The 576,716-nt window shown below is 36.7% G+C and overlaps 1 long non-coding RNA gene and 2 pseudogenes across 2 annotated transcripts; all 3 read left to right on the forward strand.

Annotated features, from left to right (window-relative positions):
* Positions 1-9,186: 9,186 nt before the first annotated feature.
* On the forward strand, positions 9,187-481,271 carry LOC129532984 (uncharacterized). 2 transcript variants are annotated; one of them, XR_010133199.1, is made up of 5 exons: positions 9,187-9,382; positions 86,665-86,735; positions 388,102-388,180; positions 401,794-401,909; positions 481,149-481,271. It is a non-coding gene; the product is annotated as an uncharacterized lncRNA (long non-coding RNA). The 2 variants fall into 2 exon arrangements; XR_010133200.1 differs by lacking the exon at positions 481,149-481,271 and adding an exon at positions 479,419-479,483.
* On the forward strand, positions 358,887-359,411 carry LOC101127705 (large ribosomal subunit protein eL21-like; annotated as a pseudogene).
* Positions 430,319-435,337, forward strand: LOC129532865 (transcription factor NF-E4-like; annotated as a pseudogene).
* Positions 481,272-576,716: the final 95,445 nt, after the last annotated feature.

The following is a 576,716-nucleotide window of genomic DNA, read 5'->3' on the forward strand; positions in this document are numbered from 1 at the left end:
ACTAATGCTGATACTCTTCAAACTATTCCAAAACACAGAAGAGGAGAGAATACTCCCAAACTCATATTATGAGGCAATAATTACTACAAGACTATATTAAATTAAAAAGTTTCTTCGTAGAGATGGAAACAACAGATTGAACAGACAATCTGATGAATGAGAGACAATATTTGCAAACAATTCATTAAGCAGGGGACTAATATCTGGAATATACAAGGAACTCAACTTAACAGGAAAAAATCAAATAGTCTCATCAAAAAGGGGACACAGGGCATGAATAAACATTTCTCCAAAGGAGACATACAAATGGTCAACAGGTATATGAGAAAAATGCTCGACATCACTAAGGATCAGTGAAATGCAAATAAAAATCACAATGAGACATCATCTTATCCCAGTTAGAATAATTATTATTAAGAAGACAAAAAACAACAGATGTTGGTGAGGATGTAGAGAAAAAGGAACTATTATACATTTTTGGAGGGAATGTAAATTAGTATAGCACCATGGAAAACATAATGGTGATTTCTCAGAAAATCATAGATAGAACTACCATACTATCCAGCAATCCCACTACTGGGTATGTACCCAAAGGCAGAGAAATTAATGTGTCAAAGGGATACTTGCACTGCCATATTTATTGTAACATTATTCACAGTAGCAAAGGCATGGAATCAATCTGAGTGCCCATCAACAGATGAGTGAATAAAGAAAACTTGGCATATATATGCAATAGAATACTATTCAGCCATTAAAAAGGAATGACATCATGTCTTTTGGGCAGCATGGACGGAACTGGAAATCATTATGTTAAGCAAACTAAACCAGGCACAGAAAGACAAATATTATGTTTTCTCACTTATATGTGGGAGCTAAAAAAGTTGAATTGATGAAGTAGGGAGTACAGTGATAGATATCAAATGGCCTGTGAGGTGAAGGAGTATAAAGAGAGTTTGGCTATGTGGGAATTCAAGATGAGATTTGGGTGGGGACATAGCCAAACCATATCACAAAGATAGAAGGAATAAGTTCTAATGTTTGATAACAGAGTAGGCTGACTATATTTAACAACAATATATTGTTTATTTCAATATAGTTGGAAGAAAGACTTAAAATGTTTCTAACACATAGAAATGTTAAATACTCCAGGTTATGGAAACCCCAAATATCCTGACTTGATCATTACACATACTATGTATGTAACAAAATATTACATGTGCTCCATAAATATTTATGAACACTGTGTATCAATAATAAATAAATGAATGCATAAATTTGAGAGTTTGCTTTTTCAGTGCAAAAAAGAAATAGTTTACCATGTATGGTTTGTATGACAAGGTGCAAATGACTTAATTTCTTTCTTTATGTAAGTAGAAACAATAATTATACAATAATTATCACATAATGACTTGCTAATTTAAATAACATGGCAACATACAGACAGCAGTTTATCAGGGTCTAGCACAATGTCTTTGGCTCATAAATATCTGTTGAATGATTGTGTAAATGAAGAAATAAAGAATTAATGTTCTTGGAGTTAAAACATGTCAAATATATTATGGCATATACCAGTGCCCAGTGCACAGTCATTGCTGAAAATATATTTCTTCTTTTTCCTCTATAATTTCACAATGACTAGGAAATCTCAAGTTAACAATAGGATTTCATGGGCATGACAGTTAGTAAACTCGAGAGTAATTAATAACACTGGGTAAAAAAGGTATTTTTCTGAATGTCTCTTAGAGCTTGCTTTACTCTTGTGTGCAGTATTCTCACATTATACATTTATTTGTAAAGAAACAGTGATTTATCAAGTTATTTCTCTATAAAGAACTTTGCTTTGAGTGCCATGAAAGCTTACAGTAAAGGGAAAGCCAAGTTCCTCTCAAAAAGAATACTATTTTACTAGAGACAAAAGAAGCTTAGTCCTTGAAAATACTATCAAAGGAAAAATATAAACCAATATGACTTTTTAGTGTCAAAATCCATGCCACAAGAAAGGACATGTCTGGAGCCAGGTGGACTTAGTTGGGAGGAGATTACTGGAGATGGAATTGCTTTTCATCCATTAAATGTGATATTTATTTGTTTAGCAACTGGCACACTACAAGGTGTTCTACATATGATATTTTACATATGATACATCATAATATACATGATATATTTTAGGTGATACATCGTAATCATCCAAAGTCTATCATTTAAGTTAGCATTAACTCTTGAGTGTTGAACATTCTATGGATTTGTACAAATGTATAATGACATTTATTCACTATTATAGTTTCTTTCAGAGTATTTTCACTGACCTAAAAATCCCCTTTTCTCCCACTATTCATCCTTACCTCCCACTTCCAACTTGTATTTCACTGTTGTTTCAATTTGCATTTTCCTTATCAAATATGATGTGGAGCATGTATTCATGTGGTTCTTTGCCATTTGTTTACCTTATTTGGTGAGATGTTTGTTAAGGTCTTTGGCCTATTTTTTTTTTTATTTTTTTTGAAACGGAGTCTTGCTGTGTCACCAGGCTGGAGTGCAGTGGCACAATCTCCGCTCACTGAAACCTCCGTCTCCCGGGTTCAAGCAATTCTCCTGCCTCAGCTTTCTGAGTAGCTGGGACTACAGGCGCGTGCCAACACGCCCAAATAATTTTTGTACTTTTAGTAGAGACGGGGTTTCACCGTGTTAGCCAGGATGCTCTCGATCTCCTGACCTCGTGATCCGCCCGCCTTGGCCTCCCAAAGTGCTGGGATTACAGGCGTAAGCCACCATGCCTGGCCTTTGGCCTATTTTTTAATCAAGTTGCCTGTTTTCTTATTGTTGAGTTTTAAGAGATCCTTAGAGTTTGGATAACACTCCTTTATCAGATGTATCTTTTGCACATCTTTTCTCCAAGTTTGTGGTTTGTCTCTTTATTCTCTTGACAGTGATTTTTATGGAGCAGAACCTTTAAATTGTAATGAAGTCCAACTTACCGATAATTTGCTTCATAAATTGTGTTTTTGGTGTCGTATCTAAAAAGTCATTGCTACACTCAATGTTACTTAGATTTCTCCACTAGTTATCTTCCAAGAGTTTTACAGTTTTGCATTTTACATTTTGGTCTATGATTCTCTTTTTTTTTTTTTTTTTTTTTTGAGACGGAGTCTCACATTGTCGCCCAGGCTGGAGTGCAGTGGCGCGATCTCGGCTCACTGCAAGCTCCGCCTCCCGGGTTCACGCCATTCTCCTGCCTCAGCCTCCGGAGTAGCTGGGACTACAGACGCCTGCTACCACACCCGGCTAATTTTTTGTATTTTTGGTAGAGACAGGGTTTCATCGTGTTAGCCAGGATGGTCTCGATCTCCTGGCCTCGTGATCCACCCGCCCCAGCCTCCCAAAGTTCTGGGATTACACTATGATTCATTTTAAGATACTTTTTGTGAAATATGTAAGTTCTCTGCTTGGATCCTTTTTCTTTCCCCTGTGGATGTCCAGTGGTGCTAGCACCACTTCTTGGAAAGACAGTCTTGGCTTCATTGTATTTCCTTTGATACTTTGTAAAAGACAAATTGACTATACAATTGATCCTTGAAGAACACAGAGGTTAGGGTCACTGTATTAGTCCATTCTCACACTGCTCTAAGAACATATCCAAGACCGTGTAATAAAGGAAAGAGGTTTAATTGGCTCACAATTCCATATGGCTGGGGAGGTCTCAGGAAACTTATAATAGGGATGAAAGGGGAAGAAAACACATACTTCTTTACAGGGCAGCAGGAGAGAGAAGTGCTGAGAAAAGGGGGAAAAGACCATTATAAAACCATTAGATCTCATGAGAACACACCATCACGAGAACACATGAAGGTAATTGCCTCCATGATTCAATTCCTTCCACTGGATCCCTCCCATGACATATGGGCATTATAGGAACTAAATTCAAGATAAGATTTGGGTGGGGACATGGCCAAACCATATCATTCCATCCCTGGTCCCACCTAAATCTCATGTCCTCCCATTTCAAACACAATCATGGCCTTTCAACAGTCTCCCAAAGTCTTAACTCATTCCAGCATCAACACAAAATTCCATGTCCAAAGTTGCAACTGAGACAAGCAAGTCGCTTCTGCCTATGAGCATGTAAAATCAAAAGCAAGTTAGCAAATACGTAGATACAGTGGGGTTACAGGCATTGGGTAAATACACCTGATCCAAAAGGGAGAAATTAGCCAAAACAAACGGCCTGCAGGTGCCATGCAAGTCTGAAATCCAAGAAGGCAGTCATTAAGCCTTAACATGCCAAAATGATTTCCTTTGACTCCATGTCTCACATCCAGGGCACATTGATGCAAGAGGTGGGCTCCCATGGCCTCGGGCATCTCTGCCCTTGTGGCTTTGCAGGGTACAGCCCCCCTCCTGCCTGCTTTCTTGAGCTGATGTTGAGTGTCTGTGGCTTTTCCAGGTGCATAGTGCAAACTGTCGGTGGATCTACTACCATTGTGGGGTCTGGAAGACAGTGGCCCTCTTCTCACTGCTCCACAAGGCTGTGCCCTATTAGGGACTCTGTGTGGTGGCTCCAACGCCACATTTCCCTTCCACTCTGCCCTAGCAGAGGTTTTTCATGAGGGCCCTGCTGCTGCAGCAAACTTCTGCCTAGTCATTCAGGCATTTTCATACACCCTCTGAAATCCCAAACCTCAATTATTGACTTCCGTGTACCTGCAGGCCCAACACCATGTGCACACTGCCCATGCTTGGGGATTGCACCCTTTGAAGTAATGGCCTAAGCTGTGAATTGGTCCCTTTTAGCCACCATTGGAGCTGAAGCACCTGGGATTTAGGGCACCATGTCACATGGCTGCACAGACCAGGGGGACCCTGGGCTTGGCCCATGAAATAATTTTTCCCTCCTAGGCCCCTGGGCCTGTGATGGAAGGGGCTGCTACAAAAGTCTCTGACATGCCCTAGAGACATTTTCCCCACTGTCTTGGTGATTAACATTCAGCTCCTCATTACTTATGCAAATTTGTGAAGCCAGCTTCAATTTCTCTCCGAAATGGGGTTTTCTTTTCCAACACATCATTAGGTTGCAAAGTTTCCAGACTTTTATGGTCTACTTTCTCTAAGGCTTTCCCTGTAGACATTTCTTCTGCCAGATACCTTAAATCATCTCTCCCAAGTTCAAAGTTCCACAGATCTCTAGGGTAGTGGCAAAATGCCACCAGTCTCTTTGCATAGCAAGAGTGACCTTTACTCCAGTTCCCAACAAGTTCCTTATCTCCATCTGAGACCCCTTAGCCTGGACCTCAGTGTCCATATTACTCTGATCATTTCGGTCAAAGCTACTCAAGAAGACTCTAGGAAGTTCCAAAGTTTCCCACATCTTCCTGTCTTCTGAGCCCTCCAAGTCTCTAGAAAGTTCCAAATTTTCTCACATTTTCTTATCTTCTTCTGAGCCTTCCAAAATGTTCCAACCTCTACCTGTTACCCAGTTCCAAAGTCACATGCACATTTTCGGGTATCTTTATAGCAGCACCCCATTCCTGGTATGAATTTACTGCATCAGTTTATTCTCATGTTGCTATAAGGCAAACCCAAGACTGAGTAATTTATAAAGAAAAGATGTTGGCCTGGCACAGTGGCTCATGCCTCTAATCTGAGCACTTTGGGAGGCTGAGGCGGGCGGATCACGAGGTCAGGAGATTGAGAGCATCCTGGCTAACATGGTGAAACCCCGTCTCTACTAAAAATACAAAAACAAAATTATCCAGCCTTGGTGGCGGGTATCTGTAGTCCCTGCTACTCAGGAGACTGAGATGGGAAAATGGTGTAAACCCAGTAGGTGGAGCTTGCAGTGAGCCAAGATGGTGCCACTGCACTGCATCCTGGGTGACAGAGCAAGACTCTGTCTCAAAAAAAAAAACAAAAAAAAAAACAGAAAAGAAAGATGTTTAATTGACTCACAGTTCTGCATAGCTGGGGAGGTCTACAGAAACTTACAATCATGGTGGAAGGGGAAGTAAACATGTTCTTCTTCACAGGGTGGCAGGAAAGAGAAGTGTCAGGCAAAGAAGAAAAAATCCCTTATAAAACCATCAGATCTCGAAAGAACTCATTATCATGAGAATAACATGAGGGTAACTGCCCTTATGTTTCAATTACCTCTCACTGGGTCCCTCTCATGACAGTTGCTAACCTCCATGGAATGAAAAGTCCACTTGTAACTTTTGACTCCTCAAAACTTAACTACTAATGGCTTACTGTTGAACAGAAGCCTGACAACATAAACAGTTGATTAACACATATTTTGTATGTTATATGCATTATATGCATATTACAATATTACAATAAAGTAAGCTAGAGAAAAGTAAATTATAAGAAAATCATAAGAAAAAGAAAATATATTTATTTTTCATTAAGTTAAAGTGGATCATCATAAAGGTTTTCATTCTCATCATCTTCACATTGAGATGGCTGAGATGGAGGAGGAAGAGGAGGGTTTGGTTTTGCTCTCTCAGGGGTAGCAGAGGCAGAAAAAGTTCATATATAAGCAGATCCACACAATTCAAACCCATGGTGTTCAGTGGTCAACAGTATGTATGTGGGCATATTTCTTGGCTCTGTATTGTTCCATTGATCTATTAATCTTTTCTTTTATCAATACCAGACTGTCTTGATTACTGTTTTTATTTTTATCTTTGTGTTTGTAAGATGGTTAACAGCATCAACTGAGAGTAAGTGTTCTCAGTAGAGAAAAAGAGAGAGGAGAGAGAGAGAGAGAGATTGTTTCCAAAACCATCCAATAAAAGTTTTCAGTCTTCCACTGTTGACTCACTTCTGAATAAATTTTTATGGCAAAGCACATAAAGGAGGATGATAGTTCAAGATATCAGGACTAATCACTGGAAAAGTGGATGAGGAAGACTTTTAATTTTAACTGACACATCAGGAAGCTAAAGAAATCTAGATCTATATTAACAGTTGTAGAAATGATACATTTAATCATATGCTTTGGAAAGGAAATGAAATGAAGGAAATGATAGATGTACTAAGCTAATTAAAAACAGAATACCGTTGAATTTTCTAAGACTGAAATTTTGAAAAACAACAATGGAAAAGTAGAGGTACTAAACACATTATTTAATTCACTCCCTTCTGAGACAATAATATGTCCTCTGGGTTACATATGTGTCTCAATAAGGTGTTTGACATAATTTGCTTCTGTGTTCCCACTCAAATCTCATCTCGAATTGTAATCCCCATGTGTCAAAGGAGGCAGTTGGCGGGAGGTGATTGCATCAAGGGGGCAGATTTCCCCCATGATGTTCTCATGATAGTGAGTTTTCATGAGATCTGGTTGTTTGATAAATATCTGGTGCTTCCCCCTTCTCACTCTCTCTCTCCTGCCACCATGTAAAATGTGCCTTGCTTCCCCTTCACTTTCTACCATAAGTGAAAGTTTCCTGAGGCCTCCCCAGTCATGGGGAACTGTGAATCAATTAAACCTTTTTCCTTTATAAATTACCCAGTCTCAGATAGTATCTTTACAGCAGTGTGAGAACAGAGTGATAGTGTCTCAGTTCGAGTACAGATGAGCTGGATGTCATAATAATATAAATTCTGACATACTGTCTGTGCTTGAGTTCTGACAATGCCAATTCCTAGTTGCATTATTTTGGACAGAAAATGATTTATGTGCCACTCTGTTTCCTCATCTGTAAAATGCTAATAACAATGGTAACTGCTTTGCACTGTTTCTGTAAACATGATCAAATAATGTATACAATGTATATAATGCTCAGTAAAATGCCTGACATTTGTAAACTCAATTTATGCTAGCTAATAATTTGGTTGAGATCAATCAAGCATTAGACTTATGAAGATTTATACATTTGCTCTGCAAAGCCATCTATCTGCTTGTTATTTCTATCTAATATTCTGCGTAAATTACTTCCAGTCAATGTCATTGTTTCTATCTGTGAAGAATTAAAAGAAGAGTGATAGGAACAAGGATAAACAACAAGTTGTTTTGGCATTCTTACAAACGGGCTTTCATCTTTGATTTGCTTTCCTGTTCCAGGAATTTGTTTATTTGCAAAAGACAAAAATAAAAGCCACTAAGGGCTTCATGCCATGCAATCAGAGGAAAACTTGGCATGGCTTTGAAACTTTGTGATCAAAGCACTTGGGAAAACATGTTAGGGGTACCCAAGAATATTTGGTTTTGTGATGGGTTACATGTGATGTTAAAGAGCTTTAATTTAAAGGCACAAATTGGCATAGACTAGAGAAAAATATAACATATTCAAAGGTACCTGATTGCTCTTAGTTGTCATTACATGAGGTTATTACCACCACTGACCTTCAATCATAATCAGCTTCACATATATAGTAAAGAGTTGGACAATTAAGAATCCTCATGGCAAGAGAGAACTTTTGGAATCACAAACCCTTGAGTCTTCTCCGTTTCTGCCACCTGCTTGGTGGCCACCATCTTGGACAAGCTGGTTAACATCTATAAGAATTGATTTCCTCATCTGATATATTTGTATAACAACATTGATCTCAGGGCTTTTGAAAGCATTAAATATATATAAAGCCCAGCATGGTGGCTCTCACCTACAGTCCTACCTACTGGGAGTATGTGATTATGGAGTATCCATTGTGTGACGTAAAAGTATGTGTGTCTTATAGTAAAGTGCTCCATAATCACATACTTTATTTTTCATGTGTTTATATGTTCATATACATCACTTGTTATAAAACACACTTTAAGTCCATTATGAAGCTTATATCTACCTTAAACAATGCATGCTTGTATATAATAATTTTTAAAAAGAAAAAATATAAATAATAGAAAGGCTGGAACAACAAATGAATACAGGAATGATGCTAATATAAAAATACAAACCCTAAATTTTCTTTATATATTTTGAGGGTAAGCTAGTTTCAGATTTTTCTCTAACGTTTTGTAGGAAGAGAAAAATTGGTCACACTAACGCCATTTTAAAATATGCCCCCATCTGTAAGAGGCAGAGCCACCTGAGGTGAAAAGGTAAACGGCTTGTGTAAGATTTGGCTGAAAGTCCAGAAATTAACTCGTCCTGGAACATGTCCTGGGACACTCTCCCGGAACGATTGTTCAAGTCCTGGAGCACGTTTCGGAACGCTGCTCCCGGAACACCGCTCCCGGAGCCATTGTTTCAATGTTGCTTGCTCGGAAGGGCCCTCCTGAGCAAACAACAGACGGTGCTCAAAGTAACAACTGGACTTAATAAAAGGAGCTTACACGAAGGAGGAGCTGAAGGCTGCTGTGGTCGTGTGCTGGGGGCTGCCCCAGTTCCAGCTGCAGGACCCCGGCCGTCCGCCTTCCGACTCTGGTGATGATTCTTCCTGCGGTCTGGTGAGCTTTGGTTACATGTTGTCTTCTATTGTTAGTTCTTTTATACCTACTTAAGACTGCTTTTGCTGTGATATTTGCTCACTTTTTTTTTCTTTTTTTTTTCGAGATGGAGTCTCACTCTGTCACCCAGGCTGGAGGGCAGTGGTGCAATCTCGGCTCACTGCAGTCTCCGCCTCCGGGTTCCAGCAATTCTCCTGTCTCAGCTTCCCAAGTAGCTGGGATTACAGGCATGCGCCACCACACCCGGCTAATTTTTGTATTTTTAGTAGAGTGAACTATGTTGACCAGTCTGGTCTCGAACTCCCGACCCTAAGGTGATCCGCCCCCCGGGGCCTCCCAAAGTGCTGAGATTATAGGCGTGAGCCACCGCGCCTGGCCTTGCTTACAACTTGGACTGCAGGCTCCCGGGCATCTCCCTTCAGACTCCCGTGATAGGGCTTCCTGTGGTATTATGAGCTTCCGGTTACATTTTACCGAGCTTTGGTTACATTTTGTTTTCTCTTGTTATAAGGCTAATTTTCTATTGCTATTTGCTTAAAGTAATAAAGTTTTAGTTTACCCCTCCCTCCCACTTGAGTGTTCGGCTGTCCTTCTGACACCATCTTGAAACAGGTTTATTCAAAGATAAAAAAGGCAGTACGAACTCTGCAATAATTCACAGAGCCCATTACATAACGTAAAACAACCAGTCAGTGAAAGCAAAACTCTTCATTCGTTACTGAGACTCCTACTTGTGAAGCTGCTGGGGAGGTGACGGGAGGACAACTGGCTGCACCCCTCAAACACTGCTCTGGCAGCCCAGTCCCCACAGCTCCGTTTCTGAGCCCTGGCGTCCACTACTGTCTGGCCTATGGGCAGTACGCTCCTCAGTTTGGTTTCCCTCTCCTCTGCCCACACCTTGGTAATTAGACCTGCATTAATTAGCTTCCACTGGGTTATGCCGAGATAAAAACTACCCCCACATTTTAGTGTCTTTTAACAATAGTTTTTCACTTACATTGTGTGGAAATCACCGGAGGTTGGTGGCAGCTCTGCTCCACCCATCTCATCTTGAAGAGGATGAGTCCAGACTGAAGATGCAGCCCGTATGTGGAATATGCCACTTCTGAGGCAGACAGGAAGAACCTGAGAGCTGCCAGAAACAAGCAGCCCTCTTAAAGCTTTCATTCGCACTTTGGGAGGCCGAGGCGGGCGGGTCACGAGGTCAGGACATCAAGACCATCCTGGCTAACGTGGTGAAACCCCGTCTCTACTAAAAATACAAAAAAAAAAAAAAAAAAAAAAAAAAAAAATTTAGCCGGGCATGATGGCAGGCGCCTGTGGTCCCGCGTACTCGGGAGGCTGAGGCAGGGGAATGGCGTGAACCCGGGAGGCGGAGCTTGCAGTGAGCCGAGATCGCGCCACTGCACTCCAGCCTGGGACACAGAGCGAGACTCCGTCTGGGGAAAAAAAAAAAAAAGCTTTCATTCAGCTCTGACATCTCCTGTCCCATGTCATGAGTGTGTCAGGGTGTAGTGCAAGCTGCCAAACGTGCTTCTCCCAAAAGAAGGCCTCTTGAGGGACAGAACTCTGGGTTGTGGTCGGAGGGTGTGTATAGGTGAGAGGATGGTGGATGTGTATTCCCTTACAGGAAAGGGGACTGCTGCTCACCGGGAATGGTAATATAATCTGCAGCCTTTTAAAACTTTGCTCAACTTTCTTAATCAGAATCACTTGTCTCCTAGCATTCTGACCTTTACATTGTTTAGGGGAGAAAGAAAACAGATACTCCAGTTGAGGAGGGATGATATTCAGTGACAAAACCTTGGCAATAAAAATATTGACAAAATGAACATTCATACAATTTTTAAAATGTAAACAAAATGTTTCAAAAATATGTATTATTGTTTGCTATATTCCCTCTTTAAACTATCATGACTTCTTAAATTATCTTACCAGTACCTACCTATTTACTGCACACTTTACAGAAGAGGAGTCTTTCTAAGGCTGTGTGTACATTTGCCACAGAACCAAATGGGTTTGTTTACTATTAGTTTTATATATTCCTCTAGGTCATTAATTTTATACAAGATTCAAGAGTATTTATTTGTGTTGGTAAACCGTAATCCATAATTCTCATTTATTTATTTATTGTAGAGACAGAATCTCATTACGTTGCCCAGGCTGGTCTCAGACACCTGGGCTCAGGCAGTCCTCCTGCCTAGGCTTCCCAAAGTGCTGGATTAGACATGAGCCACTGCACCTGGCCCATAATCCATCAATCATTGCACCAATCTACTATACCAGCCCTTTTGGTTATTTCTATTTTTTTTTACTATTGTAATTTCACTATGCATTTGTCAAATTATTTTCCTTTTTTTTAAAGTCACATCAAGATTTCAAATCTTATCTCTTTTAAATCTCTTGCTAGTTAGCATTAACGGCCATCCAGAAAAAATACCAATTTTTATTTTCTTTAGGGGTCTCTTTCCTTTACATCTTTCATTATATTCCTTTAAAATTATTAATTTTTTAAAAACTTAAAAAAATTTGTGAGTACATAGTAGGTGTATATATTTATGGGTTACCTGAGATATTTTGATACAGGCATGCAATGTGAAATTTGATCTTTGCTAATCTTAAGGTGAATGATCATACTTCTGGCAACTGGTGAATTGAGTGGTGTATAGATATGCTTGATACATGTTTTTATATATAAATACATATATACATGCATATATATAACATGTATATGTACATGTATTATACATATATACATGTATATATATGCAAGTATTTTTTATATATCCACATGTTTTAGTTTCAAATAAATATGCTTGCTTTATAATTTTTCTAATATTAATGTATTTTATACAGAATTTAAAAACAAAGTTATTTGATATGATTCTAAAGATCAAAGTTGTATAAATAATCTTTCATAGTTTTGGTACATTATTAAATTTCAAAAAATAAAAATATAATGAATCCACAATTGATTTTTAAATATGGTATGATTTAGGCACCTAATATTTTTTAAATAAACAGTCACATTTCCATATATCATTTATAAAATAACATTTTTAACTTTTATTAATTTGACTACCACCTTTATTATGTAATTCAGTTTTTACACATTAGTGTTTTCTTATATACCCCATTAAGTGCCTATTTCTCTGCTACTACAACATAATTTAAATTTTTGTCACTTTATACCCTGTTTCTGTAACAGGCCGATCTCTCCTTTTTCTCTCTTTTTAAGTTAAAAAAATTTTTTCCATATACGTAAGTCCATATGAACTTAATTTAAAAACAATGTAAAACAAAATGTTTTTAAATTTTGTTAAATATATACATTATTTTGAAAAAATGCCACTTTTAGTATATTGTCTTCCTGTGCAAGAACATTATCTCTCCATTTACTTTTCTAATATTTATATTGATTAAAGTGTTGTATTTCTCATATTTCTCAAAATTAAAAACATTTCTTGGTTTTTAATTTTTGCCCATTTTCATTATATATCAGATATTTTCAACATAATGTTCGAAAATTATCAATTTAAAACAATAAAATATATTATTGAAAATTTTCTGAATTCTGCCATTGTTTTACAGATATTACTCTTAGTCAAAAATTTTATCCACTGCAGAAAATTATGATTTGAACTCCTCCATTCTGATCAATGATGCTATTGTTGCCTTTGCAATAACAATGCCAACTGACTTCAGTTACAGTGGTGATTGTAGTATTCTTTCTATTCTTTTATTGTATTTAATTAATATCCTAGTGATTTACCATTAAGTATCATTCTGATCCTTAATTTAAGATTTTTTTTCTTTAATAATATGAAGGAACTATATGTCTTTATTGGACCATAAGTTTATTTTATTAAAAAGTAATTTTATTAAAGCATTTGAATTTATCAAAACTATTACATATTCATTTTATTTTCCTTCTACATAGAACATGATTCACGCTTTTGAATATTAATTTGCAAGTTCAATTCAAAATAGCGTTCTTCCATTGTATCATTTATTATCATTTCCTTTCCACTTGTTTTTTCTCTTTCTTTGAACTGGCATTTCTCTTTATCTGAGAATAAAGATCTCTTTTCCTACACTGGACAAGTCTGGAAACCAAGATAAACTAGACACATTTGAATGCAAAGATCCCATTGCTAGCAAGTAGCATTCCCATTTGACATTTGGCTTGAAGTATGGTAAAGAGGACGGGTAGGATAAATATGTAGTGAGAAAAAAATAATCATATTTTTACCCCTACATCATTACTTGTGCCCATATTGCAGATATTATATAGAGAACAAATGTTTGTTCTTCCATAGCATGTTAATTCCTAAGAGAGTTGGAAACCAAATGAATAATACACTCACTATTTATTTATTTATTTATTTCTGAGATGAGATCTGGCTCTGTTGCCTAGGCTCGGGTACAGTGGTGCAATCACAGTTCACTGCAGTTGAGCCTCAAACTCTCAGACTCAAAGGATCTTCCTGCCTCCACCTCCCACGTAGCTGGGACTAGCGCATTTCTCTAGCACATTAAAGGTGGTTCCTTGTAGAGATAATGTACAATCATATTTTTTTTTACTATTTATCTACCTCATTATGTAATCTACAAATAGAAACCATGAAAACCTGTGTATATATACTATATGTCCTTAAATGTACATATGTATGCACCACCATGCCTGGCTTATGTTTTAAAATTTTTTGTAGAGATGAGGTCTCACTGTGTTGCCCAGGTTGATTTTGAACTCCTGGGCTCAAGCAATCCTCCCACTTTGGACCCTCAAAATGCTAGGATTACAGGCATAAGCCACTCATGTTTGTAATAACAGAGTTCAATTGCCTCATCAGGAGATATTTCTGAATTTTCTTCATTCATTAGAACTAGAAGATCTGAATTCTCATGTGGTCATTTTTGTGTCATGTGCTTTCAAAACAAATGGAAGGTATTTCTACTCATTTGGAATGTGTCAATCTGGGAACAATGGTCAATATATATGTAATAGAACTACTTTATTGAGAATGAAAGGAGTGCAATCGAGCATGTGGATTGTAATTTTACCTTCAGCCTCTCTCTCACAATATCACTGGAACACCCAACCCTCTTTATTGCCTTTTCCTACATCTTATTCTCTTCACTTGAAACTCTATTTTTTCCAAGAGTAAAGCCATGTTATCATCAGATTAAACAAGGCTCTGGCAGCTACTCTTCACTGTTACTCTTCACCTAGACTGTCTAGCGATTTTCTCTTTTGCTGTTGAATAGCTTCAGAATGTGGCTCTTGCTCCCTACTCTATTCACAGTTGCCACTGGTCCTCTGACTCTTCCTACCATAATTCATGGCCTGGAATGGAGGTTTCTCTTCCATCAGTGACTGTTGATAGAGAAAGAGAAGAGAAGAGAAATGAGCTTCTTGCTCATTCCCCAAAGGACATGCTGAAACTTCTTGTGCTTTATGGGCTTTACTTTCATGAATGTTAAGATGTTTTCTTTTTGGGCATTGTCAGAGAACAATGAAAGGATAGCTTACAATCAAAAGTCTTTTTTTAATAATAGCAAATAGGTTTTCCAGGAACATCTTAGTCATAGTGTCAGTATCTGCCATATGGAAATATTTTTATGAGTATCTGCCATACTCATCTGCTGTCTCTGAATATCTGCTATAAGTACTCCTGCCTTTCCTTTGTTTCAGAATCTTAATTTTTATATATTAGTCCCAGTTTTCTTCCAGTATTTTTTTTTATAGTAGGCCTAGCTTTTCATGCAGTAGAAGACACATTGGTCTACCAGGATATTCTACTATTCCCAAAGTAGACTTACTAATTAAGTTCCATGGTCTTAAAAGATATTTTACTTTGTGGTTATCTGCCTTTTCTGTTTAAGGGAACATATCTGATGTTGAAGTCATTTTTTGCCTTAGTTTAGCCTATCCTAAAGGTTACATATACATCCACTGATAAATTAGCGAGACCAACAAATATTAATGTAGGATGTAGCTCCCAGAGCCTTGTTTAATCTGGTGATAACATGGCTTTACTCTTGGAAAACATAGAGTTTAAATAACACTTTTATAGAAATGATCTCATTTTATCTTTACAAGAGGACAACAAATTGTACTTCATTTTATGGGGGAAAATCTTAGTAAGGCTGAGAGAAACTAAACCACTTGCCCATAGTTAGCCTGCCAAGAGAGTGAAACAACTAGGGTTTCCCCTCAGGATTTTTGTCTCTCATTACTAAATAATTAAATTTCCAAACTGGACTTTTGGACACAAGACATTGTCTTGAAGGGCTCATCTATTTCTTATTTGAAACTAGATATAGTTTTGAAATCAACTCATCCTTCCCCTCTCAAACTAGTTTCTTCTCTTACATTATCAATATTCTCCTAGAAATCTGGGGGCCTTTTGTCAGCCATTAACCCTTCCCCTCATGTACACATATACATACGTGTCAAGTCCTAGTGACTTTCCTCCTAAATGTTTTTTGAACTTTTCTCCTTACACAATGCCCCTACTTCCATTTCCTTAGTTCTGAATCTTGAAACTCTTCACAGGAATCACTACACTGTCTTTTCAACTGGTCCTCTTCTCTCCAAAGATTTATTGCCACCAACAGAGCATGATGAAATAGATATGACTCATTGTGTTAAAATAGATATAAGATTCACTATAAACAGACCTTTTTCTACCTCAGCAATGCATCATTTGACACTCCCTGCCTCGTAGTCTATGCTTTAGAAATCCTGATTTACCAATTACCTACATTTTTTGTGGTTCATCTTTCTCTTGTCTCTATCTTTTCTGTATACTTCTCTTTCTGTTGGAGATTTCTTTATCTTCTCCATATGCCTCATTCCTTTTTGTTCATGCAATTGCCTTCATCATGCAACTTTCACTAACATCTTCAATTATTGTGCAAAGGATCCCTTCCTGGTGTTGCTATAACACCATAATACAATGTTAATACATTTATTGCTGTACTTTATTAGTTGTTAAGATTTATATTATTTCCAGTGTGTTGGTATAATGTATTTATCTCTTTATTTGATAATTAAATATTTATGTCAGATATCTTGTCTGTTTATATGCTCTCTCTCCTGATTAAACTGTAATCTTCTTAAGGGAATTATTTTCACTGACTCCTTACTTTGTCTAGCATAGTAAAGGTAGTACCTTGTAAAGATAATGTACAATCACATATTTATTTACTATTTATCTCATTATGTAGTCTACAAATAGAAACCATGAACATCTGTGTATATACACGTATATCCTTAAATGTACATATAAATGGACATACATGTGCACACATACATACATGGGATATATACACAAATATCCATGTGTGTATACAACATATATGTATGTGTTCTTTTTTTCTCTCCCTCTCCAACTGAAAGGATACATGTTCTTTGAATTTAAAGTTTGGAATATAAAGACTTGAAGAAATATTTTACACAAAATTAAACATCTGATTCTAAAATCCAAACCCTACTCTAAGGAGTATGCTTGTGTGGGCCAGTAAAACTGAATGAGTTGGGCATGAGTTGGATGGGAGGATATAGATGGTTTTGCACTAGTTTCTCAGCTATTCCCTGATTAGAATAATGTCTTGGGTTGTGTATTGAGGTCAAGTTGTTGACAAAGGTGACACTATCATCTTCCCTACAGTGTTATATAAAATATAAAACGGTTAGTGTAAGTGAATCCAAGAATGTAGAAAGGTCAAATCCTTAGAAAAACTCCTGTAATTCACAAAGTCTGTGCATTCTGAGAAGTGAATACAAAAAAAATTGCAATTTGTTTTATATATTGTATGTAATCATTACACACTATGCAAACACATTCATTAAAGGGATTTTAAAGTATAGATTAAATAAGTAATGATGATTCAAACATATAATATTAAGCAGAAATATTTTGTGGATTGCTAAATAAGGCGGTAAAGTATTTAATATCCTGGATAAATTTTTGGGCTTTTAGATGGGTTGAAAACACGTTTTTCACCATTTAAAATAAGGCATACAGGCTTCCACTATCAGAAATATTGCTAACACCTTGTGGGGAAATAATTTGATTGAGAAAAGCAGGAGAATACACACCCAAACATAATAATAAATATATATATATCACATATAAATACATATATATGTATATATACATTTATATGTACATGTATATGTATATATACATTTATATGTACATGTATATGTGTGTGTGTTTACATATCAATCATATGTAAAGCACATGAGACAAAGCCATATCACAGTCCTACTGCTTTACTACTATTTTCCTGGTTATGAGATATGACTGATTTCAGCAAAAGTCTCAATACTTATTAACTGGACCTACATTAGAATATTTTTTCTATTCTAATGCTATATTATTAGAACATTTTAATATATTTTAGTCTTATATTTTGATATGTATGTTTCAATTTAAAAATTTTTTTTCTGTCTCTTGTACTAACAGCTTCCATTTTCTGATTAAATCACCTCTAATTTTATGTAAAGCATCTAATACACTGTCTTTGTGAAACTGAAGTCTGTGACATGGGGAAGTGGGGTTCTATGATTAAGAATGAAAGACTTGATGCTCTCTTATTGTGTTGTTTTCCTTTTTTTTTTTTTTTTTTTTTTTTTTTTTTAATGAGTGGTTGGGACCTGCAAGGTTTCTCTGTTTCTGCAAGGCCAGGATTCTGTATCAAATGTCACTTCCCCCAAATTAAGATTCTAACTCAATCTAAATACCAAACACCTCATCTACTAATTAATGGCATCTGTAGATTCCAAGCCTAGAATTTCCTTTGATTTATTTCATGTTCAAACTTAAACTGTTCTTTAGGGATATAAGTATCCTTATTTCATCAGTCCTAATAAAGCTCAATTTATTCAAATCCCTTGCAAGAACTTGAGCATCTCACATTTAAAACATAGTGATTATTTCTAATCCTTGTGAAGCAAATCACTGTAACCATCATACCGTTGACATCTAGAGGAGCATATTCAGGGTTAGGGAATTCTTTTTCCCTAGCTGGAAAGTTTCACAGTGTAATGAACCTAGCTCTAGATCAGCAGTTCTCATACTCGTCATATAAGTGTAAGCAGCACAATCACCTGGAAGGCTTATTTAGACACAGATTGCTGAACCCCACCCCCAGAGTATTAGATTCAATAGGCCTCAGGTAGAGCCCAAAATTTGCATTTCTAACAACTTCCCAAGTTACCTCATGCTGCTGGAGCCAAAACTGCACTTTGAGAACTATTGCTCTAGATCAAAACCCAACACTCTTCCTTCTTACACTTAACTCTTTATTAAACATGTAACTTTAAGTTTGTGCCTTGTTCTCCCTGAGCTTCAAGTTCCTCATTAGCTCTGTAACATAGTTCAGTGCTCATAAGGGCCACACACATGCTAAGCAGCTGAGCTATGAGAGAACATACCCATGAACAATGGTCAGACCATATATAACAGTAGAACCTCTGTCCCAAAATCTCTGCAGCAACCAGCCCAGAAACCGCAACCTCTAAAGCAATTGGCCCAGAATGTCAGGACTTGGACAACAACTTACAGCTTTTCCATTATGCCTGTTTCCACCTCAGCACCAGCTAGAGAAAACTGACTATGCTCCCCAAACCAACCACAATTCTAGATAACACAAATACAGTTTTCCCATGTCAAAACATCCAATTAGGGCACACCTGAAGCCTTCCCTTTGTTTTCACTATAACATTTTCCCATTTCCGTGCTTGCCTTTGAATCTCTGCCAAACACAAGTGATTGCGGCTTACTCCTTTGCTATAGAAAGCTCTGAATATTTATGAATATTATGGAAAGCTATTTAGCCTCTGTTTTTACACATTTGGGTGGTCTTAATTTGTTTTCACAGCTAGTACTGAACCAAAACTTCTAAGTTCAGTGGTATTTCTACTTCATCGTAGCTACCACCAGTAAAAATAATAATGTCACAGTTGCATTTTTTCCTGGTATGTTTCTCAGTTTTATAGGGGAGCCACCTTATATGTGAAACATTGTTTATTTCCTGGGGAAAATGTAGATAAGTTGTTGTAAGGAGATCACGTTTTAGGGTAAAAAAAAAAATCTGCTTTACAACAATAGAGGTAAATGCAGAGTATCACAATTGTGCGCACAAAGAGCATATAACCCAAACATGGAGGAAGGAGGGAATCATTCAAAGCGGATTCAGTATAAAATAATCATTTATAGGATACATTTCTACAGGTGCAGGATTCTTAGGAGAGTGACGATAAACTACCCCACAAAGAAAACTCCAGGCTCAAATTGCTTCACCAGTATTTTCTGCCAAACCTTTAAAGAAGAGATTGTACTAATTGTATAAAATTCTTCTAAAAAATTGAAGAGGTGGCAATATTTTTCAACTCATTCTATGATGCCAGCATTTCTTTGATACCAAAACCAGACAAAAGTGTTAAAAAGAAAGAACGCTGTAGACGTAAAAGAAAACATCTCTTACGAACATACATGGAAAAGTTCTTAATACAATCTCAGAAAATTGAATCTAACAATACATAAAATAACATGAAGGACAAATGGAGTTTATATCAGGAATACAAGGTTAATTTAGCATTCACAATTCAATCAATGTAATTCCTGCTATGAACATACTTGTATTAGCCTGTTTTTGTTTTGCTACAAAGAAATACCTGAGACTGGATAATTTATGAAGAAAAGAGGTTGAACTGGCTCATGGTTCCACAGGCTGTACAGGAAGCATGATGGCTTCTGGTGAAGGGGAAGTGGGCACATCTTATATGGCCAGAGCAGGAAGAAGAGAGAGAGGGGGAGGTACCACACGTTTAAACAACCAGATCTTGTGAGCATTCACTCACTATCACAAGGGCAGCATTGAGGGGAAAAATCTGCCCCCATAATCTAATTGCCTGCCACCAGGCCCTACCTCCACCATTGGGCATTACAATTCGACATGAGATTTGGGTGGGATATGATTGAATAATGGGGGCAGATCCAAACCATATAAATACTAAGAAAGTAAGAAAACATAGAATCATCTCCATAGACTCCATAGGCATTTTACAAATCTAACACCCGTTCCTAATAAAACTTTGTAGCAAACTAGGAACAGAATGGGCTTATTTCAGCTTGAAAAAGACCCTATACAAAAATTCTACTTCCTTGTTAATTTACTAATTAAGTAGTTAATTAGTAATCATAACTCACTAGGATTCTTACATCCTAGTAAATAGTAAAATATTTAGTGCTTCCCACTTATATAAAGAATAAGGAAAAGAAGACCATTCTAGAACTTGCATTCATCATTGCTACATCCATGGAAAGGTATACTACTCAGTAATAAAAAGGAACAACCCACTAAAAGACACCACATACATAAAATAATTATACTAAATGAAAGAAGTCAGAGGAGAAAAAAGGTACATGATATGGACAAAATATTCTATTTATATAAAATTTGAGAAAATGCAAAGTAATCTGTAGTTAAAAAAAGCATATCAGTTGTTGTCTGGAGATGGGCTAGTTTGGAGGCAGGGAGTGAGGGAGGGAGGAGTTACACAGGGGCCTGAGAAAACCTAATGGATAATTTATTTTTTCATTTCTTGATCATAGTAAAGTTTTTAACTTGTACAGATATATGTCCAAACATCAAATTGTACATTTCAAATATGTGCAGGTTATTTTATATATATTATACCTCAATAGAGCTACTAAAAATCAATAAAAAAATGTGAAACGGAGCTAAGAGAATCCTTTAAATTTATTTTTTAAATCTTATTTTAGAACACTAGAGCATAATTCTCCCAAATCTATGAACATTTCTCACTACACTTGTGTAATTTTGTTCCACAGAATCATTTTTATAGCAATATTATCTGTGCTGTGGTGGAGGTATTTACAGAGAACTTTCTATAGTTACTCTGTACCTCGTACCCCTCTGACCACAAAGAGAGAATAAGAGAATGAGAGGGCAAAAACATTAAATTAAACATTTCAAATTTACAGAGTACACACACACATAAATTATGTATTCACATACCCCATGCATCACAAATATTTGTGTGTGTGTGTATATATATGTATATATTTAATATGCATATATAGTTGTATGTGTATTTATATTACACACAAAAATATATTTTGGGAGTGTGGAGAACCAATAATTGGACAAAATGAGCTTATTGTTTTGTAAACTCATTATGAAGAAATGTATACTGAATATACAGGTATTACTTAGTGACTCGTGGTCTTTAATAGGTTGAAAAATGATTATTCTACTTTATTACAGAGTACATCAATGTCTATTATAAAACTCCGTACAACGTTTTCCTCCTAAAACACTATCTGTCATTAAAATACACATAGTGCTGTGTAAATTCCATTAAGTAGCATGTTTTTCAACACAGAAGCCAATGAATATGATTGCATTCAAGTTTTCTTAAAGTTGTTAATAAAAGTTATATCATGCAGCTTAGGCAATATAAAGACAGCAGATAAAGAAATGCGCTTCATTCCTCCCTTCTCATCATGATTCTAATAGGGCAATGAAAAGTTGTTTTAATTAAACTTCAGATTGTGCAGATAGTAGAATGTCTCATTTCCTTTTATTTCTGTGCTCCTGCAGAAACGTGCTTGTCTCGGAAAGTGTCAGATGTTCCACATTTTCCTTTTTTTTTTTTTTTAATATGACAAAGGATGGAAGTTGAAATCTGATGATTTTTCATGGAAAGAGAAGACACAAAAAGACTTGTGTAGGAAGAAGGGTTAGGGGAAGCAAAGAGAAAATGTCACATCTCTAAAAGGATGCTTTCTAAGTCAATGCCTGTTTCTGACAGATGTGGAAATAGATATCCAAGACAGGAAGTGAGTATCAAGATTGCAAAGTAAGTTAGAGGAGACTCAGGAGTAAAATCTGTTGCCTCTTGAAAGGCACCTAACTCAGGTAGGCTAGTGGAGGTTTTCTCACAACAGGACCTCCAATGTTCTATATCCACATTAATTAAATGGGGGGAAAAGCCTAGGAATCAGATTTTAACCAAAACATGTACTTGGCTGTGTAATACACTTTGCCTTTTTTAAGTGAATAACCTATGACGGACTCAGCAAATTTGTTCCAGTTAGATAAAGTACTTTCAACTCCTCTCAACAACTGGCAATGCTTAAGTGCCAATAGGCAGGAGTTACATCAAGGCTTCTAACCTCAGCACTACTGACAGTTAGGGCTGGATACTTTATTGTTGGGGGCTGTTCTGTGCATTGTAAGGTGTTTAACAGCATCCTTGGTCTCTTCCCGCTAGATGCCAGTAGGCCCCATTCCTTTTGTAACAACCAAAATGTCTCCAACCATTGCCAAATAGTCCCTTAGGAGGCAAAATGTCACCAGGTAAAAATCGTGAGGTAAACCATCTCTAGATGGTTTATTTCTGATATTGCCTATTAAGTTTAACCTGAAGAATACTTGTATTCATTCTGATATAGTTTATTTCTCATCAATTTTTTTTTGTATTTTCCTTTTTTTTTTTTTTTTTTTTTTAATTTCTTGAGACAAGTCTCACTCTGTCGCCCATGCAGTGGCACTATCTCGGCTCACTGTAACCTCCGCCTCCCAGGTTCAAGTGGTTCTCCTGCTTCAGCCTCCCAAGTAGCTGGGATTACAGGTGTGTACTACTACACCTGGCAAATTTTTTGTATTTTCAGTAGAGACGGGGTTTCACCATGTTGGTCAGGCTGGTCTGAAACTCCTGACCTCAAATGATCCGCCCACCTCGGCCTCTCAAGGTTTGAGGATTACAGGCGTGAGCCACTGAGTCAGACCCATATTTTCCTATTTTAGATTCACAGGGTACAAGCCTGGGTATGTTACATGGATATGTTGCGTAATGCTAGGGTTTAAGCTTCTGTTTAACCCATCAATCAAACAGTGAATGTATTCCCCAATAGATAGTTTTCAGTCTCCAAACTACTTTCCGTAGTGGGAGAACCCATTCATTGTGGAGGCAAACGTAACTCCATCTAATCTGCCATGTTGGCTTCTGATTAATGCCTAATCCAGGAAGGCCTCTAAGATTTCAGCTTATCTTTTGTTCCTTGTGTTAGAGCAGGTACTAACTGTAAGCCCCTAGGTAAAATGACCTTGACATTATTGCACTTCAATTGTCTTACATATCTCTTCTGAACTACTCCTTCCGTATGGTATAAGAGCACTGGGTCTGGGAGATAATGGCCTGGGGATCCACCATCTTGTCTCCCTGTGACACAACACACAAACATGGCTTCTGTTCACAAGTCCCTATTTAATGTTTCTTTTGGTGAAACTGGATTTATCAGCCTCTTTTTTTGGCCTCTCCTCAGATTTTGGGGTAGGTGGGCATAGACCCGCCCACTGTGGAACATGTACGTTCCCACCAGCAGTTTAAAAGCACTCTCTTTTCACTGTAGGCTCACTAGCATATTTTTTTTAATGTTTTAATAATAGCCATTCTAGCTTTTGTGAGATGGTATCTCGTTGTGGTTTTAATTTGCATTTCTGTCATAGTGAGGTTGAGCATTTTTTCATGTTAGTTGACCACTTGTATATCTTCTTTTAAGAAGTGTCAGCCGGGCATGGTGGCTCAGGCCTGTAACCTCAGCACCTTGGGAGGCCAAGGTGGGTGGATCATCTGAGGTCAGGAGTTCAAGACCAGCCTGGTCAACATGGTTAAAACCGTGTCTCTACTAAAAATACAAAAATTATCCAGGAATGGTGGTGTGTGCCTATAGTCCCAGCTACTCGAGAGGCTGAGGCACGAGAATCCCTTGAACCCAGGAAGCCGAGGTTGCAGTGAGCCAAGATCACACCATTGAACTCTAGCCTGGGCAACAAGAGTGAAACTCCATCTCAAAAAAAAAAAAAAGTGTCTATTCATAACTTTTGCCCACTTTTTAATGGGATTATTCATATTTTCTTGCTGATTTGTTTAGCTTCCTTATAGATTCCGGATATTAGTCCTTTGTCAGATGCATAATGTGCAAATATTTTCTCCCATTCTGTAGGTTGCCTGTTTACACTGTTGATAGTTTCTTTTGCTGTGCAGAAGTCTTCAGTTTAAGTACCATTCATCAATTTTTATTTTTGTTACATTTGCCTTTGGGGCTTTAGTCATAAATTCTTTGCCTAGGCCAATGTCCAGAAGAGTATTTCCTAGATTTTCTTCTAGGGTGTTTATAGTTTGGGGTCTTACAGGTAAGTCTTAATCCATATTGAGTTAATTTTTGTATATGGTGAGAGATAGGGGTCCAGTTTCATTCTTCTGCATATGGATAGCCAGTTTTCCTGGCCTTATTTATTAAATAGGGTGTCCTTTCATCATTGTTTATTTTTATCAGTTTTGTGAAAGATCATTTTGTTGTAGAAGTGTGGCTTTGTTTCTGGGCTCTCTATTCTGTTACATTGTTTTGTACCTATACCATGCTGTTTTAGTTACTATAACCTTTTAGTATAGTTTGAAATTAGGTAATGTGATGGCTCCAGCTTTGTTCTTTTTGCTTAGGATTGCTTTAGCTATTTTGGCTCTTTTTTGGCTCCATATGAATTTTAGAATTGTTTTTCCTGATTCTGTGAAAAATTACATTAGTAATTTGATAAGGATTTTATTGCATCTCTGATTGCTTTGGGCATTATAGACATTTTAATAATACTGATTCTTCCACTCTGTGAGCATGGGGTGTTTTTTTCATTTGTTTGTGTCTTCTATGATTTCTCTCAACCGTGTTTTATAATTCTCCTTGTAGAGATCTTTGACCTCCCTAGTTAGATGTATTCCTCGATATTTTATATATTTTGGCTATTCTAAGTGAGATTGTTTTCTTGATTTAAGTATCAGCTTGAATTTTACTGGTGTATAGACATGCTACAGATTTTTGCATGCTGACTTTGTATCCTAATATTTTACTCAAGTTGCTTATCAGGTCTAAGAGTCTTTTCACAGAATCTTTATGATTGTCTAGGTATAGAGTCATATTGTTTGTAATCAGAGATCAGATCACTGGACAGCCTCTTTTCCTATTTTAGTGCCTTTTACTTCATTCTTTTGCCTGATTTCTCTGATTAGGATGCTCAGTACTATGAATATAGGAAAACTCAACAACTAAGTTGCTCGTGAATGAGTTTTGGCTAAGCAAAAAGAAATTAAGGGAGACATCAAAATAATATTTGAAACAAAAGAAAATAGAGACATGACATACCAGATCTTCTGGGATGCAGCAAAAGCTGTTAGGAGGAAAGTTTAAAGCACTATATTCCTACATCATGAAGATAGAAAGCTATCAAATTAACAGCTTAACATCACACACAACTATAAAAACAAGAACAGACCAAATCCAGAGCTAGCAGAAGAAAGAAATAACTAAGTTCAGAGTAGAACTAAATGAAATTGGTATCAAAAATAAATACAAAGGATCAAAAAAATGAAAATTGGTTTTTTGAAAGGATGAACAGGATTGATAGACAGCTAGCTTGATTGAGAAAGGAAAAATAGAGTATCCAAACAAGCACAATGAGAAATGAAAAAGGTGACATTACAAATGTACCACAGATATATACAAAAGACCCTTAGAGACCACTGCTAGCATCTCTACATGCACAAACTAGAAAACCTAGAGGAAGTGGATAAATTCCTGGAAACAGCCTGCCAAAACTGAATCAGGAAGAAACTGAAATCCTGAATGAGTTACAAATTTGAGTCAGTAATAAAAAACCTACCAATGAAAAAGCCCTAGATCAAATGGATCCACAGCCCAATTCTACCAGACATACAAAGAAGAACTGGTATGGATCTTTCTGAAACTATTCCAAGAAAGTAACTCATTCTACAAACCAGTATCATCCTGATACCAAAGTCTGGCAAGGATACAGCAACAGCAAAAAGAAAACTACAGGCAATATCCGTGATGAACACAGATACGAAAATCCTCAACAAAATACTAGCAAACTGAATCCAGCAGCACATCAAAAAGATAATTCATCATAACCAAGTGGACTTCATTCCAGGGGTATAAAGATGTTTCAACATATGCAGATCAATAAATGTGATTCATCACATAAACAGTATTTAAAAAGTATGATAATCTTAATAGATGCAGTAAAAGTGTTTGAAAAAAATCCAACATCCTTTCATTGTAAAAATCCTCAACAAACTTGGCATCGAGGACCATATCTTAAAATAACATCATACTGAATGCCTAAAAGTTGCAAAAGAATTCTCCCTAAGTATTGGAATAAGACAAGAATGTCTACACTTAACCACTCCCATTCAACACAGTATTGTAAGTCTCATCAAAGTTCAAGTGACTTGACTTTTTTTGTGGTTTGTTTTACTTTGGTTTAATCTACATATAATTGGCTTATTGAAGAATCTCAGTTTTGGCTACAAACAAAATGTTTATTTTGTCTAATTATTGTGATGTTATGTTGATCACTCCTTTCCTGCAGAAGAATAAACCATTTAATGGAAGTTTAAGCATATTCCATGGGCTTTTGTTCAACTTTCATTTTAATGGTGGTTAATATTCATCTAGTTTTGTCCTCATATCAGATCCTAAGCTCATCTCCAGTATTCCCAATTCAGATCATCTATGGTTCTAGTTGCATGGAGGTGCAAGGTTTGGAAGCTTCATCTTGTCTCAGACACATGCTCCAGAGAGAGGAAAACACAGTTCCTTATTTGGCTGACAAAAGAGATATTCACTCCTCCTTGATTGCCATCATGTGTTTTAAAGATAATTTAACGCCTTGTGAGTGTTTTAATTTCAATGCGTGGTCGCCTCTAATTCGCCTAGTTTTTGTAGGTTCCTTGAATCCTTTGGATGATTAAGCCTCATTTGTTTCTGAGCTCCAGCTCACAGTCTTGATCAACAGTGCTCTCGTTTGTGTATTCTTAATCTATGGTGCCTTCTAGCAAGTCCATGGTTCACATTTTCCTCCGTGGTCTTCAATTTCAGGGCTTGAGGACATATTATTGATTCCTTGTCTCAGAACCCAGAAATTAGAAAAATGGCCCTACCCTCTGTTAGCCTGTCTCACATCTTACCAGGGACCTTTCTGTTGCTTATTTCTCCAATCCTCAGAAGCAGTAGGCAATCTTCCAGGACAATGACTTGGCAAATTTTAGATAGGAGATAATTACAGTCTTAACATTTGGCAACAAAGAGACACTTTGTGTACCCCTAACATAAAAAGTGAGTCTCTCCCCATTTTCTCTCTCCTCATTGTTTTGGTAGGGAATTTGGATGCCTTGCATTAGAATTCTGTTTTAAAGATCTTTAAAAGTTATGAAATTCCTGCCATTATCACTATGATTGCCATACCTCAAATGGTATTACGACTGATTATTTTTCTAATCTGTCATTCTCAGTATTTTGTAAATTTCATTGCAGTAATTGAACCTTCAGCACCAAACACAATTTCTGGAACATAGTATGTCAACAATTATTGAACAAGTGAATACCTAAATAATGTATTCTGTGTGTGTGTGTGTGTGTGTGTGTGCGTGTGTGTGTGATTGTATGTTTCTTATGTATATCTTGGGTTTTATTTATATTTCCAATTCTCGTATCAGTATCGCTGTGATTTTATTAATTTAGTTTTATAATAATTTAAATGGCTTATTCCTTTTTGAGAGTCTTTATTTTAATAACAATGGCATCTTAATTTTTCTTGCTGTTTAAGTTTCCAAGAGATACATAGATTTCTTTTTATCAAGTTACAAAAATAAACAAAAATAACAAAAAGCAGATGAGATTTTGAAAACTGAGTGCCTACTTTGGCCCACATATTGTGCTAAACACTGTGCATTCATTACCTTATTTAATTTTCACATGAATTTGGGGTAAATGCTATTATATTCCCATTCTACTCATGCCCACAGCTACAAAACTCATACATCACAGAGACAGAATTTGAGCCCATGCTCTTAAATAGTAAAATGTATAGTTTTAACCACTATACTGTGAATGTATTATTTATAAAATAGTCTAAGAATAAATGACCTGTTTGTAAAGTAAGTCCTTTCATCAGGTGCATTGGATTAATCTGTATTTCTTCAATTTTCATTTTTATGTTTTTATAGAATGCTATTCCTTCATATAAATGCTAGTCAATGTTAAATTTACTTCCTTTTGTTTTTGATTGCCATTGTGTATGGGATCTGTTTACTGCTATGTTTTTTATTTTGTAATTTAGTGCTATATAGAAAAGATATTTATTTTGACATTTACATTTTGCATCATACTGTCTTAATAAACAGCACCAATTTAAAAAATACTCAAGCTGAATAGGTATTCAAGCATACCTTCTGAAAATAATAGTAATGTTAACCAATCAGTATTATTTATCCATAATAATTTTACAGTATCAAATATATTTTTATTCTCAAACTTCTATAAAGCATAAAACAAGGAATGGGTTTTACATTTTGTCAAAATTTTTTGTATCTTTCTTTACCTAGAATTCATGGAAGGCATTGTTTAGATATTTTTGTATAATTGCCAAGCTTAAAATTAAACTAATATTTTTAAAGCTATTAGTCTCATATTTTCATTTTATTAAATGTTGAAAATGAATAAAAATATATATGATATAAACAAAATGAATGAACTACAATAAATACTAATGAGTCCCAACCCTTATGCAATCACGGTTAATATTTCTGTGCATTTCCTATCCTTTAGGCACATTACTCTCCTTTTAATTATTATTTCGTATACTTATCATTGTCCTATGTAAAATGTGGCCTATAGTATTAATAACCATACATTTCTAATTTTACTTAACTATTTCTCTTATGGGGATATATTCTTGGTGGTGGGGAACAAAGAGAGCATTCAGAGATTAAATAAGGAATAAATATAATAATAATTAAATTGTATAGTATGTTAAAATGGGATAAATTTTATTTAATTTTAATTTTTCCCACCCCTTCAGGAGTTGATAAATTTTACAGAACAAAACTAAAGCAGGAAGAAGGGGCTAAGTAGTGCTGAAACTAATATTGCAATTTTTAATAGGTGGCTATATTTAATAGGTGCAATTTTTAATAGGTATTGTAATTTTTAATTTGAGCACTGACTTGGAGAAAAGAAGTAAGCCCCACCCACAGGCAGAGAACTCTGAAAGCAGAGGACTCTCCTGGGAAAATATCCTATGGGAATGTACCTGGTGTGTTTGAAAAACAGCAAGGAGGACGGTGTGATTGAAACTGAGAGGGTGAGAAGAATATGCAAGGTCAGAAAGCAACGGGTCACCCAAATTACATGTGCCTTCTTGGCTATTGCAAGGCCTCTGAGGACAATCTTTTATTCATAGAGAAATGGAGATAAACTGGAGAATTTTCAGTAAAGGTGGCAGAGAAACTCTCCTATACAAATCTTTGGCCACATATTTAATGATTTTTTTTTTTTTTTTTTTTTTTTTTTAGACAGAGTCTCACTCTGTTGCAGTTGGAGTGCAGTGGTGTGATCTTGGCTCGCTACAGCCTCTGCCTCCCAGGTTCAAGCGATTCTCCTGCCTCAGCCTCCCGAGTAGCTGGGACTACAGGTGCGTGCCACCATGCCCAGCTAATTTTTGTATTTTTACTAGAGACACAGTTTCACCATGTTGGTCAGGCGGGTCTCAAACTCCTGACTTCGTGATCTGCCCGCCTGGGCCTCCCACAGTGCTGGGATTACAGGCATGGGCCACCACGCCTGGCCATGAATTTTTATGGAAAGGGGCTCTTGCATAATTTTAAACTAATTTTTCAGATAGATTATATAATAATGAATACCCCCAAAACAGGACAAGAAAATGCTGCATTTTACCACACCCTCATCATTATAGTGCAGTATTTTTCAGGCTCCTGTGTCTCCTGTCTACTGAAGAAATAAACTGTACATCATAATCTAGTGCATAAATACATATGCGGATGCTCTATAGTAGGGATCTCCAAGCCCCAGATCACTTATCGCTACCTGTCTGTGCCCTGTTAGGAAACTGGCTGCACAGGAGATGAGCAGTTAGCATTACCACCTGTACCACCTGACCTCTGCCTCCTGTCAGATTAGCAGTGGCATTAGATTCTCATACGCATGTGAACCCTGTTGTGAACTGTGCATGTGAGTGATCTAGGTTGTGGGCTGCTGATGAGAATCTAGCAACTGATGATCTGTCACTGTCTCCCATCACCCCCAGACGGAACTGTCTAGTCACAGGAAAATAAATTCAGGGCTCCCACTGATCCTACCTACAGTGAGTTGTATAATTATTTTATCATATATGACAATATAATAATAGAAATAAAGTGCACAATAAATATAATGCACTTAAATCATCCAGAAACCATCCCCACTTACCCCCCAGTCCATGGAAAAATTGTCTTCCATGAAACTGGTACCTGGTGCCAAAAAAGGTTGAGGACCACTGCTCTATAGGTAACACAGATAGAGACATAGATGTAGATGTCATGAATAAGTTCTAGTTATTCTTTATGAGGAAGATGCTCTCTTATGTTTGCTATCCCATTGTTTTCTTTATCTGAAACAATCCTGTTCTTAAGCTATTGAATTAATTTCACAACACACTTTTCAGGTCACATTTGCTAGCCAATTATTTTGGATATTAGAGATTATCTTAATCCTTTGCGTAAATTCTTCGTGTATTCATGACATTAACTTTATAATATTTGCCTGTTAATGTAGTTGATATTGACTTAGAACAGTCAGATATTTTATTTGCATGAAATAAAAATTACCATTTTTTTCTGCAATAGTGTTAATTATTAAAATTTTAGGGATTTAGAAGTCAGAAAAATATTCAACTTTTAAAATATCTTATGGAAGGACTATTTTATATTTAATAATTTAATCCATAGGATTACGCTTTGCCACATACTTTGAGGTGAGGCTTTAACTTGAATTTTACTCTAAAACAAAAGGCTTATATGTGATGTCTCTTATTTTAGATCTATTTCAAAAGTCTTTGCAATTCATTTTTTTTTTCCATGGCTGATCATCTATAACTGTCAAATTAGTTCAAGTATAATAACCTTATAGAATTGTCTAATACTAATATTAATAAGCAGCTTTCTAGTGCTTCTTAATACAGTTATTTTAGAGTTTAATACATTTAAAAGTTATTAACATGGTGAATGGGTATTTAATCACAATTTAAAAAATGGAAAAAAATAGACTTTGGAGTCAAGACAAAACTGAATTTGAATCCTGGCTATTGCAATTTCTAGCTGTGGAACCCCAGGAAGGTTACTTAATGTCTGTGAGCTTTTCTTCCTTAGTCTAAAAACGAGAATGACAATTAAATTACATAATATATTCAAGATACTTAAGACAATGCGTGATATAAAGGGAATGCTCAGTCAATTGCAATCATCAATTTACAATTTCGTTAAAGTTATTCTTAGATTATGTTTGCATAATACATTTTTCTTACGTGAAATAATTTTGCTAAGTAATCTTTTAATATTATCTACATATAAGCATGTTTACCAGCAAATGTTAAAAATGATTATTCCTTATCTCATATCTATTTACTACCTTCTTGCATTTATAAAACATTCCCCCTAAAATGAAAATTTATAATTTTGTTTCTAATTTTAATTAAGGCATCTGTTTTGTTTAACCAGCAATTAAAATTTTCACATTTGCTTTTTCATGTTAAAAAGATGGCTGTGTTTTGGTCAGTTTTTTAGGAGTTATCACTGAGGCAGGGCCTTACTTCTGTGGAATTTCCATTGTGCTCTTTCTCATTAATCCTGTTGAAATCAACTTGATAATAGTTCATTTTTTAAAATTTATATCCATAAATGATATCATTTTATATTTTTCCTTTGATAGTTTCTTTGTCAGATGTAAATGAGCTTCATAAAATAAATTATGCAATATTCCATAATTCTGGAAAATAGTTTATGGAGCATCTCAATTAAACTTTTTAAACAAAAATTTAAAGTAACAGGCTGGGCGAGGTAGCTCACGCCTGTAATCCCAGCACTTTGGGAGGCTGAGGCAGGCGGATCACGAGGTCAGGAGATCGAAACCATCCTGGCTAACATGGTGAAACCCCGTCTCTACTAAAAATACAAAAAATTAGCCAGGCGTGGTGGCACTCACCTGTAGTCCCAGCTACTTGGGAAACTGAGGCAGGAGAATCGCTTGAACCAGGGAGGTGGAGGTTGCAGTGAGCTGAGATCACAACTCTGCACTCCAGCCTAGGCGACAGAGCAAGACTCCGTCTCAAAAATAAATAAATAAATGAATTGAAAATAACACACAAAAATTTCCTAAGTCTACAGTATTTTGGTGATTCTTTCTTGGTAAGTTTTGCACGTTTACTCTATGGTCATTGACTCACTTAGGAATTTGAATCATTTTTTTGACTCAGTTTTAGTAAGTTATGTTTTATTCTGCATGAAAGGTATTCATTCTATAAACATTTTCTAAAAGCCTATAGTTGTACATAGTATTATCCCATACAAACTTAGTCCTTAGTATCCTATTCTATATTTGTATCTCCATAGTTATAGATTTCAGTATTATTCCTTGATAATTCCCTGCCTTTTCCATTTTATACAATTATTTACTTTCAAAGAACTAGGTATTTATTATTTTCTATTTCTACACCATTTAAAAATTCTTACATTTTGCTTTTATATCATAACTATATTTATATGTGCATTCCTGTGGTTCTGCTTATCACTTTTGTAAATCTATGAACTGAAATTATTTCACTTTACTTTCTGTTTAAATACTACAAATAAAATAGCCATAAATTCTGCTTAGACAATGACCAAAGCATTATTTTCTCAAGAGTGTCTGACTAAAATTCTTACTCCCCTTTTGGTTTGTGTTTTGGTAAAGAGGGTGTTGGGGTTGAATCTCCTAATGGTTAATTCTTCATACATTTCTTTTTCTTTCACTGAAAACACAAATATCTTTATAGTCTATCTTGTCATGAACAGGTAGAAGACACTTCAAGTAGAGCCTGATCTATAGACTTTCGCATAATACTATTTCAGGAATACGAAATGGCTAAATACTTATGAAATTATCATTAAAATATATTAACATTACAGAAAAACAAGAGTTTGGATTAAAAATAAAGATATGATAAATACCTGTTTTAATATTAAATAGATATGTGTTTATACATGTAAATACAAATACGAATATATACATACAAGTAATGATCTTTCAACTGAGATAATATTTCACCACAAATTTGTTGATGTATGGTCTCTATAATGAAATCAATTGAGGGTTGAATTTGTATGCCTTGGCAGTAGTGGGTCCTTGAAAAAATTATTTAATTGATGTGAGTCACAGTTTGCTGATTTTCCTTCATCAAATGGTAAAAAAAAAAAAAAAAAAAGCCTCACATGATTAGACGAGGGAACACTTCCAAGGCCCACCACAGTGCTGGTTTCACAGTTTTTGCTTAATAAATATTGTTAAAAAGTGTCCAACACAGCATCCATTTCCATTGGACCCCACCTTTATCCTCCACCAACATGCTGCCCACTACCCAAGCTTAGTGTTCTTCTATACCTGCAATCGTTCCTGAGTGAAATATGAGATAGCTGCATGCTAAATATTTTATACTCCAACTACCCAGTGGCCTCCCTCCTTCTGCCTATTAACACCTTCCATCACAAGATTATATCCCAGGGCAGGTCTTGTATCAGATGAATCACTGCCTTCTGTAAAACAAACCTGTTACCTTCCCTGATTGTCCAAATGGCCAAATGCTTTATGGAGGAAAAAAGCTAGAAAGTTGGAAACTAATATATTGTTATTTATTTATTTAGAGACAGAGTCTTGCTTTGTCACCCAGGCTGGAGTGCAATGGCTTGATCTTGGCTCACTGCAACCTCTGCCTCCTGGGTTCAAGCAATTCTCCTGCCTCAGCCTCCCAAATAGCTGGGATTACAGGTGTGCACCACCACACCTGGCTAATTTTTTGTATTTTTAGTAGAGATGGGGTTTCACTGTATTAGCCAGAATGGTCTCGATCTCCTGACCTTGTGATCTGCCTACCTCAGCCTCCCAAAGTGCTGGGATTACAGGCGTGAGCCACCGCACCCTTCCTAGACTGGAATTTTAATGTCAGCTTTGGCTTTGTGAACCTGGTCAATTTATTTAATCTAATGTAAACTGTGTATCCCTATTTTCGAAAGAAAGTAATCACAATCAATACCCACTGGTGTTGTGTAAATTGGATGAGATAAAACAGGAAGAAGTTCCAGGTACAGGTCATACCTTTGAAACACTGCCTTACCCACCTTTCCTCCCTTCCTCCCTCCCTCCCTTCCTCCCTCCTCCCTCTCTCCCTCTGTCCCTACCTTTCCTTCCTTCCTTCCTTCCTTCCTTCCTACCTTCCTTCCTTCCTTCTCTTTCCCTTTCTCCCTTTCTTCTTTCCTTTATGCCTGTCATATCCACTTTAATGTACAAAATCAGCTTTGGAAATCTTTTTTTTTCTTTTTTTTAAATTATACTTTAAATTCTGCGATACATATGCAGAACATGCAGGTTTGTTGCATAGGTATACACGTGTCATGGTAGTTTGCCATACCCATTAACCCTTCATCTACATTAGGTGTTTCTCCTAATGCTATACCTCCCCTAGGCCCCCACCTCCCAACAGGCCCTGGTGTGTGATGTTCCCCTCTGTGTCCATGTGTTCTCATTGTTCAACTCCCACTTATGAGTAAGAACATGTGGTGTTTGGTTTTCTGTTCTTGTGTTAGTTTGCTGAAATCTTTAATATAAAAAAAGAGTAACTCTTCTGCAGACAAATGTCAAACATGGAGTTCAAATTCACAAAAATAGGAGGATGCGATTTCTTGAGTAGTTCTGTATTCCTTAGATTTTAATCTTAGAATATCACAAAACAATTATCTATTACTTTTAACTGCTAATTACTACAGTGAATACAATTATGTTTCCAAGAAGTTGTGTATTTTTTATTTAGTGTTAACCCAGTGCTTAATTATCATATAATGATGTAATATACAAATTGCTTAATTTTAATTGTTGAAATAAGGTTTGGCAAATGAGAAAATATTTTTAAATTGTTACTGTTGAGATAATTTCTATATAAATGATTTAAACTAGAAATGAGATTTGGGTTTTTTCAACTTATTTCTTAAAGAAAATAAAACTTAAATTTCCACTTTTTGTATGGTGAACATTTCCATTTTTGAATATTTGAATAATTTTAATTAGCCTAGGCAACACAGAACTTTTAAAACATGTATTCTGTTATTGCTAGGTATGTTTTTCAAAAACAAATATGTCTAGTCAATTTCTATCACTTACCTCTATGCAAATAGGAGATAGTTAGAAACAGAGATAGAGAGATACATAGTCAGAGACAGAATGCCAGAGCCAGAGAAATGAATGAGATGAGGGATACTAAGAGAGCTGAAAGACACACAAGACAGAGAACGAACAGTTTACACTGTAAGGAGAGTTTGCCCACATAAAGAGTGAAACTTGGGAGTGACCATGACATGCAATGTGGGATTTGCCATTCTTTCATTCGTTCTCAGGTCCATTGTGCTTCTGATTTTATCATCATCTGAGCATATTGAATTTGTTTTTTATGGAACCATGCTGCATATACACATTTCTGGAACCAGAAATGTTTAAAAAGAAAAGTGAGGTACTCTAGGCAATGCTTAGAAACGTATAAAGCTGCATTGTGGAGCATCCAAGGTATTCAAATGAGTATTGTATAACATAAATAAACTATCTCTACTCAGGATAACCTAGACTATCCCAGTCAACCCAGGGAGCTGTCAGAATTATTACTGCATTTATTTTAAACACTGACTCTGTTCCTCAATATCTTGCATATCTTACATCACACTGTCTATAGTTGGTGATTTCTTATGTACAGTCTTTTTTTTTTCTTTCTTCAAAGTTTTCTGCTAGTATTAATCACCACAAAGCTTCAATTTGGTTTCATAAACTATTTTATCTCTCATCTGCATTTCTATTCCCTTTCTTTCCAGGATACCACTGAAATCTTATGATATTTCAGCCATTTTGCACTTCCTGAAACATTTAAACTCTATTTACTATTGATACTATTTTAATATATATAAAATAGATATTAAAGTGAGTATCTGCTCAAAAGATTTTACAATACTTTGATAAAGAAAGTACATAAACATTTAGGAACACATGCAGCTCCTATAAACACTTTATGCCTGGTATTAAGTTTAAAATTGCTGACACATTTAATGTCACATTTGAAAAAATTCAAAGTGTCTTGTAGAAAATATTAAGCAAATAAATGTCAGAAACACACTTTTTTTTTTGATGGAGCACTACCTGTCACCTGATAGTAACAGCATTTATAAATTATTGGATATAGTTTGCATAGTACATAATTATCCATCGATTGACCATTATTTGGAAAATGTTGATAATATTCCTCACTAACTCATCATAAAAAATTAGCAAACTGGAAATAAAAAGAAATGTCTTTACCTGAGCCTTCAAAAATAGCATGCTGAAGTATATTTTAAAAAGAGTGGGCCGGGTGCGGTGGCTCACGCCTGTAATCCCAGCACTTTGGGAGGCCGAGGCAGGCGGATCACGAGGTCAAGAGATGGAGACCATCCTGGCCAACATGGTGAAACCCCGTCTCTACTAAAAATACAAAAATTAGCCAGGTGTGGTGGTGTGTGCCTATAATCCCACCTACTCGGGAGGCTGAGGCAGGAGAATCGCTTGAACCAGGGAGGCGGAGGTTGCAGTGAGCAGAGATCTCGCCACCGCACTCCAGCCTGGCAGTAGAGGGAGACTCTGTCTAAAAAAAAAATAAAAAGAGTCCCATTAGAATTAAGCAGAAAGCAAGTGTGTGCACCAGCCTACTTACTACTATATTAACCAGGACCCCCTAAACAATAAAACATTTTGTGTGACAATTGAAAAAGAAGGGATAAAAATAATCGATTATTTTCAGGAAATAGGTTTCAATTTATATAAAATGTATATAAAAGCCAAGAATGTGCATAAATTATTAAAAGTAATAAGACGATTTAATAAGAATGCTGGTGCAGGCCAGGCGTGGTGCCTCATGCCTGTAATCCCAGCACTTTGGGAGGCCGAGGCGGGAGGATCACAAGGTCAGGAGATGGAGACCATCCTGGCTAACATGGTGAAACCCCATCTCTACTAAAAATACAAAAAATTAGCCGGGCGTGGTGGTGGGCCCCTGTAGTCACAGCTACTCGGGAGGCTGAGGCCGGAGAATTGCGTGAACCTGGGAGGCAGAGCTTGCTGTGAGCCGAAATTGCGCCACTGCACTCCAGCCTGGGCAACAGATTGAGACTCCGTCTCAAAAAAAAAAAAAAAAGAAAAAAAAAGAATGCTGGTGCAAAACAGTGTTCAAATTAAGGTATTCTCAGACACCATTAATCGCCAATGAATATAGGAATAAATTATAACACACAATAGAAGAACAATCTGATGGTATGTAATAAATTTTGTTTTTTAAATAAAGTACTGGAATTTTACATGTAGATTTAAAATCTTTCTTCACCCAAATTAAGACTAAAGACAAAGAAGGCCCGGTGTGGTGTCTCACCTCTGTAATATCAGCACTTTGGGAGGCCGAGGCGGGTGTTATCACGAGGTCAGGAGTTTGGGACAAGCCTGGCCAACATGGTGAAATGCCGTCTCTACTAAAAATACAAAAAATTAGCCAGGCGTGGTGGCACGTGCCTGTGATCCCAACTACTCGGGAGGCTGAGGCGGGAGAATCACTTGAACCTGCGAGGCAGGTGTTGCAGTGAGCCGAGATCATGCCAGTGCACTCCAGCCTGGGCAACAGAGCGAGACTCTGTCTAAAAAAAAAAAAAAAAAGACAAAGATAAGGTAGCCAATGTCCTGAATAACAAGACTCACTAACATAAAAATGTCAGATAACACCAGATAACACTACAAGTAAATTGTGAAGACAATGTAATTTAAATTTAAATTCCTCTAGGGTTTGTTGTGGATCTTGGCAAGTTGATCCTAAAATTCCTATTGAAGGGTAAAGGGCTAAGAATAAGAAGAACGAAGTTGGGCAACTGATCATCTCATATATCAAAAGTCTTTTAAAAGTATATTAATTAAGACCACATGATATAGGGAGAGTATTAGACAAATGGGTCATTGGAATAGGAAAGAAAACCCAGAAATAGAGCCTTAAAATATTATTTATAGGTAAGAGGTCATGTTACAATCAAATGTGGAGAAAATACATTGCTCACTAAATGATGAAAGAAACATTGAATTTTTTTATGAGAACATAGTTCTCTACATTATATTATGGACCAAAGTAAATTTCACATATATTAAAAGTATAAATATTAAAATCAAATTATCAGACTTTCAGAATAACATGTAGGATGATAGATTTTTGTTAGTAGCAGAATGAATTATTTCACAGAAACTGAGAACAAGTCATAAAAATTAGACTCTGGTAAATAAAATAAATAACTCCTACCAAAATGAATATACAAATTTAAAATATGAATCATAGGCTCAGAGAAGATATTTGCAATGTATATTAGACAAAGATTTAGTGTCCACAAAACATTACACCATTCTGCATGTTGTTTTTGAAAACAAACGTCCCTTCTCTCACACACAAACACAAAATGGTTAAAGCATTTATTAGATACTTCACATAATAATAGAATTAAGTGAATAAAAATTATGAAAAAGTATACAAATTTACTAATAATCATGGAAAGGTGAATACAGACAATAAAATACTTATATCTACAAAATTTAAACAATGATGATAACAAAGGCTATTGTGTGGAGAAAGTCTTATAAGTTAATAATTTGTGGAGGCACATGCCCTATAAGCCAGCTGTTCCACTTTTTGATTTAATTACTAAGAGAATGTACCACGTATCTACATGTATTAACTTCTGAAGGTTGCCGTAATAAATTAAAACAAACTGGGTGGATTAAAGCAGTAGAAATGTATTCTTTCAAAATTCTGAAGGCCAAAAATCTGAAATTAAGGATAGTTGTTTGTGGAACTCTGAGGGAAAGTCTGTTTCATGACTCCCTTCTACCTCTGGTGGGTGTGAACAATTGGTGGCGTTCCTTGATTTGCAGACACATCACTCCAGTCTGGCTTTGTCTTCACGTGGTGTCCTCCTCTGTGTGTGCTCTTTGTCTAATTTCCCTCTCTTCTTACAAGGACACAGTTATTAGATTAGGGTCCACCCTAATCCATTAGGCCCTTGTCTTAACTTGGTACATCTGCAGCACCCTTATTTCCAAACAAAGTCATGTCCTAACGTTCTGTGTGAAAATGAATTTGGGGGGATACTATTCAATCCAGTACACCACACCGAGAAAAATGTATAATAAAGTTTATCACAGCCCTCTTTGTCAAGGAGAACAATTTAAAACAACAGAATGTCCACTTATACACTAATGGATAAAAAATAAGGGCAAAAGACATATAATGGTTATACAGGTGTTAAAACCAGTGACTCAGACATATGAATATCAAAGTTGATAAATATTAAAAACATATTGAGTGAAAGAAAGAAATTGTAGGATATTCGACAGTTTTCTATCTGATATGTAAGAATAATGAATACACAACAAAACATAGTGTTTAATACATATGAAATAAAATATACAAATATGCAGTGTTACCTGCACATCAGTTTTAGGTTAGAGGTTATCTCTAAAGTGGGAAAGGGAAGAATGAGATCAGGAGTAAAGAAATCCTTTGAATATATTTATAATATTTTTCTTATTTAAAGGAGTGGAGATTTGGAGCAAATGTGTTGAAATGTTAACATCTGATACAGTTGAATGGTGAGTATAGAGCAGAGTTTCTCAACACCTGCACTACTGGTATTTGGCACAGGATTCTTTGCTGTGTGGAGCTGTCCCAGGCATTGCAGATCATTTTGATGTTTATCAGTTTGCCTGGCCTGTGTCCACTAGATGCCAGTAGCAAACCTTCCCCTCACCCCCAGTTATGACAATCAAAAATGTTGCCAAACGTTTTGTTCTGTGGATAAAAATCAACTCTGGTTTAGAACTACTGGTGTAGAGTATTCATTATATGTTTCTGTTTGTCTTTGCACATATTTAAAATATATTATTGTATATTGTGATAAAATAAAATAAAAATGTATTTCTTGCATACTAAGTTTTAATAAAAAAATAAAGGTAATTATCAACATATAAACATATATAATATAAAGTATGCCATGTCATAAATTCAAGATATAAAAAATACTTACATAATAAAGAAAATTTGCAACTAACTTTGAGCTGTTTAAGATAGGCTACACTAAATAGAAAAAATGTCTTGGTTTCACCTTTAAAGATGTGTAGTATTTTGTAAGTTTGAGAAGTGTGGAATACCGTTATAAGCAGGAACGGCAAGGGAGCAGAAGCTACATAATTATTTTACAGAATAATGAATTCTTCTGTGAAACTGAAACATAGAGTCTCAAATTTTCATGCCTTCAATGGCAATAGCATATGTGTGTAGAGCAAATGGTTGTAAGAAATTTTACAACAGTGCGGCCTACAACAGATTGGAGAGGGCACCTAGCAGACCATGCAAAACAAGTTTCAGGGCAGATTCAGTCCATATTTTTAATTGCCCTTGTCTTAAAATGTATGGAGGGAACTACTAGAAATATGCTGGCAAGAAATAATTGATACCATTAAGAAACAGTCATTTAAATTAATATTCTTGTAGAATGTTGACATGTTAAAATTGCTTGAGTAATATACAACTTCATGGATTGGACATTTTAATATGATTAATATATCAATACTCCACAAATTAACTTGCTGATTAAATGCATTGACAAATATAATTCTGGCAGGATTTTTGAAAAATTGGCATGATGACTTTGAAAATCCATATGAAAATGCAAAGTATCAAGAACAAATTTGGAGATCTCATACTGCATGTCTTTGAGAGGTATTGTGAAGCTATCTGATCATGAAGTGTGATAGTGATGTAAGAATCATCAAATAGATCAGTGGAACAAAATGAACAGACCAGCAACAGAGCCACACTTATTCAGTCCTTTAATTTTCTACAAAGCTTTCAATATTATTCAATTTGTATCAGTATTTGCCTTTTCGACAAGCAGTGGGATAAATAGATACTACAACTTGACGATCTTTACATTATAATATATACAAAACATAATTCAAGACACACCATAGACCTTAACATAAAAGCTAAAACCATAAGGTTTTTAGAGGAGAACATCAGAATTTCTTTGTGATTTGGAAATATGCGAAAGTATCCCAGACTAGAAACAAAAAACAATAATAACAAAAAAACTGACAAATTAGACTTGATCAAAAATTTAAAATAAATCTTAAAATATTTTCTAAGAAAATGATTCCATTAAGCAAAATAACAGGAATGTTACAGATCTAGAGAAAATACTTGCAATACATATATGTCTTACTGAGAACTGGTATCGAGGATTTTACGTAACTTCTACAAATCAATGATAATAAGATTCAAAATGAGCAAAGAATCCAGAAACTCCACAACAAAATCTACAGAAATAGTCAATAGGCACTAGAAAATATGTCTATCACAGTAATCTGGGAAATGACAATTAAAGGCATAACTGGAGACTCATCAGCAATAACAATAACATATTTTGAGAGTAAGTGGATCAATTGATATTCTCACACATTTCTGGGAGAAATTCAAAATGTTAAACTATTTTAGAAACAGGTTTGGACATTTTTATTTATTTATTTTTGTCAAGGACTGTGTTCTCTATTAGAGAAAGATCAGAAAAGGGTCTCTTTGTTTCTGCAACGCTATGAATATTTTATGTATACCATTCAATAACTTTCCAGCAGCAGTTGCTTTTAACATGTTAATTTAATGCTGAAGGCCATGCCCATTATAAAATCATGCACTAATCTCTGGTGTGTATTTGAGTTTTTATATATTCTGAAGCGTGTCCCAAGAAATGCACAATTAGAACTACAATTAAAAATTATCTGGGTAAATAATCATATGTCATATCTGTGTTATTATTTTTTATCTATATACTATGAAGAATTTTTGTTGGATAAAACATGCATGCTCTTTATTATATTTATATAGATAAGGCATGTTAACTATTTACTTAAAAGTGTTTGCCTTTTCATAGACTCAAATACCAGGAGGGCAAAAATTGTGTCTTGGTCACATTTGTTTCCCAGTGCTTAGAAGAATATCTGGCATATAATAAAAACCCAATGAATATTTGCCAAATGAAGGAATATGACAACCAGAATCGAACAGTTGCAAGACTATAAATGTTTATGAGTTATCTGTGTCTTCATTAAAAATGACATTTTAGGAGGCCATGTGGCTTGCTGAATATCTGCAGTTAATATATACTATTTTGTAAGAAATTATAAAATATTTTTTACCTTTGTAGATTTTTTAAAGTTTAAATTTTTCTTCAAATATTCTATAGAGCAGAAATTTGTATTTGCATCTTTTAATAATGCATGCTAATTACAATTTAGGGACATGAAGGCTTATATAAATGCTGAGTAAATTTTATATGTACACATTTCCCATTCAAATGATTTTCATAGCTCATGGGGCATTCGGTTAAATGCAATCACTCTTTATGTTTCATGGAAATGGAATGGGATCTGAGAGAGATGCATTTTTGTCCTCATCAATTCATTTCTCATTATAGTTCAGCGCTATATTTCTTTAATACAATAAGAATTGCATTTTGTTGTTGCTGATTTTTCTTTATACCTGTTATTTTCTACAGTATTATTGGGAATCAAAATCTTCTATTTTTATATTAGGTTTTTTTAAATTTAGTTTTTTCTTGGACAATTTAGGTCATTTTTTATATATTAGGTTTTTCTTTGGCAATTTCTACTCATGCAGGTGAACAAGATGTGATGATTGTAGGATTGCCAAAATTAGATCTCTACATAACAAGAAGTAAGTCATTTGTTTCCATTATCACTTTTTAACAATTATGCATGCATAGGGATTGAATCTCACTTTTAAAAAGTCAATTTTTGATCTTGCAAATGTGTTTTACTCTCCCATTGCCTCATCAGTGGAGGTTTTCAGTAGAAAGCCAAAAGAGGAAATGACTGCTTTCATGTTTTCTAATTAAAACACACACACACACACACACACACACACACACACACACACACACACAGACACCACACAAACACATACATCTGATTTAAGAGGTGGCCAGCAAAGAATTGCAAATAGCTCCTATAGTTAGAAGAAAAAAATAAATAATTACAGTCTTTTTCATAATTTCATTTCAAAAAATGAAGATTAAAAAATATTGTGTTTCTGGAAACTTAAGTAATCATGCTTATTATGAAAAATATAGGAGGAAATAAAATGGCATAAAAAAGGAGATGAGGTGATCCAGTGTATAAACTATTAACAATTTAGTATACGTCACTCCAGTTATCTACCAATTTATAAAACAGATTATTAGTATATTGTATTTACTGTGTTGTAATCTGAATGTATCATTTTTCCCTTAGCAATAATCTTGAATGATTAAATATTAATCTGCAATATGATTCTTAATGACTTTTTAGTATTCCACTAGTTGGCTGGAGAATGTTTTACCAGATCAACCACTTATTATTGAACATTTCTTCTGTTTCCGATTGCAATGATTACCCCTGTCTTTACTTTCATATCTGATAGCCTTCTTATAGGGTGTTTCAGAGTAAAACTGATACTTTCCATTAGCTTAAACTATTAACAAGAAAAGAATGTGATTATTTTGACTTAATGGAATAAGCTGTGGTGTGACTCTGGTTCTCATCCAAATTAATTATATGACCTTGAGGTATTTCAGTTCTTTGAGCTTCAGTTTCTTCTTCTGTAAAGTAGGTATTGGATGAATAATTACTGATTATCCTTCAAGTCCTAACATTCTCTAACAGCTGTGGGTGTTCCCTACAGATTTAATGGTATACAGTTCCTGAGTACAAAGCAGGAAGTAGTTTTATCCATGGTTTTCAAGTTATCTGTCCAATTTTAAGCTACAGTAGGTGTCCAAGGGGGAGAATACAGTCATGAATTCCTAGCTTCTGTTTCTGGTTGGGCGAGTAAGGCCCCTTCCTAGTCCCTTTTTTCTGCTTATCACTAGAGACAGAAAATAAAAACCATAGCTTCAGGCTGCTAAAAGCCTAAAACAAAAGAAAACAGGACAACAACAAAATAAGGTGGGTTGGACAAGCCAGAACATTTATCCTCTGCTTACAGAGTTTGAAGATTCTTCCATGTCTGGCTTTTAATCTCAAGTGCCTGAATGAAAGTGAACAATAATGACACGAGTGTGTATCACATGGTCCTCATCCATATTGAGTGGCTAACTGCGAGGATTCCAACTCTGCGAAAAGGGATCTCCCCACAAAGAAAGCTAGACCAAACTCTAGTACTGTTCTATCTTTCTTTAATTTTCTTCTCTTGATACATATTTTATAGTTTTAGTTTCATCAATATCTGCTTTGCTTTTGAACATTCATTTGTTTGGATTTATTTTTCTCACTTTTGCTTTCTACTTAATCTAAGCTGTAATTTAAAATGACCAGCAAATGACACAGCACTGGAAATAGTAAAGTTAGTCATACTCAGTAGAACCAGGATGCATTTCATCCACAGGGTGCCCCAAAGAGATCATTAAGTATATCACACTGTAACAACAGATCTCTCATGTATTTGTAAATACTGTCTTCAGATGGCTTGAACTTAACTCCCCCTATCATTCTCTTTGGATTGCAGTCTTGATTTAGTTAAATGTGATCATTCTAAACCTCATATATCATCTAGCCTTTACTGGAGGCTTGTAGCTAATGTATTTTATGACTACACATTTTTACATATTTTATTGGAATGAAACTATTTATCTTCAAGACTGATTGTGCCAATAGCAAATAAGGATGGTCCCACATCTCTGTGTTCCTACTGGGAAGTTCCACTAAATTACCAGGAATTAGATTGTGTCACATAGATCTATCCAGAAATAAGAGGCATATGAGAATGAGGCTCATATTACCTCTAAGACGTGAGCCTAGGTGACTTCTAAAAAATGTTTATGACAAAAATGAACAGCTGAGATGGAGTCTTTTAATATTTGTCTTCTCAAGGAATGTTGATTATCCTTTGCATGAATTTTCTGAAAATGGCATTTAACCTAGTAATATTCTGAATATTTACTGAATTATTAGAGTACTCTCACATTTATTTCCAAAGATGGATGTCTATTAGAACCCACTCTAGTACAGGTAACCTGGGGGATAAATTTGTAGGCATACCTATTTCAGAGAAACAGTTAGATGTATTGTATCTGGACCTACAGGAGCCAGATAATCAGATCTAGGTTAAGTCATTCTGAAGAAAACAGAGGCTTAAGTAGACATTTTGAAAGTCCAAAGATTGTTCATTACATTTTCTTCTTTTTATAAACACTCAGAGCTGTTATAGCATAACTGTTATAGCATAACTATTATAGCACAGCTATTATAGCATAACTATCTTGTTTTTATTCTGCTTGGTAAAACAATCACCTTGGTTAATTCTATCACCTACTTTGTGTCCTAACCCATCAGCCCAACAAGGTTGAAGAAACCCAAGAAAATAAAGCTAGTCTCATTTTATATTTATGACCGCTGATCTTGGTACTTATTGCTGTGAAGCAATAATATTCCATTTCCAAATTCTATTCTCTGTTCAAGTCTTTTAGACATATCTTTTACCTTTTACTTCTCCTTAAATATATAATACCTCTTCTCCCATTCTCACACATAGGTGATGAACTTGTTTTATGTCACTAACAAAATTACAAAAATCAGAAGAGAACACTTACAGGCTTCCACCATCATATTTATCCCATAACTTTCGTCTGTACCCAGGCACTCTCCTTCATAGTATATGACTATAGATTATTAATTCTACTGATTCTCACAGAAGACTACCCTATCTAACAAACACAAATATATAATTCCAGTAATTCACCTTTTTCTCCTGTATTATGAATTATCCCCCTGCTAGGCTGTTAATATTCAAACATACTGTCTTTTCTCCCATCTTAAGAAATACATTTTTTTAGTACCTACTCACCAGTCCAGCTATTGCCTCATTTCTCTTCCTTTTGCGGGAAAACTTCTCATAAATGTTAATCATACTGATGTTTCAAATTTACATCTTCCCATATCCTTTGAAATAGCTCTAAATAGGCCTTTACTCTTACCATTCTTCTAAAACTGTTATATTTAAGGTCACCTATAATGCTGTTGATCAGTTTTTAGTAGTCATGTTATTTGTTCCATCAGAAGTATTTGACACAGCAGAATTATGTTTCTTCGTTGGCTGTCCAGGACCTCACATTCTTACTTTTACTTGTAAATTGCTGGCCATTAGTTACTCAGGGATTGATGCTTCAATATGTCTTTCCTGAATTCTAATACTTGCAATGGTAATGACATCCAGTTTCATGGCTTTGATATCATCTGTCAGTCAATCTCTGTCTCTATGTATCTCTATCTATCTATCTATCTATCTATCTATCTATCTATCTATCTATCTACCTCCTACCTACCTATAATTGGTCTATCCCAGAACCCTTGCCTGGGTTCCAAGTTCATCCTTCCAACTGCTTACTACATTTTTTCCATGTGAATATCTAATAGACACTTAGATCCTAACATGGACAATTGACTTTCTAACCTTTTCTTCATGCACTGGTTTTGGTCCAGTTCTTCCAATCTCAGTTAATGATTAAACTCTAGGCCAAAATTTGGTTTATACTTGACTCTCGTCTTTCAAATCGTACATTTAATCCATCTATAAATCTTGTGGCTCTTCATTTGAACTGTATCTCAACACTTCTGCTGCTACCACCCTTCCATAAATGATAAGCTTCTCTCTCCTGGATTATAGCAACCACTTATTTCCTTGCTGGTCTCTCTTTTCTGAACAATCTCTTCCAGAAATCATGTAACTCATTTAGTCATCTCTTTGCCTTCTCACTGAGATCTTTCCCAACCAACATATGTGAAGTTTCTAGTAACCCCTATCTCATTGCTGGCCCTATTTCTCCCTAGCAAAAATCATATTCTACCATGTTCTATATTTTAACATTTTATACTGTTATTTATCTGTCCACACAAGTATGTAAACTCTTTGACAATCGAAATAAAGATTTCTGCTTTATTTATTACTAGGAACAAAGTAGCAGTTAAATAAATATGAGCACTTTTCTAATCCAGAATACTTTTTTTGTTTGCTGATAATATTCTTCATTTAGATTCTAGAATATGAGCCAGTTGAGAATTAATATTAGGCTTTATATAAGTTTTTAAATGCTGTATACTTATGAGAAGACTCAAAAATACTCATATTCCCACATTTAAGGGTTTTGACCTCTCAGGAGAAAAATAGAGTGATTAAGGGTGTTTTGGTCACCATTCTCATATTCGTTATTTTCAGGAGAATATGTCTTAAGCCTCCTAGCTCCCTTAACTAAAATTATTATCTTCCTTCCAGTCCTGAGTCAATTTTCTGACAAATTGGACGTGATTTGTCTTAACACTTACAATTCCCTGTCAAGGCAAACGCAGTCTGCTCACACATATGGTCTCTTTTGGACAATATTTTAACTTTAATTTATTCTGCACACCTCTAAGACTTGGCAATCTCTGGGGACCTTGCCTGGATTGGAGGCAGATCAGATGAAGGTCTTCTTGGACTCAATGGCTAGTGAGTGAATTTCTTCCTATTCTTTCACATACAGCATCATTAATCTAAACTGAAAATGTATCACCATCATTTATGGTTCTGAATGGCACCATATGGTGTTAATTAATCTGGAGGAATTTTGCTTTTACTATTACTTTTTTGGCCATTGACCTAGATGTTACTAAAATGAGGGTACCTCATGTTTGACTACTGATCTTTTGATGGCTCTTCTGTATGAGAACACAAAGGCAGAGTTTCTTCTTGGTTTTAATTCTGGGCTTAGCAAGTCTAGAACATTTCAACTGCAATTTTCCCTAAGACAGAAAGAAAGATAAAAGGTCTAAGATACACACAAGGACTTTCAAACTCTATTAGTGACTCATAGTTGTATTTTCTCCCCATAATGGCTGCGTTCTCTAATATAAACAGGTAGAATAAAGGTGTGTAACAAATTGATCTGTTGAAATTATTTATTATTTTTAATATTAAATTAATTATTTTAATTATTTGGGAGTATGCCATTCTATAGTCTATGGACACATTTCAATACTGGAAATAACTGAAGATATTCTGAATTGTGTTTGGTGAATCAGTGAGTGATCAGTCTAGGTGACAAATACAAACTAATAGTCATATTTACAAAAAAAGTCTGAAGATAATTCTCTAAAATTTGTTAAGCTATAACTTAACCTTCAGAATAATGAACCTACTTTGAAGCAATGCATTCATGAAGATTGCACATTCTGGCATATTTAGTAATTTCACAGTAATAATGAGTCATTCCTGAATGCTTTCAAAAATAATATTTGAAGATGTATTCTTAGGATCACTATGTATATTCTAGTAATAAGAGCTAATATTTGTTAGCACTTTTCATGTACCAGACAATATGCTAACATTTTTATAACATCTTTCAGTTTTTGTTTCAGTAAATATATATTGAATGTTTGCTCAGTGTCAAGTACTGTGCTAAGAACTTGAGGTACATAATAAACAAATAAAAAGACAAAGGCCCCTGCTACCATAGAGCATTATGGTGGAAGACAATTGGCAAAAAATGGCAGACATAGACTGTAACAGACTAATTACAATATCGCTATGGGTTGAATTGTATACCCCTAAAATTCTTGTTAAAATCTTAAGCTTCATTGCCTCAGAAAGTGACCTCATTTGGAAATAGCGTCTTTATAGAGATAATTCAGTTTAAAAAAGGTTATTCCAATAAGCCCCAATCCAATATGTCTGGTGCATTTTTAAAAGGTATAACTTTGAAGACAGACCCACATGCAGAAAGAATGCCAGGTGAAGATGAAGGCAGAATCAGAGGATGCTTTCACAAGCCAAGGAACATCAAAGACTTCCAGAAACTCCCCAGTAGCTAGGCAAGAAGCAAGGGTAGGTTTTCTCTCACAACCCCAAGAAGAAACCAGTCCTACTAACAACTTGATCTTAGACTGAGTCTTCAGAACTGAATAATAAATTTATGTTTATAAGCCACCCATTTGTGGTACTTTAAGGTAGCCCAGTAGTGTATGTAGCCCAAGTATGTAAGATGGTATGGAAGAATGCCTTTAAATATGGCTACGAAAAATGTGTTTTCCCCATAGATGCATTTCAATCTTCCCATCATAAAATGGAGTGTATTTACTTTTGTATCCAAACTACTCATGCGCTTTACTTTTAACAGCAGCATGAGGCTGTGCCAGTGCCAGGAAGAGCTTAAAAAGACCTGACAGTTTCACCTTGGTTTTCTGGGAGTCCAGCTTCCATGCTTTAAACTAGAACCAAGTCTAGACTTCTGGAGGAAAAATAGCCACATGCAGCATAATCAACATATCTCAGATCCAACCAGTACCAACTCACAAATAGATCAGTGAGGTGGTGGTATACATTCCAATCCCCAACTGAACCCCCATCTTAATGAAGCTGCATAAGTGACCTGAACTAACATTGCACAGAGCCAAACTGCACAACTGAATCTTAGCTAGATTCATAGTCATGAGAAATGATACACCATTGTTGAGTTAAACATTTATGTTTTCAGGTGATTTGTTACACATCAATAAATCATTAAAACATAGACCAACAAGTTCCAGGAAAATAACAAAGGTAGAATGGAAATTGAATAAGAGTGTTTCTATGTGCCACAGTAGTGGTGGGGGAGAGTAGGAGGCTGCAATCCTCACAGCAGTTTATGAGGTTGATATAATATCCCATTTTACAGACAAACAACTGAAATTACAGAGGTTAAGCGGGGTGGCAATTGCTACCTAGTGAAGGCTAGATTCAAATTCAGAGTATCTGTCCAAACCACACTATCAAATAAATTACTGGAGATGAGAGTAGAGTAGGTCATTAATGACGACAAAGTGTCAACAGAGTGAATTTTTCTCTCCAAGATAACAGTCTAGAAAAATACTCTTAAAATAAATATTTTAAGGAAGATGTCATGTTTATTCTGTGTGTTGACTTAGCCCTGCTGATATGGTTTGGCTTTATGTCATCACCCAAATCTTATTTCAAATTGTAGTCCCCACATGTTGAGGGAGTGACCTGGTGATTGGATCATGGGGTTTATTTCCCTCATGCTGTTCTTGTGATAACCAGTGATGCTCATGAGATCTTGTTGTTTAAGTGTCTGTCACTCCCCCCTTCTTGCTCTCTCTCTCCTGTCGCCATGTAAAATGTGCCTTGCTTCTCCTTTGCCTTCTACCATGATTGTAAGTCTCCTGAGGTCTCCCCAGCCACGTGGAGCTATGAGTCAATTAAACATATTTTCTTTATAAATTACCCAGTCTCAGGCAGTATCTTTTTGTTGTTGTTGTTGTTGAGACAGAGTCTCGCTTTGTTGCCTAGCTTGAAGTGCAGTGGCGTGATCTCAGCTCACTGCAACCTCCATCTCCTGGGTTCAAGCAATTCTCCTGTCTCATCCTTCTCAGTAGCTGGGACTACAATCGCATGCCACCATGCTCGGCTAATTTTTATATTTTTAGTAGAGATGGGGTTTCACCATAATGGTCAGGCTGGTCTAGAACTCCTGATATCAGGTGATCCACCCACCTTTGCCTCCTAAAGTGCTGGGATTACAGGTGTGAGCCCCATGCCTGGACTCAGGCAGTATCTTTATAGCAGTGTGATAATGGACTATAACACATTCAGTGCCCAGACATTCAGTAAAACATTATTCTGGGTGTGTCTGTGATAGTGTTTCAGGAGACTGAGTAAAGGGGTTTGACTTCCCACATATGAGTAGACCTCATCCAACTATTTGATCTATTTGATGGCCTGAATAGGAAAAAAAGAAAAAAAAGACTGACTATCCTCAGGTAAGCAGGAATTCCTCCTGCCTGGCTACCTTTGAGCTAGAACATTAACTTTTTCCTGCCCTTGGATTTATACTCAAATATTAGCTCCTGCTAGGTCTCAAGCCTATCAGCCTTCAGTCTGGAATGACATCATCAGCTCTGCAGGTTCTCAGGCCTTCAGACTCAGACTGGAACCACATCATCATCTCTGCTGTGCCTCCAGTTTGAGGACTACAGACCTTGAGACCTGTCAGCTTCTACAATCATTTGAGACAATCCTCACAATAAATCTTTCTACACATTTATGGATCCTATTTGTTTTTTGTTTGTTTGCTGTGGAAAACCTTGATTAATATAGAAGTTATGTCTCCACCCTGTGTGTGTGCATGTGTGTGTGTGTGTGTTTGTGTGTGTGTGTGTGTATGATAGGTGAATATGGCATCTGGGATTTAGAGAGAAATTTTGGAAACCCAGTCTAAACCTCCTTTTCTTAAAGTTATTAAAAAGCCAAGAAGAATAACACTTATAGAAGGGGCTGACTAGTAGAAATATTGTGTAACACATTAAAAGCCTGCATGAGATTCATAAAATCAAAATTGAGTTTTCCATCTATATTTCTGGGTTTTTTTGAGACACAGATTCACTCTTGCCAAGGCTGGAGTGCAATGGCACGATCTCGGCTGACTGCATGACTGCAACATCTGCCTCCCCGGTTAAAGGGATTCTCCTGACTCAGCCTCCCAAGTAGCTGGGATTATAGGCATGTGCCACCACACTTGGCTAATTTTGCTACTTTTAGTAGAGACGGGATTTCACTATGTTGGTTGAACTCCTGACCTCAGGTGATCCACCCACCTCAGCCCATCTAGATTTCTTTATATTTTATATTTTAAAGGATTTTAAAGTAACATATTAATGGAAAATTGAAAAAGCAGCATCAAGAGAAATGAATCATATATAAGCCTGCAAATTAAGCAACTTGTATTTTTAAGTGAAGTTTTTCATAACATGATCACTGCATTTGTAGGCAAACTTGCATGTGAAAAATACATTCTGTGGGAGAATAAATGGATATTGCTTAGGGAGTTTCAGATTCTAAATAACAAAGACATCCATCATATCTTTAACTGTATTTGGTATGGTATGCAAAAATAATAATTTGATTAAGCAAAATTTATCCAATAAATAAATAAAGTTCTTTCCTTTGTCCTTCAGTCTTCCAGATGATCATAGTCTCTTTCATCCTCTTTTACCTGACCTTGTAGTTTTGATTGTTGCATTGTGCACAGTCACCAAAAGTGAAACAAAAATGACACTACATTCAAGTTATAAAGAAGAAAAAGAGAAAAAGAAAATGGAATACTAACATGCTAACATAACAATAACATCAAAAATACCTGTGTGTTCCCGTTTTCCTCATATAAAAACTAAATTATTACTTCCATCTTTCATGGATTCAGATCTTGATTGTACTGGAACTAGTAATAGTCTGTGTAATGCAAATAATGTTTTCTTATTAATCAAATTCCAATTATCCTATTTGCTTTATGAAATCTCACACTATAGGAGAACTGCCTCTGCTTATATTTTGCAGCATTTCCTTTGAAAGGGAAGTAATTTTTCTTCATACATTTTTAAATAGAATCAGAAAATATATGGTTTGTGGTTTTCAGCTAGCACAGTTTTCATAAATTGTATCTTCTTGGGGGGTGGGGGTGGGAAACCCAGATACTTTCTAACTGTATTTTCTTCAGGATGAAAAATTTTGTTCGTTTTGTGATAAGAGAAAGGCATGTGGAGATGAAGTAGAATGACTCATTCCAGCTTCATTATTAATTTTCTATGTGACTGTAGTCATATTACACCAACTTTCTGAAGCTACATTTTTCTCTCTCAATAATGATAATAATAATAATAACAAAAAATGATGATAACAATTCTTAATTAGAAGGGTTTTGAAATGATTAAAGGTAGTATATGAGATATAACTTAGTCCATCTTGAGTTTTCTGATAACGTTAGTTGTCCATAATATTGCTGCTCTTTTTTGATTACTACCATTATTTTGTTTTCTTTCTTTTTTTTTTTTTTTTGTTTGAGATGGAGCCTCGCTCTGTCACCAGGCTGGAGTGCAGTGGCGGCATCTTGGCTCACTGCAACCTCTGCCTCCTGGGTTCAAGCGATTCTCTTGCCTCACCCTCCTGAGTAGCTGGGACTATAGCCACGGGCCACCACACCCAGATAATTTTTGTATTTTTAGTGGAGACGGGGTTTCACCATGTTTGCCAGGATTGTCTCGATCTTTTGACCTCCTGATCCACCCGCCTTGGCCTCCCAAAGTGCTGGGATTATAGGCGTGAGCCACCGCGCCCGGCCAATTAATACTATTATTACTGCTTTTTAGAAACATGTCATCTATTTTAATTGTCTGAATAGGGAAGAAAAAGGAGCCATACTCCTTCCTAAATGATTTGGTAATGACATAAGTGCCACACATAGATACAGATCCATGAAAGAAGCACTGGTGGGCTGGATTTCTAAAACCTACACCTTCATGATTATAAAGATTGTCTCTCTCCTATGAACAAATGTGGATATAACATCGGAAGTTCCATTTTGGTTTTTCCATGTAGTCTATAAGCTATTGGGCCGTAAATTCTACTTTCATGAACTTGTCCTAGTGATCCTGGGAAGCCACTTTTCCTTTCCTAATGTCAGTTTTTCATTTGAAAATGGTCAATAATGTGTTAATTATATTAATCTTGATATTATGAGACTGCTATAAGCAAATGAGATTATATATGTATGCACATACACATATACATGAATATATATATATGTATGTATGTATTTCTTTATATCAGTGTGTTTCTTTATATCAGTGTGAGAATGGACTAATACACACCTATTATAATTATTTTACTTATGATTCCTATTTTTTTCTGTGTCTTTCCCACATCCTTTATCCTTTAACAGTAAGATGATCCAATAGTGTTTATCAAAAAATAAGTGTTTTTGTAAATCAGAGAATTTATTTGTGTTTTCTTTTTTTAGATGCATATATGTATATATATGCATATATATGTAATTTATAAATTGCAAAAATATTTACACAAATACCGCTAATGAAGTGTTACAGCAATTAAACACAATATAAGTATTTATTCATAGTATGTAGTATTGAAAACAGAAATGCCAACTAAGTTCAATACTATAAACTGAGTTCAATTAGTTTTAACATTATGATTCTTATGAGATATAAATATGTAGGATTTTTTTCATAATATTACCTTTCCATAGCATTGTTTTCAGGCAGTACTCTGATTTTCACGTTAAGACTGCAGATACTTATATTTTGGTCTATTATAAAATTACATTTCAATCCACATTTTTTGTGACAGTTGTTTATTTACTTATATACTCAGCCATGTATATAGAGACTGTGACTTTTTTTCCAGCAAGACAATTTTTGCATTCATGAACAGTGATAGCTCTTAAAAACGACACTGTTGTGGCATTGTTTCTGGACAGATACTAATTCTTACCACATGGAAAGTTTCAACCTGATCAAAGATTTTATCACTAGTTACTGTCTTACTGGGGTAAGCCATATTTGAAAAAGTATATAAAAATTGTGACACCTCTAAATAAATTATATATATATATATATATATATATGAGCAAATGTGGAAGCTATTTACTCTAGTATAGAAATCATGATAACTACATCCAGATAGAATTTGAAAACTCTAACCAAAAATCTGCCATACATTACCTGATTTTCTTTCTTTCTTTTTTAAGGGATTCTTAGCAAAAATTGTTTCTGTATTTGCACATAACTAATTAGTGTAGGTGAATCCGTATTACAGGAAGCCTCCTTTGGATGAAGCTCTCTTAGTAATTTAGTTTCCCCTGAGTGATCATGAGAGTTGTAAGGATTAAAATAGTAAGCTTATAAAACACTTGGACCAGTCCCTGGCAAATAATAAGAACTCAATAATTTATAATTTTTTTTACTAATAAAGAAAACTATACTGCAAAGGCTAGAGAGACAAATTTCCTCACTACCGGGTCCTGTTGTTTTGAAACACCACAAACTGAAGCTCAGTTTCCTCTTCTGCAAGTTGAAACTGTTTCCTTCTTGATATTTTCTTGGTGCCTTCTCCATGCATCAGTTATAGCGTTTTCCACCTTGATATGGTTTGGCTGTGTCCCCACCAAAATCTCATCTTGAACTGTAGTTCCCATAATCTCCATGCATTGTGGGAGGGAGCCAGTGGGAGGTAATTGAATCATGGGGCGGTTACCCTCATGCTATTCTTGTGGTAGTGAGTGAGTTCTCACAAGATCTGCTTGTTTTATAAGGGGCTTTTCTCCTTAGCTAGGCACTTCTCTCTCCTGCTGCTATATGAAAAGGATTTGTTTGCTAGTCCCTTTCTGCCATGCTTGTAAGTTTCCTGAGGCCTCCCCAGCAATGTGGAACTGTGAGTCAATTAAACCTCTTTTCCTTTATAAATTACCCAGTCTCGGGTATTTCTTTATATCAGTGTGAGAATGGACTAATTAATACACACCTATTATAATTCTTTTACTTATGATTCCTGTTTTTTTCTGTGTCTTTCCCACATCCTTTGTCCTTTAACAGTAAGATGATCCAATAGTGTTTATCAAAAAATAAGTGTTCTTGTAAATCAGTCAGAGAATTGATTTGTGTTTTCTTTTTTTTGAATTTATTTTATTTATTTATTATTTTTAGACAGAGTCTCGCTCTGTCGCCAGGCTGGAGTGCAGTGGCGCGATCTCAGATCACTGCAACCTCCACCTCCCGGGTTCAAATGATTCTCCTGCCTCAGTCTCCCGAGTAGCTGGGACTACAGGCATGCGCCACCATGCCGGGATAATTTTTGTATTTTTAGTAGAAACGGGGTTTCCCTATGTTTGCCAGGCTGGTCTTGAACTCTCGACCTCGTGATCCACCGCCTTGGCCTTCCAAAGTGTTGGGATTACAGGCGTGAGCCACCACGCCTAGCCTGATTTGTGTTTTCTATTTAGGTAACTTGTGATTTTCATTTTGCCCTAGTTTGGATTGAAATGAGGCTAACTCAAGTACTGTTTTCAATGTTTAATTTTATATTTTATCTTATATGGCTCATGATATCCTGATGAAAGAGGTGTGGTGTCATTTCCTAGATGACAAACTGAGGCTCAGCCAGCATGTTAAATATTCACAACAAAGCTGCGGGGTCAGAGCCAGGGTTTAGACCAGGTCTTTTAGTCAGTAGTCTTTGTATACTATCTTATGCTGATTCTGTTGATATTTACACTGACAAAAAAAGAAAAGAAAAGAAATATTGAACGATCTTAAAAGATATCAGTTAAATAACTAACATCTGAATGTAGGGCCACATCTATCTTACATGGATAGTGAGGCATGTAAGAGACCTGAATGATGTTGCCAGCCTTCTGGGAGATTAATTACAACATTTCCCAAACAAACACACACACAAGCACAGTTACCACTTAGTGGTTCTTTAACAAGTTCAAAGTGTTACTCAATCCTGGGTGCATCACAGCTACAGTTGTGTGTTTGAAGATAAGGTGTAGGAAACAGCTGTTGTCAGTGTTTTATGATCTCCTTCCTAACAGGTTCACCACTGTGTCTTCTTTACCTAGGAAATGGACAGAGCGTATAACAAAGGCTCAATAAATATGTGTTGAATAAATTTGTTGAGTGAATTTTGTTTAATATAAAAATTTGTTTTAAAAAGTCCTGTTTATGATATTCCAGGTCTGTGCCATAAAATTGATATACATTTATTCATTCATTTGATTCAACAATTATTGATAACTTCATGTTTTAGATTCTATATGTCCATGGAACTCATTTTCTGTTTCTCCTTTATTCTGTTAGAATTGCCTAGTTTGTTGTTACCTAGAATTCTGTATCACATTCATTATTTTTACCATACTATAGTATTTTTAAAATAAATTTTCTTTTTTCTTTTTAAATTCAATAGTATTAGTCTCATGCTAAAAGATAATATCCATGAAGTCACCTATTCGATGTGATTGTTATATTTTTCTAATACATAAAATTAAATAAATATATTATTGATATAGACATATGTATTTATCATTTAAAACTATCATACAAAAAGTTTTTGGGTTTAAGGAACAGTTTGGAAAATACTGATCTGAATTGACCCTGTTAATTTGCAGTTAACACATTGAAGATGATGGTGGTTAACTGGTATAATCAAGGTCAAATAAATGGTTCATGGCAGCACACACCAAAACACAGGTTTTCTTTTATGAATAAGATAGTGATGCCTCATATACTTCACTTTAAATTAGAAGCATTATCAGTACGTACTACAATATTCATTGATTTCATAGTGTAACATATTATTTTTTGCTTCTTACAGTATTGTAAAAAAATATTTGTGGGGACATGGGCCCAGTCATGTTTACCGATTGAGGGCTCTAGGTTCAGGTTGTAGTCAAATCCCAGCTCTAATAACACTTACCAGATTTTTAATATTAGGAAAGTTATTTCACTTCCTTGGGCTGCGATGTCCTTATCTATATAAATATTCATAATAAATATTATTTTTAAAGATAGGATAATAATACCTATGTAGAGACACAGTTTTGTCATTAAATAAAATTATCTATGCTGGCATTTCAACAATACCTGGCACATATTAATTAGCTATGTTAACTCTTAAAATTGCTATGACTATTGGAGAATTTGATTAATGCTATTGATCTTATTTATTGAAAACTATATAGTTGCACATAAAATCAAAATTTTGAACACAAAGATCAGAGTTTTCTCAGACTTCTTAAAGCTTGAAACTTCTAGCTTAAGAGATCTATTGAAATTCTTAAAGATTCAAGTAATAGGTAAAAAGAATTGCCCTATTTCTAATAGTTTTTCTTGAAAACAAATTGGTTATCAACTTCCTAAGTCAACTCAGCAAATACAACAACTTTTTAAAATAAATTATAATATAGTGAGCTGAGGAAATGTTATTGTAGTAATCTTAATTATATAAGATCATATGAACCCACTTTTTAAATATAGAGGGCAAGAATATTGCTCATATAAAGCAATCTGTTTAAATTATTGATAACAGAGTTATGGAACATGTTAGAAGTAAAAATTTTTAATAAAAAGGCATGTAGCATTTCTGCACACATAGGGATATGTTAGATAGATAAGGATAGATAATAATTCTAGTTATCTGAAGCTCCACTCTTTTCCTTGCTTGTCTACAGTGCTGTTCCTTGAGAAGTTTCAGAAGAAAAATAGGTGGATTGGATGCGAGTGACTGAGTTATGAAGCCATTAGGTATCTAAGAACCGACATTCTTAGATATAGCCCTACACTTCTCACAAACATGAGAGAGAAATCATAGAGGAGGCCTATAGCAGAGTGACAGAGTTAAAAAGAAATTCAAGAATAGTGAAAGAAGGCACATAGAGAAAAGAAGAGAGAGAGGCCTTGTCTAGACTAATAACATTCTGAGGACAGAGGAATGCAGATAGAAATAGGAGAAGGTTTTGGAAAAAATATTTCATAGGGCAAGAATAGACCAAGAATAAAAAAGAATCTTGAAAATTATCAGTATACTTCAACCAAACCACAAGAAATTTATAGTTAAAAAAAGAATAGACTTTCAATGGAAGCAAAAGAAGTCGACATGGTCATCATCATCCTCTGTCTTTTGTTAGAGTATAAACACAGGCACAAGGGCTTTAGCCAGACCACTGGATGCATAGAACCGAACTGAGAATGGTGGTACCAGTGGATAGATGGGCCAAATGAGAAAGCAAAACATTAAGGACAAACCTAAATTGAGACATAAGAGCATGCCTGAATCCATGAATTTATTTAAATATTTTAAAAAGAAAGTATAAAATTACTAATGAATTTTAAAATTCATCTCAGAAAACAGCAGACCATGAAGATTATTTCTAATATATTCAGTGCTTAAAAGAAAATTGATAGGATGGGCTAAATCATAGAATACAGAATTACCTCTTTCTTGTCCAATATTGCAGGCATGTGTGTTCTTCCTACCTCCCACTAAAATACATTATTAATAATACAGTAATACCTTCTCAACTGCAAATTTTGCTTCATATGGATAAAACATATAATTTTGGATTTTTTTGTAAATGTGAGGATTTTGTTTCCCTTATACCTACGATGTGGACTTTTCCCCATGAGAATAATTAAGAAACCTGGAAAATGGTCATGGCAACTAGGAGATGGAGCCAAACAGCACCCAAGTGTGAATGAGGCTCTTGCTATCACTAATGGAGGAATAAAAGAAGTAGGAGAAAGTAAAGTCAGATTTGAACTACATGGTCTTATGTGCTAGGATATATGGGGCAGGTATGAACAAGAGGGACTGAATAGATAATGCTTTTGTCCTTCTATGAGACCATAATAGTTCCGAAAGGTGGTAGATCAGTATTCTTAAGTACAACATCAGAGAGCTTTAGACTTTCGAATGGACAACAAAGTGTAGAAAAATCATGCCTGTTAATTAAATAATATCATCAACAAAGCTCAATTGTTTACAAGCAACTTATTGTAACTGTAGAATAAGGAAAGCCTGTAATTATTATTAAGGGAAGAATAAATAGAAATTAAATGAACAGTATATAAATTATTGATTAAAATATATAAAATATAATTGATTATTTACTTATTGTTTTATTTAATATATTGAGTACCAAATAGGTCAAGGACTTGGCTAGGCAATTTTAAAAATGTTATTTTATTTTTATATTTTAACAGCTTTTTAAAAGAGGAATTTTAGGTTCACACCAAAATTGAGAGGAAGGTAAGACATCCCATATACTCCCTCTCCCTATATGTTCATGACCTCCCTCATTAACAACATCCCCCAACAGAGTGGTGCATTTGTAATAAATGATGAATCTATGTTAATACAACATTATCACTTAATGACCATAGTTTACATTAGGATTCATTCTTCTACATAGATTTGAGACCAGGTAATTTTAATACATTATCTCTTAATTTTGAAACAGCCACAGTGTAACTTAAGCTTTGCTAAAATAAATGATATATTTAAATCATAAAACTGACAAGTGATAAACTCACAAGTGACAATAACCATTATCTTTCATTGAGGTCATAGTGCAAGGTTGGTACAAAGATAAATCGGCTATTTATATTACCTTATTTAATCCTCATATTAACCTTATAAGAGAGGTGTTATTGTTTCCATTTTAAAGATTAGGAAACTGTGGTTTATAAATGCTAAGAAACATGCAAGGATCACCCAACCAGTAAATGATAAAGCTTGTATTTAAACCCATGCCAACAAAAGATGTAAATCTTACCTTTAAAATGTGAGTTATTACAGCAATCATATCTATCAGAAAAGCAGAATTTCTGTGACTAACAAAGTATAAGGGTTTATTTTTAGGAATTAGACCTTACACAATTATGGGGACTGGTTAAGAAGTCTGTGTGGCCAGGCGTGGTGGCTCATGCCTGTAATCCCAGCACTTTAGGAGGCCAAGGCGAGTGGGTCACTTGAGACCGGGAGTTTGAGAACAGCCTGGTCAACATAGTGAAACTCCATCTCTACTAAATACAAAAATTAGCCGGGCGTGGTGGCACATGCTTGTAATCTCAGCTACTTGGGAGGCTGAGGGAGGAGGATCGCTTGAACCGGGAGGCAGAGGCTGCAGTGAGCCGAGATTGAGCCATTGCACTCCAGTCTGGGCAACAAGAGCAAACTCTGTCTCAAAAAAAAAAAAGAAGTCTATGCAACAGCAATGTCTTTGCATTTGGTGTTGAGTGGGCCTGAATGATCCATAAGTTAGCTGGGGCATCTGATGGGTAGGGTAACTCAAGTGTAGGAGAGCAAAGACCATCAGAAACTTATGAAGACATACATCTTCACAGATACCCACATCCGTATCTCATGATTGCCAACTCTGATGGTGCAGGTGACCTGCAAGAGAATTTGGCACTTTTTGCCATGGAATTAATTACACATCTGGCCCAGGATTTGCAGAATTTGAAGGGAGAAGCCTGGTGAGATTGGGGGTAGCTGTGGGCCAGGCAGCTTTCCCTCACTCAGCTAAGTGTTTCAGTACATTAATGAAGACACGTGCAAGATGTCATGGTGCCTATCACACTATGTCTGTCTTCTGAGTGTCAAACTGGTTCTTTCTTCATCTCTTTCCAAAAATCTTGCAAATCTCTCTGTATCCATCTCTCACTTGGAACCACATAGAGAAGAGAATTCTACAAAAAGTATCAGTTGAGCTAAGTTTTATCACCTCAGGGACCTAGTGAGAATATATCATGAAAATACACATATGTAGGTGCATGTGCATGTGTCTGTGTGTTCACTTTTGACATTAGTTTTATTGATTTTTTTCCCCATTAGTTGTGAGTTTCTTCAACTCTTACTTTCCTCAACTTCATCAGCTCTCGTAATCATAGTGGTTTTCAGCAACTCCATGATTAGAGTGGGACTACTGAATGCAGTATTTTCTTTGAAGAGCAGAATAGCCACAATAATAGAATTTAAAATAACATAATAATTATTATTCAATTGTCCAGCCCAAATAACAATAATAAATAACCCAAATAACAATAAATCTCTAACCCAAATAACAATAAATAAAATTGTTGCATAGTTTTACTTAACAGTTCCTGGAAGTAAAAATGCATCGTATTTTGCATTGACACGTCCAATCAATCTGAAAGTGCTGCCTCAAGACAGCCTCTGAAGAACATATGAGGTCAATGGGCTTGAGGGTGATTAATTACCAATGTGTTTCAAAGATTCTAATCAAAGAGTGCGTCACATATGCTGCACAATAGATATTGCATTCACACTTTAAAAAACAATCATTATACATAGATAGCTACCATCACCCATCTCATGCCCTGGTTATTAGTAATACAGAAGTCCTTCCTGTGACCTGAATACTTTGCTTCTACTAATGCAGCCTAAATTTGCCTTTTTTTTTTTCAGCCACAAATTACATTAAATCCCCAAGATTGTAACTGCGTGTTCTGGTTGCAAACAAGGACTTTGTCATCCTATACTTAGTTGAATTTCTGAAGCAAAGCAAAGGACTCTTTATATTGATTTTGTAAGGGAGATACTATTGTTCCCATTTTATGGATAAGGAAATTGAGGCACCTAAATGCTAAGTAACTTGCAAGCATCACTTAACCAGTAGATGGCAAAGTTTACATTTAAACAAACCCATGACAACAAAAGGTTGGCATTTTATATATTTCTATGTGTCTGTTTTGACCCATTGTTTCAGACTGTTGACAAACATTTTGAATATCATAGTGATCAACTGGATATTTTTTAGATGACCTATCTGTTTGAGCCTGCTAGAATGAGCTTTTGCTTTCCAAGTAAAAGTGTTTTAAGCAGGTCTCCATAGCTATAAGAACACCATTCTGTCGTTTGGTTCTCCCACTTCTTGGTTGACCTCATATGTTTCCTTTTTTTTTTTTTTTTTGTGAGACAGGGTCTCACTCTGTCACCCAGGCTGGAGTGCAGTGGTGCAATCTCAGCTCACTGCAAACTTCGCCTCCCAGATTCAAGCTATTTTCCTGCCTCAGCCTCCGGAGTAGCTGGGATTACAGGTGCCTGCCACCACGCCCAGCTAATTTTTGTAGTTTTAGTAGAGACAGGGTTTCCCCATCTTAGCTAAGCTGGTCTTGAACTCCTGACCTTGTGATCCACCTGCCTCGGTCTCTCAAAGTCCTGGGATTACAGGCATAAGCCAGCATGCCTGGCCTATTTCCTTTTTAAAAATATTTAAGAAATTTAAGTAATTTTTAAATTAATATCCACTTCCTTGAGGTTCAAAATCAACATTATACTCTGACATCTCGCTTTATGTATGAATTTTTGAAGGGTAAGGCCTTCTTTTGTTTTCTTTCTTGAAATGCATATCCTTCCTTCTTAAGTTGTTTTTGCACTTTCTCTTTTACATTAGCAAACCTTCAGTGATTAACACTGAACACTATGTAATCATCCCCTGATCCATATAATTGGGGCATTCATTATATTCACCACATAGGGTTGTTGAGATGATAAAAGCACAAAATAATTCATGTAACATGCTGAATAGAATGCTGAAAATGCTCACTTTGAGTTAACTCTCGATTACTAGTCATGTGGCTTAATCTGTTCTTCAGATATCTCTTTTGATTTTTGTCCAGGTCCCTGAAATCATCTCTTAGATAATTATCTTTTGCTTCTGGCCCTATTACTTTCTTCTTTCCTCACTGTGTTGGACACAAAGTATATCAGAGTGAGCATAATACCAGAAAGGAGGAAATGTGTAGGGTGATCAATAGGCTTGAAGGGATAAAAGGCTTACTGCACCTATTAATTTTAAAAGGGGAAGATACCAGCTCCCTGCTACACCTAAAGACATGAGTGAGAGACTTCTGGCCATCACAAGGTCTGGAGTTGCTATCTATGCTCAGAAGCCGGAAGTGTTAAATGCTTTTCACTGAATGGGATGTTTGGCCTTAAATGCCATAATAGTCAGTTGAAATCAATGCAATGAGCAACACAGCAGAAGAATCATGAGGGTTACTTGGTGGGGATATGGAGAAACAGGAATAGTGGGGCTCATAAGCTATATTCATATGCAGTCTGGAAGCATTTTATATGGATTTAAAATACAATATCATAATGTAATATAAAGCTATAATCGTATGTGCCCAATTTGAAAGTATGTGATATCTCCCAGATCTTCAGAATTTATCAAGGAATACAAAATTTCCAAGATTACAATTTAGATAACTTATATACTGTACTTTAATATTATTAAAAGGAAGTGCCATTTACATGGCAAATAGAAATACTAACAATCCTTGTTGGTATTACTTGAATCTCACAGTTATTTCCCTGTGTTGAAACTTCTGCAGATGCTTTGGTGATGCAAGCTCTGTGCTTACACTATTATTGTAATTTAAAATCTTCTTAAATGTTCTACAACACTGCTGTGTAAAAGCTAGAGATAATGCAGTAAAATGCACTAAGAGATCAATAACCTGGAAAGGAAGTTAAATAACATAAAAATGCCACAAAGAAGACCAAATGACCTCCATAATATGCCATACATTTAATTTAAGAGTGAGTAACCTGAGAAATATTAGTGATAATTCTGAGGAAACCACAAAGCATTATTAAAGAAACTATAGCTTTAATTTTACAAAAATAATCATATAACTGGTCAAGGATAATGAGAAGATGCTGACTGCAAGATCAATGCTACTGACATGTGCTTCTAACCCAAGTTACCATCTGTACTAAGGCATAAAGTATTCTTGATTTTAGAGGAGATAATATATTTAAATATACATATTTTTGCAAGAATTTAATTGTGCTTAGAAAGTATATACATATGCAAATATGTATTACAATGTTTGTAGATGCATGTGCTCTGAAAAACAACCTCCCTTTTTTATTTTAGTCTGTGGGAAATGTACCCTTAAATGCTTTCATTCTGCTATTGTGTTATGAATTTAGAAGTCAGACTGGTTTCTCTATTCTACCACTGTAAAACTCTGAGCTACAAATCTCAGATCTGTTTTCTCAAACACACAACTTCCCAGATTTGATTGAAGAGTAAACGAAATGATGTGTGTTAAGTTCTTAATAGAGAGCAAGCTCTTAACCTTTGGCACATACCATCAAAATAGTAATAGCTAATGCTACTGTAGCCCTTATGACAGGTCAGTCTTCATTCTAAATGTCTCACACGTATCATCTCCTTTAGTCCTCAAAATACTTCTCTGATGTAAATACTATACTATCACTCCCATTTTTCAGATGAGGACATTGAACAACAAGAAAGCTAAGCAGCTTTTATAAATTCCCATGTCAGAAAGTAGCTAATTTGAACCTCAGCAATCCAGCTTTAAAAACCTGTGTACAGCTTAATGCTTGCCATTGACAAACGTTAGCTCTCAACTTAATCCTGGGTCACTTATAAGCAGACTGCTACTTCAACCTAGATCTCCACTCATTATGTATAAGTTGTTCATCCAGCATTCAAAATAAGACCAAATTAGATATTTGGTGATGATGCTGATGAGTGATTGTCAGCAAATCGGTCACTGGTTGGAGTTTGGGACTGTTTTCTATATAGACGCATACGCCAAAGTTAACTATTGCTTTGAAAAGTCTTCATTAATGAAGAATAGAAAGAACCAGAAACATAAGATGAAGGACTAGGCTCTAACTAGAGATCTTGAAAAGAAGCATAATATTCCAATAGTGGTAGTGTGGAGTGGGGAAGGTTGCATTGCACAGGGGCCAAAAATATCATGATCCTGAGAAAATTTTAAGATAGCCATGGAAAACTAAAGGCATAAGCAATATTATGCTTGAAAACTGCCTAGCATTTTAATGGAGAGCTCTTTTCTCTTGTTAGAGAATGTTAAAGCATGTAACAGCTGGCCAAGGGCCAAATGCACTTGAACACCCCATGTTCTCAAAAATGGTAGGGTTGTTGTTTCTACCTGGGTTAGAGCTGACCAGAAAAATGAAATCCTTTAACTACTTTGCTTTTTAAATGGCGTTTGGGGGTTTATACTCAGAGTGAACTCACTAAACCACCTGTGTTTTTATTTTACTTAAACAAAAATGCTCTTTCCAAACTCTAATTAAAGTTTGCTGTTTAAGCTAGCCTTTTATGTGGTGACTGCAGCCATGGAGTGTGAGATCCTTTAATGTCTTATTGAGCCACTACTGTTGTTCATGGATGGGGAATAATGGAAAGCCAAAATGTACATTTATTTCTGCCCAGTGGTAAATATTTGAAATTATAGTGCTTACATTTCAGAAAGCCATTAAACATAGAATAAATTGATATGAGTTTGACCCAGTTCAGATTTGGAATTGTTGCAGGCATCATGCATTGTGATGCTATAGAAGGAAAGCTTTCTAAAACCTGCTGGTATCACCCTGGCACGATGCTATAAAAATTCTTGAAATCTTTTATTTCTGTATTAGACTTATGACCACACAAGGTGGAAGTAAGGACAACATTGCTGAAAATGACCTAGGCATTAATGAGATGGACTGCTGTGCAGGGAATATAGAGTTCCTGATATCGGAAGAGTGAAAATCTTTTTCTTAATTCCTGACCTCCTCAGGCACCACATTTAGAAGGTTAATAGTGTGATGAATGAGAGGCACCTGAGTTGAAACCTTGATGTGGCTTCATCTCTTGCTCATTTGAAGACCTTCAGGAAAAAAAAATTTTTCTTTAACTTCTCTGTTGTTACGAAACTACACAGAAGTATTGGAGGATAGAATGATATAAAATGTATAAAGCTCATAGTGATAAATTTATATACATTTTTTATGGCTCAGCTCAAATCTGCCTCCTATAAACTGATGCCTATGGCCATTCCTTCCTCTGCTTCTGTCACATGAATCTTTGTGCTGCATAATTAACAAGAGAGGAAACACTACCTATGCCCTAAGAGTGTCTGCTAAGAAGGGGAGCAGCATTACATGCTTATTTACCTTTGGAAGTAAAAAAGAAAATATGCTCCCCACCCCAATAAAAAGTTATTATGCTAACAATTTAGACCAGGGGTCAGCCAACTAGGGCTCTGAGGCCAATTCCAGCCAGCTGCTTAGGTCAATAAAGTTTTATTGGAAAACAGCTATGCCCGTTTATTTCCATATGTCTATGGCAACTCTAGTGCCACAACAGCAAAAGTCAAGTATTTGCAGCAAAGACCATATAACCTACTAGACCTAAAGTAGTTACCATCAAGCCTTTTACAGAAAAAGTTTGTAGACTCCACTCTATGAATGTATGCCCCTAATAAATTATATGAATCTATCGTTCTCTCAGTTGGCTTCTGTTTTATTCTGTGGTTTGAAGGTGGTTCCCAATGTTTAAAGGTCAAGAAAGCAAGGGTTTTTTCCTATTGTCTATTATATGCAATGTATGCAACTCCTTCATATGGTACAGCTAAGGAAACAGTAACCTGTTCATACATAAGAAGAAAACTGACTATTGAAAGAATTCATAGGCTGGGCGCGGTGGCTCAGGCCTGTAATCCCAGCATTTTGAGAGGCCGAGTGGGCGGATCACTTGAGGCCAGGAGTTCAAGACCAGCCTGGCCAACATGGTGAAACCCAATCTCTACTAAAAATACAAAAAAAATAGGTGGGCGTGGTGGTGTGCACCTGTAATCTTAGCTACTCAGGAGGCTGAGGCAGGAGAATCACTTGAACCCGGGAGGCAGAGGTTTCAGTGAGCTGAGATCGTGCCATTGCACTCTGCCCTTGGAAATAGAGTGCAATTCTGTTTAAAAAAAAAAAAAAGAAAGTATTCATAGATGGTTTGTAGATTCTTCAGTGTGCCATTACTCAGAGGAAAGACAATTATAATTTCCACACTAAAGCAATACTCTCACTTTAGGCACTAATGTTTAAGCTTCAGTCATGCTCCCTAATACCAATTTAAGTTGTGATTCGACTATACAATACAGCACAGTGAAAAATACCTTCAGCTGTTTCTTCAGATGTTTTGCAGCATTTTTAATGTTCTGCTTTATCATCCAGTCATAATCCTACATGCTTTTAGTCAAGGTACTCAATTAAGTTCTCTTTGAGCATGCTGACTCACATATGTATCTCTAGGCCTCTGACTTCCTTGTTCCTTCTACTTGGTGTAGCAGATACCACCAGGTGTCTTTCAATATCTACCTTTCCCTTTTTCTTGGAAATAGCATTTTTTTTTCTTTACCAGAACATATGCCTGCATAGCCTCCCTTTTGGCTTGGAGTGGTCATGTGATTAGGTTATGCCTAATGGAAAATATAACGGGAAGTGGTATGTGCAACTTCTGGGTCATGACCATATAAGGAGAGATTGTCCTTCTTGCCCTGGCTAATCTTCCACTATTCTGCAGCCTAGATTGTTAATGTAATAATGAGATACTCTGGACAACACAGAAATATTCTAAGAATAGTGGAGAAACATGATAGGTTCCAGGTTTCTGATATTGGGGAGCTGCCAGAAAAGGCATAACAGTTGTAAGCAAGAGAAACATGCCTCTGACTTCTTGAAGCTACTTTATTTGGAGTCTCTTTTTTATGAAGCAATATCTACTTTCTTTTTGTTTTTGCTGTTTTCCTGAGACAGGGTCTTGCTCTGTCACCCAGGCTGGAGTTCAGTGCAGTTTCAAACTTCTGGGCTCAAGAAATCCTCTTGCCTCAGCTTCCCAAGTAGCTGGGTCTACAGGTGCATGCCACCATGCCTAGCTAATATGTTTATTTATTTATTTATTTATTTTGTCGAGACAGAGTCGTGCTATGTTGCCCAGGTTGGTCTCAAACTCCTGGGTTCAAGTGATTCTCCTGCCTCAGCCTCCAAAAATATTGGGATTACAGGCATGAGCCTCAATGCCCTGACCAATACCTGTTTTCTGATGGAAACCCAGTCACTAGCCTCAAAGTGTGTATAGTCAAGTAATTAAGGTAACTGTTTATCAACTCGTTATATCAATAAGTATGTAATTTAAGTTTAAATATATGCAGGAATCTGTATCTTATAGAGGCTTTTAAAATTTTTATTTTTATTTTTTTACAAAAGGATCTAATCAATGTGCTGTGAGAGGAAAATAAAATTCTCTTCTGAAGTAAAGACATCGAAAGTTCTAGAATTTATTATTTATTTCTGATACTTTGCACTTTGCTCTTTTCTGCCTGGTAAGCTCTTTCTTCCATGTGTATAGCATATACAGCTTTAGCATAGGAGTTTCTCCCTCACTTTCTTTAGGCCTCTGCACAAATATCACATGAATGGAAAAGATTTCCTGATGTTATGTAAAAGCATCCCTAATAGCATTGTTAACCACCTGACATACTCTATAGTCATGTATTTACTAAATGCCTGACCGTCCACACTCATACACTAAAAAATATGTTCTAGGCAATTCCAAACTGCATCTGTTTTACTTTATTAACTATTCTTTGGAATGAAGAAAAATGCCTGACAAGAACTAGATCCTTTGATATGGCTTGGCTGTGTCCCCACCCAAATTTAATCTCGTAGCTCTCCAAATTCCCATGTGTCATGGGAGGGACCTGGTGGGAGATAATTGAATCATGGGGATGGGTTTTTCTCATGCTGTTCTCATGAAAGTGAATAAATCTCACCAGATCTGATGGTTTTAAAAACCACAACTTCCCTGTACAAGCTCTCTTCTTTTGTCTGCTGCCATGTGAGATGTGCCTTTCACCGTCTGCCATGATCGTGAGGCCTCCCCAGCCACATGGAACTGTAAGTCCAATAAACCTCTTTCTTTTGTAAATTGGCCAGTCTTGAGTATATCTTTATCAGCAGCATGAAAACAAAATAATACAGTAAATAGGTAACAGTACAGTGGAGCACTGATAAAAAGATACGCTAAAATGTGAAAGCAACTTTGGAACTGGGTAACAGGCGGAGGCTGGAATGGTTTGGAGGGCTCAGAAGATGACAGAAAAGTGTGGGAAAGTTTGGGACTTCTTAGAGCATTGTTGAATGGCTTTGACCAAAATGCTGATAGTGATATGAACCATAAGGTCCGGGCTGAGGAGGTCTCAGATGGAGATGAGGAAATTGTTGGGAACTGGAACAAAGGTGACTCTTGTTATGTTTTAGCCAAGAGACTGGCAGTATTTGCCCCCGCCCTAGAGATTTGTAGAACTTGCAACTTGAGAGAGATGATTTAGGGTATCTGATAAAATAATTTCTAAGCAGCAAAGCATTCAAGAAGTGACTTGGGTGCTGTTAAAGGCATTCAGCTTTATAAGGGAAGCAGAGCATAAAAGTTCAGAAAATTTGCAGACTGACAATGTGATAGAAAAGAAAATCCCATTTTCTGAGGAGAAATTCAATCTGGCTGCAGAAATTTGCATAAATAACAAGGAGCTGAATGTTATTCCCCAAGACAATGGGGAAAATATCTCCAGGGCATGCCAGAGGTCTTCACAGCAGCCACTCCCATCACAGGCCCAGAGGCCTAGGAGGAAGAAGTGGTTTTCTGGACTGGGCCCAGGGTCCCTGTGCTGTGTGCAGCCTAGGAACTTGGTGCCCTTCATCCCAGCCGCTCCAACTGCGGCTGAAAGGGGCCAATGTAGAGTTTGGGCAGTGGTTTCAGAGGGTGCAAGCCCCATGCCTTGACAGCTTCCACATGGTGTTGAGCCTGCATGCAGGTGCACAGAAATCAAGAATTGAGGCTTGGGAACCTTGGCCTAGATTTCAGAGGATATATGGAAATGCCCAGATGTCTAGGCAGAAGTTTGCTACAAGAATGGTGCTCTCATGGAGAACCTCTGCTAGAGCAGTGCAGAAGGGAAATGTGGGGTTGGAGCCCCCACACAGAATCCCTACTGGGGCACCACCTGGTGGAGCTGTGAAAAGAGGGCCATTGTCCTCCAGACCCCAGAATGGTAGGTCCACTGACAGCTTGCACTGTGTGCCTGGAAAAGCCGCAGACACTCAACACCAGCTCATGAAGGCAGCCAGGAGGGAGGCTATACCCTGCAAAGCCACAGGGGCAGAGCTGAACAAGAACATGAGAATCCACCTGTTGCATCAGTATGAGCTGGATGTGAGACATGGATTCAAAGGAGATCATTTTGGAGCTTTAAGATTTGACTGCCCTGCTGGATTTCAAATGTGCGTGGGGCCTGTAGCCCTTTTGTTTTGGCCAATTTGGAACAGCTGTCTTTACCTGATGCCTATACCCCCATTGTATCTAGGAAGCAACTAACTTCCTTTTGATTTTACGGGCTCATAGGAGGAAAGGACTTGCCTTGCCTCAGATGAGACTTTGGACTGTGGACTTTTGTGTTAATGCTGAAATGAGTTAAGGCTTTGGGAAACTGTTGGGAAGGCATGATTGGTTTTGAAATGTGAAGACATGAGATTTAGGAGGGGTCGGGGTGAAATGATATGGTATGGCTCTGTGTCCCCACCCAAATCTCACCTTGTAGCTCCCATAATTCCCACATGTTGTGGGAAGAACCTGGAGGGAATTAATTGAATCATGGGGGTGGGTCTTTGCCATACTGTCCTTGTGATAGTGAATAAGTCTCACAAGATTTAATGGTTTAAAAAAAGGGGGGGGGGTCCCTACACGAGCTCTATTCTCTTGTCTGCCACCATGTGAGATGTGCTTTTCACCTTTGCCCATCATTGTGAGGCCTCCCTAGACATGTGGAACTGTTTTATTTGAGTCCAATAAGCCTCTTTCTTTTGTAAATTGCCTAGTCTTGGGTATGCCTTTATCAGCAGTGCCAAAAAAGATTAATACACCCCTAATGAAGTTTTGCTGAGTGATTGAATGAATCAATGACCACTTATCAAGAAGACCAGAACCACCATCATATAGACAGTAAAGGAGTAGTGACTGAGATGGTCCTCAGAGCTAGGCCGAACCAGCTCCTGAAGGTGCATGTCAGTCACATGAAGAGTTTTGTCTTTCTCCCAAGAGCAGTAGAAGATATTGAAAGGTTTTAAAGGGACCAGAGTGCCTGTGATCAGATTAGGGAATGTGAAGAGATCATTCTCTCTCCAGTGTGGAAAAGGGAGGGAAGTCAGAGTTGTAGTTGGGGAGCTGTGGCAGACCATTGTAGTCATTTAGGGAAGAGATTGTGGTCATGTGGATTTGGGTGGAACAGCAAGGCTATGCTTTGGAAAGAGTGCTGGTCGTTTTTCAAGTTTCTCTCATTTCATCTGCTCTCTCTAGGCTCTGTGTCCCAGGGCCTTAGTCAGCCCAGGCAGCTATAACAAATTACTATAGGCTGGGAGGCTTATATGCAACAGAAATTTATTTCTCACTGGGAGGCTGGAAATCTGAGATCAGGGTGCCAGCATGGCCAGGTTTTGCTGAGGGATCTCTTCAGAATTTCAGACTGCTGATTTTTTTTTTTTTTTTTTTTTGAGACGGAGTTTCACTCTTGTTGCCCAGGCTGGAGTGCAGTGGCACGATCGCAGCTCACTGCAACCTCCACCCCACGGTTCAAGCGATTCTCCTGCCTCAGCCTCCTGAGTAGCTGGGATTACAGGCACATACCACCACGCCTGGCTTATTTTCGTATTTTTTTAGTAGAGACGGGGTTTCACCATGTTGGTCAGGCTAGTCTGGAACCCCTGACCTCAGATGATCCAACCACCTCGGCCTCCCAAAGTGCTGGGGTTACAGGCATGAGCCACCATGCCACGTCCAGACTGCTGACTTCTAACTTTATCCTTTCATGGCAAAAAGGGGAAGGACCCCTTCTAAGGTCTCTTGTATAAGGGCACTAAATCCATGCATATGAGTGGGCCCCAACTCCTGAAGGCCTCCACATATCATCATAGTGAGGATGGATTAGATTTTAACATATTTATTTTGGGGAAACATAAACATTCAATCTTTAGCACCTAGATACCTTGCCTACTGGCTTCTGGCTGGATTTGCCAATAGGAAGCACCTGCAGGAGACTTGTGGGTGTAGGAAAGGGAAAATCAAAGTATTAATCCCACTTCTGCCTGAAAACAGTTTTCAGCGCAGTTACTGTGTGTCCTTTATGGTTCCAGCTCTCACCTCCCTCAGCCCCTATTTCTGTGGTCTCAGCTGCCACGGGGCAGTCAACCTCCTTGGATCCAGCTCCTACATGGTGTCCCCAGCTTTGAGTGGTACCATGCTTTCTGCTCTCTCCCATTGTGAGACTGATAGATGTCTCCTGTAGTTGGTCATCTCTGGCTGGCCTTTTAATCCCCTGTTTGGTTTCCCAATAATTCATTATCTGACTAACCAATTTCTTCTATTATATTATGTATTTCTGTAAAACTCAAAGCATTTTTGTTTTATGGACAGGACACTGGCAGATACAGTTCTATAGTCTGCCACATTGATACCTTTGTTTAAAAAACTTTATTATAGAAATGAGTATTATACATATATACGTATATACATACATATATACATACATGTATACGTACATATATATATTCATGTAGTACAATTTATTCTAGGAAGAAATTGCTACTTTAAATATGATGAATAGCATTGCAAGCTTCTTGGAAACAATGTTTACATCCCTTTATCTTCTTACTTTCCAGGTACTAGCTCCAAGTTTGCCTTGTTTAAATCAGAGAGAAAATGTTAGCAACACTGTGGCCTTAGGCATATGGATATTTGGAAGTAAAGATTCTAATCATTGACTCTCTTTTGCTGTCATCTCTCTAAATAAAATGGACAACATAGGCTTTTTATGTTTTGCTATTTTTCCATTAAAAATGATAGATCTTATTACACCATATTTCTGCTGCAAATTAGCTTAATAGCAGTTAGCACAGTATATCATCGGTGTGGCCCAGCTGCTATTGTTTTTATTGCACTATTCCACTGCCTCGGGGTAATTACCTTTGAGACCTCAAATGCATTTTCATATGTAAAACTCATTCTTTCGTGTTTAGTATTTTGAAGTATACAACCTCAGCATTTGTTTTATTTTCTCATATTTATGCATTCACAATGACCATTTCATAATTAGCTTTAGATGTTCTCATAGAAGTCTCAAGGAGCACATCCAAGGGCACGCAAATGCACTCCATGTTTTTCAGAACCCAAGAGGTATTTAACACTTTGGCAGGAGTTTGGGGCTGTGTAGAAGCCGTGAGTGATGATTCTAGTTCCTGCCTTTGCATGCATTAACTGCTGGTCGCCTCTGAATAATTGGCTAAAAATATTGGTTAACACATCAAGTGAAAATGTATGTGGCAGTGCCTGTCTCCATCGTCCCAGGAGAACATCTGTCCACTTCCCAAATCCACTAAACAATTTGGCTCTGTCTGTGTGACTGGCAGCCGTTCCCAGTGAGGCCCTTTGCCACAAAGCAGGGACGGAGGAAGTTTGGGCTTGAGTTGTGTTGGCAGGTTTTGTTGAAACACTTGGAGAGTAATTTTACAAAATTTGCCCGCTGGTGATATTAGCCCTTTATTTTTGTGAAAGTCAAGAGGAAAAAAGAAATCACAACTCTTTCTGTGCATATAAATTGCTTTGGGAAATAACTCATTGGGTATATTCAGGTTATTCTGTAAAAATGTGTTGAGCTTCTCCAAGCTGAAGGCTTGACCCCTACTCTCAAAATATTCAGTTTTTCACAGGGCCAGAAACATTAAAAAAATACAATTTCTTATAGTAAAGCATACAGACTATTCTGAGGGACAAAGTTATTGCATCTGCATGGAAAAAAGAAAACTCAGAAAAAAAATCAAACAAATTCAAAATGTCATAGTACAATTTAATTAAAAAGAAATTGAATCAAGGACAAATTGTTCAACTAGATTCAAGATTGCAAATCAATGCTAAAGCTTAGAATTTGCCATCTGAAGAGCCATTTTCTATTGTTTGTTTTATGTATCCAAGCTATAAGTGGACATGCTGTCATAAAGATCATGAGGGTGTTGGCCCCCTTTTAAGATATACGTACTATCAAGAATTGCCTGAATTGCTGGAATTAGCATAGGAATTTCAAAACATTCATCTCTAAAATCATCCACCTGCATTTTCTGCTAATACCAAAAGCTTCTATATTACATATTTTCCTGCATCATTAATAGTTTATTTTGAACTTTGAAGTCACTGCATATTTAGGCTCTCTGAAGGAAGCAAGGAATGTGCAGATTACCAAAGAGGCTTTCCATCATCCCTGGCTGAAATATATAGTCTATATAGTCATCAGCCCAAATCTCCATGGTTTTCTAGACCTAACTCTGTTAAAATCAGAAATTTCAAAAGATGATTTGATCTGTTTAACATAGATCTGGAGTTTCTGTTGGTGACATGGATTATCTGCTGGAGCTTCCAACTTCATTAAGGGTTGATCATTTCTCTTGATGGAAATCAATTTCTGGTATTTATGTAGATAAGTAGTGGTTCAAAGCATCTCCAAATTAACAGGCTAGGAAGTCAGATAAAATTTAGAAGACTGCTATTCCTGTTATTTTAAAAACCTTAATGACTTTACAAGGGAAATGTTTGCACACAATTCTCCCATTTAGGGTAAGATTTTGACAAGGATCCTGGATGAACTTAAAGTCACATAAACTTGAATCTGGATATATTTTTTAAAAATGGAATATGCAGGCCGGTCACGGTGGCTCACACCTGTAATCCCAGCACTTTGGGAGGCTGAGGTGGGTGGATCACGAGGTCAGGAGATCGAGACCATGCTGGCTAACCTGGTGAAACCCCATCTCTACTAAAAATACAAAAAATTAGCCGGTGTGGTGGCACGCACCTGTAGTCCCAGCTACTCAGGAGGCTGAGGTAGGAGAATCACTTGAATCCGGGAGGCAAAGGTTGCAGTGAGCCGAGATCACGCCACTGCACTCCAGCCTGGGTGACAGAGAGGCTCTGTCTCAGAAAAGCAAACAAACAAAAAGCCCCAAAACAAAATGATATATGCATCTAAGAGTGGTTTATGCATGTATTAATATATAAATATATAATATGTTATATACATAAAAATAAATATCAGTCTCCTAATTTTCATATCTGCATCTGTTTTATTGCTGTTTTCATGCAACTGCACTTACTATAGTAATTTAGCACAAAGGAATGACATTAATCCCCTCACCACCTCACCAAGATCCTGTTCCACATATGCATCTTAAATTATGAAACCCTTTGGAAATGCATGTTTTCTCACTCTCTCTGCATTCCTATACAGTCACTCATGGGCCCCTTGTAATATATGTTCTACCCCTGCCACTTTTCTAGAACTGCTGCTTTGTAATGATAAAATATAGTTACAGTCTTAGACATCTCATCATTTGACCTCACTCCGATATTCCTCGTTGGAACCATTTCTTTCCTTCGTAAACTCACTTCTCTTTGAATCCTCATTGTTGATACCTCACTGTAAGTTTCCCCTTCGGTTCTATTTGAACTCGCTTTCCTTATCTTCTCTAAATTCTCTCCCTCTGAGATTGCATTCCAGTGTGTTATTTGACACCTTCCATATCGTCAGATCCCCATCGGCTTCTCTGCCAAGCAGACATCCTCTATTTCTAATGGATACTGATCATCCCCTCCTAAATGTCCCGAGGGCATCCTTAAGCAACATATCCCCAAATCAAGTTCATCCTTTTTTTTTTTTTACACCCAGAATAGCTACTCTGACTAATCTCTATTTCCATGAATGTCATAAAAGATCTGTTATAAAAGATTGAACCCTGGGAGTTATCAATAGCTCCTCCTGTTCTCTTAGTCTACCCGGGTGACAGAGAGACAAGCTCTGGAAATGCTGCCATATCTCTGGAATATGTGCCACCCCTTTATCCCTTCTGCCTCAATCCAGTTCAGACAATTATTACCTCTTCTATGGATTATTCCAGCAACTTTATAATAGATCCTTTTCTATAGGCTATCCATTCTCCCAACTGTCCTAATTAACACTAATACTTTAACTCAGGGCAGCACAAATAATTAGAATCACTTCCACCAATCTCTAAACTATCTTCTAATCTCTGGACGTAAGCATTTTCTAGTACTATCTTAAAATTTTCTCACACCCATGCTCTACATTGATGCTAAATTGAACTATTCATTGAACCTCAAAAATACGATCTGCTCTGTGTCTACTTTACTCATGCTGTTTGCTCCACTACATAAGTCATACGCCTTATCCTGCCCATCAAATATTACTCATCTTTCAAGGGTTAACTTACTTGCCACCTCTATTATAAAGCCTTTTAAATGTTCACAGTCTAATAGTGTGTAGTCATTTTTTGAAGTGCCTTGAGATTTAATATACTTGTGTTACAATCCTACCACATATTGGAGCTCAGTATATAAGTAAAGTTCATTATTTATTCAACTGCATTTGTATTCCTCAGATTTGAAACTTACATTATTCCATTTTGTATGGTTAGAAGTGCCTGGAACAAATGCCATTTGTTAAGTCATTATTAAGTGAAAGAGAAAAATGTCTGACACAAATAACTCAGTGACTACAATTTTGATAGTTATTTTCAGTTTTTAGTTATATACTAATAATTCTAGAATTTTAAAATTTATGATTAACTTTTGAACTTAAAAAACCAAGTGTACTAATGTCATGATAAATGGAACAATTGGCTTAGATATGAGCCATTTCATTTAGACATTTAATTATGTCCTATTTCTCTGGCTAAATACATTGAAAGTTATAAGCTGTTCATGTAGAAGGCATGTAATAAATGTATAGGATAACAATATGGGCAATAGTCACCCTCCAGACTCTTAAAAATTCCCACCTGGCTGGGCGCCGTGGCTCACACCTGTAATCCCAGTACTTTGGGACGCCAAGGCGGGCGGATCATGAGGTCAGGAGATCGAGACCATCCTGGTTAACACGGTGAAACCCTGTCTCTACTAAAAATACAAAAAAAATAGCCTGTAATCCCAGCTACTCAGGAGGCTGAGGCAGCAGAATCGCTTGAACCTGGGAGGTGGAGGTTGCAGTGAGCCAAGATCGCCACTGCACTCCAACCTGAGTAACAGAGCAAACCTCAAAAAAAAAAAAAAAAAAAAAAAAAAAGCACCACCAACTCTTGGCCCAGATGGCTACACTTGTCCTTTCCGGAGACAAGATGGAATATTGGCTTGAATGGATCTTTAGGTTTTTTCTAAGCTCTAGAGTTCCATAGAAAAGTATTAATTGGGACAGACATGGTGGCTCACACCTGTAATCCCAGCAGTTTGGGAGGCTGAAGTGGGCAGATCAGCTGAGGTCAGGATTTCAAGACCAGCCTGGCTAACGTGGTGAAACCCCGTTTCTACTAAAAAATACAAAAAAAATTAGCCAGGCGCAGTGGCATGCACCTGTAATCCCAGGTACTCGGGAGGTTGAGGCAGGAGAATCGCTTGAACCTGGGAGGCGGAGGTTGCAGTGAGCCGGGATAGCGCCATTGCACTCCAGCTTGGGCAACAGGAACGAAACTCCGTCTCTATTAAAAAAAGAAGAAAAAAAAAAAAGGGCCAGGCGCGGTGGCTCACGCCTGTAATCTGAGCACTTTGGGAGGCCAAGGCAGGCGGATCACCTGAAGTCAGGAAATGGAGACCATCCTCGGCAAGATGGCGAAACCTCGTCTCTACTAAATATACAAAAATCAGCTGGGTGTGGTGGTGCACACCTATAGTCCCAGCTACTCTGGAGGCTGAGGCAGGAGAATCGCTTGAACCTGAGAGGCCAAGGTTGCAGTGAGCTGAGATCGTGACATTGCACTTTAGCCTCCTGGAGACAGAGCGAGACTCCCTCCCTCACCACAAAAAAAAAAAAAAAAAAAAAAAAAAAAAAAAAAAAAAAAAGTATTAATTGGTGAAAACACATCACATTCCCTTTAAATTAAGTAAATTACTCATAATGAGAATGGAAATTGTTATTTAAACATTAAAATTTTATTCATTGTTGCACATGTGAAAAAAACAGTAGCTAAACAATATACTTGCATGTCTAACATGTGGCCCACAGCATGCTAAAAATGTCTGGCCATTTTTTTACAAGTAAATTAAAAAATACTTGACAATATACTTTGATAAAAAATAAGACTCGATAACTATATTATTTCTCAAGAATGCAGTATACAATACTATACTGCATTCTTGAGAAGTGCCAAGATAGTATATATTGAGTGCTCTTTCCACAAAAATAATATGTGGGATGATGCATTTGTTAGCTAGCTAGATTTCATCATTCATTTATACATATGCATCAGAAATTATGTTGTACATGACAAATACATATATCAATTTAAAACATAAATTTGAAAAAAGTAGTTGGGGACACGACAAAAAGTAAACGTATGATTGAATTAGTGTTTCACTTTCAATTTATTTCTTTGATGTTATGAAGATACAGTCAAAAGCTGAGATATATTACCTACATTATATTGTGAATATGTTATATATTGCTGGAGACTGTCAAATAGTACCAGAGCCAGATGCTAGTTAAAGGCAGTAAATAAAATAATATTTGTTCTGTGGCTGTTAGATGAAATGCTCTACCTTTGTCTCTTAGGTCCATTTGGTTTAAAGTAGGGTTCAAGTCCATTGTTTCCTTATTGATTTTCTGTTTGGATGATCTATCTATTGTTGAAAGTAAGGTATTAAAGGCCACTACTATAACTGTATTCCTGTCTATCCTTTCAGATCTTTTAACATTTGCTTTATATATTGAGGTGCTCCAATGTTGGGTGCATATATACTTACAATTGTTACATATCCCTGATGAATTGACCCCTTTATCATTATATAATGAGTTTGTCTCTTTCTATAGTTTTAGACTTCAAGTATATTTTGTCTGATATAAGTGTAGTTACCCTAGCTTTCTTTTAGTTTCCATTTGCATGATTTTTTTTTAATCCCTTCACTTTCAGTCTATGTTTGTTCTTCAAGCTGAGGTGGGTCTCTTGAAGCAGCATATAATTGAGTTTTGTTTTATCCATTCAGCCACTTTATGTCTTTTGATTGAAAGATTTAATCCACTTACATTTATCTTGATTGTAATAATATTTCACAATTATATGTATATCAGAACATTTTATTTTATACCTTGAATATGTACAATTTTATTTGTCAATTATACCTCAATAAAGCTGAAAAATACAATAAGTAAATAAATAAAGCAGTAAAGATATATTTTATTTAGTAACTCTTGTAATCAGAGAAAAGAGACATCAGTATAGAAGGAAGTTCAATTCTGAATACAACAGGAACAAGTAGGAATTTATAGCCAAGGAGCAGGGACTAGAGGGTGGTAGTCGTAAATGAAAAATTAGCGAGAGACTTCAAGGGTAGGATAATCTAACACAATCACATGGAATTTATTCCAGAAATGCAAGGATGTTTTAACATAAATAAATCAATCACATCAATAGAATAAAAAACAAATACCATATAATCATCTCAATAGACACAGAAAAAGCATATGAAAAAAGTCAGTATCATTTCATGATAAAAGTGCTCAAGAATTAGACATAGAAAAAACACTCCTCAACATAATAAATGCCATATATAACAAACCCACAGCTAACATCACACAGAATGGGGAAAATCCAAAAGCCTTTCCTCTAAGAACTGGAAAAAGACAAGGATGCCCACTTTGAGCACTTGCATTCAGCATACACTGGAAGTTCTAGCCAGAGCAATTAAGCAAGAGAAAAAAAAAGTCATCCACATTGGAAAAGAAAAAGTCAAATTGTCCTTCTTTGTAAATAATATGAGCTTACAGATAGAAAAACCTAAAGTTTGCACTACAGAACTCTTAGAATTTATATACTACTGTATGTTGCAACAGTAAAATTGTGGGATAAAAAATCAACTTAAAAAATTAGTAGTGTTTCTATTCACCAAAAATGGACTAACTGAACAAGGAATAAAGAAAATAATCCCATTTACAATAGCTACAAAAAATGTCTAAAATAGGTAAAAATAAATTTGATCAAAGATACAAAATAACACTATAACATAAACTACAAAACACTGATGAAAGAAATTGAAAAGAACACAAAGAAATGGAAAGACACACCAAATTCAGTGGAATAATTAATATTGTTAAAATGACCGTACTACCCAAAGCAATCTAAAATTCAATGCAATTCCTATCAAACTACCAACTACATTTTTCATGGAAATAGAAAAATAAATAGTTCTAAAATTTATATGGAACTACAAAAAACTTGAATAGCTAAAGCAATACTGATCAAAAAGAACAAAACCAGAGGCATCCCACTACCTGCCTTCAAAATATATTAAAAAGCCATAGTCACCAAAAGAGCATGGTATTCCTATAAAAACAGACAATAGAGAATGAAACACAATAGAGAATCTAGAAAAAAACCACACATTTAGAGCCAGCTGATTTTTGAAAAGGTGCCAAGAGCATACATTAAATGGAGCTGGGGAAACTGAATATCCACATGCACAAGAATGAGACTGGACTCTCTTGTCTTTCACTATATAAAAAAATTAACCCAAAATGGATTAAAGACATGAATGTAAGCCCCCAAATTATGAAGCTACTAGAAGAAAACTGGGAAAGCATTTTAGAATATTAGCCTAGGCAAAGACTTTATAGTGAAGACATCAAAGCCATGGGCAAAAAGAAAAAGAGAGACAGAGAGAGAGAAATGGAACTATATTGTACTGAAAACCTTCTCTACAGCAAAGGAAACAATTAACAGAATGAAGAAACAACCTATTGAATGAGAGAAAATATTTGAAAATTATTCATCCAACCAGGGACCACTATCCAGAATATACAATAAACTCAAACAACTCAACAGCAAAAAAAATGACAACAGGCAATTCCATTAAAAAATAATTCTCAAAAGAGGACATACAAATGACCAACATACATGAAAAAATACTCAACAACACTAATAATCAGATGAATGCAAATCAAAACCATAATGAGATATCATCTTATCACAGTTAGAATGGCTATTATCAAAAAGACAAAGAAAATGTTGGCTAAGATGCAGAAAAAGAAAACTCAATACACTGTGAGAATATAAATTATTGCAGCCATTATGAAAAACAGTATGGAGGCCTCTCAAAAAACTAAAAATAGAACAACCATGCATTCCAGCAATCCTACAGTGGGTATTTATCCAGAGGAAAGGAAATCAGTATTTTAAGGGAATACCAGCCAGATGCAGTGGCTCATGCCTGTAATCCCAGCACTTTGGGAGGCCGAAGCAGGTGGATCACCTGAGGTCAGGAGTTTGGGACCAACCTGACCAATATGGTGAAACCCTGTCTGTACTAAAATACAAAAATTAGCTGGGCGAGGTGGTGTGTGCCTATAGTCCCAGCTACTCAGGAGGCTAAGACAGGAGAATTGCTTGAAACTGGGAGGCGGAGGTTGCAGTGAGTGAGTGAGATTGTGCCACTTGCACTCCAGGCAGAGCAACAGAGCGAGACTCCATCTCAAAAAAAAAAAAAAAAAAAACAATAATACATAAAGAAATAAAAGGAATATCTATAGGTCCATGTTTATTGCAGCACTATTCACAATAGCTAAGATATGTCCATCCACAGATGAATGGATAAAGAAAATGTGGTGTAGATGCATAGTGGAATACTACTCTGCCATAAAAAATAATAAAATCCTGTTATTTGAGCAACATGGATAAGCCTAGAGGACAATATGTTAAGTGAAATAAGTCACGTACAGAAAGAAAAATACCTTATGTTCTCACTCATGTGGGAGCCAAAATGGTTTTTTTAAGCTCATGGAAATAGAAAGTAGAATTCTAGTTATTAGAGGCTGGTAAGTGTAGGAGAGAAAGGAAGACAGAGAGAAGTTGATTAAGGGATACAAAATTATAGCTAGATAGAGAGAATGAGTTTTTGTGTTTTGCAGCACTGTAGCATGAATATGGTTAGCTATAATTTATTGTATACTTTCAAAAAGCTGGAGGAGGATTTCGAATGTTCACAACAACAAAGAAATGAAGGTTTGAGGCGAAACATATGCTAGTTACTGTGATTTGATTATTATATATTGTATGCACCGATCAAAACATCACTCTGTCTCCCATAAATATGTAGAATTATTACTTGTCAACTAAAAAGAAAAAGAAAAGCCAGAGGACAGTGCTACAGGACTCCTTTAGATGGTTGTTCCCTCTGAAGATAATCAGAGATGAGCATCATGCCTCCAAATTTTAAATGCCAGATCATGATATTTTATGAAGAAAAACAAAAGAAGCAATATATTTAGATAACATTTCACCTTTATTAGTTTTGTATTGTTGCTGGAGCAAATTACCACAAATTTAGCAGCATAAAACAACACAAATTTCTCATCCCAAGTTTTGTGTGTCAGAAGTCTGACCCAGGACTCACTAGGATCACATCAAGGTGTCATGAGGGCTACATTCTTTTCTGGGCATTCTAGGGGAGAATCTATTTATTTGTGTTTTCTAACTTTTTAGAGGCAGGCTTGGCTCATAGTCTACCTTCCTCCATCTTGAAAGCCAGAATTAATAATTGGAGTCTCACGTTACCTTAGTCTAATTTACTTTGACCATCACATCTTTTTCTCTGATTCTTCTCCTTGCCTCTCTTTAACACTTTTGAGAACCTGGTAATTATACTGAGGACACTTAGATAATCCAGCTGATGAGCTGCTTTAATTATCTTTTGCCTTGTAATATAACATATTCTCAGATTGTTAGCATTAGGATTTGTATATCTTTTCAGGCCATTATTCTGCCTACCACCCAACAATTGGCACAGAATCTAAATGTATATAAACATACACAAAATGCAATATGTAAAATTTAGAAATTATTTTTATAAGGAAAATGAACAAGACTTACATGTTTTCCCACAAAGAACTGTGTATCTCATTTACTGTATTTCCTTATACACAGAAAAATAACTAAAAGTAACTAAAAGATAAGCCATCTCTCAGATCTGACAATCTCATGACAAAAAGCAATTCAGGAGAAAATGATATCTACTTCAAAAATGCAAAATACATTGCCGGGCACGGTGGCTCATGCCTGTAATCCCAGTACTTTTGGACACCGAGGCAGGCGGATCACTTGAAGTCAGGAGTTCGAGACCAGCCTGGCCAACATGGCGAAACCCCGTCTCTATTAAAAGTACAAAAATTAACTGGGCATGGTGCCACACACCTGTAATCCCAGCTACTTGGGAGGTTGAGGCAGGAGAATTGCTTGAACCCGGGAGGCAGAGGTTGCAGTGAGCCTGAGCTGAGATAGTGCCACTGCACTCCAGCCTGGGCAACAGAGACTCTGTCTCAACATATTCTGTACCTTGTATTGAAATGATTTGATATAATTGTAACATTTAATTACTACAATCTTTTTTGTTTTCTGCTTCAACCCTAAATCCAGTTTAAGAAATCCACTAACTGATAGTTCTCATCTTTGAGGAAAGTTATTCTTGGCAATTTTTTTGCACTTTTCACATATGTAGGACCCACCACCCTCAGGTTAATCTCACATCAACTTGTCCATAAACTCTTGGGCCCATACCTTGTATTACAGGTAGCAATGTTCTGTGACTTGGTTTGAGCCTTCCACTAGGAAACTCTCTGCTTTGCTTCTTTAGTGGAGATCCCTAACACTTCATAGCAAGCACTGCTTTGTCTTTGACTGAGGATGACAATGTCTACCTCAATTAACTGAAGTAATTCACTAAAAATGCTGAGGACAGAACATGTTATACAGAAAACATGTGATATGCGATGCTTATATTTAATATTCTTTTCTTCTTATTCCTCTTTGAACTCAGGGTGCACTTGTTATGTCTGGCATTTGACGCTCAACTTCGTCTGATCAACTTTATCTTGGACTGGCTCCTACCTTTTGCAGTTCTGAACTGCCTTGGTTGTTAGGGCCCTTGGGAACCCCAACTTTGGCATTCTTTTCTTGCCTCTTATCCCAGCTGGTTTATATTCCGCACCCTTTCTTCATGGGGCATGGGAGGATTCAGAACTATTTGGAGTTCAGCTGCTTCATAAATTACATAGCATTTCAATTTATTCAATTTTTTATGAATAATTTGTGGAGACAAAGGAAAGAAGGGCATTTGTATTACTTAGGGGGCTTAGGAGTGTCTGTGTTGCTGGCGGTTACATTGCATTCAGGGAGAGTCAGCTCTGCTCTGGTATGTCTGCCAGATCTGGACAAAAGATGCCTGTCATTCCCATCCAGACGAAAGAACATCAATATCAACAATACGTGCAGATTTGGAGTTATCTGAAGCCAGGGCATTCTGTCTTTTCAGCCAAGTTTGAGGCAAACAGAGGGTGTCTACTATGCCAAACATGTGGGACACACAAGCATTCTTTACAAGTCCCGTCTCCAACCTGCTGCAATCTGCCCTCAGTCTGAACTTTAGACCAGAGCTATGCAGAAGAGTTCCTGTGCAAGCTCCTGTTACACTTCTTGGCATCACCATCCAAACACTGAGCATAGAGCAGTGGGCAATGTTCAGAGGCTTTTTCTGGGTTCCAAAGGGAAAGGTTTATGGTTAGGAGCACTTGATTCTCTCAAATCCTGATCCTGCCAATTAAAAAGAGGAGTGACCTCTGGAAAACTCCATGCCCCAGTTTCCTCCTCTGAAAAACAGAATATTTTGGGTTGCTCTTTTTAGGGTTGTTGTGAGGAATAAGTTACATAAGTCACACAAAATGCCTAGGACAGTTCCCAGCACATAGCGGGAGCCTCCTATATGGCAGCTGCCACTCCTTATTCAGTGAAAACCTTTGTGATCCTACTCGAAAGAATCCAGAGTTCCTTTGTCCAGACGAAATGGGTGGGAGTAAAGGGAGCTGCACAGTGTTTCTGGAGACCTCATTCTCTCTATGCTAGTTTCTTTCTTCAAATTACTACTTAGGCCTCAGTAGTCTTTCTTCACATGACCCCAAGAAATTATCTGAAATTCATTTGCACTATCATGAAACGATTACTAGAAACTTTAATCAGACCTCTACAAACTTTAAAGGGAAAAAATATTCTAATGGGAAATTCATGCATTCATTCATTTATCCATTTATCAAACCTGTCTTAACACCAACCCATAACCAGGCACCCTGCTAGGTACTCCCTGATACAGGAAAGATTAAGGTAAGTTCTTTTTAAGGTTCATGGGGATCTCATACCTATAACCAGAAATCTGTTTTAAGATGACTGCTACAATGACTTATTCATAAAAAAGCTTTAATTGTGTAGAGACAGGAGGGCCTTCTTTTACTTCTAGGGAAAGAAAAAAAATTGATTTGAAGGGGAAAATTTATATATTCGAAGGAATATGAAATCAGATCATGTGGGTGGCCACTTACTTGCCTATGTGTTGTGCTTACGACTTCTGTTTATGTTAAGATTGACTTTGGGTCTCTTGTAGCTGGCAGGAGCACCAATACACATTATCCTCCAAATAGGTACAATCAATTGCAATGCTTTCTCAAGAATCGGGATATGTTTGAGATATAAAATGTGTTTTAAATTTGTAATTTAATAAATATTCCATAAGTGATGTCCTTGCATCTTTTGAATATAATTGTGATATTGGTATTATCATTTCCATTTTACAGATCAAGATTCTACACAGTTAACTTTGTATCCAAGGATCTATAGCCGAGAAATTTGGAGCTCAGTTTCAAACGTAAGTATTCTGGGTCCAAATTTTCTGCCCTTTCCCTTAAAACAACTGAATTTTATTTTATTGGGAAACAGAAATACAGAATTCAAGAGTTATTAGATATTATAAAATCTAACACTCTAAGTTAACATACAAGGAGACATAGCGTTTCAATGACAAATGTCATACATAAAACTGCTTCGTATCAGAGGCAGAAAGAGAGCTTGCTTTTCCTATAGTTTCTGTAACACAGAGCTGTCCAGCTCATTCTATGTATGAAATTGATATATAATCAAGACAGATTTCCCATCCCATAAATTTTATGCCACTTGATTGTATCTTTGTTATTTGTTAGCAGCAGTTTATGTAAGAGAATATTTTGGAGCCAATTCAAATCTGCCATTAATTATTTCACTGAATATTAAGAAAATTGAGATTATAGTATTTAGCTAGGAGATATGAACATGTTTTTTTTCTTGTTGTCTAAATCATAAATACCCTCATTTAATCATCTGCATTTAAAAGGGGAATTTGGACTAGAAACTATAATTGGAAGCCTGTGGCCCAGGAGAGCTTAGCCTATTTATTAAAAGTATCACTGCGTATTCAGAGTTATAAAACTGAGTTCTAAGGAGGCCTAATATTCTGCAGCTGGGAGTGGAAGGGCAAAAGGTGAATTGTATTTTTTAAGCCTGTCACTTTGAAAACTCCCTGCTTCAAAACTCAATGCATTTCCAGGATTGTCGACTTCACAGCAGCAGTGAAGCGGGAGATGCAAAGGCATCTTTGGAAGCAGCTACATGCAGAAGTGCTTAATATCTCCCCAGGCTTGTGAGAACTTGTTTATCTGGCAGGTATTTCCAAGCACTCTCTGTTCTTTGGACAATGGAGTTGGCAATCTGGAGACTGTAACTTCATAACAGAGAGGCTTTAGGGAGAGAAGCTTCCATTTAAATTCATTTAAATGGATAAGTATTAGATAACTTCCCTGAAAAAATGTTAACATAGTTATTACATATATTCAGGTTCCATTCTGATCTCATTCTCTGAACAATTGAACCCCTTTTCACTGGGCATTATGCTGCAATTTTACGGTAGGTTAAATGATACCAAGTGCATTGAAGTTATTCTTAAAATGCCTCTCAGTATTTCTTATATAGTACTGAATAGTTCATCGATGAATAAAATCTCATTTTCCAGCCATTTTTGAAACAGCACATGGCACATAACTGAAAAAGCCCACGTGGCTAACCTATATTCTGGGTACCATTACATCACAATTGAATTCTGTTGTGATTTTAGTCAAAGCCCTTAACTTCATAAATATATCACAAAAAGCCTGTATCAAGGCCATTGGTCATTGCTGCTTGCAAGAAATAGAAACACGTGTGAAGTAGGAAAAAAAGGCTTGTTTAGTGACAATAGAGAAGACAATCACAATACAAAATTATTTTAGATTTAGCTGGGCTTCATGGAGATTGATTCAATTGAGGATTTAAAGGTCTGAAAATGAAATCATTTATGAATTAAGATGCTTATAACCACACAGAAATTATATGCCCAAGTACTACGGCTAGAATAAATAAGGATATTTTTTATCTAACATACCAAAAAATTTAATGATACTTCAGTTGTATATATGTTAATTCAAAACTTAACACAATCACCAGAGACCAAGTCTTTTTTCCTGTTTCAGTCTACTATCTTCATTGTGCTGTCTGTGGTCCTTTGGTTTATCACCTCCTGGTTACAAGATGGCTGCTGTAGCGCCATAACACTATGTCTTTACTTAGCACCATCCAAGGGTAAAAAGTGCATTTTTTTTCTTGTCTCTCTTTTTAACCAGAAGGGAACCATTCCCAGAAGTCCTCCGTAGGTCATAAACCCACTCTTTAGCTATAAGGGAAGCTGAAGAAATATGTATCTGGCATCATTAGCCTATATAATAAGAAATTCCTCTGCCAGACTGGGGAAATATTTGGGAGATATATACTTGGAAAATCACGAGCAAAGTCAGCCATTGCTTTTCCCTTTCTCAGAGCCCAAATGATATTATCTGCTGTTCTTTCTGTTTCCACTAACTTTTGATCAGTTTGTTGTGCTTACTGAGCCTGTGGCTGTAAAATGTGTATCTGCCGTAGATCCTTCATGAACTACCCAGACTTAACATTTGTCTCATTAAAATTGGTTGAGGAGGGAGTAAAGGCTGGTGTCACATAGTCCACTTTGAATTCAGCAGGAGTTGTGGATGCTAAACATGTCTAGAATTCTATGAATGTATTTTCCCAAGACACACACAGATGCACTTTCTCTTCTAGTTTGCTGGTGTTTTTATAGTATATGATTCTGGTTCTCAACCACTTCATTTGCTTATTTATTTAATTCAGCCTCAGTCAGTCAAAATAACCCTTATCCTACTAACCAAATATCCTTTTTTTTCTAGATATAAATACCTTTAAATTTATAACTAAATAATGAATATGAGTGTACTTTAAAGTTAAAAAAAGCTACAATTGTGAATTATTTTAATTGCAAAATTAAAATACCTAATTCAATCATCCTAAAAATGTTCTACAATAAAATACAAACTCAAATATATATTTTTATAATATATGGTATGGTAACACAAAATATAGAAGATATGCTGCTTCTGCATTGTTTAAAATATAGAGGTTAGTTATTACTGAGCAAGCACCAATGTCTATTATATTTATTGGTCATTGTCTAATAATTCAGCCTGATCTGCATTGGTAATGTATGAAAAAAGTAACCACAGTAATGGACTTTTTATATTGCATACTTAGAGCTGTATTTCAAGACACTAGGGAGAAATATATTAATTTATTCCTGTTTGAAGTCTCTGAATACCTGTGTGATTCATTGTTAAATTTAAATAGCTTCACTCCAATATGGTTGTCATCAGCTACACCTCACTTTTGTAGAACCCATGACCCCTCTAATAAGAATTCTTAGAGAATATAATCATGGAAATGTGAAATTAAAATTCTGAAATCTATTAAAATCTGTTCTTAGATGAAGTCAGTAAACACCTCAATATCTAGAACTGTGTCCTAACTATTTGTACCTCCAGAACCTAGCACATTACATTCAATTTTTATTGTTGAAATGAACCAAAACAGTCTATGATTTCTACATTAAATCTGCAACTAAGGACCTCTGGCATGATCCAGTGCTAGTCTGTGTTTCGGGTACAAATAGTAAAATAATGTTTCTGCTCTCAGTGATCTTTCAACTTGGGTGAAATGATGCATTATAGAAGAATAAAAATATGGCAAACATATTAAGGCTGTCTGTGAGAAGAACCACATTTGTGACACATAAACACTAAGAATTGAAGATAAATTATTTCTTGTTTTCTGAAGGACCTGGACAGATATAAGAATTCAGTTTGTCTCTTTTCTAGGCCAAAGGAAATTGTAGTGGGAAATTCCAAGGGTAGCAGAGTTATGCAAAGTCACAGAAAAAAGAAATAATAGCAGAAGTAGGTATTATAATTTTGAACTTCCCTTTTATTCCTATATCTATCTTCTATCTATCCATCCATTTATTCTTAGTTATCATCCTTTATATCTAACTATGATCTGTGTATCTGCCAACTTTATCTGCTATCTATCAGTTTATTTATCTTCCTATTCTTTAATTATTTATTATTGACTATTTGGTGATTTAATGACTATAATAAGCCTTGACACCAGAAAAATACACATATTTGCTCATACAAAACTTGCTTTGCTACAGAGTCAAAAACAACTCATTTCTGCTTGTGAACGTACATTAGGTTATTCCCCCAAGTAGAGTAACTTGGGTAGAATCACATTTTCATTGGAGCTATTGGTTCTAATAGCTCTTCATATGTAACTTAAAAGCAGAAGATAATAAATGAAGAGGAGATAATAGACTCTAATAAAAATTAACCCACTCAAAGCCTGAGATATCTTTAATTTCTGTGGTTTAAAGAAATCCAAATTGTATTATATGTATATCACATATATCTATTTACTGCAACATAAAATCACACTGTGAATTATTTTCCATCTAAAACTCATATTTATCTTACAGTTTTACATGTCATCTTCATAATAATGGATACCCCCTGCCTGCTAATCCTCTGGGTGTGAGATTATATTGAGAACTACTGAATAAGAGACCAGTTCAAATAATGTTAAAATTATCCTCCTTAGCCTGAATGATGGAATCCTGCATGATCTGACCCTTCTATAGTTGTATCTCTTACTCATCCCTTCCTAGCATTAAAATACCTAGTCCAGTCTCAAACTCCCTCCAGAACTCTGTCTGTTCTCTTCTCCATGTGTTTGTACACATGATAGTCCACTGCCCACATGTACTCACTCCTTTCACTGCACCATCTCTTATTCATCCTTTCAGACTATGTCAATGAGTCTTCTGGAAGCCTTTTCTCAACCTCTGGGTCTATCACTGACATTATATTTATTTATTACACATTAGTAATCTCTTTATGAATCTGTGTCTTCTTCTAGCTCCATAATCCATCTTCATTGTCTCTCATGTGTCCCAGGAGAAGGCCTGGAATATAATAGATGCTCAGTTAATACTGGTTGAAGTAAACTTATTTGAGCACAGTAGAATTAACTTGACAATCACTGATGACAGCACTGATAAAAGTAACTTTTTTGATGTATTCTGGCATTGAGGAGAGGAGTACATACATGTGGGTAGAGGTCAGGCACACCAACTAGGAAGCTACCGCTTATGGTTCAGGAATGGGTTAATATCAGCCAGCACTAACGTGGGAATAGGTAGAGTGAAACAGAAGAAGCAAATTTAAGAGGCAAGCCTTGGAAAATGAGAGAGAGGCAAAACAAGGAGCCAAAGTTATCCCTGAAGTTTCCAGGCTGAATGATGGTATGAAACTGGACCAGTCTTTAGTTGTGTTAAAAGGACCTCCTAGATTTGTCTCCCTGAAGGGAGAGGGTACATGTATAGGCTGCTGCAGGGGCAGTGGTAGTGGACAGAAGTCATTTCGAAAGGGGAAGATGGAAGCAAAGCTTAGAAACCAGCTACAAAGAAACCAGAGAGCTTTAATATTAGTGGACAAAATGAAGGCCGCTTGCTGAAACCAAGAGCCTTCTACATCAGAGAGAGTCAGGTTGAAGATGAACCTTATAGTGGCAGCAGGAGGGAAAGGAAGCTTGTCATCCTCCTGGGGGATGCTCCATCAGGCATCCCAAGACAGCCATTAACAACCAGTGAAGTTGAGTCTAAGCCAGCCCAGGGTGGAACCCACAATGGTCTCTCATCACACCCACACTCCCAAGGCACAGCTTCACAAGCAGCATTATTTCCAAGTTCAAAAGTCCTATTATTGCCACTTTAAAAACTGCTCTAACATCTATAAAATTCCAATATTAATTTCTCTTTGTTTCAATGCCAATTTTGTTTAAGACCAATTTAGTTGTATACTCATTATTATCGCCTGTGTTCTGTTTCCATGCCGTGATCTCAGTCCACTCCAGTTGACAAGGAAATCACACAACTAGCCTTACTATTTGAATTGAGCCAGTTTAACCTCCAAAATAATTTCCTGTATGGACAGAAATTTTCTTAACTGGAAACTAAATTGAATGAGGCAAGAACCTGCTATCTCCCGTGGGCTTCTTCCAAATGGCAACTTTTGCCTATTATACCATAGGACGTCAACCTCTGCTAACAATCTCCTGTGGGCCCCTCTCTTACCTGTGTCCTGATTGTGTCTTCTTCCCTCATGGACTTATTTAAATGAGTACTCTCAGCTGGGGTTTTTCCTCAGGAAGCCTGTGCCAGAGCTGGCCTAGAGGTGAGGTTGGGCAGTCCCTAAATATGTGGAGTGATAGAAACACAGCCATAAGTACTTCCTGAAAAACACATTTATTCATTTATTCCTTTGTTCATTTTCTTATTCATTCATACATGTATTCATTCTCTAATTATGCATTCCTCCTTTATAGTTAATATTTCTTGGGTATTATTTAAGTCCCATCCATTGTATTCACAATGTTTGGTAGATCTGAAGGATAGTCAGGAGTGGAATAAGAGAAAAATATAAGGAATATGGGAATAAAGGAAACAGACAAAGTGGTACTCAAGCTGTGGTCTATCAAAGACAACATGCATTTTAAAATTTCACATTCCTGGGTTCACTTTGCATCAACTGATTCAGAATACTAAGATGAAGACCCAGAAATATTTATTTTACATCCACGGCCAAATTTTCTTACACATGTTAACACGTGTGAACCCCTGCAGTATAGAAAGAAAGAGGATAAGGACAAATTTGGAAATCAAAGATGAGCTTAGAAATAATTTGTTAAATAATGCTGAATCTTTAAAAATATATATTTGTTTAAGTGCTTAAGGCTGAGAACAAACATGAAGATATTACACTTTTGTAAAAATACAGACCAAGATTGGATCCTCTTATTTTATATATGACGTGAGGTGACTTGTTTAATGCCATAGAACTTTGACTTCTCATAATTTTGTTTCCAAACAAGAGTAAGATAATTTTAGGGAATTTATTTTACATCTTATATAGAGAAAAACTACCAAATACAAAAGAGTATATTTAATTATGGGGGGGAACATCTGCCCATAAATAATATAAATGTATACATTAACATCTTTTTTGGAATTTTTGCCTGAATTTCCAGGAATCTAGATTTTCTCTTTTTATTAAATTTAAATTAAATTTAATTTAATTTAATTTAATTTTTATTTAAATATGGGTTTTATTTTTATTCTTTTTATAGTCACACAAGTGGATATACCTCTGAAATTACTTTTTTAAAATTTATTTTATTTTAAGTTCAGCGGTACATGTGTTGAAGTGAACTTAGTTTAAGCTTGTTGATTTATTTAGAAACAAAACAAAACAAAAACACTGATTGAGCACTACTGTAGGTCCCGAAGATACAGTGGTGGGTGAATCATGGTCTCTGCATTTGAAAAGCTGAAAAATGAATAGGCAAATAAAACATAACTGGTAAATAATGTGATGGGATAACATGGGGCCTCATGAGGAGACGGAGTTAGCCAAGGGAGACTTCTTGGAGAAGATGATAGCTAAGCCAGGGTTTGAGAAACTAGTCGATATAAACCAGGAACATTGAGTAAATGTGTGTCCAATGTGAAGGAAAGTCAATGAGAGTGTGAAGTAGAATATCTCCACAATATTCCATCTTTGTTGTTCACTTCTGTCTATGCAGCTCACCTGCTTTCTTCCCCCACTTGGTAGACTGATCCAAAATCAAAATAAAAACAAAAGCAATGACTAAACAATCACAAAATGAGTTTGCTTAGCCCCCAAACACCCTTATTTTGAAAGCTGCCGTGATTTTAAAGCCTCTGTCCTCAGTTCTATCTAATTCTCTGAGCCTTGCCTAGACTCTTAGTATCTGTGTGGGCCACCTGGGTGATTGCTATTTCTGGGTCCTCTCTGACACCTTGTCTGTCTCTGTTTTCTGTTTTATTCTTGGGTCCTGCCTGCAGTCATGCTTCGGTTTTACCTTCTGAATTCTGCTTTACCATAGTGGTTTACATGTGACATTATTCAAAATCTGGCTCTTTCTGGGTTAGCAATGAACTGTATATATATATATATATTTTTTTCCTGAGGCACGTTGTTGGATGACTTCACTCGTATTTGTTCTACTTCAAGCCAGTCTGTACCAGGCTTCATCTGATTACTTTATTCTACAACTGAGCCAAATACATAATTAAGTGGGTGTAACCAATGAGTTGCTAAGACTCCAGGAATTGACATTTCTTTGTTTGGGGAAATGAGAAAAAAAAAATGCACTATTAAAACATAATGCATGGGATTAACAACACATAAAATCGTCCTTTAAATCTGCTTTCTCATCTCAGAAATAAAATCAAACACGTAAAAATGGCTGCCTCAGCTTCTTGAATGATGTTAGATGTTAAGAAAGAAAAAAAGTAAGGATATGTTCATTTCTAATTGTAAGTGTCAATTTCAATCAATTGAACTATTTATAAGGGACAATGTTCCGTCCTGGTCCTTTGCCTTTAACTCAAGCACCCCACTGCTGCCTCAAAGTAAAAATCCTATTCTGCCAAAGTGAATATTTGTTTTGGAAGTTGAGGGCCAATATCCTCATTCTTCTTCTGGTAAGCGCTTTTCTCGATTCCCACTTTCTGACTCTGGGGCATGGATGAGCTTACCTTATTTTCATTTTTAGTGGCTGGCTCATGAATGAATGTATGATCCAATTTTGGGTAATGAGTGTCAGACCTAGGACTTGTATTTGAATTTTTAAGAACAAACCCCTTCTTTGTTACAAACTTGGAGTTGGGGTCAAGCATGTTGTTGGCATTCATTTTACCTGAGAATAAACAGGGCCAACTAAGTGAAAAACAGGTGAGAGTTGAGAGATACGGTGTCCTGAAAATTTCCTTGGGCCTGTGAATCTAGCCATTCTTTGAAGGCAAAGCTTCCCTAGTTTTTAAGAGTGTAAAACGCTGATTCTGGTTCATGTTTCTGTTGTGGTTTTTGAGGCTGTTTGATTTAGATCATTTAGATCTTTGGAAAATGAAACTAAAAGAGTTTTGCTTAATGTACTTGAGAAAATTTACTAAATCCTATTTTCTCCCAATGCTTTCCCAAATCTTTTACATTGATCTTAATCCGCAGTCCCATTTCCTTGTGTTGAAAAATGTGGATTCTCTGTCAGAGCACCCTATGTAGTTTATTTTACAGGATAGCTACTTTTGCGTAAGTGTGTCTTCCCCAGTACATTCTTACAACTTGGAGGATAAGGACTACACACATTCATCTACCCATACACACAGTGAAACACATGTGTAGCTTAAATAAAACAGACATTCTCCAAGGATTTCTCCAATTATAATAATTGATTGGGCTTCAGAAACTCAAGGTTGAATTTCAGCTTCTAACTTGATGAGAATGGCTGTCTTAATTCTGTCATTTTTTGTTAATTTTACTTCCAGGAAGTCAGGGCTGTGATTTGAGGCTTTTTTCTCTAAGCTTCTGTGATGAAGATGAATTTATTAAAGTGGGGCCATAATGTCATTTTGAGCAACACTAAAACTGAGTCATCAGAATTAGGAAGTATCAGAAGTCAAGATCAATTTTCAAGAACAGGAGCATAAAATTCGAACTCAATCTGTGTTAACATTAAGAGATTTAGAAGCTCATTCAGACTGATAACTAACGAATAATATAGCTTTCATTTGTTGGAGACTTTATGTGAGCCAGCCAGTTATACATGTTATTTTTAATCCCCACAGTAACACTGCAAGGTAGTTATCAACTCTATTTTGCAGTTGAGGAAATTGAGGCTAAGAAATATGCCATTTAACTTTTGCTGCATAACAAACTACCCCAAAAGTTAGTGGTTTAAAACAATATACATCTTTTGTGTCTCAGCATTTTGAGGTCCCAGTGAGTAGCTCTTCTGGTCTGGATTAGTTCAGCTATCTGCAGTCTGCTAACATATCTGGTGCTAGATGATCTACAATGACTTTACCCACTTACTAAATCTAGTTGATGGTAGGTTTTGTTCAGGTACCCTCAACTCTCCTCCATGAGACTGGTGTGAAAAGCTGCCTTGAGCTCAATCATGTCATGGACTCAAGTTTTCAAGCACAGCAAGAGAGGAAAAGCCCCAGTAATTGAGCATTTTTTCAAATATATGCTTTTGTTAAATTTTCTAATTTAAAAATTTTCCATTTTAAAATTTCTAACTTCTAGTTGACCAAACAATTCAGATGACCATTCCCAGATTTGAGAAGTAGAGAAATAGAGCCATGTCAAGAGAGGAGGAATGGCTCAGTTGCATTTCAAAGGGGTGTGCATATGATGACCAGAAGAATTACTGTGATTAATTAAAAAAAAAATTAAGTCTACCAAAAAAAAGTAACTCAACTAATGATACAGAGCTCATACTAAAGCACAAAAGAGCTTGACTTAAAAACATGATAGTTAGTATTCTATATTTTATGAGACTGACTCACACACACCAGAAAAAAAAAACACAAACAAACAAAAAGAAACCAAAAAAGCACCTAGCTAAGGGCACAGTTGTAATTCATCCTACAGAGTGCATTTTTTAAATATTTTCTGTTCCCAGCAGGGCTTCTTCTTTCACCACACCAGTGTTTGTGTCTCCCTGGATCAAATGAGAATGTCTATGTCTAGATCACTTGTTGGAGAAATCATCTTTAATGAATATCTCATCTGTAGTGGTATTCAGTAGCAAAAGTCACATGTAAGAATGGCCCAAACTCAAGTTTAAGACAATAGGGAGATAAAGCATCTGTGGCAATATGAAGCATCTGCCCCATCTAAAAGTATCCAAATTAGGGAAAAAAAGCACAACACTCTATTGCCCAAAGTAAATCTGTCTCAGAGCCAGAAATGGCCGACAACTACCTGTTTGTGGTCTCTGCCATATAAACACCTACCTACTCATACCTGGAATTAGCAACATTCCAACAAAAACTGTCCCCCCAGAGTCCTGTCCTTCTACAACTGAGACATGGAGAAGTGGGAATCTTTTCAAAAGAAACCCCAATGGGCTTTTTGGTAATGGTGAGATAACCAGCATATCTGCATCTTCACAGGGTCCTGTCATTTGATGCATCCAGCAGAGGGATTGTCTGCTCAGGAAGTCGCATAGACACTGAGGCTGAGTGAGACATCATTCTCCACCTGCAGATGTGGGTTCATGTGTCATGAAAACTGCCAGGTAGAGGAAATATACCCCTAGATTCACACCCACAAAAGGCCTGGAGGTTCAGTTTGTCAGCCGTCAAAGGGCAATGGAAAGCTGTGTGCTTTTTCTCTAAAACTGTGAGAAAACCAAGAATTTAATACCTCCGTTCCAACTTCAAACCAATCAAACATTGGCAGTTTGGGATTGTTTTATTTTGAGGCTTTAGCTTATCTCCGTGGGATAAAAGCCTTTCCAAACTGGCTTTAACTAAAAATGTCATCAATCCCAGCTGCTCACTGGTTAGCAAAAAGAGTGGTAACAGAAGGTCCCTTTTGATAGTCCCCTTCCATAATATCATTATCCAAATTTGCATGGCAAAGATGTGGGAGCTATTTATATGTTGATTATTACAGTGCTGCAGTTTATATTTTTCCCAGCACAGTTGAAAATTATATTTAGAAAGGCTGACTTCATCTTTAAATATATATTATAGCTCTCATTTGATGGAGATGAGATGTTGAAATACATGCCACCTACTCAACGTCTCAGAAAAATGGCATAGATATTTCACACATGGTTATATATAAACGTGTACACTGGCATGGAACTCAACTGGCAGCTATAAGACTTTGAAGGAGTTTTGTGGGCTCTGGTTTTTGCCTTCTCAGTTTGCTCTTTATTTAAAAAGGAGGGTGGGCACTGTGATTTGGTTGTAAGAACAGGGCTTCATAGCCAGAAAGTAGGGGTTCTGAATTCTAGCTCTGCTAGAATAGTAGAATAGTAGCTCTGTGATTCTGAAAAAGATACTTATCCACTGTAAACATCTATATTTCTCAAGTATAAGATGTCACTGAGTGCTCACTTGAGAGATATTAGAAGTAAATTGTGCAGCACAGTTAACAGTTAATGAAAAAGAATGATTAGCATTATGAAACATTTTCCCAACAATGGAATGCATGCTTTTACATAAATTGTGATGGTTAATTTTGTGTGTCAACTTGATTGGACCATGGGGTGCAAAGATATTTGATCAAACAGTATTCTTGGGTGGCTTTGGATGAGATTAATATCAAAATCAGTAGAATGAGGAAAGAAGATTGCCCTCCCTAATGTAGGTAGGCCTCACCCAATCAGTTGAAGGTCTAAATTGAACAAAGTAGTTGACCCTCTCCTGAGTAAGATAATTTTTCCTTCTTGGCTGCCTTTGAAATAGAAACATCTGCATTTTTTTCTTGTCTTTGGACTGAACGTTTGCTCTTCTTGGGTTTTATCAGCTTTTGGATAGGAATCATATCATCAGTTCTTCTAGTTCTCAGGGCTTCAGGCTACACCTGGGACTAAATCATGTGCTCTTCCAGAACTCCACTTGCAGACTCACCCTGCAGATCTTGAGACTTGCCAGTCTTCATAATCATGTGAGCCAATTCTTTATAATAAATCTTTCTCTCTCTCTCTCCCCATACATATAGATAGATAGATATAAAGATATAGATAGATAGATTAGATAGATAGATATGTGTCTGTGTGTATATATATGTATATGTAGGTATAAATGTACAGTATATATATCATATGTTTCTTATTCTGTTTCTTTGCAGAACTCTGAAAAATATACAGATTATTTGCTTAAGTATTTTGTTTCCTAGGATAATTTATTAAGATAGAAGGTATTGCTCTAAGTTTCCCTATCCTTATCCTGTTTAAGAGATGATGAAATTGAGGCCTCCAGAAGCAAAATAATGTGTTCTAAGGACATAGAGGCATGACCTGTTAGAGGCAGAATTTGAAACTTGGAAACCCGATGTTATATTTTACCCATTTAACTACTTCCTTAACTTGTCTAGAGGTTAGACAAAGTTAGCTGCTGTCCCAACCCTGAGAAGATTCTGAAAGCCTGAACTCACAGTGAATCACAACCAAGGGCACTGTAAGATAACAGCCCACCTCAGGACAATGTGTAAGGAGCATCTGACTGTAGTGTGGTGGGGTGCAGAGCAAGCGATAAAACCTGCAGGCATAACTCCGTGGAGTGTAGTTGGAACTGGGTAATATTTTGATTTCTCTGGCCCATCAATCTCCACCCATCTATCTTGAACCTGGAATCTGACGGCTGACTCAGGTTAGATTTGTGTTTGCAATTCTGTGGCACATCTGAGAGACTATGGCCCAGGAGGGATATTCATATCTCAAATTTAATCAAATTTGTTTTAATTCTATAAGAAAGCAAATTTAAAATAGCATTTTCTTTCTTAGCTTTTAAGTGTCAGAGTCCACAATTTCACCAACAGGGCTTCATAGTTTAGAGTGATTAAAAATTAAATTTTTTATATATATGCCAGCTTTCATTATTCAACGAGAAGAGCTAGATATTAAAGATAAATGTACCTCTTGAAGGATTATAGTACCATCATATTTAATAATGTGAGGCCCCTAAATGACACTTAGGTGTTGTATTTTGCCAAACTTGACTATTATAAAAAATTCTTTGAAAATCATTTACCCCACAAATGGAAATAAAAATACAGCTGCAAGTGCTAAGAGTAGTGAGATGACATTTTATTTTTTATAAACTAGTTGGCAAAAAATCAAGTTTCATAAGCACATATGCCTGTCCTGAGCTTTCAAGGAGTCAGTTTTATGTTTCATGCCATTCTCTCTTCTTGCCTAGTTAGCAATTTTCAGTTTGAGCCAAGATCAGTTTTTACATGAAGCTCAGAGGTAAAACATTTTATATAACATTTGCACAGACATAATTGTTTCCACACGTTTCTTCCCCACTACCCCCCATGGACTGCATATCATTGTCAAAGTGATTGGTTTGAAACCTCACTCTCAATGTGTCATGCCCTGGTTCAAGAAAAAGGCTCTATTTCATTAAAACAAAATGTTTCATGCTGGCATCCATGGTCCTATATAATCTGACCCCACTTTCTTTTGTAGTTATAATGAGAATAATTTCCTTTTTTTATAAAAGAGGTTTTTTAAATCTTTTTTTTCCCCTCTTTCTTTTTGACTTCTATGAAACCTCAAGGAGAGGTTTGAAGCAGACCATAAATAATAATTGCCTTGGCCTCTGTAGTTCAGAAACAATTGAGAATTAAGATATGAGAGCCATGAAGATTCAAAGACTCAACCTCATTAATATTAAGGTCAATATGAGAACAACATGGCTTGCAATGTCCGTCATGTAGGCCCTTCAAAGATCCTCTCTCCTTTACTCTAATTTGTCCCCACAAACGGTGGAGAATCCCTTGTAGGGACAGTTCTTATTCCTGGTTAGCTTACCACACCAGCAAGAACAGACAAGAATTTGCCCTCTCAGCAAGAAGCTCACTTGAAAAACTGGGAGAATAGGCTGATTCAATATGTCCTTCCTTCTCTCACTCTCCAGTGCAAGAAATCCAGATCAAGCAGGCATAAGTAGAAAGAAGATGGGTATATTTCTCATTAGAGCTCTGTATTAATTTTCCATTGCTGCATTACAAATTGCCACAAACTTAGGAATATTAAAACCCCTATGAGCTGGCACTTCTATAAGTCAGAAGATTAGAAACAGCATAGCAAAGTTTGCTACTCAGAGTAACAGGCTAGAGTCAAGACTTGGTGCTCATCTGGCACCTTTGCCCCCTTGTGCACTTTATTTTTTTTCTTTTTTTTGATACAGAGTTTCACTCTTGTTGCCCAGGCGTGCAGTGGCATGATCTCGGCTCACTGCAACCTCCACCTCCCAGGTTCAAGCAATTATTCTGCCTCAGCCTCCTGAGTAGATGGAATTACAGGCACCTGCCAACATGCCCAGCTAATTTTTTTGTATTTTAGCAGAGACGGGGGTTTCACCATGTTGGCCAGGCTGGTCTCAAACTCCTGACCTCAGGTGATCCACCCACCTCGGCCTCCCAAAGTGCTGGGATTACAGGCGTGAGCCACCAGGCCCTGTCCCCTTGTTCACTTGCAAGCTCATTGTTGGTGTTGGAAGAATTTAGTTGCTGTAATTGTAGGACTGAGATCACTGATTTCTTGTTGGCTGCTACACAGGGGCTACTCTCAGTTACAGGAGGCCACACTCACTCCTTGTCCCATGACCCCCCTTACTTTCAAGTTAGCAATAATACATCAAATGTGTCTTGTGCTTCAAATCTCTAATTTCTGTCTCTGACCTCTACACCCAGATTTTTTTTTAATTGGCTTTTTACATAAGAACTGTTTTAAATTTATAGTGTCATTGTGAATACAGAATAACCTGGTTCCCAATTATTGATATCTTTCATTAGTGTGGGATGTTTGTCACAAATGAAGAACCAATGCTGACATATTATTAACTAAACTCCCTATTTAACCAGAACTCTCGTTTTTGTTTTTTCTAAGGTATTTTTTTCTGTTACAGAGTTCATCCATTATGCCACACTGTATTTAGTAAGCATGGATTTTAGTCCTCTTGGTCATAACAATTTCTTAGATTTGCCTACTTTTGATGACCTTGACAGTTTTGAGAACTACTAATTGGGTATTTTGTAGAATGTCCCACAATTGAGGCTTGTCTAATGTTTTTATCATGATGAGACTGGTGCAACGTGTTTATAGATGGAAGACCACAGGTAAGAAGCAATCCTTAACACATTTTATCAAGTATACTTACTATCAACGTGACTTATTACCACTGATGTTAAACTTGGCCATTTGGCTTGAGGTAGTGTTCATTTGTATTTACTTTTTCATTCTCCCATTTCACTACTATATTATTGAAAAGTAAGTTAGAAAATATGGTCCACATGTAGAGATGGAAAGTTAGACTTTACCTCTTTCGTGGTAGAGTATGTACATAAACTATTGAAATTCTTATGCATGGAATATTTGTCTCTTCTCTCTCATTTATTTACTCAGTCATTCATTTATATTTTAGGGACTCATGGATATTTAGTTAACACTTTGGGTTATGGTCCAATATTTATTTATCTATTTCATATATCAAATTGTTTCAGCTTTAGCCACTGGGAGCTCCTTCAGTTGGTCCCTGTGTGTGTATATATATGTATATGTAGGTATAAATGTACAGTATATATATCATATGTTTCTTATTTGTTCTGTTTCTTTGGAGAACCCCAGTCATCCCATCATCATGATTTTTTTAGCACTTCCTTACTTTCTGACACTACAAGTTGCTCCAGGCTCACTGTTTATTTCCTACCCATGTTAGCACTAGCTAGGACTTCCAGTATATTGTTGAATAGGGGTGGTAAAAAAAGGACATCCTTGCCTGGTTCCTGATATTAAGGGGAAAACATTTAGTTTATCATCATTAAGTATGATGTTACTTGTAGATTTTCATAGATATTCTTTATCAAGTAGAGGATGTTCATCTCTGTTATGAGCTAAACTTTGTCCCTGCTAAGCAAATGTACACATTGAAGCCCTGACCTTCAGTACCTCAGAATGTGACTATATTTGGAAGTTGAGCCTTTATAGAGGTAATTACGTTAAAATGAGTTCATTCAAATGATTTCTAATCCTATCTCACTAGTATGCTTATAAACATAAAATTTGGTAACACAAGAGACACCAAAGGTGCACATGCACAGAGAAAAGACCATATGAAGATACAGTGAAAAAGTGACCATTTGCAAACTAAGGAGAGAGGCTTTAGAAGAACCAATTCTGGCCGGGTGCGGTGGCTCACGCCTGTAATCCCAGCACTTTGGGAGACCGAGGCAGGTGGATCACGAGGTCAGGAGATCAAGACCATCCTAGCTAACACAGTGAAACCCCGTCTCTACTGAAAATACAAAAAAGTAGCCAGGCATTGTGGTGGGCACCTGTAGTCCCAGCTACTTGGGAGGCTGAGGCAGGAGAATGGCATGAACCCGGGAGGCAGAGCTTGCAGTGAGAGGAGATCAGGCCACTGCACTCCAGCCTGGGCGACAGAACGAGACTCTGTCTCAAAAAACAAAAACAACAACAAAAGAAACCAATTCTGCTGACACCTTGATTTTGGATTTCCAACCTCAAACAGAAATGAAGAACATATTATTAAACACTGTAGAAAAGGTGATATTTATTATAAAGTAGCAGATAACTGGGGTGAATTGTGTTCTAGTATTTTTTCAGAGGATAGAACTTGCGAGTGATGACCCTGGATATTTAACTGAACCTGTTTCTAAGCAAAGTGTTGAAAATGCAGCCTGGCATCTCCTTGCCTCTTCTCATTAAGTGCAAAAGGGTAGACAGAAATGGATGAAGTCATTGTTTAGCAAAAAAGGAACTAGAACTTGAAGATCTGGAAATTTTTCAGCCTATCCATATTTCAAAAGATGAGAAAGTATTTTCTGGAGAGCACATGAGGAGTGTATCTAGAAAATCATGTGATAATATATCAAGGTGTGATTTATGTATCTAATCAGCCATCTCAACAGAAGCCAAGAATAGTGATTTAAGTGGTACCATCAGAAACACTTTCAGCTTAGACTAACAGGATCAGGAATGGACAAAAGTGAAGAATGGTTTTCAGACTCTGTGATTTTACATTATAGAAAAATAGAGTTAATTGGTTTTGAATATGTGTTATCTTTCAAGAAAGTGGAAGAATGGCCATGAATATAATTCTCACATTGGCAAGGCTGATACTCTTACCACAGGTCTGATGGATGAGGCTGTCTCCTCCTCAGTTTCAGACAGTGGTACTACCTTTTGGATGTTCTTAGAAAAGTGGGCCAGGCTGCTGCTACAACAGGGTCCCAGTAGTAGGGTAGCCACCCAGGACCTTAAGGATTAGGCTTCTGCCTTGGGCCTCAAGGGCAGCACTGCTGCCTCAGTGTACCTGGAAGGAGAGATTTTAGGCCTCCAGAAATAATACTCTGGCTCAGTGTTTGTGCCCTGCATCCAGTGGAGTATTGTTCCTGGAGGTGTAAAACCTGAAAATCTGAAATTTGCTCTTCTAGGTTTTGGGATTGCTTGTGACCCATTACTGCCTTCTTCTTTTCGGTTTCTCCCTTGCATTAGTTTGTTTTCATGCTGCTGATAAAGACATGCCCAAGACTGGGTAGTTTATAAAGTGAAAGAGGTTTAATGGACTCACAGTTTCACGTGGTTGGAGAGGTCTCACAATCATGGTGGAAGGTGAAAGGTACATCTTACATGGTGGCAGACAAAAGCAAATGAGAGCCAAGGAAAAGAGGAAACCCCTTATAAAACCATCAGCTCTTGTGAGACTCATTCACTACCATGAGAACAGTATGGGGAAACCACCACCATGATTCAATTATCTCCCACAGGGTCCCTCCCACAGCACATAGGAATTATGAGCTTTACAATTCAAGATGAGATTTTGGTGGGATCACAGCCACACCATATTATCCTTTTTGGGAAGGGGCATGTTTATCCTATACCTGTCTCACCATTGTATTTTGGGAGAACATAACTTGTCTTGTTTCACAGCTAGAGAGGAATTTTGTCTCATAAGTTTTACCTCAAATCTCACCCACACTTGAGTTAGATGATATTTAGATAAAATTTTGAATTTAGAGTTGTTGCTGAAATTTATTAATACTTTTAGGCTGTCAGGATATATTGAATGTATTTTTTTTTACATCAGAAGGACATGAATTTGGAGGGTACAGAATGTTATAAACTAAACCATGCTCCCTAAAATTGTTATGTTGAAGTCCCAACCCCCAGTACTCACAATGTAATCATATTTGGAGACAAATCATTTAAACAGGTGATTAAGTTAAAGGTCTGTTAGTGTAGGCCCCTAGTCCAATATAACTGGTGTCATTTTAAAAAGAGAAAGAGCCACCATAGATGCACATGCATGAAGAAAAGGTCTTGTGAAAACACAGCACAAGAAAGTTGCCATCTGCAAGCCAAGCAGACAGGCCTTGAAAGAAGCAAATCTGCTGACATCTTGATCTTAGACTTCTAACCTCCAGAACTCTGAGAAAATAGATTTCTGTTGTTTAAGTCATTCAGTCTGTGATAATTTGTTATGATAGCTCTTTCAAACTAATATATCAATTTTGCAGGCTGGGCCACCTTCTCATCTTCAGCAGACCCATTTGCTACCCAGGGTCTCAGGGGTGAGGTTGCCACTTAGGGCCTCAGAGTATATTGGCTTAATTCTTTTTTATCTTTCTTAAAGGCATTAGAGAACTAACCAATGAACCTATATGAGCCTAATACTTTCTGTTTTGCAAAACTATGAATTATTAATTCAGTGTATTAAATGTAGGTAATAGGCCAATATAGATTATCTATTTCTCTTTGTGTGAGTTTTGGTTCATTGTGTTTTTTTAAAGAATTTATCCATTTTACTGAGGTTATCAAATTCATAGGTATATATGTGTTTTATTAAATTTTATTTATTTATTTATTTTTAGACAGATGATCTTACTCTGTCCTCCCAGGCTGGAATACAGTAGTGTGATCATAGCTTATTATAACCTTGACCTCCTGGTCTCAAGTGATACTCCTGTCTCAGCCCTCTCAGTAGCTATAACTACAGGTGTGCACCATCATGCCTGGCTAATTTTTGAATTTTCTGTAGAGATGGGGCCTCAGTATGTTGCCCCAGCTGGTCTTGAATTTCCAGCCTCAAGCTATCCCCTCTCCTTGGCCTCCCAACTTGCTGGGATTACAAATGTAAAATACCTTGCCAGGCCTACAATAATTCTTTATTATTCTTTTAATATCCTTGGAATTAGGAAAGATGACCTCTCTTTAATTTCTGATGTTAATAATTTTTGGCTTCTGTCTTTTTATTGTTGTTTGTATTTTCATTAACCCGGCTTTCGGTTTGTTTGTTTTTTTTTTTTTTCATTTTTCTCTATTATTTTCCTGTTTTTAATTTCATTGATTTCTGCTCTAATTTTTATTATTTTTAATTATATGTTTTTTTAAATTGTTTTTCCTTTTTGTAGTTTCCTATGATGTAAACTTAGATTAGTTATGTTAGATCTTTATTCGTTTCTAATATATGCAGATAATTCTACAGATTTCCTTCAAACCACTGTTTTCAATGGTTGCTACAAATTTTGATAAATCGTTTTTAAATTTCCATTTAGTTAAAAATATGTTTTTATTTCACTTGAGACTTCTTTGATTCCTGCTATTAGGAGTAACTTTTACAATTTGCAGATGTTTAAGTATGTTTTAGTTATCTTTTTGTTACTATTTTTCTTTACAATTACTTGAGGTCTGAGAACATACTCATTTTTTATATGTTTTTGAATACATTTTGATTTTTTTTAGCTAGAGTGTAGTTTAACTTGGTAAATATTTCCTGTGAGCTTGAGAAGAATGTGTCTTCTTCTATTGCTGATAGAGTATTATATAAATGTCAACTAAATCAAGTAGGTGGAGAGTATTATTGATGTTCAACAATATTCATAGTGAATTTTTGCCTCTTTGCTCTAAAAATTATTGATAGGAAGGTGTTGAAGTCTGCAACTATACCAGCAGATTTGCCTGTATTTTCTTTCAGTTGTATTCAATTTTGCTTGACATATTTTGATGTTTGATTTTTAATTTGATTGTTAGTTTTGTTATGTATTTTTGGAGAATTTACCTATTTATCATATAGTGCCTATTTTGTTCCTGAAAGTACTCTTGATCTACTTTGTCTGAAATTGGCATATTTACTGCAACTTTCTTTATTGTTAATATGCTATATTTTTATATATTTTTCTTCTCTTTACTTTTGAACTTACAATTTTTTTAATAGACAATATATAGTTAATTGTTTGGTTTTATTTGCTCTGACAAAATCTGTCTTTTAATTAATGTATTCAGATCAATCATATTTAAAGTGATTATTGATATATTAGGATTAATATCAACCATGTTTGTAAATGTTTTATATTCATTGCTAATGACTTCTCTTTTTGCCTCTTCAGTTTTTAGTTCAGCATTTTATATGATTTCACACTTTTGGCATATAATTTATACTTCTTTAAAAATAGTTTTTGGTTGCTGCCCTAGAGTTTACTAAATATATATCTATATATATATATAGATATATATATAGATATATATACATATATATACATATATATATACATATATATGTATATATATATATTTTTTTTTTCTCTGTTGTCCAGGCTGGAGTGCAGTGACACGATCTCAGCTCAGTGCAACCTCTGCCTCCCAGGTTTAAGAGATTCTCCTGCCTCAGCCTACTGAATAGTTGGGATTACAGACACTAGCCACCATTACTGGCTAATTTTTGTATTTTTAGTAGAGACGGGGTTTCACCATGTTGGCTGGGCTGGTCTCGAATTCCTGGCCTCAGGTGATCACCTACCTCGGCCTCCCAAAGTGCTGGGATTACAGGCATGAGCCACTGCATCCCGCAATAAACATTTTTTTAATAATGCAAGTCTAAATTCAAACAACACTTGCTGCCCTAGAGTTTACAATAAATATTTTTTAATTATATAATTTTTAATAATAATATTTTTAATAATTAAAATATTTTAATAATGTAAGTCTAAATTCAAACAACACTATTCCTCCTCACATGTAGTGCAAGTACCGCATAACAAAGTATTCCCAGTTACTACTCATTTCCATGGTATTGTGCCATTAATTTCATTTTTTTATATGTCATGATCTGCTAATACATTGATTGTATCATTACCTTACATAAGTTGCTTTAGATTAATTTAATTTAATTTTTTTTTTTTGATATGGAGTTTTGCTCTTGTTGCCCGGGCTGGAGTGCAGTGGCGTGATCTCAGCTCACTGCAACCTCCCAGTCCCAGGTTCAAGTGATTCTCCTGCCTCAGCCTCCCAAGTAGCTGGGATTACAGGTGCCCGCCACCACAACCAGCTAATTTTTTTTTCTTATTTTTAGTAGAGACAGGGTTTCATCATGTTGCCCAGGCTGGTCTTGAACTCGTGACCTCAGGTGATCTGCCTGCCTTGGCCTCCCAAAGTGCTAGGATTACAAGCATGAGCCACTGAGCCCAGCCACTTTACATTAATTTTAAAAATAAAAATAAAACATTTTCTTTTACCATCAGTTATTCCTTTTTCAGTGATCTCCTTTTCTTTATGCAGATTCATAACATTTCACTCCATTCTTTTTTTGCTTGCATGGTTTCTGATGAGAAATTTACTGTACTTCCTTTTCTTTTCTTTTCTTTTCTTTTCTGAGATGGAGTCTTGCTCTGTCACCCAGGCTGGAGTGCAAAGGCGTGATCTCGGCTCACTGCAAGCTCCACCTCCCGGGTTCAAGTGATTCTCCTGCCTTAGCTTCCTGAGTGGCTAGGACTACAGACATGCACCACCATGTCTGGCTAATTTTTTTATATTTTTAATAGAGACGGTGTTTCACCATGTTGGCCAAGCTGGTCTCGAACTCCTGACCTCAAGCAATCCTCCCGCCTCATCCTTCCAAACTTCTAGGTTTTCAGGTGTGAGCCACCACGCCCGGCCATTTATTGTACTTCTTATCCCTGTTTATCTATAGGTAAGATTCACTTCCTCCCTCTGGCATCTTTCAATATTTTCTGTTTGTCTTTCTGCTGTTTGAATATGATATACCTAAATGTAGTTGTTGTTTCTGTTAATTCTGCTTAATGTTCTCTGAGGTTCCTGGATTTGTGGTTTGGTGTCTGTTATTAATTTGAAAATGTCAGGGCTTTAATATTTTAAATATTTATTCTGTTCCATTCTTTCCATTTTCTCCTTCTGATATCCCAATTACACATGCACTGTGTATTTTGAGACCATAATTCTCATTCTTGGCTCTTCTGTTTTTGCTTATGTGGGACAGAGTTTCTAGGGTGCCAGATGAGTTGGTCTCCTGTGTGTGAGGCACCCAAGGGGAGCCATGGGCGGCCTCTAAGGAGAAAAGTCTCCTTATTGCCTTCATGTCTTTATACCCCTAGAGCATAAACGCTCTGCGGCATTCCGCAGGTTGCTCCGGGAGATAACACTCCCTGAAGCGGTGGAGTATAATCAAACATCTTGACTCCTCCTGAAACCCACTCCCATCCATTTCAGTCCCCATAAGTTAAAGATCTTGAGTAGTTTAGACACACGCCTTTACTCAAGGAAATTCACAGAAACCTCCACTACTATACATATTATTGAATGACTCACGAGTTCTCCTTCACTGATTAATCCTTTTCCTCATCCCTTCCTACCCCTCCCATCTGCCCTAAGAACAAAGAGCTTGTAAATCAATAAATTAGGCGGAGCCAAAGAGCTCTGGGCCGTGAGCAAGCCTCCAACGCTCCGGTCCCCTGGACCCGCCTTTTCAACTCTTATTCTGTCTCTTTCTAACTCCTTTGTCTCCGCTGGACTCGGGGTACCCGCTGGGTGGTGTGGGGCTGGCTTCCCCAACAGCTTATTTGTATTGTTTCTTCTATTTGCATTTTGAGAAGTTTCTATTGGCCTGTATTCAAGATTACTAATTCTTCCCTTGGTCTTACTGAGTCTACTATTGAACCCATCAATGATATTTTTCATTTCTTTATACTAATTTTGATTACTAACATTTCCTTTTGAATTTTCTCTTAGAATTTTGATCTCTTTGCTTACATTGCCCGTTTGCTCTTAATGTTGCCTACTTTTTCAATGGAAGCCTTGATGTCATAGTTATTGTAAATTTCCTTGTAATTAATCTGCATCATGTCTGAGTATAACTCTGATGCGTGGTTTGTTTCTTATGACTCTTTTACTATTTGACATGCTTTGTGAGTTTTTTGTTGTTGAAAGCTGGGCATATTGTATTAAGTACTAGCAACTGAGAAAAATAGGCCTCTAGTATAAGAATTTGTTAATCTGGCTAAGAGTTTGTATTTGTTTAATGTTTGTTGCATAATAGGGTAACAGAAGCTCAAATCTTTCTGGTATCTGTATTTTTATCTTTCAACTTGACTTTGATCTTTACTAAGTACTCCTCTTCAGAGAAAGTGTATTTTCTCCAACTCTTTAAGCCATAATCACTTTCGTTTTGTGTCTGTGAAAGACTGGTAGTTCACAGATGGGAATGGTCCGTGGCTCACACTGTGAATAGCATTGATATAGTAATCTGATCCCAGGCCATCTCCTCCCCTCCTGCTCATCTCATTGCAACCTCCTTTTGTTTTTTGTTGTTTTTTTTTTTTTTTAAATTGCACGTGCTTGGTCTTCTTGTATCACACATTTTTATTTATTGCTATGTAACAAACTACCATTAATTTAGCAGCACAAAATTACACACATTTATTATTTTACGATTTCTGTGAGGAATCCGGGCATGCCTTATTTTGGGTCTCCCAAAGTGTCATCAAAGTTTTTATCTGAGTTTGAGGTCTTCTTCCAAACTCATTGTGGTTGTTGGCAGAATCTGGCTCTGTGAAGTTGTAGCACTGAGACCCTCATTTCCTAGATAACACCTACAGTGCTCTGCTATGTGGCCCTCTCCACTGGCAGTGACAACGTAGAAAATTATTCCCCAAAGCCAGCAAGAAGGAGTCTTTTCCTGCAGTCTGCTAAGGTGGAGTCTTATATAACATAACATACACACAGGAGTCACATTCCATCATCTTTGTCATGTAATGTAACCTAAAAAATGGCACTCTATTATATTTGCCATATTCATTAGTTAGAAATAAGTTGTAGGTTCCACCTACACTCAACAGGAGGAGATAATACAAAATTGTAAATACACAGAGATGGGAAATCATTACTGGTGACCTTAGGATCTAAGTGGGCTCACCTCAGAGTCTTCGCATTTGCTTTTCCCCTCCTTTCTTTCAGGTCTCTGTTCAAATGTCACAGCCTCATAGACTCCTAAATGCACCCTGTTTCCTAATATAGCCATGTCCATCACAGTCATTGCTAGTCTGTTACTCTATTTTATTTTTCTTCAGAGCACTGATCATCCTCTGACATGATAGGTTTACTTGTTCAAAATCTGTTTCCTCTTTTAGATGTAAGCTGATTTCAATATGTAAGAAATTAATCTGCCATACAGCACATGTTAAAAAATGTTTGTGGACTGATTCAGTAAAAAAAAAAAAAAATAGTTTGCAGGAATTATCACCAAAGCCTGTCTAATTTGACCCATTCATTTTATCACTAGATTATAACAATGCAAGTTGATGTTAATGTTTAATCTTGTCTCGTTTGTGAAGCAGCAAGCAGAGACAGATGGTATAGCAGAAATAGTAGCAGGCTTTAGGACAGGATAGACTGAAATCAAACTCAGGCTGTTACTACCTTTGTGGCCTAAGAGGTTAATTTCTCTGAATTCCAATTAAAAGATCAAAGAAAACAGTGCATTCTTTCTGTCAGGTAGATTTGGGTTTTAATCATAGATCCACTACATACTACTGTAACTTTAGAACAGTTTCTCGGGTTTTTAGAGGCATAATGGCTTCATCTGTAAGATGGGTCATAGTAATAATTTCTCCCATGCAGGATGACTGTGAGGTTAAATGGATACCTACATAAGAATCACCTACCCTGGTGATGGAAACATTATTTGTAGTCAGTATAAGTTAGCTTTTATTAATATGAATACTTTTATACATATTGATATAATATACATGATTATATTGTCAACATCAATATAATTTCAATGGCATAAAGTGTGTTAAATAGTATCCATTATCTTCTTACATCTTTCATTTGGAAACAGCATAGAGATAGATGTAAGAATAACAGGCCTGATGCAGTGTCTCTTGCCTATAATCCCAGCAATCTGGGGGGCTGAGACAGAAGGATTCCTTTAGGCCAAGAGTTTGAGACCAGCCTGGGCAACATAGCAAGACTTAATCTCTACAAAAAAATTAAAACATAAGCCAGGTGTGGTGATGGGCATCTGTAGTCCCAGCTACTTGGGAGGCTGAGGCAGGAGAATCACTTGAGTCCAGAAGTTCGAGGTTACAATGAGTTATGATGACACCACTGCACTCCAGACTGGGTGACAGAGCGAGACCCTGTCCCTAAAATAAAAAATTAAAATAATAATAATAGTAAAAACTACCATTTATAGAAGAATTTATTATAAGCCTAAGCAACTAGATGATTAACGGGTGATAAACAGGTGTTGACATTCTACATTTAGCTAACTCTTCTGTGGAACTTTGAGAAAAACACATAAATTACTATCTATTAGTTTTAAACTATGGGATGTTGCTGTTCAATGAGTATACAGTTTCAGTTGTGCTTATAGTTTACAGTACAGGATAGTATATTAAAAATTGAGAGGGTAGATCTCATGTTACTTTTTTTTACTGCAATAAAAATGCATATATATATATATATATATAATTTTTTTTGAGACAGGGTCTCGCTGTGTTGCCCATCCTGGAATGCAGTGGCACAATCTTGGCCCACTGCAGCCTCTGCCTCCCAGGTTCAAGCAATTCTCCCACCTCAGCCTCCTGAGTAGCTGGGATTACAGTGGCATACCACCACGCCTGGCTAATTTTTGTATTTTTAGTAGAGAAGGGGTTTCACCATGTTGGCTAGGCTGCTCTTGAACTCCTGACCTTAGGTGATCCACCTGCCTTGGCCTCCCAAAGTGCTGGGATTATAGGCATGAGCCACCATGCCCACCTGTAAATATTTTTATTATTTTCTAAAAATCTGCTCATAGTATCTCACAAATTATCTGTTCCTATGTAAGGGCAGATCAAACAAAAACTTAAAAGAGTCATTTTTTTTTTACTCCTAAGCCATATAAAATACTCATAAAATTATGATTATAGAGTACTATTTTATTTTACCTTGATTTATTATTACATAGAGTCTGTGAAATTCTTCATTACTTTTGAAATACTATTTAATTAAACTTTAGTGTTCTGACAAAGAAAGAATGAGGGGGAGTTCTTTTCTGCAAAAACCAAAAGCCAAACCAAAACAAAAACCCAGTTAATATGTGGAGGAAGCTAGGTAGATTTCAAAAATAGTCATTCAGCCCCCTTAAATAAAGTAATTAGTTTAGGCAGTTGTAATCAATGGATAAAACTCTTAGATGGAAATTGATGATGAACTGTATGATGGAATTATCAGACAGTCTCAACCTGGACCTGTTAATAATCTTAGCCCCACTAAAAGTGGGATAAACAGACATGTGTGAGTTGATGTACCTTACCACTTATGAACTACTGTTTTAAAAAATATCAAGTTAATCAAGCTTCTAGAAGAAATTTTTGTTCCAAGGGACAACTCACATGGTGTCTGCAATAAGTCAAATACATGAAAAAAAAAAAAAGTCATGAGGAATGGACCCAACCAAGCTTAACAGTAGTCTCTGTTCAGATCCTGATACGAACAAACCAACTGTGAAAGCACATTTTGATATACTTTAGAAAATATGAAAATGGGCTGAATGTTAAAGGAATATTGAGAATATTGCTAATTATTCTTATTTACAATAGTGTGATTTGAGAGAAAGAAAATGCTTATTTTGAAAATATTATTTGTGAAGCGCATAGAGTTGAAATGATAAAACATCTGAAATTAGCTTTAAAATATTTCATTGCAGAGGATAAAAGTCAAAAGGGAAAACGAAACAAGTACGACCAAATCTTGATAAATGTCGAGTTCAGTGACATATGGAAATACTTTATATTGGTTTACTGTCACACATGTCCATATATTTTAATTAAAATAAAAAAGAAAACAAAGTAAAACCCACTCTATCTCTAGAATATGGACTTTCCACTATGGTTAAGGTTTCCATATGGTTAAGGTCTCTGTTCTTAGAGACCTTTTACCTGACTGGAGTGTCCATTCACATGCTATCCTCAGTCTGAGTGTGGGATAAGTGTATCATCCTCTTCACAAACTCCTTCTTCCCTTTTTCTTTAGTCTTATAAATCATACAGTGAGCATCACAGTCTCCCCATCTTGCATTAGCGTAATCTCAATTTCTGACTATTCTGAGCTGTCATGAGAGCATCGCAATGCATGAACTGAAGTCCTAAGCCCTGGTCCTTGCACACATTCCTGTGCTAAAACATGGATTGTGATAATCATGAAATAATTTGTTGAAAATCAAGAAAGGAATAACAGTTTTTGTTTTTAAAGAATAAGGCTTTGTCATTACAGGTCAAGGAATTAATTAGGGGAAAAATAGCCCAAAGGCCTTTGTGAGCCCAATAAACTTTAGATTGCTAAGGATAATCAAGAGACTAGCTTGCTTATTAATTATAGCAATGAAATTAATAACCAGTTTCTTTTCATTCAGTTTATACTAGGCACTGGGCTGAGGAACTTAGAATCATCATATCATTTATTTCCTGCAATAATCCCTCAATATGGTCTATAGGAATGTTCATATTTCACAATGCTTAATTAACTCATACAAATAGAACAACTACAAAGAGAAGGAGCCAGGATTTTGCCCCAGATCTGATTCCATAGCTCCCATTCTGCTTAAAACAAATAGAGAAAATAAATTTGCACCCAAAATGTGAGAATCTCCATTAAGTCCAGAAACATTTTTTAAAAAAGGACACTTTTTAAATTTTATTTAATCACTATTCACTCATTGTCTGTTATGTGTCAGGTCTTGTGCCAATATTAGAAGCATAGTGATATATATGACCTGGTTCCAGCTTTGGGGAGCTCAAAATTTAGTTGATGAGACACACAATTTCATCATCAGAATGCAATATTATAGGTGTTAAAATCAAGGTGGATAAAGTGGTTGTTTTTCTGTCTTTCAGTTTGCCTGGGAGTCATACTTCAGAATAAGGGCTAAAATTGGGGTCTAAGAAAGGTGTGAATAAGGAAAACATTAAATACGTTTACCTAAAAGAGAGTTGGGAGAGACAGTTTAGGGGACAAGTTACTGAATAAGAAAAATTAGTAAGACGTCAGCAGGGCATAGAGTGGCAGAGGTAAGCAAGAGAATGGAAGGCTCACGGAGGTCACATCCCACAGGACCGAGAAGAGCTAAGGTGTGGATCTGAAGATGGCTGGAGGCCTAATAGGGGTGGCTTTTCCCAGGATACCTTGATATAGGCAGACATAGAAAAAGGTGGTCAGTATGCAAAAAAAAAAAAAAAAATTACCGAATCTTTTTGACCAGTGCCCAATTTTGAGTATGAATTGTGTGATAAACTATTAAAGACAACCTTTCCTTGAAACAATTCTATTTTTTTTCTTTTTCAGTAGGGAACCAAATATCTACATACTTGGACTGTATTTTGATCTTACCATGTTAAGGGAAGTAAAACCCACTACACTGTTTTATAAATGAGTCGTCCCTTCAGAATGCCACCTGAGCCCATTGGCAAGCACAAAGTCTGCTTGTGATGCCAGCCCTGGCCATGGCAGATAGCGGGGATAATAGTAATTGCTGTTTCCAACCCTTTTGGAAGTTTCCAAGCTGTCTTTGGCATCTGCTCCATTCATGCTCCACTGGCAGCAAGGGAGTAAGGGATTTTGAAGATACTATTAACATTTTTTGCCAATTAGGAAATGTGTGATCAAATAATTGCCCTAAACTATTCAAGATGGCCCACCTCAGAGAGCTGGATTGAAGCAATGGAAAGCTGCCTGTACTTCACCTTAGAAGTGGAGTTTAATGCATGATACAGTGTTACATGAAAAATGTAACTTATGAAAGATTCTTCGGTGTTTGTTGCTCGACGTGATTTGGAAAAAAATCAGCTTATTTGATCATTCTTTATTCAACTCAGTATCCTGGCGAAATAAACTATTCCATTTTCTCCATATATTAATATAACCTGGCATGCCCTACTTCAGTGCCCATAATGATTCTCTTTCCTCCATAAGGGAGATGTGTTCCTTTCATCTTAACCTTTTTAAATGTTGTTTGTTCCATCCACACCTGAATTAATTCCCGATTTTAACATTTAACAGTTGAGTGACCTTGGACAAGCCTATTAACTTTGTTTACACCCCAGTTCCCTCTTCTGTAAAATGGAGATGACTATACTTAACACTTAGAATCCTTGTAAGAATTAAAGAAGATAATGTGCATGAAGCCCTTCGCACATGTAAGTGTTTAGTAATTGTCACCTATCATTCTAATATAAATTATAAACTGTTAATAGCCTGCTCTACTGCCATCATCCTGGTGCAGTCATTCTGATTCTCTGTTCGGAAGTTATCTTCTGCTTACCTTGCGTTCCCATTGCAATGTATCCGCAGCCTTCTCATGGAGTGCATCACTTCTTACCTTAGGTTTCAGATCATTACACAAGTTCTGTCTGCCCTGAAACTTTTAGAGGTCAGTGTCCACATTTGATTTACCTATATATCCTCATTTTCTAGACTGGTGATACACGTAGGGAACTACTTAACAAATTTGTCCCATGAAAATCTGATCCCCTTCATATTTTGAAAGTGATCATCAGATAACTTTTCCATGTAAGTTAGAACATCTCAATGGAGCCACCAGGTGCTCTTCCTCAGATGGTCCTCAGGGTCTCCTGACTGTCCTTCTTGTCTCCAGCCCTGGTGCCTCCACCCACGACATCTACTCAGAGTGATTTTCCTAAGGCACAGAGCTGATGAGGTTACTCCCTTGCTTTGCAATCTAAAATGGCGTTCTATGGTTACTCTAATGCTTAGCATTGCCATAGAAAAAAACTTCATGATTGTCTGGTGTTTATTCTCTCTTCTCTAGACTTATCCCCCGCCCTTCTGTTTCCTTATGCAATGTGTAGTACCCATACCGGACTGCTTAAAATATTAAAATGTCCTAACTCATTTTTACCCCTCTTATGTGTACTCTTTCTCTTTGTCTGGAATAAATTCCTTACCACTTTCCACTATCACCTAGTTTACTGAGTCTCACGTGTTAGGATTGGGTTTAAATGTAACCTGTGTCGCCTCACCCAGAAAGCCTTTCCAGTCTACCCCTGCTTTGATTATTTCCCTATCCTCTATGCTGCCTTGGTTCCCTGTGTGTCTCTCCACAACAGCAATTAGAGCACATATGATTTATTATCTCACATATTGGTCTCAACTTTCAGTCTATGAAGTCTCTGCGCACAGAAGCTCATGAGCGTTTTCTTCCTTTCTGTGGATTACCTTTGCAAAGGCCCGAGACCACCAGAGAACCTGCCTTCCTACCTCTCTTCCTCATCTCCACCCATTCCCTGCCTCACATTCAGTTAACACCAAACTGCATGACGTTTTCTTCAGGTGCTACTTGATTGATGCTTTCATGCATCTCTGTACGCTGCTCAACCTTCCTTTGTGACTCTTTTCCACTTTACTTTCCTGATCAATACTTCACTTATTACACAATCTTACATATTAGAGATTTATCTCTGGAGTTATTTTTTCTAGGAAAATTTTATGAACACTAAATTTGGGTTAGATACCCTTCCCTGTTCTCTGACACATATAACACTTATGACTTCTGTTGCTTTATGAATAGGTTTTTTTTTCCAACACAAATAAGGTGCTATTGAGATCTTAGACCAGATAATTCTTGTTGTAGGGACCGTACTGTGTGTTATAGCATGTTTAGTAATATTCCTGACCCCTATGCACTAGATGCCAGCAGTGTAAACCCTTGCCCTTGCTGAAAGAAAGAAAAAGAAAGAAAGAAAGAAAGAAAGAAAGAAAGAAAGAAAGAAAGAAAGAAAGAAAGAAAGAACAAACCTCTGGATGTTGCCAAATATCACCATATCACCTATGGGGAAAAAATCTCTTGAAACGTGGTCTCACTCTGTCACACAGAGTGGAATGAAGTGGCATGATCTCAGCTCACTGCAACCTCTGCCTCCCTGGCTCAAGCAATCCTCTCATCTCAGCCTCTTGAGTAGCTGGGACTACAGGCACATGCCACCACACCTGGCTAATTTTTGTGTATTTTGTAGAGACAGTTTTGCTACGTTGCTCAGGCTGGTCTGGAACTCCTGGACTCAAGCAATTTACCTGCCTCAGTCTCCCACAAGTGCTGAGCCACTGTGCCTGGCCAAAAAAACTTTCTCAGTTGAGGAATATTGCCCTAGACAATAAGACTAGATCTTAGAATTCATCTTTCTGCTTATAGTGATGGATGGTTATTTGACCTTGTTCAACAAAGACTACTTAGTTTGGTAGCATTATTACTAGTAAAAGGTACATGATTAGAACATAGGAAGTGAATTATATTTGTCATTCATGTCTGACTCTTTTATTTATAAGAAGTTTATCTGTTTATAAACAAAACAAACAAGAAGTTTTTCTATTTGTAACAAATACACAAGGTAATAACCAAACATATTATAACATTACCACTGCAAGTAATAGAGAGTAAAAACTAAGTAAATTAGTAGCCTAAGATCAAACCAAAAATGTTGCCAAAGAGTTGTAGATGTGAACAAGTTATTGTTCATTTAACGTTCTTCAGTATTTCATTTTCAGTAACATTAATTGCGTCAACATTCACTACTTTTCAAAAACATTCTAAATTACTCTATGAATTACATGTATTTCCTTTATGGCCTGCTGATAGGGCTCATTCCTTTTCAATTTAACTCAAAACAAGTGAGGTTTATACAATTAAACATACTTTATAAACCTTGTCTGTTTGCCTAACTTTTGCATAAAGGTGTAGGACATTGCCCCTATATTCAGTTGTGTCTGATTTCCAAAGAAAGACTACAATTAGGTGAAAAAAATCTTGTTGGTTGTAGAGGGTTTTCAGTAGATGGAATGGGTTTGAAGAATGAGTAGGAATCTGCAGGTAGAAAAGTAATGGAAATCAGGATACCATTTCCCCAAATGTGGCATCTCAGTATTTGAGGACACAGCAGAAATAGGAAAGTTACTCTCACCTTCCCCTCAATTTTCTCCCCTAAAGCAGGCCATAAAATAATTCTCTAAATTTCCTCTACAGCAGGTCATAAAACCCTCATTCCAGAGGGGTCCTGCTATACCCAGAGTAAAGGAATGTCACACAGGGATGCCAGTAAGAATCTGGCAACAACCAGGCCTTGCTAAATTGCCTCAGGTTATTAACATTAAGTCACACTTTATTGTCCTCTAGTAATACTTCTGCACCATTGTCCATAAAAGTTCACACATTTCTCCGTTTCTTTGAATCTGCAATTTTGAAAGTTCCTATGTCACATAAAACCTATGTGATATGGTTTGGCCTTGTGTCCCCTCCCAAATCTCATCTTGAATTTTGTAATCCTATATGTCAAGAGAGGAACCCTATAAAAGGTTATTGGATCATGGGGGCAGCTTCCCCCATGCTGTTCTCATCATACTGAGTGAGTTCTCATGAGATCTGATGGTTTTATAAGTGTCTCGCCTTTCCCCCCACTCCTCTCTCCTGCCACCCTGTGAAGAAGGTCCTTGTTTCCCTTTCACCTTCTGCCATGATTGTAAGTTTCCTGAGGCCTCCCCAGGCATGTGGAACTGTAAGTCAATGAAACCTCTTTCCTTAATGAGTTACCCAGTCTTTGGTATTTATGGTAGTATGAGGACAGACTAATACACTATGTTAAATACATTTGTATTTTTTCTCTTGTTAATCTCTCTTTCATTATAGGATTCTCAGCCATGAACCAAGAAATGGATGAGAAAAAGTATCATTTCTTCTTTTCAAAACAAGGCAGTAGGAAGGTACCACAGGTTGACACCAGAAAGCAAATCAATTTTTGCTACCAGAAACTCAACAGTACAAACTTTAAATTCTGGCTTAAGGTTCTTGTTGCTTTGAGACTGGTAAATTACCTTTTTTGTTGACTAGAAGAGGTTCACTATCTATGCTTTAAGTAACTTTTTTGTAGGCACAAAGAGCAGTATTTATGGACCTGAGTCACAATATCATCGTAGTAAACTTATTCTATCAGAATTTCTGCTGATTTAACTATAGCATAACATTGAATATGATGAAGGTAAAAATTAAATTAAGAAAAAAAGCCCTTTCCTCTCTACAGTGAAACAGGTCTAAGTCATGCTATTTTCTTATAACTCAATATTTGGATGAGACATATTTGAAAACTATCCAAACTATCTACTCCTAACATTTTTGAAAAGCTAAAACTATTCTATAATAAAATGCTTATTTTCTTAAAGATTTCACAAGCAGAAAAAAATAGCCTGAACAAAAGAAGGTCAGCAGGGGAGGATTGTTAGGCAAAGCCAGGCAGTGAACCATTGGAAAAGGATTGAGTTTCCTATATTTTTGCAATTGCAGATCTCTAACCTTAGCCCCTCCGTGATCCTTTTCTTACTATTTGCACCCTTGCTCCCACTTCCTACTATTACTAATTAGCCTGTTTTATGTGAATTTCAGCATGCAATATTTCATATTTAATAACCCTGCATAAGAAGAAATGGGAAGTCAAAGAAGCTGGAATTTATTGCCAGGTGTTCTGGAAAGCACCAGGGGGCATTTATAGGGAACCCACAAAATTCCTCAATACCCTGAGGAGTCCACAACCCACACTTTCAGGAATCCAATAAGTTTCAGCTGAGAATACTATAAATACCACAGAATAAGAGCCATACCCTGATCAAGCTCATTCACTGGTTAGTCAGGAGACAGGAAGTTGAAGTTCAGGGGTAGCCATAATTGGCCTTTGCATTTAGCACCTTGTTAACATAAATGGAGTAAGTTCACACCTCTAATCTTTCATTACTAATGTCACCTACTAGAATCTGAACTCAATAAGATGAGGTTGGCTTGCTGGCAACGCCGCTTAGTTTTCTGAACAGGAGGAAAGGGATTTAAATGTTTCAACTGAGAGACATGGAATCTGACATAGGAGGTATCTTGTCTTTGAGGCAGCTTCCAAAGCTAGAGGTTAAAGTCTTAAGGTCACTAAGGTTGTCACTCAGAGTACCCATGATTTCAGTCTCATCTTGTTTTATATATAGCTTTTCTTATTTTCTCTTTTCTTATGTCAGATCCTAGAGCCAAATTTATTACTGTGATTCATCCAGATAGATTACCCTCCTCTCTCCTTTACTCACAATGTACCTATCCTCTCAATACCATTTCCTCCTGTTATCAGAAGTCTACTTCCCATTATCCCTTTAAACTCCTGTTCAAATTCATCCTCTTTCAAAAAGTCTAAAGAATTTAAATTTTAATTTATTCTTAAAGTCTTCTTTACTTCTTCAAATGCCACTGTTTATTCCTGTCTATGATTGCTATCTTTATTATCACAAAATTTGACAACTTGTTATATGTGACCTTGTGTCTTAACATTTGTCATGTATTCTTCCTTAGCAAAATATCAAGCTTTTTGCAGACAACTATCTCAAACTTCTCTGTTCTAACAGTGCCTAAGACAGTGCCAGTGTTAGTTATGGCACTGTCAAAAAGAAAGTCACCTTTTGTAAAGCTCGCTGTTGGGAGATTGCTTACTTCGGCTGATAGACATTAGGATAGTGATTATAAGTTAAGATTGTTTAAGCCAGACAAAGAGAGATAAGCCTCTCTTTAAAAATGCCAGAGTTGGGGACATTAAAAAGGCAGTGGAAGGGTTATCTGAAAAGAGATGAGCAAGAACTTCAGGACTGAGAGAGCAGAATAAGGCTGATTAAACAGAATTTCATTTCCTCAGCTCAGAACCCAATAAATATATATTTATTTAATTATACATATTAAATAATATATATATTATATAAAATGATATATATAATATATAATATATAAATAATAAATTATATGTATTATATATATAAAATAAATGTAGAAAATTTATTTCTACAGCAACAAAACAGAGGAAATAGAATCACCTAGTTTCTAATGATTCAGAAGTTGGAGGTCACGTAATGAATTATTTAGGTAGTAGCTTAAAATGTCTATACACCTTGACGTTGCTTTCACCTTAGAAGCCTTACTAACAAGCTTACAAATCTGGAGATTTTTTTTTTACCATCTCCCTAACATTTTGAAAGAAACAAACTAAGTGGATATTCTTAAATTCCATTATCACTGGTAAGTAGTAGACAGAGTTGCTAAAATACCTACTAAAAGAAGGAAACCCAGGGCTCCAGAGGCACCCTGAAATTGGATAGTCGTAAGTATGCCGTGAGAATGGATTATATTTCACAACTAGGAGAAATGAAACTTGATAAAGAACCCTTAATCAAACATCAAAAGTTAAAAATAAAAGAGATGAGGTAATGTAAAAACTTTGCACACTCACTATCCTAGAGTTCTTTATGCCACCATGCTATAGAGGAGTGGACAGAACAGCAAATATCTAACACTCAAACCACCCTTTGATAAGGAAAACAAAATAGTCATGGATAAATAAGGAAGAGATTCTGTTTCAAAAAGTCACCCTGGAAATAGCAGAGACAATTGAAAATCTAGACAGAACTGCCCAGAAGTGAGGAAAATTTCAAAATCAAATGGCAGAATAACTATACAGACTTAGCTAAGGAAAAGGAGTGAGGAGTAACAAAAACATAGCATTTCAAATACAAATCAAATCTAAAAGGAAAAGTAAACAAAAGGGCAGAAGAAAATTCATTGTAAGTGGTGTCTTCTATAACAAATATAATTACTATATGAATTCAATAAACCAAAGTCTCAAAATTATGAAGATAAACTAACCACCAAAATCATGAACATAAAGCAACAAAAGTTGAAAGGATATATTGAAAACCTAACGAAGAAAACAACATTATTACCAAATTAATAAATAAGTTGGAATCAGCAAGGGACCAAACACAGCCAGCTGAAAAATCAAATTACAACAGAAAAAAAAAGGCTTGAGACAAGCAACAATAATGCAGGCAAGAAAAGCAAATTATATTAAACCGATCAGACAGGTGATAGGAAAAATTGATATACTTGAAACAGAGAAAAAAATAAAAAGCAACCAAAGAACATTTTCTTAAAATGAACATAAAACTAAGTTGGCAGATATAAAGAATAGACAATATTTGAGTAAAATGTGATATAGAACAATCATCACCAATTATTATGTTTAAGTTATTGAATTTTAAGTGCAAAGAACATTTTATTTAAGCATTCAGGCAGCAAAAACAAGTTAGTCATATAACGCATAGATAGAGATAAGTAGTTATAACCCATAGGAAGATATAAGCAGACTGGCTTCAGACCACTGTTCATAGAAACCTTCAATGCTGAAAGACAATGGGTCTTTGCTTATAAATATCTGAGGAGAATAAATGTGTGTAATAATGTATGTTTCAAAACATCATGTTGTATACCACAAGTATACACAATTTTTGTCAACTATAAATGACTAAATAAAAGTTGGACAGAAGTAATTTTATTCATATATTAAATCAGTGGTTATGCATGCCTTTTTCATTTATGTTATTAGCAACTGTAAGATATAAAAGTTGAGTGATTATTGTAAGTGGCGTAACACTTTATATACACAAATATTTATAGACATTTTGACATAAACTGTGAGGTGTAAGTTTTAACTATTAGGTAACTTTTAATTATTTAAGGGAGATAAGTATTGGCATATTTGGGTGGTCTGACAGTTTTTATAGTGGTGGCTGTTGAATGCAATGAAGGATGAGTGGAACATGGAAATGTGATGGAGAGGAGACAGTTCAAGCAGCAGGAATAGGATAAGCAAAGGCATGAAAATGGAAGTTGTCTGGTCCATTCTGGGTAGTGAAACTCAGGTCATGGTGGCATGGTTGGCAGACATGGGTGAAGGTAACAATAGAATAGTGGGTTGACACGCATTTATGAAACGCCTTGTACACCTCTTATATCTTATGCATGAACTAGCATGAAACCACAGAAGCTTTTAGAAATAGAAGTGCCTTTTAGGGTATCTAGTTTCTAACCCACCACCTAGAAAGATTAATATAGGAACAGCTTCTGTGTTATCTTACATACTTTAATTCAGATGCATTCATTATCTTTTATTCTTTTAAGAGAAAAGAAATGCATGACTTTCAAAGGATATCCTGACATAATTTTTTGAACAGCTACACATGTATTAAATATGTGGCACGTATAAGACCCTGTTCTTGGAACAGGATCATTTCTGAATTTATAGTACTATATTATAATCATTAATGTTTAGCTGGATAACATGAAGTTTTGTCAGTAAAAATACTATCAGGATTAGTAACATAAGGGAATCAATTCATTGATCTAAACAGGTTCTTAAAATGGTTAGAAAATATAAGGCTTTGTCTTAGAAATCAAGAAAATTCAATTTTGCCAAACATTATGTTCCCTAAGTATTCTGCTCTTCTGAATTCTACTCTAGTGAGTAAAGCACTGTGAAAGACTGGCTCTTTTTTTATCCCCATGGCTGAGAATATCAGCTGTGTTAATCATTTTCAAATTCTTACCCCCTGTAGAAATGGACAATTTCTTTTTTCCTCAATGACCTGATAGCTAGTTTCTTGTGTAGAAAAGAACATTGATTATACCTCAGGACGTAATTATTAGCTGTATAATCTTGGCTATGAGAGTCAGCCTCTGGGACTGTAAGTTTCCTTACCTGTAAACAGGAAGAATACTAAGTAGTGGCCACGGTTATGGTAAACATTAAGTGAGTTAATATATAGAAAGGATCTACAAAGGCATACTGTATGTGCACAATAAATATTAATCAGCTACATTTCTCCTTCTTTTGTCAATGGTGTGGAATCAAGAAACCAGATATTTTTATGATTTAAATTCATAGTATTAGCTTGTACAGACACTTAAGCAATTAAAGCCCTTGACTATAATACATCTCTTATGTTTCTTCCAGGACTGAAACCTGTGAGATAAATATTGTGTAAAGTTGTTTTCAAGAGAAGTTATAGGGTGCAGGGGAGTGAAAGCATTTAGCATTGCTACCCAAATGGTTATAAAATCTGGTCTGTACAATGCCTGAGAAGTAACTCATTGCTTCACAAAGAGTCAGGGAAGCGCAGACACTAAGAAGATCATGACTATTGTACACAGACAACTTTTACTCTTATTTTTGCCTATTTTACTCTGAAGGATATTGTTCACAGACGGCAAATTCACACACCCGAATGAAACTCCTATGTGACCCACATGCACGGATTTATTCAGGTCAGTCTGATCACTGGCTGAAACTTGTGCATCCCAAATGCTATAATTTAGGTTTTTTGGGAGAGAATTATTTTGGAAAAGTTCTCATCCAGAAGCTGATTATGAAATGGCTGGCCAGGTGCAGTGGCTCATGCCTGTAATCCCAGCACTTTGGGAGGCCGAGCCAGGCGGATTACCTGAGATCAGGAGTTCGAGACCAGTCTGGCCAACATGGTGAAACCCCATCTCTACTAAAAATACAAAAAAATTATCCAGGTGTGGTGGTGTGCACCTGTAATCGCAGCTACTCGGTAGGCTGAGGCACGAGAGTCGCTTGAACCTAGGAGGCCAGAGGTTGCAGTGAGCCGAGCTCATGCCTCTGTACTCTAGCCTGGGCAACAGAGCAAGACTCAGTCTCAAAAAAATTAAAAAAAAGAAATGGCAGTACTTTGATTTTCCATTTACAGTTCTTCCTTTCTGTGAAGAGCCTGGAAAGTGACAGGCCAGAAGTGAAATGGCAGGCAGTAAGAAATGAGTTTCATTGTCATTCTGAATTTTCTCAAACCTCTTCATCATTTAGGATAACTGGTAACATTTTACGATTTTGGAGAATAAGTTAAATAGTATTTCTCTTTGATGAATTATTACTGATTTAACCAATGGAAAACTTGAAAGAACTTCAGCACGCATAGGTTAAACAAATTACGAACTGTGGCCCACATATGTGAATACTGACTTTAAATTTCAGCTGGGCTACATTTTACAGGCGTTAATAAACAATCATACTAGAAGAATAACAAATAGTGTAGAAGACTGCATAAATTGTATGCTTTTTATTTAGTTAGGTTTTCTGGCATTCCTGCAGAATATGGTTCTTATGAAAGATCATTTATTTCTTCATTAGGTGGTATTGGAATCCATTTAAGCAGAGGTGATATGGATCTAGACTCCACTGAATGGCCACACTGATTTAAGTGTCTTGGTCTTAAGTGGAGGCTACTCAAAATAAAGACCAAGTATGAAAATATTCCAGATGGAAATACTACTATGTTAGAGGTATTATGACTTTTCTTGTTAAATCTTCTCTAAAATTAACCCTTGGCTCAAACACTGCGGGTAAACAAGCATCACTTCAAGATATTTAGATCTATGGGTTCAATAGGGCAATATAGCAACTTATTTCAAAAGTAAAAATATCATGTGCAAAGATCAACTCTATTCCCTTGCCAAACAAAATTCCATTAACTAACTTAAATTGGACTTAATAACAATCACATAAACTAATTAGTTTCCATTTATAACTCCATTAGGAGTATTATTCATCACAGCATTGCCCGATAGAGCTGTGCTTCTTCAGACTTTCAACAGATTAAATAAATATAACCTGGGGTGCTAATTATACAATGATGATGCAGAAACTCCAAGATTTCTCCCTTAATATAGATAGAATTTTTGTGAAATGGATTTTTTTTTCAGAAAATGTCCTTGGTCTAAACTCTTGATTTTCTTATTTTATATTTTAAATGAGTGTGCATCCCTAACATATGATTGGAGCTATCATATCCTGTGGGCATTGGTGATAACTTTGCTTTTGCAAATCCAGATAACCTTTATTTTTGCATTATTCACAAGGTACATCACTTTCCAAGTGCTCTGTCTTATGTAGTTTTAGAATTCTTTGTGGTTCATAGATGGAAATTAGATGACCCATAGCTCATGCGCTACTCCTGGAACTCTACCAGTATTGTGTCTCAGGGCTTGCTCCTGAAACTTTAAAAAAATTTAAAGCATTTTCCTCCATAATCTCATGCTCGTAGTACTATGTGCTTATACCTCCCAAATCCATAACCACAACTAGAATCTCTTGGGTATCTCCACTTGATTTGATTACAATGAAACTTTCATTTCTGCTCATCTAGGGCACAGACAATGGAGCCAAATGACCTGAGTTGGTAGCCCGAATTGGAAAACCATGTAGCACCAAATAAACTCTCAATACATACTAATCATCTGTTATTGTTACTGAAGAGCTGTGAAGCCTAATGCAAACTTCCAGGTTTGCTTCATTAAGAACCTGGTGAAAAACTACAGACAGATATAACTAAGAATAGCTCCCTAATGATACCTAAATATCTCTTTTTTATTGTGTAGCCATTCCTCAGGTTCTTTTCAAGTTATCCTGTTTTTGCTTTCAGAATCATTTAGTTTGAATGCCACTTCCTTGTTTAAGACCTTATTACTATTCTCAGAATTCTTACTGTCTGCAGTTAAAATCCAGAGCCAAAACTGAATACCAGAATATTCCCAAGGACTAAATATTTATCCCTCAGAAGGAGTGCTCTCACTAATATACTCTAGAACTTGGGTGGGTGGGAGTAGGGGGAATTCCATCAGTGGATTATTTTATAAATAAAGTTTATTGATACAGTCACATCCATTATTCATTTGTGTTGTATCTGTGGCTATTTTCACACCACAATGGCAGCATTAAGTAGCTGCAAAACAGAATATATGGCCAATGAAACCTAAGATGTTTGTTATTTGGCCTTCTACAAAACAATTTTGCCAGCTCCTGCTTTAGAAATTTCTGTCCTCACTAAAACCTGTATCATAGCAGTTGACATCATATTCCCATTTAAGAATTTTCAATTTCAATGAAACATGTTATATACTTAATTGTATACTCAAATTTGTATTAGTTTCATAATTTGATAGTTAAAGTATTTTGGCTTTATGTTTGCATAAGAACTATAAACATAAGGAGTTTATGTGTTTTTGTTTGAAATTAAAGTATTATAAGTAATTTAAGTATGTATTAAAGGTCTAGGAGCATTTGATTTTCTTTAACAAAGTCCTTTCCTCTTAAGTTTGAAAAATCTTTCACTAGATAATTAATTAAAAATTCTGACCTACATGGCTGTAAGCTGGCACTGGGCTTCATGAGCCTTCTCTGGGCTTCATCTGTACTCTGGATCTATAGCAGCTACTCAAACTCGTTGACATTAAGAACTATTTTTTTCACTCCATATATCTAATTAATACTCTTTTAAAAATCAATAAAATAATTATTGAAATATGATCATGAACTTGGATGTGCAATTATGTCAAATAGCTACAAAATTTACTGAATGTACATTCTCAATTTCTGTACTCATCTCATGGAATATCAGAAACAACAAGAAGTGGATGAACACCAGCTAATGGACCATGGTAGCACTGGACTGCAGTATGCATATGGGATATGGAAGCCATTGAAAAGGGAAAAAGGGAAGGGATTGTCTCTAAATTTAAGGATCATCTGGATTTCTAAAGTAAGCTTAGAAATGAGTAAATTTCTCCCCATTCTTTGTAGAAAATCTTTAGGACCCTTAAATCTACTTTGCATAATGTCTACATTTGGACACTGAGGACCATGACTTTTTGGAAACACATTTGAAAGTATATCCACTGTCCACTATGTTCATTTATTAATCATAAATGTAGCAAATATTGAACAGATAAGATGTTCCAAAAACTTCTAGTTACTGAAGATAGAGCCTTGAGCAAGACAAAAATCCCTGCTCTCATATGGTATATATCATAGTAAGGGAAATTGGAAAATGAACAAACAAATACATCAGCAAGAAAAAACTGAGAATAACAATTGGTGTTATGCAGGGAATTAAAACAATGTGATTTGATACATCTTGACAGGGTGTCTGCTTTCGTCTGGGTAGCTAGCCAAGCCCTCACTAAAAAGCTGCCCTTTAGGCTGAAATGTGAATAATAAGAAGGAAGTGGCCATGATTAGGGAAAAATAATTCACAAAGAAAAAAAAACAGGAAATGAAAAGTTCTCAATGAGATCATGACTTTGGTGAATCAGAGTGAAGAAACAAGGCTTTGTGGCTGAATTGTCATAGGTGACAAGGAACACGATAAAAGGTAAAATCATAGAGGTCGCCGGGCGCAGTGGCTCACACCTGTAATCCCTTTGTAAGCCCTTTGGGAGGCTGAGGCAGGGGGATCACCTGAGGTCAGGAGTTTGAGACCAGCCTGGCCAACATGGTGAAACCCTGTCTCTACTAAAAGTACAAAAATTAGCTTGGTGTGGTGGCATGCCGCCTGTAGTCCCAGCAACTCTGGAGGTTGACGCAGGAAAATCGCTTGAACCAGGGAGGTGGAGGCAGAGGTTGCAGTGGGCCGAGATAGTGCCACTGCACTCCAGCCTGGGCAACAGAGTGAGATGCTGTCTCAAAAAAAAAAAAAAAATCATAGAGATAATCTGGGGACAGGTAATATAGATTAAAGTCCAAAACCAGGCCAGAGTAGGAATGCTGTTACTGAAATGCCCTGCCAAAAAGCAAATTAAATATGCCTATCTTTTAGCAACACTAGAGTGTAGAGCAAAAACCATGCTCTGTTGTAAACAATCACATGTATTTGGGATATCTGCATCTTCATGTACTAGCTATCAGATTTAAGTTGCTTAATTTCTCTGAATCCTAATGTCCTTAACATATAACGGGAAAGGAAGGTGTAATTTTTAGATTGTAGTGAGAATTAGAGAAAATAAAGCTAAAATATTTTATGATTTAGTTTTGTATATAGTTAATTGTCTTATTTTGGGGTTGTCTTCAAGTGATGACTTATATTCAGGTAGAGCTGATAGGATGATCTCAGCATGGGATCTCATTGACAGTGATGTTGACTTGGGAGAATCATCTTTCCCATCACTACACTCTCCTCCTTAGAAAAAGATCTTTATTCTTTATTCCACCAACCAAGGAACAGCCCAAACAGACAGACTATGCATATGCATTCCAGATCAGTAATGTGAAGCATAAGAGGGAGGAACTCTAAATTTAAAAGTGGAATAACACTCTTATTCCCTCCAATTGCTAAAATCGCAGAGAGGAACAATATTTTCATCCAAATTGTCTGGCTTTCATTGTACATATTAGAGCCAGACATGTAGTAAACCAGATGTAATTTGAGACTTGTGGAATTTATTTCTCAGCCAAGCAAGAAGCTGAATTAATAGATTTTTACTTTTACTTTTGTTGAAATGAGAAAGCTAAAGAGTTTCCAGCATATTCCTACCAGATGGCCTGCTTCATTGCGTGCAATTTTGCTCCCTGCAACTTGGTCTCCTCAAAGGTGAAGAGGAAAAATATGTATCTGCCTATTTGTATGGTAATCAAAGTAGAAGAGATAGGAAAGATCAATCTGCCCACCTCCAGCTGCGGTTCACCTTAACCTAACTGTGCATTTATTTAGGACTCTGGTGAGATAAGACATGTCTTCCTAAAAGCAGGGAGTATTATTCAATTTTGGTATGACAAATAAAGTGAATTCATGTTTGATGGTTAATAACCTAAATATGCGAGAATGTCCTGATATTTATGAGATCTCTAGGTGATGATAGAAAAGAAGGGCTGACTTTATTGATCAAAACCAACTGAGCACGTCTACCACTTGAAAGTCATTGTTTAAACCATAAGCATCAATTTGTTACTTATATTTTCATATGAGATTGCTAAAATTCTTTGGTGGGTCACAGAAAGTGTTATAAATAACAGTAGAATCTGAAAAGAGTTTTACTGATAATTATATTTGGGTCACTTTAGATTAAAATCTTACATTTTACAGTTAAGTGATCCAGAGAAGTGAGAAATGTAACAGCAACTAAGAATAAATGAATGTTTATACAGTGATTTGAAGCTGAATTCTAAGCTCTCCCTAATAACTGATCATTACAAGTAGCATATTTCTGATAATCTTTACAAAACCTACCTGTAAATATGATAAGGGATAGTTTAAAAAATACCTAGTAATCTTTCAGGATGGCACTACTCTGTTAATCCCATAATTGGCCCAATTTTATATTGGTTTGTTGGGAAAGCAAGTGACCATGCACCAGTGTAGAAACTAACATCAGTGAAGTAGAGCCAGTACTTTTGCAAGTTTCTACCTGTTCTCACATTGCTGATTAAAATGACTAGAGACCATCCTTAATTTATTTTACTTTGCCCTCAAGTGGGCACAGATGTCAGCTTCAAGGAGGAAGTGCTGATTGCATAAATTTTTAAACATAATATTTGGCCCAGCACTTTATAAATCATATCCACATACATCATCTCTTTTAAGCTCCATAATATCTCTTCCCATTTCAGGTCACTATGTTAAAAACTATGGAAAATATTTATTGTTGCTCCTTGGGTTGTCTGATTGACTCTGGCTGTGATAGGGCAGAAAATATGTATTTTGAATCCTTTACAGCCAGGGTGGAGGATGTCCACCTAGAATGATCTTCCCCCACTAATACATAAAATAGGAGGCAATCATGCCACAAAAAAATACATAGACTTAAGTCAGAATAACAGGGTGGATTCTAGCAAGTAAAAAAATAAAATAAAATAAAATCACATTTCTCCTCTGCAAGGCAAAAATGAGATTCAAACCTTTGACTCCTTAACATTGTGCCTTGACTATTTTTATCCCTCCATACTTCCCACCTTTCCCTAACATGAAATATTTTCCTCCGAGTTAGATCCTCTGGACTTGGCATCTTCATATGAATGTTTCCATATATTTCTTCTATTTTATGTAACTTTAGAAACTTATTGCAGGCCCTCATTTGCTATACTGAAAATGCCGCATTTATCAAGTGAGTCAGTTGTGTGTTCTCTTATTGTTATATAATATTAACCCTGAATATAATTTTAATAAGTTCTCCAGTCTTTCCAGAATGCCTTATCATATCTGCCAGTTATCCAGGGAATTCATTCCGGAGCAGTGTTATATTAGCAATACTAAAACTGGGCTGCAGCATAGACGGGAATGGTAATGAGTACAAATTAGTGAGAAAGAATGGATAAGACCTACTATTTCATAGCAAAATAAGTTGACTATAGTCAATAATAACTTAATTTTACATTTTAAAATAATTTATAGTGTAATTGGATTGTTTGTAACTCAAAGTATAAATGCTTGAGAGGATGAATATCTCATTATCGATGTGCTTATTTCATATTGCATGCTTGTATCAAAACATCTTATGCATCCCCATATAGATACACCTACTGTATACACATGAAAATTTGAAAAATAAAATTAAATTGTATGTTTTTTGTTTTTTGGGTGGAAAGTGATTCAAGGATTACTTAAAAAAATTACAGTTGAGATTCACTTGTTCCAATAATTTCTTAATACTCAAGACATTAAATTAAAGATCATTTCTATTTATTTTGTGCTATGGGAGCAACTGTAATTTGTGGCAATGAGGATTTTTAGTTTATAGCACATGAGGGGGGAAAAAGTGTTAGCTGTTCAACTGCCTAGGAAAAGGAAATGTAGTGATTTATAGCTTGAGGGGAATTTACTGGTGTCATCGAATACAACTCCTTCTGTTATAAATTAAAAAATAAAGTCATGTCCTGCACTAGCCCTGTGTTTATTTTACCTTGTGGTCTATAAATAAACTCTATAAAGGCAAAGTGATAAAACTTTTAAAGTGCTCTTTTCTTTTTGACATAGATCTTGATTTCCTCTTACTGGCCAACTGAAGGCAGAAAATACTGAACTACATGTTTATCCAATTGCACTCTTTAATCAAGAACTCCAACCACTCGTTTCCCCACAATTCCTCCCGGCCCTCGTACTGCCCACTCAGTGCACTCTGCATCCAGGTCAAGGCTCCTCACCTGAACTTTGACTGTTTACTTCTCTGGCCCATGGCAAGAGTAACAAGTATTCTCACTTGAACAAAACTACAATAAAATAAAATGTTATAAAATAGAAAAAATATATTAGTTTTTCAGTAGATAAGAAAGCACCAAATCTGTTGTATATCAAATACGATGGAAGACACCCTATGAAATATTTTGAATAATCCACCCTGTTCTAGAATTGTGCAATAGCATTTCCTTCTTTTGGCTTTCTCAATTAACAGACGGAAAATCTCTTACTCTCCCACATGCTTGGCTATTAAACTTTCAATACACTGCCAAAAAATTCTTGTCAAACAAATAACCAGACATACCGCAGAAAGCAAGTTCTAGAATAATGAAGTGAAATCTAATCATGCTAACAGGTATAATGTTAGAATTATAACATTGAAAGTTTTTTTGTGTGAAATATTCCATGCTTAGCAACCCTTAAGTAGTTTAAGAGTTATTTAAATATTTTTCCTGAATCTGAATCACATCTTATAAAATTCCAGGGACTTTCATTCACTTCCTCGAATATACACCCTCATGAACAAATGACATAACTTGATTTGATTGGAATTCCTTTAAACTCTTGTGGAAAAGGAGAGGACTTCTTTTTCTTCTTCTTGCTTTTGACTTTTCTTTCTTCGTTTTTTTAAGAATAGAAAGACAAAGGTCAAGAACATACAAATAAACAAGGAAGAAAAGGAGGAGGAAGAAGAGGAAGTGGAGGAGGAAGGAAAAGAAAAAGGGAAAAAATCACTACAGACATAAAAATGGCTTTATGTTCTATTAATCAGAGAAATTTGCATCCATCAACGTGAAAATCAAAATACCATTTATAATATACAATTTATAAAGTTTCCCACTTTTTGAAATACAAGACATAATCTGGGAAGAGTCATGACTCCTTCTTAATTGACATTAGATAAGTTACAAAGTCTTTTATTGAAGCCAGAGACTTATTTTTAACTCCGAAATTCCACTATACTATTAGGTCAAATGGATTACTTTTTTATGTAACTTAAAAATTTGAGAGAGTTATATACAAAAGGATGTCTAAATCACATGCAAGTACACACACATGCATGAGCACACACACACATACAAAGTTTAATGAGTAGGTAGGCTAAAGCGAGCATGTGAATAATACTACTGAGATTTTAAGGAATAAAAATAGAATTTTGCCCATTCCTTGGAAAGCACAGGGCCCCACCCCAGTTATTCCCCGCTTCCTGTCTCCCACACAAGGCTATTAATATGATATTTGTGTTAAAATCTGGATTTATTGCTTTTCTTAGTAATTTTCTAATTTATGTACCTATCCTAAAAAAGATACAGTTTAGTTTTACTGTAATTGGGATCTATATAAATAGACTCATGCTGTATGAGTATGTATTCATTGGTGACATGTTCCTTTCACCCCATGTGTTGAGGTCCATCCATGTTCATGTGTGGATTTGTAGTTCCGTCATTTTCATTGTTATATAGTAATCCATTGACTATTCAATTGTTTAGCAGAACTTTTTACTTTTGGTAATCATTTGAGATGTTTCAAGTTGGAAAGTGTCATTAACAATGATATTACGATCAGTTTTATACATGTACCTTGATATAAATATGCATACTTTTTTTCTGAGACAGGAATCTTGGAGAAAGCCAAAATATTTCCAAAATATTTAAATATATGCTTCTATGATGAGGGTATTAGGATTCTTGTTGCACTCATTTGCTGGAGATTTTCACGTTTTTATTCTTTGCTAGTAGGGTCACGTGGTTTTAATTGCACACCCTTATTGCTAATAGATTTGCACATTTGTTTTTCTGCAATACTATCACTACCCTGTGTCGAGTGTCAACATATATTCATTGGCTATACGAATTTTCACTTCTGTGAAATTATTATTTGGGCTTTCTGTTCATGTCCTGTAGTTTTAAAAATTGATATATGACTTTTTTTAATACCAAGAATGTTAATTCCACAATATAAACTGCTGTTGCTAAAAATATAACTTACTATATTAACATATTTGCCTCAGAACTTTATAACAAATTACTCAGATTTCTGTACAAGCTCATCACCTTGACTGAAGGTCCTCTTCAGTACAGTAACAATCCATTTTTCCATACTGGAATAATTTTCTATGATGTTCCTGTAAAAATACTCTTTTTTTCAAAATGAATTCTCTTTTACCTTTTCTAGAGAGCATTTTGCTCAGTCTTCATTTGCTCAGTCCAATCCATCAAGACATATCTTGACTATCACATCCTCCACAATTTTACCCTTGATTCTCATCTAGAGATGAGTCCTTCCTCATTTTCCCATTTTTTTCCCATTTTTGCAAATTTGTTTTGCTTCTGGAAAGTAAAGGAACTCTAACTTTTTGTGTCTATTTGCTAAAATGTCAGACCAGATTTTATTTATGTATTTATTTTATTTTATTTTATTTATTTATTTAAATCTTCATCAAATAATGTGGCAAAAAGTATTAAACACATTTTGTAGATTAAAAAAAAAAGCTGAAATTTGGGTCAAGGAGGGGGAAAACCAACGGGTGATGGTAAAGCCAAAGTTCAAACTCCTTTCTGCCTGATACCAATGATTGCGCCTTCTCTACTATTCAGTTCTACCAAGAGATATGTTACTATGCCATTCAATATATTTACTTAATATACGGAGTTACAGCAATGGCATTGCAGCCAGAAAGCTTGGCGTAGCAGGTTGATGGTGTTTCCTAAAAAAGTATGTTCACATCCTAACCCCATAAACTATGAATGTGATTATATTCAAAAATAAAAAAGAGTTTAGCAGATGTAATCACATGAAGGATTTTAATATAAAATCATCCTGGATTATCTGGTTGGACCCTATCCAATGGCATGTGTCCTTATAAAAGGAGACAGAAGAAAAGAAGATAAAGAGAGTCAAGGAGAAGGTCATATGAAGACAAGACAAGGAAGGATTGTAGTGATGCAGCTACAGGGAATATTGACGATAACCAGAAGCTAGAAGAAGCAAGGAAGGATTCTCCCTAAAGCATCAAGGGCGCCTCTGTTAACACCTTCATTTCAGACTTCTTGTTTCCGGAGCTGTGAGAGAATAAGTTTCTGTTATTTTAAAGCACTGAATAATAGCAATTTATTATGGTAACCCTAGGCAACTAATATACCTGGATTGGCAACATAGTTGACAAAATTTTTTTTGCCATGTAACCTAGAGCAAAATGTTAAAGCTCTCTGGGACTCAGTGCCTTCATTTATAAAATGGGAATAAAAAGAGCAATCTGGTTGTTTTAACAATTAAATGATTCAGTAAATGTCATGTATTCCTCAAAAGAATCTTAACTATTTTTATTATTATCTTGCCAGCTAAACTTTAAAGTTTTTGAGAGTAAGATCTAAAATATGCTTATCCTTATATTCTTACAGAAGAGCCTAGAGTGATTCGCATTTAAATAGTTACCAAACTGAAATAGGGAACAGCTAGGGCTAACCGACAAATTAATCTTCTCCATCCCAGTTCTAGGAATATAAGGTATTAAGCAAATAAGTATTATTTTCAACCACACTTTAGTCATAGCTTAAACTTTTAAGAAAACAGCTCCCTGGCACTTCAATAATGTTTGCATTTTAGAAAATATAGGAGGTTAAATGTTAAGGAGACTATAATATCAAATATAGAATTTATTTTTGAATATTTTGGAAAACAACTGAAAATTAAATATGGTTCCCTACCTCTAATTGCTTTAACTGTCTCAAGATTATCAGTCTTTGACAAACCAAATTCAACATTTTTTATTAACATTACTTCTCGGGCACTCACAAAATGTGTTGAGTGTGGCCACAGTTCTCTCTGAGTGAACTTGAGCACAAGAACTTTTTTTTCACAAGCCAGTCAGAAGCAACCCTGGCTTGGAGGGCTGTGGTAATAATGTCGATTACATAATCTGTTCATTTTGGCTCATCCTCATAATGTCTAGGTGTTTCTGCAGTGTCTCTTTGGCTGGAGTTTCTCATTTCACCTATTAAGATACCTTCTTACCAGTGAGTCTGCCACTGCCCTTCTGGGCTCCACCCAAGGAGCTTGTATCCAAACCCTTCTTGGCTGGTAAACAGGAACCAGGCGTAATAATTGTATCTGGCAGGACTCTACCAGCCTGAACAAGGGGGAGCTGCCTAACTGGATTAACAATCTCTGCTTCTGGTGAATTTTTCAACGAAACTCAATTGTATAAATAATTATTACAAAAGTCCATCAGTTTCTCTATTTTACATTTCTATCATTATAAATGCACTTCTTTCTTTTTTCTTTTTTTTTTCTTTGAGACGGAGTCTTGCTCTGTCACCCAGGATGGAATGCAATGGCGCAATCTTGGCTCACTGCAACCTCCAACTCCTGGGCTCAAGCGATTCTACTGCCTCAGCCTCCTGAGTAGCTGGGATTACAGGCACGCACCACCGCACCTAGAAAATTTTTGTATTTTTAATAGATACAGGGTTTCACCATGTTGCCCAGGCTGGTCTCGAACTCCTAACCTCAGGCGATCCACATGCTTTGGCCTCCGAAAGTGCTGGGATTACAGGCATGAGCCACCATGCCTGGACACAAATGCACTTCTATCAAAGTACATATCAAGCAAGTACCAAGACATTTAGCATAGTATCAGGTTATATGAGCATGTCTGGACACAAAATCTGAGTTCAAATTTTAGCAAAGCCAAATGATATAAATAATTGTGTCAAAAATACATCAATGTCTGTATTTTACATATCTATCATTACAAATAGAAAGTACATATCAAGAAAGTACCAATACATTCAGCTTGTATCAGTTATGTGAGCATGTCTGGACACAAAATCTGAGTTCAAATTTCAGCATCATCATGGGGAGTAAGAATGTGGGCAAGTTGCTTGACCCCTCTGTTATACTTTTACTTTGTAAAATGGGTTAATAAAAGGACCCAAAACAGTGGGTTGTCATAAGGATTCAGTGAGTTGATGCATTTCTGCTATATAAATAAGCAATCAATAAATATTAGCTATTATTTCAATAAATATTTATTTTGAAGGAAAGTTTAGAAAATGTGAGAGTTTATGTTTATTGGTTGAAGAAAATACAAAGTTAGCCTTTTCGCAATGACTTGGTCTACTTTTTCAAAATGGTTCACTTTAAAATGCGTCCAGCCAGAGCTTATAGATGGGGTGTTATAGGCAGAATTGTGTCCTTCAACCGAATCACAGATTTATATGTTGAAGCTGTAATCCCCAATGTGATTGTCTTTGCAGACAGGGACTTTAAACAAGTAATTAAGCTTAAATGAGGTCCATGGTGAGTCCTCATCTAATATGACAGGTGTCCTTATAAGAAGAGGAAGAGATATCAGGGATGCCTGTGCATAGATCAAGGGACATGGGAAGGCACAGCAAGAAGTCAGCCATCTCCAAGGCAAGTAGAGAAGGCTTAGAAGAAACTAAACCTGCCAGTACCTGCATCTTGTACTTCCAGCATCCAGAACTGTGAGAAAATGAATTTCTGTTTGGCTTAAACACCATCCAGCCTGTGGTATTTTGTTATGGCAGCCCTAGCAGACTAATACATGGGGTCCATTAAAAGGCAAATAAATAAAATAAATAGCACCCCTTTTTCTAACCAAAGTTTGGAACCAATTTTGATGTAATGTAAAGGAGTTGGCTTTCTTATAAACGCAAGTGTGGTGCATTCTAAGCTCACTATCCTTTAAGTGTCATCTTGGAATGACAGTCCCAATAAAAGATTGAGTCTGCAGAATAGACAAAAATGCCAGGTTGATATCTCCTGCTAGTCTCAAGGCATCAGGAAAAAGCAAGGGAACAAAGCCACTACCCATGCCCACTCTACACTCAGAGTCTTCAATAGATTATTCACCACAAATGAGAAACATGAACAAATGGCTGACACCAACCAGGTCACTCTCAGCACCTCTGCAAAGGCCTCCATCTTCAGAAAAACTGCATGAATGAGTGAGGAGCACTGGAGAAGAGCTTCCTGAAACACACTGGAGTGGTCACACGGGGTCATCCCATGTAACTTCCCAGTATTTTATTTTGGAGACAGGATCTTGTTCTGCTGCCCAGGCTGGAGTACAGTGGTGTGATCATAGCTCACTGCAGCCTTGAACTAGGCTCAAGTGATCCTCCTGCCTCAGCCTCCCCAGGAGTAGCTGGGATTACAGGCATGAGCCATCATGCCTGGCCCAATGTGACTTTCTAATGGTATTTCCACAAGACCTCTTCTCTCTTGGCTAGGGAGAATGCAGTATAAAAAATGATTAAAACAAGTGTTTTATCTAACAAATGGGCTAAGACACATTTGAAATACAGTAGTAGATCATGAGCATCTAGATGTAAGCCTTTGCCACTAATGGAAACAAAGAATTCTGCAGTTAGACATCTTGGGTTTGAATTCTGGCTTTGCCCATTATTAGTCATGTGACCAGTAAGTTATTTAACTTCTTTGAATCTCAGTTTTCTCAAACATAAAATAGTGAAAATTGCGCCTACCTTAAGGGATGATTAAGGTTTAAGTGAATAAATAAATACATTACTTAGAAGAGTGCCCAGTACACAATAAGCACTTAATATTTATTAATAACATTGTTCTTAAAATTGCTCTTTTTCCTTTGTCGTCTCCAAAGTGACTAGCACATAGCAGATGTTTATGAACTATTTGATGGATATATGACAAAAATTCTTTATCAATTACTTCAATATGATGTTTCAAGGGCTCTAGAAGTATAATGAGATGAATCTACAACAGGACAAACTTTCATAAATGTAGGCAACTGGTAACTCAAATTTCATTTAGACAGAAAGGAAATTACCAAACAAAAACTAAAATTAAATCCAGCAATGAGCCATTTAGCATTGATTTATCAAAAACATATCGAAAAACACTTATTGAAGCTTAAAGTCAGTGTACATAAGTGGTTGTAGTGATCATAGTCAACCCAGTTTTAAAAAGAGCCATCCCTTTAAGGATGCATAAACTTTATTTGGAGAAATAATGCCAATGATATCACAATTTTTAAGCTGTGCAAAAGATTTTAAAATGTAAAATGGGATGAAGAAATTAACATGGACTACGTGCCAACCTAGTGCTGGGAACTGCATTAAGCACATCAGATATTCAATCTTATTTAATCCTTACCCCCACCCTGTGAGGCAAGTATAATTATCCTTTTCCTTTTCTTTTTGTTTAAGAGATGAGGACATAGACACTCAAATGATTATGTGAATTTTCAAGACCAGACAACTAGTAAGGGAAGGAGCTGGAATTGACAGTTGGCACTTACCTTTATTTAACTACAAATATCTTGCTGTTAGCAATATTAGAAGATAATGGAGACAGATAGGAAGGGAAGAATTTTATGAAACTTAAAATTAATTTCCTGCTTTAGTAAAACTGTACTGAAACATGTAATGATACTTTACTAAACATGGAAATATAGGAGAATAAAAAATCATAAATGAGAATTCATGTGGATCTGCATATGTTATTTTATGATTTTTAAATGTTACTCCATGAGAAATTGTATCAGCTGTAATTTAAAATATGAAGGTAGTTGAGAAGTCACATAGAGATTCAGACATAATAATCTGACTTCCTTTCAATGATATATATTCCCTTGAACCTATCCTGCTATAATTTAAGATGAATTTGGCTACCTGGCAAGCTACAGTGCTGACGTACCTTGGACCATGAAAGGCAGGTAGATCAAGTTGCCAAAAATGCTTTTAAAAGAAAGGGTAAAAATAAAATGTGGTCAAATAGATTACGTTCAATATATAATTTCTAGATGCAGTTATGCAAGTGGTATAAATATTTTAATAGTGTGTCCACGCACTGTAAAAGATACGGAGAGAGTAGCCAGTTTCTGTAGAGCAAACTTAACCTGAAAAACCACCCCCACCTTCTTCTTAAACTAGCCATACATTAAATTGGCAGATTTTAAAACTTCTTACTCACATTTTTTTAAATGGCCCTTTCTGATAAACACTCTGTTGCAATTAAACAAGTTTCCTTTTAGAAAATTTGCTAGAAAAAGATGTATGATGATAAAACTCTGAGGTGGTCATAACCCTGCACACATAATTCCCTTCCCTTGACTGTATGTCTGACCTGTGATTTGCTTCTAACCAACAGAATACAGAAAGGGAGAGGAGATGTGTGTATGTGCATATGATCACAACACGTGAGTTATGACACCCATCTTCCTAAGGCTCCCTGATTTGCTTGAGAAAGCAAGGGGCTATTTTGAGAAGGCACACATGGCAAGAAATTGATATAAGCCTCTGGCTGAAAGACAGCAAGATACTGAGGTCCTTAGTCCTCCAACATGATAGGAAGTGGAAGTTGCCAACAGTCACATGAGCTTGGAGAGGTAGATCACCCCCCACCGCCAGTCAAGCTCAGATGAGACTGCAGCCCTCACTGCCACTGAGTGCAGCTTTGTGAGAACGTGAAGTAGAGAGCCCTGCTAGGGAAACCCAGAGTTTTTTACCCACAAAAAGCGCGAAATAATAAATACTTGTTGTTTTAAGTCACAAAGGTTGTGATAACACTGCAATGCAGCAATAGATAACTAACACAAATCACATAGTATCCTCCTGATTTCAGATTTTTCATCAACAGTTATTTACTGAGCACCTACCATCTGCCAAGATTCATCCTAGGGTAAACATATGCTTACTGGCCTCAAGGATGTTTATTCTTTTGGAAAAGACCAGGTGTGTATAACACAAAGAGCAAAGTATGGTAACTATCTCACAATATTATTATAATGAAAAAATGAGATAATGGATACAAAAACATTAAGCAGTATGCCTGATGCATGGTAGTTATTAATGTAATTAAAGAAAATAATTTTGTTTAAAATTAAAAGCTATGCTACCTGTTGCTTAGGCAAAGAGTTAAGAGAGGTGAGATTTCTATCAGCTGTGGAAATATAAATGTTCTTATAGAAGGAGAGTGGAGCTGTGGAAATATAAATGTTCTCATAGAAGGCCTGAGTGGACTTTTCCTGGGGGAAACGAATGGTATTGTCTTAGTAGGTATATTTGTAAATAGTAGAGTCATAGATGGCTTGTATTTGAGTACTAGGAAGGGGAGGAGTATGAGTAACAATAGTAGTAAATATAATAGTTTTTATACATTGCAAAAGAAAGGACAGGTAATTGCTTTTTAATTAGCTAAAGAACTAGATCCTAAGCCAGAAATTATCCTACTAATTAAAAAAAAAAGGAAAACTACTTCTTGAGAAGAATTTTAATGTTTCAAAAGAAATAATAAATGTTTGAGGTGATGAATATCCTAATTACCCTGATTTGATCATCACACATTGTATACATGTATCAAAATATCACATGTTCTTCCAAAATATGGGTATCTATGATATATCAATAAACAACCTACTTCTCAAATCATTGCAATGTGAAAAGAATTGATTATCTTTTGAAGTTTTCCAAAAAGCATTCAAACAAATTAGAAAATATTCGATTGAGAATTATGTTCTGACCTAAATCACTGTGCTTATCAGTGGTGTTTGTAATTTCAGCTGCAGCAGTCAACTGTAGCTGCTACCAGACGAATTTATGCTTAGTAACTCTATTGCCAATTCATTGGTTTTTATGATTGATGTTTGAAATTTCAACAGTGGCATTAGCCATAGCTTCTAGCTGATACAATTATGCTTGGGAAATCTGTTGCCAAGTAAATCTGAGTGTACTGCTCAGTGGTATATGTTAATGAATTTCACTTTGCTTCTTAATCAGAATAGTTACGTTAGCCTATTAACAAATGCTTAAATAAAAATAGCAGAATGCTTCATAAAATAGGGCCAGATTATCTCAAGACATCTGTTATTTAAAATAGTCATTCCAATTATTAAAGACCCACAGGCTTCAATGAAATTAAAGCTATCCAAGAAAAATCAGGAAGGATTCAAATATAGCATAATTCAAACATAAAGCAAAACAAAAATCTTATTACTAGAGTATTTATGTACTGTAATTTGTCATCTAAACTGGAACACTTGTGAGTTCCATGTTGTCTCATGATGCAACATCCAGGTGAAATCTATGGCTATCACAAGCACAGTGTGATGTATGGTCACCTTTTACTGTTAGGTATTAATGATTATCGTTCTTAGTCAAATTGTGGGCCCTCAGTGATTTATTTGTTTTTGAAATTAAATAGCCTCATAAACATAGTGGTAATTCTGAAGTGGAGTAATAAAAATGCGATGGTTGGAGATGTTCTACTGTAGCAGTCCTATATGTCTGTTTAGTTTTTTATAGTTGTATTACTCTGTTCTCACACTGCTATAAAGAACTACCTGAGACTGGGTAATTTATAAAGAAAAGAGGTTTAATTGAATCACAATTCTGCAGGTTTAATAGGAATAATGATTGGGAGGCCTTAGGAAACTTACAATCATGGGGAAATTGAAGGGGAAGCAAGCACGTCTTATCATGGTGGAGCAAGAAAGAGACAGCGAGAAGGGGGAGGTGCCACACACCTTTAAGCCATTAGATCTCATGAGAACCCACTCACTGTCAAGAGAACAGCAAGGTGAAAATCTGCCCCCCTGATACAATTACCTCATACCAGGTCCCTCTCTTGACACATGGGGATTACAATTCGTCATGAGATTTGGGTGGGGACACAGGGCAAAACCATATCAATAGGTAATAGTTTCAAAGAAACATTACATGAACTGACTACATAGGACAATAGTTTATTATCTAAGTATATATCCATTCAATAAATACTGAGTACTTTCTATGTGCCAGGCACTGCTGTAGCTCTTGGGTATACATTGGACACAAGATAGACAAGTTTCCTGCTCTATGAAATTTATGTTCCAATGAAAATATAGAAAATGAAGGTTGTGGAGAAAAAGGAACACTTATACACAGTTGATGGGAATGCAAATTAGTTCAGCCATTGTGGAAGACAGTGTGGCAATTCCTCAAAGACCTAAAAACAGAAATATCATTTGACTTAGCAATCGCATTACTGAATATATACCCAAAGGAATGTAAATTATTCTATATAGATACATGCACACATATGTTCATTGCAGCACTATTCACAATAACAAAGACATGGAATCAACCTAAATTCCCATCAATGATAGACTGGATAAGGAAAATGTGGTACATATACACCATGGAATACTACATAGCCATAAAAAAGAATAAGATCATGTCCTTTGCAGGGACATGGATGATGCTGGAAGTCATTATCCTTAGCAAACTGACACTGGAATAGAAAACTAAATACTGCGTGTTCTCACTTTTAAGTGGGAGTTAATTAATGAGAGCACATGGACACTTAGTGGGGAACAACAAACACTGGGGCTTTTCAGAAAGCAGAGGGTGGGATGAGGGAGACAATCAGGAAAAATAACAAATGGGTACTAAGCTTAATACCTGGGTGATGCAATAATCTGTACAACAAATCCCCATGACACAAATTTACCTATGTAACAAACCTGCACTTGTACTCCTGAACTTAAAATGAAAGTTAAAAAAAAGATTAAAAAATACTAAATCATTTCATCAGAACAAAGTTAGCTAATTAACACCAATCTAGAAACATTCATCCAACACTTTTTAATGTCCTATGACTGAGCTAAACAACTGGTCGCTTTTGGAGTTATTAATGTCATTTAAGAAATTAAGAAATTGGCCAGGCACAGTGGTTCATGCCTGTAATCCCAGCACTTTGGGAGGCCAAGACGGGCAGAGCATGAGGTCTGCCCAAAATGAACATTATAATTTAAAGATGTTTTACATATCAGAGAAGAGATCAAGACCATCCTGGCTAACATGGGGAAACTCCATCTCTAACAACAACAACAAAAAAATTAGCTGAGTGTGGTGGCATTCACCTGTAATCTCAGCTACTTGGGAGGATGAGGCAGGAGAATTGCTTGAACATGGGAGGCAGAGGTTGCAGTGAGCAGAGATTGTGCCACTGCACTCCAGCCTGCTGACAGAGCAAGACTAGAAAGAGAGAGAGAGAGAGAGACACATTGAGAGAGAGAGAGAGAGAGGGAGGAAGGAAGGAAGGAAGGAAGGAAGGAAGGAAGGAAGGAAGGAAGGAAGGAAGGAAGGAAGGAAGGAGGGAGGGAGGGAGGGAGGGAGGGAGGGAGGGAAGGGAGGGAGGGAGGGAGGGAGGGAGGAAGGAAGGAAGTCTCAAACTGACCAAGCAGAGCTTTAACTTAAATCTGTAACGTCATAAGTAAAGGAACCTATCACAAATAAAAGCCAAGATGAACATTATAATTTAAAGATGTTTTACATGTCAGAGAAGAGACTGTCACCAACATCCATATTTTTGTTTTCTTCCTAATAACACACAGAAACTATGAGTTTAGTGTCCCTGTCAGTTAGATTAGGCCACGTGAATGAAATCTAGATAATAGAAAGTTAAAAGCGATGCCTGCCATTTTCAGACCTGGCTCCTATAAACCTCCCATATGGTAACACTCAACATATCTTCATCATTCCAGCTAGAATTGAAATAGTATCCACCAGGTGAGTCATTGAATGACTGCACAGGAAGGGCTGTCCCACAATCCTGTTCAATTGTGCCATATTCTCTTGAGACCTAGAAACAAACATCAGTTGTATGTTAACCAATGCACATTTCAGTCTATTGTATACAGCAGTTCACCTATCTTAAGTAAAACAGAAACCTGCAAATGTCCTGCAATTGTACAGCCACTCCTCTCTATTGTGACTTCCTATTGATTTTTTTTTTCTGAGTCAACATAGAGCTCAAAATTTTTCAAGATCCAGTGCTGCACAGAGCCAATGTCAGTTGAATAGAAACATGATACAAAATGAAACCTGGTGGTCACTTTATTAACCCTCTTTAATTTACAGATGATAGAATGAAGCCTTAGAGAGGTTATAACATTTAACCTAAATCATCTGGGGCATTAAGTTAGCCATAGATATCAGGGCTGTCCCTCTATCCCAGCATGCTGGAGAATATCATACCAAGGGGTAAATGAAATTTGTTGTCTTAAATTTTGAATAAGCTTTTTGGTTAAAATACATTGGAATATTATCTAATCTGCATTGTGGACTCTTACTAAAGACAACTATTTTTATTTTTATTTTCATTTTGTTTTTTTCAAGGATGTGACATCATATTTTAATAAAACTCAAGTCACAATTAACAGAACTAAATGAATCAAATATAACTTGAAATAATGGAGTAGTGGTAAGAACTACATTAAATTTTGCTATATGGAATTTCTTTAAAATTATTTGCAGTGATAGCATTGACTCTTGTTACTGAAACATATATAATAAATACATGTTTAGCATGAAGTTGGCACATGATAATTATTCCATATATAATTATGGAATAATATTATATATGGAATATTATTATTCCATATATAATAACTTATATATGTGTGATTATGATTGTGCTATGTTTTTAAGGAAATATGGAGGAGTGGTTAAGAGAATGGGCTGTGCTGTTGTACTATCTGAGTTGAAATCTTTACTCCACCACTACCTATTCAATATTGACCAAGCCATAAGCTCTTTCTGGTTTAGTTTCCCCCTGAAACATCAGAAAATTGAAAAAAAAATAACATGAAGGTGTTAAGAAAATTGAATAGTAACTGCATAGGAATTACCTCTAACAAAACAACAGGTGCTGGAGAGGATGTGGAGAAATAGGAACACTTTTACACTGTTGGTGGGACTGTAAACTGGTTCAGTCATTGTGGAAATCAGTGTGGCGATTCCTCAGGGATCTAGAACTAGACATACTGTTTGACCCAGCCATCCCATTACTAGGTATATACCCAAAGGACTATAAATCATGCTGCTATAAAGACACATGCACACGTATGTTTATTGCGGCACTATTCACAATAGCAAAGACTTGGAACCAACCCAAATGTCCAACAATGATAGACTGGATTAAGAAAATGTGGCACATATACACCATGGAATGCTATGCAGCCATAAAAAAAGGATGAGTTCATGTCTTTGTAGGGACATGGATGAAATTGGAAATCATCATTCTCAGTAAACTATCGCAAGGACAAAAAACCAAATACCGCATGTTCTCACTCATAGGTGGGAATTGAACAATGAGAACACATGGACACAGGAAGGGGAACATCACACACTGGGGACGGTTGTGGGGTGGGGGGAAGGGGGAGGGACAGCATTAGGAGATATACCTAATGCTAAATGACGAGTTACTGGGTTCAGCACACCAGCATGGCACATGTATAAATATGTAACTAACCTACACATTGTGCACATGTACCCTACAACTTAAAGTATAATAATAATAAAAGAAAAAAAAGAGAAAATGTCACTGGAAAAAAAAAAAGAAACAATTCAATTAATGTTAGCTTTTGTTAACACAAGGGACATGAAAAGGATTTCTTTTTTGAATGCAGCTGCCTCTGGAACTGAATGAATAGTTTTGGCATTTTTCTCCCCATTTCTAAAGAGATTAGAATAAAGTTTTTAAAAATGGTGCAGATCTCTAAGCCCCTTCTCTAATAATTAAAAGCAATGATTAAAAATAATGCTGTCGACTGGGCACAGTGGCTCACATCTGTAATCCCAGCAATTTGGGAGGCCAAAGTGAGTGGATCATTTGAGGTCAGGAGTTCGAGACCAGCTAGGCCAACATGGTGAAACCCTGCCTTTACTAAAAATACAAAGATTAGCTGGGTGTGGTGGCAGGTGCCTGTAGTCCCAGCTACTAGGGAGGCTGAAGCAGGAGAATTGCTCAAACCCGGGGAAGCAGAGGTTGCAGTGAGCCAAAATCTCACCACTGCACTCCAGCCTGGACAACAGAGCGAAACTCACTCTCAAAAAAAAAAAAAAAAAAAAAAAAAAAAGTTGTCTATTAGAAAGTAATATCTAAAAGGGTATTTAAAATACCGTATAATAAACACATATCAAAACATTACATTGTATCCCATAAATATATACAATGATTGTCAATTAAAATATATATATATATTAAAAGTACTCACTAATGAGTCAGCATGAAAATTCTGCCCTCCTACAATTGACTTTGAGCTAATATTTTCAACTGGGCTATTTTAGGATGGTTGCAATATTATGATTTTTATGACAAAATGGTTAACTCCAGATAACATATCACTGAGTTCAGTTCAAAGGCTGTGATTAAACCTTTGAAAGGAGAACTTAAAATTCAAATGTATCTTACTTTTTCTTGTCATTTTATTAGCTGACTGCATGCAAGTAGAAAAGAAGGTATTAATCAAAAAATAATTATCTGGTCAGAAAAAAACTTTCTTCTAATTTTTCAAAGAGGATAAAAGAAGAAAAGAAAAGAAAAGTAAAATGTTGGCAGCCCAGCCGTTTAGAAACTTTGCTAAGACTTTGAAATTTGAATGTGAACTGCAAGAGAACATTCAGGAAAAGATTGAAATTAGTAGGTTTCATTGTATTTAGTTTGGCCTCTTAAATGTAACACGATGGAACTTGTAACCTAGAAATATTTTCTTAGGTATATTCACTGGGGAAGGCGAGCATAATTACATCTGTTCAGACTTCATGCAAACCAAATTGGCGTTGTGGACAATTAATCTTCTGAAATGTTAAGATAGCTCTGTAATTTCTCACTTTTGTAAAAAGTAAGAAGAAGGCAACATAAATCAAAATTTAGTCAGTAGGCCAGAAGTTTACTTAATTGACAGTGTAAGACAAAGCCTCACTAAATTTTTATTACATTAGAGCAACCATAATTCACAACAGTCTATATGCTACTGAGCATGCATAATTACTAATACATCCTAATTAGGAATTACCTAGGAGGGTACCAGATAGGCTTTTTTCCTACTGTAGTTTTGGGTTTAAGTTTGATTGAGATAACTTATCAACAGGTTGGGATTTCTTAGAATAAAATAATATTATGACATGTTATTCACTCATACATGCTAAGTGCCTTATGCTGCTTGTAACCTTGACAACGAAAAACACATTTCACACACATACATACACACACACACACACACAAACACACACCATGATTCAAGTGGATTTGATTAACTGGAAACCAGATTAGCTACTATGGACTTGGAAAAATCAATAAACATTGTAAAAAAAAGTCTCTTACCACTGAAGAAAATCACTAAATTTAGTTTTGCAATGGTGACCGGTTATATTTAGGATAGATATGGAAAGTGTTGGGCTCAATGTGTATCTGGGATAAAGAAATTGTCCAAGTTAAATTAGAGTGGGAAAAGGATCGCTGCTGTTTATGACACATTTATTGAAAGTCAGTGCTGGCTTTAAGCTGAGTTTCTTATAAATTCAGAAATATATAGATTGCTATATGCAACTCTTCAGTTATGTGCCTGCATGTAACAGAGAGAAGCCAATTACCTTTACCATATGCTTCCCTCCTTTTCCACTGGGAGTCTCTCATGTTTTGCCTCTGCCTCTTCTTGTGTACTGTATTGCATTTTATTTTAATTGCCACCTTACAATCAAATGAAAGGGAAATACTGCTGTAGGGAAAGGTGGAAATTATAGGATTTTCAACATTCCCCAGATGGGCTGGCTGCCTGACTTAGGGACCACGTTTTCCAGAATGTTAAGTTTGAAGGTCATGGCCCATTTTCTAAGATCTATGGAAAACAACACAGCTTGTGGCTGGGAAAAGAAGATTTTGAGCACAAGCTGTGGAGTAGAAGGAGCTCAGGCTGTCCAGTTCTGGACTGTGTGGCCATGTCATGTAATCTCTCTCAGCCTCAACTCTAAAATTAATTCTGTGGACTCGTTAACCTCTAATACCTCTTTTAGTTATAACATATTTTTCCTCTGAAATTGAGATGAGATTCTGTCTCCTCTGTAGGACTTTTCTTCTCCCCGTCACTCCCAAGACTGAGTTAGGTGCATTCCTGTATCGAGATACTTTACTGTAATTTCTGTTTTCCTGTAGATATTTCCATAGGTCATAGACCTGTTTCCTGTAGACAGAAATTCTGCCTTACTCGTGATTCGAGCTTCAGCTCTTTGCATAGCATCTAGCCCACGGCAGACACTCAGTAATCACTGACTGAGTTAAAAAAGAAGGAAAGAATGAAATGAATGACTTAATGGTATTAATCATACAAACAACAGCTTTAAACGACCAGTGAACCTCTTGAACATCCAATTTTTTTTTTTTTTTAATTCTTGAGTGCAATATTGACACTAGAGAAGCCTAAAAGGTAAGAGAATATAACCCTCTTATTTCACACAGGATGGTATGAACAATAATAGCTAAAATGATTGGGTGCTTAGTGCAGACACCATGAATGAAGACATCTTATTTAATATGCACAAAATCCTTGATACAAGTGTAATTAATATCATCATTTTATGGACAAAAACCCTGAGTTTTAGAGTTTTCTAACCTGTTCAACATTTCACAGCTAGTGAGCAATGAAGTTTGGTTTGTGGCCAATCTGACACCCAAACCACTACGTAATTGTCTCCAAGCCCCAACCTCTACAGCCAACTCAGGGTCTGAACTACGACTCCAGTTCTAAACCTTGTCCCATATCTCTAGCACATTCTGTCAATCTTCATGAAAGCAAAGTCAGTCATAACTAACTATAATTGGAATTATCTGCCCACAAGTTTTTGAAAGTGGACTGATGTTAATTCACTAGGAGTTGCCCTTGTTGCTTGTGAGTTAATGAAGTAGGGGGATGCACCAAATCTATAAATTTCCTTAGTCAGTTTCAGTCACAAATAAAAACAGAGCACCACTAACTACAAAAGAATATGCAAAAACAACGTGGATGATATAGTTGTAGCATTTCCATATTACCAAAAAAGAAAATACAATGAGGAAATGAAATTTGGTAAGATGTTTTCAGATTATAAAGCAAGGTACTTGGATGATATAATGGCTAAAACACATCTTAAAAGCAGGAATGGAGTGTTCATTGAGAGAAATAAAGAACATATATATTTCTGTGTTTGTGGACACATTGTATAGTATGAAAACTGACAAAGTACATATATATATATATTTTTAAATGAATGTATTCCATATATATGTAGGTATATCTTAAGATTTTCTGAAGTGAGGTAATTGTTTATTCTTTCTGTTTATATGAAATCACCAAAAATATCTGTTTCACACCTTGCAACCTAAATGCCTCTGATAATGTCATGACATGACTTTTGCCTGCCTTTTTTATCTTTCATTTTTTTACCTGGTTATATAGCTCCCTTTTCCACATCAATAGACACTTTTTTGTTTTGCTTCTTCATTCTTCATGAAGATGGTGCCAACAGCTGAAGGCAGGTATATGCGTTTTTTTAATTTTTATTTATTTATTTTTTTAATTTATGGTAGCCGTAACTCCTTAGCAATAGTTTACAATGAATTTAGAAACAAGGGCCTTTAAACCCTGCTGTGAATCTAAAACTTTTCAGCTGTATAATGCCTACGGTGTTGGAAATGATAACAATTCAGCTATAATGTTTTTATTAAGTGTTTTTTGTTCAACCACGGATAGCAAAATAGTGCAAGAAAAAAAGAAAAAACGTATCTTCTTTCCATTTAGACTTATTAAATATTCAAGTGATTCCTCAAATATACTCAGCCTTGCTGTGGCTTCATTAAAGTGCAGCTCCATTGCATTTTACGATGGAACACTGATACAATATGCTTCCTGCAGTGGCTACCCACAAGCAAACAGATTGCTGCATTCCTCACCAGCCGAAGCTCAAAAGTAGCCCAAAGTCAAGAGTATTATAGTAATCAAGGCCGCAGGTTAGAGGCATGGATAATGATGGCAAAATCCACATCAGTGAAAAAAGAGGCCACAACTTCCTCATCAAGTGCAGATGGAAATAACAAACAGCTATTCCTAGTCAAGGCTTAGTGCCCCTTATTTAAGAAGTCACTTCTGAAGATCTGCCTCAGAAAGCTTACATCTCCATCCGGAGGTCAATTCACTAGAGACAGTATTTGAAGTGATTAAAAATGAATATTTGACTATGTTAAAAAATAAACTAAATGCCTACTGTGAAAAAATAGATGAAATCAAATCACAACATGAAGGAATCAAGCATATTTGTGAATTTTGATTGCAATTGCTAAAAGTATATGGCCATAGGGACTGAGATTAGAAAAATACACAGCAAACCTTAAAACCTATAATGATAAGTTCCATTGTTTGAGCAACTATTTCAAGCATTTCTTGAGGCTTTTTATTTATATTATTGTATATAATTCTTTAAACAATCCAGATATGTAGATATAGGCACACATTTATAAATAGGAAAACAAAGCCACTGCTACAAAATGGGATGTGCCCAATGATCTATAGCTAGATAAGCATATAAAACTGTGTTCTGTGGGACTCTAAATAATTTCCACTGTGCTATATTACTTTCTCAGGATAAACATTATTTGGTCAGATGACAGAATTATACGTAAAATATATCTTTTATTTTTCTAATTGTATTAAACTCATTTTAAATTAACATTTTTAAATCTGCTTTGGAATACACACAAATATCATGTTTGTGTCTAGCTGTAATAGTTCAGATGCACCTTCCAGAGGTTTTTCTTACTTAAGTGCAGATTCTGAGTCATGCTGGAGCTGCTTTTTGTTAGCTTTAGCTCAGATTGTCACTCTAGTCTTTTTAGAAGAAATCTGAACACAAGCTCATAGGGAACAGTCAGCCTAGAAGGTTCAGTTTTGAAGTGAACTGTGCATTATACCATTTGAGGTGGAATTTTGAATCTACTTTGGAACATGTGATAGTCTCTTCCAAAGTCTTCTGCAAAACCTAATGATATATTGGTGTCATTACTTCTGAAGTTCTCAGAAGTCACCATAGTTATGCTAGGATGATCTATCTGTACAGATAATCCAATGGAAGTCTTTGGACATAAAATAATGAAATATATTATAAGTAAAATATCTTTAACACCTGCATCCTCCATCTCCATCCCCTCCAACTTCTCCAGAAGAAACTTCCTTTAATTGTAGGTTGTAGTCAGATTTTCATTCATTCATATATGATAGAAATATTTGTGTGTGTTTTTATTGCTGGGTACTCTTACAGCCCTGGGGAAGGGAAGGCACAGTAATTATCAATAGGCCGATAGAATCTCAGAGAAGAAAGTCAAGTAAAAAGGCAATTACAGTAGGATTACAAGCACATGACTCTTCAAGATTAATCTTTTGGCGGGTGTGAATAATAATGGCTCTTAAATAAGATAAACTTACAAACCTTCCATACCACTGCCTAACAGAACTGGAATAATTAGAAAGGTTTTTATCTCTCTTCATAATCAATTGGTCATTTTGCAGGCTGCCTATGAAAATTCAGTAAATCAATTTTAGTGCAGTCCATAAAGAAAAGTCAATATATTCAGCCTGAATGCCCTCAACATATTTATTATTTTTTTGCAAAACGTCAATACTTATCTTTGGAATATGTTAATTCATCTCCCTAGCTCATTTATGTAGGATATTTCTCAACATATCAGTGACCAGCTAGAGTCAACTACTGGCAAATACAAGAGACCTAAAATGTTTAAGAATTTAAAAAGCTAAAATTTAGAAGGAATGCAAGCTTATTTTATAACCCGTTTCTTCATTTGTTTCAATATTCATTCTCTTAAGGCAAGGAGAGAAAGCTATGTGTGTTGTGGGGATAGGGGTAGATGTGTAGGTGTGCGTGTACACTGCTAGGCATTCTGTGAGTTCAGGATCTGGGGAAGAAGATGAGGTATTATGCTCCTAAGTAGCTTATGGCTTCCATCTCCAAGGATCTTACAGTCGAGTGGGTACATATGAAATGAATACTTATCTCATCAAAAAGGGTAAAATAATAAGCATAAAAGATTGTTTGATAGAAGCTTAAAAGAAGAGAGAGAATGTCAATCTTAGGTCAAAGTTTTATAAGTGGCATTAAATAAAAAACTAAATTCAGAAGATCTTAAGCTCCAAAGGCTATAGTTTTTCAGGGAAGAGCCAAAGAAGAAGTCTTCTTTCTAGCTTTAAATTCAGTGATTTGACCCTATTCTGTGTGCTCCAGGTAAAGTAATGATGAAAATTATTTCTTCCTCATATGATACCCTAGAATTAAGGATTTTTTTTATTGGGAAATAACTTCTCTTAAAGATGGATATCAAGTTAAAAATTAGACTTAATATATCATAGATAAAATTAGTGTGTTTATTATTTTATTTGTCCTTATAAATGACATTTTTATTATTTTGTTTTATTTTTATTGGTATAAATTTATTGAGGACAAGTGAAGTTTTGTTACATAGATGCATTATATAGTGGTGAAGTCTGGGCTTTCAGTATACTCACCACTCAGTGGATACACTAAATTACTTACTGCACCCATTAAGTTTTTTCTCATCTCCCCTCCCCTTTCACCCTCCCTTCCTTCTGGCTCTCTAAGGACTGTATTAGTCCATTCTCACACTTCTATAAATAACTACCTGAGAGTGGGTAATTTATGAAGAAAAGAGCTTTAATTGATTCACAGTTCCATGGGTTTAACAGGGAGCGTGACTGGGAGGCCTCAGGAAACTTACAAACAGGGACGAAGGTGAAGAAGGAAGCAAGCACTTTCTTCACAAGGTGGTAGGAGAGAAAGCAAGAAAAGGGGTAAGAGCCACACACTTTTAAACCATCAGATTTTATGAAAACTCACTTACTATCATGAGAACAGCAAGGGGAAAATCAGCCCTCATGATTCAGTCATCTCCCGCCAGGCCCCTCCTCCAATTTGACATGAGTTTTGGGAGGGGACACAAATTCAAACGAAAACACTATTATTCCACATTCTATGTCCATATCTATACTTTATGTAGCTCCCACTTATAAATGAGAACATGCAGTGATTGACTTGTATTAACAAATAAAAAAGTTGGTTCAAAGATTCTTGTCTTCCCAGTAATGTTTTCTTGTAAGTTACCCTAAATTGCTCATCCTGTCTTCCCCATATCCCGTCAGAGACAACAATCAAATTTAGTGCATACACTCAGTTAAGTGAAGCTAGTAAGGGCCTACCATGTGCCACAGTCTTTAATTAAATCACTTAATGAATTCTCAATACAGCTTCATAGAGGTGATATATTCTTCCTCTTTGATAAAGAGGGATCTGTTCTTGTGATAGTTTACTGAGAATGATGATTTTCAATTTCATCCATGTCCCTACAAAGGACATGAACTCATCATTTTTTATGGCTGCATAGTATTCTATGGTGTATATGTGCCACATTTTCTTAATCCAGTCTATCATTGTTGGACATTTGGGTTGGTTCCAAGTCTTTGCTATTGTGAATAATGCCGCAATAAACATACGTGTGCATGTGTCTTTATAGCAACATGATTTATAGTCCTTTGAGTATATACCCAGTAATGGGATGGCTGGGTCAAATGGTATTTCTAGTTGTAGATCCCTGAGGAATCGCCACACTGACTTCCACAATGGTTGGGAATTGAACAATGAGAACACACATGGACACAGGAAGGGGAACATCACACTCTGGGGCCTGTTGTGGGGTGGGGGGAAGGGGGAGGGATAGCATTGGGAGATATACCTAATGCTGGATGACGAGTTAGTGGGTGCAGCACACCAGCATGGCACATGTATACATATGTAACTAACCTGCACATTGTGCACACGTACCCTAAAACTTAAAGTATAATAATAATAATAATAAAAAGGATCTGATGTTAAATAAGCTATTTAGTAATATTTAAAGCCAAGCATAATGTGTGTTAGTCTGTTTTGGCTTCTATCACAAAATGCGGTCAATTGGGTAGCTTATAAACAACATACATTTATTTATCACACAGTTCTAGAGTCTAAGTCCAAGATCAGGGTGCTAGCAGGTTCCGTGTCTGAGGCAACCCATTTCCTGGTTTATGGATCATGTCTTCTGGCTGCATTCTTCCATGGTGTAAAGGGTCAGTTAGCTCTGTGTGGTCTCTTTTTTAAGGGTGTTAATCTCATGAATGAGAGAGGATCCTTTAATGCCTAATTGCCTCCAAACGGGTCTGTCCCCCTAATATCATCACTATCATTTTTTATTGATAAATATACAGGCAAATTGATGCCATGTTATTTGTTATTTCATAGCATTATGCACAGACCAGTGAACACATAAATGTTTTGAATAATGTAAATTTCATGGGCTTTAGGGGATTTTGTTTGCTTGTTTAATGTCATTTGGTAAAAATATTTTTCTTCTAAATTTTAATAGCATTTAAAAGTTTTCATTTACTCTTAGACTAAGATGTAGAACAAGCATAAACAATAATTGAAAATTCTAGGTAATACAGATAGATGATATAAGTATAAGGTGTAGGTTTAAGGGCAGCTGTAAGTAATAGAAATAGATATCAATATAGATGTAGACATATACAGATAGAGATAAAGATAGAGAGAGATATATAGAGAGATCACACTAACATTTAAATTCTGCTTACTAAGCACAGGGCATTATTCTGAGTACATTATATAGATTGACTCCTTAATTCGCCTAAAACCTCTATGAAGCAAGTACTATTTTCACCCTCGCTTTACAGCTGGAGAAATTAAAGTAAAACTAGGTGTTACTCATTTCCTTTGGCATCTGCAGCAAATAATCACAAAGTGAGTGATTTAGAACAAGAGAAATGTATTCTCACAGTCTGGAAACCTGAAGTCCAAAATCATTATCATTGGGACAAATCAAGATGTCATCAGAGTTGCACCATCTCGGGGCTCTAGGGGCACATTGTTTCTTGCCTTTTCCAGCTTCTGGCTGCTCTCCTGGCATTCCTTCTTTGGGGCTGCATCACCCCTCTCTGCCTTCATCTTCACACTGCTCTCACCTTTGTGTGTGTGCCCTTTGTCTTCTGTCTGTGTCAATATTCCTCTGCCTTTCTGTTATAGGACACTTGCTATTACAGTCATTGCCCAGCTGAAAATCCAGGACAAAATTATCATCCCAAGATTGTTAATTCAACCACATCTGCAAATATCATTTTTCCTTATTAGGTAACATTTACAGGTTCCAGAAATTAGGAATTGATATCATTGGGTGACTTTTATTCAACCTTCTCCACAGCTAGGTAACTTATGAAAAGATCACACAGCTTGAAATTTGGGGAGCCTGTCAAATACACAGTGCATATATATACTGTATATCAACAATTCTTATCACTGACCACTGCCTATTACTTCTTTCTAGAATATTGCTGAGGATAAAGTGATTCCAAGAGAATGAAATGTTTTCATTTTATAATAAATTAGTCTTAAATTATATCCACTTCATTCATAGTGACTGTGAACAACAGGTACCAATGACTGTCCACAGGAGGCCAGACCTAATCTGTGATAGTTGGGGCCAAACTATGTCATGTGAATCCATTGCTCAAAAATTGATATTTGAGTCCTTCTATGATGCCACAACAGAGTAATAAAAAGTAATCAGAATTTATTTCAATCTTTTAAAGTTTATCTCAAAGGCATGTTTTGATTCTAACAGAAAGCCCTTTCTTGCTTGCTTTATAAGTAATTATTTCATGTGGTTTAAACATTTTCCTAAATTTTATCTCATGGCAATATGAGGAAAATTTACAAAATAATCAGTTTTCTCAAAATAATCCAATTAATTAGACCCCAAATCATTAATGCCACATTTAAAATAGTGTGTTTATACTTTAATTTGTCGTTACAAATGATGTTTTTATTATATTGTCTTACTTTTATTGGTATAAATTTAGAGGGGACAAGTGCAGTTTTGTCACATGGATGCATTATATAGTGGTGAAGTCTGGCATTATCCTATCATTGAGGATATTTTAATATTGATTTTCCCCAAGACCAGTGAAACCACCTCAAACACTGGATGCTTCCATCAACACTTTGCAATATAGCAGGATTACAAAGAACCTTCTGTTGAAGTTATTTAAATTACTTAGTGACAGTGCTGCAAAGAAAATTACTCGAGTACAAACTTAGTTAATTTTATTCTGTGTAGGCAGTCTGATATTAATTATAAGGTATGGTATAACTACCACTTTCTGGATGAGTTGCATAATCAACTGAATAATAATGTGTTTATACTTAAGAATACAGTTGTTTGATAGATTTTCAAAGTGTTAAGGTTTGTGAATATTATGACATATTATGAAGGTAAGAATATAATATAAAATAATATATATGTATTTTGTTATATGTAATATCATATACTCTTGTACCCTCTTATGAAACGTCAGTGAAGATTTGAATACAGCTTAGAGAAAACTTGTCATTAGCACAGTATGAGCTGAGTGACACCACAGAACCATGGATATAGGATGGACTAGAGTTCTAAATATAAGGTTGATTTCCTGGCTTTCTATTAATTACTGGGTATAGAGTCTTGGACACTTTTGCTGATCTCTCTTAGGCTCAGTTTCCCCGTGCCACCTATCTTATAAGATGGTTGCATTGGTTGGAATTGAATAGGGTGTGTTTTGCAGACTGCACGTCACCTTCAAGTGTTTTCTGTCTACACTGTTAATGCATCCTGACATTTGAGGAGGGGAATCCTTTACATACGTGAAAGTCCCAAGGCTAAACCAGATGAAACTGTTGCTGTAGCAGGATGCCTAAGACCCATCCTCTATCCTCACTTATTACTGCTCACCTAACCCCTACATCTGGCACCTGCATAATGGAAACCCAGGGATTGGGGGAGTAAACCTATAAACACACACTGCATTATCTGCCCTTAAAGATAAATGTTTTAATTCCTCTCTCTCTCCCTCCCCTACCTCTCTATTGAACATATATTTGACTAAGTGTCTCCTCCCATTCCAGGGGCAAGGGGCAAAGTACAAATGGATGCCCACATTATCATATGTCTAAATAATTACAACATAAGCTAATATTTATTCTGCTAAATAAAAAATATCTTCCCTCCTGTATTGAGACACTTGCTTCTAAATGACCTAGAAAGCCAGGTTCAAACTGAAAATTTTCAGATTTCTTGGAGTTCTGACCTCTGGTCCCTGACCCCCAGCATGTTCTCCCTCTTTTCCCATCTCCAAGTTCATCCATACCATGACAGGTGTTGTACACACACAAGTGGACATTCCAACCAATATGTCAAAACTTTATCCATCCCAAACAGCAAAAAAGCTCATTCTATTCTTGACCACCACTGTGGCCTAGGGGTGCTTATATTGGCAGAATGATCATTCCTTAGGACTGATCTGGGAAATAGGCTCTGACAGACCATGAGAGAGGGTACAAAGCCTTTGGAGCTTGGACTCCCAGGGCTGCAGGACCTTGACGCATATGGTAGAAGGAGAGTTTTGCCTATTAAATGAACATGTGTTCTTAGTCCCTGTGACTCCTTCTCCTATGGGAAAGGTAATTAATAAAGAAAGGATTTTTTTTCCTCTTTACAAATCTAAAGGGAGAAGAAGGTTCCCAATTTTGACATAATTTTTCAGTTGTAATATTGTTACAGTTGAGAGTTATTGTGTTGATCCAGGCATCTTTCCCTATTCAGTTGCTCCTGGTAACTGAAATCATTTACTTGACCAGCATTTCATAAGGAAACAAAATTCTGAAGGCAAATTAGAGACAATTCTTGTTTTCAGCTTTGATAGTAGGTGATGAATTTGGGTGGGTGTATTAGTCTGCTAGGACTGCCATAACACAATATCACAGACTGAGTGGGTGGCTTAAATAACACAAATTAATTTTTCACAGTACTGAAGCCTGGGAGCCCAAGATGAAGGTGCTAGCAGGGTTGTTTTTTTCTGTGATCTTCTTTCCTGGATTGCAATCTTCTTCTTATGTCCTCACATGTCCTTTTCTCTATGCATGTGCACTCATGATGTCTCTGTCTCTTCTTATAAGGCCATCATTCCTGTTGTATTATGTCCCCATTCTTATAATATAATTTAAACTTAGTTGCCCTATCTCCAAATACAGTCACATTGGGGGTTAGGGCTTCAATACAGGATTTTAGGGAAGGGAGGTAAAATTCAGTCCATAATGGTGGGTCATATAGATTCCAATCAACAGGTTTAAATATCAGATACAAAGAACGTGCTAGGTACTCTGGAGAATAAAAAGACTAAATGGCTTAACTTCACCCTCTTACTTCCCTGCACACTTACTCCCAAAACTTTGCAAGTTGGACAATCATAAAATTTGTGTTAACTAAAAAAGTTGGTCCAAAGTTTCTTGCCTTTCCAGTATTGTTTTCTTGTAAAGTTAATGTAAAGTGTTCATCCTGTCTGCCTTATAACCTATGAAAGAGAAAAATCAAATTTATTACATGTTCTCAATTAAGAGAAGCTAGTAAGGGCCCACCATGTGCCAGGGTCTTTAATTCCATCATTTAATGAATTATCAGTACTACTCAATACAATATAAAAGTGATATATATCCTCCCTATAAAGGAGGAATCTGAAGTTCCTCCTTTAAATTGTTTAAATATTACTAAATAAGTTGTTTAGTAATCTTTGAAGCCAAAAACAATGTATCTTCATGTGTTTGAGATTCTATAACAAATACCATAGACTGGGTAGCTTATAAACAATAGAAACTTATTTCTCACAGTTCTGGAGGCTGGGAAGTCCAAGATGAAGGTGCTAGCAGATTATCTGTCTGATAAGGGCCCATTTTCTGATTTATAGATACTGTCTTCTAGCTGCATCCTTACTTGGTGGAAATGACTAGTTAGTTCTGTGAGGTCTCCTTTCTACAGGTGCCATTCATAAGAGAGGATCCCTTACAACCTAATAATCTCCAAAAGGGCCTGCCCCTGTTAATGCCATCACTTTTGGGGTTAGAATTGTATATTAATCATGAGAGGGCAGAAATAGTCAGGCCATAGCACTGTGTGATATCACCACTTTGTCCTGTCGCAGTAGCTCTGCTGCAGGTAGACTGGGATCTTCCTTCCTACCCAGCTCATAGTTTCCTGAGGCAAAGCAGAAAAATAATATGCTGCACTACACAATTTAGATCACCACTAATTCTTTAAATCAATGGTAGTAGAGGCATAGCTCCAAGACCTGGATATCTCTATATTCTTGAATTGACAATAGCAATAACTTTGTATTAAAAATTTGATATAAATTGAAGATAATTTTTAAGCCATATGATTCCATAAAGTAAAATTTATCACAAAGTAATTGATCCTATTGTCTTTGGTTTATTTTTTTTCTTTATCAATTCCTGCTAAAACATTATCCTTGATGAGAATGTGAAGGCTTCCTTGAAGGCAGTAAGAGAAATTTAACTCACAATAATGGTAATCACAATAATGAACAAAGGAGGAACCCTAAAAATAAATCGAATTGAGAATATTACTTTGTTATTTTCTGGCAGTATTTTGATCACAATATCCCATCATTGCTGATTTGTAAGAAAAAGGGAGGAACTTAAGGCTTTTCTTTTAAATTCTTCTCTTCTTTGGAAGATAGTGACAGAGCAAAGCATTGGCTGCAGGAGACATTACTTGCTATAGCATTTGTCTCTCCTCATGGCTCCAGATGTGGTTTTACTGACTATATTGGAATTGCCTCTGGTCCTGGGTTTTTGGAAGAGGCTGTTCTGATTTAACTAGAAAACCTTTCTTCCTAGAAGCTGTTCTCCTTTGAATAACCTTCAATTTTAATTCGTAAACTAGGAAAAATATAAGTGAAAATTTGGGGGGTCTATTTTCCTATAATACAAATATAAAGCAAGTCAAATATGCAAAAAGTATAATTTTCATTTGACTCACTCTAGTTAAAATTGTGCAATTATAAGTAATAATATATAGATTATTGTTTCAGCAAATTTGGAATAATTCACTAAATACAATGGCTTCTTTTTTATTTTTATTTATTTGTATTTAATTTTTTATTTTATTTTATTTTTTGAGACGGATTCTTGCTCTGTCACCCAGGCTGGAGTGCAATAGCACGATCTTGGCTCACTGCAACCTCTGCCTACAGGGTTCAAGCCATTCTCAATGCCTCAGCCTCCTGAGTAGCTGGGACTACAGGCATGTGCCACCATGCCCGGCTAATTTTTGTATTTTTTTAGTAGAGACGGGGTTTCACTATGTGGGCCAGGCCAGTCTTGAACTCCTGACCTCAAGTGATCCACCCACCTCAGCCTCCCAAAGTGTTGGAATTACAGGCATCAACCACAGCCCCTGTCCCAATTGCTTCTTTAAAGATAGATTTAATAATAGGAAAATATATGTTTTGCAGTTATTAATTTTATGATCATTATTATTATTAACCTACTTATAATGTTATGACATCAGAAACCTTTTTACTATTCTGTTATATAACAAGTTTTGCTTTTTATTTTTTCTATTTTTAAAATACCTATCAGGATAATTTTCACAGAAAAGAGTAAGAAATGCAAGCATTCTCCAGATAACAGGAATGATAGGAAGTTGAATGAGGATAATAATGGGAATTAGATTGATCCAATATGGCCATGTTTCATAGATCTTTAAACTATATTAAATTATCATAATAAATAAACTATTTAAATTTTATTAAATTGTCCATTTAAAATGTTTATTTATGGGACAATGATGTGAGTTGAATGTGCAGAGCGTGGAACATAAAATGTAAATAGTTTGGTACATAGTATGGAAACAATAGTGCCACAGAACTAGTCTTTAAGCCTACCTAGATGGCATAAATAATAGAATCTTCTGGTTATTTTCCTAAAGACAATTTTCATGCCTAAGAAAGAAATAATATTCAAATGAGTTTGAGCTACCAAGTCATAAAAAGACCTGAAGAACTTTAAAAGCATATTGCTAAGTGAAAGAAGCCAATCTAAAATGGCTACATCTATATTATTCTAACTACATGACATTTTAGAAAAGGCAAGACTATTAAGAGAGTAAAAAGATCATTGATTGGCTGGGGCATTGGGGGAGGGTGGATGTATAGGTGAAGTCTAGGAGAGTGTATGAGCCGTGAAACTACTTTGTATGATAATATAATGCTAAATATATGTCATTAAACATTTGTCAAAATCCAGAGACTGTACAATATGAAGAGTGAATTCTAATGTAAATTATGAGCTCTAGTCACAAAGTGTCAATATTGGCTGATCAATTAAAACAAATATACCACACTAATGCAAAACGTTAATAATGGGGGAAATGGAGAGGGGGGATTTGTGAGGTGCTATATGAAAACTTTACTGTGAGCTCAATTTTGCTGAAAACTTACAACTGTTCTAACAGCAAAGTCTCAGGATACAAAATCAATGTACAAAAATCACAGGCATTCTTATACACCAATAACAGACAAACAGAGAGCCAAATCATGAGTGAACTCCCATTCACAACTGCTTCAAAGAGAATAAAATACCTAGGAATCCAACTTACAAGGGACTTGAAGGACCTCTTCAAGGAGAACTACAAACCATTGCTCAATGAAATAAAAGAGGATACAAACAAATGGAAGAACATTCCATGCTCATGGGTAGGAAGAATCAATATCGTGAAAATGGCCATATTGCCCAAGGTAATTTATAGATTCAATGCCATCCCCATCAAGCTACCAATGACTTTCTTCACAGAATTGGAAAAAACTACTTTAAAGTTCATATGGAACCAAAAAAGAGCCTGCATTGCCAAGTCAATCCTAAGCCAAAAGAACAAAGCTTGAGGCATCACGCTACCTGACTTCAAACTGTACTACAAGGCTACAGTAACCAAAACAGCACGGTACTGGTACCAAAACAGAGATATAGATCAATGGAACAGAACAGAGCCCTCAGGAATAACGTCGCATATCTACAACTATCTGATCTTTGACAAACCTGAGAAAAACAAGCAATGGGGAAAGGATTCCCTATTTAATAAATGGTGCTGGGAAAACTGGCTAGCCATATGTAGAAAACTGAAACTGGATCCCTTCCTTACACCTTATACAAAACTTAATTCAAGATGGATTAAAGACTTAAATGTTAGACCTAAAACCATAAAAATCCTAGGCAATACCATTCAGGACATAGGCATGGGCAAGGACTTCATGTCGGAAACACCAAAAGCAATGGCAACAAAAGACAAAATTGACAAATGGGATCTAATTAAACTAAAGAGCTTCTGCACAGCAAAAGAAACTACCATCAGCGTGAACAGGCAACCTACACAATGGGAGAAAATTTTTGCAATCTACTCATCTGACAAAGGGCTAATATCCAGAATCTACAATGAACTCAAACAAATTTACAAGAAAAAAACAAACAACCCCATCGAAAAGTGGGCAAAGGATATGAACAGACACTTCTCAAAAGAAGACATTTATGCAGCCAAAAGACACATGAAAAAATGCTCATCATCACTGGCCATCAGGGAAATGCAAATCAAAACCACAATGAGATACCATCTCACACCAGTTAGAATGGCAATCATTAAAAAGTCAGGAAACAGCAGGTGCTGGAGAGGATGTGGAGAAATAGGAACACTTTTACACTGTTGGTGGGACTGTAAACTAGTTCAACCATTGTGGAAGTCAGTGTGGCAATTCCTCAGGGATCTAGAACTAGAAATACCATTTGACCCAGTCATCCCATTACTGGGTATATACCCAAAGGATTATGAATCATGCTGCTATAAAGACACATGCACACGTACGTTTATTGCGGCACTATTCACAATAGCAAAGACTTGGAACCAACCCAAATGTCCAACAATGATAGACTGGATTAAGAAAATGTGGCACATATACACCATGGAATACTATGCAGCCATAAAAAATGATGAGTTCATGTCCTTTGTAGGGACATGGATGAAGCTGGAAACCATCATTCTCAGCAAACTATCGCAAGGACAAAAAACCAAACACCGCATGTTCTCACTCATAGGTGGGAATTGAACAATGAGAACACATGGACACAGGAAGGGGAACATCACACACTGGGACCTGTTGTGGGGTGGGAGGAGGGGGTAGGGATAACATTTGGAGATATACCTAATGTTAAATGATGAGTTACTGGGTTCAGCACACCAACATGGCGCATGTATACATATGTAACTAACCTACACGTTGTGCACATGTACCCTAAAATTTAAAGTATAGTAATAAAAAGATCTATATATATATATAAAGTCTGTTAATTCAAAAAATGATAATCAGCTCCTCTCTAATAAGAGCAGTGATGGAGTATGCTGTTGGCATTCATATGTCCCTTCATACCACAGGAACATAAAGATGAGCATAAAGATGAGAGCTTTGACAGATGTCAAAAGACAGCTGTAAGGGACAGGGAAATTGACAGGTAACATTCCACTACTGAATTCCAGTTGTTACTGAAGTCTAAATTTATTTCTGATTTTCCTATATTTTTATTGCTCAACTGTTCTTACCTGTGTTCTGGGATCAGCATACTATTCTCCCTTCTCAATTTTCTCACTAAAATCATTAAAATTAAGTTGTTTGTTTGTTTGTTTGTTTGTTTGTTATGTATAGCTAAGAGTGCTAGTACTGCCAGAGACATAAAGAGTGAATTGTACCTAATCAGCAAGCTTATCTATCATTGCATTTCAAGATTCAAATAGGCAATTGTGTACCATTGTGCCAGCTTTTACCCTTATGTTGATAATGTAAGTTAATTTTTAATCTTACCATAGCCACAGATAGAGAAATTGAAGACAGTGCATCTTTAACAATTGAGTGTTCGCAAAATCACAGGAAACAAAAGAAAAGTGTTTGCTTCCCAGTCATCTGCATATATTTCCTTCCTAAATATGATCAACAATTTAGGAAGATGAAATTGTAGTAAAAATTTAAAAAACAGCTGTCTGTACCTAACATGTGAAATATGGGGTTGGGAAATAGAGCTATTGTGAAGATTTAGAAATCACTCTAATTATACATGAGCACCCCCAGGATTATTATTATTATTTTAACATACAGTAGGACAAAGTCATTCACTTTTCTATTTTCTAGACCTAAGAAAGTTTGGTGCATGGTCCCAGTGTCTCCATCATAGTCCTTCAAAATTTAGGCCTTGGGGGTCAGGCGTGGTGGTGCACACCTGTAATTCCAGCACTTTGGGAGTCTGAGTTGGGTGGATCACCTGAAGTCTGGAGTTCGAAACCAGCCTGACCAACACGGTAAAACCCCATCTCTGTTAAATACAAAAAAATTAGCTAGGTGTGGTGGTGCATGCCTGTAATCCTAGCTACTTGGGAGGCTGAGGTAGGAGAATCACTTGAACCCAGGAGGCAGAGGCAGAGTTTGTAGTGAGCCGAGATGGTGCCATTGCACTCCAGCCTGGCCAACAAGAGTGAAACTCCATCTAAAAAAAAAAAAAAAGAAAAAGAAATTTAGGCCTTGGATAATTGTTCTAATTTTGTGTTCCCCAGGGTTGTCAATCTTTGATGTCATTGGTTTCAATGTTAGAAAAATGCTAGATTTCTGCAGAAGATCATTCGTAAATACTGAAAGATATTGCCTACTGGTTTCAAAGGTTTAAAGTCTGGGATATATTGATAGGGTTCATGGACTCTATTCTACATATAGATAGAAAAATGCACGCAACATACTATCCTCTTCAGGTATTAAATCAGCTGACCAAAGAGTATCTGTGTTTCTTCCTTTATCTTATATTTTTAAATGATATCTCTACATTACTGTGTTTTCAGACCTAATAATGAAGAGATAAGTTGTACAGATTTGAAAGCATTTTGTACTACTTATGCAGTTGCAATAAATTATCTTTTTAAATTATTTATCTTCTCATATATATTTCAAACTGTATTATTATGTAGATTTTTCACAGCATTTCAGATAATTAGTGTAACCTCGACCCTGATGTTCAGAAAAATTTGCAACCAAAAAATAATATTTTGATTTCTTTTGATTTCTTAAGAATACTTCGATGTACTTGGTTGTATAAATGAATAGAACCAGAATTCATTATTTTTACAAGGAAGTAATTATAAAATGTACTTAAAAATAATATGTAAGTGATATCACACCACAATACATGTGCATTTAAAAAATGCTGAAAAAACTGTTTTCAAATGAATAATGGTTAAAAGTTGACTATAACATGTTAGTACCTTTATAGAGTTTCAGATTGTCATTATATAATTTCACTTATTTGTTCATCACAATAGGACATTTCTCCCCTTCCCTTTTATACATAAAAGAACAATGAACCTCAGGAATTTAAGTGACTAAAGTGCCCAGAAATCAGGCAGACAAGCTGGGTCATGTTTCTGCTTGGACTTGAACCACAATATTCTACCCTTATATTCATTGCATAATCTGCTGGCCCACAAGAACATTGACCCATTCTTTCGCTAAGTATTTTTAAAGTACGCTATATAAGCCACATTCTGAGGATTTCTTTGTAATGTGCAAAAGTTATACTTTTCTCCATGGTTGTTTCAATCTAATGAGTAAAACAGTGATCCAAGTAACAATTGAAAATGTAATCAAGAGGATCTTCAAGAGAGCTGACTTGAAGCATCTGCTACTCACCCCCTCCACAAGAACTAAAATAGAGAGTAGATAATCACACTAGAATAGATCATCTAAGAAAGAACATTGGAATTCAACAGAGAAGTGAGAGGAAATACCTAAAGCTAGAAAGGAGAGGGAAATGAGCCAGCCTACTTGGCCATGATCAGCTCAGAGCCTTGAGAGTCTTCCAAATGCAGGGAAAGCATAAGCAAATGACCCCCAGCAGTCCACATTGGCACTGCAGACTTCTGGAAGTCTGCAGCCATGAGAAAGCCCTTAGACTCATGTGGACCCTAAGACTGACTTAGGGAGCTGCCTGGAGATTGTGGGAAGACATTGCTCCAGAGAGGAAGATAATCCTGGGTCCCACACACCCCCCAACCCATGCTCTAAGCAGCTACAGCAAGATGCCATTTGGAGAGCCCAGCCGCCACCAACCCCCATCCTACCTGGAAGCCAATAGCTTCTGTATCTCCACATCTCTGGAGCCACATTGACGTTTCCTGCCCACAGCTCCTGTTGTCAGGGTTGAAGCATAAGCCATTGCCAAAGACCTTCCTATATCCAGCAGTGACACCTCAGCACATATTTACACACTTGTAGGGCAAGCTCCCTTGACCACAGCAACTGCTGCTGTGGGCTGCCATTGCCAGGGAGGAAATGCAAGAGAAGTGTGTGCTTCCCAGTCATTTGCATACAGCTGTTGCCACTGAAAGCAACCCCTCTCACTTGGAGCAGGGCTGCAGTGCAGCCACTGCCACCATGACCTGAGCATTACAGCATAGGTCTAGTATCACCTCCCACCCACACCTACTGCAAGAAGCACCCACACACATCACCAGAGGTCCTGAGAACAGGTCTTACTGGTCTGGCTCCAACCCCCAAGTGCCCAAGCACACCTTCTGGGGGCCAGAGGATTGCATAGCCCAGTCCACGACAGTTGACACCTGAGAATTCCTCCCAGGTGACGGAGTTTGGGCACACCAAACCTGCTGCTATCAGCTACCTGTTGACCTGGTACTGGCCTGCCAAGCCAATCACTGTCGCTGTCAATAACAGGATGGACAACTCGGAAGCCAGAGGTTTGTCCTGCCACGGCTACCGATATTGCCCATAGCATACTTCATGCCCAGGAGCCCAAAAACCTGCCCACCCAACTGGCCTACTGCTGTCACTACCAGTAACCAAGCAAGCCACCTGGAGGTTCAAGAATCAGCTATCTGGACTAGCTAACACTAATGCCATTATACACTGCCCTAGGTCCCAAGGAAAGGAATATTTGGCCTACCACTGCCATTACTAGAACCTGAAGACACGCCTACCTGGCATCCAAGTCACCAGCAAAACTTCACCGTAGCCTGTACTAACAACTGAACCTTAAGCCACTGAGGAAATCACAGACACTGCTGACACTTATAACAGCTGAAGAAATAATATATAGATTACACTAATGCAAACACCCTGAATTGAAACCAAAATGTCCTGCCCAAGCAACATCATAGATAATATGTTTAGGAAAAAGTTCTTCCCTACAATAGCAAAATCAAAAATTTGAAAAAGTGACTGTCACAGCCGATGAAGAGATAGCAATATAACAACATAAGAATCATAAAAAACAAGAAAATATAATACCTCCAAAAGAAAACTATAATTCTTCAGTAAAATATTCGAATGAAAAACTATAAAAATCACAGAAAAAGAATTTATATTAATAATATTAAATAAGCCAAATGACATACAAAGAATGCAGAAAAACAATACAAAGAAATCAGAAAAACAACTCAGGATACTAATGACAAACTTACTGAAGAGAAGTATCACAAAAAATCAAACAGAAATTCTGGAACTGAGGAATTTATTAAATGGAATACAAAATATATTCAAAAGTTTCAACAATAGAATAGATGAAGCAGAAGAAAGAATTTTAGACAAAGATTTTTCACAGGAATTTGTTTAAAAAGCTAATTTGACATATGGGACATCATAAAGCAAATAAATGTTTGAATTTTCTGGATCCCACAAGGTTAAAAAAAGGGATAGAAATGCTATTTAACAAAATAATAGCTGAAAACTTCTTAAGTCTAGCAAGAGATTTAGAAATCCAGTTACAGGAAGTTCAGAGATACCCAAACAGGCACAATTCCAAAAAGTATTCTCCATAAGACATTATAGTTAAATTCTAAAAAGTCAAATACAGAGAGAATTCTAAAAGCAGCAAGAAAAAATGTCTAGTCACCTATAATGGAACCCCCATTCGACTAACAGAGGGTTTCTCACCAGTAACCTTAAAAGCCTAGAGAACATGGGATGATATATTCAAAGCACTGAAAGAAAAATATTGCCAGCCAGGGATACTATACCCAGAAAACTTATCATTCATACACAAAGACTGGTCCTACAAGAAATGGGAGTCCTGCACCTGGAAGTAAAAGGACAATATGTACCATTATGAAAGTACATGAAAGTCTGAAGCCTGCTAGTAAAGTAAACACACAAATAAAGAAGAGAAAGAACTCAAATGTTACCAATACAGAAAAACCACCAAATGACAATAATAAAAAATAAAAGAGAAGGAAAGGAATAAAGAATAACAAAAGATAGGAAACAACCAGAAATCATTTAATCTAATGACAGAAATAAGCTCTTGCATGTCAATATAAGCTCTCACATTGAATGTAAATGGTTAAAATTCCATTTACATGGAATTTTATAAAAGATATGTTTTATAAAATATATAAATTTTATAAAAGATATAAAGTAACTGGCTCTATGCAAATAAATGAGTAAACAAAAAAGACCCTGCTATATGTTGCCTACAAGAAAACTCATCTCACCAATAAAGACACATGTACAGTGAAAATAAAGGAATAGAAAATATATTCTATGCAAATGGAAACCAAAACAATTCTAAGTAGCTATATTTATATCAGGTAAAACAGACTTTAAGTCAAAAATATTAAAAAGAGACAAAGAAGGTTGCTATGTAATAATAATAAAGTATCAAATAAAATAATTTAGAACAATCCTAAACATATGCACAGCCAACACTGCAGTAACCAAAAGTATAAAGCAAATCTTATGCCAATACAATAGTAGTTGGGACAGCAAAACCACACTGTCAGCATTAGACAGATCATCCAGACAAAAACTTTAGAAGGAAATATTGGAGTTAAACTGCAATTTAGAACAAATGGAAACAGCAGACATATGCAGAATATTTCATCCAATAGCTACAGAATACACATTATCCTCATTAGCATATGAAATACTCTTTAGGAAAGGCCATATATCAGGCCACAAAACAAGTGTCAACAATTTTTTTAAAATCAGGTTATATCAAGTATCTGTTTGGACCATAATAAAATAAAAATAGAAATAAATAATTTTTAAAAAACTTTGTAAATTGTACAAATCCATGGAAATTAAACAGCATGCTCCTGAATTGCCAATGGGTCAAGGAAAAAATTAAGAAAAAAACCAAAATATTTCTTGAAATAAATTAAAATTTTAAAAAATCTTAACAAAACCTGTGAAATATGGCAAAAGCAGTACTAATAAGAAACTGTATAGCAATAAATGCCTATCTCAGAAAAGTATAAGTATTTTAAATAAAGAATAAAATAATGCACCTCAAAAAAAATGGAAAAGCAAGAAGAAACCAGGCACAAAATTAGTAGAAAGAAAGAAAGGATAAAGATCACAGCAGAATGAAAGTACTGGAGATTAGGATAAAAAACAAGCTTTGTATTTCATTATATATAGATATAGTATATATATTCATAATGTATGTATATACATATAAAATACAAAGAACAAATGAAATGAAAAATTTGTTTTCTGAAAAGACAGACAAAATCAACAAATTGTTAACTGGACTAAGCAAATCAAAAAGAGGAAGACAGCCTAAATACACAAAATCGGAAATGAAAAAGGAGACGTTACAACTGATACTACTGAAAAACAAAAGATTATTAGAGACTACTATGAACACCTATATGCTAACAAACTGGAGAACCTAGAGGAAATGGATAAATTTCTCAATCCATACAACCTACCATGTTAGAATTAAGAAGAGAAAATCTGAATAGATCAATAATAAACAATGAGATGTTGTCAGTAATAAAAGGTTTCCCAACAAAAAAAGTCAAGGACAAAATGGCTTCACTGTCAAATTCTACCAAACTGCTAAAGAAACACTAACACTAATTGTTATCAAACTTTACCAAAATATTGAAAAGATGGAAATTATATTTCTATGAGGCCAGTATTACCCTAATACCAAAACCAGATGAGGACACAACAACAAAAGAAAACTATAGGCCAATAACCCTGATGAACACACATAGAAGCAAATATCCTCCACAAAATACTAGCAAACTGAATCTAACAGCACATCAAAAAGATAACGCAGGGCAGGCATGGTGGCTCACTCCTCTAATCCCAGCACTTAGGGAGGCCAAGACAAGTGGATCACTTGAGTTCGGGAATTCGAGATCAGCCTGGCCAACATGGTGAAACCCTGTCTCTACTAGAAATACAAAAATTAGCTGGGCATGGTGGCAGGCACTTGTGATCCCAGCTACTCAGGTGGCTGAGGCAGGAGAATGGCTTGAACCTGGGAGGTGGAGGTTGCAGTGGGCCGAGATTGCACCACTGCACTCCAGCCTGGGCGACAGAGGGAGACTCTGTCCAAAAAAAAAAAAAAAGGTAATGCATCACAATCAAGTGGGTTTTTCACCCCACCCCCCCAGGGATTCAAGTATGGCTCAACATATTCAAATCAATAAATTCAATTCACCACATAAGCAGAATTAAAAACAAAAAACATGTAATTATCTCAATAGATGCAGAGAAAGCATTTGATAAAATCCCTCAACAATTTAGGCATTGAAAACACATACCTTGCAATTATAAAAGCCACATATGACACACCCACGGCCAACATCATACTTAATTGGCAAAAGTTGGGATCATTTATTCTAAGAACTAGAACAAGACAAGGATGCCTATTTTCACCATAGTACTGGAAGTCGTATTTAACCTATCACTGGAAGTCCTAGCCAGAGCATTTAGACGAAAGAAATAAAAGTCATTCAAACTGGAAAAGAGAAAGTCAAATTTCATCTGTTCAATGATGACGTGATCTTATATACAGAAAATCCTAAACACTTCTCCAAGATACTGTAATTGATAAATCACTTCAGTAAAGTTTCAGGATACAAAATCAACCTTAAAAAATTAGTAACATTTCTATACACCAATAACATTCAAGCTAAAAACCAAATCAAGAACTCAATCCCTTTTACAATAGCCACACACAAACACAGATATGTAGGGATACATTTAACTAAAGAGACTGGCGAAAGAAATCTCTACGCAAATACTACAAAACATCAATTAAAGAAAATACAGGCAACACAAACAGATAAATGTCTCATGCTCGTGGATTGGAATAATCAATAGCATTAGAATGTTAATACTGCTCAAAGCAATCTATAGATTCAATACAATTCCTATCAAAATATCAACATAATTTTTCACAGAATTAGAAAAAAAAATTTTAAATTTACACGAAACCAAAAGTGCCTGAATAGCCAAATCAATCCTAAGCAAAAATAACAAAGCTGTATGCATCACATTTTCCAACTTCAAATTATAATCCAGGGATATATTAACCAAAACAGTATAATACTAGCATAAAAATCAACACATAGATGAATGAAATAGAATAGAAAACCCAGAAATAAGTTATTTACCTACAAGCAACTGATCTTCAACAAAGTTGACAAAATATACAATAGGGAAAAGACATCCTCCTATTCAATTAATGATGCTGGGAAAATTTGCTAGCCATATTCAAAATAATGAAGCTAAACACTTAGCTGTCACCAGTTACAAAAAAGTGATTCATCATGGAGTAAAGACTTAAATGTAAGACCTGGCACTGCAAAAATTATAGAAGATAACCTAGAAAAAAATCTTCAGGATAGTGTCTTAGGCAAAGAATTTATTACTAAGATCTCAAAAGTAAATGTAATGTACACCAAAATAGACACAGAAATTCTATCAAACTGAAAAACTTCACAGCAATAGTAATAATAATCAACAGAGTAAACAGCCTGCAGAATGGGAAAAATATTTGCAAACTATGCATCCAACAGAGGGCTAATATCTAGAACCTAGAAGGAACTCAAACAACCCAAAAATATAACAAATAACCTCATTACAAAATGGGCAAATGACATGAACAGACATTTCTCAAGAAATGGACATATCAACAGCCAACAAACATATTAAACAATGTCCAACATCAGAGGAATGATAATTAAAACCACCCTAAGTTAGCATCTCACCCAGTCAGAATGGGTGTTACAAAAATGAAAAAATAATGTGGGCAAGGATGAAGAAAAAAAAGGGAACACTTACATTCTGATGGTGGGAATGTAAACTAGCACAAACTCTATGGAGAACAGTATGAAGATATTTCAATCAACTGAAAAGAGAAATACCATTTTATGCACCAACCCCACTACAGGATATATATAGAAAGGAAAATAAATTATTACCTCAAAAATACACCTGCACTTGTATGTTTATTGCAGCACTATTTACAATAGCAAAATCATAGACTCAACCAAATTGTCCATCAATGGATGACTGAAACTGGATAAAGAAAATGTGGTACATATACAGAATACCATGCAATCATTATGAAGAATAAAATCATGTCTTTTGCAGCAACATGGAACTGGAGGCCCTTATCCTAAGTGAGATAATTCAGAAGCAAAAAGTCAAAAACCACATGTTCTCACTTATAAGAGGAAGCTCAAAAATGGGTGCACCTATGGACATACAGAGGGGCATATTAGACCCTGGGGACTACAAAACTGAAGAGTGGGAGGGGGGTGAGAATTGAAAAATTAGCTATTGGGTATAATGTTCACTATTGATTTAATGGGAACACTAGATGCCCAAGCCCCACTACTACACAGTCTGTCCATGTAACAAACCTGTACATGTACTCCTTGAATCCATAAAAATTAAAAACAAACAAATACATAAATAATTAAATATAACTCATACAAATGGCCAACAGATATAAGAAAAAATGTTCAACATCACTAATCATCAGATAAATGCAAATCAAAACCACAAAGATATTATCTTACCCAGTTATAATGGCTATTATTAAAAAGACAAAAATACTAAGAAGGATGTGCAAAAAAAAGGAATTATAGGTGGTGGGAATGTAAATTAGGTCAGCCACTATGGAAAACAGTATAAAGATTTCTGTAAAAAGCCAAAACAGAGCTTCCATGTGATCCAGCAATCCACTACTGGGTTGATACGATTTGCCTCTGCCCCACCCAAATCTCATCTTGTAGCTTCCATAATTCCCACAGGTTGTGGGAGGGACCCAATGGGAGATCATTGAATTATAGGGGAGGGTCTTTCCCATGCTGTTCTCATGATAGTGAATAAGTCTTACAAAATTTGATGGTTTTAAAAATGGTAGTTCCCCTGCATAAGCTCTCTTTGCCTGCTGCCATCCATGTAAGATGTGACTTGCTGCTCCCTGCCTTCCAGCATGATTGTGAGGCCTCCCCAGCTATGTGTAACTATAAGTCCATTAAACATCTTTTTCTTTCCAGTTTTGGGTGTGTCTTGATCAGCAGAATAAAAACAGACTAATACATGTGTATTTATCCAAAGGAAAATAAATAGTATATCAAAGGCATACCTTTATTTATTATTTATTTATTACAGCATTATTCACAATTACAAAGATATGGAAGCAATGTAATGTTCATTAACAGGTGAATGGATAAATAAAACGTTAAATATATATGCCCAGTGAAATACTATTTGGCCTTAGTGAATAATGAAATCTTGTTATTTGCAGCAAAATTAATGGGACTGCTGGTCATTGTGTTAAGTGAAGTAAGCCAGGCACAGAAGGGCAAATATTGCCTGCTGTCACTCATATGTGGGAGCTAAGAGGTTGAACTCATGGAGGTAGAGAGTAGAGTGACAGATACCAGACACTGGGAAGGATGTGTGGTTGGGGGTAGATAAAGAGATATTGGTTAATGGTTAAAAAAAAAACCATACAGTTAAACAGAAGGAATAAATTATAATGTTTCATAGTAGATAGAAGGAATAAATTATAATTTCTGATAGCAGACAGAAGGAATAAAATGTTTGTTAGTAGAGTAGGGTCACCATACCTTACAACAGTGTATTGTATATTGCAAAATAGCTAGGTCAGAGGACTAGAAATGATTCCAACACATAGAAGTGATAAATACTCAAGGACACACTCAAGGATAAATACTCAAGGGCACCTGACTTCATCATTGCACAAGCTATGCATATAATAAAATGTCACTTGTACACCATAAACGTGTACACATATGTGTATGTATTATGTATATTTACACATAATAATATTTTCTCAAAAACTTAAACATGAAACTGTCATGCAATCCATCATTTCTCCTTTAGGGTATAAACACAAAGGCGTTCAAGCAGGGACTCAAATATTTGTACACTGAGGTTCATAGGATCATTTTTCATAATAGCCAAATGAGAGAAAAAATCCAAGTGCCCATTGATTGGTGAATGGATAAGCATAACATAATATATATGTACAATGAAATATTCACGCTCATAAAGGAAGGGAATACTGACGGATGCCACAAAATAGATGTGCCTTAAGATGTTATGCTAAGTGAAACAAGTCACTCACAAAAGACAAATATTTATGTGGTTCCATTTTATATGAATAAGAACATAAACTTGTGAGAATCTAAAAGACATTTTTTACAAATTTCAGATAAGCACAGAAACTTTTACAAGACCGTCATTTAAAAATTTGCATATCAAGCATTATCTATATCCCAAATACTCCCAAGTGAAAAATAATTTGCTTATTTCATTTAGAGAAAGATAGATGTTAAAGTTTAGGTTTCAAGAATTATTCAGAAATGTCCATTTAGTATGAATACTTTGTATTTTTAGTAGACCACATGTAAAGAATGTGTCTTTTTTTTTTTATGAAATACATTTTGGATTGCAAATTTCTTTTGTTTAACAATAGTCTGTGTCCCACCAGTAGCAGGAAAGAATCATGGAGGCATTTAAATATATTTATGATAAATCCAGGTTTGTTTGTTTTTTTCATTCTAGCTGACAGTTCAGGAGGAAAGTTTCTTGGCTCTGACAGATAGCCCACTCCTCTACCTCCACAAAATACTGAGATACACACAGGGGAACAATGCATATTTTCATTTTTTTTTGGAATTTGGAATTTTAGTTGCGTCATGAGTCTGATACCAAAAAGCAACCTTAGAGGAAAATACCTTTTATTGACTGCAATAGTATTGTGAAAAGTTTCAATCATGTGGATGCGTATAGACCTTGTGTTTGAAGATAAACATTCAATTGCAGTAATCTTATTTTGGTTTTGGGTGTCTTATTAGGAAATGGCATAACTCACTGCTCAGTGATTCATGTAAGTGGGTCAAAAGAGGTGAATGCAAGTTTATAGTTTGGGACCAACCAATTTGATAGTGATTATTTTGATATTTCTTGAAATCAAGTTGACCATTTATGGTCAAAATAATAATAGAAAAACACAATATGTCCATTGTACCTTGGCTTAAAAAATACATGAACATCATTTTCTAAATAGCATTTTGTATTATCTACCTGGCTTGTAAAGTATGTAGAGCAAATCTGGAAACAAAGACACAAGAACGTGTCTGAGAACCTAAAATTAAAAGTATAAATATACGGCATTGGATTTGCCTTTGTTTTGGTTTTATTTTTAAATTATATTTAAAAATTGATAGATAAAATTTTATGTATTTACCATGTATAACATAGTGTTTTCAAGCATATGTCTATTGTGAAATGACAAAATCTAACCATTCAAAATCTACGTTACCTCACATTGTCATCATTTTTGTGTTGGAAACATTTTGCATAGGAGCATCAGATTTGAAATTTAAAACAAGTCTTCCATTGATCATTTCAAATCATTACACATATTTTGAATGTATACATCTACTTGTCTTCACAAAACTTTTCTCTTTTATTCTAAAGTTTCCTTTTGGCTTATGAGTATGCTCCATAACAACTACTTCAGTGCTAAATTTATTAATTTTTTTATTTATTTTTTAAACTTTAAGTTCAGAGTACATGTGCAGACTTGTTATATAGGTAAACTAGTGGCATGGGGGTTTGTTGTACAGGTTATTTCATTACCCAGGTATTAAGCCTAGTACACATTAGTTATTTTTCCTGATCCTCTCCCACCTTCTCCTGCCCTTCACCTTCCAGTAGGCTCCAGTGTCTGTGTGTGTCCCCTCTGTATGTCCATGTGTTCTCCTCCTTTAGCTCCCACTTATAAGAGAGATGGTGAGATTTGGTTTCTGTTCCTTCGTTAGTTTGCTGAGGATAATGGCCTCTAGCTTCAGCCATGTTCCTGAAAAGGACATGATCTTGTTCTTTTTTATGGCTACATAGTATTCCATGGCATATATGTGCCACATGTTCTTTATTTAGGAAACCATTGGTGAGCATTTAAGTTGATACCATATCTTTGCTATTGTGAATAGTGCTGCAGTGAACATACATGTGCATGTATCTTTATGACAGATTGATTTATATTCCTTTGGGTATACCCAGTGATATGGTTTGGCTCTGTGTCCCCACCCAAGTCTCATCTCAAATTGTAATCCCTATGCATCAAGGGAGTGACTTGGTAGGAGGTGATTGGCTCATGGGGGTGGTTTCCCCCACGCTGTGAGAATGAGGGAGTTCTCATGAAATCTAATGGTTTTAAACTTCCTTGCTCTGTCTTGCTCTTGTCTGCCACATGTAAGATGTGCTTCGCTTCCCCTTTACCTTCCGTCATGATTGTAAGTTTCCTGAGGCTTCTCCAGCCATGCAGAGCTGTGAGTCAGTTAAACCTCTTTTGTTTACAAATTACCCAGTCTCAGGTAGTGTCTTTATAGCAGTATGAAAATGGACTAACATACCCAGTAATAGGATTGGATTGCTGAGTTGAATGGTAGTTCTGTTTTTAGCTCATATAGGAACAACCCACACTGCTTTCCACAATGACTGAACTAAGTTACACTCCCACAGTGTATAAGCATTCCTTTTTCTCTGCAACCTCACCAGCATCTATTATTTTTTTCACTTTTTAATAGTAGCCCTTCTGACTGGTGTTAGATGGCATCTCATTGTGGTTTTGATTTTCATTTATCTAATGATCAGTGATGGTGAGCTTTTTTTTATGTGCTTGTTGGCCACATGTATGTCTTCTTTTGAAAAATGTCTGTTCATGTCCTCTGCCCACTTTTTTGTGGGGTAGTTTGTTTTCTTGTAAATTCATTTAACTTCCTTATAGATACTGTATATTAGACCTTTGTCAGGTGCATAGTTTGCAAAATTTTCTCTCACTGTAGATTTTCTGTTTATGCTGCTTATAGTTTCTTTTGCTGTGCAGAAGCTCTTTAGTTTAATTAGCTAACATTTCTCAATATTTGCTTTTTTTGCACTTGCTTTTGGCATCTTCTTCATGACATCTTCACCCTTGCCTATGTCCAGAATGGTATTTCCTATGTTGTCTTCCAGGGCTTTTGCAGTTTTGCGTTTTACATTTAAATCTTTAACCCATCTCGATTTGACTTTTTTATATGGTGTAAGGAAAAGGTCCAGTTTGAATCTTCTGCATATACCATATCCCAGCACCATTTATTTACAATGGAGTCCTTTTCCTATTGCTTATTTTTGTCAGCTTTTTCAAATATCAGTTGGTTTTAGGTGTGTGGCCCTATTTCTTGGCCTCTATTCTGTTCCACTGGGCTATGTGTCTGTTTTTGTACCAGTACCATGATGTTTTGGTTATTGTAGCCGTGTATCATAGTTTGAAGTTGAGTAATGCGATGCCTCCACCTTTGTTCTTTTTGCTTAAAATCGCCTTGGTTATTCGGACTCTTTTGTGGTTCCATATGAATTTTAAAATAGTTTTTTTTTTTCTAGTTCTGTGAAGAATATCATTGGTAATTGGGTAGGAATAGCATTAAATCTATAAATTGCTTTGGAGAGGATGACAGCCCTAAATTTAAATGAGCTTTTCTTAATAGACATTTATTTCATGTTAACCTATTCTATGGTTTCTCAACCATGGCACTATACACATTTTGGCTCATATAATTCATTGTTCTGGAGGTTGTCCACTGCATTGTAGGATGTTTAGCAGCATCCCTGGCCCCTCTACCCACCAGATGCCAGAATTATCCTTGCTTTCCCAGTTGTGACAACTGAAGATGTCTTCAAACATTGCAAAATGTCATCTGGGGTTTTAAATAACATCCAACTGAGAACAACCAATTTATGCAAAATATTTATATAACTTCATTTACTATTTGGATATGTTTGGGTACTGATAAGCCTAAAGATTCTTCCTTTAGTTCAGTTGCTTGCTCCTCGCTTAAGTCTTTGGGCTGGTTCACAGGGAATTAAGTAAAAGCCATTGTCCCACAACAGGTCTTATGGTAGGTATATTTCTCCTTTTAGGAAGACTTACAGGCTGGTTGACATAAGTACCAACAACTCTAGCACTGGCTGAATGTGTTTTGCCAACTGAGTAATCTAGGTTGATAAGCTAAACACAGTTGGCAGGAGGATATCTTTCTCACCAGAAGCCTTGGCATTGAAGTGATTCTAGTTGTGGGTACATGATTTTATCTTTGTAAACTTCTTGTTATGGATTATAATATTGGTAATTATCATCAACTAATAATTAACAAGAAGAAGGGTATTTAATGTAGACCCAAGGCAGAAGTTGATTTTCCCCCCTTTTTTAGTAAAGGAAATAACAATTCCAGGTTTTAATGATCCTGGTGGTACTGAGTCCCTGACCAGTTTTTTAGGAATTATCAAAGATAAATCTGGATTCCATTTTAACAATAGGAAATCCAGCTTAATACTCTTAAATTCAAACCAGTATGCTAAGTGTATCCATTTTCCCAAACTTTAATTACTCAAGCAACAGAATATGGCATACTAGAAATCTATAGAAGGCAGGTAGCATTTTTTGGCTCCTTCTAATTCCATATACTCAGTAAGAACTTGAACTTATCATGTTATTTTAATAGTTACAGTGTTTATTGCCTAATCTTACCATCACACCCTCAAAGAGGTTAAGTAACTTACGCAATGTCTAACAGCTAGGAACAAGTAGCGCCATGGTTCAAATTCAAGTATTTCTGTTTTCAGAGCCCACTCTTTCTAAACTACTCTGCCTTTAGTGACAGTGAATCATTTTTCCTGAAGAAAGAGATGATGTTTCACACTGCATTTGAGCGTAGTACAGCACACCTGATGTAGAGAAAGTAATTGTTTCTTTCTCTTTGTTTATCTTTAGAGATGCATACTTTATATACTTCTGCTGAAAGGAACAGGACATAAAGATTCCTACCACTAATAAACTGCTACTGGTTTGATTACTGAGCCTTAATAAGTCCATTCAAGAGCGTTATTTGTAAGGCATGGAATAATATAATTCTGATATAGTGCATAAAGTGTGCAAGGAAACTCATAAGCTCATAAAAAGTGAGAATTTATACTTTTGATTCCGAAGTATTATCATCTATTTTATGCCTGTCTTCCACATGCCGACTTTATGCTAGGTATTTGGGGTAAAACGTTATATAAGCATAGTCTCTTTCCTTAGTTCCTAGGGCTGCTATAACAAATCGCCACAAATGTGGTGGCTTAATATGACATACATTTTATTCTGTCACAGTTCTTTAGGACAGAAAGAGAAATCAAGGTATCAGTAGTACCATGGCCACTCTGAAGGTTATGGGGGAAAGATTCCTCCTTGCCTCTTTGAGCTTCTGAATGTGGCTCCCAGAATTCCTTGGCCTTTGGCTGTATGACACTAATCTCTGCCTCTGTCTTCACATGCTCTTATCCTCTGTCTGTGCTTTTCTCGTTTGTCTGTTATAAGGACATGTATCATTGGATTTAGGACCCTTGCAATCCCTGCCCTTACAACTTAGATCTGGGAGGGTTTATTCTTAAGCAGAAGATTTCTAATATAGAAAGTGTGATCTATTTTAGTCTTCACTACGATGTCGTATTAAACTTGAAACTTGTGTTTAGGAAGAAACTGGACATGTTGACCAGGGGCCAGGACATTTTCTGGGCACTGGCTATTTCTGTTCCTTCAAAGGCCTGGCCTGCTAATCAAAAAGAACTCATCTGATATCCACATCACTCTATATGTGGCCCCAAATCCCATAATATTCTTACACAGCATGATAACTACTGGCAACACCAAATCATACATTGCTGTAGGTCAGACAATATTTGGGCTCTTTGCATGGCTGTAGATTTGGAGACCTTTGGACTTGCTTGTTTTCAGATGACAAATGTCCACCTAAATCTGATAATTGGCTTATTATGTAATTTATTGGTTTTATTATAGTAGAGATTGGTAACCTACAGTAAGATTTTCAGATAACCTGGTAATCAGATAACTCAGATAATCCAGGATGATGTTATTTTGATATCCCTAACTTAATTACATCTGCAAAGACCCCTTTTCCAAAGAGAGTCACATTCAAAAGACCTGGGGTGTAGGGCATGGCATACTTTTGGGGGCCACCGGTCAACCCACCGCAATTTCTTCTCTGGAGGAATTCAAAATTTAACATTGGAAATTGACAGGCAAACAAATACATGCTAGAATTTTACAGATCCTGTGACAGAAGTCTGTACATGGCATAGTAGAGGACACAAAGGAGTAAAACACATACCATCTGGAGGGAATTCAAGAAAGCCTGCATTTAAAAAAAGATACTTCTTCAACTTGTTCTTGAAACCAAAGAATGAAAATATAGGAGGAAGAAATTGTTTGGGCTTCCTAAGCAGAAGTAATACACTGTATTTCATTGCCTGCAGATGTGTTTTGTTTGGCCCATACCATATTTGCCTACACAATGTTTAAAAATTAACTGAATTAGTTGTCAACGTTTAAATACTGAAACATTTTGCACAATAATCTGGATTTCCTGCTTCTTTTTAAAAAGTGGACGATCTAGCATTATTAGTCCTATATTAATGTTTGACAAAAATCAGCTGGAGCTGAGTGGAAATACTACCTTTGGATGAACCTGCACTTTCCAGTTCTAAAATATCCGTAGAACTCCCTCTCATTTATGACATAATTAGGCCAAGTGTCAAGTGGCATTTGTTGTTGTTGCTGCTATCATACTTGTGCTCTTTTCTGCATGATAGAGTTAGGAATAAAGACAAACATTAACTGTGTCTCTATGAAAAAAAGCTAAGTAAATGATAGAGAGGACTTTGTTATTTAAAACAATGTGAGAGTGCATACTGGTATATAGAAGGAAATAACTTTTTTGTCTTTAACATGCAAAGTGTGTCTGGGCTGAAAATAGAAAATGTTCTTATCCTTGCTCACTTAATTCACTTGATTTATTGATGTTCCCTGTGCATTTTGCTTCTGTGGGCATTGGAATTACAACCCCCGCACTTACAACTTAGATCTGGGAGGGTTTATTCTTAAGCAGAAGATTTCTAATATAGAAAGTGTGATCTATTTTTGTCCTCACTATGATGTCATATTAAGCTTGAAACTTATGTTTAGGAAGAAACTGGACATGTCGACTAGGGGCCAGGACATTTTCTGGGCACTGGCTATTTCTGTTCCTTCAAAGGCCTGGCCTGCTAATCAAAAAGAACTCATCTGATATCCACATCACTCTATATGTGGCTCCAAATCCCATAATATTCTTGCACAGCACGATAACTAATGGCAACACCAAATCATACATTGCTGTAGTCCAAAGAATATTTGGGCTCTTCCCATGGCTGTAGATTTGGAGACGTTTGGACTTGCATGTTTTCAGATGACAAATGTCCACCTAAATCTGATAATTGGCTTATTATGTAATTTATTGGTGTTATTATAGTACAGATTGGTAATCTACAGTAAGATTTTCAGTTAGGATTTGAGATTATGATAATAACTAATAGAATATTTCTAAATTGGAATTAGAAGATTGTTGTATGACAGAGAGTCAGGACTTGCCATTTGGCAAACATCAAAGTCATTGTTTGGTGTGTAATAGTACAAAATCATCTTGCTTAACAGAGAAAGGATATTTGTTGCTCCCGAATGAAACAATTTTTCTGAAATAGAGGGCCCAGAATTGGTCTCTGACAATTAATAAAGACATCAAAATAGCAAAATAATTTTTATATCTTAGGGCCAATACTACCAATTTAATAATTAAAACAAGTTCTGGTGAGCTCTGAACTTGGCAGAATTGGTGGCAACATAGACTTTGGATTTTCCAAATTCCTCACATAAAACAAAAGGGATCAACTAGATAGAAAAACCAGAAACCTTTGGAAATATCTGTTAAAAAAAGAAAAAAAAAACTTGCAGTAAGCAAGTGCAAAAACGTAAACAAAACAAACAACAACAACAAAAACACCAACAGTCACAAAACTCTTATATCATCACTGGAAATCACGGAGGGGTACTTGACAACAGCTGAATCTGAGGAGGTCTTTGTTCACTCAAAAAATTAGTTAATACAAGGGGTTGTTGTCAGAGATTTTAGGGGCTAAAACTCTCTATTCCCTGTGAATTCTAGAAATGGACTATCTGGGGAGCTGTATTAAAACAGAACCGAACACTGGAAACAGTGCTGTAAATGGAAGAAGAATTGAGAAGGATAAAATAAAAATAGATGAATAATAGATATGATTAAAATACAAGTGGAAGGGGAAAACAAAGCCAGGGAATCTCAGGAAATCAAGACATTATATTTTAGTTTACACCACAAAAACAACAGAAAAGGAAAAAATTAGAAATACATAACTTTAGAAAAATATAATTTCTTCTAAAAGTTAAAAAGCTAAATTTATATAAAAATAAGTGACAGAAATTTATAAAGCCAAAATCCGATGCAATGTTACTATAAAACGTAAAAAGAATAAAGAGCAAAATAACATCCCTGGAAATCATGAAAGCACACTGCATAGACATGCTCACAAAATCAATGCTGTAATATACAGTATCAAAGCAAGCTAGAAGACATTAGAAGATGATACCAGAGTGAAACAATATAAACCATAATTTAAGAAAACTAATAAAATACTTGAAAATAGTCAACAAAGAATTAAAAATAAAACCTTTTTCAGAATTAAACACAAAATATGAATAAAATTAAGAACTAACAAACACAGCAAATAATGATTCAAAAGAAATAAATACTGAAAAGCATAAAACTTTATAACAAAAAAAGAGCTAAAAGGATTCAAGAGAGAGAGAATATTTAAAATAGGTAAAGAAGATACAACTTATAAACAATAGAAGTCCCTGAATAATAAAAACAAAACAAGAGAATAGAAGAAATACTAAATGCTACAATAAAGAAATCTTTCTTAAAATTAAGGAAAGAGAGAGAGAGACAGAGAGAGAGAGAGAGAGAACTACATATCAGAAACATACATTATATGTCAAATCAGGAAAATCAACACTAAAACATATTCTAGTAAAGTTATGTGAAAGAAAAACAAATCATTTAAACAATGGACCAAAAATAGCACACAATATATAATTAGACTTTTATCTGACTTCTTGACAGCAACACTTTATCCCAGAAGATAATGAAGTAAATTTTTTAGGAAAAGGAAAAGAATGTGAACCAAAGAGTTTATATTTAGCAAAGCTGAATGAAGAGCATAAATAAAATGTGGTCAGCATGCAATAATTCAACAAAAGCCTAAGTTATTCTTAAATCTGCTAATGAATGATGTCAGACAACCAAAATGACTAGAGAGACATGTATATTATGACTAGTAAAGATAATTAAATATATAAGTTTGTATAGAATTGCTATTGAGGATTAAAGGAAGATACTAACCTGTGTAATAGCTATGTGATCTGACAATATGGACATAGACAAGCTCTAAAAAGGGACACTGGAGATAGCATGCATGAAAATATTTAGTTGTTTTTAGTAATCACAAATGAGTACTTTTTTTTAAATTCTTTATACCCTTGAGGACCTGGATTCTCAGTTTGGAATCAAGGAGATAAGAATGTAATAGAGAAGAAATTACAATATGGTAAAAACACCATATTTCTGAATTTAAATTGGAAATTGTGGATGAACTCAGTGTGCATCATCTATCTATAAACAATAAATAACTCAATGTCAGTGAGTATCTCTAGCACGCAGATTTTGGTCCTAAAATACTATCTATTATTAAAAATGTTGAGACTTTTGCAGAAAAGATGGCTGATTTCAAGTCTGAAGAAAAAATGCACACTAAAACTGGAGCATCTTTATACTCACAAATGAGACTACTAGTGCCATATTAATAGACTCAGAGGCAAACATGAAGAGCTCACCACTGACTTCAAATAGGAAATTTTGAGCTCCAGTAAGGATAACAATGTTAGTGGATTGAAACTCATCAAATATATTTAAACTCATGAGTTTATAATAACATTAAAAAACAGCTAATTGGTAATTTTGAAAGATGATGAGGAACCAACTTATTATCTTGAAAACTGAATATGTAATGGAAGAAGTCAAGCATTTATCTTTCTTTTCTATATGAACTGCACAACTGAGTAACCAAATAGTGTGTAAATAAAATCACTACCTTATAAAGTTATCACTGTTAAAATAAAAGCCAAATTACAAAATTTAAATCTAGACATTCAATGTCAATGGCTGCTAACAACACAGAAGAGAAAGCAGGTACTATGATAAAAGAACAAATCTATCCAAAAGTTTATCATAGGGATAGAACTCAAGTCTGATCAAGACTCCACCAGTCCATTTACACTAAATACAGAGTTCAGAAGAACATGTTGGAACACACCACAATATACAATCAACAAAATCCAGATTGTAGGGAATTCTGTGGGTCAAATGTTCTGGGTCTTTGAGAGATAAATTATTAAGGAAAAAAAATAAAGAGAGAAAGACATGGAGTGGAAACTATAGCTTTAAATAAAAGACATTGTCAAGTTGAAAGAAAATGTGCTGGCCATGTTCTGCCTAAGTTTGAAAAAAATGGTCTGGAATTTCTACCTTTAAGTCACGTGACATCTAGACTGTTACTAATCTCAGTTTGACATTCTTCTAAGCAGTTCAATAAACATGGAACTTTCTGGAATTAGAAAGTAATTTTCCAACTGGAATAGTTGTTTACAAAACATATTAAGAATTTTTAGGATAAAAAGGAAGAATATATGTTTATTTTAACTCAATTTTGTCCTCTTTCCCTACTCAGTGCTTTCAAATATGCCATTTTCTGTGTCTGAAATTGGATCTGATAGCTCATCATCCTTCATTTCTGTGTCTAACATGTCAAATTTTGAGACAAGCTCCTCTGTGATCACTCTTTAAACCAACTTCTGTTCCTTATGAAAACAAATTCTTGTTTTATTGACTCTGCCCATGCTGTGTAGAGTTGCCCATGTGAGAAGTGTTGCCTGTATCTGAATCAGTAGCAATTTTGGGGATCTCATTAGAAACCTGTTGGGGAACAGGACCCCAAATCTGGCCATAAACTGGCCCCAAATCTGGCCATAAACAAAATCTCTGCAGCACTGTGACACATTTGTGATGGCCATGACGCCCACGCTGAAGGTTGTGGGTTTACCGGAATGAGGGCAAGAAACACCTGGCCTACTCAGGGTGGAAAAACCGCTTAAAGGCATTCCTAAGCCACAAACAATAGCATGAGCAATCGGTGCCTTAAGGACATGTTCCTGCTGCAGATAACTAGCCAGAGCCCATCGCTTTGTTTCTGCCCATCCCTTTGTTTCCCATAAGGAATATTTTTAGTAAATCTATAATCTACAGAAACAATGCTTATCACTGGTTTGCTATCAATAAATATGTGGGGAAATCTCTGTTCGAGGCTCTCAGCTTTGAAGGCTGTGAGACCCCTGATTTCCCACTCCACACACTATATTTCTGTGTGTGTGTGTCTTTAATTCCTCTAGTGCCAATGGGTTAGGGTCTCCACAACCGAGCTGGTCTTGGCAGAAACCACCCCTTGTTTTCTCTATCCATTGCAACCGAGTATCTGTTAAATGTCTCTCACAGGCCTCTCATTACACTTTATATTTTGCAACTCTGGAAAATGTTTCTCTTTAATATTTCCCAAAACATACACAGAATCTCAAGAAGCAAATTTATTATAGGCTGTGTAGCTTATAATCATACCTTTTAATATATATCCTTGAATTTCGTGATCATTTTTAGTCATCTTTTTAAAAAATGTGGCAACATACATGCAAAAAATTTTGCATATATATGTATACATTGTATTCTTTATATATTTATTGCCCAGTGTCACTACACACTAGAAATGATGGTTCATGAAAGCATTAAATGTGTATCTATATATTTTTTCATCACAATTCCCAGTTCCTAGCATTATACATGAAAGAGAAGCCTGTTGATATCTATTAAGTAAATGCCTAAGTGTCTAAACAAATTTAATTTGTTAGTATCTTTCTTTATGTGCATTACCCAGTATAAATACATGATTCCAAATGTGATCTATTGCATAGTGCAGTGATTCCACATGTTCCCTTAATCTGAATGTCCTCCAACCAACTTTTATTATTGACATTTTTAATACAGTGAAATTTGATTGTCATTTATCTTTGTTAAATTTTCTTTTACATTTTCTAATCTAGGAGTCCAACTTACTGAGATCATTTTGGATATTCCAAAATATGAGCTGTCTTTCCCAGATTTATAGAAGCAACAAATTTGCCTTCATACAAGGCATTGATAAAAATATTGCACAATGAAGCCCATTATAGAATATTGAGGGCCTAAATGGCCTTTTCTTTTATAGGCGAGGGTCTCAAAATCAACTACATTTATAATATTCTTCCTCAGAATTGTAATCCAACTCTACTTTATTCTTTCTGTTTCCAAAGGTTGCTTGAGGAAATTTCTCAAATGATGGGATGAAAACAAAGTGAGACTGAAACTTAAAGAGAGAAACAGAGGAAATGGGAAAGAGAGAACTATTGATTAAATAATCTGTTAATGTGATCAAGATGAAAATGAGGATCATTTGGCATAGTTTATTTTTAAAAAAAGTATTTTTGAATTCCTGTGATACTGTCTTTATTTCTGAGTCCTAAAATATTATTCAGTTAGCATTGCTTTCTCAGAAAGTTGTGGAATTCATTCATTGTTTCCCTGGTTTAGTTTTTAAAATATATACCTTCTTTCCCTTGGAAATTTGAGAAAATATTTGCATAAACACCAGCCTTTAGCAACCTTAAACATTTTGTATAATTATGCTTGATGGATTTCAAGAGGCTTTATAGTAAAATATACATATTAATTTTATAATAAATATTTATCAGATATTAATTTTGTCAGAGTGTTGGGAATCTGGCCATACTCTAATAGATATTACAGATAGGTGCATTTATTTGTTGAAAAATATTTGGAATATTTTTCAGCAGCATCTGATAAAGACTAAGATTTAATTGTTACATATAATTTATTTTACATCTAATTTATTTATAAACTTTTTTCATCAATTCTGATGGCTCAGACTTTGACTTCACTTCTAACCATTGCTACTGCCACTTAACTAGACAGGTAAACTTTTCCCCATTTCTTAAACTTGCCAGCCTTTCTCCTGTTTGTGTTACGAGATAATAGTCCTTTACATAATACAGTTTTGAAAAATGAAAGTAAAGTGGTAGATTTAAGGCAATTTTCATAGTACTTAACACCTAAAAATATCTCAATAAATGTTTATTTTCATAATAACTTCCATAATGAATAAGACTGCAACTGCTCATTAATGTGCATTTGTGCAATTCATCTATTAATACATTATAAATGAGCTAGAATAGAACCTAAAACCATAAAGTGTATTTTTCTGTATGCATATGTTTATATTCTCCTTATTTTGGATCACCCAGCCTAATGCAATCCAGATTTGACAGAGGACAGGGAAAAATTAGGTTGGGTGGAGCCTTATAAACTTCATAACATAACAGTAGGGGGCTGTTTTTGGAGTAAGATTGTTTTATAGCCAAACAACAACAACAACAACAATTCTGAAGAAACAATGGTATATATTCTGAGACTTGGCCTGAAAGACACCAAGCAATTCAGTTCCCTGACCAAAAATAGTTTCTGTTATTTCTTTACCACGAAAATCAGAACAGTCTGTAACATGCTTTTGGGAAATGAAAAGATACCAAAGTTCAAATTAGGAAAATATATGGAAATATGAGAAATGAAAGACTTGAACCAATTTGGCTTTATCTACGTTTTATAATAAAGAGGTTTAAATCACTGGGATTTTTCTGACTATCAGGCTTAGAAACATTGTCATTAAAAATAAAACATGTGGTAGCCATATTAAAAATGAGAACAACTAGTTTCTTCATTCTTAAGAAAATGCATCATCAGGCTTGATTTTGCCTCTGAACTCTGAAATATGGAATGAAAAAGAAAACCCATGAAAGAACTAAACTTGGGCTTATTTTGTTTTGAAATTATTATTCTCTTTGGGAAAAAAGAACAAAAAAAATCATGTTCCTCCTTATTACTAAATTAGAAGACCCTTAAGAATTTTCTGAGAAACTTCTGTAAGTCTGCCCAATAATACTCTGAAGAATGTTTGCAAACTATTCTCACTTAAGATTACAGGTTATCCTGCAAAATATAATTTTTCTTGGTCACAATAAGTAGGTTTGATTCTCAGCTACCTCACCTCTTATGTCATTGGGGAGAAATTACTTAATCTCTCTAAGGCTCAGTGTCATCATCTGTAGTAAGGTGACAACAGTTTTAAAGATTAAACATGATAAAGAGTATAAAGTACTTAGCACAATACTAGGTACATGTAGGGTCAATAATAAAAATAATAATATAAAATGTATATTAATAATATATAAATATATATTATTATGTTTACAAATGTTATTAATTATATTCAACTAGTAATTATAAATGTACAATATATTTATAATATAGTATAACTTTATAATAAATATAATATAATAATATTAGTAGTATCATTGTTTTTGTTGTTTGAAGTCAAACTGTTCAGTTGTAAATCATCCCAACTCTGCACTTTATTAGTTATGGCATCTAGAACAAGTGAGAATCATTTTGTGACTTAGATGTTCATCTGTAAAATGGGAATAACAGTAGCACTTACCTCTTAAAATTGCTTTTAAAGATTTATTGAGTTAGGGTATGAAAAATATTCCCATATAAAGAACTTGCACACAGACACAGCCAGCTACCTAAGAGCCAGTGTTATTATTTTTTCCTTCCTTCCTCCTTCCCTTCCCTCGCCTCCCCTCCCCTCCCCTCCTCTCCCCTCCTCTCTCCTTTCCATTCCTTTCCTATTTTTTTCTCTTTTTTCAAGACAGGGTCTCACTCTGCTGTCGTCCAGGCTGGAGTGCAGTGGTGCCATCATAGCTCACTATATCCTCAACCTCCCAGGCTCAAGTGATTCTCCTGCCTCAGCCTCCTGAGTAGCTGGGACTACAGGCACATGTGACCATGTTTGGCTAATTTTCTTTTTAACTATTATACTTTAAGTTTTAGGGTACATGTGCACAATGTGCAGGTTAGTTACATATGTATACATGTGCCATCCTGGTGCACTGCACCCACTAACTCGTCATCTACCATTAGATATATCTCCCATTGCTATCCCTCCCCCCTTCCCCCACCCCACAACAGGCCCCAGAGTGTGATGTTCCCCTTCCTGTGTCCATGTGTTGTCATTGTTCAGTTCCCACCTATGAGTGAGAACATGCAGTGTTTGGTTTTTTGTTCTTGCGATAGTTTACTGAGAATGATGATTTTCAATTTCATCCATGTCCCTACAAAGGACATGAACTCATCATTTTTTATGGCTGCATAGTATTCCATGGTGTATATGTGCCACATTTTCTTAATCCAGTCTATCATTGTTGGACATTTGGGTTGGTTCCAAGTCTTTGCTATTGTGAATAATGCCGCAATAAACATACGTGTGCATGTGTCTTTATAGCAGCATGATTTATAATCCTTTGGGTATATACCCAGTAATGGGATGACTGGGTCAAATGGTATTTCTAGTTCTAGATCCCTGAGGAATCGCCACACTGACTTCCACAATGGTTGAACTAGTTTACAGTCCCACCAACAGTGTAAAACTGTTCCTATTTCTCCACATCCTCTCCAGCACCTGTTGTTTTCTGACTTTTTAATGATTGCCATTCTAACTGGTGTGAGATGATATCTCATTGTGGTTTTGATTTGCATTTCTCTGATGGCCACTGATGGTGAGCATTTTTTCATGTGTTTTTTGGCTGCATAAATGTCTTCTTTTGAGAAGTGTCTGTTCATGTCCTTCGCCCGCTTTTTGATGGGGTTGTTTGTTTTTTTCTTGTAAATTTGTTTGAGTTCATTGTAGATTCTGTATATTAGCCCTTTGTCAGATGATTAGGTTGTGAAAATTTTCTCCCATTTTGTAGACTGCCTGTTCACTCTGATGGTAGTTTCTTTTGCTGTGCAGAAGCTCTTTAGTTTAATTAGATCCCATTTGTCAATTTTGGCGTTTGTTGCCATTGCTTTTGGTGTTTTAGACATGAAGTCCTTGTCCATGCCTATGTCCTGAATGGTAAAGCCTAGGTTTTCTTCTAGGGTTTTTATGGTTTTAGGTCTAACATTTAAGTCTTTAATCCATCTTGAATTGATTTTTGTATAAGGTGTAAGGAAGGGATCCAGTTTCAGTTTTCTACATATGGCTAGCCAGTTTTCCCAGCACCATTTATTAAATAGGGAATCCTTTCCCCATTGCTTGTTTTTCTCAGGTTTGTCAAAGATCAGATAGTTGTAGATATGCGACATTATTCCTGAGGGCTCGTTCTGTTCCATTGATCTATATCTCTGTTTTGGTACCAGTACCATGCTGTTTTGGTTACTGTAGCCTTGTAGTATAGTTTGAAGTCAGGTAGTGTGATGCCTCCAGCTTTGTTCTTTTGACTTAGGATTGACTTGGCGATGCGGGCTCTTTTTTGGTTCCATATGAACTTTAAAGTAGTTTTTTCCAATTCTGTGAAGAAAGTCATTGGTAGCTTGATGGGGATGGCATTGAATCTATAAATTACCTTGGGCAGTATGGCCATTTTCACGATATTGATTCTTCCTACCCATGAGCATGGAATGTTCTTCCATTTGTTTGTATCCTCTTTTATTTCCTTGAGCAGTGGTTTGTAGTTCTCCTTGAAGAGGTCCTTCACATCCCTTGTAAGTTGGATTCCTAGGTATTTTATTCTCTTTGAAGCAATTGTGAATGGGAGTTCACTCATGATTTGGCTCTCTGTTTGTCTGTTGTTGGTGTATAAGAATGCTTGTGATTTTTGTACATTGATTTTGTATCCTGAGACTTTGCTGAAGTTGCTTATCAGCTTAAGGAGATTTTGGGCTGAGACAATGGGGTTTTCTAGATATACAATCATGTCGTCTGCAAACAGGGACAATTTGACTTCCTCTTTTCCTAATTGAATACCCTTTATTTCCTTCTCCTGCCTAATTACCCTGGCCAGAACTTCCAACACTATGTTGAATAGGAGTGGTGAGAGAGGGCATCCCTGTCTTGTGCCAGTTTTCAAAGGGAATGCTTCCAGTTTTTGCCCATTCAGTATGATATTGGCTGTGGGTTTGTCATAGATAGCTCTTATTATTTTGAGGTACACCCCATCAATACCTAATTTATTGAGAGTTTTTAGCATGAAGCGTCATTGAATTTTGTCAAAGGCCTTTTCTGCATCTATTGAGATAGTCATGTGGTTTTTGTCTTTGGTTCTGTTTATATGCTGGATTACATTTATTGATTTGCGTATATTGAACCAGCCTTGCATCCCAGGGATGAAGCCCACTTGATCATGATGGATAAGCTTTTTGATGTGCTGCTGGATTAGGTTTGCCAGTATTTTATTGAGAATTTTTGCATCAATGTTCATCAAGGGTATTGGTCTAAAATTCTCTTTTTTGGTTGTGTCTCTGCCCAGCTTTGGTATCAGGATGATGCTAATTTTTTGTATTTTTTGTAGAGGTGGGGTTGGTATCCCTATGTTGCCTGTGCTGGTCTCGAACTCCTGGGCTCAAGTGATCCAATTGCCTTGGCCTCCCAAATTGCTGGGATTACAGGTGTGAGCCACCATGCCTGGCCTATCTTCTGTTCACTACAGATAATTGCTTTTTGTGTTTTTCATCTTTCCCTACCAATTTGGAATCTGTGGCAGTGCCAAAGAAAGCATTAGTGGATGAAAAAATTGAACATATTAAACATATTATCTTCTACCTACATATAAGTGAATATTTTTGTTTTTTCTCTTAAAGAGAAAGCTATTTTCTGCACCCAGGGCTTTGCCATGATTTCCTGTTTGTCCAGTGGCTATATTTTACTCCTCTCTTGGTTCTTTGTAGTCATCCTTCAGGTCTCCATGTAGACAACTACACTAGAAAGCCTTCCCTGAACCTCCTCTAAGAGTGGACTCTCATGTACTCCAGTGATGTACTGTATTTTATTCCCCATATCACACCACCACATTGACTTACAATTGCCTGTGCAATCACTACCTTTTCTTGCAAAACAATAACCTCCTTGATGGTAGGGCCCATATTTATTTTTTCGTCATTATATCCTCAGCAATATAATCAGTTGCCTGGTATGGCATAATATATTGTCTTCGTATTTATTAGTTTAATTAACAAGCAGATGAATCTGCACAGACCAGCATGTAACATTTGCATGGCTTGGGGCAAAAGTGTAAATTGAAGCCCAAATTAACAGATGTCCAAATATTTAAAAGTTATATGCCACTTTAACGAGTATTTTTTTGTATAAATTTAAGGGGTACAACTGCAATTTAGTTACATCGATAAAGTGCATAGTGGCGAAGTCTGCGCTTTCAGTGTATCCATCACCCAAAAAATGTACGTTGTACCTGTTAAGTAATTTCTTATCATCCAACCCCCTGATCCCAATGTTCTTTTGAGCCTTCATTGTCTATCATTATACACCCTATGTCCATGTATACATATTTTACTCCCATTGTACCTGAAAACATGCAGTATTTTTGTTTCTGTTTCTCAGTTGTTTCACTTAATAAAATGTCCTCCAATTCCATCCATGTTTCTACAAAATACATGATTGTATTCATTTTATGGATGATTTGTATTCCATCGTGTATATATACCAAATTTTCTTTATTCAATCATCTGTTGATGGACAGTTAGGTTGCTTCCAAATCTTTGCTATTGTGAATAGTGCTACAATAAACATACAAATGCAGGTATCTTTTGGATAATGATGATTTTTTTTTCCTTTGCGTAGATTCTCAGTAGTGGAATTGTTGGATTGATTGGTAGGTAGTACCATAGTGTTTTCCATAAAGATTATACTAATTTACAACCCCACAAACAGTAGGAAATGTAAATCTCCATACTGTTTTCCATAAAGATTATACTAATTTACATTCCCACAAACAGTGTATAAGTGTTCCCTTTTCCCTCCATCCTTACCAACAACATCTGTTATTTTTTGTCTTTTTGATAATAGCCATTCTGACTGGTATGATAGCTCATTGTGGTTTTAATTTGCATTTCTCTGATGATTAGTGATGCTGAACATTTTTACCATGGGTTTATTGGCCAATTTTATTTCTTCTTTTGAAAAATGTTTATTCATGTCATTTGCCCACTTTTTAAGGGGTTATTTCTTGTTGTTGTTGTTGTTGTTGTTGAGTTGTTTTACTTCCTTGTTTATTTCAGATCTTGGTACCCTGTCAGATGCACAGTTTGCAAATATTTCTCCCATTTTGCAAGTTGTCTGTTCACTTTGTTGATTATTTGTTTTGCTGTACAGTAGCTTTTTAGTTTAACTGAGTCCAGCTTGTCTATTTTTGGTTTTGTGACGTGTGCTTTTGATGTCTTAGTCATAAATTATTTACCCAGACCAATGTCCAGAAGTTTTTCTAGGTTTTCTCTTAGGATTGTATAGTGTCAGGTCTATCATCTAAGTATTTAATTCACCTTAAGTTGATTTTTTTTTACATGGTGAGAGATAGGGGATCCACTTGCGTTCTTCTGCAGATGACAATCTTATTTTCCCAGCAACATTTATTTAAAAGGCTGCACTTTCCTTAATGTATGTTTTTGTAGACTTTGTCCAAGATCTTTTTGCTAAAGATATGTGGCTTTATTTGTGGGTTCCTTGTTCTGTCCTATTAATCTATATGTCTGTTTTTATTGTGTTACCATATTGTGTTGGTTACTATAGGCTTGTAGTATAATTTGATGTCAAGTAGTGTGATGCCCCCAGCTTTCTTATTGGTGCTTAGGATTGCTTTGGCTATTCAACTTCCTTTTTTGATTCCATATGAATTTTAGGGATTTTTTTCCCTAATTCTGTGAAAAATGATATGGTATTTTGATAGGGTTTGCATTGTATCTGTAGATTGCTTTGGACAGTATGGTCATTTAAACAATATTAATTATTCTTATCCATGGCCCTGAGATGTTTTTCAGTTTGTTTGTTTCATCTACAATTTATTTCATCAGTGTTTTGTAGTTTTTCATGTAGAGATCTTTCACCTTTTTTGTTTACATATATTCCTGGGTATTTTAATTTTTTACAGCGTTTGCAAATGGAATTGAAATTTTTATTTTTTTATTCTTCATTTGATTCTCCGATAGATCATTATTGGTGTATAGAAATGCAACTGATTCTTGTATATTGATTTTGTATTCCAAAACTATACTGAATTTATTTATCAAATCTGAATTTTTTTCATATAATTGTTAGGGTTTTCTAAATATAAGATTATGTCATCATAGGGAGAGATAATTTGTCTTCCTCTCTTCCAATTTGAGTGCCTTTTTTTTTTCCTCTTTCCTGATTGCTCTGGCTATCATTTCATGCACTATGTTGAAATGTGAAAGTGGGCATCCTTTCCTTGTTCCAGTTCTTACAGGGAATATTTTTAACTTTTTCCCATTCAGTATAATGTTGGCTGTAGGTTTGTTGTATATGGCCTTTATCAGGTTGAGATATTTTCCTTCCATGCCTAGTTTGTTGAGGATTTTTATCATGAAAGAATGCTAAATTTTATCAAATGCTTTTTCTGCATTTATTAAGATGATCATATGATTTTTGTACTTAATTGTGTTTTTGTGATGAATCAAATATACTGAATTGTATATATGAACCATTCTTGCACCCCTGGTATAAAATTCACTTGATCATGTTGTATTATTGATGTGCTGTTGGATTTTATTTGCTAGTATTTTCTTGAAGATTTTTGCATGTACCTTTATCAGGGATATTGGTGTGTACTTTTACATTTTGTTGAGTTTTGTCTGGTTTTGGTATCAGGGTGATACTGGCTTTGTAGAATAAGTTAAGGAGAATTATCTTCGCTTATTTTGGGGAGAACAGTTTTGGGAGGATTTGTATCAGTTCATCATTGTGTGTTTAGTAGAATTTGGCTGTGAATTCATCTGGTTCTATGTGTTTTCCATTGAGAGATACTTTTTTTTTTTATTACTGCTTCAGTCACACCACTCACTACTGGTAGTATCTATTCTCTTATTTTGATATGCTTAAGGTTATGATTTTTATATAACTAAAATTTAGTAAAAATGTTAAAAAATGAATTAGATAAAGTATTGCAAGTGTCTGGGAGTTCTACTGATGGTCTGGAGATATTTGGAAGAGTAATTTTTAAAGGAGTGGAAATATATGATATGGTTTTGCTGTGTCCCCATCCAAATCTCATCTTGAATTCCCACATGGTATGAGAGGGAACTGCTGGGAGGTAATTGAATTATGGGGGCAGGTCTTTCCCATGCTGTTCTCATGGTAGTGAATAAGTATCATGAGATCTGATCAAGCTCTCTTTGCCTGCTGCCATCCATGTAAGGTGTGACTAGCTCCTCCTTGACTTCCACCATGATTGTGAGGCCTCCTCAGCCACTTGGAATTGTACATCCATTAAACCTCTTTCTTTTGTAAGTTACCCAGTCTCAGGTATGTATTTATCAGCAGTGTGAAAATGAACTAAATAAATATATATGTATATAATGTCTCATAATTTTGTTCTTGAAAAATTGTTATGTAGTAAAATTAAGATATTCATATGTTTATTCAAATAATGATAATCAAATGAATTAAAGTAAAATGTAATTGCATTAAAACTATTCACAATCTGAATATACATTCACAGAATAAAGAGCAGCTTAAAATAAAACATGATTTCACGTTTTTCAAAACATAGTTTTCTTCTCAAATATTAAATAACTTTAAAATTACAAACTAAGTAAAAAGAATAATAAATTAATAGTAATTTTTAAATTGAATAAAACAAGGTTGAAGCTTCATTTAATTTTTAATTCGAAATAATTTGCAATATAGTATTTTATATTATATTGCACCTAATATAGATGTAATATGGTGATGTTAACATTATATTATGTACTATATATGTATATATTTTAATGCATGAACCACACATTGGAACCCTAGAACTATATAAGAAATTGGACATATTTTGATATGTAAGAATATATTGTTTCCATGCTGTCTCAGATAAGGAAACTGACAGTTTGGCCAAGTTGTCTTTGCTTTTATTTATGCACTGCACTGTCAAATTCTTTCTCAACTCCAAAGTAGCCTTCTTCTCCAACATCAGAAGCAGAGCAACCACAAACATTTACAGAACTCAGATGCACTTGCCTTTTGTTTCAAGGACATAGGCACAGAGAAGTAGAGAAATATTTATCTGAGGCCTGAACAGTATCAGTCATGAGATCACATATTTAAGGTTACTGGTTTATGCTGCAATATGAATGAACACTGTACCTCAAGTCACAGAGGCATCCATGAATTCTTTAATACATTTATTCACTTTTTCCCTGTGAAGTCCTCTAAAGCAAGGGACTGTGGGAAAAGACCCTTCTTACCTTCATGATACAAATCTGCATCACTGTGCATATTGTAAGTCTTTATGAATTGCCTGAATGCTTAATTCCAAACAAAAGTCAGCCCATTGAAGGCAGAGACTGAAATTTTTCATTTTTATTAAGTAACAAATGCAGTGCCAGCTACAAGAACTCACTTAACGCAAACGCTTTAAAAAATGAATGAATAATTGAATGAATAGGTTAATATTATTGTGGTAAGTACCATCTAACTTCCATAGAGGCTTAGAAAGCTTTCTTCTAGGACTTTAAATCATCTAACTTCCATAGAGCCTTAGAAAGCTTTCTTCTAGGACTTTAAATCGCTAAAGCATCATATTTTTCCTATTTAGTTCCCAGTGGTTATAGTTTACATCATTGACATTCAAAAGTAAAAATGTGATTTTTTTATACATCTTCACTCAGTAATGACAAGAAAAAAATATTTTCTTGGTTTGGGCTAGCACATCATTTACATTCTATTTCCATCCATAAATATTAAGACATTCACCTTGATCTACATATATATAATTTTATTGCTTAAAATCTGTTTAGTATTTTATTTAAAAATATTGTTTTTGATTTTTTTATGTTTACAGCTCAAACATATACTGCAAGACTACTAGAGGGCTTGAGATTTTAATTTAAGATGGACGTGGGAACTACTGCAATATCTATCTCAACGACTTTTTGAAATTTTTTGAAAAAGATCAGTGGTTTTCTATGCAAATGTATATGAAGCACACAAATACACAAGTCCCTATGATGAAGAAATACTAGGAATATTCATAATGGAAAGCCTTTTTGTGTATGTCTGTGAATGTCCTGTATTATCAATAGGGCTTTTCAAGATAATTAAATGATACCAGGCAAATTTTGTCTGCACTTAGAAAAGTTTTCTTCTTAGATATTCAAAGAAAGCAGTTGTCAAATGTCCTCTTGCAAGTTCACCTAATGTATTGTTTCCACATGTGATAAACTTACAGCTCACTGCTAACTTGGAGACGAGGGTATCTGGTTGTCAAAGCTTTCAATAATAGGCTGTTTAATTCATTTTACTATGGTGATGTTTGGGAAACATTTTCATTCAACAAATTATAAAAGGTCACTTTATGCAAACTTGTAGTTTAACATTAGAGAATCTTTCCACTAAATAAAATCTAGATGTTTCATGTCTGCGCTTGAGATGAAATTTTAGAGCACATTCTTTATCTTCATTTCTCAGTAAAATTTACAGACTTGTACATCTTTCAGTCTGGTCACAGACAAAAATCTAGATGAATACACACAGCATAAAATCCAGTACATGTTTATGTGTTGCCTACTCAGTGAAAAGATTTTACTGTTTAGTTCATCACCTGTATTAGTCGGGGTTCTCTAGAGGGACAGATCTAATAGGATACACGTATATATAAAGGGGAGTTTATCAGGATAATTGACTCGCACGATCACAAGGTGAAGTCCCCACGATAGGCCGTCTGCAAGTTGAGAATCCAGGAAGCCAGTATGAGTCCCCAAATCTCAAAAGTAGGGAAGCCAATAGGGCAGTCTTTAGTCTGTGTCCAAAGGCCCAAAAGCCCCTGGCAAATTACTAGTGCAAGTCCAGGAATCCAAAAGCTGAAGAACTTGGATTCCATTGTTCAAGGACAGGAAGCATCCAGCACAGGAGAAAGATGGAGGCCAGAAGGCTTAGCCAATCTAGTCTTTCCATGTTCTTCTGCCTGCTTTTATTCTGGCTGTACTAGCAGCTGGTTATATTGTGCCTACCCAGATTGAGGGTGAGTCTGCATTTCCCAGTCCACTGACTCAAGTGTTAATCTCCTTTGGCAACATCCCCACAGACACACCCAGGAATAATACTTTGCATCCTTCAATTCAATCAAGTTGACAACATTGACCATCACAAGTCTACCCTGTGTCAACTTGAACCCATAAATATCTTCTCAAAAAATTGGTTTTTCTTTTGTAACGTATTGTCAGGCTGCAAATTTTCTGAACTTTTATGCTCTGCTTCCCTTTTAAACATAAGGTCCAATTCCCAACCACATTGTTGTGAAAACACAAAATGTAATGCTTTTAACAGCACCCAAGGCATCTCTTGAATGTTTTGCTGCTTAAAAATTCCTTCCACCAGATACTCTAAATCATCTCTCTCAAGTTCAAAGTTCCACAGATCACTAGGGCAGGGGCAAAATGCTGCCAGTCTTCTTGCTAAAGCATGATAAGAGCCACCTTTGCTCCGGTTCCCAACAAGTTCCTCATCTCCATCTGAGACCACCTCAACCTGGACTTCATTGTCCATGTCACAATCAGCAGCATTTTGGTAAAAGCCAGTCAACAAGTCTCTAGGAAGTTTCCCACATTTTCCTGTTTTCTGAGCCCTCCAAACTCTCCCAACCTCTACCTGTTACCCAGTTCCAAAGTCACTTCCACATTTTCAGGTATCTTTACAGCAGCACCAAATCCTGGTTCCAATTTACTGTATTAGTCTGTTCTCACACTGCTAATAAAGACATACTTGAGACTGGGGAATTTACAATGGAGACAGTGTTTAATGGACTCACAGTTCCACATGGGTGGGGAGGTCTCACAATCATGGTGGAAGGCAAAGGAAGAGCAAGGCATGTCTTCCACGGTGGCAGGCAAGAGAGCATGTGCAGGGGAACTCCCCTTTATAATATCTTCAGGTCTCATGAGACTCATTCACTGTCACGAGAACAGCATGGGAAAAACTCGCCCCTGATTCAAGTACATCCCACTGGGTGCCTCCCACAACACATGGGGATTATTACAATTCAAGTTGAGATTTGGTCTTGGACATAGAGTCACCCTTGATACTTTGTATCTGATGATACAAAAAGTTTACATATTTTAAACCAAAAAATGGTCCGCGTATATACGCACTTGTCATTGTGGTACCTGCTTGTCATTAAAAAAAAAAAAAAATGGTCTGTAGTTATAGCCAAAAGATGTCTTATGCATTCTCATGTTTCTCTTCCTCTCTCTCTCTCTCTCTTTCTTTCTCTCTCTCTCTTTCTCCTTTAACTTGACAAATTTTTCAATGTTAAGTATGTGCTAGGTGCTATTGTAGACTTCAAATGGTGGGGTTTGAATAAGAAACAAGGCAGAGATCCTTATATAATGGATCTTATATTTGAAAGGCCAACAAGCTGTGCTATTAAGTAAGAAAATTTGTAGGAAAAATAAAGAAAGAGAATGATAGGTGTTAGGAAAATGACTCCAGAGAGTAGAGAATGGAAAGTTTCTTCAGAGATGTGATGATGTCAGGTGGGTAAACAGGAGGGGATTCTCTCTGAAGTGACAGAAGGGATGGGCAGCTTCCTGTCTAAAACCGACCCTTCTAACAGTTCTCCAAATCTCATCCAGTTTTCTTGTAAATCTTCTTCTATTAATTTATTATTTCTCTAACTGGTATCTTCAACTCCTCCTCTATACTGAACACCAGTGTATTTTTGCTTTTAAGCCCCCTTTTTCCCTTTTACTGGAAACATCAACCATTCTAAAGAGAACAATTCCTCCACCATCTCTAATTGTTTCAACGGCATTCTAAGTCATAGTTTTCCACCCCCTCTGGATTGTAGTAGGATGGTGCCTACTACGATCCTGGCCAATTATATTTTATAGTCCTCTACTCATAGCTAATGTCTCAGAGATGGACAGATGAACCTAATCTGATCAAAGTTCTCTAAGATTATATGTGTGCTGATGCTGTGAGAGCGATATTTTCTTATTTCTATGGAATGTGAAACAACATCATTTGGAGCCCTGGATTCTCAGTCAGTCCCATTCCTGAATATCGCTGATTTCTGATTCAGTACCTATTCTTTAATTTTCTTTAATTATTTGATATAAGTCTCTGCAACCAGAAGAGTCCTGAATACGTGTCCACTGCTTTGGTTCTTCTTTCCATTATGTAGATATGCTCAATCCTTTCCTGTTAAAAGCAAAATAAATTGCCTATTCTCATATGATGTTCTTATCTAGATACTGTTTCTCTTATTCTCTCTCTCTCCCTCTTTCTCTTCTTTTACACTAAGTACTTAATAAAGTTGTACGCCTTAATGTATCTATTCCCTTACGTCACCATTTTATTCCTTATTTTTTTAACTAGTCATTTTTCAGTTTGATTTCTGTTCCCACCACAGAACTCTGAAATTATTTGTAACAAAATTATTACTAATGACCTTGTTGAAAAATTGAATGAACATTGCTCAGATCTTGCTCCACTTGATGTGAAATACAGAAATATTTTGTGCTATTGCTGGTGAAGGCATCAGTCCTGACTTGGTTTTCCACTTACCTCTCTACTGACTCTCTCTCCTGATTATTGTTCACATTTATGTCTCTTACATATTTGGTGTTTCCTGTGGTGCTCTCTTTGTATCTCTTCTCTTGTGGTTCCTTCTCTATAGACTGTCTCAAGCTTTCTTAGAGTTCCAATTGCCACATATTCTTCATGAATACAAAATCAACATTTCCTGCCACTAACCTGAATTCAAAGATCCAGACACACATAGATATTAAGGCTTTAAATATTTTCTATACTTCAACAGGACCTTAAATGCAATAGGTGCAAAACTGAGCTCATCATATTATTTCTGTATCTCCATCCTGAGTTCCCCATCTCATTAAAGAGCACTACAGACCACCTGTTTTTCAAGCCAGACACTGGCATCTAAAAGGCAATTTAACTTAAGGGCTATTCTGAGACCTAAATAACATGGAAATTACCTAACGGTTATCCTAGCCTAACATGCTCAATTAAGAGCATGAATGCAAAAAACATGCTCTAAAATAATAAAGAGAATATTACACATTTTAATAAATAAGGCTTCTTACTGTCACTCTCAGTATAAACATCCATTTTAAGAACAGACCTATTTTAAGAAATTGTGACATGCGTAATATTCACCTTTCACACAGATAAATAGGATCAAGGTCATTCCATCTCATTTATGTAGTGTTTCATTAAAAGAAAATCTCCACTTCCTCAGCACAAAGCCCTTTCTACTTCCTAACACAGGCTGTAGCTGTGTTTGAAAAATCCCTGCTCATTCTTAAGATTGCATGCCAACCATTGCTTTCTCAGAGAAGCCTCTGAACATTGATTCCTTCCCACTGAGGGCTCCCCCAGCTTCTGGTGCATTCCCCTGTAAGAACATTTATCATGTTCTACAGCCATTGTTTGTTTATGAGTAAGTCCCCTGCTGTATGCTTGGAACTTCTTGAACATGAGGGCTTTGTCTTCACCACCACTACATCTCTAAATTTAAATTGATGAGAACTTTCTGTGAAACATGCACATTTTACATGGACTATAAAATCCTCCCTTTCCTAATTACAAACTTGTGAGTTGTGAGACATTCCCAGAAAAGCAGAGTGACTGACTACAGCAGTCAAAGAGATGCTTCCCTTATATTTCACAGTTGTATAGTAAATCAACATTTTTTCCTGTGTACCTCCGGCCATATAAGACATATATGTAAAATGGCATTTATCAATTGGGTCTTCATTTTGAATACTCACAAAGCTGTACATGGGATTGTCCTGACCATCGTCTTAGATTTAGAAAGTTTGTTGTGAAGAACATTTGCTTATCTCAGCTGTCTTTGATTTACTCTGTAGCTTGACTTTCAAATGGAATCTTCTGATTTGAGTTTATTTCATGACTAATGCTGTAAAATGCTGATTGCTTGAATTAAATCCTCTTTGCTCCTACAGCCGCTTAAACACGCAATCAGTAACAAAAAGAACAAAACAATGTGAGCTTTCCAAGATTCAAAAGCACTCTGTGCAGTGTTTCCAGGTAGGCTAAATAAGAAATGACGGAAAGTGGTGGTAGAAAGGTGCTTAATCTCAGCATGCATCCATGAAGGGTGATTTCTAGGTCTTGGTTCATATTTTTGAACGTCTTTTATAAAATTATCAAAAATGTGTGATTCAAGAAATCCAGTCTACCCTTACAGCTCAATGACCTTCAATACATTAATAAAAATATCTGTATGTTTCCTATAGATAGCATAAAAATTACTATAAATTTATTATCTTAACAACACAAATGTTTTGCATCATAGTTCTGGAGGTCAGAAGTCCAACAATGGTCTCCCTAAGCTTAAATCAAGATGTCAGAAGTGATGGATTCCTTACTACAGGTTCGAGGGGAGAATTCATTTTCTGGCCTCTTCCAGCTTCTAGAGGCCAGTCACTTCCTTGGCTCACAGCACCCTCCTCCATCTTCAAAGCCCGCAATGTTGGGCTGAGTGCTTCTTACACCGCCATCTCTCTAGTTCCCTCTTCTGCCTCCATCTCTCACTTAAAAATCTCTGGTGATCACACTGGGCCCACCTAGATTATCCGGGGTAATCTTCCCATGTCAGCATCAGTGCAGTAGCAAACTTGATTTAATCTTCAACATTATTTTCCTTTGCCATGTAACCTAGGTTCTGAAGGTTTAGACATCAATATCTTTCAGGGCTATTATTCTGCCTACCATAACATATGAGAAACATCTTGGTTGAAAGCTACCAGACACAGGATACTCAAAGAAATTTGATTTTCTGATAAATAGTATTTTTAGTGTAATTATGTCCAATGTAGTATTAGTAGATCTTAGATATATGTGAATATGAAAAAATTATTTGTCATTTATCTAAAATTCAAATTTAACTGGGTGTTTTGTATTTTTACTAATTTTAGCAATTGTACCAGGAATAAGTGAAGTAATCTTGGACTATATTCCAGACACAAAAGGACCTAAAATAGTTTCTTGACTGCTTTTGATACTTACTACACTGTTATATTTAAATGTAAAATTTATAAATCCAACCCTGTGGGGATTGTTAATAAAATGTAAGATATCTTTTTCATGAAATAATATGTGCCCAAAATGTTATTTTATTAATTCTGTTAGTTTACAGAAAAAATTAATTTCACTTAAGGTTATGAGAAAGCAGGATACACAATTACACGCAAAGTATAATTTTTTTTTTTTTTTTTTTTTTTTTGAGACAGAGTCTCACTCTGTCACCAGGCTGGGGTGCAGCGGCGCGATCTTAGCTCCCTGCAACCTCCGCCTCCTGGGCTTCAAGCAATTCTGCCTCAGCCTCCCGAGAAGCTGGGACTACAGGCGCCCACCACTGTGCCCGGCTAATGTTTGTATTTTTAGTAGAGACGAGGTTTCACCATATTGGCCAGGCTGGTCTCAAACTCCTGACCTTGTGATCTGCCCGCCTCAGCCTCCAAAAGTGCTTGGATTACAGGCATGAGCCATCCCTCCCAGCATAGTATAATTATAGCAACATAAACAAAAGAGGTTAGGCCCATAAAGATAATAGAAGCAAATAGGCGAGGTGTGGTGGCTCATGCCTGTAATCACAGCACTTTGGAGGCCGAGTTGGGTGGATCATCTAAGGTTAGGAGTTCAAGAGCAGCCTGAGCAACATGGAGAAACCCTGTCTCTACTAAAAACACAAAATTATCCGGGCGTGGTGGCACATGCCTGTAATCCCAGCTACTCAGTAGGCTGAGGCAGGAGAATCACTTGAACTCAGGAGGTTGAGGTTGCTGTGAACTGAGATCGTGCATTGCAATCTAGCCTGGGCAACAAGAGCGAAACTCCATCTCCGAAAAAATAAAAAATAAAAAATAATAATTATAATAGAAGCAAATACTTCAAAATGTTGAGAGGTTGGTCTTTCTTGATGGGAATGGGGCGATTATTTTAAAATTTCTTTTTTTAATGTTACATAATAATTGCACATATTTATGGGAACATGGAAAATACTGAGAAAAACATACAATGTGTAATGATCAAATCAAGGTAATTGGGATATCAATTCCCTTTTTTGTATTTTTCCCTTAATTTCTTTAATGTATAGCATTCATTGTCTAAAAATATAATAAGATAGCCTATCAGTAGATAATGGTAGCGTTTATCCTGCTTCTCAGAGTAATATTATTTTTATGGCAGAGCTAGTTAGCCTACATTGGATTAATAAAAGAAAAATTAGCATATGCTCCATTTATTCACCATTTGTGAAAGGAAAATATTATGTATTATACATTGCCGTCATTTCACAAATATTTTACACTCGATTCTGTCCTAAAGTAAAGAGTAAAAATGTAGATTTTGTTTCCTTTAAAGTAAATGTATTGAAATTTGAAATGCCTATTGGTTTAATAATGCTTGAGAAAACACGTCACATTGTGGGTATTTAAAGTTGTGATACAATCATGCAGATAACAGTGGCAGGAATCAGTGTCATACAACTTCAATGCCTTTGCTAATTAGCAACGTTTGTGAGAACCTGGTCATTTCCAGAAACTTGCTCTTTTGATTAATGCCTTGAAACTAAAGCCAGCTGTTAATTATGTTAACAACCAATTCCTTGGGAATCATCATAATCCATTTTAATGGACTGACAATTATTATTAATAAAATCCAGAGACCTGAAGTGTCACAAACTTGAAAATTCAGCTTTGTTGTGCATTGGGGTATATAAGATGTGTGTGAATGCAAAGAATAACAAAATTGTCCTTATTTATTTTTTTAACGAAGAAAGTAAGTTTTTTCCTAAATCTGTGAGTAGTTCTTACATTGTACTGTTTAATTAAGCTTCCTTACATGATGCATAACAGCCAGCTACAGAGTGGAAAAAGTAATTCAAAATTAGTTGCTTGGCATATTTCAGAAAAGAAAAGGGATGTTAGACTTCAGTGAGAAACATAAAACAAACAAAATCTGACATTGTGAGCATAAATTCGAGAGAAAGTTCATTGAAAGAGGAAAGAAACTAGAAGAGTCTTAGAAGAGGGTGTAGGAGAACTTGGTGTTTCTCTTTCTTCCCTCGCCTTTCCACACCTTCTATCATTTGCCACTTCTAGTTATTTGTTTTTTGTAAATGTATCAAGGGCCCAATGACATGCAAACCACCAATATCATGGACAATGTCACATGCATTAGTTCCTTTTCGCTGAAATTACTGGTTTTAATTATAATTATTTTCATACATTTTGAAAAAGATTGAAGTAAAATAATTTATCCCATTTTGCATTTCTAGTTAACAGATCTGTATCAATGGCATTAAATCATCCATTTATTCATTCGTTCATGTATTTTTTAAATTTTAGACTGTGTCTCATTCTGTGGCCCAGGCTGGAATGCAGTGGGGCAATCTCAGCTCACTGCAATCTCCACTTCCTGGGTTCAAGTGATTCTTCTGTCTCAGCCTTCCAACTAACTGGGATTACAGGCGTGCGCCACCAGGCCCCAGCTAATTTTTGTAGTTTTAGTAGAGATGGGGTTTCCTCATGTTAGTCAGGCTGGTCTTGAACTCCTGACCTCAGATAATCCACCCACCTTGGCCTCCCAAAGTGCTGGGATTACAGGCGTGAGCCACTGCCCCTGGCCTCGTTCATGTATTTATTAACTCCTTTGTTTATCTGACATTAATTATTGAACTCCTACAAAGGCGCTGTTGTAAGTGCTACAGATACAGAGATGTCAAGAATGTCAAGAAAGATACAGCCTTGGCTTTAGGGAGCTTATGGCGTGCTGAGTGGAGGATAGCAGACATGAAAGTAAGTGAATACACACATAATTCAGGTAATGCTAATTTGGTAGTAAGAATTGCAAAGGGGAAAAAGGACAATGTGATAGAGAATCAAGAGAGGATGGGAAAGGAATGATAATTTAGATGGGATAAATAGTGGAAGATTCTCTGAGGATGTCACATTTGTACAGAAACCTGAATAACTAGAAGGAATCAGCCAGGCAAAATCCTGGCAGAACAACATTCTGGGCAGAGGGTGCTAGCACACCGCCTCTAGTGTGGAAAGGCATTTAAGTTGTTAGAGGGATGAAAAGAGACCTCTGGGCTCAGCTTATAGTGAGCAACAAAGTGGAGAATGACAAAATTGGAGCTGTAGATCAAAGACCAGATGTCAAGGGGCCTCATAGGCCATAGGAAGGGTTTGTTGAGATTGCAGTGGAAAGTGATTGACCTGTTAAGCAGGTCAATGGCATCTGAAATTAACACATTCCTAAGAGCAAAGATTTTTCAAATGGATAATGGCAGAAATAATTGATGGAATATACACAGGAGTAGGTTTTGAAAGCAAATCAAATGTTTTCCTCATCTTTGTTTTTCAACAAATCACCTCTAACATCCAACAAAAAAGGATTTTGATATTGCATTGATATGCATATAATTTGTCTAATACTCTTTTTTTGTGAAGCTCATTGATTATTCAAAAATGTCTCTTCAATTACAGACACTCAGTCATATACTGTATTAATCATCTATCCTAACCAGTCTGTCTCTGATAAAAAAGGGAAGTTTCCCAGTATGGATCTTCAAGGCTGTCAGTACAAATGGGGTGTTAGAATATGGCAAAGATCAGGGGTTTTCAGATATTAGGCAAAAACTGTGCCTGAAGTCTCACTATAGATTTATTTTCTATTTATACTGCGTCCTTGATGAGTTTGGCCTCCAACCTTACTTGCTGTCTTTGCATCACTTTTTTAACATTCGAAGGCTTTTGATAAGCATCCAGCTATTAGAAAGAGCCCCGGCCAGGCGTGGTGGCTCACGCCTGTAATCCCAGCACTTTGGGAGGCCTAGGCGGGTGGATCACAAGGTCAGGAGATCAAGACCATCCTGGCTAACACGGTGAAACCCCGTCTCTACTAAAAATCCAAAAAAAATTAGCCGGGCGTGGTGGCGGGCACCTGTAGTCCCAGCTACTCGGGAGGCTGAGACAGGAGAATGGCGTGAACCCGGGAGGCGGAGCTTGCAGTGAGCCAAGATCGCACCACTGCACTCCAGCCTGTGCGACAGAGCCAGACTTCGTCTCGAAAAAAAAAAAAAAAGAAGAAAGAAAGAAAAAGCCCCGTGGGAGTTTTGGGTATATTATTAGGAGTTAAAAAATAACTTCCCATGAAATCCTTTATTGAACACATAAAACAGGAACATAACTAGAACCCAAGTTCTCTATTTCTTATAGCACGTACTTTCCATTACACCAAGAGGTCTATTTTGCTTTATATTTATGGAAACCCAGGCACATCCACTTGTCAGAGCTTGGCACAGACAAGTGGCACATTGCCTTTTCTTATTAATGTGAAGAATGAGCCAAATGGCTTCCTTAGCCTATGTATCCTTAGCTATGTATAGCCTATCTATCGAGATCTAAAACAGGCATAAAATACTAAAACTTTTGTAGCTCTAAAGAGCTTAGGAAAACATTTTGTGTAGTACACACACAGGCACACACACATACATATATTCAATGCTATATATGAATTAGAGTTTTGAAATATTTCAATGAATTTGTCATAGATCATTGTTTCATAGAAAAATAAATAAAAAGGATAAGAATCTCAGATAAATTCTGGAAAAATTGTTGAGCCCAATTAATAAATGATATGCTGTTATATTTGATATATGGCTATTCTTTTGCCATGGTTAGAACAAAAGTAGACTTCAATTCGATATTTGAATAATATGTAAGTATTGGGGCAAGATTTTCTTCAATGCTATTTGTGATAAGTGTGGTGTAGGTGGGAGTAAGACCAATGTCTTGCTTTTGCAGGAAAAAAGAAAAACACACTGACTGGGATATAGCAGTCCTGAATGCCAATTTGAGACAAATTCCAGCAAGCAATGTGATCTAGGTGAAAATATTGGATACCTGTAAGTCCTCAGTTATCCTTCTGTATAATGAGGCAGTAATAGGAAAGTCTTTCTAAAATCCCTTTCTTTCTATAATTCCATGATGTTTCAGAAGTAGGAAGAGCCACAGATTGTCAAGCTGGCCCTAATTGTGCCAACAACTAATTGTGTGACTTTATTCCCTAACTCCTCCCTTTCTGAGCTCAAGTCATTTTCTCTATACACATGAAGGACTATGACTTGCAATTTCCCTTGCAGATTAAAATTCCATTTAATGACCAGAAAAAGGATAAGGCTTTCTGCATTATATTGTTTGTATACTGGCAAGATTACTTTGTGCTGCCTGTTTTCTCAGACCTCTTGCCCATCAAATGTGTGGGTTTATAGCTTGAGCATCTGGCATTTGCCTCGTGCATGATTACGTAAGAAAAGATATCATACTCAGGAAAGTGTATAGACAATATGAAGGGGATGGATGTATATTGTTTCAGTTTGAGAAAATTTCCTGAAAAGATTTAAATCATGCAATGATACCAATGCATTTCAAATTGTATAGCATTGTCTAAGTACAAAAGGTTTATAAGTGTTCTCTACTCACAAAAATAATAAATTATTTTTTTACAGATTTTTGAAACTACAAAAACCACAAGTATAACTCACTTCTAATTCTATGATCTGTGACAATCTGTATTATATTGGTACACTTCTGTTCCGTATTTTTGTATTTGCATATACTTTGGATTACAATATAAATGTTTAGTATCAAATTCAGCTAAAATATTTTAAATATTTTTGGCACATGAATGCTCTTTTAAATATATTTTTAAATATCTTTGTCAGCAGTAAAGAAACTTACGCTTACATCATTGTTTTTTCCTAATTTGTTTTCTATGATTCTAAATTATCACCTTATTATTTCTAAATTCCTTTTCATTATATTCTATTTTAGCATTGCCATATTATATTATACGCAATTTATTTCTGCATCAGACATTTACTAGGCACTTTCTAGCTTTCAGTGATCCTGATAGTGTTAGGTTCTGGGATGCCCAATGATGAGTATATAGTAGCTGTGTTTGAAGAATTTACACCTTAGCTAGAGGAAAAACATGCAAAGAATATAACAGATATAATTGTAAAAATAATAAAAATAGAGGCCTAGGAGAACAGAAAATAGAGAGAACTTATATCTATCCAGTAATGTTTGAGGAAGCAAGAAAAGAAAGTTAGAACTCCATCTGAAATAAAAAGTGGGAGTTGGTCAGACCAAATTTGTGGAAAACGCATATATGCAAATACATAAGGGAAAGCCCATTATGACCAGGGAAATGTCTAGAGTTACCCAGACCAGCTCAACCAAAGGCTTAGGAGGAGATAACTAGTAATGAGCTAATAAAATCAACTAGAACCAACCAGAGGCCACAGGTATCATGGGAATGATTTTGAAAAAAAAATCTAATCATAAAGTTAATGACTAAGATAACATTTACAGCATGTTTCCTTTGGGCCAAATACTGTGCTTACCACTTAATCTTCTGAGGTCACCACTATTACTATACTCCTCTTAAACATGAAGAAACGGAGTCATAGAATGATTAACTCAGCAGCACACAGGTAACAATGAAGCTGGAGCTTAACCTCAGTGCCACCTGACACCATCGCGGCGTTCTTAGCAATCCACTTAGCTACAGCTCCTTGACGCCTCTCCATAGGTCACAGCACAGTATCAAAGAAGTATAAAAGTAGAAGTGCAAACCCATGATTTACAGAGATTTCTTTATTAGGAGGAAAATGCTTGTTTCTTCATCTGGCAATCTCCCGTGCCTCCAATACTGTAGCATCTTTGAATTACAATAAAGATAACTATTTTGATTTATATTTAGCTGAATTTACTTCCCAGAACACGACTGAAGAAAGTTTCCTACAATTGTTTAAAGCTTTAGTTTTTGACCACAGGCCAAGGAAAGTGCTTTCTTATCAACTTCTCTCATCATTTTTTAACTGGATCATCAAACAGATACCCTCATTTTTCCTGTGATATTCATTTATTTATACTAACACTACTGTTCAGTGGCTTCATCTACAGATATCACGGAATATTTAAATGATATTGAGCAGAGTTTGAATGCCTTAATTTCAGGGCCAAGCCTATTTTTACTTGAGGACCTTGACTAGTTACAGGAGCCACTGGGAAATTCATTAGCACTCAGTGACATGGCTTCCATGGTAGGCAGGCAGGAAATGAGCTCTGGGTGAGTTTCTTGGAATCTTTAGCTAATCATCTATTTATCAGAGACCAGGATATGTGGGTAAAGCTTTGTAAATCTTCTTAAACTTAACCTCAACTTTAAGTCTTCTTACTCTTCGTCTGTTTTAACCTACTGGATTATTTCAAAAGCACTTGGGGGATTTGTTACACTTGGTGGACCCTGTAGCTTATTGTAGATATAGACATCTGAATAACCTGGAAAATGCCCAAGAGAAGGCAATGGAATTGATTAAAGAGTTGGGAAGTAGATCATAAACGAAAACTAGAGAAGCCAAGGAGAAATGAAGAGGAAAGGGTGCTTAACATATCTTGATGTTCTGGAGGGATGTTTTACAGATGGAGGCAATGAATTTGTTTCCTTCCTTCTCATTTAGACCAAGGGAAAATGAGCCATGCTGATGTAGAAGTATAAGGCATTAAGATGTGAGTTTACAGATATGTACATAAAGCAAATATTATAATCAAAGCACAAAGAAAACATGTTCTAGTATCTTTCCCTGAAGTTTGTTTTTTCTTAACATGGTAATTTATTAGGTTTAATTAATACAGCATCAAATATATGCCTCAAGAACTCAAGTACCATGAAGATAGAGATAAATAAGCCATTCAGTAGTTTGTAGAAAATAGTAGAGGGAAATATGTATAGGAATAGTAGAGGAAAATATGTGTAGGAATGTGTATAGGAATAGTAGAGGAAAATATGCTTTGGATAGTGCTAAAATAGAGATAACTAGAAGACAAGATGGCAGCACCAATATATCCAGTACACAGTTAGAAACTGAAGGTTAGAATCGTCATCTAAAAATAAATATGTGTCAATCATCAGATTAGAGGTGATATTTTGAGGAAATCGCCAAAGAAATTCAATAAGCACCAAATCTAGTTTTAGTGATGTTAGTCATATGATCAGACACTAATTTGTGATTATAAAAATATTTTTCCCAGCAAATCCATATATGTAAATATTGTAGATATGTATTTTATTTTTAATGTATGTTGTCTCAGTTTTTTGTGCATTAATAGGTATTGAAAAGGAAAAAAACAGTGTTGGTAATTCCAAGTAGGAGCAGCCAGGCAGTGCATGTTGAGATCCTTTTAAAGTTGAGCCCATATAACAGGTGAAACCATAATGAAGAGTGTAAGGTGAAATTCTTTCACTTCCAGGAGCTGATAATCCACCTGGGAGAGAACACAAACATTTATAAAGTTCAAAGTGATAAAAGACAGCTTATTTTAACACATGGCACCAGAATTCATAAGGTGGAAGGGACATATTATTTACATGGTTTTGAAAAAATGAAACATCTCTCCTTCAAATGTTGAGGAAGATGTTGCTACAGTAGAGTATTTGAGATCTGCAAGAAGAGAACTTTGCTTTTTTCTTTGAGGGAAAAATGTAGCGTGGGAGGATGTTGAGAATAGAGTTTCAAAAAAGGGATAGAAATTGTAGATAATCTATCTTAATAAAAAGAAAAGCTAAGTAATATGATGGTTATTGTTAATAATGAGATGCTTAGTCAACTCAAAATTATCTGTTTATAATTCCCACATCTTTCTTCCAACTAGAAAAAAATAAGTATTCTCAATGTAATTTTCAAGCATTGTCAGTGACAAAATAGGAAATTCAGATTAAACCTCTTGTTGAGAATTTTTGTAGACAGGCAAATGAGTGTTTTTTCTGCTCAAAGACATCCAGAAGCTAAAAAGGCAGTAAGGATAACAGGGCCAGGATTCAGGAAAAGGTGGTTCTGTGCTTGTCCTAGTGGTACTTGCCAATTGCAGAAGAAAATACTGAGAGCCTAACAGAGATCTTGATAGTCTTATGAGCTGAGAGATCTAAAATGTGGGGTCCAAGGCCAACCATAGGTAGGTGCATGATAAAACCCACACACGTTAGGTTGGGGCCTTGAAAGACTATACTTTTAAAGAAGGGGCCGGGCGCGGTGGCTCACACCTGTAATCCCAGCACTTTGGGAGGCTGAGACGGTCAGATCACGAGGTCAGGGGATCGAGACCATCATGGCTAACACGGTGAAACCCTGTCTCTACTAAAAATACAAAAAATTAGCCAGGTGTGGTGGCGGGCACCTGTAGTCCCAGCTACTCGGGAGGCTGAAGCAGAAGAATGGCATGAACCCGGGAGGCGGAGCTTGCAGTGAGCCGAGATCGGGCCACTGCACTCCAGTCTGCGTGACAGAGCGAGACTCCGTCTCAAAAAAACTAACTAAATAAAATAAAATAAAAATAAAATAAGGAAGGGATGAACCGCAAGTAGAAAAATTCTAGCATGGATGAAACCAGCTTTAACTCTTACCAATCCCTAAAATAGGACTTAGGTCATATGGCATCACCAGTACCCCAGCCTCCTTGCAGAAGACAGGGGAAATGCATCTATTCTGAAGAAATATAACATCATCTTAAGTTTCAAATTATTTGTACAATCTGTTCACATACAATGCACAGCAGTCAATGAAAAAATCACCAGACACATATAAACCCCAGAAAAATACAGGGACAGACAGGGATTCCAGGTAATGGAATTATTTGGCATAGAGGTTAAAGTAACTGCTCAGTACATTAAGTAATAAAAGATAGGATGGATTATTTTGACATAGAACTGAAATTGTTTAAGGAATAAAAGAACCAAATAGCAATCCTGGAGCTGAAATATATAATATCAAAAATTAATAATTCAATGGACTGACTTAACGGAGTACTTGGCACTGAAGAAGTTACAATACATTAGGTAATAGGTCAGAAGAAAAATTCAGAAATGATGGAGAAATGCAAAAGAGAGACTAAAAGACATAGTGAATAAAGTAGAAAAAAAAATCACATGTTTAATTGGAGTCCTAGAAGGAGAGGAGAGAAAAAAATATGACAAAGAATATATTAAGAAATTATAACAGAAAAATTTACAAGCTTTCAAAGACCTCAAATCATAGGATGAAAAGACTGCTATAAAACTTCCTTCCAGCTTTGACATAATAAGCACATTCCAACATCATCATTTCACAAACAACAATAAAAACCATAGGCAATTTACTAAAACAACTCACCAAATGCTATAATAGCTGGAGCAAAGGAAGTCTACCTAGGACTCGCAGGACTTGAGGAACAACACGATGGAATTTCTGTTCTGCAGCTACAGATGCTATAGGCAATACCCAGTCTTTATTGACAATTCTGCAGTAACAAGGAAATGCACCCCCTCATAACAATAGAGTTGGGGGATGAATTCAGAGAGGATGAAGTTGCAGGAAAGGATTGTCAAACTCTGTATGAGCCTGAATTCCCCAGCAGACCTCTGAGTGACCCGAGCATAAAAATGACAAGAAACAGCAAAGCAAAAGAGTGGAGAACTGAGCCCTCGTCTGGAACATCACCCAGGATTCAGGTAAGCCTCTGGCAAACACAAATGAGGCAGTCCGAATTAGCACTGCACAGGCTTTGAAAACCAAACTGACATTTGGACCACAACCCACAAAAGTAGACAAGTGTATGTATTTTGGAGCTAAATAGGCTTACTGCCTGCTAAATAGAAGATGCAAATCAGAGCCACAGTCTTGTAATATAATTATTATAATGTATAGTATAATTCAAAATTATTCATTTTAGCAAGAGCCAATATAATATTGATATCAACTTAAAAGACAATTAGTAGATACTAAAACTGAGATGACACAAATGTTAAAATTATTTGACAATGATATTAAAGCAATGTTGTGGACTTCATGATTGTGACACACAAATTTGTTGGTTTAAGCCCTAACTAACCCCTAATGTGATGGTATTTGGAGATGGGGCCTTTGGGAGGTAATTAGCAACAGAATATATCATGAGAATGAGGTATTGGTATGACAGAATTAGTATCTTTATAAAAAGAGACACCAGAGAGCTTCTCTCTTTCTCTCTGCCCTGTGAGGATATAGCCAGAAGGCGGACACCTACAAGGGAGTAAGAAAGCCCTCATTAGAACCCAACCAGGCTGGGACCCTGATCTCAAACTCCCAGCATCCACAACCGTGAAAAACACATTTCCATTGTTGAAGCCTTTCAGTCCATGGTGTTTTCTTATGGTAGCCCACCGTGACTAAGATAAGCAACTAGCTTAAAAATGTTCCAGAAAACAATTACAAACCCTCTTGCCACAAGCTTTTTAAAATAGGTAATCTTGGTTAAAAAAAAATAGAAGGTATAAGGTAGAACTAAATGAGAATTTTAAACTAAAAATACATTAAAAAACCACAAAAAAACTAACCTCACAATTGTGTTCAATAAAAGAATGGAGATGAGAGGAGAAAATGTAATAAATTGGAAAATCTATCAAAATAAATTGTCCAATCTGAAAAATAGAAGGTAGATGGAAACAAAAATTTACAAAACATTGCAGATAAGAGAGAGCTCAGGAACAATAACAAAGGAGCTGACATTAATGTAATCAAAGTCCCAGAAAGAAAAGAAAAAGTGTAGGATTAAAAAACTATCTGTGCGATATTGGCATAAGGAGAGATGTACAGAATAATAAAACAGAATAGATTCTACACATAGAGCACACATATAAAGTCAATTCATTTTTGTCAAAAGTACCAAAGTATTTTAATGAAGAAATAAAATTATTTTCAATAAATGGTACTGGAACTAGATAACCATATTTTTAAAAATTAGTAACCTTAATCTTTACCACTTACCAAATGAAAAAATTAATGTGAAATGAAACATAGAAACAAAAGCAAACATCAAAGGAAATCTTTATAATCATGTGGTGAGCAAAGTTTGTGTTTTTCTTTAAGACAGAGATTCTAAACCCATAACTGTAAAGAAAAAAATAGTAAATTGTATTTTATCAAAATTTTAAAAAATTCTGCTTTTAAAGAAACACTATGAATAAAATGAAAAGACAAGCTTATAAGACACACACACTGGGTGAAAATATTTGTAAAACATTTTTCTAAGAATATACTTTATCCAGATTACATAAACAATTTATAATAAAAAGAGAAGAAAACACAGTTTTTAAAATGGGCAAAAATGTGAACACTAGCAAAAAAGAAACACAAATGGCTAATCAGCACATGAAAAAGTACTCAACATTAGTTATCAAAGAAATGAAAATTAAAACCACAGGATGCGTCAATATTCACTAAAAGAGCTAAAATTTAAAAAAGACTGACACTAGCAAATTTTTCCAGAGATATAAAGACATGTAAATTATTATGTATTGCAAGGGAAGAATAAAATGTGAAAAAGACATTGGAGAACCTAAGAACTACTTTGGTTTTTTTTATAAATTTAAACATACAACTTCAGAATGACAGAAATTTCCCTCCTGGATACCTATTAATAGAAATGCAAACATATATGGACACAAATATCTATACAACAATGGTTGTAGCAGCCTTTTTCATAATAGTTCCAGGTTGGAAACAACTCAATTGTCCATCAATAGGTGAATAGATAAACAAACTTGAATTTGTTCAATCAAATTACTAATGACCAAAAAAGAAACAGCACATATGGATCTCAAAGGCTTTATGATGAGTGAATGCAGAAAGATACAAAAGGGGCCTGCTGTATTTTCCTATATAGAGAAATATTAGAACAGGTTAAACTAATTGCTAGTGGTAAAAAGCAGATATGTGTTTGCTTCATCTGTAATGAGATTATGGAGACTGATATAAAAGAGGACAAGAAACTCAATGGGATGATGAAATGTTGGTTCTCTTGATAATGGTGGTAGATACATTTTTCAAAATTCATCAACTTGTGTGCTTAAATGGATACATTTTATCGAATATAAATTATATCTCAACCAAGTTATATATGCATATTTATGTATATATATGTTTAAATATATATAATGCATATGACTTGATGTGTGTGTATGTGTGTGTATGTGTATAGTTTTCCAGAAAGAAAGAAATGAAAACTTTGTCAGTGTGCCCTGAAGAAAGATTTTTTTAGGAACAAATTATTCTAGAATGTCCAGTACTACAATTCACCACCCAAAATAAGAAAACTAAAAAATGCCCATAGAATTGAATACAATTAAAATCACAAAAATAATTATTGCATTACATTATTCTCATTTATGCATTCTTTGGCCTCCATAACTTTTTGTCTTAAAACAAAATTATTAAATGCAGTCAGGAATACACTATTTAGGGGACTTTACAGTAGCAGTTGATGAAGTGGTGTTTTATTTTCTAAGGCAACCAATTTTCTCCTGATGTGACAATTTTGTAAAGCTGAATTGTTATTTTAAGGTGTTCTTAAAATTTAAATATATTTGTACGTGTCATAGACTCGTATGGAAATAATATATTTTATTTTCTTCTGCAGCCAGAAAGATGGTTATCAATGCTAATATCCTTTTGCTGAAAAAATAAATCAGAACAAGCTTCTAGATTTCATAAAGTTGTTGCTTCACTATTAACCGGCCTGTAATATTATTTAACAGGCACATTTTTACATCTTAATTGGCTATTAAATATTTGGGGAGAAATGAACTGCAAATTTGATGTAAATGATATTTGAGAAATGTGTCCTTTAGTGGCAATTAATTATTTCAGTCCTTGGTAATTTTCATAAGTCTCTAGAGAGAAGTGGGGAAAAGTCTATTTCCTTTTCTTCTTCTTTTTTTTTTCTTTTAAACATCTGTGTTTGGGGTAATGTTCCCTTCTAAGTGAAATTGTGTTGCTGATTTCACAATCCCCGAAGTTTTGATTTTTTTTTTTTTTAAAGACGTGAATTTCAAAGATAATTTGAGATTTCCAGGTCATTACATTTCTGCCTTGTTTCCTTTGGTATAAATGGAGTAAATACCCTGAGAATATTAAATAACAAACACAAAATATGTACACAAAATTAAGCCGCATTTTTCGTTTGTAGCTAGCAATGGCATATACTCCATAACTCACATTTTTACTTCAAACAGATTTATTAACAAAATTTGAAGGGCTTAATAATTTTCAAAGAAAAATATTGCCTCTGGGAGTCAAGGGCCTTTTGTGTTGTGAGCCAAACCTGTCTTCTGTGTTCCAGATACCTCTCAACTTTCTGGTGGGAGTTTTGCAACATGCCGTTTTTATTAAGGATAAGAATTATTGGATCAAATGTGGACGTAAACCCAAATAAAAAAAATAATTAACAATATGAACTTGAAAAACATTTATTTTATTTCTCAAGTACCATTTGTTCTTTATTTGAACAGTTTTAAATTTCCTGCAGTTGTGCAGAGAGCAAATTCTATGCTGGTCACATAGACCAGCATAGAATCATGGTAGCATACCCATTGAGTTTAGCCAGTTGTACTGTGTTTGACACATACAAATCAGAATTCTTTGTTTTTCTTTTCCCCCAGTAACTCAGGAAAAAATCGTAACAAAAGGTAAAAAAATGAATAAATTTATTCTTCCCCAACCCACATTCTTTCCTCACCTAAGGCAGCCCCATCACAAATGTCACAAATCTTAGCATATGTTGAATATCTTGGCCTTTTTCTAATTAAAGGCGGCTGCTCAATTCCCAAGGCAGTGCAAAAACCCTTCAGGTCCTAAAAAGAAATGACTTCCAAATCGAAAAGCTAGTAAATAAGTCAGTTTGGGACCCAAAGCAATTATCATTACAAGGAAGTATCGTGTTAAAAGTCTATCTTGAGTTAGCTAGTTTTGGTCTTCTAGTAATTTGGAGGCAGACAGGCAGCAATTTCAATCCCAAACATATACAAATGCAATTTCTCCATATTGTGATGATGTTTAGTTGAAAGTACTTGTGCTAGAAAGGCCTAAACAGCAGCTTGTATTCTTTACCTGCAAAAAATCTGAGGATAATGAAACAAATTTGTTCTAAACAGCATATAAGTAATTCTAATTATACTTGCATTGCCAGCCATTTTAACTGGTTATATAATACTATACAATTGATGATCTGAGTGTTTATTAGATGCAAAGTACTGTGTTAAACTTCAGCAGGGAAAGTATTATCAAGGTGGTTAAAGTACACAGAACTTGAAATTTGCAAAAGAAGGAGACAAAATTCCAGAGCATAAGGCCTAAGAGAAATTCTCAGGCCTTATGCTCTGTGTGAAAGGCACAGGGCCTTGGGGATATTAGAAGGAGAAACAAGAGCATATGGAACCGGGGAAAGGGAGAGGTGATGAGGAAAGATTTCATGGAGAACATGATGTTCCAGAAGGTCTTTGTGAGCCAACATTATTTCCATAAGCAAAGTTGAGAAAACAGGGCTTTCTAGGAAGTAGAAGAGCATGGTTAAAAGCCTGGAGATGGAAGAGTTTGGGGGTATGTTGTGAAAGTATAAACCATACGGTTTCAAAGGAGGAGAGAAAATGAATAAGGTAAAAATAGACAATGTTTCTCCACTCAAACTGTGACGAATATGTGAAATTTCCTATTTTCAAGACCTGGGCAGCCAATAAAGTATTTTTAGCAGAGAATAATAGGAATATGTCTCCATGCAGAATAGTAGATTGAAGGTGGTAGGGGCAGAGGTGGGAGGAGTTGTGAATCACTAGTGGTGACTGAAGCAAGAGAATTAGATAAAATGAATGACCGATTAACTCTTAAGCCCTTGGAATAGCAGAAGAGGAGTATTGCGAATTATTAAAATTCATATTTGAATTACATAAAAGGCATAATATGAAAAACTCACTAAATGCTTAAGATGGTAAAAGAGAGAGAAGAAGGAAATTCTTATAACTTAAAGTTTAAAAATTTGGCAAGATGTGACCTGAAGCAGGTTGGGATGTCGCCTCACCTGGGAAGTGCAAGTGGTTGGGGGAATTCCCTTTCCTAGCCAAGAGAAACCAAGAGAAACTGTACCAGGAGGAACGGTGCATTCCAGCCCAGATACTGTGCTTTTCACAGGGTCTTCACCACCAGCAAACCAGGAGGTTCTCTCTGGTGCCTGACTCGGCTGGCTTAGCAGGTCCCACCCCTACGGAGCCCAGCAAGCTAAGATCCACTGGCTTGAAATTCTCCCTGCTAGTACAGCAGTCTGAGGTAGACCTGGGAAGGTGTCAGGGGAGGGACATCCGCCATTGCTAAGGCTTGAATAGGTGGTTTTACCTTCATAGGGTAAACAAAGACGCCAGGAAGTTGGAACTGGATGGAGTCCATAGCAGCTCCCTGGGACAGAGCACCTGTGGGAAGGGGCAGCTGATTTCAGCAGACTTAAATGTCCTTGCCTGACAGCTCTGAAGAGAGCAGTGGCTCTCCCAGCACAGTGTACAAGCTCTGATAAAGGCAGACTGCCTGCTTCCTCAAGTGGGTCCCTGACCACCTTGTATCCTGACTGGGAGACACCTCCTGGCAGGGGTCAACAGACACCTCATACAGGAGAAGTCTGGCTGGCATCTGGCAGGTGCCCTTCTGGGACAAAGCTTCCAGAGGTAGGAACAGGCAGCAATCTTTGTTGTTCTGCAGCCTCTGCTGGTGATACCCAGGCAAACAGGGTCTGGAGTGGACCTCCAGCAAACTCCAGCAGACCTGCATGACAGAGGCCTGACTGTTAGAAGGAAAACTAACAAACAGAAAGGAGTAGTATCAACATTACCAACATCAAAGACCAAAGGTAGATAAATCCATGAAGATGGGGAGAAACCAGCACAAAAAGGCTGAAAATTCCAAAAATCAGAGTGCCTCTTCTCCTCCAAAGAATCACAACTCCTCGCTAGCAAGGGAACAAAACTGGATGGAGAATGAGTTTGATGAATTGACAGAAGTAGCCTTCAGAAGGTGGATAACCATAAACTCCTCTGAGCTGCAGAAGGATGTTCTAACCCAATGAAAGGAAGTAAAAACCTGGAAAAAAGGTTTGACAAATTGCAGACTAGAATAACCAGCTTAGAGAAGAACATAAATGACCTGATGGAGCTGAAAAACACAGCACAAGAACTTCGCGATGCATACACAAGTATCAATAGCCAAATCGATCAAGTGGAAGAAAGGATACCAGAGATTGAAGATAAACTCAATGAAATAAAGCAAGAAGACAAGATTAGAGAAAAAAGGGTGAAAAGAACAAAGCCTCCAAGAAGTATGGGACTATGTGAAAAGACCAGATCTACATTTGATTGGTGTACCTGAAAGTGACTGGGAGAATGGAATCAAGTTGGAAAACGCTCTTCAGGATATTATCCCAGAGAACTTCCCCAACCTAGCAAGGCAGGCCAACATTCAAATTCAGGAAATACAGAGAACACCACAAAGATATTCCTCGAGAAGAGCAACCCAAGACACATGATCGTCAGATACACCAAGGTTGAAATGAAGGAAAAATGTTAAGGGCAGCCAGAGAGAAAAGTCAGGTTACCCACAAAGCGAAGCCCATCAGACTAACAGCAGATCTCTAGGCAGAAACCCTACAAGCCAGAAGAGAGTGTGGGCCAATATTCAACATTCTTCAAGAAAAGAATTTTCATTATTTTCATATCTAGCCAAACTAAGCTTCATAAGCGAAGCTTAGTTTGGAATTTCATATCCAACCAAACTAAGCTTCATAAGCGAAGGAGAAATAAAACCCTTTACAGGCAAGCAAATGTGGAGAGATTTTGGCACCAGGAGGCCCACCTCACAAAAGCTCTTGAAGGAAGCATTGAACATGGAAAGGAACAACCGGTACTAGCCACTGCAAAAACATACCAAATTGTAAAGACCATTGAGGCTATGAAGAAACTGCATCAATTAACAGGCAAAATAACCAGCTAGCATCATAATGACAGGATCAAATTCACACATAACAATACGAAACTTAAATGTAAATGGGTTAAATGCCCCAAATTAAAAGACACAGATTTGCAAATTGGATAAAGAGTCAAGACCTCATCAGTGTGCTGTATTCAGGATACCCATCTCATGTGCAAAGACACACATAGGCTCAACATAAAAGGATTGAGGAAGATTTACCAAGCAAATGTAAAGCAAAAAAATAAAAATAAAAATAAGCAGGGGTTGCAATCCTAGTCTCTGATAAAACAGACTTTAAACCAACAAGGATCAAGAGACAAAGAAGGGCATTACATAATGGTAAAAGGATCAATGCAACAAAAAGAGCTAACTATCCTAAATATATATGCACCCAATACAGGTGGACCCAGATACATAAAGCAAGCTCTTAAAGACCTACAAAGAGACATAGACTCCCACACAATAATAGTGGGAGACTTTAACACCACATTGTCAATATTAGACAGCTAATTCCTGTATACCAATAATAGACAAACAGGGAGCCAAATCATGAGTGAACTCCCATTCACAATTGCTACAAAGAGAATACATTACCTATGAATACAACTTACAAGGGATGTGAAAGAATTCTTCAAGGAGAACTACAAACCACTGCTCAAGGAAGTAAAGAGAGGACACAAACAAATGGAAAAACATTCCATGCTCATGGATAGGAAGAATCAATATCGTGAAAATGGCTATACTGCCCAAAGTAATTTATAGATTCAATGCCTTCCCCATCAAACTACCATTGACTTTCTTCACAGAAGTAGAAAAAACCTACTTTAAATTTCACATTGAACCAAAAAAGAGCCTGCATAGCCAAGATAATCCTAAACAAAAAGAGAAAAGCTGGAGGCATCATGTTACCTGACTTCAAACCATACTACAAGTCTACAGTAAACAAAACAGCATGGTACTGGTATCAAAACAGAGATATAGACCAATGGAACAGAACAGAGGCCTCAGAAAAAACACCACACATGTACAACCATCTGATCTTTGACAAACCTGACAAAAATAAGCAATGGGGAAAGGATTCCCTATTTAATAAACGGTGTTGGGAAAACTGGCCAGCCATATGCAGAAAGCTGAAACTGGATCCCTTCCTTATACCTTATACAAAAATTAAATCAAGATGGATTAAAGACTTAAACGTAAGACCTAAAACCATAAAAACCCTAGAAGAAAACCTAGACAATACCATTCAGGACATAGGCATGGGCAAAGACTTCATGAGTAAACCTCCAAAGCAATGGCAACAAAAGCCAAAATAGATAAGTGGAACCTAATTAAACTAAAGAGCAGATGCACAGCAAAAGAAACTATCAGAGTGAAGAGGCAACCTACAGAATGGGAGGAATTTTTTTCAATCTATCCATCTGACAAAGGGCTATTATCCAACATCTACAAGGAACTTAAACAAACGTACTAGAAAAAAACAAACAACCCCACCAAAAAGTGGGCAAAGGATATGAACAGACACTTCTCAAAACAAGACATTTATGCAGCCAACAAACATATGAAATAATGCTCGTCATTGGTCATTAGAGAAATGCAAATCAAAACCACAATTAGATACCATCTCACGCCAGTTAGAATGGCGATCATTAAAAAGTCAGGAAACAATAGATGCTGGAGAGGATGTGGAGAATTAGCAATGATTTTACACTGTTGGTGGGAGTGTAAATGAGTTCAACCATTGTGGAAGACAGTGTGGTGATTCCTCAAGGATCTAGAACTAGAAATACTATTTGACCCAGCAATCCCATTACTGTGTATATACCCAAAGGATTATAAATCATTCTACTATAAAGACACATTCACATGTATGTTTATTGCAGCACTGTTCACAATAGCAAACATGTGGAACCAACGCAAATGCCCATCAATGATAGACTGGATAAAGAAAATGTGGCACACATACACAGTGGAAATACTATGCAGCCATAAAAAAGGATGAGTTCACATCCTTTGCAAGAACATGGATGAAGCTGGAAACCATCATTCTCAGCAAACTAACACGAGAACAGAAAACCAAACACCACATGTTCTCACTCATAAATGGGAACTGAACAATGAGAACACATGGACACAGGGATGGGAATATCACACATTAGGGCCTGTCAAGGGTTGGGGGAAGGGGGAAGGGGGAAGGATAGCATTAGGAGAAATACCTAACGTAGATGACAGGTTGATGGGTGCAACAAACCACTATGGCACATGTATACCTATGTAACAAACCTGCAAATTCTGCACATGTATCCCAGAACTTAAAATATAATAAAAAATAAATATATAAATATAAAAAAGTATTTACAATAAAAAATAGTTACAATTTCAAAAAAAGTTAGCAAGATGATTTGGATAAAAAACAAGTGTAGCTAATTCATTTGGGGTTATATTTTAAATGGAGAGCAAATAGGGAGAAATGAGTAAGAATTTCTCTCATTCTTTCACAGTCAGCCATCACTGCTGTGAGGACAAAAATAACATGAATACATTTGTTCATTCAAAAAATATTTATTCTAAAACAGAGAGTGTTTTGAAAGTTTTGAATTGACTGTTATATGTACTTAAAACATTATAAATAATAGCTAATATATACTTAAGACCTATGCAGGAATCATTCTCAATGATATAATCATTTAATCCTCACAATTATATTATCTTCCTTTGATAGTTAGAAGATCGAGGTATAGAGAGAGGGGTTGGAAAAATTACCCAAGAACACAAAGCTAATATATATAACAAGCTTGACTAAAATCAAGGTTTACTTGTTTCCAAAACACATTCTTTATTCTACATTATGCTATGTAAATTGCCGTTGAAGCCCAAGGGATAACTGTTGGTAAAATGACAGCAAGAAGCTTCCTTAGAAGATATTGACCATGTAGCTGAGTCTTGAAGAAGAAAATGGAGGTGGCTAAATTTAGGATAGAGTGGGAGAGAATGCCAGGGGAGAAGTGGTTTTCCAGGCAGTGGAAGCTGCCTATGAAAAGCCTGGAGGTGAGAAGCAAGGCACATTTGGGGAATAGCAATTCATCATGAACCTGATTATACTGTCATAAGCAGTGCCTCTGGGGAAGTGGGCACTGTTATGTCACACTGTCATTACTCTTTGAAAATATCAGAAAGTTATTAAATTAGATCTCAATTAAGCAGAGACTTCAATTAGTCAGATTGTGTCTCCCAAAATATTATTTTTAATAAGAAAAGAAAAATGACAAGCATTCAACTCTCAGTCAGTCTCTTGGGCTGAGGCAGAACAGAGCCTGAATCTCTCTTGTGTTAAGTGAGGTTTGATGAGAACATCTCTGAGGTCCATCAACAAAGAAGAAAAAAATGAATGGTATTTTCTAGGTTATCATGCAGAGTTTTTATAGTTTTAGGTTTTTCATTTAAGTCTTTCATTCATCCTGAATTGATTTTTGTATCACTCTAAGGAAAAGGTCCAGTTTCAATCTTCTGCATATGGCTAGCCAGTTATTCCAGCATCATTTGTTGAATAAGGAGTCCTTTCCCAATTGCTTGTTTTTGTCAGCCTCCTCGGAGATCAAATTGTCATAGGGAACATTTATACGCTACTGGTGAAAATGTGAATTAGGTCAGCCATTGTGAAAAGCAGTTCGGTTATTTTATTTTATTTTATTTTATTTTGAGATGGAGTCTCACTCTGTCATCAGGCTGGAGTGCAGTGGCGTGATCTTGACTCACTGCACCCTTTGCCTCCCAGGTTCAAGCGATTCTCCTGCCTCAGCCTCCGGAGTTGCCAGGATTACCAGCGCGTGCCACCACACCCAGCTAATTTTTGTATTTTTAGTGGAGATGGGGTTTCAACATGTTGGCCAGGATGGTCTCTATTTCCTGACCTCATGATCTGCCCACCTCAGCCTCCCAAAGTGCCGGCTGCATTACAGGCTTGAGCCACCACGCCCAGCTGCAATTTGGTCATTTTTCAAAGAAATTAAGACAGATTTACTATTTGACCCAGCAACCCTATTACTGGGTATATACCCAAAGGAATATAAAATCACGCTACCATAAAGACACATACACACATATGTTCATTGCAGCACTATTCACAATAGCAAAGACATGAAATCAACCTGAATGCCCATCAATACTAGACTAGATAAAGAAAATGTGGTACATATATACTATGGGATACTATATAACCATAAGAAAGAATGAGATCATGTTGTTTTGCAGCAACTTGGATAAAGCTGGAGGCCATCATCCTAAGTGAACTGACATAGGAACAGAAGACAAAACACCATATGTTCTCACCTGTAAGTAGTAGCTAAACATTGAGAATACATGGACACAGGAAAGGGAAAAAACAGACACTGGAACCTACTTGAAGGTCGATGGAGGGAGGAGAGAGAGGATCAAAAAACTACCTATTGGGGGCCGGGCGTGGTGGCTCAAGCCTGTAATCCCAGCACTTTTGGAGGCCGAAGACAAGAAATGCCATTTCTTTTATTTATTTATTTTATTCCTAAAGATCCATAAAACCTAGTTGTGGAACTATGAAGGTCATGGCTTCCTGTGATATCAGGGTTACTTTGGGATGGGGATACTAATGGTAGGTTTGTGGTCTGTGACACTGTGTCATCAAGAGAGACAACAGGAGGTACTGGGCAAAATCATTGACTTTGCAGAACACTGCTTGGGCTTGGGCTTGGGTCCTGGTTCATGTGTAACCTTTGGCAAATGCATTTGTTATCTATTGCTATGTAACAAATTATCCTGAAGTTGGCAGCTTAAAACAACAAACATTTATCACACACCACATCTGAAAGTGAGGAATCTAGGAGAGGCTTAGCTAGCTGGTTTTGGCTCAGGATCAGGCCTGAGAATCCAAGCTAACTGCTGTGGCTGTTGGCAGGAGGTTTCAGTTCCTCACTGCGTAGTTGTTTTTGTAGAGCTGCTTACAGACACAGTAGCTGGCTTTTTCTGCTGCAAGGGACCTGAGAAAGAGAGAGAAAGGCAGAGAGAAATGGAGAGGGTGCTCAAGATAAAAGCCATTATGTTTTTACAACTTAGTCTTAAGAAGTATGACTATCGCCTCTGCCCTATATCATTCATTAGAATTTAATTATTATGTCCAGCCCAAAATCAAGGAGAGGAATTAAGCTTGACCTCTTCAGAAGAATATCAAAGAATCTTTGAACATACATTTAAACCACCAAAGAAAAATTATTTAACTTCTTAGTGTGTGTTTCTCTATCTTTAAAATGAAGATATCAATAGTAACTACAACATAGGGTTAGTATTAGAGTTCTCCAGAGAAACAGAACCAACAGAATGTGTTGTGTGTGTTTGTGTATATGTATATGCACAAGATTTATTATAAGGAATTGCCTTACATTATTAGAATTGCCTGAGATCGGCAATCACCAAGCTAAAAACCCAGGAGATCCAATGTGTAGTACCAGCTTGAGTTTGAAGGCCTGAGAACCAGGAAAGACAATGGTGTAAGTTCCAGTCCAAAAGTCAGCAGGCTTGAAAGTCAAGAAGAGTGGATGTTTCAATCCTAGTCAGAAGGCTGAAAAATACAAATGTCCCAGCTCAAGGCAGTTAAGCAGAAAAAAATTCCACCTCATTCAGCCTTTAGTATCCAGGTCTTGAAGTCCTGGATTAGGTCCACTCTCATGAAGGACTGCAATCTGCTTTATTCAGTCTACTGATTCAAATGTTAATCTCATCCAGAAACACCCTCACAGACACACCCAGAATAATGTTTGGTCAAATGTCTGGCCACGCTGTGGCTCAGTCAAGTTGACACATTAATTGTTATAGGGTTGTAACATAAACTTAATTACTTCATAATTGATAAATGCTTAGAACAGTGCATAATAAGGATTTGTTAAAGTTAATATTATTTTCAGATGAAATTGATATCTAGAGAAATAAAATGATTTTTTGTTTAGTAATAACATATGAACTATCAGATCTGTATTTTTCTTTATATTGTCATTCTCTTTAATGTGACTTTGGGGACAGCCAGAAAACTACCATCCCCTCACTCTAAAATCAAAATACCTCCTGCATCCATCAATGGTGATATCACATGTTGACTATTTTTATGCTTTTCTGTGTTAAATATTATATTCCCTAGGTAATTTCCTTATAAAATGAAAATTTCCCTATTAAAATTTTTTCTTATGAAACTCATTACATTAATTTAATAAATAACCACAATGTTAAAGTATTTCAATAAATGAGGCTGGCAGCCTGGGAGGGAAACATAGTAGATGACATTCACCATAGACTGTATCAACTTCATTGGGTTATTTTTTTTTTCTTAAAAGCACTGAGATTTTCAGAGAGAGGAAGCAGACATAATATAGGGATACAGAGAAAGAAGATGCTGCACAAAAGTTCTTCAATTTATTTCCCCCAAATCAACTGTCTATCAGAGAATATGGAGAAACGACTGTGATATAAACTAAAGAAACACTTGCAGCTCAGCTCAGATGTTCTAACCACTGCTCTGAAGTCTTCCTCTCAGAAAAATTTGTGTCGGACCAATTAAAGAAACATGAAGGATCTACTCTAATAGCTTCCTATTGCACAGCTGTTTCTAAAGGCCTTGGTTCTGGTCTCTGAAGAAGATATAATCAAGGGAATGTTCCTCCAAATACATAAAATTTCCCCAAATCCCAAAGTGCAGGTCCTTCTTGCTTTTGGCAAGCAGTAAGATGTTTCAGCTTTCAAGCTAGAATTGCCTCTTCAAGGTTGCCAGGTTATTGTGAGATTGCAGTTAAACAAAGACATGCTTTTCATGGAGAGTTTTCAATAAGACCTTCTTATTCACAAGGAAAATGAATCAACATATTAGCCTCCATTGTCTTCTCTGGCTCTTTATTGAAGGAAAAAGACAATGAAATAAAATAAGGGAGAGGAAAAAGAAAATAGATCTTTGAAAACAAAGTTATCTTCTAGGTCTGAAGAGCAACATCAGAATATTCCTTTTTAAAATATTTTTAAAATGTGTCATGTCATTTGTAAAGAGCAGAACCACATAATAAATAGAGAGCTAAGAAAAAAATTAAGTATAATGTTTGGTACATAATATGTGTTCAGAAAATGTCTGGTGAATGAAATTGTTAACCAATGAAAGACGAAGCCATGTTACAGTTACCATTTGCATAAATCAGACATTCCTTAAATCTTATCATCTCAGACCCAAACTCTGCACCTGAAGTTACCTTTGAAAAACTGCTGGCCTAAATTATACTAACCTCAGAAAGGCATGATGGTGTGGCTGGCTACAATACTAGTCCTCTGTGACTTGCATATAACCAGGAGCAGGACTTCTTAAAACACAGATTGCTCGGTCACATCCTCAGAGTTCTTGTTTCGTTAGGTCTGGGTGGGGCCAGATAATTCACATTTCTGATAATTTGCATTTCTAATAAGTTCTCAAGAGATACCAGTTCTGCTGGTCCAGGGAACACACTTGAAGAATCACTGTTGTAAGGGGCAAAACAATGATCTGAAAGTTCTGAGAGGTGTTTTGTTGTTATTTCTTTTACATAGAAGTTCTACTTTGGATACCTCACCCTTTGAAAATTACTTGAAAGTAATAATCTATATAAATCTACCAGATATAATTGTACAATCTTTTGCAATTAATATTTTCCATATGTCTTAACAGATTGGATTCTTATGATAACTCAATAAGTTAGAAAGAACAGTGATTATTATAATGATATTTTAATAGGTAATAAATTAAACTTAGATGGTATAAAAATAAATATCTTGAAGACAGTGATCATGTCTCACTTCTATTAGTATCCTTGAAACTTAACAATGTAAACAAAATGTACACAGCGTTTAGGAAATATTTAATTAGTTAATTTTGCACAAGGACATTACTTGTAAGTGGTTGAACCAGGGATCAAATAGTCATATGACTCCAAATTCAGTGCTCTGTCCAATTCTCCATAATACTCTCATAACAGAGTACTCTGGTCCCTAATTTTCCTTCCATATATATGGAAAGGGGTAAATTGAGAGCAACATAGAATTAGCATAAAACAATAAGCTACTTAGATAAAGATAAACCGGCATCCCCATTTCTGGTTGCATAGGATGATGCCTGACACATAGGAGACACATCACCCGTATTTGTGGGATTGACTTGCGTGTTTATCTTCATCCCCACCTACGTAACCGTGACTGTATGTATATGTCATCCCAGAATTGTTAGCAGGCCTCAGGCTTGGAGAATAAAGTTCAGGGAAACCACAAGCCACAGATGAGAGCCACCTGGCGTTTGGGCTATATGGTTCTCACTTCTTCCTCATGAGAGGGAAGCAGCCTCCTTAGACCAAAAAGCTTAGGATGGGTGACTGCCAATTCTGTTAACTGGCAGCTCCAGACTCTAACCCTTGAGCTTGCTCTGCTCTGCTTCCAAATCCTCAAATGTGTTCCAATCAAGGGAATGCTGCTGAATTGAAATGGATTTACCTATCGCTGCAAGGAAACACGGCAAGCCTTAACTTAGACTTCTAAGCAGAGTCCCAGAGGGAGGATGACTAATTAGGCCAAGGACCAAACTCCTTCATGCCCTGCCAGAGAGGCCCACTGAGTTTCTGTGGAATGATGGCCACAGAATCTGTTTTCTGCTCATAGTGGCCTGGCTTCCCACAGTTGGGGGGGTGGAAATCTTTTTTTTTTTTTTTTTTTTTTTGAGATGGAGTCTCGCTCTGTCTCCCAGGCTAGAGTGCAGTGGCGTGATCTTGGCTCACTGCAACGTCTGCCTCCCAGGTTCAAGCGATTCTCCTGCCTCAGCCTCCCTAGTAACTGGGACTACAGGCGCCTGCCACCAAGCCTGGCTAATTTTTTGTATTTTTAGTAGAGACAGGTTTCATCGTGTTAGCCAGGATGGTCTCGATATCCTGGCTTCGTGATCTACCTGCCTCAGCCTCCCAAAGTGCTGGGATTACAGGCATGAGCCACTGAGCCCGGCCTTGTGGGCGGGGGGAATATCTTAATGCATATTGTATTATCCAAAGAATTTATAATGTTAGAAGATGTTTGCTAAAGCATTAATGAACTAAACTTTGTATTTCTGGCAATTTCACAAAAAGAAACAGCTCTCGTAAATCGCCCCATTAATTACATCTATGCACTTCATTTTGTTGTTATTGTTATTTATTTATTTATTATACTTTAAGTTCTGGGATACATGTGCAGAACATGCAGGTTTGTTATATAGGCATACATGTGCCATGGTGGTTGGCCGCACCCATCAACTGGTCATCTACATTAGATATTTCTCCTAATGCTATCCCTCCCCCTTCTCCCAACCCCCAACAAGCCCCAGTGTGTGATGTTCCTCTCCCTGTGTCCATGTGTTCTCATTGTTCAACTCCCACTTATGAGTGAGAACATGTGGTGTTTGGTTTTCTGCTCTTGTGTTAATTTTCTTATCCAGTCTATCATTGATGGGCATTTGGGTTGGTTCCAAGGCTTTGCTATTGTGAGCAGTGCTGCAAAAAACATATGTGTGCAGGTGTCTTTATAGTAGAATGATTTATAATCCTTTGGGTATGTACCCAGTAATGGGATTGCTAGGTCAAATGGTATTTGTGGTTCTAGATCCTTGAGGAATCGTCACACTGTTTTCCACAATGGTTGAACTCATTTACACTCCCACTGACAGTGTAAAAGTGTTCCTATTTCTCCACAGCCTCGCCAACATCTGTTGCTTCCTGAGTTCATTTCATTATTTGAATAATTACATGAGAAATAAAAATTAGACTTTCTTTACAAAATTATGAGCAACTTTAAAACCACTTTCATAAAATATACATCATTTTTCTTTGTTTTCAAAATTAACTTTAAAATTAATATGAGCCACAATTACTACAATAACTGAGTTTACCGAAAACATTTAAAAACCAAGAATCAGATTGTGCTTCCTTAAAGAACTCATTTTAAGTGGACGTATTATTTGTTGTTAAATAGGTGACATAACTGCACAAATATTTTCTTGCTGGTGCTCTTAGTAACTAAACAGTGTTTTTAAAAATCAAAAGATCACACTTGAGTGTTCTGTATTTTTATTATTAAACCCCACACAATAGTGCCAGGAGGTTCATCTTTATATCCTATCAAACTTATAAGATACCAGTTGACAAGAGAAGGGACGGTGATCCTGGGGAAGCCCGCTAGGGCCAGGTGCATTGAGCCATCAGTAGAATAAGCAAGAGAGAATACTAGAAGTGAAGGTTAGAGGTGATTTATAAAGGCTAGCTATAGCTGATACAACAGCAAACTATGAGAAACTAGAAAAAATAATTTACCAGGGGAACAGGAAGAGACAGAAGCCAGATGAGAGAAAGGCAGCAGGTTGGGACAAGGGATAAGACTAGCGTCAGGGTGCTCAAGTGCTGTCTGACAGAGTGACAGATTTTAACTGCTACATCTTCTTTTTTTGTGGTCTCATCTCCACTGATATGAAGAGACAGTAACCATAGGCTATTTCCTGACATCTACATAGTTTCTAAAAATCTGTCTTATAAGAGAAGTCTAATTTATGCAATGAAAATTTATTAAGCATTAATATATACCAGATGACATACTACATGCTATGTATACATTGTGTTTGCACTCTTGAAACTCACAACTCAGTGGGAGAGGCAAACATTTCATATTATTTGAATTCAAGTAAATGTTTTCTGAATTATTGATAAAATGTGTGTGTGCATGCACACATGTAGATGCAACAATTAAAGAAACCTATAATTGGAATAATTTTAAAGAAACATCCTGCAATAACTAATACCAGATTAAATATTTAGCAAAATAGGTCAACCACCAAAATACCTCTAACTTGCCTAAGAAGCAAACCAGGCAGTATCAGATTAGTGTCTAAGAGTGACTAAGACTTTGAGGTAATGGAGTTTATGGCTATCTTGTTGGTATTACTTACTAGTAGAATCACCTATGGAAAATTTCTGTTCTACTTGAAATCTCAGTTTTGTCTCACATCACTGAATTGTAGAAATTAAACAGAAATGTGTTGCACGTAGAAAATACTTGTCAAACGCTCACTATTTCTATAAGAAGGAGATGCCAATACCATTGTATGAGATGACCAACTGCCTTGCCCATTTTCAATGATGAGAGTGAAAGGATTTTCTCCTATGTTATCATCTAGGAGTTTTATAGTTTCGTATTTTAAGTTCAGGTCTATGATTCACTTGAGATAATTTTGTGAAAGGTGTAAAGTCTGCCTAGACTCATTTGTTTGCGTGTGGATGTCCAATTGTGCCAGCACCTTTTATTGAAGAGACTATCCTTTCTCCATTGGATTGCCTTTGCTCCTGTGTCAAAGACCAGTTTACTATGTTCCCGTGAGTCTATATCTGGGCTGTCCATTTTGTTCCATTGATTTTTGCATTTATTTTCACAAACACCATACTTTTTTGATAATTGTAGCCTCATAGGAAGTCTCGAAGTCGAGTAGAATCAGCCTTCCGATTTTCTTCTTCTCTTTAACATTGTGGTTGGCTGTTCTGGGTCTTTTACCTTTCCACACAAACTTCAAACTTGGTTTGTCAATATCTGCAAAATAACTTGCTGGGATTTTGATCATGATTGCGTTGAATCTATAGGTAAAGTTAATCTTTTCATTGCCTGGACCTAGCACAGTAAATAGCAAATTTTAGGAGCCTCTTTAATTTTTAATGAAGCAGATATTCATTGAGACCAATTAAAGGTGGGGAATTTTCTATTATTCCAAAACCTTAGTAGGTTTGAATTAGCAGTGCATATTAACTCCCTCCTTCCTTTATCATAAGAATTTGGGAGGAGGAAGAGGGGACAACGAGGATGGATCACAGAATGTGCTTCATTAAGACAAGAAACTTTTTCCTCTGCTTTGCTGATGATTGTACCCCAAACACCTGGAGCACTTCCTGCCATATCAAACAAATTTTTTGTTTCTTTGAGAAGGTCTTTCACTCTGTCACCCAGGCTGGAGGGCAGTGCTATCTCGGCTCACTACAGCCTCTTCCTCCCGGGTTCAAGCAATTCTTATGACTCAGCCTCCCCAGTAGCTGGGATTATAGGCACGCTCCACTACGCCTGGCTAATTTTTGTATTTTTAGTAGAGATGTGGCTTCGCCATGTTGGCCAGGCTGATCTTGAACTCCTGGCCTCAAGTGATCCACCTGCCTCGGCCTCCCAAAGTGCTGGGATTACAGGAGTGAGCCACTGCACCTGGCCTCCCCAAAATTTTGTAATGTAAATTATTAATATTATTATTATTATTATTGGCTGGAGACCAATATGCTGAAGGAACTTCACTTGCAAATACACAGTGATGTCTTTGCACCTAGGTCCTTGCCTGCCTTCCCTGAACTATTTGCCTCTGCCTGCAACTCTCTTCTTACTTCTACACTTTCAACTTAACTAACTACTATTGCAGGTACCTCAGATACCTGTTTACACATTGCTACTTCTTTGTGTCTCCATGTGCTTTGTTTCCTATTCCATTTCCAAGAACCAGAACACTTTGGCATGCATGAGGTGCTCAATACATAATTGCTGTTTAAAATAACATATTTCACCCTGTTCATGGACCCACTCAAGACTGTAAAAACACACACTTGTGAATAATTCCTGAGTGAATTATTCATACACAGAGGCCAAAATCTACACTCTAGATTAAGGTCTACAGTATATCTTTGGATGTAGTATTGAACTTGTAAAACTATTTGGCATTTTCCTCTCCTGCCTTGTGGTGTAAACAGAATGGTCACTCTGGATTCAAGTTCTCTCTCTCATTAGAAAAATTGCCTCCAATATAGGAAGCCATCTTGCATCTCATCACCTTCAAGACAGCTGTTATCCATTTCCTGAGTGTTCCAGTCGCAGCTTCTGGTCTTCTGCTGAAAGATTTCATTCCATTATTTATGATTCAACTTATTAAATGTTGATGGGAAGATTCCCTGGAAAGGTGTGTTACTGTGGTTACCAGAAGCTTCTCTCATCCCAAGAAGAATCTGCTTTCTGGGCTGTAGAACGGGCTTTAAAATCAGCAGGAACCAGACATGTTGAAGCAGAGACGAGTGAGGGGCAAAAAGAACCTATGATTATTTTCAAAGCATCCTGGGAAATTCCAGGAAAGATTCTGGAGTTTTCTTTCAAAATGATAACTTACGGACAGTTTGAGGAAAAGCTATGGAAATTAAATGATTTGATTTTCCTGCCATAGATAGAACAGTGACTTTTTATTCTACAGCTATCCTCCCCCACCTCAAAAAATGCATTTTTTATGAGAAAGTCAAACTGGCCTTGTCTCACAGGCAAACACTCCTCACAGAACAGATGAGCCTTTTTTGTTAAATTACAGAAACAGTGAAAGATTTATGATTCTGCTAGACAAAATCCTTTTGTTTTAAATAGTTGCCACTTTTCCATGAAGAAATCAGACACCTTGTTGGTGTTTTCTTATAGTAAACATAAGGTCACTGAAAGGAAACAGGCTAGATGAAAGATCACCATGGTATTAAATTACTTCCATCTGCAAACACTGTAAATCCCGTCGACATAAAAAGAGAAGTTATGGTTATAGCTCTGAAGTGTCATGTTTTTGGACTTGAAAAAAGTCCTTCTGCTGAGGACTTTATTCTATTGCCAAGAGTAAGAAACATGAAGTCGTGACGCAGTAACTGGACCATGTCAAAAGCATTCTACAGTAGACATCGCGTTTACTCTCTCTTTTTCTCAGCCCCTTTTCGGTCGGTTCACTTCTAACATTATCTAACATTCAAGTTTATATTGGGAGAAATTTCTATGAATTAGAGTCAAAGTCCCATAGTATTAGTTTTCAATAGATTGTCAAGAATTCATTCAAATCATTCAATTATTCTCTACAGTTTTTATTAATTAATTAATTTATTTATTTATTTTAATGATTATGAATTGTTCATGCTGAGGGTAGAATTCAAAATGGTATCTCTTAGAAGCAAAGTCATTTACATTTGTAGTCAATTAATGGTGTCCGCAGTTGCAATTTTCCTAAATTGCATGGTAGGCTTTAAGTAGAACTTATATTTTTTCATTCAAGGTTATTGGTAGTTACTGTAAGAGAGAGTAGTGACTATTTTGCGAGGGGCTGCTAAGCATTTGAACTCAATTCCTAGTTTTGAGAAATTTATTACTGTGTGAGTCTTACCATCAAAGGCCAGAGACTGGCTTTCTAACTTCCTCAAAGATAGGACATGGACATGAGACATGGTAGGACCCTATAGATACAGCCAGGACGTGAATCTGGAACGAGTGATACAAAATAATGAGCTAGTTTATAAGCATTTTTCTGACAGTGTGCAGCACTCAATGTCCAGTGCCGGCAATAGCAATCGTGGGAGAAACACTATATGGTGGCTAGTGGAGGCAGCAGCAACTCCCTAAGAAGAATGTTCCTGTGGTATGACCTTGAATGCTGTTCCATTTCCACCATTTAGTATTTTAATATATCTTTGTATAAAAGCTTCAATGACTTTTCCTCAGTTTCTTTATGTGTAAAGTAGGGATAATTATAGGCATTATCTCATAATGCTTGTTTAAGGATAGATGAGTTCATGTGCATAAAACATTGTCTGACAAAGGGAGGGAGGTCTTCATTGGCATTACCTTGGATGAGCCACTATTACCTTCACATGTATGTGCACATAGATAGACCCAACCACATTCCTCAGCATTTTTGTTGATGAATTTTTACAATATTTTCTTCTTAAGTTTACCAGTTAAGAAAAAAGTTTTGTTTCTAAATAATAACGAGAATAATTTTCTGCTGAATACAACCAAGAGTCCTTGCTGAAGTCTACCTCATTTTCCACAATAAAACACTCACACTAGAGACACATTTTAAGTTCAGAAGTAGAATGTTTGTGAGAAAATCATTTTTTCTAGATAGTGCTCTATTTGTATTATGTGATCATATAACATAATGCATATTATAAATGTATCATATAGCATAAATTCTGTGTTAAACTTTGACAACAACCATCCTGGCAACATTGGTGTATTATCTGTTCTCACGCTGCTAATAAAGACATACCCAAGACTGGGTAATTTATAAAAGAAAGATATTTAATGGACTCACAGTTCCACATGGCTGGGGAGGCCTCACAATCATGGTAGAAGGCAAAGGAGAAGCAAAGGCACATCTTGCTTGGCAGCAGGCAAGAAAGCATGTGCAGGGGAACTGCCCTTTATAAAACCATTAGCTCACCTGAGACTTATTCACTACCAGGAGAACAGTATGGGGGAACCGCCCCCATGATTCAATTATCTCCACCTGGCCCTGACCTTGACACATGAGAATTATTACAATGCAAGGTGAGATTTCAATGGGGACAGAGCCAGATCATATCATTTGGCATATTTATATGTTGTCATGGGATATAATTGAAGGGTGATCCACAGTCTGCTACTAGAACTTCTGAAGTTCTGTTAGAGTAGAATCAGTGTTAGAGTTCAGCTGAAAGTAGGGAAGGAGAGGTAGTTTGTGTATTTGTTTTAACCTGTATGTCCTCATATTTGCCTGAGAGGAAGAAGAGCAAATAATACTTATAAATTCACAAGGACGACTGGATCTTCAACTCCTGAAAACACAGGGCAAAGGTGGAAGCTCTGTCTGGCTGCCGTGCACATAGCCTGACGATATTATGGAGAGGCTGTCAGGTGGAAAACACCAGCGCAAACCACATCGTGACTGTCAAGAATCTGGCTCCATGTTTCAGAAATCCAGAAAGTTCCCTGGGAAATAGTAATACCAGAAGCTTCCTTGGATTATTTATTTGATAAGATCTCTTCTCAGTGCTTCTGAAGAGAAAGAGAGAGACAAAAGATGGTATTGACAAAAAGTTCTAGCTGTTTCAAAGGAAATCCATGTGGTTTGCATGCCTTATATAGCTCTTCCTAAAAAAGGAAGACAGCTGTTTGCTGAAGGAAGGCCCAGACTACTGTGGCCAGGAGCTTCAGGCCACTAATTACAGTTTCAGAGGCATCAGAGAAGCCAAATTCTTTAAAATTTGTCTCACATCCTTCAAAATCTCTAATTTCTTCTAAGTGTGGACTGCTTCTCATGACCTCAGATAGACCTAGAAGGATCCAATATGTCACTACCTTTCCATGGAGTCATTATTATCCTTTTTACTAATGGGAAGTCAAATGCAGTGCTCTTGATGAGTGCTTGGTGAGTTTTTAACCCCAAATAGAGCTCCAAGCAAATGTTACACACATTTTGGTAGTCAGTTAACTGGAAGAACCTTTCTCCATTAGCAATGACATATTGGCACTGGAGAGTGTGGTTAAGCTGGAAAGCACAAGAATAGGACTCGGAACACTTCAGCTCTTCTTCTCACTCAAGTATTAATTGCCTGTGTGATCTTGAAAGGGGTCCCGCACCTATATCATCATTAGGCTTTTTTTTTTCTACATAAGACAGAATTGACTGAGATCACTTCCAAGGCAACTGCCAAGTATAAATTACATAATTTTTAATTTTAGAGATAACTTTTTTGCAGCGAAAAACACCAATAGCAATAATTCATAACATTCAAGTAGGCCACATATGCCAGAATGAAATACCCATGGTCATGGTTATAATTCTTTACTGTATAATATGAATACATATATGTTGACCTATGTTTTGGTAAATATTTTACATATAAAATGATAGCAAATGGTTTATGAATAACATTTAGTTGTTAAATATTGAACCATTTCTAAATATCCCATAATACAATTATAACAATAATGATGATGATAGGTAGTATTTATTGAGCACTTCTTATATGCCACCACTGGCAAAATGCTTGAGATACAGTCACTCATGTATTCCTCAAACCGTCCTCGATGTTAGAAAAAATTATAACTCTCATTTTACAAATTAGAAAATTGAGTCAAGACTATACAGCTAAAATGTGGCAGAGTTAGAATTTAAGCCAAGGCAATCTGGCTCCATATTCAGTGCTCTTAAACACTCTACATTTTAACACTGAAGTTATACTTGGAGAGCAAGATAGCCCAACAATTTATTTTATAACATTATAATGAAAAAAATACCAAGTAAAATTAGCTCAAATTCTAATTGTGTCATTTATTACTTCTTTAATCTTGGAAAATGTTTAATCCTCTTAATATTCAGTTTTTTCACCTGAAAAATGGGGATAATATTCAGAATCATCAAATGGGTTTGATGAAATAAAAATTTATGTTTTAGCAAATATATACTGGTAAGAGGTATCCATTAGTAAACAGAACAAAGTTTATGCCATCATGGAGCTGGAAAAATTGTAGGGAGATAGACTTTTTTAAAAACATACAAGTAACAGGATAATTACAAAGAATGATCAGTGAGTGAATGCTTTCCTTATCTGTTGCTGTGTAACAATACAACAATAAATAAAGAGATTCTGAAAAGGCACAGTGAAGATGGTTCTTTGCTCAATGGAATGATTCGAGTACCTGAAGGGTAGAACAACTGGGGCTGGAGAATGGGTTTCCAAGAGAGCTTCATTGCCTACATATAGAGTACCAGGACTGGGATGGCTCAAACTCACCCCGGCTCAGTGAGAATGTGAACATGTGGCATCTCCAACATGTCAAGATATCTGTAGAATTAAAATAGGAGATGTGAAGATACGGAGTGACTAGCAGATTAATGTGGAGAGTGTTCAAGGAAGCGTCTCTGAAGAATTAATGAAGAGCTGAAGAGGGAAAAGGATCCAGTCAAATAAAGATGATGAAGGATAATTCCAGGCAGAGCTAGTGCAAATGTTCTGTGGAGAAAATACGAAGCCTGGTAGGATGGGGAATGAGATAAAGCCAATGATTTGTACAGAGGCCAGATTAAGTGGCGTTATGCCAGGTTAGAGTTAGGAGCTTATTATAGTTCCGATGGGAAGCCATTCGAAGGTTTTGAGTAGGAGAATGACAGAATCTTAAACTAAAAGAAATAAATGAAAACAAGGAACACAAGAAAACAAACAACAAGAAAATGGAATCCATCCTCAATTTCTTCTGACTACATCTGCTATAATCCAACTTCAGTATCTTCACAGCAGATGCTACTTACCAATTATATTCATCTTCTATGCTGATAATTTATGAAGTAAAATATTTGCCTTTCTTTAATCTCCAATAATATGTGTACACCATGTTTACAAGATTAGTATACATCTAAAATGGGAATGAAATATTTGGGAGTTGCTGAATCTCATAAACTAATACTGATTTAACTCCAAAAATAGACAAAAGCATTTCATTCATGTGTCATTCATTCAAGCATCCATTCACTCAGCGATTTTTCCACTGATCTCCAGATATCAATAAACCAGTATCATAAAAATGAGTGTGACAGTTTCTGCTTGCATGGCATTCCTATGACACACAGTAATTTCCCTTTCTTTCTTTCCTTCTTTCTTTCTTTCCTTCCTTCCTTCTTTCTTTCTTTCTTTCTCTTTCTCTCTGTTTCTTTCTCTTTCTCTCTTTCCCTCCCTTCCTCCCTTCCTTTCCTCCTCCCTTCCTCCCTTCCTTCCCTCCCTTCCTTCCTTCCTTGCTTCATTCCTTCCTTCCTTCCTTTCTTCCTTTCCATCTGATATTCCAAAGCAGAAAACACGAAGATTTTTTGGCAAACTATGTGTCCTGTAAAAAATACACTTAAACTAATTAAAATGAAATTGGTTTCAAGTCTTTGTATTTTGACCCAAAAAGGTTTTGCCATAGTCATAGAAAAAGATCTGCATTTGGTGCTTCTTACAAGTGTGATTTCAGCAAACTGAAAATGGAAGTATTCCTTATGGTCTTTCTATGCAGAGTATTTGTCCATTGTCAACAGTCCTCAGGAAGTGGATTCCTTCCACGTGAAAGAAATTCCAAAATGCAGTACATTCCTTAGCTTCCAAAGCAGAACCAAAAGTCTAGACAATCGTTCTCGATGAATGACACATACACACACAATTTGCAGAGAGGACTGGTGACAAATGTCTTAGCAATTTTTTTTCCAGTTTGTTGTTATCTCTCATTCTGTACCTCATTGGAAAATAACTACAGACTTTTCAAGGCAAATATATTTGTCCAGATTTAAAAGCTAATCATTTAAAGTCTAATATTGGCCAAAGTGAATAATTGATTCTTTGTAATCTATGGATGGCTTTTCAAATGAAACTGATCCTTTCATTATCATATCAACCATAAAGTTATTTGTGATGTCAGAGTCTCAAAACCAATATTATTGGAAGTCAATTTTTTATTTTTGTTTTTTTCTGAACCATACATTTAAATATTTGAAGCTAAGTTTTTTTCTATGCTATCTTGACTAAAATCATGAATGCAGAATTTATATCAGTGACCATTCCCCCCACAACTTTCCTCCCAAAATTCATGCAAGCACCCAGACTCACATTAAACCTTCCATGCACAGCCATAATAACCATGTTATTCTACTTCCTGTCTGTATTGCTATATTAACTAGTGGTTTAGGATATGATGTCTAGAGTAAAATAGCTGGGGCCCATTTCTGTCCGCACCTCTTATCTTCTGTGTGACCTTAACAGTTACTTAACTTCTGTGTCTCAGTATTCTCATGGAGACATGATGCCAACATTATGTTATTATGATAATTAATTTAGTTAGTATATGTAAAGTACTTAGAAGTGCCTGGAACACCATTAATATTTAACCAATGCAATATTCCTAGGAATTCAGTTAGATTTTTTTTTTCTGTTGTTTTGTTTTGTTTTCTGGGTTCTCATTTTCCTTCTTAGTGTCCCTGTCTGCTTTCTTGTTTCCAAAACTAGGATTACAACCTCTCATTCTTAATAACATACATAATATGATGTATTATTATTATGTATGTTCTCTTATTTTGCTCCTTTGTTAAAGGCCACTGATAGCTTCACACCGAAGTTCAAGTATTTCCTGCATATGAGGGAGACTGAGGAGCAAAGAGAGTGTTGGAATCACCAGCATTAGAGGTGCAGGGGGCTTTCCAGAGGACAAAGAACTCTGGGATGTAATCCATGTATTATTGTCATAGAGGTATCTGACTAGGTATCAAAAAGACTTTCAAACAGTCTGTTTGTAGATCCATCAATTCAACATAAGGGTCAGAGCAATGTGAGATATCAAAACATAAAATATAATTCTCTTGACTCTAACAAGCTTTTAGATGACTGTGTATATATGAGGGGGAGAGTAGAGAATGATAAATCAACTATCTAAAAATTACATTGTGTTATTAGTTTTACGTCCTTCAAGAAATACTGAAAGAAAGAGAGAGGCAGGAACAAATTTTTTTCACCTAAAATAGGTGAAAGTAGGAGCAAGGAAAGGACATTGAAAATATCTGAAGATTAAAGAAATTTTATGGACCCATATGGGTATAGAGGAATAGCAGAAAATATATTAGATGAAGAGATATTGTAGTTTGGGATGGGAATGAATGAGGTCTCAAAAGTGCAATTGGTGTCCACATTAGGAAGGTCAACAGATTAGAAGGCCAGGTCTTTCTTAGCTATATGCCCAAATATATTTGATAAATACAGTAGACAAAGACCAGGCTCTCTTAGCTATGCCATTATGGTGAGGATTGTTTTTGAGAACACAAAGCCAGAACCTGTCATTCTAGTGACAGCTACTCTCACCTTACTCAAGAGTGCAGAAAAGTCTAGCCACTCCATTTCAAATCAGTTTTAACCCTTACACTTCGGCAGCCAAAGCAGTATGGCATGGCAAAATACAGTATTTTCCGCAGTGATGCTGACCAGGATAAAAATCAATTTGGCTGGAAAGAATACACATTTTTCTAGTTCTCATAACATAATTAGAAATTGATCACAGAATAATACATGTAGCACAAATTTTGAGCACAAATTCCCTCAAAGCTTGTGCTCATCAATGAAGATGCAAGGATTAAGTTTGCAGTCACACATTTGGGTGGCCTGAAGTCAGATAATCTCTCTCATCACAATTTTCCTGCCTATAGTATTGAAACTGATCAACAGTGCATCAACAAAACATCCTACTTCTGTTTCTGTGTCCTCTAGACAGAGTCTTCTATTGTAACTACAGATTGGACCAAGAGGTGGGATGCTAGATCATGTATGTACTTGATTTATCTTTGCACCTCCAATACTCAACATGATAAAAGCAGAGATAAGATATTCAATGAAGTTTTGTTGAATTAGTGACTGAGTTAATAAATTAATGTATAAATTGATTGTTGAAAAGATAGAAAAATGAATGATTAAATGAATAAGTGAAAAACAAATCGTAGGTTCTTCTAAGATTTTTAATGAGATAATGAATAAATGAGTTAATGAATCAAGCATTATTTCCCCTAATTACTCTTCCTAGTAGATACTGTGACATGGAGAAAAAAAATCTATGTTTTTTACAGTTAAGTCAGGTGCAGTGAGCTGGCTACTTTTGTTAAGTATGCTTGGGGTTCTGCATATTTTTCTGCCTCATTGAAGACAGTTTTGTTGTAAATGTTACCTTTATACTGATCCTTGAAGAAGGCCATCCAAAAATAGCCCAGCATGATAAGTTCATCATGCTGTTTCCTTCACTTCCCTAGGCTACTCCGCTATGAAAAATATTTTGATTTAGTTGGTTCATTTCACATGATGGCAGAATGAATTGTCATTTTATAGTGGACATCAGCAAAAGGATAAGAATTTACCATTAAAACAGAGTGAAACTGAAACTATTTTCACCTCCCTCTGCTATCCTTGAAGATAAACGATTATGATGTCCGTGCAATTTGAAAGAATATTAAATCAGAAGCTGAAAACACCTAGCAGTTCCAACTCCCTCGTATCACAAGGCTTGTATTTTCACAAACTTGAAAAACTAAGATGATTCTTTCATTCTCATTATCATTCTCAAAAAAAACAAATAGCTTGTTTGCAGCTAGTTACTTGACACATTGAGTGGAAAAAATTCCTCTTCGTTCATCATGGTCTTACACTTACAATTGGCTACATAATTTGATTTTCTTCCAGATGCTTTTCAAACATAATTGAGATAAATAAAACACCAGGCCTTAAACACTCACCAAAGAAGGAGACAAATCCATACCATAAGTATAATATTTCTGCTTTCTTATAGCTTTTAAGACTTGTTCATGTTAATCTTAATACCTTCACCATTTATTTTTTTTACCTCTGAGAAGAGTGATCAGATGATGATATATTGAGCAAAAGAGCAAATGAGTCCATGTTACTCTAATCCTGATAGGAGAAGAGTAAAGAAGAGCTGAAATTTGTTTCATGCCTTTTTATACTAAAACCTGCAATATATGCATAATGAACCCCTCAAAGATGTCCACATCCTAATCCCTGGAAACTGTAAATGCATTACCTTTCATGGAAAGTATATTACCTTATATGGCATCCTAATTCCTACAAATTGTGAATATGTTACCTTATATGATAAATGAGCATATGTGGTATATGTGATTAAATTAATGATGTTGAATTGGGTGGGTTATCACGATAGACCCTATATAATTACAAGGGTTCTTATAAGAGGGAGGTAGGATAATAGAGAGGAAAGAAGGCAATGTGATGACAGAAGCACAGATTGGAATGATGTGTCCACAAGCTTTGGAGAGTTGCTTCTTTGTCCGCCACAAGGAATGATGAACAACAGCCCTTCAAAGCTGGGAGAGGCAAAGAATCAACTCTCTCTTGGAATGTCTAGAAGGAAAAATCTCTGCTGACCCCTTAATTATAGCCCTGTAAGACTCATCACAGGAATTCTGACTGCCAGATTTGTAAGAAATTAAATTTGTGTTTGTGATAATTTGTTACAGCAGCAATAAGAAAATAAGGAAGCATCTTTGTCTTACCTCATGAAGGATTCATAACAGTATGAAGGAGAAGTAATGTCTCCATTTTACAGTGGCACCCAATGCTTGATGAGGCCCACCCGAGTGCACATTGTCAAGTAATAGTGGAAGTAGGCCTTAAATAAAGATTTGTCAGACAACAAAACCAGGAATTTTTTCACAGGGCTATGCAACCAATAATATCATCTAAATTTCTCCGTTACCATTGATGTCAAACTGATAGCTTGCTCATGCTTCTGTGTTATCTAGGAGTCCATTCTGCTCCATAGACCATTGTTTTCATACATAGATTGTGTGGATTACCCAGAATACTTTAATTTACAAATTTTCCTTCACTCAACTACAAATTTGGAAGTTATCTGCTTTGCAAGAGAAGGCAGGGACATAGAGCAGAAAGGGGAAGAAAGTAAGAAAGTGAAAGCCAAGACAGGCCTCCTTTATGAATCGTGTCCAGGAGTCTTTTGTCCAGCAGTGTTAGAGTCTTGTGGAATGAGTGCAGGGCTTTTATTTCTCCTTTATAACTTCAACAGGAAGTTACTACAACACATGACACTTTCTGCCAAAACAGCTGACTTTGGGGATGTTCATGAAAACGATTGAAATGGATGCCTTCTCCCTGAGCTACCAGGGAGCTGTACCTAATATCTTTAAGGGCAGCTTGGCCTTCTTCCAGCAGAGATCCTATCTGATTTACTGCAGTGCCTACTGTGATGCCTGCACAGCCCAACTTCCCACCTGACCAGTGGGAAACAGCTGCAGGAACATACCCTCCCCCTCCCCTTCGACTCACTCCAGCGGGAAGGAGGAGGCCAGCTCAACATCTGTCTTTCTTATCCGTTTCTGATGTGCACAAAATTTCACATTTTCGGGTTGTCGTTTGTCAAAGAAGCTTTCAGGCATGTAAGTCGTCCCTCCTCTACTTCTTGTTTAGATGTTTCTGCAACTCATTTGGGATCCTCAAAAAATAAAAATAATCCCTCCTTCACAGAGCTCAACTAGGGGATGTTAATGCAGAGACGTATTTTATGTATCAGTTTCTCTTAATAGATTTCCACTGTTTTCATTATAAAAATAAAGTCCTAAGGAATAGGAAAGATGAAACATGTGACTATGCTGCATTTTAGTCACCATCAAATTGGTAATGACACTTACCAGTCCTGGCAAATGTGAACCCAAGGTGCTAAGAACTACAACAGTAATTTGTGTTTCCTTTAGATTTTTCTCCATTAGTTTTTCTAGTCCCCTCTCCCCTCATCAAAAGCTTTCATTCTGAGAGTGAATAAAGCATTCTTCAGCAACTTTTGTAGCTTACTCCTAGACAGTTTGATTAGTTCTAAACTTGGCGCGCTTCGTGCTATCCTGTTGTTCTGATCTGTGCATGTGAAAGAGGAAGCATGGACTAGTGTGGAACTGGAAAAGCTGACAAACAATACAGAGTGCCTCATGCATTTCTATAAAACCCATTATTTACAGTTAGGGTTTTTGGAAAGGAAAAAAAGCAAAGCAAAACTCTAGAATAACTATTTTAGCCTAATGCTATTTGGTCATTTGTGATGTTTGAGTTAGCCAACAAATGGGGAGGGCAGCAAAAAGGAGAAACTGTAACGTGTGTGTTTTTTTTAATTTAGAGAAATATTTTAAATATATACCGGGAAGTTGGGGAGGAAATGCTGGTGGGAAACATACAGATAGCAGAACATCTGATAGAGAACATCAGATAAACATATAGATAATGGATAGTATGATTTTAAAGTACCAGTAATTATTTTGATTCCTAATTTTTAACATGTGTGGGGGGAAAATTTTAGAAGTTAGGTTGATGAAAATAGATATGCTTATATGCATTCTAACACAAATGTTTCTTGTCTGAAAAGATGTGCAAATTGGAAATTGTTGCTGATTTCCAGAGCAGAGGAATCCAGTGAGGTGTTTATCAGAAAATGATTCTGAAACATTGTTTGAAATAAAACTACGCCTTTTTTTTTTTTTCCTTTGTTGCCCAGGCTGGAGTGCAGTGGTGCGATCTCAGCTCACCACAACCTCCACCTCCTGGGTTCAAGCGATTCTCCTGCCTCAGCTCGATACTCCTGCCCGAGTAGGTGGGATTACAGGCATGCGCCACCAGGCCTGGCTAATTTTGTACTTTTAGTAGAGACAGGGTTTCTCCATGTTGGTCAGGTTGGTCTCGAAGGCCCAACTGCAGGTGATCCACCCGCCTCGGCCTCCCAAAGTGCTGGGATTACAGGCGTGAGCCACCACACCCAGCCACTTATTTTTTAATCATCATTGAAGAAGATGATAATATATAACTTTGAGTGAGACTTGGAGAACATGCCATAGATCAGCTTATACTTTGAAGCTTAATCGTTTTCACCCTTTCATTGATTTCTTAATAAACCAGAAAAAGTTTTATCTGCCTTAACATCACACTGATTCCTCGATTTCAGTCCTACGTGGCTACTCTTAGGTGCCCAAGTAGACCCCACAGTTTCACCTGCACTCCCTGTTGCATTCTTATCTGATGAATCTTGATCCACTTTTTCAGCCCCCACTCTCCTTCTTCCATATAGACAGCTCTCCTTCCTTAAAAACTCAATACAAACTACAACAATGAATTTCAAGGATGGCACTTAAAAAAATTAACACAAATCATATTTATCTACACACACATATATATATATACTTTCTATTGGTTTTCAAACTCCTCAAAAAGATGGATTGTGTCATTTTTATCTTGTATTATCTCAAGTAAATCCTACAGTGCCTAGAGCACAAATGACAAAAAATAAATATTTATTGAAAACTAGTAAGTTTGTAGGTTTTGGTTTTGATTTTCCTTGATGCAATTACATATTCATTTATAATCATAAAATACCTGATAGAAAAAGAGAAACTATTGGTAACCATCACTTTTTATTGAATCCACTATCTTCAAGGCTCAATGGCAATCTCTCTATTCATATTACCTCATCTAATTCTTACAACAATTTTTCATGCTTTGAAGAAAAGTTTGAATATTTACTATATGCAAATCTAAGTACACATTTATGTTTATTTTGCTTATGAGGAAAATGATGCTTAGAAAATTAAAGGTCACAGAGCTAATAAATAGAAGAACCAGTATTCAAATTTAGTTATATTTTGATGCCAACATCCCAACTTTTTAATTAAAGGGCATAATTTGAAACAAACTATTAAAAACTGACACTCTCCTTTCTATTTTCTCCATCTAATAGTCCACAGTGACTATTGTTCCCATGTTTATATCCATGTGTGCTTAATGTTTAGCTCCCACTTATAAATGAGAAAACGTGGTATTAGATTTCCCATTCCTGTGTTAATTTGCTTAGAATAATGGCCTCCAGCTTCATCAATTTTGCTGCAAAGAACAAGATTGCTTTCTTTTTAATGAATGCATTGTATTCCATAGTGTATATGTACCACATTCTCTTTATCCAATCCACCATTAATGGGTACCTCAGTTGATTCCATGCCTTTGCTATTGCAAATAGCATGGCAACAAACATACAAGTACGTATGTTTTTTTGGTATAATATCTACTTTTCTTTCAGTATATATCCAGTAATGGGATTGCTGGATTGAATGGTAGCTATTTTAAGTTCTTTGAGAAATCTTCAAAGTGCTTTCATAATGGCTGAAATAATTTACATTCCGACCAACAGTGTATAAGAGTTCCCTTTTCTCCATAGCCTTGCCAGCATCTGTTGTTCTTTGACTTTTTAAAATAAAAGCCATTCTGACTGGTGTGAAATGGTATCACATTTTGTTATTGATTTGCACTTCTCTGATGATTATTTATAATGAGAATTTTCTCATATGTTTGTTGGCCACTTACATGTCTTCTTTTCAGAAGTGCCTGTTCATGTTCTTTGTCCATTTTTTAAATGGTATTATTTGCTCTTTGCCTGTTGATTTAAGTTCCTTGTAGATACTGGATATTAGACCTTTGTTGGAGGCATAGATTGCAAATATTTTTCTCTCATTTTGTAGGTTGTCTTTTTACTCTTTTGATAGTTTCTTTCACTGTGCAGAAACTCATTAATTTAGTAAGGTCCCATATGTCAAATTTTGTTCTTCTTGCAATTGTTTTTGGGGACATAGCCAAAAATTCTTTGTGAAAATGGATGTCAAGAAGAACATCTCGTAGGTTTTCTTCTAGGATTTTCATAGTTTGAGGTCTTATATTTAAATCTTTAATACATCTTGAGTTAATTTTTGTATATGGTGAAAGGTAAGGATCCAGTTTCATTCTTCTGCACATGTCTAGTCAGTTATCCCAGCACTATTTATTGAAATCCTTTCCCAATTGCTTGCTTTTGCTCAGCCTTGCCAAAGATCAGGTGACTGTAGGTGTGCAGCTTTATCTTTGAGTTTTCTGTTCTACTCCATTGGCCCATGTTTTTCTTACTCTACCACTGGTGCCATGCTGTTTTGATTATTGTAGCCTTATATTATAGTTTGGAGTTGAGTAATGTGATGCCTCCAAGAAGATCCAAGAAAATACAATCAGAAATGACAAAGATGATATTACAACTGACCTCACAGAAATACAAAAGATCCACAGAGAATACTATGAACCATTCTATGCACACAAATTAGAAAAAATGAGTTAGAAGAAATGAATAAATTCCTGGAAACAGACAATCTTCCAAGATTGAATAAGGAAGATATTGAAACCCTGAGTAGACCAATGTTGAGCTCTGAAATCAAATCAGCAGTAGAAAACCTAACAACCAGAAAAATCCCTGGGCCAGACGGATTCACAGCCAAACTCTATCAGGTATATAAAGAAAAACTTGTACCAGTCTTATTGAAATTATTCCAAAAAAACTGGGGAGGAGTGACTCCTCCCTTTTATTCTGTGAAGCCAGCATACCCTAATACCAAAATCTGGCAGACACAATGAAAAAAAAAACCTCACGCCAGTATCTCTGATGAACATAGATGCAAAAATCTTTAACAGAATACTAGCAAACCAAATATAGGAGCACACTGAGAAGTTAATTCACCACAATCAAGCAGGCTTTATCCCTAGGATGCAAGGTTAGTTTAATATGTACAAATCAATAATTGTGATTCACCGCGTAAACAGAATTAAAAGCAAAAACCATATGATCATCTCAACAGATGTAGAAGAAGCTTTTGATAAAATCCAACATCCTGTCATGATAAAAACCTTCAATACACTAGGCATTGAAGAAACATACCTCAAAATAATAAGAGCCATCTCTGATAAACCCATAGCCAACATTATACTGAATGAGCAAAAAGCCCTTGAGAACTGAAACAAGAAAAGAATGCTTGCTGTCACCATTCCTGTTAAACATAGTACCAGAAGTCCTAGCCAGAGCAATCAGGCAAGATAAAGAAATAAAAGGCATCCAAGTAGAAAGAGAAGAAGTCATACTATCTCTGTTCACTGATGACATGATTCTATACCTAGAAATTCCTAAAGACTCCACAAAAATGCTTCTGGGACTGAAAAATGACTTAAGTAAAGTTGCAAGATACAAAATCAGTGTGCACAAATCAGTAGCATTTCTATAAACCAACAATGTCTAGGCTGACAGTCAAATCAAGAACACAATTCCATTTACAGCAGCCACAAAGAAAATGAAATACCTAGAAATACAGCTAACCAAAGAGGTGAAAGATCTCTACCAGAAGAATTACAAAACACTGCTGAAAGAAATCAGAGATGACACAAATAAATGGAAAAATATTCCATGCTCATGGATTGGAAGAATCAATATTGTTAAAATGGTTATACTGCCCAAAGCAATTTACAGATTCAATGCTATTCCTATCAAGCTACCAATGTCATTCTTCACAGAATTAGAAAAAATCTATTGTAAAATTCATATAAAACCAAAAGGGAGCCCAAGTAGCCAAAGCAATCCTTAGCAAAAAGAAATGAACTGTTCTTGACTATAACAAAGCAATGAGAAGATATCTTCTAAATGTATTCTTAGTTCATCACAAGCAGATTGATTTGTATTTATTTTCCAAGGCATTAAGGAAAAACTCTTCTAAAATATCATTCAAAAATGTTTCTAATTTTGTTCAGTTGCTGAATTTTGCCTTGCATACAATGACTTCTAAATTTTTAGTAAGCTATTATTCAATCTCTTCTTGCAACTAAGAAAGATTTGCTCACTATTCTCCCTGTGGTCAATGTTGTTCAACATTCATCTTTTGTTTCAGTTCTCTTTTATTTACAAATAACAGAAAATCACCTCTAACTGTCTAAGTAAAATAATAAAATAATAAAATAATAAAGAAAAAAGGTGCTTTATTGGCTTATGCAACTAAAAACAAATCTGAGATAAATTGGTTTCAGGCACTGCTAAAACAAGGAGTTCAAATGTACCAAGTCTTAGTCCTCTTGTTTCTTAATCATATTTTCTTCCTCCCTCTGTGTCTTCCTCTGTTCATTTCTATCTTTCTATTTATATCTTAACTTCGCTTTCCTCTATGTTCGTTGCATTTTCAAACAGGCTTTCTCTGAATTTAGCAAGATGGCTACTCACAACTCTAGAGTTAAATCTAATACAATCAGCAACACATTTGAGAGAAAAAGACCTCTATCCAGTTAGCTCAAACAAAGTCCGTGGAAGTACAGTCAGTTCTCTTTATTCATGTTAGTTATATTCTAGAAAGTTGCCATAAATGCTTAGTTAGAAAATACTGAACCATTGCCCCAAGGTAAAATACAAGAATATGGAGCTAGGTCGCTGTGAATCTGGGCCTAATCAAACTATTCTCATCAATCATTACATAATTTTGTTTTATGTGGGCTTTCATTTAAAAACCATTTATGGAAAAACACATAAAACAAGATTATGTATTTTATATATATATATATATATATATACACTATATATATAGTTAATATATAAAACTATGTATATGACACTATATATATGTAGTTTATATATACACATATATATGCACACACACATAAAGTTATATAGTTGATTTATTTACATTAAACTCATGACCAACAGCACTATAGCTCATGCTTGAACAAAGCTTATATAACATGCATATTTTATCCAAAATGTACATCAAAGCCTCCTTGCTCTTTGGAACAGTAGACAGCACTTTTTAGCACTATTCTTGCAGTCATTTAAACAGTAAAATCACACACACACACACAAAAAAAAAACCCTACAAAAATGTGAAAAACATGGCCTGGAATAGACTTCAAAAAGAACATGTTTACTGTATGAGAGCTGAAACAAAAAGTCAGACCTTCACCTTGTTCAGCCTCGGCTGGGAACATACACATGGGGTGACCCAAATTTTTTCTGCTCTGTTTGTGTCTTTGAATAATCAGGATTTGGGGATTACAAATACATTTTAGAAGAATTTATATCAGTGCCCATTCACAAATATAAAAGCCATGAATAATGAAGATGTACTGAAAGTCTTTTGGCTGTGATTTACCAAGTTCTGAGTCACCTACTCACTCTTCGACACAAAGGGACTGATGTCAGTTCCCTGTGAGCAACATGGACGATTCAGTCAATTCAGGATGGCTCCCTAAGGGAAATAGATGCAATTATTAGTAGCAGGGGAAGGAGAGATTGGAAGTGGTCAGGAAAAGAAAATTACTAAGTATTATTGACATCTTGTTTCAGCCTACTCCTTCCTGGGTAAAAGACATTTATTTCTTAAGACTTTTACTTTTTAAAATTCTCTCCCATTAGCATCTAGCTTTCCTGCTATTTATACAAAGACTCATGCAGAAAATGTATACTCTATATAGTAATTATTAATTAGTGTAAAACCATCAAACTATCCTGAATAATCTTACCTATTATATACAAGTTTATCTAGTATTTTCTTTAAATTAAATTTAGTTTGTGATAATTCTGTTCTCATTTTCTTTTGTGAGGCTGATCACTAGTGAAATAACAAGAGTAAAGTTTTCTTATTAACTGGGAAAAAGTGATCGTACTATACTTATGCCAAGCCCAGTTTGTTTTTATTTCTTAAAAGACAGGGAAATACTGCTTATTTCGCTTTCCTGTGGATAGGCTTCTTGCCTTTACAGATGGTGTCTTTTATCATCAAAAATGTTTCTTCTGAGAAAACCTAATGGAGGCACAGTTTGGTTACATAATTTCACCCATTGATGTACAAATTCAGTTAGCACTTATTATTTTCTCCGTGCTTGGCATTGCAGACTCAATGCTCTGAAAGACAGGTAAACAGAGGGTTACTTAGTACATTCATTCAAGAAATAAATAATTCTTAAAGATGTCTTCATGCCAAAATTGGATTGGTTTGGGGAGATGGGGAGAGGGGTAGGCCCTGTCTTTACAGAGTGTGCAGTCAAGTGAGACACTTAACTCAGTACAAGAGGACCCATTAGAGGTGAGCATGGTTTACCTGGATACCACACATGTGGAAGCAGAGATGAGGATAAGTGACATTTTAATGACACCTTAAAGGATGAGTTAGTGTATCTGAGCTGATTGAGAGATTTGGAAGTCTCTAGGGAAGTTTACTAATATTTGGTTGACTGTAGTCCTTTGGGAACTCATAGGACTGTGTTTCCCACTGGTGAGCTCCAGTCTTGTGAAACATGAGAAGTGACACATGGAAATAAAATCTTTAGGACCCAGCATTCTGGGGGAACATCCAGTGTTGCCATTCACCGAGATTAGGAATTCACATAGTAATACAGGGGTTCCCAACTACTGTTCATTGGAATAATAGTTACCTGTGATATTAAGTAGTATTTTGGGCAAAAGAATTCTTAGACCAAATAAATGCCCAAATTACTGTGTCAAAGAGGTCGAATGCGTACCTCTACTAAACTATTTCCTAGTACTCTTAGAATTTTTTTTTTTTTTTGATGGATTCTCACACTGTTGCCCAGGCTGGAGTACAGTGTCACAATCTCGGCTCACTGCAAGCTCCGCCTCCTAGGTTCAACTCCTGCCTCAGCCTCTCAAGTAGCTGAGACTACAGGCACCTGCCACCATGTCCAGATATATATATATATTTTTTCTTGTATTTTTAGTAGAGATGGGGTTTCACCATGTTAGCCAGGATGATCTCAACCTCCTGACCTTGTGATCCACCCATCTCGGCCTCCCAAAATGCTGGGATTACAGGCGTGAGCCACCATGCCCGGCCTAGTACTCTTAGAATTCTAATAAAACTTGTGAAGTTACAGAAGGAGGATATGTATATAGCATTCCTGATAATTGTTTTACCCACAGGTCACTAAATCCAACATATGTTTTTCAGTCCTTGTATTGTTTGACTGCTTTGGGTTATTTGACACTGTTGACCTCCTTTCCTAAGGCATCTTATTTCATCCCTTCACCTGAGTATGTGTTAATTGTTCCAGTTACTATTTATGAATCACATCACATGTGTTAGGCCTGTGTAGTCACTTAGGAAATAAAACAGTGAGCACAAACAGCCACGATTCACCATTTCACAGAGCCTAAGTGGGCTGAATGAGCTTGACTTTAGCTCAGCAAAAGGATGCTTCAGTTCGAGATAAGTAAAAACCTTATAACCAAGGAGGCTGGTCTATCCAGTGGAAGAGGGAAAACTAGGTGCTTGTGTCAATCCTGACAGATGAGGAGGAGTTACCAAAGCTAAGGAGGCAGGGACCACAGGGCAAAGGAACAAGCATTTCAAATGATTTGCCATGTGTAGGCAAACAGCAATACAAGACCAAAGAAATGTTAGTAAGTCTAGTGCGGCTCAAGAACAGAAAAAATAATTAATGGCGATAACTACCCAGTCATGAAGACCTGATGCTGGTGTGTTAGGCTTCAGTACTTTCTTTATCCTAAGCAATTTGACAATTCATTGAAGGAATTCAAGCTAGAAAGAAGCACGCCGGAGAAGGGAGTGCCCCTTTTTTTTTGGCACCTTTCATGGTTGATCATCATACATGTTTACATATGATTATTTGATTTACGTAGTATTTATGACTCAGAAGAATAGAGACTACCTGTAATCGTTCACCATGGTGTTCCTGGAGTCCAGCAGAATGACCAGTCCATAGCATTCCATAAGTTTTTATTAAATGATTGAAAGAATTCATTATATGATATTTTTCATCTATCATCTGTCATCTCTCCCATAGATTTTCCACAATTTGAAAAGCAACACTCTAATTCAGTAATTTTCAAACTTTAATGTGAATATTAATCACCTGAGAATCTTTTTTAAACTGCAGCAGTCTAAGATGGAGTTTAAAATCCTTCAACTCTAATAACTCCAAATGAGGATGATACTGGTGGCCCATGGAATACGCTTACAGTAGCATTGAGTCCTAAGCCCTGAATCCAAACCTAGATGCAAAGAACAGAGTGAATTCAGCATATTCCCTCCTGTACCAGTGAGTCTCATACTCTCATAATTGGATGCCCATAGAAATAATCTGGAAAGTTGTCTCTCTCTCTCTCTCTCTCAATATATTTAGATATATATCTTTTTTACACTCTCTGGGCCCCATCACTAGAGATTTTGAATCAGCTGATCTGGAGTAGAGTTGCAAGCATTGGAAGTCTGAAATCACTATCCTTGATAGCCTAATGAACACCCATGGCTGAGATTCAGCATTTTATATAAAGGCCCACCTCTGGGTTGCTTGGAGTTAAATCCAACTCTTTTGCCTTCTCTCCTCATTCCTCCAGTCCCTGGCCTGCCCCTACTCACTTCGCTCATTAGTCTAGCTCCTGCACAGATGGTGTTTGTGGGCATGCTGATGACTTCCATCACCATCAGGGTGCTCAATGCCAGAGGGTGCAGCAAATAAATTGACTGTGTAGGTGTAATGGGGAAAGGAGGATTGATGCTCAGAGGAATGTCTTCTTTTGTGATACATTCTATCAAAATCAAAATCCCCCTGGCTGACTTGCCAGGAAGTATACTTCGTCATGTTAATATGAAAAAGAGCTAATGACACTACATATATTTACTTTTCTTTCTTCTTCTTCTTTTTAAACCATCCAGATGTTCAGAAGCTAGGCATTTAATATCCCGTGTTTGACCTTATAGCCCTCTGCCATCTGCTACACAGGATGTTTCAGCAAGCTAATGTGAAAAGGCATTTGATAACAAATTAACTAGATTGTAACGCATTTTGATGATCCCAATTCAAGGTAAAAATTTCCATGCTAATAATTAATTAGATGAGGACTCTCATGGATCTTCCTCAAATTTTCTGATGCCTTAAGTTTCCTGCAACTGTGTGAAGATAGGACTACATCCCAGCATAGCCTGTTGTCTTCCTTAAACTACAGTTTTATCTCTTTTCCCTGATAACTGGGATAATCTCCTCTAATTTGGAAACATAACTTTATTTGGCCTTTAAAAAGTTAACAAATTCCCAGAAAATACTATATCAGTGAGAGTAATAACAAAATACTAATTATATCCATGTATATATTAGTTACTTAGTCAATCCATAAAGGTACGATGTGAACAACTTCATATTTTAGGTGAAAAAAACACCCCAAGAACAAGAAGAGTATTGGGTCTGCCTGTGAGAATTGTACTTGAGCCCATTTATCCATAGCACCTATATAGAACAAACAATCTCAATGATAATTCATTGTTAGCATTCTCATATTGATATAATGCTTTTTTTCCTTTATCTTTTGGTCAAAATATCCTTCTTTTATCTTTTTAAAGAGTAATTTTAGATTCACAGTAAAATTGAGCAGAAAGTACAGAGTTCACACACACTCCACCGACTCAACACACAGCCTCCCCCACCAACATTCCACATTTCTGTGATATATTTGCTACAGTTGGTGTACCAGCATTCACGTATAATTATCAACTGAAGTCCAAGTTTACATAAGGTTTCATTCTTTGTGTCGTACATTCTCTGGATTTTGACAAATGTATGACAGGGATCTAACACTGCAATACCATATAGAATAGCCACATGCTGTGAAAATCTCCCCTGCTCCATTTATCCTGTTCATCCTTCTCATCCTCACTCCCCATAATGCCTGGTGACAACTGATCTTTTTCTGTCTCTTTAGTTTTGCCTTTTCCAGAAGGTCAAATAGTTGGAATTGAATGGTATATGCCCTTCTTCAGACTGACTTCTTTCATTTAGTAATATGCATATACATTTTCTCTGTGCCTTTTCATGGCTTAATAGCTCTTTTTTTTGATGCTGAATAAAATACTATTGTCTGTATATGCCATAGTTTGTTTGTCCACTCACCTGTTGAAGAACATTTTGCTTGCTTCCAAGTTAAATACAATTATGGGTAAAGAGACTATAAACCTTTGTGTATGGATTTTCCTATGGACATAAGTTTTCAACTCCTTTAGGCAAATACCAAGAGTGCAATTGCTGGGTTGTATGGTAAGAATATATTTAGTTTTGTAAGAAGCCACCAAAATGACTTCAAAAGTGGCTTTACTATTTTGCATTCTCACCAGGAGCAAATGACAGTGCCTGTTTTCCACATCCTCACCAGCATCTGGTGTTGTTAGTGTTCTGAATTTTTGCCATTCTAACAGATATATAGTTATATCATTATTGTTTCAGTTTTCATATCCTGATGACATATGACAGAGGGCATTTTTCATATGCTTATTTGTTACCTGTATATCCTCTTTGGTGTGGTTTCTGATAAGGTATTTGGTCCATTTTTTAATCCGGTTGTTTGTTTTCTCATCAGTGAGTTTTAAGTGGTTTTGTACAGATGCTCTTCAACTTAAGATGTGATTACATCTTGTAAAACCCATTGTAAGTTGATAATATCATAAGTCAAAAATGCGTTTAAAACACCTAACCTATAGAACACCATGGCTTAGCCTAACCTACCTTTCCTGTACTTAGAACACTTACCTTCACCTACAGTTTGGGAAGTGATGTATTGAATACAGTACATGGTAGAGTACTGTATCAGTTATTTACCTTCATGAACATGTGGCTGACTAGGAACTGTGGCTTATTGCCACTGTCCAGCATCACAAGAGAATATCCTATCTCATATGGCTAGTCCTGGAAAAGATTCCAATTTTGGACTGAAAATATGGTTTTTACAGAATGTGTCTAGCTTTTGCACCAGGGTAAAGTAAAAAGAAAAATAAATAAGTCAAGCCATCATTATGTTGGGGACCCATCTGCATGTTTTGGATGGAAGTCTTTTACCAGATAGATATCTCTTTTGCAAATATTTTCTCCAGTCTGCAGCTTTTCTTTTTATTCTCTTGACAGTGTTTTTTTCACAGAGCAGAAATTATTAATTTTAATTAAGTCCTGCTTATCAATTCTTTCTTCTTTGAATTTTGCCTTTGCTGTTGTATCTAAAAAGTCATTGACAGACCCAAGGTTATATAGATTTTCTCCTGTGTTATCTTCCATAGGTTTTATAGTTTTGTGTTTTAAATTTAGGTCTGTGAATCATTGTGGGCTACTTTTTGTGAAGGGTGTAAGGTCTGTGTCTAGATTTTTTTTCCCCTGAGGATGTCCTGTTGTTCTAAGAGGTTTTCAATTCTCTATTTATTCTTCACTCCCCCTAATTCTTCATTCTGAGCAAACTCAGAATAAGAGAATAAGAGAAATCTCACGAGGATTATTGTTTTCTATTCACCAATATATAGATCACCTTCATTTTTACTTGGATGCTAATATAATTCTTTCCCCCATATTTGGATTGAGGACAGTTGCAATTCCAATACATGTTTTTCTGGATACAAAAGGAGTTTAACCGGTGCAAAGGTGGTGTGTGTGGGGTGTGTACAATTGAATATCCAGCCCATTCGATGTTAGGAGCACAGTTTATGAGAGTGGATCTTTAAGGACCTTCTATAGCTTTTGCGCAGCAAGACAAACAATCATAAAATGAGAAGATAAGAAAGAGATTGGGAGAAAATATTTGCAAACTATAAATCTGATGTATTTTATTATCCAAAATACATAAGAAACTTCCGCAACTCAATAGGAAAAACAAAACAAAACAAAAAGAAATAATCCAATTTAAAAATGGGCAAAGGACCTGAGTAGGGATTTTCTCAAAGAGACATATAAACGGCCAACAGGTATATGAATAGGTTTTCAGTATGACTACTAATCAAGAAAATGCCAATCAAAATCACAACAAAACTTCACACCTGTTAGACGGCTACTATCAAAAAGACAAGAGATAACAAGTGTTGGTGAGGGTGTGAAGAAAAGGGATCCCTTATATACTGTTGGTGGGGATGTTACTTGGTATAGCCATTATGAAAAACAGCATGGAAGTTTCTAAAAAAATTAAAAATAGAACTACTATATGTCCCAGCAATGCCTCTGCTGGTTATATATCCAAAGGAAATGAAATCATCACCTCCTAGAGATATCTGCACTCTTAAGCATCACTCACAATGGCCAAGATATGAAAACAACCTCACTGTTCCTTTATGGATAAGTAAAGACATGGTGATATAGTGATATCATTCAGCCTTGAAAAAAAAACCCAGAAATTCTGTCATTTGTGACAACAAGGTTGAAGCTGGAGAATATTACGCTAAGTGAAATAAGGCAGACATGAAAAGACAAATACTACATAAACTCACTTGTGCATGAAATCTAAACAAAGAGCAGAATACACAGAAACAGAATAGAATGGTGATCACTATGGGCAAGAAGGAGGGGGAAATAGGTCAAAGTGTGCAAACTTGCAGTTGTGTAGAATGAATAATTCTAGAGATCTAATGTTCGGCATGAGGACAATAGTTAATAATATTGTATACTGAAATTTTACAAAGAGAACACATTTTAGGGGCTCTTACCCCAAAATGTATGGAAGATAGTGAATAGCTTAATCTGCTCGACTATAGTAGTAATTTCATTATGTGTATGTATACGAAAACATCAGGTTCTACATCTTAAATATGTCCAAAATACTTTTAAATAAAGGTATTTTGTAGTGCAGTTGGATGGAGGTGGTAATAAAATAATTTTCAAGTTGGCTCAGGAATAGGATCTTTCAGTTCAGGGTGTGCCAATGAGATGGGTAGATGCCTTTTCTTCTCCTCTCAGTTTTATTCTATTAGAGAATTTAAACCTGAGATGAAGACTGATAGTTACTGAGTGATGCTGGATGAATTCCTCATGAAATCTTCAGGTAGGAAGATGTATTCTATAATATGTGTAGAAAAATAGTACATAATATTATTAACTAAATGCTTAAACTACTTTTCTCAAAAGTGAAATAACAAGACAGATATAAATAGATTGATATATGCATACATACATGCATAAGTAGAAAAAAAAATGTGTGCATGCTTGTCTCTGCATGCCCAAATTATATTTATTTTTCTTGTTCCACAGTTCAGGATCTGCCAACTTTTCCTCAGTTGGCTAAATTACTTTCATAACCAGTAAACATATGTTATTTAAGACAGAAAAAAAGCTATTTGATAGATTTACTCATTGTATTTTAAAAATGTATTTTAATTTTATAGCACCTCTATAAGAATCAGTACACCTCCACCTGGAAGCTAGGACAAGTATCTCAAGTATCAGGGCTCTGGGTGGAAACCCCACCAAACACCCAAAGTAGCGGGCCTCTTCTACACACACCCTTTCTTCTCCTAAATAGGTAAGAACCGTCTAGCCTGATGAAAATTACCTTATTCCCTTCAGAGGGTTTCAAATTCACCAGCTATTATTAATCTTTATTTACCCTCTGTAAGTGTTCTAAATCATATCGATAACTCACATTCTTTTAGGACATACCATCCTGGACATTCATAATTCCAATTTTTTTGTTTTGTTTTGTTTTATGGAATCGCACTCTGTCACCCAGGCCAGAGTACAGTGGCACAATCTCTGCCCACTTCAACCTCCACCTCCCAGGTTCAAGTGATTCTCTTGTCTCAGCCTTCTGAGTAGCTGGGACTACAGGCGGATGCCACCACACCGGCTAATGGTATTTTTAGTAGAGACGGAGTTTCACCATATTGGCCAGCCTTGTCTCTTGAACTCCTGATCTCATGATCCACCCACCTTGGCCTCCCAAAGTGCTCGGATTACAGGCCAAAATTTGTCGATCCAGGTTTTCCACAAATCAAAAAGTCTAAGCCTCCTTTGCTGTTCTAAATACTTTCTGGGCATCCCATGCGTTTAGTTCTATGCTCTGAGAGTGCTTGCAATTCCTAAGCCTATTTGCTCCATTCTTTCTCGATTATTCCAACTCCTGTCTTTGAGAGAGGAACATGTCATGGATAACAAAAGAGAATACGACTAAGGCACCACTGCCCTATCAAAGTTGCCAAAGCTGGTGGTGCCTTGCATCCCCAAGGTATCTCCAAGATTGCAGAGGCAAGATTCTTTTATTAGAAATCACTGTAAACAAGTTGGCTCAGGGGCTCATTTAAATGCTGGTCAATTTGCAGTTCTCAGAACCCCTGTCTAAATCTGACCCACAAGTTTTAGAACTTTTTTATACTTCTTGATTTTCTTTTTTTAAAGAACAGCTGATTCCTTGGGAGCTTCTTAACACCTCTTCTACACAGTTTTCTCACTGCCACCTTCCCCATCACCAATCCTGCCCAGCTAGCATACTAGACATTTCTGATTACTAGTGAGCCTCTAGCATATATCCCTTATAGATGTTCCTAAAATTAAGCCATGGTTGCATAAATTAGAAGTAATCAAATGTCCAGCTATCAGTAAAATCTTGAACTGCATCAATGTAATTTGAGTGCTAAAATGCACAGATATGAGTGATATAGTGTAGCTATTTATTAATTCTGGTGCAGATTCCAGAAAGAATGTTGAACTGAAAATCAAGAGATGGATTAGGCCCTTCCTGTTTATTTCAGAATTAGCTTTATAAGCTTCCAAAATTCTCATAATTCCTAGCTTATTTAAAACTTAGAGGGTTGAACTCAGTCTCTAAATTTTCTTCCAAGGTGCTATGGATTAAATGTTTTTGACCCCCCAAATCCATATGTTGAAACCTAATCCATGTGATGGTATTTGGAAGTGGGACCTCTGAGATGTAATTAGGTCATGATAGTGGAGCCCTCATGAATAGGATTAGTGCCTTTATAAAAGAGGCTCCAGAGAGCGCTCTCATCCCATCCGCCATGTGAGGACATAGTGAGAAGACAGATACCTAAACACTAGAAAGCGTGTCCTCATCAGGTACTGAATCTTCCAGAGCCTTGATTTTGAGTTTCCTGGCATCCAGAACTGTGAGACATACATATCTGTTGTTTATAAGCTACCCACTTTTTTATTGCAGCTTCAACAGACTAAAACACAAGGTTCCTTTCAGTTCTAAATGAAAACATTTTAAGGGGACCCTGTTTTGGGGGAACAACAGTGAGAAGGAGCCTCTCAACAGAATGTAGGTTCTGTAGTTTAACACTGACGCATCCATTTGCATGATCTGTGTGAGAATAGTGAAAAAGAGGAACCTTGTCAGCCCGACCTCAGACAATACACTTTAAATTTTTTTATTTCAAGGCTTGTAGGTAGAAAAAAGATTTATCATTGCTTTCAAGTTATATTTCTATCTACACAAGAGAAAATAGGTCTTTGAAATAATACCAAAGTCTGGGAACTGTCACAGTGCAATTTAGGAAGGATTGTAAGTAAAACTATTTAAGGATACAATATAATGCAAAGAGTCAAATTCAAAGAAGAGAAAGACATTTATAAGTTTAGTAAGAACCCTCAGCCACTCTTTTTTCAATGAATATAAATCTTTTGGAAAAAAATTCCTACTGAGATTCAAATTACATAAACAGAGAAGAAGAGAGAATATATGAGTTATTTATGGCAGTGTCACTAAGGTAAATGCAAATGCCACTGCAAAATGGCTGTGCTCGTACTGGTAAAATGTAGGTTATATACATATTTTCCCTAGCATCTTACTAGTGGATTTGAAAGTAAAACTACAATTGCAATTCAACTTGAAGAATGAGAAATGTTCCTACCTGGGAAGAAGATTAATCTCTCTTTAATTGACTCTTTGATCAGAATAAAGATTTATAAGATGAAAATGCAATATGCCTCTGATAAGGAATTAGGGATGATGAATGGAGAAGCCATTAGCATTATGGGGATTCTAGGAAGGCATGTGTTTCAAGACAAAGTAACCTTTATTGAAGCAAGGTAATTTAAGAAGTGAACTTTTTGGTTAGATTCAAATTTATCTGCAAAGTACTTTCTAAACTTTCTAGTGACAAAATCCCAATTCTTGCATTGTTACAATGGCAGTTTAGAACAAGTTCTTCCTGCCTTTATTAGGTACTTGACAAAAACACAGACTAGCCTATAAAGTGCCATAAAAGCAAGGAGAATGTTGTTTATATTTTCCATAAAGGTCTCAGCTCACTATGAATGCTAAGTGGATGCTAAATGTGAGTCATGAAAATGCCTCTCTAATGAGTAGTAAAGAATTCCCGGAATAAGATCATGTCTTTGTAACCAGTGTCAAAAATCAACCTTCCTCTCTTTGTATCAAAATGGTTCCCAGAAGCTCTGCCCATAATCCTTTATCATCCACAAACCAGGTACTCAGGCAATGTCGATTAAATTAATTTGAGAGTTTTGTTGAAATAAAATGCCTCAGTAAAAAGGTTTAGTACAATCAATATTTCCAGCTCTATTACCATATTGGAAAAGGTGTTTTTGCTTGTTTGTTTGTTTGTTTTGTTTCAATGCTATAACACTATCACTATACTAGTAAAATTCCAGATTCAGTTTCGGGGACACTCATGAAAACCGTTCTCCTGCCTACGGTCTCAATTTTTTTCTCTTTTCTTTCTTCATCCCACTCACTTTTCAATGCCAGCCCTGGTTAAATTCTACTTTGCATCTATACCCACACAGCTAAAAATGGTTGGAGACCAAAGCTATGCCAGCTGGTCTCATTTTGAATTCAAGATCACCCAATCACAAGTAGGCCCTGAATGCTCTCCAGCCACCAGAACTTATTCTCCTATTCTAATTAGTTTCTCTGGCTCCTAGACAACAACTACACCATCTTTCTTTTCTCTCTTCAAGCATCTAGCCTCTCTACTTCCATTCTCTATTTCTGCTGATGACCTTGTTTCCTATTTCACTTAAAAAATAGAAATCATTTCACTATCTCACATCTCCTCACATAATGGTATCAGTTAAACACGTTCTATCTTCTCTCCTAATGCCTTTGATGAATTTCCCTGCAAAAACATTGACCCAGCAATTTTCTCTCCACTGAATCACTCCCAGCAGCACACAGACATGCTGTTACTTTTCCCAACCGAATAAACAAAATTGACAAACAAAAGGAAAACAAAAATTTCTCTACATCTCTTAACCTATTCCTTCAACTGCAGCCCCTCTTTGTCTTATAATAGCAAAATTCTTAACAAATGTTGCCTACATTTGCAACTCTGTTTATCTTCTCCATTTGCTTTTGAACCTAGTTCAAGTAAGGTTTTGCTCCCCACCCCTCCACCGAGGTTACTGGGTCAAGGTCACCATGAGTTTCATATTGTTTAGTCTGCAGATCAATTCTGTCCTCATCTAACTGTACCTGTCTGCATCATTTGAGAGTCAATTCCTCTTTCCTCTTTTGTTCACCTTGTTTTTCTGACTTTACTTTCTTTGTATCACTTCTTTTGGCTTTTCTGATTTAATCTCCTTTTCTGGTTTGTTCTTTTCTCTCCAATCACTTCAATTTTAGGTAGGAGTATACCAGAGATATATTCCCTGGCTTCTTCTCTTACTTATCTATGACTTTCTCTTGGTGATCTCATCTGGTCACTGATGACTACAGAATGCCCATCTTTGGCATCATGTTCTCTCCTAATTCCAGACCACATTATATAATACCTGCCCATTTAATATTTCTATGTAGATATGTAATCAACATATCAAAATTAGTACCCCCAAACAACCATCTAAAAATATACCATTCCTTCCAGGTGCCAAACTTGCTTTTTCAGTTTCTTGGACAAAAATTCTGGGACCATCCTTGAATTTTCTATTTCCCAGATACACTGCAATTAATTCACTAACAAATTGTGTTATCTGTGCCTTAAAAATATGCCCAGGGCCGGGCGTGGTGGCTCACGCCTGTAATCCTAGCACTTTGGGAGGCGGAGGCGGGTGGATCACAAGGTCAGGAGTTCAAGACCAGCCTGGCTTACACGGTGAAACCCCATCTCTATTAAAAATACAAAAATTAGCTGGGCATGGTGGTGGTCACCTGTAATCCCCGCTACTCGGGAGGCTGAGGCAGAGAATTGCTTGTACCTAGGAGGCGGAGGTTGCAGTGAGCTGAGATTGTGCGACTGCACTCCAGCCTGGGCGACAGAGTGAGACTCCATCTCAACAACAACAACAACAACAACAAAAATTCCCACAATCTGACTCCTTGATACTAATACTTTCACATTCACCCCACTGGTCCAAGCTGCTTTACTGTCCCACCAGCATTATTATAGTAGCCTCCTAACTAGTCTCTCCTCTTCTACTCTTATCAAACACAATCTATTCTTAATAAAGCAAGAACATAAATCCTCTTAAAACTTAAATCATTATTCCAATCAGAAACCTGCAATAAATACTGTTATGGCTATCTATTGCTGCATAAAAAATCATGCTAAAACATAATAGTTTTAAACAAGTTATTATATCTCTCTGTGTTGACTTGGTGTTAGCTGAGTGGCTCTAGCTTGAGGCCTCTCAAGTGGATTTTGGATGCTAACAGATAGTGACTGGGACTGGAGTCATCTGAAGGGTTGACTAGAAGGATGTCCTAGATAACTCATCCTCATGGCTGGCAGTAGGTGCTGACATTTGCCTGGAAGCTCAGCTAGCTGTCAGATTGTCTGTGCTTCTCTCCATGTGAGTTGGGTTTCTAAGAGCGTGATAACTGAGTTTCAAGAATAAGTCTTTCACATAACAGGAAGTAGAAGATGACATTCTACAAACTGGGACTCAGAAACTGGCACAGTGCTGCTTCTTTTGCATTCTGTTGGTCAAAGCAGGCACAAAATCTACTAAAGTTCAAGGAAAGGAGACATACCCTGCCTCTCAATGGAAGAAATGTCAAACCTTTTGAGACCTTGCTTAATCTGCCATAGTTTCCATATTATTCATAGTAGAAGGCAACATTCTTGCAGTGATCTTCAAAGCCCATTATATAATAACAACTCAAGATACCTCTCTGATCACATCTTCTACTAACTTCCCCTTTCTTACTTCATTCTAGCTACTCCTCAAAGCTGCAAAGCCTTAAAGTTGGTTATTTTCTCTTTCTAGAATCCCTTTCCTTTGGTATTTATATATCCATATGGCTTGATCCTTCTTTTAATGTCTGTTTAAATGTAACCTTCTCAGGGAAGCATTCTCTGACAACCCAATATATATATTTGTTGTCTGACTCTTATCAATAAAAAGAAAGATGCAAAGTGCAGGGAATTCTCACACTTTTATTTACTGCTGCATTTCTGGTGTCTAGAATAGTTCTTGGAACATTAAAGAAGCTCAATAAATACACTTTTTGAACGAAGAAACATAGTGTGTTTCTTTAATTCCTAGCAATAGATTTATTCCATTTAACTGCAACAATTAAGGATTTTTCCCACTTGAATCACTTTGAGTTCACAAAAAAAAAAAGAAAAAACTCTATTTGTGGAAGAGATGCTTATTGCCCAAATACTTGATCACACTCAGAGAACAACTCCAGATACATCCAGCATTAGAAGAGTGATCTTCTAAATCTTAAGACAGACAACTGAACTATTAACCCTGGCAAAGATGGTATCTCATTAGGGAGGAAATGTGGCAGTAGAAGGTCAATTAACTCTTTGACACCACCTTGGAATTTGGAGAATCCAAATAACTAAAGTAACTACTTTATAATATGCTAAGGTTTTGAGGTTTACAAACATATTTCCTAAGCTATTTATGTACATAGATGTAAATCATGCTAAACTCAATGAATATTATAAGCTTAGAAGCCATCCACTGAATCCTTTTTGTTTCTCTTGACCTTTAGTTCAGTTCTCTATCCATCCAACCATTTTGCTCCCAGGAAACACACAGAGCATTTACAGGTAAGCATTCACTCTAGTCCTTCATGTATGAAGCCCTCCTAAGATTTCTCACCAGAAGCTCAGTTTCATTTAAAACTACAAGATATAAGGAAATTCTTGAACTTTCAAAGGTACTGTTTTTATCATGAGTATGAGTCATTATTAAACATTATGAAGTTCACAATTAATTAATTCACATTTTATTGTGGTTGTTGCTGATTATTTTTCAGGACTATGCTCTCCACACACCATAGTTTGAAACATTAGGAAAAATACTGTTGGTATAGCCTGTGTATGAAACACAATGAAGTTTTCCAAAGGCACTTTCGCCTGAACAAAATTTGACCCCTGTCAGTGAGGTGTCAGCACTATATGTCAAATGAACTAGAGGGGAAGCTTCTAATATAAATATGTTATTGAAGACAAAGTCACTGGGCTCTTTGCAGCAGGGTCAGCTGAACCCAGGAAATATGTCCCACATTTTATCTGAAGATCAGCATAGAACGGCAGCCCCTGCTCCATCTGTGAAAGGTTAAAGTGATGTTCTTGCAGATGCAAAGAGGCAGAGTGCACGTTTGGCAGGAAGAAGGGTGACACTGCAAAAAATGTCATTTAAAATGAGGTTGAAGGATGTCCAGTAACTTCTAGACAGTTGCTTCTCCTGATATTAGGAGATGATTATTCACTTTGCAGCAGATTCCAACTGTTTCATATTCAGTAGGTCAGCATGCTTCAGAATCCTGCATTGATTACAATAATTCCAATTCTGTTAGCTTTTTTCGAGGGCTTTCTCTGTGCTATAACAATCAGCTGAATGAAGCATTATGTCACTAATCCTAAAACAGCACCAAGAGGCCCTTTATTTTTTTTTTCTAATGCATATTAATCTACCCACGTTAGTCCATCTCTGCTAAAAACACCAGCCAGCATTGTCTCTCACTTAAAGTATTTCAGTAACATCAAGGTAGCTTTCCTTGTTTCCATTCTTATACCTTAATCATTTCTCTATACAGCAAAGAGATGGATATTTTTATGGTCATGATATATCCTTGTGTGATCTGTGCCCTGCCTACTCTATCAGCTAAATTTCATATCACTCTCCCCTCAATTTCTGTGTTCTAGTTGTATTAGTCTTTTTCTTTTTGTAGTTTCTTGACTATTTCTTGTGTCTTCATCACTTACACATATTTTCCTACAGAAGAAAGATTTCTATACCTATTTCTTCTCCCTGCCCCTGGAAAACTCTATCTTCTTTGTCCCAAATCTCATTAGCCACTTTTTTAAACCATATGTTCCTTCTTACTTGCATTTAGAATAACTGCATTTCAACAGTCCTTGGACAATTAATTTGTTTTCATCTCTGATGCACAAGAATGCAAGCTTTGAAAGGGCAGAGAACACATCTTTTTGTTAATTTCTTACTTCCTTAGCAAGCCATTGTATCACCTACACATAATTAGCACTAAATATAAGTCTTCAAATAAATGAAAGGCCCTTTATGCTTATAATATTAGGAAAAATTGAGGTTTTGAATGAGAAGGATCACTTTTACAGAGAAGATAACACATAAAAACAGGTAAAAGATAGTCTTTGGAGGAACATCATCATAATTTTTGGGCCAATACTAGGTAATAATAATGACTCCCAGATAGGGTGAGCATGGAAAGTAGCAGGAACTTACAAGCAGAACTGAGAGTCATTCCATATATATATATACACATATATATGTATATGTATATATGTATATGTATATGTATATATACACACACATATATATGTATATATATATTCAGGTGCAGCATCAGTTCACTTTTAAAAGAAGAAATGTTTTTCTCTGCTCCAAAAAACATTGACAGAAGCGATGAAGATTAATGATTGTCCATGCTGACTTGACGTTTCTGAGGCGCTTGGTTCAGGAGCCTGCTCACTTTCCCATAATGTGTTTTCCTTCCTTAGCTGAATGTGCTACTCTCTTCTCTTGCTCTTGGACTTGTTTCCCTGATATTTCCTTCTCTGTCCCTTCTTTAATGCTCTGGGTTTTTCCAGTGTTCTGTCGTAAACCTTCTCTCTTTTCATATTTTCTACTTACCTTATCTGATCTTCTCCATTGACTGGGCTTTAATCACTAAAATTTAAAACAAACAAAAATCATAGTTTCTTCTTTATTTCATGTTGGCTTCTCAGATACATCACTTCCTACTCAAAGTATCTGTTGAATGTTTATTATGAGCTAATGCGTTATCCATTGAGTTGGCAATCTGGAACAAAATGGGGAAGATCTGTGCCCTCACTGAATTTATGAATGCAGAAGAGACTATAAGCCAATACATATAAATAAATTAATAAAAATCAGATAGGTTATGATTCTGAAGAAAAATCTAGACTATGTTATATAAGAGAAAAGCACAGGAGACATAAATTTGACGGGATCTAGAATGAGCTTTCTGATATAGAGGACTTCCAGCTGATTTCTGAGGGCTGAAATATTTTAGAGAGGCCAATTATATGAAGAAGAGAAATCCGGCCCAAAGACAAGAACGAAGCTATGTGTTTAAGGTGGGACAGCAGTTGTGTTTAAGGTGGGACAGCAGTTGTGTTAAAAAGACAATCTGTAACCCACCTCTGGTTCACAAAATATCCAATCATCAGAAAATTAAATCGGTGTATCTGAGCTGGTAATTGAAGAAACCATGTTGCTTTATGATTAGAGAAGGGAATGACCCTCCAAGACTTGTTTGGATCTTCAGGATACAAAAGAACATGGGGGTTTCTGGATATGCAAAAACCCAATACCTTGGAGGTGGCAGGAACTTCACTGGGTGCCTGTGTGGACCAGGTACTAACTGTTACAACGCTGGAAGATTTGATGATGCTTCCTGTAGTCCAGCTCAACATTGAGTTAAGGCTATTGAAAGGACTTCCCAGATGATTTCCAGAAAGGGACTCACTAGAGCAATGGTCAGCAAACTCTGGTCCATGAACTGAATGCTGATCTTTACGTATAGTTTTTGCAAACACAGCTACATTCATTTGTATTACCTGCCACTGCCTTCATATGACAACGGAAGATGTGAATAGTTACCCACAAAGCCTAAAATATTTTCTGTCTGTATTTTTTTTTTTCAGAAAAAGTTTCCTAATCACTACTGTGACCCTTACTTTGTTTCTTCCATCTAGGTTGTCCTTAATGTCATCTTTTGACTGACAGAACCCCTAACTAATCAAGTCCCAGCCTATGTCACTGGGCTCGGAAGACTTTAAAGAGTCCCTTTCTACCATCACCCCACAGAGCTGATCACTCCTATCCTATCCTGCACTGCACTTATCATAGTATCTCAATTGCAACATTTCTTCTTCTTCTAATAGACTCTGGGTATTTTGAGGCCAAGCCCTGTGTCTCACTCACTTCTGTATATCTCACATACTTTGCAGTGTATCTTGCATATAGCAGGGCAAATTAAGATTCAACTGGGCAAGGAAAGGCATCAATGTGAAATAGATTGGAGATTCCTCACTTGAAATCTGCATTTCTCCTCTTTGGATATGTAAGAATTTTATTGTAAGTTAACATTATTCTGCAATCACAGGTCTCATCAAGAATGTCAAGATTGTTTTATACTGGTTTACTAGCTTCAGAGACCATAACAGTCAACTGACTCTATTAACACAAATGACCAGGGTGATTTTCAAATGAAAGATTTGTTTTTGCCAGTTCTGTGAATTAAATCATTTGGATATTTTGCATTTCCATAAAATGCTAATAGATTCACTAATGTAATCCAGCAGTCCTCCTCTAGATATACAATTAAAGTCCACTCCCATCTCAGCCACCATTTATCAGAAACTTGCTGGCCCTGAAGGTCATCAGAATTTAGCACCAACCGAATACAGAGAGAGCAGATGTCCTTTTGTAGAGAATTACCCAAATAAATTTTTTCTGAACAAAGAATTAATACAAAGCATTATAATAACTCACAAATATTTCTCAGGTGGAAGGTGGTTTTCAGGATAACTATTAAGAAAAAAAACAATTTCAATCATAAATGTTCACAAAATTTTATATTGATTTTAAATAGCAAATGAGTTGGAACTGCTATTCCCTGATCAATTTGTGCCAAAATCATCAGGAAATAGTTACTGCAATTTCATATTTGGCAGAATTTTATTTTGATTTCTTAGCAAATGCTTTGTCTCATTAGACATTGAGATATTTCTCATAATAATTGTAGAAAAGTGGTAAAAGAGACAGTACCTATAGATTTCCTCCCAAAAAGGCTAAGCCTCTCTAGATAACAATAAAGAGTCTGTAACAATGACCTTAATTTAAGATTTAGTGGTCAAGGCCCAATAAAATGATCAGAATTCTTTTGTAGGAGTACATTCCAAATGATAAATTCTGTTATCTGTTTTCCTTAAAATGTTTCTATGCTATAAGTACTTGTGAAATAAACAAGCAAAAATATAGAACAAAAGAGAAAAGACTCAAAATGCCCTGGAGGTAAATTTTTTATAAAAGTTCATGTAGCCATACTTAAACAATAATTCATACACAGCTTTAATCACTTGAAGTCTTACATAGCCATTTTCCTTCACTCCAGAAGCTGGCTGGAAGGAAAGTCTTGGTCTCAATGCTCATTCTCCTCCTTGTCTCTCTTCTTGTCTTCAGTTCACTGGAATTCCCTTAGCTAGGGGGACTTTCAGACTCAGTCTTTGCCCAAAGACAGATCAGAGTAAAGGCCTTGTTATCCAGACCACAATCTTCCCTCTCCCACTGTGGCTGCTGCTCCTCTGTTTATTTGCTCTCTGTGAAGTGCGCAACAGCATGGCACCACTTTAAACCAAACTTCCTCACTGTGCGGTCCTCTATAACTTCTGTCAGGATAGCATTTCTCCTTTGATCCTCAACCTCAACAAGAAGTTTGAGACTTTCTAATCTGGTAAAGAATCTCACTCTTGGTGAGATATTTTCATTTATCTCATTGATCGCATATTTCTGTAGTATTGCTGATTACACTGACTACCTTGTGTGCAACACTCAACTCTAACATCTTCCTGTGGTCTGTCTTTCCATCCACTATTATACCTATTATTCTCTATTTTTAATACATACTCTGGTGGTATCATGATACTACAAGATGGAGATTATTAGTTTCACATCCTCAGTGCAGAATCTTAGGCTGAGAGAGTTTAAGTTGAATGTCCAAAGTCACCAGTTAGCTGCCAAAGTCAGTATCTGAACTCAGATATAATTTTAAAATATGAATGAGCTACAATATTAAAAATCAACAGTCTCTGTATGAAAATCTGGAGCTTTTGTTGAATTATCAGATGTTCACAGTATCTCATGAACTTGCAACAGCCAATCAACCAGTATAAAGTACCGTGGCATAAATCCACAGTGGCCAGGTCTGTGCCAGCTACTTTGAGGTTATAGAGAATTTTCATAACATATAGAAGCTGACCTTGGGAAGCTAAGAATCTTATTGAAGAGAATGAACAATGATACAAGAAACATTTTCAGAATTGTAGATCATAATCTGGTGCTAAAATAATTGGAAGGAAAAATGCATTAGTGACTCTCAACAACACAATTGGAGGAAGAAATAAATACGGGCCAGAATATCAATGAAAGTCACATGAATGAGGTGACTCAGAGGAGGTACGTTAGTCTGGGGATAGTAAGTCTGGGTTAATCTATTATTAAATTATTAGCCTGGGTCTCCTTGGAAGCAGACAGTGAGACAAGGACTTGACCTCAAGTGGATTATTTGAGATATAATCCCAGAATATAATGATTAAAAAGTACAAAAAGGAGACAGGGAAGGAAGAGAACCAGGAAAAGAAAAAAAAAAGTGGCAAGCCATTTAATATGTGGAAAACTAAGCATGTTACTACTGTAGACAATTGGAGTTTAATACCACTGGGAATTCTGGCAGACCATATACAATATACATCAGAGTTGCCCCAGCTAAGGGATGAGAAAGATGAATCTGCCACTGACTAAGGGCTGCTCAAAGTGGTATTAACTCTTCATTGCTGCTGGTCACCTATACACAGATGGAATTTGCTCTGCTAGACAGAGAAGATTTTAACGTGGCTGTGTTTTTCATTCAGAGATGCAGAGATGAGTGCTATGAGGATGTGAGTGGGTCACTGATAGTCAGCAATAGGTGGGACCAAAAAAACAGAGAGAGAGAGAGAGAAAGAGAGAGAGATTTTGGAAAAAGAAGAGGAAAAGAGAGTTATTTTTGTATGATAGAAATTTAAGTATGCACATGAAGGTGAAGTGAGTCCAAATAATCACACCTAATTTATATCATTTTATAATGTATAAATTGCTTTCACATATGAAATATTAAATCGAGTACTTTATATGCTATTGTGAGAGGACTAATAGAGGAAACCAAATCTCAGAGAGCTTATTGAAGAGTGATGAAAACTAAAATTGAGTAAGTCTGTGTTCTAGATACCCCACAAAGTAGATAAAAAGATTAGTCCTTCTCATGGCACAGAAAAGAAGGAGCATCGGTGGATTTGAATAGGGAAGGGCTATGATAAATGCAGCATTTCAGAAGGATTTTTGACAACTATGTAGCCATTCATTCATTTGTTGCAGAAATATTTGTTAGTTACCCTCTATGTGCCAGATGCTGAGAAAGAATAAAACTGTGAATAAGAGGCAAGAGATGCCCATGCAGACAAATAATAGCAAGACTAAGGTTCGTGAAAAAGAAGGAAAACTGTGACACAAATAGGGACATTCATTGCTGGCAGGAGAAACTGGAATTCAGAGAGTAGACAGAGAGTATTTTTTGTAGTAAATCCATTGGCGGTTCTGTGACTTCCTAAAACAGGAAAAGTATCAGGGCAATTGTAGAGAAAATGACGGAGAACGTAGGAGGCATTGTTAGTTGCCTAAACCAGTAGGCTTGCTAACAAAATTCCAGTTTATTTGGGATTGCAATGGGGCCAGCCCCAGAGATGAAAATATGATACACGTGACACAATCAATCAAGACAATCATTTTCTTTGCCTGATACATCCAGCCTCTCTTGAAGCTAGAAGAAACTGTGTGGAGCTACATATGGCCAAAGATATTTTCAGAAATACGATGGGGATGGAGATGTGAGTGTAGTTCTCTCTGATAAAAATAAATATCATTTGCTCCTACCTTGTATATTGAAGCATAACCCAAGAACATGATTCTTAGACCTATACTTGTGGCTGGGTGTAGTGACTTGAATAAAGAAAAAGAGGCAGTATGATCACAATAGCTGAGCAAAACAATGGGGAAACACTGGAACTTTATTGCCTAACTAAGCTCCTGAACAAGCCCTGTAATTACAGGCCACTGTTTTGTTTTGTTTTGTTTTTCTTTTACTTTAAGTTCTGGGGTACATGTGCAGAACACGCAGGTTTGTTACATAGGTATACATGTGCCACAGTGGTTTGCCATACCTATCAATCCGTCATCTAGGTTTTAAGATCTGCATGCATTAGGTATTTGTCCTAATGCTCTCCCTCCCCAGCCCCCCACTCCCCCGACAGGCCACAGTGTGCGATATTCCCTTCCCTGTGTCCATGTGTTCTCATTGTTCAGCTCTCACTCATGAGTGAGAACATGCAATGTTTGGTTTTCTGTTCCTGTATTAGTTTGCTGAGGATGATGGTTTCCAGCTTCATCCATGTCCCTGCAAAGGACTTGAACTCATATTTTTATGGCTGCATAGTATTCCATGGTGTATATGTGCCACATTTTCTTTATCCGGTCTATCATTGATGAGCATTTGGGTTGGTTCCAAGTCTTTGCTATTGTAAATAGTGCTGCAATAAACATACATGTTCATGTGTCTTTATAGTAAAATGATTTATAATCCTTTGGGTATATACCCAGTAATAGGATTCTGGGTCAAATGGTATTTATGTTTCTAGATTGTTAAGGAATCGCCACACTGTCTTCCACAATGGTTGAAGTAATTTACACTCCCACTGCACTGTTTTGTTTTAAGTTTATGATTATTTGGATTTTTCTAGGCACTCTTATTCAATATTCTACTACATGTAGCTACAATCTTTCCTGTCACAATAAGTGTAACACTGTATAAAAGCACTGTCCTAAAAGAAACAGAAATGACAAGTGGCAATGGGTTTAGCTGGTGACATATTAAAATTAAAGGAGTAGTTCTCAAAGTGAATATGATATAAATGGTTCGAAAATACCACATGGAAGAGTCATTCTAAGTTGGCCGATAAGGTTTGAGTAATGTCTCATGTACAACAGGAAAGGAGGTTCTGAGAGAATGCCTAAGATAATTTGCTGTTGACCTTGTTTTTGTCAACATTTCCTTCTAAGTTTTTGGCTAAAGACAAAGAAAACATACATACTATATTGCAAGTGAATCACATATTAGATAGTTGATACCTTGCTTCAAATAATTGAGACTCTAAAAATATTTCGGCTAGAAAAATAACCTAAAATATAGCAGATGAAATAAAATATTGGAAAAAAATATAAGCTTTTAGAATTAGGTCCATTAAACAAGCACTTAAACAATGCAGCTAAATGTTACAGTTCAATAGCAGTTGATGTGAAAATGACATATGTTATTTGGCTACTTTAAAACTCAATGTAAGTCAAATGTATATTCATTCATTCATTCATTCATTTATCCGAGCCTCATGTTAGATAATGGACATAGGCACACTCAAAAAACAAGACATCCAAAGAGCTTAAAATGTGTTGAAAGGATTAATAAGTAAACTACTGATCATAATACGGTTGATAAATGTTTTAGTGATACTATACTTTAAAGGTATATATGTAGAACCTTTCCTTTCGTAGGTAAAATACACCCTAGCAAACATACTAGCTATTAATAACATCATGAAAATTCCTAAATATCAAACCTTTATTCATGTATTCCCCAAATAATTATTAAACACCAACTATGTGTAAGGCTCTGTCTTCCTTGGGGCATTTTAATATTTAGGTGAAGAATAATAGAAGGAGTAGCCAGTAAGTTAGGAGTAACATTCTTTCAGCAAAGAGGGATGTTTCAGAAGTCAATGAAGGAGTAACTCAAGATGAGAAGCTTTATCAACTAGGATTTACATTCATGTGAGAGATGGATAAAGAAAAGGAATAAGAATTGACCATTGGATCTGGGGGGATGGCAGTAGTTGGGAACTTTGTGGATTCAGTAGATGAATGTGGATTAAATAATAACTGAAGATAACTGGGGGTAAGCAATTGAAGGAAGCAAGCACAGAAAAATAATGTTAAAAGTTTGTATATACAGTCCAATGATAAAAGAAGTTGTAGCTGGAGAGGCAACTTGTCTGAGGAGGATTTTAAAAATAGACAATATCGTAGCTCAATGTGTAATGCAAAATCCCATGGAGAAGGTGAATTTGATGATAAAAGAGGAAGAAGGGATTAGTGTAAAGAATCAAGATATGGAATAAGGCAGAGAACATGAAATTATAGTTCTTCTTTACACATGTAATGATAGCTCTCCCATTTTAATATAAAATAATACAGAACATATGAGTATTTTTGAAGGTGGGTTTGTGGAATTAGTGATCTTCTAAGTGCTACTATTTTCTCAATGAAATAAGAAGCAGGCCATCTTTTGAGGCTAGGAAGTGGAAAATTTGATAAGAAAGAAGAGATTTAATACAATATTTTGTTAATCAGGATACACCATATGATGCTAAAGTAACAAACAAGTTTCAGTGGCTTAATACATAATGTATTTCTCAGTCATGTTAAATGTCCAGCATATGTTAGCAAGGAGATCCTTCTTACTGTAGTCATTCAAAGACCAAGGTCTACAGAGAATCCATCTTAACACATTACTGCAAACACACTGACACAGTGAGAAGAATGTGTTCACTGTGCACTGACTTTTAAATCTTCTGCCTGTGCTAATTGTTATGTGGGTTACAAAATAAGTAGAGTTATGTAATATATTATGCATATCTAACACACAAATTAAGCCATATGTTCTTCGTTGGAAGTCATTTAAGAATAGGAATTACATTATATAGCAATCATACAATAGATACATTCAACGCATTTTAGCAAACCTGTGACAAGTCATTTTAAGACCTTTTCCTGATTCTTAATAATGTTTGTGAGTTATAGATAATGTATGTCACTTTCAATGGAAATTTTGGATTAAGTTGTCTCTCTAAACATTCATTTTAGAATCTATTTCTGATGTAAGATGCAAGTGAAAACTAAGACTTTCCGGCTGGGCATGGTGGCTCAGCAGTTTTGGAGGCAGAGGCAGGTGGATCACCTGAGGTCAGGAGTTCAAGAATAGCCTGGCCAACATGGTGAAACCCCATCTCTACTAAAAATACAAAAAAATTAGCCACATGTGGTGGCGTGCACTTGTAGTCGTAGCTACTTGGGAGACTGAGGCAAGAGAATCACTTGAACCCGAGTGGCAGAGGTTGGCAGTGAGCCAAGATGGCACCACTGCACTCCAGCCTGGGAGACAGAGTGAGACTGTGTCAAAAAACAAACAAACAAACAAACAAACAAACAAAACTAAGACTTTCCACCTCAAGGCACCTATAATTTAAATCACAATCTTATTTGATAAGAAATATTTAGCTTAGCAAATCTTCGAAAGAACCTTAGTGAGAAGTGGTTAATTTGAAAGATAGAATTCATCCTCACTAATAGTCCATTTGTTCATTTCTACATCCAAATTCTTACCACTGGGCAAGCTGCTCATTGGGCTCCTTATAGATTTTAAATTTCATTAGAGTAGCAAAAATTAAGTTGTATTTCTAGTAAAGAGTACATAACTCCACAGCATATGGTCACTTACTACAGCAATTCAAGTCAGACTTAAAAGCCTATTGTAAGAAATGGATATTTCTACTAAAGTAAGTTTGGAGAACCGTGTTATTAAGTCAGAAAGAAGCCAAACAATAACAACTGAAATATCTTCAGGAATTGACTTCTAAATAGAGAAAGAGCTAGGTATACATAGCTTGTAAGCCAATGAGGAAGGAGAATAAGAAAACCACCTAACATCATCTGAAGTGTATGATATGTAAATATCACAGGAGAGAAGTTAAAAGGTATTATTCATGAATACTGAACACACATATATTATGAAAACATTTCTTGCAAAAAAAGAATCACTGAGCACAGAGATTAATCTCTTCTGGAAAACATTGGAAACCCAGTTGCCTGAACCAATTAAAATTGAATTGACCACAGTAACATTTTACATCAGCTAACAAACGGGGCTCAGGTAGGAAGAAGTATCCAATGGATTATTTCCCTACTCAAATATCAATGTTTTTGTGAAATGAATCTGCAGAGAATAAAACATTAGAGTCTCAAATATAATCTACTCATTTATTTTAAGTAAAAGATTGTTTCCTTCACCCTCTCCATATGGGAAAATATCATATGAACATAAACAGAGAAGGGTAGTAATTACAGAAAGAAGTGTTTGTAACAAAACAGAGCAGGAGAAAATTCAGTGTCTGAATAGACTTTCAAGTAATGGGTAGAAGGAGAACATAGTTGGGTTAGATGACTGGTGAAAAATGAAATTTAGAAGCTAAATAGATGTCCCTGAATTCACTCCATTCATCCAGGAAATCTCATATTATAAAGTCAAGATCAAAAACAAATTAAAGAAATAAACATCTCCCATTTAATGTTATCAATACAAGCATCAAATCTGGCAATAGTTATTGGGAAACTAGGAACACTCGATTAGAATATCTGCACTGATCATTATAATCAATGATGGCTTCACTACCCAGCCCTATTTTACTAAAGGTAGAAAAATGCCAAAGGAAAATCTCAGAGTTCTTTAAACAGCAAGAGTCAGAAGTATTTATGGTATCATTCTTCTTGCTTAATATATATGGTGAGCTACCCAGAAGTCGGAGTGAAAAATATTTCAGGAAATTTGATTCCCTAAGTACTCTGACCAGTCTCACAGCTCACATCTATCTATGTTTGTTTAAAGCCAGCCCTGATCTTCACTTTGCTAAAAATCAGTTGAATGTTAATCTACTGAAGAAAGAAATCATGAGAGAACTTGAGCAGAAAGTTCTAAATTCCATAAACGTGATGGCTAATACCTTCAGATTCTACTTTTGAAGAAACTTCTGTAAATGTTTGGGCTCCACCTTTTTCTCTGTTGCCACCATAATACAGGTTAAATAAAAAGCAAGTAAAAGCAAAAGGGTAAATGAATTTAAATAATAAAAATACAAGTATAGGCTGGGCATGGTGGCTCACACCTGTAATCCCAGCACTTTGGGAGGCCGAGGCGGGCAGATCACGAGGTCAAGAGATGGAGACCATCCTGGCCAACATGGTGAAAACCTGTCTCTACTAAAATTACAAAGATTAGGTGGGCATGGTGGTACCAGCTGTAGTCCCAGCTACTTGGGAGGCTGAGGCAGGAGAATGGCTTGGACCCATGGGGCAGAGGTTGCAGTGAGCCGAGATTGTGCCACTGCACCCTAGCCTGGTGACAGACTGAGACTCCGTCTCAAAAAAATGAAATAAAATAAAAATAAAAATAAAATAGGATAAAAATTATAGTAGGTTGCCGCTTCATGCAACCTAAAATTACAAGTGGAATGGCATCACCTTTACTACTTTGGATATATGTTATTTTTCTACATTTTGAAGGCAATCATGCATTGCAACGCACTATTCTGAGAAAAAGTATATTGATAATCTGTTGGTTTCAGGCATAGTGTTTCAATGCAAAGTATAAATAGTGCATAAAGCAGATCTAGGATGAAAGAGGAGATAAGTGGATGTAGTCTGTAGTCTATGGTGTTAGATAAGGATAAAAAGTGCTTATCCTAGTTCCTGTGAGAGAAAAGCAACGGGAAAAAAGGGCTGTCATTAGTCATCAACTGAAACTCAATCTTAAAAGTTTGGCCTTTCCAAAAATCTGATTTGCTATTTCCCAAAGTGATATGAGGTTTGAAAATGAGATGATTGTGCCTGGAGAGGAAGTGGGTGTGGGTTTTGTGGCTTCCAGACAGCGGAAGCAAAAATCATTGTGTCTCAAGCCAGGGTCATGTTTTCCCAGGCTTGGGGATGTTGATGGGACTTAGGCAAAGGCAAGAAGACAACCTGGTCGTTGGCCTTTTATTTTTCCTCCCTCATGTCAGCCACAAGCAATTTGGTATGGAGAAAGGCAGAAAGAAAAGTAAAGGAGACCCATCTTTTAACCTCTCAAAGCCTGGTTCAAGGTGTCATAAATGCAGCTGCCAGAAATAAAGAGAAAGGAAGTGTATCAGAGTCTAAGAAAAGCAGAAGAGGAAGAGAGGCTTTGAAAAGCCACCATGGTAATCAGTAATCTGTTTGACATCTGGCAAAGAGATACATCTGCAGGGGGCAACTGGGATGAGTAATTGAACTTTGATTTTTACATTTTCACTGAATGTCTATGTTTAGCACCTAAATTTTAAACACAGAACGATTTTTGGAAATACACTCTTCTCTGAGAGGTTGTTTCATGGGATACAGGAAACATCTGGAGTTAGATCAAGTAAGTTTCATGGCTGCCCAGACAACTGGTGTGTTTGTACTGTTTTGTTATGGTCCTATAATGGGTAGTTAAAATTCATTTGAGGGTCCTCCTAAATGTATATGGCTATGCCAGCATTTCTCAGAATCCAGCCAGAAACAAGACAAAAGCTACCTCAAAACACATGTCAGACAAGGGAATAGAACCTAAATTGAGCACCTGTAATAGAGGACTAAATTATTTAAAGTTAAAGGACACCTTCCATGTATTAGAATTACTAAAGAACAAGAAACAATTTGTTTCAATATATCTTGTGATACTATGAGTAATACGTCTGTAGATTGAACTTAGTCTATTTTCTTATTCCCTAGCTTCAGATAACCTACAACAAATTGAATCAGAAGTCAAGATAATTTGCCTAAATTGCCTTAAAATGATCCTTTTAAGGTCCATATTTTAATCCTGTATGAGGCAAATTTGCTGGTTTGTAATTAGGTCCCCCAATTTTGCTTGACAATAAACCCAGAAGTGTATGCAAGGGTAGAAATGAGGTAACAATGGAAATAACAAATATTTATTAAGTACATATTTTAATAATGGTTACATTGGCATAATAGATTAGGAGCCTTAAAATAACACATATCCATTTGCTTAGTTGGTCCAAAATGAATTATACACAAAGTTATTTGTCACAACATTACTAATAACAAAGAAAAACTATAGTCATCTTAAATATCCCAATAGAAATTGTTCAAATTATTTTTAGGATTGATGTGATGAAATGTTATATAGCTAATATAAATTATATCTTCAGAAACTAGGTAAAATAAACAGAATACTTATAATGTTAACAATAATTTCCCTTCAGGGGGATATAAAACTGTGTATAAAATAATTTCGATATTGTATGTGTGAATACATATGTGGAGGGGAGCTACGTTTACAAAAGCAGGAAGATTCTTCTCATAGAATGTTAACCAGTATAGGGTCTTTTTAATATAGCCTGGTGGATGTAATGAGTAATGAGAGGGGCTATGGCAAAGACAGGAGACATTTATGGATGGACAAAGAAAAAGGAAAAGAATCTTTTCAGGAGAATATAACTCAGGAATAAATAGACAGATTAGTTTACGCAGCATAAAATTTGCAAAAACCTACAGATAAAAAAATGTTGTGTGTTTAAGTGCAACAAATTCCAACCAGACATTCAGATTCATACTAGTTAGCTAGGGTATTTGAATAAGAAGAGATTCATTAAGAGAACTCAAAATTTGGATTAATTAGGAAGCATTTTTTATTATTTGGTTTATTGTAAATAACAATATAGAAATAACAGGAGCAAAATTGATAATAGCTAAACTTCCAACAGGTGAGGCCAAGTCTCAGTGTAAGTGCTTTGAATGAATTAACTTATTTAAACCTTAAAGCAACCATATGATTGTACAGAAAAGTAAGTGGATAACTCTCAGTTAAAAATGCATTGATCCAGCACCATGCTGTTTTGGTTACTGTAGCCTTGTAGTATAGTTTGAAGTCAGGTAGCATGATACCTCCAGCTTTGTTCTTTTGGCTTAGGATTGACTTGGCATTGTGGGCTCTCTTTTGGTTCCATATGAACTTTAAAGTAGTTTTTTCCAATTCTGTGAAGAAAGTCATTGGTAGCTTGATGGGGATGGCATTGAATCTATAAATTACCTTAGGCAGTATGACCATTTTCACGATATTGATTCTTCCTACCCATGAGCATGGAATGTTCTTCCATTTGTTTGTATCCTCTTTTATTTCATTGAGCAGTGGTTTGTAGTTCTCCTTGAAGAGGTCCTTCACGTCCCTTGTAAGTTGGATTCCTAGGTATTTTATTCTCTTTGAAGCAATTGTGAATGGGAGTTCAGTCATGATTTGGCTCTCTGTTTGTCTGTTATTGGTGTATAAGAATGCTTGTGATTTTTGTACATTGATTTTGTATCCTGAGACTTTGCTGAAATTGCCTATCAGCTTAAGGAGATTTTGGGCTGAGGCGATGGGGTTTCTTAGATATACAATCATGTCATCTGCAAACAGGGACAATTTGACTTCCTCTTTTCCTAATTGAATACCCTTTATTTCCTTCTCCTGCCTGATTGCCCTGGCCAGAACTTCCAACACTGTGTTGAATAGGAGTGGTGAGAGAGGGCATCCCTGTCTTGTGCCAGTTTTCAAAGGGAATGCTTCCAGTTTTTGCCCATTCAGTATGATATTGGCTGTGGGTTTGTCATAGATAGCTCTTATTATTTAACAGAGATATAGACCAATGGAACAGAACACAGCCGTCAGAAATAATACCACACATCTACAACCATCTGATCTTTGACAAACCTGACAAAAACAAGAAATGGGGAAACAATTCCCTATTTAATAGATGGTGCTGGGAAAACTGGCTAGTCATATGTAGAAAGCTGAAACTGGATCCCTTCCTTACACCTTATACAAAAATTAATTCAAGATGGATTAAAGACTTAAATGTTAGACCTAAAACCATAAAAACCCTAGAAGAAAACCTAGGCAATACCATTCAGGACATAGGCATGGGCAAGGACTTCATGTCTAAAACAACAAAAGCAATGGCAACAAAAGCCAAAATTGACAAATGGGATCTAATTAAACTAAAGAGCTTCTGCACAGCAAAAGAAACTACCATCAGCGTGAACAGGCAACCTACAGAATGGGAGAAGATTTTTGCAATCTACTCATCTGACAAACAGCTAATATCCAGAAAATGATCTCCAACAAATTTAGAAGAAAAAAACAAACAACCCCATCAAAAAGTGGGGAAAGGATATGAACAGACACTTCTCAAAAGAGACGTTTATGCAGCCAAAAGACACATGAAAAAATGTTCATCATCACTGGCCATCAGAGAAATGCAAATCAAAACCACAATGAGATACCATCTCACACCAGTTAGAATGGCGATCATTAAAAAGTCAGGAAACAACAGGTGCTGGAGAGGATGTGGAGAAATAGGAACACTTCTACACTGTTGGTGGGACTGTAAACTAGTTCAACCATTGTGGAAGTTAGTGTGGCGATTCCTCAGGGATCTAGAACTAGAAATACCATTTGACCCAGCCATCCCATTACTGGGTATATACCCAAAGGATTATAAATCATGCTGCTATAAAGACACATGCACACATATGTTTATTGCGGCACTATTCACGATAGCAAAGACTTGGAACCAACCCAAATGTCCAACAGTGATAGACTGGATTAAGAAAATGTGGCACATATACACCATGGAATACTATGCAGCCATAAAAAAGATGAGTTCCTGACCTTTGTAGGGACATGGATGAAGCTGGAAACCATGATTCTCAGCAAACTATCACAAGGACAAAAACCAAACACTGCATATTCTCACTCATAGGTGGGAATTGAACAATGAGAACACATGGACACAGGAAGGGGAACATCACACACCGGGGCTTGTTGTGGGGTGGGGGAAAGGGGGAGGGATAGCATTTGGAGATATACCTAATGTTAAATGAGAAGTTACTGGGTTCAGCACACCAACATGGCACATGTATACATATGTAACTCACCTGCACATTGTGCACATGTACCCTAAAACTTAAAGTATAATTAAAAAAAGGAAAAAAATGTATTGATCCATAGATAGATAGATAGATGCATGTGTGCATGCATATGCATGTGGTAGCATTCAGCTAGTAGGAAAGAGAGTTGAGATCTAGTCAATCTGACTTCACTTGCCTACTCGTTATCATTGACAGTTATACTATATGTATTAGTCTGTTCTCATGCTGCTAATGAAGACATCCCCATGATGGGGTGATTTATAAAGGAAGGAGGTTTAATTGACTCACAGTTCAGCATGGCTGGGAAGGCCCCAGAAATTTACAGTCATGGTGGAAGGTAAAGGGGAAGCAAGGCACCTTCTTCACAAGGTGACAGGAAGGAGAAGAGCAAGCAGGAGAAATGCCAGACGCTTATGAAACCATCCGATCTCTTGACACTCACTTATTATCACCAGAAGAGCATGGGGGAAACCAATCCCATGATTCAAATACTTCCACCTGGTCCCGCCCTTGACAAGTAGGGTGTATAGGGATTACAATTCAAGGTGAGATTTGGGTGGGGACACAGAGCCAGACCATATCACTACACTAACCCTTCTTAGTTAGAAGTATTTTTTTCTAATTAAAGATATAAATAGCATTTTTAAATCTGAATGACTAATATAAAATATGCCCATACTTGCTAAATGAAGGGGGTTTTCTTATTGATTGAAATATCAAAATAAGATTTTACAAATAAAATGAAATACAAAAGGGAGAATATAAGAGACTCACCATTGACTTTGAGTCTCTTCCTTCATGTAACTCACAGGCTCCCAAAGCTCTTATCCAAGATAGGGATGAGTTACCCATCGGGACTGGAGAGGAAAAGGAGAAAGTGAAAGGAGATATATAATAAGGTAGAAGGGGATTCAGGAACTTTGCATAATATTTTAGATAACTAACTATATGTTTTTGCATGCTGTAAATATCAGTGACCTGGGGCAAACTCATGTTCACTTTAGCTTTGTTGTTAAATTGGTTTGTGACATTTTGATAGCTGCCTGGCTTATTAGTGCTTCTGTTATTCTTGTTATCCAGTCACACAGAGTCTGATGCAATTGACCCTGTTGTAATTCTCAGACTTAAACCAGAGTACACAGTTTTGTTTCACTCTTATTCTTATTAGAGAGAAAAATAAGTCAAGAAAAATAAAGAACTGACATGGTATAAATAAAAGACACTATTCTTTATTTCATAAATTGTTAATGATTAAAAAGTAACAAATAGAGAAGTGTCAAGTGTCATTACATCACCATAGGATTTCAATAAATTCAAGATTTTATCCTCCTCTCTGATCTTTATTAGATCCACTTCAAAATTTATTCAATTATTTTCCTCCATTCTACCTATCAAGTACCTAATCTGATAAAATAATTCAAAGAGCTTGAGGTGTGGCATGCTCATTAATTCATTAAGTATTTACAGAGAATCTGCTATGTGCCAGACACTAGAAAAATCCTAGGGCATACAGTTGTGAAACAAACAAATGTGTTTTTATTTTCATTGGATGATAACCTACGTTTTTGGATGTGAGAAGGAAGCAGAAACATTGAGTGTTTAAGAACTCAAGCTCTGAAATCAGCCTGCCTTGTTCAAATCCAATCTCCAACTTTTACCAACAGTATACTTTAGGTAACCTACTTAGCCTCTCTATAAATATTCTATGTATTCATTAAGTAGGAATAATATTAGCTACCTCACTGGGTTGTCTAAGAATACAATTTGAGGCCAGGCACAGTGGCTCATGCCTGTAGTCCCAGCACTTTGGGAGGCCGAGGCAGGAGGATCACTTGAGGCTAGAAGTTTGAGACCAGCCTGGCCAACATGGTGAAACTCCAAGAACCTGTCTACTAAAAGTACAAAAATTAGCCAGGTGTGGTGATGCATGCCTGTAATCTCAGCTACTTGGGACGCTGAGGCATGAGAATCACTTGAACCTGAGAGGCAGAGGTTGCAGTGAGCCAAGTTTGCACCACTGCACTCCAGCCTAGGTGACACAGCACAGTGAGACTGTCTCCAAAAAATTAAAAAAACAAAAAGAAAAAAACAGGCCTGGAATGGTGGCTCACGCCTGTAATTCTAGCACTTTGGGAGGCTGAGGTGAGCAGACCCCTTGAGCCCAACAGTTCTAGATTAGTCTGGGCAACATGATGAAAACCTGTGATATGATTTGGCTGTGTCCCTACCCAAATCTTGAATTGTAGCTCCCATAATTCCTACATGTTCTGGGAAGGACCCGGTGGGAGGTAATTGATTCATGGGGGCAGATCTTTCCTGTGCTGTCCTAGTGATAATGAATACGTCTCACGAGATCTGATGGTTTTATAAAGGGCAGCTCCCCTACACAAGCTCTCTCACCTGCTGCCATGTAAGACGTGACTTGGCCCCTCAGTTTGCCTTCAGCCATGATTGTGAGGCCCCCTGAGCCATGTAGAACTGTGAGTAAATTAAACTTCTTTTCTTTATAAATTACCAAGTCTCAGGTAGGTCTTTATTAGAAGTGTAAGAACAAACTAATACACCCTGTCTCTACTAAAAAATAAAAGATTTAGCTAGGTGTGGTGGTGCATGTCTGTAGTCCTAGCTACTCAGGAGGCTAAGGAGGGAGGATCACTTAAGCCTGGGAGGCAGAGGCTAGAGTGAGCCTTGATGGCACCACTGCACTCCAGCCTGGGTGACAGAATGAGACCTTATCTCAAAAAAAAAAAAAGTTAGATTAAGTTTGCACATGTAAAATACTTAGAATCATGCTTTAGTATTGTGCAAATAGAAAATGATCCATAAATTTTAGTTTTATAACTTATTACAGTGAACATTTTTACCAGGGCCTCCAACTTAGTCATTAGAGGAGATAATTTGGAGTAAAGACCCTTTGCTAGTCCTCTGCAAAACTGTCTTTATAAAAAACAAAACAAAACAAAAAAACCCTGGATCCTGTGATTGGAGGCAAGAAGTCCTGTTGATGTGTGGATCTGAATGGAGATTTTCAGAAAAAGATTGTTATCTTGTGATGCCTGCTAGTAATACTCATCTGGACATTGCAGAATTGTGGAGAGAAATACAAATTATGGATGACAGACAGAGATTTTAGCCAAGGCTCTGAAGAACAGCTTACCATTATCAACTGCTTAGTTTGAAATAGTTACTCTTAAAAGCACTTTATGGCAATTAAATTGTTTCATACTCATAATATGGCCCTGGTAGTTTTAGTATTTTAAACATTTTGTGGAAGTTGTCAGAGTCAAAATAAATTCACTTGTGTTAACAGCAATACAAAACAAAAACCCGAAAAACAGAGCCAGAGAAGGCCATGAAGGATTATCACGCATGAAATGCCTAGTAACAAAAACAATCACAAAAGACTACAAAAACCACAACCTTCCACAAAGGCCATCACTACCTTACACCAAAAAACTGCTCAGCAACTGCTAGTCCAACCTTGGACTGATGCCACCTTTTTTTTTGTTCCTTGCCACCAAGGATAATTATCTCAAAACAATTAGGTAATACTCTATTTTTCCTGAAAAACCTTTGTTTTCCTTTACCTCCGTGAATACACACATAGTTTACTATGACACCAGTGTTCCCATTGTAACACCTATTCCCAAATAAACAACATTTTCTTGGAGAAATTCTCGCTCTTCATTATTTAGATCAATGATTTCATAAATTAGAGAATGCAGGCATAAAGAAGTAAAAGGAATTACTTAAGTTCTCACAGATGGAGGCAGAACCAGGCTTCTAACTTAGAGAGATGGAACCAGGCTTTAACACCTACACTCTGCTGCTTCTCTTTGCTTGCCAATCCAATTAAAATCAATAAAAATCCAGAAAAATGGATGTACCATCATGCTCTCGTAGAGATGTTAGATGCTGAAAAATATGAATCACTTTCCTTATGTAGAAAACATAAAACTGCTATTCTGAAAAGAAAGCTAAGACATTATAATACATTTATGCAATATCCAGAAGAAAAATCTGAGAACAAGAGAAAGACATTTCACATTCTGAAGAGATAAATTCCAAATTGTTAACAGATAATAGGTAATCACGAATGAAAAGGTATGAGAATAAGTGCTCACTAAATGAGATACTGATATTGCGTTGCTACAGTGTGGATCACTTTGGTTGTTTCATTGATAGAAAACTGGATTTTAGAACTCTCTTGGATTTTTAGGCTAATCATTTATCTAAAGTACAGACATAGTCTGGATTGATAATTAAAAAACGGAGACATTGGAACTTTAATATAAGCAAGAACTATATAATGACCATATTTATCCAAATCCTGGTTAGTGTCTGGGAGTTAATGAGCCAAAGTTTCTAAGAGTATGCAAACTAGGCTAGATGTCCCTTTGATAAGAGTATTACAGACCTAGAGCTGGATAGACTGTTTAGCCAACTAACCTGTAGATTGCCTTATAAACCAGAAAGTCAGGGAAATAATTAATTTCCTCATTCATCAAACCTCTATTGAGTATCTATGTATTCAGTTCTATATTTTCCTTAGTAGAAAAATAAGACGTGGCCCTTTTTAGAAGATCATGCCATCATTATAAATACAATATCTAGTGACACTAAAATTTTTCTCCCTGATTTGTGCATACCCTTAAACATCTAACAAAAACAAATAAATTCTTGTGTTAACTTTTGTTTTTAGCAGAGTTCGGTGGGAGGAGATAAGTTTCACAGAAATTAAATGAGTCTAGTTCAAAATGGAAAAAAAAAACTATGAATCCTTAAAGATATGAACTCAATGCCAGCGGAAAAAGAGAAGAAAATATATTAAGAATGTGACATCCACAATTCTGCTGCCAAACACGTGTGTGCATGAAGGAGGGCACAGAGACACTCTCACCTGGGCCTGAGGACTGAGGCTGCTATCTAAAACAGGGATCCATCTGCCTGTGAACAATGAGGTCATCCCACTGTGTTTCTCTGACACTTCATTGACTGTGTAATGGCATTTGATATCGCTAAAACCTGGTTGTTGTGGAAGCACTGGTGCATTACAGCAGAGAGATGCATTGTGTATGATGAGTCATGCCCCACAAATTTGTGCTCAGTCTCTGTACGGTAAGAAAAAAAATAGCAAGATCAAGTAACAGAGAACTGGGGAGGGAGAAAGTTCTCATTGCAGGCACAAGTACACCTCCACTTTGTGCAAGGTAAAGAGGGCTTACACACACTCAGTTTTCCACAGAGTTCTAGTAACTTTCAATAGTACAAATCCTGGATCCGATGTTAGTCGAATAATAATTCCAATGGAGGAAAAAATACTTTTCATCTGTGAGTCGCTTTTCAGAAGGGATAATGTCTAAACCTTGTTAGCCTCTTCCTGGTTACCCTGAGGTTTGGATGTTTGCCAGGAAGGAAGTAGAAGAATAAACATGACCAAGGCAAAGAGTTCGATGAGAAACCCTCAGAATTTTTGGAGAGAGAAGAGGAAAAACAATCTGAAACATGAGTATATCCAGAAAATCAGTTCATTTATGTAACCCAAGATGATTGGCAGATATTTTCTGGCTTTCATGAGTCAATCCTCAAACAAGAAAATGGACACACCTCAAGGGAAAAAAAAATCCTTGAAAGAAAATGTATATGTGACCTTCTTTACCATCCCATTATTTTTAAAGGGAAAAACCATTACCTGAGACCACAGTCATGGTTTGACAAAGCAAATCTGCTTAACACTCTTCAAATTCTGTTTTCTATAGAGTGAGGTACCAGCATCTTTCCAGGACATCTGTGAATCCTCTAAGATCTGGCCCCAGCCTCTTTTCCGTACTTCTTTCCTTCCAAAATTTCCTTCCATCTCCCCTACACTTCAGCCATAACCCTCTATGCAGGGTGCTCAAAGGAGCCTTTTCACATTTTCTCCTTTGGCACATGCTCACCTCTGAGTGGCATGCCTTCCACACCTCACCCACTTGGCAAAATCTTCTCTTCTTTCAAAGCACAACTCGAATGGTCCCTCTTTATGGAAAGACATCCATGGGCAGCACCTACTCCATTTCACTTTATCGCGCACTCCACTTTTTTCACCATTTAATAAAAGCAAAGCTTTTTTTGCATTTACTTTGGACCAGTCAAAATTACAAGACTCTTTTAATATATTAACTCACTTAATCCTAGCAACAACCCTATGGAGGAGGTACTAACACTATCTCCATTTTACAGGTAAGGAGACTGAGGCACAGAGAGTATAAATAATTTTCCAAAAATTGCATCACATGTACAAAATAGAGCTGGAATTTGAACTCAGTATATGCTGACTAACTAGTTCTTTGGTTTATATCCCAGTCATATATTCCATCATACTTGATTTCAAATATTTGTTGACTATTGTCTGTAGTTAAGTGTGAGTGTCTTGAGGGCAGGTTCTGAGCTATATTATCTGTATGTTGGACATCTTTTGCAGAGACTGCAGATAGCAGGTACTGGATAATAAACAATCAGTAAACCAGCAAAGCAAGCAAGAGTAGAAGGAGTATTATATAGGTTTTGAAGTAAAGAATTAAAGATGACAAATCACCCTAGAAATAACATTTTCTGATTTGAAAACTGTTCCAATTTTGGGTTTGTGCATGCATTTTTCCCCAAGTAAGGCAGAGGGCATGGTAAATGACATAACAGAATTAAGGAGGGAGCAAAGAGAAATGGAAAATAGTGATGATCTAAGAAGAGTAAGGAGAGACTCCCAGATTCAGAGAAAGACTGAATTCAGAGCACACTGCTAGCCTGGAGAAGACAGAGAGTATCCCAGCACTGGCTACAAGCTCATCTCTGTCTGATGTTAGGCTCTGATAACCACAGGTTTCAGGCAAAGGGAAGTACTGGGAGGGTTTTGTTTGAATGAGCTGATTTGCAGGGTAGTCCATAGTCGTTTGGATTGGAGGAGAAGACCAATGATTCTCTCCCTTGGGGGAGGCAAGGAAACCTTGATGACTGCATCAGGCCTCTGCCTGGCCATGAGGACTAGATCCAAGCCATAAGGAGAGGAGGCTCCAACAGTCCTTTTACAGAGGACACTTTGAGATACTTAATACAAATATATGCTGCTTCAGGGCAGGGGTGATAAAGAACCATTCAAATGGACAGAAGACTATTCTCCCCATTTAGTTGAAAATTAGAGTTTTACATCTGCCATTTAAGACCTGCAGGACATTGGCAATGTGTGCATTGGAGGCACTGGCAATGTCCTCATGTTTCCCTGAAGAAGAACCTTTCAGCAGCAATTGTACCCTCTGTAGGAAGGGATATTTCAAGAGTGTCTCTGTTTCTTCATCACCCCCTTTCTTGCAAGTCTTCCTTATTAAAAGGCTGTTATCTGCTGGATAGGAATGGTGAGAGCCTGGCATCACTTGGTTTGTGTTTACCACTATGTACAATTTCTATACCACAAACGAAACGCAATGGGCCACACCTTCCTGTGTATTCTTTGTTTTTCCGTGTGTGTGTGTGTGTGTGTCTTGAACTGCACATTCTTAGTGAAAAATGTGGTCATTTTGAAGTCATTTTCCATGTGTTAATCAGACTGACCATGGCTTCCTGCTGGTCTGCTCTCTCTGTTCAAACTTCTCCACTTAAAGTTCAATGCATAATAACATCAGTCTTTCATTGGGGGATCCAGTATTTTAAATAACAGAATGATGGATGGGACCACCACTTCAGCCTTGCGTGAAAACTGCATGTTTCAATCAAAGTATTAACAAGTTCATGATGTGTTTCCTGTTTGGCCCCTCATGGGTATTCTCCCTGTAGAATAGAACCTGGAAGGAGGGAGGGTGGTTCCGTGGCATATGGGAAGAAGCCACAAGGAACATCAGCCGAGAGCACGTCTGTAACAGTGTGCTGGGCCTTCACGTCCACACTGCAGTGAGTGTTCACAAGGGAGCTGCAGCAAGGAAGGGAACTAAGTACAGAAACTCTGGGAGGTGAGCCTGATGACAGACACATTCACAAGCTCATGAACTGGTCTCTCAAACACAAGTGAGAAGACTTTGCTGGGAACTATGTGAGCAAGCAAGGGCCAAAGTCAGCAATAATGGGTTGAGTACTGAAATTAATATCTCATAAATAGCCAAAGACTGGTCAGGCCTGGAGAAATGCAGAGTATGTGAAAGTCAGAAGCGAGCTGAGAACAGAGTTCATGGCTAGTACTCTAAGCTGTTCTATTCCTTCAGTGTGATTAACTTGTTATGCGAAAAGGGGGCCCTGTGTAAAGTGACCTTGAGGTCTCTTGGAAAGAGCGTGGATTTTGGAGACAGAGCTCTGACTTTAAATAGCATGTCTCCTATTAAAAGTGATGTGATCAGATGTAAATCCCTTAAATTCTCTGAGCCTCTCTTTCCTAGAGAGTATTTGAGCTGCGTCATCACTCTCTGCCTTCAATGACCATGCTAGTAAACATGATAAAGGTAAACACTTTTTGATAAGAAATTATAATAAATAGAAAATCTACTAAACTTGAATCTTTATTTTGATTCTCTTAGAAATCATTTCAATATCACATAATACTACTAGCTCAGATCATAGACTTCAGGGAAAACATTAACAAAAAATCCTGAATGAAGGAAAAATGATTTGGGGAGAATTACCGCTGGGCTACTTTTAAGTTATGAAACCGGGGTGAAGTTAGACAAACTCTCTGAAAATCAGTTCTCTCATCTGTAACATCAGACAAATAATGCATATATTAAAATCTTGAATTTCATGACCTAGCCTCATCTCAGCAAAAAATTAGCAATAACTTTATGTAGCTCAAGCCTTAATTTCTGCTTCTGAATGAAGGGGATAGAAATATCCAAAGGCAACATCTAGTTATAGCATTTGATAGGATCAAGAATAAAGATTTTTCTTTTCTGCAAGTGATTTAATCTGGTTTACCCAGTGGGAAAGCTCTAAAGGCTATCATTTTGTTTTCCTTAGTTGAAGCTATTAACTGTAATTGCTTTTGTTAATAATACTTTACTTATTATAATCAAAGTTCAATTTTTGCACTTATACCCTGGGGCCAGTTTGCAGAGGCACAATTTATAAATGGATGAAAAACAATTAATAACAACTAGAAAAACCATTAATGATCCTATCAACAAAGTGCTATGTAATCTCCAATTGCAAAATCTTGCACAACATATAAAATAGAACACACAACCTCAGCTAGTGCTGTGGGCTTTCCCAGTAATGACCAGAGTATTTCAATAGCAGAAAAATAATGCCTCTGAGGGCACGCTCCTCCTGGGCTTAACAGGGGATGTTTCTATTAATCTACTGAAGGTCAGATGCAGCCTATTATAGTTCCTGTGGGGTGTGAGCCTTCAAAGAGCTACACTACAATAATTTAAAAAGAAAAATATTCCATCATCTCTCCTCCAAAGCAATCCCCTGCTATAACCACCAAGACATTATATGATCAGGCTACTACCTCCCTCTCACACCAGCCCAGCCCCTTGCCCCTTAAATGCCCCCTTAACTCTAAACTCCAGCTTTATTCCTGAAAAAAGCTGAATGTTTTTTGCCTAGAGCATTTTGTTGACTTTCCCCTTTGCTGGGAATAACTTCCATGGATGCCTTCTTCTTGTATTTAAATCTCAGCCCTAAGATAGGTCTCAGGTCTTCCACTAACCCCACTTTGAACGTTGCTGTCAAAAGCCCCAGTCTTTTTGTTGTTGTTGTTGTTGTTTGTTGTTGTTGTTTGTTTGAGTTTTAATTATACTTTAAGGTTTAGGGTTTGTTTATCATATCACTATTTGAAATTAATGGATTCAGTGTCTTGTTTGTCTTGCTCACTACTGTATTCCCAATACCTTGAACAGGGTCAGAATCATAGTAAATTCTCAATAAATATGTGTTGAATGAGTGGTCTAGTTGATGAATTAATGAATTCCCACTGGCTGCTGGACAAAGCAAATAATTAGTTACTCATGCCATTTTTCTCTCGTGAACAGCAGTTACCAATGACTCCTTCCTCTCTCCTCCTCTCATTCCTTCCACCCCTTCTTCCCGCCTCCCCATAATTTAATTGCTAAAAGCACAGGCTCAAGTGTCCAGCAGCCTGTGTTTGAATTTAGACTTCATTTACATGTAGGTCCATGAAGGCAATCATCATCATTTTTTGTTCACAATATATTCCTGGGACTAGCAGAGACTAGCATCTGGTCAATAATTCTTCATTAGCAAATGAGAAAAAAAAATTGCATGAATGAATAAGTGCTTTCTACTTTTCTTCTTTCTAGCTGAGTGATGTCAGATAAGTTACTTAACCTCTTTAACTACATTTTTCATCAGGAGCAATTAAAAAATACTATTTGCCACATGGTTTTATTGCAAGGATCAAATGAGGCCAGATAGGCCCGGGGAGAGTAAGCTTTCAATAAATAGCTAAGGATTTATTATCAAAATGTTCTCCATTCATACTTATAAGTACAAGCTTTGGTCCAATCATTCTGCTTGGATGTTTTTTAACCCTGTGGTAAACTATGGCCTTGCTTCCAAGGCATCATGCTTTACTGCCACAAAACTGAAGCTAGAACTCTATGCAACCTCAGCCCATGAAAACAAGGCTTGGAATGTCACTCTCCCTGGGCTCTCCAATTCACTTCCCAAGATCCTAGGCATCCCCCACTCAACACGGCCACCTTTTTGATAATGGAGATTCTTGCTTTGAATTTCTGAATTGGCATTCTTACCACATAAGATTTCTTCTTTGATGCTATGTCAGTTGGAACAAGTTTTATTGAATATCTGACTGGAAAGAAGTCATTAATTTATCTACTTGCTTTTCTCATAAACCCAGATGAGGAACAAGTATCCAAAAATAAGACCAAGTATGGCTTCATGTTACAATATCAACATGGGTCACTGGTGCTGAGCTGTTTGTGAGTGTACACCCCATCCCATCATAGACCTGCTTACTTATACTTCAAGCCTTAGCTTAGGCCTTAATCCTTTTGTGAAATTTTTAAGGTCTCACATATTATAAGCCAAGTAGAACCCTATTCTACATATCCAGAACTTCTTATACATTATTTCATTCAACAAACTTTTTTTTTCAGAACCTACATGTACTGGGGTGCTCTGGTGTTTGTTTGTTTGTTTGTTTTGAGACAGAGTCTTACTCTGTCACCAGGATGGAATGCAGTGGTGCATTCTCGGCTTACTGCAATCTCCACCTCCTGGGTTCAAGTAATTGCCTGCCACAGCCTCCTGAGTAGCTGGGATTACGGGTGCACACCACCACATCCAGCTAATTTTTTTGTATTTTAGTAGAGATGGGGTTTCACCATGTTGGCCAGGATGGTCTTGATCTTCTGACCTTGTGATCTGCCTGCCTTGGCCTCCCAAAGTGCTGGGATTACAGGCATAAGCCACTGTGCCTGGCCTCTGGGGTGGTCTTTTAGACATCAGTTACATGGTAATGAAGCACAACAACAGGGATGACAAAACAGGCAAAAATTTTTATCTTCAGAAATCTACATTATGATAGGAGAAAAAGACAATAAAGTAGAAAGATAAATAAGATAAAAAATGTTTTGCATAGTTTCTGAGCAGAAAGGTAAAACAAGGTACAGAGATAGATGTCCCAGGGAGATATAATTTTATTTAGAGTGTCCTGGAAGGTCTCTGTGATTAAGGTGGCATTACAGTAAAGACCAGAAGGCAGTGAAGGGTGGGCGCTGCCTATCCCTGTCTTATCACCAACTACATCACAGTAATGTCACAAAAGGAATAATGCCTAAGCTAAGGCTTGAAGTGTAAGTAAGGGGGTCTATGATGGGATGGCGTGTACAGTCACAAACAGCCCAACACCAGTGACCCATGGTGATATTGTAACATGAAGCCATACTTGGACCTATTTTTGGATACTTGTTCCACATCTGGGTTTATGACAAAAGCAAGTAGATAAATTAATGACTTCTTTCCAGTCAGATACTCAATAAAATATTGAAAGAAGAAGAAGAAGAAAGGCCTTCCTGGTTCTTTTTCCACAATCATTTAAGTTCAACTTAAGTTCTCCAAAGGAGAGGGTCATATCTACTCATAATGTTATCCCTGGAGCTTAGCTTAGGGTAGAGAATGTGCTATGTGTTCAACACATATTTGCGAACTCCTCTGCTGTTCTGCTGGTCACAGCCATGTTACCCTTCAGGGGCCAGGCCCTGTCTCATATTTGTGTACTGTGGAAGTTGCATACACCAGAGTAAAGTCACATTTTTTCAGACCCAGCCAAAATAGGGCAAGGAAAGCTGGAAGGAGAGGAGGTCCTTATTTACATGTAGGAGACATGAACTGTTTCCAAGGACTTTCTAAAAACCCTTCATGCATCTCCTGCTTTGATAAATTTTATCATTAGACATTCTTAGGACAGCACTGATTCAGATCAGAAGTTTTCAGAACACTTGCCCAGTAAGGGTGTCTCCACCAATAAACAGGTCACAACTCTGGCTTTGAACCTCTGATGAACTCTGTTTCTAAGCCACTTATGTAAATTGCTATTTTAAAATTAAACTCCCCTTTACCCTTTTCTCGCTGAATACACTAGTGGTTTGCAATCCCATGCATTCCAGATTATAATCCTTATTTCTTTTCCAGAATAAACCCAACATATTTAGAGATAATTTTCTCTAGTGTCTTTTTTTCAAGGCTGACAGTAATTTCCAGCTATGCCCACTGCCAGCGTTTCTCATCTCTTGCCGAACACATCTGGATTCCTCATCACTGAGTTCCACTCACTTTCTTGAGAGAACTATCCAGAAGAGCATTAAGGAATTGAATAGCCAGGTTGCCAATCTATAATGGGGTACAAAAAATGTCTGAAAATGTAACTTGATAGAGAAAATCTCCAATTCATTTTCATTTGTATGGTGAGGCAGATGAATTTTATAAGCTGTAAAGAGGTGAGGGTTATATCCTCAACGGTCATACTTCCTAATGCTTGATCATCATCATACTACATATTAGTCCATTTGGGCTTTTATAACAAAAGATCATAAACTGGGTGGCTTAAGCAATAGGCTTTTATTTCTCACAGTCTGGAAGGTGGGAAGTCCAAGATCATGGCTCTGGCAGGTCTCTGTATCTGGTGAAGGCTTTCTTTCTCTCTTGGAGACTACTAGCTTCTCACTGTGTCCTGAAATGGCTGAAGGGAGAGAGAGAGAGACTCTATTTTCTCTTCTTCTTTTTATAAGAACACTAATCTCATTATGAGAGCCCAACTTTCATGACTTTATTTAAACATAATTATCTTCCAAAGGCCCTATCTCCAAATACCATTACCTTGGGGGCTAGGGCTTGAACATATAGATTCTGAGCAAGTGCAAACATTCAATTCCTAATAAACTTCCTTGTGCACAGAACTGTAAATGAGAATAATTATAAGATGAATCACTTCTAAACTTTCCTGAATGTAAAATGAGCAAAAATTAAATAAGTGAAACTCTTAGCATGGCTCAACTAGGCAATATTTATTACCCAATTCTGAGGCTTTGAACTCAAGGCTTTATTATTATTTACTTTAGACAGTAAAAGAAGTCTCACATAGGTGGACTCACACAGAAAATAATGTTCATCAGTCATTATTGTCATAATAATGCTGCTTTACCAACTACTATCAAATATTAAAGGCATTCACAATAAGCAGTGATTTCTCATTCACACATCAGTGGTCAGTTGGAGTTCAGTTAATCTAAACTGGTCTTCACTGCACTTGACTCTGACTGTGGGTCATAATAGTGGTTATCCTAGGTATGTTCACAGGAAAAAGCAGGAGCACATGAGGGCAAGGGCATTTCAAGTTCTGCCAACACGTCTGCCGTTATCCAATCCTTTGTGAAATTGTGAATTGTCCAAATCAGTTGATTCCAAAGAAAGGGGCAGGGAGGTAAACTCTACTCATTGAAAAACCATTGCAAGGGTATGCATATGTAATAATACTCCAGGAAAATGAAGAATTGGGATTTATAATCCAACCTAGCACACATTCCATTGCATTTGAAAGCGTTATTCGAAGAGCTGCAATGCTTATGTTCAATAGTTAAGGACTATTAAAAACTAAATATAAGTCATAACAGTGAATTTTGTAAATCCTAGGTGCTTGTAATTTGCTTGTAAGAAACAAAGGTATAGCCTTATTTTTATTTTTTTTAGCATGGCTTAATATATTTGAACCTTTGTTTTTGAACTTTTATCTTTATTATGGAAGCAATATGTTTCTGTGGGAAGAATGTTAGTGGGATTTCAAATGCCCATTTTCTAGTCCTAGATTTACCACTAATTAACTCTGAGACAATCAGCCAATTATCTCAACTTATCTTGGCCATGTTCTCCTCTTCCGGAAGGGTTTGGGCTGGTTAGTTGCATTTCCTTCCATCACTACAACTCCATGAGCTTGTGTTTACTGACATGGAAGTGGGCCAGTAGGCCTTGCTTCATCTCCTTCTTTTTATTCCAAAAAGAAAATTATTGTTGCATCATATTAAGAGTTCCCAGTACCAAAAGTACATGTGTGAACAAAAGCCAGAATCTTATCTAAAGTCATGGACAGCATTTAAATGTTTTTCGGATGAACCAGAGTTAAGTGGGCCCTCCATTTCCTGGCCACACATTGTCAATGTGGAAGATCTCTGGCCATGAGTTAAAGGTCACCCACGATACCAAATTGCAAATTGTGTTGAGAATGGAGAGCATTTGCAAAGCTGGAATGAATACACAAAACATGTTTATTTACATCACTTAGGTTTGTATGGAAACCCAAAGTACAGTTTGCAAATATGATGGTATTCATCTTCCTGAAATTGGCACAAATTACAAATGTTTGTTTGAGAAGTTAATAATTTCACATATGCTTTTGACAGTGACATATCAGCAAACAATTTTTATAGAGCATTGCACATACTTCTAACACACCACAGCTGAGGTCTGATTCAAGCTAAAACCCCAAGTGACTATAAACCAAACAATTATTTTTTTTAGCCCTAATGTGTTTGCTTCCTAATGACCCACAGCCTTAAACTCACACTGAGCGGGACAGCATAAACTTTCTTTTTTTATGCTCCAGGCCCCAACAGGGCAAGGCACATTCTGGAAGACTAGTTGTGGGTGACCAAAGTGCAATTTAAAACATCAGCAGCCTTTGATCAGGGCAGCTTGCTTACTTTTAATTGTTTCCAGAGTGCTTGTTTGGAAATTTGTTAGATTACACATCACATGCAATGGGAATTGATGGCTGAATTCCCTGCCTTAATCCTTGGCTCAGAAAGGAGTTATGCTTACTTCAGTTACACTTAGGAGACTGAGCTTTTGGCCCAGCAACATAAAGGTGATTTCAGTTGCTGTCTCTTTTCACCCATACCCAAAATAACAAGAAATGAACTGAGAGATCCTTTAGGAAAGTGTGAGGTAATTGGTTGCTGGCTATTTTTTTTTTCTGGCTGCACTAACTTTAATCAAAGATTCTTTTTTTTTTACTTCTTCATGGGTATTAGTGGATACGAGATTTTATAAGGTTTTTTCCTTAAAAAAATAGCAGATAGAGCACAATTAGTATCAAAGAAAACTTCCTTAAAACCAGATATGTCAAATTATTTTAATGCTTAGAGGTGCAAATCAATATCACTGGACACTAAGTTAATGAGTGAGAGAATCCTTTCCTTAGCAACCCCAAGCTCAGCACTTTTCCTATCTAACCCTCATAACCTCCTTGGTTGATCTGACAGAAGTCAACAATGACTTTTGTGCAGATAACGTTTAAAGTTGCATCCACACTTCTGACTACCAACTGGATATAAATCATTGACTAGATGGTGGTGACACATGCATCCCAATTCTCATGTGGCCAATAATAAGTTGATTGTCCTGACTCACTCCCATCCCATACCCAATCCCATTTCTTTCTCATTTTTAATTTTGTAAATGGTCCCACCATTCTACTATTCATTCTACCATTCATAAGCTGATAACTTATGAATTCTTTCAACTGCTTCTTGTCTCCTGTATCCTACATTCAGATACCAGGTTCTTTTTATTCTGTACCCCCACCCCTATGGTTTTCCCAAATTCACCCTACCTTTCTCCTCACAATATACCAAACACAGATTCCTAATAGCTCACAATGCACCAAAAACAGATTCCAAACATGACCCTGAGTCTTCTAAATTGCCTATTACTAATCCATCCTATATTTTAATATCAGGATTATTTTCCTTAAACCCATCTGATTATGTCAGTTTCAAATTAAAGTTAATTAATATTGTCTATACCACAAATGTTAAATTCCTAAACTCCTAAGACTGTCATTCTCCAGTTTTACACTGTATCCTCAACTGTGCTCTCTGCCAGTGTGGTTAATCCTGGGTTCCAGTGATAAATTATTTGCACAGCATATGACATGCTCCTCAATTCTTGATGCTTAGCACCTGCTCCTTACTTTGCCTCCTTCAAATCCATCTTCCAAGACTCAATTGAGACGTGGCATCTTTTCTGAATCCTTAAACCCAGACTAAAAGTATGCTCCTCTTCTATGCTTTTGAGGAATCTAGTAAAAGCATGTATTATTAAGGTAACCAACCATCCTTGTTTGCAGGATTCTTTCTCTGTTTTATGATCCTAAGTCCTGTAACCAGGAAATCATGTAGGCCGAAGCAAACCAGGAAGGTCAGCAGTCACCCTTGACACAATATATGGTTACTGCATGTCTGTTTCATCCACCAGACTGTGAGATGCTTAAAGTCTCTTAGAAGTTTAATTTATCTTTGTAGCCCTAAAATTTAATTCAATGTTTGCAAAATAGTGAACTAGTCAATTTAATATTGTATAACGTTTTGCTCTTTTCTGTTGAATCCTCAAAATCTTTGGAGGGTGTCAACATTAACTCGAATATTTTTTATCCATGAAGAGAATACATCCAAGAGAAACTTAGTAATCCGCCTAAAGTTAAACAACCAGACTACACACAGATGTTTTTCTGATTACTAAACTATGCTTATTTCATCATGAAAACTGAGTAAATCATTGGCTGGAATATTCTGTGATGTGTTAGATTGAGTATTTTTCTACACACAAATTGATTTAGGGAGGAAAATGATTAAAATCAGATAAGCAGTTAATTACCAGCCCTTCCACTCAATTAAATTTTGGAATAGCTATTTGTTTGAATTAGACATCTTCAAACAAGATTGACTGCCTAGATATAACTAGTACAACCAAAACAACAGAAAATTAAAATAAATGTTATTTTCTCAGGAACTAAATGAGATAATTTAGAAAATGAGACTATTGAGATTTTCTAGTTAACATATTTATAAATCACAACCACACACCTATTGTTTAATCCAGTGGTTCCCAATGGGGATAATTTTGCAATAGGAGTCAGTTGACAATGTCTGGAGACAGTTTTAGCTGTCACAAGTGGAGGGGTAGAGATCAGGGATGCTGCTGAATATCCTACAATGCACAGAACAGCACATTCACCATAAAAAGTCATCCAGCCCAAGTTGTCAGTAGTATGAAGGTTAAGAAACTCTAATTTAAACTGACAAGTAGGTAAAGGAAATGTTATCACATACATATTTTAATTAACTCTATTCCAAGAAGATAAATGTTAACAGAAAATTCCACAAATGCATTTTTAAAATATATGTAGATTTTATGCACATAAATGTATGTATGTCCATATATTATACATATGGATAAACCAAAGCATATAGTATGTGGGGGTTTTTTTGTTTGTTTGTTTGTTTTTTCTGAGACGGAGTCTTGCTCTGTAGCCCAGGCTGAAGTGCTCTGGTGCAATCTCGGCTCATTGCAACTTCTGCCTCCTGGATTTAAGTGATTCTCCTACCTCAGCCTCTCAAGTAGCTTGAATTACAGGCGCCCGCCACCACGCCCAGCTAATTTTTGTATTTTTGGTAGAGACAGGGTCTCCCCATGTTGGCCAGGCTGGCCTTGAACTCCTGACCTCAAGTAATCTGCCGGCCTCGGCCTTCCAAAGTGTTGGGATTACAGGCATGAGCCACCGTGCCCAGGCAGTATGTATTTTTTAATGGTGTAAGTAAAGGTGATATTTATACAGTTCTGCTGTATCAGCAGACAAAACTTTTTATTTCTTTAAAAAAATGTCTTTTTTCTTGTTCTTATAATGAAAAAAACAGGCTTACTACAGACATCATTACTCAAAAAGAAAACACTTTTTAAATTCTATAATCCAACCATTGAAAAAGAATGAAAGCATTTTAGCTTATTTGCTTTACTCTGTAATTTGCAGAATTAAAAAAATTATACTTACAAAAACAGTTTTGAATCATGCTTTCTTTACTTAACATTATATCATGAAATAGCCTTCTAAAAATGTCATTTTACTATTGAACAAATTCCATCACATGAATACACCATAATTTATTTAATAAATCTTCTAAAGTTGAATATTTGAAATTTTTTCTCTATGTTTTGCTATAATAAATAACACCATGATGAACATTCCTGTACATAAATCTTTAGTCCCTTCTCTGATTATTTACTTGGGATAGATTCCATGAACTAAAATGTTGGGGTCAAAATGAAGCCATTTAAGGTTTAGGATTTCAGTGATATAATCCATAAAACAGAAATAATAAACTATGGCCTCTCCCTAGTCCACAGTATAAAAGGGTCACGGAACAGTGATTTATTAACATAAACCACAGACTAGGCATCCAACTGTGAAATTATCTCTACATGTGCAAATATAGGTGGGGGGCAGAGAATACACAAAGGCCCTGTTACAGAAATAGACCTGTTCATGTTTATTTTTTATTTGGTTCACAATCTATCAGTCAGAAAACCCTCTTTTCAGGTAGAATGTGACAGAATGTGCCAAAGAGAGCTATGTGAGTGATTCCCACTTCCCACAAAGGTATAGCAAAAGAAAAATTCAATTTCAGCTTATATTTACTGCAACATACATATATACCATTCAGTATTCATTTAGTGAAAATTTACTGTATCCTCCTCGACACTGTGCTATCTTTGCCTCTTTGTCATACCTTTTGTTTCTAGCCCTTACAACAGTTCTAAAGTATTATCTCCATTGCATAGATAAGGATGCTGAGCATCTGAGAGTATTAGGTAAATTGACTATGTAAACAGATTACTAAGTAAAGAATCTTATTTAAACACTCATTTGTATGATCCCTAACCAATTGTTCCTAAACTCAACACTGCCCTTCATGTTTATAATATTTCTAATCCCACATATAAGAGCCTACTGAATGGAATTATATAGATAAAAGAATTAATACCTTCTTTCACTCTAATATGCTTCCAAGTGTGACTACTAATTCATCATCGTAGTCCATCAAGCTACATTAGATCTCCTTTATAGGCCTGGCAATGCAGATATCACCCAATCTCATTTATAGTGACTCAGAGACCTAAGTAAATGCACGTGAATTCTCACTTTGAAAACTTCACGCTGGAGAGGGATTTGAAGTATGGCATTCATTTTAGGCTACAGCCTTGGAGACGTGGAGCTGTCTTTCATCTTCCTCATGTGTAAGGAAACCATTCTCAATAACACGGGATTAGTTGTCCCGAGAATAAGAAACCACCACCATTCTGCGAGAGCATTGTTAGGTACAGATTTTGTACAAGCTGCCAAATGCAGAGAAACTATGTGGGTCTGAGCTCTGTTTTCTTTTTTTTGTTGTTGTTGTTGTTGTTTTTTTAATTGGTTGAACTTCAGAATTTTCTTTCTTCTGAATTTGTCTTTCAGATTCTTTCTCTTGGCCAAATACATAAGAAGTGGGTTTTTTCTTCTTGTTCCTTCACTGTTTCTCTTCTCCATCATGATAGAGCTGTATTTCCCAGCTCCCTCTCTCCCACCTACCCACCTATTTATCACCTGGGGTTGAGGGGTGGGTTGCCTTTCTGTTTTTGACTGAGTTATTCAGGCACACCCCGTGAATGACACTCACATACAATTTGTGAATACAGTTTTTATATGCATCTCGTGTCTTAATATGCACCTTCTGTCCTTTAGTAACCAATTTTCACAATCTCCTTTATGCCTAGGTTTCAGTTCATATCTTTAGATTCTTTCCTAAGTCATTCCCTTCCATCTTCCTCCTTCCCATGGATATCTGTGTTTCCAAATTATTTACTGAATATCATAATTTGGTGTATTATAGATGAAATATGAATGCTTTATAAGTGCTATATTTCAGTCATTGAATAGATCCAATATCCATTAGCATGCAGTAAGTGAATATAAATGTATCTGTGTAAGCATTCACCTACACCCTTATAATAGATATTCACATTGTAAATGTTAAATTCAATTGTATATTTTGTTAATGCTTACCATATGTGAGGAAATGTGCTCGGCATTGACCATGCAAACATCCACAAATGAAGAATGACATTCAGTGAGATGAAGTGATGTGCCCACAGTCATGACAGTGAGGGCTTTGTAGATGTGGTCTCACATCTCATTCAGGCTTTCAGAAACATCCACTGCAATCACTTTCATACCTGTAGTACATTCGTTATCTCTGTGTCTCTGCCACTTAATCTTCACAGTGAAATCCTTGAAAGTGCAACTCAAACATCACCTCTCTTTGAAGCTTTCTTTTACCATTATCCCTGCACATCGAGAAGAAGTAGCCACATCTTTCTCTCTTTAACATAGTATGTCATGCTAGCAGAGTAGTCACTGCATTACATTCGGCAGCGTTTGGTCTCTGTCATTCTTTTTGATCAGTCTTTACCTTGCTCATCTTGTACCCAACTTCTCTGGCAGAGTGATGCCCAACAGATATTTGCCTGGATGAATTACCAGTTAAACAGTCCTCTGAATTTGAAACCTACCAAAGAAAGACATTACAGTTAGAGTCTCTGCCTTTGGGATTTAGCATAAGACCTGTGTGACCAAAAAAACGTCATGCTCCAGGTACTGAGTTCACTCTTTGAGTTATATACCATACTTCTCTATTCAGTCAAAACAGTTAAATTGACTATTCTCATTGGTGTTTCTTTCTGATGGCTTATAAACGCTGTTTGAAAACCCATTTCTTTTACTTTCTAGTAAAAGTAAAAAGTAAAAAAAAATTTTTTTAAAAGTAAAAGGAAGCTGATGAGTTTCATAAATAAGGCCATGAAGTCAAACATTCTAGGGTAGAAGCTGATGGCACGATCCCAGACAAAATAAATGGCCTGCTTCAGTTTCTTCACCTATGAAACAGGGTTAATATTGCCCACATGCAAAGTTTTTGAATGTCTCACATATGAGAATAAGTTTTAAAACAAGCAACACCCCCATTGTGTAGAGCAGAATAATGGCCCCTCCAAGATGTCTACATGCCAATCTCTAGAACCTGTGAATTTGTTGCCTCCACAAAAGGGACTTTACTGATATGAGTATGGTTAAGAACCTTCCAATAGGATGAAGATCCTCGATTATCTGGGTGGCTCTGATCTAATTACAGAAGTTCTTAAAAGAGGACATCCTTTTTGGCTATGGTAAAAAAAAAGATGTAGTAACAGCAGAATGGCCAGAGAAACGTCACATTGCAGGCTTTAATGATGGAGGAAATGTGACCTCTAGAAGCTGGAAAAGGCAAAGATGCTGATTCTCCCCTAGATCCTCCAGAAAAAAAGTACAGTCCTGCTGATGTCTTGATTTCAGCCTGGTGAGATGCCTATTGGATTCTGACTGTAAGATAAAGTATTTGTGTTGTTTTAAGCTACTGATTTGTGGTTAATAAATGTTTATTCTGGTCTTTTGTAAATGCTGCTTAATCATATGGACAAAACAATGAGGTCACGCACTTAAAGCTCACAAAAGGTTCATTAACTATATTTTTATATAGTTTGACTCTTCAAATGAACAATTGCTTGAGTTCTTGGAAGGAAGACTTGCTCACTAACCATTTCAAGTTCTTTCTCTTATGGTGTGCATTAGCGATCGATTGCAAAATTAGTAAATTCTAAAGAACTGTGTTATGCAATAGCTTACATAATGTGTATTAAACTATAATTATTTGCATTATTCATTCCCTTACCATTCCACAAATATTGGTTGGGAATTTCCCAAAGAAAGAAAATATTCAAAATGGAAAAATGTACTTAATAAACTCCTTCTGCCCAGATGAGACACTCAAGCCAGCAAAAGAAAATAACCAAAATATAACACCCAAGAGCCTTAAGTTCTGAACTCTACCTTAACTGACTATAGCAACTCCAGGTCTCAGCACAGTCCCTGGCATACAGTACGTCCACACAAAGAAACTGGGAACTTTGTTGAATCGACTGCTGTATTTGTAATAATTTAATAACTTACAGAAGGGATGATCAGCAAAAGCTTCATAGAAGAGATACCATTTAAAATTATTGTCAAAGACCAAGAAAGAGTATGCTTAAAAACTGTTTATAATTGAATTTGAAAAACAGTATTGTGTACGAAAACTGCAGTAATAAAATATAAGGCCAAAGAGTGGGTTGCAGAGAAATAATAAGAATTCTGATTTCTAAAACTGGGTTTCAGCGCTAGAAATCTCAATGAAATTTGTAAGTAGCAACAATAAATCATTCTTTATTCACATAAATTTGAATGGATTAAACAAAGTTAAGCAGGTCTTTTCAGTGTAGGATTTTTTAGGCTTCACTAGGCTAATGAGCCTTAAGCTTTTTAAGTAAAGGATAACATGTCTATCTCAGTTACCTATTGCTCAATAACTACCTATTTCAAAACAATGGCTTTAAATAACACTCTACTACTTCTCATAACTCTGTGTGCTGGCTGCTGTTCTGGGCTTAACTCACGCACCTGCTTTTGGCTGGTGGATGGGCTGGAGGCTGAGCTCACCTAGATGCCTGGGTTTCTTTCCGCAAGTAGGGTTTTTTGTTTGTTTTTGTTTTCTTTTCCACATGTAGGGTTTCTTTGTTTGTTTTTGTTTTCTTTTTGTTGTTGTTGTTCTTGTGTTTTCCTTTTGTTTGTTTGATTTCTCAGATATCTTCACATGATGGCAGAAGTATTCCAAAACAAGTGAGAGTAGAAGGCCCATGGTTTCTTGAGATCCAGGCCCTGATGTCACATGGCGTCACTTCTGCCACATTGTATTGGTCAAAATAAGTCACAAGGTCAGCCCCAATTGGAGTGGCAACTTTAATTGTAGACAAGCAAGTATACAAGGATGAGAGGAACTTGCAGCCACATTTTGTAATCTGTTAATTTAGTTAGATTAGTTAGTTCCAAAATTAATGTAATCATTAAACTTTTCTCTTTTATATATACCACCTTGTAATGTGCAATTTATTAATGCTGATGTAAGGCTTTGAATTATACATTAAGTAGTTTTATAACTAGGGACTACTGAAGTCTTTAATTAAGCATTCGACTTTAAAAGGGACACATTTTATAACATATAGCTTTCTATTTTGCAAAAGGCACATATGAGAGTATTTACGTGAAGAATAGAGCAAAGTAATTTAATAACAGATTATCGGTGTAGCTCAGATGAGTGGAAAAGAGATCTTTATTCAGGTTAAGTGATAATGAGATGAGAAAGGAGAAAGTAAAGGTATATTATATTCCACAGATAGAATCTGTATAATTTGATCGGCCACTTATGCTACAGTTGGGCACAGAGCAGGGCAGGGCTTAGTGAAAAGACAAAAAAATCAAGGTCCTCCCCACAGATTTGAACTTTTGGTAATTAGCCCAACAGTGAAATCATAAAGAAAAATAAAGGACTTAAGAAAAGAAATATCAGATAAGCAATAGTAAATTTATTATGTGTATTTTAGGTTTGGAATGTTAGTTAAGCTACCATGCAGACATATTTAGTAGGGTTTTTTAGTTGCAGGACTGAGATTCTGGAAATGTATCAGTTTTGAGGAATTATATATAACAAATTGATTTATTATTGATTCAACAAATATCTCTACATTTATTCCCTACGTGATACAATGTAAAATGTAACAAATATAGATCTTGCCATCTCAGAGCTTATAAATAACTACCTAAGCAATTAAAATGCCTGTCATAAATATTAAGACTTGGCTGAGCGTGGTGACTCATGCCTGTAGTCCCAGCACTTTGAGAGGCCGAGGCAGGTGGATCACCTGAGGTCAGGAGTTCGAGGACAGTCTGACCAACATGGAGAAACCCTGTCTCTACTAAAAAGCAGACGCACAAAAATTAACCAAGCATGGTGGCACATGCCCGTAATCCCAGCTATTCGGGAGGCTGAGGCTGGAGAATCGCTTGAACCCGTGAGGCGGAGCTTGCAGTGAGCCAAGATCACACCACTGCACTCCAGCCTGGGCAACAAGACCAAACTCTGTCTCAAAAAAAAAAAAGAACTTAATATACAAAATGCTATTGGTAGACGCCCCCTTCAAACTATGCATTTGAGTGTGTTGGTGGGGGGAGGGAGGCATGAGATATATAACACAGAAAGTGTTCTTTGTGGGAACTAACCTGTAAAAGCAAATGTATGGAAAAATTAGGCACCTCTTTTTGCCTGCCCTTTCTCAATAGACTTACTATTTCTAAAAGTAAGGAAAATTTCACTCTTTGAATCACAATCCTGCAACGAATGGTTCCTTATTTTGCCTAAAACAACATCTTCATGTGTCCTAAAAGATTATACATGATTTTTTCCCCATGGTACTCTGACCTCATCTCTTACCACTTTCCCTTTGTTTTCTGTCCCTTCCAGCCACAGTGGCCTTTTTGCTGTTCCTCAGACTCTCCAGGCACACTAGCCTTAGATTATCCATAGCAACCCTCCCCACTGCCTGGAATATCCTTCTTCACCTGTCTGTTTGGTTACCTCTCTCACTTTCATTCGGTTTTTGCTCAAATATTACATTTTTAAGGCAGTTCATGCAACCATTCTATTAAACTTTGCGACTGGAACCCCCACTGGCTCTCCCTATCCTGCCCAGCGTGCTCTATTTTTTCCCTATGGCACTTGTCCTTTCTAAAATATATTTTTCTTTGTTGTGCATGCACATTGTTCTTTAACTTTTTTTCTCTTTTCGCTAGAATATAAGATCCATGAGGACAGATATTTTTGGGGTTTGCATATTGATGCATCCTAAGCAACAAGAATATGCCTGGCTCATAAAGAATATTCAATTTTCAATTAATATGTGTTGACCAAATACATTTTATAGCACTTTTTGACATGGGAAAAAGCCACATTGCATCCGGACATCAGAATCCTCAGTGAAGCACTGTACTTACAGAATTCAAGACCAGTTCTTCAATTTGACATTTAAGATTCTAATGCCAGGCACAGTGGCTCATGCTTGTAATCCCAACACTTAGGTGGGAGGATCACTTGAGTCTAAGAGTTTGAGACCAGCCTGGGCAACATAGTGAGACCTCATCTCTACAAAAAGAATCAAAAAACTTATCCAGGTGTGGTGATTCATGCCTGTGATCCTAGCTACTCAGAAGGCTGAGGTGGGAGGATTATTTGCAGGAGATTGAGTATGCAGTGAGCCATGATCATGCCACTGCACTCCAGCCTAGATGAAAAAGCAAGACCCTGTAGAAAAAAAAAAAAAAGACCTTCTACCACTTGGCACGATTTGGAGAAATTTCTGTATCTATACCTTGGTTTCCTCATCTAGACCAAGTAGCTACTTACTGGCCTGCAAGTGTTATGGGTCGTGTTCAGTAATAAAATATAAAGCACTAAAAACCATGGAACCAACCCAAATGCCCATCAATGATAGAGTGGATAAAGAAAATGTGGTGTATATACACCGTGGAATACTATGTAGCCATAAAAAGGAATTAGATCATGTCATTTGCAGGGACATGGATGAAGCTGGAAACCATCATTCTCAACAGACTAACACAGGAACAGAAAACCAAACACCACATGTTCTCACGCATAAGTGGGAGTTAAACAATGAGAACACATGGACACAGGGAGGGGAACAACATACACCAGAGCCTGTTGGGGGTTGGGGGTGAGGGGAGGGAACTTAGAAAAATAAATAAATAAATAAAAAGTTGGTTTAAGACTTTTACACTGCCAGTATTCCAGATTTGGTGAAATTAATACTTTTTTAAAGGGTCCACATAAAATAATTTTCTAATGTATAAATACATAATATATATGTATATATATATATCATATATACGATATATATATATAATATATATGGCACGAATCAAAAGGCCTTGAACACAGTGAGTGCTTAAGACATGATCGGTTTTATTATTTCCATTGAATTTATTACCATTCATTATTATTATTGTTGTTAGTGTAGTGGGAGTAGTACTATTACTTAGATTTCACTGTGTCTCCTCACATAGCTGATCTAACTCCCTGATAAACCGGAGTAACTGCTTCTTTCTCAAAGCAGTCTATTTTCTGACCTCTAAGCTTCATTCATCCTGTTCTTACAATAGTCAATAGAGAGTCTCAAACTCTCTCCTTTTATCATCTACTTAGGTACAAAATTTCTCCATAATTAAATTTTCCTGACATGCCTCATGATATTCCTGCTGAATACCCACTCACCCCCTAAATCTAGAAGTGACTTCTCCTTCTCCTGTGTTCCCATGCATGTTGTCTATGTCTAACTTGCTGGGGTACATGCCTTTTCTCCCCTAGAAGACTTTAAACCTCTTGAAGGTAGATTCGAGTCACTTAAACTCTGCATCCAGTGGATGCTTGGTGAATACACACCTTTACCCACCCAATTATAACAATCACTGACTCTACTAGTCAAAGGCATAGTTAATATGAAGACCATGTCCTCTAAATCTACTCAAATCAAAATCTGATAGGAAAAATAACTTCAGAAGGTATATAAAATAATGCATTATTAGTTCAGTGGAATTAAGAATAGAATAAAGAGAGTTAGGGTTAAACGCACAAAGCCTTGGTGTTATGAGTAAAGAGTGCATTATTATTAAATAATTCACATTTAGATAATTTAATGGGAAACCAAAAAGATTTGCATATGGTTAGCTTAAACACCACTTACATGCTGTAACAAAAAGAGAATTAACTGTTTTTATCAAAACACCTCACTTCACAGGCAATTTACTCAATGCAATTTGCATAATTTCTAGAAATATGCAAAATGAATTTAATATGCATTATTCATCATGATCTCAAAAAGAGTTTTTGGCAATTTGCTACACTGATATTCTTTCTCATTTGTAATCCTCATCTGCAAAAACATTAATATTCAGCAGCCATAAGATTCTAAGATTTGGTGATAGCAAATTTTCAAGGAATATGGATTTTAGAGTTATCAAATATTTTCCTAAAGGAGATGCACATAATGCACCTCATCCTTTAAATCCATCAGGTTAATTAAAATAAAATCATTGAGGTGACTTTGATAGAAATAAAACAGGCTCAGGAGAGGAAAAAGATAAATAAAGATATCAAGAACTCAAGCAGCATGAGATATGGAAAGTGAAGACTGGAAGCCAGAGGCTTGGGTGCCCCTTCTGTCTCTATTGATAACCTTCAGCTTAGCAAACAAAAGATGTTGAGACAGTTTTATTCATAAAAATGTTATGTTCAGTTCAATGATACTTAATTCAGTAAAAATATGGAACCACTTATATGAAATGAATTAGATACCTTTTTAAATATATCTACTTAACAGAAGACCTTTCAAAGATGTTTTAGTTGGATTATTTTTTTCTTTTACCACCTCACCCCTTAATTGGATTATTTTTTGCTTTTGAGTTCTGTGAATTCCTCGTATATTCTGGATTCTAAGCCATTGTCACATAAATCATTTGCAAATTTTTTTGCATTCTGTAGGTTGTCTCTTCACTCTATTGAATTTTTGCTTTGCTGTGCAGAAGCTTTTAGTTTGCTTTAATCCAATGTGTCTATTTTTGCTTTTGTTGCTTGTGCTTTTGACATCTTATCCATAAAACCTTTCCCAAACCAATGTCCTGAAACATTTCTCCAGTGTGTTCTCCAATGTTTCTCCTGAAACATTTCTCCAACGTGTCTCACATTAGGTATTTAATCCATTTTGACTTGACTGTTTTATATGGTGAGAGATACATGTCTAGTTTCCTTCCTCTGTTTATGTATATACAGTTTTTCCCAGCATCATTAATTAAAAAGTCTGTTCTTTCCCCAATGTATGTTTTTGGTACCTCTGTCAAAAATTAGTTGCCTGTAAATATTTGGATATATTTCTGTGTTCTCTATTCTATTCCACTAGTTTATGTGACTGTTTTTATGCCAACACTATGCTGTTTTGGTTACTATAGCTTTCTAGTATATTTGATGCCAGGTAGTGTGATGACTCCAGGTTTTCTCCTTTTGCTCATCACTGCTTTGGCTATTCTGGGGTCTTTTGTGGTTCCATACAAATTTTAAGATTTTTTTTCTATTTCTGAAAAGCATGTCTTTGGTATTTTGATAGGGGATACATTGAATCTACAGATTGCTTTGAGTACTATGGTCATTTTAACAATATTAGTTCTTGAAATAAATGAACATAATGTGTCTTTCATTTTTTGTGTACTCTAATGTTTTTCATCAGATTTTTTTTTTTTTGAGACAGAGTTTCACTGTTTTTACTCGGGCTGGAGTGCATTGGCACGATCTCGGCTCACTGCAACCTCCGACTCCCGGGTTCAAGAGATTCTCCTGTCTCAGCCTCTGGAGTAGCTGGGATTAATTATAGGCACACACCATGCCCAAGTAATTTTGTATTTTAAGTAGAGATGGGGTTTCAGCATGTTGGACAGGCTGGTCTCAAACACCTGACCTCAGGTCATCTGCTTGCCTCAGCCTCACAAAATGTTGGGATTACAGGGGTGAGCCGCCAACGCCCGGCTGTGATCAGATTTTTATAATTTTCATTTAGAGATATTTTACCTTATTAGTTAAATTTATTCCCAGGTATTTTGTATTTTTGTGGCTATTGTAAATGAGATTACTTTCTTGATTTCTTTTCCAACAAGTTCATCAGTGGTGTATAGAAATGCTAGAGATTTTCATATGTTTATTTCTATCTTGTTACTTCACTGCTTTCATTTATCAGTTCTAAATATTTTTAGTGGAGTCTTTCGATTTGACTACATATAAAATTATGTCATCTGCAAGCAGGGGCAATTTGACTTTCTCTTTTCCAATATGATTGCCTTAAATTTCTTTCTCTTGTCTAATTGCTCTGGCTAGCACGTCCAGTAATAAGTTGAATGAGTGTGGAAAAGTGATCATCTTTTTCTTGTTCCATTTCTTAGACAAAAAAATATTTCTGCCTTTTCCTGCTCAGTATGATGTTAGTTATGGGTTTGCCTTTATTGTGTTTAGGCACATTTCCTTCTATACCTATTTTGTTGTGAGTTTTTATCATTAAAACATGTTGAATTTTATCAAATGAGTTTTTTTTTCCATCTATACAAATGAATACATGTTTTTTTTTTCCTTCGTTCTGTCGATGTGATTTATCACTTTCATTGATTTAGGTATGTTGAACCATCCTTATATCTATGGAATGAATCTCACTTGATAATGAAGTATAGTCTTTTTGATGTGCTATGGGATCAGGTTTGCTAGCATTTTGCTGAGGATTTTTGCATCTATATTCAGCAAGGATATTGTCCTAAAGTTTTCTTTTTTCATTGTGTTCTTGTCTGTTTTTAGCATCAGTGTAACGCTAGTTTAGTAGAATGAGTGTGGAAGAATTCACTCCTATTTAATTTTTTTGAATAGTTTGAGAAGAATTGGTGTTAGTTATTCTTAAAATGCTTGGTAGAATTCAGCAGTGAAGCTATTCAGTCCTGGGCTTTTCTTGGCTGGGCCACATTTTATTATTGTTTCAATCTCATTACTCATCACCGGTCTGTTCAGGTTTTCTATTGATTCCAGGTTTAATCTTGGAAGCTTGTGTGTGTCCAGGAATTTATCCATTTCCTCTAGGTTCTCTCCGTTTTCCATTTTGTTAATGTATATCTGTTGTTCACAATAGTCTCTAATTATCCTTTGTATTTTTGTGGTGGTATCAGTTGTAATGTGTCTTTTTTTGTTTTTTTATTTTATTTATTTTGGGCTTCTTCCTACTTTTTTGAGTTAGTATAGCTAGTGATTTCTCAGTTTTGTTTATCTTTTCACAAAGCAACTTTTATTTTTCTTAATCTTTTATATTTTTTAGTTTATTTTAAAACTTTGTTTTCATCTTGATTAATTTTTTCCTTCTACTAATTGTGTTTGGTTTGTTCTTCTTTTTCTAGTTCTGTGAGGTACACTGATTACTTGTTTATTTGAAAACTTTCTCCTTTTTTGATGTGGGCATGTGTTTACATAAAGTCCCCTCTTCGTATTATTTTTCCTGTGGCCCATAAGTTTTGATATGTTGTGTCTCTATTTTTATTTAAAAAATGTTTTAAGTTTTCTTCTTAATTTCCTCATTCCAATTCCGGATTTCTATGTGTTTGCACAGTTCCAATATGTTTGTACAGTTAATTTCCATGTGTTTGTACAGTTCCAGTGTTCCTCTTGTTATTGAATTCTAGGTTTATTCCATTGTAGTTAGAAAAGATACTTTATATTTTGATTTTTAAAAATTTGTTGAGACTTGTTTTGTGGCATAACATGTGGTCTATCTTGGAGAATGTTTCATGTACTAATGAGAAGAATGTGTATTCTAAAGCTGTTGGATGAGATGTTCTATAAATGTCTGTTAGGTCCATTTAGTCTACAGTGCAGTTTCTTTGTTGATCTTCTGTCCAGATAATCTGTCCAATGTTGAGAGTGGGCTGCTAAAGTCTTCAACTATTATTGTATTGGAATCTGTCTCCTACTTTGGATGTAATATTTCCTTTATATATTGGGTTGCTCCAGTGTTAAGTGCATATATCTTAGCTATTCTATCTTTTTGCTGTATTGATCCGTTTATAGTTACGTAATTATATTCTTTGTGTATTTTTATAGTTTTTTACTTAAAGTCTATTTCATTTTGTATAAATATAAATATAGCTACTCCTGGCTGTATTTGGTTTCCATTTGCATAGAATATCTTTTTTCCTTCTTTCACTTTCAGTCTATGTGTGACTTTACAGGTGAAGTGAGTTTTTTAAAGGCAGTATATAGTTAGGCCTTTGGTTTTTGTTTGTTTTAATCCATGTATCCAGCCTATAGCTTTTATTTAAGTAAATTATTTTCTTTACATTCAAGGTTATTAATAGGTGAGGATTTACTTATGTCATTTTGTTATTGTTTTCTGTTTGTTTTGCAAATCCTTTTTTTCCTTTCTTTTTTATTGTTTATCTTTTGTGGTTTAGTGGTTTTCTGAAGCAATAAGTCTTGATCCCTTTCTCATTTTATTTCTGTATGTTTCCTACCAGTGAGTATTATGCTTTCATGTGTTTTCATGAGGGCAGTTATTGTCTTTTCACTTCCAGATGTGGCAATTTCTTAAGCACTTCTTGTAAGGTTAGTCTACTGCTGATGAATTTTCTATTTTTGCTTGTCTGGAAAATACTTTTTCTTCCTTCAGTAATGAAGGATAGCTTTGCTGGGTATAGTAATCTTGATTAGCAGGTGTTTTTATTTCAGCACTTTAAATTTATCATCCATTTCTCTCCTGGCTGGTAAGGTCTCTGCTGAGAAAGCTGCTATTAGTGTAATGGGGATTCCATTATTTGTAACTTGCCTCTTTTTTCATGTTGTTTTTAGGATTCTCTTTGTCTTCAAATTTTGACAGTTTCACTTTAATGTTCTTTAAAGAGGATCATTTTAGGTGAATCTATCTGAAAACTTTTTTTTAATTTTTTTTTTTTTTTTTTGAGACAGAGTCTCGCTGTGTCACCCAGGCTGGAGGGCAGTGGTGCCATCTTGGCTCATTGCAAGCTCCGCCTCCCGAGTTCATGTCATTCTCCTGCCTCATCCTCCTGAGTAGCTGGGACTAAAGGCGCCTGCCACTATGCCCAGCTAATTTTTTGTGTTTTTAGTGGAGATGGGGTTTTACCATGTTAGCCAGCCAGGATGGTCTCAATCTCCTGACCTCATGATCCACCTGCCTCAGCCTCCCAAAGTGCTGTGATTACAGGTGTGAGCCACCAAGCTAGGCCTAGTTGGAAACTTTTGAGCTTCCTGCATATGTATGTTCATATGTTTCCTAAGAAATAGGGAGTTTTCAGCTATCATTTTATTAAATATATTTTATGTGATTTTTTCCTGTCTCTTCTCTGGAATTTTCATAATGTGAATTTTTATTTACTTAATAGTCTTCCATAATTCCTGTAGGTTTTCTTCATTCGTTTGCTTTTTCTTTTATTTTTTGGTCTGATTGAGTTATTATTTAAAAATTTGCCTTTACATTCAGAAATCCTATCTTCTGCTTGATATAGTCTGTTGTTATATATTATGTTTTATTTAATTCATTCAATTTTTCAGCTCCAAGATTTCTGGGATTTGTTTTGCTTTTGTTTTTGTTTTTGTTTGTTGAGACAGAGTCTCACTCTGTTGCCCAGGCTGGAGTGCAGTGGCACCATCTCAACTCACTGCAGCCTCAACCTCCTGGGCTCAGTTGATCCTCCCACCTCAGCCTCCCAAGTAGCTGGGATTATAGGCACACTCCACTAAGAGCAGCTAACTTTTTGTAGAGACAGGATTACACCATGTTGCCCAGACTGGTCTTGAACTCCTGGGCTCAACTGAGCCTCCTGCATCAGCCTGCCAAAGTGCTAGGATTACAGTGATGCATTTCCTTGTTGTTTCATGTGGCTTATGTTCCTACATTAATATCTGCACATTTGATGAAACAATCATCTCTTGTTATTTTATAGAGTAGCTTTCACATGGAAAGATTTTTTTTGCAGAAGTGTTCTATGGTGTCCATTGAGTAGGGTGCTTTGGCTTAGGTTCTGAGTAGGCATAATAGCGTAGTCTGGGCCGGGCGTGGTGGCTCATGCCTATAATCCCAGCACTATGGGAGGCCGAGTCGGGTGGATTGCAAGGTCAGGAGATCGAGACCATCCTGGCTAACATGGTGAAACTCTGTCTCTACTAAAAAATACAAAAAACTAGCCGGGCGTGGTGGCAGGCGCCTGTAGTCCCAGCTACTTGGGAGGCTGAGGCAGGACAATGCTGTGAATCCGGGAGGCAGAGCTTGCAGTGAGCCGAGATTGCACCACTGCACTCCAGCCTGGGTGACAGAGCGAGACTCTGTCTCAAAAAAAAAAAAAAAATGTGTATATATATATATATATAGTGTAATCTGTATGTAATTACCATCAGCACTGTCTGTGAGTCCCTCAGTGGCCTACACTGTAGGTGTTTGTGGAAGTAGTGGCATACCTTTCTGATGGGTAGATGCTACCGGGGGCGGGGGGGTCAGTTTTTAGTCCCTGAAGGGCTTCACCTAGCACAGTGGCTCTGCCAGTAGTGAGGATAGTGCTTTAGGTTACAGCAGGCTGGTCTTAAGTATTCACTGGGCAAAGGGAGTGTACACGACAAATGGCACCTTTGCAACTAAAGAGGACAAAGTCGCCAAAGGAGGCAGGTGCAGGCAGGTGGCTCTTGGTCCAGGAGGGTACATGTGATGCACATCAGCTCTACTGCTGGAGGAGGTGGGATAACCAGTGTCACTGGGTGCTAGGCAGCCATTTCTAGGACCCTAGAGTATACATGTTGCTCCCTACATTCCTGAAAGCAGCTTTCCCACTGCACGGGACCACCTGTTTAGGGGTACTATGTGGGCTCAAGTGCTGATGTGGACTTGAATGCTGGTGTCACAGCTGTACCACTGGTCTGTCTGAAATCACAGTAGGGTCACAGGGATGTGGAAATGCAGGGGCTATTTTACTCCAGGGCAGGATGTACTCTAGCAGTGGCTCTGTTCCCAAAATCGGTCCATGTAGTAGAAGTTTGGGTCTGGAGAATTTAGGGGGACTCAGTTTTTGTTTCCTCTCTGGAGCAATGCAGTGGCATGAACACCAGGTAGTTCACTGTTCTTGCTCAGGGCCTGTGAGAGCTGTGGGGCTCTCCTGTAGCCAAGATTGCAGGCATCCTTCATAGTAATGAGAGCTGTTGGGATCTTCCCTTACATTTTCCCTTCAATTGTGAGTCCCTCTTGTCTCTGAGCTGATACTGGCTGGGTGTTTTGCTCCTCTCTATGCTACCATGCTTTAAGTCATTTTCTTGCTACATTCCAATTTTCTTCCTTGGTCATACTGTACTTGAAGTGCGGTTATTTATTTGCTGTTTTAGTCCTTCTTGGTGGAAGAGACAAGTGTTGGGGACCTCCAGTTGGCTATATTTATGATGTCACCTCCAACAAAAATTGTAATAATTGTTCTATTTGAGTAGTGGAAACATTGTAGTGGTCCCTTATGTATAGGAGATACATTCCAAGACCACCATGGATGCTGAAACCACAGGCAGTACCAAACCCAGTTTCCGTCAACTGGAACACATTTCTGTTCATATCTTCCACACACAAATTTAAGGCATTTTCCATCTTAACTAAGCACTTATTACAAACTGCAGCCATAATTTTTAAAGATTGATGTTTGGCAACAAAATTAACAAAAATTTCTCTTTTCAAATTCACAATTTCATGGATAGAAGATTGGTTCTTACCAGAGATCTCAGCAACCTCAGTATACAGTGATTTTTTATTACTAAGTCAAGAACTTTCACCTTTTTATTTGAAGTAAGCACTTTATGGCTTCTCTTTCTCACATTCAAATTTTTAATATCACCTTTGTGGCCATATTAAGTGAAATAAAAGTTGCTTAAACACAAGCACTGTGATCCCATGACAGCTACCAAATGCCTGATGGATGGGTGATATATAGAGGCATGGGTATGCTGGGAAAAAAGTTAAGTCATGTTGCTGGTGAACAGAGCTGGATACTGCAAGATTTCTTCATATTATTCAGAATGGCACACAATTTAAAACTTATGAATTGCTTATTTCTGGAATTTTCCATTTAATATTTTTACACTGTTGTTGACCACAGGTAACTAAAACCACAGAAAATGAAACCATGAATAAGGGAACACTACTGTACTAGTATTTTCTCCTTTTATTTTTCTGTGTTTTATATTTTTCTCCTAAATAAGGGTGTGTTACTTTCTCAGCAGAAATTTTATACAATGAAATTTTTACATGAAGACTGATAAACAATTATTAAATATAAGCTTGGTTTATTATTAGAAGTATCTTGAAATTCTCAAGAGAAAACTTACATTTTAATTTAATATATTAGTTATTTTACTCTACTTAATTTTTTTAAATTTTAGGTTGAGGTGTTATTTGACTATTGAACCAAATAAATTGTGATGATGTATTAGAATTTCTAGAAGGCCAAGGCAACACAGAAAATGTATTTGAAAAATGAGCAGCAAAACAAGGGGCTCCTTAGGTGCCGAATGTTTTCACTTGACCTCCTTCCCCTTAGTAATTTCTGGAGGTCTCGTCTAGCTGCATCACTTTTAACTTCATCAGATCTTGTGATTAAATATTTCTCAGTTGTTGCTTGGAAAAATACAAAAGGACAGCTATAATACCAATAGGACAGTTTTATTCATAACAAATATTTTTTATGTGGAAAACATTACTTCAGTGTTCAACTTTTTAAAAAAACCAATTTGAAACTTTCCTATGTAAAAGTTAGTTAAATCTAACCAAAGTGTCCTGTTTTCAGTACTACTTGAGTTGTTTTCTGACTTAGTGACTCAAGGTGAGTCACTCAACCTCTTCTAAATTTCATTTTCACATCTCTTTAAGGAGCTAGAAAGATGTATTATAAAGGACCATGATATGACATAAATGAAATAAAGTAATGTGTCTGAGACAATAATAATAATAGCTTACTTTTTATTAGATTGTATAAGATAATTATGAACTAATCACAATATTTTTGCTATATTTACTTAAAAATTTTTTTTTGTTTCCTAAGTGGAGCTGCTGAGATTATGTGGAGCTCCCCTTTTAGGACTTCTTTCCTTCCTATCCCTTTGTGTGACTGTCTCTTCCTTTTTTTCTCCCCTTTATTTGTTACTCTTTATCTTTTTCCATCCTCTACTTTGATCTCTTTATAAAAACACACACAAACACACAAACACAAACACTCATCAGTATTGTCTACTCTCTCTGACTCAAATATGCTCTATCTTCCCATATTCTATGTCCCCCTGTTGCCCCACCCCACAGACACACATATTCACACAGTTGAATAGAGAGACAAGGGTAAAAATGATAGCTGCAGCTTAGTCTTGGTCTGTCCCTCAGCTGGAAGAAATAATGTTTTGATTCCAAGCTCATAACAATGTGTATAAACAAACCTATATGAGTTTCAAGTGAGGAAGGAAATTTAGACCCTCTGCCTTCTAACATTCAACAGTTAAGATGGTCTATTTATTATGAATCAGGAGCATTTGCATCATGTGTACATTTTTTGAGAATACAAATTCTCAAACTCCACCCCGGACCTACTGAGAGGTGAAGCCAGCTGGGCTTCAGGTTTGGGTGGGGACTTGAAGAACTTTTCTGTCTAGCTAGAGGATTGTAAACACACCAATCAGCACTCTGTATCTAGCTAAAGGACTGTAAATGCACCAATCAGCATTCTGTAAAAACGCACCAATCAGCACTCTGTGTCTAGCTAAAAGATTGTAAATGCACCAATCAGCACTCTGTAAAAATGCACCAATCAGTGCTCTGTGTCTAGCTAAAGGACTGTAAACACACCAATCAGCACTCTGTAAAAATGCACCAATCTGTGCCCTGTGTCTAGCTAAAGGATTGTAAGTAGACCAGTCAGCATTCTGTAAAATGAACCTATCAGCACTCTGTAAAATGGACCAATCAGCGGGATGTGGGCGGGGCCAAATAAGGGAATAAAAGCTGGCCACCCCAGCCAGTAGAGGCAACCTGCTTGGGTTCCCTTCCACGCTGTGGAAGCTTTATTCTTTCGCTCTTCACAATAAATCTTGCTGCTGCTCACTCTTTGGGTCTGCACTAACTTTATGAGATGTAACAGTCACTGCGAGGGTATACAGCTTCATTCCTGAAGTCAGCAAGACCATGAACCCACGGGGATGAACAAATAACTTTGGATACACCACCTTTAAGAGCTGTAATGCTCACTGCAAAGGTCTGCAGCTTCACTCCTGAAGTCAGCCAGACCATGATCCCACGGAACGGAAGAAACTCTGGACACATCTGAACATCTGAAGGAACAAACTCCGGACACACCATCTTTAAGAGCTGTAACACCCACTGCGAGGGTCCAAGGCTTCATTCTTGAAGTCAGCGAGACCAAGAACCCACAAGAAGGAATAAATTCTGGACACACTGCTAAATCAGAAACTGCAGGTTGGCTGCAACAATCTGTACTTCAGTCCTCCATGTGAATGTGAACATGCTAATCTGGAGAAGTTCTGGGCTTGAGAAATCACCATTTTCTCCATGCCCTTTCCTTAAGGTTGCCAAGGCAAATCATTTCTTAATGGCTTATCTTGTCTTGTTGAAAAATAGATTGCCAAAATGGTGACCATAATCTGTGATTTATTAATTATGGAATGCAGCCCTTCTTAGTTGCAACTTTCTGTGGAAAATTGATGAAGAGTATACTATGTTTGTTTCACCAAAATATGTAGGATATTTAGGAGAAATTCAAGTAGAGGTCTGTACTTACCCAGACTTCGGGGAAGGAAAAATAACATAAAACAAGCAAATAGTGTATAAGTCTTTAAGTGAATCACTTGATTATTTATTTTGGCATTGTAAACCAGGAAAACAATCAAAATAGCAAAAAACTCTTAATCCTCATTTACGTATTAAGTGGATTCCAACCTGTGCAATCATCTTTAAAATCTCCAGTAATGCCTGGGTGCAGTGGCTCACGCCTGTAATCCCAGCACTTTGGGAGGCTGAGGCGGGTGGATCACTTGAGGTCAGGAGTTAAGACCAGCCTGGCTAACATGGTGAACCCCATCTCTACTAAAAATACAAAAATTAGCCAGGTGTGGTGGGGTATGCCTGTAGTCCCAGCTACTCGGGAGGCTGAGGCAGGAAAATTGCTTGAACCTGGGAGGCAAAGGCTGCAGTGAGCCAAGATTGTGCCACTGTACCCCAGCCTGGGCGACAGAGTGAGATTAGTCTCAAAAAAAAAAAAAAAAAAAAAAAAGAAAGAAAAGAAAAAGAAAACTTCAGTGATATAATGAGATTTATTTTGTAAAAGAGTCTGTTTCTTTTTAGTTGAGCTATAGTTAGTAATACTCTTCCCAGTAAGAATAGATGGTTCGAATTTTTCATATCTGCTTGATTCATCAAAGAAATGTAGAAAGTAAGTCCCAAGAAAGCAAAGAAAAAATTTTTTCTTGTCCACTAATGTATCCTAAGCACCTGAAACTATGTTTGGCATATTTTAGGTGTTTAATAACTATTAATTAAATGAACAGTTGAGTAAAAACAATATTTATAGAAACCGTTCTTATCTCTTGTTTCTTTACTATACAGAGAGCTGGTTTCATGGGTATTTCATCAGTACAGTTGCACAAGGCCTGATGCTTAGAACGGCTCCCTTTTTGGTTTAATGCTGTAATATTACTATCTTAATGTTCTTAATAATTTTATCTTTGAAAGTATGTTTGTAAATGAAGTACTATGGGACAATAGAGAGTGTGCATGAGCAGAGGATATACATGAATATGACTGTCCACCACTACTTGCCAGTTCACTTGAACATAGTGCTTGCCATGCACCCTCACAACCATGAGCACAGAATTCCCATGGACCCTTGATGTCGGGGCACTCAAATCTCAAAGCAAATATGAGGTAAGAGTGTTACTTTTATACTGAGTAAATGGGGCACTGACAGCCCAAAGAGGCCATGTTGTCTCTTCAAACCAGAACTCTCTTCTAGCAGAAAGAAAGCAATGGCATTCCAAGAAACACAAAGTACCAAGAAATTATCATATTCTTTCTTATGCCATTCCTTCCTCACACTAGCCAACCACTTATGATGAAAATTATGACATAAAGAGAAACGAAAACACAGGGCACCCATAGTTCCTTTTTTTGAAAGTCTTTCTTATCAGTGTGCTGAAGGTAGAGAGTGTTGGTAGAATGTGTATTTGTCAAAAAGTAAAATAAAAACAGTTGTGTTAGTTTCGTGTAGCATTTCTACTGTTCTGATAAAAATGACATATATATGCATGTATGACCTACAAAATATATATTATGCAATATCAGTGATTCCACATGTGAAGTAAATGTTATTATATTTCAGTTAACAGTGGCACTATATACTATAATTGACAAAAAATCTATGCTAATATTTTAAAATGTATTTTTTCTTTATTTAGAATGACAATAAGTCACAAATAAAATACTATACATGTTGAGAGGGATATTGTGGAAAAAAGAAAAACGTTCTATATTCTAATACTTTTAGTTAAACTTTTTCTGCTATTTAAACAAAGGATGTTGTGTTATTACTTACCCAATTATATAACTGACCCTAACTAGCCATAAGTACTACCGAAAGACTCATATAATCAATACAACCCTCCAGATATGCTGGTCCTCTCTCTAGTGCTTTATCTTTGCATCTGTCATTCCTGCTGTCTCAAGGCCAACACTCAATTTTGAAATCAGACTAACTTGATTTATATGCTGACTTCTATTTTTAAGTGTGTGACTTAGCCTCTACATTTTCTTAGTATTTACCTCCACATTTGTGAATGGGGCTTGCTAATACCTACTTTTTAGAGTACTGATGAGAATACAATATTTTCTAGGAAGTTAAAATAATATAATATGTGTAAAACTCCTGCCATAAATGGCTTCAGGGCCAGGCAGGTAGTGGAATGGTTTGGCACTTTAGCATCAGCCAGTAGGTAATGTTGAGAATAAATAGAAAAGAAAAATGAAAGAAAGAACTAAAGAAAGAGTGAACGGACAAATGAACAAAAGAAAAAGGAAGGAGTAAAGGAAGGAAGGAAAAAAGGAAGCAAGGAAGGAAACAGGGAAAAAATACTATAGTGGTAAGCCATGAGCAATGGAATACAAGCTTAAAAAAATACTTAAAGCATAGTGTTTGACCAAATATTTCTATCACAATGGCTACAATGTAAAAGACTGACAAGACCACAAGACCAAGGGTGGGCAACAGTGTGGACTGAAGAGAACTCTCATACACCACTGTTGAAAATTGTATAACTACACTGCAAAACAGTTTCTGGAAAAAAAATTAAGAAATATGTTCATACAAAAGAAATGACAACATATGTCCCACACAAGACTTCTGCACAATATTCATGTTAGCTTTATTATAGTAGACAATACCTACAGGCAACTCAAATGTGGTAGTGGAAAAATTTCCTCCATGAAAATGGGAATTAACTGCTGATATAGGCACAACCTGAATAAATCTTAAAAAACATTATACTGACTGATTAAAACTAGACATAAATTATGGCATGCTACATGATTCCATTTACGTAAAATTATAGAACTATCACTATAGAACTACATATGAAATACTTCATCTAGAAGTATATAGAATCATACAAAGCAGGGACAAAAAGGAATTTCAGTGGTTTCCAGGGGCCAGGGGTGGAGGGCAGGAGTAACCCCCTGGAGAATATGGGAATGTGCTGTCTCTTAGTCAGTCTGTCAATTCTAAACAAATTTTAACTTTCAATTGCTGAAGTTTATTTTATGCACATTATATCTTAAGTTGATTCTAAAGTAAATAATTGGGTGAGAAAATAAAGGCCAGAGAGAGAACTCATGGACTTAGCCACACAGCAGACCAGCAGAGGGGCTGGAACAAATTCCCAACCGTCCTGCATCCTCAGAATAAACAACAAAAACATTTTGTGGTGTTGTTGGTGGTCAAACAAACTATATTTTCAGAGGGTTCATCTCACAGGCTGGCAGTTTGCAGTCTATGGTGTAGACAGTAAATGAATGCTTGGATCCCTTTTCCTACTCATCACAATTCCACTTCTACTACAACATCCTTATGTGAAAAATGGTTTATTTACAAGCCCCAGTAGAACATTCACATCTTTGGTCAAAACTTCTTCGCCTTTTCCAGGTGGTTGGCCTACTTCTCTGGGATCCTGAAGCACTGGCCTCATGCTGTTATTTGAGCTTTTATCACTGATACTGGAATTAGAAATGTAGAGTCTCAAGTTTGGCTGTACTACTTATTATTGTGTGACCTTGAATGAGTCATTGACTCTTTCGATTTCATTTTTTTCTCTATCAAATGAAGAAAATAGGCTGGGCACGGTGGCTCATGTCTGTAATTCCAGTACTTTGGGAGGCCGAGGCAGGCAGATCATGAGGCCAGGAGATCAAGACCATCCTGGCTAACATGGTGAAACCCTGTATCTACTAAAAATACAAAAAATTAGCTGGGCATGGTGGCACACTCCTGTAGTCCCAGCTACCCAGGAGGTGGAGGCAGGAGAATCACTTGAACCCGGGAGGCAGAGGTTGCAGTGAGATGAGATCATGCCACTGCACTCCAGCCTGGGCGACAGAGTGAGATTCCGTCTCAAAAAAAAAGAAAAAAGAAAAAAGAAAAGAAAATAATAACAATAATAATGATGCCACATTAGTTCTTGAGAGGTGACATTAGATACGAAAAGTGCTAGGAACAGTTCCCGGCACTTGGTAAACAGAAATCAGTACGTGTTACTTTTTTTCATTTTCATCATAAGCATTGTTATTTTGGGCTGCATCTCCTTATGCCTATCTTTCCCATTATTCTAAAAGTCGCTCCTGGGACGTGAGGATGCCTTGCTCTTTCCATCCCCAGCACCTGAGCTGAAGTGGTCTGTAAGTGCATAATGAATAAGCGGGTGGGTGAGTCAGAAGCTGAGCATCTATTCACAGTTCCTTGTTACTTGATAGTGACTAATGTGAACCTAGTCACGCTGACCTTCACAAGTACTGAGGAAATATCTTTCTTCTTTTCTTTGGAAGCAGTGAAGCTTAACCTTCATTTGTTAGGCTTTCCGCCAAGAAGAAGGCACGAAAGAGTACTTTATCCAATTTATGAAGGCATAGTAAAAATAAAGGCTCCACAGAGATCCTGAGGGCACGAGGCTTCTGCCGCTGAGGCGGTGGATAACCAACCTGGTAGATGCTCCACGACTCTACTCAATGCGTCACACCAAAGCACAGCATCAATGCAGAGAGAAACAGAGTGTGTGGATTCTGCATTCACCCTTTTCAGAGAACAGAATGAATCAGGAAAAAGCTATAGTTCATGCAGTGCCATTTTCAAAACATAGCAAATCCAGGTTAGGTTAGGAGAATAATGGATCCTAAGGGAAGTAGCAGTAAGTGATGTGTACCTGGAGGGGGAATAGTCTCAAGGAAGGTTGCTGCATTTCTCATGGTACATCCAAAGGATGTTCAAGATTTCAGTATTGCTTTGCTTGGAGGTTTATGCCTTTTCATTAATTTGTTCAATGACTTTATATTTTTTAAATATTAAAAAAACTATACCTATTGTAAAATGTGGAAAATATGTTATCAGAAATATAGATTACCCCAATTCAAAAATAAACACTTTAAATTTTGCTTTATATTCCTAAAGTTTCTGGTAAATTGATACTTATGTGGCAAGAAAAACATTAATCAAGGAATTCTCAGACTTCACATTTTCCTTTCCTGTTAAAAAGAATTCTGTCTGGGAGCACACATTTCTCTTCCATTTCTTGTGTTCAGCCTTCCAGAGAAAGTCCTTCTATCTCTAGATGAGCCCATTGGGCCTTAGGTTTTACTAATTAGGAAAAGTGGTAGGGCTAACAGAGGAAGCTTTGGTTTGGAGAAGGATAGATGTTGAAGAGAATATTCTGGAAGATGGATGTGAGAGAAAGCTGAGGAATGTGCAGAAAGAAAATGAAAGTGAAAGGGAGCTTTCAAAAAAGCATTGTTAGGTGGAATGACATAGCTGTATGGTATTTGAGAAAAATATGGAAAGTATTTGAGTCATTGTAAATTATTTTTTGGTTGCCAGATTATGTTTTATTGACAAATAGTTTGGATTCATAACCCTTGCTGCGACAGAACTAGATCTCAGAGGTAACAACTTTTTAATGATATAAAAGAAGATATCAATGTGTATATAGAAAAAACAGCATAAGTAAAGGCACTGGTATAAATATAGATGGTATTGAGCTAGATATATATTCACTTAAGTATCAACATCAATACAAGGAGATCTTGGATAGAATTAGAGGAGGAAATAAAAAGACAGAAAAGGAAACTTGACACCACATCATATTATTTTAAAAGACCTTTTCTCAGAGAATATAAAATAAACATGATTTTATATTAATAAACCTTTCAGCTATGATATTTTTTCATAAAATGATCAGACAGCCACACAAACCAGTTCAATTGAACAGAACTTCATTGTATTAACACACATAAGAAAATAAAAGAGGAGGCTGGGAGCGGTGGCTCACGCCTGTAATCCCAGCACTTTGGGAGTCTGAAGCAGGCAGATCAAGATGTCTAGAGATCCAGACCATCCTGGCCAACATGGTGAAACCCCATCTCTACTAAAAATACAAAAATAAGCTGGTGTGGTGGTGCACACCTGTAGTCCCAGCTATTCAGGAGGCTGAGACAGGAGAATTGCTTGAACCTGGGAGGCGGAGGTTGCAGTGAGCCGAGATCACGCCACTGAACTCCAGCCTGGCAACAGAGCAAGACTCCGAAAAAAAAAAACAAAGAAAAAAGAAAAGAAAAGAGCAAAAACTCAACAATATATTTTTGAAGGAAGTCCAGTCCTCATTCATGGAGATTGAAAGTGGAGAGTCGTTGAGATTCTCAGCAGCTCTGGAATGTTAGCACATAGGCTCTGTGATATGGCACAAAAATACCCAGATATGAGCTAATTATAAACCCACTGTCTTTTTTCTTTTCTTTCTTCCAATCAGCTGTGAAATCCTTCCATGTTTCTAGCTTGCATTTCTAAGAGAGGAAGAAACTGAATAATCTATAGATCTCATTGTTTTAGATATTAACTATTACTTCAATTTGAGAACAGAGTTTGTCACACAAATTCATGACATGCATAGCTGGCTAGCATGAGGATAAGTCATTGCTCTGGGCTGAGAGAACAAGGTTACAAGATAGTTGTATTATTTACATATCGTACCTTTATTGCAACTGAAATTAGGCAAAAGAAAGAGAAAGTTTTATTGGCTCATATAACTTGAGAGTTCATGGATAGTCAAGGTGCAGGTATGGCTAAATATATGTGGTCAAATTATATTATTAGGAATATGTTTATCTTCATTTCCCAGTTCTGACTTTATTTGCTTTGCCATTATTCCCAATTAGGTTTTTCCCATGTAATAACAAAAATATCCATCATTTCTAAGAGTTTTTTGTTGGAGTCTTTAGGTTTTTCTATACATAACATTATGCCTGCAACAGAGATAATTTGACTTCCTTTTTTCCAATGCATATGCCCTTTATTTTCTTCTCTTGTCTAATTGTTCTAAAACTTCCAATTCTATGTTGAATAAGAGTGTTGAAAGCAAGCTTCCTTGCATTATTCCAGGTCTTAGAGGAAAAACATTCAACTTTTCTCCTTTCAGTATGATGTTAGCAGTGGGTTTGTCATATATGCCCTGTATCGTGTTGAGGCACATGCATTCTATACAGTAAGTGCTTAACATCATTGAAAGGTTCTTGAAACTGCAACTTCAAGTGAAATGACATACAGCAGGTCCTCAAATTATGTAACTTTATTCAACATTGTTGTAACATTCCTAAGAAAACTATTGGTTTCCCTATATGTCATTTCACCTAAAGTCACAGTTTCTAAGAACCAGTAAATGATGTTAAGTGAGAACTTGCTATATCTAATGTGATAGTTTTTATCAAGAAGTGATGTTAAATTTTATCAAATGCTTTTTCTGCATCTATTGAGACAATCATATGTTTTTTGTCCTTCATTATGTCGTTGTGAGGTATAATGTTTATTGATTTGCATATGTTGAACCATCCTTTCATCCCTGAAATTAATTACACTTGATTATGTTGTATAATCTAGTAAATGTATTATTGGATTCCATTTACTAGTTAAAGATTTTTGCATCTGTGTTCATCAGAGACATTCGCCTGTAGTTTTGTTGTTGTTGTGTCCTTGTCTTGTTTTGGTATCAGGGTGATGCTGGCCTCATACTGTGAATTTGGAAGAATTCTCTCCTATTCAGTTTTTTGCAATAGTTCGAGAAGAATTTGTATTAGTTTTTCTTTAAAAGTTTGGTAGAATTCAGAAATGAAGCCATTTGGTCCTAGGTTTTTCTTGGTTGGGAGATTTGTTCTTACTGACTCAAACTCGTGGCTCATTTGTCTCTTCTGGTGTTCTAACTATTCTTGGTTCAATCTTGGAAGGATATATGTATCCACGAATTTATCTATTTCTTCTAGATTTTCCATTTTGTTGATATATACTTGTTGATAATAGTCTTTAATAATGTTTTATATTTCTATAGTATTAGTTGTAATGTGTTCTCTTTCATTTCTGATTTCACTTATTTGGGTCTTCTTTCTTTTTTTATTATAATTTAAGTTCTGGGGTACATGTGCAGAAAGTGCAGGTTTGTTACATAGTTATACACTTGTCATGGTGGTTTGCTGTACGCATCAACCCATCATTTACATTAGGTATTTCTCCTAATGCTATCCCTCTCCTGGCCCCTGAACCCCCGACAGGCCCTGGTGTGTGATATTCTCCTCCCTGTGCGAGAACACTTGGCTTCAGCCCCATTTCCAGGGGAGTGAATGGTTCTGTCTCAGTGGTGTTCCAGGTGCCACTGGGGTATGAAAAATAAACTCCTGCAGCTAGCTTGGTGTCTGCCCAAACATCCACCCAGTTTTGTGCTGCAAACCCAGGGCCCTGGTGGTGTAGGCACCAGAGGGAATCTCCTGGTCTGTGGGTTGCAAAGACCGTGGGAAAAGCACAGTATCTGGGCCAGAGTGCACGGTACCGTCCCTAATGACTGCCTTTGAGTAGGAGAGGGAGTTCCCCGACCCCTTGTGCTTCCTGAGTGAGGCGATGCCGCACTCTGCTTCAGCTCGCCCCCCTTGGGCTGCACCCACTTTCCAACCAGTCCCAGTGAGATGAACTGGGTACCTCAGTTGGAAATGCAGAAATCACTTGCCGTCTGTGTTGATCTCCCTGGGAGCTGCAGACCAGAGCTGTTCCTATTCGGCCATCTTGCCTCTTCACTGGGTCGTCTTTCTTTTATTGTGCTCAGAGAAGTAGAGAGTAGAGTACTTGTCACCAGAGGATGGGAAACGGATGGAGCAGGGGGAATAGGGAAAGAACGACTCATGGATACAAAATTATACCTAGATAGGAGGAATAAATTTTCGTTTTCTATAGTATTATAGAGTGACTACAGTTAACAATAATTTAGTATATATTTTCAAACAGTTAGAAGAGATTATTTTGCAACTTCCCAACACAAAGAAATAATAAATGTCTGAGGCGATGGATATGTTAATTTCTCTGAATTGATATTTACATATTGAATACCTATATCACTCTCTACTTCATAAATATATACAAGCGTTATAAGTCAGTTAAAAAATTAAAAAGCCAAAAAAAAGGGCCACCGTGTTAGGCAATCCATGTACCAGGAGAAAGATCAACCTCCATGGAAAGAGATTGTGTCTTTTCCTTTAATTACAACAGAATTCCTGTGCTTGCTTCTGACTCACCCAGCTTGATAAGTTATAGGCCTACTTCTGAGTCTGTCAATGTAGTTTGGAGGAAAAAGTAATCGTACTGGCCAAACTGGGGATCTAGGAATGTGTCAGCCTCACCTAAGCCATATGGGGTCAAAGTCAGAGAAGTAAAGTTAATGAATATTGGACAGGGATAATCAATAGAAAGGAAACAGAGATATATACCAGTTGAGTCAGTGAAATTTGATCAATGACTATTGGGAAAGCTGTGGTCAGTAATTAGGAAGAATTATAAAGAATGGTGCCATGTTTCAGAGATTTTCTCAGAGGTACATTACCACTTTTAGGCCCACAGAGGCCAAAAATGAAGGCCACAGAGGCCTGAATTCTGGAATCCAGGGAGAGATCTATATAGAAAGGGATGCTTGAGAAGAGGAGACAGTCAACCAATTTTAATAGAGGGGCACAGTCAACCAATGATGACATGACAGGGCAGTAAATGTTGAAATAAATTCTCTGAACTCACTCTTCCTATTTCCTTTGAGTGCCTCCCATCCCAACTGCAAGCCACAGAGCAAGAAAGCTGATTGTTGATTACTTTTACTTATTTTGTATATAAAATAAGACAAGATCATCTCTGTAGATAAACACTTTTAAGAATTTCATGTGCAAACCTTCAAATTCCTCTGTTTCTACAAAGCACAGAACCATAAGCACATATACGTATATATTCACATATTTATGTGTTTTATTAAAAAATATACATATATACAGAATCACATACATGAATACATAATTATTTGTATGTGTATGTCTCACAAAACAGTCAACTCTGTAAGTTGCTATTAATATAATAAATTGTAGATATCTTTCCAAGTTAATGTATTTATATTTCTAATTATTTTATTGGATACCCAAAATTCTTTATAAGTTTTTATAATTTTTAAGCCATTATCCTCTTGAGAGAATTTTTGGTTGTTTCTCAGTTTGGCTATTACATACATAGCTATTATATATTCCCATTTATATATCATTATGAATGTTGGGGTACCTGAGTCATGCTTATACAGATTTTTATGGTACTATCCTTCGTAATTATTCTCCAATATTAAATTTTGTACATTTAAACATGAAATATAGTATTCTTTCAACTTTGCAAAATCTGCATCTTTCCCATCTGTGTTAGTTTCTTGTGCTGCCCTAACAAATTACAGCAAACTTGTTTCCTTAAACAAAAGAAATGCATGCCCTCACTATTCTGGAGGCCACAAGTCTGCAATCAAAATGTCAATGGGACAGGTACTTTCTAGAAGTTCTGAGAGAGAAGGTGTTTCATGCCTCCCTTCTAGCTTCTGGTGGCTGTGGGCAATCCTGGGCATATCTTGAATTATAGCTTCATCATTCCAACCTCTGCCTCTGCCTTCACATGAATTTCTTCCTTTGTGTCTATGTGTTTTCCTTTTCTGTCTTTTATTAGGATATCTGCCATGTCATTAGGCTTAGTGTAGGCCCTAAATCCAGGATGATCTCATCTCAAGATCCTTAAATTAATTATATCTGCAGAAATTCTAGTTCTAAATAAGGTCACATTCACAGTACTAGGGGTTAAAATTTGAACATATCTTTTTGGGAACAGTTCAATCCCCTCCAAAAGCTAATATTTTATTTCACCAGTATATGACAATCCTCTTTTTATTATTTCTTTATTTTGTCTTTCTTTCATAGTTATGGAGTGTTAGTGCATTAGCCTATTCTCATACTACTATAAGAACTGCCCAAGACTGGGTAATTTATAAAGAAAAGGAGTTTAATTAACTCATAGTTCTGCATGGCTTGGGAGGCCTCAGGAAACTTACAATCATGGAAGAAGGTGAAGCAAAGACATCCTTCACAAGGCAGTCAGAGTGAGAAGTGCACAGTGATGGAGGAAGAGCCCCTTGGAAAACCATCAGACCTCATGAGAACTCACTATCATGAGAACAGCTTTGGGGAACCACATCCATGATCCAGTCACCTCCCAGGAAGTCCCTTCCTGCAAACCTGGGGATTACAATTTGAATAACTCAAGATGAGATTTGGGTGGGGACACAGGACTAGACCATATCATTACACCCCGGCCCCTCCCAAATCTCATGTCTTTTCACATTTCAAAACCAATCATGCTTTCCCAAGAGTCTCCCAATGCCTTAACTCATTTCAGCATCAACTAAAAAGTCCACAGTCAAAATCTCATCTTAGACAAGGCAAGTACCTTCCACCTTTGAGCCTGTAAAATCAAATGCAAGTTAGTTACTTCTTAGATCTAATAAGGATACAGTCACTGGGTAAATGCTCCCATTCAAATTGGGAGAAATTGGCCAAAACAATGGAGCTACAGAACCCATGGAAGTCCAAAATCCAATAGGGCAGTCATTAAACATTAAAGTTCCAAAATGATCTGCTTTGAGTCCGTGTCTCACATCCAGGTTATGCTGATGCAAGAGGTGGGCTCCCATGGTCTTGGGCAGATTTATCCCTGTGACTTTGCAGAGTGCAGTCCCCCTCCTGACTGCTTTCACAGGCTGGCATGGAGTGTCTGTAGCTTTTCCAGGTGCAGAGTGCAAGCTGTCAGTGGATCTACCATTCTGGGGCCTAGCGGATGATGGGACTCTTCTCACAGCTCCACTAGGCAGTGCCCCAGGGAAGACTCTGTGTGGGGGCTCCAACCCCATATTTCCGTTCTGCACTGCCCGAGCAGAGGTTCTCCATGAGGGCTTTGCCCCTGCAGCAAACTTCTGCCTGGACATCCAGGCATTCTTATACATCCTCTGAAATCTAGACCAAGATTCTCAAAACTCAATTCTTGATTTCTGTGCACCTGCACTCCCAACACCATGTATAAGCTGCCAAAGCTTGGGGCTCACACCCTCTGAAGCAATGGCCTGAACTATATGTGGTCCCCTTTTAGCCATGGCTGAGACAGACAGCCCCAAGTCCCAAGACTGCACGAAGCCTCAAGGCCCTGGGCCTGGCCCATGAAACCATTTTTTCCTCCTAGGCCTCTAGGCCTGTGATGAGAGGGGCTGCCATGAGGCCCTCTGACATGTCCTAGAGACATTTTCCCCATTGTCTTGGTGATTAACATTTGACTCCTCGTTACTTATGCAAACTTTTGCAGCTGGCTTGAATTTCTCCCCAGAAAATGGTTTTCTCATTTCTACCACGTAGTCAGGGTACAAATTTCCAAGTTTTTATGCTCTGTTTCTCTTTTAAACATAGGTTCCAATTCCAAAACATCTCTTTGTGAATGCATAAAAGTGAATGCTTTTGAGAGCACCCAAGTCACATCTTGAATGCTTTGCTGCTTAGAAATTTCTTCATCCAGACACCCCAAATTATCTCTCTCAAGTTCAAAGTTCCACAGATCTCAGGGCAGGGGTGAAATGCTACCAGTCTCTTTGCTAAAGCATAGCAAGAATCACCTTTATTCAAATTCCCAAAAAGTTACTCATCTCCATCTGAGACCACCTCTGCCTGGGCTTTATTGTCCATATCATTTTCTGTATTTTGGTCAAAGCCATTCAACAATTCTCTAGGGAGTTCCAAACTTTCCCACATCTTCCTGTCTTATTATGAGCCCTCCAAACTGTTCCAACCTCTGCCTGTTACCCAGTTCCAAAGTTGCTTTCACATTTTCTGTTATCTTTATATCAGTGCCTCACTACCTCGGTACCAATTTACTATATCAGCCCATTATCACACTGCTGTAAAGAACTGCCTGAGCCTAGGCAGTTTAAAGAAAAGTGGTTTAATTGACTCACAGTTCCGCCTGGCTGAGGAGGCTTCAGAAAACCTACAATTATGGCAGAAGGGGAAGCAAACAGGCAGCAGGAGAGAGAAGTACCAAGCAAGGGAGAAAAAAATGCCTTATAAAACCATCAGTTTTTGTGAGAACTCACTCACTATCATGAGAATAGCATGGGGGAATCATGCCCATGATCCAATCACCTCCCACGAGTTTCCTCCCCCAACATATAGGGATTAAAAGTTGGATTACAATTGAAGATGAGATTTTGGTGGGGACACAGAGCCAGACCATATCAGTTAGTTTCTTTTCATGTTTGTTAGGTTATTCTTGTGCTAATTGTCTGGGTTTTTTCATTTGTATTTCTTTATTAGTTGCAGATTTAAAATATATTATCAATAATAGATCTATGTTGTGTGATACATTGGAAGTATATTTTATCATTTAAATTTTTTTGGGGGGGTATAAACTTATATTAAACTTATATTATTTCCTGCCATGCAAAATACCTACTTTTTGCTTTGTCAAAACAGTTAATCAGTTTTTTTTTTTTTTTTGAGATGGAGTCTCACACTGTTGCCCAGGCTGCAATGCAGTAGCATGATCTCTGCTCACTGCAACGTCCACTTCCTGGATTCAAGCAATTTTCCTGCCTTAGCCTCCCGAGTAGCTGGGATTACAGGCACCCACCACCATGCCTGGCTGATTTTTTGTATTTTTAGTAGAGACAGGGTTTCACTATGTTGGCCAGGCTGGTCTTGAACTCCTAAATTCATGATCCACCCACCTCGGCCTCCCAAAGTGCTGAGATTACAGGCGTGAGCCACTGTTCCTGGCCAACTATTAATCATTTTTGTGAAAAATTTTGGAATCTACCTCATGCTTAAAAAAGATAAAACTTATAAAAATACTTTCCTATAGCTCATGCTAAATTTTTACCCTTTTGAGTAAACTTTGAGAGCCTTAATTTAGTTAAAATTAATTTTTTGTACATGCTGTGTGGAAGACGGCTGTCATTTTCCTCAATAGGTATAGCAGTTTCTCCCAGAATAACTTATTAAATATCCTATTATTTATCCACTTTAATAAAATGTTTTTATCTTTCAAAATATTCATATACTTTGCTATGTTTTTGGATTATTAAATTTACTTTCTAAAATTTATTTTTCTAAACTTTCTGTACTTATCTATTACTGTTTTCTTGATAATGTTTTATAAATTATGGTTATTGTTATTGTATAAGTTTGGCTTCATTTGTCATAATTTTACATATTTATGTGAGCACTCTCTTACATTTATTCTTCCAGCTGAAATGTGAAATTTCTTGCAAAATTATCAAAAAATAGAGTTACAATTTAAAATGAATTGTAATTTATTTATTATTTAAGATGGAGAGACATCATCCCATCTAGATAATTGTGCAGTTATTAAAAACTTATCTAAAATACTTTATTAACATTTTATAGATTTTTCAATATTTTTCAATATTGTCTTATATAGGTGTACATTAAATATGTATCTTCATATTTTATAATTTTATCTTTGATTTTTACTTTGTTTTGTATTTTTTAGATTTGATTTGTTTTTCCTACATATATTCTAATTAGCCATTGCCAACATAAATGAAACAACATGAATTCATGTATTTATTTTTTCTAACATGTCATCTGATTGACTATCATTAATTTTTGGTTGAAATTAAAAAATAAAATGATAGCTATGATGGAGATGATAATGGCTAATATGGCTAATAGTCATTATCAATTAAAATTTTTCAAGTGTCTGATACTTTGCTAATCACCTTACTGGTGTTATTAGATTACATCATCATAACATTCATGAGAGAGTAGTCAATATCTTTCTCCACAGATGAGGAAATGGAAGCTTAGAAGAGTTAAATAATTGCCCACAGTCTTTCAGGTAACAAATGTCTATTCCAAAATAAAGTCTGTTACTGACTTCTGAGATCTATCATCAACCATAAGGATATGTAATATTTCCTCTTTTTTAGCTAGACACTCTAGAGTAATGCTAAATAGTAGTGATATAGTGATGAGACCCAGCATTTCTTTTTGATTTTGAGTTTACTAGACTGTCTCAATACATTTACTATGGTATTTGTTGATGTCTAAAACCCTTTCTAAATTTTTTAGACAAATTTTATTTTACTTATATTTATTTAAACTTTTATAATTAGTAACAAATGTTGAATATTATTAACGTTTTTCTATTTATATCATAATATGCTAAATCACTAGAGTCTATTACATGGTTTCCTAAAGTTACTACCATGCACTTTGAGATAAGCTCTACTTCTCTGTTATATTTATAGTTCCCTAATTGCTATTTTCTTATTTCATAGTTTTAAATTTATATAAGTATTATTTCTTCAAAGTTTAACTTTTTAGTGGCATCTTTATCATATTTTGGAATGAAGCTATGTAACCTTAGGAAGATATCTATCTTTGTCTATGCTATGAAATAATTTTATAACATATATATTGTCTATTACCAAAAGATCTGATAACATTTACCTGCAAATTCATATGAGATAATAAATTTTTAGGTTTAGGCCTTGAAACCATTTATATATCTTCTATGACAATCTATGCTCTATAATATCTTTGAATTTATTTTGAAAGTTTATATTATCCTAAAATATTGCTCCCCTTATTAAATTATTTCTATTTACTTTTATAAATGTTTACATAAAATTGTTTATAATATCTTAGTGGGATTTCATGTCTCTTTATTTTTACTGTTGCAAATATTTCTCTTTTTGCAAAATTATAATTATCTACTTGATTTGACCAGCTTTTAATTTTATTAACGTTTCTTTCATAATAATTTTTGCTGTTATTTACAGAAATACTAAGATATCACTATTATTTTTTCCTTTCTTACATTTAAATTATTTTTAGTTCAATGTCAACTTATTATCTATTAGTCTTTCTTATTTATTAATAAAATAATTCAAAGCTTTCATTTCTTTTCTGACTATGGTTTTAGATGCATGTCATATGCTTATTTTATGATGTGAAATAATTTTTCCTAAACTTTAAGCAATTTGGAGCAATTTGGAATTACAATTTTATTTTATACTTATTTTATTCATTTAAATTAATTTTTATTGTAGACCATTTACATGTGGTTTATTATTTTACAGGACTCTGCTTTTTGAATTGTAGCAAAGAAAAAAGTGACTTCTAAATTTTCAACACTTGGGAATTTATTGAAATGGTTATTTTATAGCCAGTTACATGTTGTTATTTATTTACTTATTTTGGGGTACCTGATTGTTTCTGGGTCACTGAGAAAATATGCATTTTTATAGGGTACAAATTCCCATGAATAGAAATTAAGCCACCCTTGTCAATTTTGTAATGTAACCTTGTATATCTTTATGGTTTTACAATCTATCTGATCTGCCAAATTCTAATTTTTATTGCTTGTATTATTCATGGATTATCCTCTTTTCTTTATATTTTTCCAATGAAAAATATGCTTCTCTATTTTGACCAAAGTCTTCAATTTTGTGTTATTTAATATTACCATTGCTTCTTATATTTTATTTCTGTGATTTCATCTTGCTAATATATCATCCTGTAGATTTTTTTTACTTGCAAGATTTATGTGACAATTCATTTCAGATGGGTCTGTTGTAAACAGTGCATAGGTAGATTTTTTAACCTAATTTAAGTATATTCACCAATTTATCGATATAAAATCCTCAATTCTTTAACTTTTACCTCATAATTTAAGCCTAAGCAAGTCATGAAGCATAAGGAGTCTTTGCAGATAATATTAAAACAGTTCTTATAACTCTCAATCTTTTCTTTATTGTTTTTATATTTTAATTATCTTTGGCAAGCTTGCATCAAATAAATAAAGACCCATGAAGTAATAAAAGGTAGTATATATAGATACCTACAATCTTTTGCTTGTGTCTTTACAATCTGTGTCCACAGAACTATTTATTTTCTAATAGAAAAAAACAGTAAAATATTTATATTATCCTTAATGAACCACTTAAATATATAGCCAGCTTCAAAAATGAACTAGAGTTATAAATGTTAAAAAAGAAATGCCTCCCGATTTTCTGAGTCTTTCCCTTCAGCTTTGTTTCTTGCTATGCTGAAATGTCCTTCAGCAAAATTGTCATTTTCCCTAACTTTGTCAAAATCAGATTGCAAGAGAAAAACAAAGTGATGTGAATGAGAAGAAGAAATTGCCAATATAGCAGGAAAATAAATCCAATCAGGGCTCAGGGTAATCCTTGGTAACACCTATAACAACTCTGTAATCATACTGATGTAGAAATTAAGTCTCTCTGAGGTTAGACAGATTGCCTGAAGTTACATTGTTTCAGGAAGATCATTAAAACCATAACCAAGAATTTCTTTCTAAAAGAGACAACTTGGCATAGAAAAAAAGATTATAGGTTTTTAATCAGTCAGGCTGGGAATATATCCTGACTTTGCCCATGGTAGTACAAAGACAGGCAAACTTGGCATCAAACCCTGTGTCTTCATTTATTAATGCTGAAAATTTATAACATTCCTTAACTTCTAAGCCGGAATTTTCTCTGAAAATGAGTAGGATACGATCTATTATGGAGCACAAACATTGCTCTAAGGAATAGATTAGACTGCACATAGAAAGCGCCTAGCACTGTGCCCAGCACCTAATTACTCCCCAACAAGTATTAGCTTCCTTCCCCACTCCTTGATTAAACCAGTGCACAGTGGCTCTTTAGGAGTCAGATTATTTATAGGAATAATGCCTCCATGCCACTATTTGAATGCAAGACAACGCTGGTTGAGATAGATCTGGAACCCAGCTAAACAGACAATATAATCTCGGAAAGAAGGTGGGCCAGGATGGAAGGGACACGGGAAAGTTAGGGGATTCTATTCTCCTTCTTAACCAATGTCTAGGAAACGCTCTTCTTTTTCTCCTCAGGCATAAAGCTTGAACATGACTTTTCATTTTTTATAATTTCCAGAAAAACCTAGTGGGTCCCAGTGGGAACTATCAAAAGGAATTAAATTGTTATGTTTTCCAGAGTTAGAAAATAAATGGAGAGGAGGTGTATGTAAAGATCTTTTTTTTGATATTTTTGTTTTTTCCATGTGGTTAGTATATATTATGTAATTCTGCTACAGCATCATTTTCAAACATTCACTTAATGTCTCATTAGCAAGGCCTGGGAATGTATTTGGCTCCTTCTGGCATTGCCTGAGCCTAACCTTCAGGTTAGGCACCCATTGATTTTAGCTTCCATTGCTCTGTGAAACACATCTGGGTCCTTAATTAACAATTCTCTAAGTTGGAGACAAATTTGCTATTGCTTGAACATGTCTGATTGAAAGCACAGACATAATGCTTACAAAATGTTGGGGGGAAAAAGTAATTGAAAGTAAGATTATAAATTACTCTTGGCTTTAGGCTTCCCTGAAGCTATGGAAAACAAAAAGCAATTATTTATATTTGGAAATGGAATTAGTCTTTTTTTTCCTGTTATCTAATCAATGCTTATATATTCTCTCAGCCTGGTTCTCTAGTTGGTTAGGGAGCTTGAACGGAGACCCCACTTTTCTCATGCAATCTTTCCCACATTTCTTCATTTCTTTCTCGTTGGAAATTTTTCCAAAAATGACACTTGTTTAGCACACAAAAGCCTTCAATATGTCAGGCAAAGCAGTTCAATACCTGTAATTAGTGACCTTGTTTTATTTAAGTCTCCATCACAAAAGAAATTTGATTGTATTAACCCTCTTTTTTTGGTAAATGCAGAATATGAAGCATCTGCATCAGGCGTTTTTAAGTACATCCTGAAAATTCAGAGAGGTCTACGCTTAATCACATGTAAGCACACATGTAGTTGGTTTTCTGTATTTTGCAATAATGTTTGAGGTTTTACCTCTGTGATATGAATGAACCTTTGTCTTGTGTATATTGTTTGGTTTTCAGTAATTCACTTGGACACTAGCAGCATAGATACAATAGTGCAGATTCAAAACACTTCAAAGTATTTCATTTCATATGTAAGATTAGGTTGCATACATTTTCTGCCATGATTAGGGTAGTTTCACAAATCAGCATCTCTCTATTTTAACTCTACACAGCAGGCAAACTCTCTAAACCTGAAGGGGAAAAAAAGCTCTTTCTTCCACTCTTTACATATTCTTCTCCATTATCATCTCTGGCCATCTACAACCCAGAAGCTGAGATTTAGTCAAAGTTGGCATCCCAGGAACTGTGTGACACAAGTCACTTAACATTCCTTGGTTTCAGAATCTTCATTGTTAAAATGAAGAGGCTAAATCAGCCATAACACGGGGTTTCCTTGCTGATCCTCCAGCACGAGGGTCCTCAACTCCCTGGGCTGTGGACCAGTACCAGTCCATGGCCTATTTAAGGAACCAGGCCGCACAGAGGTGAGTGGCAGGCCAGCAAGCATTACTGCCTGAGCTGAGCCCCACCTCCTGTCAGATCAGCTGCAGCATTAGATTCTCACAAGAGCACAAACACTGTTGCGACCTGTGCACACAAGGGACCTAGGTTGCATGCTCTTTATGAGAATCTAATGCCTGAAGATCTGAGGTGGGAACAGTTTTATCCTGTATCCATTCCCCCACCCCCAAAAGTGTCTTCCATGAAACCAGTCCCTGGTGCCAAAAACATTGAGGACCGCTGCTCCAGCACACTCCTCTAATCATGCTAATCATGCTGCTTTTGAAAAAAAAGTGCCTTTCTGTTCCCCTCACTGGACTGAGGCTTGAGGGACAACAGGTAGACCTTTACAGTGATTATTTTATTCTATATATATCCAGCTCACCTCTGCCTCTAGTGGCCTCAACATCATCCTCCTGCCCCAGTGCCCTTCATCTGTTGCAGCATGTGAAACCTCAGGAAACACACAATAAATGTTTGTGAAATGAATGGTTTCAGATAACTCTTCCTCATGCAGAGATTCAATTATTGGGGTGTTTCTAGGAGGCCAATGTTCCCCCTTCAGAAACCCAGAAGGAGAGACTAGTGCAACACCGAGGACAAGTTTGGCAGGAGGACTTCATTTCCTTTTATTGTTTTGTTTTGTTTTGTTTCCTGAATATTACAAATATCTTCACCTCTCTCTCTACTGTTTCCCCAGTTTTGGCCAAATGCCAAAAAATGCTATGTATCATGGCCTGTAAAATGCTAATACAAAGTCATTTTTCCCAAGGGAAAGTTAGGAGATAGTATTCTTTCACTTCCCATATGATAAGGCACTGAGGACAGCCTTTATGATTAACAACAGACCAGTTTCTTTACCCACCCTGGTCTCTTTACCCAAAGATCAGTTTCCAACTCCTCAAGTTGTTATTTTTAGTCCAGCACGAGTTTCACCAGTTCAGAAATTGCAGGAAGGGGGAAATATAAAAAGCCCAGTAGTGCCAAACATCTCAGATTTCTTCCTTCAGAAAAAAGAACATCAGGAGTTGGATGCTTGCCTCAATTGTTTTCTTGTTCTAGACTACAGTATCCACAGATGCTGTCAAAACTCTCTTGGAATTAAGAGGCTATCTCTGCAAAGACCAGAAGGACCCACTGGTCCTGCTATTCCTTTATGTGAGTAAAACCACTCTGCACACAGCCTCCTTAGTATTGGGAAGGGAGTTAAAAAAGGAAAAACATGAAAACTGCCAGGGTTTGAAGGACTCAAAAATTTACTCCTTTATTTTTTCTTATGTAAACTACAGAATCAATTGAGAAATAGGTTTAGAAGTTAGATATTAAATTGTTAGGTCTGCAGAGAAATGGGATTGCATTCTTTGAGTGGACTCTCAAACTGAAGTTCTGTGCCATGGTAGGAAGAGCTGGACCATAAAAGTTCGTCTTCACTTGGGCCTGACACTACAACTGAAGCATCGATGAGGAGAGAAAGTGTGCTCCCTGCAAGTAGGCACTTCCTACCAAGAAAGAGTGATTATTGGTATTTCTCAGACCCCTGGAAGGAAACAGAATCTACTCCAAATAGCTCACACATAAGGATTTTAATGATAGAACTGTTTGTAGAGATGAGATTAGTGTTTGGGAAACAAAAGATGGGAGGTGACAGGAAGACTAGCAAAAGTGGGAAGCTGTTACCATGATAAGGGCTTAAGGGACAAGAAGAAAATTATGTGTCTGGCAACACGCTTTTAACTTGTTTTTGTTAGCTGACAGTGGTTAATGTATTAGTGATGATGGAGCAAAATATTCTCTTATGGCTTATACGTGCCTTTCCATGTCTAGTGTTCTGATCTTGCTTCTTTGATGAGAGAACATCTTTGAAGATGAGCAGATATAGTTGTGTTCTTAATTAATTTTATAATTTACAAATTTGTAAAAACAGAAGGATATGAAAAGGCCTATTTATCATTTATGCATTAAGAGTGTATTACAAATGTAAAGGAGGAATATCTCCTCCTTTTTCAATTTTCTAGTTATCTCTTGGAAAAGGGAAAAGACTATGCTAACTAAAGTGTGATGTAGTAGAAAAAGATTTAGTTTTTGAATTAGAAGACTTAGTTATGACCCTGAATTTCATTTCTGATTTTGCCTATCTACATGACAGAGGGTGAGTTACTTAATCTCTCTGAGTCTTTGTGTCTCTGTCTATAAAATAGCACTAATAATGACCAGATAGTCATAGCTTACAGGGCTACTGAGTTAAGAGGATTTAAAATAGAGTCATGTGTTTAAAGACTCATTAGATAATTTTAGTAATAGCAGCAGCAGGAGTAACAGCAGCAGTAACAACAGTAGTAACAGCAGTCATCCAACTTAATATAATAACGGTATAACTATTGTAAGGCTCCAAGCAATGTGCCCGTCCGCAGAATGACAGAAAATACACACTGCTATCTTTACCATAGTACAGTGATCCCTTTCAGAGTAGATGAGTATGGATGCTGGATATGATCCTTCTGGGGACCACATGCTACATAGCAATCACATGGAAGAAGACTCCTTTTTAATTTCTTTGTTTTTTTTGTTTTGGTTTGTTTTGGTTTTTTTGCCACTTTTATTTTTTTATTTTTTTATTTGTTCACCTTTTATTTCTTTTTTTTTTAAATTATACTTTAAGTTTTAGGGTACATGTGCACATTGTGCAGGTTAGTTACATATGTATACATGAGCCATGCTGGTGCGCTGCACCCACTATTACAAACCACTGCTCAACGAAATAAAAGAGGATACAAACAAATGGAAGAACATTCCATGCTCATGGGTAGGAAGAATCAATATCGTGAAAATGGCCATACTGCCCAAGGTAATTTACAGATTCAGTGCCATCCCCATCAAGCTACCAATGACTTTCTTCACAGAATTGGAAAAAACTACTTTAAAGTTTATATGGAACCAAAAAAGAGCCCGCATCGCCAAGTCAATCCTAAGCCAAAAGAACAAAGCTGGAGGCATCACACTACCTGACTTCAAACTATACTACAAGGCTACAGTAACCAAAACGGAAGACTCCTTTTTAAGAAACAAACATGACTACCCTCTTGCTCACAAGCTAAGTAAAACTTGTCCCCCAGAGAATGTGCCCACTGCCTGGGTTAAGAATCACTGTTGGAGTTAATATACTGCTACTGATGGAGAAGGTCGTATCTTTAACTGAAAGGCACTATTCTAGATGTTGCTTAAAGGGTTTGTGTTGTAGAAGGAAGTAATGAGCTTTATGTGGGATGTATGATCGCCACAGCACTTTCATTTATTTATTTGTTCATTGGTTATCTAAAATTCAAATTTATGTGGGTATCCTCTACTTTTCTTTACTAAATCTGGCTACTCTAGAAGCAAGGGAAGAGAGATAAATATTGTGATACCAGACTTATAGTAGTCTTCACTTCTTTTAGGTCCTTGTAATGTAACTAAAACCTATTACCAAGCACACCTGAAAGGAACTTTATCCATCATTACAGAGAATCAAGTATGTGACAAGTTCCTGCCTCCCATTGCAATGCTACGCAATCCCCTCTCGTGTTAATCCTACTACTCTCACCATATCACACCTTACCCAATTGTGAGGAGCAGGGACATTTACAAAATAACAGGAAGAGAAGACTTCCAAATGGATTTGTCGTCCATTTAGAAATGTATATTCAGCTATTCTCTCAGAACATACTCAGCAAATTTCGTTACTACTACCTTATTTTGATCCTAATTTTATTCCTACTGCCTGCTTTGCAACTGCAAATACATGTTAAATGAATGAGTGGATGAATAAATGATGGATTCAACAAGATGCCTCAAGCATATCAACTAAGGAAATGGAGTAAAGAGAACATTTTAAAGCAAAGGTAACACAGATTATAACTAGGTAGCTCTGTTCAGGAGCAATGCCACTCACCTGTTAATTAAGTCACTTAAGACTCCTGTGGCCAAAAAAAAGTACACTTTTCTTTGGAGAGTTTACTCATTTGAAATAGATTCCACATCTATAAATGAATTTAATAATTAATATAATATGTTACATGAAACATAATCTTAGTCTTGAATTTCAAACCATTTGGGTAACACTAACACAAGGATTTATTTATAAAAATATCCCTTTCTCCTAAAAGTCAAACCTATTTCCCCATATTTCACCACATTGTGAAAGAAGGGAAATCATTTAGCACTTGTCAAGAGCTTGCTATGCCCCACACACCAGATTAAACCATCCTGGTACAACAGTGGTTAAAAAGTCTACATTAATCGTGCATACATGAATCCTCCATAGCTGTGACCACTCTCACCCATAAAAAAGTTAATAACCCAAGTGTCCAGGTTGTTACCTAGCTCATCCTTTTCCATTCTTAGCTTTTAGAATTTCCTCGCACTATGAAAATCCGGTATACCTGGGAGCAATATATGGCCCAGACGTTACATTATAAAAAATCCGCTACTGCTTGATTGGTCTAGATGCCGCACTAACAAACTTTATTCTCTACTCTTGTTTCTACAACTAAACTTTTTATAAATGTACGAAGCTTTGTCATTACCATTTTTTCTTCCTAAACTACCTCTATTCTTAAATTTATTGTTCCATAAATCTAAAGGTTGTAGTCTTGTCCTGATTCATGAATTGTCTCTATGAATGATTGCCATCATTACTAGCAGAATTTATCAACAAATTGTCCTGTGATTCACAACATGATATATTATAATATATTAGGCAGACGTATTGTCATCAAATACCAAATTTATCTTGAAAAATGATAGCAGTACAACATAATGGTAATTATCTACCTCCATAGATAAAAAATAAAGAATGCTTAGTAAAGTACTTGTAAAACCTGCTTCTACATAAAATAGAAGAACATGTGCAAATCATACCTGAAAGAATTTGGAGTTCAAATTCTTAAAACAACTACATTTAAGTGATGCTTTTGTAAAAAATTAAAAAAAAACTTAAAAAATACTTTAAAACAAAGAGATCACAGATTGTCACTAGGTAGTTTTGTTCAGTAGCAATACAACTCATCAAAGTAACTGGCATATACTTTATACATATCCAGAAGCATAGAGCAAATAAGAACTATACTTTTCATATATATTTGAGTTGAAAAACTGATACAGCTCTGTGCACAATTGTGAAGCAGGCAGTGATATATTGTACTCACTATGAGAATGTCAATGGCTTTCATTGACATTCTATCATCACCCTACTGAAAATAAGTTTACACTTTCTAGTAGTGCTGCTTGAGTATTATTAAAGGTGGGAGTCAGGTCATTTGAAGAAACAACAAAAAATGTTTTCCAATTCAAATGTAAAAAAAAAAAAGTTTCCCATTCAAATGTATGACTTACTCTAAGAATCCATTTGTTAGCAGCCAACTCACATTTTTTCAGACATTTTAGAATTTGATTATTCCCAACCATAACCCATGAGCATGGACCGTGTTTTTTTATTATTATTATTCTCTTTAGCTGTTGTTACAAAGCACTACACAGAGTAGGCATTTAATTATTTATTGAACTGAGAACACTGAGGCTATTTTATAAGTTTAATCACAGGTTGTGAAAGAACTAGTGAATCTCAATCATGTCTTATTATATTACTTTGCTAGAGCTGCTATAAAAAAGTACCACAAACTGCATGGCTTAAACCACAGAAATTTACTGCTCACAGTTCTGGATGTTAGAAGTCTAATATCAAGGTATCAGCAGGGTTAGTTCTTTCTGAGGGATATGAATACAAGTTTTATTTCAAGCCTCTCTCCTTTAGTTTTGGATAGCCATCATCTCCCTATGTCTCTTCATGTCATCTCCACATGCATGTGTGTCTCTGTGACCACATTTCCCCGTTTGTATGTGGACATCAGCCATGCTGGATTAGGCTCCACTCTAATGACCTCATCTTAACTTAATTACCTTTGTGAGGACCCTATCTCCAAACAAAGCCACATTGTGAGCTACTGGGGGTTAGGATTTCAACATATGAATTTGGTAGCAGGGACACAATTCAACTCATATCAGTCTGATCTGTGACTCCCCTAAAAGTCATGTCCTTCTTATATGCAAAATATATTCACTTGTAAGATCTAACATCGTAACACATTCCAGCATCATCTCGAAGTCTAAAGTCTCCTCCAAACATTATCTAACTCAGTTATGGGTAAGACACAAGGTAGGGTTCATCCTGGGGCAAAATTTCTCTTCATCTCTGAGCCTGTGACACCAGACAAGTTATTGTGCTTTCGAAATACAATGGTAGGACAGGCATAGGAGAGACATTCACATTCCAAAAGGATGAAATCATATAGTAAAAAGAGGTTGCAGTTCCCAAGCAAATCTGAAAATTTTCAGGGCAAATTCCATTAGATATTAAGGCTTAAAAAAACACCCTTTTTGGCTTGATGCTCTGCCTCTAGGCCCAGCCTGAACAACAGGTGGCAGCCTGAACAACAGCTCGGAAGGTGGGACTCTTTGTAGAACCTAAGAGATGGTTCTGTTCTTGCGTAGCCAGGAGGAGATGCCAGGAGGAGATGCTCTGTCCCTTGGGACTATGCCCTCTGGGTTTATGGTGACAGTAAGAGTCCTCCTTGTCTCTGTATCTATGGCACTGTTCACAAAGTCCTATGTTCTTCATTCCATCCTATTTCTACCCTTTTCAATCCAGGTTGACAGTAATTTTGCTCATATACAGTTCTCAAAATCCTTGTTCCTGACATGGATGTCAAGAAAGAATTCATGGAAGTCAAAGCCATCAGAGAGAGAGTCCTTAACAGATCTCTCATAGATAAATGCATCTCCATTTCTGCCTTCTGCTGAGATAGTTTATTGGATCCATGAATCACATGTCTAGTCTGTCTAGTGAACAACTGTTCATCCACACACTTGGTCCTGTTTCCAGAACACACTATCTCAGTAGGCTGAGAGTCTTCCCAGTCATCAAGTTATGTTCTTTGCTTAACAGTTTCTTCTTTGGTTCACCTCCTTCCTCTTGATTTTACTGTAATCAGCAAGGAGAACCAGGCTGTGCCTTCAACCCTGCTTAGATATTGCCTCAGTTAAACATTCAAGTTCATCATTATTTAAAAGTTCTGCTTTCCACAAAACACTAGAAAACAACTGGGCCAAGTTCTCTGCCAGTGTTCTTTTTAATGAAGACTTTCAAATTTGTATTTACTGTATTTCAGTGTTATATTTTTCTTTGAGGCTCTCTGAGGTCAATGGACTCCTCTCCTATAACACTCTAAAGGAAACAAGTCATAAAAGACTTTCAGATGGCTTCAGGTTCTGAGAAGAGGAAGGCAGTTTTCAAATATCCATACGGATCTCTGTGGAGGTGAAAGGGAGAATGTCCTATTGCCTGGTCTGCCAGCCAGACTGTCTAAAGGCACGAGGAAATCAACAAGGATGATGTTCAGCTCAGCTTAGTTCAGCTGTCTTTAAATCAGGGTGGCCCAGAGATATACTCACTGATTTTCCCAGAATAGCCCCTACTTTGACCATAGAGTAGACAGTCAAAACAATTAGAATGAGTTTTTTTTTTTTCATAATCCACAGTGGATGTGCATTTCTTTGGAGAGCTGTGTGAGCGGAGATGTGCATTTCTGTTGAGAGCAGCTGTGAATGACCTGGCTTTCTTGGAATTCTCCAGTTCTCTTGTGGAGCAGGTCTCCTAGTGAGATACCTATATGGTGTGGTTTGGCTGCGTCCACACCCAAATCTCATCTTGAATTTTAGTTCCTGTAATCCCCACGTGTTGAGGAAGGGACCCAGTGAGAGGTAATCGAATCATGGGGGCAGTTACCCTCATGCTGTTCTCATGATAGTGATTGAGTTCTTACAAGATTATGATAGTTTTATAAGGCGCTTTTCACTCTCTTCACTCGGCACTTCCGTCTCCTGCCCCCATGTGAAGAAGGATGTCTGCTTCCCCTTCCACCATGATTGTAAGTTTCCTGAGGCCACCCCAGCCATGCAGACCTGTGAGTCAATGAAACCGCTTTCCTTTATAAATTACCCAGTCCTTTATAAATTACCCAGCATGAGAATGGACTAATATACCGTAACAAACAGACTTCTCAGTGTATCCTTTTAATTTTTCCTCAGTGGAGAACTGTATTAGTCAGTTGAGGCTGCCGTAACAAAATACTGCCTGATTGGGTGGCTTGGACAACAGAAATTTATTTTTTCACAGTTCTGGATCCTGGAAGTTCAAACTCAGGTTTTCAGCATTGTCAAATTTAAAGGATTTTACCTTGAGCGGTAGAAGCCACGATCTCACTGCGTGTTCACATGATCTCTTCTTTGTGCTTTTATGGAGAGAGCCAGCAAGCTCTTAGGTGTATTTTTTCATGAGGGTAGCAGTCCCATCATGAAGACCCACCCTCATGAGCTCACCTAACCCTGGTTACTTTCCAAAAGCCTCATCTCCAAATATCACACTGGAGGTAAAGACTTCAACATATAAATTTGGGGGAAACAAAATTCAGCCAACGGCAAGTGCCAGTGTCCCTTGATTATTTGAAATCACTGTTTTATTAGCAGTGACGTTCTTGAGGATACCTGAGAACTGATTAGCACACCTGGTCTTTATCCCTGCCATCAAATGATTAGATGACATTTGTATCTGCATTAATCAGACACGAAATGGTTAAGCATTATTTTCTCTAGCAGTTGGTTTAAATATGAATTTGGTGTATTAAAAGAGTTTGCAGGTGGTCTTCAGCACAAATAATATACATTTTTGTGTATCAATAACTTGGTTTTCTAGCATATTAGGAAAACAGAGCACTGGAATAAATACTAAGCTAGGAGACAGAGAAGTTGAGGGTATAGGTGGTGATGCCTATAAGCTAAGTGTGTCTCTCTTGCCTGCCATCAGAGTGTAATATTGCAACATATTTTCTAAGCCCTAAGCCTTCCAATGCATTCTACGGGCCAAGGGAGAAAAATCTGTTTGGAAAATAAGTTATAACATATGGTAATGCTTATGCTAATTGCATTAATCTTGAAATAAACATACTATATGTTACACTTGGCTGTAAATATATAAACTATGAATTATTATCAATATGGAAAATAGAATTAAAATATATGAGACTCACTACTTTTTTCATAACTGTTATCACTGCATAGTTTCTCTTCCAAATATTTTTTCTTGTTTTTTTTTATATTTTTACTCTGTATTTGGGTATGAGATAGCAGAAATTTATATTTAAAAGGAATTAATTGATCTGGAGTTCTATATAGTTTCTTTTTTGCTCTTCCTCATATTTTCTATAAATGAATTAAATGTTAGTTATTAGCATATAAAATATTTTCTTCTTGAATAGGCTCTATGTGGTGGGAATCTGTCTTGAAGTTATTACTTTGTAAAATAGTAGACGAAACTGCAAGTATTTTACCCCTCTGCTCTCATTCAGTGCATGTTTCCTAACAAGACAATATATGGCAAGTATTTTAAGAGCTAATGGTAATGTGAGATGTGTAAAGACCTTGGCTTCAGCATTTATCCTATATGTACAATATAAAGAGTCTATAGGAGACAACATCAATCCCAAATGCCTTGGTCTGGAATGGAATAAGGAAATAACTTTATCCAATCCACTACATGGTCAGAATAAGGTGTAAGGTATAAATCCTCCTTGGAGAGGTAATATAGTGCCTTATCAATTAACATAGCTTTTACAAAGGCCTTATACCTGCTGGTTCTTCTGCCTTGAGTGCTCTGTCCTAATGTCTGGCTTCTTTTGGTCATTCGGACTCAGCTCAAATGCCACTCCTTGAGAGAGCTCTTGTCTATGCATTTCTAGAAGCCAGTGATATTTGCTGTAGCATTCTTAAGTAACCACAAAGAAAAAAAGGAGAAGGAAATAGAAAAAAACTCTAAAACATTTAACAAGGGGTTTATTTAAAAAATTAGGACACAGACATATGATAGTATATTATGCAATTAATTATAAATGTGATATTCTAGGAAAATATTTCATAACCTGCATAAACAAACATGACAAAAGATAATAAACAGAATATACATGTACAGTAGAATATGCATATCCAGTAGACTCTCGAGAAAAACACAATGTAATGTTATATCTATCTATATAGATATAGACATATTTATAAGCAAAAAGAAAGCATTGAAAGGACACATCAAAACAGCCATTGTTTTTACAGTTCTCCATATTTTCTGAATCATCAATATGTATATGTAATACATTCTTGATTGGAAAAACAATAAAGGACATGAGAAAAATATCAGTATTAGGGCTTTCTGGCTGCTAAAGTATCATGTACTTCAGCTCTGACAATACTTTTTTTTTTTTTTAAATCATTGCTTTTCAGTTAGCCGTTCTGTTGTCACAGAGATGCCCTTCAGTTGCTGTGGCAACAAATGAATAATAATCCACACTTGTGTAACACTTCACAGCTCACACATTCCTTTCTCATGCAGCACCTCATTTATGATCAACAAAAAGTCAGGAAAGGTTCTGAGGGAAGCAGATCTAGTATCCTCCTCAGTTAACAGATGAGATATTAGAAACCCAAGAGGTTGACAAAGTTACCTATGGTTACACTGTTAATATTTAAAGAGTCAGTGGAAAAATCTAAGCTTTCCAGAATTCATAATGCATTTTGAAATAGGTTTCATTTATTCGTCTATGTATCCATCTATTTATTTATATATTCATATAATTCAAATAAAATCTTTTATACAGCCAAGGACATAACAAAGTAAATTTGGTCAGGTTTCATCAGAGGTGAAGGACAAGGTCCTATGGCCACTGTCCCATCCTCGAGTGCTCACAATTATTACTCCTCTCACAGAGGCACAGGAAGTGGTAGCTTCAACAGTTTCACACTCCAACAGTGCTCTTCTAAACTGATTCTAAATGTGTGTCTGTGTATCTGTGCATGTGTGTGTATGTGTGTCTTTATGCTCTCAATGCCTGAGAAATGTGAAGCCCCACTGAGAGCTAGAACAATTGTCTCACATATATATGATCCACAGAAATAAGACCACTGGACATGTGGAACAATCCAGAGTATTACTGTCCAATATGGAAACCACTATCCACATGCCTCTGTTTAACTCTAAGTTAATTTAAAATAAACGCAATTAAAAACTCACTTTCTCTGTTAAACTAGGCATATATTGAGTACTCAATAGCAACAATACATTAGTGGATATCATACTGAATATTTCACATGAAGAATATTTTATCACTGCAGAAAGTTCTAGTGAGCAATGCTAAATTGTAGTTACTAAAACTAAGGCGTTAGGTTTAGACACAAATGGTTTAATGCCAGATCTTTCCTGACTCCCTGAATTCTTCAGACTCTTCATCTGTAAAGAAAGCGTTGGTGATATTATTCACAGGGTTGTTGTAAAGATTAACTGATATACATGGAATGAATGTAATACGTTAAATCTGATGAAAGTGCAAATAGGATTTAATTTTATCATTTTCCCATCATGCCACCCATCTATACTATGTTAGGTTTCCCTCCCCTATCCCAAAGTCATAAATTGGGCTGATATCTTGGCTCTCATAATTTGGTTACAAAAAAAACAGAGACAAGTGAAAATGTTATTATTCAATTTTTTGAATTTAGAATTTTGTCCTAGGTTTTTATCTGTACTTCAATTTCACATATAATTAATTATTCTCCTTTTTCTGCAACTGAAGCGTAATCTTTCCTACTAATGAAATACACACTGGCTGTTGTGTGGTCTTTCACTGTTAGGGTCAGTGGAGGGGATTATTTTAGAAGAAAATGAGCACAAATCTCACATCCTGGTGTTACAATCATTTTTTCTTGGCCATTATGTTTTCATCAGAGAGGGCCTCCAAGTCCAGGCTCTGTGATAAGTTTTCACAGTCACCGCACAATTCCTTTCCTTCAGATTCTGCTTTCTGGCCATTGCAGTATGATCCTGGTAACTGCCTGCCTTCAAAGTTATGTATGCGAGAAACAAAATATTCATCTTTGGTCACACGTGTCCCCAAACTCCAGAAGACATAAGTCAAGTTCTTCCAAGAACTTTCTTGTCATATTTGCCCTTGCCTGTTGGCAGAAAGAGTGCCCTAGTTTTCATAGCTCTGCGCATATTCAGCTAGTACCCACTAAATCTTCAGGAATGCATTTCTCAGAACCCTCTTCTCCTGCCTGGAGGTAAGTTAGAATGACATTTTCTCTTCCCCCAAGACTGGAAGTGCAAGGGAAACACCAAACCTTTCTCTCCTAAGTCAAAAACGTCCTCACTCTTTGATTCTCTATCTAAAATTGCAGATTTCTAAATGTGTCTTTAAAGATTGGCAGTGAGTAATGGGCTGATAATGTGTGTACCATTTTGCTATCTTGGAAAGCCTAGATGTCGCTCTCTATTACCTTTTGTCTGCAGCTAACAGGCCTTAGCAAAAATTCAGAGACAACTGAAAACATTCCTTTCCAGACCTGGTAAGAGGCTTTTTAAACAACAAAATGTAACATAGTTTATAGTGTGACTATATAATGTGTTTATATACTATAAACACAGTATCTATTATTACCTCCAAAACTGTCAGAAAATGTTTTATTAGTAGCCTCACTGGTAAATAAATCTCTGGTCTAAGATGTATATATGAAATTACTGTGATATGACATCTATATAGATAGATATAATTCCAAAAATTTTTGGTAGAATGTTCAAAAGAGACAACTACCATTTTTCTAGGTTTTTTCTTGAGCACTTAGAACTGAATAAACTTTAAAAAATGTGGGGGTCTGGAATATAGCAGTAAATATCATCGACCTTCCAATGATCTGACTAAAAAGCTTGCTGAAATTGTTCAGTGAAGAGAGCCCCAGGTTCCCTGGCTAAGTGACCTCACACAAATCTCTTATCTCCCCTAAACCTCTGAGAAAATGACTGACTTAGATAAGATCTGCTTTCTGACAAACTCATTCAAAATATCAAGTGTAACACATGAGTAATTTGCTCAAATATAAGGAGCTCTTGGCAAACAAGAAAAAAATGGTTGTAGAAAAATAACTTGTTTCATTTATTTGAAGTCTAATATTTCAGCCAGCATCTATGTAAAGGCAACCAATTTTGCTCAACTATGATAGATGGTCATTTAATAATTCCACATCAAATAAGACTATTTTCTTTGTCATGTAAATGGAAAGCTCCCATTAACATTCATGGAATTATTAACAACAGACATCTCTAGGTGAGAAATATTGCCAAGTACCTCTTGCACAGGATAGTTGTATCTTTGATCTTGCCAATCTATGGAGCAGAATTTCAATTTTTGAGCAGCTACATTACTAATGCATTTTTACTTTTCTAAGATATGTGATCCAAAGTAACCATTATTTCCAGACTTCTTAAAATATGCAATAGCATTCAAGGAAAATACAGATCATAAGCAGCCTAAACACTGAGTGACTTATTTGGGTGGCAAGAGAAGCATCCCCAGAGAAAACCGTTATTAATAATTGTAATTAATTTTGGTGTGGCAATATCCACAAAGATATGCAACACTGAGCTCAGTAATTTCTTTCCAGATAATTCTTTCTGACAAATAATTCATTTGGTTTTCTAAGATATGTTAATGAGTTAAATAAAGTGCCCTAGACAGATTTCTCAACTGGTATAGAAAATTAAAAATGGCTGCCCCTAACTAATCCCTGTGTTTATATTCACAAACTTTTAATCACTTCTCGGTTCCCCTATAATATATAGTTCTTAGTTAGTAAGGGTTTTGGTTGTCTTTTTTTTACATGTCTTGACTGATCTAAAGAACTGTGTGGAAACACTAGCTCCTAATTTGCTGCAATGTCCATTTAATAACAATCTGCTTCAGTTCTATCCCTCTGTTTGCATCTGAAAACAACACGTTGAGTGATGTATTGGAAATATGCCTAAAGTGTTGACAAGCACCAAGAAGAAGCATCCAGTGTTCCTTCTGCAGAGGAGAGGGCATTTTCTGCTGCATTATGAAGGATGAATTTCATGGAGGGAGCACTATGTTAGGAATCAGTAAATTTATGTTTCAGTTTAACATGCTCCACCAACTTAACACCCAGCTTTGGGTAAATTTAATGTGATCTCAAAATGCAGAGTGTGGCTTCCATAAAACGCAACTACTTGCATTTTCCCTGCCTCAACTACTTGCAAAACTTCTATCAGGATAGAAGGTGTTTATAGAAGTAAATCATAATGCAAATATTTCAAAAATATTGTTATTTTTACAATACAAAACATAGATAAGCATCATACTTTTAAAATTAAGTATTTATATTATAGTTGTAATATTAAGTTAGCAGCTTGTCCTATTATTTCACAGTGCTGGGCAGAATAAGCAATGATTAGTGATTAATAAGCAATGATTTCATAATGAATGAACTCTGTCAATTTTGATGATTTGGTAACTTTATCAGTTGACCCAAGTATATATTTATTTGTGCTGCAGAGATTTCAAGATGCTTGCTAAGTAATTCCCTATTGGTTTTCTTTGATATTACACATTAGCTTTGCTTTGATTCAAGAAAATCATTATCTGAGTGTTAGAATTTGAGAAATCCAAACAATATACCAAGTTCATAACATCATCCTTCCATCTTGATGTGTGTCAATTTTTCTTATGTAGATTATCTTTTCTCTCTTTGTGAGCCTGGTTGTAATTCCTTCTCCTTTGATATTTTTTTTAGTAACTTACTAAACTTTTAAGCAAACTAAGGAAACTAAAGGCCACCACGATCTTGAAATTTAGTTTGTGTAATGAATGAAGGATCTAGGAAGGGATTTATTCTTCATTGTCACCTAGGCAATAGGTGTAAATGCCTAGTCAGGCATTTCATTTTTGAAAATTACTGACATCCTCTATGCCAAAGCACCCTTCACAGTACCTCGCAGATAGCTGTCACTCAGTTTAGATGGAGCTCTTTCCTTTTGAGGTACTTGATCTTTAGTATGTTCATTTATGCTTATTAAATTTTGAAATAGCTCTTTCTTTTGAATTATTTTCCTAGCACTCTAGTTTCTTAAGGATTGCAAAATCAAATTCTCTTCAACACCATCCACTTCCCTGAAAATCTGTGTCTATTTCAACATAAAAGTCAAGGATATGACTATTTATATCTGATATTCAGTCTGAATGTGTATTCTCTAGAAATCTTTACATTTTTTTCTCTTGATGAATCCTAAATCATCTCTGAAATTTCAACTTTCTTTTGTGTTCTACTGTCATGTTCTTATTTCATTTGTGAATATAAACACTATTTCTCCGCAAACTAAACACTTTTAATGTTTTATGTAAAAGTTTATTCACTCTTTAAGAGAATTATAATTGACAGTCAATGTGTACTTAAATTTTTCTATGCTCTCATTGTATTGGTTGGATAAATTGACCTTGTAGAGATATATCTGGAAGGATAATTCTCAATAAATCCTCCACTTCACTAGTCAAAATAATTTTCTGCTTGGGCACTGATGTTTCTAATGGTGTTCATTTTTTTTCCAAGACTGAGTGATTATAGTCATTTGGACATAGATTTCACAGTTTGTTACAATGGGACAGTTTATAAATAAGTAAATAAGATATCATATGCATCACAAGTGTCAGATGAAGTCAAGCAGTGGAATTGCAATTAATATAAACAGATTCAGTAATGGAGAAATGCCAAACAATATCAGAAAGAAGCCAAATGAAATAAATTCATTTCCACTATACAAATGAACACAGCTCCAGTCTAGGATTTTACTCTATTCTGTATTTGTACCCAATCTAGATTTTCTAACCATAAAAGAGCGATAATTAAATGCAAATTTGTGATTGGTGTCAGTGTGCCAGGAGAGCTACCTTCTTACCTTTACCTTTGCTGAAGTCAAAGATCTGCTTAATCTTTATGACCAATTATATGCTATTCTAGTACCACGTCTTGAATTGTTTCTAGGTCAAGTAACCAAATATTTTTTTCTGCACACCTTCATGATTCCCCAGAGACCATTCTGGCACATTAATAGTGATTCTTGATGCCCACTTCTATCCATTTCTTTCAGAAGCTGTATATCAACTGATTTTAATACTGCACTATACCAGCATAAAACATGCACAAAATTACCCAGCTTGTATCAGGAAAACTTCCATTTATAATAAGAACTTTGCAATCTGATGTATTTATTTGTGACAAATACTTGGTAGTGATGGATACAAATTATATTTATATATTTAATTTTTTAAAGTAATATTTGGGGATCAGGGCAACCAGAATCAGAACCGAAATACAAAGCATTGTGTGGAACCCAAGAACATATTTGATGAATCTATATCCATAAGCATGAAGCAAGTGGAGGCTAATACTCTCCCCAAGTGAGAAGAAGGCCTTGAAAGGTTTGTTGCTGGAAACCAGAGGCTGGAGTAGCATTCTTGAGCGGCTGTTTAAGCAACCAGTAATTCGCCAAAATGACGAACACAAAGGGAAAGAGGAGAGGCACGCGATATATGTTCTCTAGGCCTTTTAGAAAACATGGAGTTGTTCCTTTGGCCACGTGTATGTGAATCTATAAGAAAGGTGATATTGTAGACATCAAGGGAATGGGTACTGTTCAAAAAGGAATGCCCCACAAGTGTTACCATGGCAAAACTGGAAGAGTCTACAGTGTTACCCAGCATGCTGTTGGCATTGTTGTGAACAAACAAGTTAAGGGCAAGATTCTTGCCAAGAGAATTAATGTGCGTATTGAGCACATTAAGCACTCTAAGAGCCAAGATAGCTTCCTGAAACGTGTGAAGGAAAATGATCAGAAAAAGAAAGAAGCCAAAGAGAAAGGTACCTGGGTTCAACTAAAGCGCCAGCCTGCTCCACCCAGAGAGGCACACTTTGTGAGAACCAATGGGAAGGAGCCTGAGCTGCTGGAACCTATTCCCTATGAATTCATGGCATAATAGGTGTTAAAAATAAATAAATAAAGGACCTCTGGGCTGTAAAAAAAAAAAAAAGAAAGAAAGAAAGAAACTACTTCAGGCCGGGCACAGTGGCTCATGCCTATAATCCCAGCACTTTGGGAGGTCGAGGCAGGCAGATCACTAGGTCAGGAGATCGATAACATCCTAGCTAACTGGTGTAACCCAGCCAAGCGCAGTGACATGTATCTGTAATCCCAGCTACTTGGGAGGCTGAGGCAGGAGAATCACTTGAACCTGGAGGCGGAGGTTGCAGTGAGCCAAGATCGCGCCACTGCACTCCAGCCCAGGTGACAGAGCGAGACTCCGTCTCAAAAAACAAAAGAAAAAAAACAAAAAAAAAACACAAAAACAAACAAACAAAAAAACACTTCCATCCCTTGATTGTTGACTATAGGTACAAAGCTGAAGCTGTACATAGCAAGAAAAATTTAGACACATCTACCCACTATGTTGATGTCCCCATACCAATTTTGAGCAGGACCTGTGACTCAACATTACAGATCTTGCAAAACCAAGAGATAATTATTGTAACCATTGTCCAAGGTGGGGCCCCAATCTGCCTCCTGGTGTTCGTGTCCTTGTTTACTCTCCTCATATATTGATTAGGGCTGCCTTCTATCACCAATGAGGTGCTGTGGAAACGAGAGTGACATCATACAAAATACATGACATCCATCTTACTCTCTTTTGCATCACTCACACTAGGGAAGCCAGTTGCCATGTTAGAGGATACTCAAGAAGCCCTATGGAGAGGTCAATTTGCTGATAAAAGGAAACCTTCTACCAATAGCCACATGAATGAGCTATCCTTGAAAAGAATCCTACAGTTCTAGTCAAGCCCTCAGATGAATATAAATATGGCTGATACTTTGATTAAAAGTTCATAGGAAACCATAAACAAGAGCCACCTAGCTAAGCTTCTCCAGAATTTATGACCCACAGACACTGTGCGATAATGAATGTTTACTATTTTAAATCTCTATTTGAATAAGGTATTGGTTCGTTTTCACACTGCTGATAAAGAAATACATACTAAAGACTGGGCAATTTACAAAAGAAAGAGGTTTATCGGACTTACAGTTCCACATGGCAGGGGAGGCCTCACAATCATGGTGGAAGGTAAAAGGGACTTCTCATGTGGTGGTGACGAGAGAGAATAAGAGCCAAGAGAAACAGGTTTCCTATTATCAAACCATCAGTCCTTGTGAGACTTACTCACTACCATGAGAACAGTATGGGGGAAACTGCCCCCATGATTCAATTATCTCCCACTGGGTCCCTCCCACAACACATGGGAATTATGGGAGCTACAATTAAAGATGAGATTTGGGTGGGGACACAGAGCCAAACCATATCAAATAATTTTGTTAAAATTATCATTAGGAAACAGACACCACAATTAATTATTAGGTTAAGAATACAGTTTAGTGAAACTATTTTTTTTTAGAACGTGCTGACAAGGGTTTTGAGATAAGTATGTTTAGGTTACTCAAAAAAATAAGTAAGGGAAAAACATCCATATAAAGAAAACTTTAAAAGCAAATGAAAAAGAACAGGCCGGGCGCGGTGGCTCACGCCTGTAATCCCAGCACTTTGGGAGGCCGAGGCGGGCGGATCACGAGGTCAGGAGATCGAGACCATCCTGGCTAACACAGTGAAACCCCGTCTCTACTAAAAAATACAAAAAATTAGCCGGGTGTGGTGGCGGGCGCCTGTAGTCCCAGCTACTCAGAAGGCTGAGGCAGGAGAATGGCGTGAACCCAGGAGGCGGAGCTTGCAGTGAGCCGAGATCGCGCCACTGCACTCCAGCCTGGGCGACAGAGCGAGACTCCGTCTCAAAAAAAAAAAAAAAGAAAAAGAAAAAGAACAGCCAGACAAGGAAAAGAACGAGTTAGACACCTTAAAATGTTAAAGACAGTCACTGATTTAATCTTTTAATTCAACATAAATGATAGAACACACCTGTATTTAATAAATTAGAAAATCCATTCACAAAATAACAGATATCAGTTGTTGTCCATATAATATGTTTTGTGTGACTTGCTTTGAACCAATATAAATAGCAAAGGGAATGGAAGGTACAAGATTATGGTTACCTGATTACATTGTGTTAGATTGTAGTACCTGTCTGGCTGAAGTCTCTCTCACCCTCTTTCTTCCTCTTTCTCTCTCTCCCCCCACCCCACTGGCTTCAAGAAGGCGGAACTCACACTAGGAAATGAAATGTCCCAAGAAAATGCAGGTGGCCTCCAGGAGATGAGGATGGCATTTGACTAACAGCCAAGATAAAACTGAAATCTTCAATCCTACAGCTGTAAGAAACTAAATTGTGCTAACTACCTGAACAAATGTAGAAGCAGATCTTTCCCTAGTTATTCCTCAGACAGGACTGCAAAATCCTGACCTGCAAAACCTGTGAGATAATAAATGTGTGTTGCTTTATGACCGGTACACATGTCACACTCAGCATTGATATTTAACTCCAGAGACACTGGGATTAGTGAGGGTCCTCCCTGAGACCCAGTTGTCTTTATTCTCAGCATTTAATGGAGTAATCTTTCGTGTCTTTCAGACCTTGGGCCCATTTGTACACTTCATTCCTGGTTTTCAGAGATTTCTACAACCAAGACCTCAATTCTTTTTCAGAGAATATTGCTGCTTATATGCTATCCATCTTCAGGGATTTACTTTCCACTAGTGACCCTGTTCAACTTGATTCAATAAGGGCAAGAATATTTTCTTCAGGCTGCATTCAAACTCACCTTTTTTTTCTCTGCAACTGTAAGAACTCCCAGCTCCTTGGAGACTTTTAAGAACAAATTGAAAATGCTCTTATTTGTCTAGGCTTAGCTGTCGGCTAATATGCTAAGAGTGTATTTTATATTGTATTTTCATCATAGCCCTTTGAAATGCTTTGCATAAAAGACCCTTTATAACTGTCTCTGCCCTTCCTCTCTTGCCTATAGAAGTGAGTTCTGCACTAGGGAGAAGGACTATTTATTTCACCTCCTCCTGTTCTCACCCCCCTCCCCATTTACTACTTCTCCATTTTTGGTGAAAGGCACTTGATTGAAGGAAGCTTGCCAGCAGCACTCTCTTTTAACTCCTTCATGCCTGCCTCCTGCCAGCTCTCTGGGCATTTAGAAAGAGCTAGCCAAGATGAATACCCTTCTTGGTTATAAAGGTGCCATATGAATGTACAGTCTTTGGGCACATAATTCTACCATTCACCTATGACAAATATAAAATGCCAGCATCATATTTAAAAAGAGGTGCTGCTTTCCTTGGGACAAACAAATAGAGTCTAGAACATTATTGAAATTGCTCATTCAATTATTGTGACGCTCATATAGAAAGTATTACATGATGCAGAAATAAAAGAGATGAAAAACAACTTATTAGGTGTCTAAGTGGTTTTAGACTTTGTATATTTGACACATCATTTGATCATCAAAGTAAGCTAAAATTGATAATTTTGTTTTTACAGATGAGAAAACAAAGGCTGAGTTTGGTCAATTGTCTCCAAATAAGTGTAATTAGCAAATCCAAGATCTGTATAACTTCCTTTTCATTCCAGACCCTTGGTTCCAACACTAATTGTTTTATCTTTGGTCAAATAAATTATCTGTGCTTGAATTTTTATATTATTTGCCTCATCTATTGCTGTATAACAAATTGCCACAAGCTTAAGAGCTTAAAACAACCCCCGTCTCTTAAAAGAACTCAGGTTAGAACTCTGGGTATGGCTTAGCTGAGTCCTCTACTTCAAGTCTCCCAGGTTGGAATCAAAGTGGCCTGATCTGCATTCTCATCTGAGAAATGACCAGGGAAAGAACTGCATCTACCCTTGTTCAGGGAGTTAGCAGAATTTAGTTTCTTGCAGCTGTTGGACCAAAGATCTGTTTTATCCTGACTTCTAGCTAGAGAACACCCTGATATCTTAGAAACCACCTGCAGTTTTTTTACACATGAGGCTTTCCAGTGTGGGTTAAACCTCTTTGAGGGCAGCAAGAGAGAGAGAGGCACTGGGACTCTAGGAAGAAAGATGCTACAATCTAATACAATATAATCACATATCCCTAATCTTGTACATCCCATTCCCTTTGCTACTTCAATTGGTTCAAAGCAAGTCACACCTAACTACACCCAAGAAGAGGAGATCACATGAACTCCATGAGGCAGAGATCATGGGACTACCTTAAGAGTCTGTTGACCACAAAAGTAAGAAGGGTTATCAGTAATTCATTATGTTGTTGTAACATTATTGTGATATTATCAAACCCAAAGTAAGTGCTCAAGGAATATGATGTACCTATTAAAGCTCAGGCAATTTTTTTCTTACAAAAAGTATATAAAAATAGAAGCACTATAAGAAATAAACAAAGGTTCACCTCTTCATCACAATAAAGAAACAAAAATATCTTGCCTTCACAATTACTTCCTCTTAAGCAACTGACTTACTTCTTCACTACCAACCAACAATTCATTATGTTGTTGTAACATTATTGTCATATTATCAAACCCAAAATAAGTGCTCAAGGAATATGATGTACCTATTAAAGCTCAGGCGTTTTTTTTCTTACAAAAAGTATATAAAAATAGAAAGACTATAAGAAATAAACAAAAGTTCACCTCTTCATCACAATAAAGAAACAAAAAAATCTTGCCTTCACAATTACTTCCTCCTAAAGCAACTGACTTACTTCACTACCAACCTTGAAAGAATAACCACTATTCATTGACATCACTTGTTCATATTTCACTCAAGAAGTTTCAATCTGATTTCTTCCCACTGACAAAGATGCCAATAAAATAGTAAAAGTCAAATTCAACAGCCTTTATTCTGCTCTCCCCTATCATATCGGATAACATTGAAAATATCTCTTAACACTGTTCACCAATCACTGTATGTTTCATTGCAGTATTTTCTTTTTATTTTCTCCTTCTTATGACTCTTGGACTTCCATTATTTGTCTGTTTTTTGTCCTTTCATATTAGCATTTATGTTTCATATGAACAAAAAGTTTTTTATATACATATTGCTGTGTTTACAGAGTTAGAACAAAGCCTGGCTATTGCAATCATCCAATACTTGATTGTGGAATGCATTAATAAATGAATGAAAGAAAAATACTCGCCCCCCAATACTATTGGTAAACCCAGTGGGGAGGTAAGGATGCCATCTACTATCATGATTCATCGTGGCCATTCATTCATTCACATATAATGTGTCCTTATCACAACAAGGTGGAATTTAAGAATAGTTTAAATTCTTATGTTCTTTAGTAATTTTTAGTATTTGGAACAGGTTATATCTTCATTCATATCGGAATGAGTTTCTAAAGTATAAAGGCATTTATAGTAGAGGGTCTTCCTCTCGTGAAGCTGCCACTGATACCAATTTCTTTGTTACCACGTATATTCTTTCAGAGATAATTCACATACATATATGTTTCTAGCTCTCCCACGTAAAGGTAGCTGCTATGCATACTGTACTGGACCTATGGGTTTCACACTCAATATATTATGGAGATTTTTTTATCCATACATTGTGAATTCCCTTATTCATTTTTAATAGCTGCATAACATTCTCTTGTAAATATATATCATAACTTAATCAGCCATCCTAAATAAATCTAATTTATTTATATTGTTCCATAAATTAATTTACTTACTAAAAACAAAGGTGCTACAGGAATAAATTCTTATTTTTTAAATTAATATAAACTTTGTGTTTTGAAATCCCTTTCTGTCAATCACATGATGTGGATAGGAGTCATTCATTTCCAATGAATCCATCCAGCTAAGATGTTTGCTGAAGGGAGGAAAAAGAGGGAGAGAGAGAGCATCTTGTTTAATGTTTGAATATTTCAGCTAGAAAAAAGATAGTACTATAATAAAAAATTTATTGTTTCTAAGTTACTATCTCAAAACATTTATAATATGGTGGGGTTTTTTTTGTAATTCAACTATTAGTATGAACCATGTATGACATCACTTATTTTAAAACTTTCATACGATAAAGACCTGGGAGCTAAATTACTGGCAGATCTACATACGTCATGAAAATTAGTTTTGCATATTAAATTAGATTAACTTACTTCAAATTAACCCTCCTTGGTAGTGTAGAAAAGGCATTTTGTGATCAATAAATATAAATTTCCTTCCTCACATTTCTTAAACTTCTTTGCAGTTATTTTGGGGCCATGTGACTAATTCTAGCCAAAGAGCCACAGAAATGTGAATCGAATCAGTAAGTGTTACTTTAAGTCTGAGGCATTTAAGATTTGGTGTACCACTTCTATGCCATCTGTTCCCATCTTAAAGCCACTACAGAGTCCTCATGTTCCATGTCACAAAGCTATAAAAGTATGGGGCTTCCATCAGCCTTAGTCTCTGAGTGGTTACATGGAGCAGATTCCCCTGTTCAACCAAACTTCCACCCAAAAAAAGACTCTTTTTTGATATGCAACATAAGCAAAAAATACACTTTTTTCTTATTGTGAATACATTAATACTCATTGGCTTATTTGTTCCTATAGCATAGCTTATCTTATCCTGACTAATATAAATATTCATGGGAAAATCTAATTTTGGAATATATTTCTTCTTTTGTTCTGTAGCTTGAAAAGCCCTGAAAAATTCAATTTGAATACTGCAATTTTCAAAATACAGATATATCTATTGCCAGCAAGAAATATTCACGAACATGGCGGGATTTTTTTTTTTACATTGATGATTAAATTGAAGTGAAATCACTGAAAATGTAAATGTAAAGGAGTCCTTTATTGCTTGAATGTAGAATTGAAAATAAACACAGTATGGAAGAGTTGAATGTACACATCCGAACCACACACAAATAGTATAGAGTCTAAAAAGTATATGGTAGTTATACTATTTGTGTGTGTGGTTCAAATGTGTACATTCAACGAAACAACAGGTGCTGGAGAGGATGTGGAGAAATAGGAACACTTTTACACTGTTGGTGGGACTGTAAACTAGTTCAACCATTGTGGGAGTCAGTGTGGCGATTCCTCAGGGATCTAGAACTAGAAATACCATTTGACCCAGCAATCCCATTACTGGGTATTTACCCAAAGAAGTATAAATCATGCTGCTATAAAGACACGTGCACACGCATGTTTATTGCGGCACTATTCACGATAGCAAAGACTTGGAACCAACCCAAATGTCCAACAATGATAGACTGGATTAAGAAAATATGGCACATATACACCATGGAATACTATGCAGCCATAAAAAATGATGAGTTCATGTCCTTTGTAGGGACATGGATGAAGCTGGAAACCATCATTCTCGGCAAACTATCGCAAGGACAAAAAACCAAACACTGCATGTTCTCACTCATAGGTGGGAATTGAACAATGAGAACACATGGACACAGGAAAGGGAACATCACACACTGGGGCCTGTTGCGGGGTGGGGGGAGGGGGGAGGGATAGCATTAGGAGACATACCTAATGTAAATGACGATTTAATGGGTGCAGCACACCAACATCGCACATGTATACATATGTAACAAAACTGCACGTTGTGCACATGTACCCTAAAACTTAAAGTATAATTTAAAAAAAAAAGAAAAGAAAAGAAAAAAAGAAAAAAAACCTATATGGTAGTAGAAAAGAATGGGATAAGTCTAACTTTTGTATTCTCTGTTGACTCAGCTCATGGATACCATGAGCCTAAAAAGGCTTTATATTCAATGACTTCTGTTAGGTTGCTGCTGTATTATCAGTAAAAAATAATAACCAGATCATTCATTAGGGCAGAATTTCAGAATCATGAATGTATACAATGTTTTCAATGCCCCAAGAGGTGGAGATATTTCATATTTCTTTTAAGATTCCAGAAAATTTCAAATGCAAAGCTAAGGAACAATTTTGGGGTGGCATGATGGTTAATATTAGGTGTTAAGTTGACTGGAATGAGGAATACCTAGATAGCTGGTATAGTGTTGTTCCTGTGTGTGTCTGGAAGGGTGTTGCCCGAGGAGATTAACGTTTGTGTCAGTGGACTGGGAGAGGAAGACCCACCCTCGGTGTGGATGGGCACCATCCATTTGGCTGCCAGCATGGCTAGAACAAAGCAGGAGAAGACGGTGGGATAAGCTGGCTTACTGAGACTTCTCTCTTTCATTTTTCTCCCTTGCTAAATGCCTCCTTCTGTTCCTCCTGCCCTTGGACATCAGACTACAGGTTCTTCAGCCACTTGACTCTTGGCCTTACACCAGTGGTTTGCTGGTGGCTCTTGGGCCTTCTGCCACAGACCAAAGTCTGTGCTGTTGGCTTCCCTATTTTGAAGGCTTTTGGAATCAGACTGAGCCACTGTTTTCAGGACATTTTTAAATCCTGCAAATAAATGGATGGATTCCAAGAAATACTCCACCCATCCAAGTTCATACTGCATTAAAAAAATAAAATGCTAACTACGTTCAATTCTTCTAATACAAAGCTCTATATATTTATACCTAACATATCCTTGTCCTGAAAGATCATCCTCTCTTCCTACATTAAACTTGCCAAACAGAATTTGACTTTTTTCTTCCCCAGCTTGCAGGCAGCCTATCAGGAGACATTGCCTTGTGATCCTGTGAGCCATTTCTCCCTAGTAAACTCCCTTTCATATATACATATATCCTATTAGTTCTTTCCCTCTGGAGAAACCTAATACAGGATTATTGTATTAAATGGGGCTGACTGCCAACTGGAAATAATATCAGGGAGAATGCGCATACATGGACACATAAAATCTTATTATTTGAATTTCAGCTATATCACTAATTATTTGTAATACCCTAAAAAACTTTAGAAAACTTTCAAGAGAAAAAGATGAAAATGAATTCCTGCAGGTTTGGAATCAGGCATTAACCAGTTTGTGCCAATGTTCTAGGTGTTGGGGATGCAGGACCAAATACAACACTTCAGGTCTTTCAGGGAGCTTATATGTAAATTTGAGCTGCTTATATAGGAATGTGACTCTCAAGGTTGCAAATCTTCCACTTGAATATATATCTTCTCCTAGAAGAAGAGAGTTAATAGCCTCACTCTGGGACTAAGAGTAGAAGCAGTGAACAAAAAACTTGTCATCAATGGAAAATAATTTCTCATGCATAGCATGGTTGATTTTATTAATCTGCTTCGGACAACCTCACCTTCTTTTTTTCTTCATTTATTTATTCAGTAAATGTTTATTGAGCAAATGCATTGTGCTAAGCACTACAGCAGGAGCTGGAAATGTATGCATTTTTTCTTAATCTAATATGAACAAAAATCTGCTCATGGACAATATAATGTAATCAGATAATTGTTAATAGAACTTATCATAAGATGCTATTGAAATGCCAAAAAAGAAGTATTTAAATGTCTGAATATTGAGGAGATGGGGTAGGTAGTGGTAGTAAGAGAAGACATCACAAAGGTTATAATAAACTATTTTGGAAGAAAATGTTAAATTCTATTTGCACATTTAATATCTAGAGAGACGATGATCTTTCAGGACAGGGGTATATTAGGTGTAAATAAATAGAGCTACATGCAGAAGAATTGCATGTAGTTAGCTTTTTTTTTTTTTTTAATGGAGTATGAACTTGGATGGTGGATTATTTCCTGAAACCCAGCCATTCATTTGCCAGGTTTTAAAAATGTCCTGAAAACAGCTAACCTAAAAATATTAGCAAAAGAAAAAGGAGGTGTCTTTCATTTTTCATTCTTATTTAAAATTCAAATTGAAAGTTGATTTTCTAGGTTATATTTAGACATTTTAAGGTAATGGAGAGAGGGCTTATCATCTCAGCACATTGGCATGCAACTTGGGTTTGTACTTTTTAAAGTAATTACAGGGAAATGTGTGTATTTATAGTTGACTTTGACTTTCTTACAATTATTTAATAAGGCAGGCTCGCTATATTACTCTCATGATCTAAGAGCCTGTAATCTCTCTGGAGTCTAATTATCTCCCGATAACCTTGCCCCTTGACGACATTTGTATTACTATTATAAAACATGTTTATTTTGGGAAAGGACATATATTTTGTGGTGTAATAGCATTAAACTGTCAGACCTGAGTGTTAACAGCAATTTGCCCTAAGAGCTTTCAGAAAAGATTAGCTCAGGCATTATATGTGGCTTATCAGACAATCTAAGGGGCTCAAAAGACATTTTTATTACAACTATTTTTTTCTTGGAAAAGAAAGTCTTGCAGCTCTAGAACTTGGCTTTAATATCTTCAAACAGGGCTATTTACACTTTTACCTGTTAAAACTTTTACTGAAGGTTGCAGGCAATTAGGAGGAAACGCAAAAGAAATGTAACTGGCATAAAAAAGGACTTGAGGTCATGTCAAGAATAATGATGCTGAAATTTAAGCATATGGTTCTAGAATCAGAAACTTTTTGTTTCAAGTCCAAGTTCTGTCCTTATTACCAGTGTTAGTTTATAAAAATTATTATTTAATTTATCTTAGCCTTCATTTTCTCATATGTAAAATGGGGATTACAATGAGGGGATTGGTAAAAATATTCAACTTACATTATTATATGAGGAATTAAAGTAAGTATTAGTTAAAATATTTTAAGGGTGATAACAACCCATTAAGAAACAGATATATATATTTTGTTTGTTTGTTTGTTTTGTTTTGTTTTGTTTTGTTTTGTTTGAGACGGAGTCTCGCTCTGTCGCCAGACTGGAGAGCAGTGGCGCAATCTCGGCTCACTGCAATCTCCGCCTCCCAGGTTCAAGTGACTCTCCTGCCTCAGTCTCCTGAGTAGCTAGAATTACAGGCACATGCCACCACACCCAGCTAATTTTTATATTTTTAGTAGACATGGGGTTTCACCATGTTGGTCGGGATGGTCTTGATCTGACCTCATGATCAGCCTGCCTCAGCCTTCCAAAGTGCTGGTATTACAGGCGTGAGCCACCAGGCCCAGCCAACTACTGCTAATCATCATTATCCATTCATTACCAACAAATAGGTATTGTTCTTCAGCTTTGTGCTACTCACAGCTATAAAGTAGTTATGAAAGGGTAACCCAAAGTTGTTTCCTGCCATCACAAAGCTAAAATACATATGTTTGATTATTATTCTAAAACATTTCATCTTTGAATATTCAATAGAAATTGCCCTCCCTGTCTGTCATCTGGGTTGAAATAGGAAAAACAACCACTGAGCCCCGAGTTTGGGGATGCCCATCACAGTAGGTTACAGCCAGAGTCCCTCAGACTGAGCCTGCTTTAAATGTGAAGAAGGAAGGTCAATGTACTGGGCACTGTACAAGTGATTTCATAATATGTCCTATGGGCCAGGCACAGTGTTCCAGCACTTTGGGAGGCCAAGGCAAGAGGATCACTTGAGCCCAGGAGTTCAAGACCAGCCTGGGCAACATGAGGAGACCCCATGTCTCCAAAAATAAAAAGCTAGCCTGGTGTGGTGGTGTGTGCCTGTAGTCCCAGCTACTTGGGAGGCTGAGGCAGGAGAATCCCTGGAGCTCAGGAAGCTGAGGCTGCAGTAAGCCTTGATCAGGCCATTGCGATTCAGCCTGAATAGAGTCACACACTGTCTCAAAAGTATATTATTACTATGTTTGGAACACCTTTGAAGCAGATATTCATTAAATTTTACTCGAGCACCTATTTGTGCCAGCCGCTCTGAAGATAAAGTAGTCAATATGAAACCACATTGTAGTTGAAGGAGATAAAAGCAAATAGTAACAAAAATAATAAGTAAAATATATATTTAGCAAGCAAGAGAGTGGTGAGTCCAGTAGAGAAAAATAAAGTGAGAAAGATGGATAGAGGTTGCAAGGGCAGGTGCTGTCTTTGAAAGTGATCAAGAAAAGCCTCAATAAGCAGAGATGCTAATGATGCAGAGGCTTCAATAAACAGAGGAGAAGGGATGTCTTAATTGAAGCAACTGATGCTAAGAAAGATTGTTTCATTTATTATATAATTGTGTATTTACTTTTGCCCTTTCTGTAATTCAAAATTGATTTTAGGTGGCTTAAAAAAGTCACAGAAGATAAAAAGGGACCAAGAAATTCCAAGCAAAGGGCAACAATGTAGAGAAGTAAAATAAACAAAGATTCAGATTCCTATACAAAATTTGCTTTCCAAATAAGAGAAGTAAACTCAAAATTTTATTTTTGAGCATTCTACTAGCCTTTGCAAAGAGAAACTAGCCAATGGCAATATTGAAATAAATCCCTTATACAAAAATGCCACTGATAATTCAGGAGGGCTCGAGGTATTGCTGGTATTGACACCAGAGAGGAAAATGTAAACAAGGCACTCGCCAATATCGCTACAGTAGATACATCAGTGATGTCCTCACTTCATTTATTATAGCGTTCCTACAATGTAAACAAAAAGCCAAAGGCCAAAGTCCAATTCCATTAATAGTGTTCCCCCAAAGCAAAATCAACACAATCCAGTTACTTACTTCTCTGAGGACCTGGATGAAACAGCATAGATTTTAGGTTATCTCAAAAATTGTTAAAGAAATGTTCTTCAAAAAATATCATTTTAGTCAACTAAGAGAAACTTCACGTTGTCCCAATTATGCTACTATTCTAAGAATGCAATGATATGACTTTATAAAATCTAGGAACTTAACAAAGAAGTTTTCTAAAGAATTGACTGCTGCATTAAGACAGTGAGGTGAATCAGCTTACAAAAGACTACTGTACATCCAGGGCATGGAAGAGTCAGGGTTTAAATCTTGGTAAATCTGACTTTTACATTCACTTCCCAATTGAAAATACGTCTCCTTATGTATTTAAATTATGTTTAAATGATTATTAATTTTATTGTATAAGTGGTAGATACACAGGAATAAAACAACATTCAATATAATACAGTAAAGATAAGTGAAATAATAATGTGTAAATAATAAATTAATAAATTAATAAAAATAAATAGAAATATATAAATTTTAAAAAATAATAATTCTACATCAAATTTGCATGTTACCAGTCATTAAGAGTTTTTGTTCCTTTTTTTTCTTCTGAAGGTGAGTGAAATAATTGTAAACTCATTTAAAATACTTCAGGTATGAGACTGGCCAATAGAAGTATGAATGAAAAAAGTTGTGAGGGAGCTAATGCTAAATAAGATAACTTACCCTAAAGCTATTTTAATCAATTGGTACGGAAAGGACAAATACATCAGTAGAAAAGAAGACAATCTAAGGGCAGATTGAAATATATACGTGAACATCACAAAGACCAATTACTGACATTTCAATTCAATGAGGAAATAATGATGTATTTAATAAATAGTGCTAGAATGCTGCATTATCTGTCTAAGGTGAAAAAAAAAAAGGAAAAGTCCCTATTTCACACCACATGCAATACCTACAAATGAGTTAGCAACTTTTTAAGTGATATAAAGAAGTTTCAGAAATCCTGCTGATTCTACTGGAAACTTTCATTGTCCTGCTATATCTGACCGAATAAGGTGAGAAACTAGAAAGAGATCATGTCCTTTCAACAATGTCCCTGATATAGTTTGGCTCTGTGTCCCCCACCCAAATCTCATCTTGAATTGTAATAATCCCCACGTGTCAAAGCAGGACAAGTTGGAGATAATCAAATCATGGGAGCAGTTTCCCCCATACTGTTCTCATGATAAGTGAGTGAGTTCTTACAAGGTCTAATGGTTTTACAAAGGACTTCCCCCTTCTCTTGCTCTCAATTCTCTCACCTGCCATCATGTAAGACATACCTATTTTGCCTTCCACCATAATTGTAAATTTTCTGAGGCCTCCCTAGCCATGTGAAACTGTGAGTCAATTAAACCTCTTTTCTTTATAAATTACTTAGTCTCAGGAATTTCTTCATAGCAGCGTGAAAATGGACTAATACAGGAAATCTGTACTGCAGAGAGTGGGGCGCTGCTGTAAAGATAGCCAAAAATATGAAAGTGACTTTGGAAATGGGTAACAAGCCGAGCTTGTAACAGTTTGGAGGGCTCAGAAGAAGATGGGCAAACGCAGGAAAGTTTGCAACTTCCTAGAGACTTAGAGGACTCAGAAGACAGGAAGATATGGAAAAGTTTGGAACTTCCTAGAGACCTGTTGAATGGTTTTGACTGAAATGCTGATAGTGATAGGGACAATGAATTCCATGCTGAGGTTTTCTCAGATGGCAGTAAGGAACTTGTTGGGGCCTGGAATAAAGGTCACTCTTGCTATGCAAAGACAGTGGCACCGTTTTGTCCCTGCCCTAGAGATTTGTGGAATTTTGAATCTGACAGAGATGATTTAGGGTATCTGGAGGAAGAAATTTCTAAGTGGCAAAGTGTTCAAGAGGAAGCAGAGCATAAAAATTTGGAAAATTTGCAGCCTGACAATGAGATAGAAAATAAAAACTCATTTTCTGGGGAGAAATGCAAGCCAGCTGCAGAAATTTGCATAAGTAATGAGGAACCAAATGTTAATCACCGAGACAATGGGGAAAATGTCTCCAGGGCATGTCAGAGACCTTCATGGAAGCCCCATCCATCACAGATCTGGAGGCCTAGAAGGGAAAAATGGTTTTGTCTGCCAGACCCAGGGCCCCCCTACTCTATGCAGCCTTGGGACATGGTACCCTGCATCTCAGCCATGGGTAAAAGGGGTCAAGGTACAGTTCAGTCTGTTGCTTCAGAGGGTGCAAGTGCCAAGCCTTGGCAGTTTCCATGTGGTGTTGGGCCTACAGGTATATAGAAGACAAGAATTGAGGTTTGGGAATCTCTGCCTAGAATTTAGAGGCTGTAAGGAAACATCCTTTAGGCAGAAGTCTACTGCAGGGGTAGAGCCCTCATGAAGAACCTCTGCTAGTGCAGTGTGGAAGGGAAATGTGGGGTCAGAGCCTCCATATAGAGTCCCCTCTGGGGCACTGCCTAGTGGAGCTGTGAGAAGAGGACCACCATCCTCCAGACCCCAAAATGGTAAATCCACTGACAGCTTGCACCATGTGCCGAAAAGCCACAGACACTCAACACCAGCCCATGAAAGCAGCTGGGAGGGAGGCTGTACCCTGAAAAGCCACAGGGGTATAGCTGCCCAAAGCTGTGGGAGCCCACCTTTTGCATCAGTGTGACCTAGTTGTGAGACAGGGAGTCAAAGGAGATCATTTTGGACCTTTAAGATGTGGACTTTAAGATTTTAGAGCTTTAAGATTTTTGACCCACTGGATTTTGGACTTGCGTGTCTCTGGTTGTGGGTTTTCTTCGGTGCGTAGTTATTTTTTCTATTACATCTCATTAAGTGGAGGTTTCTCTCACAGGAATCGCATTTTTTCCCGGTTTCTGGAGACATTCTTAAGAAGTGCTTATACATTTGTCTGTGAAAAGTCTCTACAGGAATTTCTATTTTTAGGCCAGTTTTAGATTAGTTTTCAGGCTTGAGGTTTTCACACTGCATGAATGATTTGGAGTTCCACATACATGAGGTTTTGCTGGATGCTGTGATTTCTCCTGGGAATGAAGGGTATGGCTTACTACCAGGCCAGAACCCAAGGCTGGTAAGTGGAGATTTTTGGATTCTAATGAGAAAGGAGATCACATTCTCCTAGATTTTAGGTGTATGTAAAGATTTCATGTGAAACTCCCTACATACCTGAGGCTGGGTCCTCAACACTCTGGCTTGCTTCAAATGAAAATTTAGTAAGGAATATCCAAAGTTGACAGTTAACCAGTACACAGTACTTGTTATAATATTCCTATACCTTTAGCCATCCCAGTCACCTCAGCCCTTCACTGGGAAATAGATTCTCAGACTCTTCTAGAAAATATACTGACTTTCCAAGACTTAGCTTCCATAGTAAGACTGGCACCCAGTTTGGTGCTATACCAGTTGTTAAATATTAGCAATCTTACTTCTGATCCTAATCAACCACAACTCTCCATGAATATTATGATTTATATTCCTCTTCCATTTTGACTATCATTTATTTTTTTTTCTAGCCTCTAATCTCCTTTCTGTCTTCAAAATTCCATGACTATCTTTAGATCCTTTATAATAGACATACTGTGTTCACTTGAGATGTGGCATCCATACTCAGCATTGCAAATCAAGCTTAAAAACTCTAGTCGAAATAGACGTTTTCTTTTATTTGTGGCCAGATCTAAATAACATCACACTTTGATAAAGCAATCTGAATATTTTAAAATCTCATTTTCCGAAAACAAGAAAATTATGTTAGTTTAGCAACTTACAGTATCACATCTTAAATGGTTGGTGGTGATTTTGAAGTTTTATCAAAACCAAATTCAAATAATATTTGTGGAAAGCCTACTCAATTCACTTTATCACTCATAATAAAAATGCATGACCTTCTTGCTATGTATTCTCATTCTACTTTAATAATTATCGGAAAGATTAATCATATAGTTATTTCTATGCTTTATTTATATATTTTCTAAAAGTACCTTAATTATATCATGATGTAGGCAATAATGATGTGTAGTTTACTATCACTAAGTCCCCTGGATTCTCTTGCTGTTAAAGCTTAGTTTACTATTTTGGAGACTCCTGAGTTCTCTCACTTTCTGTAGGTAAGGTGAAAAAAAAATGGGGGCAACTTTTGATTTCCTGTGACTTTCCTTATAACTCCTGACGCTCCATTATGTTGTTGAAATAATATAAAATCTTAACTTTTCACTTTGGATACATTTGCGGGAAAAGCTTTTGCTTAGATAGGACTGGAATTTAGATATAGGCTGAGGGCAATGAGAAGCCACTGAAGGGTTTTAAGTGGAGAAGTGATTTGATTTATAGTTTTAAATATTACTCTGTTAGTAGAATAAACTAAATATTACAGAGGGAAAATATTCAGCAAAGGAAGACTACTTTGGCCGTAGGAATCTTATCATGAGATGATGGCGACTCCTCTAAAATGGGGTAATGGGAATGGATTCTAAGGATTTAAGAGTACAGTTGACAGTACCTAGTGATTGGATATTGGTAGCTAAGGACAGGCAGGGGTCAAGGACAGTTTCTGGACTGGCCCCCAAGATAGACAGTAACACCAGTTACTAAGTGGGTTGAGACCAGAAGAGATGACACCAGTCATTACGATTGGTCGTATTGCTGGGAGCAGGTTTTGCAGAAGGAATGATGCACAAGTTATTAGCACTTGTGCTAACACCTTATCACAAGTTAACATTTATTTTGATCAGAAATAAATATTTTTAAAGTTATTTTCTTGCAGTTGTGTGTATGTCTGTGTGTTTTAATTTTAATATATGATTACAAGACTTTGTAAGCCCTGTAATCCTATATTTTGGCAATAACAATTGCTTTAACCCTCATCTACATAATGGAAACAAATTACAAAGTTGAATGACTTAAAAAATAATTTGGAAACATAGACCTTTCAAAACTGCGTAATAACAAGAATAATCTCAAACCAGAGTTAGCTGCCCTCACGTGAGTCTGATACTACTGGATACCTTTTGGAAAGTTATAGTCACAATTAAGAAAAATCAGGTTTTTTTGCACACTAATACCCTGGTACTACTCTAGATATTTCATATGCATTTCATCCCTAATCCTCAGAAAAACATAAGTTAGAAAAGGTTATGCCAATTTTACAAATAAGAAAACTGAGATTCCAAGAGTTTAAATAACTGACTCAAGGCCATATGACTTGTATTTAGCTACACTAGGATTTGAACTGAGGTTATGAGGACTTCAAAACCAAAACATGTCCTCTTTCAATTATATACAACTGCCTATAAATTAGGTATCAAACCTACTTATCTCTGAGCACATTTCACTTTTATGAGAAATTCTGTCCTATCCACTCCTTTTTCTGGGAGGAATAGTCTCATTTCCTCACTACCTACTTGATAGTCTATTGAGAACAGGAAATCAAGCCTTTTGACTTTGGACCTAGTAACCACATATTATTCCCATGATCCACTAATTTAAATAGGGTGTGTATTAGGTTTTCAAAATTTCCACATAAATCATTCTATCCTGGCACATACCTCCTGCCTTCACTGATTGGACAGGCTCTTTCTTGCAAGATTCTTATTACAACTTTTTCCCTGCAGTCCATGGTTTCCGATGCATTTGACATGTTTTCTTTAATGTGATCAGAACTTCTTGGAATCTACACTGGCTTATTATGACTGACACTATTTCTTTCACAGACTGCTTTTCTTCTGCACAATTGCAACTTGCCATCTATTTTAGGGCTTTTAACCAAAAGCCAGGGTTACTCATGTTTAGATCATTCAGGTTAGTGTAAACTATCACAATGAGGAATAACATGCTCACATACTCTCTCCAGCAGACAACACTAGCTCTATCTAAATTCACCAGTCCTGATCACTTATATGTTTAGCTGTTTCAGAAAAATAACAGACTGAAAATTTATCTCTATTTTGGGGCACTATAGGTATCTTTTTCCATCAGTTTACATGTACTGAGAACCTAAGGTGTGTTGGGTACTATGATATATACTAGGCATACAAAAGCATGCTTCCTGTCCTCAAAAGATGGAATTCTAGTCAAGAAAATGAATAAATGTATACAGAATTCTAATGAATGTTAAATGTCAAAAATAGTTGTCCCAACATCATTTTTCTCAAGATTTCCTTGCACCTCTTTGTCCACTAACCAGTTTATTTTGCTGGCTTCTCTTCGCTTGCCATTCCTGTAACTCTGGCATGACTCAGAGCTCTGTACTCAGCCAGATTCTCCTCACACCCTTTACACGGTTTTTGACAGCTTATTCTCACTCTAGTCTCTTAATGAATGAATTCCAAATGAAGTTCCATTGGCACTTCCAACTTCATGTTCCACAGACCTCTCACACTGAACAAAAGCAAAATGGAGCTCATCATCCTTCTTCAAAACCTGCTACCAGCAATACAACCAATCCTGGTGACCAGCATCATCTCTTCACATCTCCTCCTTCTCAGTAATTGGTGTTACTGTCCATCAGGGAAGTCAATCCAGAAACCATCCTTTATCCCTTCCTGTCCTTAGCTACCAATATCCAATCACTAGTTACTGTACATTGTACTTCTAAATCCTTAAAGTCCATTTCCACTGTCCCATTTTAAAAGAGTCACCATCATCTCATGATAAGATCCTTACAACAACCAAAGTAGTCACTCTTCATGAGTATTTTCCTTCTTTAATCTATATTCTACTAACAGAGTCATATTTAAAACTGTAAATCAAATAACTTCTCCACTTAAAACCCTTCAGTGGGGCTGGGTGCGGTCCCCTATAATCCCAGCACTTTGGGAGGCTGGGGCAGGTGGATCATGAGGTCAGGAGTTCGAGACCAGCCTGACCAACATGGTGAAACCCCAACTCAACTAAAAATACAAAAATTAGCCAGGCATGGTGGTGTGCACCTATAATCCCAGCTACTCAGGAGGCTGAGGCAGGAGAATCGCTTGAGCCCGGGAGGCGGAGGTTGCAGTGAGCCGAAATCGCGCCACTGCACTCCAGCCTGGGTGACAGAGTGAGACTCCATCTCAAAAAAAAAAAAAAAAAAAAAACCTTCAGTGGCTTCTTCTTGCTCACAGCCTATACCCAAACTCCTGAACATAGGATTGACAGAGCTTTGTATATGGCCTCAGATTACCACTCCAGAGTTTGTTCACCATTCTCAAGTTTCTTCTCTGTCCTACAAAAACACAAGACTCTTTTTAGTTCTCTCTGTATATTTTTCCCCCAACCTATAATTCATGCTCCTGATAATTCTGGGACACTCTCCCCACTCTTCCCATTTATTAACCCCTTTCTGCTGGGGCAGATTTCAGATTTCAGGTTAGGTACCTCTGATACCCTTTAAGAAGCCTTCTGTGAACTCCCAACTTTAAATTACCCTCCCAAGTATTCTTCCCATTGCACTCCATTCTTATATCTAAAGATAGCACTAAAATTAGCGAATTGTAATTGCCACTTCTCTATATTCCCCAGCAGACTCTCGCTGATTGAGATAGTAATCACGTTTTTGTTCATGCTTTTCTTCCAGAATATTGCTATGAGCATTGCAAGCATTCTGATAGTAGATGAGAAAACTAATGGACTGATGGATAGATGGATGGATGGATGGATGGATGGATGGATGGATGGATGGATGATGAATCTTCTATCTGAGCAGTAAAGTTGATAAAAGTGAGCAGGAATCAGAGGAATGAAGAATGAAGTGGTCCTCAGGAAATAAAAGGGGAACCAAGGCTTGCCAGCAAGAAAATAAGAGGAGACCTGGCAGTGAATGAATGATACATTTGATTAAGAATAAAAATTTCAGTGTTACTGGGGGATTTTCTTCACTCATTTAAGTGAAATAAATAACTAGGAGTTAGAATGTGACCAGACAATAGATGGTCTTAAATATACCAATAAGATTAGGCCTTGTGTTCAAAATATATTTAGCATAGACAGTATTTTGAGGCATCATAATTATTTAATAGTAATAACAAAGTTTATGGAGCATTTACTGTATGCCAGGCCCTCTTCTAACTACTTTAGATGTTAATCCAGTTTAACCTCCCCAGCATCCAAGTGGCAACATACCACAGGCCAGCCAGTGATGTCTGTCTGCCCTTTTACATAGGCAATAAGAAGTTGCATTTTTCTGTCAAAAATTTAAAAACAATTATAAAACTATTGTTATCCCCATGTAACCAATATTGGTAACTCTTTAAAATGTCAATGATAAAATAGTAGTCCCTGAAACAAATAATTTGTTGGCTTAAATCCTATAATTGCTGATACTGTGAGTTTTGAGTGGCTTTTATTCTGTCATTGTGTATGGTCAGTTGAAGTTTTTATTAGTTTAAAATTTAAAACAATGAAATAGTGAGAAATGCATGATGGGCTATTGTGCCTGGTACAGAAAATAGTTTATTGCATTTTAATAATATCCTTAGAATTAAAATGCCTTATTCTATTTAATTGTTACTTAATTCTTCATTTTTGTGACAGACTAATACATAAGTATAGATACTCTCCCTTTTATCAAAAAATCAATGTAATTTAAAAATATTAATTTATTATTGTATTATAATTATGTTTAATTTGCTGGCATAGTTATATATATACAAAATTCAATAAAATAAAATGATCACTGTGTTTTTTTTCTGGGTATTACTACTATTCACCTTATTTTATGGTTATTAATGAAACTACTTTTGTAATATTTAATAATATTGTTACAAAATGCTTCACTCTGGGTGCCAGATAATGGCAGTAGTGTGATTGATATTGTTTGGCAGTGTCCCCACCCAAATCTCACCCTGAATTGTAGTAATCCCCGTGTGTCAAGGGTGGGACCAGGTGGAGTTAATAGAATCATGGGGGTGGTTTCCCCCATACTGTTCTCTTGGTAGTGAATAAGTCTCACCAGATTTCATGGTTTTATAAATGGGAGCTCCCCTGCACAAGTTTTCTTGCCTGCCACCATGGAAGATGTGACTTTGCTCCTCATTTGCCTTCTGCCATGATTGTGAGGCCTCCCCATGCATGTGGAACTGTGAGTCAATTTGATATTTTCCTTTATAAATTAGAACAGATTAATACAGTCACTGACAATACTTATAAAATAAGTACAGATATTATCTCTAATTTTATAGGTAAGAAAACCTGATTGTAATCTGGCAAGTAGTGGCAGATTTGTATGCAAAGTAGATGATTGTGGTTGAGGGCATAAGGCAGACAGGAAGCAGGGAGAGAGTTAAAAGACAGTTTTGAAAGCCTGCGCTGGTGGCCATATGTAGAAGGGATGTTTGCTTTGAAGGGACTCTGCAGCTTCTGCATGAAGAAATGACCTGCAGGTTGTTCTATGGACCAGTTCTTGCTGATGTTTACATACAGGTGTGAAAAGGTCTCGAGTTTGCTGTTCCCTGTAGAATATGGTTGATGAAAAATCTAATCTCCGGGGAAAAATGCTTTCAGTGATTATGAGGCCAAAGTTATAAAACTGAAATATTGTAATTTCATAGTCACAACACTGGTTTTCTAACTGCAAACTCATTCCTTATTTGATATAAATTTAATGAGACAACTTTCAGAGCATAATATGATATGCAGGAAAATATTAGTAGTCACTGTGCTGACCTATGCTGTACCATTAAGGGAAAAGGCTCCATTTTAAGTCAACGATAACATATTTTGCCACCTTCTGCAGGATAGTTACTGGCGAAACATGAAATGACCAGTTAAGGTGTTTTCCATTCTAACATAGTATCACCCTGCATCATGAGGCCTTTGTAACCTCCATTCATCACTATTATTATCCAAACAGCAGGTTTTTGTAGGGTGATTCAACAGCACCCCAGCACCTCTCCCTGAAGCTGGATAGGGGTAAGGTGAGCAAAAGATGGGACTTAACTGTTTAAGAGGGGATCACTCAGCCAGTGTGAAAACTCTGCCTTATTTCTGATTCCGTCGTATTTGTTTCCCTTATCCCTAAAACAACACATTATGTAGCCTTTTCCTTGCATTCTCCATTGTTATAAATGTAAGGGGCAAAGCCAGATGAGTTATTTTATATCTCACTCACAAAGTATGTGTTTCTCTTGAACCTTTAAATAAATAAAGGATTGGCTGACAGGTTCAGGGAAGAAATTAATCTTCCATTGACAGAAAAGATATCATCCAGACTACAGAAGCCCAAGAATGGCTGAACATTTACCCAAAACCATTGCTCGTTGGCATGCCTTAGGCCTTTCAGTCCATTCAACATTAGAATTTCCTGCTGAAAATAGAGAACCAAATACAAATCAGGGCCTATTGCGAAGCTGAATCTTGTGTAAGGTAGGACCTCACCAAGTTCCTGAGAACATCAAATTATTTATTTTTAATTTTTATAAGCCACTTGATTCAGGTAAAACCGACATACAAAAAGCTTTGTGTATTATGTATACAACTTGATAAGTATAGAGATAAATATTTACCCATGCAACTATCACTGCAATTTATACCATAAATATATCCAACATCCGTGCCTTTAAAATGAAGAAGAAATTCTTTAATGAGGTCTGTAAAGCCTTCTTGATTCAATCCCTCTTGCTTTTCCGACCTCATCTTGGACCACTCTTCCCTGTCTCTCCTCTCCAGCCATGCTGGGTTTCTCTAGGAATCTTTAAAAAGCCATGTTCTCTGCCTCCTCTAGTCTTGCGAATCCTTCTCATCACCTAGCTAAATCTAACCAACATTTCCACTTAAACATCAGTTTCTCAGGGAAGCCGATTTTGTCAAGATTAGATTCTCTAGTCAAGGTGAGGTTCCCTCTTGTTTTACATTCCCATAGGTCCTTCTATTTCTCCCTCATAGTAGTTTACATACTTGTAACTGTTTATATAATTACTTATGACCATTTTTAATACCTGTCTTCAGAGTAGTCTATAAGCTCCATGAGTACACAGATCATGTTTACTTTATTGAGCTCTTTCTACTAATATCCAGTGCAGTGCCTGGCACATATAGATGTTTAACATTTATTGAGTAAATGATTTAGGTTTATTCTTTATAAATATAGAAAATACCTTAAAAATATATACAGCTGACTTATCATCTAAAGTACAAATAGAATCTTAATCCTCAGCCCTTACTATCTTTTAATTGCCCTCATTCCAAAAGCCTAAAAGCTAACTCCTTAGTCTGGCATAGAAAACCTTAACTGCCTTTCCAATGTCACCCCTCCCTACTTTCTTAGATGGAATTACTTATATTTCTCCAAAGTTCTCATGCAATTTGATGTTTCCTTCTCTTCACTCTTCTTAAAATGTCCATCACATTCTTTATCAATTTGTGAAATTCCCAATTCCAGAATCAACTCAAAATAATCATTAATCTTCCTCAGGATTCTCACATGAGCAAAACTGAATGCTGTCACTTCCATAGTTCCAGAACAAAATACTTACATATTCCTGTATTTTAGCATAAGACTACTAATTTAAAAATCCTTTTCATCCTTTCAGTATTCCACAAAGACAGAGACATGGTCTGTTTCTATATTCCTGGAACATGTACAAAATCAATAGAAGTCATCCGAATCACTGGATGAGTGAATGAAACGTATTATCCCCGCACCTACCTAAACTCTTGTCCAAAAAAAAAAAAACAGTGTATGGTGTTAGAATATTAACTAAGTAATTTTCTTTTCTATATAAGATACTTTTAAAATCTACTGCTAGGAAAAATTCATGTCTGCTAAAGAGTTGGTGGATTTGCTTCAATTTTTTTTTTAAATAAGGGAAACTATGTAAATTATTCTGATTCCCAAGGTGCCCTGGGATATTCAGTTCTGATGACATGGATGATTTTCTTTTAAAATATATTCTTCTCCTTCCATAGTTCTGATTGCTTTCTCTGTACTTTAGTTTTATCAGCCTCTCATATATATACTTTTTGTTATGGCAATTTCTAATTATCTTGAAAAGGAGAAGAATAACAAATAAAAGACTAGTATCACTAAAGTTCTTTCACATTCTGTTATTGTATGATGTTAAGGAAATTAAAAGTTTTATTCACAAATAAGCTAAAAATGACATTTACAAAGAAAAAATATATTTCCTTAAGTCAAAGTTCTCTTAGACATACATATTATTTAGATGATGTGTTCATAGTCTATCTACTTCTAAACAAATTGAAAATTTATACTACCCTCCCTAACTTTATACTCACTGGTTTGTACAAATGCTCATCTTCTGTTTTTCCCTTTACCAATCTTCCCTTTTCACCTAAAGTCTTCACTAAGTAAATACTGCAAAAGGCTTTCAGGTCACAAAAAAAGTAAAGAAAATACATATGACATACATACAGGCTATGTTTTGTATTTTTATAGTTGTGTGATCTTGGACAAGTTATTTTATCTATTTTAGCCTCAGTGTCCTCATATTTATAATATGAATATGTTAGTTATCCATTATACTTCACAGGACTCAAGATAATCAGATGGGCCCTTCATAGAAGTATTATCTGTGAGTGTAAGCTTAAATGAATAATATGTTAAGGCTTAATTGCAATACTGTAACATTTTCAATTACTATCAATGGGTATAACTATTTCCACCAACAAGGTGAACATTGCCTCAGACATTCAGTTTGTTTAGCTGCCCCCAGTCATTGTAAAAGTAACATTCTGGTAAACTCTAGTCATAAGTATGGTGATTCATTACTTTTATTAACCTCCTTTCATTATGCTTACGATATTATTTCTGGGAGCCTACTGGTTTCTTCTTTGTCACTACTACCTAGGCTTTCTAGGTAGATTCATGTATTTATCCATTTATTTACTCATTCACAAGCTCCATGAGGTCAGGAATCTTAATTTTTTTCATGACTATAGAGTATCTTTTAGGCCAGGCACGGTGGCTCACACCTGTAATCCCTGCACTTTGGGAGGCCGAGGAGGGTGGATCAGCTGAGGTCAGGAGTTCCGGACCAGCCTGGCCAACATAACGAAACCCCATCTCCACTAAAAATACAAAAATTAGCCTGGCGCGGTTGCGCATGCCTGTAGTCCCAGCTACTTGGGAGGCTGAGGCAGGAGAATCACTTGAACCCGGGAGGCAGAGGTTGCAGTGAGCCGAGGTGGTGCCACTGCACTCCAGCCTGGGTAACAGAGAGAGTCCTTCCCTCCTCCCCCCAAAAAAGAGTATCTTTTCAAATGATTCTCCTGTCTCAGCTTCCCAAGTTGCTGGAACTACAGGCCTGCTCCACCACGTCTGGCTAATTTTCGTATTTTAGTAGAGATGGGGTTTCGCCATGTTGGCCAGGATGGTCTCGAACTCCTGACCTCAGGTTATCCACCTGCCTTGGCCTCCCAAGGTGCTGGGATTACAGGTGTGAGGCACCACACCTGGCCAAGAGTATCTTTTATACAGTAGGCACCCAATAAATGTTGGTTGAATAAACTGGAAAAATTAAATATTTATTGAACACCTACAATAAGCACTAAAAGTATTATCATGAAAAAGACCGTAAATAGGTTTGCTTTTCCAAAAATTTTACTCTTGGTTGAATTGGTGGAGGAAAATAGTTAACAAGCAAACAAATGAACAAAGGTTCTTATTTCAGATTATGAAAGCAGCGATGTCATAAATTGTCTGAAGATGGCAAAGTCAAATTAAATTCCATCGTCAAAAAAGGCTGCCAGCTGGTGTTTGAGCTGAAACCTTTTTGCCAAGAAGGAAGGCGCTATATTCCTTGTCCAGGAAGATGCTATGGCTCTGCTCTCATAAGTGGATTAATGCTGTTATCATGAGAGTGGGTTAGTTGCCACTAGAATGAGTTTCTGATAAAAGGGGTGAGTTTGCCTCCATCTTGCTGTCTTGGATGCTCTCTTGCCCTTTGGCCCTTCCACCCTGAGATGACACAGCACAAAGACCCTCACCAGATGCCGTCGTCCTGATGTTGAACTTTGTGCCATCCAGTGAGAGTGCTAGAAATACATTTATTTCCTTATTAATTACCCAGTGTGATATTCTAGTATAGCAACATAAAGCACAGTAAGACAGGAGATAAAGGAGCACAGCCATCTTGGTAGAGGGAACAACAGGTGCAATCTTGACTGCTGGCTGACTTCCTGGTTAAGATTCTAAATGCCATTTTATGTCTAGGCTCTCCTCCACGGGTAACGCAACTTCACAGATATATGGCCTCATAGTAATTCCCATGCTGGCACAGCTGAGGAATCTTTCCAGCTGTGAATACTAACCTTGTGAGCTACTTCCTCTGGGCACAGCTCAACTATGCCGCAGATGACTATACTTGTGTATGCACGTGCAATTCTATGCACTTTAAAGAATGACTAACAAAACTCTCTCTGTTCACCTCTCGTGGAACCTGATTCTTGTTATATGGGCCTTGCAGGATTTTGAAGCATCCTCAATCTCTATCCACTGTATTCCAGTAGCAATCCTCCTCCCACACTGCCCACCCCCCTGCACATACACGTACACATTTCTGTCAATCGAAAATGTCTCCAGATATCACTGTATATCCCCAGGGGGGCAAATTTGCCCCCTGTTGAGAATGACTGTTCCTGAGGATAAAATACTAGTGTCATCTCCTGCCTTACAAAAGCTTTCTGAGAGATCTGGATGCATAATATTTGCTTATCCAATTTTGCAGTGGTCACTTCTAATCTTTCCAGTCATCAGCAATGCTGTGTACTTTTGACTACTCAGTATCTGAATTCCTCCCTTCTCCATGTCCAGGAGCTAATCCTTGCAAATCATATCCTATTTCTGGGAGTCTGCTATCTCATACATAAAACGAAAGGCAAAACTAGATTATGTCCAAGAAGCCACACATCTCAAATGTACAATGATTCTTGAAGACAGAATCCTACAGTCTTTAGTGTCATTGATATTCTCACAATTTGCACAATGTTATTTATTGGAATCTAAGGGACTTAGGTCACTGGAATGTGCATGGATTAGAGTTTGTGCTTTGTCCTTCTTTAATTATTGGATTCATTCATTTTTTTCCAATATTGTTTAGAGTAGATTATACTGTTTTTGTTTTATTTTTCTTTTAGCAGTTGTTTCAATCATTTTGCATTGCAAGTTCAAAAATCTAGTAGTACAATATTTAAGACATCATTTATGGTTTTTTTTTCCTACAACATAATATTTTAAAAAGTACCTTTTCAAGTGGGGGGTAAATATTAAACAGGTTTCTTTCTTCTTTCATTAAGTAATCCAGTTATGCAATACATATTATTGTTGAGTGCTTAGATCCAGGAAATGGATGGCATGGGAGTACAGAAACGTACTGGTCCTGCTCTTAAGAAGCTAACAATTTAATTGTGAAACAGGCATTGGCAATACAAATTGATAAGTGCTACAGAACAGGTACATGCAGAGTGGTAAGGAACAGAAAGAAGAAATATCTACCTAAACCTGGAGGGATAGATTTAATGAAAACATACTGTCAATTTTAGCACACATGTATATACCTACACACACACACACACACACACACACACACAATGTACACATACTATGTGTGTCTGTTTCTATACACATGTACATATACATGTATCATATCCATATAAATATCTATATATTATATATAATACCTATTTGCATATATATTTTTGTATATATAGAGATATCTATTCATATTATTCATAAATGCATATAATTATTCATAAGTATACATATTTATTTGGACCCAAAGATCCTAACCATTTTATAAACAGATTCCAAAGCCAGATGTGAACAATGGTCAAGTTAAAATTTGGGATAGAAATGTGAATATGCACCTAACATCTTTACATATAATATTTGGTGTTCTTATTTAAACACTTTTGCTGGACCATAGGTTCTCCACAGCATTCAGGTAAAAGTAAAGAAAGAAAGAATGGCAACAACAAAAAGCTTAGAAGTAACCTTATTTGTACTGTGATACACATCAGGGAATTTGGAAGCATGGAGCTCAATAAAGTAGTTTTTCAATTTGCCAGGAGCAGCAGGAGGGAGACCAAAATCAGAACAAAGAGATCTGGGTGTCAGTAAATCTGTGAAACACTTTAATGTGGAATTATATTTCCTGACAACATATGCATTCAATAAAGTAAAGATATTTGATTGCAATTTGCACAGCATCTATTTGAAAGTTAATAATTAGCCATCAGGAAAAATGATGCTTTTCAAAATTATAATAAAATGTGTCATACTAAAACCTTTAAGGACTGAGTAAGTGGTTTCATTTTGTTTCAGGGTCGCAATTGGCTTCAATGTATAGCCTCGCCAAGCATTACAGCAGAGAAGCTTTTGTGCAAAGTGAGCGGAGCACCAGGTCAGCACCACTCAATCACTGTTCAATAGACTTCCTTCAGATAATACAATGGTCCTCAAAATAATCCAAGAAAAACAGTGTGACGCCATTTCAGCTGAAGGATTATCCCATTGAGAGCTTAAATTTCACTTCTTTCTACAATCATTTTCACATTTTAATTTACAGTTCATTTATAGATTCCCCCAAATAATGATTTAGCTATTGGGTAATGTTGCTCAAGACCTTTTCACTTCATATAATATCCCCTTTGTATTTTAAAAGGTCCATCTCCTCTCAAGCTAGTAGTGTTCAGCTTTGTAGAATACAACTCAATTGAACTAAAGACTTGGTAAGTCCCAGTACATCAGTTAGTCATTAATTGTGTCATTCAGTCCAAGGGTCAGTGAATAGTATTTGTGCAGAACCATAGTATGTTGTACCCAAACACATTTTCTAATGGGATATAAATAGAAATGGAAGTTTACCAAAATATGTAGCATGGGTGAGGGTGAAATCAAAGTCACACTGACAAACACTGACATGGAAATCATGGGTATTATTATTATTATTGATTTCTGTACCCCCAGTCCATCCTAAGTAACTGATCAGGTCAATTATGGTCATCCAGCTTCCCTTAGAGGGAGTGGCTGGGGATGGACACATGGTCAATCTGACCAATAACCAGAGAAGTCTGTGGAGGCTTCTTTGAATGACGTTATTTTTTGTATAAACGTGGTGCTGGGCCTTGCTATGGTCGGATGGAACATTTGGAACTCTCACAGCCACCTTGCTATTTGCCTGAGTATGATGACAACACCAAGAAAGACAGGTGGATGAGATGGAAAGAAGATAGGTTCTTAATGATTTTGTGCTTACTCAGTCAACATTGAAGTCTTCCCTACCCTTGGAGTATCTAATACTTTCTTCTTGTTATTTAAGCCAGTTTGATAATTGTGTTTTACTTGCAATTTGGAACACCATAATCAAAGTGGTGTAATATGGTATTCTTTTCCTGTAACACAAATTGTTCATGTATGAAGAATCTTAAAATATTTGTATATTTTGGCACACATAAATAGTATCCAATGAATATTATCTGACTAAATAACCAAAAATGCATATCAAGTTTTAAACATGGAAATTTGACATTGTCTTTTATGATGGTTAAAAATTCAAAGCAACATAAATGACAAAAAACTGGAGAATTACTTAAATTAACATGTGATTCAATAAAGAAAACTATTAGACATTCATTAAATATTATGTTTTCTAAGAATAGTCAGTGATATAGGAGAATGTTTATGCTAAAATACCAGGTGATTACAAAATAGAAATCATACAAAATGATATACTAATGCTAGATCTATCAGCTGGCTTCTATAGCATTCTGGCCACTTTCCAGCCACAAGGCAGATTGTCTTAAGTACATCATCTCACATAATTTTCCAAGCAGACAAAAGAGGTAGGTTCTTTTATTATTCCAGTGTTACAGATGAGCAGGCAGGTTTTGGAGAGTACATAACTTGTCAACGATCATATAGCTACGAGGTGTGAGCTGGGCTTTGAACACTGAGATTTACCTTTCTTTAATATATTTAGGATGAATAGGGTCTGGATCCTGTCCACCTTTGGGTTAGCCTGTTGTGTGGCCAGCTTTCCTTGGTCACTGGGTTCCTCCCAGGACTCTGAGAGATTCCCAACATCTCCTTTCTCTTCACTGTGGATTACCATCTATGCCCTTCACCAATGTCTGATGATATAGCAAGGCCTCACTTCTTGCCTCATTGCAATCATTTAATTTCCCACAGTTCTGAATATAGAATGTTTAATGAAATGTTCTGAAAAAATTACATCACTGAGATTGAAATGTATAAATTACAGCTAAACATTTCTGTTTCTCAGAGTCCCTTACCATTACTGCCATAGGGAATTCCCCACTGGCTGCCTCTTTCCCTCCAACTGGGCGTCCTGCCACATTGCTTGAGCTTTTCCTCTCTCCACCTCCTGTCTCCCCAGCTGTCAACTTCCAACTGTATCTGAGTCTCTGTTAGCTGTCTATGCTAAACATCCCAGACTAGGTTCTTGTATATTTTTGCATATTCCAAACTTCTTAAGATACTGTTGAATTTTTTAGGAGAAGAGGGCAGTGTCTTCTTGTACAAACACTTAGAATACCAGAACTACAAATTATTTTATACACATTTCAGGTAGCGCTTTCTACTTTCTAGATTTCCAAAGTTAAGACTTAGCTTTGAAATAAAAAGTAATTTATTTATAAAAAACAAAATAAATTATTTTTTATGAAATACTTTTGTTTATTTTAATAATGCTTTTGCTAAAGGAGTAAGATTATTATTCCATATGTGCACTTACCAGCTGCACAACTTAGGAGAATTCCTTTCACCTGTTTCGCTCTGTCTTCTCCTCTATAAGAAGAAGGGTTGTCTCTGTCTTTTCCATACCTTTTCCCCTTGTTCATCAACCTTTCTGTTTTCTGCTCAGGAAATCCTATAATGAAGACTCAGCCTGCCAAAGTGACCATATTTCCTAACTGTCACACCCAAATCTCCAATGAAAAAATCCCTTATTAATAGGATTACCATATAATTTATCATCCAAATTGAGACAATTTTGAGAGTGTAAAGCAATGTTATTAATAATTACACCTCATAAACCAGAACAGTCTAGGCGACTGGAGACCTATGGTCAACCTTTATCAGGAGAAGTTCATGCTTTGGGGCTTCCCAGTTTAAGAAAAATAAAGAAGTTTTAGATGTTGAACATTTAAATTTTATCCAGAGGCCGCTATGCTTTGTGAGAGTTGTGCATTTGGCACAATACGCTGTGTTAGATGTCTTGTATAGATCACCTCTGTTTCTAATAAGAAGCTTCTAAAGTAGGACTATGATATGGTTCGGCTGTGTCCCCACCCAAATCTCTAGAATTGTAGATCCCATTAACCCCACATGTCATGGAAGGGAACCGGTGGGAGGTGATTGAATCATGGAAGTGGGTTCTTCCTGTGATGTTCTCATGAAAGTGAATAAGTCTCATGAGATCTGATGGTTTTATAAATGGCAGTTCCTTTGCACACACTCTGTTGCCTGCCACCACTTAAAACGTGCCTTTGCTTCTCCTTCACCTTCCACCATGATTGTGAGGCCTCCCCACTCATGTGGAACTGTGAGTCGATTAAAACTCTTTTTCTTTATAAATTACCCTGTCTCAGGTATTTCTTCATAGCACTATGAAATGGACTAATACAGGCTATTGCCATTTGAACAATGGCTTCATTCACAAAGAGAAATGTAAGGACACAAGAATTTTTCACTCTCTGCCCCATCAAATCCTATTGCCAGCCATTGACCCTGTCCAGAAGCAACCAATGCCTGTCCTTTAAATTCACACTTACTCTCACCTTAAATACTTTATCTACTGTGGTAAAATCTTCAGTGTCTTTGATGTAAAGCTTTCTGTCCTAATTTATATTTAATGTTTCAGAAGCTTGCTTCTGAAAGCATATTAAATATATGAGTGAATCAAATGCAAGTAGCACATACAAATTCTATTTTCTCTTTATGTAGCAATTCTTTTTGCCTATATTTGATTCCTTGTAAAGGATAAGAAGTAAAGGAGAATTTGCTTCATTGTTTTTGGTAATTCCCAATTTACAAGAGGAGTTTGTTGTTCTTGAAAAATTCATTAAGTAAAGGTGTCCATTACCCATAACTGCAGCAGCAGTAAGTGGCTGTTATTCACCAACGGAAAAAAACTTTGGTCCAAATGGAAGAACCTGAGGGACTCACAGTAGTTCACTTGTTTTCTTTAGCTTTTCCATTTTGTATTTCAATTAATTTTCCCTCTGACAAAAATCTAACAAGGAAACAGAATGGTAAGGCCATTTTGTTTAAAGAAATGTATCTAGGGAGAAAACAGTACAGATGTAAAAGTGAGCAGACTGTATATTTAATTAATATTATAAAAATATAACGTGCTTCAACTGGAGCATGGAAATCTTATCCCTAGGCAGAAAAAACAATCTGGTATTAGGAATCCCAGAATAAAAGCACTATACACACTCACATATACATAGATACAGTCATTGCTATAAGCTAAGTGCAATTTTAGCTTAAAGAGGGACAGTGTTTTTGCCTCAACCATGCACACACATATCAATTATTTAATATACATTTATTAAGTGCCTACCATGTGCTATACAAGTGAGAAGTTCCATTATGTTATATATTTATATATAATATAAATCAAATTTTACTGCCTAAAAATTTAAATTTTAGTGGAAATCACAGATACATAGCCGTTGATTTCAATCCATTTCTGGTTAAATAATTGGTTATGTATAGATAAATCTTACACAAAGAATGGTTTAACTTGTCTTCATCAAACTACATTCCTAAGAAAAACCTGGCAAGTTTTATTGCAAGCATACAAAAATATTTTGAAAATGCATTCCTTATTTCTTTAAAATACATTTTATCTACAATACATACATGTTTATTACCCCCTGGGAACTTTTATTAGGCTTTAGAAGATGTGCAAAACATATTTAGGAACAAATGGACCAGAAATATTAAACCATTAAAGAATTCACCTAAATTAAATAATCATACAGCAACAATATAATCTAAATTTAGTATATGTCAAAAAATTTAAGTAGTTTATACGAAATTACGAACAAAAGTGTTACAGTTCTACCAGTCTGTGAAATTGAATGATGCAAAATATTAGAAGTGTTAGCAGTTTTAGTAGCATTCATTAAATCTTCAGTGTTTATAATGCATATTGCTATAGCCTTTTAGGTGTTTAATGCAGGTATTTTACATTCTGAAAAAAATTCAAGTGTCATTTTGCACCATCTCAAAATGTAATAAGCATTTTCAATAATGAATGAAAAGAAATTCACAGTTCCGTATATTCTAAAAAATACTTCACTTCTTTTATGAGTTTTAGAAAGATATGTATAACAAATATTGATTAAGTAAGGAATTAAGAAATTATTGCTGTGTTTTTAAAGTTTGTGAAAATTAAGAATCTGCCATCTTTTGTCAGGGATTGAATGGATTTTTTCCTTCCAACATCAGTAGTGACTACAATCTACCTCGTAACTATTGTTGAATTGAACCAAGGAAGTAATTGCTACGTCTATATTAAGGATATATGAATTGCATTGCCTCTTACAGCACAAAAAGTCCTCTCTATTCCCTTCTTCTGATCGCAATTATTCTTCTCCTTATAACAATTATTTTGTTTTAATTTGATAGATATTTTGAATTGTATATCTGACTAGGATTCCCTGAAAGCACTAGCTGCAAGAAAGCACCTAACCTTAAGGCCTACTAGGAGGAATTGGAGTAGGGTTCGGGTGCAGGGAGCATTAATTGATTACCTGAGGGATTTAATTTGTTCTATAAATGTGTTTTGTTTGGTTTGTTTATGTAAATTATGTTTGAACAATCAGAAATTTTACAAATACACACACACAGGTTTAGAAATAGGTAAAGAAGCACACGTGCATAGAATTCTAGCAACAACATGAGGAATTTTAAAGGAAGTAAATGACCAAAGTCTCCGCCACTCACATGACCTCATACTGGCCTCCTTCACTAATGTATAACATGTGCCTGTTTCCCGTTAATTATTTGGTTTTGTATTGTTTGGTTTTTCTAACGTATTTCCCTTATTTATGGCTTCATTTCATGTTATTTTTCTTGCTTATTTTCTTTTTCCCTTTCACCATTATCTAACCTATAATATTGGTTTTGTATTTTAGTAGTTTTTATTCCTAACGTAGTTAAGGTATAAATAAAAGAAACAAAGGTTGATTAAATTTGACTTAATGTATTAGTTAAGTATTTATATCTCATCCTTTTATATTGTATTTTCGCTTATCATTCTGTAGCTACTTTAAATCTCTTATGAAATGAGTTAGGGACTGTTATAAAGCCAATCTTAACTTTTTGAAAATCAAATTTTTACCAATGATTTCTTCAAACGTTCCCACAATATCCACCAGATGAGCCTATTTGGCTGAAACATGGTCAGAGAAAAGTAGACAAATGTATGAGTGTCAATTTCCAGATAGCACAAAGAATCATCTGGTTGTGACAGGACTCCAGAAATCTCATTCTTCTGTTTTGAAGTGCTCTGACATCTGCAGTGAGTGCTGCTGGATTTCTCCTTGAGCACCTGATTCTGTGTTTCACAATGTTTTTTCAATGTTACTATTTTTTGAGCCCTTTCTATGTTTTGGGGAATAGACTAGATACTTAAAATATGTTATTTCATTTAGCCTGTTCTACAGCCCTGGGAATTTGGTATTATTGTATTCCTTAAAAATGAGTCCACTGAGATTAGAGAGGCTAAATAACTTGCCCAAGGCCACGTGAGTGAGAAGTGGCTCAGCTAGTACTGATCCCGGGTCGAGTTACTCCAAGGAGTTACTCCCAATGTATTTGTAACCCTTGGGACAGGAGAGTTGTCAACCAAAGGAGCTGGCAAGAACAGATGGCACCTCTAAGACTCTTACCTGCAATTAGAAACTGCCAAGGCAGCTGTTCTTATCATAACATTGTAGTAGAAAAGAGGTGGTAGGAGAAGAGTAGGCAAAAAACAAAAGGAATTCTTATGTTCTCCTAGAAAAGAAAAGAAGAATACAGTTATTTGACACTCCTGAGTTAATATGCACTTTTTAAAAATAGCAACAGCCTCTTGAACAAAATCTAAACTTAACAATCCATCATAACTTGGTGTGAATTCCACACACTCTCTACCGTTGCTTCTTACTATATTTGAGCTATAGTAGCAAATTTTCTGTTCCTAAAAACGTGCCCTGCCCCAGGACCTTGTTATTCCCTGTGTTGTTAGACTTGCCCCTGGCTGATTTCATGATTGGCATCTCCTCCTTCAGGACTCAAATACCGAGGAAATTAAGGCAGCTTGCCTTATCCATCTTATCTAAACTACCTTACTCTCTCAATTATTTTCTGTTCTATCACTCAATTTTTTTTCTCATAATATTTAACATTTTGAAGTAATTTTTAAATTAATTTATTTTTAGAGATTTTTGGTAACTGATGCTTTTTGTTTGTTTACATCTATTTCCTACTATTCTAGTAATTGTTTCATGAATCATGATTTTAGATAATTATTGGCCACCTTTTAATTTTTTTATTTTATTTATTTATTTATTTATTTTAGAAGGAGTATCTCTCTGTGGCCAGGCTGGAGTGCAGTAGCACCAACTTGGCTCACTGCAAGCTCCGCCTCCCCGGTTCAAGTGATTCTCCTGCCTTAGCCTCCTGAGTAGCTGGGACTACAGGTGCGTGCCACTACGCCAGGCTAATTTTTTTTTTTCTTTGTACTTTTAGTAGAGACGGGGTTTCACCATGTTGGCCAGGATGGTCTCGATCTCTTGACGTCGTGATCCGCCAGCGTCGGCCTCCCAAAGTGCTGGGATTACAGGCATGAGCCACCGCGCCCAGCCTTTTTTTTTTTCTTTTTCTTTTTTGACTGTCTTGGTGGGACCTTCCTTTAAGGCACCTTAGCCAAAAGGTTGAAATATCATCCAGCTCGCTTAGATTACCTCTTCCTGGATTTGAGTGTCAATCAAAGTATTTAAGGACTGAAATGTTTGGAGTCCATTTATCCCAATTGTTCCACACCGAAGACATTCCTCGTTAGTTTGTTATATAGATACTTAGAGCAGCCATAGTTTCTGTACAAATTTAAGTCTTTAGTTATTTTTTGTTTGTTTTACGTTAAGTTAACCCATATTCTCTCAATACGTTATTTTACTTTCTCTTATAAGTTAAACAAAATCAGAAAGCATGGTTATCCTTTTCTGGATCTGCAAACCAAAATATAAGCCCCATGAGGTCAGAAAATCTGTTTGGTACATTAAACATCTGCAGTAGTGTGTGATAGCTAGTGTGCATCTAATAGTTGTTTTTAAATATAAAATGAATGAATACAATCTGCCGAGTGTCCTGAAAGGGGTCTTTAAAGCAGAGATAATTGGATTCAAGAGAGATGTCTGTTTCTAGCTTTAGCTCCTCTTCAGTGAGTTTGTTCCCACATCATATGAACTTGTTTTCCCCAATAGTAAAGGCTTCTCACTCTTCTGTGGTCTGTTGTCACTTTTTGTGGAAGATGATATGCTCTGATTTACTGACTTGATCAGACTCAATTTACTAAACCATGTGACCTTTGGGCAAGTTTCTTAAGCACTCTCTAAATCTTAGTTTCCTTCTCTGCAAAGTGGATAACAACACGTGCTGTCTCATGGGTAATACCATGAACTCACCAGGCGCTGTTTGGTCTTTTGTTTCTAAGCACTCAGAGAGGTTCCTTTCTCAGGTTTTCCCAGTGAGTCAGGGCTATGTGACTAAGTGAAAATGATGCATGCTACTTTGAGGCCTGACCCCTAAAAGCTTAGACTCAATCCATTTCACATTCACTTTTCCCCAGTCTATTGGCCACTGCCATCCAGTGGAGAATACTAAGGACCCAATGGTCCAGGATAGTCAGTCTGGATGGCCTCCAAATGACTGCATTTTACCTTCATGTGAGTAAGCAGTAAACTGTAGTTTATTTAAGCCACTAATATTTGGAATGTTGTAGTTGTTTTTATTGTTGTTACATCAGGTAACATAACTTGATTAAGTAGATCTATAATTACAATAATTCAAGTGAGAATTACTTAGGATAGAACCAGTACAAAGCATCACTCACAAAAGAAGTTTTAAAAAATATTATTCACATATTTCTCCATTGGTTTTTACCCCTGTCCAACATATCTTCACCAGTCCACTTTTACTCCCTTCTTACCTCTTAAATAAAAATGTCTTTCTATTGGATTATAAATACTATGTAATTTTTTATTCTAATCTATGGAACTTGGTCCATTACTTTCACTGATTTCTTCGAAATTTCTTTTGAAACTTTCTTTCTCCAATGGTTCATCTCTACCTATGAATACATACCCATTTGATGCATCCATGAGGAACAATGGTTCACCTCTTCTATGGCCTTAATCTATAGTCATTTCCCTTGTACGTTACAGAAAAAAAATTTTACTAAAAAAGTAATTTGGATCCTTTGGATCTTCTTTTTCACTACTCTTTTACTCATAAAACATTTCATTCAATTTTTCATCTCCTTCATTCTACATAAATATTTTCTCAGAGATCGCTCATGTTGAAATGGTCAAATTAAATTTGCATTTTTTGACTGCTCTTTAGCACTAGAATTGTAGCTAAAATTACAATAACTGGCACCGCCAGTCTTTCTTCCCATAACCGTTCATGTCCCAGCATCTTATTCCCATGATCTCTTGGGAAGTTAGCCACATTCAGGGTTTCTACCTCTCTCAGTGGATGCCTTTCTGTGTCTGGTCTTACTCTGTCTATTGAGATCTGCCTGGGCCTTTCTAATGGTCTGTTAGACATAACTAACTGTTAAAATTTATTTTAACACCTAAACCTTTTCTTCCTTTTAAACTATTCTAAACATGTCTAAAAACAACCTCCTTATTCCCATATGGGCTCTCTCTTCCTTTTAAACATGCTAACTGTCATAATTTTTTCAAACCACCTGCATTTGGAAATATAAGGCACCAGTTAGTTATCATTCTTCCCCATGTTTAACTCTCAATTAGTTGAAAAATTTTCTCTACAAATTATCTTGAATACCACTTTTCCTTTTCCTCTTGGCTCGTTGAATGATACCTCCAACCACTCAGTTGCTCAAGTCAGAGAGGCCCATCTTTAATTTGGCAATTGGACTTGTTTAATTTAACACTCCCTTAACCTCCAAATTCCAGCAACCCACCCATTTCTACAACTTCTAAGTATAAAATATTATTCAAATTATTTTTCATTCATTCATCCCCATGGCCAGTATTTTGGATTAGCCTCCCAGGATCTGTCATTTCTATCACCAAGAAATTCTGTCATAGCCATTCTTCTATCTCACTCAAATCCCCAAAATCCACTATTTACAGTTCAACCACAGTGATATTTCTAATGTCAAATCTAACTTTTACTGTGCTTCAAAGGTTCTCCATTGTATTAAGGTAAAGGGCAGAGTCTTTAAGTAAGCTTGTGTAGTTTCCATTTGTGAAGCCCAATTAAGTACTTATCCTCATCTTTAGTTTTCAATCACACTGTACATTCAATTAACAGTAATTATTTATTAGTAGTATACTCAACATATTATATTTTCTTCTGTCTGAAGATCTACATGCATGACATTTACTGCTGTCAAAAAATTCTCCACCTCTGGCCATTTATCTGGATAACTGCAAGTCATCCCTATTTTCACTTAGAGAAAGGGTGACCACATAATTTATTGTTCAAGATGAGATTATTTTGAGAGTAGCAAGAGTATTAGTAATAATTACACCAAGAGAACAGACATACACAGTAACTATTCTGGGATAACTAGGATATATGGTCATGCAAATTAGGTACACTTTTCAGAAAAATGTTCTCATCATCAACCCCGTGTTATTTATTTTTCATTACTCTTACATAGAATTCTATTTCTCCTATAAAATAATGTATTACATTTTATCAGCAGGCAGTTGATCCCCTTACAGTAGCCACAATTAGAGCTGACTAGTCCCCATTCCACAACCATTCCAGGTTAGACTGGAATCAGACTTTTAGAGTGAGAAAGCTGATCTGCCAGCAGCAACAGCAGTAGCAAAACTTTCTGCCTTCCTACCCTCCACCAAACAGCATAGGAAGAGGCAGACTCAGCAGCTTATAATTCGCTTCCCACTTAAAGGTCACTCAGTGTATTAGTCCGTTCTCACACTGCTATAAAGAAATACTTGCAACTGGGTAATTTATAAAGAAAAGAGGGTTAATTGGCTCATGGTTCTGCAGGCTGTACAGAAAGTATAGTGGCTTCTGCTTCTTGGGAGGCCTCAGGAAGCTTCCAGTCATGGCAGAAGGCAAGGCAGGAGCAAGGCATCTTACATGGTGGGAGCAGGAGCAAGAGAGAGCAAGGGGGGAAGTACTGCATATTTTTAAACAACAGTATCTCATGAGAACTCACCCATGATCACAAGTACAGTATCAGGGAGATCGTGTAAACCAGTCATGAGAAATCTGCCCTCATGATCCAATCACCTCCCACGAGGCCCCACCTCCAAAATTAGGGACTAAAATTCAACATAAGATTTGGTGGAGATACAGATCCAGACCATATCATTCTGCTCCTGGCCCCTCCTAAATCACATGTCCTTTTCACATTGCAAAACAAAAACATGCCTTCTCAACAATCCTCAAAGTTTAAAATCACTCCAACATTAACTCAAAAGTCCAAAGTCTCATTGGAGACAAGCCTAGTCCCTTCTGCTTATGAGACTATAAAATAAAAAAACAAGTTAGTTACTTCCAATCTACAATGGGGGTATAGACATTGGGTAAGTATTTCCATTCCAGAAGGGAGAAATTGGCCAAAAGAAAGGGACAACAGGCCCCATGCAAGTTCCAAAACCAGCAGGGCAGTCATTAAATCTTAAAGCTCCAAAATAATCTTCTTTAACTCCATGTCAGACATCCAGGACACACTGATACAAGGGATGGTCTCCCGAGGTCTTGAGCATCTCTGCCCCTATAGCTTTCCAGGGTTTAGCCAGCACGGCTGCTCTCCAAGGCTGACAGTGAGTGCCTGCAGACTTTTCAGGTACAGGGTGCAAGCTGTTTGTGGATCTATTATTCTGCGGTTTACAGGATGGCGGCCCTCTTCTCACAGCTCCACTAGCAGTGTTCCAGTGAGGACTCTGTAGGGGCTCCAACCCCAAATTTCCCCTCTGCACTGCACTGCCCTAGTAGAGTTTCTCCATGAGAGTCCAACCCTGCAGCAAGGTTCTCTCTGGATATCCAGGCTTTTCCATACATCCTTGAAATTTAAGCAGAGGCTCCCAAACCTCAATTCTTGGACTCTGTGCACCCACAGGCTTAACACCACATGGAATCTGCCAAGGCTTATGGATTGCACCCTCTGAAGCAGCAGCCTGAACTGTACCTGGGCTCCTTTGAGCCATGGCTGGAGCTAGAGCTACTGGGATCTGGGGAAGAGTGTCCCAAGGTTTCACAGGGAAGTGGGGCACGGGATCTGGCCTATAAAACCATTCTCTCATCCTAGGCTTCTGGGTCTGTTATGGAAGGGGCTGCCAAGAAGTTCTCTGAAGTGCCTTTGAGGCCTTTTCTGCAGTGTCTTGGGTATTAGCACTTGGCTCTTTTTTACATATGCAAATTTCTGCACCCTGCTTGAAGTCCTCCCATGAAAATGGACTTTTCTTTGCTACATCATGGCCAGGCTGCAAATTTTTCAAATGTTTACTCTCTGCTTCCCCTATAAATCTAAGTTCCAACTTTGGGTCATTTATTTGCTAACTCATATGAGCATAGGTTGTTGGAAGCAGCCAGGGCACCCCTGAATGCTTTGCTGCTTAGAAGTTTCTTGCACCAGATATCCTAAATCATCACTCTGAAGTTCAAAGTTCCGTGGATCCTTAGGGCATGGGCACAATGCAGTCAAGCTCTTTGCTAAGCATAACAAAAGTGACATTTCCTCCAGTTCCCAATAAGCTCCTGATTTCCACCTGAGACCTCATCAGCCTTGCCTTCACTGGCCATATCACTACCATCATTTTGGTCATAACCATTCAACCCGTCTTTAGGAAACTCCAAACTTTCCCTCATCTTCATATGTTCTTCTGAGTCCTCTACAGTTTTTCAACCTTTGCCCATAACCTGGTTCCAAAGTTGCATCCACATTTTCATGTATCCTTACAGCAATGTACCACTTCTGAAACCAATGTTCTGTATTAGTCCATTCTTGCTTTGCTATAAAGAAATACCTGAGACTGGGTAATTTATAAAGAAAAGTGGTTTAGTCGGTTCATGATTCTGTAGGCTGTGCAGGAAGCATAGTGGCTTCTACCTCTGGGGAGGCCTCAGTAAAGTTGTAATCATGGTGGAAGGCAAAGAGAGAGGAAAGCATCTCACATGGTGGGAGCAGGAGCAAAAGAAAGTGGGGAAGTGCTACACACTTTTAAACAACCAGATCTCATGAGAACACCCTCACAATTGCAAGAATGGTACAAAAGGGATAGTGCTAAACCATTTATTTGAAATCCACCCCCCATGATCCAATCACCTCTCACCAGGCCCCATCTCCAGCACTGGGGATTACAATTCAACGTGATGTTTGGTGGGGAGGAAGACCCAAACCACATCAATTAGCAATAGCAGGCAATTTCAGAAGATACCTTCTACATCACCAGAAAGGATTAAGCTGGGGCCCCAGTAGTGCAAGAACAAAGAAAACAAGATAAGTAAACTTACATTGGAACTAAAGTCCACAAAAGTCCACCAGAACCTATACACTAAAGTTAAACAGGATGACTGCAAGCTAAAGTAGAAGCTCCTTGTGTAATACCCACCCTTTGAGTATGGATTGGTTTTAGTTATTTGCTTCCAGAGAATAGAAATTTCTTCCATGATTCAGCTGCATAATATTGTGACTTGTCTTTCTTGCTAGTAGACTTTCATGTTCTCACTCTCTCTTTCTCCCTCTCTCTCTGTCTCTCTCACTGGCAGAAGAAATCTTAAAAGTTTGAGAAGAAAATATGGTAAATAAGAGAAATCTCTGGTCAATACTCAACAAGTCCTTCAGTCCAACAATATTCCATACACGAAATCCTGCCAAAAACCAGGTAAGTAACCATAGAAGCATATAATTCCCCTGTTGAACTTTCACAACCCAGCTTGTGACCTTCATTGCAGGTTAAAGAGAGATCATCAATCAGAGGACCCAATTAAGCTGTGACCAGAGTCCTGGCCCATTGTAACTGTGAACTAAGTGTATGTTGTTTAGGCTGCTAAACTTGTGGTTATTTGTTTCACAATAATAAGTAACTTATAAAAATGCTCTATACTCGTGATCCTCATTATCAATGAAACATCTCATTATTCATGTAAGGACATTGAATTCCTTAAAAATTGAGGTAAACTATCTTGAAAACAAAGCCCAAGGAGTTGATGCATTTTCATATACCCTCCTTCACCTGCTAGAGATCAAGTTAAAGAAGTCACAATCACTATTACTGTTGTAGAAAAGGTACTCCTTTTCCTTTATTCAGGCTCTTACTTGTGCTTAGAATAAATGTTTGTGGCTTCTATGGTTAACTAGGTGAAACATAAAGGCTTTGGTTATTGGATGTTCCCTTCGAAGTCCATTTGTAGTATTGATTTAACCCACAAGCACTTTGGACGTTGTTTTTGCCTCAATCATTCAAGCAGGTGGTTCTGTACAATGTAGAACACAGCTCAAAGGGAAAAACATAGAAAGACATCAACTCTACAAGCAGCTCCTGTAGTAGCTCTGGAAACATTGTGAAGTAACTCTATGCACAATATTATTGATACCTATTTGGAATTTTCCTATAATGGGACAAATTTGATATACAATCTATTTACATTATAGAATCTTTCCTAATGCACCTGTGTCTCACTGACAGGTTTTTCTTTCCCTATCTGCTGAATTTGTGTGTTTTATCTAATGGAAGTTGATATTAAGCAATGATGGAAGAATTTGCATACAAGGCAATAAAACCTCCTATATGGTATTATTGTTGTTAGGGAAATTAATAGTAGCTTCCACAGCAAACAAAACTACTCTTATTGTCTGAACACAGCAAAAGTCTATTTCTTGCTATGTCAAATCTAACACAGATGTTCCTTGATGGTTGGAGAACTGCCTATGGTTTTTCAGAGATCCACACTATACATCTTGTAGTTCTGCTATTCTCTAGGGCTGCAGAGATGTATGCTTGATCCTTTGCTTTCAGCTGCTAGTCAGGAGAAAGGCAGAAGATCATGTGAGAAAGAATTTTCTGGGCCAGTTCCAGAAATGGTTTACACAGGCCATTAGACAAAAGCGAGTCCAACAGCCACATCTAACTGCAAAGGAGGCTGGGAAATGTAGTCTAATTTTGTGCCCAGGAAGAAAATGAGAACTGGTAAATATAGACTGTCTGGGGGTAGATTAAAAGAATGCAAATATTAGTACAAATAGATTAAAGACTGCAGAAATATGGCACACGATTTATGCAACTTAATTCCAACATAGATCAGTATTTATAATAGAAAACTTATTTTAAAGAATTTTATACTATATAAATAATAAAAAAGAATTTTATACTATATAAATAATAAAATTAATGTAATAATGCAACAGTATGTTCTAACTGTGGTTTTATTGTAATTTCACCTTTTGATAATAATCATCTTACCTATTTCCTGATTAGCTCTGTCAAGTTATTTTCCTTTTCCCCATTTTCTGTTCGTTTCTTCTTGGTAGGTTATATTCCCTTCTCATCTTCTTAAGGGAAGCTTGCATTTTGTACTATACCATATTGCATGAAATAATTCATTCTGCATAAAACATGTTTGGATACACTTTCTAGACTGGGTTAGGTTTTCCAAGGATTTTTATTGGAACTAAACACATTCTACAATCCTGTACCATACTAGAAATAGAAGTTGCATATGCTGCCTCTTGGGAAGTAGAGCAGTTAAGTGGTATCCTGGAGTTCAATAGCTGCAAGAATGAAGTAAATGACCAAGAGATGAAGGAAAATGGGGGAAAAAATCTAGCCCTTGCAACCAACTTCAACAAGTAGTATTTAGTGGCTGCTCATGTTGTCTCAGTGGACAGAGAGCATCTGTCCACTGAGCATCTGAAGGCATGAATCTTTTACTACCCCAGTAAAGGTCACATATTGTTATGCTCTAGCCTAAGCTGAAAGATCTCATGGTCATGACCTTGACAAATTTCCTAGGCTATTGGTGTCAGAATGCACCCTTGATCTGCAATGTTTTATATTGTTCTCTGGGTTTGTTTCCTGAGAAGCAGGTCATGCTGGACCTGCAGTTCAGAGTGACTTAAGTAACCCTGACATTGTAATTGGCATTGTCTGCTCAAAAAGCTGTTATTAAAAATAAGTGTTTGAGGAAAAATTGTTGTTCTTATTCTGTTCCATTATTTCATATGGAACGTGAAAGTTTATTTCCATATTTGTCTTCTCTTAGCTAGTTTATATGCCTCTGAAATATTAGATATTTTGTAAAATAAACTTAAATGCTAAGTTACATGGAAGTATCATTGTATAGAATTGGTTATACCTAAAAGACCAGAAATCACTTGAATTAAAACAGTGAAAGCTACAGAGGACACACCATAAGACTTTGTTCTGCTTCTCCTTTCTCTGCTTCTACCCCACTGATAGTTCTCAGTGGCATTTTATAGACCCAAAGAAAGAGAAAACAGGTATTTTCTAGTTTCTTTTGTTCTTTTTATAAAAAATACTTCAAGTATAAAATGCACAATATATTATTTATACATACATCCATATATTTTGATAAAATGAACACATATCTTATTAACATACTAGCCACTTCTTTTAAAGTCAATATTTATACTTAGAGTGAAAGTTAATTTAAAAATAAAATCTCTTTTTCCCAACTTTTATTTTAAGTTCAGGGGTACATGTGCTGTGTGTGCAGGTTTCTAACAAAGGTAAAAAATGTGTGTGCCATGGTGGTTTGCTGCACAGATAATCCCATCACCTAGGTATTAAGCCCAGCATCCATTAGCTATTCTCCCAGATGCTCTCCCTCCTCCCACCCACACCCTCAGACAGGCCACAGTGTGTGTTGTTCCCCCAACCCACGCGTCCATGTGTTCTCTTTATTCAGCTCCCAAAGTCTTATCCTAACTATACTTTGATAGTGTGTGAATGGGTATGTGTGTATACCCACATACACACATATGTGTAAAGGTTCATATACACATGAACCTTTAAATATCATCAGTCTCTGGGTCTGAACTGTGACTGTCTGCCATCAAGGAAGTGGGCATTATCTGAAGGAATTTGTTTTCTGAGTTTCGGAGAGAGAATGGCAAGAGTTCGATTAGCAACAGATTTATCAGAAAATACTTCTCATCTGAATCTATTTGGTTTCTGATATACCATATTTGGGATAAATAACTAATTTATCCCAAATTAGTTATTTATCCCAAATACTGTATGCTTCAAGTTTTAGTATTATTATTGTACTTTAAGTTCTGGAATACATGAGCAGAATGTGCAGGTTCATTACATAGGTATACACGTGCCATCGTGGTTTGCTGCACCCATCAACCCATCGTCTACATTAGGTATTTCTTCTAATGCTATCCCTCCCCTACCCCCGCCACCCACCAACAGGCCCCGGTGTGTGATGTTCCCCTCCCTGTGTCCATGTGTTCTCAATTGTCCAGCTCCCACTTATGAGTGAGAACATGCGCTGTTTGGTTTTCTGTTCCTGTGTTAGTTTCCTAAGAATGATGGTTTCCAGCTTCATCCATGTCCCTGCAAAGCACATGAACTCATCCTTTTTTATGACTGCATAGTATTCCATGGTGTATATGTGCCACTTTTTCTTTATCCAGTCTATCATTGATGGGCATTTGGGTTGGTTCCAAGTCTTTGCTATTGTGAATAGTGCTGCAATAAACATACGTGTGCATGTGTCTTTACAGTAGAATGATTTATAATCCTTTGGGTAAATACCCAGTACTGGGATTGTCGTCTTCCAGTGTTAAGTGACAGAATCCATATTAATTGACACCAAACAATATTTTCCCACATAATATAACATCCATAACTAGCTATTTAACACACTTGGTTTGGCAGTTTGATAATGCCAGAAATTATGAAACTATTTTCAGTAAATTTTTGGCTTTCTCTTATGGTTGAAATATGACTACACTACTTCCAAGTTCCATATCTTTATACGATAACACCAAAACCACAATGATAAAATAGGAAATGGTCATATTTGATTAGATAGAAAAACCTTTCCCAGAAACTTCCTCACAGATTTCAATTAGATCTTGATATAATTTGGATATTTGTCCTTGACCAAATCTCACGTTGAATTTTAATCCCCAATGTTGGAGGTGGGGCCTGGTGAGAGGTGTTTGGGTCATGTGGGTGGATCCCTCATGGCTTGGTGTTGTCTTCACAATAGTGAGTTAGCTTTTATGAGATATATTTGTTTAAAAGTGCATTGTACCTCCCTACCCTCTCTCTTCCTCTCACTATGGCCATGTGATGTGTCTGTTCCTGCTTTGCCTTCCACCATTAATAAAAGCTTCCTGAGGTCTCCCCAGAAGCTGAGCTGATGCTGGCACCATGCTTGTACAACCTGCAGAACCATGAACTAATTAAAATGAGTTTCTTTATAAATTACCCTGTCTCAGTTATTTCCTTTTTTTTTTTTTTTTTTTTAGACAGAGTCTTACTCTGTCCTCCAGGCTGGAGTGCAGTGGTGTGATCTTGGCTCACTGCAACCTCTGCTTCCTGGATACAAGCAATTCTGCCTCAGCCTCCCGAGTAGCTGGGATTTCAGGCATGTGCAACCAAGCCCAGCTAATTTTTATATTTTTAGTAGAGACAGGGTTTCACCATGTTGGCCAGGCTGATCTCGTAATCTTGACCTCAGGTGATCCACCCACCTGCCTCGGCCTCCCAAAGTGCTGGGATTACAGGCATGAGCCACTGCGACCCACCCAGGTATTTCTTTATAGCAATGCAAGAACAGCCTAACACAAAAAGGTCTTATTGACTAAGATTGGTTTGTGTTCCCACAATCTTGCCAAAAAGGAAATTGACTTTTTGGCATTTGCAGACTCTGTCACAAGAAGTAGACTATGCCAACCAGGAGAGGGGAAAGAAAATGACTATTGAGTGGGCATCCAGCAGTATATATCACCGCATGTGTGATATACATTGTTTTATGTAAATATGCTCTATTAGTCAGGGTAAACTAGATTATTATCTAGTAACTAATAATCCTGAAGGCTCATGTTTGATGTTCATTTTATTTGGGTTGTTGGTGGGGATCCCAATGAGTATAAACCTCATTCGGGAATTCAGGCTGAAGCTTCACTGGTTGCCATAACAGGAGGAAAAAGAGATGAATTGTGCTTCAATTCCTAAAGACTTTAATCTACAAGTGATATTGTCATTACTGCTCACATTTTATTGTTCAATGCAAGTCACATGGCCACTCCTTGCTTCACGTAAAGTTAGGACATATCATTTTTATCTGATTGACCTATGTCCGTCTGAAACTTCTTTCACTATGGAAGAAGGGGGAGAATGGATATTAGAAGAAAATAAATAATACCTGTCACAACTGTTTAACAGGCTTGTTGTAGTAGACAGATTAACGGCCCCCAAAGATGTATACATCCTAGATCTGGGAACATGAAAATATGTTACTTTCCATGGGGAAGGGAACTTTGCAGATATGATTAAATTAAGGATCATGAGATGAGAGTTATCCTAAATTATACAGCTGGTCCTGACGCAATCACAAGGGCCTTTATAATAGAGAATCAGAAGGCCAAAGTTAATGTAGGAATTGTGGTGGCAGAAGCAAGATTTTAAGCATCCCAGTGGGTATGAAGTGTTTGTTATCTCACTGTGGTTTTGATTTGCCTTTCCATGATGACCCAATGATGTCAAGCATCATTTATGTACTTATTGGCTATTTGTATATCTTCCTGGGACAAATCCCTGTTTATTTATATCACTCGCCCATTTTGAAAATGGGGTTTCTTTTATTATTGAATTGTAAGATTTTTTTTTTACATATTCTAGATACAAGTTCCTTATGTGGCTTACAAATTTCTTCCCATTCTTTGTGTTATCTTTTCACTTTCATGATAGTTTCCCCTAAATCGTAAAGGTTTTTAATTATGATGAAGTCTAATTTACCTATTTTTATCTTCTTCATGCTTTAGTGTCATATCTAAGAACATTTTGCCAACTCTAAGATACTGAAATGTAGTCCATGGTCTCTTCTAAGAGTTTTATAGGTTCAGCTCTTGCATTTTGGTATTGAATGTATTTCTATTTAATTTTGCATATGGTGAGACATAATGTCCAACTTCATTATTCTGCAATATGGTTATCCAGTTGTCCAAGAGTCATTTGTTTAAAAGAATATCATTTCGCATTGAATGTTCTTCATGCCCCTTTCAAAAATCTGTCGACTCTGAATACATGGGTTTATTTCTGGACTTTCCATTATTTTTTTTTAATTATACTTTAAGTTCTAGGGTACATGTGCACAATGTGCAGGTTTGTTACATATGTATACATGTGCCGTGTTGGTGTGCTGCACCCATTAACTCGTCATTTACAGTGGGTATATCTCCTAATGCTATCCCTGCCCCCTCCACCCGCCCCAGGACAGGCCCTGGTGTGTGATGTTTCCCTCCCTGTGTCCAAGTGTTCTTATTGTTCAATTCCCTCGTATGAGTGAGAACATGTGGTATTTGGTTTTCTGTCCTTGTGATAGTTTGCTGAGAATGATGGTTTCCAGCTTCATCCATGTCCCTACAAAGGACATGAACTCATAATTTTTTATGGCTGCATAGTATTCCATGATGTATATGTGCCACATTTTCTTAATCCAGTCTATCATTGATGGACATTTAGGTTGGTTCCAAGTCTTTGCTATTGTGAATAGTGCCGCAATGAACATACGTGTGCATGTGTCTTTATAGTAGCATGATTTGTAATCCTTTGGGTATATGCCCAGTAATGGGATTGCTGGGTCAAGTGGTATTTCTAGCTTTAGATCTCTGAGGAATTACCACACTGTCTTCCACAATGGTTGAACTAGTTTACACTCCCACCAACAGTGTAAAAGAGTTCCTATTTCTCTACATCCTCTCCAGCATCTGTTGTTTCCTGACTTTTTAATTATCATCATTCTAACTGGTGTGAGATGCTATTTCATTGTGGTTTTGATTTACATTTCTCTGATAGCCAGTGATGATGAGCATTTTTTTCATGTGTCTGTTGGCTGCATAAATGTCTTCTTTTGAGAAGTGTCTGCTCATATCCTTTGCCCACTTTTTGATGGTGTTGTTTGATTTTTTTTCCTGAAAATTTGTTTAAGTTTTTGGTAGATTCTGGATATTAGCCCTTTGTCAGATGGTTAGATTGTGAAAATTTTCTCCCATTCTGTAGGTTGCTTGTTCATTCTGATGGTAGTTTCTTTTGCTGTGCAGAAGCTCTTTAGTTTAATTAGATCCCATTTGTCAATTTTGGCTTTTGTTGCCATTGCTTTTGGTGTTTTAAACATGAAGTCCTTGCCCATGCCTATGTCCTGAATGGTATTGCCTAGGTATTATTCTAGGATTTTTATGGTTTCAGGTCTAACATTTAAGTCTTTAACCCATCTTGAATTAATTTTTGTATAAGGTGTGAGGAAGAGATCCAGTTTCAGCGTTCTACATATGGCTAGCCAGTTTTCCCAGCACCATTTATTAAATAGGGAGTCCTTTCTCCAATTCTTGTTTTTGTCAGGTTTGTCAAAGATCAGATGGCTGTAGACGTGTGTTTGTCATTTCTAAGGCCTCTGTTCTGTTCCATTGATCTATATCTCTGTTTTGGTACCAGTATCATGCTGTTTTGGTTACTGTAGCCTTCTAGTATAGTTTGAAGTCAGGTAGCATGATGCCTCCAGCTTTGTTCTTTTTGCTTAGGATTGTCTTGGCAATGCTGGCTCTTTTTTGGTTCCATATGAACTTTAAAGTAGTTTTTTTTTCCAATTCTGTGAAGAAAGTCATTGGTAGCTTGATGGGGATGGCATTGAAACTATAAATTACCTTAGGCAGTATGGCCATTTTCACGATATTGACTCTTCCTATCCATGAGCATGGAGGGTTCTTCCATTTGTTTGTGTCTTCTTTTGTTTTGTTGAGCAGTGGTTTGTAGTTGTCCTTGAAGAAGTCCTTCACATCCCTTGTAAGTTTTATTCCTATTTTATTCTCTTTGTAGCAATTGCGAATGAGAACTCACTCATGATTTGGCTGTCTGTCTGTTATTGGTGTATAGGAATGCTTGTGATTTTTGCACATTGATTTTGTATCCTGAGAATTTGCTGAAGTTGCTTATCAGCTTAAGGAGATTTTGGGCTGAGATGATGTCTAAATATACAATCATGTTGTCTGCAAACAGAGTCAGTTTTATTTCCTCTTTTCCTAATTGAATACCCTTTATTTATTTCTCTTGCCTGATTGCCCTGGCCAGAACGTCCAATACTATGTTGAATAGGAGTGGTGAGACAGGGCATCCTTGTCTTGTGCCAGTTTTGAAAGGGAATGCTTCCAGTTTTTGCCCATTCAGTATGATATTCACTGTGGGTTTGTCATAAGTAGCTCTTATTATTTTGAGGTAGGTTCCATCAATGCCTAGTTTATTGAGAGTTTTTAGCATGAAGGGCTGTTGAATTATGTCAAAGGCCTTTTCTGCATCTATTGAGATAGTCATGTGGTTTTTGTCATTGGTTCTGTTTATGTGATGGATTATGTTTATTGATTTGCCTATGTTGAACCAGCCTTGCATCCCAGGGATGAAGCCCACTTGATCCTGGTGGATAGCTTTTAGATGTGCTACTGGATTTGGTTTGCCAGTATTTTATTGAGGATTTTTGCATCAATGTTCATCAGGGATATTGGTCTGAAATTCTCATTTTTTGTTGTGGCTCTGCCAGGCTTTGGTATCAGGATGATGCTGGCCTCATAAAATGAGTTAGGGAGGATTCCCTCTTTTTCTATTGATTGGAATTGTTTCAGAAGGAATGCTACCAGCTTCTCCTTGTACCTCTGGTAGAACTCAGCTATGAGTCCGTCTGGTCGGTAGGCTATTAATTATTATTAGCCTATATTAATTAATAGCCTATATTAATTAATAGCCTATATTAATTATAGGCTATTAATTATCTCCAGTTCAGAGCTTGTTATTGGTTTATTCAGAGACTCCACTTCTTCCTGGTTTAGTCTTGGGAGGGTGTATGTGTCCAGAAATTCATTCATTTCTTCTAGATTTTCTAGTTTATTTGCGTAGAGGTGTTTATAGTATTCTCTGATGGTAGTTTGTATTTCTGTGGGATCAGTGGTGATATCTTTATCATTTTTTATTGCGTCTATTTGATTCTTCTCTCTTTTCTTTTTGTTAGTCTTGCTAGCGGTCTATCAATTTTGTTGATATTTTCAAAAAACCAGCTCCTGGATTCATTGATTTTTTGAAGGGTTTTTTGTGTCTCTATCTCTTTCAGTTCTTCTCTGATCTTAGTTATTTCTTCACTTCTGCTAGCTTTTGAATGTGTTTGCTCTTGCTTCTGTAGTTCTTTTAATTGTGCTGTTATGGTGTCAATTTTAGATCTTTCCTGCTTTCTCTTGTGGGGATTTAGTGCTATAAATTTCCCTCTACACACGGCTTTAAATGTGTCCCAGAGATTCTGGTACCTTGTGTCTTTGTTCTCATTGGTTTCAAAGAACATCTTTATTTCTGCCTACATTTCGTTACCTCCCCAGTAGTCATTCAGGAGCAGATTGTTCAGTTTCCATGCAGTTGTGTGGTTTTGAGTGAGTTTCTTAATCCTGAGTTCTAATTTGATTGCACTGTGGTCTGAGAGACAGTTTGTTGCTATTTCTGTTCTTTTACATTTGCTGAGGAGTGCTTTACTTCCAACTATGTGGTCAATTTTGGAATAAGTGTGATGTGGTGCTGAGAAGAATGTATATTCTGTTGATTTGTGGTAGAGAGTTCTGTAGATGTCTATTAGATCCGCTTGGTGCAGCTGAGTTCAATTCCTGGATATCCTTGTTAACCTTCTGTCTCATTGATCTGTCTAATATTGACAGTGGGGTGTTAAAGTCTCCCATTATTATTGTGTGGGAGTCTAAGTCTCTTTGTAGGTCTCTTGCTTTATGAATCTGGGTGCTCCTGTATTGGGTGCATATATATTTAGGATAGTTAGCTCTTCTTGTTGAATTGATCCCTTTACCATTATGTAACGGCTTTCTTTGTCTCTTTTGATCTTTGTTACTTTAAAGTCTGTTTTATCACAGACTGGAATTGCAATCCCTATTTTTTTTGCTTTCCCTTTGCTTGGTAGATCTTTCTCCATCCCTTTATTTTGAGCCTATGTGTGCCTGTGCACATGAGATGGGTCTCCTGAATACAGCACACTGATGTGTCTTGACTCTTCATCCAATTTGCCAGTCTGTATCTTTTAATTGGGGCATTTAGCCAATTTACATTTAAGGTGAATATTGTTATGTGTGAATTCGATCCTGTCATTATGATGTTAGCTGGTTATTTTGCCTGTTAATTGATGCAGTTTCTTCATAGTATCAATGGTCTTTAAAATTTGGCATGTTTTTGCAGTGGCTGGTACCATTTGTTCCTTTCCATGTTTAGTGCTTCCTTCGGGAGCTCTTGTAAGGCAGGCCTGGTGTTGACATAATCTCTCAGCATTTGCTTGTCTGTAAAGGATTTTATTTCTCCTTCACTTATGAAGCTTAGTTTGGCTGGATATGAAACTCTGGGTTGAAAATTCTTTTCTTTGAGAATGTTGAATGTTGGCCCTCATTCTCTTCAGGCTTGTAGAGTTTTTGCCTAGAGATCTGCTGCTAGTTTGGTGGGCTTCGCTTTGTGGGTAATCTAACCTTTTTCTCCGGCTGCCCTTAACATTTTTTCCTTCATTTCAACCTTGGTGAATCTGACGATTATTTGTCTTGGGGTTGCTCTTCTCAAGGAATATCTTTCTGGTGTTCTGTGTTTTTCCTGAATATGAATGTTGGCCTGCCTTGCTAGGTTGGGGAAGTTCTCCTGGATAATATCCTGAAGAGTGTTTTCCAACTTGATTTCATTCTCCCCATCACCTTCAGGTACACCAATCAGACGTAGATTTGGTTTTTTCACATAGTCCCATATTTCTTGGAGGATTTGTTCATTTCTTTTTACTCTTTTTTCTTTGAACTTCTCTTCTTGTTTTATTTCATTAATTTGATCTTCAGTCACTGATACCCTTTCTTCCACTTGATCAAATCGGCTACTATAGCTTGTGAATGCATCACGTAGTTCTTGTGCCATGGTTTTCAGCTCCATCAAGTCATTTAAGGTCTTCTCCAAACTGTTTATTCTAGTTAGCCATTCATCTAATCTTTTTTCAAGATTTTTAGCTTCCTTGCGATGGGTTCGAACATCCTTCTTTAGCTCGCAGAAGTTCATTATTACCAACCTTCTGAAGCCTACTTCTGTCGACTTGTCAGTCATTCTCCAACCAGTTTTGTTCTCTTGCTGGTGAGCAGCTGCGATCCTTTGGAGAAGAGGCACTCTTATTTTTAGAATTTTCTGCTTTTCTGCTCTAGTTTCTCCCCATCTTTGTTGTTTTATCTCCCATTGGTCTTTGATGTTGGTGACCTACAGATGGGGTTTTGGTGTGGATGTCTTTTTTGTTGATGTCGATGCTATTCCTTTCTGTTTGTTAGTTTTCCTTCTAACAGTCAGGTCCCTCAGCTGCAGGTCTGTTGGCGTTTGCTATAGTCCACTCCAGACCTGTTTGCCTGGGTATCACCAGCAGAGGCTGCAGAACAGCAAATATTGCAGAACAGCAAATTTGGCTGCCTGATCCTTCCTCTGGAAGCTTTGTCCCAGTGGGTCACCCGCCTGTGTGAGGTGTCAGTCAGCCCCCACTGGGAAGTGTCTCCCAGTTAGGCTATACAGGGGTCAGGGACCCACTTGAGGAGGCAGTCTGTCTGTTCTCAGAGCTCAAACACTGTGCTGGAGGAACCACTGCTCTCTTCAGAGCTGTCAGATAGGGACATTTAAGTCTGCAGAATTTTCTACTGTCTTTTGTTCAGCTATGCTCTGCCCCAGAGGAGGAGTCTATAGAGGCAGGAAGCCTTGCAGCACTGCAGTGGGCTCCAACCAGATCGAGCTTCCCAGCCACTTTGTCTACCCACTCAATCCTCAGCAATAGCGAATACCCCTCCACCTGCCAGGCTGCTGTCTCACAGGTCTATCTCAGACTGTTGTGCTAGCAGTGAGTGAGAATCCTTGGGTGTGGGACCTGCCAAGCCATGCATGGGATATAATCTCCTGGTGCACTGTTTGCTAAGACCTTTGGAAAAGTGCAGTATTTAAGCGGGAGTGTCCCATTCTTCAAGGTACAGTCTGTCACATCTTCCCTTGGCTAGGAAAGGGAAATCCCCTGACCCCTTGCCCCTCCCGGGTGAGGCAATGTCCCAACCTGCTTCAGCTCACCCTCCATGGGCTGCACCCACTATCCAACCAGTCCCAGTGAGATGAACCAGGTACCTCAGTTGGAAATGCAGAAATCACCCAGTTTCTGCATTGATCATGCTGGGAGCTGCAGACTGGAGCTGTTTCTATTCTGCCATCTTGGAACAGGACTCTTCTCCATTATTTTTTTATTCACCTATATGTTTATCCTTATACCCTACCACAATGTCTCGGTTACTGTTGCTTTGTAGTAAATTTTGAAGTTGAGAAGTGTCAGTGCTCCTACTTTTTTCTTCCTCAAGATTTTTTTGGCTATTCAGGGTTTTTGTAATTTCATTTAAATTTTAGATTAAGCTTGTCAATTTCTACAGAAAATTTCTGGGATTCCTACAGTAAATTTGTGGAATCTCTAGATCAGTTTGAGGGATATTGTAATCTTAATAATGTTATTTTTTTCAGTCTATGTATAAGAAACAATTTTCCATTCATTTAGATCTTTTTAAATTTCCTTAAACACTGTTTTGTAGTTTTCAGAGTATAAGTTTTGCACTTCCTTTGTTAAATTTATTTTTGATTTTTTTATGCTATTTTAAAGGAAGTTGATTTGGTAATTTTGTTTTTTCATTGTTCATCCCAAGTGTATAAATATACAATGTATTTTTCTGTATTGATCTTATATCCTCCCACCTTCCTGAATTTGTTATTACTTCTAAGAGTTTTTTAATGGATTCTTTGTCCATGTACAAGATCACACCACCTACAAACAGAAATAGTTTTACTTATTTTTATTGTTTTGGCTCTTCTTAATTTCTTTTACTTTCAGACCACCTTGCTTAGAACCTAGAGTGCACTGCTGAATAGAAGTGCTGATAGTAAAAATTATTGCCTTGTTCCTGATCTTAGGGAGAAAGGATTCAGTCTTTCACCATTAAGTATGATGTCAGCTTTACATTTTTGTAGCTACCATTTATCAAGTGAAAAGTTGCAATCTATTCCTAGTTTCTTGACTGTTTTTATCATAAAAGTTTTTTTGATTTTTCTTCGTCTATTAAAATGACCGTGTGTTGGTTAAATTATTTGACATGATATATTACACCAATTGGTTGCATGTATAATTGCTGCATGTAAATTTTAGGGTTGATATTTCTTTTCTTTTGCTGAAATATAAAAAGTATTATGTCACTTTCTTCTGATATCCGTGGTTTCAGATGAAAAATCTTGTGTCATTATCCCTTCCTTCCCTCACCCTAAATAAAAATAAAAAAGAAAACAGATAATGCACTAATTCCTACACATCCTGCAATAACCAAATCAATTGTTTCTTCTTTTTACATCTTTGTATATTCTTTAAGGACCTTATTTTTAGTTCCAAATGATTTTTTAATATGTAGTATTTTTGCTTATCCCTGCTAGTCTCTGAATTTCATGAAGACATTAACTCTATATAATGCAATTTTATACCTCAACATCTAGGACAGTGTATTATAAGTAGTAGATATTGGTTACTTACCAAATTAAGTAAAATTATTCTACAGTCTCTTCTCTCTGAGTGAAACATTAATTTGTTTTTAAGAGGCTTAATTTCATTTTTAGGCGCAACATCTGTCCACATAAACACATTTCTTAAATTTCATTGGAATAAATAATCAGTTTTGAAATACAAATGTTCTCTCTTCACACTCCTTTAAGGAACATGAAGTAAATAGCACAACTATATTTCTTTGCTATAAAATGAAGAATGCTGTTCTTGAAATTAGTAGCACCGTGAATTGCAATTTACATTCAGAAATTATGAACAAAACTATTTTATTTTTTTAAAAGACATTGTTTTCCCCAGAAAAACACAGATCCATGCTTTACTCTGTTTCATTCAAATATATGGCTGTAAATCAGGCATCAAGTGGAATGCGTGAAAACTTGGCGTGTAGAAGCACTTTTGCATAACCAAAAACTGAGATCAATGAAGCTAATCTGAAATCCCATTGACAAATCTGTTGTGCATTTAATAACTTTTTTCACCTAGAGAAGCAAAAATAAATCATAGGATTTATTATATGCTACAGAATGATACACACCTAAGTGTTGAATAAAACCTCCAGAGAGCCATCAGTTTATTTAAAGAGAACCTGGAAATGCAAGAGAGATCCCTCTTTCAAAGGAAGTTCTTAATATATGGTTCCTGCCAGTGTGCTGGGTTTGTTAACAAGTTTCTGTACCAATACACAAGGCTACAAGCTTTTCTTAGGACACTGCCTACAATGTTTGTTCAAGAACGTCTATTTTGAAGCAGCATACCACACTTTTTAAGCCTTCTTTTCTACACACACACACACACACACACACACACACATGCACAAACATAGACACACACAATCCTCTTTGTTTTAAAATTATGTTAACAATAAAAGTTTGTATTACATTCACAGTATGAGCCTCTTTATTCCAAAATTTTTAGAAATCTGGAACATTAATTATGCAGCATTTCAATACAGGGCCTGTAATTCTGGGTGTGTGACAAATTCATTCACTTCATTGACCATCAGAGAGGGTTTTGAATGAATTTGTGTCAATATTTCTTTCTTTGGGAATTGAAGTTTGTGATTATGAATGTCAACTCCTAATATTTTCTTAAAGTCACTCAAAACCACTTTATTGAGTACACATCCTACATTATTAACTAGAGCAGTAGATCCCAGACCTGGAAACACATTGGAATTCTATGAGGAACTTTTTGAAAATGAACTCACTTTGAAACCACTGAATCAAAAACTCAGGGTGAAGGAAAGAATAAAATCAGGATTCTACCAGCCCTGCAAGTTTGGGAACCAGTGCACCAAGCACTCTGTCAAATCTATTAGAGGCTATGAAGTTGTATGAGTTAAAATTCTTCAAGTTAAAGGAAAACCTAATTCAAACTGAATTTCAAGTGAATGGAAACAATGGTTTAAAGCTGGCTCTTAAACTTGGAAGCCATAATAAATGGTTATTTTTTAGCCATTGAATTTTGAGGTGGCTTCTAAGGAGCATCACTTGTGGCAAGAGATAATTGGTGCAACTATAGTCAGAATCGCTGCATGAAGCTGAGCCCTGCACAATCATAAGTGAAGGCTGAACCTGTGGCTGGGGCAACCTGTGGCTGGCGCAATGTCATGGGCCAATTGGCTTAAGTCCATTTACTTGAAGTAAATACTGTGTTGATGAGGATAGTAATACTAGAACCAGTCGGGGACTTTCTCTGGAGCTGGGATGCTGCACAATGGGAGAGGGCAGGATGGGTTTAGGAAAGACTTTGGGTGATTCAAAAGGAGTGAAAAGCATGAAACTATCAATCCAGTTGCAAGGCTATACTAACATATATGGAATAAAATCTTACAATAATAGCATAAGAAACTAGATTGTGGTGAAATTGCACAATGTAGACTATTAATATAGTAGAAATTCAAAGATAAAGGAATAAATGAGAACTGGAGACATCAACACAGGTTTCACTGGGAAGGTAGAGTTATAATTATACTTTGAAAGATGGGGTAGGTGTGATAAAGTAGGAAGAGAAATTCTTAGTGATCTCTTTAGGACAAAGGCCAAAAGCTCTTTAACACTATGAATGGAAGATTGTTTCTGTATTTGAGGTCATTGCATGCAGAAAGATTATTTAGGGTTACTACAATTTTTAAATTAATATTCAATGTATTAAAGCTATAAATTCAAAGGCTTAGTTTTTATAAAGCATTTAGATTTAATTTACAAATGTGATTCTATTTATAAATTCAGTAACTTAAGTATGAGTTTTAAGAGAGATATTACAGCTTAGTTAATTAAATTTTGTTAAATATTTTAAACAGCATTTATACACTTAATATATTTGATTTTCTTTTATATGCAATTCAACTATCTGAATACCAAACGAAACTGCCCCAAGAACTGAACTGATTCCTATAAACCTAATAAATTAGAGATATAAATACAGTAAATCTTAAATGATCTTACATATTCTAATATTATTTGCAAAACCTTGAAGAATTATTTTAACTTAAAATTATAAGCTTAAGACAATTATTCAAGTATATATTTTAAACTAGAATCATAAGATTTGTCTGGTAGATCAGTGCAATTGTTTGAATATGTTCCCCAAATTCATGTGTTGAAAACTAAATTGCAACTGCAACAAAGTAGAGAGGTGGGGTCTTTAAGTGGTGATTAGGTCATGAGGGCAGAACTCTCATGAATGGGTTAATGCCATTATTGAGGGAGTGGTTAAGTTATCTTGGAAATCAGCTCCTGAAAAATGATGAGTTAGGCCCTCTCTTTCCCTCTCATTCATGTGGTGCCTTCTGCCATATATGACTCAAGAAGGACCTCACCAAATGTAGCCCCTTGATTTTGGACTTCTCAGCCTCTGGAATCATGAACCAAATAAATTTTTTTTCATGATAAATTACCCAGTCTGTGTTATTCTGTTTTACCAGCACAACACAGACTAAGACAATCAACAATCATTAACTAGAGGTAGTATTTCTGCCTCCCTGGGGGTTGGGGGAGCTTTTGATGTGTGAGCAGGTACTTTGGTTGTCACAATGCCCACGGACTACTATAGGCATTTAGAGGGTGGTGATTAAGAATGTTAACAGTCCTGCACTATATGAGAGCCAAAAGCATGCCCCTTGAGTATATTAGATAATGTTGTAGTTTTGATTCTTCCAGAAGCTGACCCTGACATGATTCAAAAGTAAGTAATCTATGTGGGAATAAAGGAAACACTGATTGGTAAATGAGAAGCAAGACAGGAAAGGAAAAAGATCAATAAAGTGTGCTTTACCAAGCAAGTTACCACTGAGGGCAATAAGGACATAATTCAACTGAGGAAGCTTTAAGAGTAAATGTAAATTTATGTCAATGTCTGAGTTATCTTGCCATAGTTGTGAGAAAACCAGGGTAGTGATGCACCAATTTCCATCAGTAATTGACTGAGGGCTGCTTCAGTGGGTAAGTCTCCTGCACTTCAGCCAAAGCAAAGAGGATCCTTGCAGCCAGAGAAATTATCTAAGGCCAGAAAAAAAATAAATGTTTTCTACTTTCAGGGGGTGTTGCAAGCACACGGAACAGACATCAAATAACTTTAATTTGGGGATTTAATCAATTGACTCCTTAATTCCCCTTGAGTATAGGTATGAAAATCCAAAGGAGGCTGGTAATTTCAGCTTTGAGGCTTCAGAGAATCTGATCAGCAAGAATTTGATCCTCCTTTGCTTTCTGGAGGTAAACTATGGTTGCTTTGAACTACCGAATCCTAGAAAATTGGACAAAATGAGAATAGAAAGGCAATGTTGGTTTCAGTCTTCAAGAATTCACTTCAACTCATTGGTAGCTGTCTTGTTGTGTTTGCTGGTGGATGGTGAGAGATTTCACACTCCTCATTCTCAAACAGTGCTTTGAAAAGACTCTAAGATTTGAGTCCCATGGGAAAGTCTATCAAAGGAAAAATGGAACTGAGTTGAAATTAAAAATGTTAAGCAATGTTTCCTAATGACTGTGCCCATGAAAGTATTTCATGGAGGTACATGAATAGTCTGAAATTATGTGTCAACTTTTGTGCATGTGTATATCTTCCTGGAGAGAGAATCCACAGCTTTCATTAGTTTCTCTAATGAGATATTGTCCTTCATAGGAAAAGAATAAGCATTTATTTAATATGAGAAAACCAGTAGTAGAGGAGGAGAGAGGAGGAAGGTAGAGAAAATAACCAAGATTCATAAATATCAAGTATTAATTGAATCATAAAGCCTCATAAGAGCACTGGTTTGATGACGAAGAGCTAAGACTTTGAAAGATTAGATTTTCATATTCAAGGACACAATGGGCAAGTGGTGCTGCTGACAGTCCAACTCCAATGCTCTTCTAACTCTAAAGCTTGTGCCATCTCTATCATGCATGCTGTTGTATCCAGAGGGTTCTGGAGTGAGGCCTTTGAACGTGTAATTACTTTTAATAGTCAGGAGAGAGAAGGAGCCCAATTTTACCTAAATTAAAATGATACAGGTGAAATTTGAAATGCAGACTGTTTTAATATGGCTATACCCTCTACAATCCACAAATGTCAGCCTCATGGCTTCAGTGACTACCGAGACTGTACCTGGAATGATGGATACTGACATTAAGTTTCTTCATTGCCATGGAGAAAGAAGAAATGAAAGCTATAACCCATCCCTGGGCAATTAAACTAAACTCACTAGAATTACCCTGAAATTATCAACATATGGTAGTTTTTAAAATTTAAATTGAAGTTCATCTCAGTAGGGTAAGAAGTTTTAAAGTTCCAAATTGTTATATAGTAAGCTTAGAAATCTTACCTCCTCACAATCTTATTTTTTCCTTCACGATTCCCCTAATATTTTACCAGAGGGATATTAGAGACCTCCTCATTGCTAAATCTAATAACTCATGTTTCAAATATTTTAACTATTATTTTCTATACAGAAATATTACATTTTTATTGTAATCAATTTAGAAAACACAGATAAAGAAAATAAAAACCATACAGGCCACACAAATAATGCCAAATCCTGCCTTATTAACACATAAACTGTGAGCCATTTGGTACCCAGAATACTTTATGTTGAGATAGTAGAGAAAGATACGATTTTTAAACAAATATTATAGAGACTAAAATATGCATATATCCAGGGAGTTCATAGGGTCCCCACCCCCACCATGTTGTCTCATGGAGATAATGCACAAAGAGGCAGAATAGGAGATACCAGAAATGAGATTGGTTTCCGTCAAGGAAGGGCAGAGAAGAAGAGGTAGAAAAAAATTGAGTCCTGGAAGGCAGAAAAGGGAGACTAGCATAGGATGAATCATGGGGCAACTTTTCCAGGGTCTTGTAACTGAGACTAAAAATTAAAGAGTCTGTTTATACTTTCTTTCATTTCTTGTACCTTCAACAAATTTGAGTCTACTCTGCACCGTGCAAGGTCCCAGGGCAACAGAGATGGGAAAGACCTGCCCTCAGGATGCTGATAGCCTAATGAGAAACCTACATGCACGTCAACAGGCAATTCCAAAGTAGTGTGATATGTCCCTTGATAAGGGTAAGCATGGGATACCAGAGGGCAGAAGCACCCATTCTAGATTGGGTCCTGGGAGAGGTTAAGCTCAGAGGAAACTTTCTAAAGGTGCTCACAGGTAGCCAGGAACAGCAGGACAAATAGAAGTTAGTCAGACAAGGGGCACCAGGAAGACTTGTCAGTGGAAGGGGTTCTATTAAAAACAGCATGGTCTTACAAAAATGGCAAGTCAGTGGGCTCGTATTTATACAAGATGCAGGAGCCTAAAGGAGACAGAAGCTTGGTAATATTTTCCTGCCCTCTTCACACAAACATACACATATAGTGTGAATATATATTACATATGGATGTCCAGATAGCTATTCTCAATAACATACATTTAGTTCATCATAAACATATTGAAATATAATTACGACAAAAAGAAGCAAAGAGTAAAATTTAAAGCCAGGCAGATTTCAGGAGGCACACAAAAAAGAACTCTATTACTGCATTCTTGCATTACTATAAAGAAATGGCTGAGACTGGGTAATTTATAAATAAAATGGGTTTAATCGGCTTACAGTTTTGCAGGCTGTACAGAAAGCATGATGCTGGCATCCGATTCATTTATGGGGAAGCCTCAAGAAGCTTATAATCATGGTGAAAGATGAAGGGAGAGTAGGCATGTAACATTGTCAGAGCAGAAGCAAGACAGAGAAGCAGGAGGTGCCACACACTTTTAAATGACCGAATCTTGCAGGAACTCACTCACTATGGTGAGGACAGTACCAAAAGGATGGAACTAACCCAGTCCAATCACCTCCCACCAGGTCACACCTCCAATATCAGGGATGACATTTGAACATGAGGTTTGGACAGGGAAAATATCCAAACTATATCAAGCACAATTCTACTAGGATAGTTATCAACAAACAAAAAAAAAAATCAAAGAAAGGAAGAAAAGTGGGAAGGAGGAAGGGGAGAGAGGAACAGAAAGAGGGGAGAAGATGTACATCTTGAAAAAGCAAAGGGTTCTCAATCACTGGATGTATTTTAATGCAGGAAATTATTGCACTAGGCAACATTTACACTATGTAATGTTAAACATATCTTCCTTCCCAGCATTCTACGATTTTATGATTTAGGGTCAAATTAATGACAATAATATTTCTGGGATGTGGGATCTTTATTTTACAATTAAAAAATACTATAAAATTATTTCAAAGCCTTTTCTTGCCTCCTAATTAAATATTTAAGATTACAATAAGTACAGAAAGATATATTAAAATATGCTACATTAAGAAACTCAAGTGATTACTCATTTTATGTTAATTATTATCCTTCATTTATTATTTCTGATGCAGTGCCTTGCACGGAGTAGGTTTTCAATAAATCTATTGACTTTTGATTTCTTCACAACAGGCTTTCTTACGTAAAAAGTACCCACATTCATTTTGGTAACTATTTTAAATGGATCCCTATTTGACAAAACACGTACCCAACAAAAAAATCACCATAAACAAAGGAAGAATGAAAGTTACAAATTGGAAAAACAAAAGTTTGTCCAAATTACAAAGAAATAGGATTGATATTCAGAATACTTCAAAATCTTATATAGATTGATGTTTAAAAATAGAAAGGCTGAGCAAAGAATATAAACAGAAATGCAAAAAAAAATCACAAGAAGAACCTCATTTTCACTAGTAATCGTGGAAAAACAAACAAAAATAATGAGATGGTAGATTTTTGGCCAACAGACTAGCAGGATCTTAAACATTCACATGAAAGAATTATATTATGTATACTGCAGCTTTTTGGAGACATTTTTGACAATATGTGTTAAATTGTTTGAATATGCTTTACTCAGATGCAGTCATCATTTCACCTGTTAGATTTTCTCCTCTAGAATTAATTGCATTTGTGCGCAAAGAGGATTTTCATTATAATTATTTAAAAAGACAAGAAATAATATGAATATCCTGCCATAGGTATAATGGTTAAATATATTATGGTACATTCATAAGACAGATGATATGCAGATATTAAAAATATAGTTTTATCATTTTTAAAAGAATATATTTACATATAATTAATATAAAAGAAGCAAAAGCATTCACATTGAAATTGCGATTTGTTTCTTCAGGGGCTGAAACAGAGATAGGAAAACCCAGGGTAGGTCAAAAGAGAAATGTTTATTTGTATTATGTGATTCATTTTATCTTACATGGAAACCATGTCTTATGTGTGAAGTTAATCAATGTTTTAAATAAAAGAAAGGAAAAAAAGACTATGTTGTATCACCTCCTACAATTTTGGATGAAGGGAATAGATATATCACTTAATTTAAACTCCGAAATTTAAGTATGTAGGACTTAGGCCCCAAAATTTGAAATTAAAAAAGGACATGCTCCTTGTGTCCTGTTGACTCAATTCTGCTGATTCAAATCCAGTGTTCTTCCATGCCCCTCAAATGCACTGAAAGTATTCTTTAATTTTAAGCACAATATCAGTAATTTTTGTGATTTAGATGACGAGGATCCTGAGGGTAATAAGTCTTCAATAAGTATAAACAGATGGGTACATCCCCACTATTGGGAGCAGAATTGTAGAAATTAATTATAACCACATTGCTTCCCCTAGATTAATCGTAATGAGCTAGTTGTGATGCTTCTACATGTACTGCATGATAGTAGTCAATTGAAGAGTTTATGGTCTTAATTATTTATTATTAAAGGGGTCATTTTGAGGTACAGAGTAACATTCAATTAGAAAAAAAAAAAATAGACTACATGCATTTGTTTAAACCAGAATTTACAAGGCAGAATGGTTGCAGACCCAACAAACATTCACAAGATTACCTCAAGAACTGGAATTTAGTGATGATTCTACCAGTGATAATATAAGACAATGTGAATTTTTTATTTTTAATTTTTGGGGTACATAGTAGGTGTATATATTTATAGGGCACATGAGATGTTTTGATACAGACATGCAATGTGAAATAAGCACATCATGGAGAATGAGGTATCCATCTCCTCAAGTATTTATCCTTTGAATTACAAATAATCTAATTACACTCTTTGGGTTCTTTTAAAATGTACAATTAAGTCATGATTGATTGGAGACACCATGAATTTGTGAATGTGGATATTTGCTGTAAGCTTCTAAATAGTTCAATTAAGGAAAAAATCAAATCTGTCTGCAGATAATTCAACATTGCAATGTTGGGTGGGATCAACTGCTTTACCCCTATATCATTTCAGCGGAGAGGTTTTCTGCTGTTCACATTTACTAAAAGAGACCTGAACCTTTGATGTTCAACGTAAGGATCAAGTAACAACCAGGGACCACTTCAGTGCAGGAGGGAAAAAACAGCATTTGGCTCTAGGTCTAAATTCTACTCCATTGTTCATTTACCAAAACCAAAATTATAATAAAAACAAGATTATGGACTTTATATAGGCCTATAAAATAACTCTGGAAAACTGCGGATCCGGAAAAAAATCAAAAACTTCAGTATCAACTGTAAAACTTTCTAAAAATTAAACAATATAATAAAGAACAGAGGTAGAATTTGGCTCTGAATTGAGTTGCCCACCTGCAAGTTATTTTTAGGCGTCCCCAAGATGGAAAGGAAAACATTAAAAAAAAACTTTCCACAAGTCCCCCTCACAAGTGCTCTGTGGTTGAATCTTCACTCTGAATCCAAACCAAGCCTCGGGGCAGCTATGCAAGGACTTTGAATAAACTAAGGTTAGAGGAAAACAAACAAAAGAAGATAAAAGGAAAGTCAAACTTGTTCATGTGTAGAAAGAAAGAAAGCGATTTTAGCTAATTATTTTAAAGGTTTTTTTTTATTTTCTCCTTATTCATGCTCGAAGATAATTATTATGCTCACTGACAAACAGGCCATGAGACAGGTTACTTGAGGGAAAGCTTTCTCTCTCTTCATGGCTTCCAGAAAGTACCCAGATTGGGCAATAGAGATTTATTTTTCAAATTGGGTGGAAGAAAGAGAAGAAAAAAAAAAGAACCCCGTGATGAGAAATGTCCTTTGTCTCTTCTAATATACTTTCTTTACAAACCCTAACTGTGGTATTAATGAAATGGCAATGAGATCAAAAAGAGAGTGCCCACTTATAATGATTCTTCTATTGGGAGGATGACACATCCTAAAATTGTCCAACAACAACAAAATATAGCCCAAAAACCATTATTAGTGGACCTGATTTCTTTCCCAGGAAATTCTAAAAACTGCATTTCATATTACAATAGGCTAACAATTCAACATATACCCCCTTCCAAGACTAATTTTTGGGGTAAATGGAGTATATTCAGAAAGGTCCGGGTTAGGTTTAGGTACAATGTAGAAGCTTCAGGTTAATTAACAATGTGAGGAAACTGTGCACCTAGGAGTTTTCTCTGCAATCCTCCCCAGTCTGGCTTCTGTCACCACCACCCCCATGGAACCATTCTTGGAAGGTCACCAGCATCCCTTTGCCAAATGTTGTGGACACTTGTCAGCTCATCTCACGCAGCCTCTCAGCTGGCTGCCCCTGCCTTGATGTGGTCACACTCTGATCCTTTTCCTCCTCCACTTCTGGCCGCTGCTTTTCTGTCTCTGTGTTGTGTCATCTGCTTCTACATCTTGCCTTCCGTCTACAGGCATGCAGGAGGCTTCAGTCCGCAGCCTCTTTGCTTCCTGGTCTTCACTCTCTTCCATTTAATCACAACTCTCAAAGCTTTTAATACCAGCTCAAGCCTCTGCCTCACTTAAAAATCTGCCCTGAGCTTCATCCTCTTATATCCCAGTATCTGATTTCTCTAACAAAATAATGAATAATCATTAAAAACTTCATATGGTTCAGAAAATAACTCTATTTTTTCTCTCAAAACCTGTTCCTTTCCTTCTCTTCTACTTTATTAATTAACAATACAATAAAGACTTAAAAAGTCATTCTTAAATCCTCCTTTTTTCTGAGCCCTGACAGTCAATCCATAATAAATCATTTATGTCTGTCTCTGCAAACATACCTCAAATGCGTTCTCTTCTCTCCCATCTGCACCGCTACTCACTTGGCCTCAGGTCCTCTTCACCTTCACCTGGAGTGTAGCAATTGCTTCCTAACTGCCCCCTCAGACCCCACTTCTGGAAATGCCCACCTTTAATCTGGTTTGCACACAGCAGGTAGAGTAATTGTTTTAAAAGTGTAAATCGTGTCTTGCAATTGAACATGAGCAAATAAAGTTTCTCCTTTGGTTAACATTTTTAATGGTTTTCTCCTGTAGCAAATCCAAAGTTCTCAACAGGATCTCAAAGGCCCAACCTTATTTTCCCTCTCCAATTCACATACTACCTACCCATTATGCTTATAACCCTTTCTTTTCCTCAATAAAATCAAGCTCTTTACTTCCCCAGGGCCTTTGAACTTGCCAGCCCCTGGCTCCTCACTCATATTCAGAATACTGGCTCCTTCTCATCTTCAGGACTTAACTTTCCCCATCACTGTCCACAGTTTGTCTCCTGTATTAGATAGTTTATTTCCTGCAGAACCCTTATCACTGAAATAAACTTGGTTTTGTTGTTATTGTTGTTGTTTCTGTATTGCCTGTGTCCCTTACTGCTGATGAACAATCACCGCTGCTGTCAACCAGTGTCTAGCACTGTCACTGGTATCCTGTAGGCATTAAATATAGAAAGGTGAATGAATGATTGATTGAGTGAATAAATGAGTGTTGACAGCAGAAAGGGAAGGAGTAAAATACCACCTGCACAGTGGAACCCATAGTCCACTGGTTGAGGTAGAAGTGAACAATTATAACAGTAGTATAGGTGAAAGGAAAAATAAGAACAAGATGAGATGGGAACGCAGACAGGCTGTAACTTACCATTTTGGCAGGCAATGATTAAAGGTGATGTTTCTGAACCATTGTTTCCAGGGATGCTTATGGCACAAAGGTTTGCCTTCATGCCTGTGTTTACTGCACATAGTGCTTCTTCTTCTTTCTTTTTTTTTCATTTACCTGAGTAATTGTAAAAGGGCTTCAAGCCACATTTCCTAAGACACTTCTACAAACATTCTTAAGTCTGGCATCATACAGTGAGGTTACAGAAATGAGAACTGTGGCAAGCCCTGGAATATCACTGTGGAAGAGCAGTAACATTTATGGAAATGAATTGATAACATTCATTAAGGCTATTTTATTTTTTGAGCACAAAAATAGTTTTGATGAGATAGGATAAGTGAGAGGCTTAGAAGGAATGACTCTGTGGCAAGAAATAAGCATTCAGCAAATACCAGGAACTTTCTCTCAAATGCACTGCTACCATCACTGCCTAGCAAATCCCTACTGATCCTTTAAGAACCAGTTCAAATGTCTTCCTCTCTACGAAGCGTTTGCATCTGAGCAATCGCTTCTTCTACTGGGTCCCTATGGACTTCTATCATGCCACTCACTACAATGGATGGTGATATGTAGTTGACACATTGTATTAGTTAGCTCAGGCTTCCAGAACAATATACCATAAACTAAGTGCCTTAAACAACAGATTATTTTTTCATAATTCTGGATCCTGGGAAGTTCAAGATCAAGTGTCGGCCAATTTTCTTTTTGATGAGAACTCTCTTCCTGTCTTATAGGTGGCTGTCATGCCACTGTGTCCTCGCATGGTGGAGAGAAAGAGATCTGAGGTCTGCTCCTCTTCTTCTAAGGATACCAGTTCTATTGAAGTAGAACACCCCGCTTATGACCTGTTAACCTTATTCCCTCCTCACAGAACCTATCTCCATATATAGTCACCTTGGGGATTAGACCTTCAACATACCAATTTGTGAAAGGACACATTTAGTAATAACACATGTCTATTTAATAGGATCAAGTCCTGGCCATGTTTTAATCCTAGCACTTGCCACTGTACCTAGAACAGATTAAGTTCTCAAAAGACAAATTTTCAATGAATGAATGAATGAGTGAATGTATGAATGAAGAAATCCTAGATAAAGTTGATACTATTTTGGAATATAATTTGATTTTTATTTTGTTGTACAGTTATGCCATTTGATTATTTTTGATTTATCAGAATCAGCAGCTTGCAGTGGAGAATACCAGTAACGTAAAGTTCCAAGATTTAACAAAATGAGGCTGGCTGTGTGACACCTAACTAATTTATTCCGTTATTTTAGTCATTAGATTAAAGACAAGCTACTATATTTCAATACTCTAAGTAGCTTGAATTTCATGTGTTGTAAAATTAAATGCATTTCTTAGGATGGAAGAATTAGAAAGAACATTTTAAACATTAGAAAATCAACTGCTTCTCTTATATCTCATTTTACACTCAGCCTTGACCATGATATTTGATTTAGAGCCAATAAATATTGAAAACTCTATTTCAGAGAAATAGAGTTCAAGAGCTCTAACTTTCTTACTTGATGTTCTCAATAACTATTATCTTATTGCCTTAAGTTGCTCTCTTGAACACTCTGATAATTAAAAGAAATGAAAAATAATGCCCAATTTTGTGGTATTGCCCCATGAATTAACCCATTGTATTCATAAACTCAAACCTCAGTAAATTTCCATTTGCTAAATATAAGAAGAAAGCATCAAAAGTATACACAAATGCTATTGCAAGAAAGAAAGGAAAAAAAAGAGTCAATCTGTAGGCTTACCCAAGGAAAAAGGAAAATATTTATATTTCTTTCAACTATATATATAGTATCATGGAAAATACCTTTTCTAAATTAGAAATTACATAAACCTGTTCACCTTCCATCTTAGGAAAAAGTATTTACATGAAATCAGATATGGATAAAATATTAAATATACATTTAAAATAGATATATCAATTTTCTCTCATTCTGACCATTGTAATTTCATACCCATGCTTTTTGTAACACCGCCACCCCATAGGCATTCTTCATCCCCAACACTCTGCTCTACTTTTTTTATTTTTTCCTCCAGCACTTACTGCCTTCTCACTAGGTAGCTGACTATGGGAATATAGTATGCTATGTAGTTGATTTCTTTATTATATTTATTTTTTAGTTTATGATTTGCTTATTGTAAAAATCCATGCTGTACTAGGACATGGGTTTTTGTTTTGTTTGCTGATGATTTCAAGCTCCTAGAACACTGCCTGGCACAGAGCAGGCACTGAATAAATATTCACTGAATTTTTAAAGTATTTAAAGTGGTTATTATTTTTAAACGATGAGTATCTCCTTAGTCATTCTTGATTTCATCATGCACAAATTAAATCCACTGTAATTTTGTCAACATTTATAAATAGATGCCTATTTAATGTTTACAAATTCCCTAGTTTCAAATGTTAACATTTTTTGTTTAAGTATGATCTAAGGGAGAAATAAGGTAATTAAACAAGCAAACCAGAAAGTAACTGACAACTTACTTTCAAAAATATTCTGATGATCTAAGCTATGTACATTTTAATTAGTGATTTCTCCCCTATTACTTTATTTACCTTTGTGTGTTCTACTTTTATATCTATTCATTTACTAGTGTATTTTCAATTAATTATTACTCTATTGGCTTCATTCATTTAGCTCACATCAACCTATACATTTCTTAGTTGCAGGATTTTCTACAGAATACAAGCAAAGCATCATTTGATCAGACAGTATCAAAGCCCAGCAAAAGCAAATTTGAATAGTCTGTATTTTCTATGTCATTTTCTTCCTATCCATTGCCTTTCAGCAATTCTAACGTCAGCTCTGCCCTGTGCTCCATCTTCACACATCTTCATTCTGTCACTCAGCTGTCTTCTCAATTCTTAGCACTCTCTGAAGACAATTCACACTGCTAAGTTGTGATACTTACAGGAGGTTCTTCATTGCTCAAAGAGTTTCCAAAACCTTGAATGTGTATCTGTTTATGGTAACATGATTCTTCAGAGGATTGATGCTTCAGTCAGAGAATGAGACTTCTCTTGGATTTCATGGATGTAATGAAAATGGCATTGGGGCAGAAGTCCTGAGTGTAAGACCTGGCTTTAATACTTACCAGATACATGGCTTGGGTTAGATGCTCTTTAATAGCAATAGCCATGTCTACTCTCACAAGTAGTTATAAGATGCAATGCTCCTGAGAAAAGCTGTGCAAACTGTAAGCTGCCATACCAGGGTGTTCCAAATTCTCTTCTAAAATACATTAGGAGTTCCTTAATATGTTAATAAATGTTCTATAAAATATGGCCAAATAAACTAGAATGGGCATCTGAGCCTTTAATTTGCTAATGTATGTAATGAATCTCTAAAAGGAAAATGTAGTGTGCTTTACTTTCTCAATTGTATTTTCTTAAATATAAAAGCCTTTCTCAAGCTTTATCAGTTCTTCTGCCCTGCAGAATAAAATATCCATTAAGTGCTGGGCCATAGAAGTGTTGATTATTTTGATACTATATAAGTAACTAATTAAATATTCAAGGCTGTTTAAAAGGCTGATCTATAGAAAACTGAAAGTTATTCGTTATGTATAGCTTTCTTTCTTTAAATACAACTTCCAATTTTGAAATTTTTGAGTATTCTTTATCAAAATATATTTATTCTATAATTCCTTTATAATAGCAATTAAAAGGATAAGATACTTATCTAACTTTAACAACAGAACTGCAAGAATGTTGCAGTGGAAATGATGAAATATGGTTGAGGGAAATTAAAGAAGATCTAAATAATCAGAGAAGAATTTCACATTTATGTATTGGAAGATTCAGTCTCTTACACATGGCAATTATTTGCAACTGATCAATAGATTCAACACCAACCCTATCAAAATTCCAGGAGGCCTTTTCACAGAAAGTGAGAATTGGTCCTAAAATTTATATGGGACTGGTGATGTTTAATTTTATGTGTCAACATGACTGGGCTAAGGGATGCCCAGATAGCTGGTAAAATATTATTTCTGGGTATGCCTATGAGTATGTTCCTGGAAGTGATTTATTATTTGAATCAGTAGATTGAGTAAATAGGATCTGCCCTCACCAATGTGGATAGACATTATCTAATCTGTTGGGAGTTAAATACAGCAAAATGGCAGGAACAAGTGAATCCTCTCTGTTTTCTTGAGTTGGAACATCCAAATTTTCCTGCTCTCAGAAATTACAGCTCTTGGTTCTCAAGCCTTCCAATTCTGGGACTTACAGCAGTTCGCCCCTCTTCCACTCCCATTTCTCAGTCCTTCAAATTTGGGCTGAATTACACAACCAGCTTTCCCAGTTTTCCAGCTTGCAGATGGTATATTATAGGACTTCTCAGCCTCTATTATCTTGTGAGCCAATCCTTAGAATAAATCTTCTCTTACATAGTTACATATATCTTACTGATTCTGTTTCCTTGAAGAACCTTGCCTAACATGAGATTGCAAAAAACCTAAAACAGCCAAAATAATTTTGAAAAAATAGAATGGAGCTGAGAGACTCTAACTTTACAATTTCAAAAGTATTGGAAAGCTACCGTAATCATGACAGTTTGATACCAGGATAAGAGTAAATATGCAGGTCAACTGAACAGGATTAAGACTTCAGAAATAAAGCCTTAAATTTATAGTTAATTTACTTTTGACAAAGGTGTCAAGGAAAAGGATAGATATTCTAGAGATGGTACTATGATAATTGTTCATCCATGATAATATGAACTTAGATTTTTACCTTTCACTAAGTAAAAATTAACTTAAAGATTATTATAATCTTACAAAAAGAGTTAGTTATGACAGTAAAACTTTTGGTAAATACCATAGGATGAAATCTTCTGAAATTTGGGTTAGGCAATGAAGTGTTAGCTATGACACCAAAGCAAAGTTAATGTAAGAAAGAAAAGGTGATAAAGTAGAGTTCATCAAAATTCAATACATCTGTACTTCAAAAGACATCATTAAGAAAATGAAAAAAAAAGTAACACTAGAATATCATATTTTGTAAAACACATATCTGATAAGGGCTTGTATCATGAATATACAGAGATTGCTTATAGGTCAATAATAAGAAAATGAGCACCTAAATAAAATAGGCGAAATATTTGAATGAACATTTTAATAAAGAAGATATAGAAATGGCTAACAAGCAAAGAAAGAAGCTCAACATAATTATTCATTAGGGAAATGTAAATTAATGCCACAATAAAGTACCATTTTAAATCTCTCAGAATGTCTATAATAAAAAAGACAGAAAATAGTAAATAAATTATAGAAATGGGATCCCTCATATATTGTCAACTGTGGCATACACTGGTGTTGCCACTTTGGAAATGCTTTGAGAGTTAAAAATACATTCACCATATGACACAGGCTTTCCACTCTTAGGTGTAAGATTCTCCCCGGGGCCTGAAAGTTTAAAGAGATAAATAAGTCCTCCCTTCTCAGGCCAGTCCCAAGGCGCAAGGCTACTTGCGCCAGCAAGCTAGCAGAAGCAAGAAGAGAGCCAGCCAGAAGACAACTACCCTGAAGATCCAGAAAGAGGCCATTCGGATACAATGTAGCAGTTATGTCATACTAGGACACTTCCTGTTTCCAGGAGACTATAAAACCTTTGCCCCATCCTCCCTTGGGACTGATGCCATTTTAGGCCTTAGCCCACCTACACCCAGGCGCTCGCTAAAACAGCGTGTTGCTCCATACTGCCTTGTGTTGTCTGTTGGCGCACTCTCCGGGTTCAAACCGATACAAGAACCTTACATCTGGTACCAAAACCCAGGAGGGGCTCAGGTCTGCGTCCTCTGTGGACCTACCCCTCCACCCCAGACAGCAGGCCACAGCAGCCAGAAAAAGGAAGCTTCTCAGCCTCCAGTCGCCTCTCTGTGCATGCACATTGGTCATTGATCTCGCCTACTGGTAAATTTCCCCGGGAACCTGGTTAACAGGGGAAAAGCCGCACGGCCTCTCTTGGTTTCTCCAGTCCGAAAATCCAATGTTAGTCCAAAAAGGCTCTGACATGTTCCAGGCACTCGCTGATCATCTGGTCTTAGGGGCATACCTCTAAGCCATTTGATCCCGTTCTGGAAACAAAAAAGGCAATGGTGATAATCACTTCCTTTATCGTCTCCTTCTGTCCATCCAGGACGGTCTCCTTTTTCCCTGTTCTCCCATGCCTACCCTCTGTTATGGGAAACTCCTGGTCCTCCATTCCAAAAAACAGCCCTCTAGGCTGCCTCATAAACAACCTGCAAACCTTAGGCCTCAGGCAACATATCCACTCTAAGTGCCTTGTCGTTTCTTCAATTCAGTCTGGCCACAATACAAATTGGATAATGGGTCCAAATGGCCCACAAATGGAACATTCGACTTTACAGTTTTAACTGACTTAAGCAATTATTACCAACGACTGGAGAAATGGTGAGAAATTCCTTATGTCCAGGCCTTTTTGCACTCAGATCACAACCTGACCTCTGCGATTCTTGCTCACCTGTTCAAATCCTTTTCCTTCATTCTCACCGCCCTGATCGCCTTTCTCCTCCCGACCCTACCTCTTCTATCTGGTTCAATCCAGCTGACTGCTGCCCATCCCTCCCAGCCCCTACCTCTTCCTCTCAACCGTCTTCTTTAACCCCCCAAGCCTCCATGTTGTCTTCTCAGCCACCATCTTCCCAGCTGGCATCACCTCCAAAAGTACCCACTTCTTTTCCTACGCTGTCCTCTCCTCAGGACAAGTCTAGTATTGTCTGTACTCATTCTCCTTCCTCCCCATCCTCTCCTGAAGCCTGTAAACCCATCCCACCACCTTACGCCCCTATCTATCCTCCACTGCCTATCAACTCAACCCCCTCAGCAGGAACCCTCAGCAGGAACTACTTCTGACTTCTTCCTTCTCTCCCACCCACACTCACTTGGGCGCCATATTTGGCCCATGCCCCACCGTTACTTCAGTGCCAGTGCTAGAGTGCCCCCTTCAGGAAGCAGCAGGAGCTGAAGGTATTGTGAGAGTTCATGTTCCCTTCTCCCCCACTGACCTCTCTCCAATTAACAAAAGACTGGGCTCATTTCTACAAGACCCTATCTTATATTGAGTAGTTTCAGTACCTTACCAAGTCTTATGAACTAACCTGGCATGACATCTACGTTATCCTGTCTTCCACCCTCACCCCAGAAGACCAGACAGTATCTGGACCCTAGCTCAGACGCATGCTGATACAATTCATCACTACGCTCCTTCCCAGACTACTGGTGCAGAGCCAGTCCCCAATCAGGACCCCCACATGGATTATCAAGATGGGGCCTCTGGATGCCACCATCGAGACCACATGATTATGTGTCTCCTTGCAGGACTCAAAAACGGTGCCCATAAAGTAGTAAACTATGAAAAACTTTCAAAAATCACCCAAGGTCCTGATGAAAACCCAGCCCTGCTTCTCTTTCATTTAACTGAAGCCATGAGAAAATATACCAGCCTAGATCCAGCCAGCCCAGAAGAAATCACTATCTTAAACCTTTGGTTCATCCCCCAGTCCACTCCCAATATTCGGCACAAGCTTCAGAAGTTTGATGATGGCCCTCAAACCCTACAACGAGACCTTCTTAATTTAGCCTTCAAAGTATTTAACAATTGTGATGAGGAAAGTAAAAGGCAAAAACAGGCAGAGTTTCAAACGCTTGCCTCCACCATCAGGGGCCCTGCAGGCCCACGGGGCTGCAGCTCCTCACAGAAGCCTCCTAACAATCCACCTCCACCTGGTGCCTGTTTCAAGTGTGGCAAGGAAGGCCACTGGACCAGACAATGCCCAAACCCAGGTAAGCCCACCAGGCCATGACACCTCTGCAGAGGACCCCAGTGGAAGTTGGACTGTGAACAGCCCCTGCAAGGACCGCCCTCATCCTTTCCTAAGCCAGCCACAACCTCCTACTCAGATCTCATTGGCCTTACCACTGAAGACTGACAGTGCCCTGGAACGGACACCACGGCAACTACCATTGGTTTATCCGAGCCAAGGGTAACCCTAATGGTGGCAGATAGGCCAGTATGTTTTTAAATTAATACCAGGGCAACCTACTCTGCTTTACCTAACTTTTCAGGAGCCACCCAGTCTTCCCAAGTCTCTGTTGTGGGAATTGATGGACAAGTCTCCAAATCCCGGGGCCCCCCTCCACTTTTCTGCTCCCTGCACACCCTATCCTTCACTCACTCTTTCTTAGATCTGCCCTCATGCCCAACTCCACTCCTAGGCAGAGACATCCTTTCAAAACTCCACACTACTCTCTACTTCCACGTTCCCCATAGTACCCAATGCATCAACCCAGACCGCTCTAGGGCTTCTAAGTTTCTTTTAATCCTCCAACCTCTCACCTTAAAACATGCAACCTTTCCTTGTCCTCCACCCATAGTTAACCCTGCTGTTTAGGATACTTACACACCCTCAGTCACAGAACACCACACCCCCGTCCGCATTACCCTTAAGGAGCCCACCCAGTTCCTATCACAGAAGCAGTATCCCATCACCCAAGCAACTCTCATAGGCCTAAAGCCTATCATTTCTCGCCTCCTCGCCAGTCACCTACTCCGCCCAACAAACCCCTTTTAACACATCAGTTCTACCTGTTAAAAAGCCAGATGGAAGTTAACACTTAGTCCGGGACCTCAGCTCATTAACCAAGCTGTACTCCCGTATGTCCAGTAGTTCCTAACCCATATACTTTACTTTCCACAGTTCCCTCCAATACCACCCATTTTTCTGTTCTAAACCTAAAGGGTGTTTTTTTTCCCCCCATAATTCCTTTACACCCAAAACCTCTTTGCCTTTAAGTGGGAAAACCCCGACACCCACCTTTCATGTCAGCTCACCTGATGTGTACTACTTCAAGGTTTCAGAGACAGCCCCCACCTTTTTGGACAGGCCCTTGCTCATGACCTCTGTACCTTATCCCTAAAACTGTCCACTCCCCTTCAATGTGTTAATGATCTGCTCCTGTGAAGCCCCTCTCAAAGAGACTGCAATGCCCATACTATCTCTCTCTTTTAAACTTCTTGGCAGAACGGGGGTATTGTGTCTTCCCTAAGAAAGCACAAATATGCACCCCCTCAGTCACCTATCTAGGCCTAGCTCTTATCCCGCAAACCCGAGGGCTTACAGCCGACCGCATATCCTTCCTCCAGTCCCTCCCACCTCTGCAAATGAAGCAAGAAATTCTCTTTTCTAGGACTAGTGGGATATTTTAGGCTCTGGGTTCCCTCCTTCGCTCTACTTGCCAAACCGTTATACCAAGCTGCTAAAGGCCCTCTCTATGAGCCTTCAAACCTTGCACAGCCTATTACCCAACCTTTCTGTTTACTCCAGAAGGCTCTCATCTCAGCCCCCATCCTCACTCTCCCAGACCTCACCAAACCTTTCTCCCTCTATACTGATGAACGACGTGGAGTTGCACTAGGCATTCTAACCCAGTCTAAGGGACCCACCCTCTAGGTTATCATCTACCTCTCCAAACAACTTGAAACCACAGTTTGTGGATGGCCTGCCTGCCTCCAAGCACTGGCGGCAGCTGCTGTCCTCAACTTTAAAAGCCTAAAACTATCTCCCCATGCCAACCTAACAGTTTATTCAACCCATAACATCAAAGATATGCTAGCTCACTGCAGTGTACTAAGTCTCATCTCTGCCCCATGGCTCCTCCAACTGTATACTCTATTCATAGAAACCCCCCCAGATCACCCTGCTAACCAGCTCCCATCTAAACCCGGCCATTCTCTTACCTGAAGCTACAACCACCCAAGACCCTACACACTTCTGTGTGAACACTGTTCAAACTTTTTTCATCCTTTTCCAAACCTAACAGACCAAACCCTTCCAGGTGCCTCCTTTATTTAGTTTGTAGATGGCAGCTCCTTCCTACATCAAGGACGCCAACATGCTGGCTATGCTATAGTGTCACCCCCCACCACACACACACTATTGAAGCCAATCCGCTCCCCCTAGGCACCACCTCCCAAAAAGCTGAACTCAGCACCCTCACTCAAGCTGTCACTCTAGCAGCCGGACGACAAATTAACATATTCAGATTCTTGTTATGCGTTCCATATAGTACACTCACACTCGTCTATCTGGAAGGAATGAGGTTTCCTAACTGCAAAGAACACTCCTGTCATAAATGGCTCTCTCATCAGCAAGCTCCTTCAAGCTGCCATACTCCCACAGAAAGTTGCCATCATTCATTGCAGGGGCCACCAAACCCCAGACAATCATATATCAGCTGGGAATGCTTTAGCAGATCAGGTAGCCAAACGAGTAGCCCTACAACCCATGTAAGGCCAGTTTCTGTCCCTGTCCTTGTTCTCTCCTCTTTACTCAGAAGAAGGTTTCCAAGCCCAAAACCTTCAAAAGCAAGGACCATGCTATGTCAAGGAAGGACGCTTCGTTCTTGCTCACTCTCAAAGCCTTCCTCACCTCCAAAGCCTCCACAACTCTTTCCATGTTAGTTACAAACCTCTCTTTGAACTTCTCTGCCCTATTCTCATTTGTCCTTGCCTTTCCAGTCGAGTTCAAAAAATCACCCAGTCCTGCTCTATCTGCCACTCAGTGTCACCCCAGAGCTCCCTCTTGTCACTGTCTTTTCCTACCCACCAACCCCGGGGCCAGATACTAGGGCAAAATTTGCAAGTAGACTTCACTCACATGCCGCCCAATAAACGGCTCCACTATCTTCCAGTCTCTGTCTGTACTTTCTCCGGGTAGGGAGAAGCATTCCCAACAACTTCAGAAAGTGCAAATATCATCACTCAAACTCTCATCATACATATAGTTCCCCGTTTCGGACTCCCAACATCATCCAGTCTGATAACGGGCCCGCCTTCATCAGCCAAATTACCCAAGGCGTCTCTACATCTTTAAAAATAAAGTAGGTTCTCTACACACCCTACATGCCTCAATCTTCAGGCAAAGTTAAAAAAATTAACTCTGTCCTTAAAGCCCAACTCACCAAGCTGGCTCTAGAAACCCACCAGTCTTGGACAAAAAAAAAAAAATCTCCCTTTCACCCTCATGAGACTCCGTGCAACACCAAAAGCACCCTCTTTTTATAATCCTTTTGAAATCATGTATGGCTAAACTTTCATCTTGGGGCCTCCATCCTTACCAGACTCTGAGCCACTTGGGATTTACCTCCCCTCCTTAATCCAGACACGATCTTTCATTTGTAAAGCAGCAGATGAGGCCGTGCCTCTCCCTGTTAACACCTCCTTGTCCTCTTAACATAACTGTCTTGCAGGTACAGACATGTTTATCTGCCAACCCGACCCTCACCCAAAAGCTATAACCAAAGTGGACAGGCCCCTACACTGTGATTGATACTCAGCATGCCATTTGCAGTGGGGGTCCAAGGACTCCCCCACTGGGTCCATTGCACCAGGGTCACGCTCACCCCTAAGGCTACTCCTTCCTCCAAAACATTAACAGTGGGCCACACCCTCGGAGACCCTGTATATAATAACCTAAACAAAGAAAAACGATCCTTAAAGGTAGGAGGAAGCCAAAGATGGCAAGGGAACAAATGGCCTCCGTAAGGGATCATTGAATATTACGGTCCTGCTACTTGGTCTGAGGATGGTTCATGGGGTTATCGCACTCCTATATATATGCTAAGTAGAATAATTAGACTACAGACGGTTCTAGAGATAATCACTAACCAAACTGCCTCAGCCCTGGAAATGTTCACGCAATGACAAAACCAAATGCACGTGGCAATTTATCCAAACAGGCTAGCACCAGATTACTTATTAGCAGAAGAGGGTGGAGTCTGTGGTAAGTTTCATATCTCTAATTGCTGTCTTAACATAGATGATAATGAAAAAGCAGCTCTAGAAAGATTGCTTCAAACATCAGAAAAGTAGCCCATGTACCAGTCCAAACCTGGGAGGGATGGGATGCAACAAACCTTCTAGGAGGGTGGTTCTCTAATTTAGGAGGATTTAAAATGCTGGTAGGGCCAGTAATCTTCATCACTGGGCTCCTCCTGTTTCTCCCTTGTGTTATCCCACTGATAATAAAAGCCGTTAAAACTCTTGTTAAAACTACAGTTAACCACCAGACAATCCAAACGATGCTCCTGCTACAACATGATGGATACCAACCCATCCCTCAAGAATACACCCAAAATTAAGTTTTTCTTTTTCTAAGGTGCCCACACCACCCCTATGTCACGCCTGAAGTAGTCGTTGAGAAAGTCATCCCTTTTCCCTTTTCTGTAACGAAATAGACAAGAATGTAAGATTCTCCGTGGGGCCTGAAAGCTTAAGGAGATGAATAATTCCTCCCTTCTCAGGCCCATTCCCAAGGCACAAGGCTACTTGTGCCAGCAGCACCAGCCAGCAAGATAGCAGAAGCAGGAAGAGAGCCAGTCAGAAGACACTTACCCTGAAGATCGAGAAAGAGGCCATCCAGGTACAACCTAGCAGTTACTTCAGACTAGGACTCTTCCTGTTCCCAGGAGATTATAAAACCTTTGCCCTGTCCTCACTTGGGGCTGATGCCATTTTAGGCCTCAGCCCGCCCGCAACCAGACACTCATTAAAACAGCATGCTGCTCCACACTGCTGTGTTGTCTGTTGGCGTGCTTTCGGGGTTTGAACCAATATAAGAACCTTACATTAGGTAGCTGTCCCAGGGAAATAACAGCATATATACAGATAAACACATTGATTCAAGTGTTCTTAGCAGCTTTATTTAGAAAGCCAAAAATTAGAAACAGGCTAAATATTCCTAAACTGATAAATGGATTAAAGTGGTATATCTGTGCAATGGTACTATTCAGCAATCAAAGGAAGCAAACCACTGATGTGTGTTACACCATGAACAAACCTACAAAACACACCGAGTGAAAGCTGCCAAACGCAAGACACCAGGTATTACACAATTCACTTGATGAGAAATGTCCAGAAAAGCCAAGTCTGCAGAACAGGCAGAAGATTAAATGGTTTCCGATGTGGTAGAGAGTGAGAGAGGTTGGGCACAGAGTGTGACCCTTAGTGGATATGAAGGATCTTACTGGAGTAACGGAAATGTTCTAAACTGATTTACTGTGATGGTTGCACAGCTCATATATTTACTAAAACTCATTGAATTGCACACCTGCAAAGGGTGAATTATATGATATACAAAATATGCCTTGCTGAAGTTATATATAAATATGTATTTATTCTACATCAAAGACGTGGTTGTAAAACATTCCTCAATCCTGACCCGTGGTTTTTCTCCTTCTCTGGTTTAAAACATTTCCATTTAGGGGAATAGCCCCAAAGCCTATAAAAACTAGCTTTTAATTCCATAAAATCGAATTGGGAGAGCTTTTCAGAAATAATTCTGCTTTGGAAAGTGATATATAACTGTGAAGTTATCCATTTTGAAATCAGTTTATACAATTTACTGACTATCCAATGTTGACAACTCACCTACACATTTTCATTTCTTTTAGAATGAATTTTTATGATGAAGCTTTTATTTTAAAATAAATGGAACTAAATATTAAATGACATAAGAGCTTAATATCTGTCAAAGGGAAAATAAAATAGAAACAGGCTGAAAGCTTCATCCTGAAGTCTAACATGTCTTTCATGAGGTAATTTATCAAACAGCAAGGACAAAAAAAATAGATACAATTTAAAGGGGATATTTATCTTTATAAATTTGGTAATTTTTGAAAGTTTTTCATTTAATTCTTATTGGATTATCACTAGTCACCTCAATGATTTTTTCAACAAGTCCCCTGCAGTTTGAATTTCTGACAAAATTGAAGATAAAGTGTATAATTTACTAACATTTCATACAATGAACAATTAAGCAAGGGATATGTTTGCAAACTCAAAATTTTGATATATTTTTATTATTTTCAAATAAAGAACATCTGGCACATATCCCAGACTCTACATCCATAACAGAAATTAAAGCAATTAAAGTATCATTGAGGATTACCAATAATAATATAACATAAACAATGGGCCTCACATTCTGTCTAGACTAGTTACCATAGTTGAAGAGACTAAAGTAAGTAGAGATTCCAAATTTCTTATTTTTCAGTTAATATTAGCAACATTTGCCAGGAGTTAAGCTAGGTTAGGGGTTAATCAAGAAATAAAGAATCCAGAAAAGAATGGATGATACAACCTCTCCTTTCTCTCTCTGATGTATAAAAACTGATCTACAGGGGACATAATATCTATAGGGAGCATCTTAGTGTCATTAAATCTATTACTCATGGGAAAAATTGAAACTGAAATCCATTAAAATGATTTCATAAACATATGATTGCTGTTTTGAAATGTCTGTAGACAATCTAATTTGGTAAGTAATTCACTAGACAAAAATTTGTATGAAAATTAAATAAATAAAAGCTACACAGTATCTTTGCCATTATTCTATCACTGTTGAAGAATAAACTAGTGGCCAAAATGTATGAAAAAAATGTTCAATATCACTCATCATCAGAGAAATGCAAATCAAAACCACAAGGAGATACTATATCACACCAGTCAGAATGGCTTTTATTAAAAAGTCAAAAGCAACAGATGCTCGAGAGGCTGCAGAGAAAAAGTAACACTTATACGTTGTTGGTGGGAGTGTAAATTAGTTCAGCCACTGTGGAGAGCAGTTTGGAGATTTCTCAATGAACTTAAAACAGAGCTACTATTTGACCCAACAATCCCATTACTGAGTGTATACCCAAGGGAAAATAGATCATTATAACAAAAAGATGCATGCACTTATATGTTTATCACCATGCTATTCACAATAGCAAAGACATGGAATCAAGCTAGATGCCCATTCATGGTGGATTGGATAAAGAAAATATGGCACATATACACCATGGAATACTATGCAGCCACTAAAGAGGATGAAATCATGTCCTCTGTAGCAACATAGTTGCAGATGGAGGCCATAATCCTAAGTTAACTAATGCAGGAACAGAAAACCAAATACCACATCTTCTCACTTATAATTGGAAGCTAAATGTTGAGCACACATGGACATTAACATGAGAACAATAGGCACTGCAGAGCAGGGAGTGAGGGAAGATGGTATGGTTTGAAAAACAACCTATTGGGTACTATGCTCACTACCTGGGTGCAATATACCCATGTATCCAAAATGTAAGTTAAATTTTTTTAAAAGAATAAAATAGGTAAATTTATTATTCCATTATAGATTCTTAAGTATTTCAAATCAAAAACAGCAACTTTCCTAATAAAAATGTTTAGTATTAGTTAACAATTTTGAAATACACACTGCATTTTATAGTAATATTTTTTCCATAGCCCATTTCCAGTAGCCAATTACCTAAACATTTTTAAAAATTTTAAAAATTTTTTATTGGTTTCAGATCTCACAATAAAATATATGCATATAGGCATGGCTCTTATTTTGGGAGAGGGTCATAAAATATCTACTTAACAGCCATCCTTAAAAGTCACTGCAATATTATGAAAATAAACACAAAATTATTATGAAAATCTACTTTAAAAGTGTATTTGTTCTACTGCTAGCTAAGTATCAAATCAAAGTAGACTGTTTTAGCCACAGAATGAATGCATCTGCTAAATCTGTATGTTAAAATAATAAATGTAATTACTTCCTTTTCCCACTTGGGAAATCACATGTATGTAAAATATGCCCCCCATTACAGGTGTGTGTTCCCCCAGTATTATAAATCTCAACCATTCCAGCCGCAAATTCAGAAACAAGAGCCTCAATAAGGTAGACCATCTTAATCTGGGCCCATTCTCTTCCAAAACTCATAATTTTCTTCTGGCTCCAAAAGAGTGGCTGCTGTGACTTGACACCTAATTTAATCTTTTGAAGACATGTTAATTTTTACCAACTCTTCCACCATTGAGATTGCTAACAACTAAATTAATGGAATTTAAAACTAAACATGCAGAAAGGCTAGGTTAATAATAATAAGTAATAATATTATAATATTAATGATAACAATAAGTAACAATAGTATACTAATAATGATAATAACTGACATAATAATTAATAATATAATATTAATGATAACAATATCTAACAGTAGTAGTAAATAATATATTAATAACATTAATGATAATAATAACTAAGCTTAGTTCCTACCTTATGAAATGGGTGGAGATGTGGTGTCATTAATGACATTTACAGAAGAGGAGCTCAGAGTTAGTGAAATTTCCTAATACATAGTCAGTGGCAGTGTTCTTTGTAGAAAGAGATCAATTGGTCTCTTATTTTCTCTGAAGCTACATTTTCTTGCTGTTGATATTCCCTACCCTTTTGCCCTGGTTTGATTTTGAAGTTAAGACAAAGCAGGTAGAGACTCCAATACGTAGAAGGAAAATGTACCCACTTCTTTCCTCCAACCAGCTCAACTCCCTAAAAAGCTTCTACTCCATCTGCCAGACTGATACTTCCTTTCACTTGTTACTGAACTTAGTCCTGCCAATGATTTCCAGGTTTTACCTGAACCCTTTCCACTGCAGCAGCCTTTGCCAACATCTCCTCCCTGTTTGGCACAGGAAGCTCCTGCTCTTGCCTGCCCTTTCCACAAGGCTTGCATTGTCTGCCACTTCCTCATTCCATTTTCCCCTCCCCATTGAAGCTCAGAATTCTTCAGGATACCCCAAAATAGTTGATTCTCAGAAAGAGTTTGAGAAATACTATTTCAAATAATATGAGGAATCTTTTAAGTCAAATGTTGGTTTCTCCCCTCTTTTTTGCATATTTCTTTTATGTATGATGTGTAATTGTGTTTAATTGACAAAAAACTCATTTTTGAGTAACTTTAAAAGATCATATTGTATGCTACATTTAATGTACACTCTTAATTACTTAATAGTATTCTAATTCTTGGCTAATATGATTAACAAAGTGTCATTCTCATTTTTTATGTGTTTCTTATCTCTTCCCCTAATGCCAAATCCATTAATTAATTTAACATATTTATGCCTTCAACATATTTATGTTGTCCGCAGAACACCTACTTCCCACTTCTCCTATTTCCAGGTGATGGGATCCCTACTAGAGAAATACATTTGATCTCCTGCTCATCCTTACTACTTCCCAAAGAGAAGTGAGTTATTTGGCTGGCAGTTGGACCACTGGACCACATTTCTTGATTATTATAATGCATCTGTCACATATCTTTGAGCACTAGAAATTGGCTTCTTTTTTTCTGGCATCTTTCCCCCGGGACCTGAGGAAGACAGAAATCCTGGGAAAATGTATACTTTTCTATAGATGGACCATTTCAAGATTTTGATAGGCCAGCAAGGGGCATATTAGTGAGTCCACTTGACTAAGACCTATGCTACACCTTCCGATATATGTGGTAAAGAATAAAGATGATATTTTAACCTCTATTTGCCTGACTCTATCCACCTCTAAAGTTGGTGAGAAAACAAGGCATCATTGCCCTCAAACTCCAATGAACCTCAATATATCATTCACTGTGCTCGGCACTGAAGACACAACTGTGACTAAGAAAAAGTCCCTGCTAGCAATTCTACCACTAAAACATTTGCCTTATTTTAGTCTTTCAACGAGAATGTTTCCAGCTTGCTAACCTATTTCTATCTTCCCATATCCTAATGCCAAAATGATTGCTTAAATTATATTAACGGCAAAATGGGGCTAGGTTTTGGCCAACTGTGGTAGCTGAGGACTTTTCCTTCCAAACCACCAAAATTACTCTCATGTCAACAATCTTATCATCAATGACTAAGGTTTACAAATGTATTTGAACCATTATAAAGGGCAATATTTGTGTGGTTCAATTCAGATAGGATCAGGAAGGCGGCAGAGAACAGAAACTTGGGTAGGAAAATATGCAGGCAACACTAAGCTATTGCTGGCAAGTAATCCACTGAGTGATGAGAAGGTCAACTAGATGTCTCCTCAGCACAACAGATATTCTATGTTTACTTTGTGAGCAAAGAAGTTTGAAGACATCAGCTTGTCTTTCATCATGTTCCCTGGAAATTGCAAGAGAAGATACTAGGCAGTCATCCTGCTGGTACTGAATTGGCTTTCAGCAGACCCCTCAGGTACAATTCCCTGTCCCAGGCCCAACAGGAACTTCTTAAAGACACATCCCAACCAGTTCTCCTCTGCTTTCCCACACAGCTCATGTGAAGTTGATCTTGCCTCCTGGGTATAAGCAATGCAGTCTTCCTTTATCATTACTCTAATATTTTCTGAAGGAATATGCTTTACATCCTGCTTTCTTCAGAGCCTTCTCTTATTGATTCTCAAGAGTCTTCTCGTAACAAAATCTTCCTCTTGGAAATGAAAAGTTATATTTTCTAAACTACTGTCTTAGTTGACTTTAAGATTATATTGTGAAAGCATTTGTGCCATAACAATTCTAATTATTCCTGAAGCAAAAGTGATGGCTCTGGCTGGCTAGGGTAAGAGTCTCATAGAGAAAAGTGCCAAATAGAAAGGACAGTCATAATTTTATGAGATATATTGTCACTATAATGATGTATTCATCAAATGATGACCATGTGTCAGGCATTACACCAAGAAGGCTCACTTGCTTTATTATAGTTAAACACCATGAGATAAACTTATATACTGTGTACTATTACACTTCCCATATTACAGATTCATAAACTAAGCTAAGATTATATTCCCAAGTCAATGTAGCTTAAGTGCACATTTGACTTCTATTTAAAGTCATTTAATGGCACTTATGTTCCTAAAGGACAAGTGAAAACCCCTTAGCGTAAAATATATGCCTCTGCATACCTCCACCAAACTTTGTTTTTAGCATCATCTCTCCTGCCCCCATGTGCCCTTAACAAATTTTCACTCTTCCCTACCCAGATGCACACGCATTTTAACTTTTACACAACTATATAATTTTGCAAGCTTTAACATCATTTTTTCATGCCTCACATATCTCTCTTCATTTCTTCTTCAACTTGAGAAATCTTAGATTTGTGTCCTAACCCAAAGAGCTCCACCTTGATAAGAAGCTCACCAATTCTCCAAGCCAGAGCTGGGCATCTCTTCTTTGTGTTCATTTGTGCCCATTTGTATCTCCCAGCACTAACCACACTGCAATTCTCTATCTCTCAACGTGTCTACCATATTGGAAATTGGGTTACCTTAGGAAAAGCAAAAGTAGAAAGAAGGAAAGATACAAATATGAAGCACCAGATGTATGTCAAACACACACTGGTAGATATATTCTCATACCTTCTATCCCATATTTTCACCGGCTATTTCATCCTTTAAAGTCTTAAAATATATGCCATTGTAGATATTTAATTTTTCAAAGGTACTAACTAGTAAGGTAAATTCAGGATGTATACACATGTCTCACCCAAGGTGTATGTCCTTTCTTCTAGATTCTGTTTTCTTCCTCTTGGCACTTTCAGCCCATTGAAAAATGCTTGACATGTAATCAGTGCTCAATAAATATTTGGCAGATAGAAGAATAAATAACATTTATAAATTTAACTAGCACTTTCAAATAATCATCAAATTGTGCTTCACAATGAGTCTGAATAAATTATGTTTGTCTAAAAACCAATGTCTAATGTGAGGATTAGCAAGTTACTTAAGAAGTTGTCTTTTAAAAATATATGATACCATTTTATTCACATAAAGGTAAACTATATGAGTCCACTAAAATGAGGCCTGTTGATCTCTAAAGAGTCTAGAGATGAGATGAAATTATTGAAGTCTAGGAACACATTAAATTTTGTATGAATTTTTTTTTTTGAGATGGAGTTTTGCTCTTGTTGCCCAGGCTGGAGTGTGATGGTGCAATCTCGGCTCACTGCAACTTCTGCCTCTCAGATTCAAGCGATTCTCCTGCCTCAGCCTCCTGAGTAGCTTGTATTATAGGCACACACCATCATGCCTGGCTAATTTTTGTATTTTTAGTAGAGATGGGATCTCGTCATGTTGGCCAGGCTGGTTTCAAACTCCCGACCTCAGGTCATCCACCTACCTCAGCCTCCCAAAGTGCTAGGATTAAAGGCGTGAGCCACCACACCTGGCCAATTTTGTATGAATTTTATACATTCTTCCAGGGAAATAACCTACAGATGTTATAAAATAATAATTTCAAAAGTTCTTTGACCCCCAAATGATTAAGAAATACAGACCATATTATTTCTATATTCATTTCCCTCTACAATTATGTAATAATAAATGAATAAAGTACTCAGATATATATAGTGTTTATTTCTGAGCCCTAAAATTTCATGAAACTGTAATGGAAATTAAACCAGAGAAAATATAATTAAAACACTCAGCTTTAAATCTGATGTAATCTACCAGTTCCAGCAATTTCTATCTTCATTAAGATAGCCAAATTAGACTGAACAGTTAGTTTTTATCGGTTTGTTTGTACGTTTGTTTTAGAAGGGGATGTGTAAGTGGAGGGGCTGGTGGTTTTTTGTTTTTTGGTTTTTATTTTCAGTTTCTGAGATCTTCCTGTTTGTAATAAGCTGACAAGTATGAAAAAATAAATAAATACAAACTTTTGTTTCTTTCATCACTTTCAAGTCAATTTGAAGTGCTTATATTGTACATATTAATAAGCAGCTCCTGGCTTTGGTACTGCTTAGACTACATCTAGTAAGAATGTATACAAAAACTATGTATCCTGAAGAAAGCATACTTATAACAATGCCCTTGTCTACAAGTCCAGGTATGTCCAAACCAGTACTAGATATTTGAAAAATAAAGGAAAGGCATCTAAATTAGAAAGGAAGAAAAATTTTCTCTGTTTGTAGACAACATAATCTTATATGGTGAAAACCCTAAAGTTTCCATAAAAAATTCTTATAACTAATTAATAAACAAATTCAGTAAAGTTTCAGGATACAAAATCAACATCAAGTAACTATCTGAAAAAGAAATTATTACAAATCACATTTATAATAGCTTAAAAAATAAAATAACTGGGAATACATTTACTCAGTGAAATGAAAGATCTGTACACAGAAAATTATAAAACCTAATGAAAGAAATAGAATAAATAGAATAAATAAATGGAAAAATATCTTATGTTCATGGATTGCAAAAATTCATACTGTTACAATGTCCATTCTACCCAAAGCAATCTACAGATTCAATACAATCCCTACTAAGATCCTAATGCCGTCTTTTTCAGAAACTGAGAAAAGCAATCTTAAAATTTTTATGAAACCACAGAAGATCCCAAACAGCTAAAACAGTCTTGAGCAAAAAGAACAAAGCTTGAGTATCATATTACCTGATGTCAAAATAGTATTAAGTTTTCATATTCTGTTCATATGGTGATTAAATTTTAAAATAATCGCAAGCTTTATTTTAAATTGTTTGGGCAATCTTTTTTCACTTATGAAAGTATACTGCTCCCTACATACCATCTACAATCACTAAATAAAGTTGGAACATACAAAAACTAGTAAAACATATATTAAATCCAATAAAATAAAGAAATACATATTTAAGATAATAAAACAGTCATTTTTTCCCAGAAAAGTAAGCGTGTCATTGAATTAGACTGATTTCTCTAGGTTAGAAGAAAATTCATTCAAAGACAAAAAAAAGAAACATTGAGCATTAAAATTCGCCTTCCAGTAGCAACTATAAGTTAATTTTAAACAATCCCAGTAAAGTACAGCACACAAATAAATAAATAAATCATAAAAGAAAAGCTGCAGTTGAGATTTATTGAAAGTGAGTTCCAATATTGCATGAATTCCAAATTAGGCTTGACTTGGAATATTCTGTTAGTTCCTAAGGGAAATCAATACTCTTTAGAAAATAAAAAAATATGTGTTTTCCTTTCCCTTTTTAACAAAAAACTGAACTCAAATATTTCTTTTAGAAGCTTAGAAGGCACACAATCCCAGAGTGACTTTAGATAGCTGTACAGAAACAAAAGCACACAAAGAGGAAGGAAAGTTGCCAGAAGTTAACTATATTCCCACTTGAAAGGGAAAGAAAATGAACCTTTCCACTTTGTCTGGATTCCTGGAGGAGCTCAATTTGATCATTTTTCTCCCTCTCTAAAAGCAGAAGCATGTATTTTGAAGTTGTTATCATTGTCTATAAAAGGAACACATTTCAATCAACAGAATAAGAAAAGAACACCACTTTACCAGTGAAATACATTTTGATGATCTTGAATGGTTTTGCCTTCCAATTCAAAAAAGTTTCAAGAGGAAATAACTTATATTTGCAAATTTAACAAAATTGCAAATGTATTTACATTGAAAGGTTCAGGAATTTAATAGCATTTCCAAGTGAACTCTGGGCAGGTGCATACTTAATGTTACCCAAAGTTCCTGTCACACAACGGGCTGGTTTGCTACAACCATTACCATTTGCGTGGTGTCAAGTTAAAATAAGCTTTCAAAAGCCTGGAAGGAGAACAAAGACCCAAGAGGATCAGCTTCCAATCTCAGGGGTCTTCCTAGATAGAACAAGAGAAAAGGTTTTCCATCACTGTGTGGTTGGAGTTACAGGAAGATGGGTAGCAAGAGGAACTGGGTCAAGTATTACCTGTGTGTTGTTGAGTTTCAAATCAGTTTTAACCACAGCTAACCATGATGCTCAGCTTCTCTTTCCTTCCTTCTTCCCTAGTCCAATTCACTGTGTATTCACTTTGTGAGGGACTCTGTCAATTCTTAGAACCTTGCAATTGCAACTTCCTTTGCCATGTTTCCAAAAGCCGAATCTGAATCCCTATTCTCTGGGCTTTTCCCAAAATCTCAGAGCTGCTGTGCCCATGTAGATTACAGGATGAAAATGCTGCAAAATTACACCCACCGGGGCGTGAATGGTGGGAGCTGGCATACAAATATCCCACTTCTTTCACTTATCAGTTAGGATAATTCTGAGGTATGCATTTCCACTGTTTCCACAATTTCCCTGAAGGATCAATCTCTTTTTATGTATGGTAGTGACAGGCTAAAAGCACCCTTTCTTGGTTTCTTTCAATCACTTTATCATTTGCTTATATGTATTTCCTTCCTATCTCAAAAAAGAAAACCTATTTGAATATGAATCCTTATCTCAGGGTCTGCTTAAGGGAAAACCTAAACAAAGAGACTTTAATTCTAAACACATTTACTGAGGATCTACTATATTACTTTTGTTAAGGCATGTCCAAGTACGAGGACTGACCACTCAAATACATTCAAGGGTGGAACAGTGTATTAGTCTGCTCTCATACTGCTAATGAAGACATACCTGGAACTGGGTAATTTACGAAGAAAAGAGGTTTTATGGACCTACAGTTCCAGATGGCTGGGGAGGCCTCACAGTCACGGCAGAAGATGAAGGAAGGAGCAAAGGGTGGTGGCAGGCAAGAGAGAGCATGTGCAGGGGATCTCCCCTTTATAAAATCATCAGATCTTGTCAGACTTATTCATTACGACAAGAACAGCACGGGACAGACCTGCCTCTATGATTCAATCACCTCCCACCAGGTCCCTTCCATGACACATGGGAATTATGGGAGCTACAATTCAAGATGAGATTTGGGTGGCGGACACGGCCAAACCCATACCATCAGGAAATAAATTTAAAAATGAGAACAGATGTACAACATATGCCCCATTTAAGACAGGGTTTCACTATTAGGCTTCTGTCCATTTTTGCAATGCTGGAATGCCAGCCATTGCATATCAGTGTTCTGGCTTTTCAAGGAAAGCTGAAAAAATCTTGAAATTTGAATATTGTCAGTAATTCAAAAAGGATTCATTTTGCATATAATATTCTTCATGACAGCAAAACTTGTCTATGTACTGGACTTGACCCACAGACTGCTAGTTTGCAAACTGTACACTGGAGATTAAAAGTGAATAATTCCTGGTTCATATATATTAAAGAAACTCGCAATTTACAAAGGGTAACAGACATGCAAGTAACTAGCTATGAAGTTGATTAAAATGATAAAAGACATATATATAATCAAATAATAATTTCAGAAGAAGAGGAGACACTCTGATTGGGAATGATGGAGAAGGAACATTGGAATATATATATATATTATCAAATAATAATTTCAGAAGAAGAAAGAGACACTCTGATTGAGAATGATGGAGAAGTAACATTGGAATGAGTTCAGAATAGTAGTATATACCAAGAACAGCTTATAAGTGACTAGTTTCAGAAAGTATTGTTACAGAAAGCTCAAAATTAGAAAGCAAGACTCCACTTATTATCCACAAGAGTGTCATGTCACAATCCTAATCTAATTTGGGGAATTATCACATGCTATATTTGCCCCTAGGAGGCTCACAATGCACATTGGTGTGTTTAAAAACTCTGATAAGTCCCATAGGAGAGAATCATGGTTGCCTGTGTTTCTCCTGGCATTTTTTCACTGCTTTCAGAATCTTTCAATTCTATGTGGACACTATCAAGAACATTCTGAGAAATGATGTTGTAGGGATATCTCTGAATTTAAGATAAGCACTGAAAAAAGGAGGAATGTACTAATTTGTCTACTCAAGTGTAACCTAAAATAATAAATACATTCAGAGAACTTTATAAACCCTCAAATATAAAAAGTTGGTGTATTACTCATGGTTTTCCAAAAATAAATACATATGCACACACATACATATATTAGTATATATTAGTATATATACTAAAATTAAAATATGTATATAAATAAAGACTATCTTTCCAAAATTTTTTATGAGGCTATAGGTGGACTAAGAAATTATTTATGAGGCTATAGCTGAACTAAGAAATTGTTTATGAGGATATAGTTGGACTAAGAAAAAAAGAGAGGATGCAAATAAAATCAGAGACACATTTCCTTTTTCGCTACATGTTTCATGTATGTTCCCCTTGCCCTCAGTCAATCTCAGCATCACTGGGGTCTTTGCCTACCAGGCGATTCCAAACCTTCATTTCTAAGTTAGTATTTTAAAAGGAGTAATTTCAAATCTGGCCCCGTTTGAATATCCTTCTCATCTGCTGAAGCACTTTGTCCTTCCAATTAGCCTTTTCCATTTCTGCGCCAACATTTTTCTCCTCCAAACCCACCACTCTGCCCAACTCATCTTTCAGTGGATTATTTCTATCAGTCTGGTAAATATCTTCAAATTTTTCCACCTTAAAAATAGAAACCTACTTGTTTCCTCATACATTCCTGCTCACAGAACCTTTGCACATGTCCGATGTATCAAAACTCCTCAGAAAAACAGTCTACAGGCTGTTTCATCCTCCCTTGTACCTGTTACCATAAGGCTTACACAACATAGTGATGGCTAACTTTATGTCTTAATTTGACTGGGCCAAGGGGTGCTCAGCTTAAACACTGCTTCTCGGTGTGTCTGTGAGGGTGTTTCCAGATGATACCAGCATTTGAATCCCTAAACCAGATTATTCTTCCCAATGTAAGTTGTCATTAGGTAATCCATTGAAGGCATGATTGGAACAAAAAGGAAGTGGAAAGTGAAATTTGCCTGTTTTGCTTCCAGGCTGCCTGTTTGAGCTGAGATGTTGGTCTTCTCCTTCCCTTGGACTGGAATTTACACCATAATCTTCCCTGTTTCTTTGGCCTTTGGTCTCATACTTGAATTACCACCAGTTTTTCTGGGTATATATGTATGTGTGTGTGTGTGTGTGTGTGTGTGTGTGTGTGTGTGTGTGTGTATGTGTGTGTGTGCGTGTGCGCGTGTGTGTGTGTCCTATTGGTTTTATTTTTTTGGAGAACTCTGATGCAAATGTCATATAGATTGTTAGTGATTAGACTAAATTAGAACACAGTTCCTCAGATTCCCATTGCCTAGCACTCCTTCCATAACGGGTTACAAGCAAATGTCATTTTATATCTGATATTAAATTTTGTATTGTATTAACTGAAATATTGTTTTCATAGTCATTGGGAGTAGGGTGCATATGGAGGGTTTGAAATAGTAATTGCATTCTGACTCTAAAGCAAAACATGTGTGTTGATACACCCAGTATAGAGCACGTTCTACATTGTCTGTTTGTGATTTGTGGGTTCTGGGCATTTTATCACAGCTAAGAAGTGTTGGACTTGATGAGAGATCATGAGATCAAGAGAAGGGAAAAGAGGAGATGAACATTCTTCACTAAGGAGAGGCTCAGAGTAATTTCATTTTGCATAAAAGTGGCAAATATGAGCATAAAAGATATCACATTTTTCAAATATTATTTTTCATAGGTCTTTATGATTTGTAATGGGTATAACTGGATCTTTTTTTACTCTTTTTGTATATTATATGCAAAGTTTTCTAATGTTCATTCTTATGACAATTTGATCAGAAATATTTCCTCCAAAATAAAGTAGGAATAAATACGATATATTGAAAGTTTTTCTTTCATCTGTGAAAAGTAATCATCTATCATCATACTCGAGATCTGATGCATAAGATCAGATGCATATTCACCTCCCATTAGAAGTAAAATGGCTCCACTGTAAACTTACATTAAAATAAAAAAAACACTTTCATTGAGATGTAAATATTTTATGACCAATGGCATATAGATGCAAAATCATGTAGTAAGTAATCCTGATGAATGGCATTCCAGTTCCATCCCGACTTTACAAATGATGGAATTAAGATTCAGAGAGTTTAAGGGATTTGGTCAATGCTATCCTGGTGCTTAGTGGCTTCCTGAATCCCAGTACTCCCATTTTTCCATCAAATCAGTATGAACCTAGACTCAATAAACGTTTTGTTTTAAAAAATTGAGGCAGCTTCCTGAAAGAGGTGAGTTGGGCTTTGCAGCAAACAAATTTTTGTAGACTTGTCTTCTTGTTACTGAACATGGATGATGTCAGAAGTCATTTTCAATGACTTTAAAATCATAGGATGGAGAATGTTATTATTTAATCAACAAGTATTATTTAGCTGCCTCTGTTTACCAGGCACTGTTTAAAAGGCACTGGGATTCTGACAATAAATTTATAAAAAATCTTTAATGATTTACTCCCTCACTTTGTGGAGTTTGCAATTTGGAATAAAATATAAATAACATAGTATTCAAATCCAGAACTTTTAAAAGCTCTTCCATGGTGTATACACAGTATTACTCTTCTTCTGATTTTTTTTTGTAAATAAAAAATCTATTTTAGCGAAAGTGATTAATGTGTATTTTGAAAATATTAGTCAATACAGAAATATACAAAGTACAAAAAAAAAACACTAAAAATCCCAGTACCTGGAAATAATTAGACAATATTTGATTTTGTAATTCCATATGGATGTATAAACAGGAACTATTTTTATGAAAATTGAAATATATATTTTTTCTTTTTTACATTCTAAAAATTTTTTCTTGAAATATAGCATACACATAGAAAAGTGTGAAAATTCCAAAGGCACAGCTTGATGAAATTTTACAACTTAAACACACTCAACAACATCATCTAGCTCAAAAAATAGAATCCCAGAAATCGTATGACTTCTACCACATCAATTTTTCTTGCCAATTTCAAAACTTTAGATAACTGGAATTATACAATATGTACTTCTTTGTACCCGACTTGGTCTTCAACATTATGCACATGAGATTCTTCATTGTTGTTGCACGTAGAAAGAATTTGTTCATCATCATCACTGTATTCTGTTGAATGTGTGCAGCACAATTTATTTGGGTGGTTTCCAGTTCAATGTTATCACAAATAAAGCTGCCAAACACATTTTCCTTTATGTCTTTCAGTAGATCTGTATTTCTGTTGGAGATCTACATATGCATCTATATTCATATCCACATCCATATCTCTAGTTAGATATGCCTACATATAAGCATATATTTTCTGGGTCATAATGTATGATTATATTCAGCTTTAGAAGATAATACCAAACAGCTTTAGAAACAGTTCATAAAATATCCATTACTACTGGCAATGTATAAGAGTTCTTGTTACTCTATATTCTGGTGAAACTTTATTATTGCTATTCTTTTAAGTTGTAGCCATTTGGATGAGTTTGTAGTGATATCACATTGTGGTTTTAATTTTATAATGACTGATTCAATTGAACACCTTTTACTAAATTTTTTGAAAGATATACTCTTTAGTAAACCACCTATTCCAATCCTTTATTTCTTTCTGTTGGATTGATCGTCTTTTTTCTTAAGATCATATTCAGTAGATGGATAAAATGAGATATTTGTTCTACAAGGTTATGTGGAAAGAACTGCAAAAGACAAACATTGTAATCCCGATTTTAGTCTCTGGTTTCAACTCAATGAGGAAGCGATGCTAAATCTTAATTGACGTAGTTGAATTACCCCCATGTTAAGAGGATCTTAATTCTCCTCTTACTGTTCGAGTTGCTTCGATTGGCCCAGAAATCCCTGCTCTTTTTTTCTGGCTCTTTTGTTACTAGAGTGGGCAGGCACTTAGTTTGCCTAAGACACTCCCAGTTTACATCTATGGTCTTGCTTGGTGCAATTATTAATATCTGCCCCTTTTGCTATCAAGAATGTCCTGGTTTACAGATGATTGTATGATCATTCTACTAATTATGTATAGGTTTTTGTTTTGTCAGTTTATCCCAATAATGATACCTGAGGCTGCCATTCTATCCTGAATACTAAGCATGTACTTATTCTTTTTTTTTTTTTTTTTTTTTTTGAGATGGAGTCTCCTTCTGTCACCCAGGCTGGAGTGCAGTGGCACGATCTCAGCTCACTGCAATCTCCGCCTCCCGAGTTCAAGCGATTCTCCTGCCTCAGCCTCCTGAGTAGCTGGGACTACAGGCACGTGCCACCTCACCCCGCTAATTTTTTGTATTTTTAGTGGAGACGGGGTTTCACTGTGTTAGCTGGGCTGGTCTTGATCTCCTGACCTCATGATCTGTCCTCCCCGGCCTCCCAAAGTGGTGGGATTACAGGCGTGAGCCACCGCGCCTGGCCGCATGTACTGATTCTGATCTCAAGAGTCAGGGTTCTCTCCAGTGCATCCACCCAAAATTGTTATGGCACAGATTTCCTCGTTTTACCACTGAAATAATCACATTATAGTCATCAAGTGTCTGGAAGCACTCCAATGAAGAAGGGAGAATGCTTGGAAGCAAGTGCCTTCTCAAACCAGCTCTAATCTGAACATTGCTCAGTTTATCTTGTCGATGGACTCAGTTAATCTAACCCAAAATATATTATCCAGTAAACCTGTAACATTATTAAACCCTTACAAATAAAACACTTTTCTCTAACCTAGTAATATAAGTCCAATGTCTGATCAATGGTATCTATGTCTTTTCAGATTTAGCTTGCATCAGGATACAAATTACACCGTCCAAAATCAGTTCTAAGAAAAACCTGTGACCAATAAAATATTGCTGGAACCAGACAGAGATGAGGCAGGGAGTAGGAAGAATGTTCCTTAGAGTTGAGGATAAGAGACATTGTTGTGACCTCTCCTGACTGGGATCGTCTTTAGTATATATGGTGTAGTTTATCCAGCCATCATTCATTCAGCATATACTTTGGGGAAAAGAATTACCCTGTTCTATGTATTAGGCTAAGCACATGAGAATCAAAAGGATGAATAATACATGCACTTTATTTTCAGTGAGTTTACAATCCAAGAGATCAAAAACAGATATTTTAAAATTATGGTAATACATTGTGATAAATGTTATAGTAGGTATAAGTGTCAGGTAACTTGGGGATGCAGAAAAGTGATGTGGTTTCTACCAGAATTAAACAGAAAAGCCTTTACATAATAGCTAGTTGTTGAGTTGGGTCCTTAAAAATGAGTAGAAATGTAGTAGGCAGACAAAGCAAGAAATGAAACACCAAGCAGAAGATACAATATACTCAAGACAAACAAATATTCAATAGAATAACATGGTTTGGAAATATCAGTAGTCTACTATAGCCAGGATTAAGGGTGCATGTAGGAAATAATTTTAAAAAATTAGGCTGAAGAATTAAGAACCAAATCATTGACTGCCTAGTACATCATGCTAAATAAAGGCCTTCAAGCTCATACTCTAGTTATTAAGATTAGTTTAATCTGAGGAGTGCCATGAACAGATTATGTATGTCCTAATACAATGCCATATTTTATTTTAAATTACATTCTTTCTCCTTACTGCTGTGAGACACATAATAAATTTGAGGCATCTCCCTGAAAGGCCTAGTGTAAGCATAAGAGAGAACAAAGACTGTGGTGAGTAAATAACCTTGCCCTGCCCTACACATTGGTGCAGATGTAATCAGTAACTTACTTCCATCTCAAACCTGTTCCATTTGAAAATGCTGGAGGGTGGTGAATGTGTAAGTGGGCGAGATAACTTACTCACTAGAAAATCCTGCCTAAAAAAAAAACAATCAAAGAATTTAAAAACCCAGGGCTAGAAGTCAGAAGATGAGAATTCCAGACACAGCTCTGAAGATGGCCCTTCTCCATTTACAAAATGAGGGAGGGATCTACATGAGTTTAGTGTTTATTGCTGCTCTAAACAATTGTACCCTTCCTAGACCTTTTGGTGGGGGATGGATAAACAGTGGCAGCAGTTGGTAAGATCTCAGGGATTAGAAGTAAATGCCAGATACCAGACCACGGACTGGGTCTTCAAGGTGGTCTCGTGGATGCACAAACACAAAATAGTGGAGGAAATATTACCTTTCCCACAATTCATGAAGGTCTACTTTACATTGAGGCTGATACATTTAACCGCTAACTCAGAGTATTAGATATTTTAAAATTAGAGATGTTGTAAAATTAGGGTCAGCTTTCAAACTGAAGGGAATCTGGAGACAGCACAAGCTTCTCAATGTGCAAGGCGGGAAGCTGAAAGGAGCAAAGGGATCTTCCTGTGGTCATACAGCTGGTAAGGCAAAGGCAGGATCAGAACCCAGAGCTCCACACTCACAATCCAGGACATGTGCATACTCATCTCTAGGCTTCCTCATGAATACCAAAAAGTAACTATCCAGAATCTTAAGGTTGCCCTCTCTTCAGAATGTCATCTACAACAGCAGGCATGGAAGCGTATTAAAAGCAGAGGCAAGGAAGTCTGTGAAAAGCCGAGATGAGATTAAAGAAAACCAACCTGTGTCAAGACATGTTATGCTGAGCCGTGTGCTTTAGGTGGACCAGTACTTGAATCTTCATAACAAGTCAGTGGCTAGAAGGGGGATGGAAGGAGCATTTCTATGCCTAATTTTCTCTCTTCACCCTCAAAATAACTATAATTGTTAACAATTATTGAGCAATCGCTACTTGTCAGGCAGTGTGGTGACATTTATAATCTCCAATCCTAAGGTACAGAAACAAGCAGGTAAAAGTTAAATAACTTGCTATACTAGTTTCCTTAGCATACTAAATTCTTAATTCCTTGACACAACTAAGTACCAAAAACTGAGTGGATTAAAGCAACAGACATTCATTGTTTCTCAATTCTGAAGGCTGAAAGCCTGAAACTCAGATGTCTGCAGGGCAATGCTCTTCCTTGTGTTTTCCAGCTGCTGATATGTGCCAGCAATATACATATCGGCTCCCTTGGCTTGCAGATGCTTCACTCCAGTCACATGGCTGCCTTCTTTGTGTGTGTCTTCACATCTTTTTCCTCTGTGCGTATTTGTCTCTGTGTCCAAAATTCACCTTACTGATAGACACCTGTCATATTGGATTAGGGCTCACACTAATTACTTCATTTTAAATTAGTTACTTCTATAAAGACCCTAAACTCAAATGAAGTAACATTCTGCTAACTTCTTTGGTGAGAATCCTTTCGTGCAATCCTTACCACTAGCCTAAGTATATAAAGCTACTCAGTATAAGATCGATAATGTAATCCAATCTGTCTCACTTGGAAAGATGCTTTAAAACTATAACATTTGGAATGCTCATGATTATTTTAACAAGTTACACTAGAAATCTGGAAGGGAAGGGGGAGGACTGATTCTTTGGTCCACAGTTCTCACTCATACCAGATTTCCTCGATCCCAAAGACTTTTTCTTACATTTCTCATGTTTCCTAACTAAAGGGAGATGCAAAATGCTGTTTCTCAATATCTAGGTTTTTTTAAAATTATACTTTAAATTCTAGGGTACATGTGCACAACGTGCAGGTTTGTTACATATGTACACATGTGCCATGTTGGTGTGCTGCACCCAATAACTTGTCATTTACATTAGGTATATCTCCTAATGCTATCCCTCCCCTGCCCCCCCACCCCATGACAGGCCCCGGTGTGTGATGTTCCCCTTCCTGTGTCCAAGTGTTCTCATTATTCAGTTCCCACCTATGAGTGAGAACATGCGGTGTTTGGTTTTCCGTCCTTGTGATAGTTTGCTGAGAATGATGGTACCTGGCTTCATCCATGTCCCTACAAAAGACATGAAATCACCCTTTTTTATGGCTGCATAGTATTCCATGGTGTATATGCGCCACATTTTCTTTATTCAGTCTATCATTGATGGACATTTGGGTTGGTTCCAAGTCTTTGCTATTGTGAGTAGTGCCACAATGAACATACATGTGCCACCTTGAGGTGGCATCACCCCACCTGGGAAGTGCAAGGGGTCAGGGATCCCCACCACACTGTCTTCCACAATGGTTGAACTAGTTTACAGTCCCACCAGCAGTGTAAAAGTGTTCCTATTTCTCCACATCCTCTCCAGCACCTGTTGTTTCCTTTTTAATGATCACCATTCTAACTGGCATGACATGGTATCTCATTGTGGTTTTAGTTTGCATTTCTCTGATGGCCAGTGATGATGAGCATTTTTTCATGTGTCTGTTGGCTGCATAAATATCTTCTTTTGAGAAGTGTCTGTTCATATCCTTTGCCCACTTTTTGATGGGGTTGTTTGTTTTTTTCTTGTAAATTTGTTTAAGTTCTTTGTAGATTCTGGATATTAGCCCTTTGTCAGATAAGTAGATTGCAAAAACTTTCTCCCATTCTGTAGGTTTCCTGTTCACTCATGGTAGTTTCTTTTGCTGTGCAGAAGCTCTTTAGTTTAATTAGATCTCATTTGTCAATTTTGGCTTTGTTGCCATTGCTTTTGGTGTTTTAGACATGAAGTCCTTGCCCATGCCTATGTCCTGAATGGTATTGCCTAGGTTTTCTTCTAGGGTTTTTATGGTTTTAGGTCTAACGTTTAGTCTTTAATCCATCTTGAATTAATTTTTGTATAATGTGTAAGGAAGGGATCCAGTTTCAGCTTTCTCCATATGGCTAGCCAGTTTTCCCAGCACCATTTGTTAAATAGGGAATCCTTTCCCCATTTCTTGTTTGTGTCAGGTTTGTCCAAGATCAGATGGTTGTAGATGTGTGGTATTATTTCTGAGGGCTCTGTTCCGTTCCGTTGGTCTATATCTCTGCTATGGTGTCAGTACCATGCTGTTCTGGTTACTGTAGCCTTGTAGTATAGTTTGAAGTCAGGTAGTGTGATATATCCAGCTTTGTTCTTTTGGCTTAGTATTGTCTTGGCAATGCAGGCTCTGTTTTGGTGCCATATGAACTTTAAAGTAGTTTTTTCCAATTCTATGAAGAAAGTCATTGGTAGCTTGATGGGGATGGCATTGAATCTATAAATTGTCTTGGGCAGTATAGCCATTTTCACGATATTGATTCTTTGTATCCATAAGCATGGAGTGTTCTTCCATTTGTTTGTGTCCTCTTTTATTTTGTTCAGCAGTGGTTTGCAGTTCTTCTTGAAGAGGTCTTCACATCCCTTGTAAGTTGGATTTCCAGGTATTTCATTCTCTTTGAAGCAATTGTCAGTGGGAGTTCACCCATGATTTGGCTCTCTGTTTGTCTGTTATTGATGTATAAGAATGCTTGCGATTTTTGCGCATTGATTTTGTATCCTGAGATTTTGCTGAAGTTGCTTATCAGCTTAAGGAGATTTTGGGCTGAGATAATGGGGTTTTCTAAATATACAATCATGTCATCTGCAAACAGGGACAATTTGATTTCCTCTTCTCCTAATTGAATACCCTTATTTCTTTCTCCTGCCTGATTGCCCTGGCCAGAACGTCCAATACTACGTTGAATAGGAGTGGTGAGAGAGGGCATCCCTGTCTTGTGCCAGTTTTCAAAGGGAATGCTTCCAGGTTTTGCCCATTCAGTATGATATTGGCTGTGGATTTGTCACAGATAGCTCTTATTATTTTGAGATACATCCCATCAATACCTAATTTATTGAGAGTTTTTAGCATGAAGCGTTGTTGAATTTTGTCAAAGGCCTTTTCTGCATCTATTGAGATAACCATGTGGTTTTTGTCTTTGGTTCTGTTTATATGCTGGATTATGTTTATTGATTTTTGTATGTTGAACCAGCCTTGCATCCCAGGGATGAAGCCCACTTGATCATGGTGGGTAAGCTTCCTGATGTGCTGCTGGATTTGGTTTGCCAGTATTTTATTGAGGATTTTTGCATCAATGTTCATCAGGGATATTGGTCTAAAATTCTCTTTTTTTGTTGTGTCTCTGCCAGGCTTTGGTATCAGGATGATGCCGGCCTCATAAAATGAGTTAGGGAGGATTCCCTCTTTTTCTGTTGATTGGAATAGTTTCAGAAGGAATGGTACCAGCTCCTCGTTGTACCTCTGGTAGCATTTGGCTGTGAATCCGTCTGGTCCTGGACTTTTTTTTGTTGGTAGGCTATTAATTATTGCCTCAATTTCAGAGCCTGTTATTGGTCTATTCGGGGATTGAACTTCTTCCTGGTTTAGTCTTGGGAGGGTGTATGTGCCCAGGAATTGATCCATTTCTTCTAGATTTTCTAGTTATTTGCATAGAGGTTTTTATAGTAGTCTCTGATAGTAGTTAGTATTTCTGTGGGATCGGTGGTGATATTCCCTTTATCATTTTTTATTGCATCTATTTGATTCTTCTCTCTTTTTTTCTTTATTAGTCTTGCTAGCAGTCTATCAATTTTGTTGATCTTTTCAAAAATCCAACTCCTGGATTCAGTGATTTTTTTGAAGGGTTTTTTGTGTCTCTATCTCCTTCAGTTCTGCTCTGATCTTAGTTATTTCTTGCCCTCTGCTAGCTTTTGAATGTGTTTGCTCTTGCTTCTCTAGTTCTTTTAATTGTGATGTTAGGGTGTCAATTTTAGATCTTTCCTGCTTTCTCTTGTGGGCATTTAGTGCTATAAATTTCCCTCTAAACGCTGCTTTAAATGTGTCCCAGAGATTCTGGTATGTTGTGTCTTTGTTCTCATTGGGTTCAAAGAACATCTTTATTTCTGCCTTCATTTCATTATGTACCCAGTAGTCACTCAGGAGCAGGTTGTTCAGTTTCCATGTAGTTAAGCGGTTTTGAGTGAGTTTGTTAATCCTGAGTTCTAGTTTGATTGCACTGTGGTCTGGGAGTTTGTTATAATTTCTGTTCTTTTACATTTGCTGAGGAGTGCTTTACTTCCAACTATGTGGTCAATTTTGGAATAAGTGTGATATGGTGCTGAGAAGAATGTATATTCTGTTGATTTGTGGTGGAGAGTTCTGTAGATGTCTATTAGGTCCACTTGGTGCAGAGCTGAGTTCAATTCCTGGATATCCTTGTTAACTTTCTGTCTCATTGATCTGTCTAATGTTGAGAGTAGAGTTTTAAAGTCTCCCGTCATTATTGTGTGGGAGCCTAAATCTCTTTGTAGGTCTCTAAGGACTTGCTTTATGAATCTGGGTGCTCCTATATTGAGTGCATATATATTTAGGATAGTTAGCCCTTCTTGTTGAATTGATGCCTTTACCATTATTTAATGGCCTTCTTTGTCTCTTTTGATCTTTGTTGGTTTAAAGTCTGTTTTATCCGAGACTAGGATTGCAACCCCTGCCTTTTTTTATTTTCCATTTGCTTGGTAGATCTTCCTCCATCCCTTTATTTTGAGCCTATGTGTGTCTCTGCACATAAGATGGGTCTTCTGAATACGGCACACTGATGGGCCTTGATTCTTTATCCAATTTGCCAGTCTGTGTCTTTTAATTGGAGCATCTAGCCCATTTACATTTAAAGTTAATATTGTTATGTGTGAATTTGATCCTGTCATTATGATGTTAGCTGGTTATTTTGCTCATTAGTTGATGCAGTTTCTTCCTAGCCTCAATGGTCTTTACAATTTGGCATGTTTTTGCAGTGGCTCATACCAGTTGTTCCTTTCCATGTTTAGTGCTTCCTTCAGTAGCTCTTGTAGGGCAGGCCTGGTGGTGACAAAATCTCTCAGCATTTGCTTGTCTGTAAAGGATTTTATTTCTCCTTCACTTAGGAAGCTTAGTTTGGCTGGAAATGAAATTCTGGGTTGAAAATTCTTTTCTTTAAGAATGTTGAATATTGGCCCCCACTCTCTTCTGGCTTGTAGAATTTCTGCCAAGAGATCTGCTGTTAGTCTGATGGGCTTCCCTTTGTGGGTAACCCGACCTTTCTCTCTAGCTGCCCTTAACATTTTTTCCTGCATTTCAACTTTGGTGAATCTGACAATTATGTGTCTTGGTTCCAAGATGGCTGAATAGGAACAGCTGCAGTCTACAGCTTCCAGCATGAGTGACACAGAAGACAGTTGATTTCTGCATTTCCAACTGAGGTACTGGGTGCATCTCACTGGGGCTTGTTGGACAGTGGGTGTAGGACAGTGGGTGCAGCCCACTGAGCATGAGCCAAAGCAGGGCGAGGCATCACCCCACCTGGGAAGTGCAAGGGGTCAGGGAATTCCTTTTCCTAGCCAGGGGAAGCTGTGACAGATGGCACCTGGAAAATCGGGTCACTCCCACTCTAATACTGCACTTTTCCAATGGTCTTAGCAAGCAGCACACCAGGAGATTATATCCTGTGCATGGCTTGGAGGGTCCCACACCCACGGAGTCTCACTCATTGCTAGCACAGCAGTCTGAGATGAAACTGCAAGGTGTCAGTGAGGCTAGGGGACTGGCGCCCACCATTGCTGAGGCTTGAGTAGGCAAACAAAGCAGCTGGGAAACTTGAACTTGGTGGAGCCCACTGCAGCTCAAGGAGGCCTGCCTGCCTCTGTAGACTCCACCTCTTGGGGCAGGACATTGCCAAACAAAAGGCAGCAGAAACCTCTGCAGACGTAAGTGTCCCTGTCTGACAGCTGTGAAGAGAGTAGTGGTTCTCCCAGCACGGAGTTTGAGATCTGAGAATGGTCAAACTGCCTCCTCAAGTGGGTCCCTGACCCCTGTGTAGCCTAACTGGGAGGCACCCCCCAGTAGGGGCAGACTGACACCTCACACGGCCGGGTACCTTTCTGAGATGAAGCTTCCAGAGGAACAATCAGGCAGCAACATTTGCTGTTCAGCAATATTCGCTGTTCTGCAGTCTCCACTGCTGATACCCAGGCAAACAGGGTCTGGAGTGGACCTCCCACAAACTCCAACAGACCTGCTGCTGAGGGTCCTGACTGTTAGAAGGAAAACTAACAAACAGAAAGGACATCCACACCAAAACCCCATCTGTACATCACCATCATCAAAGACCAAAGGTAGATAAAACCACAAAGATAGGGAAAAAACAGAGCAGAAAAGCTTAAAATTCTAAAATTCAGAGTGCCTCTCCCCCTCCAAAGGAACACAGCTCCTCACCAGCAACAGAACAAAACTGGACGGAGAATGACTTCGACGAGTTGAGAGAAGAAGGCTTCAGACGATCAAACTTCTCCTAGCTAAAGGAGGAAGTTTGAACCCATCACAAAGAAGCTAAAAATCTTGAAAAAAGATTAGATGAATGGCTAAATAGAATAACCAGTGTAGAGAAGTCCTTAAATGACCTGATGGAGCTGAAAACCATGGCATGAGAACTACATGACAAATGCACAAGCTTCAGTAGCAGATTTGATCAACTGGAAGAAAGGGTATCAGTGATTGAAGATCAAATGAATGAAACGAAGCGAGAAGAGAAGTTTAGAGAAAAAAGAGTAAAAGGAAATGAACAAAGCCTCCAAGAAATATGGGACTATGTGAAAAGACCAAATCTACATCTGATTGGTGTACCTGAAAATGACAGGGAGAATGGAACCAAGTTGGAAAACACTCTGCATGATATTATCCAGGAGAACTTCCCCAACCTAGCAAAGCAGGCCAACATTCAAATTCAGGAAATACAGAGAACGCCACAAAGATACTCCTCAAGAAGGGCAACTCCATATCTATGTTTTTGAATGGTGTCCTGAGTTCCTTGAAAGAAATCTCTATTATAGGTTTCTTATAAATCTAATGTATTGATAAAAATATAAATAGAGGCTGGCCAAGGTCCAAGCCAGACCCAAACTAAGTGATGAGTGACACTAATGACTGTCCTCAGAGAAAAAGCATACCAGGGAGATAGTATAGTATAGTAGTTATCATAGACCTTCAGGATAGGATTGCCTGGGTTTATATCCTTACTAGTTTAGTTACAGGATATGTAAGTTTAGGCAATTAATTAACCTATGTGCCTAAGTTTTCTCATATGTAAAATATCAGTAACAATAGTACCCAATTTAGAGAACTTGAAAGGATTAAAAGGTAACTCATTAAAAAGGATTCACTTCCTAGTGCATTATAATGGCTGAATAATTTTTAACACTTATAATTATTCTGAGGGTGAGGAGATGAAAGTTGAAATGGTTATGGCTTTTCTCTCTCATTCTTTTTCTAGCTACCTCCATCCTTACAAAACACAAGTCACATGCACAGGCACAGACACAGAAACACACACAGAATATTTGCTGGCCTTATTGGTGAGATTTCTCTTCCCTACCATCTTCATCACCATCTCCAACTCTATTAGTAATTTGGGCTGGAATTAGTAATTTAATTGTAGAAGTATTGTAGAAGGAAATAAACGAGTAGTATGAAAACTCATGAGACCTCCTTGGTCACATCAAGTTCTCCATTAACATTTTGACCAGAAAGTACCATTCTAAGATGTGGGACGTGTGCCTAGTTTTTTAAAAAACTGATACTTTTATTTCCTCTGTGACCACTATTTCTTGTATATAATATATTCTTGCTCTAGCCACAAGGATCTTCTTTGTGCCTTGACATGTCTTTGTTATTACCATTCATTGTAGCATTCATTATTTGCAGGGTATTGGTCTATATTTTTCCAGCTAAAAATTAAAACTCCTGTATTTCTAAAGCCCTCTAAGCTAAAACTAGATGCATTTTAAGGAACAAATCAGCTTCATATCTGATGTATAGGCCATACAAAGGTTTACTAAACCACCCAATGTTATGACCAGAGACATTCAAACTGCAAACTAAAAAAAGAACTTGGATTTTTCATGCTGTAAATAGCTTTTTCCTCCATGTCAGAACAAAATTCCGTATTATAATAAGACTCTCACCTCCCTTGATGTCTACATTTTCTATTTGACAACATAATGGTGCAATTAGAATTTTGCAATCAGTTTCTTCTTTTGATAACAAAACCTAACCTTAGAAATTTTTTAACATCCACTTTGATAAAAGAAAAACTTCAGCCGAGTTAAATTTAAAGGAGTTTAATTGATCAATGAATAATTAGGGAATCCGGCAGCCCCCAGAATCACAGCAGATTCAGAGACTCCAGCACAGCCATTTGGATCGGAGAAGATTTATAGACAAAAAAGGGAAATTGACGTACAGAAATGGGAAGTGAGGTATAGAATGGCTGGATTGGTTACTGCTCAGCATATGCCTTATTTGAACACAGTTTGAACACTCAGCAGTGTATGAATGGTTGAAGTATGGCCGCTGGGATTTCTCAAAACTTAGCTATTGTTACAGGCACATACTCCTACGTTAGGTTTTCCATCTCATCTACTATTAAGCTAGGTTACAGTTCATCCACAAGGACTCAAATATAGAAATACAGAGTCCTTCTCAGGCCATGTTTAGTTTGTTTTAACAACTTGTTAAATAAGAAAATGTTTGTGCCACTGCTAATACTACATTACCTGGATAAAATACTCTGGAAAAGTTGAGAATCATAAGTACTAATAAGAAAAAAAAATAAGAAATAAAAATGAGAAAATAGGCCACATGTTTTCAACAGGTGTCACCTAAATCCTGAGGATCATTGATTTATTCAATTGCTTTACTTTAAGCCTAGGTTCATGGCCCAAAACCATTATGAAACATGGAATTGACATATTACTATTAATTTTACTTTGTATTTTGTTTCTATTACTTGTTTAATTCTTGAAGAATACATCTTCTAACAAAATAGTACTGGCCCAGCACATTCTGATGATAGCACAAGACCATGGAATGGCCAAAATGGAACTTAATAGTAGACTCAGGGCAGACTAAGCCTGAAAGCCACCCCCTTCAAACCTCCCCTGTTGCTCAAATGTGACTAAACAGTTTGACACTGACTCCTAGTTCCCAATCACTCTCCCAAATTGAGACTCAGTCAACAATTGGAGCACGTTCATCCTGGCACTGAGGAACATCAAAACCCAACTAGAAGATGACTGCTCAGTGATGCTTTTGAAGAAAGATCTTGATCAAAAAGGGGAAATGGGCTGGACGCAGTGACTCATGGCTCCAATCCCGGGACTTTGGGAGGCAGAAGGGGGTGGATCACTTGAGGGCAGGAGTTTGAGACCAGCCCGGCCAACATGGTGAAACCAAGTCTCTACAAAAAAATACAAAAATTAGCCGGGTGTGGTGGTGCATGCCTGTAGTCCCAGCTACTCTGGAGGCTGAGGCAGGAGAATCACTTGAACCCAGGAAGTGGAGGTTGCAGTCAGCAGAGATCGTGCCACTACACTCCAGCCTGGATGACAGTGTGAGACTGTCTCAAAAAAAAGGGGGGAGGGAGATGTAAAAATTTTCAGGATGAAAATAAAGCCACTAATATTAAAAAAGAAAAAACCCTGACAAATATAATAGAGCCAGAAAATGCCATGAAGAGAGGGTTCTCAGGCTTGTATAACAAAAATATCACAAACGACTCTGCAAATGCCACAACCTTGCACAAACGCCATCACAACCTTACACAAAAAATAGTTCTGCAAAGGCATTTGCCAGCAACTGCCTGTCCAACCTCGAACTGGCATCACCCTTACTATTGATCTTTCTAGCCAAGGATATTTCTTTCAAAACAATTATATAAACCTCCTCATTTTTTTTTCCTTTAAAAACCTTTGTCCTTTTCCTTCCTGAATGCAAACATGGTTTACTAAATCTGTTCCCTTGTTCTTTTAGAGAGTTTTTTTCTAGTTGCTATTTAGGTTGACAGATAAACATTACTTGTTTTATTTATAGCTGAGGAAATAAGACTCAGAGAATATAGTAACTTGCACCAAATCACACTGCGGGTAGGAAGTGGAGTAAGAAATGAAAGTGAAATCCATACAAAACCACAGTTCATATTCTTGGCACCATTCCACAGTGTTTCAACTGGACCATTAAATAATACATGAACACAAAATGCGCAGGCCTTAGAGAGAGTGTTACCATCATGGAAGCAGTAAGACTCATTAAAAAATTAGCGATTTGGCAGTTGGACTGCCTCGGTTCTAGTCACCAGCTAATTTTATGACTTAGGGTAACATATTTAGCCAAGTCTCATTTACATAAAATGAAGGTGATGATACCTGCCTTACAGGGTAAACATGAAGACTAAATGATAAATATGATGCATAGGGTTATGTGATGTTGTATATATATCTGTCTTTAAAACATAAATAGTAGATATAATCTCATTAGCTCTACAAATAAGAAAAACTATTTACTAAACATTTAGAGAAAATTCATATTTTAATAACACAAACAGCTTGCTAGACTACTCTTAACTTCTTACAGAATGAAAATGGGTATGTCAGCTTTCACACTTTTATACTAAAAGAACTTAATGAAACCACAGAAAAAAAAAAGCTTGAGAATACTCTTTGTCTTTAATATAAAACCAGATATTAAAAATAACATTTATACCTTTAGCATCCTTTTGAAAAAATTGCAATCTAAATGTGTGAATGTAGCTGACAACAAAAAGTTGGCACTGGTGTTTCCATAAGTGGGTTATCTGAAACTGCCTGGAGATAAGAGATAAAAAGTCCATGTGTTTTACTGAGATAAATACAGAAGATTTCCTAATTTACTGAACATAGATTTGAGATTATCACGGTTCATGCTCTGCCACGAGAAAAAAAAATGGTGCATGTGTTTTGTGTAAGGTTTTAATAGATGATTAGATTATCATGCACATCATTTTCCACTCAGCAACTGGGTCCTGAACAGAATTTACTGAAAAGAGTAGTCTGTGTTTCAGTGGGAAAATATAATTTCAATGCTATGGTTTGAATAAGTACCTTTCACAATTCGGGTGTTTTCAAAGTGATTGTAATTAGAGGTGTGGTCTTTGGGATGTGATTGGGTCATGAGGTCTCTGCCATCATGAAAGGGATTAGGTGCCCCTACAACAAAAGCTGGGCAGACAGAGTTCACCCCTTTTTATCCTTCTGCCTCCCACCACACAAGGACCCAGCTTTCCTCCCGGCAGAAGGATGCTGCATCAAGGCATCACCTTGAAAGCGAAGAGCAGCCTTCGCCACATGCTGGCCCCTTGATTTTGGACTTCCCAGCATACAAAACTGTGAGAAATAAATTTCTTTTCTTTATACATTTCTCACTCTGTGTTATTTGGTTATAGTAGTGCAAAGTAAGGCATCCATCATGTTAATAGGATGGAAAAGGTAAAGTAATTGTTACAGGCATTTTGGAATTATTTTTCTGGAGTAACCACTTTAACTACTGAGGGAAGACTGACAGAAAGGCTACACCAATGTTCCTTTTGTGTCAATGATCAAAAGAGATTGATATTCCATTGAACACATTATTTTATCAAGAAGGTTAAAACTAAACCCAAAGGACTGCTATTTTTGACTAAGGAGAAATTCTTTCAGAAGGCAATTGATTCAATATATATGGCCCTCTGAACATATGGCACTTCCATATAACCCCTTCCTCAGAATATTTTTACCTGAACTGGTTCTATATGATTTTGTATCTATTTTCATTGTTTGAAATGATGACTCCATTCCAGGTGAAGTATGGTATATCTATTGTGTAGAAAGACAAGGAAGAAAATAATGTCTATAGCTACTAAAGCATTACTGATATTTCCTGAGAATGCAATACTTACAAAGGTTGAGAAATTCACAGGTTATAAACTACATACACTTTTATAAACCCATTGAAGAAAAGCTCAATTAATTGTAAACCTTGTTGCAACATTTCTTTGGGGGAAATGGATAGATTATGTTCATTTTGCTAAACTCATTCTGCTTAAAACATTACTTTGGGGAAATATCTGTGTTCTTCGTTTCACAAATGTGAACTCATTAGCCAAGTTCAGACACAGACCCACACATTTACCTTTATGCAATTTCTTTTTCCCATAATTATGAGATTTTCTCTTGCTCTAGTAATTTTGACTGTGTGGAGAATGTATGCTGGAAAATAAACTCTGAATTGAAAGTACAGGAACCTGATTTGAAGCAGTCATACTAATTCTTCTTTCTACCTCTTGTTTACTTTATCCAGATATCTAAACTTTTAAAGTCAGCTTTTACAAAATGAATGGTACAGTCTAAATTCTATGTTCCAGATCCCAGGGATATAGAATAATGTAAGGAGAGCAAGAGAAAGGGTCAATAGTTTTGGTTTTCAGTTGGAATATGTAGAGGGAGAGAATCATTTCCAAATGGTCTCAGTCTACAGGTCAAAACTGGAAAATTTTTCAACTCATTTCCCACTCCAAAATTCCATGAAATATATATCTATTGCATTGAAGAAGAAGTTGATCCCAGTTGATTTTTGAGTTAAGCTTTTCTTGTAAATGCTATATCTTAAATATGTTCTAAATGCACTTTATTTATTTACTTACTTATTAGAGATAGGCTCTTGCTGTGCCGCCCAGGCTGGAATGCAGCAGCATAATCATAGCTCACTGCAGCCCGGAAGCTCTGGACTCAAGTGATCCTCCCACCTCAGCCTCTTGAGTCACTGGGATTACTGGTGTGAGCCACTGCACCGAGCCACTTCACATTTTTGTGTTCAGAATCTTACCATAGATGACTGGAGGCAGAGTAGTCCCCACAATACAGACTACATCATCTTAGGTGGCTACTTAAACACTGGTTTGTTGTCTCCAAGAGATGAAGGTCATTTAAATTTGAATATTAATTCTCATGCCATTTCAGATTTTTAGAATCCATCAGAAAGCAAATAATTATATGCACAGACACTTATGAGACAGTCAGTCTTATTCATTGTACCCTCACAAAAATATAGCCCATAATAAACAGAAAATTTTGTTTATTTCCTCAGCCTGGTTTGCACAAGTCTTACAGTCCTTTAAGCAATCTTGATCCATATAATCACTGTGTGACTGCTATTCTCAGGAACACTCCTGAAATTCTGGTTTTCATCCAGCACAAACATCCAGTAAAAGCTTAGTGGAAAGTTCATATATCAACTATGATCTGTAAAATTTTCCTGGTACAAAATACAGCAGGTATGGAGGTGTGTTCTCAGAACTCTCTTCAAGAGAGCCTACTTTGAGTAGCATAGTTGAATGACAGCTTCCATGTATGGCCACTTTGATCATTCACTTCAAGGCCTCACATCCTCCTGGCTGCTCCCAGCTAATGACTGAGTATAGCAGGCTGCTAGTGCTGCCCCATTTGTTTCTGAAGTGGAAACATTTGTAACTTTGACTCAAAGACTCCAAATTAGACTTGTGGAGCCTTTCTCAGAACTTTATTGCAATCGGAGGCTCCTCTTACCCAATCTTACTTTCTTCCTCTCTCATTTCTGTGGTGTGAGAACAGCATGGCAGTCCAAAGGCTCTACCTTCTAACTCTTTCTCCTTCTCCCGTTGTCATTCACAGGAGTTGTCTAAATCTCGATCACTATTTACTGTTATTATTTGGTGATAAATCTCTTTTAATAAATCTCTTGCACACTTAATATGTCTTGGCATCTACATCTCAGAGGGCCCAAGCCAACACAGAAAGTGAGCATTGAGAGCTTTTATTCTATTCAGGAGAATTTCTTCAGTTCGACAATATTACATGACTAGTTGTAAATATAAAATACTCAAAAAATATGTGGTCTGAAGTTCAAGTGTCTTTCCTCAAGGAAAGCATTAAGAGTAAAGACATTCATTTATTCTCTCATGTATTAATCCCTTCATTCAATCAATAAAATGGTCATTAAAACAGACACGGCTCACACACAGCGGACGAAGTGCTGTACCAGAATAAGATGGTCTTAGTCATCATAAAGCTTACAGTCTAATGTAGCAAGTCTTAAATATTTTTTGTTGTTGTTTAGGGGCCTCTTTGGGTTTGATAAACGCTAAGGACATGGTCCCCAGAAAATTCATATGCACATATGCATATAAGAACATTCTGAAGCTGGGCACAGTGGCTCATGCTTATAATCCCAGCACTTTGGGAGGCTGAGGCAGGAGGATCACTTGAAGCCAGGAGTTCAATACCAGCCTGGGCAACAAAGCAAGACCACATTTGTACAAATTGTGTTTTAAAAAACAAGCCTGGTATAGCAGTGTGCACCTGTAGTCCCAGCTACTTAGGAGGCTGATGAGAGAGGATCACTTGAGCCAAGGACGTTGATGCTGCAGCGAGCTATGATCGTGGGAGTGCACTCCAGCCTGGGTGACACAGCGAGATCCTGTCTCAAGAAAAGAACATTCTGTGTAAATACTGGAGATTTCATGAACATAATTCTAACAGCTTGAGTTCCTGGCTCATGTGGGAATCTGGCTCTAGTAACTACATTCCTGCCATGTTCTTCCATATCCAGGTTCCTACTTTCGGCACCTTTACTATAATCCAGATTCCTCAATCGAGCATAGTCTTTTCTTCCTTCCTATAGAGACTGGAAAACAATCTCTGGAATAGAGTCTGGCTTCTCCAGAATTGTTATTTTGCTTTCTGAGATTTCTCTTCATGACCGAAAGGCATCATTTTTCAACTGTGTAATTCCAGCAGCCTCCTAGCCCTTCTCTCCAATATCTCCTTATTCTGTTCTGTCATATTCTAAAACCAGATTCTCTTAATATTCATGAAGCACAGATTTGCAGATGACCCTTCTGTTATCAATCAGATTCTCCTGTTCTCTTGCCCATGGAAGAAGGCACATTGAACTCAATCATTATAAATATCCTCTACATAAACTCCATGTTCCCAAGAAAGTCTAGTCTTTGCTTGTCATTGAAGACAATGCTCATTTTCTTGCCTCAGTGGTTTCTGTCAACTAAAATGCTTTCTATCCCCTTTTACGATTATCTCTGTCCAGGTGTTAAGGCCTGAATAAAATGCCCACTCTTCCATGGTATACAAGCAAGGGAAGTAATACGAGTTGAAATAAAAGTGGTTACATGGGAATGGAAAGTAAAGAATTCATGTAAGACCTATTTTAAAGGTAGAAGTAAAAGTACTTAGTTTCTGATTTTAAATATGAGGATAATATTAAATATTAGTAAAAACTACCAATTTGTAGCACTTACCCTGTATCTACCTCTACAAATTGTGTTCTTCATGAATTAGTTATTTTATATAAATATCCTGGACAGGAAGTTGCTATTATTATCCTAGTACATAGATGAGAAAATAGATCCTTACAGATGTTAGTAAACTATTTAAGGTTTCATAGCTTCCAGAGTAAAGTTGACATTTTAATTCAGGTATGTCTAACCTATATTACGGTCTTAACCATGAAGACATGACTTGGAGGCTTGTAGCCTGAGGGAATTGGTAAAAAATTGTGAGAGAAATAAGCAAAACAATTTTTCTTTTTAAAACATTTAACTTTGAAACATTTAAATAATATGTAGAAGGAGACATTCACCAGATAATTGCAATCAGAGAAATGGAATTTGGGAAAGCAATAATTAATACAGGTATTGATGGAGATTCCCAAAACAATTGAAACAAAAACAAAAATTGACAAATGGGACGTAATTATGGACCTTCTGCATAGAAAAAATCAGCTATCAACAGAGTAAACAGGCAACCTACAGAATGGGAGAAAATATTTGCAAAATATGTATCTAACTAAGGTCTAACAGCCAGAATCTATAAGGGACATAAACAAATAAGCAAGCAAAGAAATAAAACAAACCAAAAAAATAAAAAATGGGCAGAGGATATGAACAGACACTTCTCAAATGAAGATATATACACCATCAACAAGCATATGAGAAAATGTTCAATGTTACTCATCATTAGATAAATGTAAACCAAAACCACAATGAGATACCATCTTACACCAGTCGGAATGACTATTACTAACTAGAAAATAACATTCTGGTGAGGCTGCAGAGAGAAGAGAGAGCTTATACACTTCAGGTGGGAATGTAAATTAGTTCAGCCACTGTGGGAAGCAGTTTGGAGATATCTCAAAGAACTTGAAACAGAACTACCATTCAACCCAAAAATCTCATTACTGGGTAAATACCCAAAAGAATATAAATCATTCTACCATAAAGGCACATGCACATGTATGTTCATTGCAGCACTATTCATAATAGCAGACATGGAGTCAACCTAGATGCCCATCAACAGTGGACTAGATAAAGAAGATGTGGTACAGATACACTATGGACTACTAGGAAGCCATAAAAAAAGAATGAAATTGTGTACTTTGTAGCAACGTGGATGGAAATGGAGGCCATTATCCCAAGCAAATTGGCGCAGGAACAGAAAGCCAAATACTGCATGTTCTCACTTATAAGTCGGAGCTAATCATGGAGTACACATGAAACACAAAACAGGGCACAATAGACACCAAGGCCTGCTTGAGAGTGGAGGGTAGGAAAAAGTTGAGGTTAGAAAAACTGCCAACAGGTACTATGCTCATCTCCTGAATGATGAAATAATCTGTACACCAAACCCCCATGACACACAATTTACCCATGTTACAAACCTGCAAATGCATCCCCTGCACCTAAAATAAAAGTTGGAAAGAAAAAAAAAAGTTATTTACTTGAAATGAAAGATAAAGTTCTAAGAGTAGGTGCAGTAACAAATGAGAGAACAATGAAGAAAAGAGAAGGAGGCCAAAGGCTAATATTCTGGAAAAACTTCCACGAATAATGATGAGGAAAAAATGGAGAAGGAATACAGGAGAATTTCATGACAGATTCTGGGGCCAATAATGTCATAATATGGAAGTATGTTGTAATATGGAAATGGTAATATGTTCCAATATGGAAAATAATTCGATGATCTAAGGTCAGAATATCTTGGAGGTCCCTGAACAAGAGTTACAGTGGAGCAGTAGCAGTTAAAGCCAGATGGGAAGAGATTAAGGAGTTATATACAGTAATACCCGGCTTGATGATGAGGATATGTTCTGAGAAATGAGTCACTAGGTTATTTTGTCATTGTATGAGCATCACAGAATATACTTACAGAAACCTGGATGGTATAGCCTACTACACACTTAGGCTACATGGTATAGCCTGTTGCTCCTAAGCTGCAAACAGACACAGCATGTTAGTGTACTGAATACTGTAGGTGATTGTAACACAATGGTCAGTACTTTTGTATCTAAACATATCTAAAAATAGAAAAGGTACAAGAAAAATACAAGATGAAAAATGTGCACCTGCATGTGGCACTTACCATAAATGGAGCTTGCAGGACTGGATGATGTTCTGAGTGAGTGAATGGTGAGCGACTGTGAGGCCTAGGACATTACTGTACACTACTGTAGATTTTATAATCACTGTACATTTAGGCTACACTACATTTACTTTAAAAATTTCTTTAGTGATACATTAACCTGCACTTACGGTAAATTTTTACCTTTATAAACTTTTTAAAACTTTTTTTGACTCTTTTCTAATAACAGTTAGCTTAAAACACAAATACAGTGTACAGTTGTGAATGTGTTTTGTTCTTTATCTTCTTATTCTAGAAGCTCATTCTATTTTTACTTTTGATTTTTTTCTTTTTAAACTTTATTGTCAAAAATTAAGACATAAACACACACATTAGCCTCGGCCTATACAGGATCACAATCATCAATATCGCTGTCTTCCACCTCCACATGTTGTCCCACTGGGAGGTCTTCAGGGGCAATAACATACATAGAGCTGTCATCTCCTATGATGACAATGCTTTCTTCCGGAATTCCTCCTGAAGGACCTGCCTGAGGCTGTTTTACAATTAATTTTTATAAGTAGAAGGAATACCCTCTAAAATAATGATAAAATATATAGCATAGTAAAAACATAAATCAGTAACATACTCATTTATTATTATCAGGTACCTTTATATGACTGGCAGCATAGCAGGTGTGTTCACACCAGCACCGCCACAAACACATGAGTAATGTATTAAACCATGCCATTACAATGACTACAATGTCACAGGGCAACAGGAATTTTTTAACATCATTATATTATCATGGGACCACCATTGTATGTGCAGTCTGTCATTGGCTGAAACGTGGTTATATGGAACGTGACTGTAGATGATTTGACTTTTGTCAGAGAAGGAAGTTTTTGCTTCATGTGGACTGTTTATTGGAAAAACGCCTCTTTATGTGTCTTTAAGTAATATCTACTCCCTCTCTGAACTGTGTCCCCCATTCTAAGAGAACTTTCCATGTACTGGGATGCATCCATGTCTTCACAACCATCTTTCCTGCTCATTGAGTAAAACAGCACATTCTTCCGGGACAGGATTGATCTTTTCCAATTGAATTACACAGGCTTGAAGTTGTCACTAGTTGGTGTCCAAATGACTATTATTCTACCGAAAAATGTTGTTCTACCACTGTAATTTGGTAATTCCAGTACTTGAAGGTCATTGTGACTATATATACACTAGATTGCAAAGTATTTGAGGACGGGGACAATGTAATATTATCTCAATACCCATTAACCAATATAACTGTCACAAACACAGACACACATACACACACACACACACACACACACACACACACACACCCCTTCACCTCCAGTACCAAACAGAATACATCCACTAGGCATTAAACATCATTATTGAATGAATTTATAAATGAATAAGAAGATGAATGAATGAAGAACTTGCTAAGTGACAAAGATAAATAAATACATTTGTAGAGACATAAAGAGAAATTATATTTAATGTAGCAATGCTATCTAATTAGTACATAGGCTACAGGGATACCTAAAATAAAACGGTTTTCTAAAGATGAACCCTCTATGGTGAAATGTGCTACTTTATATAGTATAAGTATCCAAATAAAGTTTCCATCGGTATAGTGCAGTGTAGTCTTTCCTTGGCAGTATATTTATCTATACAATCTCTAAGCTACAAACTACTTTACACACTTTTTAAAAATTATCTTTCACTGGATTAAAAATGGAAACTCTCTGAATTGATATATGTTCTTGACATTATTCTCTTCTTTGGATAATAGCCTTTGTACATCTCATTTATGGTAAAATCAATTTCACAAAGGATTATTGGGTTGTGTCAGCCAGAATAAGCTAGGTTAGGTTTTGGTAACAAACTCTAAATCTCAGTGGCCTAAAACAGCAAAGATTTGTTTCTCACTCACGTTACATGTCCATCTAGGGCTCTGCTCCTGTGATCTTTAATAAGGAACTCAGGCAAGTGGGCTCTATTATCAGGTACATCCCACTAACAGGAAAAGGCACACAGCAAGTCATCCAGGAGCTCTTCACCAGGAGGTGACATGTACTACCGCCACACAGGAATTTTTGACCAAAGCAAGAGTTATCTCATTAGGCAGGAGATATTTCTGCTTCATTTTATATTTTAGAACATTATATTAAAATGAGCTATTTAAAAACTGTCAGTCACCCAGCTGGTGTTCTTTGCTTCCTTAATGCATGGAATATTTTTGGCAAAAAGTAATTTTTTTCTGGCAGCAGCAGGAAAAAAAAATCCCTCCTATACCTATTCAGATAGCTAGTATAACATTTACAAAAAAACCCCCAAACAAACAGAAAATAAAAAGTTGGCAAGGATATGGAGAAATTATTACCCTTAGACCTTCTCGGTGGAAATGTAAAATGGTGCAGTCACTATGATAAAACGTATAGCGGTTTCTCAAAACCTTAAACATAGCATTACTAAATGATCCAGTAGTTCCACTTTTGGCACACACTACCAAGATTTTAAACCAGGGACTTAAACAGATATTTGTACATCAAAATTTATAGCAACGTTATTCACAATAGCCAAAAAGGTAGAAATAACTCAAATGCCCATAATGGATGAGTGGATAAACAAAATGTGTTGTATACATACAATAGAAATCATTCAGTCTTAAAAAGGAAGAAAATTCGGATGCATGCTACAACCTGGATGAACTCTGAAGATATTATGTTGAGCAAAATAAGTTGGACACAAAACAACAAATATTGTGTAATTCTGCTTATATGAGATGAGTAGAATAGTCAAATTCATAGAGACAGAAACTAGAATAAAAATGATTACAAAGGCCTGGGGGAAGGAAGGGAATGAGGAGTTAGGATTTAATGGGTACAGAATTTCAGTTTGGAATAGTGAAAAATTTCTGGATACAGTTAGTGCTGTTGGTTGCACAACAATATGAAAATACTTAATGCCACTGAATTATACACTTTAAAAATCGTAAATTTTATGTTCTGTATATGTTATTGCAATAAAAGTGAAAAATTGAGGACAGGAATTTCTCCTGCTTTTTCTCTGGCCATTTTCTAGGGCCATTAGTAGAAATATTTTGTTTCTACATGTATCTGAATTCTGGCCTCCAATAAATGAGACAGACTCAATAATTTGCTCCTTGGATACCATTAATAATTCATAGCATACGAAAGACCCGAGAGAGAGATTGGTTCTGGTTCATGCTAGCTGGAATAAACGAGATCCCAACATTAAAAAGATATGAGTTTATTCCCAAAATCATGAAACAGATCATACCATTTACACCAACATACTCACGGAATGAGGGTTTTATTTCCCAACAATTCTCCCTAAAACAACCTCACTATATATGATACATGATGTGTGTGTGTGTGTGTGTGTGTGTGTGTGTGTGTGTGTGTGTGTCTTTTACAAACTTTCAAAGTTAGACTGCAGAATTAGCAAATCTAGGACTACAGGCCTAGTGACCAAACATCTATGCATTGTTTACTCCATGCCAGAGTCAGCACCAAACACCACACGAGATGAAACATAAGATGCATAAACACAACCCTTGCCTTTGAAGAACATTTGCACTAATGGCAGAGATGGATGAGTAAATAATTCATAATAAAAGATGTCTTTGGTGTTGTGGCAGGCCAATTAATTCTGCATGGAAGGGTCAGAAACAGCTACACTGATAACTTGAGGAATGTTTAAAAGGGCAAATGGGAATTGGTCAAATGAAAAATGGCAGATGAGATGAAGTGAGTTGTGTTGGCATTACTAGCAGAGGGAACGGTACTAGGAAAGACTGGAAGACCTTGAAATGCACTGCATCCCTCCGAGACAACAAGTCTTCAGCTGTGATTATAAATGGAGAACCTGGTGAAGGTGGCCTGAGATCAATCCAAAAGCAAATCAAGGCCGCAGTGTGAAGGTCCTGGAGCAATATGGAATCCTTATGATAATCTAGTTTTTGAAATATCCGTGTTGTTCCTCATAAACATCTATGATCTCTGCTCTTTAGATGTATTAAAGATTTAGAAAAATATCCATAAATCTGCACGTCCTTATGATAGCTGAAATACAATACTCCCTGAGTTATTGCCAAAATATGTGAAAAATAAAAATAGGCTGTATTTATATGCCACATACATATATTTAAAATGTAAGCCATTTTCTTAAACAAAGAGATGTCTATTTTTCTTAAATATAGAGAGGCCACAAAAGTTTATGTGAAAAAAAAAATATGTATGTAAACAATGAATTCAACACTTAAATTTCATTCTGTGAAGTCCAAAGGGAATGGCCTGGCAAGATCAAACTCAGATGACCCCAACTTACAAAAATAAGCCCTATGCTATATGGACCTAAAAATCTCCACCATCAGGAATTTACACGGTGGAAACTAAATCTCAAACTAAACCTCAACCCCAAATCATCCTCTCCTGAAGTTACCAAATTCCTGTCTCCTGACCACATTTACCACTGAGTTACTGTTGAGTCCAGTGCTGTTTCAGTTGCTAAGGTTACGTTGCCTGGCTCTTAAAATATTAACTATAATCCTAAAAAAAAAAACAACGTTGTGATCAAAATAGCTGGCTGGCTCTACTGCTTTATATACAGTCTATTCTGCTAAGGAAACCTAAACTAGGTGTGATAAATTTATTAGAATAGTGGAAAAATTAAAAGAAATACTGGGTGATGCTGATCAGCAAAGGAGACATTCTGTAAACATTTTGTAACAGCAATCCACAAATTAATGGTTCTACTATGTCTTCCAAATACTCCCAGCAACAAAATTTCCCTTTGAAATTAAATGTTAACAATAACAGCAATATTTTTAAATAAAAAGAAAATTTTAACATAAATTTGCTGCATTAAATGTCTTGTTTTATTAAAAAGCAGACATAAAATTTTATACATGTGATATTTATTTAGATATTTAGGTTCTTTGAAATATTTTTTCTTTAATAACCAAAAAGTGCCTGTGATTGAGAAATCAGATGTTAAGCACATTTCAAAGGGTGAAACTTAACTGCCACTTATAAGGGCAGTACAAAGAAAAGTTTGCTTATAAGTAGCTTCTATAAAAATGTGTACCTGAATATTTCTCTCAAGGACTTGCAAATTATTACAATGGAATCTTTCAGCCATAATGTCTTATCTGACAATAAGTATTTCAAAAGTTTTTATCTAAGTGACATTGGAATGGAATTGCTATAACTTAGTTTTCTGTTTACAACAGGTGCTGTACGAGTGAGCTGTGGCTGCCATAGCAAGACATCATAGATTGGATGGCTTAAACAACATAAATTTATTTTTTCACAGTTCTGGAGGCCAGAAATCCCCAATAAAGATACTGACTGATTAGGTGAGGGCTTTATTTCTGCTGACAGACAACCACCTTCTTGTTGAGTTTTTATACGGTCTTTTCTCTGTGGCTCATAGAGAGAGACAGAGAGAGCTCTGTGTTTTTTCCTCTTCTTGTTAGGACACCAGCCCTGTATCACTAAGGCTCCATCCTGATGATTCCACTTAGCCAGTAACTATGGGAATTAGGGCTTCAACATACAAATGTAGAGAAATGTGATTCCGTTCATAACAGGTGCTTAACTAGAATTCTGTATGCACATTGTTTTATGAAAAAGTGACATGAAACCTAAGGATTTACTATCTGTTGTAGAATTTCTCATATAAAGAAGAACCTGAGGCAAGTACAGAAATGTTACCTCCCTACCTTCTCATTGGAAAGCAGCTCACAGAGAATACAATAGTTCTACTCACTATGCCCGTATAATGCAATGATATATATCCATCACTAAAATCTCCAAGCTTGTCTCACCCAACTTCTCAAACTATGCTATAACTATTGGCGGATCTCACATAATTGAGCAATCTGAATGATGGAATTGTACACTAGTTGAATACAGGAGACACTATTTTACATAGCACAGCAAAGCTCTCCCATAACTCTACAAATAGTGCTGAAAAAATTAAATACGTAAAATGCAGGGTCATGTTATTGCATGGTTAATAAAATTACTGACTCTTCTCAGCTATCTGAGTGTTTTAGGTTCCTGAGAGCCAAGTCAGTCATGTCATTTCTGAATTTTGGTGATCAAAGGGTGGATGATCACAGTTTTACTCCATTTCAACTTGATTATTAGTTACATTAAAAAAAGGTTTTTCTATGTGTGCTGTGAGACTGATTCTCATTTAGTATGGTTTCGTTAAAAATTAGGATCCCTTTTTCCCTCTTGGTTAAGCCAGTAAGATTGTAGATTGTCAGACTCTGCCTTGTTCTTTTCCTGAAATCCAAAGGTAAAATGCAGTAATGAGAGTAGGGATGCCAGTAACGTGGAGGCAAGGAAAAAGCAGCTCCAGGGACAGCATCGGGAAGCGCGATAGGATGTTGGCTAAAAAGCTTGCTTTTTCACGTTATGTCAGATTTCACATTCTAACTTCATCATTTCCTGGTTAAAGCATCTTGAACAAATCACTTTTTGAATCACTTAGCACCATGGCTTCTACATTTCAAGCCCCAAAGGGTAGGAATTATTATTATTAATGCTATTACCAAAGATGCTAACAAAGGAAAGGGTTTTCACTGTCCAACATGGTTCACGTTTATGAAATATTTATAAATGGTGCTCACATTCAAGAGCAAGCCTGTAGAGATCTTTGGGCAAATGCCTTGCTAAAGAGAATTAATCTAAATATTGTTTGTCATTTGCTCAAGTACGGTAATTCTATTAGTCTCAACTATTCAAGGATATTCATTGAAGGCCTAACTCCACAGGAACTGGATTGAAGATAAGATTGGAGGACCACAATTTCGCCAGTACTTTACTTAGAATAAGCAACTAGGTCCTCACAACAATCCCCATTTTCCAGATGAGAGTGTTGAGGCTCAGAGAGGTAAGCAAATTGTTTAACTTATTCCAGCTCTCAAGTACACACACTGGAATATAGCCAACACCTTTGTAAAGATTACAATTGAATATATTCTTGTTTTGGGGTTGGCAAACTTTTTAGGTAAAAGACCAGACGTTTTAGGTTTTGCAAGCCACCTGATCTTTGTCTTAAAGACTTTCAACTCTACCTCTTGAAGGCAGCTATTTACAAAATGTAAATGAACAAATGTGACTGTGTTCTCACAAGACTTTATTTATAAATATGAAGACTGGGCCAGGTGCGGTGGCTCACGCCTGTAAGCCCAGCAATTTGGGAGGCCAAGGCGGGTGGATCACTTGAGGTCAGGAGCTGGAGATCAGCCTGGCCAACATGGTAAAACCCCATCTCTACCAAAAAATACAAAAATTAGCCGGGCCTGGTGGTGTTTGCCTGTAGTCCCAGCTACTTGGGAGGCTGAGGCTCGAGAATCGCTTGAACCTGGGAGGTGGAGGTTGCAGTGAGCCAAGATTGTGCCACTACACTCCATCCTGGGCAACAGAGTGAGAATCTGTCTCAAAAATAATATAAATAAATAAATAAATAAGAGTGGACAAGATTTAACTCATGAACTGCAGTTTGCTGACCCCTGTTCTAGTTAGAGTTATAACTTAATTTTCACAATAGTTAAGCATTCAGGACAACTGTGTTCATTGTGTCTCCCCAACAGAATGTTTTGAATTTTAATTTCCTAACTCATAGAACTCATAGTAAAAGCCTCTTCCCATGGTCTATTAAAAAATTATGTTTTACTGTTTATCTTTAGTCTAAGACATATATTTAGACACTCAAATATATTTTAGACAGATCATCACAGAAGATAACATATATTAAATGAACAAATGAATATATAACCAAAGAAATAAATTATTGGTGTATATGGAGGCAGAACATCTTTACCAAAGTCTGCCTCCTGTTTAGATAAATGTGTCAGATATTTATCAAAGGTCTCCTATATGTGAGGTGTTCTGCTAAGAAGTGGAGTTGTATGAAAGAATAAGACATAATCTTTCCTTCCAAATGACTTAACTCTGGGAGACAAATAAATGACACAAGTGTAAGTATTACAGTTATGAAAGTTATGTCAACTTTTTCAGAGTACTCAGATATGGTAAATGGATTAGTCCAGAAATATTCTCAAATACAGCTTCCTACAGTACCAATCCATATGGTACTACTATTCAAGAAGTGCAAGAATCTATCCTCACACAGCAAAATCACAGTATGTCTACATTTAGCCTGGATTGAATTGATATCAGGATGGTCAAAATTAGAAACATGATTCCATATTGGATATTATTTTGCCATTTCCTTATTTTATTTTTTTAAACAAGTGATACTCTTCTCAAATTCAATATTGGTTCCTTAACCCCAACATTATTTTGGAAGTGAGTTACATAAATTCTATCCTTTGTAGCCTCTATGCTTTATTCTTTATCCTCATGCTTAACTGGCTTTCTCCAAATGCCTTTTTACTTCCCTTTCCCTTCACAGCAGCCATGCAACCATAACAGAGTTGAGCATAAGTAGGCTTTTTTTTAATCGTGTAAAATGCATGAGACACCATAAAAATTGCCAATGCTAAACTGATAACAATTCAAGGAAGATAAATCAAATGCTAAAATATGTGGGAGAACGTATCAATACATAAAAACAGGGTGGGGGAAGTCTGAAATTATCACGGCATGGCTTCAAAAGGAAAGATACTAAGAAAGAGTTTGGAAAATAGTAATATTGTCTAGATGAGATGAGTGAGTTTCATTTGTCACAACCCCAGGATCTGAGTCTTGCAGATTATTGTGAATGATGCTTTGAGTGTTATAATAGAACTAAAAGATATGGAAGCATTTGATTTAATGCAAAGACCTCAGTTTTGTCTGCCAAATCCCAAGAAAGACATCTACAAGCCTATCAATCAACATTAGGATCTCTGTGTTGAGCAAATGACATCCAAATCATAAAGCTGTCATCATTTAAAATGTATTTTTAAATCACCTCTCCACTACCATTTATAACGGATACATTTTTAACTCTGATAATTAATCAACTCTGACACATTTCCTTCCTTTTTGCCTTTTTCTCCTCTGAAATCCTTCTTTTATAAGCAGCCATTTTTAATTTCCCATAGGCAGAAAACCAGCCAACGTATTCAGGTCCCAAAGTTTCATGTATGATGCGGCTTTGGAAGTTTATGAAATAAGAAAGTTGAAAAGCAATCTTCACCGTAGATAGTATCTTGACATACATGTGTCATGATCAGAGTGACACTTCCCTTAGGAACAGAACCTCACTGCTCATGACTATCTAAGGAAGGCATTGCTTGAAAATTATGAACCTCAAGTTCATGGCCATATCACATTTCCCCACGTCTTCAAGCACCAGTCCATCAGATAATTTCTCTTACAGAGATTCCAGTACTGTAATTTGCCTCTGCTTTAATCAACAGTGAGATAATATAGAAGCCGCATTAAATGATTCAGAATCATTTCATCTGCAGGAAACCCATTAGTCTAACCATATTTTCCCATACTTCTCAGCACCATGTCCTGTCATCTGGAAATAATAGATACCATAAAAGCAAATTCTAAAAGCTTAAAAAAAATGCTAGGGCAGAGCACATGGTGTTTATTTGGAGGTTGATATTACCACAAATTAATCAAAATGGGGAATTTTTTCCAGTATATTTGAATTCGATTTCCGTATGAAATAATGCTAAAATGTTACATTTAAACATGATATATTTACATATTTACTTTAATAGATTGGAATATGCCAGATGTGCAAGTGTAGAATCATACTAATGTGGATGTTTTCATTTCCTGTAAATCAATTCATAAAGGTAAAAAAAAAAAAAAAGGGAAACTGGCAGCTTCAGGGAGGGGTTCATGCATGTGAAACATTTTGAGTCAGTAGTCTAATGGTGCACCTCTGGTTATTTTTCATGTGCTGCCAGTCTTCAAGTACCCTAAATGCATTAGAAATTATAATTTAAAAACAAAATTATGAAAGTTTAATGCATGTATTTGGAAAGAGTCAAGGGCCTGGCAAGTGGAAATCTAAACATTTAGAATTTCATCATCCATGGGTGCTGAGTACCTGCTAGATAGGCTCTCCATAAATACTAATTGATAAAGGTTTTACTTTAAAAAAACAGATTCCATAGAGCATTCTTCAATTCTCAGAGTGTGTTACCATAGCACTGTAAGTTATAACGAGGCTACTTTGTAGCCAGTAGAAGGAAGAGTTGGAAGAAATAAGGCCTCAAATGATAGGGTGATGGCAATAGCTGGAATGGATTCGACCTTTTTAAGTGAAGGAAAATTTCTAGTTATCAAGTTGCAGAAGGAGAAACTGGTAACATTATAATAATCAGTAGAAAATGCTAATCCTTAATGAGTGTTCCAAGTTCCTACCCCAAACTTCAAAGTTTACTAGGTCTTTGCAAGATGGGTGAAGAGAATGGTTATCAAGTAATAACAAATGCCTGTAGTGTTTTTAAATAGATAATGCAAATCAAATAGTCTTAAGTGACTTATTTGATTGCTACACTATTTATGACAATACACTCAGCGAAGATTCATGTATTATTTTAGTGAAGTCAATAAAACTGCAATGGTTAAGAACTACTTTCCATTCGTTATCTGTCTTTTAAACTCACTGTAAGTATCACAGGAGCTAATGAAGGTAAAATGGTTAATGAAATGTCTGGCTTTCAGTAAGTAAAAACATTAAACAATTCTTACCCTTATGGATGTGATGGTTAAAAAGGTAAACAAAGAATATAAGTAACTCGAGAATGGGAAAAAGAACCCAAGCCTTTTTGATCTATTAAAAACAAGAATCAACACTTTATGACCCTTATCACATGCATGCATTAAATATTTTTGAAATATTAATTCATGTATTATTCACCATATTCTGATAATACAGATACCTTTATTCCCATTTTATGGATGAAAGAAATTTGAGCACACAGAGGTTATGTAATTTCCCCTAAGTCACAGACCTGGTATACAGCAGACCAGGAATTTTAATTTAACAGGCAAATTCCCACTATAGCTTATCTCCTAGACAATTGACTACGCAGCCTCCTCTTTTCATTTTTATCATAGCTATTAACAATGAAACTATTGACTAGTTTCTTATAACTATAAGCAATTTCAAAATAGCATATTTTGTGATAGCCTAGCAATTATGAGACCAAATATCACTGGGATCATTTTTCTCTTTATATTCAAGCCTAAACCAGAGCAGTATAAGTTTGTGCTAATTCTGCCTTATTATCTCCTCTGAGAATAAGCTGAAAGCTTTATACTATGAACAGGAAAGATGTCTGTCTTCATGAGAACTAAGATCCCATGCCAATAAAAATGATAAAGAATAAAAGTGTTTTGTTTTGAATTCGTTGTTTGACTAAAGCACTTAAACCCCAAATGTATGATCCCAGAATTATCTAGGTGTCTATTATCCTTCATAATGTGAAAGACAATTTAAATTTGATTTTAAAGTATCCAAGGAAACAAAATTGGGTGAAAAATGGGATGAAAAGGAGAGAAAAGAGAAATATCGCAAATGCCTTTCAAAAATATTCTACCCACACTACAGTTTTGGGCAACATTGTCAGAAGAGAAACATTTAACACTCCCTTTATTTAAAGTTGGATTTGTTTAACTGGCCAGGGCTTAAGAAAATGTTATGCCTTTTCTGTGGGAACATTTTCTAAGAACGAATTTAACTTGGCTTCTATGAAAGTTGTTTTTGTTGTTTGGAGTTTTTTAATGTTAGTATTTGAAATGACTTTGTTTTCTTTGGGATGGAGGGAGCAACTTTTCATACAATTTAGTGGTTTCATGAAACCACCTCCACTGGACTCTCATATATTCCATGTACTATATATAATATATATTTCAGCTGGGTTTGTTTTCCCAAAATCCAAGAACTTTTACAGAAAAGTTGCTCAATTTCAGAAAGATTTAAACCACAGGGAAGTTAATTCTAGATGACACTGAACTACAGGGGTTTCCTAAGCAAACTGCATATCATTTCACCTCTCTCCGCTGTCTTCAGTTTTGCATCTTAGGGCCTCAATTTAAAAGCTACCATATTCTGCTTCAGTGTATGTCTGATTTAGAAGCCCAGACAATTTTGCTTCAATCAGTGCAACTCCCTGAAACTCCTTCCTCCATCTCCACATTTCCTCACATTCGGCCCTGTCTCTCCTGACATATACACTCAGTACAGGTAAATCTAAGAGTCCAAACATGGTTTTGGACTGTGCTTGGTTTCTCTTTCAACCACAAGAACATTATGCAACCTCAGAACAGCTCTAAGCCAGATTCCTGTTCAGGTGACACAAGACAGCCTGATTACTGTCTTTATTTACTACCTGGCACTTGGGGAGTTCCAAGGAGGGTTTGATGAGAAACTTTTTGTATTTTTTTAAATTAAAGTTAGGAATTAGGAGTCATGCATTTTTTTCCTTTTAATTATCATAGACAACCTGGAATAAGATGTACAATAGATACGGCATAAAACCAGAATTTGTCTTTCAACCCAACTCAAACATGGAAAATTGGACTAGAGTGTTTTATACGCATGTTCGAACAGTGATTTAGGAGAGTTTAATGACGAAACGCCTTACCAGAGTGTGAGAAAAGTGAAGAAAAATCAAAAAAGGAACAATAAGACACAGAGTGGTGCTTACTCTAGACCCAAAAAAGAAAGGGGAGTTTATTTACCATCAGACAGCAGCTATAGCTTCAGGAAAAAGATGGAGGTCACAGCAGGAGGACAATCACTGCCAACCCTCTCTTTCTGTTTGTTATCTGCTCCAGTCTCTCCTATTGCCAAAGCCAGCTGGAAGCCAGAGGGCAAGGGAATCCTTTCCTACAATCCAGGCAGGTCAGCCTCCCAGGGCACAGGGCCAAGTAAACTGGTGAATGGATCTGGACAGGCAAACGGAATATCCAGCAAAAACATACTACGGATTATGTTTGAAAAATGGTAGATTAATCAATTGATAGATTGAACAGAAGCAGTTTATTTGGACCCTATTTAATTCAAATATGTTAAAATGTTGAATACCCTTTGTATCACATCCACTGTAAGTGAAGTCTGAAAACTTTCTCCTACCAAAGCCGAACTACGTTGAAACTATATAGGTACACCTCTATGAATAAAAACATTTATTAACCAAAGTATTGCTTTCTTTCAAAATAAATCACTTTATACTTTGGGGAAAAAAAAAGATTGTAATTGGATCTTTCCCATTCTGTCTTTGCTCTGGGATTTTAAAAGGCATTCTGCAACATTTTCAATTCAGGTTTAAAAACCAAGATTATGAGATTCTGGGAATTGCAAAATGATCATTTTTCCAATAAAAATGGTTTTGAATGATCACACTAGACTGTTTCTGTAAACTGAACTGAGGTCAGAGGATAAACATTTCTGTTCAGTAACTGTTGTTATAAAAAAGCATTGCCATATTAAGAAATGTTACAGTAGGTAGCTAGCCAGGCATAAGCAGGCAGGAGAGGGCTTCCCCAACCGACACCAAGAATGTCAGGTGACCATAGGATGATGGTCAGGAAGTTGTCACACTGCCTCTCTAAAATAACAATTGTTCACAGCCAGTGCCGGAGAAAAGCTGTTTCTCAATAGATAAAAACAACTGAAACTGGTGATCAGTTCCCAATAAGATCTTAGGAATTGGGAGAGTGGGCTCAAGCATGCACATTAAGAGGCAAAATGGTGGAGTTTAACTGGAATATGACCTTCTGGGGGCATTCCACTGGAAAAGGAAAGAACGTGTCTGGTAAGCATGAGTACGACTGCAGTAAATACACTGCACGTGCTCCCCTTTCAAGCCCTGACAGGCCATTGTGCATGTGGACAACGTATCATAAGGGAAGAATCAGGGGAGAAGGGATACAAGACCTCAGAAGTATGCCAACATTCAAAACCCCAAGTCAAAAGGTCAAACCACACATTTGTGCTTCAAATGGCTCAGTTGGGTCTCTTCCAAGTGTACTTTCCTTCATGTGGTTCCTGCTCTAAAGCTTTTCAACAAACTTTCACTCCTGCTCTAAAACTATCCTTGGTGTCTTCTTCTGCCTTATGCCTCACAGTTGAATCATTTCCTCTGAGGAGGCAAGAATTGAAGTTTCTACAGATTTGCTGTACGGATTTGCTGCCAGTAACTTGCATAACTTCCACCAGTAACAGAAATAGTGGAGAAATAAAAAATAAAATAATTTTTAAAAAGACCCAGCTGCAACCATCTACCCTGGGTGTTAATGAAGTTAGCTATTTAGCCAAGTAATTGGATGCCTTTTCTAGCCTTTGTTGACTCACAAGCAATAAAATAAAATGTGTAAATACTTCATTTCCCTTGTGCTAGGGTTCCACTGACAGATGCCATGGGATTCTGACCTTGCAGCAGCTAGACACTTTTTCAAAAGGACCAGAGCCACTCCCTGGCCATGATGGATCAAGGACTGTATGAATTCTCATTGCCAAAAAATAATATTAACACAGTAATTGGGGCAATTAGAATCTGGTCCAGGTACCCACAAAAATAAACAGTGACTTTTTCAAGTTTCATACATAACCTACTTGACATCGAATTATTAAAAATTATCTAATACAAGATGCACACCTGCCACTACCTTGCTCTATAGGCCAATGTGAGAAAGACAAAGGAAAAGAGAGAGAAACAAGCACTTACACATAAAGAGCCTGTTTGAATTAAGCTCCACAACAAGTCCTAAGACTGGTGGATAATTAAGGGAAATATCTTTGTATTTACAAATGAAAAGGTGTTCACTCTTTCTCATGCCATATCAGACACAGAAGAGTATAAGCCCAGTTATGCAGCCTGTTTGCTCACCCAGTTTCTGCCATACTGACAACCCTTAACTCCTCAAACCAATAGCCCTTTATTTCCCTTGCAACTTTTGCCCATTTGTTTGTTCTGGTGGGGTATGCATTCCCTGTCTTGTTGCATGGCTCCTATTCAAACATGCCCCCTTCCCATTCTCTAACCCTGGAGGTGTGACCGTTTCCTGCATTTCTCCCTCTAGATAGATGGTAAACCCTGTGAGGACAAGAACTGTGTCTGTGTGTCCTCTTCTCAGTATCTAACACAGGGCTTCACACATAGTAGATCCTTAATAAATATTTGTTCAATGCATGAATGAAATTTTCATCTAACTTTAATTATAGAACTATACAGTAACCTGCCAGAAGGCATGTTTTCTTTGTCTCTTCTTTTCTTTTTTAATATGGGAAACTATATCAAAACTTTCCCATAGCTTTTGTACTCATAATACTCTGAGTAGGTTTCTGGAATGTCATAAACAGCAATCCCTTGCCACATCATTGTAACAAAGAGTCCTGCTGCCAACAGAGCTGCAAACCGCAGTGCAGACAGAGCTGGGAATCTTGCATTCAGTTCAGTCTGTGATTGTGTTTATGTAGACTTTCTCTTTACAAGAGCTCAAGAGAGAAGGTATTAACCCTCACAGTGTTTTGTGAAGATGTCTCTTCTCTCCTATTAATATATACTAAGGAGATTAAAGTGACTAACACAGAAAACTACTGACATTGTTCACTTAGTACCAAGAAAACCTCCTGGTCTGGCAGGTGTGGCTTAGAACCCAGCATCACAGGAGAAATCCCAAAACTGGGGCTTAGCCTGGGTGGCCACGTGGGTTCTTGGCTTTGTGCAGGAATGAATTCAAGTGAGCCCACATAGTAAAGTGAAGGCAAGTTTCCTAACAAAGTAAAGTAATAAAAGGGTGGCTACTCCATAGGCAGAACAGCCTTGAGGGCTACTGGGTGGCTATTTGTACAGTTATTTATTGATTATATGCCAAACAAGGGGTGGATTACTTGTGAGTTTTCTGGGGAAGGTGTGGGGAAATTCCTGGAACTGACCATATGGGGTAACTTGTGGACATTGCCATGGCATCTCTAAACAGTCATGGTGCTGGTGGGAGTTTTATTTAATATGCTAATATATTATAATTAGAGTATAATGAGCAGTGAGGGTGACCAGAGGTTTCTTTTATCACCCTCTTGGTTTTGATGGGTTTTAGCTGTCTTCTTTATGGCATCCTGTTTTATCAACGGAGTCTTTGTGACCTGTACCTTGTGAAACCAGTCTTGCAGGATAGAACTCCTATCAAACTAGTAGTCAAAAGTTCCAAAGACTTAGGAGAGGGGGGCCACAGTACAGGATATGTTTTTCTGTTTTGCTGACTGGCAGAACTTTTTAACTTCTCTGAGGCTCATTGGATAACGCAGAACTTGCAAAGTCATTGTAAGAATAATAAAAATAATAAAATAATAAATATAATAAAAATAATAAAATCACACTTATGTACACATACACACATAAATACACATACATATTTACATATATACATATATATACACACGCATGCCCATGCTCACACACATGCACACATCCACACACACACACACACAAACACATATGCCTAGATCAGTATCTTGCACAAAGGAGGTATTAGATTATTAAAAGTTTATTACTTTTACTACTGTTACATCAAGATGTTAGAAGGATGGACAAAATATTTAGCTGCCAATTTTCAATACCCAAGAACTCTACATACAGAGAATTTCAAGATATACAGAACTATCAAACAACAAGAAATGTGTTAAGTAGAACATAGAGTATAACAGCAAAAAGGCTTTCCTGGAAAAACATAAACTACAATAAGTAAAATATTTAAAAAAGGGAAAAAAATAGAAAATGAACTTGAAATAACAAACTGAGGTGTTCTTAAGGCACATTTTATCTCTGTGTAAGATAAGAAGGGAAGGTCAACTGATAAATGTCTAAAACAGTCAAACGTTTTAAATATTTTTGTAATTTCTATGCTTACAAACATACAGACATGAACTGTATTTAATACGTATACTTTGGAACACAGCATTTATTCCCAGCAGAAGTCCCAGTGGGAGCCCTGGTTATAGGACCCAGCATTCAGATGCCCTTACCATGGTCTGGAGGGTCAGAGGGATAAACCTTCCTATGGTTGGTTTTGTACAAAGAACAAAGCAACCTCCTGGGAAAACATTTCTGCTGGTCAACAGGAAGTCTGGTCCTCCCCTTATGCTTGTGCTAATTATGCAGTGTATATAACTATCTCACAAATAAGAGCAGTAGAAGATGAAATTTTGCCAAACCTCCCTTCATCAAGCTTTATGCCAAGACACAAGGCTGGATATATCACAGAAGGGGCACTTTGTTTCATTTCAACCACAAAAAATCCCTAGCTTCAACACTGAGGGAGGTAAGGTAGTAAAGCTCAGTGTTGGAGAGAGGAATAAAGCCGGGGTGCATGCTATTAAATTTCTTCCTTACTTCACTCTTTTCTATCAGAGATTATAGCCAAATGAGGAAAAGTAAATGGTGAGAAATATCAAGAGAGAGGATAGTTCACAGACATTTCTACAAATTACCAAGTACCCACAGAAATAGTGGTGGGAATTGTGTAAAAAATAGAAAGAGAGTTTTCCTTGAGGCAACTTCTGTAGCCCTTGGGACATGAGATGAAGATGCTGGTCCCGGCTGTGGGAGTGCCAACCTAATGCTGTAAGGAAGAGGATGCATGGAAGACACTGATCACTGGGAAGAGCAGAAGTCAGTAGAACATCACTGAGAGAGGCAGGCAAAGCGAAGAAGTAAGTGACAAAAGCCTTGCAGCAGCTGAGTGCATGCTCTTGAAAAATGGTAAATGTAGATGGTGAGAAATCCAGGGCAATTGCCATTCTGAGAATGAACTGCCTCAAAATTTACTAGGGGGCTTTGATAAATAAAATTTCTGGCCACACTCTGAGAGATTTGGTAAATTTGAATTCACATTCTGGAAATCTGAATCTTTAAGATGTCTCCTAGGTACTACCCTGGATTTGAAAACAACGCATGTAGAGTGAGAACAGTAGATAATCCCTGGAGACCTTCATTTCTTGCTGAGGAATACTCAAGAATTGATCAGAAGGGTTGAAGTTTCTGCAGAGTAGAAATAGACAAAACAGAAAAATACATTTTTCTTACAATTTGTATATCCATATCCTTTTAGTGACTATGTCAGAGTAGCTTAGCATCTTTTTGGTGTTTATGGAAGAACTAGGAAGCAAATTTCAATAGTAAAAATAAATATTTTTAAAGACACTTGCTTAATTGGCAAAGCAATCACAAGAAAAATGTGCATTAAATATCTACAGAACCAATAGTTGGTATGGATTATTTATTTGGTTTCAATATTTTCTTTCAATAATATTGAAAATTTATAGTAAGTAAGAAAAGTTTTAGGTATTTTGAGAGTTTGGGTACAGGAGCAATGAAATAAAATTCATATTTTAAATTCAATTTTAAATTCACATTTTAAGTTCACAAATTAAATTTACTGAAAATGTACACACCAATAAATTATCAATTTGTAAATTCCTAAAGCTACGCATTACAGAGTTTCCAGCAAAACAATTTGGTTTTTAATAATTTTCTTTCTTTTGTGAACACTAGATAACTGAATAAGTGGAGGAAAAGAAATGAATAAAAACAGAAAATTAATAGATTCTCTATGGACCCCAATAGTCAACATTATACGAATAGAATATATTCCTTAAGTACACCAGAATTGCTTAAGTACACAATCTTAAGGTGTACAGTATCTATGTCCTCACAACTAGAAATCAAAAGAATGTTAGAATTTAACATATGTATTTATCTGATTATTGAATTATAAAGTTGAAAAAACTGCAGATAACATTCTTTGGGAGAATAAATTTTTTTTTCTTTAGAGTCAACGTTTAACATTATTGAATGCAGGTAAACCTTAAAAAGTATAGCATCCACTTACGAAGAATCTTATCATTCAAATTTATAGCAGCCAGTCCTATTTGCATCTTGGGCTAAAGATCTTCTTGTTCAAATAGGACTTTCCACCTGGAGCTGTATACCTGTTCCCACCACCGTGTTACTAAAAATTATCTGGTGAAAGCACCAGTGGCTACTCTACATCAGCATATCCTAAAATGTTTCTGATGTTTAATAATCAATATTTTTAATGAGTGAATCAATAACAAGTCAGAATTGGCATGTGACCTTAGTTGTTCCGATGCACTGTTTGTGCATTGTGGTGTCTAGAAGATTCTCTATGCAACAACATAGACCTCTTTCCTATCTGCTGCACAGCTGTTATGAGATTAGGTCTTGATTTTAGTGTAGTTCCTATTTTCTTCTCCCCATTCGTTGAAAATAGCTTTTCCTTTTTATGATTTTTCTCTAAAGCAATGATAACTATTCCACTTACCTGTCACTTAAAAAGGATATTTCTTACTTTTAACTAAAAAGATCATTGTCACCATGGTGATGCTATTTATATCAGGTAAAACAGAGTTCCAGCTGGGATGGACTTCACAACCAGTCTCTCCAACCACCTTCCAATTCCTGCCATTGTTGTTGTAGGAATCCACTGTCCAGTTTCCCTGGTGCAGCATACACAGAGCACACCAAGTCTAATGCTCCCAAGGTACACTCAAGATCTTTTCTGTCTCTGACCCCAGTGTCTTCCACAGTGCTTTGCATTGGGTAAGTTTCATAGTTCCTGTAAAACTGGAAAGCTGTCACTCAGAATGGCCTCTTGCCTTGGTCAGTCCATGCACATGATACAGTTGCTTCTAAAACTGCATCCAATTGGTTAGACTTCAGGAGCAACAGGGAAAGTGTAGCATTAGTTGCTGTTATTGCACAGCCAACTGGCCACACAATGTAGCATATGAGGTAGGGAAGAGAGGATGATTTCTTCCTTCCTATTCTTGATTGTTTGCTGAAACGCCCACCTCAGATCTCTTTAGTCTGAGAATAAGGGTCATTCCTATGGTTTAAAAGGCCAAGAAGTACCAGAACAAGGAGCAAGGTAGTTGTATCAGCTTTTTTCTTGTATTAATTATTTTTTGAAATGGGCATTGTAGAGTAATAGTGATAGTAGTAGTTCTTTGTAACATAAATTTGTCTGTTGCTTTTCTTATCCAATGAGATATGAAGAAGTCTAGTTATCAGCTTAAATGCTTCTGGGTTCACACACTCTATGGCCTGGCCAAAGTGGAAACTTACCATACACACTGGATCCAGGTTTTGATAAGACAAATTTTATGTTAGTGTTCTCTGGTTTTATTCCTATTTCTAACAACAAAAGTTATGCTTTTATAAAACAGTTTAATAAACATATGAATATAAAAATGAGACAATGGCTAACAAAAAAGTGAGAAGATTTAGTTCTGCTAGCAAACAAATAAAACCAAAGGTACCTAGAGTCAATAAAATGATGAAGAGAAAAAAATGGATTTTATTCAGATTTAAACCCTATTCATGAAGTCAGCACACCTGAATATGTCAAATATGTTAAATACTTGATGAGTCATGGGTTTATTAACTTACTTTGTCCCAAAAAATATCTAAGGCAGATAGATGTTCTTATCAAAAAAGCTCAGACCCTTATAAGATAGATTTCAATTTAATACAATTTTTAAAAATATTTATTAAACATCTGCTATATACATCTCGGAAAGGATAAGAAAGATGACTCTAAGATCCGTAAGACTAAGGAGTATATTATCAATCATATGTATAACAGCCACAAGAAGATTAAACACCTAGGAATATATTTAACCAAGGAGGTGAAAGATCTCTGCAAGGAGAGCTACAAAACACTCGTAAAAGAAATTATAGAGGACACAAACAAATGGAAAAAACATCCCATGCTCATGGATTGAAAAAGTTGATAGTGTTAAAATGTCCACACTGCCCAAAGCAATCTACAGAGGCAATGCAATTTCTGTCAAATTTTCAGCATCATTTTTCACAGAATTAGGAAAAGCAATCCTAAATTTCATACGGAACAAAACTATAGCCCAAATATCCAAAGCAATCCTAAGCAAACGAAACAAACTTGAAAAATCACATTACCTGACTTAAAATTATTTAAGGCTACAGTAACTAAAACAGCATGGTACTGGTACAAAAATAGACACATAGATCAATGGAACTGATTAGAGAACACAGAAATCAAGCCACATACCTACAATGAACTGATCTTTGAGAAAGTCAACAAAAATAAACAATAGAGAAAGGAAGCAATATTCAATAAATGGTACTGGAAAAATTCGCTGCCCATGTTCATAAAAAAACTGGACCCCATCTCTCACCATGTACAAAAATTAACTCAAGATGTATCAAATACTTAAATATATTTAAGACCTGAAACTGTGAAAATCTTAGAAGAAAACCTAGGATAATCTATTCTGGACACTGGCATAGGCAAATAATTTATTATAAAGACCTCAAAAGCAAATGCAACAAAAACAGAAATAGACAAATGGGACTTAATTAAACTAAAAAGCCTCTGCACTGCAAAACAAATAGTCAACAGAGTAAAGAGACAGCCTATAGAATGGGAGAAAATATTTGCAAATTATGCCCCAAACAAAGTATTATTAATTCCAGACTCTATGAGGAACTCAAACAACTAAACAAGCAAAACAACAAACAACCCCATTAAAAAGTGGGCAAAGGACATGAACAGACATTTTCCAAAAGCAGATATACAAGTGGCCAACTAACAGAAAAACATGCTCAACATCACTAGTTATCTGAGAAATGAAAATTAAAAACACAATGAGATATCATCTTACATCAGTCAGAATGGCTAACTTTTTGTTTTTGTTTTTGTTTTGAGAAGGAGTCTCACTCTGTCACCTAAGCTGGAGTGCAGTGGCACAATCTCCACTCACTCCAACCTCTGCTTCCTGGGTTCAAGCAATTCTTCTGCCTCAGCCTCCCAAGTAGCAGGGACTTACAGGTGAGCGCCACCACACCTGGCTAATTTTTGTATTTTTAGTAGAGATGGGGTTTTACCATATTGGCCAGGCTGGTCTCGAACTCCTGACTTCATGATCTGCCCGCCTTGGCCTCCCAAAGTGTTGGGATTACAGCCATGAGCCACCACACCTGGCCAGAATGGCTATTATTAGAAAGTCAAAAAACAACTGATTTTGGCTTGAAGGCAGAGAAAAGGGAACATTTATACACTATCGCTGGGAATGTAAATTAGTACAACTTCTATAAAAACAGTATGGGAATTTCTCAAAGAACTAAAAATAGTACTAACATTTGACCCAGTAATTCCATGACTGGATATCTACTCAAAGAAAAATAAATTGTTATATTAAAAGAACACTTGCACTTATATGTTTATCACAGCAGTACTATTCACAGTAGCAAAGTCAAGGAATCAACCTAAGCATCCATCAATGTTTGATTGGATTTAAAAAATGTGGTATGTATACATCATGGAATAATATGCAGCCACAAAATAAGAACAAAATCATGTCCCTTGCAAATTATTTTGGATGAAGCTGGAGGTCATTATCCTAAGTAAAATAATTCAGACAGAAAACCAAATACTGAATATTCTCACTTATAGGTGGAAGCTAAACAATGGGTAAACACGGACATAAAGATGGAAATAATAGACACTAGGGACTCCAAATGTAAAAAACCTGCATATGTAACCTCTGAATCTAAAACTTAAAATATATATTATTAAATGTTTACGTAATGGATATTGTAATTAACCTGATTTGATCATCATACAATATATACAGGCACTACAATATCACACTGTACCCCATAAATATGTAAACTTACTGTGTATCAATTATAAATAAAAACTAATCATAAAATTTTTTAAAGGCTAAGAAGTGTATCATATCTGTTTTTCACTAGTTCCTAGCAAAATAACTGGCCTATAGTAAGCAATCAGTAAGTGCATATTTATATAAGGAATAAATTCATTCCCTTTCTTCCAGGGACTAAAAACATACTTACTTTGTTTGTGCTTTCGTGATTGGATTGCTTTCCTAGTCCAGGAAATATTTTCACACACCTGTTTGTTCCACACACCCCTGGGAGATAGGCAGGAAAAAATATCATTTGTTTTGCCTGTCTGATGAAGCAACTAATTATTGGAGAGTTAAAGCAATTTACCCAAAGCCAGGAAGTTAAGAAGGAACAAAATTGGGAATACTCTTTCCCCTATACCAGGACACCTGGGTGTATTAGTCCATTTTCACACTGCTATGAAGACATGCCTGAGACTGGGTAATTTGTAAAGGAAAGAGGTTTAATAGATTCACAGTTCCACATGGCTGAGGAGGCCTCAAGAAACTTACACTCATGGTGGAAGGGGAAGCATGCACATCTCACATAGTGGCAGGTGAGAGGAGTGAAGTGTGATCACAGGAAAAACTAACCACTTTTAAAACCATCAGATCTCATGAGAACTCACTCATTATCACAAGAACAGCATAAGGGAAACTGCACCCATAATCCAATCACCTTCCATCAGGTTCCTCCCTTGACGTATGGGGATTACAATTCAAAACGAGATTTGGATGGGGACACAGAGCCAAACCATATCACTGGAGCAAGATAGGTCCTAAGCCATCTCCGTGGTTTACTTTTAAACTCACCTCATAGGGAGCATAATCATCAGAATGCTCCTCCCTTGGTCCATGTAAAGATATTTCATTCAGAAGGTAACCTTCAAATACCACCATGCTTTGCAGACAAGAACTGACATTTCTTGAGTTCTGATTATGTGACGGGCACAGTGCTACATTTTACACGTGTTAGCTTATTTAAACTCCCTAATTAGTGTCTAATATAGGTATCATTTCCCATTTGAGGCATCAGATATGGGAAAATTAAATAACTTGCCCAAGGTCAAAGTTGGTAAGTGAGAGAGCTAGGATTTCAACAATATTAGTCTTGTTTCAAAGCTCATTGTCTTTACTTTATTACACACTGATTCCAAGAAATGAAAATTAGCTACTCTTCACAAAATATCTGGGGACTCCTGCTCTAAGAAATAACTGAGCAAGATTGCAGTGAACCTCTCTAATAAGAAGTAACCCTGGTTTCCTTTGATCAGAAAGAATGCTTCAGAACTGTGTGGTGTTTACAAAGCCTTTCTCCAGGAATTGCTTTCTTTCTCTGAGATGTGAAACTACAAACTAGTTGCTTTGGGTAATTAAAGGTTCTTTGCACCATCTGAATGTGTCAACAGCAAATATCCTGGGTAAATTTCAAGTAAGTAATTGCATTCTGCCAATCTGAAATGCCTTTCTAATTTCTTTCCTTAAAATATCCACTTACTGTACCTTTTACTGTGGCTGTATATAATTTTAAAATAACCAAGACTATGCAATCAGTTGTGCCAAATAAGAGTAAGAATATGAACATTCATTTGGTGAATATGTCAAAGTCTTCTATGTCATTGGGTAGGAGACAACCGTTAAGTTTTGGGAACCCACTTTTCTTACATATCAGATTTCCAAGGATAATTAAAGCAACCAGAAATGAAAGTTGATTATTTCTTCTTTTTCCATTTCACCTTTACCTGTAGTAGTGTGGGTAAATCAATTTATTCATATTATAAGAACTTTCAAGAAAAAATGTCTATTGAAATATTACATTTATAACTACAGACAACCTAATACACAGGATATTTTTAAAAGAGCTCCACTCTAGAAGATAAGGTGTCACCCGAAAATCCATCACACATGCTTTATTATAACAAGTTATATTATGCCCTAAAGGGGAAAAAATCTCAACAGCAAGCCATAATTTGAAGGAGGCTTTACTCATAGGAGTTAGTAGGAAGGATTTCCTTACAGTAGATCACTTTAAAATGTTTTGGCAAATCAACTGGATAAGTAAATAGTACAAGTAGAAAATATACATGATATTTTATAAATTAATTTCCAGAGCAAAAGCCCTCACATAATGTGCTTTTAAAACTAATCCTTCCCACTCAAGGATATGGTGTATAATCAAGCAATTTATAAACTAATGGTCTAGCTAATAATTCTGTAATTGCTATGAAAGCAAATGAACCAATTGTTAATCCTACTAAAAGCATTTGAAGTGGTTTTATAAGAGATCTCCCATGCCCATGTAATACAACCACACTAAACACACACACACACTCACACACACATACAAACCCACACTCACACACAGAGTTCATCTTACTTCCAAAAGTAGTTTTGTATTTATGCCTCAGAGTTTTGAGTCATATAAAGGCAGAAAAATTGGCATAGGAATATGTATCTATTCCATTTCCACAAAGACTGAATGTTTCTTATTTCTGTATTGCATGAAAATTATCCATTTTTCAAATTGTCAAAAAAGTCATTATGCAGGGTCACTAACTACAAAAAAAAAATGGCTGTTTGCTTCAGGTCAGCTTTACCAATGCCTCATGTTGGTCACCTAGAGCCCATAATTTTTATACATAGTAAAAGGTCCAGAGGCCACAGTTATATTCCAATGGAAAGAAAAGGGAAACTATTGGATTATGAGTTTGAAGCCATTCTTCGGGAATGGAAGGTGTCAAGTGACTGAAGAGCATCCTTAGCATCAATCATGGAACCATTTTCAATCAAACTTAACTTTAATTCTCTGTCCCTTTCTAGAGGTTTCTAGTCCTGGAACTTGAAAACCATTATATCCAACTTCTAAAACTAAAATATCAGATGAATAGTTTAAATTAGTGTAACAGTTTAAGTGTGTGTGTATGTTAATTGGCTGGAAAGATACCAGGATTCTCAGCAGTCCTCAGACAACAGAAAAGATTAAATGCAAGAAGTAAAAGAAAATTAAGGCAGGGTTGATTCTAGAATGAAAGCCTATACACTCCCATGTTGGCTCTTTGTTCTACCCATGGTGCTATATAACGAATGATTTTCATCTCCCAATTGTCTACAAAATATAAACTCTTGGGGTACAGACCTTGTCTTCTAATATTAACTCTCTCAACAATATTTGTTTTGACCATAACCTGGCTTGAAAAAGATCCTCAATGAATGGCAATTAAATTGCTCTTGGTGCTTTGCCTAGTAAAGGAAACCATTTCTAACCTAACTTTCTCACATTACCTTTCGTTGTTTCCCAACATTAACTCCATATATCTGTCCATGATGACATATCACAAAAAGCAATATGAAGCTTCCTCATCCTTTAGGAAATTAATTTTGTATTTTTGTATCCCTACAAATGAGGTAATGATGAATTTAAGAGGACTTATAAGAAACACTTGCTATGGGCTGAACCATCCTTTTGTTCCCTGGTCATTCTTTAGCTAAGCCGAGTTCATAATTTCTTGTTACTGTAAAGGTTTTGACAGCTACATAGTCACTGCAAAAATATGCTTCAGGCCCTGAAGTAATCCATCTCATTAGTGCCTGACCTTTGATCCACAAAAAAAGAGTAAGGAGTTAAATATTTTACATGCTTCTCATGGCAAAATGTTACTTCTCTGTAAAACAGCAATTCAGAAAAGAGACTGGAAGATATACAAGGTTTCATAGAGAGAAAAGAAAATCAGTCAATGTATGATAATCATGATTACTACAGGTTACTAAAATATCTAATACATTTTCTCCACATGCTTTTAGATGGCCACACAATAGGAAGGAGAATTGAACTCACATGATATCTTGACTTTTTTTCATCAATGAAGCAGAAACAATGATAAAGATAGATTAAAATTTGTTCCTAGCAGATACATCACTTTATTACAATTGGCTACCATCTTAGAAGTAATGGGGCAGCAGTAATCTTGGGTTACTCCTTATTGTAATAGAAAGCAAAGAGGAGGCACTAGCATGTAATAAACGCCTACTTAGTCCCACACATTCTTCATGTATTATTTCATGTAATCCTCACAAAAACTCTATTTGGTAAATATTGTTAGTCTTATTTTACAAGGGATAATAGTGAGCGAAATTAAACATCTTGCTCAATGTCACACAAATAATAAATAAACAAATCAGAATATATGTCCGGTTCTACACACACCAACCTCTATGTAGAACTGTTTAAACACCTCAGAAATAACTAGAAAGAGAAGAATAAAAATGTTCTAGGATTTGCAGTGGAATATTTATTACGTTAAATTCAAACACCTTTAGGAGGCCGAGGCAGGTGGATCACGAGGTCAGGAGATCGAGACCATCCTAGCTAACACGGTGAAACCCCGTCTCTACTAAAAATACAAAAAATTAGCTGGGCGCGGTGGTGGGCACCTGTAGTCCTAGCTACTCGGGAGGCTGAGGCAGGAGAATGGCATGAACCCGGGAAGCAGAGCTTGCAGTGAGCCGAGATCGCACCACTGCACTCCGGCCTGGGTGAAACATCGAGACTCTGTCTCAAAAAAAAAAAAAAAAAAATTCAAACACCTTTATTGTATATTGTATTTCGATATTAGCACACTGTTGAAAAGTAGTACATACTACATACTTCTGGAAAAGTATTAGAGCATTTTCAAATTCAAGATTTCTAACTAATAGTTGTATTTTAAGCTTTTATGCCAAAAATGATATTATTCTTTCTATTCTTTATATCTTATACAGATGATCCTAGAATATTTTATTCTATAATTTAGAGACTTTATAATATAAACATATACAGAATTTAAGGTTCAGATATCTTCAAGTTACTTCATATCCAGTGACTTTGTAACCAAGAAAGATTATTCAAGTATAGTTTCATTAGATTTGGGGATGAAGAAGGCATATAGTAAATTTATTCCCGTGAAATCCCGTTGCCAAAGAAGAGAAAATGTTACTCAATTAAGAGAATAGGGAGGGTGGAGAATTTACACTGACACTTTGTAGTGTAATTGGTGTCAACATTTTTCTCAAAAAGAAGGATGGCATAGACTAGGTAAGTTTCCATTACTCGCTCACCCAGTGAATCTGGCTGATGAGTTTAATCAACGGATTGCAACATCTTTTTGCCTTAGTCCATTCAGGCTACTATAATAAAATATCATAAGCTAACTAACTTATAAATAATAGTGACATTTCTCACAATTCTGGTGGTTGGGAAGTCCAAGATTAAGGTACCAGCAGAAACAATGGCTGGTGAGAGCATGTTTCCTGGCTCAAAGATGATACCTTCTCACTGCATCCTCACGTGGTAGAGGGTGAAATGCAGCTATCTGGGGCTTCTTTTATATGGGTATCAATCCCTTTCAAGAGACTCTGCCCTTATGAACTTATTACTTCCCAAATGCTCCATTTCCTAATACTGTGGGGTGAGAATTTCAACATATGAATTTTGAGGAAATATAAAACATTTAGTCCATTGCACTTTCCCAGTGAAAAACTACATGGCCTCTGAAATCTTATTAAATATTTTTACTCCTCTTAGCATTTCAAGCAAATACCACCAATCAATAATTTAAATTGGTTTCTATACCAGTTAGACCTTATGTTAACTGAATGTAGCAGAATCCTCAAATAACAGTGGTTTATTATATCATATAAATGAAATCCAGGTGTAGACAGGCTAGGGATGTTATGTTGTGTCTACAAAGTACTTAGGACTTAGGATTTATTTAGCTTTCTATTCTGTGAACCTGAGCACTAAATTCTATATTTAATTTCACTTTATGGTTCATGTTTGATTCGTCTTGTCAGCATGTAAAAGTTAGGGTTTTATTAGCAGTGCAAAACAACCATAAGGACATAAAGATATTTATTACAGGGATTAGACCTTGTACAATTGTGGGAAATTGTTGAGTTGCGCATGTTGCTGCTATGTCTGATGAGTCAGCAGGGATCGCAGTCAAGGATATGGGAAAGCAAAGAAACATTTGAATGCATAAGGATAAGATTGAACCCATAAGGATGCACTGGACACTACATCAGTCTCTCAAACCCACAAGCATACAACTTTATTATGCAGGTCATCTGAGAAGACCTAGAAGACTCTGATACACAGATCTGCAAAAGGGCCTGAATATGTACACCAGGATTCAAAGACAATAAAGAAGATTCAGCTACTGTCCCACCAGGCACCTCATGGTGGCTGAAGTTTAAACCATCATATCAACATTCTAGCCAGTAATATGGAGAGTGTACTTTTCAACTGAATCAGTTCTTTTTTCTCTCTCTCTTACAAAATTTTCAGCGTATGATACCCTATTGTTAACTATAAGCAAACTGGTACAGTATTTTTATAGAAACTTTATACCTTGCATGAAAAGTTCAATACCCAAGAAAAATAAAATCCTCATTTCTCCCTACACTCAGCCTCTGGCAACCACCAATCTACTTTCTCATTCTATGATTATTTTCTTTCTATGATTATGCCTATTTTTGATACTTCATATAGGTGGAATCATGTAGTATTTGTTCTTTAGTGGCTGGTTTAATGGAAGTAGCATAATGTCTTCAAGGTTCTTCTGTGTTGTATCATATGACAGAATTTTCTTCTTTTATTGTTGATTAATATTCCATTGTGTGATATGTGTGTGTGTGTATATATATATGTGTGTGTGCGTATGCATATAGCACATTTTTAAATGTGCTATAAAAATGGGCAAAATCCATTTGCCCATTTGCCTTAATCTATTTTCTGTTGTTTATAACAGAATATTGAGACTGGGTAATTTATGAAGAAAAATAATTTATTTGTTATAGTTGCAGAAGCTGAGAATTCCTGGGTTTTGGTGCTGTACCTGGTGAGAGCTTTCTTGCTGGTGGGGAGTCTGAAAAGTCTTGAGGTGGTGCAGGGCAACACTTGGTGTGAAGGCTGAGCATGCTAGCTCAGGTCTCTCTTCCACTTTGTTTAAAGCCACCAGTTCCACTCCCATGATAACCCATATATTCATTAACCCATTGGGCCTTCATGGTCCAATCACCTCTTAAAGGGCCTATCTCTCAATGCTGCCACTCTCCAAAGTTGGAAAGTGCAAATAGTCAAACCACAGCACCATTCATCCATCAAAGGACATTTTGATTGTTTTTATCCTCTTGGTTGCTGTGAATAAAGCTGCAGTGGAAATGGAAGTGCAACTATCTCTTTAAAACATGATTTTAATTCTTTTGGATGAATACCCAGAAGTGAAATTGCTATATCATATTATCATATGGCAGTAGCAGTTTTAAGTTTTTGAGTAAATTCTATGTTGTTTTCTACAGCAGCTGCACCATTTTATATTCCCATTAACAGTACACAATGGATCAAATTTCTCCAGAGCCTTGCCTTGCCAACATTTGCTATTTTATATGTGTGTGTGTGTGTGTGTATACATATGTGTGTGTATGTGTATGTATGTATATACATAGTCATTCTAACAGACAAGAGGTGATACCTTATTATGACTTTGATTTGCATTTTCCTAATGATTAGTGATATTAAGCATCTCTTCTTATACTTGGGCTTTTGTATGCCTTCTTTAGAGAAATGTCTAGTCAAGTCCTTTGGCTATTTTTGATCAAGTTATTTGTTTTTGTGCTATTGAATTATAGGAGTTCCTTATATATTTTGGAAATTAACTCCTTATCAGATGCATGCTGTATTAGCCTATTTTCATGCTTTTAATAAAGGCATCCCCAAGACTGGATAATTTATAAAGGAAAGATGTATAATTGACTCACAGTTCTACATGGCTGGGGAGGCCTCACAATTATGGCTGAAGGCAAATGAGGAGCAAAGTCACATCCTACATGGTGGCAAGCAAGAGAACTTGTGTAGGGGAACTCCCCTTTATAAAACCATGAGATCTCATGAGACTTATTCAGTATCATGAGAATGGCATGGGGAAGACACAACCCCATGATTCAATTACCTCCCAATGGATCCCTCCCACGACATGTGGGAATTATGGGAATGATGGTAGCTACAGTTCAAGGTAAGATTTGGTTGGGGACACTGCCAAACCATATCATTACACCCTGGCCCCTCCCAAATCCCATGTCCTAACTTTTCAAAACCAATCATGCCTTCCCAACAGTCTCCCAAAGTATTAAATCATTTTAGCATTAACTCAAAAGTCCACAGTCCAAAGTCTCATCTGAGATAAAGCAAGTCCCTTCCACCTATGAGCCTGTAAAATTAAAAGCAAGTTAGTTACTTTCCATGTACAGGTATTGGGTAAACACAGCCATTCCAAATGGGAGAAGTTGGCCAAAATAAAGGGGCTACAGGATCCAGGAAGTCTGAAATCCAGAAGGGCAGTCAAATCTTCAAGCTCCAAAATTATCTCCTTTGCCTCCACGTCTCACATTCTGGTGATGCTGATGCAAAAGGTGGGTTCCCACAGTCTTGGGCAGCTCTGCCCCTGTGGCTGTGCAGGGTACAACTTCCCTCCCAGCTGCTTTCATGGGCTGGTGTTGAGTGTCTGCAGCTATTCCCAGCACATGTGTTGCAAGCTGTCAATGGATCTACCATTCTGGGGTTTGGAGGACTGGGGCTCTCTTCCCACAGCTCTACTATGCAGTGCCCCAGTAGGAACTCTATGTGGGGGCTCTGACCTCACGTTTCCCTTTTGCACTGTCCTAACAGAGGTTCTCCATGAGGGCCATACCCCTGTAGCAAACTTTTTTTTTTTTTTTTTTTTTTGAGACGGAGTCTTGCTTTGTCGCCCAGGCTGGAGTGCAGTGGCGCGATCTCGGCTCACTGCAAGCTCCACCTCCCGGGTTCACGCCATTCTCCTGCCTCAGCCTCCCGAGTAGCTGGGACTACAGGCGCCCACTACCACGCCCGGCTAATTTTTTGTATTTTTAGTAGAGACGGGGTTTCACCGTGTTAGCCAGGATGGTCTCGATCTCCTGACCTCGTGATCCGCCCGCCTCAGCCTCCCAAAGTGCTGGGATTACAGGCGTGAGCCACCGCGCCCGGCCCCCTGTAGCAAACTTCTGCCTGGACATCTAGGCATTTCCATAATCAACTCTTGGTAACAATTTAGTGTATTGGTTCATTCTCACATTGCTATAAGGACATGCCTGAGACTGGGTAGTTCATAAAGAAAAGAGGCTTAATTGACTCACAGTTTTGCAGAGCTGGGGAGGCCTCAGGAAACTTACAATCATGGAAGAGGAGGAAACAAATAGTTCCTTCTTCTCATGGAGGTAGAAAAGGGAAGAGTGAGAGCCGAGCAAAGGGGGAAGCCCTTTATAAAACCATCAGATCTTGTGAGAACTTAGTATCATGAGAATAGCATAGGGGAAACCACCCCTGCGATTCAATTACCTCCCACAGGGTCCCTCTCACAACACATGGGGATTACGGGAACTACAATTCAAGATGAGATTTAGGTGGGAACACATCCAAACCGTATCACATGCTTTGCAAATATTTTCATCCATTCAATAGGTTTCCTTTTCACTCTGATTCTGTTTTATGTTTGTTTGTTTTGTTTTCCTTTTGCTTTGTAGAGGATTTATGGATTGATGTAGTCTCGACTATGTTTGTTTTCTAGTCATTGATATATTTAAGAAACTATTCCCAAGACCAGTTTATTGAAGGTTTTCTTCTCTATTTCATTTTAGCAGCTTTTAACTTTTGGGTCTTAGGTCTTTAATGCGTTTTGAGTTGGTTTTTGTGTGTGGTGTAAGATAAAGGTCAAATTTTATTATTTTGCATATGGCTATCCAATTTTCCTAGCACCATTATTTCTTTCTTTCCAACTTGGATTCCTTTTATATCTTTTCTTGCCTAATTTATTTGACTAGTATTTTCAATACTATGTTGAATAAAAATAGAGTGGAGGCCGGGTGCAGTAGCTCATGCCTGTAATCCCAGTACTCTGGGAGGCCAAGGTGGGTGGATCATCTGAAGTCAGGAGTTTCAGGCCAGCCTGGCCAATATGGTGAAACCCTGTCTCCACTATAAATACAAAAATAGCCAGGCATGGTGGTGCATCCCTGTAATCTCAGCTACTCAGGAGACTGAGACATGACAATCGCTTTAACCTGGGAAGTGGAGGTTGCAGTGAGCTGAGATTGTGCCATAGCACTCCAGCCTGGGTAACAAAGTCAGGCTGTCTCCAAAAAAAAAAAAAAAATAGTGAAAGTGGGCATCCTTTAGTCTTTCCCGATCTTGGATAAAATGTTTTCAGTTTTTCAGTGTTTAGTAGGATGTTAGCTGTGAGCTTTTATACATGGGTTGTATTATGTTGAGATAATTTTCTTCTATTTCCAGTTCTTGACAGTTTTTTATCATGAAGGAGTGCTTAGTTTTGTCAAATGCTTTTTCTTCATCTATTGAGATGATCATGTGATTTTCATATTTCATTCTATTAATCTAGTGTATCGCAATGATTGATTTTGGTACATTAAGTCATTTTTGCATTCGAGAAATGTAAATCACATTTTGTCATGGTATACAATTCTTTCAGATGCTGTTGGATTCTTTTTGGTAGTATTTTGTTAAATATTTTTGCATTTATATTTATCAGGGATATTTGGCTATATATATTTTTTTCTTCTAGCATCTTTGTCTGGCCTTCATATCAGGGTAATACTAGCATCATAAAATAAATTTAAAATTGTTCCCCCACCTCTAAGTTGGAGAAACTTAGAAGGATTGGCATTAATTTTTCTTTAACTGCTTCATAGAATTCTGCACTGAAGCCATCTGGTCCTAGGCTTTTCTTTTCTGAGAGTTTTTTGATGACTGATTCAATTTCTTTACTAGAAATAGATCTGTTTAGATTTTCTATTTCCTTGTGTTAGTCTTGGTAAGGTGTATGTTTCTAGAAAATTATCCATTTCTTCTTGGTTATTCAAGTTGCTGGCAAATAATTGTTCATAGTAATCTCTTACAAACCTTTTAATTTCTGTGGCATCAGTTATAATGTCTCTTCTTTCATTTCTGATTTCATTAATTTGAGTCTTGTCTTTACTCTTAGTTAATCTAGCTAAAGTTTTGTCAATTTTTTGATCTTTTCAAAACACCAAATTTTAGCTTTAATATTTTTTCTATTATTTTTCTATTCCGTATTTTTTAAATTACTTCTTAATCTTTACTGGTTTTTTTTCTTCTGCAAATTTTAGGCTTATTGTGTCCTCTTTTTTTCTATTTTTTGCAAATGTAAAGTTTGGTTTTTATTTAAAATCTTTCCTCCTTTTAATATAGATATTATTGTTATAAATTTTTGTCTATCTGTATGTCTTTCTTTTTCATTTTTAAGTATGATTTTGTCAGATGCAGTATTCTTGCTTGGCAATATCTTTTCTTTCAGCACTTTGAATATCACTCCATTCTCATCTGCAAGATATCTCCTGAGAAATTCGCTATCAGTCTGATGGAAGGTCCTTTGTATGTGATGAGTAACTTTTGATGCTTTCAAAATTCTCTTTATCTTTAACTTTTGACAATTTGATTGTAATGTATCTTGTTGTGGATTTCCTGAAGTTCATTTTACCTGGAGTCTATCAGGCTTCTGAGTCTCTGTCTCTTCCACTTCTTGGATTGATAATGCATATTCTTGTTGGCTTGATAACATTCCATAAGTCTTGCAGGCTTTCCTTATTCTTTTTTATTTTTATTTTTTTGTTATTGATGTGGTAACTCTGACAGAATAATTTCAAATGACTTGCTTTAGAGTTCATTGATTCGTTTTTTGTCCTTGATTAGGTCTGCTGCTGGTCTCCTCTAGTGAAATTTTCAGTTCAGTTACTGTATTCTTCAGCTACAAAATTTCTGTTTGGATTTTTTCTCTCTCTTTCTAACTCTGTCTTTGATAGAGATTTCCTATCTCTTAGTTGGCATTCTCATTTACCCTGAAAAGCATCCTTATGGAGATTAATTGCAATTATTTGTCAGATAATTCATATGTAATTATGACTTCAGACTAGTTTCTGAAGATTTATTTTGTTCCTTTATTTGGGCCATGTTTCCCTGTTTCCCCATGTCTTATAACTTTGTACAATGATCAGCACATTTGAAAAAACAGCCATTCCCAGTCTTACATGCTGGCTTCATACAGGAGAATGCCCTCACCAATCAGGCCAGCTGGAGATTCTGGGGGCCTCTGAATCATTTCATGGGAAGTATGCATCTTCTTTGAATGTGTGTGTGTGCAATTTCTCAATTAGAGGGGCATGTTTTTATCAGGAGCTTGCAATCTCCCACCCCCTCTGGTGTCTTTCTGCATCACTGCATGTTCTCTGGTTGTATAGCAGCATGCCACTCCACTCCCCCTTCTTTTTAGTAGCCATAGTCATCCAAATTATGGAGACTCCTTATCAGCCCACCGAGTCAGGCAAAACAGATACCAGTCCCTTTATTATCCCTCTAAATACCCAGAATACCAGATGCACAATACACTTCTCACTTTCTCCCAAGGAGAAATCTCAAGTTGTGTCTTCTCCTGATTTCACTGAGCCATGCTGGCCACATTAAGCCACTCTTTACTCTTCTTTGCTCTCAGCAGCCTGCAGGCATCCAAACTATGCCAGTTAAGACAACATTACAATTGAGGTGAGACAGAAACCAGTCCCTTTGAAACACCTTCTAAAAGCCCGAAGAATTGGACACATACTACCCTTCTCTTTTTTCCCCAGAGGGAGAAATCAGAAACCAGGTCATTCTCTCTTATCACTATACTCTGCTGTCTTGAAGGAAGAGCTGATGTGGGTAGAGTGAAATTACTCTTCTCACCTATTTAAATGAAGATGTCTTCAGCTTTGTTTTCACCTGGGGTACTATAACTTCCTAACTGGATCCAGAAATTCTTACAAAAAGTATTTGGGTCTATATATCATTATTAAATTGGTGTTTCTGTGAGGGAACAAGGGTTGAGGCTTTCTATTCCAACGTCTTGCTAACATTGTCTCTGAGCCAACACTTTTAAAGCAACCTCTCCAGAAGTTCTACCTAACACTTATTGAAAATTAAATGTTTAATGACTTCATCACATGACAAGACTGCCACAAAAGCTGAGAAGTAGTCTTTATGTTTAGCAGCTATTTGCTCAACTAAAAATGCAGTTTCTGGTTTCAAGGAAGAAAGAAACAATAGATATGTTTAATAACAACTGGCCCACGCCATAGCACTTCCAAATGAAAAGGGTAGCCTGCTTCCTCAGCAGAATATATAGAAAACATTTACATATGCTACTATCATAGCACCTACACTTACCTGATGTATCTTGTTTATTGTCAGCCTCTCCTTGTAGGATGTGTTATTTACTGCTATAAACTCCAAAACCAACAATGGTACATGAAAAGTATGAATTCCCAATAAAAAAATATAGGATTATATTTATTAAATACACCAATAGCTTTTGCCATCCCATTGAGCATGCCCATGTTTAATTATACCCAAGATGCAGGTCTTTGATACTTCCCAAGATATGTCCACAAATCCCAACTACGTATCAAACTGCACTGTTGAAGAGCTTCTAGGAAAATTTAATTTTAACCAAATTTAGAATGTCCTTCATAGGCCTGAAAACTTTCAATCCAGCTCCCATGCCTGAACTGACCATATCAGTTTAGGTTCCTCTATTATATAATCTTCTATTACCTTGTCCTCCTTTATAACATTTATTGCAACTGGAATCCATTAATTACTTTTATAACTCGACAGTTTTCTGCTAGATGTGAAGACAAAGAACTTGTCAGTTGTATTTATTGTCATGCCTCCATGTTCTATCGGAGCAGGTGCTGAATAAATATTAATTGAATTACTGAATTTACTCATTAATTAAATCTACAGCACCTGCTCTTTTTTTAATCTTTACCTGTAACGCATCTAGCCAGGCTTAGGGTTTCACAATAAAGAATTTTAGAGTCATGGCAAACCAAGTCATTTTATTATTGAAGAAAGAATTCTGGAGATAACTGGCAAACTGTCTAAAATTAAAATCAATGTGATAATGGCACTAGAACTGGGACCCATGCCTCCATTGTCTCAGTTCAACACTACTCATTGCACTCTACTGACCTTTATGCTGAAAGTCCTTCAGCAACCCCATCTTCAAAATCATTTTAGGAATCTTGAGCTATCAGAACCACATAATTTGTTTTTATGTAGGACTCCTAATTATGTAGAGCTTTGGAAAAAGATAAGAGAGAACTCTTACTACTGAAAGTCAGGCATCTAAGGTCACAAGAATGACACTTCCTTCTTTCAGCTGCTTTGAACTGCAATCCTGTCTTTCCTCCTTTCTTACTGGCAAGACTTCTCAATTTTTATTAACTTCACTTCATCTCTCTTTTTAAGCTCTGTTCTCCTCTCATTCTAGATACTTACAGGAGATCTTGTCCTTTCCCATGGTTTCAGTTATGTTGTGTAAGCTGCTGGTCCTAAAATATATGTCTATACAATAATGAATACTCCTAGTGACCTACTCAGACTGACTTGTATCCCTCTGTGTGCTTATCCTCTAGTTTCTGTGTGCTTTGCTGTCAACAGCTCCTACCTATGACTTGTAGAGGATTTCCCATGGCCACTAGAATTGCCTCACTCACATGGAATGCCAGAAGTACCTTGGAATTTTATGTATTCATTTCTCTACACTCCAGGGTATAAGACCTAGGTCCTTTGATTTCCTTGGGATGAACTCTCAGGTATGATTTATGCTGTAAAGATCTCTGCATATTGGATGGAAGCTGCATAACAGAAATAACTCTAGTGCTTGGCTTATTTATTTTCTCTGCCCTGCTTCCTTCACTTCCTTAATAAATCATTTGCATCCAAATTCTTGGCTTACATTGTGTCCCAAAGAGAATTCCACCTATGCCACAAAGTTTATACCTACCTTCTAAACTCCAGACCTATACCTCTAATTGCCTGCTGAGCAACTTCACTTGGCTAGCTCACAGACCAACTTTACATGCTTACGACTGAACTCGTCTCCTTCCTTTCCAAACCTGCTTATACCCCTGCATTTTCTATCCTACTGATCACATTATCATCCCTATGGAGCTCAAGGTATCAACCTGGGATCGCTTTGTTGCTCTCTTCTTCTCTTTCCATCTTACCCTTGAACCCTGTTCAACCAATCACCAATTCCAGTTATGCCTCTTGCTGCAGTAACAGAGCTCTTCATAGCTGAAGCCACATATCTTTCACTTGAATTTTTTCAACAATCACCGAATAAGGCTCCTCAGCTTGAGATACACTGCTGTCCATATATTTTCCACACTGCAACCAGAGCAATCTTTATAAAAATATAAATCTCATTATAATCCTTATCTTCTATGTAAAGAAAATGAAACAAATTCTCTCACCCTAAGTCCAGAGGAAACAGTCTGAAAAATTTACAAAATCTTCAATATCTGGGCCCTTGCTCACCTCCACAGTATCTGGGCTTCAGCTATTTGACATATTTTTTAGATTGCCTGACAAATTGTGCTCTCCCACATTCAGACCCTTACCCAAAAAGCTTTCTCTTTTTGCATGTCCTATTCAACTCTAAATACTGCCTCCATCATCACTACTTTCAACACCTCCTTATAGTATCTTTATATTTATTTACTCAGTCAACAAATGTCATTGAATCTGTATGATGTTCCACGCACTATTCCAGGTAGTGAAGTAGCTAGACCACTAAATTCATAATATTTCAATACTTGATTGGAAAGGCAGATATTAATCAATTAACTACACAAATGTGTAAAACTGCAACTGTGCTAAGAACTACTAAGGAGATATACACAGAGCTACATATTCCTTTACTATACAGATTTTTTTCTAGGCATGAAAGTCCTCTCTAAGAAACTGATAATGCTTCAGCTGAGATCTACAAAACTTACAGTAAATAAATGAAGAAGAGTAAAATAAGTATTCTCAACATAAGGAATAACCTGGAAAAGACCTTGCCACGGGAGAAAACACTGAGTGTCAATGAGGTTAAAAATAGGCATTCAGCTTAGTTATCATGGCCATAAGGAAGCTGCCTAACCACCCAAGCCCCATCTAGAAGGTTGGCTCAAAACACCATTGTCATGCTACTCTGTATGTCTCCCTGTGTAGAGCTCTATTAGGACATTTACACCATACAGTGTAACTGTTTATTTATATACTCAACACATGCAATTCATTTAGGACCAACACTGTATCTCTAGAACACATTGCAAGGATGATATTTTAAAGAGGGAAGGAAGGAAGGAAGGAAGGAAGGAAGGAAGGAAGGAAGGAAGAAAGGAAGGAAGAGGGATGAGAGATGAAGGAAGGGAGAGAGACAATAATTAGTTTAATGGCAAATGAAGAGTAACCTAACCTCTTGGGAGGTGTGAGGCAATTCAGGATATACATAGGAAGGATTTATTTTAAAGTGTGAGAGTTGAATGCATGTGTCCATTCATGGGAACTTATATATATATATACATATATATATATATATATATTTTTTTTTTTTTTTTTGAGACGGAATCTCGCTCTGTCACCCAGGCTGGAATGCAGTGGCATCATCTTGGCTCACTGAAACCTCTGCCTCCCAGGTTCAAGCGATTCTCCTGCCTCAGCCTCCTGAGTAGCTGGGATTACAGGCGTGCACCACCATGCCTGGCTAATTTTTGTATTTTTAGTAGAGACGGGATTTCACCATGTTGGCCAGGCTGGTCTCGAACTCCTGACCTCGTGATCCACCTGCCTTGACTTCTTAAAGTACTGGGATTACAGGCATAAGCCACCACACCCAGCCCATGGGAACTAACTTAATGATGAGAGAAAATGATGCTTTTTGGTTTTCAGATATCCTGCAACACAGCCTCTAGGAATAAAGGATGAGTAATTGAGTTTGAGTTACTGTATGGGGTTGGTAGTGGATAAATCCTCCAACCTAAGGCCTTCTCAAGAGATTTGAGCTCTGGGGACTAATCGTCCAAGAAAGACAAAGTTTAGCATGAGGCATTGTTTAGGGAGAGTACAAAACAGTAACCTAGGCAAGGTTGTTATGGCTGAAAATTGAACAAAACGTTTTTTGTCTCAAACAATTTTTTTCAAAATGACAGAAAGCTTGAGAGAAAGAGGCTCATTTAAATAGGCTGGGCAATATGAAATTGCCTTTATTCATCTTTTTTTGTATCTACAAAAATTGCGATTTCACGTGGCCTAACTTAATACTAGGAAAAATTAAAAACAAACGAGTAATAACTTCCTGAATATTTTGGCTATCTCTAACTAATATGCTTTTAAAATATATTATGTTGTCTATGGTAAATAAGTTTCTGTATGTTCACCAAATGATGGCATATATTGATCAGGAAAGAGAGAGTAAGTTTCAGAGAAGTATATTCATTTATTTAACAACTATTTATTGTTCTCCTACCAGGTACTAGGCATTGTTGTAGGGCCAGGGCAATTAAAAAAACAAAGCAAAACAAAACAAAAAAAAACCAGCTACTAATGTGAAACAAAACATTTAACAAATGAACACAAATATAAATTTTTATTTCTATACTATAAATGGAATGAAAAGTATAGTACACTATGAGAAGGAACAATAGAGAGCATCATGAGTTGGAATGTGTTCCCTCAAATCTTATATGTTGTAGTTGTAACTCCCAGTATCTAATAGTGTAATTGCATTTGGGATTGGCACTTTAAAGAGGTAGTTAGGTTAAAATGAAATCATTATGGTGGACCCTAATCTAATATGATTGATATTCCTACAAAAGGGAAAATGAGTACACAGACATGCACAGAGGGCATGATATGGTTTGGATGTTTGATATGGTTTGGATGATTGTCCCCTCTAAATCTTAAGTTGTAATGTAATTCCAATGTTGGAGGTGGGCCCTGGGGGGAGGGTGATTGGATCATAGGGGTGGATCCTTCATGAACAGCTTAGCACCATCCCCTTGGTGATGAATGTGTCCTCACTCTGGTAGTGCATGCAAGACTTGGTTGTTTAAAAGACTGTGTGTATTAGTCCATTTTCACATTGCTCATAAAGACATACCTGAGACTGGGCAATTTACAAAAGAAAGAGGTTTAATGGGCTTACAGTTCCACATGGCTGGGGAGGACTCACAATCATGGTGGAAATTGAAAGGCACATCTTGCATGGTGGCAGACAAGAGAGCTTGTGCAGGGAACCTCCCCTCTTTAAAACCATCAGCTCTCATGAGACTTATTCACTATCACAAGAACAGCATTGCGAAAGGCCCGCCACCATGTTTCAATCATGTCCCACTGGATACCTCCCACAACACATGGGAATTATGGGAGCTACAAGATGAGATTTGGGTGGGGACACAGATCTAGCCATGTCATTCAACCCTGGCCCGTCCCAAATATCATATCTTCACATTTCCAAACCAATCATGCATTCCTAACAGTCCCCCAAGTTTCAACTCATTTCAGCATTAACTCAAAAGTCCACAGCCCGAAGTCTCATCTGAGATGAGACAAGTCCCTTCCACCTATGAGCCAGTAAATTCAAAAGCAAGTTATTTAATTCCTAGATACAATGGGGGTACAGGCGCTGGATAAATACAGCCACTCCAAATGGGAGAAATTAGCCAAAACAAAGGGGTGACAGGCACTATGCTAGTTCAAAATCCAGCTGGGCAGCAAAGTCTTAAAGCTTCAAAATGATCTCCTTTGACTCCATGCCTCACATCCAGGTCATGCTGATGCAAGAGATGGGCTCCACACCCTTGGGCAGCTCCAACTCTGTGGTTTTGCAGGATATAGCCCCATTCCTGGCTGCTTTCACAGGCTGGCGTTGAGTGTCTGTGGCCTTTCCAGGCATATAGTGCAAGCTGTCAGTGGATCTACCATTCTGGGATCTGGAGGATGGTGGCCCTCTTCTCACAACTCCACTAGGCAGTGTCCCAGTAGGGACACTGTGTGGGGGCTCTGACCCCAGATTTCCCTTCTGCACTGCACTAGCAAAAGTACTCCATGAGGGCCCCACCCCTACAGAAAACTTCTGCCTGGGCACCCAGGCATTTCCATACATTTTCTGAAATCTAGCCAGAGGTTCCTAAACCTCAATTCTTGACTTCTGTGCACTCACAGGCTCAACACCACATGGAAGCTGCTAAGGCTTGAGGCTTGCACCCTCTGAAGCCACAGCCCTAGCTTTACATTGGCCCCTTTTGGCTATGGCTGGAGCGGTTGAGATGCAGGGCACCAAGTCCCTAGGCTGCACACAGGATGAGGACCCTGGGCCTGGCCAACAAAACCACCTTTTCCTCCTAGGCCTCCAGGCCTGTGATGGGACGGGCTGCTGCAATGTCTGTGACATGCCCTGGAGACAATTTCCCCATTGTCTTGGTGATTAACATTCGGCTCCTTGTTACTTAGGCAAATTTCTGCAGCTGGTTGAATTTCACCTCAGAAAATGGGATTTTATTTTTTATTGCATTGTCAAGCTGTGAATTTTCCTAACTTTTATGCTCTGTTTCCCTGTTGAAACTGAATGCCTTTAACAGCACTCAAGTCATTTCTTGAATACTTTGATTCTTAGAAATTTTTTCCCCCAGATAAACTGAATAATCTCTCTCAAATTCAAAGTTCCACAAATCTCTATGGCAGAGGCACAATGCCACAAGCCTCTTTGCTAAAGCATAACAAAAGTCACCTTTTCTCCAGTTCCCAACAAGTTCCTCATCTCTATCTGTGGCCACGTCAGCCTGGATTTCATTGTCTATATCATTATTAGCATTTTGGCCAAAGCCATTCAACAAGTCTCTAGGGAGTTCCAGACTTTCCCATGTTTTCCTATCTTCTTCTGAGCCCTCCAAACTGTTCCACCTTCTGCTTCTTATCCTGTTCCAAAGCTGCTTCTGCATTTTTCATGATCTTTTCAGCAACAACCCTCTCTACTGGTACCAATTTACTCTATTAGTCCATTTTCACATTGCTGATAGAGACATACCTGAGACTAGGAAATTTACAAAAGAAAAAGGTTTCATGAACTTACACTTCCACATGGCTAGAGAGGCTCCACAATCATGGTGGAAGGGGAAAGGCACATCTCACACAGCAGCAGAGGAGAAGAGAAGAGAAGAGAAAATAGAACCTCCAATTTTTAAAAACCATCAGCTCTCATGAGACTTATTCACTATCACAAGAACATCATGGGAAAGACCCACTCCCATGATTCAATCATCTCCCACTGGGTCCCTCCCACAACATGTGGGAATTAAGGAAGCTACAAGATGAGATTTGGGTGGGGACACAGAGCCAAACCATATCACTGTGGTACCCACCTTTCTCTCTTGTTGCCACTCTTGACATGTAACATGCCAGCTCCTCCTTTGCCTTTCACCATGCTCATAAGTTTCCTTAGGCTTTACTGGAAGCCAAGCAGTTTCTGGTGCTATGTTTTCTACACAGCTTGCAGAACTGTGAGTCAATTAAACCTATTTTCTGTATAAGTAACCTAGCTTCAGTTACATCTTTATAGTCAGGCAAAAAAATGGCCTAATACAGAAAACAGGTATTGAGGAGTGGCATATTGCTATAAAATTGCCCTCAGATGTGGAAGTGGCTTTGGAATTGGGTAAGAGGCAAAGGTTCTAAGAGTTTGGAGGGCTCAGAACAAGAAAAAAAGAAAGTTTGGAACTTCTCAGAGACTTGTTAAATGGTTTTGACCAAAATACTGATAGAAATATGAGCAGTATAGGTCAGGCTGATGAGGTCTCCAATGGAAATGAGGAAGCTGTTGGGAACTGGAGTAAAGATTATTTGTAATATACCCTTCCAAAGAACTTAGCCACATTGTGTTTATGTCTTAGAGATCTGTGGAAGGTTAAACTAAAGAGTGATGACTTAGGGTATCTGGTGGAAGAAATTTCTAAGCAGCAGAATGTTCAGGATGTGGCCTAGCTGCTTCTAACAGCTTACAGTCAGATACAGGAACAAATAAATGACTTAAATTTGGAACTTATATTTAAAAGGGAAATAGAACATAAAAGTTCAGAAAATTTGCAGAGTAGTCCAGTGGTAGAGACACAAGCTAAGCAGGCTGAGGAGGAACCATTTGGTAGAAAGATTAGCATGACTAAAAGGGAGCCAAGTGCTAGTATCCAAAACAATAGGGAAAAGGCCTTGAAAGTATTTCAGAAGTCTTTGAGACAGCCTCTCTCATCATAGGCCCAGAGGCCTAGGAAGAAAGAATAGTTTTGGGGGCCTGGCCCAGGGTACAACTGCTCTGAATAGCTTAGGACACTGCTCCTCATATCCTGGCGACTCTGGCTCTGCTGTTAACTCAAGAGAGACAAGGTAGATCTTGGGCCACCACCCCAGAGGGTGCAAGCCATAAGCCTTGGTGGTTTCCACGTGGTGATAAGTCTGCAGATTGTTTGAATGCATGCTTGAAGGAGGCTTGGGGGCTTCTACCTAGATTTCAGAGGATGTATAGAAAAGCCTGGGTACCTAAGCAGAAGCCTTCCACAGGGGCAGAGCCCCAACAGAAAAACTGTACTAGGAGGAGAAATGTGGAGTTGGAGCACCCACACAGAGTCCCCACCAGGACACTGCTTACTGGAGCTGTGACAAGGAGCCCACCACTCTCCAGACCCCAGAATGATAGATTCACTAGCAGCTTAGACCCTCTTCTTGGAAAAACTCCAAACACTCAACTCCAACCTATGAGAGAAACCACATGACCTGTACCCTGAGAGGCCACAGGAGCAGAGATGCTGAAGGTCTTCGGAGCTCACTCCACACACCAGGATGCAGAACATGGTGTCAAAGCTTATGTTGGAGCTTTAAGATTTGATGTCTGCCCTACAGGGTTTCAAAATTGTATGAGACCTATTACTGCCTTCTTTTGGTCAATGTCTTGCTTTTGGAATGGAAATGTATACCCAGTTCCTATACCACCATTGTATTTTTGGAGTAAACAGCTTATTTTTGATTGCACAACCTCGTAGATGGAAGGAATTTGCCTCCAGATGAGACTTTTGACTTGGGACTGTTGAGTTAATGCTGAAACAAATTAAGACTTTGCGGATCAATTGCAAAGGCATAATTTTATTTTGAAATGTGAGAAGGGCATGAGATTTGGGGGGCCAGGCATGGAATGATATGGTTTCGATGTTTGTTCCTTCCAAATCTAATGTTAAAATGTAATTCCCACTGTTGGAGGCGGGGCGTGGTGGGAGGCGATTGGATCATGGGGGCAGATCCCTTATGAATGGCTTAGTTACATTCCCTTGGTGATGAATGAGTTCTCACTCTGGTACTTCATACAAGATCTAGTTGTTTAAGAGTATGAAACTTCCCCCATCTCTCTCTTGCTCCTACTTTTTCTATGTGATACACCTGCTCCCCCTCTGCCTTCTGCCATAATTCTAAGATTCCTGAGGTTTCACCAGAAGCTGAGCCGATGCTGGCATCATGCTTTCTGTACAGCACATAGAACTGTATGCCAATTAAACCTCTTTATAAATTACTTAGCCTATGTTACTGCTTTCTAGTAATACAAAAACTAACACACTATGTGAGGACACGGAGGTGGCCATTTATAAGCCAAAGAAAGAGGCCTCAGAAGAAACCAACCCTACTGACACCTTGATCTGGGATGTCTAGCCTTCAGAACTGTGAGACAATTATTTTTGTTTTTATAAGCCCAACAGTCTCTGGTATTACACTTTGTTATGGCAGCTCTAGAAAGCTAATATGGGTGAAGTGGGAGGTGGCAGAATAGATTGAGCCCTCTCTATTGAGTAGAGGATTTGTAGGAAGAGTAAAGGGTTGGTAGGAATTAGGTAGAACATGATTAAAGGAAAGAGAAACACAGGCAAAGGAAGTAATGTATACCATGAAGCCAGAGACCTGAAAAGCTCTGTTCCCTCCAGGTAGTATTTGATTCATCTGCCTAAGCCATCAGCAAGACCAAAGAGTGAGGCTTCTATATGGATGGGATTTTCATTCATAGTTTCCCATTATACATATCTTCAAGGCCAGACTTTCAAGTTAGCTGGGTCATTTATTTTTTTCATATCATTAATGTTAATACTTAAAATACCTAACATTTATTGAGTAGTTATTTATTTTAAGCACTACTGTAAGTACTTTACTGTCATCAACATGTTCAAGACTCCAAGCAATTCTATGTGGTGTTTTTTATTAATTTTTTTTATAGATGTGTTAACTGAGACACAAGGAAACAGACAGGTGAATTCCTCAACAGCACAGAGCAAACATAAGAGAAGGAAAATGAATCTGATGAGTTGTTCTGACTCTAGAACCCATATTATGAACTCAATTGTAGTTATTTTGGAACCCTGCATGTAAATTTTCTTCAAAAATTCTCTAAGGTTTGTTTGTTGTTGTTGTGGCTTTTTTCTCATTTTAACAAATAGGTGTCCTGCCCTAAAATCAGATTATAATGAAAATATGGAGTCCATTTCAGCCCCTGATGACATTTTAAAATTATGAGTGAACCCTGAGCTCCAAACTTCTAGTTAAATAAACAATGTGTTCTCATGTTTTAAAATACTGTTCATCAGAGTTTTTGTTACTTGAAGCCAAAACTTTCTTGAAAAAATTTTAACATATAAGAAAAACAAAACGAAAATTCCCAGACATATCGTATTAGGAAAATGAAAGAACATATTCTCTGTACTTCCACTAAATATCCAAACTGTTAATGTTTTAATGTGTATGACATTACGTACATTTTCTACACATAAATTACCAAAAAAGGATCATTTTTTAATATACATTTTATCCTAACATTATTTCATGAACATTTTTCTATTATACATCTTATATGTATGAAATATGCATGAAACAATGGCACTAAATATTCTTCTTAACAGGAATCAGCAAACTTTTAAATATAAAAGGTCAGATAATAAATATTTTAGGTTTGGAGGCCATATGGTATCTGCTGCAACCACTCAACTCTTCTATTGCAACATAAAAGTAGCCTTAGGTTATATATAAGCAAATGGACAAAACCATGTTCTGTTAAAACTTTATTTACAAAATCAAGTGGGGGGCCAGATTTGACAATGGGCCAGTTTGCCAATCATTGTTTTAAAGCATTGCTTTGAATGGCTGTTTTGAATCCCTTTACTATATGTATTATGTTTTATTAAGCCTTTCTAAAGGCAGAAAAAAATATATCTTATATAGTTGCTATAACCCATAGCACTAGAAACACAGATATGTTATAAATGTCAGTTTAATTAATAAATTAACAAATGCTGATAAAGTTTAGAATCAAGATTCAAGTTTTGAAATGTATAAGAAAGACACAAATTTGAAGAAAATAGGTAATCTATTCCAGTAAATAAAGAAGGAGAATTTGGGAAGCTTTTTATTCAGTGGGCTATGAGAAAGCAAATGAAATAGGGAAACCAGAAAAGATAAGGTTGAAATAGCTAATGGACAAATAGTAGAATCCAAAGAAGCATTCTTAGGAGGAAGGATATATAGCATTGAAGTAGAACAAAATCTGGATTGGGCTTTGGTGCTCAGACCAAGAGGACTTGGGTCATAATAATTTGAGGTTTGATTTGAGAGGAGCCACTTTACTGGAGGGAAAGTGTTTGGTTCTTTGCAAAATTAGAGTGTTAAGTTGATGATGTCCACCCAAATCTAGACAATTTTTGCATTAATCTTTGGTTACAGATGTTCTTTCTTCTGAAAAAAAACAGTTTGGTTCTCACTAGGTTAACTTAAACATGAACATTCATCAGATGGGAATATTAAATCACAAGATAAAAACATTTTGGTGACTTGGGACTGCACTATTCCACACCATAAAGCAAAAATTTAAACCATGGAAGCGTGCATATTTGCAAGCATTGAGCTGGTTGTATTATTAAATGTTTCCCAAAATTCCTCAAAATCTATAAAAGAAAGCTATGAAAAAACAAAGGAATTATTTGCCATCTGGCTAAACCTAATTAAATACCCCTCTAGAAAGTTGGTACATCTTTCCCTTAAGGATATTATAGCAATTTTCTATTAGATGTTGTGTTCCTCCTCAATAGTTCACAGAGGCGAAAAGATAATACTTCATTCAAACAGAGACTCCTGTTGGATTGTACAGTCCAGGCCCTGTAACCTGTGAACTAGGAAAAAAAGTGTGAGCAATCCCTACAGGTTTACCAGCAGATGCAGGGTTAAGTGCCTTGTGTGGAACTATGGTGATAAATGGGAACGATTCAATTGCTCAGAAGTTTGAAGCTTCTATTTAGTGAGGCCTACATAATAATTTAACACACTCCATGAAGCACTTGGAAATGTGATTTTAAAAACCCTGTTTATTCCTGGCAACACTTAGGGTCAAAGCACTCATCTGTGACTCAGAGAATCATTGTTGATACGGATTGGTTAACATCTTTATCAGGAAAAATGTAGAGATTTATCACTTTAAGAGATCTTTCGAACAGAGACCTTGCATATTTTTGTAATGAAATGTTACTTTTCATTTTCCTAGAACCTTGGGATCGTGAGTAGTTTGTACATAAATAGGTGAATATTAGTCTTAACTGCTGAGCAGAGTAGAGAAAGGTAAAATGCTAATGCTGGTAGTTTAAAGTCCATCAACAGAAGATGATGAGAAAAATATAGGTGTGTTAACCAGCTTGGATAATGATAATGTAATATGTTTTTGACATCTGAGATATTGTTTTTATTCTAGCAATGACCGTGCTCTCCCTTAACACATTACTATTACTACTGACATTTCTCCTACTACCACCACTACTTACCATTTATGGAAAATGTACAATATGCTAGTCTTCAGTAAATTCATTCCAATAATATGTATCTAATCTTTAAAATATGCAGAACACTGTGGTAAATCCTAAGTATACACTGACATGGCATTTCCTTTTCAGTTCTAAGCCCTTTCAGAAAGTTGTTTTATGTCCACATGTTAGGCCTGAAGATGTAACCATGGGTGATTTTTCAATATTTCCATTTAACAAGTATTCTCATAGATGACAAATACTGGAATGTACAGAAAAACATTTACATGTGCTAATATATGGCAAAGAAATGCCAAGTGATTGGGAAAAAAAATTGGAAAAGGCTTACAAAACTGCATGAGATGAACAGAAATATCATATTCCTTCTGTTACATCCTGAGCAGAAGCACAGGAATAATCTTCAATAAGGTACAACGTTTATCAACTCAGTGTGTTTTGAGGACCTACTATGTGCTAAGTACATACTATGTGGTGTTTTAATTATAATTCTTATTCTGAGAAAATTTTAGAAAATGTATCACATGATGTTATGAAATTATAGAGAGACAATATTTTATCCAATTTTTCTCAGTGGTAGTATCTTTCAAGCCTATAGTGTAATATCACAACCAGATATTGATATCAATACAGTCAAGAGATAGAAAATTCCCATGACCACATGCATCCGTCCTATTGTCTCTTACAGCCATGATAAAAGGCTATACTTGTGTATGTCCACCCCCTTCTTAACACGTGACATCCACTAATCTGTTCTTTCATTTAAAGAATGTTACACAAATAGAATTGTACACTATGTAACCTTTCAGGGACTGACTTTTCTTACTGAGCTTAATTCTCTGGAGACTCACGTAAGTTATATCGGGTATCAATTGCTCATTTCTTTGTATTAGTGAGTACCAAGTCCATGGCATAGATGTGCCCCAGTTTGTTTAACCTTTTCCCTGTTGAAGAATATTTGGTTGTTTTCAGTTTATAGCTATTACAATTAAAGGAGCTATAAACGTTCATGTATGGATTTTTTGCATAAACGTAAGTTTTCCTTTTTCTGGGATAAATACCTAGGAGTACATTTGTGGAGTAGTATAATAATTGCAGATTTAGATTTTAAAGAAAGTATCAATTTGTTTTCAATGTGGCTGCACCAATTTACCTTCTCACCCCAGGGTATGAATGATTCAGTTTTATCCACATACTGTCCAGCATTTGGTATTGTCACTATTTTGTTTTTTTGATTTTACCCATTCTGATATGAATGCAGTGTTACCTCATTGGAGTTTTATTTTGCATTTCTTAAGGGCTCATAATGAAAAATATATTTTCATGTGCTTATTTACCACCTATATATCCTCTTCAGTGTCATTTCCCTTAATGACTTTTGTGTATATGCTAATTAGATTGATTTTTTTTTCCTTACTGAGGGTTTTGAGAGTTCTTACGTATTCTAGATACTAGCCCTACGTTGGATGTATGGTTTGCAAATACTTTCTCCAACTCTGTAGTATATTTTTTCATTCACTTAACAACTCTTTTGCAGTGCAAACGTTTTCAATTCTGATGAAGTACAATTTATCCTTTTTTCCTTTTATAGATGTTTTTGGTATTAAGATTTTGCCTAGCCCTAGATCCAAAAAGATTTCCCCGTATTTTTTCCTAAGAGTTTTATAATTTTACATTTTATACTTACATCTCTATTTCATTTTGACTTAATTTTTTAATACAGTATAAGACATTGATCAGGTTTTTTTTTATTTCTCTGTTTTATTTTGTTTTTGTTTCTGTTTTTGTTTTGCCTATGGAAGTTCACCTGTTCTAGCATCGGTTTTTGAAAAGGCGATTTTTCCTCTGTTAAACTGATCTCGTTCCTTTGGCACAAGTCAATTGGGTATATATGTTTGGACCTATTTCTGGGGTTCTCTATTGTATTCCATTGACCTGTGAACCTAACTCTCTGCTAATACCATACAGACCTGGTTATGGTATCTATATAAAATAGGTCTTGAAAGTGGGTAAAGCGATTTTTCCCACTTTCTTCATCTTTTTCAAACTTGTTTAGCTATTCCACTTCCTTAGGCTTTCAGTGTAAGTTGTAAGATAACCCTGTCTATATCCACAAAAAAATGCCATGATTTTGATAAGAATTGCACTAGACATGTATATCCCGTTGGGTAGACTTGGCATCTTTGCTATGTGAGTCTCACAATCCATACATAATGTTCATGTCTCTTCATTTTTCACAGATCTTTGATTTTTTAAATCAGTGTTTTATAGTTTGAAGCATACAAGACCTGCAAATGTTTGGCTATATTTAAAGCTAAGTATTTAATTTTAAAAATGTTTGAAAATGGTATTTCATTTTACATTTTTGTTTCTATGTGCTAATTGTTTTATATATAGTGTGTGTGTGTCTGTATATATACACAATTGATTTTTGTGTTTATTTTGTTCTATCAATTTGCTAACCTTATTTATATGTTCTAGGAGGCTTTTTTGATAGATTTTGTAGAATTTTTTCACATAAGATGATCATGTTATCTGCAAATAAAGGTAAATTTATATCTTTCATTCTGATCTGCATTCCTTTTATTTCTTTTCCTCACCTTATTGTGTCTACTAGAATTTCTAGTACTATGTGAAATAAGAGGGTTGAGAGTGGATGTTCTTGCCTTCACTCTGATTCTACGGGGAAAACATTTAGTCTTTCACCGTTAAGAATCACATTAGCTATAAGAATTTTTTTTTAATCAAGTTGAGGAAGTTCCTGTCTATTCCTGATAAGGTTTAGCTCTGTGTCCCCACCCAAATCTCATCTTGTAGCTCCCATAATTCCCACACATTGTGGAAGGGACACAGTGGGAGATGATTGAATCATGGGGGAGGATCTTTCCCATGCTGTTCTCGTGACAATAAATGGGTCTCACGAGATCTGATGGTTTTTAAAAAGGGAGACTCCATACAGGAGCTCTCTTTGCCTGCTGCCATCCACGTAAGAGGTGACTTGCTCCTCCTTGCCTTCCACCATGATTGTGAGGCCTCCCCAGCCACGTGGAACTGTAAGCCCAGTTACACCTCTTTCTTTTGTAAATTGCCCAGTCTTGGGTATGTCTTTATACTAATACAATTGCCTTTTCCCTAACAGTTTTTCCTTATGTGTGTTAAAGCTTGTCAAATATTTTTTCAGCATAAATTCATATGAACATGCGATTTTTATTCTTTAAACTGTTAATATGATAGGTTACATTGCTTTTTAAAATGTTGAACCAGCCATAAATCTCTGGAATAAATCCACTTGATTATGGTGTATATTTTTTACATATTAATGAATTCTGTTGACTAAAATTTTCTTAGGGAGTTTGTTTATGCATTCATGAATACATCCAAGTATACTCATATTTATATTTGTCAGCAGTTTTGTTTTTTATTATTTTTCCTGGTTGATCATGCATAGCACAGAGTGTTATTAGCTTCATAAAATGAAGTGCTCTCTCATCTATTTTCTGGAGAAGATTGTGTATAATTGCTGTCATTGTTCTTTAAACATTTGCTAGAATTCAAGACTGAAGATATCTGGGCTTACAAGATTTTTAACAGTTTTCTTTCAGCTACAGATTCGATTACTTTAATAGTTAAAGGCTACTATTGTATATTTGATGAGTTGTGAGTTTGTATTTTTCAAGTAATTGTCAATTTTTCGCATATAAAGTTGTTCAAAATATTTCCTTATTAACTTTTTGATGTCTGCAAGGTCATAGTTATATCCCCTGCTTTATTTCTGATAGTGTTAATTTGTGTCTGCTTTTATCTTTTTCTTGCTAGAAGTTAGTTGGTTTTATTAATATTTCCACAGAACAAAGTTTTTGTTTTCTTGTCTCTATTTTTTTTTCTGATCTTAATTTTATTAATCTATGCTTTTTTTTAGTATTTTTTCTCAATTCTTTGGGTTTATTTTGCTCTCTTTTCTCTCAGTTTTTGAGGTGGATCCTAGATTATTGATTTAAACTTTTTCCATTAACGTATGCCTTTATTGCTCTAAATATATATACACACACACACACACACACACACATATATATACACACATATATATACACATATATGTGTGTCTATGGATTATGTGTGTGTGTGTGTGTGTATAGTTGCTGTTTTTTTTTTTTTTTCTGAGACAGGGTCTAACTCTGTTGCCCAGGCTGAGTGTAGTGATGCGATCACACTCACTGCAGCCTTGACCTCCTGAGCTCAAGCAATCCTCCCACCTCAGCCTTCCAAGTACCTGGGACTGCAGCCATGCACCACCACACCTGGCTAGATTATGCTTTTTGTAGAGATTGGGGTCTCACTAGATTGCTCAGGCTGGTCTCAAACTCCTGGATGCAAGTGATCCTCCCACCTCAGCCTGCCAAAGTGCTGGAATTACAGGCATGACCCACAGAGTCTGCCTGTATGTTTTTTTCTTTTTCATTCAGTTCAATATATGTTTGTATTCCCTTTAAACATCTTTGTTGATCCATGGATTATTTAGAAATGTGCTGTTTAGTGTGTAGTACTTAGGGAGTGTCCTGTTCTATTTTGTCATTGAATTTTAGTTTTACGAATCTGTAAATTGTATTTTTTCCAAATTTTGGAACTACTTAGACACTATTTTTTTAAATATCCTTTCACCCCACCTTCTTTCTCCTCTCCTCCTAGGATTCAGATGACTCAGATGTTAAATATTTTCATATAATTCCACATGTGTCTCAGGCTCTATTCATTTGGGTTTTTTGTTTTGTTTTCAGTCTACTCTCTGTTGTTCAGAAAGGGGAATTTCCACTACTCCATCTTCAAAGTCACTGATTTATTCTTCTCTTGTCTCCATTTTGCTGTCTAGCCCACCCACTGATTTTGTTTTCATTTTGGCTATTTTCAAGTTCTAAAATTTTATTTGATTCTCCCTTCTATCTTCTCTTTCTTTGTTGATACTTTCTTTCATTTGTTTTACATATGGTCTCTCTTCTCCTTTCCACCTTTCCGAGTTTTATTTTTTACAGAATTTTCATCTGTACTATTTATGAATTTTTTTGGGAAGGGCTTTTATCTGTATTTAAAAAGAAGAATGGAGCAAAGAATGTCTATTCTACCTTTTTGGAAGTGGAAGTCCTCTATAAATGATGATTTTCTTTCTTTCATTTACTCAAGTATTTATTATCTACCAATTTCCAGTGACACAAAATGACTAAGATAGATACGGTTTCTACCCTCAAGGTTATTAGAGTCTTGTGATGAAGATGAATATTAAAAAATTAAAAAATTAGTCAATTAAAACTGAAGTAAATTGTACCACACAGAGTAGCATATTAGCAAATATAGGGGACCTAACTTAGTTTTATCCAATATTTCATACAATGCCATATACATGTGTTAGTTGTAAATAATGTTAAAAAATTTGGAAACTGAGGATATTTCTGAGTGGTACATTCCTCTGCATTTTTGTTTTTGTTTTTGTTTTGTTTTGTTTTTGACAGTCTCTTGCTCTGTCACCCAGGTTCCCATGCTGGATACAGTGGTGCAAACACAGTCACTAAAGCCTGAAACTCCTGGGCTCAAGTAATCCTCCTACCCCAGCCCCCTAAGTAGCTGGCACCACAGGCACACACCACCATGCCCAGCTAACTTTTTTCAGAGGGGCAGTCTCATTATTGTTGCCCAGGCTGGTCTCAAACTCCTGAATTCAAGCTATCCTCCCACCTTGGCCTCCCAAAGTGCTGGGATTACAGGCATGAGAAACTGCTCCCAACACCGTTTCTATGCATTTGAGGTTTATTATGATGAATGATAACTCTACTCTCTTTCACACACAGATTCTCTCTTACTTCCACAAACAAGATAGAATTCCAGGTTAAGGGAATTTTAGTTATACTCCAGTACAGTGATTCTTAGGGTATAAGAGTGCCTAAGAATCTCTTCAGTGTCATAGCACTATTTCATTATGGAATGTTCAGCTACTTTATTTGTCTTCAGATTTGGCTGACTTCATTGTCTACTATCCTCCAAAGAACATGCTGACATTTTTAATTTGATGGACTGCTGAGAAACCACAGCAGGATATAGACGAACCCATCAAAGTGAATTTAGGATTGCATTGATGTGTAGAACTAATTAGGTGACTATGGGGAGTGGGACACTGATTGAAATCCATATGACTTTTCAATACTCACTCTGTAAGCTAGCTTCTGAAAGAAATAGTAAATTCAGGTGACTTGTTCTTTGCCGTCACCACAGTACTGCCTAGCCCTTCTCTGCTTCAAGTCAGCAGCAGAGGCCCTGACCCCTCCCGCAAAGCGAAGCATCCAAAAATAGGCAAGAATTTTCTTTCACTGATCTTGAAGTAGTTTTTAGTTTATCCTGAAAAGATACTGAAAACCTACCTTCAGATCTTCTACCAAACATATCAACTCTGTCTTTGTACTCTCTCTAAAGCCCATCTTGAGCTTTAAATACTTCAAAAATAACACTGATCACTATATGTATATGTAGCTATGAAATATTTATATTTGTGTAATGAAAATTACATAAATATAAATATTTGTGTATGTTTGTTTAAATTTTGTATTTATAGTTTGTTTAAACTCCCTAGGGACAGATCAATCCCATGTAGTTATGGAAAAGATTGCTAAACTTAGAAGACCTGAGTTTGTATAGCTTTCATAACATGTGAGCAACTGACATATTGTCTTGTAAAGATTTTATAGGACAGTGCCAATTGCTCTTCTTCTTAAAGAAGCATTCACTAAATGTGTAAATCTAACATTTTTCTTTCTGATATCCATCATTTCTTTGAACTCTTTTATTTTTACTAAATCTGAGCTGTCTTTTGTGCACAATCAGCTTTTATCTACCTGGTAAGTCTCTCCCTTGGCTACCACACTACACTCAAATATTTGGTTTTGATTCATGCTCCTTAGGGTATGATATTCCTGAATCTCCACTCCAAATATTTATTTTAGATTTCTTTTTCAGAATGTCTGGTCCTTACCTCTGCTCTTACTGCTCGCATTCTTGACTGAACCGCCCTGTTGTATCTCCACATCAAATCCTGCCATTTGTTCACAGTTAATTAAGATAATTTTAGGAAAGAGAAGTAACATTTTTCTTGGGTATTAAGTGCCAGAAAAAAAAAAAACATTGAATTGTGTATTTCATAGGCATTATCTCATTGAATTTACACAACCTAGGTATTATTATATTCACTTTTCAAAATGCTTAATAGAATCACAAATAAACTAAGTAACTCATATAAAGTCATATAGCTGGAGAATGATTGGATTAGGACTCAAATCTTAGATTGTTTGACCTCAAAGTGTTTTGAGCTCTTATTCTCTATAACAGTGTTTCTTATAATCAAATGATGAATTGATCCGTTTAAATGAGGAAAATTATGGTGGGCACTGATTCATGGTTTAAATTATGATCTTCATCGTAGTACTTATTGAATACAAAAGTATAAGTTTTATACATGTAACTTTTGTGCAACTCCAACACTAAATACATCTCTGGGTATCGAAGAGACTTCTTAAACTTATTATTTGCAAAACTGATCTTTTGATATTCCCTTCTATTTCCACACTTGCTCCTTCTGCAGTTGTATCTATTTCAGTTAATGTCAACTGCATTCTTCCAATGTTGCAAGTCAAAAATAATAATGTCATCCTTTAATTTCCCTCTTTCTCTCACTCCCCACATCTAGCCCATCAGGAAATTATATATTCTTTATTTTCAACATAGATCCAGAATGCAAGCTCCTCTCACAACTCCCGCTACTCCCATCCTGGTTCAGGTCATCGTCACTTCCCTTATAGAGCAGCCTTTCAACTTATTTCCTTGCTTCGGTTCTTGACATCATTAAGTTCATTCTAAACACAGCAGTCAGAAAAATCCTGGTTAAACATAAATCAGATCACAATGTTTCTGTACTACAATCTGCCCAATGGCTCACATTGGACTCAGAAGAAAAGCTAAAACCCTTCCAGTGATTTACCAGGCCCTACATAGTCGGGTGCATGTTTTTACTTCTATAACATTCTCATTTTATTCTCTGCCTTATTTATATCTCTCCAGCAACATAGACCTGATCACTCTTGTCAACTACACAGACATGCTCTTGCCTTAGGGCATTTGCACCTGCTATTCCCTCTGCTAGAAATGCTGTTTCCCTGGTTATCTATATGGAAAGCTGCATCTTCTTGAAGATCTTCAGTGTAATTCCACCTACTCAGTGAGGCCTTTCTTAACCATAATACTAAAGCGTACTAAAAATTGCAACCCTCCTCATCCTCCTTAGTCTCCTTTACTATTTCATTTTTCTTCCTAATCATTAATCAGTATCTGACATGCTATATAGTCTACTTATTTATATTGGTGAGTATCTGCCTCTTTTATTACAATAAAAAGATGCATGAGGGCAAATATGTTTATCTATTAATTATTCTATTTCTAGTACCTAGATGACTGATTTGTACATAGAAAGGCTTAAATAATTATTCAATGAAAAAATAATTTAAAATTAATAAAATAACTATACAATTAATAAAATTAAATCTGAAAATATTAGTTGAATGCAATAAATTAGTTTTATGATATATAATGTAAATTTTTTGAAACAAATTTTGCTCATATTGCATCCCATAACAGAAACATATTTGCATGTTTTTGATTTTTACTTGTTTTCAGATTAATTCCCTTGAATTTGACAATGCTAAGCCATCATTATCACTTCTCTTAATTTTCTTATTAACAATGAAATTGTTCTTTACTTTGTTGGGCCAATTATTAGAATAGTGCCCCTCAAGCTACAATATAAAAAGAGAAAACATTTTCATTATTTGCATACTTACTACCACATTTATTGTCAATGAAGCATGGATAATTGGAATATAAAAGATGGAAAATGTCCTGCAAACATCAATTCACCATGTGAATATGGCAGATAGAGCATGAATTGTTCAGTGAGCCCAAATTTTATAATATACAGAAAATTTGCTTTTACCTATGACTCTTCCCTACTTGAAATATTGTAAAACTTGTGTCTTACCAAGTGAATTCTTCTGCCCTTCACCTCTTGTGAAGGAGATTGTAAAGGCAAATTCATATATGGGAAATAAAATGCATCTCAATACTCAATTATGAGATTATTATACAAGTGACCCAGAATATGCATATATTTTTTAAGATTGTCATCAAGAGAAAAATACAAAAATTCATTAATTCTTATAGAAATTGAGACCATGTCTGCAAACTCACATGACCCACAAAGCACAGTTTAAGAAATATTCCTTATATTACAAGAAGTTTTCATGGTAAAGTATGATAAATAGCATATGGCAATATTACACTAGATTGAATTGAAAGAGAAACATTCGATTTGTGAAAAAGGACAGTCTTATTTAAGGAAATGACATTTATACTAGGGCCAATTTAGGAAGGTAGAAACTGAAAGGGAAGTTAACTCAGCTGGAGAAAATTGCATGAGCAGAGAATCAGAAACCAAAAGGACCTTGATTTCTCAAGAAATTTCAAAACCATTAATTTACTGGAAAACAGTTTAAGAAGGAGATTAATGAAGATTAGCATGAAGAGATAGTCTGGATATTAGACACACTAAGAAATAATGGTAGCCTAAGGGTATACAGTGCCTTCTACACACGCAGGCACTCTCGTAAGTGCTTTACCCATAGTCCCTTGTTTCACCTGCACCACAACCCTTTGAAGTAGATGTTTTCATATTCTTCTCTCTACTAGGCTGAGAAAGGTTCAGCAACTTTTCCAAGGTCACACTAATTTGATAGATCTTAGAGTTCGATTCTGGAGCCCATGTTTAACACTCTGTTCTAGACCTCTAAATGTATAATTCAGTGCGTATGAAGAATTAGAACCCCCTCCAGGACATAATAAATTATTGACAGTTGATGTAGTAGGAAAAGTACAGAAAGTTCTCAGGAGCAAGAAGTAATATTTTGAAATAAGAATCTCCTAAAAGTTAATAAAAATACCTTACAGACTCAGTTTTCTCATAAGGCCAGAGAAAGAGAAGAGTTTCTAGTGATCTTTTGTATTTTAACAAACCACATTTTAATAAAGTGTGTTTCTCATTTCCTTCTTTCTCTCACATCCCTCTCCCTCCCACAGCTTTGCAACAGTCACCTCATTGCAGCATTTCCTCTTCTTTCAAGCCCTATAACAGCTCTGACTGCTCATTTATCTTTTTTTTTGGTACTAACTAAATATTTTAGTAGTTTGTGCCCCATGAATCTGATGTAAGAAATTGTCGGCCTTCAGTGATCTCATAAATGCTAAATCTGATCTGTGAAAACTTGGCAAAATCGTGTTATGATCTTTGTTTCTCATGTTCTCCACCCTCAAGTGCGAAGGGACCACTTAGCTAAAAATGTTTAAAATTTTCAAGAAACAAAAGTCAGGCAGAAGAAGTGAAGTGGTTTTATTTTTCTCCTTAGTAAATCTTTAAGTTTCTAGGTATGTTCTTTCATCTGCTCTCCAGAAAGGTAAATGGAAGTCCTTGACACATAAATTAAAATTCATTTTAATCTTAATAAATATGGTATGGGCATTCTTTGTTTTTCTCTACACATTCCCTTTTTTAAAACATGCAGTCTGGTAACTGATTAAAATATTATTTCCAGTTGACACAAAATACAAGGACATTTCATATAACCATATAATAATAAATATCTGAATTAAGAGGCTTTTTCTCACTTTAAAATGTAAAGTAGAATCTGCATTTAATTCTCTTTTTATGTTGTGGGGAAAAGGTGTGGGAAATCATAGCATGGTATCATTTATACATTTATGATGGTAATATCGGATTCCCAGGAAAATTATGTTAAGTATTCTGTTTTACAAAAGCATACTTTTTAATGATTATCATTGGAATAGTTAAATATTTTTAATTATCAAATAAGGAATGAATGTTATTCGTCAATAGCATCTGCAATAGACCTAATATTGGATCGATGTTGTGTTAGATTTTAAAGGCAGAAAAGCTAGGAATGGGAGAATTAGATGGATCATCAAATATAGGAATAACTCCATGCTTGGTGGGGAATCAATAAAATAATATGTGGCCACTCCAAACTAAAAAGTGGCTACGCCATTGTACTCAATACTTTATTTAAAATATTTATTGAGTCCACTATATGCCACCCTATTTGGTGCTGCAATGAATTAAAAAGTCATTGCAAAGAGGTAGTCCTTGGCCTCATACAACTTTTTGTTTTTTTTTGGTTGGGGGTGGGGTGGAGATCACACAGGTAATAAACAAGCATACAAATAAATAAATTATATTCAGGTTCTCAGTCCACTATGGGAGAAAATCCGGGAAACTGAAAAATCTAGGTTGTACTATAAGTATAGGGGAAAAACGTATATGAAAACCTGGACAATATTAAACACCTGCTTCTGATAAACCTGGGAAGACATTTACACTCTATGCTTTTCTATCTTCATATCTAAGGTGAGAATATTCCACTGACAAGTCTTTTAAGCCCCCCTTCATGTTGTATAATTTAAAAATCCTTGTGTTGACTTCCTTGGCTGAGGAAAACAAAGGAAGGCTTTCAAAAGGGCATAGATGGCCTTCGCACTCCAGTGGCATCACGACCTCTATTAAGGTGCTCAAGGTATATGTTCCATCTAAGTTGAAGAACACCCAATTATGACAACAGAATGAATTTCGAGATTTCCAGTCAAGATGACAGATTATAGTGTTCTCATTTACCTTTGCTCTTCTCCACCAGGCCCCATTAAAACAAAAACAGGCCGGGCACAGAGGCTCATGCCTGCAATCCCAGCACTTTGGGAGGCCGAGACGGGGGGATCACCTGAGGTCAGGAGTTCAAGACCAGCCTGGCCAACATGGCGAGACCCCATTTCTACTAAAAAACACAAAAATTAGCTGGATGTAGTGGCATGTGCCTGTAATCCCAGCTACTCAGGAGGCTGAAGCAGGGAGAATTGCTTGAACCCCAGAGGTGGAGGTTGCAGCCTGGGCGACAGAGCGAGACTCCGTCTCGAAACAAAAAAAAAACAACCAAACAAAAAACCCCCACAAAAACAAAGTGATTTTTTGAAAGGTATCTATAAATTCAAAGAGAATGGAGGAGACAACACTATCCAATTTTTCTAAGCTGCAAAGTATGTGCCTTAGCCGATCAAGAAAGCTGACCTCTAAGTCAGCACTTGAAAAAGCCAATAAGCAACCTGCCTTATTGAAACATACACAGAAGACTCAAATTTCATCAGCAAGTATCTCTGTTCTGAGGATAAACTTGTGGCTAAAACCTGGAGTCCTGAGAAATTCCATTTCATAATCTGCAATACATCCCCTGTTTCAGAGCTTATTCTTCACTTTCAGCAGTCAGAAGATGACCTTACCATATTTTGGCCAAAAATTAGGGTTTATTTCCTGGAAAGGTGGAAAAAAAAAAAGAGACTCTGGAATAAGATCCCAAACAAAATTGAGAGCAAGTGTATGAAAGGAAAAGAAGGCAATTAATTATGAGCATAGTTACTGAATGCAGAGATTCCTAGACCCTTTCCTCCACTTTTGTAGGAAATTTGATTTCTTTTTTATAGAGAGTGGAAATAAATAAGGTACCTCAATTGGGGAAACATCAAGAAAACACCAGTCAGAGCACCATACAAAAATGAACTTCAACAAATTATACCGCTCATACATACAATGATTCTAATCAGATTTTTCTTACCACTCCTCAAAGCTAAGCATCCCATGATAAATTTAAGGATATCGTCAAATAGAAAGAGACCAAGGAATCAGGTTAAAAAATTAAATTATAGGAAAAATAAAATATTTCCAGAGGAGAAACTTGACAAAAATATCTTCAGAAGAATAAAATCAAATATTCATGAGGTAAGTGTAATAAACTGCAAAAAGAAAATACAGAGACCAACTAAGAGTTCTTGCACTTAAAATATTATTTAAAATATTTGAATATAATACACATTTAAAAATTAGAGATCCATTCCAGGAAGTCCAAAATTTGAATAATGGGAGTTTCAGAGACAGAGTGTATAGAGGAAAGAAAGGAGTGGCCAACAAAGTAATTCAAGAAAACTTTCCTAATTTGAAGCCCCTGAGTTTCCACATTAAAATTTTCTCCAAAGAGACTACAAAAATCAAGAAAACAGACTCACCAAAGCACATCATCATGAAAATTTAGAGCACTGAGAACAAAGAAAATTCTACAAAAGTTGAGAGAAAATAAGTTTATGTGGTGTATCAAAAATCATATTGGCGTTAGATTTTCTACAGTGACAAAGGAAGAATGCCTTCAAAATTCTAAGGGAAAATTGTTTCCATTTAAAATTTTCTATCTAGGAATCCATGAAAAAAGAGAATCTCTGGATCTGCAGTTTCCTCCACTATCTACATAGAGCTATTGGCATTTGAAATGTGGCTAGTGTGAATTCAGATGTAATATCAGTAAAAAATACACACTAGATGTCAAACACCTGTTACAAAAAAGAGTGCAAAATGCTTCATTAATAATTTTTACACTTATTATATGTTAAAATGTTGATAGTTTTGATATGTTGAAATAAATAAAATATATTATGGAAATTAATTATATATGTATCTTTTATTTGTTTGCTGTATCTATTAGAAAAAGTATGAGTAATATATGTGGCTCACATTGTATATCCATTGGACAATTCTTCTAAAAAGGATGGATAAATGAGAGCTCAAGCCAAGATCTCTGGAGCAGTCTTATAAACAAATTGCCTAAATTGGAGCAGATCAGAGGATCCAAAAAATCTTTTCCAAGTCATGAAACTAACAGGTGAAATAGAATAGATTGAGAGAATATTTATACTACTTTGGAAGAATTTTCAGTTGAACTAGTAATAAGCACATAGAAAAAAACAAGCAATTAAGAAACAAGACAAATTTAAAGAGAAAATAAAATATTATGTAGTAAAGGAAATATCAACATAGTATTACATGGCTCAGCTGTGAATATTATTTACACAGACATGATAAAAACAATGATTACTGACCTAAGCAAAGTTAGGATATAAAGAATTATATCCTAATTTGGTAAGATAAGACACAGGAAGTGTTCATGTGTGTAATGAGGGCTGCAGATTATGACACAGAGTCACTCATATTCCATGACGGCAAGAAAAAAATTGAGTACCTAAATTTAGACAACCATAATTGACAATATAAGAATTTTATTCATAGAGATAGAGGTGGATAGCAAAAAAATCAACAAAAAGAGTTACAAGTAATTTGTCCTTGGAAGTAGAAAATAAAAGAGAAGGGCAGATAGGCAACTACTATTTTTTACAACATACCATTTGGGTGTCTAAATTATGTGTAAGTTATAATTAGATTAAAATTTAAAATATGTAAAACAAAAAATAAAGAATAACAAGATATTTATAGAAGAAAGTCAAAATATAAAGTAACATATTGAAAAAAATTCGAGGTTTTTAATTGAAATTGAAATGGTATAACTTTGAATCCATCAAATTTGTGAAAATTAAAGAGATTACTATCCAGTGCTCATTATTATGTGGATAAATAGGCTCTTATATGTATTGCTAATGAAGGGTGAATTGCTGGAAATGGTTATGGAAAATAAACCTTGTGCTGTCTAATAAAATTACTTCTTCATCCAACAATCCCATTTTGAGGAACTGTTTTCACAAATATAAATGATAATAGAAAAGACTTATTAATAAGTATATTGCATCTATATTATGGAATATTAAGCATCTATTTAAAGAATTTATTAAATCTATATGCATCAAAGCAAGAAATAACCCTTTACAGATTTTAATTGAAAAAGTAATACTAAGCACAATGTCTTTAGTGCATTCACTTTGTTAGAAAAAGAAAAAGGTAGGAGAGAAAGAACAAAGTTCCTCCACAAACATGTATTTATATGTCGTTATGTGAATATGTAGAAAAACAGATTAATATGTTGCAAATTGTTGATTTCAGTACAATTAGCAGCCGTGTGACACAAATGTTTTTTCTGTACACGTTACTTAGCAAAATCTTAATGATAAGCAAGAGAAATTCTCACGTTCTTGTCATACCTTAATAAGACTTCAGTTTTCAACACCTATAAACTTAGATTGAATTTATGTTTACTCATCTATCTATCTGATAGTCTGTAAATTTGGTTGAACGATCTACGAAATTCTTCATGTTCTATCACTTTGATCCACAAAATGGCAATATCATATGCTTCAACCTATTATTCACCTGTTTTTTTTCTTTTTTTTTTTTTTTTTTGTCTATTTCACCCTGGGAATATAGAAGTTCTCTGAGGGCAAAGGCTTTGTCTATTTGCTCACTTTACCCCTAGTGCTAAAATAGTGCATGGCTCATAGTGAGAACTGGGTTAAAAGTTTGTTTAGATTATGTATGAATGAATAAGGTAGCATGTCTCATTTTTCTGGTTTAAATAGAAAATATAAAATTTTCAAATATCAAATCTTTAAAATATCTAAATATATTTGTATTTCCTCTTTAAGAAAATAGTTGTTTACAATGTGAAATTGATGGTTCAACTGCAAAGTATTGTTATTCCCTAAATTTTTATATGTGATTTCCAGTTTTACTATGTCATCAAAAATGTGGACTGTGAATTTTCAGCTTTGGCAACTTTGGCCAAATTTATTATTGTTTATAAAATCTGGTATCACTTAAGAAAACATGCAGGTTTTTCTTGTAGAGTACCCAATTCATACATATCTATTATTTCAAGTTTATTTAACTAAAATACTTGAATTTTTATTAATCATAAGCTAGTGATGATGCTTCATGCTATGGTTAATTCTTTTTAATCTCTCTTTGTAAATACTGTGCAAATGTTCATTATCTAAAGTTTACAGCTATTAAGTATCTAATATAAATTGTGGTATCTGTCAATAAGGAATGCCCCTTTTGGTCATTTGGTCTCAATGACCTTCATTCCAATAACATCTTTAAAAAAATAAAACAGGTTTCTAGTTTCAATAGCAAAGACTTGGAACCAACCCAAATGTCCAACAATGATAGACTGGATTAAGAAAATGTGGCACATATACACCATGGAATACTATGCAGCCATAAAAAATGATGAGTTCATGTCCTTTGTAGGGACATGGATGAAATTGGAAACCATCATTCTCAGTAAACTATCGCAAGAACAAAAAACCAAACACCGCATATTCTCACTCATAGGTGGGAACTGAACAATGAGATCACATGGACACAGGAAGGGGAACATCACACTCTGGGGACTGTTGTGGGGTGGGGGGAGGGGGGAGGGATAGCATTGGGAGATATACCTAATGCTAGATGACGAGTTAGTGGGTGCAGCGCACCAGCATGGCACATGTATACATATGTAACTAACCTGCACAATGTGCACATGTACCCTAAAACTTAAAGTATAATTAAAAAAAAGAACTTTAAAAAAAAAAATAAATAAAATAAAATAAAAAATAAAAATAAAACAGGTTTCTAGTTATTAGACTATCTTCTTAAAATTTAAATGACAAAAACTACAAGGATCTAATAGGCCTTAAAAACTCTTGTATATATTTTTGTCCAAAAATGTATCTCTACTCTTTTTCCCAGTAACATTTTACTACAATAAAAATTACAATGAATTTGTAATTTCATTGTATGAAAGTGGGATGAGTGGTACTGATTTATATGCAGTCAATGGCACAGCTGAACTGCATAACTATTCTTATAAATTTTATATTTTACTTTGGGTACAAAACAAAACAGAGCAATCCTTGATCTTTTTTGGTATTTGTCTGATTTAGTTCCAGGTCCTCAAAGTGTCAGCTGGCTTTCTTCTGCATCATTAATCCTTTAGAGAGAGGAAAAAAAAGAGAGTGGAAAAGAAAATAATTTTCAAAAATAAATGTTTTTATATATGTAACAGACATGCATATATACATATACATATGTAATAGACATACATCTATACATATGTAATATATTTACATAAATATACATATGTAATAGACATTCATATATACATATGTAATGTACATACATAAATATACATATGTAATAGATATTCATATATACATATGCACATATATATGTAAACCCCGTGTGTGTGTGTATGTGTGTTTATGGAGAGAGAGAGAGACAGAGACAGAGAGAGCTTGAAATGCATTCTTCCTTCACTGGAAGACAGGCCACTCTGCTTATTTCCCAGGCTCTCCAGGCAAACATGGGTCACCTGTTTTTACTTGTATTCAGTTTTTGTGATGATTGTTGGAGAGATTAGGTGGAGTAAACCACACAGATGACATTATCTCCCTTGCAATTTTCTAAAATGTAATGTGATTTTCCTGTCAACCTTTCTGTGGACTTGTCTCTAAACTACGCTAACATATATATTAAGATATTAATAGATCTTTGTTATTGCCACAAATATTATTCCAACAACAAATTATCACACTTAAACAAGGCCTAAAACACATCAAGTACACGAATGAGTGATTATCTAGAGCACTCAGTAAGGAGGCCAGAATTTGCTATTTTTGTTTACTGTGCATTTTTTTTTGTCATAGATTTCTCCATACACTGCTGAAAATTCATGCCTTCAAAGCCAGAAAATCCTTTATCTTTCTCTTCACAGGTGGTAGAAGACTACATAATTTTTCTCTAAAGAAAGAAAATCACAGCACAGAAAATTAATTTCCAAGACCATTAACTAAAAAATGAAATTCTGCTGAGTTCACACCACAGGAACTAGACTATGCTGCTCTATATAGTATTAGTTCTTATAAGTCTCCCATCATAAGATAAGCTAATATGTCTCTCCATTCACTTAGTAGTACACAATGTGATATCAATCAACACTTTCATTCATTTAATGAAAGGTGATTAAGCACCTTAAATGTGCTGGGCATCACTCCAGCCACTGGAGATAAGAACGATAAACAAAACAGACAAACTCCTGTCTTCATGTGGCTTACTCTCTAGTGAGCAATTCAAATATGAAAGGTGTGTAAGTCACTGACAAGTGGTATGGAGAAAAGATAGCAGTAAAGGGGATGGTGGTGGGGTTGGTGAGTGCAATGTCAAATGGCTCCATCTGGGAAAGCATCAAGGGGAAGGGGCCATTTAAATAGAGATCTGAAGGAAATGAGGAAAGAAACCTTGTTAACATCTAGGGAGACGCTTTCCAGGCAAAATGGGGGTATGCATAAATATTTGGGAAAAACTGCATATTTACTGATACAATTAGGCATCAATTATCAAAGTGTTTGCAACTAAAAAGTCCATTTAACAAATATATTTTAATATAAATTCCTAACTAAGGACACTCCAATTCAATACATTAAAGCAAGCTTTGTTGTGATTTCCTAGGCCTGTCTCTTTCGTTGGCACACTTTGATCCTTTCCCTACTGACTATGCTTTTCTAATCACCCTCTTACAGAAACTCACCCTCAAGATTAAATATGGGATAGGTTGATTCACACTAAAAGGCGTAGTAACTGATAATCCTACTAGATTTAGCTACCTGTCTCTGGGAACATTTGAATTTTGAAAGTGCACCAAAATTCAAACCAAATAAATCCATTTATAGCAGTGGTGTTTCAAGATTTAGCAAGAGGTAATAATGCTACTAATACAAGGAACTCAGGAGTAAAACTCTGGACTTGAAGGTAGAAGTCTTCAAGTTCACTTTTTACTAAATTGCTGAGGGTTCTTTGACAAATCACACAACCTCTCATAGCCTAATCTTTCCACTTATAAAATTAAGGCATTATGTGGAATAACTATCAGACATCTGCAGCTACTGTGCAATATATTTATCTCAATGAGATTTTATAGGAGCCTTTTGACAAAAGAAAACAACAAAGGAGGTGATATGATTTGGTTCTGTGTCCCCACCCAGATCTCAGCTTGTAGCTCCCATAATTCCCTCATTGTGGGAGAGACCCAGTGGGGGATACCTGAATCATAGGGGTGGGTCTTTCCCTTGCTGTTCTCATGATAGTGAATAAATCTCACAAGATCTGATGGTTTTAAAAATGGGAGTTTCCCTGTGCAAACTCTCTTCTCTTGTCTGCCGCCATGTGAGACGTGCTTTTCACCTTTCACCATTAGTGCAAGGCCTCCCCAACCACATGGAACTGTGAGTCCAATAAACCTCTTTCTTTTATAAATTACCCAATCTTGGATATGTCTTTATCAGCGATGTGAAAACAGACTAATACAGGAGGACTATCTTATTCTGCTATGTCAGAGACTGAATGTCTAATCCAATGCCCTCTGGCTCTTAAGTACCCATTTAATTATAACTCTAATTTCAAATGAGACAGCCCTGTAACTAGGGTAGGGTAGACTAAAAAGTCCCATGGCTTTTATGTATTAAAAGTAAAATAGATGATGGGAAATGTCTTATGGGACCCACGTTGAATACAGTATATATTTTCTCAGTCAGCCAATTGCCTCTAAATTTGCTATTTATAATTTACTCAGTCTTAATTAGCAGGCTGCTCCCCAAGTCAACCCTGCTGCAGGCAGAACATGAAGTAGAATATAAAAAAAAACAAGTGTTTCTGGTTGCTGAAAGCAAGCCATACATATTCATGGTGAAAACAGAAAATCATTTGCCAAACTGTGGACGGTAAATACAAATTAACCCTGCAATAAAAAGTGTAATATTTGCATTTTCAAGCCTTAGATCTCTCTGGGATTAATTAGGTGATCAATCGGAATTAGAGTTATCAGGAACAAAATCTGGGCTTAGATTATGTGTGTTACTGTTTGGAGGAGGGGAGTTGTATTATTCATTATTTTTGCTTTCATTATAATTATTTGATCCCATCCTCAAAGACTGTTGTATAAACTGATTGATGAAATCCTTCTGTGAAAATATTTTACAAACTGTTCATGGCTACATAAATACAATGGGGTTTTATTGTTTCTATGTGTGCTCAACAGAATAACAATGAAGAGATATATTGATAATCTGGAAGATTCTCAAATTGTCTCTCTCCTGTCCATCCCCACTGTAACCTCCATGGCTTAGCTACTCAACATTTCCTTTCTAGGGGAATACAACAGCTTCTCCATTACTCTCTGGCTCCTGGCTCAAGGTTTGCTTCATTCTGGTCCATTCCCACAGTGCTGCAAGAGCAAATTTTCTGAGACCCAAATATGAAGTTAGATCATTTATAAAGTTTTGCCATGCCTTTGGATAAAATTCAACTTTCTTAGCTTGCCACAGATGATCCCTGTCCTGCCTACCTCCCCAGACTCATCTCCTGGCACTCAATCTGTCAACAATTCTTGACCAAGAATCAATTTTGTGCCAGGCACAATTCCAAGCCCTGCACATTTCATTCTCCACATTTTAGCTTTATTAAATCATGTACATCCCTTAAAAATATTGAGATCTCTAAGCCTTCTGTGCATTTTCACATTGTTGTTTCCCTGCGAAGAACACTCCCTTTTGCCTCTACATCTTGCTAAATTCTTATGGGTTAGGACTTGGATAGGAAATTCAATTCTATGGGAGGTCCTCTCTGACTTCACTTTGCCCACATTAGTGGTACTCCTCTCATGGCACTTACCAACCTGTATTATGTTTGTCAACTCTGTTTGTCTTTCTCCTTTCTTAAAATTCTTGCACCTTGAAAACAGAGACGATGTCTGTTATTTCTGACTTGATAGTGCCCAGGAGAATCGCTGGCACACTGTAAATGGAAATAAATATGCAATCAATGGATGAATGCCAGAGGGGAAACTCTCAAAAGTCCAGGACACCAAAAGTAAGTCATCAGTGATATCCAACTTCATAAAATAAATTTTTATTAATTATGAAGATATTCTGGATAAAGGAAAACTTTTATGGTTTCTATTACTTATACCCTGTAAAACAACCTTGGCAATTTATTTCAAAATTTAATGTATCATTAGGAATCTATCCTTTTGGTTTTAATTTACTAAAAACACTATCTTTGAAATCACAAGCTTAAAAAGGAATTATTTACCTCAGGATTTATCCATTTGGAAAGACAATTGGGACGTTTTCTGAGGGCACCCAAAAAGATAAAGTGAGGGCTTAGGTTGGTCGGCATGGGGTGAAAACAAATTATAGTGAGAGGTGACAGCGTGCTGGCAGTCCTCACACCCCTCACTCGCTCTTGGCTCCTCCTCTGCCTGGGCTCCCACTTTGGCGGCACTTGAGGAGGCCTTCAGCCCACGGCTGCACTGTGGGAGCCCCTTTCTGGGCTGGCAAGGCGGGAGCCGGCTCCCTCAGCTTGCAGGGAGGTGTGGAGAGGGGCGCGAGCGGGAACCGGGGCTGCGCGCAGCGCTTGCGGGCCAGCTGGAGTTCCAGGTGGGCGTGGGCTTGGCGGGCCCCGCACTCGGAGCAGCCGGCCGGCCCTGCCGGCCCCGGGCAATGAGGGGCTTAGCACCCGGGCCAGCGGCCGCGGAGGGTGTACTGGGTCCCCCAGCAGTGCCATCCCACCGGCGCTGCGCTCGATTTCTCGCCGGGCCTTAGCTGCCTTCCCGCGGGGCAGGGCTTGGGACCTGCAGCCCGCTATGCCTGAGCCTCCCCACTCCGCCTCCGTGGGCTCCTGTGCAGCCCGAGCCTTCCCGACAAGCGCCGCCTCCTGCTCCACGGCGCCCAGTCCCATCGACCACCCAAGGGCTGAGGAGTGCGGGCGCACGGCCCGGGACTGGCAGGCAGCTCCACCTGCAGCCCCAGTGCGGGATCCACTGGGTGAAGCCAGCTGGGCTCCTGAGTCTGGTGGGGACGTGGAGAACCTTTGTGTCTAGCTCAGGGATTGTAAACGCACCAATCAGCGCCCTGTCAAAACAGACCACTCGGCTCTACCAATCAGTAGGATGTGGGTGGGGCCAGATAAGAGAATAAAATGAGGCTGCCTCAGCCAACAGCGGCAACCTGCTGGGGTCACCTTCCACACTGTGGAAGCTTTGTTCTTTCACTCTTTGCAGTAAATCTTGCTACTGCTCACTCTTTACGACCACACTGCTTTTATGAGCTGTAACGCTCACCGTGAAGATCTGCAGCTTCACCCCTGAAGCCAGCGAGCCCACCGGGAGGAACGAACAACTCCTGACGCGCCACCTTAAGAGCTGTAACACTCACCGCGAAGGTCTGCAGCTTCACTCCTGAGCCAGCGAGACCACGAACCCACCAGAAGGAAGAAACTCCGAACACATCTGAACATCAGAAGGAATAAACTCCAGACGCGCCACCTTAAGAGCTGTAACACTCACCGTGAGGGTCCACGGCTTCATTTTTGAAGTCAGTGAGACCAAGAACTCACCAATTCCGGACACAATAGGAGCAAAGTTTGGAGAGACTCCAAATGGAAAAGCAAGTTAGGACTTGAAAACACTGGTCAAACTGTAGGCAACGCTCTAAACCAACTATGGGCTATAGTCAACCATGGACAGTAGGTAAAATCCAGCCTGCTATCTAATCTAAATATGTTTTTCACAAATTTTAAATTGTTCCATTTTTAATAGTTATCTAGGTATCTATATAACATCCATGTTTTTGCCTCTTTGTCTGCAAAGCATATAATATTTACTATCTGGCTGGTTACAGAATACATTTGCAAAGCCCTGGTGTACTAACAAAGGCCAAGAATGTGAGCGTGGAATAGGAGTGACACAGATAGGAAGAATGCAAGCAGAAGGTGGACATTTTTCTGAAGGGGCCCAATGAATTCAGACACACACTACACAGAAGCCCCTGGAATCACAATCATGTGTAAACAAGTTTCTTAACTTATATTGAAGAATATAGGAGATATCCACTCTTTATACATCTAATCAACCAACTGGTCTTAGGGAGAGTCTTATTTTAGAAGCCCACCAATAGTCCTGGAGATCCTGTAAGGGAGTTGGATGGGATAATCATAATATGAAATGAAGCAGAAAGAGAAAATATCTTTTCAGTAAAAGAAGAAAGTCAAAGAAACTTCTAGTCTTGAATACTTCTTCCTAGACATGAATAAAAGTGGATGATTTATTTTTGGCTGAGTCCCCTTCTGAAAAACACTGTGACAAAGAACGAATGTTTGGTGGCCATGTGAACTAAGAGTTCAATTCACTTTGGTCTACAAATCAAATTGTCAAAAGCTCACCCTAATCTCATCCATCCTTCTCACTTATGATGTGTGCCCACTTAACTTAGGCTTTAAATTTATCTGCAATGATAACTTCTTGTCAACTTGATAAAATGTACAAAAAGACACCAGACTGAGTCAAAAATTGCTTTCACAAATGGCTTGAAAGTCATTGAGCTTTGTAAACATGAAAAACACATCTTGACTAAAGACATGTTCAGAACTCTGGAGTGACACAGTAACAGTTTTAAATCCTACAATGCATTCCTCTTTTGTTCTCAAGAAAATGGGAGTGTATATAATGGAGTATATAATTGAAGCAATTATGATGTGTTAAGTTCTAAGTGAAATATATGGAGATAATCTCTTTCTAATAGCCCTTAATTTAGGTGCCAGCACTATAATCTGCAAGTAACCCTTGTGGCTCTTAAAAAGTCATTTTTGACCTTGCATTTTGACCTTGCATTTTTCTTTTCCTATTTAATTGTCTCTCCTCCACATCTTTATTTCTCAGAACAAAGCTGGGAATGGTCCTCTAGGAACAGCCCTTAGAGCTGCATCTAATTTAAAATATGGAATCTTTCATGCCATTACCTGAGGACTTACTACATATTAGACTGTGTATAAGCATTTCTTATAACAATTTGGCAAATTAGGGTTTCCAGCCCTCTGATGAGGAAACTGAAGCTCAGAGAGGTTAAGAAACATAACCATGTTGGATTTGTGCTGTATCAGCATGGATAAAGCCGAAAATTGTGCTCCCCGTAATTTCTTTTCTTGTATGGCTCCAGGTTAACATTGGTCAAAATGGTACTTGCACGAGATATAGAAGGTGGAAGTAAAACAACAGTAGTTTGTTTCCCCTAGAAGGTGGTTGCAATTAGATACCATGATAAACAGGAGAAGCTTGCTTTTGCTCTCCTGTGCTCTAGGTATATCTCATCTTCCAGAAGGCTGACCTGCTGATCAATAACAACCCAGGCCCACCACCAGAGAGCTGGCTTCACACAGCAGAGGGAGAAACTACACAAATAAAACAGCTCTCCATAGACCTCTCCACAAATCCCTTTTCTTTGGTCCCAGATAGGTATCTTGAATTGCTTGGCTTTTTATAATTCCCTGAAAACGCTGGCTTGCTGAACTATACCACTGCTTCAGGAAGAGTGGTGAGTGTTACTTTCTCTGACTTTTTGAACTCCTCTTCTAGACTTTTACTTCCCTAATGTTTCCCACATTGGCTTGAGGTCCAATTCCTATAATAATTCCTCACTCCCAAGTGCTCACTGTGGCTTTACTCGCTTGTCTCAACTCTGACTGATACACACAACCAAGACCATGAAGCAGACCCTAGGACAGTCACAGCTAAAGTCCATGCTCTTCTTTTCTACGGATTATGGTTTTTGGCTATCTTTATGTTTAAGGGGTGGTTCCAGGCCTACTTCCAGCCCTTAAAAGAGGGATAGAAAATGTAATAGTCACAGATCGCCACAACACAAGGCAGGAGGAACTAAAATACATAAGAAAAGTGCAGGCAGAGCATTAAGGGCCTTCAAAGATAGAAGAGAAGATCTGCTAAATGGAGCCTTTGGAGATGAATGCTCCCTCAGCATTCACAGTGAAGAGAGTAGAGGTCATCAGATGGAGAAGCAAAGAGAATGAAGAAATTATGTAATAAGATGGCAATATTTTTTTTTCTAAAAAGCCAAATCTGGATTTCTATTGGGGAGAAAGCTAGATTAGTAGGAAAAAAAAATGCATGTGTTACAAACTGAGCAAATAATGCTTCCCTCCCCTCAAGGGCTAGTGTGAAAAGTCTTAAAGAAAGGGGAAACTACTCTCACAATGAAGGCAGAGGAATTTGAAATGGGGTTTGGGTATGGATGTGAAGTGCAGAAAAATCAGGGAAAGGAGGAATGAGAAGGGGACAGGCAAGAAGAAAAGGAGAAGGAGGAAGAGGAAAAGGAGGAGGAGACAAGAAAGTAAAGGACAGGAAAAAGGGGGAAGAACTTGAGCAAAATAGGAAGGAAAGGAATAAAGAAGAAAAATAAAAGCAAGTGGACAGAGAAGAGAAAATGATTCCCAGTGGCAGAAGGTTTTAATATGTAAATGCTCCCATATTAACCCCAAAGTTTACAAAATAATTTTTTAAACTAAGTACATCATACGAGCAAAGTCTTGGATGTGAACACACAAGAGTTTAACATCAAGGTACAGTATTGCCAAGGAAAACTGATATGTCCCACTGGAATGCAAGAGCTTGAGGGTACAGGGAAGCTTGAAACAAGATCCACAGACTTGGCTGAAATCATGGGAAAGATTTGGGAACATCACAAGTCATGGATTGGAGTTTCAGACAAGTTTAATGAGCTCTCTGGAGGGCAGGGGTACCCCATATGACATCTGTGTTATTATAATTAGAGTTACCATACATTGAACATTCTAAGTACATATGCCATTTAGCCATCTCCAAAACCATAAAGTGTATACTATTATTAACTTCATTTTACTAATAAGAAAACAGAGCAGTTGAATAACTTCGTAAGATCACACAGCTTAAAAGGGTCAAATATGATATTCAAACCAAGGTTTTTCTGATTCCAGAACCAGCAACTTAATCTTAATTCTCAATGACTTAGAAACAGTTGCATGCACTATAGTCTCCTTTATTCTCTCTGACTCTGCACTATGTTGAAACCAGAACACTACATAAAATGTAGAATCTGCTATCAATTTTTCCAGGGCCACTTCTTATTATTGTTTCTTCAAATGAGACAAAGCTGCAAAATCACTGTTTCTTTTCATTAGGCACTTGGTAAGGGACTGTTCAGCTATCACAATAAAGCTAACATGATCTCAACCATTCTTATTAAGACAAGTGTTTTAAATTAAAAATTAACATCTTTGACATGTTAGAATGGTATATATTAACTCGAAGTCAGGTTTCTAAATAGGAAAAATATGAGATTAGCATGATCTAATGGACAAAGGGAAAGAACACCTTCTCTCATTCCTATCTTCTAACATGGAAGGAAATATATCCTGTGCTTTTGCTTAAAATCAAAAAGCAGGGTTAAAAGGTCAAGTAAAAACAGAATGCAGTTGACAATAAGTTTAACCATACATTATAGGTATATATTTTTAACAGGTGACTTGATATGAGATTCTTATAAATCAGAAAGGAAATCCCCAATCATGGTTCCTATTACTCTGTCTTTTAACCATTGAAGACTAGTTTCTATTGAAAGTCTCTTTTGTGTTATTTTTATATAATGTTAGTGTCTGGCTTAAAGACTAAGAAATAGGCTGGTGCACTCTAAAATAACTGTTGAAGTATGAGACACAGGATTCCCTGGATACTGGAGGTGCCTCATTTATCCTCCTTAATAAATCACAGCCACCAAGTTGAAACTAGAAAAATAGAACTGCCCATTTCTTTGGCACATATGTCATAAAATAAACAATTGATTTTATGTTTACGTGTTTGTGTTTCTGTTTTCACAATTTTAAGTACATCGCTTTTTGAGGTTTCTTTTTTTGTTTTTTGGTTTTTTTATGTGTTTGTTTTTAAGTTATTGAGTACAGATTGGAATGTTTGAATTAGATCAGGTGAGTCCCCTAAACTGGTAAATACTTACACACATTTAACCTATAAATAAGTTCAGGACAATTGTCTGATTTTTTAATTACTTATATTTTTTAATGTATGTATCTAAAGCTGAGCATGCATATCTTCTAATTACCAGAAAAAACTTTTGATCCCCTTAGTTTTTGTTAGGATCTAGGGCAGGCTGTAGCCAACATTTTCTGTAAAGGTTCATATAGTAAGCATTGAAGGCCCAGAGTTATCAACCTCAGCGCTACTGACATTTTGTATGAGATAATTATTTACTGGGGAGAGCTGTATTGATCACTCTATGAATCTTAGCAGTATCTAAGTCTCTTCCCATAAGAGTCCAGTAGTATTCACCTCTTATAGTTGCAACAATCAGAAATCTCTCCAGATTTTGTCAAACGTTCCTTAAGACCTAGGAGCAAATTTAGCCGTGGTCGAGAGCTATTGCTTTGTAATATACAGGTCATACAATCTCAGTTGCAACTATAAAAGTGTCCATAGATGATATGTAAACAAAAGAGCATGGATGTGTACCAATAAAAGATTATTAATGAACACCAAATAGTGAACTTTATACAATTTTCCTGTGTCATAAGTTATTCTTCTTCTTTTGTTTTATTGTTTTTCAACCATTTCAAATTTTAAAACAATTTTTGGCTCATAGGGTAGACAAAATGGCAGCAGACCATGGTATTCCAATTCCTAATCTAGGGGGTCAAATGATACACAAGATGAGTCTCTGCTTCAAAACACTCCTGATCTACAATAACAAATGTTTCTTTACTTGGTAAATCCTTTCAAAAAGATATGTAAAGGTAGCACCAAGGGATTTGGTTTACAGAGAAGGCTGCACTGAGAAGGGACTAAATTAACCCAGTAGATGACCAGAAGTCCACCAGGCAGTCCATGTCAGGGGTGGTAGAGAGGCACATATTTTATACACCAAACTATCAATTATATATCATTTGATATTGATACAAATGTATATATGTATGTGTATATATTTTTATTTCTTTCAAAGAAACAACATCCCAAAATTAGATAGATTAGAAAGCCTTCTTTCAACCATCTTTCTCCACATTTTTGATTGGTTGGTTGTTGTTGGTACTAGTTCTGTCTTGAATCCAGGGTTTGCATATATAATGATACGTTTTTTTGTTTTGTTTTGTTTTGTTTTGTTTTGTTTTGTGGAGAGTTTCGCTCTGTTGCCAGGCTTGAGTGCAGTGGAACGATCTTGGCTCACTGCAACCTCTGCCTCCCAGGTTCAAGCCATCCTCCTGCCTCAGTTTCCCAAGTAGGTAGGACTATAGGTGCGCGCCACCATGCCCAGCTAAATTTTGTATTTTTAGTAGAAATGGAGTTTCACCATGTTGGCCAGGATGGTCTCGATCTCTTGACCTCGGGATCTGCCCACCTCGGCCTCCCGAAGTGCTGGAATTACAGGAATGAACCACCATGCATAGTCTTGAGACAAGTAGTTTTTCTGTGCTGGAGGAATGACAGCAAAAACAATCAAAAATGCAGCAAGCTTATTTACCAACAAATTGATTTGAGGGAGTTGAAATCAGCAAATATTGGGATGGATTTAAAATTTAAAATTCCTTAAGCTGTTCTTTCCAAAGTACCCAAAGAAGCTCTTTGTAATTTTTAAAGAATAAGCTGCATACATTGTGATGAAGTGAACTTAAGGAAATAAAGTGCATTCAGTTTGGGGAAAACGGGTATTTTTTTCCCCTTTATTTCCTTGAGTTTTATCTTCCCTATCAAGTTGCTGCCATCCTCAGAGCAGTGGTTTCTGTAAACATGTACTGATATAGACAACCCAATATCAGAACTATATTTGCCATGTAACTTTAATCCTCAACTTTGGCCACAACTATTCACAGTGATTAATACCAACTGAGCTATACAGTTGTCAGTTGTTCTCAAGAGAAGCATCAGTGTCTCTTGTGGACATCTGTGGCAACCATTGAAATGGATAAAATTGAGGGTTAAGCTACCCTGTACTCTAACCATTTCCTTGTAAGCATCCAGTCTAAGAGTTATTCATCTGACCTCTTCACTAAATAGTACCCTTACACTATTACCCCAGGAGATGAAATGTACTGTAACAGATCAGGGAACGACTCATGCTGATTAGTGAAACTTTCCAAACAACTAAAAATGTGCATCTTTAAGTGTAGATAGACGATAAACAGATACATACACACGTGTGTATGTATAGTTATAGATGTACATACATATATATGCATAAGCATATATATGTGTGTATACATATTTCTTGTATGCCATGTATTCTCCTATCATCAATTTCATCTCCTTCTCTTTTGTATTTTAGTTGGTAATTGGTGTTTCTCTTCTACTATACCATCCCACAATGTGTTTGAGGGAAGCAATTATGGCTTGCTCATATCTGGAGACACTACAACACTTTATGCAGTGCTTAAGCATGCAGTAAGTATTTGTTGCATTTCAACTTAACTACTAAAAAACTTAATAGTATTACTAAAAACACAATGATTGGTAAAGGGATATTTTAGAAACAATTATGGTATATGGGTCTTGTTTTAGAGAAATTATTCACCAAATATTACAGATAAATGCTCCAAAAATAATTGTATTTGCTTTTGCTATTGTCATGCATCTAGTGAAAGATTGAGACTACTAAGTAGTGAAAACAGCCTAAAATATTTTAGTTTATCTCAGAAAATCACATGCAGCAATTATCAGATATTACCCACTCTGGTTTCTCAAGCCTCTGCTCTAGGGGAGGGAGTGTTTCCTTAAATTACTTTAAGAATAATGAATAAATAAACAAATGAAATTTGAAGAGACAAGACAACTCCTCTGTGGAGTGGCACTCACAAGAAAGAAAATCTAATAAAGTTACCTTCAAACTTCAATGTGCATCAAAATCGCCTGTGGGACTTGTTGAAACACAGATTGCGAGGCTCCATACTCAGAGTTTTCTGCTTCCGTAGGTCTGGGTAGATGCCCAGAAATGTGCATTTTTACTAAGTTCCAAGGTGATGCTGAAGTTGCTGATATGGAACCCTACTTTGAAAAACATAGATCTAATGTCATATTTCATGTATCCATCCTTACTATTTCTCTCACTGATTTAGGTAACTACGTTCTTTTATACATGATGAAATTGACAGTTGGAAATCCAGTTACAACTTCTCTTATCTCATTTGGATAGTGTTTCCATGGAGGATTTCCTTCTTCATATTTACTGGGAAATTTATGATTTTCTAAATCCTGAATCTCATGAAAAATCTTTCAACAAATCTGAGAAAAGTGTTATAAATCCCCTGTGAGAATTGAAGCATAACACGCACCATTGAAATGTGACTAATCTTACAGAAAACACTAACTTGAAAGCCAGGGCAGGGAACACGAACACACAAAGATTGAGGTCAACATTTCTGAGAAGCAGGACAGAACATTTAGAAGAGAAGGTGTCATGATAAATTGATCAGTATGACGTTTCGCTGTTCCCACGTTATCAGTTTGTGTACATGGCCCTGTCCATTGCTAATGGTGAGCCATTCCAACAAACAGAAATAAGCTTATATGTACTGTATACTTTATACCCACCCTATGAGTGTTGTTCTAAGAAATAACAAGGTTAGAAAGCAAAATACATTTTTAATTGCCAATTTCAAAGCATGATTTTCTTAACATTGATAGGAAATTGGAATCTTAATGTTATTCACATAGTGATTATTAATGTTCACTGGCATTTTTTCAGTGTTTGAATATTACCTAGGTTACAGTTCCTGGTAAACACTTTATCAGAATTAACGCAAGGAAAGAAAACCTGAATGTTGTTGTAGAAGACTCTGACATGAAATCAGAAACTGATTTAGAATCTGTTTTAATATTGCAAAGCAATAATAATTTCAACAGCAAATGAAAATTGGGGCAAGTGGACAAAACGTTTTTTATTAATAAGGAATTAAATGTGCTCTAAAGCACTATACATCCTTACAGCTAACCTGGAGAAACTCAGGAATAAGCTTTCTAAAATACGACCAATTTCAATTCAGAAGGAAATAAATTTTTCTACATCTGAGATATTTGTCACAAAAAAGAATTTATATTGAATAGGGTATTTAATGTCTTGAGTGTTGTAAAATTTCATTTTAGAATGATAATTTATTAATATTAAGTAATTTATGTTGTCCTTTGGCTTTAAATTATTTTATTTGATATTTACTTTTGTGTTCACTCTCCTTCCTTTAGTCTTCCTATTATGAAATACATATATCAAGCTGAGAACATTTGTAAATATTATTGAAATATAAATGTTGTCACAATATATTAATACCGGTAATAATAAACCATACATTTATTGTTGCATCCATTTTATTTTGCAAAAAAACATTTATGAAACAATGTAAATCTACTGCTGAAAAAAGATTCACTGTTTATTTTTATAGTCACTTATTATTACTGAAAATGCATAAAGTGCTTTGAAAAAAATGTAAAAGAACCTGATTTTGAGAATTTCTACAAATTCCCAGGAATTCTAATTTCTTTTTTTTTTGTTGTTGTTATTTTATTTTTGAGACAGAGTCTCTGATATGGTTTGTCTCTGTTTCTCCACCCAAATCTCATCCTGAATTGTAATTCCCACATGTGAGGGAGGGAGGTGATTGGCTTACGGGGGCAGTTTCTCCCATGCTGTTTTCATGACAGTCAGTGAGTTCTCACGAGATTGGATGGTTTTATAAGTGTTTGGCAGTTCCTCCTGCACTCTTCTCTTTCCCGACAACTTGTGAAAAAAGTGCCTCATTTCCCTTCTGCCATCATTGTAAGGTTCCTGAAGCCTCCCCAGCCATGCAGAACTTTGAGTCAATTAAACCAAATTCCTTTATAAATTACTCAGCCTCGGGTATTTCTTTATAGCGGTGTGAAAACAGAGTAATAACGGAACAGGCTGGAGTGCAGTGGCACCATCTCCACTCACTGCAACCTCCCCCTCCTGGCTTTAAGCAATTATTTTGCCTCAGCCTCCCGAGTAGCTGGGACTACAGGTGTGTGCCACCACTCCTGGCTATTATTATTACTATTATTATCATTATTTTTAGGAGAGACTGGGTTTCACCTTGTTGGCCCGGCTGGTCTCAAACTCCTGGCCTCAAGAGATCCACTGAACTCAGTGCCCAAAAGTGCTGCGATTACAGGCATGAGCCACCGAACCTGGCCAATTCTTATTTGTTGTTTCCAAATTCAAAGATTAATATCTATCAGAAATTTGGAAATGCTATGTTTGACAGAGGCAGGCATTTTCAATTTCCAAGTTTCACGAAGTAGCAAACACAAGTATTTTATTTCTATTTATTGATTTTTTTAAGCTTTTATTTTAGATTCAGGGGTACATGTGCAGGTTTGTTGTATAGATAAATTGTGTCTTGCAGGAATTTGACATACAGATTACTTACCCAGGTAATAAGCTCAGTATCTGAGAAGTAGTTTTTCAGTCCTCACCCTCCTCTTGGCCAGATCCTGTTTATTTATGAATAAATAAACAAATGAAATCTGAAGAGAGAAGACGACTCTCTCTGCCCAAATCTGCTCCTTCTGCAAACTTCTTCATCTCAATTTGTGACAAGTCCATTCTTACCAGCATTTAGGGTGAACACTTGGAACCTTACTTTTTTCTTTCCTTTTCCTCATGCCCCACACCTAGTTTGGAAGAAAGCTGTGCTGGGTTTACCTTCCAAATACATCCAGAATCTGACCACCTCTCCACTACCCGAGGCCAAGCCACTGCATTGCACATTTGAGCCATGCAAAAGCTTCCTCGTCTGCCTTCCTACAGGTTATTCTCAACACAGCTGCCAAAGTCATCCCTTTAACATCTCTCTGGAGTACTTCTCCAGTTCAGAACAAAAGACAAAATTATTGCAGAAGCCTTATGTGCCCCTCCACGGTGTATCCTTGGTTACTCTCTGTCAACTCCTACTTTATCTCCTTTGCACACTCTGCTCCTTGAACGTACCAGGCTCACTCTCTTTCTGAAGCCACTGCTGTTTCCTCTGCCTAGAACATTTTTCCTAGATACCTTTCTTCTTCACTCAGATAATTGGTGAGAACAAGTCTCTTTAATAGCAAATAGACTGGAAAATACTAGGAAAGCACATGGATATATGCGGAGAGGTGGATTTTTTTTCTGGCTTATTTTTTGTCCCTTTGCTACTAGTTATTCTAATTACCTCCTAGAAATAGGCCATGTTAGCCCACTCATCTTTCTTTTTCCCACAATTGAAGAAATATTTGTTACATTGCCTAGAGCCCAGAATCTCGTTGCTAGGGTAGAATTTTCCAAGGATTCTTTGGCATATGTCCCTGAACAAAAGATGTTTTAAAAAAATCTTTTATATTATATTTTTACTGTTCCTGTTCTATATTTAGATCTGTTTAGATATACAATACATCCCACTATGTTACTCGTGCCTACAATATTCAGTACAATCACATACTGTTTAGGTTTTTGGCCTAGGAGCAATAGGCCATACTGTGTAGCCTAGGTATGTAGTAGGCTATATCGTCTAGGTTTATGTAAGTAAACACTGTGGTGTTTGCACAACGATGAAATCACCTAACTGCACGTTTCTCAGAACTTAGCTCTGTGCTTAAGCAACAATGCATGACTGTAACTAAATTGGATACCATGGTGTAAAAAGTAAAGGTTTCCAGTAGCATCCTAAAAGACTCTTTTCCGGAAACCAGAATGTTTTTATATTTTCAGTAAGCAAGATCTGTTTTGCTTGAAAGAGTGGTTGTTAGTGTTCTGCCATAAAAAGGTCCAGTTCTCCTTATGGAAATCTGAGAGGCATGTATTTTCCTGCCTTACTTGAAGTCAGAGGCAGCCATGTGTCTCATATTGGCAATAGGATGTCAGCGGAAGTGATGTTTGTCATTTCTTTCTTTTTTTTTTTTTTTTTTGAGACGGAGTCTTGCTCTTTTGCCCAGGCCAGAGTGCAGTGGTGGTGCTATCTTGGCTCACTGCAAGCTCCGCCTCCCGGGTTCACACCGTTCTCCTGCCTCAGCCTCCCAAGTAGCTGGGACTACAGGCGCCCACCACCACGCCCAGCTAATTTTTTGTATTTTTATAGAGATGGGGTTTCACCGTGTTCGCCAGGATGGTCTCGATCTCCTGACCTCGTGATCTGCCTGCCTCGGCCTCCCAAAGTGCTGGGATTACAGGCGTGAGCCACCGTGCCCGGCCTGATGTTTGTCATTTCTAAGCTAATGTTTCAAGAGTCAGTCTGTAGTTTGCCACATTTACTTTGGTCTGCTTTGGTGACTGTGCAGCATAAAGGTGAAGACTTCTGCATGCCGAGGTCCTGAGTGAAGGTGATCTAAACTGCAACTACCCAGCTGGCCTGCAATGGTCAGAGAGAATGAATATGAAATAAACTTAGGTCGTTTTAAGGCATTGAGATTAGGTGCTTTTTTGGTTTTGATTTGTTTTTCATTTTTTATATTGCAGAACAACTTAACCTATCCTGACTTATACACCAAATCTAAGGTATTTTTTATTTTCCAATTTTTGACTGTGTTTGAGTCATTTACGCAATTATTGTCATTTTTTTTAATTTTTACAGGATTAAAACCAGTTTTTGAGTAAGAATTTCAAAAGTAATGAGTGGACTGCCTCCTGAACAAAGCATTCAGCACATTGCTTACAGTCCTCTTGCAATCATTTTGATGATTCTGAATACTCACTAGACACACAGATGCATGGAGCAATATTTGGGTAGAGTGATAGGAATTTCTGTGATGCTGCCAAAATGTTCATTTCTGCACATATAAATCCAACTCCCTTGCATTTATCATAACTGAAAAATTCTTTGAGGTTTCTGTAACTGGCTTTTAACTGTCTCAGTGCCTGTTTTTTAGAGGGTTAGCATCCACTAGGAAAGCTTTCCCTGTCCCATTTCCTCAAAGCAAGGTGCTTCGAAAGACAGAACAGCTAGAAGTATTCCAGGGTATATTCATGATCCAAGCACCCACTCCTGAGAGGAGAGAGAAACAGAATTTAGAGGTAATCCCACCCAATTTTGTGGACTTTTATGCAATTTGACTTAAAAAATCCACACCAATCTGGAGGCATATGGATTTATTTACTGATTTCCTTTGCAGAAGAGTACTTTAGGAATCATTTCTGCCTTTCCCCCACCTCCTGCCTTTCTCTGTCTCATCATTTGGAGGCTACAGGGGAAATAAATTTATCTTGAAGGAGTGTTATGAATATGATCGTGGCCATTATTTGATTAAATACTCAAAAGATATAATCCTACCCAGCGACCATGTCACATGAGGGAACCATGGTTACCATCAATTACTGTTCGTTTTCTGTAAACATGGACCTGAGCCAACTTTAGGGGGAAAATAAAAAGTTGGCAAATGATGTATTTGGCATCTTCCATCTGTCTTTTTTTTTCTCTGCCCCTTCAGTTTTTGCTCTGGGTTTATTATTTTTCTTGGGGCACCAAAACTATTAGATCGGGGATTGTGTTTCTCGCCTACACTTCTTTAAACGTCTCCTGCTGTGGAAATGCTGTCCTCTGGCTCTTATTGTTATATTAGGACATCATTTTGAGCTACTGCCAGAGTGCTATGGAATCCCTATCTCTGAAATGGATTTCCGGGGAAAGTCTAGGGTAGGCTTTTGAGATGTTAAGCAAGTTCCTTAAGTTCATATAGCTGCCTGAAAGCAAACAAAGCATTGCATTTTAACAGGTTATCAATTATAAATGGATTTCAGGTATTAAAGAATGGTCAATTATAGATAAACGTTTGGGCTTAGGACTTTGACTAGAGCCCGTTTCTAGCTGACCTTGTGACTGACGCTGCCACAGGGGCTCCACTTTGCTCACCTCGTGCTGCATTCAGGCATCTTGGAGAATTAACCTCAGTTCCAGAGGCAGGAGCTGCAGAATCTAAGCCAATCACAGTCATCCTGACTCTCACACCATCGTGAATGTCTTAGGGATGGGCCAATCAGCATAGAGATTTATTCAGGAGCATGGATGTGATGGCAACAGATGGGAGAAAACATTTCCTTAGGTCCTTTGGAGAATAAATTTCTTCCATTTTATGAAAAATATTTTAAGAATATTTAAGGGTCATTAAGAAATGACCCTTTTTCTCTTCTCCAGGGAAGATGAGGAAGGAAGTAGGATGAGGACATGACACTTCTACCAGGGTTCACAAGGGGGTGCCAGCCTTACAAATACTTTGGCATCTGAAAGCTGAAAATGATGTGAGGGAATTGGTCCTTGTTGACTTCATCATGCAACTGAAACAAACCTGCCCTGGAGTCCATGTTTGCTCTGTATTTCCTTCCAATTAAATGAGACCTGTAAATCTCCTTTTTTTTTTTTTAACAATTTCAAGAGTTTTAAAATTTGCAGCCAAAATATTCCTTCACTATTACACCCTCTAAGAATAATAGTCTCCAATAAACATATGTGTGCATGTGTCTTTATATTTATTGCAACACTATTCACAATAGCAAAGACTTGAAACCAGCCCAAATGCCCATCAACGATAGACTGGATGAAGAAATCTGGCACATATACACCATGGAATACTATGCGGCCATAAAAAGGATGAGTTCATGTCCTTTGCAGGGACATGAATGAAGCTGGAAAACATCATTCTCAGCAAATTAACACAGCAACAGAAAACCTAACACCCCATGTTCTCACTCATAAGTGGGAGTAGAACAGCGAGAACACATGGACACAGGGAGGTGAACATCATACACCGGGGCCTGTCGGAGGGGTGGGGAGCTAGGGGAGGGACAGCATTAGGAGAAATACCTAATGTAGATGATGGGTTGGTGGGTGCAGCAAACCACCATGGCACGTGTATAGCTATGTAACAAACCTGCAAGTTCTGCACAGGTATCCCAGAACTTAAAGTATAATAAAAAAAAAAAAAAGAATAATAGTCTCTAACTTTCTAAAACATCCACATATGCCCAGTACCCAGGTGATTCATAATGCAGTCATGTATTGTTTAATGATGTGGATATCTTGTGAGAAAAGTGTTGTTAGAAAGATTTCCTCTTTGTGCAAACATCATAGAGTACGCTTATTACACAAACCTAGATGGTATAGTCTGCTACACACTTAAGTTATATGTTATAGTCTATTGCTTCTAGGCTACAAATCTGTACAGCTTGTTACTATACTGAATACCATAGGCAGTTGTAAAACAATGTTATATATTTCTGTATCTAAACAGATCTAAACATAGAACAGGTACAGTAAAAATAAGGTACAAAACATTGTCTAAACTTGTACACCTTTTATGGCACTTACCATGAATGGACCTTGCAGGACTACGGTTGTTCTGGGTGAGTCAGTGAGTGAATGGTAAGTGAGTGTGAAGGCCTATGATATTACTGTACACTACTTCAGATTTTATAAACACTTAGGCTACACTAAATTTATAAAATTAATATTATTTCTGTAATAATAAATTAACTTTAGCATACTGGAATAGTTTTCTTTATATGCTTTTAATTTTTTAACTTTTTGATTATTTTGTAATAACCTTTAGCTTAAAACACACATTGTACAGCTGTCCAGAAATATTTTGTTTAATTCCTCTTTTATAAGCTTTTCGTATGGTTTTTAATTTTTTTTTGCTTTTTAAATGACTGGCAGAGCAGCAGGTTTGTTTACACCAGCATTACCACAAACACATCAGCAATGTGTTGCCCTAGGCAGTTACAATGACTGTGATGTCACTAGGTGATACGAATTTTTCAACTTTTTTTATAATCTTATGGGAGCACTGTCATATAGGCAGCTCATCATTGACTAATGCGTCGTGATGCAGTGCATGAATATATAATGTGTCTATAAAAATCAGATCTTTTGTCAGATAAATTTATGTTAAAAACACATTTGGGCTGGACACGGTGAATCACACTTGTAATCCCAGCTCTTTGGGAGGCTGAGGCAGGCAGATCACTTAAACTAAGGAGTATGATACCATCCCGGGCAACATGATGAAACTCTGCTCTATAAAAATACAAAAATTTGCCAGGTGTGGTGGCGCATGCCTATAGTCCCAGCTACTTGAAGGGCTTAGGTGGGAGGATCCTCTTGAGATGGGGTGGTTGAAGCTGCAGTGAGCTGGGATTGAGCCACTGCACTCCAGTTCGGGAGAAACAGCAAGGTCCTATCTCAAAACACACACACAGACACACACACACACATACACACACACACACATCCCTTTGAAGAGACTCACTCCATGTTGAATAAGAGTAATGCTAATAACCATGATTAGACCTGCATATTCCTCAATAAAAATATTTTTGAATACCCATATTATTTTTGCCCACAGAGAATGTACTATATTTTGCTAGTAATGACAGACACTGCAGTTGTGTTTGGTTAATAATGCACAAATATGTTTAACAAAATGTGAATTTTTAAATTCTTCTTCGTGTCAGACATTTGTTTATGCCTAATAACATAACACAAATATCAATAGTTTTTATTTTCAAAGAATTAATCCATTAATTTGACATAAAATAACTTTCCTGGTTTTTATGAAGAGAAAAAATATGAGAGAGAAAAGAAAAACCTGAAGGCAATTATAGGTAAATGAAATTAACTATGAAATTCATTTATATAACTCCAGAATCTCTGTAACTGATATTTCCCTTCAATTTTAGTGACTGTATATCCTAGTCCCCTACGTGCATATAGTTGGCTGTTCTTTTCCTCCTTACCTTATTTATATCTTTTTTTTTCTTTTTTTAAAAAAATTATACTTTAAGTTCTAGGGTACATGTGCACAACGTGCAGGTTTGTTACATATGTATACATGTGCCATGTTGGTGTGCTGCACCCATTAACTCATCATTTACATTACGTATATCTCCTAATGCTATCCCTCCTCTCTCCCCCAACCCCACGACAGGCCCCGGTGTGCGATGTTCCCCTTCCTGTGTCCAAGTGTTCTCATTGTTCAGTTCCCACCTATGAGTGAGAACATGCAGTGTTTGGTTTTTTGTCCTTGCAATAGTTTGCTGAGAATGATGGTTTCCAGCTTCATCCATGTCCCTACAAAGGACATGAACTCATCATTTTTTATGGCTGCATATAAAAACCCTAGAAGAAAACCTAGGCGATACCATTCAGAACATAGGAACGGGCAAGGACTTCATGTCCAAAACACCAAAAGCAATGGCAACAAAAGCCAAAATTGACAAATGGGATCTAATTAAACAAAAGAGCTTTTGCACAGCAAAAGAAACTACCATCAGAGTGAACAGGCAACCTACAGAATGGGAGAACATTTTTGCAATCTATCTTTATTCATTTCTATTCTTAGCAGTTTTTCGCTTTGTGGGCTTTCCCTTCCTCAGTTCCCTCTTGTATACAATAAGATTTTTGTTTTTAAATGCTTAAATGAGCCAATAGTGTAAAGTTCTTAGAACACTGCCTGGAACACAGTGTGCACTCATTGATTGCTTTGCCTTATTTATTAATGTTGCTAATCACCAACAGTGTTATATAACATACATGTAGCAAACACTTTTCAGTTGTTTTTATAAATGCAATTTTATTGGATACACAGTGCTCTGTGAAGTTTCTCATAACATAGTTTATTTTTTATTTTGTGGTTGTTTAATAGTTACATTGTTTGTAGTTTTGTGAGTTTTAATTTTTTTAGATGATTATTATAAGTAACCATGTAATGTATCCTTATTTATATATCTTTGATTAAAACTCTCTTATTTCCTTGGGATCCAGTCTCAGAATTGAAATCACTGGGTGAAGGAGTATACTGGTGTGACATATGTCTTCCAAATATTTCATGGGGTTCCCTACATGTAGCTTCCTTACTGCTGGTTGGGGCCCATTTCTGGCCAATGGGCACTGGCCAGTGGGGTGTAGACCTAAGTAAGTTGTGTCACTTCCAGGATGAGCATTTAATTTCCAGAGAAAAAAGTTTGGATGTTTTCTCTGTCCATTCATGGGGGTCTTGTATTGAAAAATGGAGGCACCAAAAAGAAGCAGTTTATATCACTAAGTTGCTACATGAAGGACAACATACCAGAGAGTTATGTGGATATAAAGCTACCCTACATGATCAAGAAGCAAACAGGTTTGGTGTTAAGTACTGAGACTTGAGGTCTCTTTGTTATGGCACAAATAGGATGCTGCTGTGGTACAATGGCTTGCCTTTATCCACCCATGGTTTCACTTTCAGAGGTTTTAGTTACCTATGGTCAACTGGGGTGTGAAAATAGGTGTAGTACAATAAGATATTGAGAGAGAAAGAAACCACATACACATAACATTTATTGTGGTACATTGTTATAATTGCTCTATTTTATTATTAGTTATTGTTGTTAATCTCTTACTACACCTAAGTGATAAATTAAACTTTATCATAAGTATGTATGTATAGGAAAAAGCATAGTATATACAGGGTTTGGTACTATCTACATTTTCAGGCATCCAGTGGGGTCTTGGAACATATATCCCATGGATAAGGGGTGATATGGTTTGGCTGTGTCCCCACACAAATCTCATCTTGAATTCCCATGTGTTGTGGGAGGGACCCAGTGTGAGGTAATTGAATCACGGGGGCAGCTCTTTCCCTTGCTGTTCTTGTGATAGTGAATAAGTCTCATGAGATCTGATGGCTTTATAAAGAAGAGTTTCCCTGCACAACCTCTCTCTCTTTGCCTGCCGCCGTCCACGTAAGATGTGACTTCCTCCAACTTGCCTTCCACCATACTTGTGAGGCCTCCCTAGCCATGTGGAACTGTAAATCATTAAACCTCTTTCTTTTGTAAATTGCCCAGTCTCAGGTATGTCTTTATCAGCAGCGCAAAAACAAGCTAATACAAGTGGGAATTCCTATACTGACTTAGCAGTTGGATGTGAGGAGTTGAGGAAACTGAAATCAGAGTTTGGCAGGATACGGATTCATTTTACAGCACTGCCAAAGTCATTGACAAAATAGTGTCTTAGTCTATTCTTGCTGTTAATATAACAACTGTAGCTAGGTAATTTATAAATAATATAAATTTATTTCCTCACAGTTCTCGAGGCTGAGAAGTCCAAAATCAAGGCACCAGCAGGTTTGGTGTTTGGTGAGGGCCATGGTCTCTGCCCCCAGGATGAGGCAGGTTATTCTGAAGGAAAGCTATGGTCTGAAACTGTCTCCAAAAATTTATAAGCTGAAACTTAATCAGCAATGTAATAGTATTAAAAAGTGGGGCCTTAAGTGTCATGAGGATAGAGACCTCTTGGATGGGATTAGGACCCTTATAAAAAGTTTGGGTGTCCTCACACGGCAGAAGTATAGAATGCAGCAAACCTACTCCCTCAAAACTTTTCATAAGGGCCATAATCCCATCCATGAGGTCTCCACCCTCATGACACTTAATTATGTCCTAAGGCCCCGCTTTTTAATACTATTACATTGGTGATTAAATTTCAACTTATAAATTTTGAGGGATGGTTTCAGACCATTGCTTTCCACCCCTGGCCCACAGAATGTTCTTCACACCTGAAACATACATTTATTTTATTCCAGTAGCCTCAAAGTCTCAACTAATTCTAGCATAACTCAAAAGTCTGAAGTTCAGAGTCTCATTCAAATCAAATATGGATGAGACTCGGTTAAGATGTGAACCTGTGAGATCAAACAAGTTATATACTTCCAAAACACAATGGTAGGACAGGCATTGAATAGACATTCCTATGCCAAAAAGGAGCAATAGGAAAGAAGAAAGGAATAACAGGTCTCAAGTCCAAAACCCAACAAAGCAAACAATATTAAATCTTCAGGCTTCAGAATAAACTTTTGACTCCATATCCTGCCTTTTAGACACACTGAGGCAGGGCTCGGGACCCCAAAGCCCTTGGGGTCCCCACACCCACAGCTTTTCTGAACACAGCCCACACAGTAACTCACACAAGTTGAAATTGGGTTCCTGCACCTCTCTCAGGCTGGTGTTGCACACTGGTGGTTCTACAATTATGAGGTCTTGGGTATAACACTGACGAGGTTCTCAGAGGCATCCTTAGAAATCTAGGTAGAGGTACCAATGCTTCCATAGTTCTTGATGTCTTCATGGCTGCAGAGTTAGTAGCACATGGATACCACCATGATTTATGGCCTGTACCTTTCAGAGGGGCAGCTGAGCCACACCTGGGCCCATGAGCCACAGCTGGATGGTCAAGGAGCATTGCACTCCAGTGTAAGGAGCAGAGATGTGAGGTGCTACAAGGCAGCAAATGCTGAGGTCCTATGGGTGATTGGGTCTTTTTTTGTTTGTTTGTTTGTTTGTTTGTTTTGTTTGTTTTGGTTTTTTTGAGATGGAGTCTTGCTCTGTCACCCAGGCTGGAGTGCAGTGGCATGATCTCAGCTCACTGTCACCTCTGCCTCCCGGGTTCAAGTGATTCCCCTGCCTCAGCCTCCTAAGTAGCTAGGATTTCACCAATCCCCAGAGACCCCAGAGATGGGGTTTCACCATGTTGGTCAGGCTGGTCTCGAACTCCTGACCTCGTGATTTGCCCACCTCATGATTTGCCTGCCTCAGCCACCCAAAGTGCTGGGATTAGTCCATGCCCACTTCTATGATAAAATACTTGTGACTTGGTAATTTATAAAGAGCAGAAATTTATTCTGGAGCCTGAGAAGTCCAAGATCAAGAAGCCAGCAGGTTTTGTGTCTGCTAAGGTCCATGGTCTCTGCTTCCAAGATGGTGCCTTTAACACTGTTTCCTCACATGGCAGAAAAACAGAAGACAGCAAATCCACTCCTTCAAGCCCTTTTATAAGGGCCCTAATCCATCCATGACAGTTCCACATGACTTTAATCACCTCCTAAGGCCTCACTTCTTAATATTATCACACCAATGATTACGTTTCAGCATGTGAATTTGGTGGAACACATTGATATCATAGCACTATTACCTATGGATCTGTGGACCTACGTGAAGGATTAGAAATTAGACACCTGTTGATTGAATGTCATTGAATGCTATTTACAATTTATTATAAGAAAAATAAATTCAGCAAAGAATTGGCCAACTTTCAAACATAATTGAAGGAAAAAGATAAAGTTCATTAATTCTATAACTTGCCTGGTTGGAGAAAGTACCTGTTTATCAACTCCAAACAGTAGGAGTAAAGGTTATTAAGTCAAAAATGTCCAGTAAAACTTTCATCTGATTAAATACTCCCAGGACAAAGATTAGACTAGAGTGTAATGCCTTTAAATATCATCAATAAAAATTATTAATAAGGTATTTTATATTTTTGTGCAAATACTAAAATTCACATCTCAACTCAGACTGGCCACATTTCAATTAGCCATAACTGCATGTGCCTAGTGGCTACTGTGTTAGACAGTATAAACCTACCTACTTTAATGAATATATCTCTATATTATAAACTGGTACTTTCAACAACAAGAAGGACCACCACCTTCCTGATGCCTACGTTAGAAAGTGTGATGGTTAAATGTATATGTCAACTTGAAGGGTGTTTCTGAAAGAGGTTAAGGTTTAAATTGGTGAACTTCCAGTAAGCACATTGCCCTCCATAATGTGTGTGAGCATCATCCAATTAGATGAAGGCCTGATTAGAACAAATAGACCAGCCTCCTTGAGCAAAGGGTAATATATCAGCAGACTGCCTTCAGACTTAATCTACATGTTTGTTTCTCCCAGGTCTTCAGGCTGTTGTTATTTGAACTAGAACACAACCATGAGCCCTCCTGGGTCTCCAGCCTGTTGGCCAACACAGCACATTTTGGACTTGCCAGTCTCCATTATCATGTGAGTTGATTTACATATAAAGATTTAGATATACATATAGATACACATATAGATATATTGATTTATATCCAATTGTTTCTGGTTTTCTGGAGAACCTAATACAGAGAGCAATTACTTAAATGAAAGTCACTAATTTCAACCTTTTGTTCTATTGTCCACATCTGTCATAAAGGTTGGAAGTTAAAAACTACATTTTTCAGAATGATTATAGCTAAGGTCTTAGATGCAATTGAGATTCCACTAATGAGTTGCAGTTGCAAGATTTTTGGAAGATACAAGCAAGGAAAAATCTTTCTTCAATGAAGTGCCAACAGACATAGGATTTCTTCCATTACTAAATTCTACATTCCTTTGTCTAGTAACTGAAGCAGTTGTAATCGCAACATACTTCTAGCAGCAGCCACAAATATTTTCCTGTTCTTCGTATCACAGCTATAGTGCTATGACCCTGAAACCAGAAATCCAGTGCAGCTCTCTGACATTTATTCCTTTGTCCTTTCAGCAATTTTCTAAGTACCTAATTACCTTTGGATTGAAATACCCAGAGAGGTTTCTGTTTCCCACATTAAATTTCACTGATAGAATAATGTGTTATATTTAATTATTTGTTAGATTTTTAAAATCAGGGTTAGTTACGGTAAATGCTAAGGTTCTGTAACAGCTTAAAATTTAGTTAGCTAAATAAAAGTATATTTATCCTTTATATAGTAGTTCAGAGATACATACATTTTTATTACTTTGCATTGTAAAAAATGAGCATTCTAATTATAAAAAGATACTGATTTTTCTGTTATATTAATAGTTCTCAAATCTCAGGCATTAGGAAGATGGTGGTTCTTAATAGAGAACCTATGCCAACAAGTTTGGGAGTGAGAACAAGTTTAGGAGACTAGGTGGAAGCTGCCCATAAGAATATTGTACAGGCTCCTGTATATCTGGAAAGAGATTTCAACGACCTATACATATATTAAACCAAATCATAGAAGTAAAAATAAGGAGAGATTGTTTTGGAAAGGGATTTCTGTCAAACAGAATGTGACACATATTCTCTTTCTAGTCTATTTTATTAGCCAGAACTATTTCAGTTGCAAATTTTGGATATTCACCTTAAACTAACTTCAAAAAGTAAGTCGGTTCGCAAACCTAAAAATCCCAGGGGTTGATTACGCTTCAAGCAAATGTGGGTCCAGGATTTCAAATATTGTCAGCAGGACCATTTCATTATTTTCATTTTCATTTTATTTTATTTTCAGTCAATACAAAGTCAATTTCATTTTCTGAGCTACCCAAGAAGGGACAAACTTCTTTTTCAATAAAAGTCCGATAACAATTCTTAAGCCTCACTGGAAATGATTTAAATAAGATCATGTACTCATCCCTGAATCACATTTTTGACAAGGCTTTCAATACTCTGAATAGGTCATATTTCCACTTTGAAGAGGAAGGTAAAATCAGCTGTAACACAACACATGTAATGACACTGGGCAATTAAGTTATTTTCCCATGAGAATTAGTTTGTTCTTACTAGAATAAGAAGGTATTGATATTAAGCAGGTAAATATTTGTAGGTCAGTCTCCAGCTAGATGGCCAGTACACTAAAAATATGTAAACCATTTAATTAAAGTTATATCTTATACAATTACATGCTAATGTTTTATATTTTAGCATCAAACTTAATAATCTTATTTGATAAAAACTTTGCTATGTCAAATGTAGAAAATAGTGCATAATGGGTGCAAAATAAATATTTGTTGAGTTAGTTAATGTGTTTCCATTGGCAACATTTATTCATTATCTATTGCCATATTTTAAAAAGAATTAAAAACATTATTGCTTAAAAACAATAGATATTTATTTGTTCATAATTGTGTGGGTCAGCAATTTGGTCAGGTCTCAGATGGTATATCTCTTCGCTATTGTCAGTTGGACTCACTCATGCATTTGGAGTCAGTTTTCAACTGGCAAGTTTTCGGCAGTTATAAAATGTTTCTGACTTGTCCCAGAACACCATGCTCAGATGCTTGGAGGTTGTCTGGAGAAATAGAGATGGCCGGACTATATATCTGTCATCTGCCTACAAACTGATCACAGGCTTTCTTTTACAATAACTGTATTCACAAAACTTGAAGACAAGGAAAGACTCAGTGTACAAACACTTTTAGGCCTCTGTTTGGATACTGTTTGCTGATACACCTTTGGCTATAGTAAATCACCAGAAATGGAGAAATAGATTCTACCTTTTCATAAGGAAGCTTACAAATTGTATGGCTTTTTTCATGTTTAAATTTACAATAGTCCAATTTGTTTACATTCCTCTTAGTTGCAAAATAATTCATCCTCCCCAAAGACTTCTCAAGAAATCTCATCAAATTTCAATATCAGGCTCAATGATCAGTATCTGGTCTAAGATAGATGTATCTCTTATGATTCATCTCCTATTGATTTAGTGATTCGTAAACTAAAAGGATAAGTTACCTGACCTGAACGTGGATACTCCCATTCCAAAAGAGAAGGAATAGAAGGTCACATTACTCTGGAAACACAAAGTTTTTCTTGATTAAAGATGAATTCTGCTTCTTGTGAGTAAATCCTGAGTCTATTTTTCTTCATGGTACTTGGTTCTGCCCTCTGAGTCATTCTTCCTTTTACAAAAAAAGTACCTAAGAACATGCTCCACATGATTTCTACTTCTAGAAAGTTAAAGGCACAAAAACATTTTCCAATTTGAACGAACTCACTTATAGTAAAAGTGGTAGTGCTTTGATTTTTACTACTTCCTTCAAAATTCTATATGTTTCCTATGAATTCACAAAGCTCTAACCATATTTGCTAATGCTGCGCTTGTTAAAGCAAGTCACGTGGTCAAATTCATTTTCAAAGGGTGGAAAAGTGGTTTCCATCTCTTAATGGAAGAAGTTACATGTTATGATGGCTTTTTCTTTTAACACTACCACAAAATTAAGGTTTAAACATTCAATAGGCAATATTCATTTTTATTTACCAAAAGTAATTAAAAAAATGAGAACTCTTTTTGTGAGATAAGCTCTTCATTCTTTGTAAATTGACTTTTCCCCAAAGAAACTTGCTGTTAATTAGCATCTGGCATTAAATTCAGACTAATAAAGAAAAAAAAATGTGGACTATGTAAAATATTCAGTAGACATGAGACTCATAAAAGAAGAAATAATATTCAAAATCTTATTCATTGTAGTCTCTAAATAGTCTCAGAATAAGATGATGAAGCCCAGAATTATAAATTGAGCATTAATACTAACCTCAAATTGTGGGGTCTAAAATAAGGATATTATATACAATTGCAAACTAATCCAGATATCCTTACAAATCTTACCTCTAACATAATAAATGACAGTTATTTATTGGGTGAATGAGAATTTGTGTCCCTAAAATCTATCTCCCAGTGTTAGTATTATATTAGATTTAATTTAGAATACTGAAATTTACTGCATGACATGGTGAGAATGGATAGTGAAAATCTTTGTGAGCCAATAAATGCTTTCAAGTCCATTGTTCAGGGTCAGTATACTTTGTACAGTTTCTATAGAAACCATATTTCAATAACAAATATCTAAAATAAAATCACCTTGAAGCAAACTAAAAATACTCGACTTATTTCATTATAGGATATAAGTTTTAGAACAATAATTCAGTGAAACAAGCCCTATAGAATGCCTCTTTTTTTATAAGCTGTTAGTAAATCAGAATATAAAAGCCAAATAGAAGATCTTAATAAATATCACAATTGCTGCTTTGTTCTATTTCCTCAAAGCTTTTTGTATTTTCCATATTTAGGCATGAGATGAAAGAGGAGGTGTGGTAGTTTATGGGAATGGAGGAGCAGCTGGATAGAAAGATAGATTTACCTTTGGAAACTCATATGCAAGGGAAGAAATCTACATAATCATTTCAATGCAAATTATGATATCAAAATACCAAATGTTACTGAGAACTCCATTAAAGCAAAGAAAACATGAACTTAACATCTACTTTTTTATTGCTAGACTCCGTTCTAGGTTCTAGGAATAAAGTTATCACAATAGTATAAAAGTAAATGAGTAACCTATAAAAAATGAAAATAGGTGTATTTGTGCTTTACCTTGACAATGTTCTTTAAAAATAACCTGGTGTAAAACTGGGATTTTATTGGGGAAAGAGTGATTTTAATATTGATGATGACAGAAGTTTAAATATATTGGCTTGTTTTTAAAAATATTAGTTATTTAAAATCTTCTGTTAAAATATATGTCTATTATAATGGAAACATAAAAACCGTTGTGACCATGAGGAATGGAAAGCTCTATTTCAACTTAAGGAATCTGCGAAGATAATTTTGAGGAGAAATCATTTGTGTAAGACTTTTGGGTATGCAAAGGAAAAGAATGTGATAATTCACTAAGGGGATGGATTTCTTATTATTTTTATTTTCTTTCTCTACTATAGCTTTATGTTTTCAACCAACTTGAAATTGGGCTCATTTATATCCACATAGCTAAACTAACAGTACAGAGAACTGAGACTATCTTTATCAATGTGATAATTATTTCTTTCATGAAATTATTCCTCAAGAAGATAAAGCTGTAAACCAATTGATAGCTTCACCATTTGTTTCAGGAAATTCTTTTAAATGAATCATCTGGACAAAGAGTTCCCTCATGTTGGCTATTAGTTGTATTCAATATAGAATACTCACTTGGGCAAAGTTCTTGCTTATGAAACAAAAGAAACTCATCTAATTTTTTTCAACAATCTTATAAATTATCTTATGAAATTTTCTCAAATACAATCAGTCCCTACCTTGAAAAATCCACTTTAAACTACTTGATTCCAGATCCCAACCCCTATAAATATCCTTCTTTGAACTCCTTATTTTGTGACATAACTAAGATTCTATTAAGTTCATGATTTTTCCTGTTAGACTATGTTAATATATTGAGCTTTGCTTAACCAACAGTTTATTCTGGTGGTCTTCAAACGGAGTCAACTGCTGACAATTTTAGAGTGCTGACCAAAATCCAGTTGAGACACCTTAGCTACCGTGGTTCAAGACCCTTGACTCAGAAAGTCAACTACTCTGAAGCCCTGGAGCTTTTTACTAAGGACTCTTCATGACCATGTGATGCTCTCCCTTGCAGAAGGACATCTAATAAATATTTGCTTGATCATTGTTTTTCTGTTGTTTTGGTTGTTTTGACAGCCAACGACCTGAGTAATTTGCTTATAGAGAATCTTACCATTCCATATCCCTAATTTGAGTTTCATTTTTGGCAGATATGATTCCCAGATTTTTTTTTCCATTGAGAAAAGTAAATATCACAATGAACAAATGTCCGTTCAAAGGTCACCCAATTATTAATGAACACAGATAAAGTTTGTATCAAGGTCCAGCTAAAGTTATCAAGACTAGTGGTACACACTGCTGGTTAAAATTTATGTAAGAGAATTGTGCCTCCAGAAAAAAATGGAATAGTTGCACTTTTCTCCTCTCTTGCCAAGTGTGCTAAAATCCTGAAAATTATATATAAAACAAATCTATGGAGACGCTAAGGGATGAAGAGAAGAAAACAGAAAAGTTGAGGACCGTGGGACCCAAGAAACAACATACCAATGAGTACCATGGGTTTGTGGTTTTCATTTTAATTTTTAATTTATTTTTAGTTTTTGTCTTCATTATGTCAGAGAAGGTGCTGAAGAAGCCAGACACCTGGAACTGTCAAGGAGTGTGAACAAAAATGCCTCAGTATAAATATGCTCTCTTTATCCATAAAACCAAGAAAGGAAAAGCCTAGCAAGATAGAAGTATTTTTAAATAACTGCTGTATTCTAGCTAAATGCCACAGAATAAAACTACAGCTTCAACTCCAACTCTGCTAGCATAGGTCAAGTGGGGAACTTTCACTGCACCCACACCAGGTTGTAACAAAGTACTGCAAACCCTCCATGTGGTGCCAAAGAAGGTTGAAGAGATAGCCATGACTTTCGTCTCCACCAGGCACCTGTGAGCCCTCTTCTCCCTTTATGTTAGTAGAGGCTACATGAAGAGAATAGACTTCTACACACATGTGGTAATAACAAGGCACCTCACCCACTCTCTGCTGGGAGTCAGATGAGGCCTAGTGTAGAGACAGCATTTTTTTCATTGCCCAATGTTAAAGATGTTGATATCCTTTGGCCGTGTGCCCACCTAAACCTCACCTTGAATTGTAATAACCTCCATGTGTCAAGGGCAGGGCCAGGTGGAGATAATTGAATCATGGGGGGTGGTTTCCCCTATACTGTTCTCCTGGTAGTGAATGAGTCTCATGAGATTTGTGGGTTTTATAAAGGGGTTCCCCTACACAAACTCTTGCCTACTGCCAGTAAGATGTGACTTTGCTCTTCATTCATCTTCTGCCATGATTATGAGGCCTCACCAGCCATGTGGAACTGAATCAATTAAACCTCTCTCCTTTACACATTATTCAGTCTCAGGTATGTCTTTATTAGCAGCATGGGAACAGACTAATACAGATGTCATCCCTAACAGCAACAATATAGGCCATATCAAGATTAGGAACAAAATGCCACTGTTCCTCCCATATAAGCTGGTATAAGCAGGAGCCTCCTGGGGAGCCTACACTCCCACCTAGGTCTAGCACTATTGAAGAGCCTCCAAACCTCTGATGTTAACAGAGGCCAAGTAAGGAATTTAACTATCATACTCACCTGGCAGTAATTTGGCAACACCTTTCTTCCCCCAGGGCAGTTGTATTGGAGGAGATCTGCTAAACAACAAGATTTAAATAATATCCAGTGTCTCATAACATTACATCCAAAATGCCCACATTTCAACTGAAAATCACCCATCATACCAAAGACAGAGAAATCTCAAGCTGAACGAGAGAAGATAATTATCATACCAAAAGCAAAATAACAAAGATGTTAGAATTTTCTGACAAGGATTTAAACCAGCCACTGAAAATGCTTCAAAGAGCAATTACGAACACTCTTGAAACTAATATAAAATGAAAAATTTCAGTGAAGAAAGAAGAATAAAATGGAAAATTTAGACTGAAAAATACAATAATAAAAATGAATTTCTTATGCTTAAGAGCAAAATGGAGAAATCAGAGAAAAATATTGGTGAACATAAATATAGGACACTAGATATTAAGTAATTTGAATATCAGAGATAAAATATACTGGAAACAAAGACTGTGGAACAATGACAAAAGATCTAACATTCATGTCATAAGAGTCCCATGAGGAGAGAATAAAAGGTAAGGCTGAAAAATACTAAGAAATAATGTCTGAAAAATTTCCAAATTTATTAAAACAAAAAACCTACAGATTTACAAAGCTGAGTAAACACAAAAACATTTAAATACAGAAAAAAATATGCAAGGGCATCTCGTAGTCAAACTTCTAAAGACAAAAGTATATATATATTCCAAAAGAGGCAAGAGAGAAAAAAAAACACTTTATAGAGTAAAACTATTTTAATGACAGAGTTTTTTTTACTCAGAAACCATGGAGGTCAAAAGGAAATAACATCACATTTTTTAAATATTAAGAAAACTGTCAATACAGAATTCTATGTCCAGCAAAAATATCTTTCAGGAACAAAATGGAAATCAAGATACTCTTAGATGAAGGAAAGTTAAGAGAATTTGTCACCATCAGGCCTAACTTAAAAGAATGGCTAAAGGAAATTTTCAAAGCAGAAAGGAAATAATAAAAGAAATCTTGAAATATTAAAAAAAAAATCGAAAGAGTAAACATACAGGTAAATGAAACAGATGTTTCTTCTCCTGATAAGTCTTGTAAAAGTAGTTCAAAGGCCAAAGCATGAATCATAACATCGATGTGATTTTCAATGTATAGAGATGAAATATTTAAGACAATTTTTATCGATGTGGGAAGATAACAAAATGGAAAGGGAGATAATTTTTCCCACACTTCATGGGAACTGATATAAATTATATATCTTATTTATAAAATACTGAACGTAAATAGGCAAATAGTAAAAAAAGTATACAAAAAGATACATTCAAAAACAACATAGATAAATCAAAGTAGAAGTATGGAAATGTTTGAGAAACCCATACGAAGCTAGGAGAAAGAAAATATTGAAATAAAACTCAGAGAGGATAAAACAAAAACAAAAAAATTAAAATTGTAGACTTAAGCTATTTAAATAAATAATTAAGCCATAAATCGATACATTTAATGTTTAGAGTAGATCACGCCTACATAGAAAAACTAAAAGAGAGAGATTGAAAAAAAGTCTTTAAAATCATGAGCCATCTAAACACAGTTTATAAAATATTGACTTCAAATATAACATTAGTAGGTTGACAGCACATGAATGCAAAAAGTTATACTATATAAACATAAATGAAAAAAGAAAAAATGACTATATTCATACCAAATAATGTATAGTTTAGAACAAGTAACATTTCCAGAAAATAAAAGGTTTTATGTACTGATAAAAGGTAAATTCACCAGAAAGAGATAGTAATTCCAAATATAGATGGACTAAACAAAAGTGCTACAGAATATATGAAACAAAAGTTAATAGAAATGTAAAATGATAAATAAAAAATGCAGAAATACAGATGATCTCCAAGACTATTGTTTAACAATTAATGAAAGAACTAGACAGCAATTCAGCATAAATATGTACGATCTCAAAAACACCATCAGTCAACAGTGTCTTCTCAACAT

This window comes from Gorilla gorilla, chromosome 3 (genome assembly GCF_029281585.2).
Source record: "Gorilla gorilla gorilla isolate KB3781 chromosome 3, NHGRI_mGorGor1-v2.1_pri, whole genome shotgun sequence".
Lineage (NCBI taxonomy): Eukaryota > Metazoa > Chordata > Mammalia > Primates > Hominidae > Gorilla > Gorilla gorilla.